Source organism: Bubalus bubalis, chromosome 19 (assembly GCF_019923935.1).
Source record: "Bubalus bubalis isolate 160015118507 breed Murrah chromosome 19, NDDB_SH_1, whole genome shotgun sequence".
Taxonomy (NCBI): domain Eukaryota; kingdom Metazoa; phylum Chordata; class Mammalia; order Artiodactyla; family Bovidae; genus Bubalus; species Bubalus bubalis.
Genome location: NC_059175.1, coordinates 36,304,161 through 36,834,367, shown reverse-complemented (window position 1 = coordinate 36,834,367; position 530,207 = coordinate 36,304,161). Strand labels below are relative to the sequence as shown.

At 40.5% G+C, this 530,207-nt stretch overlaps 3 protein-coding genes, 1 long non-coding RNA gene and 2 other non-coding genes across 12 annotated transcripts; 3 read left to right on the top strand and 3 right to left on the bottom strand.

Annotated features, from left to right (window-relative positions):
- Positions 1 to 12,137: 12,137 nt before the first annotated feature.
- NUP155 (nucleoporin 155) lies at positions 12,138 to 62,972 on the bottom strand. The gene is made up of 35 exons (XM_006059564.4): positions 62,633 to 62,972; positions 59,211 to 59,348; positions 57,564 to 57,660; positions 55,812 to 55,882; positions 53,746 to 53,838; positions 52,747 to 52,913; positions 50,922 to 51,027; positions 50,035 to 50,108; positions 49,652 to 49,743; positions 47,601 to 47,698; positions 46,973 to 47,125; positions 44,793 to 44,893; positions 42,102 to 42,272; positions 40,454 to 40,564; positions 39,182 to 39,276; positions 38,340 to 38,428; positions 37,604 to 37,666; positions 36,943 to 37,090; positions 35,844 to 35,910; positions 34,689 to 34,804; positions 33,113 to 33,210; positions 31,118 to 31,248; positions 27,563 to 27,754; positions 26,725 to 26,863; positions 25,934 to 26,069; positions 24,892 to 25,045; positions 24,580 to 24,684; positions 23,792 to 23,946; positions 20,762 to 20,891; positions 19,478 to 19,591; positions 18,685 to 18,805; positions 17,935 to 18,045; positions 14,532 to 14,668; positions 13,055 to 13,161; positions 12,138 to 12,423 (listed from the first exon to the last, which is right to left on the bottom strand). The coding sequence occupies exons 1-35, from the start codon at positions 62,961 to 62,963 to the stop codon at positions 12,285 to 12,287; spliced, it is 4,350 nt and encodes a 1,449-aa protein (XP_006059626.3). The 5' UTR covers positions 62,964 to 62,972; the 3' UTR covers positions 12,138 to 12,284.
- A 6,097-nt stretch (positions 62,973 to 69,069) lies between these two features.
- Positions 69,070 to 346,518, top strand: WDR70 (WD repeat domain 70). Its single transcript, XM_025270591.3, has 18 exons — positions 69,070 to 69,217; positions 69,324 to 69,383; positions 74,072 to 74,155; positions 81,739 to 81,859; positions 85,627 to 85,822; positions 119,828 to 119,887; positions 124,195 to 124,328; positions 150,783 to 150,936; positions 173,134 to 173,210; positions 246,324 to 246,498; positions 296,986 to 297,085; positions 300,434 to 300,518; positions 302,620 to 302,758; positions 322,846 to 322,946; positions 324,571 to 324,650; positions 326,416 to 326,532; positions 328,548 to 328,710; positions 346,342 to 346,518. Exons 1-18 carry the CDS (start codon positions 69,193 to 69,195, stop codon positions 346,427 to 346,429), a joined length of 1,959 nt encoding a protein of 652 aa, XP_025126376.1. The 5' UTR covers positions 69,070 to 69,192; the 3' UTR covers positions 346,430 to 346,518.
- Positions 153,589 to 153,660, bottom strand: TRNAG-UCC. Its single transcript has one exon. It is a non-coding gene; the product is annotated as a tRNA-Gly (tRNA).
- Positions 346,519 to 377,122: 30,604 nt separating the features above from the next.
- Positions 377,123 to 380,009, top strand: LOC123330525. The gene is made up of 3 exons (XR_006546484.1): positions 377,123 to 377,278; positions 377,627 to 377,884; positions 378,672 to 380,009. It is a non-coding gene; the product is annotated as an uncharacterized LOC123330525 (long non-coding RNA).
- Positions 380,010 to 397,205: 17,196 nt separating this feature from the next.
- GDNF (glial cell derived neurotrophic factor) lies at positions 397,206 to 426,210 on the bottom strand. Of its 7 annotated transcripts, none has more exons than XM_006062987.4 (4): positions 425,979 to 426,210; positions 425,163 to 425,618; positions 420,546 to 420,722; positions 397,206 to 400,355 (listed from the first exon to the last, which is right to left on the bottom strand). In XM_006062987.4, exons 3-4 carry the CDS (start codon positions 420,694 to 420,696, stop codon positions 399,871 to 399,873), a joined length of 636 nt encoding a protein of 211 aa, XP_006063049.2. In that variant the 5' UTR covers positions 420,697 to 420,722; positions 425,163 to 425,618; positions 425,979 to 426,210; the 3' UTR covers positions 397,206 to 399,870.
- Positions 426,211 to 440,394: 14,184 nt separating this feature from the next.
- LOC112580716 lies at positions 440,395 to 440,501 on the top strand. Its single transcript, XR_003105055.1, has one exon. It is a non-coding gene; the product is annotated as a U6 spliceosomal RNA (small nuclear RNA).
- Positions 440,502 to 530,207: the final 89,706 nt, after the last annotated feature.

Here is a 530,207-nt window from a genome sequence, read left to right as displayed (position 1 = left end):
TCTTCCGTTTTTCTTCTTATCACTCTGCTCTTTGCCTTCAGGCTGGCTTCTTTTGTGGTAAAGTGAGAAGATAGTACATTTACACCTATTTTACAAGGCAAATGTAGTTTAAATTTTTTTCTTTTATTAAGGATTCTTCTTGAGCTGTCAACCCAATATGTAGCAGGGAAAGTCTTTACCTTGACAAGTAATGGTACTTCCATTTCATTTTTGATAAATCTCCTTCAAATAAATGTTGTACCTTGCAGATTGTCTTTTTCTCATTCTACTCAATCTACAAGGTGGACTCATAATAAGAGTGGGAGGAGGGGTTATGTCCCCTAAAGGCACTGAGAGAGAGTGTTTGCATTCAGATTTTATTTTTTGTAATCTTAGCCATCCTTTCTTCAGGATGTCTGATGTTGGCTCCTAGGTCTGTCGCATTGGTATCTATAACTTCTTGTTGTCGTTTAGTCCCAAGTCATGTCCGACTCTTGTGCGACTCTTATGGACTTGTAGCCCACCAGGCTTCTCTGTCTGTGAGATTTCCCAGGCTCCTCTGTCCATGAGACTTCCCAGGCAAGAATACTGGAGTGGGTTGCTATTTCCTTCTCCAGGGGATCTTCTGGACTTGGGGATTGAACCTTCAATTCCTACGTTGGCAGGTGGATTCTTTACCACTGAACCATCTGGGAAGCCCAATGTCTATAGCTAGAGTCTCTAATTTCTCTCTTGATGATGCACTCACACCCCCTAAGGCTCAGCCATCCCCTTCATCTCTGTATTCTGTTGCCTTTACAGGGGGGTCTCCTTGCTCTCAAGTTCCCCAGAGCATGTGAGAATGTTCTGTGCCTTGAACTAGACATAAGAGCTGAGAGCAGGTCAAGAATAATGACTCAGCTCTTTCCTCTAATTATAACACATCACCATGTTTTATTCTGTTGGGGTCACCCCCATATTGGGAGAGAGAGAGCATTCTAAAAGACAATCTTTTCCAATAATTTAGAAAAGCTACTTTGCTTTCAACGTTCTCTTCAACCCTGTCTCCATGAGATTTTGAGACAGAGGCATATCTGACTTTGTTTCCACTAAGCCAGAGGGGTTTTCTTCTTCCTCTTGGATAGTATCCCTCTTATGTATATTCTGAGTCCTCTCTGGATTGTCCCTGCATTGTGGCAAAAGCCCATATTCATGCTTTAATGCTTTGAATTTGATATAACAGGAAATGTGGAGAGTCCCTCTCTCTGTGAATACAGGTGTCATCAAGAGTAGAAACCATTCTCTGATTTCTCTTCTGAGGCTCTGCTTCGGAAAAGTGGACCCACCACACCTGTAACCCGGCAGATGAGGGCTGTGCAAGTGTGTGCCCACAGCTTGCCCAGCCGTGGTTTGGACCTTATTTTTAGATAAGTGTAACAGTAATTGTTGTAACATGCATCCTTTTAATTTTCAAGTCCTGAATTCCCTATTGTTTAAATGGCAATTGAAGTTGTTCTACTTTCAGAAAACCCATCAGAAGGAAACAGATGACCATTACAGAAAGAAAAAGAAAGTCAAATACCAAGACCTGGGCTGTCAGGACAGAACACAGGAAAGAACATGTGCTTTTAGGTAAGGTTCTGTATTTTGCACGAGGTAGTAGCTAAACAGGTATGTTCACTTTAAGAAATCATTATTATATGACTTGTGTACTTTTCTGTATGTTATTTCAAGTAAAGGTTTGTGTAAAAACATATTGAAAGCTACCATTTAAACAAAGAGTCAGACAGAACTGAGTGACTAACACACACACACACACACCATTTAAACAAAGATAAAAGCAAAAGCGGTCATCTGTTGGGTCCCAAACAGATTCACCTTTAAAGGATGACTAGGGTTGTGATAGAGAAGTGGAGAAAGATTATGATTTTAGATACATCATATGGAATAACTGTAGGACGTATCCAGGGGATGTAAAGTGAGCTCCTGTTTCAGAGTCTACACACAAGGTATTGGGTGCTAGCTCATCAGACTCTCTTTGACAACTGCTGTTCCACACACTCAGAGGCGAATCTCAGCGGCCTCATAACCCTGTCCGTTAATAGTACGTAACGCTGTCCTCTCATGTTGTACTATCCCCAGCTAACTAATCAGCCAGATAGGACTTAAAGCAGTGGAGACAGGTAAATATTTGACAACCTGCTTTACAAGATAGAGGAGATACCACGATTTACAGTATTTGCCAGTTTTTGTGGTGCACATTTTCTCACCATGATGTTTTCCAATCATGATGTTTTCATCAATCAGCTCAAAAATTCCCTGAAAATTTAACAGCCAGCTCTCAAAACCCAGTCCCAGGGGCCCCAGCACACCAATGACTTAAGACAAAAGTGAAAGTCGCTCAGTCATGTCCCACTCTTTGAGATCCCATGGGCTGTCCATGGATTTCTCCAGGCCAGAATACTGGAGTGGGTAGCCTTTCCCTTCTCCAGGGGACTTTCCCAACCCAGGGATCAAACCCAGGTCTCCCGCATTGCAGGTGGATTCTTTACCAGCTGAGCCACAAGGGAAGCCCTGACTTAAGACAGGCAAGCCACAATCACCCTGAGAGGGAGAACAATTCTTTTGATGGATTTATCATAAGGATGAAGATGTGTCTTTTCCATAAGGCCGCCTCCCCTCATCTAGATTGAGGTCACACGAGCCCTGAATATAATGTAGAACACTTTTAAGAAATGCCTCATCACCGAAATTTTTATGGACATAAATTGATATTTTCAGGGTTTGTGAAAATTGGAATTTTAGCCTACTCACAAGCTAACAAACTCTACTGTTACTGTTTCATGGTGTCGAGAGAAAACATCAGACGCCTGCAGTTAGAGAAAAGGACTTTGTTTCTTAAGGCAAAAGCAGTAGGCAGAGTGTTAGTATGATGTTCGTGAGGTTCCCTGTGACTCAGTTCCCACACCAGCAGCACAGGTGCCTAGGTGGATGAAGGGTTTTTTGTTTTTTTTTTTTTGGATATAGGTGAGGAACTTTGAGCTGGGCGGTTTCTCACTTTTATTGTGAGTGGCAAGTGGACTGCTCATTGTACGGGATGTTACCTCTGCAAACTCCTCAGAAATGGCTGGTAAAAGCAGTCTGGGTTTTACATTCTTGGCATATCCTGCAAAGGTGTGGGACATAAAGGATCCTGGCGGATTGCGTATCCCATCAGTGAGTCCAAAAATAATTCATAAGAATTGATCTGATAATGAAAAAGAATCTAAAAATGAATATATACATATATGGATAACTGAATGACTTTGCAGTACACCTGAAAGTAACACATTATAAATCAACTATATTTCAATAATTTAAAAAAACCCTTCCCTGTCCAAAAAGTTGGTCTATCAGTGTAAAATCATGTGAGGAACACCTTAACCAGTTTATTTAGCTTCTGCTTTATTTTCATGAATGAGCAAAAATGATATAAAACTCTATCTTTAAAATCTAAATATATCTTTCAATAAATATAAAATAAAAATTCTAAGTGATGAGTCCGTTATGTCATTTTAATTGGCAACATTTTTTTTCTTGGTAGTACATTAAAAATGGTTAATTGATGGCACTTGAAACTAAATGAAATATTTAATATTTCTCATCATTAGGCATGTGATTCCTCTTATTACAAACTCTAATTTTTATTACTGGAGTGTGAAAATACACTATAGTCAATTTAGCCTGCTATATTACTAGCTCTCCTATTTTCTTGTAAAATTTTTTTTTGCAAATTGTTTTGTGATTCACTTGGTTTTTTAAGATAGGTAATCATGTTGCCTTCATATGGAAATATTTTGAGATTTTTACTTATATTTATCCTTTTACATTATAAAGTTTATAGCATTTTGGGGTGTATTTTATAATTGCTAGCATCCGAATTATTTTGTTCACTAAAAATGGTGTCAAGAGGGATGGACTCTAGTCCTTTTCTTTCAGGATATGAATTATACAGGAGAACAAATACACTGATGAAAACTTTAAGTGTGACAATATGTGAAAACAATGGATATTTGATTTTTTAAAAATTATTTATTTTGGCTGCACTGGATCTCCGTTGCTGCATGGGCTTCTAGTTGTGGAGAGCGTGGGCTCTTCCTTGCAGTGGCTTCTCTTGTTGCTGAGCACAAGCTTTAGGGTGACAGGCTGCAGCAGTTGTGACCTGAGGGCTCAGTTTTTGCAGCTCCCAGTGTTTGATCCCTGGGTCAGGAAAATCCCCTGGAAGAAAAAATGGCAATCCAGTATTCTTGCCTGGGAAATCCCATGGAGAAAGCAGCCTGGCGGGCTATAGTCAGTCTATGGAGTCACAAGAGTTGAACACGACTTAGCAACTAAACCACCACTACCAGATAGTCCATGGTTCTAAAACCATTTATTGAAAAGACTATTCTTTCTCCTACTGAATTACCTTGGCACCTTGTTGAAAATGCATTATCCATATACGTATGCATCTATTTCTGTACCCTTTTGTTCTATTGATATACCAATGCCACATTATCATAATTACAGTAGCTTTATACCAAAATCTTGAAATCAGTATTCTCAGATTTTATCTTTTCAAATCTGTTTTCACTATCCCAGGACCTCTGATTTCCATATAAATTTTAGAACCAGCTTGTAAATTTCTACAAGTGTGCTGTAAATCTGGTTGGCAATTCACTGACTCATGTATACATTTAATGAGAATTTATGGTTAATATTCCTGTTTATTCTTCCAATCCACGAGTGTTGCATATTTCTCATTTACTTTCTTCCAGGACTATCTCAGTTTCCAATGTACAGGTCTTATATATAGTTAAAATTAATCTTATTTTATGGTTTTTAATGTTATTTTAAATGAGTATTTAGAAGGTTTTGACTTGCTGCTAGTATATTGGAATGCAGTTTTTAAAAAATTTTATGTATTTATATATTCATTGACTGTGCTGAATCTTCATTGCTTCAGATTTTTCTCTAGCTGTGGAGAGTGGGGGCTTCTCTCCAGTTGGGGTGCACAGACTTCTCATTGCAGTGGCTTCTTTTTGCTCTAGGGTTGCAGACTTCAGTAGTTGCAGCTCCCAAGCTCTAGAGCACAGGCTCAATAGTGTCAGCTCACAGGCTTAGTTGCTCCGTGGCATGTGGGATCTTCCTGGACCAGGGAGAGAACCCACGTCTCCTGCATTGGCAGGCAGATCCTTTACCACTGAGCCACTAAGGAAGCACTGGAATTGGATTATATACATTGACCTTATATCCTGTGATCTTGCTAAACTTACTAGTTCTAGCAATTTGTTCTGTTTAATAGTTCTATTATTTTCTGTATATTCTTTAGGATCTTCTACGTAATTATGTTCTGAATAACTCTGTTTCTGCTTTTCCAATTTGAATGTCTTTTATTTTTCTTGCAAAATTGCACTGATCAGGACCTCCAATCCTCGTTGAAGAGAAACCGTCTTATTTTTAACTTTAAGGAGAGTGTTTAGTCTTCCACCATTAAGTACAATTTTAGCTGTACATTTTTCACAGATACCTTTTATCAGGCTGAGGAAGTTCTTTTAGTTCCTAGTTTGCTGAGAATTTGTTGATGTCATGCTTTGGTATGATTTTGTGTCTTTCCTGCTCTGGGTTCACTGAGTTTCTTGGATCTATGGGTTTAGAGTTTTCATCAAAGCACAAGGAGCTTAGTGGTAAGGTAGGTGGACAGAAACGGTGGACTGAGGTGTGCCCAACATGCAGTTTTTCGGGAAGCACTTCCTTCCTCTTCTGTATTGTTTGGAGAATGATTCTGCACCCCACAACTGAGTCTGTAACTGAAGCTGGGTTAATCAGTGCCCTTCCTGGGACTTGTCTGTTGAATTTACCTCTGGGTTAGAGCAAACAAAAATGAAGAAACTTGACGCTGCCTGCACTCTCCCAGGACTTATGGAGCAAACTGCAGGAGACAAAAAGTAAATTCAAAGGAGGACAGAACCAACCTAGAGAAAGCCCTGAAAATACTGAAGTTCTGGATCTAGCCATGTGGAGGCTTCTCTATTATTTGGACTTCTTAGTTTTGAAGGGCAATAAATTCTGCTTTTGCTTAAACTAACTTGAGATTCAACAGACTGGTTCCAAATAGGAAAAGGAGTACGTTAAGGCTGTATATCATCACCCTGCTTATTTAACTTATATGCAGAATACATCATGAGAAACCCTGGGCTGGAGGAAACACAAGCTGGAATCAAGATTGCTGGGAGAAATATCAATAACCTCAGATATGCAGATGACACCACCCTTATGGCAGAAAGTGAAGAACTAAAGAGCCTCTTGATGAAAGTGAAAGTGGAGAGTGAAAAAGTTGGCTTAAAGCTCAATATTCAGAAAACTAAGATCATGGTATCCAGTCCCATCACTTCATGGCAAATAGATGGGGAAACAGTGGAAACAGTGTCAGACTTTATTTTTCTGGGCTCCAAAATCACTGCAGATGGTGACTGCAGCCATGAAATTAAAAGATGCTTGCTCCTTGGAAGAAAAACTATGACAAACCTAGACAGCATATTAAAAAGCAGAGACATTACTTTGACAACAAAGGTCTGTCTAGTCAAGGCTATGGTTTTTCCAGTGGCCATGTATGGATATGAGAGTTGGACTATAAAGAAAGCTGAGTGGTGAAGAATTGATGCTTTTGAACTGTGGTGTTAGAGAAGACTCTTGAGAGTCCCTTGGACGCAAGGAGATCCAACCAGTCCATCCTAAAGGAGATCAGTCCTGGGTGTTCATTGGAAGGACTGATGCTGAAGCTGAAACTCCAATACTTTGGCCACCTCATGTGAAGAGCTGACTCTTTGGAAAAGACCCTGATGCTGGGAGGGATTGGGGGCAGGAGAAGGGGATGACAGAGGATGAGATTGTTGGATGGCATCACCGACTTAATGGATGTGGATTTGGGTGGACTCCGGCAGTTGGTGATGGACAGGGAGGCCTGGTGTGCCGCGGTTCATGGAGTCGCCGAGTTGGACATGACTGAGTGACTGAACTGAACTTGAGATTCTGATTTTTACTTTTGTAAACTTCAGTGGCATCCTCATGTCACACCAGGAATCTGAAATTTTTTCTGAATGAAAAGGAAGGAGTGTAATATATTTAGGTTTACATTCTTGAAAACTGACTTTAGTGTGGGGGGAAAAATGAAGGTGTCCAATCAGAGGGAGGAAAACTATTTACAGACTATTGTATGTGTATTAATGAAATAGGATACCTGATTAAACTCTAAAAACCTAAACTAGTGAGGTAATTGAAGAGATACTTCATTAAATAAATAGATTTGCCTAGAATTTGGTGACTGGGACTTCCTTGGAGGTCCAGTGGCTAAGAATCCTTGCTTCCACTGCAGGGGGAGTGGGTTTGATCCCTGGTCTGGGAACTAAGATCCCACATACCATATGGGGAAAAAAATTGGTGACTAATTAGATTTGGAGGGAAGGGAAAGAATTTAAAGATGAGATCCGAATGTCTGACTTGAATCATTAGATGATAAAGACTGAGGTAGAAAGAGGAACAGGAAGAGGCAGGGGCCAGGGAGAGAGGAATGAGTGCTTTACTCATGTTTTTAACGAGGAGCTTCAGCAGTCATTCAACTGGAAATGTTCATCACAAAGGCAGGCACTCAGGTGCGGGCTGGAGATATGATACAATAGTCCTGGCTTCCACATGGCAAACTGGTTAAGGTTTAAAATTTATTATCTATTTATTTTGTCTATTTACTATTTTTTATTAGTTATTATCTATTTATAAAAGACAGAAATGGTATGGACCTAACAGAAGCAGAATATATTAAGATGTGGTAAGAATACACAGAACTATACAAAAAGATCTTAATGACCTGGATTATGATGATGGTGTGATCACTCTACCTAGAGCCAGACATTCTGGAGTGTGAAGTCAAGTGGGCCTTTGGAAGCATCAATATGAATAAAGCTAATGGAGGTCATGGAATCCAGCTGAGCTATTTCAAATCCTAAGAGAGGATGCTGTTAAAACTGATGCACTCAATATGCCAACAAATTTGGAAAATTCAGCAGTGGTTACAGGATTGGAAAAGGTCAGTTTTCATTCCAATCCCAAGGAAGGGCAATGCCAAAGAATGTTTAAACTATTGCACAACTGCACTCATTTCACACACTAGCAGAGTGATGCTCAAGATCCTCCAAGTTAGGCTTCAATAGTACGTGAACTGAGAATTTCCAGCTATTCAAGCTGGATATAGCAAAGGCAGAGGAACCAGAGATCAAATTGCCAACATCCGTTGGATCACAGAAAAAGCAAAAGAATTCCAGAACATCTACTGCTGCTTCATTGACTATGCTAAAGTCTTTGACTGTGTGGATCACAACAAACTGTGGAAAATTCTTAAAAGAGATTGGAATACCAGACCACCTTACCTGCCTGCTGAGAAACCTGTAAGCAGGTCAAGAAACAAGTTAGAACAGGACATGGAACAATGGACTGGTTGTAAACTGGGAAAGGAGCACATCAAGGCTATATATTGTAACCCTGTTTATTTAACTTATATGCAGAGTACATCATGTGAAATGTTGGGATGGATGAAGCACAAGCTGGAATCAAGATTGCTGGGAGAAATATCAGTAACCTCAGATATGCAGATGACACCACCCTTATGGCAGAACATTGAAAATTATGATAGACTTTATTTTCTTGGGCTCCAAAGTCACTGAAGATGGTGATTGCAGCCATGAAATTAAGATGCTTGCTCCTTGGAAGAAAAACTGACAAACCTAGATAGTGTATTAAAAAAACAGAGACATTACTTTGCTAACAAAGGTCTGTATAGTCAAAGCTATGGTTTTTCTGGTAGTCATGTATGGATGTAAGAATTGGACCATAAAGAAGGCTAAATGCTCAAGAATTGATGCTTTTGAAATGTGGTGTTGGAGAAGACTCTGAGAGTCCTGAATATTCATTGAAAGGACTGATGCTGAAGCTCCAATACTTTGGCCACCTGATACAAAGAGCTGACTCACTGGAAAAGACCCCGATGCTGGTAAAGACTGAACGCGGGAGAAGGGGATGACAGAGGATGAGATGGTTGGATAGCATCACCAACTCAATGGACATGAGTTTGAGCAAGCTCCAGAAGATAGTGAAGGACAGGGAAGCCTGGTGTGCTATGGTCCATGGGGTGGCAGAGTCAGACATGACTGAGCAACTGAACAGCAACAATTTTTGGCTGCACTGGGTCTTCACTGCTGAGTGTGGGCTTTCTGTATTTGCAGCAAACAAGGGGCTACTCTTTCTTATTGTGCATAGGCTTCTCACTGCATGGGCTCTTGTTGCTGAGCACAGGCTCTTGGCTCATGTGCTTCAGTTACTCAGTGCAATGTGGGATCTTCCTGGAGCAGGGATTGAACTAGTATTCCCTGCATTGGCAGGTGGTTTCTTAACCACTGGACGATCAGGGAAGTCCCCTTGATTAATCTTAAAAAGAGTTATTCTTCCATAGCTAAGTTCTAAAATAAATGTTTAATTTCTAACATAATACAGTAGGTATGTTCATCCAAAAGGAAGAAGAGTAAAAACAATAGTATTTTAACTAATATGTGAAGCAGAACAACAAAATAATAAAAAGAGATTACATTAGCTCTTACAAATTTTTGGATTTAAAAAAGTCTTATCACTTGGCTTCAACCTCCTTATGAGGAAACTTTCCTGATAAGCAAAATAAAACTTCCAAGAGTTTAAATGATTTATCAGAAGACTCAAAAATATTCTGAAAAAAATTATTAAGGGAATTTAAATTAAAAAAAAAAACATAAAAAATGGAAGGAAAGCATATGCCTTTCAAGACATTTAGATTCAGTGTTCTATTTCTTTATTGCCTTGATACAACTGTATCCCTATCATATTTTCCCCCTCATGAATAAGAGGAAAAAAGATGGAGGAGGGAAGTATCCTGCGAAGAGAATGAGGAATCTGTGAGCCCTGAGATGAAGTCAAGTATAAAACATAAAAGATGAAAGCAGAGAGGTTTTCAACAAACAAGTCACTAGTAAGTCAGATGTATTATACTAAAGAAATGCTGAACATATATTTCATGCATTTCAGGACTAATATCCCATACCTTGTACAGTTAAAAAACATCTCTTAAAAAAATTTTTTTTGTATTTATTTAGCTGCACTGGGTCTTAGTTGTGGCACGTGGGACCTTCTTTGCCACATGCAGAATCTCTAGTTGCAGCCAGCATGTGGGATCTAGTTTCCTGACCAGGGATGGAACCTACCCCTGCATTGGGAGCTTGGCGTCTTAACCATTGGTCTACCAGGAAGTCCCCCAAACAGCCTTTTCTCTTTCTTAACCATTTTGCTACACTAAAATGATCTCTTTAGAAATTTGTGTCACAATCAGGACTTTCAATGACTCCTCACTGCCTACAATGAATGCACTGTTTCATATATTCCACTTATCACTCATCGTCTATAGAGGTTTAGTATTTAATAGTCACTATAAAGAAATAATGTGTTGAATGAAAACCAGATATAAAGTATTTAAGCCAAGTTGATAAATGTGATAGAACAATGCTACTTCAAGTTTGATCCACTTACCACCAGTATCATTATCACATTGAAGGTGGAATATCTGTTTTGAACAGGTTATTGAAGTGATTCTTACGAATGTTAAGGTTTTACACTCTCCCAGATGATTAAAAAGGAGAAGAGGATCTTAATTTCTCTTAGTACTCTTACCCTCCAAAGGATATTGAAAACATTCGCTATGTGGCTAGAGTTCTTAAAGGTGTTAGGTAAGGTGTTACATAAACAAAAAGAAATGGTTCAGATTTCTGGATTCTTAAAGACCATTTAGCCACATTAGCTTACATTCCTTATGAAAGATGTAGCTTCATTATTTTGAGTTCCATAAACTTAACATACATAGTAATGTTCTTGTGAGTAAATGTGCTTGTAGCAGAATTGGAATCACGGCTAAATATAGCATTTAAGCCAAGACTTTCATTTTAAGTAGACATGATAGAATTTTAAATTTACAGAATTAACAATGTGTAGCATACATTCATTTTACATATTAAAAAAAATCTAAACTTAAGGAACTGAAAAGCTGAAAAATATGAGAGGTGGTGGGGCCTAATAAGGTATTAACATCCTATTAAATATTATAAATAAGGAGACTATAGGAGAAAGGGAGCTAAATTCTAAGAGAACTATGGAGATGGGAAAACCGTTAGACATACATTAGTGACAACAGGTAGAAGGTCATTACTCTTGGTAACAAGACGTAAGAGGAAAGGAGTCCATGTTCTTGTTTTTCTGTGAGTCCTGGTCACTCGCCAGACTTTTCTCTTTTGTTGCCGTGACTTTGGGCACTTGGTTTTGCCATCCTAATTCTGTTGGAAGATTAGGAACTATATTATGAATAGTTTTGCTTCATATATGGTGTGTCTCGGGTGAACCTCAGGTGTTGTGGTTACTGATGAGTAAGGGAGAAGGCATCAGATGGGAAGCTCCGTCCTGAACTGGTTATATCTTCTAACACAGTGGTCCTCAACCTGACATGTACTGGAACATCATGAAGGGCATTAAAACAGAGTGCTGGGCTGGAGAATCGGAATTTCTAATAAATGCCCAGATGCTGCTGATGTGCTGGTCTGGTGCACACACTTTGAGAACCACCAGTTTAAAGGAATCAGTAGTCCCACAACAAAGAAGAGTTAGGTGGATGATGAGGGAAAACAGCATCTCCCTGGAGGGGAGATAGGACATAGACCATTAATTACAAGTTTATCACTTGCTCAGAAAAAACAACCAGGTGTGTACTACAGGGATTGAAACTGATAAAATCAGTCGTCAGAAGAAATTTTTTTCCAAAGATGAACCCAAAAATTTAAAAAACTTTTAAAAAGAGACAGTGTTTATTTGCCTATTTAAGAACTGTTGTAGAATCTACTATTACAGGACTGGACCTACTCAGCTAGCCTATTTAAGTTTCGATACTTGAACTAACTTGACAATGAGCATATAAATTCAAAACAAGAGTTTTTTACTTGTTTATCCTTGTGTTAAAATCATAAATAATCTTATTTGTTTTTAACTTGATTATTAAATAGCAAAATAGTATTATGTAGTAAAAAAGAATTCACCTGCAAATGTACACTCTGCTGATACCAGCCATTTATTAAAAACGCATTTCTACTAAAATTGTTCTTAAATTCTTAGATTTAGAGCATGTGATAGCTGGACCCAGCTGTTTTTATTTTACAGATTAAAAACGCAGGGATGAAAATACATTACAATAATTAATGTAGCCGTTCTAGTTTAGCCTGAAGAGATTTAAAGTTTCCAGTGATGGCTTGTACTGCTGCTGAGGAGCTCATAGACTGGAGCTCGACCAGATAACCACAAACAGCATCCAGGCAGAGATTTGTGAATCTTCTCCTGTAAAGAAAAAGACACCCATTCAGCCATCTACAGATTCAGAAACATTTCCTCCTATAGGACTTCCCTTCAACTTCTGCTAATCTTACTCAGTAAAGGCCCGCAGAAGAGGAAGGATCATGTGATTAAGTAAATGGCAAATAAATGAAAACAGAGAAAGACACTCAGGGGGGTAGGTGGATTACCACATACCACCATTTTCCTCTTGAAGATTGTTACAATGAGAAGGAAGGCAGTAAGGAATGACTCCTTAAATTAGTATTAAATATTTACATTCATTTGGTCTCCTCAAACAAATGTATCTTGAAACGGCCAATAATATCACAAAAGACACAATGGCACTTCCTAAGTTGCTCATTCAAAATGGAAGGAGTTTAGCAGTAATTCATTAATTTTATCCTTTCATTTACAGGGAGAAATCAGGACAAGGGCTGGAAAATGGAAAAACTCTCACCTTTTATATGTGCTAACTGATATCAAATAGTTTCTGCAAACATACACGAGTTTAAATCTCGCATACTTTTTTGAGTCTCTGTATTGTGCCCCACTATCTCCAAATTTGTTACCCAGATATTTATTCAATGCATTTAAAAACCTTTGGTATAAAACACAGTATCTAATTCATAGTTACCTCTCACAATTTAAAACTTGGCTAGGATTTTCAACATATCTTGTCAATAGTACATGTATACAATCCAAAAGGTGTAGTGGTTTCTTCATTCTGTTCCAGAATGGATCCTATAAAGAAAAACCACATCATCAGTTTTAAGGTGAATTGTGTCAACTCATTTTTCCCTCACTTATGTTAGTTAAAATACTCATCAGAGTTCAGTGCACTGAAAACTGCACTGTGATGTCATTTAGGAAGAATATTTGATGTATCATTGCACTTTGCAGAGCATATGAATTTGCTGTTTAGGAACCTGAGACAACAGGAAAAAAAAGAATCCATTTCTTCCTATTGACTGTGACACGATTCTTACCTGGAACCTATGCAGATTTAATCTGATAGTGTGAATAAGAGACTAAACCAAAAAAAAGACTAAACCAGTAGTCAGAGAATCTTAATTCTAGTTCTGACTCCACCATTACTAGCCATGTGACTTGAATAGGTTATTTAACATCTCTGCTCTTGTCAGATGTAAATGGGATATTATTGGTTCATTTTCGTCAAAGGCTCAGTGTGAGTTTTAATGAGATAAATAAGTGCCTTGGAAAGCACTGTATGAGTGTTCTGATGAAGCTACTATAATCATGACTAGTATTAAACACAAGCCAGTTCAACAGGTTTCGTTTAGTTCTTTCATCTTGGGATAAAAATTACACAACTTAAGTCCAATAAGGTTAAATATGGTGAGGAAGATCTTTTTTAAAAAAACTGAGGTATAACTGACATGTAACATTGTATTAGTTTCAGGTGTACAATAGAGTGATTTGCTGTTTGCGTTCAAAATGATGCAAAATGATCACCATAATAAGCCTAGTTATCCTCTGTCACCATATAGTTAAATTTTCCTTTTCTTGTGGAGAAAAAGATCTTTAAGCACTGATATTTTAGATGAGGTTACAAGGATTGAGAATAAATATTTTGTTTTTACAGTGAATAATATTTTGTTCCTTTATTAATTTACTTTTCTTTTTTGGCTGCGCTGCGTTTTCATTGTGCACTCAGGCTCTCTAGCTGTGGTGTGTGGGCTTATCTGCCCTGTGGCACGTGGGATCTCAGTTCCCCGGCCAGGGATCAAACCTACATGTCCTGTGTTGGGAGGTGGATTCTTATTCTCTGGACCACCAGGAAAGGCTCTCTTCATTTACAGTAAGTAATTCTTAATGTATTTAGCCTATTAGGCTAAAAGTAAAGCATATGTAATTATGCTTTATTGATACTGAAAAATATTTGATTTTTATCATGATATATAACAAAGCAACTCTCATTACCGGTATCAAAAGTCTGAAGCATGATAATTTCTGACATTCAACAAATGAAGCAAATTTCTGATGCAACTCTATTATATGATACTTGTAAGCACACAACCAAAAAAATCCACTCCTGTATCTAGAAAATTAAATTGATTTAACTAAATTATTTTATTTAATATTTTCCTTACCCGTGACTTGAACAAGTGATCATATACTTCCAGTAGTCTAGGTAATGGCACTCCAATTTCATTCATTGTCTGTATCACAAAACCCACATCCCAGTTCAAAGTACAAACTTGCTGCTCTAAGAATTGCACGATAAAATCTGGGGAGAGAAAAAGATCAGTTGGAATTGTTAACTCTACTTTTTCCCAGTGTTACCAAGATATAATTGACATATAGCACTGTGTAAGTTTAAGGTGTAAATGTGATGATCTAAAACATTGCAAAATGTTTTCCACGATAAAATTAGTTAACATGTCCTTCACCTCATATAATCACTAATTTTTGTTGTTCTAGACTTGTTAACACTTGATACTAAAAAGTAGGTCTTATTCATAACTGAGAAGCTTCTAGAGGGAATTTTTTTAAAAAACAATTTTCAGAACAAATAATTCTTTGAATATAAAATAGGGCATATACCAAAACAGGCAAACCTATAGAGACAGAAAGGAGATTAATGGTTGCTTAAGGCTGAGGGTGGATATTTCTTTTTGATGAAAATGGTGATGAACATGGTCTAAATTTAACTGTGATGGTTGTACAACTCTGCAAATATGCTAAAACCATTCGCTTACACACTTCAAAGCTATCAGGGAAAAAACTATTAGAGTGAATGTAGAAAAAAGCAAAAGGTACAAGTGGAGAACAGAGATCATTGACAATCACACTTTTAGAGAGGGCCTGCTTATATATATATTTTTTTAATTTACTGAATTATTCATTTATTTATTTCTTGGCTGTGTGGAGTCTCAGTTGCAGCACACAGGAACTTTGACCTTTATTGTGGCATGAAAGATGTGTAGTTGCGCCATGAGGAATCTTTAGTTGTGGCATGTGGGATCTAGTTCCCCCATCAGAATCAAACCCAGGCCCCCTGCTCAGGGAGCATGGAATCTTAAACGCTGGACCACCAGGGAAGTCTCATGATAAGAGTTCCTTAATATCTTGAAACACTGGATCTTAACAGCTTTTCAGAAAAAGAAGGGGTGCTGTATCTTGATTTTAGAAATATTAAATATAATATTCATAAGATTCTTCTTTATTTTGGTGACTCTAATTGTGGTCCCACTCTCACTTTTTACTACCTGTTATATCATAAATAAGCTCTTAGCAGAAGCAATCAAATTTATATTTATGGTACCTAAAATTTGAGACTGACCAATGTGAACAGCCATGGGCAAGAAGAATCACTAAAGATTGAACAGTTAACTACAGTTAACAGGTAACTACAAGTTACCACACAGAAATTCTGGAAAGGTAATAGAAATTCTAAAGTCTCTTAATTTGTTCCAGCTTGAAGTCTCTTGTCTGCCTTTGACAGAGTGATAGAAAAAGGAAGTTCTCTTCTATTCTAAATTTTATTGGGCTGAACAACTAACAATCTTAAGTCAAAGAAGAAATACCCTCAAAAGGTACTGTGCACAATGTGGTCATTTTGCTATTAAAATTGTCAAGCTTCACATACTCATATGGTTGCTCTTTATTTTACCGATCAATGGAAACAGTGACAGACTATTTTGGGGGGCTCCAAAATCACTGCAGATGGTGACTGCAGCCATGAAATTAAAAGATGATTGCTCCTTGGAAGAAAAGCTATGACCAACCTAGACAGCATATTAAAAAGAAAAGACAGGTGCACTGGGATGACCCAGAGGGATGGTACGGGGAGGGAGGTGGGAGGGGGGTTCAGGATGGGGAGCACGTGTACACCTGTGGCAGATTCATGTTGATGTATGGCAAAACCAATACAATATTGTAAAGTAATTAGCCTCCAATTAAAATGAATAAATTAAAAAAAAAAAAAGACATTACTTTGTCAATAAAGGTCCATCTAGTCAAAGCTATGGTTTTTCCAGAAGTCATGTATGGATGTGAGAGTTGGGACTATAAACAAAGCTGAGCACTGAAGAATTGATGCTTTTGAACTGTGGTGTTGGAGAAGACTCTTGAGAGTCCCTTGGACTGCAAGGAGATCCAACCAGTCCATCCTAAAGGAGATCAGTCCTGGGTGTTCAGGAAGGACTGATGTTGAAGCTGAAACTCCAATACTTTGGCCACCTGATGCGAAGAACTGACTCATCTGAAAAGACCCTGATGCTTAAAGATTGAAGGGAGGACGAGAAGGGGACGACAGAGGATGATGGTTGGATGGCATCACCGACTCGATGGACATGAGTTTGAGCAAGCTCTGGGAGTTGGTGATGGACAGGGAAGCGTGGCATGGTGCAGTCCATGGAGTCTACTCCTGCTGAATGCCCTTCACAATTGCACTCATTTCACACGCTAGTAAAGTAATGCTCAAAATTCTCCAAGCCAGGCTTCAGCAGTACGTGAACCGTGAACTTCCAGATGTTCAAGCTGGTTTTAGAACAGGCAGAGGAACCAGAGATCAAATTGCCAACATCCGCTGGATCATGGAAAAAGCAAGAGAGTTCCAGAAAAACATCGATTTCTGCTTTATTGACTATGCCAAAGCCTTTGACTGTGTGGCTCACAATAAACTATGGAAAATTCTGAAAGAGATGGGAATACCAGACCACCTGACCTGCCTCTTGAGAAACCTGTATGCAAAGAGTCGGACACGACTGAGCAATTGAACTGAACTGAAAGGGCATAGGCAGTTTTTAATACTGTACTTATAAGAAATAAGGATATGATTGTAACAGTTTTATTTCTTACCATGTCCAGGGAATAAATCCTAAATCAGAGAAGACCTGTAAACAAGTCTGTATCTTCATATTTTAAAAACAATATAAGGTTATAAGTATCTTCATGTTTCTCATCACTTTTCAAAAGCACAAAGTGCTTATTTAACATTCTACTGTATGAATGTATTTATGTTGAGTCTATTGTTTTACGACCAAAGAAGACATTACAAGTTGGCAAATGGCTCATAATAGAGTTTCCTACCTTACAAATTTGGTTAAGAAAGGGAGTCAAAGAAATTACATTTTAACACAACTACTTGCTATTTTAAAGAAAAATATGTCCTCAATATTCAGGGAGCAGTTAAACCAATCACAGATCATCAACGCATGAAAACATGAGCTATTTTTCCCTTCTCTTCAAACTTGTATAGGGTTGCCAATAATATAACACTATGGTCTGTTAGTACTATTTCAACATAGCTATATAAACCTGGAAGGTCAAGCAAAGAAAGTTTCACATCCAAAACTATTCATCAACAGATCCTACTAGTCTTTGGAAGTGTTTCTTTCTGGAGAGGTAGAATTAAACTGCAAAGCTGATAAATTGCAACAACAAAATGATTTTGCTCAAAAAACCATTATTTCTCCATGTCAATGAAGAACACCATCAAAACAAAGAGAAGACAAAAGCCCCATGACTGCAGCTGAAGTTATGGCTCACCGAGAGGAAAGAAGCGAGGCGTGCCGGCATATATCTTGCCCAGGAGCACAATCTTGAGACTAAGAGCATGCATCCTGTCTGGGGAGCTCAACGTCACACTTTCATTTAGTTCTGTAAGAAAGAGATATGTCATTAGAAACCCAAAGTAGTTTTTTTAAAATTTTTGGCCTTGTGGCATGGGATCTAGTTCCCTGAAAGTGAAATTGTTAGTCATTCAGTCAAATCCTACTCTTTGTAGACCCCATGGACTGTAGCCCACCAGGCTCCTCTGTCCATGGGATTTCCCAGGCAAGAATACTGGAGTGGGTTGCCATTTCCTTCTCCTCAAAGTGTTTTTAATGTGAAAAGTTTAAACTATTTTATTGTGTCTCAAGGGACAAAATACGTTAGAGCTTGTTTGTATTCACATTAATATAATGAGCAGATTCTATGTTTCCGTTAGTGTCTGACATACTTTCATCTTAGAAGGGGACTGGTTATGGGATTCTGAGCTAAGTTTCTCAGAATTCCTTACTAAGCAGTACAAACCACAAAAATCACAATCTTTTCTGAGGGTCCTCTCAAACATTCACTGGAATCCTTCTCTAAAGGATCACCCTCAACCGTATCCAGGTACCTGTCACTTACCCTCTGCTTAGATATATACAATTTTCATGAGCCCTTAATATATGATCACTAATAGTGTACATTCACTCTTCTACTAAGTCATTAAATAATGTATAGCTAACAGACCTAGCTGTGAACACTTACCTTTTTCTATGATATCTTGCCAAAGTGTCTGCACCAGTATAGGGTCTGAATAACCAGCACAGTGAATTATTGCAAGTTTACATTCTGCAAGTTTAAATGGGTCAGCAAACTCCCCATAAAGCTGTAGGAGAAAATGCCAACATCCATCAAGAGGTTAGTATTCAGAAATTAACAATAAAGAACCCCCTGAAAGTCAAAGGTAACCAAAGATGTTATCTGAAGTTCCTAAAATATGATATAAATATGTGATGGTGTGTAGGTTGTCATAATGCCAGATTAAGAATGGTTAACGCATTTAAACAGATTTCAATAGGTATGCCTTTTTTTTCCCCCTTGGCTAAGAGCAAGATGCCGCAGTGACACTTCTTTTAGAACTAGTATTGTCCAAACTAAGGTTTGAAAAGATCATGGATATACTGACAAATCTAAGGGTGCTTCTGGGTACTCAGAGAAATGTCCAGTAATAACTGAAAAAGAAACTGTTCCAGAGGGTACAGAGTGGGAGAGGCTTGGCAAGTTGGGCAAATATAAATTATTCTTTCAAGACAAGAAGCAGCCCATAAATTAGATGGCAGGAGTTTTAACAAAGCCCCATGTGAGGTTGATAGATTCTTGACAGAAAGTGGTCTGGAAAGAGAAACATGCTCTAAGGGTGAGGTAACACGGTGGTTTCAGCCCAGTGACGAGCTCCCAAAGATGGCTCAACTGCTTTCTTAAAGGAAAATGCAAAAGAAACAAGGAATTTGTAGATAATAGCTGATTATCATAGGGATTTCATTTGCCTTTTTGTTACCTTAGTTATGTCCATTAGTTCAGAATCCAGCTGAGAAATTGCATCCTGTACAGAAGAATGATGGGAATATTGCCTTTGTAGTGTCTCTTGTATCTGAAGTTGGATCCTGGCAACCTGGTTTGGGTAGAAAAAAGCAAATCTTAAGTTCTTCATGATAAATCATCAGGTATTTGGAGAAATGACTCCTAGTATCTGACTTTAAGTTTGTTTGCTAAATAACAAACTTTAAGTTTGTTAAAATAATAGCATAGTAACTATAGCTAATGATACTGTATTGCATATTTAGAAAGTTGCCTAGAGAGTAGATATTAAACAGTTCTCGTCACAAGAAAAAAAAAATTTTGTAATCATTTATGGTGACAAATGCTCACCAGACTTATTGTGATCCTTTTACAATATATAGAAAAATTTAATCATTATGTTGTACACCTGAGCAATTGTTATATGTCAATTCTACCTCGATAAAAAAATGTATAAAGGCTTTTATTAGAATAGACTAGCAACCCTTCATTACAACAAAGAGGATTACACAGGGACTGGGCTGTGCCTGAGAGCCTTTGCTGCCCACCAACACCAGTTTCTCCCATGATTACAGCCAGACAAAATGGCCAGAACTCTACTTCACAGCCTCCTTTGCATGGAGTCTGGCCCTAAGACTAAGTTCTCTTCAAGGCAATGTGAACATAAATATGCCACTTCAGGGCTGAGGTTGTTAAGAGTGAATGTGCTTCTGACATGCTCTCTTCACACTTCTTCCCTCTGATCAAAAAAAAAAAAAAAAAAGGTAAGACTATTGGAATGGTAGAACCAGAAAATAGAATTTGGGAAGTGACATCAACCAAGTGGAAGGAAGCCACATGCCAATCAGGAACACCAACTCTGGATTTTTGTGAATGAGGAATAAGCTTTTGTATATGGACCACTACATACACATTAGTGTGTCTCTTAGTAAAGGCTTTAGCCCACTCTACTTCACACATCTATTAATAATCTCTGGAATTAATGGTGAATGCAATATAATCTGCTTAGTGTTAGAAGAGTTAGAATTAACCTTTAGAAATGTCACAGAGAAAACTTTTAGATTATAGCAATGCCCTAGGACCCAAGTGCTGTATTGTTAAAATCTTTTATTTACATATAAATATGAAAAGAAAGAAAGAAGGCAGAAGAGATTAAAATTAATACTGACTGCTACAGACCTACTATTTATTAGGGGAAGAGAGAAGTGGACTAACACGTGGCTAATCATCAGTGTGGACAGGCTTAAGTATTGTTAGCACTTACTTCCATTTTTTCCTCTAATTCGTGAAGGAATTCACCGTCTGCAGCTATTGATGAAATGGCAGTGGAACTTTTGGCACTAAGAATGGCCCGAGCAATGTATTCGAGTCGCTGCTGAAGTGAAATTTCTGTGCTGGAGGGGGAAAATCCTTACTTTTATTTATGTGAATTCTTCAGGAGCCTATATATCAGTTATAATGTACTATTTTATACCAAATTAACAGAAAAGGCCATTTGAAACTTGAAAAAGTAGAGGATTTCTAACAAAAGAGATCCACAATTTCAGTGAACACATAAAGAAATACTTATATCCAAAAAATTATCTTACTATTTTAAAACTTCAGTATATTAAAACTTGGAACCTTCTAAAGTTAAAGAAAACTTTTTATTATTCCTCATATTCTTCATTTCTCTACCTTAATGTGGCCAAACCCAAATTCATACCCAAAATACAGAAACTTAATTGAGAAGAAATTATATGCTCAGTTTTAAGGAAGCAAAAATTCTGAAAAAGTACAAAGACCACAAAAATGTATTGTTGATTACTCATAAAACATGCAACAGAACAGTTAAAGACTGTGATAAAAGGAGACGCTTTCTATCAGCACTGAAGAGCAATCCTAGCACTCTTACAAGTAAATAGCCTGAAGAACCCAGAAAGAGTCTTAAGTTCTGCAAACCTAAACCATGGTATATCTCATCCAAAGGCAAGAAGAGCCCAACACTGATCTTCAGAACACCTACGTCTGGACAGTTAACATCCATCTGCTCCTCAAAGAACGTGAGCGAAACAAAGAAATACCTCTCAGCTAAGTGTTGCTTAGTCAGAGTGACTCTGGAAAGAATCCAAAGGTGAACTTTATAAATGTCTCCTGTGTAAAGGATGAACTATGAAAATAAAAAATGTTTAATGCAATTTCTGAAACTTAGAAAAACTGCTTTTACAAAAACCTGTATTTATTCTTAAAATACATGGAAACTGGGGTCCAAGAACAAACTCTTCCTGGCATTCTTCAGTGTTTAATGGAGAAAAATACCTTGTTAGAAGGAAAAACTGAAATCTGCCTCCCTAACAGGGTGATTATGAGGGTCAAAAATATATAAAAGGTCCTTGTAAGTAGTAAAGATATACATGGACAAAGAAAACAAAACACTCTGTACCTTTAGGAGCCTTGTTTCATAAAGGCTTTATTTCCCCCTCTCATCTCTTAAAAAAAATTAACAAAAAAACCCCACTTGAAACAAACATTTTGAAAGCGGGTAACATTTCCAAATTACTTAAAGTAGAATATTCTATAGCCGCCAACTTATTTGGTACAGCTTACATATATAGAAAAAGAGTATAGTGAGAAAGAGTAACATAATAGTTGGAAAAATATTTTCTTGTGGAAAGAGATGGATGGTAAGTTAAGAGCTAAAGACTAGATGTACAGGGTCCTCACATGAAGGGAAAATTAGGTTGTATGCGTGTGTGAAGTAGAAATGGACAATGGGCACTGTTCTTAAAAGAGGATTTCCGAATATTTTATAACAAGAATGTAGTAATTGTGATAACAAGGAAAAAGGTCCAAAAGTTCAAATGAAAAGGCAATTAAGGGCCACTCTAACAGTGCAAGCAATGACCGAAATGACTTACAAAGATCTGTACAGTAATGGTACTTGGATGTACAAAGAGGAATGACAAGAGTAATCCAGAAATGAGATTCTGAAAGCCTGGATAAGGTCACAGTCCATATGTGCCTCTGAGGGCAGAAAATAATACTGGATAAAGAAATGAATTACAGAACCTTAAGACAGAGCTATAGTGAATTAAATATTTAATAATGCCGTCATTTCGTCTTTTGTTTTTGTTTTTTTGTTTTTTTTGGTCAATTCTTAGTTATACAAAAACTATGACTTGACCAAGGCCTTTACTCTGAAATACATTTTAGGTCTTTACTAGCTCAAATTCCTTTTCTTTCCTTTTATTAAACCAAAGACAAATTGAAGTCACTACGATATATGTCATTTTCTGTATGTGAGGGGAATTTATGAAAATCAAGTGATTATTATGACCAAAGAGGGCAAGAAGATAAAAAAATGCCTTGGGTCACACACTCTCCCACCTGCTATCAGCCGCATCTGGATGCTTGAAGTAACTGTTCTGATTAACATGGTTTAACCACAGCTTTGCCTCAAACACCTCCTCTTCCTAACATAACCAATCTTTATGTTTTAAAAATAGCACCATATTCTTTTGGCAACATTTCAAATGAAGAGGGTCAAATTAATAATCTTTCCAAAATTGTATTGTCTTGTATTGTCTTTATATGACAATCTAATTGGACATATCAATGCCTTCTGTAACAGAATTCTTAACCCTCCTTAATATATATGCTGTAAGACCTTGTCAGGAGCTTAAACCAATGTAAGAGTTGAGGAAATTGGTCTGGAATTTGTTACACATTTAAAATTATAAAGCCTTTGAAAAGCATTTTTTGTCCTTTTAATGAATAATAGTAATGATTTGCCGTCAGTAGGAAAGAATCTAAAGACATAGTTTAAAGAAAAAGGGTTTAGAAAATAGTTTGAATAGAGTTTGTTTAGTAGGAGTTATTTGGTACCTTTACACATTATTAAAAATGAAACAAACAAAAAGAAAAACTATAAACTTCAGGTAAATCCAGGGCTTACCATGTAGTTCAAATGGTAAAGAATCTGTCTGCAATGTTGGAGACCTAGGTTCAATCTCTGGGTCAGGAAGGTCCCCTGGAGAAGGGCATGGCAACCCACTCCAGTATTCTTGCCTGGAGAATCCCCATGGACAGAGGAGCCTGGCGGGCTACAGTCCATGGAGTCACAAACAATCAGACATGACTGAGCGACCAACAGTTTCACTTTAGGTAAATCCAAGTAAACTCATAAAAATTCTATATATGTATAACCTGAAAAAGTTTTCTTAAAATCTTAAATTTAAAAATTAAAGTCTGGGTGCAGTAACTAGATATGGTACAGTTATCAATTACTCATCACAGTGAGAATATGAGGCCATACCTATGCATGTCAGCCAATTTGGACAGGACACGAGCCGCACTGCTAAAACTTCTGTTCTTCTCGTAATACCTCCAGAGTAGATCCATATAACGAACTTTGTTTTGATCAACTTTGGCCATTCGTACTAGATGTGGCTCCAGAAATGGAGAAGCAATCTGGAAATTGTACAGTTGTTCAGAAACATTTTCTGACCACCCACTTGCTCTTTACATAATAAATATATCATCATTTTATAGGTGTGCCTTGTTTTATGAATACATAAGCAATATTATAATCCAGTAACAGATAAGAAAGGGGCAATTTTTCTCATTATAAATTATCAAAGAACTGCTATGATAGTTGTATTATGTTGATAAAAATAATTTATTACAATCCAATTGCAAATCTTTTAATAAACTTTGAGAACACAGTTACTGATTTCTAGCCTCTGAGCTCAAAGACATCCTTGCCACAATCTGCTGCCATTTTACAGAGTGAGGAACACTGACACTTAGGGCAGTGAAGGACATTTGTGAAGCAGCTTAATGGCAGAGTTAAGACAAAGTTCAGGTCTCCGAATTCATGATCCATTGATTTTCATGCCACAATATAAACAATCCCAATCAGCTTCTAAATAACAAGAAAATTAGAGCAACAGGATATCTTGCTCACTAGAAAAAAGTATTACATTATTTGGCTTTTCACTAATACCTAACGGTTGGTATTTCCTAATAACCATATACACTAGCCCACTGAGTTAATGCTACTTAAAAATACAAATTAACACTATTGGTATAAAAAATATTTACCTGTAGCAGTTTATCTGCAAGGTCTGCTTGTATTAGCCAATTATAAAGGGCAATACTAAAGAGTTCATCTTTGGATCGCTGAGACAGTTTAAGCATTTGTTCAAACTAAAAAAACAAAACAGTAAAAATTAGCACAGTTAAACGCTTGACCTAACCTTCAGCCTTTTAAACCTCTTGCAAGAAATCAAGAATCCTTAAATGGTAAGTTCTGAGAGCTATCACCTTTCCCTAGATGATTATACCACCGCCACCACCGTGCAGAACTTCTAAATGCAGTGCATTTTCAGAATGAAAATACACTGTGTCCCTTACATGATGTCCTGCTTCTTCATTACTCAGCATGTTGGGATCAGATGACAACACTGGAGGCCCGGGCTTCTTGGGGACGCTGGGAGACTGAGGAGCGGCCTTACTTTGATTTACCAGTTCCTGAAGTGTATCCGTAATACACTTGTAACTGTTTAATCTGAAAAAGCATGAAAGAAGGTTACATGATTTAGTTAGCAACTGGTTAACAACTGAAATACAAACTAAAGGTAATTTTGAATACACACACAATTTGGTATTAAAAATAATACAAGTCATACACTTTTCCTGTAGGTTTGAGAAGCATTTGTTTAGAAGGGTGAACTCATAAAAATGAAACACATGTCTAAGATTGGTTATATATTTCCTTTATGAATATCCATTGTTTTTCAGCAGTCTCTAAACATTTAAAAATCATCCTTTAAAATACTAAAACAAAACAATTAATCTTCATTTAGAACAAGACACTGAGGGCTGGACAGGTGAGGCAGCACTTTTGTTTCCAAAAATGTCATCACATTTAAAACTGACATTAACATGTATACACTGCTATATTCAAAATGGATAACCAACAAGGACGTACTGTATAGTACATGGAACTCAGTGTTGTGTGCCAGCCTGGATAGAAGCGGGGTTTGGGGGGAAGGATACATGTATGTGTATAGCTCAGTCCCTTCGCTGTTCACCTGAAACTACCACAATATTGTTAATCAGCTATAACCCAATACAAAATAAAGTTTAAAGTTTGGGGGGAAAAAAACACAAACCAGAAACAAAAAACTGACAGTAATACAATTTCAGAAAAACCACAGAGGTAGTTCAAAATATTCTTTAAGAATTCCCAACAGACTATAATTTTATCCCTAGGCAAAGAATTATAATATTGATTCACACCTTCGATAAAATGGGCATTTTTAGGAAAAGCATAATTCAATTTCATAAGGGCTGTACTTGAAACATTATTTTCCTAATACTACCAGTCAAACTTTTCACAAAGAAAAGTCCTATATCCATAAAGTTGAGACTCTGCTAAGGTGATAAAACTCACCTTTCCTGGAAAGCCTGAAGTCCTACGATGTCCTCTTCTGGTTCTCCGTGTTTATAGAAATGAAGTCCAAGACCCTGAGGATCTTTTTTTTCTGCAGCAGTGAGAGAGAGCTCCACCACACCCTCATAAAAACGCACTAATGGGAAAGAGTTAAGGCATATTATTAAGTGGATACATTGTTCCTTAGCGGGCTTATAAAGATGCTGATCAAGGTTATTATGTTCACTATTGTAAGGGTTCTACTGTGTATTAGTTACCTAGGTGACGATATCATATAAAATATTTCTGATGAGTCTACCCAAGAACTAGGTTCTAAAAACATGCTGAAAAGGCAGCATTAATATATTTTCTTCACTGTTAAAAAAATTTCATATTTAAAATAACAAAGAGGAGGACTACAGTTCCTTGATGGAAAAAAAAAACATCTAAGGATTTATAGTACTACCTGTTCTAACAGAACATCATGTTAGATTTGATTTCAAGTAATTTTAAACTGAGCAGACAGGTAAAAAAAATTAGTCAAAAGAATTCAAAGTACCTGAAAAATAAATGTAACCCAGAAAGCAATCTAATACAGATAGTAGTTTAATCAGAACAGGACTGACACTACAATGTTAAAAAGTTATACATTTCAAGATAAGAGCACTATTGCTTTTCTAGAAGCAGGTACAGTCATCAAACACTAAGACAAAAGAAATTTATTTTGTATGTCTTATCACTTGGGCCACTGAAAATCGAAGGAAGATGTGCCTCTGAGTTGAGCAGAAGGTATGAAACATTTCGTTTCTCACCTTGCCTATACTGAGCACAAACACTGGATAGATCCACCTGATTGCTGATTTTCTGATACTCCTTTAAGGATTCCCTTAACATTCTTTCCTTTTCAATCTTATTTTGAACTTGTCGGGAATGCTGGAGAAGCTCATTTGCCTAGAAGTAGAGATGATAAGAACTTAGGAAGATATGAAATCAAGCACACAGATGATGCTGTGAATATAGGTTTTAGTTTATGTCTAAATTTACATCTGGTTTATGACCATCAAAGATAAAAACAACTCTGCAAACTTACTTCTTCTTAATTTTAGGCAGAAAAGTTTTTGACCAAATATCCTAGCTATTCTTAATTCCTCTCTCAAATATGTTAAGTAAGACAGTTTTTGACTGGTAAATCTCTTGCCTAGTAAATACATTATTGGTCAGCAGGCAGTCCAGGAAACACTGATTTTTTAAGGTTTTTTCACCTGTAGGAAAGGATCAATAAAAATTGCCCAATTAACTCTAATTTATTATACACAAATTTTAGTGATTAAAAAAAAATTTTTTAAAGAAAGGCATATTTAACCATTTTTTCCATATGGTCTAGAAATACTATCAAAGATTCTTTATGAAAAATTTATATATATATTTTAAGAAATAATATTAAAGTTTAAAAATAAAAATTAAAAAAAAAAAAAAAGAAATAATATATTCCAACTTCCTTCTTACACAGAGGAGAATTCTGAGGTCATGAAAGGCTAAGAGACCTACCCCCAGGTCATATGTCAAGAAAAAAAGAGAATTTCTGATTACAGTACCACTGTGCTCTTAGCACACTGCAAAAAACACCAAACAGGTAACAGAGCATCATACCTTAGAACAAATGGCATCGTCAGTGCTATAAAGAAGCGGGCAGATGTCCTGTAAGTGTAAACTAATGCCATCAACAGCAGCATTATCTCTGATGTAGCAGTTGATTAGAGAAGCAATTAATGCCCCAGTCAGTTCCTTATCCCTGATTACCAGGTCTTTAAAGGTGGTGATTTTCAACTGTTCTTGAAATTCCTAGGAGTATAAGAGAAAATTATTCCTTTGATCAAAAATATAGGAATATCATATTTCTGCACAGAATGAAATTTCTTCAATAATTTAAAATAATTAAAACATTAATAGCCTCTATAATTTAAAAAATAAAATATACTGAAGTATAAAAATAATAAAATTTTACAAATTTTCATAGATCATAGAGAACTGGAAAAGAGCCCACAGTATGCCTATTCCAAATCTCTCACTTTACAAACAGAAAGCAAAGCCCAAGTATGAGCCAAAATTGGAGGCAGGCCTCCTGACTTTAGTTATAACTAGGAAAAAACAATCAATTAAAAAATCTTTGGCTTACATTTATCTATCCAAAATAATGTGTCTCCTGCTTGCTCAGTTGTGTCCATCTCTTTGCAACTATAGCCTGCCAGGCTCCTTTGTCTGTGGGACTGTTCAGGCAAGGAGAATGGAGTGGGCTGCCATTTCCTACTCCCAGGGATCTTCCCAACCCTGGGATCAAACCTGTGTCTCCAGTATTGCAGGTGGATTCTTTACCACTGAACCATCAGGAAAGCCAAAATAATGTTCAACTTCTATTATTCAAGGACTTCTAACACTGGAGTTTGATCTCATTTTGAACAAATCAGGTTACTAAAATGGAGTTCTAAAGTATTGGGGTGATTTATATTACAGTAACATTCAGTTTAGTGATTTGACTACTATCTTTTCCTAAATTTCAGCAAATACACAATCAATGCTCAATTTTTTAATTTATATTTAATTTGCATTCCATGAGCATGTCGGGAAGGAAGCTTTGAAGATGATTCACAAAAAAAATAATACCTAGGCTAAAAGTTGACCTAGATTATGCTTACCAGTCAATAAAACTAGAAATGATTATTCTAGCTGTCATGGAAAAGAAAACAGCTTTCATAATTAAGCATATTCATTTGAATCTTTAAAAAGATAACAGAAAATACGTCTCTTAAAGGAACAAAACAACTCACTGGACAGTACTGGAAAGAACACAAAGACTGTCTTTTAACTTCGAAAACTGATACTTAAAAGTCAAGAATCAAAACATTTTTGGGTAACCAAACAGCCCTAGAGGATAAGGAATAGAACTACAGTTAATAAATATGGAAGAAACCACAGACATAGAAAATTACCATTCTGTAATCCTAAATGAAATAACTGATTCAGGTAATGATTACCAATTGATGTGATGAAAGCTTGATGAAAGTTCGATGAAGAATTTCACAACAGCAGGACTAGACTTAACTTTTGAATCCAATAATCAATGTCAATATGACTAAAAATGGGAAAAATAAATCTTTTGTCTCCTAATAAATTAACTTAATACATTAGTTAATAATAAACATAATAAATGATTATCTATGAAGTATTCTATTCTTTCTCAAATAAATGGACCTGAACTTATCAAGCTTCTATAGACTTGATTTCCATTTCACAGAAAATGCAAGCAACAGGCAAACAAGTTCACTACAAGTATACAAATTTGCTACAATGCAATAGCAGAGAGAGAGAGAGAGAGAAAATGAATTACTCTAGACTGAGAGACTAAAGAGAAATAACAACCAAAAGCAATGAGTGAATCAACTGTTCAGATTCTGATTAGAATAAACCAATCTTACAAAAAGATATTTTTAAGACAGTAATTTCACTATTTCAGATGCTACCAAAGAATTGATAATATTGCTAAATGTAATAATTAAATTGCTGTTCAAGAAAATGGCCACCTTTTTAAAGGAATACATACTAAAGTACATAGAAATGAAAAAACATATCAGAGATCTACTTTAAAATAATTCAGTAAAAAAAGAAAAGGGGATAGATTAAGCAAAAGGGGTAAAATGAAAACGCTGAATACAAATGAATTGTGTATTTAAAAATATCTTTATTTGGGAGAATGGCATTGAAACATGTAAAATATCATGTATGAAACAAGTTGCCAGTCCAGGTTTGATGCACGATACTGGATGCTTGGGGCTAGTGCACTGGGACGACCCAGAGGGATGGTATGGGGAGGGAGGAGGGAGGAGGGTTCAGGATGGGGAACACATGTATACCTGTGGCGGATTCATTATGATATTTGGCATAACTAATACAATTTTGTAAAGTTTAAAAATAAAATAAAATTAAAAAAATATATCTTTAGTAAAATAAGATTTCATCCACATATCACAAACTTGTGGTTTTGACAACGAATCCCTCATGTTATCAGGGTGGCTCAGACACTAAAGAATCTGCCTGCAATGTGGGAGACAGGGGGATTAGTTGTTGTACTTCCTCTACTTTGTGTATGTTTAGAAATGCTCACAATGAAATTGACAGGTAGGAATAAATTTCCCTTAAACCACCTAACATTCAGATAAATGCAAATTACCTTTATCCTTAATAAGGATTCCAATGAGGGCAGCAAGAGCAGCATGGACCATTCATTTCCCATAGTGGTGAACATCTTTCTTTAAAGTAGGAATGTTTAATCTACATTAGTGGATTCCTTGAATTTACATTCAAAAAGTCTGAGTATGTGTCTGTATGCATTGTTTGAAGGTGGGGAGAGAGAGTTTTCATCTGATTCCCATAGGGATCTGATCCCTATGGGGATCAGATAAATAAAGGTTACAATTTACTGTTGGAAAAATATCTTTGGTAAAGTAAGATTTCATCCATATATCATAAACTTCTGGTTTTGACAATGAATCCCTCAAGTTATCAGGGTGGCTCAGACAATAAGAATTTGCCTGCAATGTGGGAGACCCAGGTTTGATTCGGAGAAGGCAGTGGCACCCCACTCCAGTACTCCTGCCTGGAAAATCCCATGGATGGAGGAGCCTGGTAGGCTGCAGTCCATGAGGCTACTAAGAGTCAGACATGACTGAGCGACTTCACTTTTACTTTTCACCTTCATGCGTTGGAGAAGGAAATGGCAGCCCACTCCAGTGTTCTTGCCTGGAGAATCCCAGGGATGGGGGAGCCTGGTGGGCTGCCGTCTATGGGGTCGCACAGTCGGACACGACTGAAGTGACTTAGCAGCAGCAACAGGTTTGACTTCTGCACCAGGAAGATCCCCTGGAGAAGGGAATGGCAGTCTACTCCAGTATTCTTGCCTGGAGAATTCCATGGACAGAGAAGCCTGGCAGGCTACAGTCTGTGGGCTTGCCAAGAGTCAGACATGACTGAGTGAACCTCAGTCTTCAAGTTATCATGCTTTAGTGCAATTTTTTCATTACATACTAATTTATCATAACCTAAATGCTTCCCAAAAGAATCCCTCCTGAATCTAAGTGCAAGATTAAAGCTTACTCAAAACAAGTTAACCACAATATTAATAGTATGATTTTAAGGAAAAAAATTTCCTACCTTCTGAAGTTCTCCTACAATTACAGTGAACTGATGTTCACAAAGAAGTTTCCATAAAGCCAGAGCCTGGTATGATTTTCGAACCAACTGCTGGATTGCCTGAAGTGAAATCTTTTCACTCAGTTGAGCCTCTAATTACAAAACACAACTAATGAAGCTTGCAAAATGACAGGTTAGGTTTTATTTCAAGTAAGACAACACTTCATCTCAAATAAAGACAACCATAGTTAAGGGTGAGATCCTTATCGTTCTTCTGCCCATCACAGGGAATGACGATCATGAGTTGTTGAATTCATGGCTTTATCCTCTCACTATATGTAAGTGCTTCTGTGTGTGTGCATACATAAATAGTAAAAATGTTGCCATTTTGGACAACTTACACCATTGTTTTTTTCTGCTCAATTATATTTTCACAGGCTACTCATATTGATAAATATAAGTCCAGTGCATTTATTTTAATTGCTGAGTACTCCACCATGTAGATTTTACCACAATTAGGTCCATTTTCCACCTGAAGGACATTTCTATTGTTTCCAATGTTTTGCTACTAAAACAGTAATGCTATAAATATCCTTAAAAAAAGTCTCCTTGAAAACACAGTCAGGTTTTGATGGGACTGCTTTTCATATTAAGATGCACTATAGAATCATGAAATCAATTCAGTCAGTCATGATAGCTTTTTTCCCCCTCCCCCTTAAAAAAAGGAAATAGAATGAAAAAGGGGGAAAAAAATAGAGTACAAAATAGTTTTAGTTGTTGCTTAAAATTGTGTTCAGTTGTGTGTGTATGCTTTTAAACATCTGGGTCGTAATGTAAAAATTATTTCTTACTGTGAGGAAAAACGTCTGATAAAGACTACTCCTGCATATATACTAAGAAGTGAAACTGCTGGCTTTGAATACATACGCATTTTTAGCTTTTACTACATATGATCAAATTGCTCACCAAAGTGATATTTCAGTGTATACTGCCAGCAATTTGAATGCTCCCCTTTGTAAAAATCCTTACTATTGCTTGTATTTTATCAAGCTTACCTGAAAAGAAGTACTAAAAAAAAATTTGCAAATACTGAACAGAAAACTGGATCCGGCAGGAAGGAAAGAAAGTACGTTGAGACAAAAGTAAATGGCTGTGTCTTAATTGGCAAAATTCTATAAGCCAGAATAACTGGCTCAAACAACACAAGGCAAAGAACTTTAAAAAAATAATTAAATGGCAGACAAAACTTAAACAATATTTTATTACTATTCCAGGTCACATCTGGAATAATTAATGGTTACAAGAACTTTTCAGTTCCTTTGCTCCTTCCTTAGCTGTTACTTTTTATAACTGATTAAAAAAAACCACACAAAAACCTAACACTTGATTCATATTGTAAGCGATGTAAGAAATACCACTTCACACACATAAGGATAGAAATTTAAAAAAAGAAAAAGAAAAATTACTGGTGATAATGTGGAGAAAACTGGAATACTTTGTGTACTAGTGGTATAAATGTACAATGGTATAGTTGTTATGAAAAAGTTATGGTGGTTACTCAAAAAATTAAAAATAGAACTAGGCATAATCCAGCAACTACAATTCTGGATACATAAGAAAATAATTGAAAGTGGGAAGTCAAATTTCTATGTGTATACCATATTCATAGCAGAATCATAAAAATACCCCAAAGGGTGAAGGCAACCTAACCGGGATCCCACAAGCCGTGTGGTTTGTCAAAAAAAAAATAAATTAATTAAAAAGTAAAAAAAAAAAAGAAAAGGTACATATCATCATATTTTCTGGTGGAAGAAAGGAAAAAAAATTATGAGCTGAAAGTTATGGAAATACAAGATGTCCATATTATACTTATGCAAATAACACTAATATTTTAATAAAAATATTCATTAACACAAATGACCTTATCAAGAGATACCCACTGTTTTCTATTCAACTAATAAGACTCTTTACTCGGGTCATCAACATTTAACTGATCAATCAGAAGCAATAATTTACCATGCAACTTCCTCTGCAGCTCCTGTTGCATCTGCTGAGTATTTCCATTTTCAGGACGCATGAATCCTATCAGCCTCTGCTGTACTTTGGCAGCAGTACTGAAACAGAAATTCCAGAAAATATATTAAAAAGGTTGTGCAACTATTACCATCACCTAATTTTAAAGCATTTTTACCCATTTTCCATTTGCAGTCAATTCTTTTTTTTTAAAATATAAATTTATTTTAATTGGAGGCTAATTACTTTACAATATGTTGTTCAAAATTATAAATAGCATTATACTACTAATAGCTTGACTATAATGGAATACCATGTAGCCAATACATGTGGCACTAATGGTACAGAACCCGCCTCCCAATGCAGGAGATGTACGAGATGTGGATTTGATCCCTGGGATGGGAAGATCCCTTGGAGGAGTGCATATAATTAAAAGTTTATACTGTCACTTCAAATTAATTCACTGGGGGAGTGATGTGAATTTTTTACAAGTTTATATCACTTTTATAACAAAAAATGTGCATCCTAAACATGTGTCCACACAAAAACTTCTACAGGAAAGTTCATGTCAGCATTATTCATAATAGTCAAAAAGCTGAAACACACAACACTGTAAATCAACTAAACTTCAAAAAACAAAAAAATTAAAAAAAATAAAATAAAAGCTGAAACAAGTTAAATGTGTATCAAATGATAAACGGAAAAAAGAAACCAAGGACTAACACACACTACATGTGACAATATTACACTAAGAGAAAGAACCCAAAACAAAAGGTCACATATTGTCTATTTTCATTCACATAAAAGATCCAAAATATGGCAGGTCCACAGAGGCAGAGAAGACTAGTATTTGTAGGAATTGGGGGACGGGCAACTGTGGAGTGCCATGGACTCCATGTTTGTGCACCACCAGATTCATATAGTGAAAAAGGTAAAGTCGCTCAGTGGTGTCCAACTCTTTGTGACCCCACGGTCTGTCCAAGGAATTCTCCAGGCAATAGAGGAGGGGGTTGCCATTCCCTTCTCCAGGGGATCTTCCCAACCCAGGGATTGAACCCAGGTCTCCTGTATTGCAGGCAGATTCTTTTACTTGGTGGTGGCGCCTTTGGATGGTAATTAGGTCTGGATGAGATCATGAGGGTGTAGCCCCATGATGAGATTACCACCCTTAGAAGAAGAAAGCAGAGAACTCTGGGTCTGGTTCTCTCTCTGCCACATAAGACACAGAAAGAAAGCAGCTGTCTGCAAACCAGGAAGAAGGTCCTCACCGGAACTTAACCATGCTGACACTCTATCTCAGACTTCCAGCCTCCAGAACTATAAAAAATAAACGTTTGTCATCTAAGGCAGTTTATGGTATTTTTGTTACTTCAGTTTGTTATTAAGATAGGGAATGATTGCTAATGGGTATAAGGTTTCTTTTTGGGGTGATACAGCTGTTCTGGAAATCGATAATGGTGATGAAATTTTAACTTTATGAATATACTAAAAACCATGAAACTTTTTTAAAAGGACAAATTTTATAATACGTAAATTAAATCTCAGGGACAAAAGGGAAATAAATTTTACTTATTCTTACTTTGGATTTCCTAATGGTCCTCCAGTAAATTGGGAGTTTCTGTCTAGAAATTCTTGTAAGCCTTTCAGTTCTAGCAGCACTGACTCCAGCAGCTGGGAGGGAACACTACTTTCAATCTGAAAAAGGAGAAATATTTTCAAAAAGGTAAAAACAAGGAAAAAGAGTATCCATAAAAACATATACTCTATATTCCCATAATTGAACATTGAATTTTAATTTTGAGGTACCCTATCTTCACAAATAGAAAAGTTATTCCTTATATTAATTTATACTTGGTGACCAAAATAAAGGGCTAGACACCCACATTCCACCCTTGCTGCTTTGGTTAATCAGGTATAACTTACAGACAGTAAAATGTGCAAATCTTAAGTGAACACTTTGATAGCTTTTTACATCTTAAGAGTCACCACCGAGACTACAATACTGAACATTTCCAACACCCAAGAAAGTTCTCTATTGCCCTTTTCTAGTCATAAGTCATTCTATCTTCTAGGTAAGCAACCACTTTTCTTACCTCTACCAAAAAAAGTATAGATTGATTTTGCCTGTTCAAAATTCACATAAATGGAACAATATATTAAGTAAATACACTCTGATTTTTAGAAATGTGAATTTTAAAAGTATCACAGCTAAAAATATATTTGATATCTTTACATTGGAAAAAGAAAAAAGCTTAAAATAAGTTGCACACATACTTCATATTAAAAAATTTTTATTGTTTGAATTTATGATAATACAAATTTCTGTTTCTTAAAGCACTCTGGAAAGTATGCCAATGCATGGAATTTAGTGCTATGTTCATGGAGTTTGCAGGCATATAAGCAAAATATTAAACAGTAATTTTGAGCAATATTAAGTATTAGGACTGACTCTATTTAGCCCTCATAACAATGTTACAAGGAAGATACATTCTCATTTTACTTTAAGTTATCAGGCTCTATTTGTCAAATTTACTCATCAGTTAACAAGTGACAGAGCTTGAGATGTAATTCAGGGGGTGAACAGTTTACTGAACACATACACAAACACATACATGAAGGAATAATCACTGCATGCTGTTTATAACATTAAGAAATATGAGACGATCTACTTATCCACTGAAAATATAAACTGGTTACACAGAGATGATGGAATACCACTACACGGCACACTTACTGCAGTGATCTCTCTGCTGCCACTCTTAAATACTCTCTCCACAACTAAACTGGCATCCCATATGTTTCTGGGGAAAAAAATGTTTTAATGATTATGCTGTAGATGAATAAAAACATTACAATATGTAGTAAATCCTTTTGCTGTGTGTTTAGTTTTTAAAGTGTGGCAATGACTTCATTTAACATGTCACTAAGTTATCTGAAAGAATAACAACAACAACAAAGAAAAAACAGGAAAACTTCCAAACTTGATGTCATTTCACATAATGAAATACTGCTGAGGAAAAATCAAAGACTCTGGGTAATAAGTTGTAAACAAGGAAGTTCTGAGTTATGAGTTCTGCACTGTTTCACATTTTTAAGCAAAATGATTCATATGAAAGCATACGTCTCAAATTTAAGAAAAACATAACCAGACATAATTACTTGGCTACAGCAGAATGATTGCAAAATGGCTGTAATTCTATACCTACTCCCGACACCTAGCCTCTTTACAATACGACTCTGATGCCTGTTTTATAACGAGGAGTCTATTTCCCATCTTTTGAACCTGGGGTGGCTCGGAGATGTCTCCTTGACAAGTAAACGAAGTGGAAATGATAGGCCAGTGCTGAGCCTAGGCATCAGGAGGCTCTGCAAGTTTCTACTCTTTCTCATCAAATCTTGCTACCACCAAGTCAATGATCTTTGACTAACCTGCTAGAGAATAAGAGAACAATCCAGCTGTTTCAGCTGAGGCCACTCTGGACCAACACACAAACAAAACCCTGAACATGTGCCAGAGAGTTCTGAGTAGAACTCTCTTCTACCTCAAGGCCGATTTCATATTATGGAGTGCTTTGTTACACTCCATGTTAATATACATAGATATATTTTGAAGACACATATACATATGTGAAACATAGTAACAAATATAATTTGATGGTTAGATAATAGAAAAGCTGAATGACAGAAAACCATCTTATTAATGGATAAGGGAGCTTAAACTATAAGTAAAATTTAGCAGGAATAAACGATGTTCCAAATTTGAAGCTAAAAATGTTCAACTGTACAAAATGGAGCAAGGTAAGCAACAGTTAATTATTCTATGAAAAACTTACCCCATGATTCGAGAAAAGTAAATGCAGATACCATTGTGTTTTCCAGAGTACACGATCTCTGGTCCAGCCATACAACTCATACTTGTGGCCTGAGCTGCCGGGCTTCCCAAAGCACACACTGGAGTAGACACGGCAGGAGGGTGAACACCTTGTACACACATAGGAAAAGCAAATCTCAAAATTTAACTGTAAACGTTCAGAATTCTCAAAAAACCAAGTCAGTTGTACCTGAGCCCATAGGAAAAAACAGTTACAAAAATACTGAAATAAATAGTAATTTAATTTGATTTTCCTTGACAAGAAGTGAGACTTAGACTTGGTTAGGAACTCCCAGGTTGGCTTTCAAGTGTGGCAATGCGGGATGAAAAGGAAAGCAAGCTTGCAATCATTGCATCTTAATGGTGGGAGTGAAACAGGTCAGTTAGTTCAGTGCTGGTGATTAAATCCTGCTACTCACAAAGGGGGCTTTCTAGGTAGGCTAGGTAAAGGCATTCACAGCTGAATGCCAATGCTTGTTTGGATGCCACTTCTATTAAATTACATTATTTTCAGGGGAATAGGACAAGTTAATCTTCCCCACTCTAAGTGTTAAGAATAATAATTCATAATGATGGCTCCAGAAAGAATAGTAATAGCATCCTAAAACAGAGAAAAGAGGTACCTTGAGATGGTGTCCCTAAGAAGGATGGATTTGGATACAGAGTACCACTAGGAACAGGAGAACCTGAAAAGAAAACAATATAAAGACTGATAAAATTATCTCCCAGTTTTTTGAATCTGATCAAAATCAGACACAGAAACTGCTTCTAAGTTTAAGAGTAAGGAGGGGCACCACTCATAATATATTCAAGAATTAGGGGCCCATTTCCTAGCAATTTTCTAACAATTCCCACTTTGAAAAACACTGAGGAGGGAGTTTGTTATTAAATCACTCAACTTTTTCCTGTTGAATAATTAACAAATGAGTTCTGTAAATATTACTGCTTACATCTTATTTTGTTTCCCAGTATACACTAAGGATTCACTATATATAATTCTAATCAGACATCTGTAGAATTATTCCCTAACAATCCAGTAGCAGAAAAGAAAACATAACAAATTTTTTATCCATTAAAATATGTTACTGTGCTCAGTGTTCGACTCTTTGTGACCCCATGGACTGTAGCCCACCAGGCTTCTCTGTCCATGGTATTTTCCAGGCAAGAATACTGGGGCAGGCTGACTCACTCTTAGAGGATCTTCCAGACCCAGGGATCAAACTCACATCTCCTGTGTCTCCTGCCTTGGCATGCAGATTCTTTACCACTGAGCCACCTGGGAAGCCGTAAAATATGCTACAAAGCTTTTAAAATTCAAGCTCTGTTAGAAATAGTTTCATTTCAGTGTTTCATACTCACTAGAGTAGACAGGAGAGCCCAGGATGGGACCGACATTACTCGGAGTGGGGAGAGTGGTTGGAAATCTCATCTGTGCTTCACCACCGTACCTATTTTTATGACAACAGGGGCTGAGTTTACTCAGTGAAACTATCCATCTTAAAAGCTGGACTTGTTTCAAGTCCTGCTTAGCTTCAGGATAAATGCTTTAAACGTTAGTGACTTCAATGCATCATGCTGACAGTGAAATACACACATAGATACCTAATAAAATACTTATTTAGTAAATGTTAACTTGAAACTGCTACCAAGAAGAATTGTAAGGAACTCTGGCAATTTCTAAAAAAGGGTCTGTGAAGCATAGAATTTATTTAATGAGTGTATGGTACTATAATTCCCACACTAGAATTATAGTTAGACTACTCAAAAAATTCTTTTAAAAAATTACATTTTAAATTTATTCTTAGCTAAATATTTTCCAAACAATATCTCTTTGATACCCAAGTTTTCTTGAAGTGATGCAGAATCTCTCCATGCAAATGATACACATAGAGCAGAATTGGTATAGTCTTAGAGGAAGTAGAAAAGACAAATGAGAGTAACTGAGGTAGGAAGAAGATCAGACAAAAGAAGTTGGAGAAGAGAATCCAGAGAAAGGGTTAAAATGCATAAATTATGCTCATCAAGGTGCTTCCAGGTGTATTATCACCTTTCCAGATTTCATCTTTTTGCAAATAAATTTTACTAACTTGCCTATATGGTCACTTAAATGTTTACTTTAACGTTAATGTGTAACGACCACATTAGCCAATGCATCCATTAAAAAAAAGTGGCCAAAAACAAGAGAAAAGGGACATACATACCGGAAGAAAGCCCGAGTAGCCCAAGCAGATACTTCTCTGTCACAGGCAGCAGTGGAGCAAGCAAGAATAAGGCAAGTTGCACAAGCCTGGTCTTCCTGTAAAAAAAAAAAAATTGTCTTCCCTTAGAATAAACATAAACATTTTGAATGAAGTTTTGTTTACTGCTGTATCCAGTGTTTAAATCTGTGTACACAGCAGGTACTTGATAAATATTTACTGAATGAATCAAACCAGCGGGTATGAAAAAGGAGAAGTAAACACTATCGGTCTTAAAGTTTCTCATAGGCACCACTATTAAAGGATGTTCTCTTCTTTTTATCTAGATTCTATTTTAGTTTCTGGTGTAGTCACCTCCTTTTTTTCTCAAGGTGTTTTAATCTTTTAGAAAACAACAACAGCTAATATTTATTAAGTACTTGCTATCTGCCAGGCACTATTTTAAGAGTTTAGAGCATATTAATCTCCACATCACATATTATAATTTAATACATATTTTACACATGAGGAAATGGAAGTCAGAGAACTCAAGTAATCCACTCAGATGGTGGAGCTGGTTTGAATCTAGAGTGTGTATATTTAACTTTGATCTGATATTCCTGACTTTAAGCATTCCCAGTATTACCTCATCACTTTTAGTTAAGGTTTTAAAATACTAAAGTCCCCATCACTGTTACCCCAAACTTTTTCCTCATGTCATTAAGCAAAAAAAAAAAAAAAAAAAAAAAAGTTATTTATCTGTAAATATCTTATCCTTTATTTTACTTTTTAGAAAACTTTCTATTAATATTTTGTATTGTGGTATAGCCGATTAACAAAGTTGTGATAAATTCAGGTAAAGAGCAAAGGTACTCAGCCATACATATACATGTATCCACTCTCCTCCAAACTCCCCTCCCATCTAGGCTGCCACATAACACTGAGCAGAGTTCCATATGCTATAATGCAGGTCCTTGTTGGTTACCATTTTATCCATATTTATCTATAAATGTCTTGTCCTTTAATAAAAATACATTTGTCATATAATTTGACCATCACACTCTTACTAGTACATTTTAATAAGAATTTATCAACAGAATAGAAAATATGAGCATTTACCATAATAAACCTTATAGCATATTAATCCTATTCCCAAACACCAGTACATATATGATTAAACCAAAGAAGGAAGACTAGTATTAATCCCAGCATTTTGATCCTATCTTATATAAAAGGTAGCTATCATTCTCATTGTTTAAAATATCAGCACATTAAAAAAAAATTGCAAATAATTACCTGATGTAATTTAAAGAATCTTTCAATCTCTTCTCCATCTCCACCCACATTACTCACAAGTAGATGCCTCAGTTGATCCACAGGTCTAAGTTTATGAAACATAAGACTCCCCTAAGAAGTTAGATAAAAAGATGAATAACAGATTTACTAAGAATGGCTAGTAGCAACGGACCCTATGTTAAAAAAAAAAAAAAAAAACTTCAAGAACACAAAGTACACTGGTCAAAAAGATCATCTCATCTACATTTCAACTCCCAAGCCACCCTAGATCTATATATATCCATATGGAAAACTTAAAAAGTGAAGTTTTATAGACCTTTAGCTAATGCACAGTACTAATACATGAATAGTCAGGTAAGTGGAACAAAGTAGAAAGTTCTGATACAAGCTCAAGTAAATACTAGAATTTAATATATAATAAAAGCTGCCCCTCAAACTAAAGGATCAAAATTAGATTATCCATTAATCACAAAGGCACAAGTACGTCCACTTAAGAAAACACTGAAGCTGAATCCATATTCATACCTAAACCAGGATAAATTCCAAACAGAAAGGACAAAATAAAACTATAACAGAATAGTACTAAAAGAAACTATGGGTGAATGACTTCATGAACTTAGAGTGTGGAAGCTTTTTTTTAAAAAAAAAAAAAAAAGAAAAAAAACTGTAGCAGAAATCCCCCAAAATAACAGAATATTTCAACTACTTATAAACCTATTCACATGGGGGAAAAAAAAAATCTCAATAAAGAAAATCAAATGACAAACCAGGAAAAATGTTTGAGCCTAAATCACAAAAAGTTCCCTTAAATATATAAAGAGTTTCTATAAATCAAAAAGACAAACTTAATAGAGAAGTAGGTATAGAATCGGAACAGACAATTCACAGAAAAATAAACACTAGAAAAGACCGACAACCTCACTCTTAATAAGATGGAGTACTGTACTTGTATAAGGTATAAGGAAATAGGCACTCAACAGTCACTGATGGTGACTGTATGTATACAGGGAAACCAGAAACATCTTTCAAACTGATAAATACTTTTTAACCCAGAAGATGCAATTCTATAGCTCTACTCACACATGTGAAATTATATATGCACAAGTTTGTAGCATTATTTTTAACAGCAAAAGGTGATCCATTAACAGGGACCTAGTTAAATATGGTACATCCATAAAAAGGAATGCCTTTTAAATATAAAACAGAATGAGAAAGTCCTAATATCAATATGGAAAGATGTCTAAAATATTTATTTGAAACATAAAAAGCAGCACATATGCTATTATTTGTTTATAAATATATTTGTATCCTTGGTATATCTATAACGTATCTCTGGAAAGATACAAACTCTGATGACATGGGAGTCTGTAAGGAGGGGACCCAAACCAGAAGGGAGATTTTATTGTGTATACCCCTCGGTTTACCACTGGAATTCTGTCAATGCATTAGTACTCAAAAAATAAATACTAAAAAATGTATACTACTTTGCATTTTTGGTATTTATAACTATTCCTGAAGAATATTTTAAGAGTAAACATTCCTAAGTGCTTAAGTAAATGACTCTATTAAGCAACTATTGCAGAATAATTGGACAAAAACGTTAAATATGGCTTCTTTTTGTCTCTGCCTTAACAGGATATGCACGTACCTGTGCTGAGAGGAGAACAAACTTCTTGGGAGGCAACATGTGCTGCTGTACAACAACTGGTGAGTCAGTGATTGGAATATGATCCTTATTTAAGGGTGTGATAATCTTATCTACTTTCAACTCATCTATTGCAGAAAGAGCCCAGGAATGACCATCAACACGAGTAGTCATCTATGTAGAAGAAATAAATTTTTGTATACATATAATTCAAGTTACATAAAGCAAAATCTTCTAAAAAGGATACAATCTTTGAATAAATGTAGGATTTAATAAATTAATAATACATTAGGATGAATATTCTCAAAAGTCAGTATTTAATTTTTTAATACCTATTATTTTGATTGCGCATCTTCTATGATAGTAAATAATCTTTTCATACCAGAAGAAAAAGGCAAATTTTTCTTAAGATAAACTAGATATAGTATATACTATAACTACAATTTTTTCAATAACCAAAGACTATATACCTTCTACCTTCTTTCTAGGGTGAACTGATCTACATTGGTAGGGTTCAGTGCTCAAATTTCCTGACACATGGTTTTGCTCTCTTCTGAAGGTATATTTGCTTTCTAAACTAAGATATTCTTTTTAAAAAAGTATCTTGGTCTTCTAAAATACTTTATTATAAAAAATTTAAAGCATCAATAAAATGTTGAAAGTACACTGTATGTCCATATGCCTGACACCCAGATTCAATAATTGATAGCATTTTGCCATATTTGGTTTCTTCTTTCTATATTTTTTGAATAACTGAACTATTTGAAAGTTATGAATATCATGTCACCACTAAATATTAATATATTTGCATGCATCTCTTAAAAATAAGGATGTCCTCTTACATAACCATAAAACTATTCTTACATGTAAGAATATTAACATTTCTCTAATACAATCTAATGCCCAGTCAATACAGAATTTGTCCATGTCCTAATGTCTTTTATAGCTGTATTGGGGAGACCAGAATTTGATTATTAATGCTCATGAGCTATATTTACATTTGTTTCTTAAGTCCACATTTGTTTGAGAACTCAAGTATACAGATGAAGTGATATGATGTATTGACATTGAAGTCGCTCAGTCATGTCCGACTCTTTGCGACCCCATGAACTGTAGCCTACCAGGCTCCTCCGTCCATGGAATTTTCCAGGCAAGAGTACTGGAGTGGGGTGCCATTTCCTTCTCCAGATCTTCCTGACCCAGGGATCGAACCCAGGTCTCCAGCACTGTAGGCAGACGCTTTACCGTCTGAGCCACTATGATGTATAGTACCTACTTTAAAAACAAAAGCAAATAATAGCTAACATTTATCGAGTACTTCCTATGTGCCAGGTAGTATTTTGAGCACCCTGAACACATGAACTCATTTAATCCCACTTTCACCCCACAGAGGAAGGTACTATTAGTATTAAAACTACTATAGATGAGGAAATTGAGGGCCAGAGACATATTAAATCCTTTGAGTCACTGCCCTGAGAAAATGGAGCCAGATTTCAAACCTGCACCCTCTAACACTGTGCTCCCATCAAGACAGGGTTTATATCTTCCTGAGTTCTGAATCCTTACAGTCTATCACAGAATGAGGCATACACCATGTGCTAAATAAACCCTAAAGGATAAAGAAAAGAATTTGAGAAAGGTGCTCCTTGTCTCTATACCTACCTGCCTTTACCCCAGTTGCTTAGGCCACATCAGAAACTTGGAAGAGCCCATTCAAACCATGTTCCCCCTTCCCAGGATTGGGGTCTTCCTCCATCCACCTACACACACATTTTCCTACTTCCCCTGACAAGAAGATTCAGTTTGAGAATAACCAAAAGCAGCCAGTAACAACTAGAGCTGAAATGCCTTTAAAGAGATGGCTCCAAAGAGACTCTCAGACATTCAGACCCTAGTGGGGGTTGGTTGATCTGCTTTGATCAGCAGCGTCCAGGTGCAGGTAACAGGAGCTATGTGAGGGCATCTAGGAGGACAGATGGAAGTGGAACAGGGGACACTTAGAGGAGTGAACATCTCTGGCCTCTTCTCAGCACCTTCAGGGCTGGGATGAGTGGCCCAGGTGTGGGGCTGGGTCGGGACAGGCGGGGGCCACATCTTTCTCCCAGGACCTCTTCATTGACTTCATGGAGTATGTGCTAATATTTACTTTTAAAACACAATTATGTGTTTGGGTATATACATTTGTATATGCAGGAAAAAGAGATCAACAAGATGGAGTGAAGGGTAATTCCTTAATGTGGGATTCAGTTTACCATTCTATTTTCGCATATGTTTGAAATTTTCTATAATTAAAAGAAAAAAGTTAAATATTTAGACGGAACTACAAATTAAAGAGATCATAAGAATAAAATTCTAAGTCATAACTAAAATAGATGGCCTCATAATAACTAAAAATATATTCAAATGGGACAAAGATAATGTCAGAAAGATGTAGTTATTTTCAGGTACCTTATGAAAATATTCTAAACGGGTTCCAATGTTTTCTTTAAAGATTTTTTTACTGAGTACCATACTGACTTCTCATCTTAGGAAAAACAAAGAACTAACAGTATATACTTCTTTTCAGTAAGACTGCTAACCATATAAGATTATTAGAAGCAAACAGTAATAAATCAGAAGATAAAGCTTCTCATAGTTTTGTTTTTCATTTAAAATTATGTAAAAAATTCTTTAAAATCTCTCAAGATAACTCACCTGAGTTTCCATCATTGGCTTTTGGAAAGGAAATGTATCATGGTTGACACACCACAAAATATCATTATCTTCATTTTCTGAGGCTGCCATCAGCAGAATACCTAAAAGTTTAATACATAAAATCTCATTATAGGATGTCAAATACACCTCCACAATAATCGTAATAATGTTAGTAACATTAGTATGGATACATAAATATACATATTAATCTTTATAAGTAAATAAGTTGCAAAATAAACAAAAAATAAATCCTCTAAAAGGACATATAATCACTGCTAGGGTAGCATCACTAAATGTTCTAGACTGTAAACATTATTTCTTTCAGATAAATACAACTTATTTGTACATTTCTAAAGTTAATATATGTTTACAATAAGCTTATTAATTTAATTATTATATTTTTAAAAGTATTTAGTACATAAAAAATTGTTGACTTAACAATCAATGGTATGTAATATTCAGTGAAATAGTGTTCATGTACTGTTTAATTCAAATACACCATGAATAAAAATGATGAAGTTACTAGTGGAATGGCAGAGATAAATGTACTATGAAAGAATTACCTAAGCAATATTAGCTGACATTATAGTTTGGTTTTGAAATATGCTTTCCTAAGCTCAGTTCCAATTCTTCCCATTGATTTGCTCCCTTCATTCTGATTTTAGTGATATTAACCTTGAGTCCATTGGCTGACTATAGGTGATGGGATTCTAATTAATTATTAAGTTATGTAACTAGCTTGTAAGAAATTGAGAAAAGTTTATATCAAGTAGCAAGAAAATGTTTTCTTAAAATTAGTGTATAAAGTTTGAAAAACTGAAATTTGATTATATCATGCACATAACTGAAACCACCATATTTTCCCTCAATAGATTTCTAGCTTTAAAACTTACTTCTATTTATGATGGCATCAAAAATAATACTTAGAAATACAGTGAAGAAATGCAAAATTTGTAGAGTTTCTTACATATTACTATAAAAAATTAAAGGGGGTATAACAGAAAGATATCCCACATTTATGGATTTGAAGGCAATATTTATAGGATGGGAATACCCCCCAAATTCATCTATATTTTCAACAATCAAAATCCCATCTGCTTTTTTTTAGTTGCAGAATTGACAGACTGATTCTAAAATTTATATGACAATTAAAGAGTTCTAGAATAGTCAAAAGAATCTTGAAAAAAAAAATGTTGAAATGGGAATTTTAAAACTTATGACAAAGCAATAGTAATCACAGTGGGATACTGGCATAAGGATGGCAAAAGGACTTCTTATTAGGAACTCTTTACCCGTGAGCAGCAGAGTGACTGCTAATGATGAAACATTAGGAGTGATGAAAACATTCTCAAATTAGGTAACAGTGATGGTTATACAATTCTGTGAATAATCTAAACACTACGAGAATGTACACTTTAAAAGGCTAAATTTTATGGTATGTAAAAACTGTATCTCAATTATATGCTGTGAAGCTGCATGTTACAATGTATTTGAAAAAATTCCATTTGTAAAGGCAAGTTTCATTTGGGTGTCGAAAAATAAAATATTAGAAGACATAGTAGAATAAGTACAGAAAAGGCTTTCAAATTTTTATAAAATCAAAATAAGCTAACAAATGCTTTCTCACATTGGAGAAAAGCACACACAGGTTTTCTAGTTTTGATGTTTAACTAGAATCTCATTTTTTAAAGTTAATTATGAATCCAAGAGTTCATCATCAAACTTTCATACTCCTGGACGCAAAATTCTCCATATCAATGAAGACATGGACAAATGGTATCAGAAAAGTCATTCAAGTTTTCCTAACCATCCTGAAAAAACAAAGTTCAAAGTCTGTTACAATGGATATAACACTGATTTTGACCAGTGAGTTCATATACAAGTACTTTTTAAGTTCAAAACAACTTAAAAAGTATTTAGATATTAAAAACTACAGTTTATATATATAAATATATATTTTATATATATGAATGTCATATGTCAATGAAAAAATTGACATTTAAAAAATTTGAAATAAAAGCTAATTAAAAAAAACAGATTAAAAAAACTGGATAAAAAAATTCAAAATTTTCTGAATTTTATTGGAAGTTTCCTTGTTATTTCCAAATGCCTCACAAGGCAATCTAATTTTAAAAACTTTAAGCATCTAATATTCCATCTGACAGTATTTCAGAATTTACCTTTACTATAAAGAGCTTTATGTACTTTTGAAGGCTTTTCCACAGTTGAAGATGCAGAGAATCCAGGAGGCAGGCGGACGTGGACCAGTGTCAATGTATTAGGTCGTGCCAATGGCTGTCTGAATGGACAAGTGCTGAAATACAGCCTCACACCTGATCATGGAATAAAATTATCCATCATTAACAGGAAATAAAAGATACAAGGTACACATGGTATTGAAGCAACTCCACAGAAAAACAGAGAATTCTGTTAAAGTCACATCTCATTTTCCTGACTGATCTTAAATCACCACGCACTCTACTAGCTGGAGTGGTTTCTAAGACAACACCACTTGGAACTGGGAGATAAATTAACACATTTCACCAGAAAGAAGCTACAACTTTAAGACCAGACTCTGTCATTAAATACTAGCCACTTTACCTTTCAGGCCTGGTTTTACATCCATAAAATCAGAAGACAGAGCCTGAGGAATCTTTTGATTTTTCAAAAGCTTTCATTTTATGAATTATAAATATAGCTTGACAAAACAGATACAGAAATAGAAACACATTTCCAGTCATACATTTCCAAACCTGAAGATTATAAAGTTATCGCAGTAATAGCACACAAATAAATAAAACAACATACCTGCATGTGTGACAGCCAGTAATTGACAGTCCAGTGATTCGGAGTTTTCAATCACTGCTATTTGAACAATTGGTTTAAAAACAGAACGATCTATGGTCCTAGAAGAAAGAAAAGCTGAACTTTATGTTTTAAATGTATCTACTAAATTACCAGGAACACATTCCACCAGGATTCTTACATGTTTAAATATGCTAAAATAGTTTAAGACTAGTTTTTAGAAAGCAATGCAACAGCAGCAAGAACTAACAAAACCCCTCGATTCTGTGTTTTTCATACTAACAATGTTAAGAGTAATCCTTTTTTCAAAGACCATAAGAGAAGGCTACGTCCATTGGGTAAGTGGTTCAACAAGTTGTTCTAGAACATTAAAATATCATTGCAAAGATTAAGAAGGGGAACAAGTGAACCTTTATAATGGAGAGCTCTGGTGAATACCATCTTAATCAAGTGTTAATCAATTAATAGGAAAATTGGAAAAAAAAAAAAAAGAAAACTGGTATTATGTGCCCCAATATAAGGCTCTATGAAGTTCACATCATGTAATACTAGTTAAAATAGTATTACCCTGAATCTATAAATAAGGGGAAAATAAGACAGATTCAGAAACTGGGATATGCTACTAATAACTTTCCTGTCCCGCCCTCCTAAATGTTAACAGTTGAAAAGGGCAATAAGACGTCTGTTTTATATTAAAGAGACAAACTAATGACAAATGTAGCTCATGAGCTATGACTGAATGTGGAGAAAAATGTAAAGAAAAACAGCTATGAAAGATGTGGGAGACAATAATTTTAATATGGACTACACAATTAGAACATTATAAAATTATTCATTTTTTAGATGTGGTAATGATAATACAGTATATAAGAGCTTAGGATATGGAAAGTGAAGGACTTAAGGATGAAAGTCATATGGTCATGTGTATGTGTGTGTTTGTGTGTGTGTGCACATGCTCAGTCCTATCTGACTTTGCAACCCCATGGACCGTAGTCCACCAGGTTCCTCTGCCCATGGGATGCTCCAGGCAAGAATACTGGAGTAGGTTGCCATTTCCTCCTCCAGGGAATTTTCCCTACCCAAAGATCGAACTTGCTTCTCCTACGTCTCCTGCATTGGCAGGTGGGTTCTTTACTACTAGTGCTATCTGGGAAGCCCCCATATAGGTCAAAACAGTGAGCAAATGAAGCAAAATGTTAACAGCTGGTAAATTTAGATAAAGGGTATATCAGTGTTCATCATGCTATTTTTTTCATTTTTCTGTGGATGTGAAAAACTCTCCCAAAAAAAAACTGGGGGAAAAAAAGAAACCTCTTCCTTTTAAATTGTCTGCCTAAAGAATTTCTTGGTCATTGAGGAGCAAAGAAACCATGCTATCACTAGGATATCTGACCACAGCAGTGACCCAGACACACAGACAACAGAAGCTGAAAAGTGGGGTGTTATGTGAAGAAAATTTCTGCAGCTAAGTCAGTTGTGACATATGCAAACAGCAGTGCACAGTGTCTGAAGACTTGGCTTTTAGGCTGAGTCTCAGCACTTATTTAGGAGTTTAGACCTCAGGCAAATTGTAACAGCTCTTAGTTTCAATTTCTCCAAGAAGACAGTGAGAATAATACAATTCTGAAATTCTGTGTTCCCAAATGGTACTTGTGTCACTTATCAAAACAACGAAATTACTATGTAGATGTGTTAAAAGGGTGGAGTATTTACAAACAGGGACACACTTTGAGATTTCTGGTTTCCTAGTCATAATATCTGTAATGCCTGCACAGACCATTCAGAGCATAATTTAAAACTCCAAGGAAAAACACAGGTCAAGGTGTCCTTTTCACTGAAAAACCAGTCAGTCCGCCTTATGTTTCAAACCATCCAACTTAAGAACAAAAGGAAGCATCTCTAAGAACTGTTTCAAACATAAAATAGAATGTCATTTCCTCCAACATTCCTTACCTTCTAGAGATATTTTGAAGAGGGAGTAGTTTTAGTATACTGCATATAACTAATATAATTATGCCCGCAAATAAAATGTCTGACAATAAGTTATATATTACCTAGCAATATTACCAGCAGCAGAGACAATAGAATTCTGTGACACTGAGGCAACTCTGTTCATTCCTTGTCCATCATGGCCCAAATCATACACCTGTGAATAAAAAATTATACCCACTTAAACATGATTATAAACTGTATACATTTTACAAATGATCTTTTTAATAAACTTTTCCTTTTTACAAATCCTTTAATTCTGATACTTCATATAGGTAGGAAAACATTCAGAGATTTACAATTTCATAAAATTAGTGCTGTAAGAAGTGGTTTGGGATTTTGTTTTAAAGCACAGACTTCATAAGAAAAGCCAAGAGTGACCAGGTCTTCTTTCTTAAAAACAGGGATATTCTTCCGCTTTTATATGGTGGCAAAATATTAGTCTTACCTGTATTACTCCTTTCTCAGATCGTGTATATAAAATATTTCTTGAATTATCAACTGCAATTTGAACAATAGGATCTAAAAAAAAAAAAATCCAAGCAATTAACAAATCAAACACAGTAGCTGCTTATAGCAAATTAAAACTGCTATTTTGTAGTTAAATCTTAGGAAAGTTGCACCAGAACAAAGCTAAGAAGCATTTAGGTCAGACATCATGTGAAGAAAAAAAAAAGGCAAATATCAAATACTGTGACTGGGCTAATAGCATCATAAGTAAGTTCTTCTGTCTTCTAAATTAATTGTTTAAGCCAAACCAAAACCAGGTTTCAAATTATTCCTTCCTTTAACAAACATTTAATGAACATTTAGTTTACCATATGCTAAAAATATGTAAAATAGTTCTACCTGGTCTAGTCCTTCAAGAAACTTCTAATATATCATTGTTTAAAATAAATAATTTAAAAATTCAGTCATATTAACATTTTTAGGTGCTTTTATCTTACCTTACTGAAGCATTTTAAAATTACTTTACCTGACTATATCTCTCATTAAAAACTCAGATATATTCATTTTATGCTGGGAATTTCTTTTAGAGGAGGCAAAACGTATTAAATCTCTGAAAGTCTAACTCTCTCACATACAGACATGGTTGGTTTAAGTACACAGAGCTGTAGTAGACACACGTTCTAAGGTGCTACATTTATAGGAATTTGGGAATAAAAGTCACGCTGTCTCTATGTTTTATCATCCCTTCTCCCTTTAAAAGACCATATAAATATACAACAAATTCTATTTAATACGGACTGTTTCAATTAAGAATAATAATTTAAGAAAATGTTAGGTCAATAATCTGTTAAAATCTTTTGTTTACCAAATTTATTTTCTACTTACCATCTTCTGAGAATGTGAACTGTAGTAATGAAGGAACAAGGAAAGAAAGCGGGCTCTTTGAGTGGTTTATTTTCCTACATCTCTGGCTAAACCAACCTGCTTCTGCCTTAAAAGAAAAAAATGAAAGAAGACTTGTAAATGTAGGTAGGTACCCCCATCACAGCAACTACTATACACCCCTGTTTACAAGCATTCTCAAATCTTAGTGAAATGCCAATAACTGTAAATAAAGACATACTACTCAAAGTAAGTACTGAGCTTAGTCTTGTAATTAAAATTTTAAAAATGTGTTTAACTAAAATCACTGCTGTCAATTAAACCAGCTATATCTATTCCAGCAACCTCAACATTGCTATGTTAATAAATTCACTTTATATTAAAAATTTCTATTTGAAAGCAAGCAAGGAAATAATAGCCATAGTTTATAAGTGTCAAAAGTACATAGGCTAGAGGTATTTGTAACTCTTCCCACCACTGCTAACTGGAAATGTAAAAAATAGTAGCCACCACCATCATAATCTACAGTCAGCCCCTCAATCATTGAGTTTTGCCATACTTAAATCTGTAACAGAACCTTTTTATAAAGTGAACAAAATCAAGAGAAATTGGGTAAGGAAGAGATACAATGTAACATAAAAAACTAACCTCAGTTCTAATCCTATCTCTGCCATGAATTAGTTGTATGACTATGAGAACATTTGTCTTGTCCGTTTCTTACCCTTTAACTTATGAAAAAGGCAACAATATAGTTAAGAGGGGGGGGAGCAACTGGAGCAAAGACATTTCAGAGTAGAGAGAACAGGAATGACCAAAAACACATGAAAAGATGCTCAACCCAGCTAGTAATAAAAAAACAAAACAATTTTCTTCTGATAGGTCAAAGTTAGTAAGTTTGAAAACGCCAGTGTTACAGTGAGGAGAGAGAGGAAAGGGATACGATCACAGAGTCTACAACTTGTAATAGGGAACAAGGAAAACATAAAAGTTGAAATACATATACATGACAACACAACTATTAGAATTCTAAGTCTCCACACTAGAAAATATCTACACATATGTTCAAGGAAGCTTGCAGAAGAACACTTATATCATTATTTGTGAAACATGTAATAAAAACCTAGAAGTCCATCAAGAAAAGAGCTGTTAAATAAATCATGTACATTCATTTTATGGACAATCATGCACCAATCACAAAGCGTAATATCTATCTATCTACCAGATACTGACAAGGAAAGACTTTCAAGACAAAATTAAATTAAAAAAACCAATTATGGGGAATTCCCAGGGCAGTAGTTAGAACTTGGGCACTTTCACTGCTGGGGTTGGTTTCAATCCCTGACTGGGGCACTAAGATCCTGCAAGCCATGTGACTTGGCAAAAAAACAACAAAGAAAAAAAGAAAAATGTCAATTAGGAAACAAAACATAAGCAATAATCCAAGTAAAAACATACACAGAAGTACACTATATGTTTATATATGAGTATACACACACACAAATACATACGCATAGATATTTAAAAACATATTTATAGGTATTCAAACGGAGAAGGCAATGCCAACCCACTCCAGTACTCAAAGATGTTATATATCATGTTCTACAAAAACATATAAAGAATTAATAATGGCTGTTACCTCTGGGGAGAGGACTGGGTTTTATAGGTATAGTGTAGCCATGAAGGACTACAACTTAAACTGTATGTTTGACCACTTTCCATAAGAATATATTAATGTACTTATATAATTAGAAAATAAAGACAAAAGCTTACCAATCCATACCCCATCAAGAGGGAGGAAAAAAAAAATGTTTATAAATGCCAGACTTACTTGATATGCTACTTCATATAAACAGCCATCCTTTCCAGCCAAGAAAATTCTGCCATTATCGGTGGAAGTTATCGTTAAAAGGTAAGTATTATCAGTAGGAAGAGAATATAAGGGATCTGGAAGCAACTGCATTCCACCACACATACTGTCATTGAGAACTCCTGAACCTAAAAGGAAGAATATAGGAATCACTTTACGAACTCTTTAAAAGTTTAACACAATCAGTGTATTGTCTTCAGAATTGATGTTCTTACTGAATTCATGACATGCTAAAAAACTTCAAAAATGTATGTAAAATGTACATTTTAAAATTACTATGGTCTGATATAAACAATTTTATAATTCATGTTAAAATAGAATCTTCAGTATGTATGTATAACATATATAAAATATATAGCATATATATAGAAAACATAATAAAACATCAAATAAAAAAACTAAACCAAAATATTAAATTTTGCAAAAAAAAAAAAAAAGCCTAGGGATATGGCAGTAATAATCATTATTTTTTTTATCTCTTACCCTCCCAATATTCATTCATTGGAGTCGCCAAAATTCAACATTATCTTACCTAAATGTTACTAGAATGCAAAAGAAACCACTGAATGTTTTTGCAATAAATTAATTGATAGCGTCTTACTTTAAGGGAAAAAATAATGCATATTTCGGTGTTCCATATGTTAAAATGGCCACTTAAATAAAAAAAAAAAGAAATTGAAGGCATTATTGAAAAATTACTAGTGGCAACTATTTTTCTTCTATTACCGTTCTTTTACATTGGACATTTTAGAAAGGTACATTAACATGGTAAATAATCCAAAATAATTCTTTTGTGGAGTTACTAATCTGAAAGATATTATATCTATAGGAAAGTATTATTTTCCTAAGAGCAAATAGCTCAGAAAGTTAACTTACTGAAAAAAATTAATTTTTAATTATAATATTAAATTGGGAAACCTATTTTTATTTAAAAAAACCACAACATGTGAGTTGCTATACCTGTTTGCAAATTAGTATAGCTGAGTCCAAGAATCACTATATCCACAGGGGTTGCCAAAACCAGGAGGTGTCGTACGTGAGGTTGGAAGATGCCTAAGATAAAGTAAACATGAGTTAGGGTCTATTTTCTGGAAATTACCCAACATTTAAGTATTAATAGAATATGGTTACCTTTAATATGAGCAAAGACTTGGACACAACTCAGTGACAAAATAACACAGTTGATTAACTAGTATATGAAAAGTGTGAACCTAATTTAATGTTGATGCTAAAACATTACTGTGATCATTTAAATAAGCAAATAGTAGTTAAAAAAAACTTAGAAAAAAACACTATAGTATTTAATGATATTTAAATGAGGGTTACATTATAAAACAGTTTAGGTTTATTAAAATTAAAAATTTCCACTTCTATATTCATGTTCATAGCCCAATTCACAAAACCCAAATGGTAGAAACAACTCAAGTGACTGTCAATTGATAAATGGATAAACAAAATGTAGTATGTAATATATAGTGGAATATTACTAGGCCTTAAAAAGGAATTTCTGACATATGCTCCAATAGTCATGAACCTTGAGGACATCGTACTAAGTGAAACAAGCCAGTCACAAAAAGATAATACTACATAATTCCACCCATATGAAGTTCGTGGAATAGTCAAATTCATAGACATAGAAATGGCTTTATAGATGAAATAAGTTTCAGGATCACAGTCAGATAAATTCACAGATTCAGAGAAGGCATTAAACCAAGCACAAAATATTAAAATGTTAATTCATGCTAAACTACTGTTTAAATTTAAAAAGTCTGGAGTGGTATGAAATGGTACATGTAATTATCACTCTCCATACTATAATATCCAGAAATTAGTGTGTCACTGATAAGAATAAAAGCAAATGTATCTTATATTATGATAATGGACATCTCTTTATATGTATTCATTTGGGTGTTAAATGTCAGAAGATGTAACAGAGTTTCTACCATCACTTGGTTTTACTTTCACCGATGAATACCAAGGAGGACAAAGGTCAAAATTTTGTGTTTCAAGATTCACATCAATAAAGCTGAAGGACAGACTTTTTACTTAATGACTTTAAAATATACCCAATATTTCAGAATTTGACTTAAAGGAGCTTGAAATTTATGAAAATTTATCAAAGATAACACCTTTATTGTCATATCAAAGACCATCCCATTTCAATTTTGTACTGAAAATTACATTTGAGGAGAACAAAGTTTAAGTATTTAAGATGGACAATTAGTATTTATTATGATAGAGGGCAGGAACAGCTGTTGACTTTCATATGAACAAGCTTTTCAATGAAGAAACAAAATACAGAAACATACAGCACAGTAAAGGCTGCTATAAAATTCTATCTAAGGAAATACATGTCCAATGCAATCACAGAAAAACAGTGCATAAAACTGCACATTTATATTTATGTGAATTAGTATAATTTCAAAATGGCTATATTTCAAATGACTACACTTCAAAAATTCCTACTAGGGTCTTGTAAACAAGTGAATCTCATCTATTATTTCCTTCTGTAGGGAGATATATTTTAAAGAGATGAATATTAAATTTAAATCAACCAATTCTGCTTGTCAGTAGCCATGATAAAACACCTAGTGTACTGAAGATGAAATCTGTTTTAGGTTAAACAATGCTTGTGAATTCTCCTAGGATTTATTCTGTACTCTGTTCTCATGTCCATGGGCTACCGGGACTAAGAAAATACAGAGACTAAAAATGGTTTTTACATTATATTCAGGAATTATTGAAAAATGTATAATGCAAACAACTTCAGGTAAATCAAGAAAGACTACTAAAAAGCAAGATAAAATTCAAGAATTTAACAATTTTGAAGGCAGACTCACTTATACTATAAAGTGAGTAAACTGTTAAATATTCCAAATCACTTTTTATATTTCTAATTAGAAGTAATTCAGAACAAAACTTCAACAGGAAATTTAGTACCTAAAATATGATCTCCGACAGTCCTAAAACATTTGGAAGCCAAGGATATACAAACATAATTTCATCTTTCTATTTTTAATTCTTACCAGGTTTTGGTTTCACAAGCCCCACAGCAAGAATAGTCTCACTAAGCCCATCAAAATAGGCAAGGTCTCCTCTGTCAATATTAGAAGAAAAACATGTTACACATAAAGAAAAGCTTTTATCTTATAATATTCTTTAAAACTGTAGAATATATACATACACAAAAAAAACTACAGAACCAGCAAACAGAACTGTTTTAGTTTCAAGAGCGAGGCACAAGGTCTGCTTAAAGCTACACATAAACCATGAAAAGGGGGAATGCTGGTTTCCACTCCAAATATCCTCCCCAGGTTTGCAAGTCTCCAGTGACAGCAATCCACTGCTGTGGCAGGGCCAAGAAGACCCTCTCAGAAGGATACACAGTAAGGCTGAACCAGACTTTTCACGTGGGCAGGGACTACGCTTATCTTATTCAATACTGTTCAAGCACTCAATGGCATCTGATCCATGATAAGCTCAATGTAGTTGTTAAATGGGTATGTTAGATGTCAACAGAAATATAGAAATTTTCATTAACATGAAAACCCTCTTTAAATTATTCTCACATCTATATATTTCATAATTTTTTTTTTTTAGGTTTTCTTGAAGAGATCAATGCTAAATTAAGAGGTTCTATTCTTTAGTGCAAAAATGAATACGTATGTGTACATGAAGAATAATCACAATATTATATCACTGCTATTATGACATATACCATTTCAACAATAAAAATAGCTAGGAAGAGTTTAAAGAAGAAAAAAAAAAACCTAGCCAACAAAATTGGTTAACTTGCAAGTTCTCAGGTAGTATCAGTTTTGATTCAATGACACTGTATGTGTTTCTAAAAAGTACATTAATTGAGCAACAGTAACAACTATACATACAGAACATTCTCTGGTTATCTCGCCCCTCACCTAAAGATAATGTGATGGAGAAACGGAAGATAAAAATTTTTTCCAAATAGCCAAGAGTAAAACCATCAGATCAGGGCTTTCCTGGTGGCTCAGTGGTAAAGAATCCATCAGCCAATGCAGGAGACACAGGTTCGATCCCTGATCTGGGAAGATCGCACACGCCATGGAGCAACAAAGCCCACGCGCCACAATGATTGAGCCTGTGCTCTGAGCCTGGGAGTGGCAATTACTGCAGCCCGCATGCACCAGACCCTGTGCTCTGCAACAAGAGGAGCCACTGCAATGAGACGCCCGCATACCGTAACTAAAGAAAAGGCCCTTGAAGCAATAGACCCAGCACAGCCAAAAAAAAAAAATGCAGCAGATCAATAAACTTTAAGCAAGAATGCTTTGGGCCTTCACTCAGACCCTTTTATATACATTTAATTTACACAAGGTCAAGCCCACAGAATAACAACAGCTAAGATAAACTAACATCCTGCCACTCCACATAGATATGCAGGGAAAACAGGTCTTTCAAAATGTCAAATCAAAAAAAAAAAAAAAGAAAGTCATACTATCTCTCAAAGAATCACTGATAGACTATCTTTACTACAGGGTATCAGTTTGGGAAACAGACTCCTACTCAGAGTGGTACCCAGATCCCCAGCATCACCTGGGAGTTTGTTACATGCAGCTTCCTAGGTCTTACTCAGAATGACCATAACATAATCCACATTTTAACCCCATCCCCAGGTAGTATGTATACTGAGAAGCACTGACTTGGATGAAAGATAAGCCAGGCAGCTTCTAATGAGTAGACTACTAGTTGCAATAATTTAAATCTAATCATGCTAAAGCAAACCAGCCATAAATACATACCCATCTTCGTAGTTCCACATGAATATGTCACTGTCGATGGTGAGCCAAGCTCTACTGATGGGAGGGAACACGCCCATCATGCAGTTACACTGCATGTCTGAGGTGGTATGGATGTAAGGCAGAATGATTTCAACCCCTCTTCCTTAAACTTGCTTCAGAAGATTTTTTTAAAAATCATATAAAACCACATAATTAAAAAACCATGACCTATTCATTCTTCAGTAGAAAGAGCAAATGAAACATCTTTATCTCCAAAGAGTTTAATGAAAGCCATAGTGTATGACGAAACACTTACAATTTATTGTTTCTAAATAGGCTACCTGACCATTTAAAATACACACAAAATAACAAATGTAATGTTTTTGCCATTACTAACTTAAAAAAATCTTGATTCTGAGTAATATTGAGCTGACATTTAAAACTTTTACTGGACCAGTTTTTCCAACTGTATGAGAGAGTGATAAAAAACAAAAAAACACTAGGTAAGCTAAAGTCATAGCTAGGTGACAATCTATATATAATGCTCATAGAAACTGAAACATAGACCAAGATTTATGTAATTATATGACAATTAAACAACTGTGAACACAAAATCATTTTCTAATTAAAGGAAATATTTCTTGTATTAACAGAGGATTAAAGAATATTAAGAAACTATGCAAGAGAAGAGTGAAAGTAAGATGTATTATATATTTAGTAACACTATTTTACAGTCTCAAAGAGACAATGAAAATTAAAGGGAAAATATCAATTAGATTTTACTCTATTTACTTATTTATATAGATTTTTCTATTTATTTTTACATTTTCCATAATATTTCATTTCTTTTCTATGTCACATTATATTGAAGCATGAAACCCTTTCACCCTCAATAGATTAACATAGTTTTGAAAGTCTTACATTTTTCATACAGGATCTTGATGTCTTAATCATGAGAGTTACAGATTGATTTTTATAAAAGCTTCCTAGCAAATAACTCTATAGTCCTTTTATAGGGTATGCTACACTTTAAGAAAAGCAAATAAAATCTTACTTTTAGAAGATAAGAAATCTCCTCTAACTTCTCAGTCTATGAAGAGGGCATCAGTACTTCAGTTTCTTATACCCTTAAGTGTAGATTTTTATTGTAATCCTTGGAAATGCAATCACTAACAAACTAAGACACCCGTAAGTGTGAAAACACACCAAAAACTTTTTGGGGGGTATTTTCAGAAGGAAATACCTGGAATTTTTTGCTTAAATATTTTCAGAGCCACTTCCCAGTTTTAAATGTTAAAATAGGGGGGAAAAAAACCCATTGGCCTTTGAACTGAAAAAGCATGGTAGGAAAAACTTCCTTTCCCCACCCTACTTAATAGGAAAGTATCACCTTACCATACGTCATTCAAAAATGCAGAATTAATTGTAAACAACTCACTCTCCTCAATGTCCCTGAACAATTAAAATATGACTCAATTTTCAACATTCAATTTTATTATGAAATTTTCTAGGCACATGACAAACTACCCATGTACTTAAAAGTATTTTAAATAAAATCCTTACATGAACTTGTACACAAATCACTAATTAGACACAAAACAAATACTGTAATAATGAGAACACTAATTTTTAAATATTTTAAATAGTTAACACAAAGGAATAGGATACGTCCAAACTGTTCAACAAGTTCAGGTGGGAGAGGAACTCTTCGGATGGAACTGATGTCTGGAAGGTTGGGTACTGACAGCAAGCCAGGTCCTTGCAGGGGATAATCCATATCTGACATGCCAGAAACAGTGGGATTATCTACAAAAAATAAAACGAGAAACAAAGCATTTATTTAAAATAACCATATACTGGGCATCAAATGGGCAAGCAGAAGTACTGCAGGCTACAAAAATAAAATTGTGTGCCTGGTGGTTCTAAAGGTATATAGAGAAAAAAGAAGTTCTGATCTGACACAAAGGAGGCCTAAGGAATTCTAGTGTTGAGATGGGGTGCAATTCCTGGTTTCAACACTGAAAAGTCTTTAACAAAGACTTGTCTCCGCAAGAAAAGAAATGGTTAGTTCAATAATTTATAGTGTTTTTCTATTATTTTACTAATCTGAAATGGGAAAAAAATCATAAAACTGCTTTAGAGATAAAAACAACTGTGGACAAACAAAATACTGACTGAGGAAAAAACAGCATTTCCTTTCCCACTTAAAAACAACCCATGCCTTTTCCCATCACGCATTCCCCCATCCCCCATGCGTGCGTGCTCAGCTGCATCCGACTCTGTAACCCCATAGACTATAACGTGCCAGGATCCTCTGTCCATGGGATTCTCCCTGCAAGAATACTGGAGTGGGTTGTCATGCCTTCCTCCAGGGGATCTTCCCAACCAAGAAATCGAACCCAAGTCTCCTGTCATTGCAGGTGGATTTTTTATCCACTGAGCCACCCGGGAAGCCCCACTCCCTTCACCAATACAGACACACTTCAGAAATGTTGTGGGTTTGGTTCCAGACCACTGCAATAAAATGAACATCCCCAGAAGGCGAGTCTCATAAATTTTTTTTGATTTTCCAGTGCATGTAAATTATGTTTACACTATACTGAAGCTGAAGCATGCAACAGTATTGTTTAAAAAAAAAGCAACAATGTATACACCTTAACTTAAAAAATACTCTATTACTAAAAATGCTAACCATCATCTGATTAAGGCAGAGTTGTCATAAACCAATTGTAAAAACACAAAAACAAAAATCTGGTATCTGCAAAGTGTAATAAAACAAAGAGCAATAAAATGAGGTATGTCTGTAATACCACAAAAGCAGTATTTTATTGGGGAGGGGGGAGAGGAATCAGACTACTCTATAAAGTGTTCTCAACTGGCAACTTTTCTCTTCGGCTAAAGCCTAGACACTAAGGGCAGGAGTGGGATGGTCTATTCCCTCCTAGTCCTGAACAAGGTGTTTTAGATCTGACTAATCATCTATTTTCTGCCTCTCTAAAGTACAAAGATGTTGGGGGAAAATGACATATAAAACAATTTTATGAAAAATTTAAAAATTTATACAACTAGAGAACAAATTCAGTCAATCCCTATGTATTGAGTGTCCAGCTTCAAAAATTACCAGTAATGTGCCGTCTCATGTTTTATATATATCAGTCCTATCCACTTCTTCCCTAACGTATTTTTTGAAGCAAATTGCAGACATTCTATTTAATATTAAAATATAGTTTTTGGAGACACTTCACTATTTTTTAATTTAAAAAGTTTTTTTTTTTTGAACACCAAAAACATTTTGTAATTGGGGTGTAGCCAATTAACAAGGTTGTGATAGCTTCAGGTGAACAGTGAAGGGACTCAGCCACACATTACCTGTAGAACACTGTGCATGTTAAATGGCAGTGGGAAAACAAGGGAATCGCGAAAGCCTATAGAAAGTGATATTTAATGGAGCCTGGAAGAACAGCTTATTAGGCAAAGAAGAACATTCTAGAAATGATGACGAATACATGAAAAATCAAAGAGGGGGGTCTCTTGTTATAGTAAACGTGTTAAATTCAGTTTAACTGGAACAAGGATGTAAAGAATAGGATGGAAGAAGGAAAGATTTGGTTAGAGAAGCAGCTGTATGTAAAGGTGGACAGGTTGAACTGGGGTGAGATATGAAGAGAAGACAGAAGATATGGACTGTTTTCACAGTTTGCTTTCAGAAATAAGGAGGTCAAAGGGAGTGGTGCTGTTCAAAATGAGAGCTGCTAACAGGTCACTCAGTTCTTACAAGACAAGCCCACAGGTGAGTAGCTGTCAGGAATAAATACTCCTTGCTTTGTTCCTGTCTTTTCTCTGATTTTAAGTCAATGAATTTTATTAAACTGCAGGAGCTGTCTTTTTGGCAACCCACTTCAGTGCTCTTGGCTGGAGAATCCCAGGGACGGAGGAGCCTGGTGGGCTGCCGTCTATGGGGTCACACAGAGTCGGACACGACTGAAGTTACTTAGCAGTAGCAGTAGCAGGAGCTGTCTTTTAGGTTTACATTGCAAATATTGTCGTCGTTTAGTTGCTAAGCCAGGTCTGTCTCCTTTGTTGATCCCATTGACTGTAGCCTGCCAGGCTCCTCTGTCTATGGGATTTCTCAAGCAAGAGCACTGTAGCCGGTGGCTATTTCCTTCTCCAGAGGATCTGCCCAACCCTCATCTCCTGCACTGGCAGGTGGATTCTTCACCACAGAGCCACCTGGGAATTATCCTGCTTAAAATATCTTGATTCATGCTTGCCAAAACCTTGTGCTTATCTTATTTACTCTCCTCAACTTTTCTCCAATTTCCACCTCACACAGGGGTCACTTCTTTTCTAGCAACTTGTGTGATTCTATGTGCTATGAGGAGTCTGACCTTAATTTAAAACCATTAAACAGAATATTGTACTGACACCTGTCTTTTGTTGGCACAAAATCTGCCCTACCCTCCCTGTTAACCCATCATCATTTGTTTCCCTGTTCCCTTCCTTCATTCCGCTTGTAGTTCTTTTTCATACCCTTCAGCATTTCATATTACAGTAACGCTACACCTAACAAGGCATATCTTTCAGCGAACATAGTAAAATTTCCAAATTAACTTCGTTTACTCTTCGGTTTTACTCCGATAGTGACAGGAGATATTAACACAGTTGAAACTTGGATCAGGTGATCATCCTCATCCAGTCTTAGCGATTAAACACCTGGAGGTAGTGAGAAGCTCATTAAGGTTAAAATATTTGCCTCTTTCTGCCTCAAATGGGGGCTTGCTCCTCATTCCCAGCCTCTCAATTGCCTGTGATGAAGGGTGAGAGAAGGAAAAAATTGAAAATGGGCTCTTTTCCCCTTTAGGGCTTCTCTTGTGGCTCAGACGGTACTGAGTCTGTCTAAAATGAGGGAGACCCAGGTTTGAGTCCTGGGTTGGGAAGATCCTCTGGAGAAGGGAATGGCAACCCACACGAGCGCCCTAAATTCTCAGGATGTCTTCGTCCATTCATCCTGGGGATGAGACCTATTTATGGAGTCAGATGAGAGTCCTTTGGGCTGAGAAACAGTCACCAACTGGGCAACGATCACTCACTTGGAGCAGACACCATGAGCAGCTCGGAAAGGTCCGGGTACATGCGGTCTTCTTGCAACTGACGGTCGATGAGCCGCCCCGCATTTTCCAAAGCTTCCTGCAGGGCTGCGGCCGACGTGGAGGCCGGCATCGCCGACCCCAGCAAAGAAGACGGCATATCCAAAACCGAAGACAACAGCGACCGGAGAAAGTCAAAAAGCGAGGAGAAATAAGACAAAACCCAAGACGCTAGCTCAACCCCAAAGCTTAGAGCGCGCGCGCCAAACGAGCGCCCCGGCGCCAGTGCATGACGCACTTCCGGTTCATCGGGTGGGGAATTTGAAGCTTGCATCTAATTTGGCAGCTGGGAAGGGAAACTTGATAGAGGGGATGGACGTTAGGGGTGGAGCTAAGTGAGAGGGAGGTGGCTGTTTGGGGAGGGTTGGGGAAGTCGGTGTTGTCTTGGAGGAAGGGAGAGAAGGAGGTGGAAGGGAAAAGGGGTGGGGCAAAGGGAAGGGGAGGGACGGGACGGGGGTCTGTAGGGGTGGAGAGGAAGGAGGGGTGGAGAGGCCGGGTGAGTGGGAGCCGGTTACTGCGGGTTACTGCGCAGGCTTGCTCGGGTTCTGGTGGGTTCAGCGCGCGCTTGGATCCGGGTGCCTCGAGCTTCGGGTAGCGGAAACCCGCAACAGCACCTATTTGATTCTCGTGTCAATTTGTTTGGTGCTCCAAATAACTTCGGACTTCCCTGGTGGCTCAGACGGTAAAAACGTCTGCCTATAATGCGGATTCGATCCCTGGTTTGGGAAGATTCCCCTGGAGAAGGAAATGGCAACCCACTCCAGTACTCTTGCCTGGAAAATCCCGTGGACGGAGGAGCCTGGTAGGCTACAGTCCATGGGGTCGCAAAGAGTCGGACACGACTGAGCAACTGCACTACCAAATAACTTCTGAGAGTGTATAGGAATTGGTAACAGTTAGAAAAAGTTGACACATAAACCAAAATTTCTCTACATTTCTAATGGGCTTCGGTGTAAATCAGGCTTTCTAGTTCCGTGTCGCTACCAGTTGATTTTGTGGTACGTTTAGGAGAAGGCAATGGCACCCAACTCCAGTACTCTTGCCTGGAAAATCCCGTGGACGGAGGAGCCTGGTAGGCTGCAGTCCATGGGGTCGCTAAGAGTCGGACCTGACTGAGCGACTTCACTTTCACTTTTCACTTTCATGCATTAGAGAAGGAAATGGCAACCCACTCCAGTGTTCTTGCTTGGAGAATCCCAGGGACTGGGGAGCCTGGTGGGCTGCCGTCTATGGGGTCCAACAGAGTCGGACACGACTGAAGCGACTTAGCAGCAGCAGCAGCACAGTGAAAATTTATGTTTACGAAATCTTCACTGGGTGCAGAGATGTGATGCCTTGTTTTACTTCTCATTGCAGAGGGGAAGCAGATGATTCTAATTCACTGTTTCCTCCCCAGCGCATAGTAGGACTGGTATAGAATAGGCCACCCAACATGCTTTCCTAGTAGCTCAGATGGTAAAGCATCCGGCTGCAATGCAGGAGACCTGGGTTCGATCCCCGGATTGCTGGGGAAGGAAATGGCAACCCACTCCATTATTCTTGCTTGGAGAATCCAACGCACAGAGGAGCCTGACTGGCTACAGTCAAAGGGGTCTCAAAGAGTCTGACACGATGGGTCAAGTAACATGTACACCCAACATGTCATCTACAGTTGTGGGATTCTTAATTTGCATCAGGCATACCTGTGCTGGGAATATCAAACTGAAACAACGTTCGTGTTCTGATGGAAACTCTCCTGTCCTCATGCAAGGACACAGAGGCAAAAAGCCTGAGTGTATCACTTTGTTTTCTATAGAATATGTAGTAACTGAAGTAGAAGGGTAGAAAAGGAAAAATAAACCCATCTGAATACAGAATGCCAAAGAATAGCAAGGAGAGATAAAAAAAGCCCTCATAACTGAACTATGCCAAGAAATAGAGGAAAACAATAGAATGGGAAAGACTAGAGATGTCTTCAAGAAAATTACAGATAGCAAGGGAACATTTCATACAAAGATGGGCACAATGAAGGACAGAACCTGTATGGACCTAACAGAAGCAGAAGATATTAAGAAGAGGTGGCAAGAATACACAAAAGAACTATATTAAAAAGGTCTTACTGATCCAAATAACCACAATGGTGTAATCACTCACCTAGAGTCAGACATCCTGGAATGTGAAGTCAAGTGGACCTTAGGAAGCATCACTATGAACAAAGCTTTTGGAGGTGATGGAATGCCAGCGGAGCTATTTCAGATCCTAAAAGATGATGCTGTTAAAGTGCTGCACTCAATATGCCAGCAAATTTGGAAAACTCAGCAGTGGCCACAGGACTGGAAAAATGTCAGTTTTCATTCCAATCTCAAAGAATGTTCAAAGTACTGCATAGTTGCACTCATTTCACACGCTAGCAAAGTAATGCTCAAAATCCTTCAAGCATTGGAGAAGGAAATGGCAACCCACTCCAATGGCTTCCGTCTATGGGGTCGCACAGAGTCAGACACGACTGAAGTGACTTAGCAGCAGCAGCAGCAGGCTTCAACAGTATGTGAACTGAGAACTTCTAGATGTAAAAGCTGGATTTAGAAAAGGCAGAGGAACCAGAGATCAAACTGCCAACATCCAATTGGATCATAGAAAAAACAAGGGAATTCCAGAAAAACACTTACTTCTGCTGGATTGACTACACTAAAGCCTTTGACTGTATGGATCACAAAGTGATGGGATTACCAGCCCACCTTACCTGCCTCCTGAGAAACCTGTTTGTTGGTCAAGAAGCAACAGTTAGAACTGAACATGGAACAATGGACTGGTTCCAAATTAGGAAAGGAGTGTGTCAAAGCTATATATTGTCACCCTGCTTATTTAACTTCTATGCAGAGTCAGTTCAGTTCAGTCGCTCAGTCATGTCTGACTCTTTGCGACCCCATGACTTGCAGCACGCCAGGCCTCCCTGTCCATCACCAACTCCCGGAGTTCACTCAAACTCACGTCCATCGAGTCAGTGATGCCATCCAGCCATCTCATCCTCTGTCGTCCCCTTCTCTTCCTGCCCCCAATCCCTCCCAGCATCAGAGTCTTTTCCAATGAGTCAACTCTTCGCATGAGGTGGCCAAAGTACTGGAGTTTCAGCTTCAGCATCATTCCTTCCAAAGAAATCCCAGGGCTGATCTCCTTCAGAATGGACTGGTTGGATCTCCTTGCAGTCCAAGGGACTCTCGAGAATCTTCTCCAACACCACAGTTCAAAAGCATCAATTCTTTGGCGCTCAGCTTTCTTCACAGTCCAACTCTCACATCCATATATGACCACTGGAAAAACCATAGCCTTGACTAGATGGACCTTTGTTGGCAAAGTAATGTCTCTGCTTTTCAATATGCTATCTAGGTTGGTCATAACTTTCCTTCCAAGGAGTAAGCGTCTTTTAATTTCATGGCTGCAATCACCATCTGCAGTGATTTTGGAGCCCCCCAAAATAAAGTCTGCCACTCTTTCCACTGTTTCCCCATCTATTTGCCATGAAGTGATGGGACCAGATGCCATGATCTTTATTTTCTGAATGTTGAGCTTTAAGCCAAGTTTTTCACTCTCCTCTTTCACTTTCATCAAGAGGCTTTTTAGTTCCTCTTCGCTTTCTGCCATAAGGGTGGTGTCATCTGCATATCTGAGGTTATTGATATTTCTCCCGGAAGTCTTGATTGCAGCTTGTGCTTCTTCTAGCCCAGCGTTTCTCATGATGTACTCTGCATAGAAGTTAAATAAGCAAGGTGACAGTATGCAGCCTTGACGTACTCCTTTTCCTATTTGGAACCAGTCTGTTGTTCCATGTCCAGTTCTAACTGTTGCTTCCTGACCTGCATATAGGTTTCTCAAGAGGCAGATCAGTACATCATGCTAAATATTGTGGGCTGAATGAAGCACAAGCTGGAATCAAGATTGCTGGGAGAAGTATCAATAACCTCAGATATGCAGATGACACTATTCTTATGGCAGAAAGCGAAGAGGAACTAAACAGCCTCTTGATCAAGGTGCAAGAGGAGAGAGAAAAAACGGACTTAAAACTCAACATTCAATAAAACTAAGATCATGGCATCTGGTCCCATCACTTCATGGCAAATAGATGGGTAAACAATGGAAACATTGTTTCTTTATTTTCTTTATTCTTTATTTTATTGGGCTCCAAAGTAGTTTTGGAAGGTGACTGCAGCCAGGAAATGAAAATGCTTGCTCCTTGGAAAAAAGCTATGACAAACCTAGACAGCATATTAAAAATAACTTTGCCAGCTAAGGTCCGTCTAGTCAAAGCTATGGTTTTTCCAGTAGTCATGTAAGCATGTGAGAGTTGGACCATAAAGAAAGCTGAGTCCTGAAACTGATGCTTTTGAACAGTGTTGCTGGGTCTTTCCCAGTAAGTCAGCTTTTTGCATCAGGTGGCCAAATTATTGGAGCTTCAACTTCAGCATCAGTTGTTCCAATGAATATTCAGGGTTGATTTCCTTTAGGATTGACTGGTTTGATCTCCTTGCAGTCCAAGTGACTTTCTAGAGTCTTTTCCAACACTGCAGTTTGAAAGCATCAATTCTTTGGCGCTCACCGTTCCTCCTGGTCCAACTCGCACATCCATACATGACTACTGGAAAAACCATAACTTTGACTAGACGGACCTTTGTCAGCAAAGTGATATCTCTGCTTTTCAATACGATGTCTAAGTTCGTCATAGCTTTTCTTCCAAGGAGCAAGTGTCTTTTAATTTCCTGGTTGCAGTTATGGGAAAGATTGAGAGCAGGAGGAAAAGGGGGCAACAGAGGATGAGATGGTTGGATAGCTAAATGGACACGAGTTTGAGCAAACTCCAGGAGATGGTAAAGGACAGGGAAGCCTGGCATCCTGCAGTTCATAGGCTTGCAAAGAGTCGGACAAGACTTAGCGACTGAACAACAAAGGAACTTATTTCTCATTGGCAAAAATGTGTAGATTGTAATTGTTCTTATTTTGATTATAAAGATGTGTTAGAGCCTAGTTATAATGATTTCAAATTCATGGTCCCAAATCAGTTATATTTGCACCAACTCAATAAGCGTTCATCCTGCATGCCACACTAAAGATTGCACATGCCACAACTAGAAGACCCAGGGCAGCCAAATAAATAAAAATTAGAAATTTAAAAAGTAACATTTAAAAGAATAATGTCTAATCCTTGTTATTGTAAAGAACACATTTTATGAAAAATTGTCAGTTTGTAAAACTAAGCCATTAATGAAAAGAATGGCGTTATTTTACATTTTTGCAGATCCCTTAAGTTCAGTTCAGTTCAGTCGCTCAGTAGTGTCCGACTCTTTTTGACCCCATGAATCGCAGCACGCCAGGCCTCCCTGTCCATCACCAACTCCCGGAGTTCACTCACACTCCCGTCCATCGAGTCAGTGATGCCATCCAGCCATCTCATCCTCTGTCGTCCCCTTCTCTTCCTGCCCCCAATCCCTCCCAGCATCAGAGTCTTTTCCAATGAGTCAACTCTTTGCATGAGGTGGCCAAAGTACTGGAGTTTCAGTGTTAGCATCATTCCTTCCAAAGAAATCCCAGGGCTGATCTCCTTCAGAATGGACTTGTTGGATCTCCTTGCAGTCCAAGGGACTCTCAAGAGTCTTCTCCAACACCACAGTGCAAAAGCATCAATTCGTTGATGCTCAGCTTTCTTCACAGTCCAACTCTCATATCCATATATGACCACTGGAAAAACCATAGCCTTGACTAGATGGACCTTTGTTGGCAAAGTAATGTCTCTGCTTTACAATATGCTATCTAGGTTGGCTAAATGTTTGGCTAAGAGATAGCTAGATTTTCATATGTACTGTTGTTATATGTTGTTTAGTGGAAGTATATGGAGAAAGGGGGGCCTCACACAGTTACACAGTTGAAGAACAGAGTATTTTAACATTTATAGACACTTGTGAATATTCTTCTCTGACAGCATACCAAAACTTTCTTAAAGGTTAGTTGTGATGTGAAATTTGAAGCCATTCTGGTGGCTCAGAGGTTAAAGCGTCTGCTTGGGATGCGGGAGACCCGGGTTAGATCCCTGGGTAATCCCCTGGAGAAGGAAATGGCAACCCCCTCCAATACTCTTGCCTGGAGAATCCCATGGATGGAGGAGCCTGGTCGGCTACAGTCCATGGGGTCGCAAAGAGTCGGACACGACTGAGCGACTTCACTTTCACTTTCACTTTCGAATTCTGAGGATTAAGTGTCACCTGGTCGTAAATGCATTTTAGGAAGTAAAAAGAGTTCAGAGAAACCCCAGATAATCCCTTTCCATGGGTTTAATTGGACACCCGGCTCTGTGGCGCCTATACCTCGCCAGCCCGCTAGGGCGGCGTAGCCCAGGGAGGCCTGTGTCCCTCCGCGCAAGGCGCCTCTCTTGGCCTTGGCGGCGACGCTGACGCTTGAAGGCTTTACTTCCTGCCCGGTTTGCCGGGTCTTCGGCAGCTGTTTCTGCTGCGGTTGTTGCTGGAGGGTGGCCGAACATGGAGCGCCCGGGGCCCAGCGATGGTGGGTTCAGTGAGGCGAGCACCTGTAGGATGGGCCGGGCAGGGCGGGCGGCGCTGGTTTCGCCCTCTGACAAGGCCTTTTCCCTTTTCTCTTTCTCAAATGACAGGCTCAGACGCCTCGGGACCAGACCCGCAGCTGGCGGTCACCATGGGCTTCACGGGGTTCGGTGAGTGACTGCCCTAGACATGGTCTCCTTTTGCAGAGGTTTTAAGAGTCGCAGGTTGGGAGAGGCGTCCGAGCTGTCCCTTGTGTTCCGACGTTCCGCTGTGCCTAGTCCTCCTTGTTAATACTTTTAGCTCTAGTGTGGGTATCTTGCAATTTCAAGTCACAGTCTTCCCCCATCTGTTTTCTAACTCCTCTCTGTCTCCTGGGACCAGCCCAGGTGACACTTTTTACGCGACGGTTAGTGAAGAAGAAAGATTGCTGCGTGACCCACGCGGTGGAAGGTGTTGGTTAATGGAGAGAGTTGTTTCTCTGCGTCCTGAGGATAAGAGCCAATCACTGATTTTGGTCTGTAATAAGATGGCCCTTTTGGCATCAAGTGGGCTATTAAGTGATGTTATAATAGTTAAATCTCTTATTTTGTTGAAGTATTGGTGGTTTGGTCGCAAAGTCCTGTCTGGCTCTTGTGACACCATGGGCTGTAGGCTACCAGGCTCCTCTGTTCATGGGATTCTCCAGACAAGAATACTGGAGTGGGTTGCCATTTCCTTCTCCAGGGGATCTTCCCAACCCAGGGTTGGAACCCAGGTCTCCTGCATTGCAGGCAGATTCTTTACCAATTGAGCTAAGGGGAAATATAGTTGATTTATAATATCATGTTAATTTCAGGTGTACAGCGCAGTGATTCATTTACACACACACACACACACACACATACATATTAATATATTCTTTTCCCTTGTAGGTTATTGAAAACTGTTGAATATAGTTCCCTGTGCTATACAGTGGGTCCTTGTAGGTTAGTCTTCTTTCCTACTCCAAAGTCTTCACTTTGGAGTCTCTTGTTTGTTCGTTCATACATTCATTTATATGGTTAATGTCTTGAATGACATATTTATTTTCTCCTAGGAGGTCATGTCTACAAAAGTGCTGTATGCTTCTGTAGTATTCAGTTCAGTGCAGTCAGTCGTGTCCAACTCTTTGCGACCCCATGGACTGCAGCGTGCCAGGCCTCCATGTCCATCACCAACTCCTGGAGTTTACTCAAACTCATGTCATGAGTCGGTGATGCCATCCAGCCATCTTATTTTGTCATCACCTTTTCCTCCTGCCTTCAATCTTTCCCAGCATCAGGGTCTTTTCAAATGAGTAAGTTTTCACATCAGGTGGCCAAAGTATTGGAGTTTTAGCTTCAGCATCAGAGCATCAGTCCTTCCAGTGAATATTCAGGACTGGTTTCCTTTAGAATGGACTGGTTGGATCTCCTTGCAGTCCAAGGGACTCTCAAGAGTCTTTTCCAACCCCACAGTTCAGAAGCATCAATTCTTCGGCGCTCAGCTTACATGACTATTGGAAAAACCATGGCTTTGACTAGATGGACCTTTGTTGGCAAAGTAATGTCTCTGCTTTTTGATATGATGTCTAGGTTTGTCATAACTTTTCTTCCAAGGTGTAAGTGTCTTTTAATTTCATGGCTGCAGCCATCATCTGCAGTGATTTTGGAGCCCCCCCCAAAATAGTCTGTCACTGTTTCTACTGTTTCACCATCTATTTGTCATGAAGTAATGGGACCAGATGCCATGATCTTAGTTTTCTGAATGTTGAATTTTAAGCCAACTTTTTCACTTTGATTAGGAGGCTCTTTAGTTCTTTGATTTCTGCCATCAGGGTTATGTCATCTGCGTATCTGAGGTTACTGATATTTCTCCCAGCAATCTTGATTCCAGCTTGTGCTTCATCCAGTCCAGCGTTTCTCATGATGTACTCTGCATATAAGTTAAATAAGCAGGGTAACAACATACAGTCTTGATGTACTCCTTTCCCTATTTGGAACCAGTCTGTTGTTCCATATCCAGTTCTAACTGTTGCTTCCTGACCTGCATACAGATTTCTCAAGAGACAGGTCAGGTGGTCTGGTATTCCCATCTCTTGAAGAATTTGCCATAGTTTGGTGTGGTCCACATAGTCAAAGGCTTTGGCATAGTCAATAAAGCAGAAATAGATGTTTTTCTGGAACTCTTGGTTTTTCAATGATCCAGCGGATGTTGGTAATTCGATTTCTGGTTCGTCTGCCTTTTCTAAAACCAGCTTGGACATCTTGAAGTTCTCGGTTCACATACTGTTGAAGCCTGGCTTGGAGAATTTTGAGCATAACTTTACTAGCTCAAAGATGAGTGCAATTGTGCGGTAGTTTGAACATTCTTTGGCATTGCCTTTCTTTGGGATTGGAATGAAAACTGACCTTTTCCAGTCCTGTGGCCACTGCTGAGTTTTCTAAATTTGCTGGCATATTGAGTGCAACACTTTCACAGCATCATCTTTTAGGATTTGAAATAGCTCAACTGGAATTCCATCACCTCCACTGTTGCTGCTGCTGCTGCTAAGTCACTTCAGTCACGTCCGACTCTGTGCAACCCCATAGACAGAAGCCCACGAGGCTCCCCTGTCCCTGGGATTCTCCAGGCAAGAACACTGGAGTGGGTTGCCATTTCCTTCTCCAATGCATGAAAGTGAAAAGTGAAAGGGAAGTCGCTTAGTCGTGTCCAACTGTTAGCGACCCCATGGACTACAGCCTACCAGGCTCCTCCATCTGTGGGATTTTCCAGGCAAGAGTACTGGAGGGGGGTGCCATTGCCTTCTCCATCACCTCCACTAGCTTTGTTCATAGTGCTGCTTCCTAAGGCCCACTTGAGTTCTCATTCCAGAATGTCTGGCTCTAAGTGAGTGATCTTAACCACTGTGATTATCTGGATTGTGAAGATCCTTTTTGTATAGTTTTTCTGTGTATTCTTGCCACCGCTTGTTAATATCTCTGCTTCTGTTAGGTCAATACCATTTCTGTCCTTTATTGTGCCCATCTTTGCATGAAATGTAGTATTATGTACTTATTTTTGTATACAGTATTATGTACTGTAGTATTATGTTATTTATTTTTGTTGCATTTCCTTTTAATAGCTTTCTCCCTAATATAAAGAATACAATAAATGAGAAGGAAGAAAGTAAAATCATTCATAATCTCTTGAGCTAAAAATCAAGGCATAAAAATTTGTTTGCTTTCCAGTTTTTTTCTGTTGCGTATTAATAACATTAAGATTGTATGTATGTATGTACTATTTTGTTCTTAATTATATGGAATTTGTTTAATTCTTAATATTTTGAGGATTTTTCCATTTTATAAAAATGCTCTTCCAAAGCATGTCTTCTGATGGGTTGAATAGTAGATAGAAGTGCTATAATGTGTAACATTTTAAGGTTTCTCTCACATAGTTCTTTTCTTTTATCAGCAATACTTAAATAAACATTTTTATAACATTCTTTTATCTCCTTTTGTAAAAGGAGTTTTATGTATACTTCCATAGGGTAGATTTCTACAGGAGGGACTACTTTGATAAAATATATAGGTATTAAAAAGTAACAAAAAATTGAGTGTATAGCTTTTAAAACTTCTTGGTATTTGTTGTCATAATGCTCTTCAGAAAGGTGGTTTCAGTTTATATCAATCAGTAGTGTGTAAGAAATGGAGAAGGCAATGGCACCCCCCTCCAGCATTCTTGCCTGGAAAATCCCATGGACGGAGGAGCCTGGTGGGCTGCACTCCATGGGGTTGCTAGAGTCGGACACGACTTAGCGACTTCCCTTTCACTTTTCACTTTCATGCATTGGAGAAGGAAATGGCAACCCACTCCAGTGTTCTTGCCTGGAGAATCCCAGGGACAGGGAAACCTGGTGGGCTGCCATCTATGGGGTCTCACAGAGTTGGACATGACTGAAGTGACTTAGCAGCAGCAGCAGCAGCAGTGTGTAAGAAAAGCATTTTTACCACATTCTAACTAACACAGAATAGGTATTAGTACTGAAAAAAAACACACACACACAAAAAAAACTAGTAAAATCAAATATAACATTGCTTCCAAGCAGATCCAGGTCATCAGAATGTCAGTTCCTGGTGGTTTTAGGATTGAGACCCCTGTTTGCTTACTGGCTTTCAAGTGGGAGTTTCTTACCTCTTTCTGATACCTGCATTGCTTGTCTTCTTGCCCCTTTCATCTTCAAATGCACTGCGATCCATCTCAAGTCTCTCTGACTTCTGCCATATCTATTCTGCATCTATTCTACATTTTCTTGTAAGACCTTCTATGATTAGACTGGGCTTGCCAGGATGTACAGAGTCCCTGTAAATGTAATGTATTCACAGGTTTCAGGAATTACGATATGAACATTCTCTATTTTGCCTAGTACCCCGTGTTGAAGTTTCAAAGAGTAGAGTCTAGATAAATTACAGGAGGATGGGAAAGTTGGCTGGTTAATGTTATTCAGTGATGAGATTGTAATTAAATTTCCCTGGGGAGTTGGGACTTCCCTGGTGATCCAGTGGCTAAGACTCTGAGCTCCCAATACAGGGGGCCTGGGTTGGCTCCCTGGTCAGGGAACTAGATCCTGCATGTTGCAACTAAAGATCCAGAGTGCCACAGCTAAGATCCAGTGCAGTCAAATAAATAATGAATACTTAAAAAAAATTCCCTGGGGAGTAAACGTTTTCTTCATTGATATTTTATGGTTATTTGGTAGCTGTGCTATAAATTAGATAGACTCTAAGTGGTTATTGATACATCAGTAAGTAAGTATTGAGTACCCGAACATTGGCCAACTTAGTTCAAGAAACTCACAGTCTGCTACTTATTCCTGTTTTAGGAAAAAAAGCTCGCACATTTGATTTGGAAGCAATGTTTGAACAAACTCGAAGAACAGCAGTGGAAAGAAGTCGGAAAACACTGGGTAAGAAGTTCAGTTAATTGCTTTCTTATTTATGTAGATACCATATCCAATTTACACAAGTGTGTTACCAGTTATAAAATTATAAACTGAAAAAAAAATTCAAAATTGTTAGAAGTTCACATGTGCTGGTTCCTTTGGAAGTAGTTTTTTTTTTTAGTCTCATTTTTTAAATATGATAAAAATTGTATCTAAATAGGGTAAGAAGGTCTGAGTTCTAAAACCTGTCAGAAGTGTGAGCTATGAATAAACAAGGATTCAAAATTAATTTATAAGAATCAGAATAGGGACTTCCTTGGTGGCCCAGTGGTGGGGAATCCACCTTGCAATGCAAGGGATGCAGGTTCAGTCCCTGGTCTGGGAAGATTGCACATGTTTCAGGGCAGTTAAACCCTTGAGTCACAACTAAGACCTAATGCAGCCAAATAAATAAATATTAAAAAAAAAAAGAATCAGAATAGTGGTTTCTTTTCTTCTTCACCCTCTATCTGATTCTCATTTCGTTTTTTTCTTTCCTGCTTACAGTGGAACCAGTATTTGGAAGGCTGAGCGAGAGGTGGCTCTCAGAGTTGTGTACGCCACTGATTGTTGACCCAGACAGTATAGAAAATTGAGCCATCTAGTGAATGGGGCTGGCGCTGTTGAATCCCTGCATTCATGAGTTGTATCAGACATTTAATGAAGGCCTTAACTTCCAGACTGTCTGGTTTGATACCAGGTGGTTGGCAGTTCTAGGTATCACCTCAGGATCTTTGGAGCTGACTGTCTCCTCTACTGCTTTCTTTAGATCTGATTCAGATCATTCTTCTACTAGAGAAGGGATAGATGTAAACTGATAGAGCAGAAGGCACTCGGAACCAGAGACAGGATTCCTGGAAGAATTTAAGTGAATGTTGCTCCAGTACTTATCATTGTTTTAAAATGATAAATTATATAGCAGTAATATCTCACATTTGAGAAGTGAGGATGATTTTTGGAATTTGGAAGAAGAATAGTTTTTGATTTGTGTGTGTGTGTGTTTGTGGTAAAAAGACAGCTATCTACATATAATGTGTATTGTTTAAAAAAGCTTCAACTATTACCTGAAGTTTCAATTACATACAGAAGTATAAGAATGAACTCCCGTATTCCTATCACACAGATTTAACTATTATAACAGTTCATGGCCAATGTTACTTCCATTTACTTCTCCTTTCAGATAGCTTTGACAAAAATCCTGGATACATTACTTCACCCATAAATATTTTTGTATTTTATAACAGTTCATGGCCAATGTTACTTCCATTTACTTCTCCTTTCAGATAGCTTTGACAAAAATCCTGGATACATTACTTCACCCATAAATATTTTTGTATGTCTTTAAGTGATAAGGATTTTGAAAAATCTTAACTGAAATACTATTACTACACCTAAAAATATTAAATAATTTAGTATCATCAAACAACATGTAGAGACATGCTCTCTGTAGCGTTTGTACAAATGTATTACGCACTTCATCTTTGAATGTTTCAGTGAACCTTTATACTGTTCCAGTTTAGCTCTCCAGCATGTGATACCAAATGCTTTGGGTAGTGATTGTCTTATTCCCCTACCTAAGTTTTATAGTCCCCATTACCATGCCTCATAAGATAGGTTCTCAGTATTTATTTATGCAGATTGAATTGAATTTAAAACTGCAATATTGTCTTTAAAAAAATAAATACTGCATCTTTGGAGAATGTGTGTGTGTTTCTTTTGGCCACACTGAGTGGCATGCAGGATGTTCGTTTCCTGACCAGGAATTGAATCGTTCATCACTGCATTGGGAGCTCGGAGTCTTAACCACTGGACCACCAGGGAAGCCCCTGGAGAATTTTTTTAAATGGCATGATGATTGTAAAGAGTTTGGAATTTGAAGTTGGAGGGCCCAGCTTTAAGGGTTAGACCCACATTCTACTAGATGAATAACATCGGATGGATCTTCAAATTTCAGATCCTTAATTTCACCATCTGTTTGTTGACAATGATAAGGTCTCCTTTATTTATTATAAGCTCCCTTGAGATTTCTTGAAGGGATTAAGATGTTGGGCATGGTACTTTTTAAACAGTAATATTGTAAATATCACTTTTAATTCCTATCATTTTTTTAGTAAAATATGCATTCATGTAGCACTTAGGTAGAATTCCAATAAGAATTATTAGAGTTCTAAAATTTTGAAAAATTATCTCAGGGCCTTGTTTTCCTATTGTTATTTGTGGATGAATTAAATGGGTTGAACTTTCTTGACTTCATGTTACATTCTTGGACTTAGACTCCTGTTTCTACCCTTGCATTTAAATATAAGAAGCCAAAGTTTGCCTTTTCTTAAAAGTTAACAAATTCTGATATGGGCCTTAATGATAGGTATTGGAGTCTTCTTGAACTTTGACATCAGACTTGAGGAAAATAAGAACTTTTGGTCCCTTTTAATGGCAGATTTAACTGTGTATGCAGATGTGAAGTTTTGGTTTTTAAGTGCTCTACGAGAAAGGGTGAATTATACTATAAAGCCTGAGTAAAATACGTGTTACCAAAAATGTTAAAAAATAGTGTTACATGTTGTTTTTGAAGTATTTTTTATGTTTATGAAAGCTGTTAGTAGGTTTTGGACATGTGAAAGACATACTCTTTTAGAACTAATATACTATGAGGACATAGATGGGGAAGAAAATGTCTTTTATTCAAATGGCATATTTTGAGTGTGGCCATGGTTTCAATGGATTATGAACCTTCTGTTACCTGACTGGAAAAAAATTCCTTGAGAAGATATTGAGATAGGATTTTTAGATGATTTCAATGGATGATTTTTCTTGGAAAGAATAATTGTCCCAGAGGTTTTAGAAGTTAGAAAAGCTTAAAAAAAATTTTTTTTTTAACTTGAAATTCTCTTCCTACCTAGCTAAATCCTACCTTATCCTTTAAAGCCTCACCTCATATTTTACCTTTTCTAAGTATTCAAAACTCTTTTGGACGTACTTGTTCCCTACATTTTTAAAATAATACTTTATTATAAATTTATTTTAGTATTGTTCATGTCTTGATAACCTTGTTTTTCATATTTATGCTTATAGTAGCTTAATGTAGAACTCGATGTATAGTAGTTACATCTCTAAATAGTTAATAAAGAATTGTAACTAATGTCAGATAATCCTGATCTTATTTTTTTATTTGTAGTCATTTTTGCACTAAACATTTAAAATTAAATATAATTTTTCATGAAATTGGTAGCCTACTGAATCGTTTTAGAATGGCAGAAACAATTAGCAAGTGGCTTCCCTGATGGCCCAGACAGTGAGGAATCTGCCTGCAATGGGGGAGACCCAGGTTCCATCCCTGGGTCGGGAAGTGGCAACCCATGGAGAATCCCCTTGGAAAGAGGACAGAGGAGCCTGGTGGGCTACAGTTCATGGGGTCACAAAGAGTTGGACACAATTGAGCAACTAGAAAAAAAGAATATGATTAAAACATCATTCAAGCTTGTTTATATTAGTTTTATTTCCTTTGCATGTTATTTTAACACTCATTTCTTCCTATAATGCTTAAGATATAATGAAAGTGAGATTTTTCAGCTGCTGAATTACATTCATGTGAATCTGCAATTTGTGAAAATCAGCCCAGTTGGGACATGGTAGTTTTGGGTAGTTTGCTGTTATCCTGGATGAATTGCATACAGCTGAGATGCTTTTGCTGGAGAAGGCAATGGCACCCCACTCCAGTACTTTTTCCTAGAAAATCTGATGGACGGAGGAGCCTGGTAGGCTGCAGTCCATGGGGTCGCTAGAGTCAGACACAACTGAGCGACTTCACTTTCACTTTTCACTTTCATGCATTGGAGAAGGAAATGGCAACCCACTCCAGTGTTCTTGCCTGGAGAATCCCAGGGACGGGAAGCCTGTTGGGCTGCCGTCTATGGGGTCGCACAGAGTCGGACACGACTGAAGCGACTTAGCAGCAACAGCAGCAGCAGGGATGCTTTTGCAGAATGGCTGTGCAAAACTATTAGCTACCTGAGAGTAGAGAGATACCAATAAATTGAGATACTTAAAAGAATAAGGTGTTGGGGAGTAAGTTAATTCACTTTTGCTAATAGAACATACTGAGCATCTTTACAGTATTTACAGAATACTTGGATTCCTGTATGTTTTACAGTGTGCAGTGAGCTTGGTCCATACTCTTGGTAAAATACACAAAAATGATCCCCTTGGTCAGGGAGCTGCAGTTTATTGAATTAGTCTCATTTTGGTTTGTCCTTGGTAGACAGTGAGGTAAAAAAAGATACTTTTTTTCCTCAAAAATGTCTTTCCTTTTTTTTTTTCTTCTCATTTTAATGAAGCAGCAGGTGATGACAGGAACCTCTCAGGGTAGAAAATCCTTACTACTGTAAAAAATAAAAAAGTTAAATTTTAAATTAAAAAGTTAGAGACTTCCTTTGTGGTCCAGTGGTTAAGACTCAGTGCTCCCAATGGAGGGGGTACAGGTTCGATCCCTAGCCAGGGAACTAAGATCATCATGCTGCCTATCATGGCTAAAAAATAAATATAATTAGAACATCTAAATTAAAAAGATAATTCACTTGGATAGGGCAAGTAGTTTGGAACATTCATCCACTGGGGAGGAACTCTAGATAGGTGGGTGGGTCATAGTTTGCAAATAGTCTGGCGACAGGTAAGCAAATAAAGGGCTGTACTTTATGGCCCTTTGGGGAGAGAGGCAGGGTCACTGCTTTATAAAAGTGGGTGATACTCATTGGATAATATTACAGGCTTCAGAAGGTCTGGTCACATCAAGGAAAGGTACATTGTGGAGCCTCAGTTGACTACGTTGCTCTAACTGTAGCTGTTACTTCTCTGCTTTGGATTCCTAAACTATTAAGTGAAGATAGTAGTATTTACTTCAGCTGTATTGGGTATAGTTGAAATTTGCTAAGATAGTAGAACTTAATTGTTCTTACCAAAAGAAAAAAAAAAGAAACACAGGATAAATATGTGGGGTGATAGCTGTGTTAATTGACTCCATGGGAAGAATTCTTTCTCAGTGTGTATTTGTACTAAATCATCACATTGTACACTTTACCTATCTTACAGTTTTGTCAATTATACCTCATTAAAGCTGAAGTAAAAAAGTTTCTGCTTCAGGGGTTGTTATAAAGATTGTTGTTGTTGTTGTTCAGTCGCTTAGTCGTGTCCAACTCTTTGCGACCCCATGGACTGCAGCACACCAGGCGGCTCTGTCCTTCACCATCTCCTGGAGTTTGCTCAAGCTCGTGTCCATCGAGTTGGTGATAGAGTCGTGATGCCATCCAGCCATCTTGTTCTCTGTTGTCCCCTTCTCCTCCTGCCTTCAATCTTTGCCAGCCTCAGGGTCTTTACCAGTGAGTCAGCTCTTCGTATGAGGTGGCCAAAGTGTTGGAGCTTCAACTTCAGCATCAGTCCTTCCAGTGAATATTCAGGGTTGATTTCCTTTAGGATTAACTGATTTGATCTCCTTGCAGTACAAGGGATTCTCAAGAGTCTTCTCCAACACCACAGTTCAAAAGTATGAATTCTTTGATGCTCAGCCTTCTTGATAGTCCAACTCTCACATCCATGCATGGCTTCTGGAAAAACCATAGCTTTAACTATTCAGACCTTTGTTGTCAAGGTGATGTCTCTGCTTTTTAATACGATGCATAGGTTTGTCATAGCTTTCCTTCAAGGAGCAAGCGTCTTTAATTTCATGACTGCAGTCACCGCCTGCAGTGATTTTGGAGCCAAGAAAATAAAGTCTGTCACTGTTTTCATTCCAAAGAAGTCATAGGAGACCTAATAAAAAATGGCTTAAATAAGAAAAGTTTAGTATCACACCATGACAAGAGCTCTGGAATGGAACTCTTACATCTTCTGAATCCTGATATAAAGGACTTAAAGATTTTTCCCCTTTTTTCTGCTTTGGCAGCTGTAAAGTGTTGTCTTATCCTAAGCTCACTGTCCTCATGACTCAAAATTTTGTTAACATACAGATGACCACATCCACAGGCCGATAAGACTTTTGTGTAACTCTTCAGGAGTAAGAAAACTTTTCTCAAATGTACCTCCAGCTGACTTCCTCTCATGTGTTATTAGCCAGTATTAGTGTGGTACGTCAGTTGCAAAAACAGCCCTTGCAGGTTCACTATGGTTCACTTGAAGTCAAACTTTACTCCTTCTAGATAGGAAGGGGCCCAGAATCAGGAGAATTGTGGTTTCCTTTGCAAGGAAAAAAGAAGTGGCTGCTAATAGGTGACTAATGATGTGTGCCTTAGGGTCAATTCCTAATTGGTGTCAGAACTGCCCCTAAGACCTGAGCCTGCAGTCCAAGAGTGGCCTCCCTGACTCACTTCCCAGCCTCTCTCAGCTTTCCCGCCCTCACTCACCCTGGAGGGTACAGAGGGAATTACTGGGGAGGCAGGATGAAGGTAGGAGCCCAGCAGGCTCACTCTTAAATTTGGGCATTAGCCTTCTCTTACTGTTTTCAACCTCCCCATCATCAGAGTGCAGAACTGTTAACTCCTAACCCACCTCAGCCCAGTGGAGAGCACAAAAAAATTAATGTGACTTTACCTTACATCTTCCTGGAGAGTTTTTTAATCTTCCATGTTTGAAATGAATGACTAGTTGTTGACGCTTGCTGCCTATTTCCTAGTAACTCACCCTCTCTATCCTAGCAACAAAAGACCCTGAATAGTGCAGCATTCCAGTGAGTGCCCTTTGATATTGCTTAACTTTGGGTGTATTATTCTTCACTATTAAATTTTTAAAAAAGTGTTAAAGATTATCTCAGGTTATTGAGGATGGTAGCAATCAAGAACAAGCCTTATTCATATAATTAATTTCCTTCTTATGTTCCCTCCACTTGCTGAATGAAATTATCAGAGGAGAAAGATTAGATTTCCTTGGATAAATTTGTTTTGTCTTTCCAAGGTAAAAACTCTGGAAACTTGATGTAATTCAGTTTTTCTCATAATTTTGGTGTCAAGTCTCTGGCCAAAAATCCAGTTTGGAAAAGTCAGAAAGGAAGGGAGTGCTGAATTTATAATTTAAAATATTTAAAAGTGAGGTTACCTAAAATCTTATGTTTGAACACTTTCTTGTCACTTGCCACATCTTTTTACATACTGCACTCGTGGTTCATATACTCTTCACAGGCTAATTTTGCTTAGCTTGTCTGTTAATATTTTCCCAGATTTGCATATTTTCTATATATATATATATATATTTTTTTTTTTTTTTTTGGCCACTCCACATGGCTTGCAGGATCTTAGTTCCCCAACAAGGGATTAAACTTCGGCCAACGCAGTGAAAACACCAAGTCCTAACCATTGGACAACAAGCAATTCCCTTCTATCATTATTCTTATTGGCTGTATTTTTTACTGTGTTGATATACAGTAAAATTCAATTGTTTTCTCATTGTTGGGCATTTAGAGTGATAGTTTTTTGCTATTACTGGTAACACTTCTGTGTTATATCTTTGTAATTTTCTTAGTTTTCAACATTTTAAATAATAAATTTTGAAGTCTAACTGTTGAAAAATTTTTATGATCTTTTCAGAAGCAAGAGAAAGAGAGGAAGAAATGAACAGAGAGAAAGAATTAAGAAGACAAAATGAAGATCTTGAACCAACATCTTCAGGCTCGAATGTGGCCAGGGCTTGCTCTAAATCATCTTCCAGGTGCTTGTCTTCACTGTCATTTTCTAGGTGTTAGTAACACAATTTAGGCAAAGTTCCTCATACTGAAAAGCTTGCATGATTTCTCCCATTTCAGGCAGTTGTAGATCTCTAGGACCACAACAAAGTCCTTTGTCACATTTTGAATCAATCAAATTTTTCTAAAGTATTCCAGATGTAGCATTAAAATCTATTCCTTTTGATTGCAGAGTATAATTGTGTAAAGTTGGAAAGATATTGATAAGTTGGCTATTTTTTTCATGTTTATTTTGTCATTCAAGTATTTTGTTCCTTTCCCCAAACTCTGTATTTGTGATTACTTTTTTTGATAGGATCCTTTATAACTGAGAAAGAATTTAAACAGTGGCACATTGTAAAGTTTACTGAGTGATAGGAGAAAGCAGCCATTAAAATTAAAATTACTTTAAAGGGAAATTTAATACTATATAACATAATTACTAAGAACTTCAAGCAGTATAAATAGGTATATAGACTCCAAATCTGGGTGGAATAATACAAGAATTCTGTTGTTGAGGTATGTTTTAAATTGTCAAATTGATTATATAAATTGTTTTTGAGAATTCACTCTTTGGTTGCTCTGGGCCTTCGTTGCTGTGTGCGGGCTTTCTCCAGGTGCTGTGGGCAGGGGCTGCTCTCTGGTTGCAGTGTGTGGACTTCTCATTACGGTGGCTTCCCTTGTTGCAGGGCACAGGCTCTAGGTGTGGGGGTCAGTAGTTGGGGCCCACAGGCTTAGTTGCCCCGAAGCATGTGGGATCTTCCCGGACCAGGGATCAAATTTGTCTCCTGCATTGGCGGGCAGATTCTTAACCACTGAACTCTCAGGGAAGCCCAGCGTCTTACGTTTCTCTTTATCATGTACTTTTTTCCAGCTTTCTCTGTGTCCAGCACAAAATCTTGCTTATGGCAGATGTTCCATATATTTCTGTAGTTCGCTAATTAAGGGGAGAAAAGAAAGGAGGATGCTGCTGTACTAGTTTGTAATGGCCTTCATCACAAACTAGCGCAGACTGGATGGCTGAAACAACAGAAATTTATTTTCCCACAGTTCAAGAGGCTAGAGGTCCAGGATCAACATGAAGGCGGGGTTCACTGGCCTCTCTTCTTGGCTTGTAGATGGCCATTTTCTCCCTATTTCTTCACATTGTCTTCTGCCTAAGTTCTGTTCCAAGTTTTCTCTTTTTATGAGGACACCAGTAATAATAGGGCCCATCCCTACAGACATCATTTGCTTAATCACTTCTCTGAAGCTCTGTCTTTAAATACAGTCATACTCTGAGGTACTGTGAGTTAGGGCTTCAATATATGAATATTTTGAGGACACAATTCATCCTGTAGTAAAAGCTGTCTGTAGAACTGGTGCCAGAAAAGGCCCCACAGCCCAGCCAAAAGCTGATCATATTCAGCCTGTGTTCCCAAGAGGGGCATGGGGGCACCGAGCTCATAGGAGAAAAACAATGAGGCAGAGAGAGAGGGGTAGAGAGAGATAGAATGAAAGCCAGTGAAGAAGACCTGTCATCTCATAGGAAAACTGCTTAGAAATCTCTTTTGCCCTATTTCCTGATTAGTGGGTAAGATCGGTGAGACAACTGGGGACTTGCGAAACAAAATAGTAAGGTAAATCTTTTTACATCTGTAACCAAGGAATCAGTACTGTGTTATATGGAAATCCTTGGTGACTCAGTGGTAAAAAACCCTCATGCAAAGTAGGAGACTGGGGTTTGGTCCCTGGGTCGGGAAGATCCCCTGGAGAAGGAAATGCCAACACACCCCGGTATTCTTGCCTGGGAAATCCCATGGACAGAGGAGCCTGGTGGGCTACAGTCCATGGGATCACAAGAGTCAGATACGACTTAGTGAATAAACCACCACTACAAGCATGTGGGATCTTAGTTCCCTGACGATCGATTGAGCCTGTGCCCTTTCTGCAGTGGAAGCATCGAGTCTTAACCACCAGACTGGCAGGGAAGTCCCTTTTCAGTTGTTATTGATATCAAGCATCATTTAGCTGAGAGAGCCACAGCAGGGAACACAACAAACTTTAAATTTCTGCCTTCATGGAACTTATATAGTGAAGATACTTCATTAGATGGCAAAGACACTTTGACTCCTGTAAAATTATTTGACAGATTAATTGTTAAAATTGCAATTCTCAATCTTCTGGGAAGGGGTAGGCAGTAGAGGGATGGTGGATGGTGGTTGCTACAGAATGAATAGAGGTGTTTGATAAAGACTTTAATGAGAGTATATAATAGTCCTTGTTGGATTCCTTGTGGCTCAGACTCTGAAGAATCTGACTGCAGTGCAGAAGACTCAGGTTCGATCCCTGGGTCAGGAATATCCCCTGGAGAAGGGAATGGCAACCCACTCTAGTATTCTTGCCTGGAGAATCCCATGGACAGAGAAGTGGTGGGCTACAGTCCATGGGGTTGCAAAGAATCTGACACGACTGAGCGACTGACATTTTCACCTCACTTATGACAGTCCTCTGATGTGTTGTTGGAGAAGGAAATGGCATCCCACTCCGGTATTCTTGCCTGGAGAATCCCAGAGACGGAGGAACCTGGTGGGCTGCCATCTATGGAGTCACACAGAGTCAGACACGACTGATGTGACTTAGCAGCAGTAGCTGATGTGTTGGGTAGAAAAATAGTTGAGATTCAATAGGATACTGCCTAGAATAAGGTATCTTTTACAGTCCAAGGAAGCTACATTTAACAGTTTTAGCAACTCAGCATACTTGGATTAGCACTAAGAAATAATTTGTATTTCAGACAATGTATTGAAACCTTTTGCGGTAATACTCATTTCTTACTTTATTTGCTCCTGTGACAGTGATTGTATTCACACACAGTGAATAGAGGCGTTGGTTCTTTCTGTGGTTTTCTTTCTTACAGTGTAGTATTCTGTAGTTTTTCTTCCACAGTTGTTCTGTTGGTTCATGAGGAGTATCTGATGGGCCTCTAACATGCAATTGCTCTGAGTTTTTGTCTTTGACTTTTAACTGTATTTAGATACGATAGATAAGAAAAATTTTTTACTTTCTTAAGATTAAATGGTATTTGAAAGCAATTCTTCAGGAACACATGGTAATCCTGAATGTGCATCTCCTAGCATTAGAGCTTTGAAACATCTGAAGCAGAAAGGGAAGGAGCTGAAAGGAGAAATAGGCACGTCTGCATTTAGTGTGAGATGTCGATGTTGGTGTCTGTGACTGATGGACAGTGAGCTATGAGTCAGCAAGGAGAGAAAGGACCTTAAGGATGCCTTCACCCAATACCTTTGATTGACGTCTACAGAACACTCAGCTCGACAATGGGAATTCTTATTTTTTTCAAGTTTACATAAAATATGCAAGACTGATCATATCGTGGACCATAATACACAACTCAAAAATTTCAAAGAAAAGACTCATACAAAACGTGTCCTCAAACAATAATAGATGGAAGAATATTACTCTGCCTGAAAAAAATGAATATGTTTGAAAAATATAATCAAAAATTTTTTGCTTATTTTTTATCATACAATTAACAATTAAAATATGTGTTTTTTGACATTAAGAAAGAAATATATATATAATTCAAAAGATAAATATTTGAGCCACACAATTAATGTTTGGATTACAAATTTAAAAATATTTAAAAAACTCAGTGTTAAAAGGAAAAACAGAGCTTCCTGAGAAATCAATACTATCTCCAGAGTATGTTCTTTTTTGCCGCAAAGGCGATGAGTTTCTGTTTCTGTATTTTCAGGGATACAAGTAGCAGTGAAAGTGACGAGAGTTCTGACTCTTCTGATGATGAATTAATTGGCCCCCCTTTACCCCTTAAAATGGTGGAAGAACCAGTTAATCCTATGGAGGAAGGTGTTCTTGATCCTTTACCTCCACCTCTTGCAGAAGATGTGGAAGAAGATGATGATGATGATGGTGATTCAGAAGAGGAGGAAGTAAGTATTTCAGTGTTAATTTAAGAAATCACTTATATGTGGAATCTTAAAAAATGGTACAAATGAACTTATTTGAAAAACAGAAATAGAGTCACAGATGTAGAAAACAAACTTACGGTTACCGAGGGGGAAGGGTTGGGGAGGGATAAATTGGGAGATTGGGATTGACATATGCAAACTACTATATATAAAATTGATAACTAATAAGAACCTACTGTATAGCACAGGGAACTCTGCTTAGTACTCTGTAATGATTTATATACTCATGTTCCCTCATATCTCAGTCGGTAAAGAATCTTCCTGCAATGCAGGAGACCTGGGTTCGATTCCTGAGTTGATAAGATTCCCCTGGAGACAGGAAAAAAATCTTCAATAGAAACCAAGTTTTCTGGTATGTTGGTTGTGGAGTTCTAGCCTTCAGAACTGTGAGAAAATAACTTTCTGATCTTTAAACCACCCAGTCTATGGTGTTTTGTTATGGTGGCCTCAGCTGACTAATGCAGGTTTGTGTGGCTGATAATGGGCTGAGGAAGAGAGAACAGAGAAGTAAGATGGGTGTTTTGAGGAGAAATGATGTTTGCCATAGTGAGGACCTAAATGTGTGCAAGTACATGATATCGTGGGCTTCCCTGGTGGTGCAGTTGGTAAAGAATTTGCCTGCTGTTTCAGGAGACGTAAAAGACATGGGTTCAACCCCTGGGTCAGGAAGATTCCCTGGAGTAGGCACTGGCAACCTACTCCAGTGTTCTTGCCTAGAAAATTCCATGGACAGTGGAGCCTGGCAGGCTACAGTCCACAGGGTCACAAAGACTTGGACATGATTGAGCATGCATATACAGTTGATATTGTGGTGAAATTGTCATGTGATTTATGTGTAGCTGAGTTTTCTTACTAGAGGGAAATGGAAAGATGAGGCTAATGAGATCAGATCCAGAGAAGAAATACAGCAGTCCCCCCTTATTCAGGGGGGATATGTTTCAAGACCCCAGTAGATTTCTGAAACTGTGGATGGTACCTAACCTTATATATGCTGTGTTTTTCCTATACATGCATACCTATGATAGAGTTTAATTTATAAATTAGGTACATTGAGAGACTAGCAACAGTAACTTAGAACATTTATATCAATATATTGTAATAAAAGTTACTGGTATACTTTGGAGATAAATGCTGGTTGGGTTCCAGACCACCATAATGAAGCAAATGTTGCAATACAGCAGGTTACAAGAACTTTTTGGTTTCCCAATGAATATAAAAGTTATGTTTGCACTATAGTCTGTTAAGTGTGCAGTGCAGCATTATATTAAAAAGAAAACAAGGTACATATGTTAATTTTAAAATATATTATTGCTAAAAACCCTTAACTACTGTTTGAGCCTTCAGTGAATTGTAATCTCTTTACTGGTGAAAGGTTTGAAATATTGTGAAATTTACCAAAACATGACACGGAGACATGAATTGAGAAAAAGTATTGGAAAAATTGTGCCAATAGACTTGTTCCAAGCAGAGCTGACACAAAATCTTCAGTTTTTAAAAACTCAATAAAGGACATTAATACAAGGTATGCCTGTATGTGAATGTGGTCTTTCCTTCTCTCCCAAAATATGTTATTGTGCAGATACAATGTTTTTTCCATCTTAACTAAGCATTTATCATGCACTACGGCTATAACTTGCCGTTTGAGGCGCGACAGCAAAACTAGCATGAGTTTCTTTTGGTTTCTTCACAGTTTCACAGATAGATCAGTTCTTACTGTAGATCCTAGCAACCTCCGCATACCATTTTTTTTCCTTTCCTTATCAAGTTGAGTACTTTTTAACTTTTCACCTGTTGTAGGAAGTGGGACCCCCTCTAGGGCCTCAGGAGTGGGTTCTTGTCTAACACTCAGACAAGAATTATCTGAGGAAGACATGTGCTGACAAAGCAAGAGACTTTATTGGAAAGGGCGCCCAGGCGGAGAACATCTGGGAGAACTGCTCTGCCTGGTGTCTCCCAGTCTCGGTTTTATGGTGATGGGATTAGTTTCTGGGTTGTCTTTGGCTAATCAGTCTGACTCATCCTTCCTGGTGGCATACTTATTGCTCAGCCAAGATGGATGCCAGCAAGAAGGGTTTGGGGACATGGTCAGAAACATGGCATCTCCCTTTGACCTTTCCCAGACTCTTCTGGTTGGTGGTGGCTTATTAGTTCAGTGTTCCTTACTAGGACCTTCTATCATAAAATAACTCACACAAATGGTTGCTATGGTACCTGGCCAGGGTGGGCAGTTTCAGTCAGTGTGCTTCTCCTAAGACTCCCCTGAGAGACTTCATACAGAAGATACTTCTTGGGAATTGGGGCAGAGGTCTCTTTCTTCTGTAACTTCTTTCTGCAGTGCATGGGCGTAGTCCTGCCTAGCAGAGCAGAAGTCTCACTCTAGTTGATCTAAGCTGAGGTATTACATATCTGAAAGCAGCTTCCACCCTTGTAGTAACATCAGTTTGGTTTGGAACTCTTGGAGCCTCCTGGAGATAAACTTTGTAAGGAGTTGGAGTATACAAGGGCCAAATAGGAGGCCTTTAATAAGATAAGTGATCACTGGACCCAGAAACGGCAGGAGCCAAGAAGGGAAAGAAGGAGAACTCCATACACCTGTTGAACTCAAATCCCAGATCTTTGTTGCCTGTTCCAAGCAAGCACTTTATAGCTTCTCTTTGGCATATGCAAATTGCCAGCATCCCTCTTGCACTTTGGGGCCATTATTAAGTAAAATGAGAATTCCTTGAACACAAACAGTGATACCTTGACAGACGACTAAAGTGACTGATGGTGGGATATGTCCTACAAAGGAATGGTGTACTTGCTGGGCAGGAAGGAACAGGATAGCTTGAGATTCTGTCTTGTTGCTCAGGAAGGCATACAATTTAAAACTCACAAATTGTTTGTTTCTGGAACTTTCCATCTAATAGTATTTTCATACCAAGGGGAACTGAAATTGAGGAAAACAAAAACCAAGGATAAAAGGGAATGCCTGTACTTTCTGAAGGATGTGGAATTTGAACGAGCCTTGTAGAGGGTAACATTTTAATGGGTGAGGTGGGAGGAGCCCACCTCCAATCTAGGAAGACTGAATGGTTGAAACAAGGGCACAGTGCACAAGATTAGATTCGGGAAGATGGGAAAGTCAACTTGTCTAGAATATAGCGTTAGTGAAGACGGAACCTTTAACTTGGAACTGATATGTGAGTAAACCCCAAGTGCAGCTAGGCAGAGAAGGGAAAACATGCTTGGGTCTGGGTCTCAGAAGCCTGATTGAAAGCTTTAGTTTCTCATGGCTGTAGCTGAAGGAGACTGAATAACAGCTTTCTGTTTTTTTTGTAAGATTATGTATTGGTTCTTTTTGGTAGTAAAACTTTTTATGGTGTGCCTTTCCTCTTGTAAACGTAGTAAACAGAAAATGCTGATTGAATAACGTGGGTCACAGCAAGGCTGTTGGTGATTTGTGCCAGTAACAGCTTCAGTTTTAAAGTTTGTACTGTCTGATAATGGTGGCTCAGACAGTAAAGCGTCTGCCTGCAATGTGGGAGACCCGGGTTCGATTCCTGGGTCGGGAAGATCCCTTGAAGAAGGAAATGGCAGTCCACTCCAGCACTCTTGCCTGGAAAATCCCATGGACGGAGGAGCTTGATAGGCTACAGTCCATGGGGTCGCAAAGAGTCGGACACGACTGAGCAACTTCACTTTCCCTCATAGCTAAGTCAGTAAAGAATCTGCCTGCAATGCAGGATACCCAGGTTCGATCCCTGTGTCAGAAAGATCCTCTAGAGAACGAAATGGCAACCCACTGCAGTATTCTTGCCTGGAGAATTCCATGGACAGAGGAGCCTGGTGGGCTACAATCCATGGGGTTGCAAAAGTCAGACTTGACTTAGTGACTAAACCACCAGCAGTTGATAATGGAGTACTTGTTAGCATTGTGAATGGATTAAGTCTGAAGCTTTAGATTGGAGATAAAATAAAAGTGAGAGGTTTCTTGTTTCCATTTCTCCTATTTTTCTTTGCAATATATATCACAACCAACATTTTAAAGACTAAGACAGAGATGGTAGGTGAAGCAGATAGCTTGGGTATTTGGAAACATTGTGAATGTGGCTTTGCAGTGGCCTTCCTAGATTCAGGTAAATTATATTGGTCTTGAATTGAGGCCTTCGGTTTTCAGACATAATGAGTGGCAACCTCAGTGTCTTTTTTAAGTTCTGAGTGACAACAAAGTTTTATACTGTATTATATTTGATAAGTGGGTTATTGGCAGCCTTCTAGATCAAGCAATAGTAATGGCACCCCACTCCAGTACTCTTGCCTGGAAAATCCCATGGACGGAGGAGCCTGGAAGGCTGCAGTCCATGGGGTCGCTGAGGGTCGGACACGACTGAGCGACTTCACTTTCACTTTTCACTTTTCATGCATTGGAGAAGGAAATGGCAACCCACTCCAGTGTTCTTGCCTGGAGAATCCCAGGGATGGGGGAGCCTGGTGGGCTGCCGTCTATGGGGTTGCACAGAGTCGGACACAATTGAAGTGACTCAGCACCAGCAGGCAAAGGAAATCTACTGAATACTGTCTCGACTATGAATGTTATTGTGGGATTTAGACAGACAAATTCGGAGAAGGCAATGGCACCCCACTCCAGTACTCTTGCCTGGAAAATCCCATGGACGGAGGAGCCTGGAAGGCTGCAGTCCATGGGGTCGCTGAGGGTTGGACACGACTGAGCGACTTCACTTTGACTTTTCACTTTCATGCACTGGGGAAGGAAATGGCAACGCACTCCAGTGTTCTTGCCTGGAGAATCCCAGGGACAGGGGAGCCTGGTGGGCTGCCGTCTATGGGGTCGCACAGAGTCGGACATGACTGAAGCGACTTAGCAGCAGCAGCAGCAGCAGACAGACAAATTAGCATGATTCATTGTAGGTAGTTTACATAGCAGTGTTGGGCTGACGTTTTAATGTTGAGTTCAAATGTTTCTGGCCTTTTAAAGAATTTTGTTTTTGTGGTTGGTTGGACTTAGAGTCTGGTAATTCTTTGCTTGTTGATTCAGAAACTGAATTTAGTTCCTTCAGGAAATCAGTTTGAGGTAATACTAAACAAAATTATAGGAGAATGTTTTATACAGCAGAATGCTAGCTATATTTTTTATAATTTGAAATATATCAGAATTGTCCTGTCTGCTTACTGAGGCTGTTAACCATTCTATAGGTGCCCTTGACTTCCTCTCCTTTTTTTTCATCACCATCACCCTTTTGTATCTTTCATTTCACGCTTTTGTCTCTCTACTTGCTCTTGGCTCTTAACCTGCAAGCATGCAGTTTCCCCTCCAACCTCTTTTCCAGTTTGCTCCTTTGCCACGTTTACTGTGTCACTCCCCAGTTTCTCCTTGTCTTTGTTCTCAGTTTCTACCCTTACTGTTTCACAGAGATGATAAAATCCAAATATCCAAAGACCCTTTCTCAGGTCTCATTCTGCATCTACCTCTGCATTATTGGACAATGTTGACTTCTTCCTTGAAACTCTTCCCTTGCTATTTCTCTGTTGGTTGCTGCCTATCTCTATTTTTTCAACAGATATTTGTTGGGCACACATCTTATGAGTCACATAGTTTCTAGATGTTAGGGATTCAGCAGAAAATAATGCAGACAAATCCCTGCTTTGATGGTGCTTACATTTCTGCTAGGGCCTCTTTTACTACTTAGTATTTCCTTATGTTTCTCCAGTCACAAGCATTCCCTGAGAGTATACGTCCTTATCTCCCTTAACATTTCATATGCGGCCTGGGGGGAGTTTCTTACATCTTCTTATACTCATGACGCCTATTCACTCAGAGCAACTGGATGCATTACTTCATTTCATTTGAACTTTGGATCCAGTTTTCTAATCACTCATGACACATGTCCGTATTTAATCTCCAGAGGTGAAGAGGTGAGGTGAAGTCGCTCAGTCGTGTCCGACTCTTTGCGACCCCGTGCACTGTAGCCCACCAGGCTCCTCTGTCCATGGGATTCTTCAGGCAAGAATACTGGAGTGGTTTGCCATTTCCTTCTCCAGGGGATCTTCCTGACCCAGGGATCGAACCCAGGTCTCCCGCATTGGAGGCAGACTCTTTAACATCTGAGCCACCAGGGAAGCCCTAAATTCAACATCTAAGATCACACTCAGGCTTTTGTTTTCTCCCACTTAAAGTTTTGCTGTAGTCACTTGTCTTTTGCCTCTGATTTTCAGCCCCTTCACTGCTGCAGGATTAAACTCCTGGTAATACAAGTCATATTGCAAGTAATAGTACTCGTTCCCTAGATGACGAAAAATAAACTACTACAGCAAGCAGGTGCGACTACTGGGAATTCCTGAGTGCAACTCGATTTTTTTGTTGTTCAGAAACTTGCAAAGCTCTGTGGCTTTTTAGAGAGACATTCTATTATATTTGTGGGAAAGTAACCACATTTACACACTTGAATGGTTAAATATTTCAGCAAGTGTTATTGAAATTAAGGATAAGTATTTTTTTTTTTGGATAAGTATTTTTAATAGCTCAATGATTCTTAATCTGGTAAGAATCATATTTGGTGCAATTAAAAAAATGTATATTTATAGGTTCTATAATTCAGAGGTCAGGTCAGTAGGACTAGGGTGTACTGGCCCCAGCTCCTGCAATCTGTGTTATAACAAAAGTCTTCATAGTACCCCAGTGTTCATCGCAGCACTGTTTACAATAGCTAGGACACGGAGGCAACCTAGATGTCTGTCGGCAGATGAATGGATAAGAAAGCTGTGGTATATATACACAATGGAATATTACTCAGCTGTTAAAAAGAATGCATTTGAATCAGTTCTAATGAGGTAGATGAAACTGGAGCCTATTATACAGAGTGAAATAAGTCAGAAAGAAAAACACCAATGCAATATATTAATGCATATATATGGAATTTAGAAAGATGGTAATGATGACCCTACATGTGAGACAGCATAAGAGACACAGATATAAAAACAGACTTTTGGACTCTGAGGGAGAAGGCAAGGGTGGGATGATTTGAGAGAATAGCACTGAAACATGTGTATTACCATATGTGAAATAGATTGCCAGTCCAGGTTCGATACATGAGACAGGGCACTCAGGGCCCGTGAACAGGGACTACCCTAAGGGATGGGATGGTGAGGGAGGTGGGAGGGGGATTCAGGATGGGGAACACATGTACATCCATAGCTGATTCATGTGAATGTATGGCAAAAATCACTACAATATTGTAAAGTGATTAGCCTCCAATTAAAATAAATTAAAAAAAAGTCTTTTTACAAAAAAAAAAGTCTTTTACCAAAAAAAAATTTTCCAAAAAAAAAAGTCTTCATAGGTTATTCTGATGTACCTCTTCCCAAACCATTTGTGACTTCTCACTTAAATAGTCCCAGTTGGGGTCATAGGATAACTAAATTAGGTTACCTTCATAGGTTATGATCAGTATCATGCCTCATGGATACTTATGGATATGGGTTATTGCTTATAAAATGATATTTTCTTAAAAGAAGGATATGGAATTGCTGCCCTGCTTCTCTGTGCTAATGAAGCCCCTTTGAAGTTTCCATATAAAACTTACTTAAGAACATTCTTTCTCCTAAATAGCTTAGAAGTAACATTTATTTTGTGAAAAATGTTTCTTTAATGACATGTGAAGGTTGATGTCTCTAAGTGTTTGTGTTTAATTGCTTCTGAAGATGACTTGGGAGAGATGGTAAACTCCTGTCCTTTTGAATCTTACTCATTTTTACATCCTTTTGTGCCTATCTTGAATTAAACTTATTATAACTGTCAAATTTTGTGAAATGCTGTGACCAGGTAGATACTCTAGAAATTGAGGCAGTAGCTCTGATAGTTACTAAGACTATTATTACTAAATATCGGGAGGCTTAAAGATGTTTATTTTTTTTTTTAACTTAGTACCATGACTTCTGGGATTCTAGCCTCAGGAAATTTGGAAAAAGCTTTATGCACATAGATGTTTATCACAGCACTGCATATTGTAGTGGTTTTTAGAATGTGTTCCGTGGAACACTATTGAAGGGTGGTTTTGGTGGGGTTGGGCCCTTCCCCTGTGTTCAACAAGGCTAGCTCTTTTTTATGTTAGGCTTGCTGAGAGCTTTCTTTTGGCAGAAAGTTTCCATATCTAAAAAACCTGAAAATAACTGAAATATTGGAATAATTAAAAATAATGTAAATAAATATCTGATAATGGGGGAAGGACCAGCAAATTGTTATGTAGTCATATGAAAGTATTATGTAGTCATTAGGCATGTTAAGAGTTTTCAGTAGCGCTAACAAGAGGACATAAAACTATATGGACATTATGATTTTAAAATTTTATTTTATTTATTTATTTATTTTTTAAATTTTATTTTATTTTTAAACTTTACATAATTGTATTAGTTTTGCCAAATATCAAAATGAATCCGCCACAGGTATACATGTGTTCCCCATCCTGAACCCTCCTCCCTCCTCCCTCCCCGATTTTAAAATTTTAAATATTACATGTATATGGTAAAAAGTCCTCCCATTGCTTCCTTCTATATTATAGGAGTGAGATAATGTTTATTTCTGCCCTCTATTTTTCTTTTCTTTTCCAGTTTCCACATTGATCATAAACTGTGCCTGTCATTAGAAACAAATGATGGGATTACAAAAATCAGTCCTTTATTATAAGGCAGTTGTGATCTTAATGAAAAAATTTAGGTCAGGGACTTCTGTGATGGTCAAGTGGCCAAGACTCCAACCTCCCAAAGCAGGTGGCCTGGGTTTGATCCCTGGTATGGGAACTGGATCCCGCAGGCCACAACTAAGAGTTCATATGTTGCAACTAAGACCCAGTGCAGCTCCCCGCTCCGCCCCCATCCCACCACCCCCGTAAAAAGAAAAATCTAGGACAGGTATAGAACAAACCCAGAGAGAACAGTACTGGATATAAAATGTCTTAAGTATTTGTGAATAAACTTGTTTTTGTATGTTTTACCTTGTTCCAAAAAAGATTTAGAGATGACATGCTATAAGAAAGCATACATTAGGAAGAATGAATGATAAAAGGGAAACCAAGATACACAAATAAGATTAATATAAAAAACAGGAAACAAGGTTCTCAATACTTACTAAGGATAAGCCACAACCTAGTCACCATTGTTTATTCCTTTCTTTCCTTATTACTCTACATCCAATCTCTTAATTCTTTAACTAGTCTTACTAGCTCTGTCTCCAAAGTATATACCAGATCTCTCCATTTCTGTCTCCCTTACTACCACCTTAGTCTAATCTTATATCACTTCAATGTGATTAGCTATGTTAAGTCATCTCTCAATTTCCGCTGTTGACTGGACTTCTATGATTGTAGTCCAGTCAATAAAATACAGGTACAGGAAGGCAATATAGAGTAGTGATTAGAGAAATGGACTTTGAAGCCAGATGGAGCTCTTTCACTTTCAAGCTGTGTGACTTTGGGAATTACTTAGAACTGTACAAAAAAGATCTTCACGACCCAGATAATCACGATGATGTGATCACTGACCTAGAGCCAGACATCCTGGAATGTGAAGTCAAGTGGGCCTTAGAAAGCATCACTACGAACAAAGCTAGTGGAGGCGATAGAATTCCAGTTGAGCTATTTCAAATCCTGAAAGATGATGCTGTAAAAGTGCTGCACTCAATATGCCAGCAAATTTGGAAAACTCAGCAGTGGCCACAGGACTGGAAAAGGTCAGTTTTCATTCCAATCCCAAAGAAAGGCAATGCCAAAGAATGCTCAAACTACCACACAATTGCACTCATCTCACACGCTAGTAAAGTAATACTCAAAATTCTCCAAGCCAGGCTTCAGCAATACGTGAACCGTGAACTACCTGATGTTCAAACTGGTTTTAGAAAAGGCAGAGGAACCAGAAATCAAATTGCCAACATCCGCTGGATCATGGAAAAAACAAGAGAGTTCCAGAAAAACATCTATTTCTGCTTTATTGACTATGCCAAAGCCTTTGACTGTGCGGATCACAATAAACTGTGGAAAATTCTGAAAGAGATGGGAATACCAGACCACCTGATCTGCCTCTTGAGAAATCTGTATGCAGGTCAGGAAGCAACAGTTAGAACTGGACATGGAACAACAGACTGGTTCCAAATAGGAAAAAGGAGTACATCAAGGCTGTATATTGTCACCCTGCTTATTTAACTTCTATGCAGAGTACATCATGAAAAACGCTGGACTGGAAGAAGCACAAGCTGGAATCAAGATTGCCAGGAGAAATATCAATAACCTCAGATATGCAGATGACACCACCCTTATGGCAGAAAGTGAAGAAGAACTAAAAAGCCTCTTGATGAAAATGAAAGAGGAGAGTGAAAAAGTTGGCTTAAAGCTCAACATTCAGAAAACGAAGATCATGGCATCCGATTCCATCACTTCATGGCAAATAGATGGGGAAACAGTGGAAACAGTGGCAGACTTTATTTTTTGGGGCTCCAAAATCACTGCAGATGGTGACTGCAGCCATGAAATTAAAAGACGCTTACTCCTTGGAAGGAAAGTTATGACCAACCTAGATAGCATATTCAAAAGCAGAGACACTCCTTTGCCAACAAAGGTCCGTCTAGTCAAGGCTATGGTTTTTCCTGTGGTCATGTATGGATGTGAGAGTTGGAATGTGAAGAAGGCTGAGCACTGAAGAATTGATGTTTTTGAACTGTGGTGTTGGAGAAGACTCTTGAGAGTCCCTTGGACTGCAAGGAGATCCAACCAGTCCATTCTGAAGGAGATCAGCCCTGGGATTTCTTTGGAAGGACTGATGCTAAAGCTGAAACTCGAGTACCTTGGCCACCTCATACTAAGAATTGACTCATTGGAAAAGACTCTGATGCTGGAAGGGATTGGGGGCAGTAGGAGAAGGGGATGACAGTGGATGAGATGGCTGGATGGCATCACCGACTCGATGGACGTAAGTCTGAGTGAACTCCGGGAGTTGGTGATGGACAGGGAGGCCTGGCGTGCTGTGATTCATGGGGTCGCAAAGAGTTGGACATGACTGAGCGACTGAACTGAACTGAACTGACTTCTCTAACCTCACTGTCTTTCTTTCCTCCTTTGTAAAACAGGGCTAATAAAACACCTAACTCAGTGGTCTGAATGGTTGAGTAAGTGAACAAATATATATATATATAAAGCCCTTAGAATGGTGCCTGGTATTTATCATTACAATCCTCTCTTTTAATATATAACAAAAATGGAATTTAAAATAGTTAGCATGATTCCTAAGAAAATATTTTAAAATGAAACTAAAAGGAAACTTTAATATTGTATTAAATGATTCATTCATGCTTCACACCACCAGTCAGTGTTATACATAATTAAGGAGCACTAGAGGTATTCCCTTTAAAATTAAGAATAAAAGGTGGTAACTGTCACATTATTATATTATTCCAGACATTTTTGCTAAACAAACTGAAATAATCGACTATATATTAGAAAAAAGTGAGAATATTATTGTATTTGATATGAAGCTACCTAAAACAAAAAGGGACTAATCAAAGCAGAATTGATAGTGTCTAAGTTTAAAGGGCTAAAATTGAAAAACCAGTTTTACAACAGGAATAGCAGCAACAAAACATAACAACATTCAGATGAGAGAATATAAATAACACAATAACGTTTTTCAGTACAAAAAAGAATTGAATAAGAACCACTGAACAATCAGTAAATACTAATTTTTTTCCCACAAAGGTTAATTTGCCCTATTTATTTAATTTTTGTAATTTACTTATGGCTGTGCTGGATCTTTGATGCTGCTCAGGGTTTTCTCTAGTTATGGCAAGTGCAGGCTATTCTGTAGTTGCAGTGCTCAGGCTTGTCACTGCAGTGGCTTCTCTTGTTGCGGAGCATGGGCTCTAGGGCCTTAGAGCTCAGTAGTTGTGGTGCGTGGACCTAGTTGCTATGTGGCATGTGGGATCTTCCTGGACCAGGGATCGAACTTGTGTCCCCTGCATTGACAGGCAGATTCTTAACCACTAGACCACCAGGGAAGCCCTCGATTTCTTTTTAACTTTACAAAAGCATTCCGAGTAAGAGATCTTAACAAAAAAAAGTATATTTTAAGTGATTTTGTTACTGAATTTCAAGCCCGTGTGCCCAACACACAGTGAGGCCCATCAATACTGAACAATAGAGTTTGGAACAGAGAAAATTTTATTACAGATTTGTACAAGGAGATTGGTGGCTCATGCCCTAAGAACCCCAAAGTAACTGAAAGCTTCCGGCAAGTCCCTTTAAAAGCAAAAGGTGATGGATGGGTGTGGTTAGTTGTTGCACATTTCTCGGTGTCAGATCCTTTGTTCTTGAGGTCCAGTCATGGTTAGGTCACGATGTTCCTGTAAATCTCTATCAGATGAATTTTATTCTCCATCCTGAGAAGAAAGGGCAAAGTCCCAAGGCACAGCTTTCACCATCCGAAGTCCCAGTTCTGGGTAAGAGGAGGCAGATCTAAGTTGGCAGCTCCTTCAGGGCCAGGTTCCTATAACCTGCCCAGCTGTCATCCCTGAGGGAGCTCGGCACCCAACCCACCTGGCTCTCAGTCTCCTCAGGCCACCCAAATGGGGAGACCAGGTCTTACAGACTGTGACCAGGCAGACGGCCATTGCTGTTAGGTTGCAGAGACAGGGAGAGGTTCACCTTGCTGCCTCAAGGCCTGGGCCATGGCCAGTGGAGAGCCTTAGTGAGGGTTCTGGAGTCCTGAGGACGTAGTCCCCAGTCTGTTCCCTGGGCCATCCAGCTCATCTGTTGGCCCAAGGCTGGGTGAGCTGGAGGGCCTCCAGTAGGAGGCCTGAATCTGCCTCTTACCTCACTCTCCACCTGATGACCACCACACTGCTAACCCTTGACGGCATCACTTCCGCAGTGATCACTCATTGACAATTACCAGTGGGCAGGGCCCACTGCGGTGCTGCCTAATAGCTGAGCAGGACAACTAAGGGTCGCTCATTGGCAGTTGGTTGCTTATAGGCGGGGCCTACTGAAACACCGACCAATCGCTGAGCAAGACCTGGTGCCTAGTAGCAGGATGCAGAATACTGAGGCCCAGCAATGGCTGCCTGCTAAGGGCTGTGCTCATCCTGCTCTGTTAAACTTTAACTTTAGAAGAATGTGCCTTAAAAAAAAAATTTTTTTTTTATTTTTTTATGTTATTTATGGCTGCACTGGGTCTTCGTTGTTGTACGTAGGCCTTCTCCAGTTGCAGTGAGCAGGGGCTGTTCTCTAGTTGCAGTACACAGGCTTGTAGTGGTTTTCCCTTATTGCCAAATACAGGGTCTAGGCACCGGGGCTCAGTAGTTGCGGCTCACGGGCTCTAGAGCCCAGGCTCAATAGTTGTGGCACACGGGCTTAGTTGTACTGCACTGTGTGGGATTTCCCTGGCCCAGGGATCGAACCTTTTTCTCCTGCATTGGCAGGAGGATTCTTTACCACTGAGCCACCAGTGAAGCCCAGAATGCTCTTATTTAGTGAAACAAGTTATAACTGTAAGCAAAGTAAGCAATTTTCCCTTAATTGAATTGATTATAATTTTTTTTAAAAAAGGAGTTTTACTTCCTCTCTGATCTCTTCTATTTTCACAAATGACATATATTTCATTCCTCATTTAGCACTGGCTGTATCAGTAATTCAGTAATTCAAGGTTTTGTTTTTTTTTTTAAAGGAAGGACTTGTCTAATGTCTCATTAGAACAGGCTGATGTAGAGAAGGTCTGATTTGTAAATGTGTTGCTGCTGCTGCTGCTGCTAAATCGCTTCAGTCGTATCCGACTCTGTGCGACCCCATAGACGGCAGCCCACCAGGCTCACCCATCCCTGGGCTTCTCCAGGCAAGAACACTGGAATGGGTTGCCATTTCCTTCTCCAATGCATGAAAGTGAAAAGTGAAAGTGAAGTTACTCGGTTGTGTCCGACTCTTCGCGACCCCATGGACTGCAGCCTACCAGGCTCCTCCATCCATGGGATTTTCCAGGCAAGAGTACTGGAGTGGGGTGCCATTGCCTTCTCCGTAAATGTGTTAGACCTCAGCAATTCCTATTTGCCCATTAATTCTCTCTTACAAAGGAGTCAGCTAGTTTTGAGGGGACACTGATCAAAACTTTAATACTTCCTTCCCATTCCTCCCATTTCTGCTTGTTAATATTCTCTCTAGCCTTTGGAGACCATTTCAAATGTGATTTCCTTCAAGCAGCCTCTCTAGATGCCAGCTCATGTGCTACTACTTCCCAGTCCTGTTTTCAGCCTTCTGTAGCAAACTATTTTTCTTGTAAAATCAGTACTTTATTCTTATGTTAACTACTGTGCCTTGCCTTTGCAATCCTATGTGATGACCTCAGGTGCAGGGATTTGTATATAAATAGTACAGTAGTTTTTAAAAACCTTTGAAACCTCTAGTATAGTGCCTTTAATATAGTACAGAGAGTAAATGTTTGTCAGTTGGAATTGAATGTATTTGGTTTTAATTGAAAATGTCATTTTATGACATTTGAGAGTATTTTCTATTTTTGACATATCAATCTCTAGTTTTTACGTGGAAAATGGAAGCAGGGAGAGAGGACTGAACAGAATAAATGTGAGCACGAAAATGCAAATAGACACCTGTTCTTGTAAGAGCCATTATATATACCTTGTCCTAAGCTTAAAATTTAGTTACATGATAGTTTATTAATTGTAAGAACTGCCTCACAGTTGAATGAGATTAATTAATTTAATTGTATAGACTAATAGCCTATACAATTATGAACCTACCTTTTAAATGAGGCAAAAAACAAGTTATAATTTTCTCTTCTTAAAGCAGTCCCACAAAACTTAAAATGTGATTGTTTTGATTGAGGTGTAATTATATATAATAATTTGCACAGATCTTACGGTTTCAGTTTGAACAGTTTTGAGAATTCTATATATATCAGTTGCTGTCGGTATCCTAAACAATATATAGGACATTCCTGGCACCCTAATAGTTCTTTGTGCTCTCCACTAGGCACAGACTTCTAAAAATTGAGTTATTAATAGCACTAGAATTGAAAGGAAAATTACCAGAGAACATGTTGATGGTTTTACTTTAAGCATACTGATTGTGATTAATTTTTTTAATATGCATCTTCCTTCAGTTGCTGGTTAGTAAGTACTTTAGTGTTACTGTTGAAATCAGTGGATTGGAAGTGTTAATGTTGTACATCATAATTTCTTTTGATGACAAGCTTCCTTTTCACTTATTTTTCCTTTGATCCATTTTACTTATCTACAGTGGTAATAAAATTGTCCTTTCAAATAGAATGTGAGTGAAAATGGTATCACACCATTATAGAACTTTGTCAAGCTACACCAACTTTTAAATAATTAGAAGTACATAGTGAGTATTTAAAGGCATGATATCTTCCTTTGAACTGAATAGTGAATAAAAATTCAAGGGAGTCAGGAAAGAGGTGAAAAATGATTTTTAAACCATATCTATTACATGTGCACAATTCTGATTTTTATTTTAAAGGTAAAGAAGGTTGTAACATAATCAAATGGAAACTTTGGGATTATTGAGGATTTTCATTATCCCTGCTATCCTGTTTCCCATTACTACAGAAAACTGAAAGTTACATTTTTATGACTGTAACTAAAGGCTAGATGTAACAGTGACTTTTTAGTTGTGAGCACCTGTTTTCCATGAACTTTCTCTGACTCCCTGGTTGGCACGTTCTGTGGTGAAGAGTCCAAGTTGGGGCCACCACCATGCTTCCCTGACTTCTGGTCTGAGGCTTCTCATCCTTTGGCCTTAGTCATTGCCAACCACCTGTATCAGTCAGTCTCTTTCCCTCATGCATAAGGAAAGGTTGAAGAATTGAAAGTGGAAAAAAAACTCTCTTTTAGTTGTCAGGAATTGATTACTACGAGAAATGAGATGATTGATGTGAACATTTAACATACAGATTGACACATACTAAGTAGTCAAAATTGCTGGATTTTATCATTATTTTCATCATCATTACCAGTGTTTGATTAATAACCAGTTTTAATGTAATTGCAGCTGACTGGAAAGAAAGTTTTTGAAAAACAATATGAGAAAACTTAATAATTTTAACTTCAGAGGGAAATTAGTGTTCTTTAAAACAGAAAGCAGTTTAATTTCACCTGCAAGATTCTGTCAGCAGAGGATGCTAGAAGCTCTATTCCAAAACTTGCATGTGTTCATTACTATTTCCAGACTAATGTGGGAAGGTCTTCATTCTTTAAGATGGGCACTAGAGGGCAATCAAAGCGTTTTGGCTTTTGGCGTGAGTCCCTTTTTTTCAACTCTCCTGTCTAGAGTGGCAGGAAAAAAAAGAATCTTATGAACAGTTCCTTCTAAAACTTGGAACAGGTGAGGTTTAGATTGAGATCAGTTACTTTTTTTTGAAGAATAATGCAGAAGAATTCTTTATTCTTTTGTGTTTTGTGACAGTAATATATTTAAAGCTTGTTTGTTTTTTATCTTTAAGCCTTTAAAATCAGCAACAGATTCCTATATAGAATAAGGCTTACTGGCAGGGATTTTAAGGTTAGCCTGTTTATAATTTAAGCCTGTAAGGTCAAATAAGAGGGATTATTTCTCTGTTCACCAGAGTAATCCAGGCTTTAAAAAGCACATTTCAGATCTTGTCACTTTCCTGCTTTCTTGGTTACTTTCCTGTCAGTAAGCTCTGCAGTTTCTTCCTATCACATGGTTAGGAAATCCTAGTTCTTGCCTTGCCTTCTAAGGCCCTGCATGACTTGGCCTCTGCAAGTCTCTCTGACTTGATCTCCTTCCATTTCTGTCTTACTCACTTTTCTCTACCCACATTGACTTTTCTGCTTTTCTTTGAACAGCTATGCTTATCCATAACCTCATGTTGTTTAGTCGCTAAATTGTGTCTAGCTCTTTTGCAACTCCATGGACTGCAACCTGCCAAGCTCCTGTGTTCATGGTATTTCCCAGGCAAGAATACTAGAGTGGGTTGCCATTTCCTTCTCCAGGGGATCTTCCCAACCCAGGTATAGAACCCAAGTTTCCTGCTTGGTAGGCAAATTCTTTATCACTGAGCCACCATGGAAGCCATATTCACTCAGATATTTTCTATTTTGTCTTTCCTTGAAATAACATTCAGAACTTCACGTGACTTCCTCATTTCCTTTGGATTTTTTTGTTCAAATGTTACCTCTCTGACTACCTTATATAAGTTCTCTACCTCCATTCCACTACTTTATGGTGCTCCATTATCTGACATTTTTGTTTATTGGTTCCTTGTCTTTCTCCTCACAATAATTGAAGTTCCCTGAGGGCAGTAACGTTGTCTCTTTTACTGTCGTATCCCCAGGGGTTTGAGCTGTATGTGGCACCTAATAGATACTCATGGAATATTTGTTGAGTGAATGGCCATCTTTGACTCTGGTTATAGTTACTCTCTTACTCCTAGACTTTTCATGGAATCAAAGCCAAATGATGATCTAGTCACAGTTAACCTTTAGAAACTCAGGAGCAATGTTCTACTCACACATTTCCAGGCTAGTCCTACCACAGTTCCCTTGTCAAAGCTCTGCAGACCTTTTTAAGCTCCCATTTCTAGGTTGGCTTTTGTATCCTCTCAGGTGGCTACCAGGAATGGTCCCTAATATGGGTCCTTTCTGCCTCTAATCAGGGGTTTTTATTTTGTGCACCTGCAATGTGAATGACTCTGCTGGTATGGACTGTTTATTTTCAGTAATTAGTGTATGATGGGGAAGATGCAGACAATACAAAGCATAATTGAGAGCACTGAGGAAGGCAGAGTACTTTTTAACTGACTGTAGTCTCTTCAATTACAAGTTGGTTTAACATATTAGTATGCATCATTAAATTCTGGTAAACTTTGATCAGTATAATGAGTATATAGTGAATTACAAATCTTGCAGATATAAAATTTCTTAAGTCCATGGAAGTGGTGTTAAGGATGTCCCTCATTGAAACCCATTGTAATGAATATCTAGTTAAGTTAGACCAGGTCTTAATTGAAAAAGAGAAAATTGACAAGGATAATAAATTATTTGAATATCATGGGATTAGGAGCCTTGGAGAAAATTCACGAAGGTTTTGAACTTTTTTTTGCAAAAGCAGCCCTCTTAATAATGTTGCCAGAGTTGATCCTATATAGTCTAACGTGCCATTTTATGCTAACTAAATTTTAGTTGGAAAAATTACTCCCTACTTCTCATAAAATAATGCCTGATTCATTTTTGTTGTTTATAAGATTCAGTGTATTCTAAGATTTGATGAAGTTATGACAACTTTTGTTAAAGATTAAATTAACTATCTAAAAATTTAAATTTCTTTTTAAGAAATTTTATATTAAGAAAGGTTTTAATCAAACCTTTTAATGCCCCTCTTTTATGAACATTTAGATATCCCTTTCAGTTGACTACTTTTCTTGTAATCATGAAAAAAAGTTATGTTCTTCCTTGTATCCTTTGTTATTTATTATAGCTATATACTTATCTTCTGAATTCACAGAACCCCTGTTCATTTCTCTAAATACTCTGTTGGACATCTCGTCCTTCCTCAAAATGATTTTTTCCCCTTTACCCAAGGATTTTTTCTACTATCAGTACTTTATGTGAAATAATGAAATCTTTTTTTATTCCTCCCCTGACTGTCTCTTGTAATGCTGTGACTTTTTCACACTTTATATTTTTGATTAATATAAAATATAGGTTCAGTGTGTTGCATGTTTATACTTTATAGTTCTATTAATACTACTGTAATTAATCCTCCCAAAGTCCTTCACTTGGTATTTATCTATGTGTAATCTTCCTCTTTTTTATCTTTCACTTTCGTTTTTCTTTTTTTCCAATTCCTCATGTGTTCCTGCATATGACTTACCTTTTGGCTCTGTTTCACATATGTTTCATTTTACTGTAAAATTAAGAAATTATTTTCAATAAAACAAATTATTTTCAATGTAATTCCCCCCCTCCCCATTTTAACCTCTCTGTGTTAAAGTAGTTGAGTTATAGTCTTTTTTTTTTAATCGATCTCACTTTGTTTTCTTCTGTCTTTCCTACTAGTAAGTATTCTTAAGGACAAGCGTTATGTAATTATATTTTGCACTTCTATAGATGTTAAAGAAGCTATAAAAACAGACATCAGTTTTTCAGATTAGTAGGTATAAACACAGTGTTTGCAAATAAAATACCTCTGTTGATCTTTCACTCCTTCTTTTTACGTGGGTAAAAGTGGAAGCTTTGCATATGTCAATTTTGAAAAAGATTTCTTAGTACTTTTAAAGAATTTTTACAAAATCATTAACATTTACTGAAATTGATTTGTCTTTTAGTAGAATCAGGTACTTGCCTGTTACCAAGATTATAAAGTTTGTACTTGAATACATTTTGTATTTTTAAGTGCCAAATTGATAGAATAGCCTGAAGGTACACATGAAAAAAGCACCAACAGAACTTACTTAAAAGATGTTCTCCTTTAGACTTTGATCCTTATTTGGAGGGACGTTTTGTTCATATTCTTGGTGCTGAGTGCTGGAAGTGCAGCTAATTGTGAATTTGAAATAACACCAAGACCACCAAGTTGATTTACATAGTCTAACCAGGCAGCTGTTGGGTGGTAATTTTGCCATTTTACCACTGTTCTCTGTTGGAATCAGGGAGTCTTTATTCACTTTTGCATTCCACAAAGCTTTGAAGACTACAGATGGGTTAAATTTTTTTTTTTTTTAATTAAATGAAGGGAGTTAATGGCATAGTCTTAATACTTTTCACTGTCATAAAATGTGTTGCTCAGAACTTCCCTGGTAGCCTGGTGGTTAAGACTCTGCACTTCCACTGCAGGAAGCATGAGTTCAATCCCCAGTCAGGGACATTCTACATGCCAAGCAGTGCAGCCCAAAAAGTGATGCCCCAACAAACCAGGAATTCACTGTTAACTCACAGTTCAGTGTCTGCAGTTCCTTTTGTTTGATTTATGATAACGAGATAAACATATGCTTAAATCTAGAACCCTAAACAGTAGTGCAGTAAGTGGTGGTACTTCCCTTGTGCTGGAAAGTTCTAAGTATTAAAGGTGAAATAACTTGTTTAATCCTCCTACTTCTATTATCCTCTTTTGACAGATGAGGAAACTGAAACTCAGAGGCACTAACTGACCCAAAGCGATAGTAAACAGTGGAGTCAGTTTTCATATCTAGGGGAATCTACCCCTGAACACCTGTACTTAACCATTATGCCTTCCTTTACCACTAGTCGTGGCCTGTTCTGCTTTTCAGGGTCATCCCTTGTCTCCCCTAGACTTGTCTCATGCCCACTTCGTACCAGCTAGGAACTGTCTTTTAATATGACTGCTCTTTCATGCATTCCCACATGCTTTTTCTTCTGTGTGGACCCCGGTCAGGACTTCGCAGCTCCATTCTCTTGGTAGTCTGTGTAAGTAGTGACCCTGTGGGTGACATTGTGACAGACCTGTCTCTATCAGTGAAGAACCATTTAATTTTTTGGTATCCATCTTTTCTCCTTGTGAAAGGAGAGTGTTTTGTCCTTTTAAAAACATTAACTGATGTTTGAATACCTCCTTTTTTGTGCTACTTGTGTGGCACCAGTATATTCCTTTGTTATTTAAAAAATTTTGTAATAGCTTTATTGAGATGTAATTGATACCCTAAAATTCATAATTTTCAGATACACAATTTAGTGATTTTTAGTATAACCGTAGAGTTGTGCAGCTGTCACCACTATCCAATTCTAAAACATTTTTATCCTTCTGAAAAGTCACCTTGTAGCCTTTGACTTTCACTCACTATTCTCCCTCCACTAGTCTGCTTCCAGCTCTTGGCAGGCACTAATCTGCTTTCTGTCTCAATGGACCTGCCTATTCTGGATATTTCCTATCAATGGAATAATACAATAGGCGGTCTTTGGGACTGATTTCTTTCACTTAACATAAGTTTTCAAGGTTCATCCATGTTACATAGCATATACTTCATTCCTTTTTGTTGCCAAATAATGCTCTTTTATATGGACTTATCACATTAAAAAAAATGCATTCATTAGTTGATGGACATCAGATGTTTATACTTTTTGACTATTATGAATAATATTACTATGAATATTTGTCTAGAAGTAGTTATATGGATGTATGTTTTGGGGTTTTGGGGGATGTGTATCTAGGAGTGGAATTGCTAGGTCATATGATAATTCTGTGTTTAACAGGAACTGCCAAACTGTTTTTCCAAGTGGTTATGCCATTTTACAATCCCATCAGTAGTCTCTGAGGATTCAGTTTCTCCGTATCCTCACCAACACGTAACTGTCTTTTTGGTTATGACCATCCTAGTGGATGTGATGTGGTATCTCACTGTGGTTTTGGTTTATGTTTCCCAGTAGAGTAATGTTGAACACTGTTTCACGTGCTTATCAGCCATTGGTATGTCCTGTTTGGAAAAAGATCTCTTCAGATCTTCTGCCTGTTTTATTTGGGTTATTTGTCTATTTTTTTATTAAGTTATAGGGGTTCTTTATGTATTCTGGACACAAATTCCTTCTCAGATATATGTTTTGCAAATATTTTCTTTTGTTCTGTGGGTTGTTCTTTTACGTTCTTTAATGGTATACTTTCAAGTATAATAATTTAAAATTTTGGTGAAGTCTGAGTTTATCTGTTTTTTCTGTTGTTGCTTGTGCTTTTGGTGTCATATCTAAGTGGCCTAACTCAAGGTTGTGAAGATTTACTCCTATGTTTGTTTGTTTGTTTTTTCTGTGAGTTTTATAGTTTTAGTTCTTACATTTAGGTCTTTGGTACATACTGAGTTAATTTTTGTATATGATTTGACATAGGACACTCTTCAATTATTGTACTTGTCACAACTGTGATAAAACGATCATTGTTGTGATAGTTATTTCTTTACAAGTGTGCACCTTCTTTAGTTTCTGAGCTCTCCTTATTAGGGGATTCCTGGCGTTTAGCAGAGTACCTGGCACTTGGGCTTTATTAGGTATTCCTTATAGTAAGTCTGTGGCTTTGAATGTTTTATCTTGAAGGTACAGAGAAAAAATTTTAAGAGTAGATACAGAATATAGATAGTTAATACATATGTCCTCATATTTTAGAAAGGATGGATAAACATACTATAATAAATACAAACCCTGATTGTCTATTGTTTCTCATGATTTCATGTTTATTTTCTTTAAATAGACTGTCATTGCTAAGTAATTTATATCTTTAGTTAGAATGAATATATTTGAGCAGGTACTATATGTCAGACACTGTGCTAAGTACTGAAGATGCAAATAAAATAAGGCTTATTTAGCACCTGTCATCAAAGATTTTACATACTAGAAAAGAGATGGAAAGTAAACAGTCTGCTTCTCTTCTTTAACTGGAAATGCCCAAGAGCAGTTTAAAATATTTTGTTGTAGTAGTGTTATGGAAAGTAGGAAGAAGTATTAATAATGTGTCTGTTCCATATTTGATGGGATGAATAGGGTGTATAATTGCTAGTGCAAGAATTATAGAATGAATATGAGAACCTATATAGATTGGCTTTTTGGATGTCTTTAATTTTCACTACCTTTTACGGTTGTATGCAGAGTTACATTAAATCAGATATGGTATCTGTTCTGTAGTGCTGGGTTTGGTGTGCTGCGATTCATGGGGTCGCAAAGAGTTGGACATGACTGAGCGACTGATCTGATCTGATCTGATCTGATGTAGAGAAGGATTAAGATATATTTTTTTCTCAGTACCAGGTAAATTTGATGAAAATTTATTATGTCTCAAGTTTCTCTTATTTTCCTAAGTAAATTAATTCTCACTAATTTGACTGATACCTTGATAATTTTTGTAGTTAAAATTAGTACCATCTGTGTATCTTTAACTAAATATAAAAAGATTGCCTAAGTCATAACTCAATTATTATAAAAGACAGTTATGAAATCTTAAATGTAACTCATACTATTACAGTATATAACCCATGCTGAACTAATTTTGCTCTTTCTGTCTCATGGCATTTTATACCTGGTCTCAAATGATTTCTCAAATATGTATTTTTAGAATAGAACCTTTATGGCCCCAGGCTTGTACTAATGTCTTTCTTATAATGGGCTTGCAGTTGTAGTGTTTTGGCATATTAACTCTTTTCGTCATTGTACTCTGTGACGCTCACAGGGCGAGTATTACTACAGAGGAGGCAGTATGTCATAATGATTATATGCACAGACTTGGGGACCAGACTTCTAAGTTCAAATTTCCACTTAATCACTTACCACTTATGTGACCTTGGACAAACTATTTAACCTCTCTTTGCCTCAGTTTCCTCATCTTTCAAATGAGGTGAAAATAGGACCAAAGTTGTTGCTGAGATTAAATGACTTTGTATATATGTGGTGCCTTGAGCAGTGCTTGGTCATAGTATGCATGTATGTGCTCACTGTTACTATTATTATTTATATCCAGTAGATGGTTAAGGAAATAGAGGCTCTATGAAGGAGGTATTTTTTTCTTACCACTAATTACCACTAATAAGTAGCAGAAACCAGATTCCTATCCTGTTTTTGCCTTGACTCTTTAAAGCAATAGGATTTTTATTATTAAGTAACTGTTGAATGAATGTTTGCATGAATTGCAGGGAAAAAATCCTATGTTACCTGCAGTTTGGAAGATTGAATTATAGAGTTGGAGTTTTGCTAAATTGAAAGTTAAATTTGACTTCTAAGATTTTCCAATCAAAGAGAAAGATAAATGCTATATGATATCACTTCTGTGTGGAACCTAAAAAATAAAACAAATGAGTGGATATGCAAAAGAGAAACAGACTCAGAGATATAGAAAATAAACTTGTGGTACCAAAGGACAGAGAGAAAAGGGGCATGGCAAACAAGAGGTATTAGATTAACAAATACAAACTCTATATATAAAATAAACAAGATTATACTGTATAGCAGAGAGAATTATACCTATTATCTTGTAATAACCTATAATGGAGTATAATCTATAGAAATATTAAATTGCTATGTGTGTGCTCAGTTGCTCAGTCATGTCCTATTTTTTGTGACCCCATGGATGGTAGCCATCCAGGCTTCTCTGTCCATGGAATTCTTCAGGCAAGAATCCTGGAGTGGGTAGCCATTCCCTTCTCCAGGGGACCTTCCCGACTCAGGGATCAAACTTGGGTCTCCTGCTTTGCAGGTGGATTCTTTACCATCTGAGCCACCAGGGAGGCCCCAGGTATTGGCATTATTGAGCCACAAATCATGGGATGCCTGGGAAATCCTATGAACAGAGGAGCCTGGGGTGCTACAGTCCATGGGGTTACAAAGGGTTTGTACGACTTTGCAACTGAGCACATACACATGGTGAGAACATTTAAGCTCTACTCTTTTAGCAAGTTTCAAGTATACAACACAGTGTTATTAACTGTAGTTACCATGCGGAAAATTTGATTCTCAGAAGTCATTTATCTTATAACTAAAAAGTTTATACCCTTTGACCAGAAACTTCTTTAAAAACGTTAGTTTTTCTAAATTTAACCTGCAGTAACGTTCTAGTAATAAAGAAAATTACTAAAACAAACTATGTGATGCTCTGACAAGTTACAGTTGTGACTAATGGTATTAGAGAGACATTGAAGGTTCTCTGTTTACCCTCAATATTTTCCAGCATCGAGGAGGGAGGAGGGTTCAGGGTGGGACACACATGTATACCTGTGGCGGATTCATTTTGATATTTGGCAAAACTAATACAATTATGTAAAGTTTAAAAATAAAATAAAAAAAAAGAATAAAAAAAAAAAATATTTCCCAGCATCAGGGTCCTTTCCAGTGAGTCGGCTCTTTGCATCAGGTGGCCAAATTACTGGAGCTTCAGCTTCAGCATCAGTCCTTCCAATGAATATTGAGGACTAATTTCCTTTAGGATTGACTGGTTTGATCTCCTTGCAGTCCAAGGGACTCTCAAGAGTCTTCTCCAGCACCACATTTCAAAAGCATCAGTTCCTTGGCACTCAGCCTTCTTTATGGTCCAACTCTCACATCCACACATGACTACTGGAAAAACCATAGCTTTGACTATACAGACCTTTGTTGGCAGAGTGATGTGTGTGCTTTTTAATACACTGTCTAGGTTTGTCATAACTTTTCTTCCAAGGAACAAGTGTCTTTTAATTTCATGGCTGCAGTCACCATCCACATAAGAGCTGAAATATTCATAAAATTTTAGAGTGTTAGGAAATGATAGAGTATATGTTCATGGTAGCTTTGAAAATAAATGTTATTTGATATAAATTCTGTTGGCTAATTACCTGCCATTTTTGTATGATAAATAAACATAGAGTATTTGTCATCTTTGTGTTTATTGCTAATATCATATTTTTTTTAATGTGACTTCTGATAAAAGATAAGAATGAACTATCCTTTTTAAGTTTCTCAGCCCTACAAGTACAAAGAGTTATTTAACAATGTACTTTTAAGTCATGTTACTAAGGAATGTTCTCTAAGATTGCAGCTTGCAATAGGGCATAGATGGTTTGAAGGTAATTTAGAAGTGGTTTGGGAATACTGCTAATTGAAGGATTGGAACCAGCTGTGAGATTTAGATAGGAAATTGTCTTTCCTTCCTGCAGTATTTTAAACATGTAACTTTACATTTTTGAAGGAAGATTGTAAATATTTGATAAATGATTCATTTTGAAGCTTACCTAGCATTTGTTAGCATATTGAGAAGTATTCTGGCTTAATAGTATGCATCATTTAATCTTTTTTGGTTTGTTTATGTGTGTTGTATCTAGTATATGGTTTTTTTTTTAAGTTTTGGTAAATTGCACATAATATAAAATTTGCAGTCTTAATCATTTTTAGATGTACAGCTCAGTAGTGTTACGTTGTTGTGCAGTCAATCTGCAGAACTTTTTCATTTTTGCAAAACAATCTCTAAGCCCATTAAATGACAACTGTCTGTTTCCATCTCTCCCCCAACCCTGGCAACCACTGTTCTTTCCGTTTTTATTAATTTGACTACTCTAGATACCTCAGATAAGTGCAGTTATACAGTGTTTCTCTTTTCCTGAGTTGCTTATTTCACTTAGCATAGTGTCCTCCAGGTTCATCCATGTTGTACCACATTTATACATATATATATATATATATATGTATTTTTGTTATTCGGAGAAGGCAATGGCACCCCACTCCAGTACTCTTGCCTGGAAAATCCCATGGATGGAGGAGCCTGGTGGGCTGCAGTCCATGGGGTTGCTGGAGTCAGACACAACTGAGCGACTTCACTTTCACTTTTCACTTTCATGCACTGGAGAAGGAAATGGCAACCCACTCCAGTGTTCTTGCCTGGAGAATCCCAGGGACGGAGGAGCCTGGTGAGCTGCCGTCTATGGGGTCGCACAGGGTCGGACACGACTGAAGCGACTTAGCAGCAGCAGCATAAAAATATGTCATGAAATACGAAAAATGTGAAAATAGAAAATATAAAAATACGAAATTCCTTCATAGCAAAAACACACATTGTATTTTTGTTATTCCTTCATTTACAGATGGAAATTTGAGCTGCTCCCACCCTTTGACTATTGTGAATAAAGCTGCTTGGAACATACATGTACAAATGCTGCTTTTCAATTATTTTGTGTATATATGCTGACGGAATAGCTGAATCGTATGGGAGTTCTTATTTAAATTGTTTGAGGAACTACTGTGCTGTTTTCCATAGCAACTGCACCATTTCCCTCCAGTAATGTATGTGTTCCAATTTCTGTCCATCCTTGCTAACACTTATGTAGTTTTTCTTTCTTTTTCCTCGTTAAATATTAGTATTGCATTGAGTGTGAAGTGGTGTCTCATTGTGGTTTTGATTTGGATTTCTCTAAGGATTAATCTGTTCTCATCACTTCATGGGAAATAGATGGGAAAACAGTGGAAACAGTGTCAGACTTTATTTTTGGGGGCTCCAAAATCACTGCAGATGGTGATTGCAGCCATGAAATTAAAAGATGCTTTCTCCTTGGAAGGAAAGTTATGACCAACCTAGATAGCATATTGAAAAGCAGAGACATTACTTTGCCAACAAAGGTCTGTCTAGTCAAGGCCATGGTTTTTCCTGTGGTCATGTATGGATGTGAGAGTTGGACTCTGAAGAAAGCTGAGTGCTGAAGAATTGATGCTTTTGAACGGTGGTGTTAGAGAAGACTCTTGCGAGTCCCTTGGACTGCGAGGAGATCCAACCAGTCCATCCTAAAGGAGACCAGTCCTGGGTGCTCACTGGATGCTGAGGCTGAAACTCCAATACTTTGGCCACCTCATGAGAAGAGTTGACTCATTGGAAAAGACCCTGATGCTGGGAGGGATTAGGGGCAGGAGGAGAAGGGGGTGACAGAGGATGAGATAGCTGGATGGCATCACTGACTCGATGCACATGAGTTTGGGTGAACTCTGGGAGTTGGTGATGGACAGAGAGGCCTGGCGTGCTGCGATTCATGGGGTCGCAGGGAGTTCAGACACGACTGAGCGACTGAACTGAACTGAACTGAAGGATTAATGATATTGAGTATCTTCTCATATGCTTGTTGGTCCTCTGTGTATCTTCTTTGGAAAAAATAACTATTCAACTCCTTTGCCGTATTTTAAAATGGGTTTTTTTGTTGTTGTTTTTGAGTTGTAGAAGTTTTTAATTTATTCTAAATATTAATACCATATCAGATATATGTATTGCAAATGTTTTCTCCCATTCTGTATGTTGCCTTCTCACTGTGTTAACTGTCTCTTTTGATGCCTTGGTGATTTTTTTTGAAATCTCAAATCTTGTTACATTACGTGTCTCAGAGCTTAAATTTCAGATTCTTGGCATTGTATACAGTTTGGCTCATAACTGACTCTCTGGGCTAACTAACTCTCTGGGTTAACAGTAACTAACACACATACACATCCTTTCCCTTTTTCTTGCCTGGAAATTTAAACTCCAGCCAGGCAAAACTATTTGCAGTTGAGAAAGTGTCAAGAGTCATCTTATTCTATCCTAGATGTCCTCCGCTTTTACCTAGGGAACTTCTGTTTTTCCAAAGGCGTCTCAAACGCCTTTCATCTCTTTCATGAAACCTTTTCTAATCACTCTCTACTTTCCTAGGCACATGGAATTCCTAGGCGTAATGCAATTGAGTGCTGAACCCTGTATCCTTCTGCCATAGCCTCTGAAAGATTTTAGTTTGCTTATTTGTTTACCTATTTGTTTTATTTTGCTAGACTGACAGTTCTTTGTGAGCAAAGTCTTTGTTATTGGTCTTTTTATCTTTAACTTAGTTCCTGGTATGTTGTATATGATTAAACACTCAATAAATGTTGTTAAGTGAATGTGTGATTAGTAAGTGAATGAGTAAATGAATTAATTCTAAGAGTTACAACAGAATGGACTCTAACTGGACTCTGGTTGCTTGTGATAATCCAAGCTAGGTTTCAACAGTACATGAAACTGGAACTTCCAGATGTATAAGCTGGATTTAGGAAAAGCAGAATAACCAGAGATCAAATTGCCAACATCCTTTGGATCATAGAAAAAGCAAGAGAATTCCAGAAAAATGTCTACTTCTGCTTCATTGACTACACTAAAGCCTTTGACTATGTGGATCACAACAAACTGGAAAATTCTTCAAGAGATGGGAATACCAGACCACCTTACCTGCCCCCTGTGAATCCTGTTTGCAGGTCAAGAAGCAACAGTTAGAACTGAACATGGAATAATGGACTGGCTGCAAATTGGGAAAGGAGTATGTCAAGGCTGTATATTGTCACCCTGCTTATTTAACTTATATGCAGAGTACCTCATGTGAAATGTTGGACTGGATAAAGCACAAGCTGGAATCAAGGTTACAGGGAGAAATAACAATAACCTCAGATATGCAGATGACACCACCCTTATAGGAGAAAGCGAAGAAGAACTAAAGAGCTTCTTGATCAAAGTGAAAGAAGAGAGTGAAAAAACTAGCTTAAAACTCTTAACATTCAAAAAACTAATATCATGGCATCTGGTCCCATCACTTCATGGCAAATAGATGGGGCAACAATGGAAATAGTGACAGACTTTATGTTCCTGGACTTCAAAATCACTATGGACAGTGGCTGCAGCCATGAAATTAAAAGATGCTTGTTCTTTGGAAGAAAAGCTATGACCAACCTAGACAATGTATTAAAAAGTAGAGACATCACTTTTCTGACAAAGGTCTCTACAATGAAAATTATAGTTTTTCATGTAAGGATGTAGTCGTGTTTGGATGTGAGAGTTGGACCATAAAGAAAGCTGAGCACTGAAGAATTGTAGCATTCAAATTGGGGTGTTGGAGAAGACTCTTGAAAGTCCCTTGCACTTCAAAGAGAGCCAACCAGTCAATCCTAAAGGAAATCAGTCCTGAATATTCGCTGGAACGATGGGTACTGAAGCTGAAGCTGCAATACTTTGGCCACCTGATAATAAGAACTGGGAAAGACCCTGATGCTGGGAAAAATTGCAGGCAGGAGGAGGAGGGGACAACAGATGATGAGATGGTTGGATGGCATTACTGACCCAATGGACATGAATTGGAGCAAGCTCCGGGAGTTGGTGAAGGACAGGAAATCCTGGCATGCTGCATTTCATGGGGTCACAAAGAGTCAGACACGACTGAATGACTAAACAGCGAACAACAACAATGGTACTACGCTGGTAACTATTTCCAGAGTGGTTTCTGGGAGAAAGTAGCACTCATTTTCAAGCTCCTTTATGAAAATCTCCATTTTCTACCACAACTACTAGCTACTTTGTGGTAGACATTTATTACTAAGTAGACTTTTACTCCTTGGAAGGAAAGTTATGACCTGCCTAGATAGCATATTCAGAAGCAGAGACATTACTTTGCCAACAAAGGTCCGTCTAGTCAAGGCTATGGTTTTTCCAGTGGTCATGTATGGATGTGAGAGTTGGACTGTGAAGAAAGTTGAGTGCTGAAGAATTGATGCTTTTGCACTGTGGTGTTGGAGAAGACTCTTGAGAGTCCCTTGCACTGCAAGGAGATCCCACCAGTCCATTCCGAAGGAGATCAGCCCTGGGATTTTTTTGGAAGGACTGATGCTAAAGCTGAAACTCCAATACTTTGACCATCTCATGCGAAGAGTTGACTCATTGGAAAAGACTCTGATGCTGGGAGGGATCGGGGGCAAGAGGAGAAGGGGACGACAGAGGATGAGATGGCTGGATGGCATCACCGACTTGATGGACATGAGTGTGGGTGAACTCCGGGAGGTGGTGATGGACAGGGAGGCCTGGCGTGCAATTCATGGGGTCCCAAAGAGTCGGACATGACTGAGCGGCTGAACTGAACTGAGACTTTTTTATTTTGGCTCAAAGTACTATATATATCTAACTTTTAAAATTTATGACAAATTTATTCCAGAAAGGTTATTAATGATTTTCAGTTCTTTTGAAAACACTGTAAGGATGTATGTACATCAGATGGAATTGCTCATGTTACTCCAGATATGTTTGCTATCATTGTTCTTATTGAGGTAAACAAAAGAGCCTGGGAAATAATCCTTTGGTTGGCATTTAAAATCAAACGAAAACAGAAACTGGTATCTTTTCCCATCTTCCATTAAGACTGTAGCTCTTGTTATGAATTTTGGCAGTAAATGACTTCATTGAGGTCTTGTAGTTTATGAGGTCCTCTGGCAGGCAAATCTTGAAAATGTTTTACTGTTATAGCAAATTTCACACTAAGCCATATTTCAAAAAGTCATTAGTAAAAGTTCTGGACAAAGAACAGTCACCATCAAATGATATGCTACCAAAAGATGGATTGCTACTATTTTAGATGATTTAGTTGTGCCAATTATATGGGCTTTTTGTGAGTTATGCCCTACATGATTTCCAGTAAAACTTTGATTTTAAATGTAAGCAATATTTATTTAAATATTTAATTTACTCCTAATGTAAATACTAAGTTGTTCTGTGTTCTTGCAAGTTTTTTCTTTAAATGTCAAAAATTGTCTATATATAGGCACATTCTGCATTGAACTCAGTGAAATAATTTTCATCCTTCCTTTTGGTGACAGTGTTTCTCTTTCCTGAGTGATAAAATAGTCATTGGTTATGAAATGATAGTAATAGATTCTTCTCTAAGTAAAACAATTAAACTGTTCTCCTGTTTCTTGTAAGAGTACTTAGCACCTTTACATGAGTTTTTATTACTTACAAATATTGTCAACTGAAAGGAAGCAGTGGTTTACATAATTAATATAGAGGTAGTCCAGAATTCATTTGTTCAACTTTTAAATTATTTTGAAAATTGTGTTGGAATATTGGTATACCTGAGATTGGTGTGTGTAAGACTTTCTAAGAGATCGTGAACCATTCTGTAATATCTTTGTCTTGAAATAAACTGCAAGCTCTCCTGCAGTTCCTTGGGTTACTGTGAGGTCAGTGTTTTTGTGCAGTGCCTCTGGGTTCCTGATGTTCTTTACTGATCTGTGGTGCTAATGAACTATAGCCACTTTCAGAGGCAAACAAGTCTAAAACAAAACCACCTTTATTTCTCTATACTTGCAACTTTATATGTGCTTTTTTAGCCTGGGACAGGATCATTTGGTCTTCAAAGGTTTTTACTTTTGGAAAATTGCCAGTTATCTTTGACTGTCACTCAGCAGACTCACCTGATGGATAGCACCTACCTGCTCTTCTTTATAGACATAAACACTAATGTTTGAGGTAAATTAAAGATTATCTAATGTGATTTACAAGGTAAACAGTGTTAACAGCCATTAATTCACTCTACAAACTTTTGTGTGCCTGCAATATACCAGGTGTTTTATAGATTAGGGACCTAGAGACAATATGTGTATGTGTGTGTACTCACAGTCTTTGAGAAGTATCTGTTTTGCAGTTTGGTTAGGGAATGGTGTGGAGACAGACAGGTCAAAAACTACGATGTTTTATGATAGGTTCTGTGGGGCTTCCCCGGTGGCTCAGTGGGTACAGAATCCACCTGCAATGCAGGAGATGCACCCAGACATGGGTTTGATCCCTGGATTGGGAAGATCCCTGGGAAGAGAGTATGGCAACCCACTCCTGTATTCTTGCCTGGAGAATCCCATAGACAGAGGAGCCTGGTGGGCTACAGTCCATGGGGTCACAAAGAGTCGGACATGACTGAAGCAATTGAGCATGCACACACGAGACAAGGTGAAGTTGTTATGGGAGTATGGTATTCTTGCCTGGAGAATCCCCATGGACAGAGGAGCCTGGCAGGCTACAGTCCATGAGGTAGCAAAGAGTTGGACATGATTGACTGACTAAGCATAGCACAGCACAGAAGGGAGTAGGTCACATCTGAATTGAGTCTTAAAGGGTGAGTAGAAATTAGACAAATAAAGAGGAGGCGAAGCCTAGAAATAAACTAATATGACCAGAGAGACAGACAGGAGCTATGCCTTAGGATAAATGGTGGCTGTCACTTATTTAGCACCTACTTTGTGCCAGACTCTGTATTATGACCTTTACAACACTTAATTCACAAAAACCTACGGGACAGATGTTGTTATCCTCTTTGCAAATAAGGAAACTGAAAGTCATTACTCTTCTGAGGTTATGACAGGGTTAATGAGTATCAGAGCTTGATTTTAAAACCCTAGATTTTCTGGCTTTTTGTCAAGGCTGATTCCTCCCAAGAAGGAGCATTTTTCAAGGTGGAGGAAATAGTTACAAAGTTATCATACTGATGAAAGGTCAGATGTGCCGGTTAAGGTCTGTGAAGTGTCCTGGAGCATTAATAATATTTATTCATTCAAGAAATACTTACTAAGAGTCCCTTAAGTGCTAAAAACTCTACTAGACATTAGGAATTAAATGACAAATGCTTAAATGGTAGAAGCAGAAGGTGAAAGAAAGTAGAGGCACTGAGTGTAAATGTAGTGTGAGGAAAGAAAAGATAATGATACAGCAGTAAACATAGGGGGAAGTTAGTGTGTGTGTGCTTTAGTATGGGAAGTACTTTCATTGTTCATATGCTGAGAAGAGAGAGCCATAGTAGGGGAAAGATTTAAGATAAACTAGAATGAACTGGTGATTGATTCGTTCATCAGTGATCCTGAAGAAGGAGGGAAGTCAGAAACCAAAGTCTGTAGATTGCACATGTTTAATTAAGTAGATTGCAAGATAATCCTAGCATGAAATTGTAATGACTGTATAATTTTAGTATAGTAACCCTACACTTGGATAATGGAGACTTGATTAAACTATGAAACGTCTTACGTAAATGATCGCTGTGACCTCTTATGTCTGGTTTATGCATAAATCCATTGTCTCTGTCCCTCCATTGTTCTGTCCATACCCTTTTTAACATAGCATGCAGAGTTATTGGTGTTTCCCTCTTGGGAGGGGAGATGAGTAGAGGCTGTGTCTAATGCTACTTAGCATCTAGTATAATCCCACTTTAATAAAGGCTTTTTGAATTGATCAATCACTGAATTCCGTATTTGTCCCATTTGAATATTAGCTTTTTGTTTTTTAATCTTTTATGGGTTAAAAGGTATATATCCTGTGCAAATTCTAAGACAAATGTGTTGTCTATTAGAAGTTAAGTGCATAAATACTTTAAGGTATGCCCAAGTACCAATGAAAAGAGGACTTTAAGAATTTTCCGTATGGAGAGGATCTTAAAGTTTCATACAACCTAAAGAATTTTTTAGGTTTAGCTTTTTAGAGATATAAGATAAATTTATTATCAGCTCAGAGTGACCAATTATAATCTATCTAGAAGTTCAGAAATGATATACTCACACTTTTTATTTCCAATTTTTTAAAGTTTTGTGTTAAAAAGCCAGTGATGCAATTTTTAAAAATTAAATTTCCTGTGAATGTATGTAGTTCCTCTCAAATATGGTATATTACTTTTTAATGTCATGGAATTTTCTTTTTTCAGAATCCTGTCCGAAAGATCCCTGACTCACATGAAATAACACTAAAGCATGGCACTAAGACAGTAAGTTTTAAAAATTTAATTATTTTCCCTCAATAACAGGGCTCTTATGGAAAAGTGAACTAATATGATATACTTATACAATCAACTGATATCACAAAGAAATTGTGATAGACATTTCCTTAATGATGGACATTAAGGAAAACAGATTACCTTTCTGTTCAGTCAAAATAGCCATTGCATTTCATTTAAAATAGGAACACTTATTCATTAAGGAAATTGTTATTGTTATTGTTAAGGAAATTGTCATGGTTATTGTTGGCTTTAAACCCTCTTTCTTCAATATAGGAACACTGTAAATGAAAGAAAGAAATGAAACTCAAATACTTTTTTTTATTATAGTGTGGGAAAATTTCTCATTACCATTAACTTCATTTCTGTATCAGTAAGAGGCCTGAGTTCATTTTTTAGGTGGAAGTTGAGATAAGAAATGAACATAAGCTTAGTATGACTCTAAAGATTACATTCCTTAGATTCATGGATTATATTTTATAATTGTCACATTTATTTATGTTATTTAAAAATTCAGTCCAGTTCAGTCGCTCAGTCGTGTCTGACTCTTTGCGACACCATGAACTGCAGCATGCCAAGCCTCCCTATCACCAACTCCCAGAGTCCACCCAAACCCATGTCCATTGAGTCAGTGATGCCATCCAACCATCTCATCCTCTGTCGTCCCCTTCTCCTCCTGCCCTCAATCTTTCCCAGCATCAGGGTCTTTTCAAACGAATCAGCTCTTCGCATCAGGTGGCCAAAGTATTGGAGTTTCAGCTTCAACATCAGTCCTTCCAATAAACACCCAGGACTGATTTCCTTTAGGATGAACTGGTTGGATCTCCTTGCAGTCCAAGGGACTCTCAAGAGTCTTCTCCAATACCACAGTTCAAAAGCATTTTACATTTTTAATTTAAAAATTAAAGCAGTGTAAAACTTTTGAGGTGTAAGATGAAATCATTTAGCCAAGTCACTTCAGTCATGTCCGACTCTTTGCGAACTCATGGACTGTGCGACCTCATGGGCTGGAGCCCGCCAGGCTCCTCTGTCCTTCAGATGTCCCAGCAAGAATACTGGAGTCGGTTGCCATTTCCTTCTCCAGGGAATCTTCCTGACCCAGGGATGAAATCCACGTTTCTTAAGTTTCCGGCATTGGCAGATGGGTTCTTTATCACTAGTGCCACCTATCTTATTGTAAAAAACAGATTTAATAGTATTTTATTAAAAATGATAGTTGAGTGAATGAAACTTGCTTGTGAATGAATAAAAGAATAAAATTATCTTGGTTTCCCTTTATAATGAAGCAACCTTTTTTTCTAATAGATATCTGACATGTAAAGAAGTAAAATCCCATAACAAGGCAGAAACATATCAATCAATAGAAATAGATCCAGAAATAATGCAAATGATAGAATTAATAGCCATGTATGCTAATATAATGATATTTTCCCCACTGAAATTTTTACTTTTGAAAATATTGTTTCCATAAAATGGTTATAAAGTACATTATTATAATGGTTATAGTATAATGGTTATAAAGTATTATTATTTTAAATGAAGTAAACAGTAAATATTATAAATGTCTTAATTTTGATTTTTGCTATGGTAAATATTGGCACATAACTTGCATAAACAGATATTTTTAGGGGTTCTCAAAAGATTTTGAGTGTAAAAGGTCTTGAAACCAAAATATCTGAGAATTGCTGCCTTTCATTGCTGCCATTTCCATCTAGTTCTTTATACTATACCTACTTTTTATTAAATCACATTTTTATATTTTTATTCTGAAATCATGAAAGAATTTTACCAATTTTCAATTTCAGTAAATAAAAAAAATTATAGACTACTAGTACTTAAAAAGGAAGCTTTCCTGTCATTTAGAGATTTTTGCAACAGATAGTTCTGTTAATAACAGATAAATAATACATTTTATTTAAATATTCATATATATTTTTTCCTGTTAACATTTTAAAAAAAATTTATTTATTTTAATTGGAGGCTAATTACTTTACAATATTGTATTGGTTTTGCCATACATCAACATGAATCCGCCATGGGTATACACATGTTCCCTATCCTGAAACCCCCTTCCCACCTCCCTTCCTGTACCATCCCTCTGGGTCATCCCAGTGCACCAGCCCCAAGCATCCAGTATCATGCATCGAACCTGGACTGGCAAATCGCTTCATATATGATATTATACATGTTTCAATGCCCTTCTCCCAAATCATCCCCCCCCCACCTCTCCCACAGAGTCCAAAAGACTGTTCTATACATCTGTGTCTCTTTTGCTGTCTCACATACTGGGTTATCGTTACCATCTTTCTAAATTCTATATATGAATAAATATTCATATTTTTTCAAAGCAAATTTTATCTTTAAAAATGTATATAATTAAAATTAAAAAATAAAATAAATGTATACAATTTAAGCAATACTTTGTTATTTTGCACATTAAAAATCAGAGCTTCTGGTTGTACTGTTAGGTTAACTATTTTTGGTGGGGGGGGGCAGTCCTGCCTTTGCATATGTATTTCAATTTCTTGGAAATAGGTCTTTTTTTACATGTCTGTTTTTTTATATGTCTGTTTCAAATATGTCTGTTTTTTTTTTAAACTAGTTTTTGTAAAAATGTTTACCCATTCACAGAATTATAGAGAATACTGAAAGGAATTCCCATATATGTATATCTGAGCCCTACCAGTTGTTGACATAAGGCCCATCTTGTTTCCTGTATACTTCACATTTCTAATAAACCTCCTTTCCCCCATGCCATCTGCCTACCTTGTGGGGTTATTTTAAGCAAATTCCAGATTTCATATGATTTCTTCTATAACTTAACTTTTCATGTCTATTTAGAGAATTGATTTATAGTAACTTTCTATATGGCCTTCCCTTTCTTTATTTCAAACTGTGATCCTTTTTCTGTCTCATATATGACAATCACGTTTAATGTGCAGTCCAAATGCAGTTCTTTCCTTCTGAGAGGCAGTAGATCCAGGGACTAACTACTTTGATGAGAATGTTAAATACAGCTCAGGAACAGTGAGCTACACATTGAATATTTGTATGTGAGTTGGACCTCAGAAAGTTAACAGGGAAAGCAAATAGTTTATGGAACCAGTATAAGTGATATTTTAATGTGGCTAGTTACTTATAAACTCATGTTTAAAAATAATTATTTAAGGTGACTGGACGTGAGTCTTAGTGAACTCCGGGAGTTGGTGATGGACAGGGAGGCGTGGCGTGCTGCAATTCATGGGGTCGCAAAGAGTCGGACATGACTGAGCGACTGATCTGATCTGATCTGATACTTAGAGTCATTTAGCCATATTCACAAGATAATAATTTCCACTTTGCTCTGTTTTGTTAAATTGATTTATGGTTTCTACTCACATGACTCATTTTGGTAATTTTAGATTCATGTGTTCTTCATTTAGTAACAGTCAATCTTAAAAGGCTTTCTCAAAATCTTTTACTGAAAAAGTGAATTGTTTTTAAGATACCTACTTATATTCCAAGGCAACTTAGTGTATCATATGAAATTGCAGTGATAGCTATTCAGAGTATATGGTAGAGAAGCTGGGATGAAGCTGGTGATTAGATTAAATTAAAATAGATAGCCAGTGGGAGTTTGATGTATGACCCAGGGAACCCAAAGCTGGTGCTCTGTGACAACCTGGAGGGATGGGGTGGGGAGGGAAGTGGAAGGAGGGTTCAGGAGGAAGGGGACAAATGTATGCCTATGGTTGATTCATGTTGATGTATGGCAAAACCATCACAATATTATAATTATCCTCCAATTAAAATAAATACAAAAATATTTTCTTGTATTTCAAGGAAATAATACTCATAATAACAAAGTCAAATGATTTAAAAGGTGCTATCCATTTTTACTTTTCATAAGTAATAGCAGTTAGTGATCTATATTTTCAGCACCTATAAGGTAGGAAGTAGGGTTAAAGAGGAGAAGGGAATGGCATCCCACTCCAGTGTTCTAGCCTAGAGAATTCCATGGACAGGGGAGCCTGGTGGGCTGCTGTCCATAGGGTCACACAGAGTTGGACATGACTGAAGCGACTTAGCATGCATGCATGCATTGGAGAAGGAAATGGCAACCCACTCCAGTATTCTTGCCTGGAGAATCCCAGGGACAGAGGAGCCTGGTGGGCTGGCATCTATGGGGTCACACACAGTCAGACACGACTGAAGCGACTTAGCAGTAGCAGCAGCAGGGTTAGAGAAAGGAAATGGGGGTTATAATAGGCTATAAATAGTTTCTCTCCATTTAATTTTTTTTTGTTTTTAAATAACAGGTTTCTGCTTTGGGTCTGGATCCCTCAGGTGCCCGTTTGGTGACTGGAGGATATGACTATGATGTTAAATTTTGGGATTTTGCTGGAATGGATGCTTCTTTTAAGGCATTTCGATCCCTTCAGCCCTGTGAATGGTATGTATTATGCAACTTAATATCTTCATTTTTGAAGACAGAGTCTCTGGTTATTTGAATTCCATTTATGATGATTTTTATCAGAATACAGTAAGTTTACATGACTGTATTCTACCTTCGTTATTCAGATGAAAGGAAAGTGTACCTTTTATTTTAGTAAGTTCCCTTTAGTTACATGAATCTGTTCTAAAAACATTTTCTGTCTTTTGTTGTGTTTTTTAAAAAGCGTTTTATTTAGAAATTGTTACTGTCTAGTTTAAAACACTTCAGTAGCTACTGTGTAATATTATGTATATGTGTATAGCATATGTTAAGCCAATAGCCAAGTGCTAGTGGGTGCTGCACTGTGCAGGTGTGGTCAGCTAGCACTGTATCCTAAAGGGCTTTATGTGTTGCTACTGTAAGCCACCCTCTTGTTTCTGTTTTTGACCACCTTTGAGCTTTTAGCTTATTGGATATCAGAAATGGATTTTATTGGTGAAACTTGTTAACTTGCTGATACAACATGATGTATATTGTAAATGAGCTTTCAAAGATAAGATTTTAAAATATTCAAGATATGTGGATTAGCTGGTTATTCAGACCCAGTTTCACTCTTACGTGAATGGGGTATAAATCTAGTTTTATCTTCAACCTGAACTTGTAGGCTTAATGTCTTTTTGCTTAATCTCCACTTGTAAGCTCTGGGTTCCATTAACTGTATAGAGAAAGTTCCTGTCTGGACTGTTGAGCGTTTGCTTCCATGAACCTTTTGTGATGAAAGTGATGGTTAAAGCATCTAAACGAGATGCCGGGATTTTTCTGCAGCCTGTCTGAAGTAAAAATTTGAAAATTCGCTAAATAGATCATGTCAAATAAATAATCAATTGGAAAGGAAAAAACAAAAACAAAAAAATACAAAAAGCCCTCCAGTATCTCCAATGATGGCTGTATTTAAAATAGCTCTGATGATTTAAAATAGTGACGTTCATCTTGAGTTAGTATGATGACCTTTTGAAAATGTACATAAAGTATGTTGTTTATATGCCTTTTTCCCACATGATAGTCTCTTGATACATAAAGGGATTATGCTTTCCTTCTGTCTTTATAGCTATAAGGTGACTTGTTCAGGACTATCCAGTGCTTTTTTTTTTTTTTAATTTGTATGTACCAGGTCTTAGTTGCAGCATGTGGCATGAGTTCCCTGGGTTCCCCAGGGATTGAACCCAGGTCGCCTACATTGAGACCGTGGAGTGTTAGCCCCTGGACCACCAGGGAAGTCCCTGTTCAGTGCTTTGTTAATAATCATCTCTGAAGAGAATAGATGTCTCATGAGTTTCAAGCCAGTGCTCTATTATTTATTAAAATGTGTCATTTGCTACACTATTATAATTGAAAATGCAGGAAAAAACCAAGAATAAGCTTATTTTCTCTTCTGTAATTAAATTGTTGCATCCTGTATGTAATTGTGAGCTATCAAAGGTTTAGATGGAAGAAATAGAATTCTTGACAACATATAAAATTAATATAAAACTCTAAAATTGCAAATGTTACGTGAATATTAATCCTTTAAATCATGACAACTATTTAACTTGGCCATCACTTGCTCCTGATCTCTAAGTAATGTGACTCTCCCTGCTTTTTATGATTTTTTTTTGACTCGTGTGTATATGGTAAGTTGCTTCAGTCATGTCCAACTCTGTGTGATCCTATGGACTGTAGCCTCCTAGGCTCCTCTGTTCATGGGATTCTCCAGGCAAGAATCCTCCATGAGATTCTCCAGGCAAGAATATTGGAGTGGCTTGCCATTTCCTCCTCCAGGAGATCTTCCCAACCCAGGGATCAAATCCTTGTTTCCTGTGGTTCCTGGCATTGGCAGGCAGATTCTCTACTGCTGAACCACTGGGGAAGCATTTTATTGACTCAGTGTATATTTTATATCTATTTACCTATTCATCTATAATTCACTTTTTACTGTAAACAATTTCAAATGGAGAGACAAATAGAGAGATTAGTATAATAGCCATCTACTCTTTACCTAAATTTAGCAGTTATGCTGCAGCAGCAGCAGCAGTTATAAATACGTTTTTATTTATTTCAGCTCATTTTTGTAATTTTTGAATTATTTAAAAGTGAAGACACTGTTTTTATATAACAAAACAGAAACAGACTCATGGATGGGGAGGCTCAACCAGTGGTTACCAGTGAGGAGTAGGGAGAGGGGTGACATAGGGGTATGGGATTAAGGGGATACAGACCACTGTGTATAAGATAAATAGACAACAAAGGTATATTGTATAACAAAAGGAAATATATGCATTAATTTGTAGTAATTTTAAATGGAGTATAATCCATAAATACTGAATTGCTCTATTATACACCTAAAACTAATATTATAAATCAACTATAATATTAAAAAAAACACAGACCTTTCACTTTGAAATACTTCAGTGTGTTCCCTTTAAAATGACAGATGCTTTCTATGTAAATGTAGTTCTATTATTACTTTTAACAAAATTCTTTAGAATTCCTCAATATTTCTAATTAACATTCCATATTTAAATTCCCTCATTTGCTCTCAAAATGTGTTTTAATGCTGGTTTGTCAGACATGGATCCAATCAAGTAATACACAACACGTCTATTTTGTACCTTTCTTACTTATCTTTTAATCTACAGTGACCCTTCCTTAACCATTTCTTTGCCATAACTTTGTTAAAAGACAGGTCTAGTTGTCCTCTATGAGATTTTTCCTTCCTGATTTTCTAATTGCTTCCTTTTGATATCATCTAAGTTTCTTCTTTATCTCCTGTATTTCCTATAGAAGATCCAAAGGCTTGATTATAATCCATATTGTCTAATATCAGGTGGCATGTATTATCTGGTTGTTGTCACTATTAGTGACTAGAAATTAAGACTGATCCCTGGGGTAAGTTGGAATATCTGATTTCTCCATTGTAAAGTTAATATTACATACTTGAGATAGGCAAGAACTTTGTGGGAAAATACCTTGGTACCACGTTAATATCCAGATTCTATTCATCATTTCAATTAATAAGTTTAGCATCCATTGATTATTCATACCTGAATCATTTATTTTGTTTCATTGAGTATTGTAAGATAGTGGTTTTCTAATTCTGCTATTTCATCTGCTTTTACTTGTTGGCACTCTTCTAAAAGAAGTACTTTTTCTTCAGTAACTGATATTAATTGATTCCTGTGAAATACAATTCCTACTGAAGAGTCAGGATAAATGCTTAGTTATTACCCTTTTATTACTCATTTTTAGCTTACAGATTAGTGTTGTTAAATGAGTTGTTGCTATTGGTGATGATGATTGTGTTTTTTTTCTTTTGTAGTTACCAGTATTTATAATTTAAAAATTTTCCTGTGTTTCAGTCAGTTGGAGTCATTATTATTATTATTATTTTTTTTGATGTTTAAGTTGTCCAAGATTTGGAGTCCCTGGTGGGGGGACTCCACCAGGTGGGGAGACCCCCAGTGGGAGTCCCTGATTTCTGTGTTTTGACATGACCTTATTAGTCTTTAAAAGCTTACTTATTATCTTAGTACATGCCTTTCCAAGTTCCAGAGTAAGGATTTTTCCACAGACAGCTGTTTTGTTATGGGAGTGGTATTCAAGACTAAATCTGGTTGCTGCACATGTTCACTGATATTGGGGTATCATTACTTCTTGACCTTTTCAGTTGAAAGAGGTGAAAAATATAGATATGTGTGCTCAAATGAAGAGGTCTTTTGATATTTCCAGTTCAAAATTCTAGTAAACTTTTAATTTCAGAATATTTTTTAATTTACAGAAAAGCTATAAGGTAGTCTAGAGTTCAAGTACACCCCTAACCCAGTTCCTCTTACTGTTAACATCTTACATTACCACATCACATTGCACTTGTGACAATTAAGCCAAGGTTGGTGCATTACCATTAGCTCAACTCTAAACTTTATTTGGATTTCACTTTTTAAAAACCAATATCCCTTCTAAGATACTACATTACATTTAGTCTTCAGGTCTGTCTAGTATCCTCTGGTTTATAATAGTATCTCAGTCTTTCCTTGTTTTTCATGACCTGGACAGTTTTGAGGTGTACAGGACAGGTATTTTGTAGAATATCGTTTGATTTATTATTATTTTTTAAATGATATTTTTCTCATGATTAGACTGAGGCTATGGGTTTTTGCGCTGAATATCACAGAGGTGAAGTGCCCTTCTTAACACATTTCAGAGGTACATGCTATCATGTTTGTAAGATTTCTCCACTGTAGAGTTACTTTTCCCTCTCTTTTCCATATGCCATTCTTTGGAAGCAAATCAATAAATGCTGCTCACATTTGGGAGAGTGGAAAAATTAAGCTCTACCTCCTGGAGGGGATGATAATTACATAAAACACTTGGAATTCTTCTGTAATGGTCAGATCTTTGAGTTTTGCTAATTGCAAATTTGATAAATGTGCAATAAGTTCTTATTCAATTATACTTGATAAATATTGCAAGCGGCAGACTTTGGTGTGCCATTAGAAACCCTTCTTTTTTTTGACATTGATTTGCTAAACAACTTTTTAGATTAAGTTGTTCACTCATATGAGAATCTATGCGTACCAGTTACTCAGCTGAGTTCTTTTGTCACTCATCTGCATTATTTCTATTTTATCTGCCAAGAAAACTTGAGGGAATCTGTTTTCAAGATATAAAAGCACAGTGTGCTGTTTTTAGACCATCTCCTCACCTGTAATAAAAGATGTCAGAATTTGGCTGATATCCAAGAGGCAGCATTATGATGAATAAGTGGGTGTCAAAGATGTATTCACACCCAGAGGAGCCCCAGAGCCATTCAGGAGGGGAGGCAGAAGTTCTCAGTTTAGGGGTGAGACTGAGGCAAGGTGTTCTGGATTTGGGGCACCTCTGATAAATTTTGCCAAAGGACTGATGCTGTAATATTCTTAGCCTCATTCTCACTCTCCTGGGACACTTTGAAAAGAGTAATGTTAAATGTTTTCTTGATCTGCCAATATAAAAATCAAGTTAAAAAAAACACTTTTGTTGTTCACCTTCTTTTTGAGGCATCCTTTGGTACCTTGAAGTCTTGTTTAACTTCGTTTTGGACTTTTGCCCCTTATCAATATTAGGTTAATGGATCTCTAGTTTCTAATGTCTTCTTTTGTCATTTAGTGAAAATCAGTATCACATTTTCTCTGATCCAATCTGCTAGTCACTTTTTACTTTGTTTCCTCACAGATTCTTAATAATTATGTATTTATATAGATTTAAAAATTATTGATTGAATCCTTGAGATCACAAACCCTGTTGTATGCTCTATGCAAACAATGTAGATGAAGTAAAAACTTTTCATAAAATATTGAGAATTTTTGAATCATTTAGATAGCTCAAAATAAGAATTTTTTTTAAAAATTTCTTATCTTCAGCCCACTTAAAGATGACTACTCTCTATTCTCTTCTTTTGAAAACATTTTAATTAATGAAATACTACATAAAGTTATGTTTTCATTCAGAAATTAAAACATTTCAGATAAAACTAAAGTTCTTTCTTTATCGTCTTCATTTTAATCTTTTCCCCAGGTTTTGTCATTGTTTTCATTGTGTTAAATTCTCTGAGGTTTTTTCATGCGGTTATCAACAGATATCAAATGTATATATCAAAAAACAAGTACGTTTTATATTTATTTTCATAAATAGTATAAGGTGGTTGTTATTCCATAATTTTTTTCCCCACTCACAATATTGCTTGGAGATTTTTTATATCACGACATGTATACTGCTATATTCTTTCTAAATGCTACATAGCATATTATGTATAATTTACCATAGTTAAATGGTTTTAAAGCTTTAATTGGTATCAGAACCATAGAAGGGCTTGTTAGAGTATTAAGTGCTACGCCTTACTTTTAGAGTTTCAAATTCTTTAGGTTTGGGGAGGCTAAGAATTTATATCTCTAACAAGTTTCCACATGCCACCTTGATCTGGGGACATACTTTGAACACCACTACACTGATTAGCTATTCTCCCCTTGATGGACTTTATGGTTGCGGCAACTTTTTTACTATTCCATATAAATGATGAAATGATTACCTCTATACCTCATTGGTCATATGTGTAAACTGAGTGTTTCTCAAGATCAGATAGCAAGAAATGAAATGCCTTTTGTCTACATTTTAAAATGTTGACATTGTCACATAACCCTCTTTTGATTATCCATTTTGTGAAATGTTACATGGGTTTATCCCTGGGAGACAAGGAGGCAATACAACTGTGTATTTTGTTGTCTGTGCATAAATTAAGTAACATACGTGCAGTGACCAATCAGTGACAGACTTTGAAACAAGTGCTATGATTGGCAATTGAAGAGGATGCACAGTTCTATTTGTATAGTGATTGTTGGACTGACATGCTAGTAGCAAAGTTTGAAGTTTATGCGGTTACTCACGGTTAGTATACCATAGTAACTGAAATTTGAGCTGTGTTGTTGGGATCTGGTATTATTTATCTAAACCATGCAACTGAAATTCATGTATATCAGAACCATGCAAAACAAGGGTTGCCTGTATTTGCTATGAAAAATAAAAAAACTCAATGGGATGTACAGAATGAGGTTTTTTTTTAATTGTTGAAAATAAATTATATCCCTCTACTATGATCTTCTAGTCTGCTAATGATTAACAAGTTAATGATTCATTTGGAAACTTGTAAGCCTGGTGTCTTGCTTTAAGTTCTGGGATAATAGTCAATAAAGTGTTTTTTAGTCAGATGTAACATAATTCAATTAATAGTATTTATTTAAGTGATTATGCATTTACATTCACTTTTGAGAAAATTTTTCGCAGTTTTGTTACTGTACCATAATGGTTTTCAAGAAGAGTTCATCATTTGTGTCAGATGTTCAACCTTTTCAAGTGGATAAATTCTACTATTTTTTCAGCAGGTGATTATTGTTTTAAAATTTCTATTTTAATAGATGTTAAAATAAATTTCCACTTAGAAAGTCCACCAAAGACTCATAACTGAAAACACAATTGTTTTTGGCCATGCATTATAGAAACTTTCTTCCCAAAGCATTTTGTGAATGGACGCTTACTGGAACCACTCAATTGTATGAACATTCAGTGTGAAGTGAGACAGCCCTGCATACTTCAATAATTTCTCAGACTTTGCATAATTACAGATTTCTCAAACTGGGGTTTATGGGTGTATTTTCAGAGGCTCATGAATTCTTTTCATTAATTTAAAAATTTTGTTTTTTTCCTGTTGATAATCATTTAGCACAACCCTAATGCCTGCATTTGTTTACCTTTGTGTTTAAAGTAATCTGGGCTCAAATGCTACTTTCACTTTCAGTTGCCATGGCCTCATGAGAAAGGAGCAGAGACATCCTTCATATATAAATGATAAAAGCGAAGTGAAAACTTGTTTGTCATAAAATGTTATATGAACAAAGTTTCAAAGTAGTTATAATAGAGACAATTGGTGGGAAGATTGAGTCATCTCCATAACTCAGTACAACAGTGATGTGCTGTGCAGGCAGCAAGCATTCATTAACTTGTTTATCTGATGGCAGATGAGAGGACTATGGCAGAGGAATATAATCAGTTTATCTCACAATAGAGAAGTTGTTTCATTCTTTATAACATTGTTTCAGCAAACAGCATCTTAAAATTAATTTGAATTTCTTTGGTTCTTTTGTTTTAGTATTTACTTTAAAAAATTCACTTTATTGAGGTTTAATTTATACCATAAAATTCACTCATTTTAAGCGTGCAGTTCAGTAGTTTCTAACAATGGGGTTGTGCAACCGTCACCACAATCTAATTATCATCACTCTAAAAACAAACCTCATTCCTGTTTGTGGTCATTGTCCATTTCAACCTCCAGCCTTAGGCAGCCACTCGTCTGCTTTATAGGTGTGCCTTTTCTGGATGTCTCAGATAAATGGAACCATATGTGATCTTTTATGTGATCTAATATGTGATCTTTTGCATCTGGCCTCTTTTCTTTAGCAGAATATTTTTGAGGTTCACCCATGTTGTAGCATACATCAGGACTTTTGTTCCTTCTTATGGCTGACTAGCATTCTTCATATATATATGTGTGTGTATGTATACATATATATATATATATAGAGAGAGAGAGAGAGAGAGAGAGAGAAAGCATATTTTGTTTGTCCATTCACTTTGGGTTGTTTCCAATTTTTGGCTATTATGAATAGTGCTGCTATTGAACATTTGTGTAATATGTCTTTTAATGGGTGTATGTTTTCATTTCTTTTAACATAAATTGGGAATTGCTAGGTCATAATGTAAATCTATATTTAACATATTAATAACTTGAAAATTGTTTTCCAGAGTGGCTATACCATTTTAAATTCCCACAAGCAAAATAGAAGGTTCCAGTCTTTCTACATTCTCACCATCCATCCCCCCCCACCCCCATGCTATGCAGCTTGTGGGATCTTAGTTCCCTGAAAGTGAAGTTGCTCAGTCGTGTCAGACTCTTTGTGATCCCATGGACTATAGCCTACCAGGCTTCTCCGTCCATGGGATTTCCCAGGCAACAGTACTGGAGTGGGTTGCCATTTCCTTCTCCAGGGGATCTTCCTGACCCAGGGATCAAACCCAGGTCTCCCGCGTTGTAGGCAGATGCTTTACCCTCTGAGCCACCAGGGAAGCCTCTGACTGGTGATGAAACCCGGGGCCCTGGGCAGTGAGTCCTTAACCATTGGACTAACCATTGGTCACCAGCATTTGTATTTGTCTTTGATGATAATCATTCCTGTGGGTGTGGAGTGATCTGTATTTACTTTTAAATTCATTGCAAATCTATACTTTGATAAGAGTTGTTAGAAAAAGGAGCCTCATTATATATTCACACTCCGTCTTGCATAACAAGCTTTTATTTATTTGCAACTAATCTTGGGTATCATCAATAGGAAAGAAAAAGTTACAAGATAATGTCATTTGTAGAGTCAGTGCATGTGTGTGTGCTCAGTCACTTAGTCGTGTCCAGCTCTTTGTGACCCCATGGACTATGCCTGCCACGCTCCTCGGTCCATGGGGGTTCTCCAGGCAAGAATACTGGAGTGGGTTGCTGTACCCTCCTCCAGGGGATCTTCCTGAACCAGGGACTGAACCTGCGTCACCTGCATTGCAGGCGGATTCTTTACTACTGAGTTGAGAGTTAGTAGGTTAATCAAATCACGAAAGTTATTCTTGGTATGTCAGGATAGTCCTGGGAATGACAGGACTTTCTTGTGGTTTACTAATTAGAAAGGAGGTTGTTGACATGATCTGTGTAGAGGTCAATATGGGATTGTGTGCATCACCAAAAGCTTTACTATGAGGTGAAAGATGTGTGAGAAAGCACAGTTAACATTCTTTGATATATATATACTATGTACCTGAATATATTGATATTTTCATTGTAATAATATATAAGCTTAAGGAATTTTTTTTTTCTTTTGCTTAATTTCCTGGGTTTCTGTTAACCCTCTCTGTCATCAAGTTACACAATTTGTGTATTTTATCTCATTGACTAAAAACTAGTGAGCTCTTGAGTTGTGTCTCAGATGTCAGCAGCTCTTCAAAAAGACCTTTCCTAATAATCCTGTTAAAAGTAGCTCATCTCCCCACCTCTCTACCACCACCCACTCTATGCACTCTTCTGGTTTGTTTTCTTTATAGCACTTACCGTTAGCAGAAATGATCTGTTTTTTTATATTTACTTGTATTCCAATACCTGGAATAGTGTCTGGCATATAGTAGGAACTAATTATTTATTAAATAAGTGGTAAATAATGGAATGCTTTCATATTTTTCTCCAAAAATTTCTTTTTGTGTAGAATAAGAAGGCATTTCCACCAAGATGTACCCTCCTTTTTTTTTTTCCAAAAAGAAAGGAAGTATAAAAATTTCTTTTCCGGCAAAATTGAAAAATTTTAACTTAAACCATATCAGTTCAGGGTAAATAAGGAATCGACAGTTTTTGAAATCTCTGGCTATGCACTGTTATGATGCATTGGGCTTCAGATCTCAGGTTGGTATGTTTCGCTCTTTATGAGCTAAATAATATGATATGTAATCTCAAGGTAACTGCTTAATGAATTTTATTGCATCTTACCATTTCCATTCATTTTATATTAAAAGTGACTGCCACTGAGCTGTGATTTCTACTTTTTAAAATGGCATTTGTAGTCCTTGGCATATATCTATTAGTTTCTTCTTTTGATTAAATAGTTCCAGAGTTCAAAGAAAAAAAAAATCCACCATTAACTCATATTTCGTCTTCCTGAGTAAATGCTTGATTCAGCAATGTAAAAATTTCTATTACGAGAAATCATAACGGATGAGTCATTGCTCTAGCCACTGGGCACAATGCTTTGCTTAAGTAGCTGACCTGTGTCCTGTCTGTCAGTGATTGTGGAGGTAGAAGGAAGTTTCATTACTCTCCCAGACTTCCGTCGAAATGTCCCCTCCCTCTTTCTTCTCTATAGCAAGCTGATTTATATTAAATTCACTTCTTCAACTAGTCTAGAGTCAATGTGCATGATGGATAAGAGCAAAGATTCAGTATCATAGAAATCTGCATTTGAATTCTGCTTTTACCAATTCATTTTCTGTGTGACTAGGCAGGTGTGATCACTTTGACCCTTGCTTTCTTTCCCTGCAAAATAGAATGAGTAATTCCATTTCTTTGGGTTGTGATAATAATTAATGAATAATGTATGCAAAATGTGTGGCTCAGTGCTTGGTGCTTAGTAATGCAGTGTAAATATTAGCTCCTATTATCTTGGTATTGTTTAGCATGAAGGAATTTGAGTACACAGATTCACACATTGTTATCTTTTATGTATTACTTCCCATTACTAAGATTTTGTTAGTATCCTAAGATTGAATTGTATCTCTAAACATTTAGGCTATTGTTTAAGCTATTGTCTGTCCTAATTTTCTTTCTGGATACTGGCTATCCAGATCTATTATTTCTTCTCCATTTCCCTTTTCTTCTTTCTGACCTAGTTCTCTTTATCTTCTTTTTTTTTTTTTTCCAACAATCTGTGAGAATCTTTTAAATCAGTCTACTAATTTCTTACTGTTTTGATTTAGTTTTTTTATGGCTTTCAATGAACTTTTAAAGTTCATTAGCTTTTTAAAAATCACATTTATTGGGATATAATTTATATACACCAAAATTCATCTTTTTTAAGTGTATAGTTTTATGAGTTTGGCGAAATGCATGGTCATGTTATCACCACACCACGTGGTAGTGGTGATAATGTGACTAAGCACAAGTTATAGAATGTTTTCATTATCCCAGAGAGTTCCTTCTAGCAACTTTGCAGTCTTTCCTGTCTCCTGACCCTTAGAAAACCACTGATCTGATTTTATTGTTGCCTCTATCAATAGGGTTTCCCCCATTTTATTGTTTTGTAGTATTCTGTTGTATGAATATACAACAGATTATCTCTTCACCAGCTGATAGACATTTGGATAGCGTCTAGTTTCTAGGTATTATGAATCAGTCTGCTATAAATATTTCCATATAGATCTTTTTGTAGACAGATGTTTTCATTTTCTTGGGTTAATACCTAAGAGAGAATTGCTGGACCATATGCATTTTGTGTGTTAACTCTATAAGAAATTGCTTAACTTTTCCAAAGTGCTGAATCATTTTTACTTTCTTAGGAGCAGCGTATAAGGATTCTAGTCATTTCATGCTTACCTACACTTGGTATTATCAATATTTTTAAATTTAGCCATTCTTTCCCACTTTTGTGTAGTGTTATATGCATGCATGCATGCTCAGTCGCTTCATCGGTGTCCGACTCTTTGCGACCCTATGGACTATAGCTCGCTAGGCTCCTCTGTCCATGGGATTCTCCAGGCAAAAATCCTGGAGTGGATTCCCATGCCCTCCTCCAGGGGATCTTCCCCACCCAGGGATCAAACCCATGTCTCCTGGATTGCAGGCAGATTTGTTACTGCTGAGTCACCTAGGAAACCTGTTGGTGTTGTATAGTTGGGTTTTAACTTAAACTTTCCTGATGACTGGTTGAGCATCCTTTTATGTTCTTATTTGTGTTATTTTCTTTGGTGAAGTGTCCAAATCTTTTGTCCATTTCTAAATTCAGTTGCTTTTCTTGGATTGGTTGATAAAGTTCTTTATAAGATATGTTTATCACAAATATTTCCTCTCAGTCTGCATCTTGCTTTTCATTTTCAGGATAGTGTCTTTTGAAGAACTGCTTTAATTTGCTTTTAAATATCTGTGCTTTAATTTGCTTTTAAATATCTGTCCTTGCCTATTTTCTGCCTTTGTTAGTATAAACCATATTTTCTTGTAACTTTTTTAGATAGGAAGATTTCCACAAATATTTATTAAGTGAAAAATAGTATTCAAACAAATCTGATTTTTGTAATATATAGCTTATATATTTCTGTCTTTCTGTTACAAAGGAAAGTTTAAGAGATTCCTTCTTCGAAATGGACATAAAATTACATAGGAGTAATGAAGAACTTCTGCTTTCTCTAATATGGCAAAACAGCATGAATTGCTTTTATAATTAAAAAGGTATGTTATACTTTAGAAAACAAAAGCTAACATAGGCAAAATTAAATGACAAATTATAAGCTCATAAAAAGTTGACATACATTTTGAAAGCAGTGGACTGCTAGCTATACATAATACATGAGTTTCTACAAATCAATATAGAGAAATATTTGAAAATTAAAATTTTCAAAGAAAACAACAGATAACCTCAGAAGAAATGCAACTGACCAATAAACATTATACTCAACTTCACTAACAATTGAAGAAAAAAAATGAAAAATTTTCATCTTTGCCCATCCCCTGTTTCATCTTTGCCCTGTAAGATGGGCAAAGATGAAACAGATCTCTATTATCCTATGTAGCAAGAAGACAAATTTGGGGAGAAAGAAAGGGTGGGATATCAGTTATTAAGCTGTTTTTCTAAAGAACAATTTGATAATATCTGTCAAGATGTAAAATGTAAACTGTGTTGATAAGATCTGGATAAATAAGCGCTTTCAGGCATTGTTGCCTGGAGTGTAAATTAGTTCCATTCTATTGAGGGCAATTTGGTGTTATCTTCCGAATTATAAACATGGATACATACTCTTTGACCCAGGACCCAATTTAAGGAGCTTCTCTGACAGATATATCCACACATGGAAATGACCAAGGAACCCTGTCCCTGCTTAGGCGCTCAGTCATGTCTGACTCTTTGTGACCCCATGGATGGTAGCCTGCTAGGGATTCTCCAGGCAAGAATACAGGAGTGGGTTGCCATTTCCTCCTCCAGAGGATCTTCCTGACCCAGGGATTGAACCCCCATCTCCTGTGTCTCCTGTATTGCAGGCAGATTTTTTACCCACTCAGCCATTAGGGGAGCACAGGGACAAGTTTATTTATTGCAGCATTGTATACAATAGCCACAGATATGCTTTCTTGAATTTTATTTTTACAATGAAGCAATGACAGTCTGAATATGTGCTCATTTTCCATAAAAATTTTTATTTGTAGGTATGTTCTTTGTCTTTCATTCTATACAACAGCTGTTAGCAAACTGTGGTCATGAGAAGTTGCTTCAGTCATGTCTGACTCTTTGTGACCCTGTGGACTGTAGCCTGCCAGATTCCTCTGTCCATGGGATTCTCCAGTCAAGAATCTTGGAGTGGGTGCCATGCCCTCCTCCAGGGGATCTTCCTGACCCAGGAATTGAACCCATATCTGTTAAGTCTCCGGTATTGGCAGGCAAATCTGCCTGCCAAATTTGATTGAAGGGCCAAATCTAGTTCCTGGCTGGTTTGTTTTCGTTTTTTTTTTTTTTTTTTTTTTGGTATAGACTGGTGTATAGGTGGTTTCCCAGGTGGCACTAGTAGTAAAGAACCCGCCTGCCAATGCACGAGACATAAGCAACACGGGTTTCATCCCTGGGTGGGGAAGATCCCTTGGAGAAGGAAATGGCAACCCACTCCAGTATTCTTGCCTGGGGAATCCCATGGACAGAGGAGCCTGGTGGGCTTCAGTCCATAAAGGTCTCAAAAGAGTCGGACACGACTGAAGCAACAGCACAGCACACACACAGGCTTCCCTGGTGGCTCAGACAGTAAAGAATTTGCCTGCAATGCAGGAGACCAGATTGGATCCCCAGGTCAGGAAGATCTCCTGGAGAAAGGAATGGCTACCCACTCTAGTATTGTTGCCTGGAGAATTCCATGGAGGACCCTGGTGGGCTATACTTCATGGAGTTGCAAAGAGTTAAACACGACTCAGAGACTAAACACAAGAGTTGGTTTTGGCCTTTTTTTTTTTGGGTGGGGGGGGGGGGACTTGAACTAAAAATTATACACTGTTAAAAGATTGGAAAACAGAATTCAGCGAGAAAGAATACGTGACAAAGATTGTATATGGCCTGCAGAGCTTAACATATTTTCAGTCTGACCCTTGACAGTGAAAGTTTGCGATCTCGTGTCTAGAATCTCTTCCTTGTTATTTTACTCCCCTTGCCTGGTGACAGAGAGGCTGCGAATAGATTCTTCTTGAGTCTCCTCACTTCCTTAAAGAATAGCTTGTAGCTAGTGGAACAAACCTATGGTCCGAGGGAGTTTCAAGGGGCTTGGGGAGTAATCCTCTCAAGGAAGTTTCCACTTCACGTGTTGCATATTCTGTTTTCCGGGAAGCTATTTTGTTAGAGTTCTGACTAGTTGGTCCATCTTTGTTTTGTCAAGCCCTGTGTCATCTCTTGAGCATCCTTTTTAGCTGCTAGCGGCCTAATATGATAACTGTTTTCATAAGGGCAGCCTTTGTACTTTGAGAATGTATTTCCCTATGAATTCTTGATTTGTGGGATATTTTCATATAAGGCTGTTGTACTCTTTGGGGGAGGTATTTTTCTAATCACTCTAGTCCTTTTCTGTAAAAATTTCTGGGTAGTTTGTATCTTTCAGGTCTTTCAGTTTCTAATTCTGGTATTTCTACCTATTGTTATGTTTTTTGAGGTTATTTCTTTTGATATTTGGACTAGGGGAATCTAATGTGTAACTTGGCAGCTATTATTTGTACAAATCTTCTGTAGTTCTAAGGAGGACCTTCCTTTTTTTTTTTTTTAGTATTTAGTGATGTATTTAGCTGTTCCGGGGCTTAGTTGCCCCATGAGGGATCTTCAATCTTCCTTGTGTGATGCAGCACATCTTTTTTTTTTTTTTTGACTTGTGGCATGTAGAATTTTTATTTGCAGCATGCAAGATCTTTTACTGTGGTTTGTTGGATCCAGTTTCTGGACCAGGGTCGGAACCCTGGCCCCCTGCATGGGGAGCATGGAGTCTTAGCCGCTGGACCACCAGGGAAGTCCCAAGGACCCTGTCTTTATATTCTTTTGCTCGGTCTTCAGGTTCTCCCCTACACTGACATTTTAACATTCTTGGGTGATCTTTCAAAAATCCTTAATTTCTAGTCTTATGTTTTTATTCTTCTCCTAAACTTCAAAGGGCTTTATAGTTGTCATTATCTTTCTGTCTGACTTCACAGCATGAAGTTTTATTGCAGTTAGTTCATTGTCCCCACTTTCTCCCTTCCTTCCCCTGTACTTGGTCCTTTCTTCATCCTTACCTATACTCCATGTGCTTCCTGCCTCTCCAGTTTCTTCCAGATTCCTCCTTCAGGGTTCAACTCAGACATCTTCCTTGCTTAAATCTCACTTAGAGCACTGCAGCAGTCTCTTTTCCCCACTATACCTGCCAAACTGCTTAATACAGTCCTGACGCATTTTTACTGAAACTTATGAATGCTTTGCCGTGATTTGTAAAATCCTATGTGATCTGGCCCCTGCCCACTTCTCTTTTTTCACTTTGCTTCAACAAAATGGCTGAGGGATTTTACACAAGACTTATTTCCTGCTTAGAATGCTCTCTCTATGGCTTGCTGCTGCTAAGTCACTTCAGTCGTGTCCGACTCTGTGTGACCCCATAGATAGCAGCCCACCAGGCTCCCCCGTCCCTGGGATTCTCCAGGCAAGAACACTGGAGTGGGTTGCCATTTCCTACTTGCTCCCTACTCACAAACATGGTTAGTTTCTTTGTATGCTTAGGTTCCACCAAAATGGTGCATTTCTAGAGAGGCTGCCTGAACTAGGGCTCTCCCATTGTTGCTCCCTCAACACCTTTTATTCTTTGTTAAATGCTGAGCTCCTGTTGTTCTGCTATTAGAATTAAGACTTGAATTTTTCTTAACATATCATAAAGAAAGCTGTTAGGAATAATTAGAGCAAGGACTTAGTTTTTGCTAATCATTCTCATTGGTTGGCTGTTCTTGATCGTATTTCTGTAATCCTCAGAAGATACGAAAATGTACTGTTTAAATATTTAGGTTCGTTGTCTTTTACCATGGAGCTTGCTTGTGAAATCATATAAAATCATGAAACTTATAATCTGCACTTGAGTGACAGAGTAATTTTATCACATGTATAAGTAAGAATATGCATTTTAATGGGAGAGTTATTGATTAGCTTTAGTGTTTATTCCTGGATAGAAGTTTTCTGTGGCCTTAGTTTTGTTTGACAGATATATTATTTTGTAAAGTTACTACTGGCTTCCTAACATTTAGTATATTAAGCCAATAGGTGATATATTCCTAATTAATTTTGCATTGGAAATCTCTTCTTAAGTATAAAAGCTAAAATGTTGAAGTAGCTGGAGATTTATTTCAGCATGGAATAAATCAGTGTTTTTTGATATTCTCATACAGAAACCTTTGATAGTCTGTCTCGTGTTTCTCACTTTCTTGTCCTGTTCCAAGCGCTAGATAATATATTTTACATACCTGGAAGGAACAGACAGTTTCATCAAATTCTGTAGGAAGATGGCATGCCAATCTGAAACTACATTTTCTCTATTATTGCCTTACATTTTCAGGAATATAGTAGTAGTTATATTTGGCATTGCGCTTGAGTTTTGTGAGTGGGTGCAAAAAATGAAAAAAGATGTAAGGATATTTCTCTTGAACACTTTGGTTAATAGTAATTAAAACACGTGCTAAACTTATACTAACTTGTTTTGTAATGAATTTGAAATATTCCATGTATTTGATTCAAATGTATTCATTACGGTTGGCTATCAAGATTTTATACCCCTGAAATAATCTTAAAGAGCCCTTGGAAGTAAAGAAGTAGTAAAAATAGCAACTACTTATTTCATATACTGTGCTTGCAGCACATAAATGTGTCTTATTTTTAATCTTCATCTCAATCCTGTAAGTGTTACTTCTCAAGGTTTTTCAGTGGAGGAAACCAGGACTCCGCAGCGGTATAAAGCCCGTACGTGAACGCTATCTCCGGAGCTTCTCTGCATAGCGCTGTCATCTAGTTCCATCTACTAATTTGGAAAGAAATGGGGAGACTGAGTCTTGCAAAGCCAAAGGGCTTGCTCATCGTCACACAGCTAGTTAGCAACAGAGTGAGGGCTTGGATCGCTGGCCTCCTGACTCACATTCCGGTGCGCTTTTCACTATATCAGGACACCTTGGCTCCTGAGCCCCAAGTGACAGCCCCAAACAGCTGTGTTTATCTGTCTTGCATGTCCCAGCTTGTTTTGCTAGCAGAGCAAAAACTACTTAAAAGGATCCTCAATCTTCACCTCCCCACTCCCCTCCACTTATACTCGTATATTCCCACTTGCCCCATGAATAACTTCACAGAAAGAATTGTGCAATGTCACTAAGCCTTCCTCTGGTGTCAGAGTTACTCCCTGAGAGAACATTCACTTCCTCATGACTCCAGTTTACTGTCAGATTGCCTTTCCCTGTCTTCTCTTTGATCGGAATCTTAGTTGTTTAGGCAGGAATTTGAGGAGCAGATGTTACGCCCCTTGAACAAGCCCTTTAATTCTCCTTAGTACTGTGTCTAATGACTCTTAATCCTGTCCTTTTAACTCTGTGGCTAGCAGAATTAAGAGCAAAGTGGGCCAGGAATGGTGAGCTTGATGCTGAACATTTCATTTCAGTGTTGGCAAAGAGAGCACATAAGATGAGACAGAGGGAAAATGTTAGGCTTTCCTGTGAAACTAAGATGAATATCAGTGTGGAATTGGTAGGATTTTGTATTTCCCTCCAAATGTGAATAGAGCAATTTGGTAGAGTTGATAGCCAGAGAAAATGGAGCCACTGAACTGTTTCCACTACCCTGTCTTCTTAAATTTTGCTGTATTCTTAAGATTTTCATTTCCCTTTGGAAACAAAAATCGTTCACCAGAAAAAAGCAAAGTTATTGCTTAAAGTACTTGATCTTTCATGGTTCTTGAAGAAAATTTACTTTCTCCAAATGAGAATCCTGTTAAGAAAGATAACACCCTGTGATCTAATTGGTTCATTCTATTCTCTTTATAGACTTTGGTTTAGCAGTCTCGGCTCACTAATCATCAAAATTCTGATCTGTTTGTTCATATATTTTAAAAAATTGGACTAAATGGCCTATAGCTTTCTCAGTTCCTGATTAATCACTTCAGATTTTGGTAAGTCAGAGGCTGATTAAGAGAGAGAAATCACAGTAATTTGAACAGGGAAAGCGTACTATAAAGAAATACTAACTGTATCATGGGATTGGTGTAATGAGGGATTGGCTACTAAAAAGTAAAGTGAACTCTGGAGAATATAGGAATAGCAAATAAGAGAAGCAGCCTTACTCATAGGATGTTTAAGGAAGAGGCTTCCAGGATTGAGATTTAGATCTTATTTGAGAGGGCAAGGTTGTGGCTTACTAAATGATAAAGAAGTTTCTGTGACAGGAGTACTTGCCAGAAACTCAGTTCACCTGATCACTCTGATATAAAACTGTCTGAGGGAAGTACTGGGGAATCTACTGGGTGCTACTGTCTACTGATTGCTGTGCACTTCACAAGCCTGGTCTTGGAGCAACTGCATCAGTGGCAGGGGTTGGAGACTGGAGAAGCCATGTGTGATTTAGGAACCCACCAAGAGGAATAGACAAGCTCCAGGGAGGAAAATCCCTTTCTCCTGCAATGCCTTTCCAGCACTCTCTAAGGACAAGACTTAGCATCATGCCAACTGGCATAGGGAAAATATTTAAAGGGCCCAAATCCATTTTTGCAGAGCAAGCAGTGAAGGGTGAATTTGGAGTTGAGGGAGTAAATGAACGACTGGCACATTTGGTCAAACAAGTGACCTTATATTTTATTACTATTGATGCCTACTTACGGACTTAATTTGAATTTGGGACTCTGGTCAGAATTTTGCTGAGAACCTCATTTTTTCCCAGTATTTCAGAAAGGAGGTCATGAGGCCAGCGAGACTTTTCTTTTATAGGAAGGAGGGACCCTGGGAGTAGCTTCACCTTCGCTTTTGTAGGTCCCTTTATCATGAGCATCTGGTTTGGGTACTTCAATTTCTCATCTGCTTTGATACACTGATCTTGGGGATTGTGGTGAAATTCCTGACATTGTCACATATATAACCTCAGAGCTCACTCACATCTTTGTTTGAATTATCTTTGCCATTGGAATCAGTACTCTGAATTTGTACATTAAGAATGACTTTTTGCAGAATAAATATTTCAGAAACTCTCAGCTAGCATTTCATGATTTTACGTGAAACAGCATAAATTTTGAGCAGCAGTTTCTAGTTAGTGGTGGCTGTGGCTAAAAGCAGTTTCATTGGTAAATATCTGATTTGGATTTGGTAACCAACCAGGAGGAATAACCTTACTCAGGCCTAACTAGACATACAGGAATTCTAACTTTTTGTGTATATTCTATTTTTAGAAGACATAGTTATCACAAGTTAATAGTTTTTTTAAATGAAATACCTATTTCACAGCCTTAAAATTATAGACTTAGAAAGTAAATTGGACTAAATGACCTAACGTTTTGTTAAAATTGTTTTACTGTTGAAGCTGATTTTATTTTGAGTTTGGCCTGTTAGGATAAATCAAGGAATTTAATTAATTTTCTGACAACAGAATTACATTCATAGAGGACACTATAGCTGAATACAGCTTTAAAGAAAAGGTGATCATTTTTATCTTTGATAGAGAAATTTTATATTTTGGACTTTGATTATTAATTTGATTCTCTACCTGTTTTTTAAAATTAAAATATAGTTGATTTATAATATTAGTTTCAGTTTTATTAGATAGTGATTCAATATTTTTATAGATTATATACCGTTTAAAGTTGTTATAAAGTATTGGTACTCTTCCCTGTGCTGTGCAATATATATGTAGTACATATATCCTCATATCTTATTTATTTTATAGACAGTAGTTTGTATCTCTTTATCCTCTGCCCCTATCTTGCCTGTCTCCTCATCCCTCTTCCCACTGGTAACCATGAGTATGTTCTTTATATCTCTTAGTCTGTTGCATTATATTTATTTGTTTTATTTTTAGATTCCAAATACAAGTGATAACATATAATATTTGTCTTTCTCTGTCTGACTTATGTCAGTAAGCATAGTACCCTCTTGGTCTCTTCATGTTGTTGCAAATGGCAAAATTTTATTCTTTTTTATGGTTGAGTACTGTGCATGTGTGTGTATACTCCAGAATTCTTTGAGAATTCTTTCTACTAGGCTTCCCTGATGGCTCAGTAGTAAAGAAACCACCTGCCAATGCAGAAGATGCAAGTTCGATCCCTGGGTTGGAAAAATCCCCAGGAGAAGGAAATGGCAACCCTCTCCAGTATTCTCATCTGGGAAATTGCATGGACAGGGGAACCTGGCAGGCTATAGTCCATGGGGTCACAAAAGACCTCATGGTTTATGTTGAGTCCATGGGGTTACATAACTTAGCAACTAAATAACACAACAATTATAAAATTTTACCTTGTCATTTAATTTATTAATAATCAGATCAGATCAGATCAGATCAGTTGCTCAGTTGTGTCCGACTCTACGACCCCATGAATCGCAGCACGCCAGGCCTCCCTGTCCATCACCAACTCCCGGAGTTCACTCAGAATCATGTCCATTGAGTCAGTGATGCCCTCCAGCCATCTCATCCTCTGTCATCCCCTTCTCCTCCAGCCCCCAATCCCTCCCAGCATCAGAGTCTTTTCCAATGAGTCAGCTCTTCGCATCAGGTGGCCAAAGTACTGGAGTTTCAGCTTTAGTATCATTCCTTCCAAAGAAATCCCAGGGCTGATCTCCTTCAGGATGGACTGGTTGAATCTCCTTGCAGTCCAAGGGACTCTCAAGAGTCTTCTCTAACACCACAGTTCAAAAACATCAATTCTTCGGCGCTCAACCTTCTTCACAATCCAACTCTCACATCCATACATGACCACAGGAAAAACCATAGCCTTGACTAGACGGACCTTTGTTGGCAAAGGAGTGTCTCTGCTTTTGAATATGCTATCTAGGTTGGTCATAACTTTCCTTCCAAGGAGTAAGCGTCTTTTAATTTCATGGCTGCAGTCACCATCTGTAGTGATTTTGGAGCCCAGAAAAATAAAGTCTGACACTGTTTCCACTGTTTCCCCATCTATTTCCCAGGAAGTGGTGGGACCAGATGCCATGATCTTTGTTTTCTGAATGTTGAGCTTTAAGCCAACTTTTTCACTCTCCACTTTCACTTTCATCAAGAGGCTTTTGAGTTCCTCTTCACTTTCTGCCATAAGGGTGGTGTCATCTGCATATCTGAGGTTATTGATATTTCTCCCGGCAATCTTGATTCCAGTTTGTGTTTCTTCCAGTCCAGCGTTTCTCATGATGTACTCTGCATATAAGTTAAAGAAAGCCTTCTTCAGCGATCAGTGCAAAGAAATAGAGGAAAACAACAGAATGGGAAAGACTAGGGATCTTTTCAAGAAAATCAGAGATACCAAAGGAACATTTCATGCAAAGATGAGCTCAGTAAAGGACAGAAATGGTATGGACCTAACAGAAGCAGAAGATATTAAGAGATGGCAAGAATACACAGAAGAACTGTACAAAAAAGATCTTCACGACCCAGATAATCACGATGGTGTGATCACTGACCTAGAGCCAGACATCCTGGAATGTGAAGTCAAGTGGGCCTTAGAAAGCATCACTACGAACAAAGCTAGTGGAGGTGATGGAATTCCAGTTGAGCTATTCCAAATCCTGAAAGATGATGCTGTGAAAGTGCTGCACTCAATATGCCAGCAAATTTGGAAAACTCAGCAGTGGCCACAGCACTGGAAAACGTCAGTTTTCATTCCAATCCCAAAGAAAGGCAATGCCAAAGAGTGCTCAAACTACTGCACAATTGCACTCATCTCACACGCTAGTAAAGTAATGCTCAAAATTCTCCAAGCCAGGCTTCAGCAATATGTGAACCGTGAACTTCCTGATGTTCAAGCTGGTTTTAGAAAAGGCAGAGGAACCAGAGATCAAATTGCCAACATCCGCTGGATCATGGAAAAAGCAAGAGAGTTCCAGAAAAACATGTATTTCTGCTTTATTGACTATGCCAAAGCCTTTGACTCTGTGGATCACAATAAACTGTGGAAAATTCTCAAAGAGATGGGAATACCAGAACACCTGATCTGCCTCTTGAGAAATTTGTATGCAGGTCAGGAAGCAACAGTTAGAACTGAACATGGAACAACAGACTAGTTCCAAATAGGAAAAGGAGTTCGTCAAGGCTGTATATTGTCACCCTGTTATTAATAATAGTTATTTAAAATTCTGTGGCTTGGCCTAGGCATTCAGTATCTGGTTCTCCCAATTTCTGTGAACCTAAATAATAATTTCTTTCCTCTCATTAACCTCTAGCTGAAATTTAGCACTTCCTTTAATTGTGAAAGTAGATAGCAAAGTCACAGGTATACCTGCAGATTTCAGATATTTTCATAACACATTACCATTGTTACAGATGCTTCCTTGGTTGCTCAGATGGTGAAGAATCTGCCTGCAGTGCAGGAGACTCGGTTTCGATCCCTGGGTGGGGAAGATCCCCTGGAGAAGGGAACAGCTACCCACTCCAGTATCCTTGCCTGGAGATTTCCATGGACAGGGGCTATAGTCCATGGGGTTGCAAAGAGTTGGACATGACTGAGCGACTAACATTTCACTTTCACTTTCATGCTCATCACTGCTTTGAAATTACAGTAGTTATTAGACCTGCCTCTAGGCATAGTTACTTGATACGTTAGTCTAGAAGCTCACATATTATGTCACAAATTAAAAAAAATATTTTTATAATTCTTTAAAAATGATTTCCATGGTGTGTGTGGTGTATTTATTTATTTATTTATTTATTTTTTGTATATTATCACCCTGCTTATTTAACTTCTTTTTTTTTAATTTAATTTTATTTTTAAACTTTACATAATTGTATTAGTTTTGCCAAATATCAAAATGAATCCGCCACAGGTATACATGTGTTCCCCATCCTGAACCCTCCTCCCTCCTCCCTCCCCATTCCATCCCTCTGGGTCATCCCAGTGCACCAGCCCCAAGCATCCAGTATCGTGCATCGAACCTGGACTGGCAACTCGTTTCATACATGATATTTTACATGTTTCAATGCCATTCTCCCAAATCTTCCCACCCTCTCCCTCTCTCACAGAGTCCATAAGACTGTTCTATACATCAGTGTCTCTTTTGCTGTCTCGTACACAGGGTTATTGTTACCATCTTTCTAAATTCCATATTAATGTGTTTAAAAAACGTGCCAAGAAGGGCCCCATAGACCTCAGACTATGAAATGGTCCAGGCACAAAAAAGTGGTTCTGTACAGTGTAGGTCAGATTGTGTCATTTCTCACCTCAAAATGCTCTGCTGGATTTCCTCTCATTTCTTCCAAAGAGAGTGAAACCAAGGTCCTTTTGGTGGCTTACATGGCTCTCTGCACCAGCCTACTTGCTGCCTTCTGACCTTGTCTCCAACTTCGGTTTTTTTGCTCTCTTTGTTACAGCCACATTGGCAATATTCCAAGTATTCTTTTGCTGCAGATCCTTTCTAGTAATTTCCTGATAATATCTACGTAACTTACTCCCTCAGTTACCTGATAGACACTTCAGTCATTTACTTCCTGACCACTCGATTTAAAACATTTATTCTTGCTCCCTTGGTACCTACTCTGCCTTCCCCACTGTTTTTCCCTGTACACTTATTGTAATTTTTCATATTTTCCATGTCAATTAGCCTAGTATTGATTTTGGGCAGGGACTTACCATAATCCTGTTGCTGGCAGGTTGGCCCTTCAGCAGTAGTTAGGTTAACTTCGAGAGCTGTTGTCCTTCCCGTGCATGACTTGCATCCCTTCCACCACCACCACCAGTTCACTTATGAGCCTACTGCATTCAGAGTAGAGTGGATGATGACAAAAGCTAGCTAATTGAACTGGCCAACTCACTTTGTCTGCATTGTTGTTCATTGCCTCTTTTAAGTTTGATGCGTTCTGGGATTAACATGTGATACAAAAAGCTTCATTTTTGATTTCTACTTTTGTTTGTCTGTCTACATGGATCATCCCCATATCTTCTTTTCACTGTCTCCTGATCTTTTCTACCTTTTACCTCTCATCTCCTGGAGAGCTTGTCTAACCAATGTAGTTGATACATTTTACTCATCCGATACAGTTAACATGCTATCATGGAGATCTGGGACCAGCATGAATTTCTTGGTATTGTCCAGGTCATCCAGGTCCCTTGGGACTATATTAAGACAGAGGACTAGAAAATTAACATAGCTCTGGTTCAAGCATGTAAATGTATGCTGCTGTTGATTTACATGTGAATGTCCAGTGCTTTTGGTCTTCCTTCCTAATAGAGGTAGAAACACCTGCTTTGCAGGATCATTGACTGCACAGCACTTACCTGAGAGAGCAATAACCCTGTCTTTATATGCTGCCAGATAGACCCTCCAGCTTCCCCACTATAGTCTTTAGTTGGTGATGACCATCCTCAGCCTTTCGTTTACTTTTTCCATTGTATTTACTGCTCCTAGCAATAGCTGCCTAGTTCCATAGTCCTTTCAATTAATTCTTTTCCTGTACTCTCATATGCCTGAAATATTGCACCAGCCAGTGCCTTCCCTCTCACCAACAGTTTTAGCAATGCAGTTGCACTGCTACAGCCCCTCAGGGACTAGGTACCACCAGAGAAGGGGTCCTCATTGCTAACCAGTCCATGATCGACATCACTCTAAAGTCTTCTTTTGGAATAGCTCCATAGGTCTACTTTTGATATCAACCCTCTCAGGTTTGATTCTCCCAAGACACACTTTGAAGCTTCAGGATTTGCATGTAGGAGGTTTGTTGAAGAGTGCTTCTGGAATCAGCCTCTGTGAGAGAAGTTGTGAGGAAAACAGCATTAGGAAGATGGAGGAACTGAATTGCCAGGTGGTTACAACAGCAACCTCAGCTGATTTCCACAGAGAGATCTGAAGCTGAAATAACCCTTCTGGGGTATTCCCAGTTGAACCAGAGGGCTGGGCCATTTTACCGTACATTGACCAGTCCTTAAATGTGGGCTGCTTTGGGATAGTAACATAACCTTGGATGAGGGAGTTCTCTGCAACTCAGAAAAATTCCTGAGACTTCAGTTGTAAGCCACCAGCAGGCCAAATCCTGGAAGCTGGGGAATGAGGACTTCAGTCCTGAAAGGATTGATGTGGGTGGTCACCACAGCATCCACTGTAGCCACAATGGCAGGATCACTTTCAGTGGGGTGGTGAGGGTGAAAAGGATACTCTGTGTGTGTGTATGTGTGTGTGTATGTGTATGCTCAGTTGTGTCCGACTCTTTGTGACTCATGGACTGTAGCCTGCCAGGCTTCTCTGGCCTTGGAATTTTCCAGGCAAGAATACTGGAGTGGGTTACCATTCCCTTCTCCAGGGGATCTTCCTGACCCAGGGATTGAACTCACGTCTCTTGTATCTCCTGGATTGGCAGGCCAGATTCTTTACCACTAGTGCCACCTGGGTGCTAGAGAAATAAGGGAGGAGATGAAAACTTGTTTAGATAGCTTAGCTGAGAAGGGGAGGAGAGAGAGGTTAGTCATAGGTTCCCGAGGAGACTGGAAGGGGTGGGATCCAGAATATAGGTAGTAGATATGCCTCGGGCAGGAAGAGGTTCATTTTCATCATTGTAATCAAAGAGAAGAAGCAAGAGAAGAGTTCAGAAGCAAATACATTTATAACAGTAACGAGAGCACACCAGGCAGTCCTTATATGTTTCTTCTGGACCAAATCAGGAAGAATCAAGAACTGGAGAGGGGAGTTGTTTGGGTTGAAGATTTAAAGTGAGTAGAGACGTTTTTAATAGATTGCTGTGGAGAGTGGGAGGAGAGCTTAATAGGATAGCCACTGGTGTTGAGGGCCCTTTTGAGGTTGATGCTCCTGATTTTATAAATTGTCAATTTGTATAGTTGAATGACTTTTTTTTTTCTGACAGTGCTTAATGAATGAACGTATAAACATACTCTGTGTCTTACCAGAATTTTTTTTTTTTTTTTGCATAGCCATCAGATCAAGTCATTACAGTACAGTAACACGGGAGACATGATACTTGTCGTATCTGGAAGCTCTCAGGCCAAAGTGATTGACAGAGATGGTTTTGAAGTAATGGAATGTATAAAAGGAGACCAGTATATTGTGGATATGGCCAATACCAAAGTAAGTATGACCCAGAATATTTTAGTGAATTTAATTAATTCCATGCACATTTACTCGCAGCTTATTGTTGCTGCCATAATTTCTGCTATAAATTAATATAGTGTATTTCAAACTGCCCTCTGCTGAAGTCTACTGAAATACCTCTCAGTGTTACTGAGGGTTGCAGTCTCATGCCTTTCCTTTTGTTTATTGGCTGTTCATTGAGTGTGTCCAGTGTGTGTTAGATGGTTCAAACAGCATTCAGATATAACTTAAACATAACACTATATGCAATTGTATTGAAATGATGGCTTGAATAGTGGTTTTTTTTCCCTTCATGTATTCCACTAGAGTTTCTCTCCACTCATCTTAAAATCACCTCCCTAAAGATTCTACCAAAGATGTTTTTTTTAGGGTGATGGTGATAAGGAAATAAAGCAGACGGTGCTCCAGATCAGCCTCTCTGTCTTACACGCAAATCGTTCTGTTTTTATCTGTTTGATTTGAAGCTTTTTTGGAATCCCAAACTTTATTTAAACAGTGAGTTTGTAGAAATGTAAGCTTTAAAAACTCTTATTTAACTTATTCTTTTTTAGTTTATGGTTACCACAGACAATTTTTCTTTAAAAATGTGAGGAAAAGATTTTTTTTTGCTAGTTTGTAAGCTCTTACTAATGATTTCAGCTGTTCAGGGCTTCTTACATTATAAAAACTAAGACTTTATCGATTTAGGTTTTAGCCAAGAAAGTTTCAAGAAGAAAGGGATCTGGTGGTTCTGTATCTGGCTATTTCTGCGGTTTCAGTTTCACACTCATGCACGCACACGCATGTGGGCTTATTTTGTGGCTCAGTGGAAAATAATCCACCTGCAGCTCAGGAGTCGCAGGAGACACAGATTCAATCCCTAGATTGGGAAGATCCCCTGGAGAAGGACATGGCAACCCCACTCTAGTATTCTTGCATGGAATATCCCAGGGACAGAGGAGCCTGGAGGGCTACAGTCCATAGTCTCACAGAGTCGGACACGACTGAGAGACTTAGCACACAGGCACACACGTAGGTGGCTCAGTGGTAAAGAATCTGCCTGCAAAGCAAGAAATGTGGGTTCTACTCCTGGGTCAAGAAGATCCCTTGAAGAAGGAAATGGCAACCAAGTCCAGTATTGTTGCCTAAAAAATCCCATGGACTGAAAGCTGGTGAGCTACATATAGTCCATGGGGTCAAAAGAGTCAGGCATGACTTAGTGACTGAACATATATATGTATATATACACACACACACACACACACACACACACACACACACACACATACACACACATGTATATATATATAAAAGTGTATATATATATAAAAGTGTATATATATATATATACACATAGTACATATAGTAAGATTATTCAGAAAGTAGAGTGAAGGTGGATAAATCTATGTAGATATATAGGAAATTAAACTATTAAGTTAATTACCAATATGTGAAAAACAACTATATATTATAACTTAATACTGTAACTCTCCCAATCTTGTCTAATGTTATCTCTATTTTGATTTCAAAATCATGGTTAATACTTACTCTCTCCATTTCTCAGAAGCAAATATAATTGACTATTTATTTAGGAAATACTATTTTTAGCTTAATTGTACTCCTTGACTTGAGTGATGGGTTTTAGAAATGCAAGTATTATTATTTGAAGGGAGCAGATTTCATGGGACACTTTTTCTTAACTTTTAAAACTTTTTTCTGATTCGAAGAGTAATTAATAACTTGTGGCTTTACTGGAAAGTTCAACCAATAGAGCATTAAAAGAAACTATTAAATATATCTGATCTGTTATGATAAAATATTATGTACTTCAAATATAAACAGGCCTTTCTAATTATGTTATTAAATTGTTATATTGTTAGATTTTTATCTCTTTATATCTTTATGTGAATGTATGCATTTTTTGGGGGGTATACTTCTAGTGGTGTATGTGTGTATATATATATATGTGTATATATATATATTTATGTTACATACTACATTACAGGGAGAATATTTATATTTATACCTTTAAAAACTAGTTTATTGAGTTTTTAACAGTAATTTTTATTGACTGTTACAAATTTGAAAAGGAAAAATTACTCATAATTTTATAACCCAAATATAATCGCAATTAAGATTTCAGTTTTTGTTTACCTTTTTTCCTTTATGCATCTGAGAAACATTTTTTTCTGATCACACGAGAACCTTTACATAAGGTATTGTTTGGATCTAGTTGAGTGGAATGTGAGGCCTCAGAGTGGGAGTGAGGGGCAGGGGGCCTCCTTCAGCCAGAGAGATTCCAGTTTTGTCTGTTTTCTGTATTGAAGCTCTTTATAAGATATTCTTTGAAAATCAGGTTCTGTTGTTTCTTTAAAATATGAAGATCACTGATCTCGAGTTCATGGGATTTATTGCTTATATTATCTGAGAAAATGGGACATTATTTCTTCAGGTTTAAATCACTAGGAAGGTAGGACAAGAATAAACAAGAATCAACCCTTAAACCATTCAAAAGCATACCTTAAAAACTGTAGATATATTGTCATCTAAACTCATTTATTCTAAACCAGAATTTTAGTATATTACTTTCAGTCGGAGAGTGTTTTTCTTTTCTTTTTTCTTGGCCCCCCACAGCATGTGGGATATTACTTCTCTGACTAGGGATTGAACCCAGGCCTCTGCAGAGGAAGTGCAGAGTCTTAACCACTGGACCACCAGGGAAGTCCCAGAGAATGTTTTTCTCTATTCTTTTAAACTCGTAGACCCATACTTTACCTTCAGCCATTTAAAACGGTTCTGTGCCATTTATTTCATAATTACTTGGCTAAAGTGGGAGAGGACAGGCTCAGGGGACCCTATAACACTTGGACATTTTACTGGGCCATTTCTCTACGATTGTACTTTAATTATGGAGATTAGAAGTTTTATAAGGAATTTTGGAGAAAAGGTACTTTCAAATGCTCTGTTTATGTTTGAATAGTACATGTAGTTATTCTGATATAAAACCTCTCCAAAAAATTGCCCTTATTATTTGGAAATGAAATATTGTAGTCATGTCTTTTTAATGGTAAATATTGTTTCTTAGGAGTAAAATATTATAAACTTGTGAATTTTAGGTATATTTTTATTTCCTCAAGCAGTTGTAACTGGTGGTTTTAACTGCAAGTATAACTCTAAAAAATGAATTCATTTAAAATACATTGTGTTTCTTTCCAAATTCTGAATATTTACAGAGCTTTTTCTCTAATAGAAACTCCATAACACTGGTTTCTATCCTTTTGACATATCCCCATCATTTCGGGGGTACTTTCTTACGTTCTGGCACAACAAAATGTTCCTGGCTCACCTTGTACTATTCTGTTACGATTTTTCTAGCATTCCATGGCTCTCTTGAACTGAAAATTCTATTTACAAATCAAGATCTAGGGCACTGCTTATGTTCATTGTTCAGTTCAGTTCAGTCACTCAGTTGTGTCCGACTCTTTGCAACCCCATGAATCGCAGCACGCCAGGCCTCCCTGTCCATCACCAACTCCCAGAGATTACCCAGACTCACGTCCATCGAGTCAGTGATGCCATCCAGCCATCTCATCCTCTGTCGTCCCCTTCTCCTCCTGCCCCCAATCCCTCCCAGCATCAGAGTCTTTTCCAATGAGTCAACTCTTTGCATGAGGTGGCCAAAGTACTGGAGTTTCAGCTTTAGCATCAGTCCTTCCAAAGAAATCCCAGGGCTGATCTCCTTCAGAATGGACTGGTTGGATCTCCTTGCAGTCCAAGGGACTCTCAAGAGTCTTCTCCAACACCACAGTTCAAAAACATCAATTCTTCGGCGCTCAGCCTTCTTCACAGTCCAACTCTCACATCCATTCACGACCACTGGAAAAACCATAGCCTTGGATAGACGAACCTTTGTTGGCAAAGTAATGTCTCTGCTTTTGAATATGCTGTTAAGGTTGGTCATAACTTTCCTTCCAAGGAGTACGCGTCTTTTAATTTCATGACTGCAGTCACCATCTGCAGTGATTTTGGAGCCCCCAAAAATAAAGTCTGACACTGTTTCCACTGTTTCCCCATCTATTTCCCATGAAGTGATGGGACCGGATGCCATGATCTTCGTTTTCTGAATGTTGAGCTTTAAGCCAACTTTTTCACTCTCCACTTTCACTATCATCAAGAGGGTTTTGAGTTCCTCTTCACTTTCTGCCATAAGGGTGGTGTCATCTGCATATCTGAGGTTATTGATATTTCTCCTGGCAATCTTGATTCCAGCTGTGTTTCTTCCAGTCCAGCGTTTCTCATGATGTACTCTGCATAGAAGTTAAATAAGTAGGGTGACAATATACAGCCTTGACGTACTCCTTTTCCTATTTGGAACCAGTCTGTTATTCCATGTTGCTGAGGTGTCAATCTTCTAGACTGTTTCAGAAGACAGAGTTGGGGCTGGAGGGATAAACCAACCAACCAAAAAGTATTAAAAAAATCATGAGTTCACTGTGATACACCCAATTTGAATCCAGCTTCCTAGCCTTTCCCCATTGAGTATTTGTATTTCACTTCTCCAGTGAAAAACTTGTCCTCTAGCATCACCAGCATTTACTCATTTGTTCAAAGTCCATATAGTCAAAGCTATGGTTTTTCCTAGGCATGTACAGATGTGAGAGTTAGACCATAATGAATGCTGAGTGCTGAAGAATTGATGCTTTTGAGTTATGGTGCTGGGGAAGACTTTTGAGAGTCCCTTGGACAAGAAGGAGGTCAAATCAGTCAGTCCTAAAGGAAATCAACTGTGAATAGTCATTGGAAGGACTGATGGTGAAGCTGAAGCTCTGATTCTTTGGCCACCTGATGTGAAGAGCTGACTCATTAGAAAAGATCCTGATGCTGGGAAAGATTGAGGGCAGGAGGAGGAGGAGGCGACAGAGGAGATGGTTGGATGGCGTCATCGATCGACACAGTGGACATGAGTTTGAGCAGACTCTGGGAGATAGTGAAGGACAGGGAAGCCTGGCGTGCTGCTAGTCCATGGGGTCTCAAAGAGTTGGACGTGACTTAGTGACTGAACAACAACCTCCTATAGGACATAGAAAGTAATTTCAAAATTGCTACATAATAGTCCCTATAGGGAGACTTCTGATGTGGCACCCAAGATTCCCTGCCCCTCTCCTTGATTGTGGATGTGACCCATGAGTATAATGAGATCCTTCTGCAATTAGATTATCTTGTCTTCACAGTTAACTTTAAGAAAGAAAGATTATCCTCAGTGGATCCTGCCTAATCAGATGAGCCCTTAAAAGGGATTGATCTCTTCCTGGCAAAAAAGATTTTAAAATTTGAGGGATTTAACTCGAGAGGGATTCTCTTTTCCGGCTTTGAATATGCAAGCAGAACCTGAATGATGAAGTTGGATAGATAGCTATAGCCAAGGAGATCTCCAGCCAAAATGTTGAAAGTACTGCCTTGTTTTTTCCTGCTACTTATAGTAAAAGATGAGAACAAAATGTAAATTGAGAAAAGTCTTATTAAACAGAAACGAGTACTAGATGATTGAGTGAATTTTGAGTCTATCCATATGGCAAAGAATGTTAAAGTGAAGAAATTGCTTCTGAAAGTGTGACACAGATAAAAAGCCCAGGGTGTGCTGTATAACCTTTTGCTAAAACTTCAGAAAGATCAAAAAGTCAGAATATTCAGTTACACTAAAGGCTCCTTCAAGAAATGAAGCATGTGCCTCACAGATTTTATTTTCACAATCAAACCAGTTGACTTCTAGGAAGCTTAAGGATTTTATTTCTTAGCTGTTTCAGCAAGAGATATATATCAAGAAGGGATTTCCCACCCCCCTATTGTTTTTTTAAAAAATTTTTATTGGAGTAGAGTTGATTTACAATGTTCTGTTTCAGGTATACAGCAAAGTGAATCAGTTATACATATACATGTATCCAACTCTCTTTTAGTTTCTTTCCCCATATAGTCCATTACAGAGTATTGAGTGGAGTTCCCTGTGCTGTATAAGTAGGTCCTTATTAGTAAATCTCTTGTATATATAGTAGGGTGTATATGTCAAGAAGGGACTGTTTTGCAAAGGTTTTTGGGAGTGGCTTTGTCTAATTCAGGTTCAAGAAGAGAAGTTTCACGTTTGTTGGCTTTGAAGGTGGAGGAATCCATGTAGCGAGGAAGGCACATGGCTTCTAGATGCTGTGAGCAGCTCCCAGATGACAGAGGCAATGAAATAGGCATCTTAGTCCTGCCACCACAGGAAGTTGGGTTCTGCCAGCAGCCTGAGTGAGCTTGGAAATGAATGTTTCCCTTGAGCTTCCACAAAGGAATGTGGCCCTCCGAACATCCTGATTTCAGTCTCTGAGACCCCAAGCAGAAAATTCAACCTTCTGGATTGTGACTGGCCTTCTGACCTCCCAAACTGTTAGCTAATAAACTAAGAGTTGTTTTAAGCCCCTAAATTTGTGGTAATTTGTTACACAGAAATAGGAAAGTAATACAGTCTTGCAAATACCAAACATACTAGGTAATAATGAAAGTCCCCAAGGAGGTGGTAGAGTGGGAGATCAAACATAAGAGCAAGACTTAGCTTTGAGTGGGAGGAGGAAATTTATTTACATTGGAAATAGAGGAATGCGATTGGGCTCATATGCAGGTACGATTACAAGTGGTTGGCCTTAGATAAGAAGTTGAAGGTGTCACCATGTAGCCACTGAATCGTTTCCTAGTTTTGTGTTGGGAAATGTTGGAGTGAGACCTTATGTAGAATAGTAGAGGCTTAGAATAGATATTGATAGTGTGAGAGAAAAATTGTTAAGACTTGTGGGAGCATTCAGGGTTACAAAATCTTAAGTTATAAGAGAGAGTCTTTGGCATATTCATATGATATTCTTGGGCTTCCCTTGTGGCTCAGCTGGTAAAGAATCTGCCTGCAATGCAGGAGACCTGGGTTCAATCCCTGGGTTGGGAAGATCCCCTGGAGAGGGAAAAGGCTACCTACTCCAGTATTCTTGCCTGGAGAATTCCATGGACTGTATAGTCCATGGGATCACAAAGAGTCGGACACAACCTTTTTTTAAGGCTTCTCTGGTGGCTCAGACAGTAAAGAATCTGCCTGCAATGCAGGAGACCCAGGTTCGATCCCTGGGTAGGGAAGATCCCCTGGAGAAGGAAATGGAAACCCACTCCAGTATTCTTGCCTGCAGAATTCCATGGGCAAAGGAGCCTGGTGGGTTGCAGTCCATGGGGTCACAAAGAGCTGGACATGACTGAGTGACTTAGTATGTGCGCATGCTATGATCCTCTTGAGTCTGTTCAGGAGCCTGAGGTGTTTGAAGGGAATACAATGCTGAGGAAGAGGGATTTATTCCAGAATAAAAGTTGTTCATTATAAGTACAGCAAAAGGACACTCAGGTTTATGTTGAGTGATTGGTGGAAATTCAGGATGTTGAAAAGAACATTCGTGATTCCAGAAAAGGAACCATCTGTGGACAGAGTTAGCTATAGTTGGAGCTACTGCAGTATGTTATAGACGAGGTCATTGGAGTTGAGCTGATCAAAGGAGAATGAATCTATCTCTTTGGTATCTTCAAATGTATTTTTAAATTGCTCAGTAGTTAGAAAGATTTGAATTTCAGAGTCCTTGATTCATAGAAGGGAATGACTAAGAGTGTGATGGATTACACAGGGTTCGGCAGACCGCAATCCGTGGTCCAAATCCAGCCTGCACTGTTTCTGTAAATAAAAGTTTTACTGGAACACAGCCATGCCTCTTCATTTATTGTTGTCTGTGATTGCTTTTGTGCTTACAGTGGTAGAGTTTGAGTAGTTCCCTCAAAGACCATGTGACCCAGAAAGCCTAAAATAGTTACTATCTATTCCATCCTAAAGGATTTCAATCTTGAATATTCATTGGAAAGACAGTGTTGAAGCTGAAGCTCCAATACTTCGGCCACCTGATGCGAAGAGCCGACTCATTAGAAAAGACCCTGATGCTGGGAAAGATTGAAGGCAGGAGGAAAAGGGGATGACAGAGGACGAGATGGTTGGATGGCATCACCAACTCAATGAACATGAGTTTGAGCAAGCTCTGGGAGAAGGTGAACAACAGGGAAGGCTGGTGTGTTGCAGGCCATGGGGTCGCAAAGAGTTGGGTATGACTGAGTGAATGAAAAACAAGTCCATTAGAGAAGAAGGTTGCCAACCCCCAAAATTAGGCTATGAACATTTTCTCCAGCAAAATATACCGACACAAAATTTTGTTGACAATTTTAGGAAGTTTGAAGATTCCTGAAGCCATGAATGGACTCCAGTTAAGAAGAACTTTTGGATTAAAGCTGATAGTATATTCCCTGAGGCATTTCCTCTTGTCGTAGGAGTTGCCTCTGCTAGTTAACTCACTATGCCAAAAACATGGGTACTTTTCATTTGATGGGTCACAGAGCCTCACCTCATTCAGTGACTGCAAATGGCACGGTGGTGGGGCAGCGGTCACAGCTTTCGTCACGAGGCTGCCACAGGGGTACGGATTGATAACTGTAGATCAGCACACCTCTGTGCACGGGAGTGCATGAGTGCATGTGAGTTAGAGGAAACCAGTAGTGGTCATGGCTTGATAACGTCCTCTCTGTATGCACAGTCTAGCAGATTATGAGAAGTAAATAGATGCTTCATTCTTTCTACCAGGCTCTTTCCAGACTGTTAAATAAAGGAAGGAAATTTTTTCCCCCTAGGAGTGCCTATGTTTAGATAAAGGAGAAAGAGAGAAAACCTAGTTTATTTGATGAAAAAGTGTTTTAGTCACTGACTGTTCTTTAATAGGTGTCACTTAAAATTTTTTTTCCACTAATGTGAGCCATGATACTGAATCTGTTTAGATTCATTTAAGAATCCTCAGTTGAACTTCATTTTCTATTATGACTAATTTTGGTCACTGTTTTAACACAAGGGTACTTAACATTCCCATTGCCTTTGTCATACTCTTGTCTTTACAAACAAGAAACAGCATTCATAGTCTTTTAGTATTTCTTCAGTTAGCTTACTATTTGTGTTCATATTCTGTGTACTCAACAACTAAGGTGATTGTGTTTTATGTGAATGTCCTCTGTAGTAGGGATCATCTTCTTTTGGTCCTGTTAGAAGTATACTTTATATTTCTAGATGCTATTTCAACTCTAATCAATAAGTATCAGTAAAAGACCTCTCTTCTGGAGCCTGCCTTCAAGACCTGCATAGGCTGGGTTTCTGTTAGGACAAAGCATAGGAAGTGAGATTCCAAACTGGAGGAGATATAGATAGAGAGATAGATAGCTGATTGGCATTGATGTATGGCAGAGAACACCACAGCAGAGAACACTACCACACCAAAGCAATTATCCTCCAATTAAAAAAAAAGCCACCCTCCAAAAGCTATACTGCAAAAAAAGAAAAAAGAACTGGACTGAGTTATGCCCATTGTGCTGAGAAGCAGTGACTCCTGAGTCTGGGAGTAGAAGAAGATGGTAAACTAGGAACTGACTGGGATGTAAGCCCACTACACATTAGATTAAGGGTCTAGGAAGAGATGTCAGTGGAAGTGGAGCTGAATTACACTGAGAGGGAGAATAAAAGTGTGAAGTAGTGTGCAAGATTGAGGAAGCCAAGGCAGTTTAGGATCGAAGTCCCTGAACGCAGGGCATGTCTCATGAATATTGAGGTGTTCCTTTTGTTGCAAATGACGAGCTATTTTCTGGGGCCAGAGGTTAACTAGATCAGACACTTATTTACTGCTTGGCACTAGAAGTTCTTTTTTTTTTCCCTTAAATAAGACAGACAAATTTCTGTTTTGGAAAGAGATGAATAGGATCTCTGACAATTCTACAGATTTTAATCTATTATCAGGCAGTTTAATTACTATCTTTTAGTACCTTAGATGCACAGGGTCAGATGGTAAAGAATCCACCTGCAATGTGGGAGACCTGTGTTCCACCCCTGGGTTGGGAAGATCCTCTGGAGAAGGGAATGCCAATGCACTCCAGTATTCTTGCTTGAAGAATTCCATGGACAGGGAGCCTGGCAGGCTACAGTCCATCGGTTCGCAAAGAGTCGGACAGTGAGTGACTAACACACACTTCAACACTAGCTCATTTATCTGTTCATGCCACCCCACCATCATGTGATTCATAACTGGTGGTCAGTTCTCAATTCTCCTAACACTGTAACTCTCAGCAGTGTTTGACACAGTTGATTATTCTCTCCTTCTTGAAACATTTTCTTTACTTCCTTCTTTCCCTCTCACTGAACATCTGTCCCATTGATAAAACATGTTTTGCCAACAAAGCTTTATGAATAAAGCTGCTACTAACATTAACATGTAATTAATTTTGAAAAATGGAAAAGTGTGAGTCTTCCAACTTTGTTCTTTCTTTTTATGATTATCCTTGAGTTAAAATTTCTTGAAATAGTAAACAATAAGAATTAAAATAAGAATAAAATAATAGTAAAAATATTCTTGAAATAATAAGATAATTCTTGAAATTTTTTATTCTTTTAAAAAGTTTCCAAATGAATTAAATGACCAGTTTTTCACTTTGTGGTAGCATTTTATTTTTTTAAGAATTAAAACAGTTTGGCCATGCTGTGAGGCTTGTGGGATCTCGTTTCCCCGACTAGGGATCACACCTGGCCTCTGGCAGTGAAAGTGCCAACTCCTAACTGCTGGGCTGCCAGGAAATGCCCCCTGTAGCATTTCTTTTTAAGCAGGTCTACTGGTGACAAGTTCTCTTGGTTTTCTTTCATCGTAGGATGTCTCTATTTCACCTTTGCTTCTAAAGTACATTTTCTGTACATTTAACTTGTCAATAACCCCAGATATGCAGATGACACCACCTTTATGGCAGAAAGTGAAGAAGAACTAAAGAGCCTCTTAATGAAAGTGAAAGAGGAGAGTGAAAAAGCTGGCTTAAAACTCAACATTCAGGAAACTAAGATCATGGCATCCGGTCCCATCATTTCATGGCAATGGGTGGGGAAACAATGGAAACAGTGACAGACTTTATTTTCTTGGGCTCCAAAATCGCTGCAGATGGTGACTGCAGCCATGAAATTCAGACACTTGCTCCTTGGAAGAAAACTTATGACCAACCTAGACAGCATATTAAAAAGCAGAGACATTACTTTGCCAACAAATGTCCGTCTAGTTAAAGCTATAGTTTTTCTAGTAGTCATGTATGGATATGAGAATTGGACCATAAAGAAGGCTCAATGCCAAAGAATTGATGCTTTTGGACTGTGATGTTAAAGAAGACTCTTGAGAGTCCCCTGGACTGCAAAGAGATCCAACCAGTCCATCCTAAAGGAAATCAATCCTGACTATTCATTGGAAGGACTGATGCTGAAGCTGAAACTGTAATACTTTGGCCACCTGATGTGAAGAGCTTCTTTGACTTATTAGAAAATACCCTAATGCTGGGAAAGATTGAAGGCAGGAGGAGAAGGGGACGACAGAAAGGTGTTTGGATGGCATCACCAACTCGATGAACATTAGTTGAGCAAGCTCCGGGAGATGGTGAAAGACGGAAGCCTGGCGTGCTTCAGTCCACCGGGTCGTGAAGAGTCGGACATGACTGGGCAACTGAACAATAACAACAGTTTTTCTCTTAGTACTTTAAAAATGTCTTTCATTAAAAATTTTTGTTGTTAGTTTGTTTTGTTTGGCTTTCACTTTGATTCTTAAATCTGTATGGTTACCTTTTTCACCACACTTTGGAAATTTTTAGCCATTATTTCTTCAAATATTTTGCTGCATCTATGAGTCTTATATAACAGGAATACTAAATCTTTTGATATAGTCTCAAACATCTTTATGATTCTGCTCATTTTCTCCCTATTTTTTTTTTCTTCTATTGTTTGGATTGAATTATCTGTCTTCAAGTTCACTGACTCTAATGTATCCTATAATGTATCCATTCTACTGTTGAGCCCTTCTAGTGAATTTTAAACTTCCATTATTGTATTTTTCAGTACAAATTTCATTCTTAAAAAGTAGTTAGTTTTTCTTTGTTGAGCATGTCTGTCTTTGTCTTTGTTTCAAAATTGTCTGCTTGCCCGTTTTGTATCATGATTATAAATACTGATTTAAAGTATTTTTCTGAGAATTCCGACTTTTGGGTCATCTTGTGGTTGGCACATTTCATCTTATTTCCTGGGGTTTCCCAGGTGACACTAGTGGTAAAGAACTAGCCAATTCAGGAGACATAAGTGACATGGGTTTGATCCCTGGGTCGGGAAAATACCCTGGAACGGGCATGGCAGCCCAGGCCAGTGTTCTTGCCTGGAGGATCCCCAGGGACAGAAGAGCCTGGAGGGCTACAGTCCAAAGGGTATCAAAGAGTCAGACGTGACTGAAGTGACTTAGCGTGTCTTACTCCTTGAGGGCTTGTTAGGTTTTCCTGATTTTTTGTATGTTTAATTTTGGATTGTATTCTTGACACTTTGAATATTGTGTTATGAGATGCAGGCTCCTGTCTAAAACTTCTGGAGAATGCTAGAAGTTTTCTTTTTTTTTGCTTATGTGAATATGTGGTTTCTTTTTAGCTGACAGTCAACCTGATTAGTTTTAGACTGTACGCCCTGACCTGCCTTATGTTAGCTGTTTTTACTTCCGATATAAGTTTAATTTCCAAAGTCTTTATGCCTGGTTTGTCTCGTGTGCATGTTACCCAGGAGATGATGTGGAACCTCGGTGGTTGTCTGCGGTGTTTTGAGATCTCAGTGCTTTTCTTAAGTTACTTCTTACAGGTTTCACATATTACACATATGAGCTCACCTCAGCAGTGAGCTCAGTACTGTTTATACAGATTTAAATGATATTTTTGTCCTAGCTTTCTTACTTCTTAAGCCCTTAATTTCCTCTTTGCCCTCTGTTGTCAGAGGTTTATTGTTCTGATGTTCTTGCTGGAAAACCAGAAGCTTACTCTTTTTATGTTGTGTAGTAGTTCCTGTAACTGGGTATGCCTCTAGGCAAAGCTGGAGTGGGAACACAGCAGTGGGACACAGCAGCTGCGTCTGTGAGTTGGTGGGAAAGGGAATGCTGCTACTCCATGCTGGCATTAATCCCAATGTAAAGCATAGACTATCAGAAATACTGTCCTACAAATGCTGCTGTGTGGCGAGAAGCCTTAGGTGATGGATCAGCTTAGTCGCTAACGTTAGCCTGGTAGAGGCATGGAACGTCAAGTGTTCCACCTCACTGGGGCTGCTGTCTCTGCTCCTCTGGGGTCCAGGGAGGAGGCGTGGTGCCTCTTTGTTACTGGCCTTTCCCTGGTGTAGGGCCAGGGAAGCCAATATTCCTCTTTTGTTTTTGCAACAGACTTTTCAGAGAGCAGCCAGAACATATATATATTTTCAAGTATTTATTTTGGTGTAATTTCAAATTTACAGAAAAGTTGTAAAATATAGTACACAGAGCTTCTTTATACTTTTTTTCAGAATCACCAATTGCTGACATTTTGTCCCACTGCTTTATCCCCCCATCTCTTCCTTCCTTTCTCCCATAAAATAACACAAACACTCTCCCTCCTTCTCCTCTCTCTCCCTTCTTCCCCGCTACTTATACATCCCCCAGGCACTCAGGCATATATGCATACGCACATACATAATTTTTATGTATGTGTGTTTAATTTCACCCAGCTTTTGAAAATAAGTTGCAAACATCATGCTCCTTTGTTCTTAATTCTTTAGTTTGGTTTTCCTAATAACGTTTCATCTTCTTACATAATCATGAATTTAATATTGATAAAATACTGTTATTTAATCCATAATCAACAGTTTCATCAGTTAGCTCCATGATCTCCTTCATAATTATTTTCTCACCAGTTTGATCATCATGCCTTTTGTCTCCTTTAATTGGGAGTAGTTCCTATACCTCCCCACCCCCCCAACTTCTTTTACTTTGATTTTTTTTGAAGACTACAACCCACGTTATTTTGTAAAATGTAAAATTCAGTTTTGTCTGTTTTTCCTCATAATTAGAGTCAGGGTATGAATTTCTAGAAGGACTTACCCCAAAATAATATTTTACTCGCCTTGCTTCTTCATATCAGAAAGTACTTTATACCTACCAAATTTCTTTAGTACAAAGTTGCTATTACCTTTTTGTAATTGCTCTGTAATTTGCAGGGAAATCTTGAGACCACGGCATTATCCTGTTCATTATCAGACTTTCCTCCATTGGTTTTAGAGTCCATTGATGGTTTTATTTGAATCAGTTACTGAATATTACTCTGATTGCAAAATTGTGCAAAAATTTTTCTATCATTTATCTTATATTTATTAATCAGCATTCTGTAAGGAAGAACTTTCTCTTATTTATTTCTTTATTAATATGCTTTCAAAGGTTCTTAGACAATGGTTTACAATCATTATTTTCATTATTTATTTTGATACCCTAATTGTCCCAGGTTTAACTTGTGAAAGGCCCCTCCAATTTGCATTTTATCTTTTTAGCATATCCTAATCATGTTTGCAACACTCTCTTATTTTTTTTAGATAACCAAATATTCTGTATTCATCTTGTACTTTTCCTACCTCAGCCCCAGAAAGAATCATTTCTCCAAGGACCCTGGTTCCTTTAGGGGAGAATGAATTTGGCAACCAGGATCTCTTCACTAGGTTTGCTGAGGTGTTATTTTTTCTAGACATTTGCAGCATGTAAAGCGAGAGAGTAATTTAGAAATATACATTTACCCCTGTATTTACATCTACCTGTTAAAAACCATGAGTTTGTATTGATATCCCCAGTTTCAGTCAAACACCACAGAGTTCATTCTAATCTTCCCCTTTTTACACTTTAGTAACTCCCTTCTCCAACAGCTAGAAACTCAACTCCTATTATCTCCAACATATTTCCTCATTTGCTTAAATCTTCATTTATATTGAAAGCAGTTTTAGAATTGTTAATGCATACCATTTGCAAAAAAGGAACAAATATATTAACTGGAATGCAATACTCATTTGCAGTTCTTTTGGTCTTGAGACTGGGTGTGTATTAGTAGTTTTCTAGGACTGCTGTGGGCTTCCCAGGTGGCTCAGTGAGTAAAGAATCCACCTGCAATGCAGGAGATGCAGGCAGACACGAATTCGATCCCTGGGTTGGGAAGATTCCCTGAAGGAGGGCATGGCAACCCACTCCAATATTCTTACCTGGAGAATCTCATGAACAGAGGAGCCTGGTAGGCTACAGCCCATCTGGTTGCGAAGAGTCAGACATGACTGAAGGCGACTTAGCATGCATGTACACCGCAATACTGTAGGCCTTCCCTGGTGGCTCAGTCAGTTCAGTCACTCAGTTGTTTCCGACTCTTTGCGACGCTAAGGACTGCAGCACGCCAGGCTTCTCTGTCCATCACCAACTCCCGGAGCTGACTCAAACTCATGTTCGTCAAGTTGGTGATGCTATCCAACCATCTAATCCTCTGTCGTCCGCTTCTCCTCCCGCATTCAATCTTTCCCAGCATTGGTCTTTTCCAATGACTCAGTTCTTTGCTTCAGGTGGCCAAAGTATTGGAGATTCAGCATCAGTCCTTCCAGTGAATATTCAGGACTGATTTCCTTTAGGATTTACTGGTTTGATCTCCTTGCACTCCAAGGGACTCTGAAGAGTCTTCTCCAGCACCACAGTTCAAAAGCAGTTCTTCAGCACTCAGCTTTCTTTATAGTCCAACTCTCTCATCCGTACATGACTACTGGAAAACCATAGCTTTGACTAGACGGACCTTTGTTGGCAAAGTAATGTCTCTGCTTTTTAATATGCTGTCTAGGTTGGTCATAATTTTTCTTCCAAGGAGCAAACATCTTTTAATTTCATGGCTGCAGTCACCATCTGTAGTGATTTTGGAGCCCCCCAAAATAAAGTTTCTCACTGTTTCCATTGTTTTCCCATCTATTTGCCATGAAGTGATGGGACCAGATACCATGATCTTAGTTTTCTGAATATTGAGTTTTAAGCCAGCTTTTTCACTCTCCTCTTTTACTTTCGTTAAGAGGCTCTTTAGTTCTTCTTCACTTTCACTTTAGTTCTTCACCACTTTTAAGGGTGGTGTCATCTGCTTATCTGAGGTTATTGATACTTCTCCCAGCAATCCTGATTCCAGCTTGTCTTCATCCAGCCTGGCATTTTGCATGATGTACTCTGCATATAAGTTAAATAAGCAGGGTGACAATATATGGCCTTGATGTACTCCTTTGGATTTGGAACCAGTCTGTTGTTTCATGTCCAGTTCTAACTGTTGCTTCTTGACCTGTATACAGATTTCTCAGGAGGCAGGTCAGGTGGTCTGGTATTCCCATCCCTTTCAGAATTTTCCACAGTTTGTTGTGACCCACACAGTCAAAGGCTTTGGCGTAGTCAGTGAAGCAGAAGTAGATGTTTTTCTGGAACTCGCTTGCTTTTTCAACAATTCAATGAATGTTGGCAATTTGATCTCTGGTTCCTCTGCCTTTTCTGTATCCAGCTTGAACATCTGGAAGTTCATGATTCACATACTGTTGAAGCCTTGCTTGAAGAATTTTGAGCATTTCTTTGCTAGTATGTGAGGTGAGTGCAATTGTGTGGTAGTTTGAACATTCTTTGGCATTGCCTTTCTTTGGGATTGGAATGAAAACTGACCTTTTCCAGCCCTGTGGCCACTGCTGAGTTTTCCAAATTTGCTGGCATGTTGAGTGTAGCACTTTCATAGCATCATCATTCAGGATTTGAAATAGCTCAACTGGAATTCCGTCATCTCCACTAGCTTTGTTAATAGTGATGCTTCCTAAGACCCACTTGACTTTGCATTCCAGGATGTCTGGCTCTAGATGAGTGATCACACCATTGTGATCACACCTGGTGGCTCAGTGGTAAAGAATCTGCCTGCCAGTGCAGGAGACCCTGGTTCCATTCCTGGGTTTGAAAGATCATCCAGAGAAGAAAATGACAATCCATTCCAGTATTCTTGCCTAGAAAATCCCATGGATAGAGGAGCCTGGTAAGTTACAGTCTATGGGATCACAAAGAGTCAGACATGACTTAACAACTAAAACAACAACAGCAAGGACTACTGTAACAGATTACCACACAGTTGCTCACTTAAAACAGTAGAAATTTGTTCTTTCAAAATTTTGAAGGCCAGAAGTCTGAAATCAAGGTATTGGATGGCCACGTTCCCTCCAGTGGCTTTGGGAGAATTGTTTCTTGCCTTTTCTAGCCTCTGGTGACTCTAGGCATTCCTTGGCATGTGGCTGTGAAACTACAGTCTCTGCTTCCATCTTCTCCTCTTTGTTTCTTCTCTTCTTTCTGTGTCTTATAAGGATGTTTGAGGATACTTGTTACCAGATTTAGGGCTGACCCAGACAATCCAGAGATTCTTATTTATATCTGAAAATGTTATTTTTCCAAATAAGGTCCATTCACAGATTCCAGCTATTAGGATGAAGACATGTATTTTTTTGGGGGGCACCATTCAACCCACTACAGGGTTTATAGTTTCTTGGGTTATTACCTTCTTTTGGTCTTTTCAGTGTATTTGTTATTCATTTGAAATGCAGTGGTGTTCAGTTGTTTCTATTTATTTTGTTTTAGATTTCATCCATCCTTATTTTTTTGAGTATGTAAAACATTAACACAGTGTCAAGAATCAAGAAGTTAATAGATATGGCATTACAAATTATGGTGAGTGTTATCAAGGAAATGGACAGGTACTCTGGTCGAGAAGAGTGGAGTGAGCCATATTCACTTAGCTAGAGGGCCAGACAGTACTTACTTGTATAAGTGGCGTGTAAACTGAGATTGAAAGAGTGAGGAGAAGCCAGTCACATAGAAGCAGAAAAAGAGCTTTCTAGCGGACAGAAAAGCAGGTTTAAAGGCTCTGATGTGGGGAAAGAGCTTCGTGTATCAGAGGAAATGAAAGACCAGTGAGGTGTAGTGAGTTCTGGCAAGAAGGAGCACAAAGTAAGTGAAGTTGTAAAGAAAGCTGGGGTGGAAAATGTCAGTTTTTGTACACTATGTAAAGAGGTTGAAAAGCCAGTGGAGGATAAAAAGCAGTGGCATTCCTCCAGTTCCATTCTTCTTTCTCAAGATAGCTTTGGCTATTCGAGGTTTTTTGTATTTCCATACAAATTGTGAAATTATTTTTTCTAGCTCTGTGAAGAATACTGTTGGTAGCTTGATAGGGATTGCATTGAATCTATAAATTGCTTTGGGTAGTATACTCATTTTCACTATATTGATTCTTCCAATCCATGAACATGGTATATTTCTCCATCTATTAGTGTCCTCTTTGATTTCTTTCACCAGTGTTTTATGGTTTTCTATATATAGGTCTTTAGTTTCTTTAGGTAGATATATTCCTAAGTATTTTATTCTTTCCGTTGCAATGGTGAATGGAATTGTTTCCTTAATTTTTCTTTCTGTTTTCTCATTATTAGTGTATAGGAATGCAAGGGATTTCTGTGTATTGATTTTATATCCTGCAACTTTACTATAATCATTGATTAGTTCTAGTAATTTTCTGGTGGAGTCTTCAGGGTTTTCTATGTAGAGGATCATGTCATCTGCAAATAGTGAGAGTTTTACTTCTTCTTTTCCAATTTGGATTCCTTTTATTTCTTTTTCTGCTCTGATTGCTGTGGCCAAAACTTCCAAAACTATGTTGAATAGTAATGGTGAAAGTGGGCACCCTTGTCTTGTTCCTGACTTTAGAGGAAATTCAGGCTCTACTACAAAGCCACAGTTATCAAGACAGTATGGTACTGGCACAAAGACAGAAATATAGATCAATGGAACAAAATAGAAAGCCCAGAGATAAATCCACACACGTATGGACACCTTGTCTTTGACAAAGTAGGCAAGAATATACAATGGATTAAAGACAATCTCTTTAACAAGTGGTGCTGGGAAATCTGGTCAACCACTTGTATAAGAATGAAACTAGAACACTTTACCATACACAAAAATAAACTCAAAATGGATTAAAGATCTAAACATAAGACCAGAAACTATAAAACTCCTAGAGGAAAACATAGGCAAAACACTCTCTGACATATATCACAGCAGGATCCTCTATGACCCACCTCCCAGAATACTGGAAATAAAAGCAAAAATAAACAAATGGGACCTAATTAAACTTAAAAGCTTCTGCACATCAAAGGAAACTATTAGCAAGGTGAAAAGGCAGCCTTCAGAATGGGAGAAAATAATAACAAATGAAGCAACTGACAAACAACTAATCTCAAAAATATACAAGCAACTCCTACAGCTCAACTCCAGAAAAATAAATGACCCAATCAAAAAATGGGCCAAAGAACTAAATAGACATTTCTCCAAAGAAGACATACAGATGGCTAACAAACACATGAAAAAATGCTCAACATCACTCATTATCAGAGAAATGCAAATCAAAACCACTATGAGGTACCATTTCACACCAGTCAGAATGGCTGCGATCCAAAAGTCTACAAGCAGTAAATGCTGGAGAGAGTGTGGAGAAAAGGGAACCCTCTTACACTGTTGGTGGGAATGCAAACTAGTACAGCCACTATGGAGAACAGTGTGGAGATTCCTTAAAAAACTGGAAATAGACCTGCCTTATGATCCAGCAATCCCACTGCTGGGCATACACACTGAGGAAACCAGAAGGGAAAGAGACACGTGTACCCCAATGTTCATCACAGCACTGTTTATAATAGCCAGGATGTGGAAGCAACCGAGATGTCCATCAGCAGATGAATGGATAAGAAAGCTGTGGTACATATACACAATGGAGTATTACTCAGCCATTAAAAAGAATACATTTGAATCAGTTCTAATGAGGTGGATGAAACTGCAGCCTATTATACAGAGTGAAGTAAGCCAGAAAGAAAAACACCAATACAGTATACTAACGCATATATATGGAATTTAGAAAGATGGTAACAATAACCCTGTGTACGAGACAGCAAGAGACACTGATGTATAGAACAGTCTTATGGACTCTGTTGGAGAGAGAGAGGGTGGGAAGATTTGGGAGAATGGCATTGAAACATGTATAATATCATGTATGAAACGAGTTGCCAGTCTAGGTTCGATGCACAATACTGGATGCTTGGGGCTGGTGCACTGGGACAACCCAGAGGGATGGTATGGGGAGTGAGGAGTGAGGAGAGTTCAGGATGGGGAACACATGTATACCTGTGGCAGATTCATTTCGATATTTGGCAAAACTAATACAATATTGTAAAGTTTAAAAAAAAAAAAAGGCAGTAGCATTAAAAAATCATATTTTTAAAGGACTATATTGATTGTTTTGTGGAGCACATTAGACAAGAGTAAAAGTAGAGAGACTAGTAACAGGTCTATCATACTGCATAATAACTGATGTAGAGACATATTGGTTCATTATAAGAGTTGTAGTAGTGGAAAAGGAAAAAAGTGGATAGATTTGAGATGTGTTTGGGGCTGAACTGACAGGACTAGCTAGTGGATTGGATCTGGGTGTATATAGAGAGGAGGGTTTAGGGGTTATGGTTATTGGACTATTTAAGGATTACTTCCCAGTTTGTGGCTTAGATGGTAAAGAATCTGTTTGCAATGTGGGAGACCTGCGTTTGATCCCTGGATTGGGAAGATCCTCTGGAGAAGGAAGTGGCAACCCTCTCCAGTATTCTTGCCTGGGGAATTCTGTAGACAGAGGAACCTGGTGGACTACAGTCCATGGGGTGGCATAGAGTCGGGCATGACTGAGTGACTAACATTTTCTTTCCAAGGTTGTAGCTTTAGCAACTAGGAAAGAAGTTTATTGCAAATGAAGTGGGCAATAAGAATCAAGACTCTGCTCAATGCTATGTAACAGCCTAGATGAAAGGGGATTTTAGGGGAGAATGGATATATGTATATGTATGGCTGGATCCCTTGCCTATTCACCTGAAACTATCACAGCATTGTTAACCAGCTCTACTCCAATATAAAAGAAAAAGGTTTTTTTATATTATAAAGTAAAAAAAAATAAATAAAATAAATTGCACTACAAAAAAAATTAAAATTAAAAAAAAAAAAAAGAATCAAGATTACTTTGTTGAATCTGTTATGTTTGAAATGCCTCTTACATGGAAATGTCAAAGCTGATAGTTGACTATATATATATTCAGCTCAGAAAGGGAAAGTGGAATCTCAAACTTTCTGTCTAGTCCCTCCAGGCACTTCTTCAGTCCTTTTTTTCCTAGTGCAGGACGAGATCCAGATCCCTGGTCGCTATTTGTACCTTGTTAACATGAGCAGAAAGTCAGGAGTTGGCCAGATACTATTGAGGCTTGAACTAGAGATGATCTCCAGGCCCATGTGTGGGTACTCCAGTTCCAGTTCAGTGTTTCCAGAGAGCTACAGTTATTTTCCTTCTAAGTCATTTAGATATGCACATTTTACTGATTTGAGTTTAGCTTTGTTTTGGACCCTTTCAGAATAAGAGACCTTGCAATTATTACACTAAAAAGTATTAGGCTCGTTTCTGCCCCATTTGAACCTGAATTATTGTATGAGACTGCTCTAACTTTGCTACCTAGGAGGGAAATGTGTGAGTGCACGTATGTGTGTTTTGTGTTTGAAATATATATTCTGTGATGGATTTTGTAAGCATGTCAGTTTTTATACCAACATCACATTGTTTTATTTACAGTGTTTTTATATCATGCTCCATGCTTAGTAGGGCTAATCTTCCTGAATCATTTTAAAGATGCTTTTCTTTTCTCACATACACATTTTAAAGAAGTGGGAATTTCCCACCCCATCCCCATCCTCTTGCTTTTGTCTTGTTTACCTTTAATACTTCCTATTCTCCTAAATTCTTTCCCACTGACTTTTTCCCATTGTCTTTCTTGTTGTGAATTTTCTTTTTACTTCTTTCCTAAAAAAAAGCTGTCATTTTCCCCTCTCTTTCCTTTCTTTCTAAGCATCTGTTATATATAAGCACTGTACTGAATCCTGGGCAGAAGGGGTTACATGGTGAATTAAAATTAAAATAAACAAAATGAAATAAACAAAGCATATTATGAAATAAAACTGAAAATAATATCAGTTTGTAATTAAAATAGTGTGCCTTGGAGAGGACTAAAAAGTGTTACTTTTAAGCACAATATGTCAACTTTTGGTCGGTTTGTTTATTTTTACATTTTTTAAGGATTTTCCCCCCTTTTTGTATTTTTTTTTTAAGGGTCACACAGCAATGCTTCATACTGGGTCATGGCATCCCAAAATAAAGGGAGAATTTATGACTTGCTCAAATGATGCGTGAGTATTGTTGATGATTCATCTGATACATTTTTGTATTTCAGTATTTTCTTTAACATTTGTATTGTAGTAGTTTTGCTAGTAAAGTAAGAGATAGGATATTAAGAATCCTTATGTTTATATATTCTTGTTCTCAACTTTGCCTTGAATTCAGCTGACATACAAGGTTTGCTTAAATAATTATGAAAGCTGTGAAAATGAGAGTTGATATGAATTCCAGTAGAGTTTATTAGGGAGCACAGTAGATCAGATTGATGCTATTAAGTGGACTCAAATGACTCTAATGTTTGTTACTTTTTATAGTAAAGGCTGATTTCCATCTGAATCTAATAGCTTTTATAAATTTGTTGCTTAAATGATGGTTTTTTGGTAGTAATAACTGAAAAAATTGATTAAATGGTTATTAAGATTCTTTTGAATTATATTTGTTGGCTTAGGATTCAAGAAAATTACAGGGAATATTTGAACAGCTTTTTCCTATATTGTTATATTGTATGGTTCATTTTTAGTATTGAGTAATTTATAAGAATGAGTTATTTGTAATACTACAGAGAAAATTGCAGTGAAAAAATCTTTAAAATAAAAACATTTATATGGTGTTATTTAGGTGAAACACTATTATATTTTAGATAAAAAAGAATGTCTTTGTTTTTAGGTTATTTTGTTTTTCATCCTTTTGTTTTCTGATATTTGTAATTTACCTCATTGCCTTTCACAACTGCTATTCATATTCTTTGATATTTTCTTTCCTAGAGTTAATCTTTAAAATAATAGACAAAAGATATAATTTCGCATTCATTGTGCAGTTTAGAAAATAAGTTGATCTAAAAGGAACTAAAATTGAGACTATACAGAATATGACTGAAACAGGATAGTATATTTGGTTAAAATTTATGATAAATAGAATTATATAGTTTTTTCTTTTATCTTTGTCTTACTATCTTTCCAAATACTTAAATTATATGTGTTTATAGTCATATTTTTTACTTTAGCTTTAGGAAAATCAATTTAGCAGCTAATCTGAATTAATAGTGTTCCATGGCCCAGTAAGGTTTATCCTAGGAATCCAAGGATATTTTACAATTAGGAAATTTTACCATTAAGATATTTTCCATATAATTCAATATTTAAAAAATTAAAGATGAAGAATCATATGATTTTGTTATATAATAAAATTGAGATTCGATAGGATTTAGTAATCTTTGCCAGTAAAAGTTCTAGGAATAGGAAGAAATTACTGAAGACTGATAAAATCTGTTTACCAAAATTTAAAGTAAATATTTTATTATACATTGGTGTACACTTTGCATTTAAATAGGAAGCAAGACAGAGATTCCTATAACTATTTAGAGACTTTATACAGTATAGTAAGAAAAGAAAATATGTAGATTTATGTTAATGTTGGAAGAAAATAAAAAAACACAGAAGATCTAAGCTACTCTGGTTAAAAACTTGAGCTGAATAAAAGCCATTGGAAACACAGAAAACATCTTGTTCTCAGAACTATTAAGGCTGAGGCTGAGTGGTGGCTCTAATAGTTGCTAACACAGTAACTTTTATGAGGGCTACAGAAGCTTTCCCCAAATGGATTTTGAGTATACATAAATTACTCGTCTGAAGAAAGACATCCATGATCAAAACAGTTTGAGAAACTTTGAATGATATATGTTCTCTGAGGCCAGCAATTCACAATAAACCTTTAAATGATTTTGAATAGGGTGTAAAGAAACCTGAAACCTATTTAACTTTGTTTTATCCTCTACATGGTTTGGGTAAAGTTCTAGGGCATGACATTATTATACTGGGTGTAAAATGTAGTTTGTCTCATTCGTTGGAAGAACAATTCTTTCGTCCCCTGCCCAAGTCAGTGATTTACCGGTATATTTTACATTTGAAAATGTGCTCCAGTTTCTTTTTACACTGTACAAATTGGGCTTTCTTTGTCAAAAAAGCTGTATACAAGGATAAGTGGGCTTTACCCTTAGGGACCTCCAATTATACAGATTCTTTACTACTTTTTAGAGAAACCTGTCACTAATACATTCAGATGGTTTTCAGTTAGAGCGCCTTCTCCTTGGCGTTTGAGGATAGTAAGCTGCAGGAGATGAGTCCAGATACCTAAATCAGTCAGCAAATGTAGCATGTGCACTGTGTGTCCGGGACCCTGTGTGACCCAGGTCTCTGCCTTCACAGGACTTCCATTCGGTGGAGGTGAGTGCTGGGAGGTAGACACGGTATAGATATGCTAGTAAGTTAATATTGTTTTACATAGTAATAACTGTGAAGAATAAAAATTAAAGCAAAAGGATAGAGAATAGAAGGGTGTAAAATACATGGAGAAAGCCTTGGAAGAGGTGATATTTTTTTAGTTGAGATAACGTGCACATAAGGCATCCTGAAGGAAAAGAGCTTTCCAGCCCAAAATAGCAGCGTATTTCAAGACCTTAAGAAGAGAATGTAATACAGCATATTTGGGGGACAGAAACTCCGGTTGGACTGACATTTTGTTGGTTGTTAGGAAAGGTGAGAATGATATGAATTGAGTTTGGAGAGGAAGGCAGATTCTACACCATATAAGGTGTTGAGGCTAAGGTGTAATGGGCTAATATTTTAATGTAGTCACAAGACAAGTCATTGAAGAGTATGAGATCTGTACCATAACATTATTGAAAGTCAAAATCAATAGGAATGTTTTAACGCCAGGCTGTTCTGTCAGTGGGATTTTCCTGGCAAGAATACTAGAGTGGGTTGCCATGCTTTCCTTCAGGGGATCTTCCCGACCCAGGGAGTGAACCTGTGACTCTTGCTTCTGCTACACTGCAAGCAGATTCTTTACCTCTGAGCTACTGGGGAAGCCCCATATTGTGAGCAGGACAAAGAGATAAAATATCAACTGCACATCTTTCAAGCTTCACTCTCTTTCATTAAGGATTATTTAGGATTTAAACTAGGACCATTTCATCAGACTTCACTGAGCTCGTATCAGTAATATCCTCTTCTCCTCCCTTTTCCCCATTCACCTTTTATTTCTCCTTCCTTCTCATTTTGGGCATCTGGGAGAATACCTTTATGGATAGTATAGCCATGGTGTAGAGAGCCTCTCGATACAGTTATCCACCTCAGCACCTGTGTGTTGTCACAGTTTTATGTATTTAGTGTGGGCACACAGTGAATGTTTGCCAGGCTGTGGCTGTCAGCAGTGTAGGAGGACGGGGAGCCCTGGCGAGCCAGTCCCAGCCATTCACACAAGGAGCACAAGTTATAAACATGTTTAGATCCAGTAGGAGTGAGGCATCAGCATTTTTGAGAAACTATTCCAAGGGGGCACTCAGTATTTTGTTCTGGCCTCATACACCAAATTAAATTATGGATGTTTCTTCTGAATGTGAGTTGGAAATGCTAGTGCTTTTACTTCTGAGTTTTATGAGTTTCAGTGTGAAACATGATCCCAGGATCGTGTTCTGGGATCATATTATTACTTCAATTTAGAAATGAAATAGAGAGAGAGAGTAGTATGCCAGTCTTTTCGGTTTTCCCAAGTTTACCGGAATGAAACACAGACAATAAAGCAGAGCTTACTACATTATGCTTGGAAGTAAATGTTAACAAAAACCAGATGGTAATGAAGATGAAAATGCTTTACTTATCCAGAGGAAGTCATTTCTCTTTGTGAATTTATATAATCTGATAGGGGAGCATTTTATCATTGGAGTTGTAGTAGTGTACAGAGTGAGAATACAAGCGATGCAAGTGTACAGAATTCTTATTAAGCAAGTTGCAGCTCAGCAATGAATCAGATGCTTCCACCTTGCAAGTTTTCCATTGCTTACTCAGGAGTTTGTATCACAGAGGAATTTGTTCAAATCTGTTGTGACTTGTTATCTCCATATCTGAGCATAGGCTTCTTAAGAGTACTTTACACTTGCACTCGCCTGAAACCATGGCATTGCTGTCTGATCAACCTCTTACCCTACTGGAGGATGAAGGATCTGGTGGAGGCAAGTTGAGGTGTCCCAGCTGAGGCTATCCTAGATCAGCTTACAGTCAGCCAAGCCCCAGATTTGTGAGAGACCCCCAACCTAGATTAGCAGAACTGATCACAGACATATGAGGTAACTCAGGTTGGACAGAACCACCCCCCTAACTGGTAGACACATAAACAGTCATACATGTCTGCTGTTGCTTTTTCTTTAACTTTCAGAAACTCTGCTTATCTGTTTTTTTTGAAATACAGTTGATACACAATGTTGTGTTAGTTTCTGATGTACATCAAAGTGATTCAGTTATACATGTATGTGTGTGTGTGTGTGTATATATATATATATTTATGCTCTTTTTCAGATTCTTTTCTGGTACAGTTTATCACAAGATATTAAATATGATTTCCTATGCTATATAGTAGGAACTTGTTGTTTATCTCTCTTTTATGTAGTAGTTTGTATCTGCTAATCCGAAACTCTCAATTTTTCCCTCCTTATCCTCCCCTTTCCTCTTTGGTAACCATACCTTTGTTTTCCACATCTGTGAGTCTGTTTTTTTTTTTTAAATTTTATTTACTAAATTAGGCTGCACCTCAGTGGGATCTTTAGTCACAGAATGTGGGATCTAGTTCCCTGATCAGGAATGGAACCTGGGCCCCCTTCATTGGGAGCACTGAGTCTTAGCCACTGGACCACCATGGAAGTCCCTTTTTCTGTTTTGTAAATAAGTTCATTTGTATCATTTTTAGATTTCACATGTAAGGGACATCACATGATATTTGTCTTTCTCTGTTTGATTTACTTGACCTAGTATGATAATCTCTAAATCTGTCCATGTTATTAATACTGCAAATGGCATTATTTTGTTCTTTTTAAATGGCTGAGTCATATTCCATTGCAGAGAAGGCAATGGCAACCCACTCCAGTACTCTTGCCTGGAAAATCCCATGGATGGAGGAGCCTGGAAGGCTGCAGCCCATGGAGCTGCTAAGAGTCGGACATGACTGAGTGACTTCACTTTCACTTTTCACTTTCATGCATTGGAGAAGGAAATGGCAACCCACGCCAGTGTTCTTGTCTGGAGAATCCCAGGGACAGGGGAGCCTGGTGGGCTGCCGTCTATGGGGTCACAGAGAGTCGGACATGACTGAAGCAACTTAGCAGCAGCAGCAGCATATTCCATTGTGTATATATACCATATCTTCTTTATCCATTCATAGATCAATGGGTACTTATGTTGCTGCCATGTCTTGACTATTGTAAACAGTGCTGCTGTGACATTGGAGTACATGTAATTTTTCAAATTAGAGTCTTCTTTGGATTTATTCCAGAAATGGGTTTGTTGGGTCATTTGATGACTCTATTTTTAGTTTTTTTAAGGAACATCCATGTTGTTTTCCATAGTGACTGCACCAGTTTACATTCCTACCAACAGTGTAGGAGGGTTTCCTTTTCTCCACACCATCTCCAGCATTTATTATTTTTAGACTTATTGATGATGTCTATTCTGACCGACAGGAGGTAGTATCTCATAGTAGTTTTGATTTGCGTTTCTCTAACATTCAGAAAACTAAGATCATGGCATCCAGTCCCATCACTTCATGGCAAATAGATGGGGGAACAGTGGAAACAGTGGCTGAGTTTATTTTTGTGGGCTCCAAAATCACTGTAGATGGTGATTGCAGCCATGAAATTAAAAGATGCTTACTCCTTGAAAGGAAAGTTATGACCAACGTAGACAGCATATTAAAAAGCAGAGACATTACTTTGCCAGCAAAGGTTCATCTAGTCAAGGGTATGGTTTTTCCAGTAGTCATGTATGGATGTGAGAGTTGGACTATAAAGAAAGCTGAGCGTCGAAGAATTGATGCTTTTGAACTGTGGTGTTGGAGAAGACTCTTGAGAGTCCCTTGGACTGCAAGGAGATCCAACCAGTCCATGCTAAAGGAGATCAGTCCTGGGTGTTCATTGGAAGGACTGATACTGAAGCTGAAACTCCAATACTTTGGCCACCTCATGCGAAGAGTTGACTCATTGGAAAAGACTCTGATGCTGGGAGGGATTGGGGGCAAGAGGAGAAGGGGATGACAGAGGATGAGATGGTTGGATGGCATCACCGACTCGATAGACATGGGTTTGGGTGGGCTCCGGGAGTTGGTGATGGACAGGAAGGCCTGGCGTGCTGTGATTCATGGGGTCGCAAAGAGTCAGACATGACTGAGTGACTGAACTGAACTGAACTGAATAATTAACTATGGTGAATATCTTTTCATGTGCCTATTGGCCATCTCTATGTCTTCTTTCGGAGAAGGCGGTGGCACCCCACTCCAGTACTCTTGCCTGGAAAATCCCATGGATGGAGGAGCCTGGTAGGCTGCAGTCCATGGGGTCGCTAAGAGTCAAACATGACTGGGCGACTTCACTTTCACTTTTCACTTTCATGCATTGGAGAAGGAAATGGCAACCCACTCCAGTGTTCTTGCCTGGAGAATCCCAGGGACGGGGGAGCCTGGTGGGCTACTGTCTATGGAGTCACACAGAGTCGGACACAACTGAAGTGACCTAGCATAGCATAGCATAGCATGTCTTCTTTGGAGAAATGTCTACATTTAGGTTTACTACCACTTTTTGATTTGTTTTTTGTTTGTTTAATACTGAGCTGTATGAACTCTGTAAGTTTTAGAAATTAAGATCTTGTTGGTTCCATCATTTGCAAATATTTTCTTCCTGTCTATAGGTTGTCTTTTCATTTTGTTTATGGTTTTCTTTGCTGTGCAAAAGCATATAAGTTTAATTAAGTCCCACTTATTTATTACTGATTTTGCTTCTTTTGCCTTGGACTGACCTAAGAAAACAGTGGTACAATTTATGTCAGAGAATGTTTTGCCTATGTTCCTTTTTAGGAGTTTTATGGCGTCCTGTCTTATATTTAAGTCTTTAAGCCATTTTGAGTTTATTTTTGTGTATGGTGTGAGTGAGTATTATAACTTCATTGACTTATATGCAATTACCCAGCTTTTCCAATACCACTTACTGAAGAGATGGTCTTTTCTCCATTGTATATTCTTGCCTCCTTTGTTGACAATTAATTGACTGTAGGCATGAGTTTATTTCTGGGCTCTCTCTTCAGTTTCATCGATCTATATGTCTGTTTTCTGCCAGTACCACACTGCAGCTTTATAGTATTGTTTGAAGTCTGGAAGACTTATACCTCCAACCTTGTTCTTTTTTCTCAATATTGCTTGGTATGCCTGCTGTTTTAAGTCATTAAATTTTGAAAATGTTTTCTTATATATTGGTTGTTAACTGATACAGATGATATTATTGCTTCATGTTACATAAAATCATGATTATTTAGAAGAATATCTTTGTTCTTAGAAGATACCAGCTGATGAATTTAGATGCCTTGTGTCTTGAGATATGCAACTTACTTTTAAATGGTATAGCAGAAATAGTGTATTTGTATATATTTGTATGTGTGTGTATATATGAATGTATATATATATATATATGGAAAAGAGAGAGATTGAGAATATAGATGTGACAAAATGAATGTCATTGGAAAAGGTATATGGATGTTTATTGTACTACTTTTAATGTTTTTGTAGCTTTCAGGCTTTTCCAGATAAAAATACTGGTAAAGACCCTGAGAAATCACTAACAAAGAAACCAGCATTTTTTTAGACATAGTGGTACAACTCCCTCTCTCTCCTATAGCCAACAACACCTGTTACGCTCTGGGCATAGTGTTCTCAGGAATATACTTTGGGAAAGAAGATTGCTACTAGTAAATGATTTTGACAGTGGGATTCAGTAAATTATAATTATTTTTAAAATTTGGTTGCAGCTTGTAATGATGCACTTTACCAATTAAATTCTTTTAGTCAATTTTGGCAAGGCATAATAGAAAGAGCATGCACTTTCCAGACCAAGAGGAACTTTAGTACTCTACCACTCATCATAGCCTTGAGCTGGCAATATACCCCTGAATTTTACAGGCTTTTGCTGGAAGGCTTTTAGGCATATTTGACTTTATTTTTATCATCAATAACATAAATATAATAATAAAATTTTCCAAAGAATGATGATTTATATAAATGGATCTCGGAAAATTAAACTTTTCTGTAATTCAAAGAGTTTTTTTATATTTAAATTTTTTGGGGAAACTTAAAAAATATATTAGCTTTCTTTATGAATTATATTTAAAACACTTATGAATACATAAGTGTTACCATCTTCATAATCTATAAGATGCTACATCGTGGTATATAATATGCCTTAGAAAAGTCTTGGTACCTGCAGGCCTATTTTATAGATTTTTGAGTTCTTTGACTGCTATTTTTACTTTGTTTTTCCCCTTTCTATTACATTGTTATTCTCGCTAATGTTGGTATGGTGATCTAAGTACCTCAGTTTCTCGCTTCTGTTAAGCTGTGTGCTGGTGCTGGGGCTTTTTAGAATTTGCACAGAAGGAACAAGCAGTTGGTGTAACATATGAGTTTTCTCTTTTAAGCACATTAATTTTTGCCATCTGTGGCTACTAGGAGACTTTTTCTTGCTTACTTTCTGATTCTGGGCAGTTTTGTACTGTCCATGCTGCCAAATAAGTAAGGTGGTGTTTATATTCCTATTGGTTCTTTTTTGGTGATCTACTTATGAAACAGAAAATAATATTGTTTTCAGATGTTAACTGGAGTTATTGTGATCACTTTGCAATATATACAAATATTGAATCATTATGTTGTACACCTGAAGCTAACATTTTATGTTAGTTATTCCTCATAATGGTTCAAGATCTTAAACCATTTAGATCTTGTGTCTACACTATCTGACTTTGTTTTTACCTGATTAAATTCTTTGATCCTTTTATCTAATGCTTTTTAAACTTTTTTTGAACAGCTACCAGCATTTGTAAAATTAATACCTTTGATTTTATTTTCACTGTGTGTAATTTAAAATGTCTATATATTTTAAAGCATTTAATAGAAATTTTACATGAAACATAACTTCATTAAAAAATTAATTAGAGGAACTTTCTTGGTGGTCCAGTGGTTAAGACTCTGCTCCCAATGCAGGGGGCCTGGGTTCAAACTCTGGTCAGAAAACTAAGATCTCACAGGCTGCATCACACAGCCAAAATACAAAAAAAAAAAAAAACAACCCTGAATTAGTTAGGATTTTGGTGTAAGTAGACCCTTCAAGCTAGTTTTCGAAAAGGCAGATGAACCAGAGATCAAATTGCCAACATCCGCTAAGCAAGAGAGTTCCAGGAAAACATCTATTTCTGCTTTATTGACTATGCCAAAGCCTTTGACTGTGTGGATCACAATAAACTGCGGAAAATTCTGAAAGAGATGGGAATGCCAGACCACCTGACCTGCCTCTTGAGAAACCTATATGCAGGTCAGGAAGCAACAGTTAGAACTGGACATGGAACAACAGACTGGTTCCAAATAGGAAAAGGAGTACATCAAGGCTGTATATTGTCACCCTGCTTATTTAACTTATATGCAGGGTACATCATGAGAAACGCTGGACTCTGGAAGAAGCACAAGCTGGAATCAAGATTGCCGGGAGAAATATCAGTAACCTTAGATATGCAGATGACACCACCCTTATGGCAGAAAGTGAAGAGGAACTCAAAAGCCTCTTGTTGAAAGTGAAAGAAGAGAGTGAAAAAGTTGGCTTAAAGCTCAACATTCAGAAAACGAAGATCATGGCATCCGGTCCCATCACTTCATGGGAAATAGATGGGGAAACAGGGGAAACAGTGTCAGACTATTTTTCTGGGCTCCGAAATCACTGCAGGTGGTGATTGCAGCCATGAAATTAAAAGACACTTACTCCTTGGAAGGAAAGTTATGACCAACTTAGAGAGCATATTCAAAAGCAGAGACATTACTTTGCCAACAAAGGTTCGTCTAGTCAATGCTATGGTTTTTCCAGTAGTCATATATGGATGTGAGAGTTGGATTGTGAAGAAGGCTGAGCGCCGAAGAATTGATGCTTTTGAACTGTGATGCTGGAGAAGACCCCCTTGGGAGTCCCTTGGACTGCAAGGAGATCCAAACAGTCCATTCTAAAGGAGATAAGTCCTGGGTGTTCTTTGGAAGGACTGATGCTAAAGCTGAAACTCCAGTACTTTGGCCACCTCATGCGAAGAGTTGACTCATTGGAAAAGACTGATGCTGGGAGAGATCGTGGGCAGGAGGAGAAGGGGACTACAGAGGATGAGACGGCTGGATGGCATCACCAACTTGATGGACATGAGTTTGAGTGAACTCGGGGAGTTGGTGATGGACTGGGAGGCCTGGCGTGCTGCAATTCATGGGGTCGCAAAGAGCTGGACCCGACTGAGCGACTGAACTGAACTGAAGTGAGACTAAATTCTGAAAATATTTTTACTCAGACTTGCTGGTGATTATGGTGAAATATGCTTATAATAAAAGACATAATTTACTCATACACATTTTAAATCTCTTTTTCTTTATAAGTTCTGAGAGTGTTGAGAATTTATTTTCAAACTGCTGCTTAATTGAGATGTGCACATTTTGGTGTTAGTTTGATTTAGTTTCTATTGACAGTCTTTTTCTGTAGGCTTGAATGGAAAAAAAAATAGAGATCTTCTTTTAATTTTATCATACATTCATTTGGTTCATACAAATTCATTACTCTCAAAATAATTTCCTTTTACTCAACTCTATTTTATTTCTATTGAGAAACACACAGAAGGTATCTTCTGTAGATTTTAAAATAGTTATTATCATTTTAAATATTTATTATCAATAATATATTAATTAGTAATATAATCATTAATCAATATTTTAATTAATAACCACAATTATGAAAAGTTATTACTGTTAATTTAATATAATTGTTAATATTAAGAATTTCTAAGAATACAAATACTTTAAAAGATTAGGTTTGAACTTAAATTAGGGTTTATGATTGTGGTTGCCCTCTAAATATCACCATTCATCATTTTATGTGAGTTAATTTGTTACACAGACTGAGGTTGGATTTTTATTTTTTGTTTGTGATCTATTTCATTTTAAATGGAAAATATCAGTGTTCTCAGTTCCTGTCATGAAATGTGATACAGTGAAACTCAAAATCCTGGAATGTGTCTTATTTGGAAAACAAAATGAATAGTTATTGAGGACTATGCAGTATTTGGGGCTCTAGAACTAGTTTTCCCTTAGAAATTGTTAAGAGCCTAAAATAAAATAGGGCATTATTTAATCAGTTTTTTTTTAATGACTTGAAAGCAACACATCAAAAACAGTCCAGATAATTTTTGATTTCATGGTGACTGAAAGTAGTTGGGTGGTGATCTTAAGTAGTTACCACTAGACGCAGAGGAGAAATTTCATATTTTACCTATGACTTTATGGATGAATTATGTATTTATTACTCTGCTAACTAGTGATGATGTGGTTTGACTCACTAGTAAACCTTATTTAAAAAAAATAGATTTAAAAAAAAATTAAAAACTGTAGCACAGTTTTTTAGTGTTATTAATTAAACAGATGCAGAACTGGTCTTTTGTATTCTTTTTTTAAGTTGAGATATAATACCATTTATGTTTTGTAACTGAAAATATGCTAATAAAGTATTACCAAGAGAGTTGAACTTACTGAACAGGTGAGAGTTATATACAGTTTAGCATTTTAATTTTATATACATTTTAATTTTTAAGCTCCTACTTTGCTTGAATAGCCTTTGTTTGATTATAATTTTCCTAGTACTTTCAACTTAGGTATATTTTTGTCATGTGTTTACAGTATAATACTTAATCTTATGCCTCTAGGAATTATACAAAAATTTAATGTCACATTATCCTTGGTTTTTGTTGTTGTTCAGTTGCTAAGTTGTGTCCCACTCTTTGCGACCCCTGCAGCTTGCAAGGCTGTCCTTCACTGTCCCCCTGAGTTTGCTCAAATTCAGTGATGCCTTCTACCATCTCATCCTCTATCGTCCCCTTCTCCTCTCACTCTCAGTCTTTCTTAGCATCAGGGTCTTTTCCAGTGAGTTGGCTCTTTACATCAGGAGGCCAAAGTATTGGAGCTTCAGTCCTTCTGATGCATATTGAGAGTTGATTTCCTTTAGGATTGACTTGCTGTCTAAGGAACTCTCAAGAATCTTCTACAGCACCACAGTTGGAAAGCATCAGTTTTTGTTGCTTAGCCTTCTTGTGGTCCAACTCTTATATCCATACTTGACTTCTGGGAAAACCATAGCTTTGACTAGACAGACCTTTGTTGTGATGTCTCTGCTTTTTAATACACTGTTTAGGTTTGTCATAGCTTCTCTTCCAAGCAGCAAGCGTCTGTTAATTTTGTGGCTGCAGTCACCACCTGCAGTGATTTCGGAGCCCAAGAAAATAAAATCTGTCACTGTTTCTACTTTTTCCCCATCTATTTGTCATGAAGTGATGGGACCAGATGCCGTGATCTTCATTTTTTGAATGTTCAGTTTTAAGCCAGCTTTTTTAACTCTCTTCTTTCACCTTCATCAAGAGACTCTTTAGTTCCTCTTCACTTCTTGCCATTAGAGTGGTATTATTTGCATATCTGAGGTTGTTGATATTTCTCCTGGCAGTCTTGATTCCAGCTTGTGATTCATCCAGCCCAACATTTCTCATTATGCACTTTGCGTACAAGTTAAATAAGGGTGACAGCATACAGCCTTGAGTACTTCTTTCCCAGTTTTGAACTAGTCCATTGTTCCATGTCCAGTTCAAACTGTTGCTTCTTGACCTGCATACAGGTTTCTCAAGAGACAGGTAAGGTAATCTAGTATTCCCATCTCTTGAAGAATTTTCCAGTTTGTTGTGATCCATATAGTGAAATGCTTTAGCATAGTCAATGAAGCATTTAAATTTTAGGTATTTTTTATACAAAATGTTGTTCACTTGTACTGTATTGCCAGATGTAACAAGAATAAGGTTGAGAGAAACTGAGATGAAGTTCAGATTTATGTTTTACTTTATTTGCACACTTTTCATAGTTGTTAATCAGTAGCTTGTTTTGGCTGTGGGAATATCAGTGCTGAACAGTAATTTCTGTCTAGGGATTATAAATGGTGGAAGATGCTTTTTAGTATTTTATCTTAAAATCCATAAGAAAAACATCATTAATTTCATCAGTATGTCTCTTATATCAGTTCAATTTATAAAATACTTATTCATTCATTTCTGTGTTTAGTTTTAAAGGGAATGTGGTTGTCTCCAAATATTGATGAGTATACTTGTTTACTGGGATCCCTAGGTTAACCAAGGATTTGATAGAAGGTGGTTTGAATTTCCTGCAGGGATTTCTGGGCTGGGCAAAGTAGCTTCAGTACAGCTGGTCTACTCCATTTGTGACTGAATGGATATGTATGTATGACTAATACACCAATGCTGTTATGGTGTGTGGTGGCCCTCTTGGCCATTTATGAAGTAGTTGTTTATGAAGAAGAATATTGTTATGGTGAAAGCTGTTGAATTTAGTTGCAGGAATGGGAATAAAAGATGTTTCCGTATCTTGCATTTTTGCCATTCTGGAAACTCATAATTCAAATTCAAATGTTTCTTTGTTTTTAATGTCAGTTTTTGAATGTCTTAGCTATAATAAGTGATTTTTCCTCTTCATCTTACCCTTTCCATTTCTCTCCTAAGTTTCTGTGACTACATGGCAAATGTAGATGTATACTGTTTCTGAATTCCTTGTTTTCCATTGTGTTAGAACTGTTGAATCCATTACCAACTTTGAAAAAATTGTCATCTCATCTTTTCAGTTTCATATTTACAGAGTTGATAAAGTTAGGGCCACAGATTATCAGGCGCTTTGCTACACAGTGTGAATAATGAGTTGCCCTTTTCCCATTGCTTCTTTTTAACTTCTAAGTTTATATGACTTGTAAAACTATTTATGTCTTATAAACTATCCTTTCTTGTGATGGTACTTCTAAAACTTGTCTTGAGGAAAACGTTAAATTTTGTTACTGCTTTTAAGAAAGGCTCCAAGTGAAAACTGTTTATTCTTTTCCTGATAATATTTTTCCGTTTTTATAATAGTAATAAAATCAAGTAGACTATAAAGTAGAAATATCTCATAAATTGTTAATTACAAGCTTCCCTTTGATACATGTTTCCTTAATGGGCTGTGTTCTCTTAATCTGAATAAAACAAATGATATTTTTGGAAAGCTGTACTAAGTTATCTATAAATAGAACTAACAGACTTTTTTAACAACACTTCATATGGTCACTTACATCTTACAATAACAGTCTGTGTTTTCATGAAGGGAATAAGGCTCACTGATGACATTTTCTGCAACAAAAATGTGGTTACATAGCTTTATCTCTATATAGAATAACTGAAGAAGTAGAGCAGCTTCTGGTTTATATCACATAACTGTGTTGTAGTTAGCATTCTGTGTCTTTCTTAGGCAGTTTTACTTATAGGTCCCAAATAGGCCAAAGATTAGCATACTTGTTCATAACCCGTTACATAATTTATTTTTCTACAGAAAAATATACCCTTTGCAAACACACAGCTTTTAACATTCTTAATTCCATTCTGTTCTTGTAAAATCATTTTGTTTATCAGCCAGCAAATATTTATTGACAACCCTCTGGGTGCTCTGGCTTAGCTAACTTTGTGGATAAATAAAGCAGTTCTTCCTCTCATAGAATTTAAAAGACAGCAGGCAGATAGACAATTGAAAATGCTTGTGAATAGCAGTGTAAATGATGATGAATGTAAAATGCCATGAAGGAACAATACACGAAAGACGTAAAGTATACTAGAGAGTTAGTAAAAGATTTTTGAGGATGTGATGTTTAAGCTGAGATGTGAACGATGAGTGATTATTGGTCAGCAGAGAAGGGGGTGCCATCCCAGACAGAGGAAACATCGTATTAAAATGCCTGTTGCAGGAACGGAGACAAATCCAACGTCAGTAAAACCCAGTGAGCAAGATGGAGAGCAGCATGCAATGAATTTACTTAGGTAGATGGGGGCCAAGCATGCAGGCCTTACAGACCATGTGGAACACAATTGGATTTTATTCCAAGGACAACTGCAAGAGCTAAAAAGGTTTTTAAGCAGGGGAGTGACACAGATTTACATTAAAATGAATTAGTCTAGCATCTCTGTGAAATAAATTGAATGAGTGGAGGTTGAGATGGTTGTAACCACTATTCCAAGAACTTTATAGTGAGTGGCTTTCATTCTGTTAGGTCAGTGATTTCTTTTTTTCTGCTTGTAGGGTTTTCATATATGGAACACTCTCATCAGTAACACTACTCATCATTTGTAGTAAATCTAATCTCCATCCATATGCTACCCACACCTCAGGTGAGAATCACTGAGCTAGTCCAGCCTTTATCTAATTTTACTGATAGGAAAATTGATGTTGAAAGAAGTGATTTAGCCAAGGTCACACAGATAGTTAGCCACTGGTAGAGCAAGCACTTCAAATGACCATTGAGAAAATCTTCCAGAGCCCCTTTCACAAAATTTCTCTTAGATTTACAAAATTAGCATCATCAATTACAATGTATTTACTATGTACTGTGGATTGGCTATTGAGTTCAGTTCAGTTCAGTCGCTCAGTCATATCCGACTCTTTGCGACCCCATGAATCGCAGCACGCCAGGCCTCCCTGTCCATCACCAACTCCTATAGTTCACCCAGACTCACGTCCATCGAGTCAGTGATGCCATCCAGCCATCTCATCCTCTGTCGTCCCCTTCTCCTCTTGCCCCCAATCCCTCCCAGCATCAGAGTCTTTTCTAATGAGTCAGCTCTTCACATGAGGTGGCCAAAGTACTGGAGTTTCAGCTTTAGGATCATTCCTTCCAAAGAAATCCCAGGGCTGATCTCCTTCAGAATGGACTGGTTGGATCTCCTTGCAGTCCAAGGGACTCTCAAGAGTCTTCTCCAACACCACAGTTCAAAAGCATCAATTCTTCGGTGCTCAGCCTTCTTCACAGTCCAACTCTTAACATCCATACATGACCACAGGAAAAACCATAGCCTTGACTAGACGGACCTTTGTTGGCAAAGTAATGTCTCTGCTTTTGAATATGCTATCTAGGTTGGTCATAACTTTCCTTCCAAGGAGTAAGCGTCTTTTAATTTCATGGCTGCAATCACCATCTGCAGTGATTTTGGAGCCCCCCAAAATAAAGTCTGACACTGTTTCCACTGTTTCCCCATCTATTTCCCATGAAGTGATGGGACCAGATGCCATGATCTTTGTTTTCTGAATGTTGAGCTTTAAGCCAACTTTTTCACTCTCCTCTTTCACTTTCATCAAGAGGCTTTTGAGTTCCTCTTCACTTTCTGCCATAAGGGTGGTGTCATCTGCATATCTGAGGTTATTGATAGTTCTCCCAGCAGTCTTGATTCCAGCTTATGCTTCTTCTAGTCCAGGGTTTCATGGATGTACTCCGATCTTACTCATGATGTACTCTGCATATAAGTTAAATAAGCAGCGTGACAATATACAGCCTTGACGTACTCCTTTTCCTATTTGGAACTATTGGCTATGGCTATTAGAAAGTATTAAATGTATGTAGGAAATTCTCTAATGTAAAGGTCCAGTATAGGAGATGATAAATGAAACTGATTTGCAGCAGCAGGTCTGAAAGTATGATCCAGGGACCTGGGGAGGTCTCTGAGATCTTTTTTGCTGCTTTACAAGGTCAGAGCTATTTTCATCAAAATGGTAACTCATAAAAAATAGCTTTTTTTTTTTTTTTTTTTTTACTGTGTTGACATTTGCACTGATGACACCAAAGCAGTGGAGGTAAAGACCCTGGTATCTTGGCCTTAGTCAAGGCAATGGTATCAAACTGCAGGAGTGTAATTATTTTATCTACTGCCACATAGTTATAATTTTTTTTTAATGCCAGTTTTCCTTAAGGATGTCTTTGATGAAGCAGTAGAAATCATTAGTTTCGTGAGATCTTAACCCTTGAGTACATGTCTTTACTGTTCTGTATGACAGCATGGGAATGGCATATAAAGCAGTTGTGCTGCATACCAAAACATGATGGCTGTCTGAAGGAAAAGCGCTTGAATGGTTGAGTTCTGAGCCAAGTTTTTTTTTTTAAGGAACATTATTTTTACTTGTAAGAACTATCAGCAGACAAATTATGATTATTCAGACTAGATATTTGAAAGACATTTTACTTTAAAAAATGAACAAAGTCACTGTCATTTTAACAAAAACATTTGGCAGGTTCGTGTCCCATGGTGAAATTTGAGTTTTCGGGTAAAATATTTGTTGTTCAGTCGTTCAGTCAGTCCAACTCATTGCGACCCTAGGGACTGCAGCACACCAGGCTCCCTGTCCTTCACTATCTCTCGGAGTTTGCACAAAATCATGTCCATTGAGTTGATGATGCCATCCAGCCATCTCATCCTCTGTCGCCCCCTTCTCCTCCTGTCCTCAATCTTTCCCAGCATCAAGGTCTTTTACAGTGAGTCAGCTCTTCAAAGTATTGGAGTTTCAGCTTCAGCATCAGTCATTCCAGTGAATATTCAGGGTTGATTTCCTTTAGGATTTACTGGTTTGATGTCCTTGCTGTTCAAGAGACTCTAAGAGTCTTCTCCAGCACTATTGTTTAATGAAACATATCAACATTTTGAAGATTTGCATAGCTCAGTGACCAACATTTTTCAAGTGACCAGTGCATGATGTTACAGAAAGGATCTCTGCGAAGTTTAAGATAAACCTATAGATTTTAATATAAGAGTATATAAAGTGTATGATTCCAGCTTCCACATTGCAACTAACTTTAAGAAACTACCACTGGTTGAATTTTAGTGCAGTATTGAAGCACATCAACAACTATCTGAAAAGGCTATTAAAACACTCCTTTTTTCCCACTGCATACCTGTGTGAGGGATATCCCTTCATGTGGTTTAACAAGAATGACATATTGTAACAGATTGAATATAGAGGTACTAAGTACTGTCCTCTACTAAGCCATGCTTCAGAGTGATTTGCAAAATGTAGAACAGTGCTAAATTCTTACTATTTTTGTTTGTTTTGGAAAATAATTGTTATATTTTCATGAGACATTTTTGTTTATATTTTTATAAAGACATACTGACCTGCCTCTTGAGAAACCTATATGCAGGTCAGGAAGCAACAGTTAGAACTGGACATGGAACAACAGACTGGTTCCAAATAGGAAAAGGAGTACATCAAGGCGGTATATTGTCACCCTGCTTATTTAACTTATATGCAGAGTACATCATGAGAAACGCTGGGCTGGATGAAGCACAAGCTGGAATCAAGATTGCCGGGAGAAATATCAATAACCTCAGATATGCAGATGACACTACCCTTATGGCAGAAAGTGAAGAGGAACTAAAAAGCCTCTCGATGAAAGTGAAAGAGGAGAGTGAAAAAGTTGGCTTAAAGCTCAACATTCAGAAAACGAAGATCATGGCATCTGGTCCTATCACTTCATGGGAAATAGATGGGGAAACAGTGGAAACAGTGTCAGACTTTATTTTGGGGGGCTCCAAAATCATTGCAGATGGTGATTGCAGCCATGAAATTAAAAGACGCTTACTCCTTGAAAGGAAAGTTATGATCAACCTAGATAGCATATTCAAAAGCAGAGACATTTCTTTGCCAACAAAGGTCCGTCTAGTCAAGGCTATGGTTTTTCCTGTGGTCATGTATGGATGTGAGAGTTGGACTATAAAGAAAGCTGAGTGCCGAAGAATTGATGCTTTTGAACTGTGATGCTGGAGAAGACTCTTGAGAGTCCCTTGGACTGCAAGGAGAATCCAACCAGTCCATCCTAAAAGAAATCAGTCCTGGGTGTTCATTGGAAGGACTGATGCTGAGGCTGAAACTCCAATACTTTGGCCACCTGATGTGAAGAGTTGACTCATTGGAAAAGACCCTGATGATGGGAGGGATTGGGGGCAGGAGGAAAAGGGGACGACAGAGGATGAGATGGCTGGATGGCATCTCCGACTCAATGCACATGAGTTTGAGTGAACTCCGGGAGTTGGTGATGGACAGGGAGGCCTGGTGTGCTGTGATTCATGGGGTCGCGAAGAGTCAGACACAACTGAGCGACTGAACTGAACTGAACTAAAAGACATACTAATACATGAGTGTGTTAATATTCTTGGCCATGCAGCTTGTGGGATCTCAGTTTCCCAACCACAGACTGAACCCAGGCCATGGCAGTAAAAGCTTGAATTAGAAAGTCTCCAAGTTTGTTAATGTTCTTAACTGAGTCAATAAATATTTTAAAATTTTGTACTGTTGTGGTAAACATCTGTAGATACAGATATATATAGACAAAAGCTCCTTGAGTGTGTGTGAACATTTTAGTGTCTGTTACTGCATTTTGCTAAATTCCCATCTATGTCAGCTTTTAAAAGATTTATTTGTCATAACACTTAATTCTACTTAATTCACAAGTAGTTTAATTCTACTTGTGACGTGCATTTAAAAGTTCTGTGTTTACTATATTTCTTTAAAATATGTAACTCAGCATTTTTAGCAGCTCATATTAAGCTTCTCCAGTGAGTAGAGTCTAGCGAGGTTAGTATATAAGCATTGGCAGAGAAAGCTATATGTATCTTCAAAGCTCTGTGTTTTTCCATGTCACCCAGAGAATTTGCAAGATACATATTTGTACAATTTTGTAGTTCTGTTGCAAGTTTTAAATGTGGTAATATATGGAAAGCCTAGTTCTTGGCACATAGTTGGTGCTCAGTACAAGTTTACTTCTATTCTGGGCTTTTTATTTTCTTCAACCAAATGTGTTTAAAATATACAAGGCCAAGTTTGCTGTTACTGTAATGCAAAGCTTGGACCATAAATTAATTCAGCATCTGTCATCTACTACCTGTGAGAGCTTGAGCGACATACTTGCCCTTCTTGGAGCAGTGTCTTTATCTGTAACATTAAAGTTTAGACAACCTTGATTTAATTCTGTCCTTTCAAGAAAAACTGGTTATCCTTGTGAAGAACAATTCTAAAACTAAATTACAGAGAGGTGAGCCACTACTAAATAGGCTTTGATTAGGATAGAGGAGTGAAAGCAGTGGGTAGTTTTAAGAATAGTTACCAAGAGGACTGTCTCCTAAAAAAGAAAAAGACTCTCTCCTATGAGAGTGCACAGAGAAGAGGCAAAAAGGGAGTCATACAGAAATGAGACAGATGATACAGATTTGCATTCAGAGGACCTTTTCTCCACAGTCCAGAGCTAAGATGTTTTCTTCAATGAAGATCAGCAAAAATGTATTTTATATCTGTTGTTGTGGGTTAGGCCCTGCATTAAGCATCATGCTTTGAGCTATATGTACAGAGATGAATACAACATGGTCCTTACTCTCCAGGGCGCTTCCCAGTCTCCTGGCGTCACTGGGCACCTATCACACTGTAGTTGGCAGCAAGGATATGGGAGTGGCTCATTCTGGATTGTTTCTTTAGAGGAACATGAAGTCCTGTTTGCCAGGAGACATGGATCCCATAATGGAAGACCATAGTTTTCCTCTAGTTACTTTTCAGCCTGGGAGTGAGTTCAGACACCTAGGGAGGAGAAAGTTCTTTCCCAGGTAGGATGGTGCTTGTCTTCAGTAAGTCTTAGTATCAGTTACTGGATCATTTCCTATTTCAAAATAGCCTCTGCTGCTGCTGCTGCAAAGTCACTTCAGTCGTGTCTGACTCTGTGCAACCCCATAGACAGCAGCCCACCAGGCTACTCCGTCCCTGGGATTCTCCAGGCAAGAACACTGGAGTGGGTTGCCATTTCCTTCTCCGGTGCATGAAAGTGAAAAGTGAAAGTGAAGTCTCTCAGTCGTGTCCGACCCTTAGCATGGACTGCAGCCTACCAGGCTCCTCCGTCCATGGGATTTTCCAGGCAAGAGTACTGGAGTTGGGTGCCATTGCCTTCAGCCTCTGCTTTTATGGAAGCTGCTTCAAACAAACAGAGTAAACCTCAAGAGTTGGTGTTTCTTTGTATGTGTAATGGGCAAAGAGCTTTATATACTCTGTCTCACTTAATCCTCACAGCGTTGGCTTGAAGAAGGAAGTGACTTTCTAGATCACACATCTGTTTGGGGTGGAGTAGGGATTGGAACTCATGATTGGCTCCACTATATCACATCTCTTGCTGCTGCTGCAACTGCTGCTAAGTCACTTCAGTCGTGTCCCACTCTGTGCGACCCCATAGATGGCAGCCCACCAGGCTCCCCCGTCCCTGGGATTTTCCAGGCAAGAGTACTGGAGTGGGGTACCATTGCCTTCTCCTATACAAAAGAAAATCAAGTAGAAATTGTTATACTGTATACTGTTTCTTGAAATGTTTGTTTCAGTTGTGGGTGTTGGAGGGTGAGTGGGCATGTGCCGGGCCCTAGAGTGTAATGTGTTTCCTGCTATGAGAAAGTCACTCTCTGTCAGTATAGGACATGATCACAGCTTCACTGTTATGTCTTTTCTCCAGTCTTTGGAAATATTTCATATTCCTTCTAGTTACAAGGTAATGAAATGAAATGTAGTTCTCAACTTGGACCCTGGAGCCAGACTCTGCAGGTTTGAATCCAAACTCTGCCATGTACAGTGACGTTTAGCAAGTTATTTCTTGTCTCTGTGCCTCTGCTTTGTCTTCTGTGAAATGGGGTTGTGTGAACATTTGATGAATTTATATACCTGAAGTGCTTAGGGTAATATTCGTTTCAAAGTAGCACTCTGTAAGTTATTTGCTGTTATTGTTGTGGTTAATGTTGTTGAAATGTTTATATCTGTCTCAATGGGATTATGGAAATAATGATTTAGCAACAGCTTTCCATAGCAGATGGGCTTCCCTGTGGCTCAGCTGGTAAAGAATCTGCCAGCAATTCGGGAGACCTGGGTTTGATCCCCGAGCTGGGAAGATCCTTTGGAGAAGGGAAAGGCTACCCACTCCAGTATTCTGGCCTGGAGAATTCCATGGACTGTATAGTCCATGGGGTCGCAAAGAGTCAGACACGACTGAGCGACTTTCACTTTCACTTTTCACAGCAGACCGTTGATTCAGTTGATTCTATTTAGTCAATTAGGTTATTTCACATTTTTCATGTGTTGCAAGAATGATAACTCTGCTATTGTTTTAGTGTAGTACTCCTTTTGTTTATACGCTTAGATTGTTATTTAGCCAACACCGCCAAAGATAGCTACTAGGTCATGTACCTGTTTCAGAGTTCTTGTGGAAAATAGTGAGCATGACTTTACCAGGTCTTGGCCTGTGAAAAGCTGGCTGTCTTTACAGGCTGATTTAATACTGGTCATAGTCCAGCATTGCTGACTCATAAAATGCATGTGTATGCCTTGGCCCACTGTATTCAGTTCTTCAGTTCAGTCCCTCAGTCGTGTCCAACTGTTTGTGACCCCATGAACTGCAGCACGCCAGGCCTCCTTGTCCAACACCAGCTCCTGGAGTTCACTCAAACCCATGTCCCATCGAGTTGTTGATGCCATCCAACCATCTCATCCTCTGTCATCCCCTTCTCCTCCTGCCCTCAATCTTTCCCAGCATCAGGGTCTTTTCAAATGAGTCAGCTCTTTGCATCAGGTGGCCAAAGTATTGGAATTTCAGCTTCAACATCAGTCCTTCCAGTGAACACCCAGGACTGATCTCCTTTAGGATGGACTGGTTGGATCTCCTTGCAGTCCAAGGGACTCTCAAGAGTCTTCTCCAACACCACAGTTCAAAAGCATCAATTCTTCGGCACTCAGCTTTCTTTATAGTCCAACTCTCACATCCATATGTGACTGCTGGAAAAACCAAAGCCTTGACTAGACGGACCTTTGATGGCAAAATAATGTCTCTGCTTTTTAATTTGCTGTCTAGGTTGGTCATAATTTTCCTAAAAGGCATGTTTATGCCCTGGCCTACTGTATTATGGAGAGCTAAATAAGTACTATACCTGGGTCCACCCGCCTCAGGCTCTGTGGCAGTTTGGAGTATGATGTTACCATGATCAGGGGAAGGTTCACAAAGGAAATAATGTTTGATTTGAGGGTTGACTATTTGAGTTGAAGTCTTCTAAGAAATTTAGTTAAAGGAAAATAATTCCAGCCACCAGTAAGATTTAATACCAAACTCCAAGGCCCACAAGTCTTCAAATGGTCACAGACAGGGAGAATAAGCAGAAGCAATGAACAGAAGAAGCTCTAGGTTGTTGTCTTCTAGGTTATCAGTTACAGATTTTTATAAAAACTTACTGGAAAAAAATAACCAAAGGTTAAATACATGTTATAGAATTATTTGTATTATTTAAAATTATATTTTTATATAACCAACCTTATAGTGCATAGTTAGCAGCATTTTATCATGGTGACCATTGACAGAATGTTCTTTTATTTATAGAATTGTGTGCTTTGCCTCTTTGCTTCTTAGCTTCCATTAGCAGGCACCACCTAATGGCAGCTGGTAGAATTGCAGGCAATAAATGCACTGGAGAAATTCATGACTTATTTCAAATCCTGAAAGATGATGCTGTGAAAGGGCTGCACTCAATGTGCCAGCAAATGTGGAAAACTCAGCAGTGGCCACAGCACTGGAAAACGTCAGTTTTCATTCCAGTGCCAAAGAAAGGCAATGCCAAAGAATGCTCAAACTACCACACAATTGCACTCATCTCACACGCTAGTAAAGTAATGCTCAAAATTCTCCAAGCCAGGCTTCAGCAATATGTGAACCATGAACTTCCAGATGTTCAAGCTGGTTTTAGAAAAGGCAGAGGAAACAGAAATAAAATTGCCAACATCCGCTGGATCATGGAAAAAGCAAGAGAGTTCCAGAAAAACATGTATTTCTGCTTTATTGACTATGCCAAAGCCTTTGACTGTGTGGATCACAATAAACTGTGGAAAATTCTGAAAGAGATGGGAATACCAGACCACCTGGCCTGCCTGTTGAGAAACCTGTATGTAGGTCAGGAAGCAACAGTTAGAACTGGACATGGACCAACAGACTGGTTCCAAATAGGAAAAGGAGTATGTCAAGGCTGTATATTGTCACCCTGCCTATTTGACATATATGCAGAGTACATCATGAGAAACGATGGGCTGGATGAAGCACAATCTGGAATCAAGATTGCCGGGAGAAATATCAATAACCTCAGATATGCAGATGAAACCACCCTTATGGTAGAAACTGAAGAAGAACTAAAGAGCCTCTTGATGAAAGTGAAAGAGGAGAGTGAAAAAGTTGGCTTAAAGCTCAACATTCAGAAAAGGAAGATCATGGCATCTGGTCCCATCACTTCATGGGAAACAGATGGGGAAACAGTAGAAACAATGGCTGACTTTATTTTTCTGGGCTCCAAAATCACTGCAGGTGGTGATTGCAGCCATGAAATTAAAAGATGCTTATTCCTTGGAAGGAAAGTTATGATCAATGTAGACAGCATATTCAAAAGCAGAGACATTACTTTGCCAACAGAGGTCCATCTAGTCAAGGGTATGGTTTTTCCTGTGGTCATGTATGGATGTGAGAGTTGGACTATAAAGAAAGCTGAGTGCCGAAGAATTGATGCTTTTGAACTTTGATGCTGGAGAAGACTCTTGAGAGTCCCTTGGACTGCAAGGAGATCCAACCAGTCCATCCTAAAGGAGATCAGTCCTGGGTGTTCATTGGAAGGACTGATACTGAAGCTGAAACTCCAATACTTTGGCCACCTGATGTGAAGAGTTGACTCATTGGAAAAGACCCTGGTGCTGGAGGGATTGGGGGCAGGAGGAGAAGGGGACGACAGAGGATGAGATGGTTGGATGGCATCACCGACTCGATGGACATGGGTTTGGGTAGACTCCAGGAGTTGGTGTTGAACAGGGAGGCCTGGCGTGCTGTGGTTCATGGGGGTCGCAAAGAGTCGGACACACTGAGCAACTGAACTGAACTAAACTGAACTACCAGGAAAACCTCAGTCCAGTTCACAGAGTAACTTAGTGGTATGAGTTAATCTTTTTTCGTAGATGTGTGGAGTGAACATGTTGTAGAGGATGGGAGTCAACAGCCAGTTGTTTTATATCCAAATTAGTGTTATATTAGGAAGTGTGTATTGTTGGGATGTTACACAAGATTTAATATTTTTACTTTCTTCTTGAAATGGATTTATATATGAGAAATGAAATTATTGAGGTTTGGTTTTTAGATACAACCTGAATAAGCTTCCAAAAGAAAAGATTGCTGCTGCTAAGTCGCTTCAGTCGTGTCTGACTCTGTGCGACACCATGGACTGCACCCTACCAGGCTTCTCCGTCCATGGGATTCTCCAGGCAAGAACACTGGAGTGGGTTGCCATTTCCTTCTCCAATGCATGAAAGGGGAAAGTGAAAGTGAAGTCGCTCAGTCGTGTCTGACTCTTAGTGACCCCATGGACTGCAGCCTACCGGCGTCCTCCATCCATGGGATTTTCCGGGCAACAGTACTGGAGTGGGGTGCCATTGCCTTCTCCAAAAGAAAAGATTAGTTAACTTAAATTGACTCTATCTCCTGCTGTAAGTTGCTTCAGTCGTGTCTGACTCTGTTTGACCCCATAGATGGCAGCCCACCAGGCTCCCCCGTCCCTGGGATTCTCCAGGCAAGAACACTGGAGTGGGTTGCCATTTCCTTCTCCAATGCATAAAAGTGAAAAATGAAAGTGAAGTCTCTCAGTCATGTCCGACTCCTAACGACCTCATGGACTGAACCCCCCAGGCTCCTCCGTCCATGAGATCTTCCAGGCAAGAGTACTGGAGTGGGTTGCCGTTGCCTTCTCCTGACTCTATCTGGTAGTGCATAATACTTTTAATTGTGGAATGAAATGTATGATTAGCCAGCATGATAAGAAGTTAGTTTTTGTTTCAAAATAGCAGAACTGATGCTTGACATTTTATAAAGTTCATTTAGAAACTTAACAGAATCACTCATGTTAATGACCACCCAAGTAGCTGTTATAATTAATGCTGATGGGCCTTGAAGAGCCTTGGCAAGGCACTGACCCTGAAGATCAATGATGAGTTTACCAAATAAGGGCTATTTATTCTTCTTAGATAGTTTACAGAGACTAGGACTTCTGTAAAACACTGTTTTTGTATGAGAGTAACAGCCAGTGTTACTGAACGCTTGCTGTGTGCCAGAAGCACTCTTCTAAACACTCTTTATGTATTAACTCATTTAATTCTCTTTCAACAAGACAGGTTGGGCAGTTACAAGATCCTTCTTCCTTTTTTCCTTCTCTTCCTCATCTATTCTTTCTTAGGAATATGAAATCATTGCTTTGTTCTGGAGATGCACTTTGACACAGACTGAGAGATACTATAGTCTTAGTGGTAAGAGGAGTGGTTTAAAGCTGTAAGAGTATGAGGAGTATATGTCTTATAATGCTGTTACATGTTATGATTGTCTTTGGTGGTTATATGGTTTCTAATGTTAGGCATCTTCTAATAAGAATTTTATTTTGGTTTATGCTAATTCTAAGTATTACATTAAATAAATATATTCCCTTGAGTAATCCATACATCAGATAATCTACCCCACAAAAGTTGACTATATAATAAAAAATGAATTATTTATATTTTTCTTGTGTGAGCGTTTAGAGTCTTCTTGGAATTTGTTATGAAATATGTATGTTAACTTGTATTTATAATTTATTTCTTAATAATAATAATATTCTTAATACAATTTCTACAAGAACTCACATGACCACTGTGTTTCACTCTAAAAATGTCAAATGCATTGGCTATTCAAGTTTCATTAATACTAACGTTCTGTAAGAGTTTCAGTCATTCTTCAGTGGAAAGATAGCCCTTTTGAATGTTAAATTTCAAAAAGATATGAGACATTTAGGAGTATTTACTATGATGTAATCTATCTAAATTTTCTGACAGCTTGCAATTTACTTTTTAAAGGTACATGTTGCCATGTTAATATCTGCTGGCTTTAAATTTTTTTGTTTTGAACTCAGCATATTTAATGTTTTCCTTTGATTCTTTAATATACCCTTCTTGGTGAAAGTTTATTTCTCTGTTCTTCCTTATGTTATTTGTCGAGATAAGTTTAAATTGCTCTGTTGAGAAAAGCAAGTCACTCTGCAACAATCTCATTCTTAAGCTACTAGGCCTAATTTTGTTGCCCCTTTTCCCCTTATACCTACTGCCACCCTATCTTTAGCTAGAATATTAATAATTTGTCTTCCTTTGATACGTGTAATTATGTGTATTGTCACCCTGTCTTCAAGCAAGACATATTGAGCTTGGATGTGACATCTCTTATTCCTCCCCCTTCTCTCTTCCTCTCTCCTCCTCTTCCTACCCCTCCTTCCCTTTCTTCCCTTGCTCTTCTTCCTTCACATATCCTCCTCCTCTTTCATCTCTCCACAAGTATTAATTCAAAGCATAATCTTGTAAAGTTGTATAGAAATACTGACTTACTTGGGTGTTACTTCATTGCTGCTGCTGCTGCTGCTGCTAAGTCGCTTCAGTCGTCTCTGACTCTGTGCGACCCCATAGACGGCTGCCCACCAGGCTCCCCCATCCCTGGGATTCTCCAGGGAAGAACACTGGAGTGGGTTGCCATTTCCTTCTCCACTGCATGAAAGTGAAAAGTGAAAGTGAAGTCGATCAGTCGTGTTCAACTCCTAGCGACCCCATGGACTGCAGCCTACCAGGCTCCTCCGTCCGTGGGATTTTCCAGGCAAGAGTACTGGAGTGGGGTGCCATTGCCTTCTCCATACTTCATTGCTAGAAGCATGCTAATCAGTAGCAGCAGAGAAGACCTTTAGAAAGCCTTGGGAGATTATGGTTTGACTCTCATTACCCTCCAATAACACTAAGCTCCTTTTATTTTTCTTATATTATAATAAACTTTCACTTCTTTCAGTTATGTGTTTTGTTTTGCTTTGGCTGATGTACCTCTCTTTCACTGTATTTATTGCTTATGTTCATAACTTTTAAGAAGATAACTCTTTCAATTTTTTTAGTACCTCCCTTTTGATAGCAGAACAAAATTTTGTTATTTTAATTAGCCAATTTAAGCAAAGCTCATTATGGGGAGAATTTAGAACCCAGAAAAGCCATTCATAGTTGAGTGTTGCCAAAGTAGCTTAAATTAGGAGTCTATATAATTCAAGATGGAGAGGTACAGACCCTGCATTTATTTTTGGTATGATTATTGTAAAATCCTAACATTGTAGTGGTTTGTGGGATCAGATCAGAGTCAGATATTCTTCAGAATCATTATGGCTTCAGCTCTGCCCTTTGATGAATTATTTTCTTTCTGCTGTATTCAAAGGCATCTCTCTGACCTGTTGTGCTATTATGTATTTTCTCGGTTAAAGTTATACAGTTTTAATGACAGCTAGATCATCTGGTTCAACTCCTTTGGTTAAGATGTGCAGTGTTTAAGTACAGCTATATCTCCTTCCCTAGAATTCTCAATTTAAAGTCAAATATGAGAGAGTGTCTGGTAAGCTAAATATGTGCTGTTGTCTGTCTATCTATATTAGATTGACACCTTTCTTTTTTTACCTCTTCTCTTCTTTCAAATCTTCAAAATACATGCCCTTTGACAGAACATGCAGTTGTATTTCTTAGTTATTTTTTGATTGCTATAGTATTTATTCAAACCAGACTGCAGCATATCTCAAATTAAAAAAATGAACCTGTCTGAGGTGCTTTAATAGTTTGTCATAAAAAAAATAGAAACTAGTCCTATATGTTTGTGACAGCTGGAGTCATTGAGTCTTCCAAGACACCCCCCTCACCCCCACCTCCCCACGCCCAGCTATTCATCATTTAGTTTATTACATGACTAAGGCTTACAGAAGTCAGTCTTAAGGAAAAAAAAAATACAGGTCAAAGCAATTTATCTAGTCAGGCAGTGACTTTAGCTGAGTCACCCATGTGGTATATTGGTATCCTTGATTGGCAGGCTCATGCTGTGTTCACTGTTACTGTATCCACCTCATACTTCCTTTAATTTCATGAGGCAAGTAGTCTATTGTACATACCTTTGGGGAGATCTGCTAAGCAGGATGGCTGTGATTGACGGCTACAGACTTAACCATGTCTCACCTCATGGGTATTGCAGAAAGACCATTAGGAGGTAGTCTGTCGTACCATCCACTTAAGTGTTTTCTTATTATTTTCAACTCTGTTTTAGTATCTCTTTAATATTGCTTTAAGTGCCATGAAAGCAGGAATATCTTGTACTTCTTTTATCCTCTGTAAGCTCTCCCGAAGTTTTAGAAAAACAGAAATAACCAATATAGAAAACAGAGAGATAAAATTATTTTGTTGTGGTGGTTGTTTAGTCACTAAGTCATGTCTGACTCTTTGCGACCCCATGGATTGTAGTCTGCCAGGGTCCTCTGTCCATGGGATTTCCCAGGCAAGAATACTGGAGTGGGTTGCCATTTCTTTTTCCAGGGGATCCTCCTGACCCAGAGATCGAATCCACATCTCCTGCACTGACAGGTGGATTCTATACCACTGAGCCACCAGGGAAGCCCAAGATTATTTTGGTCATAAAGATGATCATATTTTTGGATTCTTTTAGAAATAAAGTCTTTTTCACTAATTGACATAATAGAAATGGCATACACAGGGCTAACAAAACAACTATTTAAAGTTGTATAAAATGTTTGTATAAGTTATATAGTCAAAATACATGGCCACAAAAGATAAGGAAGGTTAGCTACCTTGGTTGGACAATGGAGTGACAGTTCTCCAGAATCAGGAAGAATTCATTGTTGGCAGCTGTTATGTTGGCATGGTGCTAAGGCTTGTTTTGTCCCCAACAAGGACAGGATCTACTGTAGGAGGGTCTCGGCAACAGGCCATATCATTATGAGGGTTATTTTTATAAAGTAAGTCTCATTGTATTGGCAGAGCTTAATCCTCTGGTGGGTAGAATTCTTTTTACTATAGTTTATATTATGACATATTGGTTTTTTTAGTAAAAGCTAGAAAAGTTGTCTGTCGATTTAACATAAAGATAGCATCTGAAGCTGTAAGTGCATTTGCTGTTTACATCTTTACATCTTTAAAAATTGTTTAATGGATTAGTGTGAAAACAGAAAAGAGTACATGAATTTAGAGAGTTAAGACTGAAAGGAACATTGTCAAGGAAGAAAGAGATATTTGAAGGAAATGGATTAGGGCAAGCCCTCTGGATACTCTTTGTACTGTTGGTACCCAAGATACACTTATAGTCCTGGAGTCTGCATATGAAAGATGATACCAAATGCATAATTGAATTTTGTGTGCAAAAGTGGGAGATTTTCTTTGTTTTTTTATAATGACATTCTAGAAAAATTAGAAGACAGGTTTGAAACCTGCAAGCTGCTCAGTATAGCTTTGAGGCTCAGTTTCCTCATCAACCGTTATGGGGGCATGTTAGAGCGTTTTGGAGGAAGCTTAAATGAAGATAGGAAAAAAGTTCCTTTTCCTCTCTTTTAGTGAAATTGTGAGGCTACAATTGGTATGACAACTGTATGAGATCTAATGCTAAAATTTATGATATGATAAAGATAGAGTTATCTGTTTTTTTCTGAGGTATATATATATATATATTTACTTATAAACCTTTACCTTTTTTCATTGGAGTGTTTCTGAATTAATGGTTTCAGAAGAGATTTTTTTTCTAATGACATTGATATCTTTCTAATTGTGTCTGTTTTATTTCAAAGGCAATGTAAGTGCAGCTCATTTTTTTATGCATAAACACTTGCGGTAACTCATGTAGTTAACATTTAAATACAAAATAAGCTATTTTAGCCTTTTAGAAATAACGTCACTACAAAATGAACTGCTGTATGTGACATTAGTGTGATACAGTAGCAGAGAAGATAATCTTACAGATTTTGCTCTTTCTTGATATACCAGTTATGGCAAATTAGCTCTGATATTATGTTATAAGGTAGCAATGAGAAGGAACTGTTAATATAGGTCAAGTTTGGTGGATTTGAAATATCTGCAGAGAGCTTACAAATTAAGGAAAAATTTATTGTATTCCCAGCACAATTCTGATACTTTCATCTGGATACATAAAAGTCTTAATGTCTAAATAAAAGTTGCAAAGCAGTTTACAGCCTCAACAAATCAGATCTTTTGAGAATCCCTTCTTTCTTCTTTTTGCTGCTACATGCAAGACTGCTTTTGTGTCATTAGTAACTGAGCTGGTGAAATAGCTTAGCTGTTAGGCATATTTTGCTGCAAAAGTCATTCCCTTTTGATCTTAACAAGATGAGCTGTAGTCATTTACCATTAGAGTCTGTTATCTTGTTGAAAGAAGAACCTTGAGTAGATTTATTTTATTACACATCAGCTTGATGTGTGAAATTACTTATGTTGTCTGTATTTACAACTGTTAATTCCCAGGAAAACAGGTGTCCTTATATTATGTAGCCCACTGGAATTTAAACCCTTAAAAAAAAAAGGTATTTGTCAGGATGTTAAAATCTTCAATGTTTAGTGTCACTTCTATGATTTGAAGAGTTGTTTAGAAGCCGATGGATATTTAGAGCATCAGAGTAACCCCTTCAGGGAGATAATTTCCTAGGAAATAATAGGCAAAGAAGTTTACAGATAGGAGATTTGAATATACTCAGTATATTACCCTGGAATAAATAATTATTTTATTTTTAGGAATTCACATAGGTAATAAAAATGTTTAGCATTATTTGTTTTTTATGAAAAATGTGTTTTTAGTATATATTTGAAGAGTTGGGCAACCATTTTTCTAGTTTTTGAGTGTTTTTCGTTGCTCTAAAGTGAAACCCCATAACCATTGGCAGTTACTGTCCCAGTTTTCCCGTCCCTCAACGTGTGACAACCACTAATCTACTTTTCGTTACTTCTTGACTGAAATGTTGCATTGACATTCTCATAAATAATAGTTTAATACCACTGATCTTTTATATTAGTGATATTGTGTGATTAAGTTCCACATTATTAAATATTTGTAGAAATGTGTTACTAAGGTTTTACTTCCTTTATGTTATAAACAATAGTTTATCACCGTATGTTTTCATTAAGCATAATAGTACATCATTACCTACTATTATTTAGTAAAATTTTGCTGAGTCTAGCTCTTTTTTTGTTTTTATTTTTGCAAATTTGAGATAAGTGTTTCTTTCCTTCAACCCACAAATTGAGATAAGTAAAATGACCTCGATTGTATTTATCTTTGCTTAGAATACCTTCCTCTCACAGTAAAAAAAAGTATTTACATAGCAGTTATAATAGAATTTCTATTTAAAATACTTTAAGATAAACTTTGCATTCTTTTTAGTCTTAGCAACATTCCTTTTTTGCACACAAACAGTTGACATTCTTTACAGATCATACTCATTTCTTCACTCATGCCAAACTCTTGAGGTCCTTACTAACTATGTGACTTTAGGCACCTGATGGTATGAACAACTAGTGGATTAATAATCATAAATATGTGCCTATCCCACAACATTAATCTAGTTTTACTTGGCTGAAATCGTGGCTTGATATGGTAAAGGGAATAGTTTTTGAAGTTGGCAGGTATGATGAGGATTTTGTTCATGTAGAGATCTGCTTTATAGTTCATCTAGGATTTAGTTCAGCTGAGAACTGTCAGATTCATCCAAAGACTTTTATTGTATAAAACTTCAACATATGTGTGCAGTGAAAAGATGTTCTGAAGTTGATTACATAATAATTCTGAGAAAAAGACCTGTTTTAGGAATATCACTATAAGACTTCTCTGACTCTTCTTAGGAAGCAATGACAGAACCTGGGTCTGCAAGAGCAAATGATGGTAGTTTACTGTGACTTTTCCTTTGGTAGCTGTTTTGCACTGTTTTGCACCGTCTGTAGGAATAAGCAATGGCAAATACCTTCAACAAATGGCTGAGAACTAGAAGAACCCACAGGCCAACCAAGTACTCCCTTCTTGAATTCATGCCTTAGGTTTCTCCTCTGAGGAGAAAATCAAAACATCATTTTTTCATTTTTAAATAAATAAGAGGACTAAAACATTGCCACTGTTGAATATTGACAGGAGATGCTTGGAACCTAGTAGATCAACTGGGCAGGTGGAAAATGAGGACATCGTAAAAGTGGACATCACACTACAAATTTTATTGTGGTGCACAAAAATATAACCTAAGTCCATGGTCTCAGGAGCATGTTTATATATAGATACACATGTTGGATTTTATAATAGCTCTCAGAGGAAGAATGGGTTTCACTTTACAAAATTTTGTTCTGCCTACAGATTTTTAAGAATAAATTTCTTGTATAACTTGATTCTCTTATGTAAAATTTAAATTATGAAAATCTATGCTATTTAAATACTATAAAATATACCCTCATAAGAAATGCTAATATAATTAGGTTCTAAGTTTTTCATTTTATATTAAAAAATTTTTTTTCATGCTAAGTTAGGTACACCATGTGTAGCCCCCCAAAGATGCATTTTATCATTGTGTCTCATGCATTTTTTTTACTGAGCTTGAACAAGCGGTTTTGTCCATGTCTGTAGAAGACTTCTTTCACTGTTCCCGGTTATCATGCCTGGCTTGTGTAATTGGGTAGTCATCAGAAAAGGGGGGGGGATTTTTTTAACCTTTGAAAGTGATATCCTTTTCAGCTTTGGCAGGTCTCAGTGTTCTATCTTTGTCTCTAAAATCCACATCGGAAATGCTAAGAGTTCCCATGCTGGAGTTAGGAGAGGTCGTTGTCAGGAGGATCCTGTAGCACTTTTCAGAAATTGGAGGGTCATCCAGCAAAACTAGGCCACATATTCTAAGGATCAAGTGCACCCAGTAATATCTTTGGATTTGAAGATCTGCATGCTTTCAAGCTTATCTGTAATTTGGTCTGGTTTCTATTTACCTATTCATGGCCAGCATAGTTTTTGCGGTTGCTGAAAAATACCTTACTGCCATCAGTTTACACATATGAAAGTACTTTTTCATTTTAATCTAATTTTCTTTATGATAGCTTTCAACGTTTATGTGACTTTGTCATAGGAACTCCTCATTTATCCCTACCCACCTGATCGCCTGACTCCTTATGGTACTAGAGTCTAGTAAATTATTTCATCAGTATGTTTAGAGAATTTTATCTCTGTGCAGGTGTTTAGGAATTCCTCTTCCTGACTTATGTAGGTATACAGTTTTCTCTCTATTAAATCTGGCTTGGGCTTTAGCCCTTGTTTACTGTAATTGAATCTTTTCACCGGTAGTACAATGGACTGTTTTATTTGTCAAGTCTGTGGATCACACTCACAGTGAACAAACTGCACTGCAGTAAAAACACTGTTCTCTGGAAGCAATGGGGAATGACACCACAGTGAGTGAGTTATCTAGTATAAATCTTTTAACCTTCATTCTGATCAGGAAAACCCTTTTACAATAAACTTCTCTAATATATTAAGGGTTATTAACTCCTTGCTGAATCAAAGTCATCATTATGAATATAATATACGGAACTGTACCAAGCATAGGTAGATACGTATATAGGGCCAAATAGTGTGTGGGAGATGGATTGCAGGAAATGACCTTGATTTTTCTCTCTGTCTATCCCCTTGCAGTGTAACTCTGTACAGGTAGTTGTTTTTTTTGTTTTTTTTTTTTTTACTCACTTCTTGAATCTGAACTGGTCTTGTAGCTTGCTTTGGCTAATGCATGTAGCAGAGGTGATGGTATATCAGTTATGAAGCTTAGCCTCAAGAGACCTTGTGCATTTCTGCCCATGGAATCCTGTCTAGGTGTTACAAGAATTAACTTGGCCTACCCTGCAGGATGTGTCCCCATCAGCCTGCACTCCCTCCAGGGTCCAGCCAACCACACAATGTGTGAGGGAGGCCATTCTATATAAGCCAGTCTAAGCTAATTTATCAGACTTATCAAAATCATGAGAGAGCACAGCCAAGATGGAATTGCCTTCTGACCTGTGGATTTAAGAGCAAGAAATACTGTTTTAAGCCCCTGGATTTGGGGTAGTTTATTATGCAGCAGTGTCTAACTTCTGTGCAATGATTAGTCTTAGAACATGTTTCTTTGGGGGGAAAAAAAGCTTCAGACATAATCTCGCTTTTTGGTCAGTTGTTGCTTTCTTGGAAAATCATCCTGAATGATATTTCTGCAAAATCAGTGAATCAAAGACAAAAGCAGCTCATTTCTGTTGTACCTCCAAGTGTTTGTTGAATTGAATTACCATCTTTCGAGTAATCTTTTTCAGTGTCTTTGGTGTCCTTTTACAATAGTATCTCATATATTATTTGTTCTGTTGACCTTATTAGAAGGGGAACCACAGGAAGTCCCCTGTCATCCTGTACCCATTCTTTAATCTTATGTGTTTTGATGAAATGTGTTAAGGATTTCCTCATCATTTGTTTAGCCATAGCACAAATAGTTTTTGAGCTCTTATGGTATGCACAGGCACTGTGCCAAGGACTCTTGTGAGCTTACAGTCTGGGAAGATACTGACAAGCAAACATCAAATTAAATTATGGTGGGATAGGAACACCTATGATAGGAACACATAAAAGGAAGCAGTTGGACAGGTACAGTAAAATTTGCACAACCTCACTAATCACCAGGGAAATGCAAATCAAACTACAGTACAACATCACCTCACACCTGTTAGGATGTCTGTTAGACAAGAGATGACAAATGCTGGCAAGGATGTGGAGCAGAGGGAACCCTTGTGCTCCATTGGTGGGAAAGTAAATTGTAGCCTCTATCGAAAACTATGTGGAGGTTCCTCAAGAAATTAAAAAAACAAGACCACCATAGTATCTGACCACTTCTGGTTATAGATCCAAAGGCAGTGAAATCCTTACTCTGAAGGATATCTGTACTCCCATGTTCATTGCAGCATTATTCACGAGAGCCAAGGTCTGTCAACAGATGAATGTATGAAGAAAATGTGAGATAAAAAAATATATCTCATATTTATATATATATTTATCACATGTATATCTCATATATATATTTATCACATGTATATCTCATATATATATTTATCACATGTATATCTCATATATATATATTTATCACATGTATATCTCATATATATATATTTATCACATGTATATCTCATATATATATATCACATTCATATATACACACAAACACAGTAGACCATTATTCAGCCTTAAAAAGGTAGAAAATCTTGGTATTTGTGACAACATAGATGAACCTGGGAAGACATTGCTGAGTGAAATGAGCCAGACAGAAAAAGACAAATACTACATGGTATCACTTACATGTGGACTCTAAAAAAAAAGAAAGAAAAACAGAAAGTAGAATCGTGGTTGCCCAGGGATGGGGTAGGAAAAATAGGGAGAGGTTGGTAAAAGGGCATAAACTTACAGTTCCAAGATGAATAAAGTCTGAGGATCTAATGTATAACATGGTGACTATAGTTGATAATATTATATTGTAGAGAACTTGTGTCCTCTCTTTGATAAAAACACACACACACTTAATGTGTGGGATGATAATTCCATGGTGGGAATCTTTTTACAGTATGTATTTGCATCAAAGCATCACATTGTACACTTTATATTACAGTTATATTTGTCAGTTATACCTCAATGAAAAAAAGAAACATAAAACCTGTTCAAAAAAGAAAGAAAAAAAGAGAGAAGCAGTTGAGAGATCAGTGGCTCTCTTGAAGAAATAAGTTTAGATCTAAAGGGTGAGTGGAAATTAGGGAGAAAATGAGAATAGAAATAGCATTTTATGCATGGGCGATGTATATAGTAAGATATAAAGGCAAGAGAAATGTTTGAATGTGGCTGGAAATATGGACTGTGTGGGGGCTTGTGGCAAGAGTTAAGTCCAGAATGTAATTAGAAACTGTATCACACAAGGTGATCAAGGAAGACCAGAGGCAAGGGGGTCTAGTTAGAAGGATTTACAATAATACATATAAGAGATGATGGGACCATAAATCAGAACAGTATCTCTGGGATGAAGAGAAGTAAATGAATTCAAGTAAAAGGCAAAAGTCACAGGGCATAGCGACTGAATAAATGCTGAGTGTGATGGAGAGAGAGGAGTCAAGGATAATGTCCAAGTTTTTGGCTTGGACAATGGACCAGCCAGTTCACTGAAGTAAAAGGGCATAACAGGAAGAGCAGGGGGTTTGGGAGAAAGATAGTTTCATTTTGAAAGTTTGAAGTCTGAGGTACTTGTGAAACTTTAAAGAAGTATCCAGAAGACAGCAGTCATTTGGCTCTCAGACTCAGGAATGAGCTGTTCTGGAGATGCAGCTTTGAGGGTCATGGGTATACAGTAATTGAAAGCCTGGGAGAGATGAGGCAGCCAGACAGGTAGCTTTTCATTTGTGAAGAAAAAGAGCCTAGCACTAAACTCTGAGGAAATGACACTGTTTAAGAGACAGAGAGAAGTCTTCAAAGACTACTGAGTGAGATTAACCAAGGTATGTGGGAAACAGAGTGCAGTGTCACAAAACTAAGAGAGTGTGTCAAGGATACAAGAACAGTCATCAGGATCAAAAGTTTTTTTGAGATCAACTCAGTTGGTAAAGAGTCTGCCTGCAATGCAGGAGACCCGGTTTGATTCCTGGGTCAGGAAGCTTCCCCCGGAGAAGGGATAGGCTACCCACTCCAGTATTCTTCCCTTGTGGCTCAGCTGGTAACGAGTCTGCCTGCAATGCGGGAGACCTGGGTTTGATCCCTGGGTTGGGAAGATCCCTTGGAGAAGGGAAAGGTTACCCACTCCAGTATTCTGGCTTGGAGATTCCATGGACTGTATAGTCCATGGGGTTCCAAAGAGTCAGACATGACTGAGTGACTTTCACAAGGTGAGGTCTGAAGAATTGTCCTTTAGGACAGTTGGGAGCATGGCCTTTGTTTCTAAGCACAAGTTGTTCCTTCCGTTTAAAATCTTTTTTTTTTTTTTTTTTGTATTAGAGTTTTATTGAGCTCAGTCTTCTTTCAAGATGTTTCTCAAATGTGCCCTCTTCTGTGAAGTCTCCTCCCAGCTAAATTATTCCCTTGCTATAATTTCACAGCTGGTGTAGTGTATTTGAGCATCCTCAAATTGTGAGTTCATCAGTGTACTTTGCCAGATAGTCAATTCCTGAACTCACCAAATTTGTATTGTTTCTGTTAGGACTGCGGTCTTGTATTACTCATCTTTTTCTTCTTAGCCCTCCTCACAGTGCCTAGCAGAAACATATTGCTTGATAAATGTTTGTGGATTTGAATGCTTGATTTTGAATGTAATCCTAGGCAAAAGCAACATTTAAACAGTCACTTTAAAGCCAACATTTCTAAGTAGTGCTGCCTGTTGGATCAATTTTGTCATACAGTCTTTTCTCTGATAATATGATACAATCGTTCTCTCGGAAAAGCCCCTGGATCCAAAATGGTCTTTCAGGACAATACCAAAATATGTAAGAGTTAGTGTAATAGTCTGTTCTTTTTTCTTTCTTTTTTTCTTTTGGCCACACCATGTAGCTAGCAGAATCTCAGTTCTCCAAGCCAGGGATTGAGCTCAGGCTACTGGCAGTGACATCCAGGAATCCTAACCACTAGGCCATCAAGGAACTCCTTGGAGTAGTCTGTTCTTTCCTAGAGGAGGTAATGAATTTGGTAACTTCTAGTGGGCCTATTTTAAGCCCACGTGTCCACTTGGTATAAGTACATTGAATCATTTCCTGCTGAATAATTAAACTACCCTATGGGTTTACTTCAGAAGAGTATATTGGGGTAATAGTTGCTTTTGACTCAGCATGCAACACTTATAATATTTCATATATTTTTATATGCATGAAACATTTTTGGTTATCACTTTGAAAACTGGTTCCATTCCTTCTTCCTTCCTTTTGGTAATTTAGGTATATTTAATTTACTGAGATGATTCTTTTCTGTACTTTTTCTTATTTTTTACAGGGATAATAGAGGCTTGACACAATGTCACAAATGTGTCCTGTGTCTTTGTAAAGGATATTCAGAGCTACAGGAGCAAAAAGGAATGACTTCTGCAATTAAAAAGAAAAAGGGCTCAGGAGTGTTAAGATCTAGTTTACAGAGTTTAGTGGTTGTTTTATATAAAAAAGAGAAAGGACCAGCTCATGTTAAGCATGGATTTCTAATTCCCAGGAAAAGCCAAATGGAGAAGCCAGTGATAACAGCTTCAAAAATGACTCATAAATAAGTTGCTGGTCTGAGGGATTATGGCCTGTTCCTGAAGTATGTGTAAAATTACATGTAAAGGTCAAGAGAGCATTGTTAATATGTATGATTGGATTCCAGCTCTAGTAGACAATCCATTCCCTCAGGCCTAAAATGAGGTAGTTGCGCACTGAAGGAGACACATGCTGTGTACACCTGTGTCGTGTAATGGGAATGTGTTACACAGTTGTATTTTTGGTGTTATGATTATTTGGGTGGGATGAGAAAGACTTGGTGTACCACCAAAAAGGGGCTACTAGATACATCTGATCTGGGGGCCCCTGAGAAGTGGGGCTACTGGATACATCTGGTCTGGGGGACCCCTGAGAAGTTGGTGTACCTCTGCTGGGCATCATAGCCAGTTCTGCTCAGTTGGTTGAGCCAGAGTCCTAGGAATTATTTTTGATAACTCCCCTTCTTTGAACCCCATTTTCACCAGTTTTGTAGATTCTACCTCTGAAAATCCATATTGAATCCATTTGCCTCTCTCATTTATCAGATATTATTTGAATGAATGAATGCACTCAGATGCCCAAGTTCAAATCACTGTTAGCTCTCTCAGGTATAGCGAATTGACTTTACTGTACAGCAGAAACTAGTACAACTTTATAAAGCAACTATACCTAATAAAATTAATTTAAAAACAGAAAATAAAAGTCAAAAATAAAAAAAACAAATCACCATCAGCTCTCAACAGGTTGTTCACTTCTGTTTTTTTCCCTGTTGCAAACATAGTGATATGTTTTTAAAATCACAAATAAAGTCCCAGCTTAAAATGTCTAGGCTTTAGGCTAAGATCTGAAATATTTATCACTTCCTACATGACCCTGCTTAACCTGGTCCTGGCTGTCTTTATATCATCCACAGCAACTGGTTTTCTGGTCGTCTAGTAACTCAAACTCTCTCCCACTCCTTGGCTTTAGCACCTGCTCTTCCCTCTTCCGGGAATGTTCTTCTTTCTAGTATTGTGGTAAACTGTACTTCCTCAGATACACCTTCCCCCGTCTAAATTAGATTCCCCTGTTACAGTTTTTAAAATCCTAGTACTATTCTTGCAGAGCACTTGTTATATAGCTGGGAATTATATAAACGAAACTTCAGAGAGAAAGAGTCCAGTTATCTGTCGTCTTTGCTCTGTCCTCGAGGAGCTGTCATTTACCCCACAGCCTGTTCCAGTTCAGTTTTGATTCCTGCTGCTCCCCTGAAAATGCCCTCTTCAGGATGCTCAATGACACAGGTAGTTCTCTCTCCTTTCCTCATTTGATTTCTCAGCAAACCTCATCACAGTGGACCATTTCCTTCTCTGGACATTCTTCCGTCTTGGTTTTTGTCACTGTTTAATGTGGTCGTCTGGGATGCAGGTGCTGAGATGGAGAGAGGTGTGCCAGAGGCTTGTTGGTCGGAGGGGCTTGCCAGTGGAAGAGTTAAGACGAAGGGAGCAAGATGGATAGGTCAGGGCTTCAGAAAGAAAGGAAGGAAGTGGGGAAGAGACAGAATTGGGCAGGGAAGACTTCAGACTGTGATATAGATTGAATAGAGTCCATGGCAATCCTACCAGGAGCTCTGCAGCAAAGGTTCTCATTAGAAGAGAACTGAATTAGGCAGAGTTGGCCCGGCCATGCTACCTGTAGTGTGCTCAGTGATTAGCTGGGGTGACCTGGGAGGAATGTGGCTTTGGCTTAAAGACTGAGCGGATTCTGAGCCTGTTAACAGCTGGAGGTTGTCAGATAACTGCACTCCTTACAACTGAATGATAAGCGGTTTGTCCCTGGGAGATCCTGGCAGCATACATCCACTGCCACAGAGACACTGTACATTTCTTCACTATCTCTTCCCTAATCACTTCTTCTCAATAGTCTTTGCTTTTTTGCTTCCTTTGCTCAACCCCTCAAAGGTTGATCCTAGATGTTCTCCTTGTTTGAACTCTTTCCCTAAATTATATGTCTTTGAATACCACCTCTATGCTACACTCTGTAGCTTGAGTTCTACCCTCTCCACCAAACTTTAGGCTCCTAAACTCAACAGACTTCTGGATAGCTCCTCTTTGGATGTCTGATAGGCTCTTCCTTTTTTCTCATCAAGCTAGATTTCTTGATTTTGCTCCCTAGATGTGTGCCTCTTCTATTTTCCTCTATTCTAGTAATTACATTTAGTAATTTTAACATTACAACCGTCACTGCAAGATGTGAGAGTCATTCCCAGTTTCCCTTTCCTTTACCTTTCTAATCCTATCTGTTGTACCTCTGACATATAATTTGTATTTGTCCATTTCTTCTCCCTGTCTTGTCCAAGTCATCATAATCCCTCATGTGGACACTGCAGTGGTCTCTTAACTGGATTCTTTGCTCCCTTTTTGCCTTCACAGAATATTCTAGAATAAAAGCCCTATGAAGGCAAAGGCTTTACTTCTCTTGTTCACTGCTATATCCATGTTGCCCAGAACAGTGTCTGGTAAACAGATGACACTAAATATTTGTTGAATGAAGGAATGAATGAGTGAATGAATGGATTAGTTCTCCACTTGGAATTTTTAAGATAAATCAGATGATGCCCTTTTCCTTCTTAAAATCATCCAGTGGTTTAGCAGTTCAGAATGGAATCCAGACTAGAAGACTGTGCAGGCTGGCCCTTGCCTACTTCACTGGCTTTATCTCATGGCACACTCTGCTGCAGCCACAGCATCCTTCTGTCCATCCCCCATGCCAAGCTCTTACTCACATGAAGGCCTTTCACCTGTGGTTCTTCTTCATGGTAAGACATAGCTCTTATCACTCAGATCTCAAGTCCAGAAAGACATAGTCTTCGAGATGCCTTTCTTGGCCCTTGTGTGTGACTTAGTAACCACCCCTGGTCCCCAGTCTCCATCCCACTTCTGTCACACAGCTATATTTTAGTTCTTTATACCACTTAATTCTTCTGTTTAGTTTTTAAACTTTATTTTGACATCGGGTATTAGAAAAATTAGGTTCTTTTTAATTTTTAAGGAGTTGCTAGCTAGCCCTTCCTGCTGACCCTGTCTACCAAACAATCCTTTCTCACCCTCCAGTGTATCTAATGTAAAGCAGCCAAAATAACTGGCCCAGAGCCTAGAAAGTGGAGTTTAGATTGTGAGCACTTTAAGAAGGCTCTTGGGTGCTATCTGGAACTTTTTTCTGTAACCTTCTGATCTTTTAGGTTTTCCTCAGAACAGATTTACCCACCTTCCTGAAAAAAAGCTTCATTTTTATGCCAAGGTAGAGAGAGCTGAGCTAAAGACAGAGAGCTTGGTCCCAAGGTTAGTTCTAGAGTGTGGACAATAGGTTATAATGGTCCAGTCCAGGGCACTGGTGACAGTTTGGTGGAAACAAGGGAACAAATGTGAGGCATGCTCAGAATGAGATTCTTCAGAATGTATCATCTGATACAGCTCTCTGTCTTTAGTTCAGCTCTCTCTACCCTGACATAAAAATGACTCTCAAGAGTCTTCTCCAAGATAGAACATTCTAATTTTGACACACTAAGTTCCAGATGCTGACAGGAAAACCACATGTCTGGTTGGTAGTTGGATATATAGAATTGGAACCGAGGCAATAGGTGGATATGTGGATAGTAAGCTTAGGTCCGAATCTGTCTTACACATGGTAGTGTATGTATGTTGATGTTACTTTCTCCATTTGTCTCACTCTCTCCTTCCCTGACTGTGGCCACGAGTCTGTTCTCTATGTCTGTGTCTCCATTCCATCCCTGCAGATAGGTTCATCAATACCATTTTTCTAGATTCCATAGATATGTGTTAATATACTATATTTGTTTTTCTCTTTCTGACTTACTTCACTCTGTATAACAGGTTCTAGGTTCATCTACCTCACTAGAACTGACTCAAATTCATTTTTTGGGGGCTGAGTAATATTCCATTGCATATATGTACCCATTTTTTTTAATCCATTTAACTGTTAATAGACATCCAGTTTGCTTCCATATCCTGGCTATTGTAAATAGTGGTGCTACGAGCATTGGGGTACATGTGTCTTTTTTTCAGTTATGGTTTTCTCAGGATATAAGCAATAGGGTTTTGTATAGTTCCCTCAGAACCCTGACAAACGCTATTCTTAAAAATTTTTTTTTATGTTATATATAATGGTAAAGGTTACTTTCCATTTATAGTTATTATAAAACATTGGCTGTATTCCCTGTGGTGTACAGTATGTCTTTGAACATATCTTTCACCCATAGTTTATACCTCCCACTCCCCACCCCTGGATTGTCCACTCCCCAACCCCCCCCTCCCCGCAAACCATGGTAACCACTGGTTTGTTTCTGTAGCTGTGAGTCTGCTTCTTTTTTGTTATATTCATTAGTTTGTTGTATTTTTTAGATTCCACATGTGAGCGCTATCACAGTTTCGGTCTTCATCTGACTTACAATGCCCTCCAAGTAGTCCATCTGTGTTGCTTCAAATGGCGAAATTGTCAAACCCTGACTCTTTAAAGGCAGAGGTCAAATGTGGTTCAGCAGAAGAGATAGGAAAACTTAAGGGCAGAGAAGAAAAAACTTCAAAGAAAAGATAGATGTGTTAAATATTGTATGTGACAGCCAGGAAGTTACTGCTGGTCTCACAGAATTTCGTTTCAGAATCGTGGCAGAACCGCGCACCACAGTGAAGTGTAGACCCCGCTTGCTGCAACTAGAGAAAAGTCTGCACAAAAGCAACAAAGACCCAGCACAGCCAAAAATAAAAAAAAAATAAAAAAAAAAAGAATAGTGACAGAGACAAGAAAGTGAAGTTGCATGAAAAACGTGAAAGAGGTGTTGGTGGAGAAGCGAAGAGGCTCAGAGAGGTGGAATTAGGGGAAGTATCAGTAAGGGTGGTGCATTGATCTATACAGGCAGTGTGGAGAGGAATAATGATGCTAATGATTTGAATAATTATAAAAATATTAATATTTTTGTTTTGCCCATTTTTCAGGCTCTGTACCAGACCATTGTCATTTTATTTTCTGGCTTTAACTGACAAACCCACTGTTAGTGGAGACCATATGAATGTCAGAAAGTTGCAGGGTAACAATGTAATCAACATGTGGAAGTAGTCTTCCAGTATTTAACCATTCAGCTCAAATTATACCCTATTTATGAAATTTTAATAACTTACTGATTTCTTGGCTGTGTATCTCATGGTTCTTAGTTTTCAGTTCAGTTCAGTTCAGTCGCTCAGTCATGTCCAACTCTTTGCGACCTCATGAATCACAGCACGCCAGGTTTCCCTGTCCATCACCAACTCCCGGAGTTCACTCAAACTCATGTCCATCAAGTTGGTGATGCCATCCAACCATCTCATCCTCTGTCGTCCCCTTCTCCTCCTGCCCCCAATCCCTCCCAGCATCGGAGTCTTTTCCAGTGAGTCAACTCTTCACATGATGTGGCCAAAATACTGGAGTTTCAGCTTTAGCATCATTCCTTCCAGGGCTGATCTCCTTCAGAATGGACTGGTTGGATCTCTTTGCAGTCCGAGGGACTCTCAAGAGTCTTCTCCAACACCACAGTTCAAAAGCATCCATTTTTCGGCACTCAGCTTTCTTCACAGTCCAACTCTCACATCCATACATGACCACTGGAAAAACCATAGCCTTGACTAGACAGACCTTTGTTGGCAAAGTAATGTCTCTGCTTTTAAATATGCTATCTAGGTTGGTGATAACTTTCCTTCCAAGGAGTAAGCGTCTTTTAATTTCATGACCACAGTCACCATCTGCAGTGATTTTGGAGCCCCAAAAAATAAAGTCTGACACTGTTTCCACTGTTTCCCCATCTATTTCCCATGAAGTGATGGGACCAGATGCCATGATCTTCATTTTCTGAATGTTGAGCTTTAAGCCAACTTTTTCACTCTCCTGTTTCACCTTCATCAAGAGGCTTTTTCCTCTTTGCTTTCTGCCATAAGGGTGGTGTCATCTGCATATCTGAGGTTATTGATATTTCTTAGTTTTATTGAAGATCAAAGTTTGACTGTTTTTGTAATGAGGATACAACATTTTAGGTATTACCTTTCTGTAATTATGTGCCGTAAATTCAGTAAATTTATTTGAACTCATTTGCAAGGCACAGGTCTGGGTGCTGGGGACACAAAGATGTACAAAATTGGACTCTGTCTTCAGGGAGATCTAATGTGGGGGAAAAGAATGCTTGGTATAAAATATAATGTGATATGACAAGTTTTATACAAGATGTGTAACATACTCAACTCATAGAGGCATATAAAAAGTGATAAATTTAGCCTGGAGAAGTGAGGGAATGCCTCCACAGGTAGGCCCTGATCTGAATCTGAAGCAAGTCTCTTCCACACATTGTATTCTCATTTAAGTAGTATATTTGAGGTTTTAATTTTCCTTGTGTAGTCTTAACCTTGATGCTGCTATTTGCTTTTGTTTCTCTAATTCCTGGTGTGTTTCTTCAAACCTATGTTCCTTGAAGGCACACGATAAAGAGATATTGAAATGAGAAAATAAAAAAATGAATCAATGTATATAACTAGACTGATAGCTTCACAAAGACAATGATGTTTGTCTGTTTTGTTCAGTGCTGTATTTCTTGCACTGAGAAGTGCTTAGTCTATCAGTTTCCCGACTGTGGCTGACTGTGGCTCAAATCATGAACCCTTATTGCAAAATTCAGACTTAAATTGAAGAAAGTAGGGAAAACCACTAGACCATTCAGGTGTGACCTAAATCAAATCCCTTACGATTACACAGTGGAAGTGACAAAAATTCAAGGGATTAGCTCTAATAGATCTAATAGACACTAGACCATTCAGGTATGACCGAAATCTAGATCTAATTAGATCTAATAGACAGAGTGCCTGAACGGCTATGGATGGAGGTTCGTGGCACTGTATAGGAGGCAGTGATCAAACTATCCCCAAGAAAAAGAAATGCAAAAAGGCAAAATGATTGTCTGAGGAGGCCTTACAAATAAATAGCTGAGGAAAGAAGAGAAGCAAAAGGCAAAGGAGAAAAGGAACGATATATCCATCTGAATGCAGAGTTCCAAAGAATAGCAAGAAGACATAAGAAAGCCTTCCTAAGTGATCAGTTTGAAGAAATAGAGGAAAACAATAAAATGGAGAAGACTAGAGATCTCTTCAAGAAAATTAGAGATACCAAGGGAACATTTCATGCAAAGATGGGCACAATGAAAAACAGAAATGGTATGGACTTCCCTGGTGGCTCAGATGGTAAAACGTCTGTCTACAATGTGGGAGACCTGGGTTCGATCCCTGGGTTGGGAAGTTCCCTGGAGAAGGAAATGGCAACCCACTCCAGTACTCTTGCCTAGAAAATCCCATGGACGGAGGAGCCTGGTGTCCATGGGGTCGCAAAGAGTCAGACACGACTGAGCGACTTCCCTTCACTATGGACATAACAGAAGCAGAAGATATTAAGAAGAGGTGGCAAGAATGCACAGAACTATACAAAAAGGATCTTCACGACCCAGATAACCACAATGGTATGATCACTCACCTAGAGCCAGATGTCCTGTGGGCCTTAGGAAGCAACACTAAGAACAAAGCTAGTGGAGGTGATGGAATTCCAGTTGAGCTATTTCAAATCCTAAAAGATGATGCTGTGAAAGTCCTGCACTCAATATGCCAACAAATTTGGAAAACTCAGCAGTGGCCACAGGACTGGAAAAGGTCAGTTTTCATTCCAATCCCAAAGAAAGGCAATGCCAAAGAATGTTCAAACTACTGCACAATTGCACTCATCTCACACACTAGCAATATAATGTTCAAAATTCTCCAAGCAAAGTTTCAACAATACATGAACCAAGAACTTTCAGATGTTCAAGCTGGATTTAGAAAAGACAGAGGAATCAGAGATAAATTTGCCAACATCCGTTGGATCATTGAAAAAGCAAGAGAATTCCAGAAAATGTTTACTTCTGCTTTACTGACTACGCTAAAGCCTTTGACTGTGTGGATCACAGCAAACTGTGGAAAATTCGTAAAGAGATGAGAATACAAGACCACCTGACCTGCCTCCTGAGAAATCTATATGCAAGTCAAGAAGCAACTGTTAGAACCAGACCTAGAACAACAGACTGTTTCCAAATTGAGAAAGTACGTCAAAGCTGTATATTGTCACTCTGCTTCTTTAACTTCTATGCAGAGTACATCATATGAAATGCTGGGCTGGAAGAAGCACAAGCTGGAATCAAGATTGCCAGGAGAAATACCAGTAACCTCAGATATGCAGATGACATCACCCTTATGGCAGAAAGCAAAGAGGAACTAAAGAGCCTCTTGATGAAAGTGAAAAAGGAGAATGAAAAAGCTAGCTTAAAACTCAACATTCAAAAACTAAGATCATGGCATGTAGTCCCATCACTTCATGGCAAATAGATCAGGAAACCATGGAAACAGTGACAAATTTTATTTTGGGGGGCTCCAAAATCACTGCAGATGATGACTGCAGCCATGAAATTAAAAGATGCTTGCTCCTTGGAAGAAAAGCTATGAGCAGCCTAGAAAGCATATTAAAAAGCATAGACATTACTTTGCCGACAAAAAACCATAAGGCAAAGCTATGATTTTTCCAGTAGTCATGTACGATGTGAGAGTTGGACTATAAAGAAATATGAGTGCCAAAGAATCGGTGCTTTTGTACTATGGTGTTGGAGAAGACTCTTGAGAGTCTCTTGGACTGCAAGGAGATCCAACCAGTCAGTCCTAAAGGAAATCAACCCTAAATATTCATTGGAAGGACTGAGGCTAAAGTTGAAGCTCCAATACTTTGGCCACCTGATGCGAAGAACTGACTCATTAGAAAAGACCTTGATCCTGGGAAAGATTGAAGGCAGTAGAAGGGGACGAGAGAGGATGAGATGGTAGGATGGCATCACCGACGTGATGGTTGTGAGTTTGAGCAAGCTTGGGGAGTTGGTGATGGACAGGGAAGCCTGGTGTGCTGCAGTCCATGGGGTTGCAAAGAGTCAGACATGACTAAACAACTGAACTGACTGACTGTTCTGTCAGTAGGTCCATAAATCCTCTTTGACTGAATAGAAGGGAGAGGGAGGGACGGAGAGAAGAAAGGAAGGAAAATTTAAAATATATTCACTTCTACTGATGAACTTACATGCAGGGTAGGAAGACACAGACTTAGAGAATGGACTTGTGGATACAACAGGGAAAGGAGAGGGCAGGACGAATCAAGAAAATAACCTTGACATAGATACTATCGTGTAAAACCAACAGCTAGTGGGAAGCTGCTGGATAGCATAGGAAGCTCAGCTTAGTGCTCTGTGATGACTTAGAGGGGTGTGATGGGAGTGGGCGAGGGAGACTGAACAGGGAGGCGATGCATATAATTATGGATGATCTGCCTTGTTTTATGATGCTGAAGCTGAAGCTCCCATACTTTGGCCACCTGATACGAAGAGCTGACTCATTGGAAAAGACCCTAATGTTGGGGAAAATTGAGGGCAAGAGGAGAAGGGGGCGATAGAGGATTAGACGGTTGGATGTCATCACTGACTCAGTGGACATGAGTTTGAGCAAACTCAGGGAGGTAGTGATGGACAGAGAAGCCTGGCGTGTTGCAGTTCATGGGATTGCAAAGAATCAGATATGACTTAGCGGCTGAACAACAACAGTAGAAACCAATACAATATTGTAAAGCAATTATCCACCAGTTAAAAAATAAAATATATTCACCTCTAGAAGAGCAAAGAAAAAAGACAAAATATCCAACTCTAACAACAATTTTGGAAAAATTAAATGTTAGTACTCTCAGAGATTTGATTATAGTCTGAAAGAAATTTGAATTTTACTGAATTAACTTATTTGTTTCATTGTTGTGACTAATTCAACAGTTTCATTTTCTTTCTTATAGCTTTCAATAGATTGGGCACAAAAAAGGAGATTTTGTAATAGACAACAGCTCCTACAAACAAGAAGTCGCCTAAAGATTCTATAATACATTTTTTTTTAAGTTCATCTCTACTTTGTCTTCATAGTTTTTCTCTTTTGTATAGCCCTGTGGTGGTCTAGTGGTGGTGGTTTAGCCACTAAGCCATGGCTGACTCTTGTGGCCTGATGGGCTGTGGCCCGCCAGGCTCCTCTGTCCATGGGATTTCCCAGGCAAGAATACTGGAGGGGGTTGCCATTCCCTTTTTCAGGGGATCTTCCCGACCCAGGGATCAAACCCATGTCTCCTGTACTACAGGTAGATTCTTTACCAACTGAGCCACCAGGGAAGCCCAGATAATGTGCTACTTTAAAATGATGGGCTTTTATTCTGTCTTATTGATTCTTTAAGAGGTCATACTTTTCTTCTTGGGAAAACGTTTGCTTCTCAAAAATTAGTATCTTATGTTTTGTATGCTTGAAACAATATGACTTCTTTTTTTTTTTTCCCCATTTTATTTATTTATTTATTTTTTTGTATTCTTTTTTTTTTTAATTTTATTTTATTTTTAAACTTTACATAATTGTATTAGTTTTGCCAAATATCAAAATGAATCCGCCACAGGTATATATGGTAAATATAGTTTCTGATATCAACATATGTAGTAGTGGAACTGCTTTATAATTTTATCTATTTAATGAATTCATTTAATTTTTTTCACTGTCCTGTTGTTAATTTTCCACTCATCACATGTGAATTAAATTAAGATAGTTTATTTAGAAGCTGTATTGCCAAGGGGCTATGGAAAACTTCTTTGGCTTAAATTTTGAATTTTTCTCCCATTTGTCTTTGGCCAACAGCTCAGCCCCTTTGGTGTCCCATCTGCTTAACACACGACATCTATGGCACATTTCCATTCATCTGAGTAAGAAAATAAAGAGACCTTTAAGTCATCCTGGATATTACCTGCCATTGCCATGGGTCTAATACAGTTAAAGATGGGAAACTTTTGTTTTCATTTTCCTCAGAAATTGATACCACCAAGCCCATTACTGTGAATTTGTGGCTTCTTTTTGAAATGTCCCTCATTGAATTCTAGAACATAATTAACTTTGAGAGAAACGTTCACCAACACCTCAGCATGTTGCCATACTCCTTCAGTACTTACTCTTCATATGAAGTTCTCATCACCATCCCAGTGGTTGGTTTTGCTTTTTGACTGATGACTCTTGATTCAGCTCTCCTTAGGAGAGTCTAAAAACCGGTCTAAGGCAGATTCTACTTTGAAAAGTCCGAAGAACTAAATTTTTCTCCTGACTCTAGTCGGTATACCCATGAATTAGGAAAGTAGCTTTTAAATTTAACCCAAATTATCATCAACGCCAAAATAGAACTATTTATTTTTTCTATTGGCTTGTTAATTAATTTATTTTTAGGCATCTCTTACTTCATTCCAAGAAAGACTTCGGACAAGCTCAAAATAACAGTAGTAACACAACGTTATAAAAAAGAAACTATTCAGGGCCATGGGAAAGTAAGGGTGAAGGTTTAAAGTTAGTTCACAAAAACTGCTAGTAGGGTTTGGCTGCACAGAAGGCAAAGTTAAGTTGTAGATTCAGCTGTAAACTTGCTGGCGGCCAGAGCAAAGATGGGGACGTGCTCAGTCAAGAGTCCCAGGATCCTCAAGGTGAAAACATCGAGTTTTTCCTTTCAAAGGAGTATACAAGACAGGTGTTTCCTGCGGACCCTCCTATAGAGAGCGCTGACTGATGTAGACCATCTCCACAACGGTGTATTTATAATAGTTGAGCATTTACTATGGATGAGGAATAAGTCCTTTATGTCTATTTTCTCGTTCAGTTCTTTACAATAACTCTGTGAAGTAATTATTTGCAGATTAGGAAACTTAGGCCCCAAGAGGTTAAGTGACTTGTCCAAAATCACATAGTAAGTGGGAGAAGGGATTTAAAAATGGGCAAATCTATCTGGCTTCATTGTCCTCGCCCTTAATCATTTTTCTTTACTAGATTCCTGTTACTATTTTTTGTTGCACCTCTCAATATAAGTTAAGGGCAGAACCAAAAAATGAAATTCAAGAGAAACCATTCTAAGAGGGGGTCAAAGCAATGCAGTCTAAATATACAGCCATCTCTCTGAAGATTTTATTTGGGCCAGGGGTAAAATTTAGTTAACCTAGAGCGGTGTTCTTAACCTTGGTTGGGTCTCTTTGATGATCTAGGGTAAGGTACAGACATTTTCTTCAAAAAGTATGCATATGTACTATTTTAGGCAAACCATGGACTTCCTCTCCCTCTCACCCCCACTCCCCAAAAAATTCATCCTCCAAAACTATACATAGATGGAGAGTTGGGCAGCGGAGAGTCTAAGGCAATAAACTAATAAATAGTAGCTGTGTCAAATGGGGACAGATCCTTTTGCATTAACTGGCTGTTGGATATTAGTTGGCTTCTCCCTTCTTAAGTCACAGCAAGGAGATATTTCACTAGATTCCAAATCCCTGATCTCACAGGACTTTAGAGAGCTCCCAGGGGTGGGGGAAGTGTATGCAAACTTTTATTATTTAAATTTATTAAAGCAGTTATCTTGCCTTATTAGGACCTGTGATAGTCTCGCTACTTAGTTTTAGGATGGCTCATTTTAGCTATTGTATTCTGGTCCTTATTTCTCCTGGAGTAAATTTAAGTGTGCTGACCATTGTATTCAGACTAATTAACTGAGGGGACAGGAGAACATCAAACTATAAAATCAAACCTTTTAATATTTTAGGAAGTCATGAGTACTGATTGTCCCTGGGAACTAGACTAATAATACTGTAAATAGTACTTTTCAAAGTCCCTATATCAGGCACCTAGCAATATAACCTAAGAATTCTCCACTGGCTTTAGTAGTATCTAGCACAATTTTACACAGTGATTATGCAATCAAAGATCTACACACAGTTATCCTTTAGGTATCAAGTTTCTTTTACAAGCCAGGTGACCTAGATTAAACTCTTAACTCTGCCATTAACAGTAAGATAATGGACAGCAGACACAACTTCACATACCTCATATCTAAACTAAGAGTGATAAAGGTACCTGTTTCAGTATTTGAATTTAAAATGCAATAACAAGTGAAAAACCCTTAGCCTAGTGGTAGTATAATGCAGACCTGAGAAGTGTTTAGCTTTTATTAATTATACTTAGTGGTAGTGCTACAGACGGTGAGCATCTTTATTTTTTTGAGAGGGTGGGGGTTGAACCACAGTATCTTGCAGGATCCCTGATTTTCTGACCTGGGATCAAACCCTGGCCCATGTCAGTGAAAGTGCCAAGTCCTAACCACTGGACTGCCAGGGAGTTCCCGTGAACATCTCTTTATGTCACTGTAAAGTCCTTAGGTCTGGAGAGTGTTTGGAGAGTTTGCTGAGTTTCAGCCCGTTCTTGTCATGGGCTGTCCTTGTGTATAGTACTTCTTTAGCAGGGCTCCACCAGTGTCTTTTCTCCAAGGACTGATTTCTGATGGTAAAATGCTACTTGGGTGGCTCCTCTGCTCTGTTGATTTTAGTAGTTCGTAGCCTCTGTGCAGGGCTTTAAGCTCTGTGTGCTGAGTTTTAAAACTTCTCCTGGCTTCACCTTGTTTTTTTCCCCATTTGAACTGAGTGCATCAGTGGCTGCTGATTCTTCTCCAGGCTGTTCCTCCTCCCTTACACACAGAAAATTTATTTCCCTAAAGATATTTTTAAAACATGTCTAACAGAACTTATTCAGGAGGGAAATGCCTGGCTTATGAACAAATGTACTATGAGTCTGGGAGGATGGGAAAGTGTGAGGGGTGGGGACAGAGAGAGGCAGTGAGAATAACTGGAATCTCTTACCCTTGTATCCTTTTCAAAAGTTTTGTCATTGATTTCTTTCTTCATTGAAAGAGAAAAGTTGGTGTTTATTTTGTTAATAGGGACTACGTTTCTGTAACACAATATACTTGATACACTTTCAGAGTCACTGCTTATTCTTAAAAGATGCAAAATACAAATATTCAACTTTATTTGGCACTGGTTTTATAGGTATGGAAATTTTTCAGTATTCTTTCTCAAGAAAAATGATTACTTGAACCATCAAGATTTATGGCATATTAATCCAAAGTTAATATGAGACCTTACCTGTCTTCAGTGGATCCATATAGACAACACTATAAGACATGAATGAGCAGTACATATAGTAGTTGATTTTTTCAGTTATCTGAATATTGACATTATTACTTAATCCTTTTGTGCCTTAGTTGTCCTCTGTAAAACAGGTAATAATAGTACCTTCTTCATATCATAGGGTTGTGAGGATTAAGTGATAAAGTATTTAGCACAGTGCTTGCTTTGTAATGAGCACATAAATGTTGTCTATTATGATTATTAGTCCAATTCTTAGGTTTTATGCAGGTTATTAATTCAGTATTCTGAGTTCATTATCAAACACATTTTGGCATTCCTGATTTCTGGAAGTAATTCTCCAAGTGGTGGAGATCTGTTATGGATTAATTTATTAGAGATATTGAAAAGGTTACTCTTTTTACTGTAAACTTCTAAAGTAACATTGACTTCACTACTTAACTCTGCAACTTGAGTAAGCATTGTTTCAGTCGGGAAAAACCATCCATTCCGTTTCAAAAGAAGAATATCTCATTTTCAAATTCGCACTGAATCACTCTGGCGCATAAATTGTTATCTTTAGAATCTGTTTTGCAGATGTGGAGGCTGCTGCTTTAAAATGTGGTTGGTTGAGTGAAAATTTCATATATGTATTATATTTCAGAAGCATTAAAAAAATAAAGTATAATGGCTATAATCATGAAGAATAATAGTTCCTTACTGCAGTGGCTGATTGGAAAGCCTGCCTGCACCTGCTCATATTCAGGGAGAAGTTGGTCTAGAAACTGTTGAGCCCTGGCAGCATCAGAGTAGGTGGGTGGAGGCAGATTTTTGTAAGATTTGTCATACCCACTTTATCCTGTGCTGGCTGCAATATTCTCTTTACTCTTCTCCCATATCTCCTCATTCTCCACCCCCACCCACTGTGCTGTGTATTGTTTTTATTGAGAGGTAGTAATTCTTGACATAAACAATCATTTGTAATTATAGGCACCTACATATTTCTCTACATTTTAAGGCCAAATCCACATATGAGTTCTTATTTTGATGCATGAGAGTAATTATTAGTGACTAACACTGAGTGACTTGTATTATGCTCCAAGTGGATTTATTGTGAATTTCCCCTGATCAAGTACATAGAAATACATAGGTGGGAGGATGGGAGAATTTGTCTGTCTGCTCCCTCTCCAAGAGTTGGTTTTCTTCAGTGAGCTCCTTGTGTTCATTTCCAATTGATCAGAAACACATATTGTTAGAAGCACTGGATCCTTATTTAATATTTTAATTTCATTTTCTTTTCTTCTCAAATTCTCCATTTATGTTGATAACAGCCATCATTTTCCTTTGTCCAGGACCTTTGTCAGGGACACTGTCTTCATTCCTTGGCTCCACACTCTGCAGCCATGGTTCAGCCCTGTGGTCGGAGGACCAGTCCATGCAGACTTTGGGGTATGCTGCTTGTCTAGGAGAGGAGGTCAGGCCTGCGCTTCATGATCCCTAAACCCTACTGAATCTCTGTTTCCCAAAGTTTACAGAATGCTCTTTGTTGTTGTTCAGTTGCCAGGTCATACCCAACTCTTTGAGATCCCATGGACTACATACAGCATGCCCGGCTCCTCTGTATTCCGCTGTCTCTCAGAGTTTGCTCAGATTTGTGTTCGTTGAGTCAGTGATGCTGTCTAACTGCCTAATCCTCTGCTGCCCCCTTCTCCTTTTCAGGCTTTTCCAGCATCAGGGACTTTCCCAGTGAGTCAACTCTGCATCAAGTGGGCAAACGATTGAAACTTCAGCATCAATCCTTCCAGTGAATATTCAGGGTTGATTTCCTTTAGGATTGACTGATTTGATCTCCTTGCAGTCCACAGGACTGTCAAGAATCTCTAGCACCACAGTTCAAAAGCATTAGTATTTTAGTACTTTGCCTTCTTTGTGGTCCAACTCTCATATCCATACATGACTAGTTTAACAGAGTTTGCAGGATCTTTCCCAAGCCAGTCCTAGCCTGTTTCCGTCCTCATCTAGACATGTGTACAACCTGCACCACCCCCCTGACAATACACACAATACACACATACTGTAACTATATCAGACTGTATTAACTGTTCCTCTCAAGGTCTTTTCCCATGGTATTCCTTCTGCCATTAATTCCCTCATATGAAATTTGCCCCACAACACCTTCTTCCCATTTAGGAGTCAGATCAAATGTTATATCCTCTCCTCTGCCTGTCTTCCTCAGTTCTGTTCCTTTTCATCCAATGCAAGTTCAGTTGCTCAGTCATGTCTGATTCTTTGTGACCCCATGGACTACAGCACGCCAGGCTTCCCTGTCCATCACCAGCTCCCGGAGCTTGCTCAAACTCACGTCCATCGAGTCGGTAATGCCCTCCAGCCATCTCATCCTCTGTCAGTCCCCTTCTCCTCCTGCCTTCAGTCTTTCCCAGCATCAGGGTCTTTTCCAATGAGTCAGTTCTTCACATCAGGTGGCCAAAGTATTGGAGTTTCAGCTTTAGCATCAGTCCTCCCAAAGAATATTCAGGACTGATTTCTTTTAGGATGGACTGGTTGGATCTCCTTGCAGTCCAAGGGACTCTCAAGAGTCTTCTCCAACACCACAGTTCAGAAGCATCAATTGATGCTTTTGATGCTTTTTCATCCTAGTCAAGTTTTATCAATTCCTGTCTATATTTTTTATTTCTAATTTGTAAATTTTATTATATTTTAATTGAAGCATAGTGTACTTATTTTATTAGTTTCAGGTGTTCAGTAAAGTGATTTGGTTATATTTATGTGTGTATATATTTTTCCAGATTATTTTCCACTATAGGTTATTACAAGATGTTGAATATAGTTCCATGTGCTACACAGTAAATCCTTATCACTTACTTATTTTATGTATAGGAGTTGTATCTGTTAACCCCATGCTTGTAATTTATCCTTCCCTACCCGTAGATTCCTATCCAAATTTAAATAGCATTTTTGGGGGGAGTGTTCTCTGCCTATTATCTCTGCCTTATCACTTCCCGCTCCTAATTCCAGAGCATTCTGACCTCTGCCCCATCAGTCCACTAAAATTTCTCTTGCAGGCCTCATGTATGACTTCTGTTACATCCAGTGAAGGCCTTCTAGTCCTTATTTTACTTAGGATCTTTTTTTTTTTTTTTTTCCTATTTTTTTAATTTTTTTTATTTTATTTTATTTTTAAACTTTACATAACTGTATTAGTTTTGCCAAATATCAAAATGAATCCACCACAGGTATACATGTGTTGCCCATCCTGAACCCTCCTCCCTCCTCCCTCCCCATTCCATCCCTCTGGGTCATCCCAGTGCACCAGCCCCAAGCATCCAGTATCGTGCATCGAACCTGGACTGGCAACTCGTTTCATACATGATATTTTACATGTTTCAATGCCATTCTCCCAAATCTTCCCACCCTCTCCCTCTCCCACAGAGTCCATAAGACTATTCTATACATAAGTGTCTCTTTTGCTGTCTCGTACACAGGGTTATTGTTACCATCTTTCTAAATTCCATATATATGCGTTAGTATACTGTATTGGTGTTTTTCTTTCTGGCTTACTTCACTCTGTATAATTGGCTCCAGTTTCATCCACCTCATTAGAACTGATTCAAATGTATTCTTTTTAGTGGCTGAATAATACTCCATTGTGTATATGTACCATAGCTTTCTTATCCATTCATCTGCTGATGGACATCTAGGTTGCTTCCATGTCCTGGCTATTATAAACAGTGCTGTGATGAACATTGGGGTACACGTGTCTCTTTCCCTTCTGGTTTCCTCAGTGTGTATGCCCAGCAGTGGGATTGCTGGATCATAAGGCAGGTCTATTTCCAGTTTTTTAAGGAATCTCCACACTGTTCTCCATAGTGGCTGTACTAGTTTGCATTCCCACCAACAGTGTAAGAGGGTTCCCTTTTCTCCACACCCTCTCCAGCATGTATTACTTGTAGACTTTTGGATCGCAGCCATTCTGACTGGTGTGAAATGGTACCTCATAGTGGTTTTGATTTGCATTTCTCTGATAATGAGTGATGTGGAGCATCTTTTCATGTGTTTGTTAGCCATCTGTATGTCTTCTTTGGAGAAATGTCTGTTTAGTTCTTTGGCCCATTTTTTGATTGGGTCATTTATTTTTCTGGAGTTGAGCTTAGGAGTTGCTTGTATATTCTCGAGATTAGTTGTTTGTCAGTTGCTTCATTTGCTATTATCTTCTCCCATTCTGAAGGCTGTCTTTTCACCTTGCTAATAGTTTCCTTTGATGTGCAGAAGCTTTTAAGGTTAATTAGGATCTTAATATCTCTGTGGAGTTGACATTCATGATCATACTTCCTTTTAAACTTTCTCCTTTGTCTTTACCAACACTGTCCTCTCCTGCCTCTCATACTTTTTTCTTGTCTCCTGTCACACTCCTTTCCCATCTTGCTGCCTATTTTTAAGTGTCTGTTGTGCGGGGGTTCTGCCTTCTACAGTTCCCACAGCTGTGTCTCTGCCTTCTAATGAGTCTTAATTGTATTCCTTTCACCTGTGTGGTTCCCCACCTGATTGCCGCACAGTTGTCTCACCTGAACTCATCTCCTTCACTGTTACTACCTTTTGTCTTATATTGCCACTCCACAACTCTGTCTCACTGAATGAACGGCACCACCTCCTTTCCCCTCCTTGAAGTTATTTTTCTTTTACACCCTCCTGCTTCATTGCTGTAGCCCAGGCCTTGATCATCTCTCACCTGGCCTATGCAACCTACAGACTTGGCCTCTCCAAGCAGTCCTTCCCACTACCACCCAAGTGGGTTTCTAAAACAGGGTACTGATTATATAACTTAAGTCATTCCTCTATTTAGTGGCTCCATGGTCTCCATAAGTGTAAAGCCTATAATCCCAGTACAGCTTATAGGATCCCCTTTATAGTCTAATAATTGCCAATGATAATTGACAATCTCATCTTCTACATATGGCCAGAGCAGACTATCAATACTTGTTCCTAGAATAAGCTATGCTTTTGCAAGTCACTTTATCTTTGCATATTCTATATCAATTTGTAGGATTCACCCCTCTCCCCACAACTGTGAATTTCACTTATAGTATTTCAACTCTTCTTCAAAAAGCACACCTCTGAGGAATCCTTTCTAGATCTTTTCCAATGAGCTGCCTGTTTCCCTTCTTTGGATGTTGCCTTATAATGTGATGATGTCTTTCTGCCAGTTTTTCTCGAACTCCAGTAGATTATATGTGCTTGGAGAACAGGCACCTTAGTATTCCCAGGTATCTAGCCTATGTTGAACTCTTGACCTATGGTTTATTGCTTTTACATTATATCCACTTGCCCAGCTGTGATTTCCATGAAGGCAAAGGCCTCATCCAATTCTTGCTTCTTCAATGAGAAGCAGTGCTCACATCTCAACAAAAGTTAATTGAAGCAAGTTATGTTGAAGAAGATTTAAGGGAATTCAAGTTAAACAATGAAAGTTAACAATGAATGTACTATTTCTAAATTAAAAAAAAAGAAAACTCAAACATAGAGTAGTAGTGAAATATAATGACAATATCTATTGTAAATATGTGCATATTTTATTATATAAATATATATTACTTAGATATATCTGCCATAGGATTTTAATTTTATTGAAAGCCTATGATATGTACAATATGATGCTAGATATTAAGAGAATAAAAGGAGTTGAAATGAGTATCTATTTAGAAGATTTTAATTTGGCATATTAGAAGGTGTAGGAAAATCTCCATGTATTCTTTTGAAATAACCTGTGAAACATTTTTGTCATAACTCTGAGCAGAACAGTTCTCAGCATCTACCTATGGGTGTTCTCTTAAAACATTACACTACTTTTCTCATGAGTTTCTTGATATTAAAATAAAAGGACTTGAGAGAAAAAAAGGAACCTACTGCCTTAACATGTTTGGGTATACATCTGAATATACAGTTTTCTTTTCCTTTTTCCCTTCCCTTTTTCTCCTTCCCTATTATTATATTTAGTATTACATATTGAGAAAAAGATGGACTTCCCTGGTGGCTCAGACAGTAAAGCGTCTGCCTATAATGTGGAAGACCTGGGTTCGATCCCTGGGTCGGGAAGTTCTCCTGGACAAGGAAATGGCAAGCCACTCCAGTATTCTTGCCTGGAAAATCCCATGGATGAAGGAGCCTGGTAGGCTACAGTCCATGGGGTCGCAAAGAGTTGGACATGACTGAGCTACTTCTCTTCACTTCACATTGAGAAATAGATATGAACTTCTCAATATATATTATATATAAAATATTGATATATATTGTATATCTGTATTTTCTTTTATTTATTTAACTGAAGGATAATTGCTTTACAGAATTTTGTTGTTTTCTGTCAAACCTCAACATGAATCAGCCATATGTAATACATATATCCCCTCCCTCCCATCTCCCTCTCTATTCCACCCTTCTTGGTTGATACAGAGCCCCTGTTTGAGTTTTTGGAGACATATTGTATATCTGTAGTTTCTGTTGGTACACAAACTTCTGAGCAGCTGAACATTTGATATTTGATATTTATACGGTTTTAATTTAACATCAGTGGGAAGCTCTTGAGTACTACTTCACCTACAGTGATCCGGCAGTGCACTTGAACTAGAACTCCGTGTAATTCAGGATCCTTTGCTTCTTAACCTACATATTAGACCCGGATCTCTCTTGTTGTTTGATTTAATGAAAGATTTTAAAAGTGCTTTGTAAAGAGCTTCTGAGTTCTTATTTGATGTATAATAGCATGGCCTAATTTTTGCCTAATAAGTATTTTGGTACATATATATATTAATTTATTTTTTATTGAAGGATAATTGCTTTACAGTTTGGCATATATTTTAAATTGAGAATCTCTTCCAATTTCATTTGATTGACTTCCTCATCTGAGATTTATGAAAGTGGTTCTCAGAAATGTTTGATTGTTGGTGGTGGTTCTAGGAATTTAATGAGACGTTAAGCACCTGAAACTCAAAGATGATGGGGCCATTAAGTGATTTTTAGTGTATTTATAGAGTTGGGTAACCACCATGACATTCTAATTTATAATATTTCCATCACCCTTACGAGAATCTACGTTTAGTCATTCACCATTCGTACCTCTAGCTCTGTGTTTGCTCGTGCTCAGTCATGTTGGCTGTCTGCGACGCCATGGACTGTACAGCCCACCAAGCTCCTCTGTCCATGGGATTCTCCAGGCAAGAAAACTGGTGAGGGTTGTTACTTCCTCTTCTAGGGGATCTTCCCAATCCAGGCATCAAACCTGCATCTCTTGCGTCTCCTGCATGGGCAGACAGATTCTATACCACTAGTGCCGCTTGGGAAGCCAAGTTATTGTTAATGGAAACCTCGAGAAAATCATGTACTATAGTATGTATCACTCCTTTTTATTTTTTTTATTGCCAAACAAGTAATTTTCCATTGTTTGACAGTTTTACATTTTGTTTATCCATTCATTAGTTGATGGACATTAGGGTTGTTTCCATTTTTGGGCTGTTAAAAATAATGCTTCTGTGAAGATTCATGTGAAAGTTTTTGGATAGGATATGTTTTCAGTTCCCAGGAGTGGAATTGCCAAGTTAGGTGGTAAATCTGTTTACTATTTTACAATATGGCAAACTGTTTTTCAAACTGACTCTACCCATTTTACATTCCTACCAGTAAATATGAAGGTTCCAGTTTCTTTGCTTCATCACCAACACTTATTATTATATGTCTTTTAATTATGGAATATAAAGTGGTATCTTGTGATTTTGATTTGCATTTTCCTAATAAATGATGTCAGGCTTCTTTTTATGTGCTTATTGGACATTTGTATATATTCTTTAGTGAAATATGTATTCACATCTTTTACCCATTTAAAAAAAAGATCACTCATCATTCTTTTTTTTTTTGGTAGGCTATACATTTTATCAGTTACACTGAATTGTCGCCGAAACATTGTACATGAGGGTCATTAATTTTTTTTTATTGTATTGTAAAAATTCATTAAGTATTCTTAACACCAGTCTCTTATCAGATATATGATCTACAGATAATTTCTCCAAGTTTATGTCTTGTCTTACACTTTGTTCATAGTATCTTTTGAAACTTGTAAATTTTTAATTTTGATGATGTTAATTTATCTTTTTATTTCCTTTTATCATTCATGCTTTTGGTGTATCTGAGAAACCATACCCTAATCTAATGTCGTGTTTGTTATAGTTTTACATTTATGTCTATGATCCATTTTAAGTTAGTTTTTGTATGATGTGACATGAAGGTCCTCGGTTATCTTTTTTGCATGTGGGTATTTAGCTGTTTCAGCATCAATTTTTGAAAAGACCATTCTTTTTCCCTGAAATTGTTTAGGCATATTTGTTGAAAATCAATTGGTCATAAATGTAAGGGTGTAAGTGGTTATTTATTACTGTATTTACTCCTTATTCTAAGTCTAGATTTCATAAGACCTAATTTTAATAATTATAAGTATAGAACATTAACACAAATACATTTCTTCTAAATGCAGCTGTATTTTTATTGCAATTACTTTGTGTGCATAATGTGACTTATGTGTAGTTTATAAAGATTATCATGGGTTTATATAGAAGTTAAAACATTTTCCCCATTTCTGTGGGATAATACCTTAAAAAAAAGAAGGTTTTTCTTGTTGGATTTGTTCTGCCAAGAGAGCCCACAAGTTTCAGACTCTTACATCACTCAAGTAGTTGCTTGTGTAGTCTTTTGAGAAAAATTAAACCAAGATATCTTAAGTGATTTCCATGCAAAATTAATGCTTCCCTTGATTTCTGCCAAATGCTGTGATGCATTTATGCAGCAGATGCCAGAAAGTTTAGAACTTGTATTTGGAAAGGATTCAAAATTTTAAGATAGAAAGCATTTGTGCCTGGGGCAGTGTAATGACCCCACCTGTGTCTTTTTCTTGTCTTCTGGGTGTTTTCATTTTGTGTCCAGAAAGGCCCATGCAGATCCTTCTTCTATTTTTAAATCTATTTTTATGAAACACAGTTTTAATTTTACAAGACCAGATCTCACTCCAAGTTTCAAAATATGTGTTCTTCAGCATAAAATGTTTTGACAGATACCTAATGGCCTAGCACTTTAACATCCATTTTTTCAGGCATAGATTCAGAGAATCAGAGCCATAAAACCATACTGTAATTAGTCACCATCAGATGCTATGTAAATTTATTTTTCATATATCTATATGCTAGGTTAGCTGCTTTTTTGTTCTGTTATTTTGATGACTAGCTCAAACTGTTAATAAACCACTGAAATAAATGGAACATACTTAGTTGTTGGGTTTATTAGCTTAAGGCTTTATTTATGGTCTAAGAGGAAGAGCAGAAACAAACCAGTATTTATTGAGTGCCTACTGTATTCCAAATACTGTCCCAGATAATGTTTACATCCCTAATCTCATTTAATCCTCACAACCCCTCATTGTTGGTATTATTATCCCAGTTTTAGAGATGAACTTTAAACAAGCCAGATAATGATACTTTATAGTATTTGTGTGGGGTCGTTCATATCATAGTTCTAAATGATCATCTGACTTTTGGAGATGTTCAGTTATTAAAAAAAGAGAAACTGTCATAATTTATCCCTAGTGTTGAAGAGTTTAGGGTAGAAAGAAAAGGCACACCAGATATTTCTCAACTTTTTGTACATATTAACTGTGGTAAACATACTGAGCAGAGATAGGTAAACAATATAGAATACATTCATGTGGAGGTGAAGGTATTATAATGCTCAGATAAAAATGGTATTGGAATAATTAGATATCCATGTGTTAAAAAAAGAGCCTTGACTTCATCCCACATGTAATAATAATTCAAATAGATCATAGACTAATTGTAAAACTTAAAACTGTAAAATTTCTAGGAGAAAACAGAACTTCTATGACCTTGGGTTAGGCAAAGATTTTTTAGATGTAATATTTAAAAATTGCTAAATAGGAGTTCATCAGAATTTAAAACACCTATATTTGAAAGACTTTTAAAATGAAAAAGCAAGCTTCAGACTTGAAAAATATTTGCCAAACATATGTCTGATAAAGAACTTATATCCGGAATATCTAAACACACACACACACACAGAAGTCGCTCAGTCGTGTCCGACTCTTTGCGACCCCATGGATTGTAGCTCACCAGGCTCCTTGTTCCATGGGATTTTCCAGGCATGAATACTGGAGTGGGTTGCCGTTTCCTTCTCCAGGGGATCTTCCCGGAATATCTAAAGAACTCTCAAAAAAGAAAGTAGTAGAAAATAAACAACTAAATAAGAGACACTTCACTGAAGAAGAGACATGGAAGGCAAATAGTACAAGGAAAGATCTTCAATATCATTAGTCATTTAGGGAATGTAAATTAAAGTCACAGTTCCAATGCATACCTGTTAGAATGGCTTAAAAAAAAAGCTGATACTACAATTGCTGTCAAGAATATGAAGTGATTGGAACTCTTATACTTGCTGATAGGAGTGCAGAATGGAACAACCACTTTGTAATCAGTTTTGGAGTTTCTTATAAAGTTAAGCATACATTTCCCATATGACCGTCAATTTCATTTTTAAGTATTTAGCCAAGAGAAATAATGACTTATTTTTACCAACACAAAAAAAGCCAGAAATCCACAAAGCAATATTTGTAGTGCTTTATTTATAATCATCTCAAGCTGGAAACAACCCACTATCCTGAATTTGGCAAGTGGATAAACAAAATGTGGTATATCCATATAGTGGAATGTTATTCAGCAACAAAAAGGAATGGACTACTGACATATACAGGCTTCCCTGGTGGCTCAATGGTAAAGTATCCACCTACCAACGCAGGAGACACGGGTTCGACACCTGGGTCAGGAAGATCCCCTGAAGAAGGAAATGGCAACCCACTCCACTATTCTTGCCCAGAGAATCCCTCAGACAGAGGAGTCTGGCCGGGTACAATCCATGGGGTCACAAAAGAGTTGGATACAACTTAGTGACTAAACAACAACAGCTGATACATACAACAACGACTTAGATACAACAACTTAGATTCTAAGTTAAAGAAGCAAGGCTCAAAAGGCTTCGTACGGTATGCATGTGTGCTAAGTGCATTCAGTCGTGTCCAGCTCTTTGAGACCCCGTGCACTGTAGCCCGCCAGGCTCCTCTGTCCATGGGATTCTCTGGTCAAGAATACTGGAGTGGGTTGCCATTTGCCCTCTTCCAGGGGATCTTCCTGACCGAAGGATCGAACCCGTGTCTCTTAAGTCTCCTGCATTGACAGGCAGGTTCTTTACCACTGTAGTACTGGAAAAGCTTAACTATCGGGAAACAAAAGCAGTTAATAGTTGCCAGTTGTTGAAGCTGGGGTTGTGAAGCATTTTCTATAAAGAGGCAACACAAGATAAGCTTTTGGAGTGGTAGAACTATTCATTTGTCAAAAGTCACAGTACTGCACATTTAAAAAGAAGAATTTCATTGTAAGTATGTTAGGCCCCAATAAACTTTACCTATCTTACTGCCTGTCTATCTACCCATCAGAAGTCTAGACATAGGCACTCCAGTGTTGATGTGGTGTCTCTAATGTCATCAAGGACCAGGGCCTTCTGTTTGTTGCTTTAAGATGCTGCTTGAGTCCAGAATCATATCCTCTATGGCAGAGGAAGTAGTAAGCAAGAAGAGGTGAAGAAGGGTCTGCAACCTTCCTTTAGAGACTTTTCCAGAATTCTTTAATACCCTTCCATTTATACCATGTTGGTCAAAGTATAATTGCCATATTTCATCACATGTATCTACAAGAGGCTGGAAATTGCAGACTTGGAGAAGAAAAGAGAATGGATGTTGGGTTATGTATCTAACAGTATCTGTCACACTGCTGATAGCTTCTAGCTGTTGCAGTGTTTTGTAACACTAAAGTTAAGTATCCTGGATCTTCCTCTGGGTTGCTTTATATCCTGAAGTTGCAGAGTGCCTTTCTATTGTTCCCTGTGTACTGTTCCCAAACTCTTATTTGAGCTTACATTTTGCTGATTGGTAGTTCCTAAAATTTAGTGGATGCAGTCTTATTTTAGGCACTGGGTTCAACAGCTCTGAAAACTAGGGTTTGGTAATGCTAAATAGTTAATTAAGTTCCCAAGAAACTCTTAGGGAGAAGACATGCATAGGTTATTTAAAAAAAAACAAAAACCTTTATTTGGAATAAATCCTAAATATTTGACAGCAAATGCTGGCTACTTGAAACCTATACAAATGTCAGTTACATTTCATTGTATATTGGTTATACCTCGATTAAAATTGATGCCTGAAATGCTTAGATAGGGAGTGAATTTCTTACATTAATTATTGAGGACCTGGTATGTATTATGTTCCTGTTGTGTTCAAGATATTTGATAGAACCTAGACATTTGTTTGGAGAAGGAAATGGCAACCCATTCCAGTATTCTTTCCTGGGAAATCCCATGGACAGAGGAGCCTGGTGGGCTGTAGTCCATGGGGTCACAAAGAATTGGCCAGGACTGGGCTTCCCTGGTGGCGCAGAGGTTAAAGCGTCTGCCTGCAATGAGGGAGACCTGGGTTCGATCCCTGGGTCGGGAAGATCCCCTGGAGAAGGAAATGGCAACCCACTCCAGTATTCTTGCCTGGAGGATCCCATGGACAGAGGAGCTTTGTGGGCTACAGTCCACGGGTCGCAAAGAGTCGGATACGACTGAGCGACTTCACTTCCACTTTAACAAGTAAGCAACAAAGAAAGACATAAAAAGATTTAAAACAAACAAAGAAAAAACAGAGCCTTTACTCTAAAGGAGCTCTTCTTGGATAAAAAATAGATGTCAATATGTGTAGTTGCAACTTATGTGATTGGTGTTATAATGTGGGAATTAGAATTAGAAGGCAGTGTGTGAATCTGGGTAGAATTAGTTTACATCTTTTTCAAAATTGTTGGGGATGTTCCAAGTTGTTTACATTTCCGTGTAAGTTTTAGAGTCAGCTTACTCAGTTTTAATTCCAAGGAGACTCTGCTGGAATTTTAATTGAGATTGTATTGAATTTAAAAATTAATTTGGGCACAAATGAAATCTGAACAGTGTTGACTCCATTAATACAGTGTATCTTCTTGTTTGTATTGATCTTCTTGTTTCTCTCAGAAATGTTTTATGGTTTTTAGTGTACAGATACTACACATTCTTGACAGATTCCATGTTTATTCTTGCTGTTATAAATATTATGTCATAATTTCAGTATCCAGTTGTTTGTTGCTAGTCAATAGAAATAAAATTGATTTATGATTATTTATCTTGTATCCTGTGACACTGTTAAACTCACTTATTAGTTCTAGTAGCAATTTTGTGGAGAAGGCAATGGCAACCCACTCCAGTACTCTTGCCTGAGAAATCCCATGGACAGAGAAGCCTGGTGGGCTGCAGTCCATGGGGTCGTGAAGAGTCAGACATGACTGAGCGACTTCACTTTCACTTTTCACTTTCCTACATTGGAGAAGGAAATGGCAACCCACTCTAGTGTTCTTGCCTGGAGAATCCCAGGGACAGGGGAGCCTGGTGGGCTGCCGTCTATGGGGTCACACAGAGTCAGACACGACTGATGTGACTTAGCAACAGCATTTTTGTAGATTCTTTGGATTATCTATATAGATGATCATGTGGTATCCTAATAAAGACATTTTTATTTCTTGTTTCCAGTCTGTAAGCCTTTAATTTCTTTTATCTACCTTATTGCACTGGCAGGCAACTCTAGGATAAAGAAATGGTGAGGGTTTGAGATCACTGCTTTATTCTCCAGCCTTTCCCCATTAAGTATATTAACCTGTGAAAGTGAAAGTAAAAGTGTTAGTTGTGCCATCCTGTCTGTCTCTTTGCAACTCCATGGACTGTAGCCCACCAGGCTCCTCTGTCCATGGAATTCTCCAGGCAAGCATACTGGAGTGGGTAGCTATTCCCTTCTCTAGGGGATCTTCCTAACCCAGGGATCAAACCCGGGTCTCCTGCATTGCAGGCAGATTATTTACCACCTGAACTACCAGGGAAGCATATTATCTGTAAGTTTTTCATAAATGTCCTCTCTCAGGTTGAGCAAGTTCCATTCTATTTTGAGATTACTGAGAGGTTCTTTTTTCTTTTGTTTTATCACAAGTGGATGTTGAATTTTTATGGCAAAACCACTATAATGTTGTAATTAGCCTCCAATTAAAATAAATAAATTTTAAAAAACAATAAAAAAAAAATAAAAAGGAAAAAAAGCTTATTTTACATCAGTTGGGATGATCTGATATCTTTTTCTTAGTCTTTTGATATGTGTATTATATGGTTTAATTTTCAGTCCTTTCCATCTTCCTTTTCATTCCTGGGTTAAATAACACTTAATCATGACATGGTATTAGTTTTGTACACTGCTATTTTGTTAAGGATTTTTGTGTCTGTGTTCACTAGGAATCTATAGTTTTCTTGTAGTGACTTTGGTTTTGGCATCAGGGCCATATAGAGTGAGTTGAGAAGTATTCCCTTTTCTGTTTTCTGGAAGAGTTTATATAGACTTGGCTTCCTTCTTCCCTCCTTCTCTCCCTCCCTCCCTCCCTCCCTTCCTCTTTGGCTCAATATCAGATTATTTTTTTTTTTTCAGTTTTGAGATATAATTGGTATGAAACATTGTGTAAGTCTGAGGAGTACAGCATGTTGATTTGACTTACATGCATCATGAAATGATTACTACAGTAATCAATTAGTGAATATTCATCATCTCATGTAGATGCAAAATTAAAGAAATAGAAAATACGTTTTTTCCTTGTGACGAGAACACTTAGAATTTACTCTCTTAACAACCACAGTTTTAATTGTATATATCGTCTTGTACACTGCCTCCCTAGAGCTTAGTTTATCTTACAGCTGAAAGTTTGTACCTTTTGACTGTCTTCATCCAGTTTCTCCACCCACTCCTCCCCACCCTTTGCCCCCTCTGGTAACCGTAAATCTGTTCTAGCTCTATTAGTTTGTTTATTTTTTAAGTATAATTTGCTACAACATTATATTAGTTCCTGCTACACAATGTAGTGATTTAATATTTCTATATATTTCAAAATGATCATCAGGATAAGTCTAGTTAACATCTGTCACCATACAATGATATTGTCTAATTATTGACTGTATTACCTAGACTGCACATTTCATACTCGTGATTCATTTATTTTGCAACTGGAAGTGTGTATCTTTGAAAATTCTTTTAGATTTATTTTATTGACGTATAGTTGATTTACAGTGTTAATTTCTGCTGTACAGCAACATGATTCAGTTTTACACATATATACATACTTACTCTTTTCCATTATAGTTTATCATAGGATATTGAATATAGTTCCCCGTCCTATACAGTAGACCTTGTTGTTTATCTATTCTCTGTATAGTAGTTTGCATCTGCTCATCCATCAACCACAAGTCTGTTGGCTGTGCCTGTGAGTCTGTTTCTGATTTGTAGGTAAGTTCATTTGTGTCATATTTTAGATTCTACATAAAATGATAGCATATGGTATATTTCTTTCTCTTTCTGACTTAGGAAGTTTGTATCTCTTAATCTCCCCCACCTGTTTGTCTCCTACCCCCACTTCCTCCCCTCCGGCAAACACCGGTTTCTTCTCTGTATTATGACTCTGTTTCTGTTTTGTTGCGTTTGTTTATTTGTTTTGTTTTTTAAGTTCCACATGTAAGTGAAATCATACAGTGTTTGTCTTTCTCTGTCTAACTTATTTCACTTAGTATAGTGTCCTCTAGGTCCATTCACGCTGTTGCAAATGGCAAGATTTCTTTTTTTTTTCACGGCTGAGTAATGTTCCCGTTGTATGTATGTATATGTGTGTGTGTGTGTGTGTATGTGTAATGTTCCACTGTATGTATGTTTGTGTATATATGTGTGAGTATGTGTGTAATGTTCCATTGTATGTATGTATGTATATGTGTGTTTACACATATTTTCTTCATCCATTCATCTGTTGATGGGCACTTGGGTTGTTTCCATATCTTGTCAATTGTAGATAATGCTGCAGTGAACATTGTTGTTGTTCAGTCACCCAGTTGTGTCCAATTCTTTGTGACCCATGGATTGCAGCACACGAGGCCTCCCTGTCCCTAACCATCTCCCGAAGTTTGCCCAAGTTCATGTCCATTGTATCGGTGATGCCATCCAGCCATCTCATCCTCTGACACCCTCTTCTCTTTCTGCCCTCAATCTTTCCCAGCACCAGGGACTTCGCAGTGAGTTGGCTGTTTGCATCAGATGAACAAAATACTGTAGCTTCAGCTTTAGCATCAGTCCTTCCAAGTAATATTCAGGGTTGATATGCCTTGAGAGTGACTGGTTTGATCTCTTTGCTGTCCAAGGAACTTTCAGGAGTCTTCTTCAGCACCAAAGTTGGAAGGCATCAGTTCTTTGGTGTTCTGCCTGCTTTACAGTTCAGCTCTCACAACCATACGTGACCAATGGGAACGTAAGAGTGCATATCTCTTTTCAAGTTAGCGTTTTCTTTTTCTTCAGATAAATACCCAGGAGTGGAATTGATGGATTCTATGGTAGTTCTGTTTTTAATGTTTTGAGGAATCTCCATACTGTTTTCCACAGTGGCTGCACCAGTTTACATTCCCGCCAACACCGCAAAAGGATTCCTTTTCCTCTACATCCTTGCCAACACTTGCTGTTATTATTTTTTTAATGTTCACTTATCTTTGGCTGTGCTGGGTCTTCATCTCACTGTTGTGTGGGCTTTCTCTAGTTGCAGCGAGCGGGGGCTATTCTCTAGTTGTGGTGTGCAGCTTCCTGTTGCAGTGGCTTTTTTTTTGTGGAACACAGGCCCTAGGGCTTGTGGGCTCCATAGTTGCTACTCCCAGACTGTAGCACACAGGCTCAGTAGTTGTGGCACACAGGCTTAGTAGTCCTGTGTCATGTGGGATCTTCCTGGATCAGGGATTGAACCTGCGTCTCCTGCACTGGCAGACAGCTTCTTTACCACTGAGCCACCAGGGAAGCCCTTGTTGTCTTTTTGATGATAGCCATTCTGATAGGTGTGAGGTAATATCTTATTGTGGTTTTGATTTGCATTTCCCTGATGATGAGCATCTCTTCATTTCTCTGTTGGACATCTATATTTCTTTGGAAAAATGTCTATTCATATCTTCTTCCCATTTTTTAATCAGGTTATTTGTTTTTTCAGAATTGAGTTGCATGAGTTCTTTGTGTATTTTGAATATTAATCCCTTATCAGATACATCTTTGCAAAAACTTTTTCCTATTCAGTAGATGGCCTTTTCTTTCTTAAGGTGTTAATTTCTTTCTTAAATGTTTGATAGAATTCAACAGTGAAGTCATTCTTAGTGCAAAGATTTTCAGCTTATGTACTTAGTTTTTTTAATCATATAGGAATATTCTAGATATTATTTCTTATTGAGTGAACCTTTGTGGTTTGTCTTTTAAGGAAATTTGTCCATTTGATCTAAATTATTGAATTTATTTATGTAAATTCATTCATAAAATTTCCCTATTATTCTTTGAATGTTGATAAGTTCTACAGTTATATCTTTTCTTTCATTCAAAATACTGGTGTTTGAGGTTGTCTCCAATTTCTGCTTTTTAATCATTCCACCTAGAAATTCTTTAATTTTATTGATCTTCTCAAATAACCAGCTTTTGGTTTCTCTACTGATTTGTGGTTTTCTGTTTTATTCATTTGTATTCTCATTTCCTCCCTTCTGCTAGTTTTAGTTTTAATATTCTCTCCTTTTATCTAGTTTGAATTTTAGGTCATTGATTTGAGGCACGTCTTTTTTTCTTTTCCTCTGTGCTCAGTCTTAGTCAAATACCATGAATTTCGATATATTGTATTTTCATGTTTTTTGAAGTCAGAGTATTATCTAATATTCCTTATGAAATTTTGACTCATGGATTATTTAGAATTGTATTTATTAATTTCTGAATGTTTTGGAAGAGATACATTTCCAGATACAGTTCTGTATTGATCATTTATTTAGTTTCATTTTTTGGACAATGTATATACTTTTATGATTTCTTTCATTTTAGTGTATTTAGATTTGTTTTAATGGCTCAGAATGTGGTCTGTCTTAGTGAATGTTCAGTGTGTAAAAGAATACACGTCCAGTTGTTGGGTGAAGTGTTATATAAATATTAATTAGCTCAACTTGTCTGGTAGAATTTCTGAGGTCTTCTGTGCTGCTGCTGCTAAGTTGCTTCAGTCGTGTCCGACTCTGTGCGACCCCGTGGACTGCAGCCCACCAGGCTTCTCCGTCCATGGGATTCTCCAGGCAAGAACACTGGAGTGGGTTGCCATTTCCTTCTCCAATACATGAAAGTGGAAAGTGAAAGTGAAGTCGCTCAGTCGTGTCTGACTCTTAGCGACCCCATGGACTGTAGCCTACCAGGCTCCTCCATCCATGGGATTTTCCGGGCAACAGTACTGGAGTGGGGTGCCATTGCCTTCTCCAGGTCTTCTGTAGTCTTACTGGTTTTTTCTTTTTGAGGTGGGGGGAGGTCTACTTGTTCTATTAGTCACTGAGAGGAGTGTTGAAGTGTACAGCTGTTAAGTATGGATTTGGTATTTCTTTTATTTCTATTAAGCTTGCTTTCACATTTTAAAGCTCTGTTATTAAGGAGATATGCATTTAGGATTCTTATATCTTCTTAATATTTCATATTCTTATATTTTCTTAATATTTTATATTTTATATCTTCTTGATCTTTTGACTCTTTCTCATAATGAAAATTTCCTCTTTGTCTCTAGTTTTATTCATTGTTTTCAAGTTCACTTTGACATTAATATACTCATTCTAGCTTTCTTTTGATTATGTTATAGCACATCTTTTTTCCATCCTTTTACTGTTAAATGACTAATGCTGCTGCTGCTAAGTTGCTTCAGTCGAGTCCGACTGCGCGACCCCATAGACGGCAGCCCACCAGGCTCCCCTGTCCCTGGGATTCTCCAGGCAAGAACACTGGAGTGGGTTGCCATTTCCTTCTCCAGTGCATGAAAGTGAAAAGTGAAAGTGAAGTCGCTCAGTCGGGTCCGACTCTTAGCGACCCCATGGACTGCAGCCTACCAGGCTCCTCCATCCATGGGATTTTCCAGGCAAGAGTACTGGAATGGGGTGCCATTGCCTTCTCCAACATGGTTAATAAGGCTTTATATTTAAAGATTTTTGTGTGTTTTTTATATATAAACACACATTTTTATATCTTTCTATATATAAAAATACAGACTCTGCTGAATTTTGATTTTATCTAATCCAATCTGACAGTCTTTTCCTTTTAATTAGAGTTTTTATGCCATTTCCAATTAATGTGATGGAATTTCCAGTTATTGATGAGGTTGGATTTAAACCCACCATGTTGTATTTGTTTTTATATTTATATTTATCCCACTGTTCTTTTAAATTATCTTTTACTGTTTTGGCCAGGGAAGTCCCACATCATTCTTTTTTACTGACCAGTTTTTTTCAGTATATTTTCTGGTGTGTGTTATATAACAGTATATTACCACATGTAATTTAGAAATTACCTATATATGTAGTGGGTATATATAATGTTCAGCAGTTCTGCTGATCAGAGTGTATAGTCAGTTGTTTGGAAACTACTGCTTTAGAGGGTCAGAACTAAGAACTCTGACATTTGAAGTCGAATTTGCACTTGGGCTTTGATTTCATGACAGCACAATTTGGATGGTTGACTTTATTGCAGTGGGAAAACTCATTTACATACTGCACATTTTATTTAAAAAATGTAAAAAACATTAATTAGATTTATATGCTTAAAAGGTCAAGCAGTCTTTGTGAACTCTTTTGTATTTTAAAATCCTTTCTTTTTTATAAATGAAAATCTCCCTTTTTTTCTTTTTTTAAGGACTGTGAGGACCTGGGAAGTTGAAAATCCAAAGAAGCAAAAAAGTGTGTTTAAACCGCGGACGATGCAGGGTAAAAAAGTAATTCCTACCACGTGCACATATAGTAGAGACGGAAGCCTCATAGCAGCTGCTTGTCAGAATGGAAGCATACAGATCTGGGACCGAAATTTGACAGTAAGTCAAGGATATTTAAGTCCTCTTTTCTGAGAAGAAAGCCACCTTAAAAAGACAAACATCATGTTAAAATATTATGAAGGTCAATTTCCTGAGTTTAGCCCTAATTTAAACTTCAGTGTTAGTTGATAAAACATTGGGCGTCTGCAGTAAACAGCATTTTAGCAAACATTCCAACTCAGTGTTTTCCAATGTGTATTAGATTTTGTTTTTAACATAAACTCAATCTTTTGGTATAAAATATAAAAAATATAGTATAGTTTATTTCATGACATTTCAATATACTTGGATTTGAAAGTGAAGAATTTGACAGTGATATAAAACCAAGACTAAGCAGAGAACTAGAAATACCCTTTAAAAGAGGTGAGAAAACCATGAAATAACCAGGGTGATCCATAAGTTGTTGAGCAGTTACTTCTGTAGTAATTTAAATAATAGTTTGACATTCCATGACATTCCATTTGAATAAGTTTCAGATTTTTTTTTCCGTTTTAAGTCATTATTAGAATAAAATAAATTTTGGAATTGAAAGGGATCATAGAATTCTATAGCCACAGAAAGAATGAATAAAATAATGAATAGTCTTTGGCTAATTCTGTGTATTACCAATAAGCTTTGAAAAGAGGTTTGTTGCATGTATAGATGGTAAAACAAGAATTTTTAACTGGAGTTATTCTAGATTACCAATGTTAAAATGAAAATCTACACTAATGTTACAGTAAAAGTTGATTATCTTATTTTAATAAAAGGTGCTGGTAAAATTATTAATTCAATAAATATTTATTGTCTGTGCTATATTCAGGCACTATTCTGAAGACTGGAACTACTGTAGATGATCCAAAATTCCTGCCTTCATAGAGTTTACATTCTTTTTATTTTTAACAATTATAAAAATAATATTCTTTCAAATAAAATTGCCCATCAAGCACTTTCATTTTGAAAGGGACCCCAAGAAACAGTTGTCTTTTCAGGCAGATGGAGTTAAAGTCAGTTTTTTGGGAATAGGTAAAAAGTAATGATAGAGAAAAAAGAATCCATGTTGATAATGCTGGAAATATCTTTGGCATTTTCTGTTTGTCAGATCTTTTTATTTCTGTTTTCATCTCCACTATAAACCCCATAAAGCTTCATAACAGCTCAGAGATTTTAAAAATCCTTTGAATTGTAAACTGAGTTTTAACTAAGCAATAAATTTTTTAGTAACTGGCTTTCATCGTCTCTGAGTGCTGTTGATTTAACATAGAAAATGTAAAAGTTTGCTTGACTAGTTTTAATAGTGATGTGTTTAGTGTGTGTGTATGTATATATGCATACATACACATATATGTGTGTATATACACATACACATGCTTTTCATGGGCTTCTCTGGTGGCTCAGACATTAAAGAATCTGCCTGCAATGTGGGAGACCTGGGTTCGATCCTGGGGTTGGGAAGATCCCCTGGAAGAGGGCATGGCAACCCGCTCCAGTATTCTTGCCTGGAGAATCTCCATGGACAGAGGAGCCTGGAGAGCAATAGTCCATAGGGTTGCAAAGAGTCAGACACAACTGAGCGACTAAGCACAGTACATGCCTTTTTTTTAGAAACCATAGTTTCTAAGTTGAATATAGTTTTTAAAGGTTAGCCTTGCATCTCTCTTAAAATAATTAGTATATCTCATGTTTCCTATTTTGTAGAAAAGAAAATCTTTTAAGCCATTGTTCTAATCAGAATCTTTTATTCTGTTTAGTTAAAATTTAATAATACATTGAATATAGAGCTTATTTTACCACATCATATTCATTACATTTCTTCATATTCGTAAATTTGCATGTGTATGTGTCACCTGAAGAAATATCAAATAAAGAGGGAAAAAAACTTGTTAGGAAACCCAGTTCGATTAAAAATAGATTTTAAAAATTCTTAATTATTACTTCAGCAATAATAAATCATGTAGAGGGAAACACTAAAGCTGAGATAAGAAAAGCTAATAACAGTAATTTTTCCCACACAGTAGCCAAAGAATTACGTGGCAAATAATGCTTCATACATATGTTTTGTGACAAGTAAAGCTATCATAATTGCTATATTTTATCATGGAATTCTCATTAGACCAACTTGAACTTCAGCAAATTAAATGAAATGTATCTCTTTTCTTAGAAGTAAAGTGTCTGTCAGTGATAAATTTCTGTATTCCCAAGGCCTACCTTTATTCTAGAAATTTGCTGGCTGCTAGTATAGCCACTAGCTACATTTGACTATTTCAATTTAAAAATAATTAAAAAAAGACAAAATTAAAATTTCAGTTCCTCAGCCATACTAGCCACTTATTGGACAGCACAGATGGAGAACATTCTCATCATTGCAGAAAGTTCTGTTGGACATTGTTGCTCAAGAGGAGTGTGTGTTTGCCCAGCATCGCTGTCAAGTCATTTGATGCTGGGTTGTTTTTAAATTGAGAGGAAGGCCACTTCAGAGGAGCTTCTCCTGGTCTGTGCTGCCTCCCCAGTTCCTCACTCTCCATTCACCAGCTTGCATGTGAGCAGCAGCAAGGAGGCCAGTGTTCAGTTGGCAGGAAGTGAGGGAGGTGCAGAGTATAGGGAGATGCTGTTGGAGAGGTAACAGCGTGCCGCCAGACTCAGGACCCCTGCAGATGCTGAACCTCCAGGCTCCACATTCTTCTCTTAGGTGTTCACATGACTTTCACCCTTCACCTTTTTCAGCACTTTGCTCAAATGCTGTCTTTTCAGCAAGGCCTTCCTTGACTCCACACTGTATACAATTGCAGCCTTCACCCCACCAGTGGCACTCTCTCTCCCTCTTATTTTCTTCCATAGTGCTGATCCTCACCTGACATACTTATACAGTATATAAATATATAAAACATACAGTACTTATACAGTATATAAATATACATACTTATAAAGTATATAAATATATATATTTTACTTGTTTATTAACATTGTCAGTTTATTTCTAAGAAGTCATTAAAAATAGTAGCATAAAGAACTATCTATGTTATATGAAAACATAGTAAGTTAGAGATATGAGAGGGAGAATGGGAGCTATTGAGGTCCACAAATACATAATTTTTGATGTATTTTTAATGATGTAGAAACACATAATCTGTATTAATATAGATGGATTTTAAAACGATGTTTCATGTCTCTCTCAAGTATAATTTCTGGCGTTTAAAATATTCCAGCTTGGATAGTCTTATGAGTACCCAGTGATGACTTCCATTCACATAAAAAAACCTGCTGAACTCTTGGAACATATTTTGCTGGAAGCAGTGTTAGTGTTCTTTAGTATCTATCAAGAATTGACAATATGCCAAATTCTTTACCAAAAGAACATGGTGTGCTTCCTTGTATTGCAACCATTATTTGTAGACTAAGATTGTAGCAGGAAAATGAGGACCCATTATATTCATGGAGTTTTGCCTTCCCTAGAACAGGTGATGGGAGGGAATAATATTTGAAGTTTGATTTGGCAATAGGGTACTACCAGAAACTTGACCCACTCTCCATCTGACTACCTCCTACTGCTCCTTTGGCCTGCAACCCCAGTCCGGATTCTGGGGCTGTCCCTTTTAGAAACATGACCACACACTACAACCCCTTACCAGGAAAGCCTCAAGCCTGTGAGACGCTGCAGAGACATTTCTCCAGCTTGGTGGTTGGTCAGTGCCCACATTCTCTCAGCCATGCTAGAGAAAGTTGGTTTGGTTCAGAGAAAGGTGGGGCAAGGACTAGTGATCACACCAAGAGATAAGCTTCTGAGCAAATAAGCCCCTGGTGAATAAGAGAACAGGTGTGAAGGAGAAAGAATATGAAAAATAAAGTCACCAGTAGTGGCTTGAGTCCAGTGTTCCACAAATCTTTAAATGTCTCCAGTCACCTCCAGGGCTTCCCAGGTGGCTCAGTGGGCAAAGACTATGCTGGCAGTGCAGGAGACGTGGGTTTGACACTCCAGTATTCTTGCTGGGAAAATCCCTTGGACAGAGGAGCGGGCAAGCTGCGGTCTGTGGGGTCACAGAGAGTTGGACACGACTGAAGTGATTGAGCATGCAAACATGCAGTCACCTTCAGGTGACCCAAGTCAAGATTAGGTTGACTTTTGGCCTTCTACACCTTCCCCTTTATTAATATATTATATATACATACACACACAGAGTAAAACATTTTGTTTTTATAATAGAGAATTTACAGTTTCCTTTTTTTTTTTTCATTTGGTAAAGAATCCGCCTGCAGTGCAGGAGACCTGGGTTCGATCCCTGGGTTGGGAAGATCCCCTGGAGAAGTGGATGGCTACTTACTCCAGTATTCTGGCCTGGAGAATTCCATGGACTGCAGTCCATGGGGTCGCAAAGAATTGGACACGATTGCGTGACTTTCACTTTCACTTTTAAAATTTGAGAGTATAACATGGACAACCTTGTAATAATAGATATGGTTCTAATTGGATTTTTCAAAATTTCTTTAGTAAAGGGAAGCATAATTTAAAAAAAATGAAATATATACTTTTCAAAAAATTGTTATTACTGTTATGATTAGTTGTATCTCTACTCTCATTAGCCTGTTCCTACCCATTATGCTTGTAAATTGGGCTTCCCTGGCTTATAAATTACCTGCAGTGTATCCTTCTGTAGTTTTCTCCATAGCTCTATTTCTGTTGGTTTGTCTAGCTAGATGTGGCTCTGTAAAAAATATAAAGAAAGTCTTGTTAAAAATTCAAATATAGATTTTTGTCTTTTCATTAGGCCTAATAGTTGGAGTTTAGAAAATATATATGGATAACTAGAAGTCTACTGTGTAGTTCTATAGCATATTTTGTAAATGACACCCGAGATATACAATTACTCTGCACATTACCTGGGACGTTCTGTCTATTAGTCCTGAGTTTCCTAAGCTCTCTATACCCTCCTTTTCCTTATTCATGAAATGAGGGCGTGATCCCCACCTTGTCCAGTTATTTTGAGGATTGTGTTAGGTATATATTTAAATCATCCAGAACAGGGCTTGCACATAGCAGGTTTTAATAACTGTTTGTCTTATTCTTTCTTTTTTAGCTCCTAGGGGATTTGCAGTTTTTGTAGAATGGTGTACTTAGATCTCAGGGTGCAGTTTAACAATGTCTGGGAAGTGTCATGAATTTGAGCATAGCAGATGCTTTGGTGGTTAAAAGTATGGTTTAGGAAGATAAGAATATAGATCCCTGCTAGAACCAGTCATTCAATGTATGGAAATAAAATCACCATCAATAAACAAAAACTTTATGTATCCACTGATTAGTGTGCTTTGGTAGTTATGAATTATAATTATTTTTAAAATAAACATTCAAGAGAAAGCATATGACTTACAACTTATTCCATAGTGTTTTTAACATGCATATTTTTTCAAAGCTCACTTTTCAAAAAATGTGTCATTGATTCAAAACACAAACCATCAATACTGGGAAATTACCTGCAAGCCCTAAAGTTAAGCTGTAATTTGTCAATTATTTTAATGGAAGCTTTAAAGTTTTACTTATAATGCTCTTGTAAAATGTCACATATTTGGGGGAGCAGTATTAATAAAAATGAGAATATGCTAGTTTTGAAAAAGTTAGGTTAAAATTATCCTTATTTTTTGAAGGCAGGAGAATGATTGAATTTAAGACTTCTAGTTAAATATGGTAAGTAAAACAGATTCATTCAGTTCTGTTTCTTCCTAAAACCCCATTAAAATGACAGAAAAGGCATTTTTAAAGCATAAACCCATACAATCAACGAGAATTAGAGATGACAGCCAAAAAGAGAAGTCAAGACACTTTTGGAAACTAGAAACCAAATGTGTGAGTGGTCACTGACTTGGCCAACTGGAGAAAGCTGAAACCTTAGCTGGGCTGGGGAAAGCCTATAAAAGATGAACTGACTTATCCTGCAGTTCTCTTCCTACCCTAGACTGAAGAGTTACTTTTAGGGTGGTCTGTCAGAGAGACTTCATACTCCAAGCAAAGCTGAGATAAGGTGAAAATCTTCATAGAAGGCTGTGTTTCATCTCCTCCTCTGTTGTTATTGCCATTGTTATTATTATAGCATTTACTGAATACTTACTTTGAGTTAGGTAATATTTTAAGTACTTTACATGTTTTACTTCATTTAATCCTTACAAAAATCCTTACAAAAGTACTATTACTATCATTATTTTACTATGAGGAAACCAATACAAAAAGAAAGTTGTGCTGCCTAGCCAAAATTGCAGCTTGTAAGTGGCAGAACTAGGATCCAGTGCTAGGCAGTCTGGAGCAAGTGCTTATACCAAAGGTCAGCAAACTGTGGCCCATGTGCCACATCTATTTTTGTATGACCTGCAAGCTAAGAAAGATTTTTTTTTTTAATGGTTGTGTTGTTTTTCTGTGGTTATTGTAACAAATTTACCAAAAACTTAGTGGCTTAAAATAGCACAGACTTCTTATACTTATGTCAGTTAGAAGTCTCATTGATGAGTTAGTTCTAATGATGTAGATGAACCTAGAGCCTATTATACAGAATGAAGTAAGTCAGAAAGAGAAAGACATATACTGTATATTGACATATATATATGGAATCGAGAAAGATGGTCCCGATGATCCTATTTGCAGGGCAGCAAAGGAGATGCAGACATAAAGGACAGACTTTTGGACACAGTGGAGGAAGGAGAGGGTGGGATGATTTGAGAGAGTAGCATTGAAACATTATACATTACCATATGTAAAATAGATAGCCAGTGAGTATTTGGTGTGTGACTCAGGAAACCAAAAGCTGATGCTCTGTGACAACCTAGAGGGGTGGAAGGTGATAGGAAGGTTTAAGAAGGAGGGGATATATGTATACCTGTGGCTGATTCATGTTGATATATGGCAGAAGCCATCACAATATTGTAAAGAAATTATCCTCCAATTAAACATAAAATGAAATTTTTAAAAAAGTTATATTAAAAAAAAGTTTCATTGAACTCAAAATCAGGGTGTTGGCAGGACTGTGTTCTCTTATGGCTGCTTTAGGGGAGAATCCATTTCCTTGCCCTTTCCAGCTTCTAGAAGCTACCCATGTTCCTTGGTTCATGGCTGCCTTCCTCCATCTTCAAGGTCAACAATAGTGAGTTTGAGTCTTTTTCACATCACAAAACCATGACCTTCTCTTTCGCTTCCCTCTTCCACTTTTAAAAACTCTTGTGCTTACATTATATCTACTTGAATAATTGCCATGTTTTAAGATCAGTTGATTATCAACATTAATTCAGTTTGAAATCTTGATTCCCCTTTGCCTGGTATGATAACATATTCACAGGTTCCAGGGATTAGGGGGTGGAAATCTTTGTGGGGGACATTGCTCTGCCTGCCACATGGTTTATAAGAAAAACAAAATAAAAATATTTCATGACGCATGAAAATTATGTGAAATTTAAATTTCAGTGTCCATGAATAAAGCTTAATTAGAACATCCTTGCTCATTCATTTTTATATTATCTGTGGCTGCTTTTACACTATAATAGCAGAGTTGAGTAGTTATAGCAGACTACATGCTCCTCAAAGCCTAAAATATTTACTGTCTGGTCCTTTATTGAAGAAGATTTTGACCCCTACAGTGTTTCTAGTCAGGTTTTTAGTATCTTACTCATATTTTAATGAATAGACAAGGATCACCAGATATTTTAAGAAATCAACTAACAAGAAATGCAGACACTAAAGCAATCTCAGAGGGGCGAGAGACAAGGTAGGAAACAGAAGATTAATTCGATAAAAAGTTCCTATATTTAATATTCTCATAGAGAAGAGAGAATATTACAGCCTTGAAACTTAAAGGATAATATTGCAAAAAGCCTTTGTACACTTGGAATTCAAGGAAAAACTCGTAGAAAACAGGGTAAAGCCATGGTAGTACTGAAGTGAAGTGAAGTGGCTCAGTCGTGTCTGACTCTTTGTGACCCCACGGACTTTAACCTACCAGGCTCCTCCATCCATGGGATTTTCCAGGCAAGAATACTGGAGTGGGTTGCCATTTCCTTCTCCAGATAGTATTGAAAGATATAGTCAAAGAAATCTAGAAATGAGTGTAAAATAGAGATAAAGAAAAGATAGACTTAAGGGTCAGTTCAAGGCTCAATATTTGACCAGAAAGTTTTAGAAAGAGAAAATATAGAGGAGAGAGGATGGATGCAATTAGGTAAGAAATAATAATTACTGGCCTTCTCCTACCCTGCCCCCTGTGCCCTCCGCCAAAGTTTCAGAACTGAAAGTAATTTTTTTTTTCTGGGTAAGAATTGTTCATCAAGTGCTCACCACAGTGAATGAAGACTCTCATCAAACCAGGCATCATGAAATTTCAGGACACGAGGTTAATAGAGAAGATCCTAAAAATTCACAGAGTTAGAAATAGGAAACATGTAAGAGAAGAATATTGGGGCCGGATTATTTAGGATGTTGATAAGACAGTTGATCAACATGTGTGAGATCCTGGCCTCTTAGCTCAGTAGGGAAGGAAATGAAGAGCTCAAGGGGCTGATACGTGGAGGGAAGATTGAGAGGTCACATCATTCATTCCACAAAAGTTATCCACTCCTCCTCTGGCCCAACTACTAGTCTAGGTTCTAGGGGTACCACAGTGAACAAAACAGACATTCCATCCAGTTTGTTTTCAAAGGCTCCAAAGAAGCTGGAAAATTGGTATTTTGAAGATATATCAGAAAACATTGTACACTCTCTTTTTAAAGATTTTTTTTTTTAAACGACTATCTAAGCACCAAATTCAGCTGTCTTTTTCACAGTCTTTGTTGTCCTTATTGACAGTATCACTCTTTGAAACAAACTTTTCTCCTGCTGACTTCCCTCTTGCTCAGGTGACAAGGCAACCTTGACACATGTGACAGTCACCACCTTCTGGTTCTTATTATCCTCAGCGTCCTTCATGGGCTGTGTTTCCCAAAAAGGACATCATCTTTCCTAGTCTCCTGTCAGGCAGATGAACCGTTTTAAGTTCGGTTGTCATTACTTGCTGTGACTCCAGTTCCATCCTGTACATTCTTCTGTACTCTGAAGGCACGCACCTTCCCTCGTCTGTGAGACAATCCCACAAAGAATTAAGCTCAAAATACCCTGAACACTACTCCTCTTCTCCTTTAGAAGTCACCCTTCCTTTTGACTTTGCTATTTTTCTTAATTTGTATTTCCATTTAGAACTTCAAAATATTCTGTCTCCTATATATTCTATGTTTTAGTGTACCTCACATCTGCCCTCCTCCCCCATTTCTTCTCCTTTGCCTTCACTCTACTTCAGACTTTCATCACCTCTCACCTGCATTGCTGGATATCCTTTCCCTTCTCTGTCCATCCTCTCTGGTTTGCTTAGCCCCAGTTTAAATCACGTTCAATATAATAATCACTCCTTTGCTGCTTGCTGCATAGTGAATATAGTTCATGTATCTGCAGACTGACACCTTCAGTCTTTCCATTTGTCTTTATCCTGCCTTAGAGTAACTCCTGCACCTCTCTCCATAAATAGTAAAACTTCTTTTTAAAATCAGATTAGATTCCCTCCTGATCATCCTTTACCTTCCTGCTTTGGTGCCTTACTATAAACTGACCGCTCTGCCCTGTCTGTCGCTCCTGGCGGCTCCCCACGACTGGAGGAGATCTCACCCAGTGAAGAAGGTAGATCAGTTGCCATTCTCTCTGTGGTGCTGTTGCATAGTCATGCTGTTGTATTTGTGGACTAGAAGATTATTTATCCTAGGAATGTAAATCCTAAAGACATTCAAATAACAGAATTAGGTAAAAGGTTTTTTTTTTTTTTTTAATTAAGCTTCCACTTAAAAAAAAATCTCATCTTTTTAATAAGCAAAGAGTGCTTTGGCATAGTTTAACCCATGGTGATGGTGAGTTTCCCTATGCTGCAGAAATGTCCAGTTATTAACCTAATATCACCTCAAGCTATTGAATAGGAAAGGGGTGATTCAAGTAGTGAAATAAAGCAGGAGTCTGGTGTTTACCTACCTCTTCAATGGCATCTTCTACCATTGTCCTTCATGCTCAGTAAACTCCAAGCTAGCTGGCCTCTTTCGGCTCTTCAAGTATTGTTAGGCCTTGTTCACCTTGTAGCCTTTGTGCTTGTTGTCTTTGCTGCCTCTGCCATGGTTATAGCTCTGGGTGGGGTTGCTAACCTCTCATTCTGGTCTCTGGTGAAATGTCGTCTCAAAGAACCATAAAACCCTGCAGTAGTTGAGAATATAGATTAAGAAGGCTGGTTCTAAAGCCAGTCTAGACCACTGACTAAAGTAGTAACCCTGGCTTTCTTCTGTACCTGTTTCTCTGCCCAATTGCCTTGTTTTATTGTCTTTATAGCACTTAACACTGTGTAATTACCTTGTTTTATTTTTCATGTGCCTGCTCATTCACTTTTTTTCCTCTTAAGCTTCATAAGGTCAGGGACTTTTTGTCTTATTTGCTGTTTCCCAGTTAATACTGTGCTCCCAGTTAATATTTGGGTGAATGTATGTGCTCCGAGTTAATATTTGTTGAATAAATAGGTGAATAGATGCTATCAGAATATCATAGGTTTTATTTATTTATTTTTAATTTTCATTGAAATATAGTTGCTTTACAATGTTGTTAGTTTCTACTGTACAGCTAAGTGAATCAGCTATATGTATACATATACCCCCCATTTTTGGAGTTCCTTCCCATTTAGGTTACTGGCACTGAGTAGAGTTCCTTGTGCTACACAGTAGGTTCTCATTAGCATCATGGATTTTATCTTGGATTAATTTTGTTTTCATTTGCTATTATTCTTGTTTCTAAAATTTAAGTTACTGTCAGTTGGGCTTCATTGTTATCAAATGAATGTCTTGTTATAGGTCATTTAATTTAGTCTTCAGTATGGAATGTGCTTATTTATCAAATGAATGTCTTGTTATAGGTCATTTGATTTAGTCTTCAGTATGGAATGTGCTTATTTGCCTATTGTTTTCTAATAAGTAGACTTTAAAGTGTATGATATTAATAATAGCTAATATTTACTGATGGGACTTCCCTGGTGGCTCAGATGGTAAAGCGTCTGCCTACAATGCAGGAGACCCAGGTCCAATCCCTGGGTTGGGAAGACCTCCTGGAGAAGGAAATGGCAATCCACTCCAGTATTCTTGCCTAGGAAATCCCATGAACAGAGAGGAGCTTGGTAAGCTATAGTCCATGGGGTTGCAAAGAGTTGAACACATTTATATCTAAAAGATCCTTGCTTTCATACTCTAATTTGGAAATACAGACCTTGTGCAATATCCTTGGAAAGGCAAAACTTACACACTACCTCAATGCATAGACATTAACATATAGAAGGAAAAAAATGTAACTGATGAGAATGTGTGAAAAAATTCTTAAGGATAGCTATTGATCAAAGTTGCTCAGGGAAGCTTGACTGAAAATTTAAATTGAGTTAACACAAAATTTACTTATAAAGACTTGTATGTGCTTATAAAGACTTGTATGTATTTTTAAAACATTTCAACTTGTAAGTAAAAATAGAAGAGTCTTCTCCTGAATGTGATAGAAGAAAACATACATGAATATTTATGGTTGTGTGTTGATATTTAGAAAAAGAAATCAGTCATGAACCAAAAACCTCCAGTTTAAAATAAAAGAGCTGCTATTACTGAGTCAAATGTCTACACGTTATAAGTAAGTAGTTAATATAATCTTTCTTTAAAAATTGTATTTATTTACTATGGCTGTGCTGGATCTTTGTTGCTGCCAGAGCTTTTCTCTAGTTGCAGCAAACAGGGTCTACTCTCTGGTTCTGGCCCACGGGCTTCTCACTGCGGTGGCTTCTCCTGTTGCAGAGCCTAGGCTCTAGGGCACTTGGGCTTTAGTAGGTGCATCACACGCGCTCATTAGTTGCAGCTCCCATCCTCTAGAGCGTAGGCTCAATAATTGTGGCGCACAGGCTTAGTTGCTCCATGGCACGTGGCATCTTCCTTGACTAGGGATTGAACTCATGTCTCCTGCTTTGGCAGGTGGATTCTTTAACACTGAGCCACCAGAGAAGACCCTGATATAATCCTGTATTGAATAAATAGACCAGAGGGGCTATGTAGATTCAAGTGAAAGCGAAAGTCACTTAGTCATGTCTGACTCTTTGCGACCCCATGGACTGTACAGTCTATGGAATTCTCCAGTCCAGAATACTGGAGTGGGAAGCCTTTTCTTTCTCCAGGGGATCTTCCTAACCCAGGGATTGAACCCAGGTCTCCCCCGTTGCAGGCAGATTCTTTACCAGCTGAGCCGCAAGGGAAGATTCAAGAGAATGACGTAATTTAGATTCAAGAGAATGACATAAATTTTGTCACTACTTGGTAACTTGAATTTAGCCAAAATAGTAAAGTGAAAGTAATTATAAAATGTCTGTAAAAAAGGTAAGACATTTTTATTTTCTAATTATGTAATCATGATTAGAGACAGTCATTTTGTAACTGTTTTCAGTTTTATTAGACATGTGTTCAACATAGTTCATAGTTTCCTCTGAAAACTTGATACCAGGAACCTCCTTAATTGCCCCCAAAGAAAGTATATTTTGGTTAATTTTTTTTCTGATTTAAGAAAGTAATCCATAGTTATTATAAAAATATTCACCTAAAATAGAAAAGCATATAAAGAAAGAAAGATGCCTATAACTATACTACCCAGAGATGAATATTTCTAGATTCTTTTCTGTATTCCTATATAAGGTATGCCTTGTATATGTGTTTGTTTCTGTTGGTATGTTGGAGATTTTGGTAGCCCTAGTAATTAGTATTCCTTCTCCTTACATGGGTTCTAAAGAAATTAAGAAATAAGACTAATCGCTAAAATATGACAGATGAAGGCCAGAATCCACCTTTGCTTCATATGGTAGAAGAGGATGAAAACCAAAAGCTCCTGCTGACTAACTCCTGGAATTGGACATATTTGCCCAGCTAGGCTTACCCCAGGAAGGCTCAGGATGTGGAGATGCAAAGAATGCTCTAAGGATAGCTTATACCTAGGAAGGAAGAGGAGAGTACTAAGTCAAATGCTCTCAACTAGTTCTTCCCACATTCATGAGTCAGTAAACTATCTCCCTTTTTAGGGAAGAGTGAATGAGAAGTGGACATAGATTGGGGTGAGAGACTATCAGACCAAGTAGGGGCTTGGAGGCTGTGTCAAGGAGCTTGAACACTCTTTGGAGGGTAATGGGAAGCCATTAGACAGATTGGAGGAGAAAAATGACATCATCTAAGTTACATTTTCTGAAACATCACCTCTCCGTGCAGTTACCCTCTGCATGGAGAATAACTATAGTGTGGAAGGTAGAGACAAGGAGACTGGTGGGGCTGGCGGTTGAGGATGTCCAGGTCATTTCTTGGACCAGGGTGATAGTGGTGAAGTGATGTTTGGATTCTGAAGGTTTTTTGAAACTAGAATTGACAAATGGGTAAAATTTAATGTAAAAGTAATTTTTCGCAGTATTTTTCAAAGATACCTTTTTAAGTAGTTGTACTCTGATATAATAGAACTAATTTGGAAAATGATTCCATAAAACACATTTGATCATTTCGTTTCGTGGTGCCCGATTTTCTAGTGATAAGTAGGTTATTTGAAAGTTGAGAGTTTGGATTGCAGGAAAACCTGTCCTGGTTTTGCGTTATTTTAGCAAATTTTGAACAGCTGATTTTACTTTTATTATTATCTTGTATCAATTGGCAATATGGTAAAATGCTCCCTAGTTCTTAAAAGAAAAAGAAAAAAAAGATTTTTAGTGTTTTCTGTTGTACAAGCTTCCCAGGTGGCACTAATGGTAAAAAACCCACCTGCCAATGCAGGAGATGTAACAGATACAGGTTTGATCCCTGGGTCAGAAAGATCCACTGGAGGAGGGCATGGCAAACCACTCCAGTATTCTTGCCTGAAGAATCCCGTGGACAGGAGCCTGGCGGGCTACAGAACATGGAGTCACAGAGAGTTGGACACAACTGAAGTGACTTAGCATGCATTGTATAAGCAAAGCCCTTTGCAGTTGTCTGGGTAGGGCAGCTATGTCGTCTAAAATGGTCAGACTCTCTGCAGGGTGACCATACTCTCTAGAAAGCCTATATAAGGGATGCCTCTCTCTAGGAGAGATATTTCCTGAGCCATGTTTCCCAGCTACAGGACAGCTCTGATTTATTTTGTAAGCTGACAAGGCCAAACATTACTGTTTTACCCATTATAAACAAGATAGTAAATGTTAAATGTTCACTCAATAGAGCCACTAGTAGTGCTTTTATATACAGAAAGTAGTGTCTGAGCCAAAAAATGTAAAACAGTGCTCTGGTCTGCATGTGTCCTCTTTTAACTTACTCTTTGATTCATTGCAACTGGAGAAATGATGTAACTAGTGATGATTTGAGCTCCAAAACCCTTGGTGATACAGCAATTCTTCCTGTTTTATTTTTTTTCCCGTCTTCTTTCTTCTATTACTTACCCAAGCCTTACCACATTTCTTACAACTCCTGAGAAACTTTTGTTTTTGTAGTGTGAGACCCAAATTAAAGAGCACTGCAAGATTCTTTTAAATCTCAGCAATTAAGAATTGCTTTAAATATTTACCAGTTTTGTCCCATATCCGGGTTTTTGTGGCTTTCAGCTCTATCCTGCAAAGTAATGCAAGGATCCAATCTTAATTCAGAAGTATTTTTAAAGTTATTGCTCAAATTTATTTATAGTTAATTTCTAAAGAGTTATTCTCAATCTAAACTGTTTGGTGAAGAATTTGACTTTTTGCTGTAGACATCTTACCTTGGGTAGAAAACACAGATACTCATGGGACAGGTGGTCAGGGAGCCAGTTGCTGTGTACATCATGTGGTAACCCTGTTTTATTATGAGAAACCCTGTTTATACTCTCTCAGTCAGAGAACAGAGAAGGGACGTACTTGTCTTGTAAAGCTGTGTAGTCTTTATGTACAGTAAGTTACATTTTACATTGTGACTGACTACACACATATCTTGGCATAGACTGACACACGCACGCACACACACACACACACACACACACGGAACACATGAAGTACTACACGTAACAGTTCCTAATCTTGCGGTGTACAGTGCACTCTGATTTTTTTCATTCCACTTGGTTTCATTTATTTTTATTTATTTATTTTTTTAATTTTATTTTTAAACTTTACAACATTGTGTTAGTTTCGCCAGTACCTGTGGCGGATTCATTTCGATTTCATTTTTAAAAAGTACCGATCATAATCTCTTGAATTGACTTTATGACCCACTAATGAGTTAGAATCCAGAGTTTGCAAAACACTTCTAAATCATGTCCCCGGTATCATTTGGTCTTCACAGGTGAGGTAGGCGAGGCTAATATCCTTTAAAAACATAGTTAAAGCCTACACTTAAAAAACAGAAGGTTTGACTGAAGAAGAAGAAGAAATGGTTTGAGGCATTGAATGACCAGAGTTCATAATAAACAGTAGGCACTTGAATGATGGGGAGAAAGGGGAGCTGTAGAATCTAGATCAGGAGGCAGACAGATGCAAAAGATTCTTTCCCTGCCTTCCATGACTCCCTAAGCCCCTGAAGACATCTGATATGTCCACCAGAATCACCTATTGTTAGAGTGTACTTAGGTGCTGGTAGCTTGAAAAGCTACCACAATTAGTTTGCAAGGCTCTCCCTCTCAGATTTCTGTAGTTCAGCCCCTAGAATGTCATCTGTACTGATCCAGTCTAGTTCCTCAAGTTTAGTCTGTTTCCCTGATTTCGTTTGCATACTCTCATAATTCTTTTCTTATCTACTCCGTACCTTATTGTTTACTTAGTTAAAATTGATTTATTTTAAAATTACACTTTTAAAATTGAGGTAAAAATCCACATAACATACAGTTAACTATTTTAAAATATTCAGTTAATTCAGTGGATTTAGTAGTCACAATGTTGTGCAACCACCAGCTCTCTCTAGTTTCAAAACTTTTTCATCACCCCATAAAAACACTGTGTCCATTAAGTAATCATTTGTCATTCACTGAAGGAAATAATTCATTGTCTGCTATCTTAATGCTTTATGTATTGGATTGGCTGCAAATTTCATTTAAGTTTTTTCATAACATTGTATAGAAAAACCCAAATGAACTTTTGGGCCAACCCAATATTGTATTACTGTTATTGTGAATCAAGATTATAGAAATGGCCTACAATTAAAACATTTTGCTAAGTTTAAATGACCATAGCTTAAATAGAATTTTTCGTCATTGACTAGATCCAGTAGCCAGATGACATTTTGCTGTTTTATTTTTAAAGCGAGGAAGATTTGCCTATAAACCATTTAGTAGCAGAGCAGATTTTCCAAATGCTGAGTTAAAACATATGGAGATACTAAAGATATTTGCATGAGGCTTGAATGTTTTCCCACACATAAAATGTTTATCTCAAAGAGGAAGAGATATTTTAGACATTGCATCAAAGTACTAGTTTAAGATTATAGCAAAATACATGGTAGTTTTATTTTTATATTGATAAATTAAGTATGCTTTTGTTTAATAAGATATGATAAGCCAAAAACAAAAAATTCTCTGCTGTATTCCTAAATCCGCATTCTTAGAGAAAGTGACCCTCCTGTATAAATCTGAGACTATTACAAGTGTGTGTGTGTGAGCTTGATAGCAATTGTGTGTATATGGGGTTTCCCTGGGCTTTCCTGATAGTTCAGTTGGTAAAGAATCCGCCTGCAATGCAGGAGACCTGGTTTCAATCCCTGGGTTGGGAAGATCCCCTGGAGAAGGGAAAGGTTACCCACTGCAGTATTCTGGCCTGGAGAATTCCATGGACTGTATGGTCCTTGGAGTCACAAAGAATTGGACACAGCTGAGCTACTTTTACACATACACACACAGGGTTTTCCATTTACAAAGGTAGAATTTGACCAAATGCTTCTGTTTTATATTACAGGAAAGCATTTTTTAATATTTTGAAAACCAGTACATATTCAGTGTTTTTCAGTTAGCTGAGAACATTTGCTAAGCTTTACTTCCAGTTCTCTATGTATTACAGAAACAGTTCATTTCAGTTCAGTTCAGTTGCTCAGTTGTGTCTGACTCTTTGCAACCCCATGAACCACAACACGCCAGGTCTCCCTGTCCATCACCAACTGCCGGAGTCTACCCAAACCCATGTCCATACAGAAACAGTGGATAGAGTGAGTATGCTGTTTAAAGAAAATCTATACCTTACCCTGCACAGTGGCTTGCCATGCCCCTCTTGGTGGCATTGAAGTGGGGCAATCTTGAGAGGGAGGCTTGTTATTTCTCTTTGAGTAAATGGCCGTAGGGCTTCCCAGGTGGCTTAGTGGTAAAGAACCCACCTGCCAATGCAGGAGACTCAGGTTCGATTCCTGGGTTGGGAAGATCCCCTGGAGGAGGAAATGGCAACCCACTCCAGTATTCTTGCCTGGAGGATCCCATGGACAGAGGAGCCTGGCAGGCTATACAGTCCATGAGGTCACAAGAGTTGGACATGACTTAGCAACTGAACACACAAATGGCTATAAGCAAGAAAAATGTATGACCAGACTTAAGTTTTTGAAAAGTCACTTTGTTGTCTATACAGAAGACAAATCAGAGGAAATCAAGGCAAGAAACAGTTAACTTAAGGTAAGGGGGTCAGTTAAAAGGTCTCAAGTAAGTCCAGTCCCAAATGAGCAATGATAAGGAACTCAACCCAGTCTCTGGAGGAGAATGGAGACCAAGCCTGAGAAGTGAATCACAGAGGGATTTAGGATGTGTGGGGCACACATGACTTTAAATGTTTGTGCATGAGGCATGAGGGCTAAGTGACTGGCTAGAGTAACTAAAGACCCATGCCACCCGTCAAAGCAGGGAGGTTTGCCTGAGGAAGTGGAGGGAGAAGGAAAGGCTGTAAGGTGTTCAGTTTGGGGTGTGTTAAGTCACAAAATCCTAAGGTCCACATCCAACTCAGTTGAATAAATGAATGAATTTGCCAATTCTTGGGGGTAGTTTACTGATATCCATGTCCATTACTCTCTTTCCCTATATTTTAAATAATGCCTTAGTTTTTGGCCTGGGGCTGGATTTCTATTTCCAAAACCTCACTGAGATCTGATCCTTTCCTCTATGATCTAGCCTAATTTCCTTGTTTCTGCTGATTGAATTTCTGTGACTTGACCTAAGCCTTCTGTACCTGTATGACCACTTTGTTTAGCACCTCTGACCCAAGTTTAACTATTATGATCCTTACCAGTTCCCTTCCTGCCTTACTCACCTTTGGCTCAGAATCCCTTCTGGATGCACATCCATGAGAGAGATGGCACAATAATCCTTATTACTGATGTATTTTCTCAATTAAAAAAACCTGAGATGTATTTTCTCAGAGTCCCTATGCACTGATTTTGAGAATCCCAGGGACGGAGGAGCCTGGTGGGCTGCCGTCTCTGGGGTCGCACAGAGTCGGACACGACTGAAGCGACTTAGCAGCAGCAGCAGCAGGAGAGGACACAGCGCTGTGGCACACAGCAGGAGTCCTGTGTTAGGCTCTGTGCCACTGCTGTTTCAGAATCAGCTGCTTACAGTCTGTCATTCAACCCCTCCATGCCTCAGCCTCTTTTTCTGGAAACTCAGTAAATTGGGCTAAAGGACCTTTAAAATTCTACCTTCAAATGTAAAAATTTGTTACAAAATTTACATCTGTAATATTTGACTCCATAGAATTGGATTTGACACAATGGTGCATCAAGTCCAGTGTATTTTAAAGAATAAATTAAATATTTTGGTTCTAAAAGTTGAATGGGAAAATAAATCTCAGTGAAAATTATTTCAGTAAAAATAAATTGAAAAGGGGAAAAATCCTGAAAATGTTTTATTTGTGCTGAAAAGATAATTGATAAAGGAATTAAAAATGATGGAGACATTTCAGAAGAACAAAGGAGCCAAATTGAAGTTGCTCCTAATGTCCAAATCTGAGACAAGTCTGGGATAAGTCTGTAAACTTCAATCCATAGAATAAATTAAGCATCCAGGAATATATGTGTGTGTACATCTGTATGTGTACATATATATACACACAAGTGCACACACACACAAACACATGCATACATAATTTCTCACATTCTAGTTAATGTAAGAGGAATGGCAGAAATAGGAAATCATCTTGAGGCAAACACCACAATAATAATTATTGCAAGCAAGAATCATCAATGAATGATGCTAAAATTAGTGGGCAACAGTATGATTGAGAAACAGGATATTTACATAATTTCAAGGTATTTCCTCACAAGGTACCAACTACAAAGGGAGTGTCAGTGATTTTACATTGAAGAAACTTGGTAGATACCACCTTAACCAAGTGATTAAAGACCATATTACCTGTAATAAGACACTGATATTGTATAAACCCTGATATGATGCACAAGAAGGTATAATGTTTTATTCTTATTAAAAATATACATGTAACTTGTCTAATAACAAAGAAACATCAGATAAATCCAAATGGAGGGATAGTCTGTAAAGTAACTGGCCAGTGCTTTCCCCAAGTATCAACATAAACTGTCCCAGGTTGGAGGAGACCAAGAAAACAGGACAGTGGTGTGCAGTGTGGGAGCCTGATTTTAGTCTGAACCAGAAAGCAAAACAGTAGTGGGAAAACTGGTAGAATTGGAATAAGTCTATAGATTAATTAATAGTGTTCTGTCAGTGTTAATATCTTGCTTTTTAAATAACTGTACCATGGTTATGATAGATGATAACATTAGGGAAAGCTGGGTAAAGGTTATATAGATATAGGTAATATTTCTGTAATTTTTCATTAAGTTTAGAATTATTTTTTAAAAAAAGAGCTTACAACATGTATTTTAAGCTTAAAGTGATATTTAAACAGCCTTGGTGTCAACATGACAAGGCTCTGGGGTTACTCTTCCATACAACAGGAAAAGAGCCCTTGGCTATGTTTTGAAGGGCTCTTGGGTTCTCTGAATGATGAACCAAGAGAGGCTTCAGCTTCATATCACCAGAAACATTGCCATCAAACAACAGAGTTAGCCTATCTTTTGCTGCCTGGCATCAACTTTTTCCTGCTTACTGATGTAACTTGGGTCTGGCATCCTCTTCCAGGACAGTCCTGTCTCATCCACATTAAAACCCTGCTCAGGTAAATACGTGCCTTCATCTATAATTTCTTGAAGTGTTTCAGGAAATTCCCAGGCAGCTACTGTATCTGCACTTGCAGCCTCACCACTTTCTTTTATGTTGTGAAGGTTGGCTCTAGCAAACCTTGGACATGTGAACCAATAAACCAGCCATGACTGGCATTAAAAGATGCACTCTCTGATTCTTCGCCATGTTTCTTCTTCAAGTCTTCATAAAAGCTTTTCATTTTCTCTTGCATCAGCATTCAGCTGAGTGGGACTTGACGCTGATTCCACATCCACATGCTGACAAATTTCTCCATCTTCTCCAACACTTTTCCACGCTTCTTCGATGTTACTGTTGCCATCTTTGGTGCAGCAGACTTCACGTGTTCCTTGTTCTTTAGAATCACGCTGATGGTTGAACAATGCATGTCATAAGACCCAGCAGTGTCTACCATCTTTTCACCGTGCTCCATTCTTTCAATTATTTTCATTTTTGTTTCTCTTGTTATCTCTTGACACTTCCTAGCAGTACCGTACGGGTACATTACCACTGCCTTTTACACTTACTTCTGAACATCCTGGGCTTGAAATAAAGATACTGCACTACTGTACTCTGTGGAGTACTGTACAGTAAAGTATGCAAAAGCACGACCACTGGCAGAGGAGGCACACATGTGACAGTGTGCTCCAGACACGTGAATTAACTTCTGTGATTGCACATGTGAACACATGTTTGCATCTTTGAGAGTTCCCAACTTGAATGTTTGTATTGAGAAGACTTAACTGTACTCAAACTAGGCTTGCCCAATCCACGTCACCCACTGCGGCCTTTGATTCAGGAGCTAGTGACTGGGTAGGATTCCTTCTCATGAGGGAGGGGAGCAGTGGCAGCCGTCTTCGGGGCGGCAGTGACGCTGGTGGAGTCGGCACAACATTCTGAAGCGGTAATGGCGTCGTCTAGGCTTCTTCTGGGTCCGGAGTCTGGGTGGGACCTTGCCTGTGCAAGGCCTATCAGTTCCCACACATTTTCTGAGCTAGTTCTGTAGCCTCACCAGGATTCTTAGGATACACTTTTCTGTTCTTTCAGTAAATTAATTTTCTGCTCTTAATTGAGAGCTCTCATGATGTACAGATCTACTATGTTTTTCAAGATACCAAGGGTAAGAAGGAGCCCTTTAGTGTATGATTTTAATGGATTTAATAACTTTGATTAGTTATTTTATACCTTTGATTAGTAGAGAGCTATCTGGAACTTTGGGCTTCCCTGGTGTCTCAGTGGTAAAGAATTCACCTGCCGATGCAGGAGACACAGGTTCAATTCCTGGGTCAAGAAGATCCCCTGGAGAAGGAAATGGCAACCCACTCCAGTATTCTTGAGCCCGGGTAGTCCCATGGACAGACGAGCCTGGCGGGCTACAGTCCATGAAGTTGCAAAGGAGTCAGACACAACTTAACGACTAAACAGTCTGTAAGTTTAAACTGTCTCCATCTTATTCTTTTTAGGACACTAAAAGAATGTTTATGTTGCAAGAGTTGTTTTCAAGGCATGTGTATCTTTCAACATGCTTTTATATGTATTATTTTGAGCTAGTCAGTTGAGCTTGAGAGTCACTATAATGTACTGGTTAACTGTGTAGACTGGAAGTATGCTTGGATTCAAATCCAGGGTCGTCACTTAGTAATAACAGTTTCTCCAGTATAAGATGAGACAGCACCTGCTGCTTGACTTGTTAGGGGGACTAAATGACTGTGTGTGTGTGTGTGTGTGTGTGTGTGAGAATATATGTGTATATATGTGTAGTGTGTGTGTGTGTGTGTGTGTAAATATATGTATATATGTGTAATGTGTGTGTGTGTATATGCTTAGAGCAGTACCTGGGGGGCAGAAAGCTCTCTGTTTAGCTATTGTTACTTTTGATTCTCATATCAGCTCAGAAATTTATTTATATTTGTATGTCAAGTTCTCAAACTCTTTTGTGTTTGTAGTCCCTTTTCCTCTTGGTGAGCCTCTCTAGTATGTGTCTTACAGGAGGAGCTTCACACTGATGCTGAGATCTGAGACCAGATTTTGTGAATTGCTATTTTACAGAATCAACTCAGTTCTTGACAGTTGTTAGAATCTGTTTCCCTGATTTGCTTCCAAGGGAAAATGATAACTAACATCCCAACTTTAGAAGGAAGAACTGACATCCCAACTTTAGAAGGAAGTGAATTTGTTGTTTCCAAGAACATGACTAAAATATTAACTTCAATTAACTGTCTTTAAGTCTTTCTTGTATAGTTTGATATACATAACACTTAAAAGAAAAAAAATGTGTCTAACTTAAATTAATGGATTTTTATAAGCCAAATGAACAAAATTAAGCTATTCACTGACTGCCCGAGGGATGAGTAAGTTAGAACATTGGGAAGAAATGGAGAACATAAAAGCAACCCCAGAGAGAGTATTCATTTGAATAACGAACAACAGCATCATTGTGTCAAGCCTTTGAAATTCTTTCCCTCATTGCCTTTTGGACTAATTTTCCCTTAAAGGATTATCATACCAAGATAATGGGGGTCCGGGAGGAAATCTGAAAAACTTCCCTACAATTTCATGCTTTCTGATCATGATTAAGACTTATCAACACAATTTTAATCCTTATAATATGACTACGATTCTTTCCTAGTGGATACGGACAGCATTATCCACCTCTGAAGACTTATCAAAATTTCCTCAAAGTTTTCTTGTGGTCACTTAGCAGTCTATTAAAGGAAAGCGGGGTGCTCATGGGGGCTGCTGGTGAGACAGGAGGAAGTTAAAAAATTACTCTCAAAATACCTTTCCTGCCTCTCATGCGGATCTAGGAACTCGGATCTTATGCATGAATGTTGTAAGGCTTAATTCCTTCACTTTCTTGGCTCTTAAGCCCTTTCTGGTCTGAGTGTGTTGTGCAGTTCTCTGTCAGTGGCTCTGGCCTTTCACATGTTCGTTGGTGCCAGTGTCATCTGTTCTGGATTATAAGCTTCTTGAGGGCAGTTATTGTCTTTTGGCTTGGGTTCTGCAGCATTCTTTGATGGTGACCATGATGATGAAGTGGCTTTTTCCTTTGATTTGAAATATACTCTTGAATTCTGTTAGCATATTCTGAAAACTAATACTATTGCAACCATTTCTCAATATTTATCTGCTTTCCAATTGCCTGTGTCATATCAAATCAAAATTATAGCTAATTTTGGTTTATCACTTTCTGGGTACCAGAAATGTGTTTGGGCACTTTATATTTATTATTTCATCTAATTTCTCACCACAACTTGCTGAAGTTGCTATTATTTCTCCATTTTACACACGAGAAAACCAAGACTTAAAGAAGTTAAATAATTTGCATGTTTTATAAAACTAGAAATGTTAAAGCCTAGAAACCCAGGTCTGTCTTGGCTCCAAAGGCACCGCTTTTAACCACTGTATCATGGTTCTCTAGAGACATTTGTATGTGATATTGATCCTTCCATGTCTCTGAAATGTATATTTAAAATTTTTCTTTTAGAATACTGGGCTTCTCTGGTGGCTCAGCTGGTAAAGAATCTGCCTGCAATGCAGGAGACCTGGGTTTGATCCCTGGTTTGGGAAGATCCCCTGGAGAAGGGAACGGCTACCCACTCCAGTATTCTGACCTGGAGAATTCCATGGACTGTATAGTCCATGGGATCGCAAAGACTTGGACACAATTGAGTGACTTTTTATTATTACTATATTATTATAGAGAGTTGGGATTATAGTGGCATATCCTTGAAAAACAAGAATTTTTTCTTTCTTTTTTTTTTTTTACTGATTTGTCTTTATTAGGGGAAGAAAATTCTAAAAATGTCTTAAACATCGATTCCATTTATCTTACATTCAAAAGCCTGTTATTTCAATCTTTAATGCTATTTAGAGTATGGGAGCGAACATTCCTCATGGTAGCTGTCAGTGTGGATACATTTTATGTTTTCATGATAATTCTCCTATAGCTATGTGTTAGCCTCTCTGATGTGGTATTCGCTAGTCTTTGATAAATAGACTGTATTGTGTGGTTTTTTTCTTTGAGAGAATGATGGAGTTAAAAATAATCACAATAATAATTTTAAAAGAGCTTGCTGACATTTAGATCTAAAGACTTTTTCCTCTGGGCTATGAAGTCTTAAAAGTAGGTCACACTTTGGATTTAAACTCTTGACAGATACTTGCTCTCTGTATTAGCTTACCTTTTGATCCTAAAGCAGCACTTATTCTTGACTTCAGTAAATTTTAAATTGTCCTAAATTTGGAAATATTTGTGAAATGAAGAATCACCATTTAAAGGAGACAATCAAATAAACAAGTTTGTACTTTTCTGCTCTGTCCCCTTGAAGAATTAGAACTTTTTTTCAGTGATTCAATATGAGAAATATTAGGCATTGTAAAAGTCTGGAAGTTCATGCTTCACATGAATAAATGAAGTATAGGGTATATTCTTTTGAATATATGAAATCCTTAAAATTCCCGGTAATGTTCCCTTCCATTAAACAGAGGACAGTAGACTGAGGAGTGTTTGTAGGCTATACCCTAAGCTTAGCCTGTTTCACTGAGCTAGCATAATTGGCGATTCACTTGTTTCCCAATAAGCTATTCATTACAGCAGACTTGCTGTGGGTCTTTTGAACTATTTGTCTGCAGTTCTACCACCACCACAAACCACCGAAGAACGTGGCCTCCAGCCTTTTCTCGTTTCTCTGATTTGTTCTGTACTTTCTAAGAATTTCTCTTCTAGATTCTCTTCCGTATACTGCCTAGCCCAGTAAGTATAACCTCACACTCACTTCTCTGCTACAGGTACTGATCATTGAAACACTTGTTTCTGAAAACTGACTTCTCTTGTTCTATAGTAGCATTTAGATGTCAGTTATGTTAAAAAGGCATATTTAATGGTAAGAGCAGATTAATATGGCTGGAGGTATAACTAAATTTTGAATGTTCTAGATCTAGTAACTCAATGTGATACTTGATTTAAATATACTTCGAAAGCATGATTGCTAAAAGTGTGCTACCTGTCTACTTGGAGTAGGTATGCTGTGCTGTGCTTAGTTGCTCAGTCGTGTCTGACTCTTTGCGACCCCATGGGCTGTAGTCCACCAGGCTCCTCTGTCCATGGGGATTCTCCAGGCAAGAATAATGGAGTGGTTTGCCATGCCCTCCTCCAGGGGACCTTCCAAACCCAGGAATAAAACTCAGGTCTCCCATGTTGCAGGTGGATTCTTTACCTTCTGAGCCACCAGGGAAGCCCAAGAATACTTGGGCAGCCTATCCTTTCTCTAGGGGATCTTCCCAACCCAAGAATCAAACTGGGGACTCCTGCATTGCAGGTGGATTCTTTACCAGCTGAGCTACCATGGAAGCCCTTGGAGTAAGTATCCCTTATTATAAACTCCCTATAGTTATATAAAGGTAACAAATTTTTCTTTCATGTTCACCTACCTGGTAATGACTTATTTCACAGTTCATTTCTGCTGGTACTGTTACTGTCTCTTCATAGTGTTACTCGATCTATTCTTCTGTTCCCCTTTATATTAACTCTAGTTTACCTTCCCAAATGAGTTCTTTCTTTCCTTTCCTTTTCCATCTCTTCATTGTCTTATTATGAAAAATAATATTAATAGTTAACTAAGTGAATTTCAGAAAATCAGAATTGTATTCTTCATCTTGGATTATTTATACTTGACATTATAATCTTGATTTACTTTGCAAGATTTAAAATAGGAGCACTGAGACAGTTGAAAATGAGCATGTAGGTTACAATCCTATATCTAGATATTTAAGGGGTACCATTTAAGATGATCTAAAAGAGAATATTTTTAGCATGAAACTGTCCAAAGAAGACACATACCAGGTGTTTAATACAACCAGGAAATGGAGGAAATATAATTAGAAAAGAGAATCCTATTGGAGGCACAGTGCCTGGGTGTATACAGTGAGCATGTATGTTATACGGATTCACAGGTTACTGAAAGTAAAAAGGCTTTATCCTCCTTATCTTAGAATGCAAAGGAAGTAAAATGAAGAGTAGCATAAGGAAATGAAGAGCATAAAAAGAAAGAAAAATAAAAGGTCAACCTGTAGATGTCTTTATGTCTCCAGTTTTTGTTTTTGTTTTTTGTTTTTTTTTTTACTGTCAGCTTCTGGTTAATTTCATCAGATTTTCATGAATAGTGAAAATAACCCAATGTTCTCAACTCGACTAATATTTATTGCATAAATATATTGCTGGGTCCATTATTCCATAACATTATGATCTAGCACAAAGTATGAAAACAATTCAACCGTAAAAAGAGAAAACAACCCAGCATCCTCAGTTCAACTAATGATTATTACATAAGTACTCTTATTTCATAAGATTACAGTCCACATAAAAGAATGAAAATAATTCAAAGCTGACCAGAATTATGTATATGCATTTTTTAGGTTTGTTTGTTTGTTTTCTTGGTGAGCAATAAGTAAGTGATGTATTTTCCTAAAGAGAATGAAACTTCATTTGCCAGCGAATTAGTAAACCCTGAAGTATTTTGAACTTCTCATGACAGTTCTTACTTCTATTAAACATAGATTAGATAAGTGGTAAAGCATTATTGTTCCTCAGGAAATGAACATTTTACTTTCAAAAAAATTATCGTTTCAATTTTCATAGCTTCCTTGAGCATTTAGGGAAGTAATTTTTAGATTTTCTAAAATATTTTAACCTTTACTCAAAAAGATAAAATAAGAAATAATTCCTTTCTCACTCTTTAAACTTATGACCCTAAGGACTGTAGCCTGCCAGGCTCCTGTGTCCGTGGGGTTCTCCAGGCAAGAATATTGGAGCGAGTTGTCATGCCCTGCTCCAGGGGATCTTTTGGATCCAGAGATCAAACGTGCATCTCTCATGTCTCCTGCATTGGCAAGCAGGTTCTCTACCACTACCACCACCTGGGAAGCCCAATAGAAAAACTAGAGCTTTGTTGTTATGTTTGTTGCTACTAAACAGTTGCAGAAAATATACTGAAATAGGTGGCATCTTTCCTAACAGCATTTTATAGAATGTGATTATCATGATGCTATACATACTATAACCAGGTATGTCCAGCAGAAGGCCACCTGAGTCTTGTGAAATTTCTCTGAAATCTGAGCTGATTCTTGTTCATCTAGGTAGCTCATGATTTATAAGAGTAAAACAACAGTTCTGATTTTTGATAACCTCTAATATTTCTGGCTTTACTAAACTATGGCCGAGGTTTACATGAATTTAGGCACAACTGAAATTTATTTTAAAAACCTTGTTGATCAGTAGAATAAATATATTGTCTTTTCTTCTGCATTGTGTGTGTGCTACTCTTGAACTCATTTGGCCATTTTTCCTAGTTCACTTTTCTATAGCAACAGTATCCAAAAGTCTGTATGTTAACTGTGTGACATGAAATTGTATCAGTGCTTGTCTCATGAAAAGAGATTATATTTTAGTTCTGAGTGCCTCAGACACAAGAGACACTTAATAAATATTATTGACAGACTGAAATATGTGCAAAAGAGAGGAGGTTTCAAAAATATAAAACAGTTGTATCATGGGAACACACTAGTTTTCCAGTCAACCTGGAATTATTTTTCTTCCCTCAACCTGTCAACTCCCAATACAAAACGGAACAAAATCTTACCGGTAAATATATAGAAAGATCAAGTGAAAAATGTTTATTGTGAGGGGCTTCCCTGGTTTCTCACTGTAATGAATCTGCCTGCAATGCAGGTGATCCAGGTTCAATCTCTGGGTTGGAAAGATCTGCTGGAGAAGGAAAATAGTAACCCATTCCAGTATTTTTGCCTGGGAAATCCAATGGACAGAGGAGTGTGGCAGGCTACAGTCCATGGGGTAGCAAGAGTCAGACATGAATTAGTGACTAAACAACCACCACCACCTAATAAAAAGTGTTCTTCAGTACCTGTGTTTCTTTTACTTGCTTGACTTCAATGTATGAAGAACCCTTGGGTTCTACTCCAAAAAGACCATGTCTTTCAGGCATGTTGGATTTCCTTCTGTTTTCATTTAAATTTATGAAGCCACTCCACTATAAACTGGGATGCCATAATTTTGAAACTCACTGTGATTAATCCTGATATTGATTGGAACTAGTTAATAGCATTTTAAAAAAAGAATAATATTTTTTAGAGAGAGAAAAATATTTTATTCCTACTAATCTGTCAGTAGCTAAATTGTCACAAGTCATTATAAAACAGGATATCAACAAACCAAACATGCTTGGTACTCTTCAATTTTTTTTTTAATTGAAATGTAGTTGATTTACAGTGTTCTCTTCAATTCTTTGTCATCTGAAATTTATGGACAAAAATAGTGGTTTGTGATATTTCTTTGGCTTTGAGCAAAGTGACACAGTGAAATTGAGGACTTCTTACCTTGTAGTTTGCTATTCATGGGATTTTCAGTTAGAGCTCAAATAAATGTGTTTTTTTAATGAAGAGAAAATAACTGAATTTTTCAAATACTAAGATTTTTCATATATTTTATTTTTTAATAAAGAAATTGTGGTGTATATATGCAATGGAATATTATTCACCCATAGATAAGAAGGAAATCTTGACATTTGCAACAACTGCGTGGACCTCAGTTCATTTCATTCGCTCAGTTCTGTCTGACTTTTTGCAATCCCATGAATTGCAGCACGCCAGGCTTCCCTGTCCGTCACCAACTCCCCGAGGTTGCTCAAACTCATGTCCATTGAGTCGGTGATGGAGTCGTGATGCCGTCCAGCCATCTCATCCTCTGTTGTCCCCTTCTCTTCCTGCCTTCAATCTTTCCCAGCATCAGGGTCTTTTCAAATGAGTCAGTTCTTTGCATCAGATGGCCAAAGTATTGGAGCTTCAGCTTCAGCATCATTCCTTCCAGTGAATATTCAAAACTGATTTCCTTTAGGATGGACTGGTTGGATCTCCTTGCTGTCCAAGGGACTCTCAAGAGTCTTCTCCAACACCACAGTTCAAAAGCATCAATTCTTCAGCTCTCAGCTTTCTTTATGGTCCAACTCTCACATCCATACATGACTACTGGAAAAACCATAGCTTTGACTAGATGGACCTTTGTCAGCAAAGTAATGTCTCTGCTTTCTAATATGCTGTCTAGGTTGGTCATAGCTTTTCTTCCAAGGAGCAAGCATTTTTTTAATTTCATAGCTGTAGTCACCACATGCAGTGATTTTGGAGCCCAGGAAAATAAAGTCTGTTGCTATTTCCATTGTGTCCCCAATATTTGCCATGAAGTGATGGCACCAGATGCCATGATCTTAGTTTTTTGAATGTTGAGTTTCAAGCCAGCTTTTTCACTCTCAATTTCATTAAGAGGCTCCTCAGTTCCTCTTTGCTTTCTGCCATAAGTGTGGTGTCATCTGCATATCTGAGGCTATTGATATTTCTCCTGACAGTCTTGATTCCAGCTTGTGCTTCATCCAGCTCAGCATTTCCCATGATATACTCTGTATGTCAGTTACGTAAGCAAGATAACAATATAAAGCCTTGACGTATTCCTTTCCCAGTTTGGAACCAGTCCAGTGTTCCATGTCCGGTTCTAACGGTTGCTTCTTGACCTGCATACAGATTTCTCAGGAGGCAGGTAAGGTAGTCTGGTATTCCCGTCTCTTGAAGAATTTTCCACAGTTTATTGTGATCCACACAGTCAAAGGCTTTAGCATAGTCAATGAAGCATAAGTAAATGTTCTTCTGGAATTCTCTTGCTTTTTCTGTGATCCAGTGGATATTGGCAATTTGATCTCTAGTTCCTCTGCCTTTTCTAAATCCAGCTTGAACATCTGGAAGTTCTCAGTTCACATACTGTTAAAGCCTCACTCGGAGGATTTTGAGCATTATTTGCTAGCATATGAGATGAGTACAATTGTGTGGTAGTTTGAACATTCTTTGGCGTTGCCTTTCTTTGGGATTGGAATGAAAACTGACCTTTTCCAGTCCTGTGGCCACTAATGAGTTTTCCAGATTTGCTCGTATATTGAGTGCAGCACTCTCACAGCATCATCTTTTAGGATTTGAAATAGCTCAACTGGAATTCCATCACCTCCACTAGCTTTGTTCATGGTGATGCTTCCTAAGGCCCACTTGACTTTGGACTCCAGGATGTCTGGCTCTAGGTGAGTGATCACACCATCGTGGTTATCTGGGTCATGAAGAATTTTTTTGTATAGTTCTTCCATGTATTCTTGCCACCTCTTCTTAATATCTTCTGCTTCTGTTAGGTCCATACTGTTTCTGTCCTTTATTGTGCCCATCTTTGCATGAAATGTTCCCTTGGTATGTCTGATTTTCTTGAAGAGATCTCTGCTGCTGCTGCTGCTGCTAAGTCGCTTCAATTGTGTCCGACTCTGTGCGACCCCATAGACGGCAGCCCACCAGGCTCCCCCGTCCCTGGGATTCTCCAGGCAAGAACACTGGAGTGGGTTGCCATTTCCTTCTCCAATGCATGAAAGTGAAAAGTGAAAGTGAAGTCACTCAATCGTGTCTGACTCCTAGCGACCCCATGGACTACAACCCACCAGGCCCCTCCGTCCATGAGATTTTCCAGGCAAGAGTACTGGAGTGGGTTGCCATAGATTAGGTTAGTACTTCTAATTTCCAAGGAGTTATGAAATGGTCAAAGAGACTGAAAAGTTTGACCGAGAAAGGAGAGTTCGGTCCACACGCTTTGCCCATTTCTGGTCGGTTCCCGAAGGAGACATTGGGTGCCTCTTGGCATTGGCAGGTCGGTATAACCCCTGACAGGTTTCTGCCATAAGCTGTATAAGATCACCATGGAACTGCAGAGCAGGGCTCCTTGCTTGCTTCACGCAGGGCATGTCATTCATTCACACAAGCACACTGTAGAGTTAGTAAAGCACAGCAGAAAACGTGTTTGCTAAGAGAACAAAGAACTAGAGCTCCAAGCATCCTTCCCTTGTCCTGAAGGATCCCAGACGAGCCCCCAAGATGAAAAGTTGTTGTTGAATCACGCGAAGACACCGGGATTCTTGGCCCCTGGAGGAGAAGAATTCAATCCGGGCCCAGAGACTAGGCTTGATCGCTCAGAGCTTTTGTGTAATAAAGTTTTATTAAAGTATAAAGGAGATAGAGAAAACTTCTGACATAGGCATCAGAAGGGGGCAGAAAGAGTACCCTAGTTGTTTACTCGAAGAGATCTCTAGTAAACATATTTCTTGATCTCAGCAGCCGCATGTGGCAAGTGACTTCCGTGTTAGACAGTTTGGGTCTAGAACACAGGCAAGTTTCCTTCCTTTGACTTCATAACAAACCAGACACTACTTTGTATCTTAAGGGGTCTTGGGTCTGGCAGGTGATCTGTCCTTCACGTTTCTCTGTGATGTATGACCTTTGCGTAGAAGGGCTGGGGCCAGGAGGTAGGAGGATTCCCTGCTCTGTCTGCAGTTGATTATTTTTGCCTAGGACCAAAGCGCATCATCTGTGCCTGCCACCTGCAGATGGTGGGAAGCATCTTAGAAGTAGATGCACTTATAGATAGCCCTTCAGAATTTGACATACTGATAAACAGCAGATCCTCAATATTTTTCCATTAAAACTCAGGTGAAAAGGATCATTTAAGAAAATATTTTGAGCTTATGGAGATAGCACAGTTTAGATAAGTAAATGTTTTCCAAGGTAAAGGTAAATGCTAATAAATACTTCGAATATTTTTCTTGGATCTCAGTATTGGATCCCAAAAAAGATTGGTTTGTGTCCATTCCCAAAACATATCTGTCTGCTCGAAGGAGGAAACAATCTGCCTTGATTAAAATATTCAGTGCACCAAATAACAAAAATGCTGGAAAAAATTCTAAGCACTTAATAAATTATAGCTATTGGCTTAAAAAAAAAAAGTTCAGTGCATCCCTATGCTTATGTTTAATAATATCTTACTGTTAAATGTTACATCTTCTTTACTTCAAATTAAGACAACTTCTTTTGTCATGTTACCTTAATGCAGTCTTTTTTCCCCCTCTATGATATTGTGATTTATAAGAAATACATACATTTGGTCTTCATCTCCAATCCGTGACACAGGGTTTCTAAAACGCTTGTAAATTCCTATGTGATGAGAATACTGGGAGCAGCTTTTGTTCCAGTCTGGTGACTCGGATGGCTCTTAGATGGGGGCTGGTCACCACAAGGACCACATGATTAGAAGCCTGGAATTATCAGCCCTGTTCCCCACTTCTCTAGAGAAGGAAGCCTCCATAAAAATCCATGAAGCATGGAGTTGGGAGAGCTTCCAGGTTAGTGAACACATCCATGTACTGAGAGGGTGATGTACTCCAACTCCATGGCTCAGAAGCCAGACCTCACCCTGTGTATCTGTATTCTTTATCACATCCTATAATAAATTAATCAATGCACATAAGTGTTTGTTAGGGTTCAGTGAGTTGCTCTAGCAAATTAGTTGAACCCAAGGAGGCTGGGGATCTCCCGCTTGTGATTGGCACCTGAAGTGGGAGTGGGGTAGGTGCAGACTTGTAGGGCTGAACTTTGCCCTCCGTAGGGTCAGAATTGAGCTCCACTGGAGGCCTCTGAGCTGATGTCTTGGAGAACTGCTTGGTGTGGGGGAAAACCCCCCACACATTTGGTAACCAGAAGTGTCAGAAGTGAAGTATTCTGTGTGAATAGTGATGGAAAACTACAGATGAAAACTGAGTGGTTTTTTCCACATACATATCCTCCATCAGCCTGTTGTTGTAATGTGGAAATAAGGGCTGTAATGTCTTTTAGTTTATTCGGAAAAGCTGGAAATCCCTAATTTCTTGAGTGCATGTAGATTTTTATAAATTTCTATTCATTTCTTCTCTCTTCTTTGAATTAAAAAATAAATGAAGATACTTTTCTAAAATTTATTTTATTGAAATATAGTTGATTTACAATGTTGTGTTAATTTCTGCTGTACAGCAAAGTGGTTCAGTTTTATATGAGTGTGTGTGTATTTTTTCATATTCTTTTCCATTATGGTTTATCACAGGATTGTGAATATAGTTCCCTGTCCATGTAGTAGGACCTGTTGTTTATCATTCTCTATACAATGGTTTGCATCTGCTAACCCCTTCTTCCTCAGTCCCCTTGACAACCACAAGTCTGTTCTCTATATCTGAGAGTCTGTTTTGTAGATAAGTTCACTTAAGTCATATTTTAGATTCCACATATACGTGCTATCATATGGTTGAAAATACTTTCTAAGAAACCCTTTTTCTCTGATAGTTACTACTTGATCAGTGTTCATTTTTGTGGTTTTAGTGAGAGTCACGTCGCCAGGATCATGAACAAATTTAATGAGTGAGGAAATTTTTGACAGACAAAAGAAAGTTATTTAAGTACTTAGAAGGTGAGTTAAAGCATCATCATCTTGAAGGTAGCATTGTGTTTTTGTGTCTGTTCCTACAAGCACAGCAAAATGCCAGGGTCCTTGAAGGCAACCAATAAGTATTTCCTTCAAATTGATTTCTTAAGTGAGTGTAATTGGAACTCCTGATTTTTAAAAAATAAGTTAATGCTGTGCTCAGAATGGGCTTCCCTGGTGGATCAGACAGTAAAGAATCTGCCTGCAATGGGGGAGACCTGAGTTCAGTCCCTGGATAGGGAAGATCCCCGGAGAAGGGAATGGCAACCTAGTCCAGTATTCTTGCCTGGAGAATCCCAGAATAAGTAAAACTACCATTTTTAGTTGTTGTGAAGGCATTTTCTTTAATAAAGTGTACATTTTTAAAAAGTTTTATTTTTATAATTGAGCTACCAAGTTAAAGTTGCATTACATTGACCTTAACTTTGATCTGGGGGTGCAAAACACAAATTTAATCCACTTAACCCTGGGCTGTAGTCCTTGGAGAAAAGGTCATTTGACTTCTGCAGTATACATTTTACTGAGATTGTTAGCTGTTCTTTATTTTTTGTTTACTGCCTAGCAGCCCCAGAAGTGTGGTTCCTTTGCTTCCTCAGTCTAGCTCCAGTCCAGCCTGATAAAAGTTAGTTTTTCAGGTTGCTACCATTCCAGGTTTATGATATATGTTTTCTCCTTGGCCCCCATTACCTTTTATTCAGTTATCTCTGTCATTTCATCTCATCGGATATTTTCAAACATTCCCAGCTCTTCTCTGGTCCATTTTATAGTCCCTTGCTCCCTACTCAGTCAACTCTCCTTCACATGGGAAAGTAAGGATACTAGGTTGGACTTTTGTCAGATTTTTCACCCTCTTATGTATAAATGTGTCTCTGTGATCAGACTTTCTTGGTCTCTCAGCCTTCTTCCTTGAAGTCTCCAAGGAAGAGGTCTTTCTCTTCTAGTTCCTCACTAATCCTTCCACCTGTGCACTTGATCACATTCTTCCTGCTTCCTCTGAGACTTAATTCTATCAGTTACTCCCTTTCCTGTATTTTTATCCTTTTTATCCCTACTGGCTCCTAGAAAATATGCTGAAGCTTCTGCTTCTTATTTAGCTGATTTAACAAAAGCCTTATTCAACTCTTCCTTCTTTCATTGTCAGTTTCCTACCCAAGATACACAGTATTTGCCGTGTCCACTTCACTTACTCGTGGAAAACTGCCCGTATCAAAGTTAATGATACAACTTAAGCTGATGGACGTACTCCTCCATCACTCAACTACAAGCCCCACCTGCTCCTACTTGGACCGCTGCAGGTGTTTCTTAACTTTTCTGCCTGCCCTCAGTCTTCCCTTTTCCAGTTTATCTTTCCTACAACTGCAGAGTAATCTTTTGAAATACAGATATGATCATATTACCCTTCTCTCCTCAAAACCCTTCAGAGGCTCAGCGTTGCCCATGGGTACAGATAAACTCTCCATAACGCATATGAAGCCACTAATGATTTGACTGCCTGCTCTCCAGTCTTACAGGCTACAAGATTTGTTTGTAGTACCTCCTGTGGTTCCAAAAGCTAAGTGCTGTGTCACACTTCTGAGTCTTTTGTATTCTGAGCCCTCTAGGGGAGTAAAAAACTTTTTTGTATTCTTAGTAATCTCCTCTTTAACCTTGAGCACGGTCAAGCCTCCTACCAGACTTTGCCCGATTTCTCTTTCCTCCACCTCCAACCTATCACCAGTATACTGCCATGGGAGAGTTAACCACTATTTTGTGGGTTTACTATATAACTAGGGGATACTACCATTTTTTATTGCACAACGCAGTCTAAATATTTGTCTTTATGTTTGCCTCCCTTTCTGGCCAGATCTCCTGGAGAGAAAGGAGCCATTTCATTAATACTAATGTGTTACCTGCAGCACCTGGCATAGTGACCTGCACGTGGCAAGGATTCCATACATATTTGTAGAATAAGTGAAAAAAGTTGGACTGATTTCAGCAAATATTAATTGGTGCTCCTTCTGTAGGCTTAGTGTTATTACTTTTAAAGTCAGATAATACGTTTTGGATTGTTTCTTTTTTGTGATTTTTATTTATTATTTCTGGCTGTTCTGGATCTTCGTTGCGGTGCAGGCTTTTCTCTAGTTGTGCAAGCAGGGGCTGCTCTCTAGTTGCGGCGCTTGGGTTTTCTCACTGTGCTGGCTTCTCTTCTTGCAGAGCACTGGCTCCAAGATATTTAGGCTTCAGCAGTTGCAGGTCCTGGACTCTCGAGCACAGGCTCGATAGTTGTGGCCCACGGGCTTAGTTGCTGCACGGCATGTGGGGTCTTCCCGGACCAGGGATCAAACCTGTGTCTCTTGCATTGGCAGGCAGATTCTTATCCAGTGTACCACCAGGGAAGTCCTGGATTGTGTTTCTTTGATATCATTGCACTTAATGCTGGGCTGCTGTGTCATACAGTTTTAAAGACATCTAAAGAGCAAGGAGGAGGATGTGTTTGTAGCTAGTGACTTAATACAGTAGTCTATGTGAATACTTAGGTCTTTCCCTCATGTTGTCATGGTGCTCAGTACAAGCGTGTCCTTGCATTTCTTTCCTAACCAAATTGTACAAAGCTAGAGGAAAGGCTTCATGAAATTGATCATCATTTTTACTCTGGCTTCCAGTCTTCCTCTCTTCCTCTCCAGGTGGCTTCCAGAGGGCTCCATCTGAAATGCAGATCTGATAATTGACTCCTCCGTTCATGATGCTTCGGTTCTTTGGTTTCCATTTTTCTGTATGTCTGTCACTTTCGTAGCCTCCCACTTTACCAAACATAAGATCTGGTTCTTAGATAGACTTCTTCTGAAAGTTCGTTGTCACCAGTAGGACTGTTCTGTATCCCTTTTGCACCTGCAGCTGACAACACACACTGTCCTCTGTTTCAAGCATATGGTTCCAGAGGATAAACGTACCAACACACTGGTGATGTTTATGTTCTACGTGTCAGTCTTCTCCAAGCATCTGCCACACAGGCCCAGAAACAGAGAAGTGGTTTCATCTACTGGCTGCCAGGGGAACAGAAGGGTTGCCACAACAAACTGGGCAAACAACCCCGAAAGTCCCCAAGAAGCATAAACTCACAATGCTGGAAAATCAAAATTAGTTAAGGATGGTGCATTTTTGATTCTCGACCTGAACTTTGTCCCCTGCGCCCCTATGTCGAGCGTGGACTGCTTTCTGCAGCAACTGGGGCATCTGTAGGAGAGTGCATTTGAGATTCACTCAGCTTTTGAAGGATGAAGTATTTGAAATTTCTGTGCTCACCCAATAGTTGCTTTGTAGTGGCGCTGGACTGGGCTCCCCTTGGAAGCTTGGTCTTTTGACTGACATTGATAAAGTTGGCTCCAAGGGGACCCAGCATCCTCTTTGCCCTGGCGCCACTGGGCCCGCCCACCTCCCCCCCCCCCCCCCCCCCCCTCTCACTCTTCCTCCCACTCCCTCCCACACCACCTCTCTATCCCTCACTTGAACTGGCTGCCAGAGTTCACAGACAGCTGGGCAGAGAGTGGCTAAATCTGCTCAGCTGCCCGGGAAGCTTGGCGGCCAGGCTGAGGGAAGGAAGCATCGGCTCTCTTTGAAGGTCGGCTGCCAGTGAATCTCAGGCAGCTGGACTTCAAAGGGGGGAACGCCGGGCTTTCCCTCCTGTCTAGGCAGGTCATTCCACGGCACCGTGCTTCCGGTGTTGGCATAGTGGCTTTCAAGTTCCTCTTCAATTAAAGAGCTGAATTGAAAGCTGCGCTTGTGTCCACATTTGTGTTTTTTATGTGCTGTTGCCAGTCTAAGATCCTAACTCCTGTTACTCCAAGCTTAGGAGTAAAGATGGATGCAAAAAGGTAGCAGCATCGCACAAGGGCAGCTCAGGAGATCCACAGCAGTCAGTAGGATCTCCTCAGTGCTAGCTGTGTCCTGTGTTATTTACCAAGCTTTAAGTTACTTCAGGGACTCTCAGTGTGATCTTCTTGAGTAAAGGCTTGTCAGCATATGCTTATGGGCTGAGTTGAGCTAGTGACCTGGAATTGGGTCTGGTCATGGACAGTGACTTTATCTGTTTCTGAAAACTGTTGTGTTTGCTCACCCACTAGCCCGCCTTCACTGTCTTGCTGCACTTTCCCACCTTTCACCTTCAAATTCCCTCAGTGATTGAGGAGAGGACTGGCTTAATACGGAAAGAGCAAGGGTGCTATACAGAGTCCAGGTCCACCTTAGTTGCAAATGGGGGTCCGAGCTGAGGGAGACTCAAGTCAGAAGAGCCATGAGGATGTATGAGTACAGTGGTGGTTAAAGGTGCAGGTCCCAGAGCCAGGCTGCTTGGATTCAAATCCTGGCTCTGCCACTGACTGACCACATGACCTTACCTTTCTGCACCACCATGCTCTCCCTGGAAAACAAAGATATAATAGTGCTTATTTCATAAGGCTCTTGGAGGATTTTAAGAGGTTAATACCATGCACCTAGGACAGTGTCTGCTGCTGCTGCTGCGTCACTTCAGTCGTGTCCGACTCTGTGCGATCCCATGGACTGCAGCCCACCAGGCTTCTCTGTCCCTGGGATTCTCCAGGCAAGAACACTGGAGTGGGTTGACATTTCCTTCTCCAATGCATGAAAGTGGAAAGTGAAAGTGAAGTCACTCAGTCGTGTCCAACTCTTAGCAACCCCATGGACTGCAGCCTACCAGGCTCCTCCATCCATGGGATTTTCCAGGCAACAGTACTGGAGTGGGATGCCATTGCCTTCTCCCAGGACAGTGTCTAGCTCAGAGTAAATGCTATAAATTTAGCATTTACTGTATTAGCTGTATTATCATGTGCCACATCCCATTGACCGGGGCTAGAGGAGCTGAAAAATGACTGGTTTGTGATTTTCACTGCCCCTGTATGGATGAAAGGCTGGTAGCTTCTGCCTTAGATGGAATTTGTAATAGCATTTTTTTCCCAGAAATCCCTAATAGTGTAAAAAAAAAAAAAAAAAAGTGAGGTTTGAAGAAGAAGAAAGTTACTTTATGTTATCCATCTCTCTCCTTGCATTGCCTTTCCTGGGAGTACAAGGAGATGCAGTTCATTTAGAGCTATTATAGTAATAATCTATGCAAACCCAAAACCAACCTAGTTTAAAACACGGCTGCAAATGTAAATATAGATATATAAATAAGTTAAAAAAATGGTGTTTTAGTAAGGAGTACGGTTTCTAGAGTTAGATTCAGGGTTCCAATTTTTGCTCTATTTATTAGTCATATTCTTTGGGTAAGTTACCTCTCTAAGCCTCAGTTTTCTTGGTTGTTAAATGAGATGATAACTACAGGAGGCTTGTTTTAAGAATGAAATTAGGAAATTTTATGTTGCATCAAGTAGCAGTATGTTCAGTAAATGTACCTGTGATGATTATTACTATTGCCATCACCATTAGTGTTACAACTTAAAATTATTGTTGAATCACAAGGAAGCCTTTTTAGTTTATATAACAATGATTTTTACAAATAGAGTGCCTCTCCCAAAGATTTTTATTCTCTGTAGATCCAAGGTCAGCAAACTACAGGCTGAATCCAGCCTGCCACCTCTTTTTATAAATAAGGTTTTGTTGGACCACAGCCTCATCCACTTGTTTACTGTCTGTGGCTGCTTTCATACTGTCACAGCAGAAGTGAAGAGTTGCAGCAGAGACTTCACAGTCCCCAAAGCCTAAAATATTTACTGTCTGGCCTTTTCCAGAAAAAGTTTACTAACCCTTGCTCTAAATATATAGTTCCCCAATTAAGATCCAGAGAATGTTAATTCTGTTCATGTTAGTAAGTACTTTCTGAAAAGAAGGAGGGAAAAAAAAAAATGGTTCCATAGTGAAATAAGCTTTGGAAATGTTAGAGAAGTTGATTTATTCTAGGACTACTACTTAAAAGACCCTGGCTTTTAATCTACTAATGTGCATTGTGAATCTTCAAGACAAGGCCACGGTACGCAAATAAACTCTGGTTTCCCAGGCTTACTTGGCTATAGAATGACCCCCCCATCCCATCCCCCACCCCTAGATCTGATGATGTTACACACAACATCTTTTGGGAAACCCTGCTTTGAGACTTCTCTTTAGGAGGACTTTCTTCTTAAATCTTTCCTTTTGGTGACATAGGTGTATCCTCATTTAGAGAGCCACAAAATATCATATGAGATTCTGTATTACCTCATTTTTTCCCCCAGTAAACTTATACTTTGCTTAAAATTATAATAGTAAAATATAGCAGATATTTAAAAGCTCTAATAAGATAATGGCCCCATCTTTAAATGAGTCTATATGATGTCTCAGAGGTTAGAAATGGAGTCTCCAAGTCCAAAGTTTGATTTCATGCTTTCTTGCAATCCTAAAAGCAGGAGTTTTTTGTAGGGCTCTAACGTTTATTTGCATCCAGATTTCTGAAGCATAAATCTCGAGTGCCTAACTGGGATACCAGCTGATCTCAGCTCAGGTTTATAAGAAGGGAGATTAATGTGAAGGTAACTTGTGCCCGAGCCATAAGGGGTTTGTTTTATAGACTAAAGTAAACACCTTGAATTTCAAGTTGCAAGCACATGGGGAGCCAGAAGATTCCAGAGCAGTGGCATCATGTTCTGCCTGTGACTCACAGAGCTCGTGGCTGAGCCTTCTGCAGCTGCAGCTTCCAGCTGGTCATCAGACAGAGCCCTAGGTAGTGGCACACTGCGTTCACCTGGTCCGAGATGACCAAACACATGAAATTGCAACATTGTCCAGTGACGAATGAAGGCTGGGCTATCTCTTTGCCAAATACAGTTGAAGAATAAATCCTACGGTCATAACTGTTTTCTGAAATCACAGTGGTTGCAGCAGTGAACCTGGACTGAGAGTGGAGAATCCTGCTGAAAAGTTCAGCTCTGGTCATACATGCTCCCTCTCACTTCCTCCCTCCCTCCCTTCTCTTGGTGTCTCCCCTCCCCTCACCCCTCCCGTGAGTGTCCTTTTTATGGCAGAAGTCAGTTCTTAGTCATTTTGATGCCCTTTAAACCTGGCTTATGTTTGATGCAGGAAATGTTTTATGAAAGAATAAGAGGTCTTAAGTGTTTCTTCTCCTTTCCCAACTTGTGAATCATTGTAAGAAAATTCTACACTGTCTCTTCATTTGTTATCTCTATGTTGTGTGTATAATGGGTCCTCAGTAAATGTGATTGACGTTGTAAATATGGATCCTAAAAATTTTATTATTACACTATTTTATGAGAGATGATAAATGGACTTTCCAGAAACCTTTGTCAGATATCATTGTCTTTGTCTTTATTTTTAAAAAATAAAGAAAGAGAGGTAGAGAGTGGAAAGGAATGAGGAAAGGGGACAACATCTTGGCTGGAATATAATTATCTGTTTTAAAAAAAGTTAGGAACTTGGAAACTGTCAACTTGGTATGAAATATGTTGTTTCCTTGAAACATGCTCAAAAGTTCAGAGTTTCATTTGCTATATTTTTTATGTTCATCTTGTAAGCACCATGACATGTGATACATTACATATTATTCTGTGCTCTAAGACTCATTGGGGTTCTTAGAGTTCAGATGATGAGCCTGGGAAAGAAATAATCTGAAGCTGACCTACTTGAAAGAAAGGATCAGAAATGTTATTCATCTGGTAACATAAAGAAAAGCAATTTAAGCACACAACCCTCCCTTCTGTGTTTTCCATGAATGAGCTATTTCCAAGTATTCACCTCTCTTACTCAAATATTGTCTTCTGGAATCATTGTCTTAGTGTCAAAGAATATATAGAAGAAATGGCTGCAACTGGATGAAAACAGTCTACAACTATCTAGAGACAATAATTATCTCAAGCAATGCCAGCAAAGATTAAGAAACATTACTAGAGAGAACTTTTATTCTCACAGGCAGATGCAAAAAGGCGAAAGCGGAGTGTAATGATTATATAAAGTACAGACATGATACAGTTGAATTAATTTTAATTGTTGGTTTGTACAGTACTCTTGCCTGGAAAATCCCATGGATGGAGGAGCCTGGTGGGCTACAGTCCATGGGGTCGCTAAGAGTCGGACATGACTGAAGCGACTTTGCAGCAGTAGCAGCAGCAGGACTAGTTTATGATGAACATTATTTGGTAGAGTGCTAAGGTAGGGGAGCAAGAATTAACCTTCTTAAAACTTTATTAATGCTCCTGTAGTATCACCTGACCCATAATAATGATAGACACATACAATGCTTACGATCTGCTCCACCTGTTCACATCCTTCATGTGTTGTATTAGTTAGCTTTTGCTGCATAAGAAACTCCCCTAGAACTTAGTAGCTTTAAACAACAAGCAGTAATTATTTCTCACAATTCTCTGGGTCGGGGGCAGATCTTCTGGTCTGAACTGGCTTGGCTTCTCTACTGCATCTGCACTTAACTAACTGCTCCGTCAAGGCTGGGTACTCTAGACTGGCCTCACCAGCATGTCTGGCTATTGGCTAGCTGTCCACTGGTGCTGTGGGATGACTGGACACATGTCCCTGGTCATCCAGAAAGCATCTTGTAATTTTTCACAAGAGTTCCAAAAGCAGCAAGAAAGCAAGTCCCTACATATATGCCTTTAAAGTTCTCTGCTTGTGTCTTGTTTGCTAATGTCCTCTGTTAGTTAGGGTTCTCAGAGAAGCAAATGTTAAGGCAGCATTAGATGCATAAAAGATTTGTTGCCAAATCTCCTGTAAGGGAAAAGTGTGTGGAGAACTGGAGAGTATCAGGTGGTGATGCAGATCTGACTCCTGTGAAGGAAAGAGGGAGGCAACGAAGGAGGGCTGGCTAAGAAGAATCTCAGACTGCAGTACAGTTCTTTGAAAACTTTGGCCAGGCCAATGGGAACTCCTTGAGCCCAAGTCAACCCAAGGCTTTGTTAGTCTGCTCTAGCTATACTGATATCCCAGTTAGCATGGTGGCTACAGTTGAGACTACTACTTTATTCAGTCTATAGTCAACAATCCGTTTTTGGAAGGACGAGAATTACTGCCCCACTGAGGAGCACTGTCCGTCCTCTTAGGAATCTGGCTACCTCTATAGTCAATTGGTTTCTGATCTGAAAATAGGGTCAGATATAGGAACAGAGCAAGAGATCATGATTTTTTTTTTATTGAAATTACCATCTTTAGCCTCCTTTGTCTCTGTTTCTCTCTCTTTTTGATTGTAGATATTGAGCAGTATCTTTGTTGTCTGCCCATCTCTTCTATCTCTAGGAATGCCGTGTTCATACAGTATATTAATTTGACTATTGCAGAATCTTTTGGAGAGGTTTTATTGTCTAATTTTCTGTAATTGAAATGACTTTGTGGGAATAGCGAATTGAAAAGTACTTTTATATGACAGTTCCTATACTTTTGTATACATTATTCTCATAATCCTTACTATATATCTCCAAAGTCAGAGAAACAGGATGAAATTATATTCAGTCTAGGCCTGTATTTTGGGGGTTCCCTGGTGGCTCAGAGGGTAAAGAATCTGCATGCAATGCAGGAGACCGAGTTTGATCCCTGGGTGGGGAAGATCCCCTGGAGAAGGGAATGGCTGCCCACTCTAGTATTCTTGCCTAGAGAATCCCATGGACAGAGGAGCCCGGTGGGCTACAGTCCATGGGGTTGAGAGAGTCGGACATGCCTGAACAACTAAGCATGCATGCGTGCACGCACCCATCTATACTTATTCTGTTGTTTACTCTTGGCGTTCAAAGAATCCTGGAACATTTTTAATACTGGTGGTATAGCAAGTAACCCTAACATGTGATTGAAAATATAGAATTGATTGGAATTGCTTGATTATCAGTTCAGTCACTCATTTGTGTCCGACTCTTTGCGACCCCATGGACTGCAGCACGCCAGGCTTCCCTCTCCATCACCAACTCCTAGAGCTTGCCCAAACTCATGTCCACTTAGTCCATGATACAGTCGGTGATGCCATCAAACCATCTTATCCTCTGTCATCCCCTTCACCTCCGCCCTCAATCTTTCCCAGTCTTTTCCTCGGGGTTTCTTTTTTTTTTTTTTTAACCATCTTAATTATTTTTAATGTACAGTTCAGTGGTATTAAATACATTATTGCTTTTAAACTCTGTTTTAAAGATGATACAACATATTTTCACAGTTTTTCTTTATCAAGCAATTTCAAGGTAAAGAAATACGATTTTGAGAGTCAACCAAGGTGGTGTAAGTCCTGCTACTGACCTTAAGCCTAGAATGATTATTCATCCTCTCTGAATCTATTCCCTTATCTATGAAATGAAAAATGTACCTACTTTGCAAGGATTTACATGAGGAATAAAAATAGTCTATGTAATGCACCTAGCACAGTGCTTGGAACACAGCAGGTTCACAATACCATTATTATCGGCCAACACTTATTGATTGTTAGTCTCCTTTCTAAGGACTTGACCTGAACTTTCTCATTTTATCTTTACAATAACCCTATGAGGTAGGTAGTGTTATTGATCCTCCTTTTTTCTGACTGTTAGATAGCTAATAAGTGGTAGAGCTAGAATTCATACTTGAGTAGTCTCACACCAGACTGTGGGACTAACCACTTTGCTTCCCTGCCTCTACTGCAAATGGTTTTTATCCTTGATCAAGGAATTAATGGACTAGGCTTTGGTGCTCAGAAATTAAGAAGTAGGAGCACATGTTAAATTGACTGACCGTCATATGCAGGCACTAGGCTAGCCATTTCAAAAAGACTTTCCCATTTCAGTTACTATTTAATCACTGTCTTTATCACTTCTAAGAATTCATGAAATTTTCTAGAACCCTACAGATAGAAGCTGCTTTATTTTGTTAATAGTGCAGCTCTAGTTTCCCAGCATTTTTTAATTGCAGCTCTCCTTCTGGAAGGTAGGTAATCACATTGTTATTTTTGGAAGAAACACTAATGAGATGCTAGGTTGACAGATGATACAAGATACGTGGTACCTTTGCTTCAGTTCAGTTCAGTTCAGTTCAGTTGCTCAGTTGTGTCTGACTCTTTGCGACCCCATGGACTGCAGCACACCAGGCTTCCCTGTCCATCACCAGCTCCCAGTTCAGTTCAGTCGCGCAGTCAGGTCCATCTCTTTGTGACCCCATGAACCGCAGCATGCCAGGCCTCCCTGTCCATCACCAACTCCCAGAGTCTACCCAAACCCACGTCCATCGAGTCAATGATGCCATCCAGCCATCTCATCCTATGTTGTCCCCTTCTCCTCCTGCCTTCAATCTTTCCCAGCATCAGGGTCTTTTCCAATGAGTCAGCTCTTTGCATCAGGTGGCCAGAGTATTGGAGTTTCAGCCTCAGCATCAGTCCTTCCAATGAACACCCAGGACTGATCTCCTTCAGGATGGACTGGTTGGATCTCTTTGCAGTCCAAGGGACTCTCAGGAGTCTTCTCCAACACTACAGTTCACAAGCATCAATTCTTCAGTGCTCAGCTTTCTTTATAGTCCAACTCTCACACCCATAGATGACCACTGGAAAAACCATAGCCTTCACTAGACGGACCTTGTTGGCAAAGTAATGTCTCTGCTTTTTAATATGCTCTCTAAGTTGGTCATAACTTTCCTTCCAAGGAGTAAGCGTCTTTTAATTTCATGGCTGCAGTCACCATCTGCAGTGATTTTGGAGCCCCAAAAAATAAAGTCTGACACTGTTTCCACTGTTTCCCCATCTGTTTCCATGAAGTGATGGGACCAGATGCCATGGTCTTCGTTTTCTGAATGTTGAGCTTTAAGCCAACTTTTTCACTCTCCTCTTTCACTTTCATCAAGAGGTTTTTTAGTTCCTCTTCCCTTTCTGCCATAAGGGTGGTGTCATCTGCATATCTGAGGTTATTGATATTTCTCCTGGCAATCTTGATTCCAGCTTGTGCTTCTTCCAGCCCAGCGTTTCTCATGATGTACTCTGCACAGAAGTTAAATAAGCAGGGTGACAATATACAGCCTTGACGTACCCCCTTTCCTATTTGCAACCAGTCTGTTGTTCCATGTCCAGTTCTAACTATTGCTTCCTGACCTGCGTACAGGTTTCTCAAGAGGCAGGTCTGGTATTCCCATCTCTTTCAGAATTTCCCACTGTTTCTTGTGATCCACACAGTCAAAGGCTTTGGCATAGTCAATACAGCAGAAATAGATGTTTTTCTGGAACTCTTTTGCTTTTTCGATGATCCATCAGATGTTGGCAATTTGATGTCTGGTTCCTCTGCCTTTTCTAAAACAAGGTTGAACATCTGGAAGTTCACGGTTCACATATTGCTCCCAGAGCCTACTCAAACTCATGTCCATCTCACCCGTGATGCCATCCAACCATCTCATCCTCCTTTGTCCCCATCTCCTCCCATCTTCAGTCTTCCCCAGCATCAGGGTCTTTTCAAATGAGTCAGTTCTTTGCATCAGGTGGCCAAAGTTTTGGAGCTCCAGCTTCAGCATTAATCCTTCCAGTGAATATTCAGGACTGATATCCTTTAGGATTGACTGGTTGGATCTCCTTGCAGTCCAGGGGATTCTCAAGAGCCTTTTCAACACCACAGTTCAAAAGCATCAATTCTTCAGCACTCAACTTTCTTTATGGTCCAACTCTCACATCCATACATGACTACTGGAAAAACCAGAGCTTTGACTAGATGGACCTTTGTTGGCAAAGTAATGTCTCTGCTTTTTGTATGCTGTCAAGGTTGGTCATAGCTTTTCTTCCAAGGAGCAAGTGTTTTTTAAATTTTATGGCTACAGTCACTATCTGCAATGATTTTGGAGCCCAAGAAAATAAATTCTCTCACTATTTCCCCATTTATTTGCCATGAAGTGATGGGACCAGATTCCGTGATCTTAGTTTTTTGAATGCTGAGTCTTAAGCCAGCTTTTTCACTCTTCTCTTTCACTTTCATCAAGAGGCTCTTTAGTTCCTCTTTGCGTTCTGCCATAAGGGTGGTATCATCTGCATATCTGAGGCTATCGATATTTCTTCTGGCAGTCTTGATTCTAGCTTGTGCTTCATCCAGCCCAGCATTTTGCATGATGTACTCTGCATATAAGTTAAATAAGCAAAGTAACAATATACAGCCTTGACGTACTCCTTCCCCAATTTTGAACCAGTCCGTTGTTCCATGTCCAGTTCTAACTGTTGTTTCTTGACCTGCATACAGATTTCTCAGGAGGCAGGTAGTGTGGTCTGGCATTCTCATCTCTTGAAGAATTTTCCAGTATGTTGTGATCCACATAGTCGAAGGCTTTAGCGTAGTCAGTGAAGCAGAAATAGATGTTCTTCCAGAATTCTCTTGCTTTTTCTATGTTCCAATGGATGTTGACAATTTAATCTCTGGTTCCTCTGCCTTTTCTAAATCCAGTTTGAATATCTGGAAGTCCTCGGTTCATGTACTGTTGAAGCCTAGCTTGGAGGATTTTGAGCATTACTTTGCTAATGTGTGAGATGAGTGCAATTGTGTGGTAGTTCGAGCATTATTTGGCATTGCCTTTCTTTGGGATTGGAATGAAAAATGACCTTTTCCAGTCCTGTGGCCACTACTGAGTTTTCCAAATTTGCTGGCATATTGAGTGCAGCACTTTAACAGCATCCTCTTTTAGAATTTGAAATAGCTCAACTGGAATTCTATCACCTCCACTCGTTTTGTTCGTGGTGATGCTTCCTAATGCCCACTTGACTTTGTAGTCCAGCTATTTTTAAGCTTGATTATAACTAAGCTTAAAAATAGATTCTCAGTGAATCTGTTGAATCCCCTATCTATTTAGGGGGGCCTAGGGGTAGATTTGTGGAGAAGGAAATGGCAACCCACTCCAGTGTTCTTGCCTGGAGAACCCCAGAGACAGAGGAGCCTGGTGGGCTGCCGTCTATGGGGTCGCACAGAGTCGGACACAACTGAAGCGACGCAGCAGCAGCAGCAGCAGGGGTAGATTTGAGAGGACAGTTATATGTTAGTACACCTAGTTTGTTAGATAGCCTAGCATTTGTCTCATCTTGCTCTTAGAGTTTGATTTTTGGTAGCATAGTTGCATTTCAGCAACTTTCTAAGAGGAGGTGCCCATTACAGACTGAATAAATGTGTGCTGTGGACACAAGGCAGGGAGATAGTAGGTTAAATGCAACTCAGTCACTTTGGGAATTAGAGGGAAAGAATAAGAGTGAAAGGAAGATGTATAGGGCATGTTATTTGCAAGATTAATAAACTATTTAATATGGAACAGAAAAATTAAGCCTGTTGACCATGGTCAAACTAAAATATAGTAAGCACAAATTTTAGGTCAGGTTGACTTGGCTCTAGGACCAGTTTTCTTTCTACTGAATTTCCCCCAGTTTTCAGCCTAGCAATTTATTTAAATTCTGTCATTTAAGATAGTTTATTCCACTGTTTTTATTAATTACAAAGCGTGTTTTGATGCTTTTCAGGGTTGTCTTTCCTCTTGCATTGATAGATACATATTAGTGTGATAGAAAGTTATTGGAATCTGCTGGATGTAAACTCATGGTTTACATGGTTTACTCTATGGTTACCACCATAGAGTATTTGGATTATTTAGAAATTACAGAAAATGGTATATTTTTAAGACTTTGAGGAAGACGTCGTATTTTTCTTTGAGACTTTGACAGTCTCTGTTAGAGAGGAAAAACTAGGATTAGCATAGCCAAAGAAGGCAGGACCAGGACTCACAAGGAGATGTTAGAAGGAAGGGAGTCTTGGATCCAGTTTAAGAAAGGTGTTACAGTTAGAGCCACCCAGACAAATGCACTGATGTTGCTTGTGTCGTAATGAGTTCCTCACTGCTGGAGGCTCTGTGACCATCTGCTCGGAAAGGGTGACTTTACCAGTTGGAAGTTTGTACTGTGTGATCTCAGAAAGGGCCTTTAAAACTAGGTTTTTGTGCTTGCATTTCCCATCTCTTTGAGTATTTGAAACTTGATGTTCTCCAAGTCTAAGATAAGGCACTTCTAAGAATAGGAAGCCTATATAAAGGAGCTAACAATCTCAACTTCCTTAAAGAATGATGTACTTTGCCTGTGATGATTATAAAAGGTGTTAGAGGAGAAGTTGTAGCTTTAGATTTCCCATATTATGCCAGAAGTGTTTTTCAATCACATTGACTTTGTTTTCAAAATGTGGGTGTATTTTTCATTGCAGATTGTCCATATGATGTTTTATGCAAATTTAAGATCGCTTCTGGTTATCCAGTTTATTTCATGGAATAAAACTTTTGTTATTGGTTAAAGTGAAGTAAATGGGTATTTTAAAAGCCTTTTGAAATTTTTTCCAGAATAAAAAAAACTATATTCAGGTGAATTAAGATTTTACATATAGCTATTATATATCATTTCTGTATGATGAAATAAAATATTCCTGCTACAACTGTTCTTGTCTGGATTCAGATGAGATGTTAACACTTTGCTTGTCTTTACAAACAGGTTCGTCCTAAATTCTTCTATAAACAGGGTGGCAGAGGTTGAGATGTTTAGGTAGTATCACTGAATCAATGGACATGAACTTGAGCAAACTCTGGGAGATAGTGGAGGACAGAGAAGCCTGGCATGCTGTAGTCCATGGGGTCACCAAGTTGGACATACTTAGTGACTGAAAAAAGTGAAGTTAATAATTGAAGAGCAGATTTGATATAAAAATCTCAATCAAAATGAAACTGCCTGCTTGCTCTTGGGTTCATGCTGAAGTTTATATGATATGACTACTATGGGTTCTGTACCTTTTAATGTTCTGTATCCCATCTGATTGGTATATTATATGTGCATATTCAGTCGCTTCAGTTGTGTCCAACTCTTTGCAACCCTATGGACTGTAACTTGCCAGGCTCTTGTGTCTGTAGGATTTCCCAGGCAAGAATACTGGAGCGGGTTGTCATTTCCTACTCCAGGAGATCTTCCTGACCTAGTGATCGAACCCATCACTTGCATGCAAGATCAAACCCGTCTCTTGCATCTCCTGCATTGGCAGGCAGATTCCTTAGCACAGCGCCACCTGCTAAGCTGTTAACAGTAGCCAAGTCTCTGGGTCACCTACCTGTCTTACTAGTCTTTTATAGTCCAGGAAAAATATTTCTTCTTGTTTCTTCTTCCTATATCTAGAGTTACATTATTACAATCATTGATCTCATATAGAACTACATATCTGACTAAATGCTTCAAGTTGCTTAATCATCATTATTTTTGCCAGAGGCCCAGTCACATATTTGGTGATACATGAAATAACAGTTTTGTAAAAGAGGTGATATATAAACAATATAGTTAGCAGTATTAGTAAGGTCATAAGTAAGAATTTAAGTCAAGAACTTCCATTAGGTACAGGTACTTAAGGTACTAAATTCTCTGTGCTTAGTTTTCTAATCTGTACAATGAAGGGAATCTTGCAGAGTAATTGAGAACACCATAGGCAAAAGGTGGCGAAGGATATAGTGCCTGGGATACAGTAGCATTGAGTAAGGTTAGCTGTCATCATTATCAACAGCCTTATCCTACATGTGCACCAAAGATGGTTCAGTATTTACAGCCGTGTGCACAGTGTCTGACATATACTAGGAACACGATGATATTTTTGCATTAATAATATATTCATTAGTAATTTTTATTTATATTTATTCATTCAGATAACTACAGAAAATGGTCCCTAAAACTTTACAAGTATAAGAAGAAGAACTAAGTGTGGGGCTAATCTTGTGTTGCTCAGAGCTTGCTGAGGCAGTCTGAAAAATACCTCCTAACACTAGAACTTTAACCTTATCTCTTCCTTTCTCTTACTAAAGCAAATGGATGTTTTAAAAGCCCTTTGAATTTTTCCAGAATTAAAAAAAAAACTATATTCAGGTGAAATTATAGCTGTTATGTACCATTTTCTGGATGATAAAATATTCTTGCCACAAAACTGTTTTGATTGGGATTCAGATGAGAAGTTAGCACTTTGCTTGTCTTTGCAAACAGGTTCATCCGAAATTCCACTATAAACAAGCTCATGACCCAGGCACAGATACTTCTTGCGTGACTTTTTCCTATGATGGTACTGTCCTTGCTTCTCGTGGAGGTAGGTTAAAAGCTTTCTTCTTGATGTGTTTCTATATGTAAAATGATCATATTTAGCGCTAACAGATATCACACCAATATCTTAGCACTTAGTAAAGCTGGCTGTGCTTTTGTTAATGGCCTTTGCCAGTCTAGTTTTTTTCATTACAGTGCATTTTCAGCATGGCAGTATTCTTTTATTGGAAATTACCAAGTAAAATTTAGAAAATATGTATTTTTTTCCCAAGTTTCAATTTTACCTCCAAATTTCATCAGTGTTTGGAACCTCTGAGGATGACCTCTGCTTCTACATTATGGAATTTTGTAGATGATATTCTATATTCTTTCTATATTATTTTATAGTTCTTGGTCTGGTATTTCAAACTCTGCTATTTGCTGACCATTTTTTTTTTTTTTCAGTTTAAACACTAACTCAATTTAGTTAATAAAAAGTTGTATATCTAGATGTTACTTTTTAAATAGTTACATAATCCTCTGTGATTGTATTGTATTGACAAGTTGACTTATCCACGCTTATATGGTTGAATGTAGGTTGTTTCTAACTTTTTGCTAAATCTTTCTCAAATGAATAAGTGGTATACAAGGAAATAAGAGAATAGTAAGGGTAGTTTATAAACAAAGCGTTACGGGGAAGTGTGGGGTGGGCCTGAGAATCTTCTAGTAGGCCTATTTTTGGGGAGAGGAAAGAATCAGGCTTCAGCAGGTTGGAGCCATGTTATAGATGGCCTTAAATATCATAAAGGATTCAGTCTTTATTCTATAGACCAAATGAATCTAGCAGTGTTACATTTATTCTCTCACATAGTTTATTCACATCATTCACTTTCACTTAACTACTGTATGTTGAGTAAGCACTCTGAGCTAAGTATTATACTAGGTGCTTGGTATAAACTGTGGACATCACAACAGAGTTCCTTTCCTGAAAGAAGAAAAGACCCTGGTGCTGGGAAAGATTGAGGGCAGGAGGAGAAGGGGACGACAGAGGATGAGATGGTCGGATGGCATCACAGACTCAATGGACATGAGTCTGAGTAAACTCTGGGAGTTGGTGATGGACAGGGAGGCCTGGCGTGCTGCTGTCCATGGGGTCACAAAGGTTTGGACATGACTGAGACACTGAACTGAACTGATAGGGTTTAGTGAAAGCAAGGAAGACAGATGTAGCATGGCTTTCCCCTTAGTTTAACTGGTCCGTGTTCCTTTACCCTTGGGGAATCCATTCCAATTCTTTCTTCCCAGGAAGTCTTATATATTTTACCCTCACGTAATTTTAAAAATCAAAGCACATGTACATGTATTTTCTATTTATGGTATATGTGGCAAAATGGATATGCATAAAAATATATATTTTGGTTCAGCAATTCTAACCTATTTTTTGTTTTGTTTTAAAAAACTTTTTATTTCGTATTGGAATATAACCAATTAGCAATGTTGTGATAGTTTCAGGTGGATAACAAAGGGACTCAATCATACATGTACATGTACCCATTCTCCCCCAAACTCCCCTCCCATCCAGGCTGCCACATAACATTCAGCAGAGCTCCCTGTGCTATACAGTAGGATCTTGTTGTCTAACCTGCTATCTGAGTCCTCAGATGACTTACTTAATACCATATACTGTATTCTTTGTGGGTTTCCCAGGTGGCATTAGTGGTAAAGAACCCACCTGCCAGTGCAGGACTCATAAGTGATGTGGGTTCAGTCCCTGGGTCAGGAAGATCCCCTGGAGGAGGGCATGGCAACCCATTCCAGTATTCTTGCCTAGAGAATCCCATGGATAGGAAGCCTGGGGGACTATGGTCCATAGGGTCACAAAGAGTCAGACATGACTGAAGTAGCTTAGCACATATGCACATGCTATACTCTTTACTTACAAGCAGTGATTTTTAGCCCAAGAGTATATCTGAATCTCCAGGAGGGTTTTTAAAATGGTAAGTGCACTACTTGAAAATTCTCACAGTCACTCATTCTTACATCTCTAGAGTGGTACATCCAAATCTCCTGGGTAGAGTGGGGAGAGACAAGGGGAATAAGAGAGGAGCATACTTTAAAAATTCTTCCTGTAGGGTTTGAAATAGGTCAGCCCTACCCAGTTGGCTATTACTGCCTTAGAAGTATGAGATTAATTCCATTTCAGTCAAAGACATTTTAGTGATAATTTTTCCTTTCCCCTTCCATCCTATACTAGCTATTGGGTAACATGTCATCAGCAGCACATGTCTGCTGTGGTCCATCATTTTCTTTCCTGGATGTATAGAATATGCCAGATGGACATTTCTCTGTTCAGCAAAGTCCCCAGGGTGTTGTGAGGTGCTCCTGCTAGCTCCAGAACCTGCCAGGCTAGCTAAACTGCTTAATACAGATTAATGTTTTCTTTTTGTTTGAGGATTGTGAGGATGGGTAACCTTTTTTTAAAAAGACTGAAAGCAAAAACGTTCTTCCAGTATAAGCAGGTCTCTAATCCAGCCAGTTGTGGATTAGTGCACCTGCCAAAAGTTGGATTTCAGAGGCAGGGTCACAGGAGAGAGAATGGGGATTTTTATTGAACTCTCCACTCACCTCACTTGCATCTGATACTAATTCCTTATTGGACTCCAGGGATTGAGGCAGGTCTCAGCTGTGGACACTGGGGAGCAAGAACAGCAAAGGTATTACTTATAAGAGTTCTGGCTTTCATTATGGACAGGAATTAGTTAGTAGCCTTATAGAAATATTTCAAAAGTGATTCTTTAAAGAATATTCATTATATTTTAAATGGCTTGGAAAAGCTGTACTCCCCAGCAAGGTGAAGAATGAGAGGCACAGATAGAGTTACCCTGCAGGGAACAGAATCACGTGGCTCACCCTCATTAATGTTAATGGATATTTTCACCCACACACAAGTGGGAGAAAGAATCTGTTGTGAACTGCACTATTTTCAGTCCTGATGGTTGTTAAATTAATATCTTCTTAAGAAGTCAAGTTTTGCACAAATACACCACAGGGAAACTACCATCTGCTCTGCAGACAGTCACTCTTTAGAGATTCTTCAGGGTTCCTCCTAGCCTACAGATGCTACATCAATCTGGAAAGTAACTTCTAGGAGGCTAGTTCATTATCCTGTACCTTTCTACTGTTCTCAGGCTCCCCAGTTAAACAGTAAAACATGTTATGTGCATCTGCTTCCTTCTTCCTTCCCTCCTGCCTCTTTCCTTTCTCTCTCCCTCCCTCCCTCCCTCCCCCACCTCCTCTCACCTGTCCTATTCTTAAAGTTATATACTAAGTTTAGCAAATTCTAAACATGGAACTGTTTCTTTTTTTTTTTGCAAAATTTATTTTCTGTCTTTTTTTTTTCTCATTCCTCTATCAGGTGATGATACATTAAAATTATGGGACATCCGACAGTTTAATAAGCCACTCTTTTCTGCCTCAGGTCTTCCCACAATGTTCCCAATGTAAGTAGCATATTTTTAATATTTGATAAGCACAGGAGAATTGTAAAGTAACTTCTTCATCTTCATGTTAATTTACAGTATATGTATATGTCTTAGATCATCTAGAAAAGGGACTAGAGAGTGATTGAAATAGGTTTTTTGAAAGATGCATTTTATTTTTCCTTTAATTTTGTACGTTCTTCAGAACATAAGATTTTATTTTTGAAGTTGAAATGATGTACGTTCATGTGTTTGTGTGTGTGAATATATACATTGTGTGCACACATAGGGTCTTGAGATAGTAAAAACATTTTCAAGGATTGTTCTTTTGATAGTGTATAAATGACAGAGTAGGCCTGTCTTTATTTTAAAATTTGAATCCTCATACCATTAAACGTTCAAAAAACTAAAATCATGGCATCTGGTCCCATCACTTCATGGCAAATAGATGGGGAAAAAGTGGAAACAGTGACAGATTTTATTTTCTTGGGCTCCAAAATCACTCCAGACAATGACTGCAGCCATGAAATTAAAAGTTGCTTGCTCCTTGGAAGAAAAACTGACAGACCTAGACAGCATATTAAAAAGCAGAGACATCACTTTGCTGACAAAGGTCCATCTAGTCAAAGCTGTGGTTTTTCCAGTAGTCATATATGGATGTAAGAGTTGGACCATAAAGAAGGCTGAGCACCAAAGAATTGATGCTTTTGAACTGTGGTGCTGGAGAAGACTCTTGAGAGTCCTTTGGACTGCAAGGAGATCAAGCCAGTCAATCCTAAAGGAAATCAACCCTGAATATTCATTAGAAAGACTGATGCTGAAGATGAAGCTCCAGTATTTTGGCCACCTGATGTGAAGAGCTGATTCATTGGAAAAGACCCTGATGCTGGGAAAGATTGAGGTCAAGAGGAGAAATGGGTGACAGAGGACAAGATGGTTGGATAGCATCACCGACTCGATGGACATGAGTCTGAGCAAACTCTGGGAAATGGTGAAGGACAGGGAAGCCTAGTGTGCTGCAGGCCATGGGATCTCAAACAACCAGACATGACTTAATGATTGAACAACAACAACCATAAAAGCAACTTTTCATAGTTACTGAACCTTTATATATTATTTCCTCAATATTTCTTATCATCATTCCAATCAGTAATTTGGTAACCTTCCCTTATTCAGACTGTCTTGCTCTGGGTGGGTGAACACTGTAATCTCCATTCTGCTAAGTTGATAACTGAAGCTTTAAAGATTTTTCTGCAAGCAGCTGAGGTTGGGATTTGATCTCTAAGTCCCACAGTTGGTACCTAAGCAAAATTTTCTATTTTGGTTGAAATAAATTTCACTTCTGTATTAAATGATGACCAGCAAGGAGAGCACAATGGTAATAGAAGCAGCAAATGGAGGAAGCTGTATAATATCAGAGCACTAACTCCAACATGGCCTGTGGCCCATGGTGTTTATCTGTTAAAACAAACAGATGGACAAACAAACGTGAATTTATAGCCAAGATGAATGTTTTGAGCCTAGTGCCTGCTACAAGTAATGCTAACTGCATAACGTCTTTGGCCCACGTCTTAGGGTATTCACAGTCAGATGGCTGGACCTGTCATCCTCAAGAGCCGTTGAATCACAGCCATCAGTTAGGTTCCAGCGGTGCAGGCTGCTCCTCATTGCTTGGTGCTTGACTTGACAAAACTCAAATTATCTGAGAGGTAGTGCTAATGAAAATAGTTCTCAAACTGGTCAAAATCATTACCACTTAGACATTAGTTGTGTATAGACAGGATCAATGTCAATATTGAGTTTTTTCCCACACTCTATTTACAGTAAAAGATATTATAATATTTAGAAATTAGAGCACAGATTCTGGAGTCAGACTAAATTCAAACCCCAGCTGCACCACCTTCTTTTGTGATCTCAGACAAGATTCATTTAACTTCTTTCCGCCTCAGTTTCCTCATCAGTAAAATGGGGATATTAATGTAAGTGCCTGACGTATTATCAACCCTGTATAAGAGTTGTCTCTTATTACAGTGATGTTGTTTATGTTTTATTTAACTCACTCATTGCTGCTGCTTTGTTGTGGGGTCATAAGCCTAACCTTATAAACTCCTGTTGTCTGTAGGACTGACTGCTGTTTCAGTCCAGATGATAAACTCATAGTCACTGGGACATCTGTTCAAAGAGGATGTGGCAGCGGCAAACTTGTTTTCTTCGAGCGCAGGACTTTCCAAAGGGTGTATGAAATAGACATCACAGATGCGGTATGTACTTTCTTTCCTCCCAGCCTTGGGAAGAAAGTGAAGCTTGCCTCTTAGCCATCTTTGGTTTTGGTTTTGAAACAGAACATAAGCTCTTGCCCTTCCAGTGCAGAGGTAGCTGCTTTTTTTTCTCCAATACAGGAATTATTAGTGAGCACATTGCAGAGTGGCTTACCTACACTTTCCCCCGTCCTGACCCAGTATTTCCTGTGGGCGCACACCATAGTCAGAATTTCAGCTGCGCCTGGGATGTTTACCCTCTCTACCAACCAATTTCAGGAGAGGAGAGGCAGATCGTCATGTAGCATACAGAAAGAAGCTTCCCACAGTGTGCGTGTTTATAAGGATTCAGGGATTATGGACAGAGTGAAAAGTTATACTCAGAATGTGATGAAGCGTATCATTATTTGAAATCTTTGTCAGAATTTTCCTTGTCAGAGTTGTCATTGAGGTAAGGTGCGGCTTCCACTAAGTTTAATTTCTGTTTAGTTATTGGAAGTTTAAAACATTTCAGATTTAACTACCAAATCCCCACCCCCTTAAGTTTTCTTTACATATGTATGTAAGTAGTAAAACACCACCATGTGGGCATGCAGGCATTCTTTCATTCATTGATATGTAGAGACTGGAGACGTATGTAATACAGTAATAGTGAAGATTCCCAGAAGAAAATCTGAGTTCCTTTAAAGTCTTTTAAAGTATGTATTATTATTTAGATGGGAAGGCAAATCATTGTTATTTTTTGAGTACGAAACAGGCTAATTAATGTCTGTGCAGATTTTCTTTGGCTCACTATCAGATCCTTTTCATAATATCCTATGTCTTAAGCATTGCTCTTCTATAGGTTTCTCCAGTTGTTTCAGCTCGTTGTAAACAGTTGAGACATACCATGTACTTACATGATTCAGGCCATCAGACCACTGTTTTTAAATCACCAGCTAAAAATTCCTGTCTCTAATAGTGTAGTATTAATATGGAGGCTTAAATTGTAGGCCCTAAATTTGAGTGAGTTAGAGACAGTGAACTGACAATGAGACTAATTCTAGATGAGTGCCTAAGTTTATTCTAATCTCATGACATAATTTGAAATATGCCAGCACAAATAATACTTTGTTGGGGTGCATCCTGAAGCCAACTGAAACACTGGACTCAAAGAAAAACACTCTTTTTAAAAAAATTTTTATTTATTTATTTTAATTGGAGGCTAATTACTTTACAGCATTGTAGTGGTTTTTGCCATGCATTGACATGAATCAGCCATGGGTGTACATGTGTCCCCCATCCTGAACCCCCTTCCCACTTCCCTCCCCATCTCATCCCTCAGGGTCGTCCCAGTGCACCGGCCCTGGGCACCTTGTCTCATGCATCGAACCTGGACTTAAATTAAGTCTTATTTTAATTAAGTCTTCAACTTTAACCTCAAAATATGAAATTATTATGATTATTAAGATGTTTATTTTTTAATGGCTCTCGATGACTATACCTCTCAATATTATTCATGGGGTTATATTTTTAAAATAAAATTTAAATTTAAATGTAAATAAAGTAAGGGATATAGAAGTATGATTGTACTTTTAAAGACATGTGGATTGGATGTCTTAAGTTTACAGATCATGCTGTTGGTTGTGTTGCTCTGAATTGCTTTTCTAGCTAGATCTTTTTCTCCATAGCACTTACCACCACTTTACCTATTACATATTTGTTTTTTGTCTGTCTGCTTCCACCAGGATGTAAGCCCATGAGGGCAGAAACTTTGTCTGTTTTGTTCACTGCAAACCCCAGTGCTTAGAACAGGCCTAGCTCATAGATGGCGCTTGTTTATCGAATGAATGAATGGTATACCTGGGAAGTGTGAGGAATGCATGTTGTAGACGCAGGTGTGTCTTTGAGGAGTAAGGCAGGAGAGAAATATCTGGAGATGGAGAGGTAAACTGACCTTGTATACCATGATAAGAAAGTGACTTTATCTTATGGCCTTTTTTTTTTGGCAAAGGAATAACAGAACCAGGTTTTAGAAGTTAATTTTTATTGAAGTGTGAAGGTGAGATTTCCAAGATATAGTATTTATTTATAGTAATATAGTAATTTAGGAGACTGGGTCAGTGTTCCCTATGATTTAAAAAAAAGGTTTTAGAAGAAAGACACTGAGTCTGTCAGTGGTATGTTGAATTTAAAGCACCTTTAGGATGTCTGGGTGGAGATGTTCAGTAGACACATGAGTAGATAACTTTGGTGCTTTCGAAGAAAAAAAGCACAGTTTGGGGGAGAAGTATTTATGGTTCACACTTGAAATGTTGGTTGCTGATTAGTTTGATCACAGAAAAGGGCATAAAGGTTAGAGGAGATGAGCCCTGGGAAACCAGAGCATTTCAGGGATGAGCAAGTGAAAAGAAACAAACTGAAGAGTGAGTTCATTAAGGAAATAGAATTTACCATATATTGAATTATCTTCAGAAAGTCAGATAACAGATTTTGAGATCCATTTTAATAGACGGATTGAAGAGAGAGCTTCAAATAGGGACAAAACCATACACATTAAAGTGGCCTTTTAAATTATTGATTTAGGATTTGTCTGGTTTTTTTTTTTTTTTTTTCTGGTTGTTAACATCAGACAGCATTGTTTTCTGTTTATATTGTTAAATGGTCTGCTAAAGGGACTTTAAACTGCCCCTTTGATCTTTTTTCTCAAGTTTTAAATCTTCTTGGAATGTAAGAAGGTAAACAAATTCATTCTTTGGGATGGATAAAGAGGCTGGACACTTTGCTAGAGGGGCCAAACCCCACCTCTTGTATTTAATTGTATTTTTGTCATTAAAAGCCAGGTATGGATACCATGATGTTGAGGGGGTGGAATGAATTGGGAAATTGAGATTGACATGTAACACTACCATGTATAAAATAGATAACTAATGACAACCTGCTATATAGCTCTGACTCTATTCAGTGCTCTGTGGTGACTGAAATTGGAAGGAAATCCAAAAAAGAGAGTATATGTATTCAGATAGCTGATATAGCTGATTCACTTTGCAGTACAGCAGAAACTAACATAACGTTGTAAAGCAACTATACTCCAATAAAAATTAATTTAATAAAATAAATAAAAACCTGGTTCTCAAATCCCTGTTGTAAGAAATGTCAATGTAACTATTAAGGAACAAAAACACCAGAACTGTCATTTCTTTGGAAATGCCACACACTGGTAAAATAAGGTACTTATTACTCTATTGAATTTTAATTTAGATAGAAGACAGCATCTCATATTCTTAACATCAGCATTTAGTTGTTTGCTTTTTTGACCTGGCACAGGCAGTGGTTGTGTTAGGTCTGTCCTGAAGCCATTTACTTCAATGAAGTATGATTTTCTCACAGTCTTTTTAAAAACTAAATAAATCCCTAGAGAGTTATATACTGGAATGCCAAGCTCACAATGTATATAGGGAACCAAACACTGTTTTCAGTTAGAGAATGTTAATCTGTATAATTAATTTGCTAATAACTAAAAACTGTCCTGTAATCTTCACAGTAAATATCTTTAAAAAATATAACAATTATATTTTCCATATTTATTTTTGAAACAAATTTTTAAAAAATGTTTTAGTTACACACTGCATTGTCATATTTTTTGAAAAATTTTCTTTCTCTGTTCAGTGTAGAGAATCTCAACACTCTTCAACTAGCAGAGGACAAATGTCTAATATTTACTAATTTTACTCTGTGCTGTTTGTAGACATTTTACAGTTCTGAAATTATTTTTAGATGTTTCCTTTGTAGTCTAATTTTGTTTCTTCAAGTTGAAAAAAATGCATATCCTCATTTATCATCTAATTCTTTGTAATTTGAATAATGTGCATAGCCTCTTTTCTAAGATAAATTCCAAAATATAATTTGATCTTAAGTTTATAAGCTTGCTTTTGTGTTTGTGTGAGAGGGAACCCTAGAGTTTTTATATATTGTGTAAACAGCATTCATTACTCCATTTTATGTGGGGGAAAAGCATTGGAGAAAAGGGATGGACAAAATGTAATTTGAGATGACCTATCATTTTTTTTTTTTTAAGTAATTATGTTTAGAAGAAACAGGAAATTTTAAATCTTTTCAAAGTTCCAAGTATTTCAGGAAATGCTTTGAAATACATTTTAAACTATTGTTAGCTTAGTGATTTTTCATCAAACTATACTTTGTTGCAGAGTAACTAATAGAATTTCCTTATAAACAAATCAAGGGACATGGTGTATGCAATTGTGCTAGCATATTCCCACTGACACTCTTTCACCCGAGCATAGTGAAATAAAGCTGGTTTGACCTGGCATTATTGAAATGGGGCCTCTTTTCCTCAGTTACTTTGGACAGTAATTTAAGAGATACTTACTTCCCTTAAGTAAGGAGGAAAAAAGAAATTTCCCACTTGATCCTGACTTTTCTTCTAGTTTGTTTGTTTGCTTAAGTCTTTTTTTGAGGAACCTCAATGTCTGTGAATGCTGACCGAGGAAAAGAAAGAGAAAAACTAAACCTTTGTTTTTAAAACATAGCTATAGCATCTAGCACAGCTGAGCTAGCCTTTGGCTGCTGAACAGAAGGGAAGGTTAGAGAAATTTGATTTGGCATTTTCAACTAGACTGCCTTAGGCATTTCAAAGTTGATTGAGAATCCTAGTACCTGTATAAGAAAGATTATAGTAAAGGTCTTTTAAGGAAGACAAAAATTCACTTGTGATTATTTAAAGAGTTGACTCATTGGAAAAGACCCTCATGCTGGGAGGGATTGGGGGCAGGAGGAGAAGGGGACGACAGAGGATGAGATGCCTGGATGGCATCACCGACTCGACGGACATGCGTTTAAATAAACTCCAGGAGTTGGTGATGGATAGAGAGGCCTGGCGTGCTGCGATTCATGGGGTGGCAAAGAGTCGGACATGACTGAGCGACTGAACTGAGCTGAACTGAACTGAAAGAATATTTGATTATCTTTAGGAACATTTTTTAATCATTGAAGAGACCAGATGGCAAAGAACAAGGATTATCATAGAGTTTTGTTTCTTTCTACCCTTGTTTGTTCTCTGGAATCTTTTCCTCGGAGGGATGAAATTTGGATTCTGCACACTTACTTACTTAATGCCTACCTATCTACAGGCTATTGTCTCCACCCCTTAATTATCATGGTTGCAAAATACATGATTATTGTTAAAAGTATGTTAATTATTAAGTAATAGTTTATATATTTACCAAAAGGTGGGAAAGTTTCTTATTTCAGACCTATTTATCTGACTTATAAAGATAGCCTACTGCATAAGAAGGTAAGGTCCATATTGTGTAAAAAAAAAGATTGCTTTAAGAAAACAAAAGTTTCCATAAAAATACCAACTGTGTTTCCTTCTTTAATTTAGGTGAAGTTCTGAAGAGAACTTGAGTTTACATTATTTTTCTTCACCTTGTAAGATCTGATTCTTGATGTATACATACATTCTTCCTATATACATTGCAATGAGGACTATATCAGATTAGCCTTTTCTATATATAATATTATTTATTTATTTTTGGCCGTGCTGGATCTTTGTTGCTGGCAAGTGGGGAGCGGCAGCTCCTCTCTAGTTGCGGTGGGTGCGTGGACTTCTCATTGCAGTGGCTTCCCCTGTTGCAGAGCACAGGCTCTAGGGCACCAGCTTCAGTACCTGCAGCTCCCTGACGTTAGAGCACAGGCTCAGTAGATACGGCACGTGGGCTTAGTTGCTCCGTGACATGTGGGATCTTTCCATATCAGGGATCGAACCCTTATCTCATGCATTGACAGGCAGATTCTTCACCATTGAGCCACCAGGGAAACCTCAGATTAGCTTTATTTTGAGTTTTTCTGGTTATAAAAGTAGTATAATAATATAGAAGGGATCACTGAGAAGGTATCATATCTTATCATATTACCCATAGACTATACCAAATATGACATTTACATTAATACATTTTGATGTCCAAAAAATTGCTATATGTGCTAATATATGACATGTAACATATAAAATGAAAGGATTACCACTTCCATTTCATATAAAAGTTTTTGTGTTCTTATTAGAAGAGAATATTGTTTTCTTAAATCCAAAGAGATTGAAGAGAGAGAAATGGATGTAATGGGGCCATGAAGTAATAGGCCCTTCATGAATCTAGTTGTTTATCTTATTAAGTGTAAGGGACACGCTGACTCTTCACACTGCAGTTACCCCATGTTTTTTGTACACGTGAAAGAGAGCAGAAAGGCCATTCAAATGAATGAATATTCCAGGGAGTCCTCAGAATTGGCTTTGGAATGTGTCTTTGTTCTCATATTTGAATACAGATATAGCTAGTCTGGGAATTTACTCCAAATTTAATGAATTAATGAAGCTGTACCTGTGAACGCTTGTCTCTGAGAGCTGAAGAACTCCTCTGTTCTTCCGATTTGTACTGGGAATAGACTAATGATCTGTCTTATTAGTCCCAGCTCGGGCCAAATCGCACCTCTTTAAATGTTTTCTAGAAATAGACAAGTCAAGCGGTCTCTTTGCCCAATCAGGAACTTAAGGAAAATAGTACACAGAGGGAACTTGAGCTATAGGCAGTGCAAATGCCAACTGAAAATGAAAGACTATATTTGGCATTTATCTGCTTTCTAAAATACAGTAAAACCTTTTTTAATGTGAAGCACAAGGGAATGGAAAAAAATGGGCTCTGAGTTAAACTAGCTTTCCATTATCTGATTTTTATTAAAGAGCAATCAGGCAGCTTGGTTGGCTAGGAAATAGCAGTTGCTTTGAATTATGTATTATTTTGAATAAAACAATTTCAGCTTAATGAAATTCACTTTCTTGGGAAGATTAAACAATGTAAATTCTAGATGAATCCTGATCAGTATGTTTGTATTTAGTAAAATGTGTCTCTTCTGCCATTGCCAAATGATACGACAGTATACTCAACCTAGGTTTACTGAGCATTTGCTCACTGGGAACAAAAAAGGGTGTGTGTGCACTGTGTATTCCCCGGCCTTCTGAGGTGTATTAATATTTGTAGGGAGCCCGGGAGTAAACAGAGGATGATGGAGTCTCAGTGTCAGCTTGCCAGCACAGCAATTGCATGGCTCTTTTTCCAGTACTGCCATTTTCCTGGGTCCTAAGCTAACTTCCAGCCTGGTAACTAGGATAATGCTTTACTGTAAAGCACAGTGATCAGTCAGTGCCACTTTCTGTAAAAATATTTTCTTTAATTAGCGATGAAAAGAGATGCCATTGGGTTAGAAGGGAAAAACAATATTGCGATTTTACTTCTTTTGTGATTTGACTTACTAAACCCTTTCTTGAAATTTCCTGAAGGAGGCAGCATACAAACCAGAGTTCAATTTAAACAGTGACTGAAACTCAGCTGGAATCTCCTGCTAAGTTAACTCACAGTGTACAGGACACCGTGCTGTCTGTAAGGTGTGATTAAATTACCTCTCATTGCACCTAACAGTATTATGCTATGGATGTTCCAGCACAGCAGTTCTCAGGATTTAAAGAGTGCAGTTGAGTGTTCATCTGTAGGCATATGAGAGTAGAAAGGAAAGAAATCACCAATTTCATGGTGGTTTAACTGTTAATGTCTACCTTAGCGGAGGTGGTGGTTTAGTCGCTCAGTCATGTCTGCTTATTTGCGACGGACTGTAGCCCACCAGGCTCTCTGTCCTTGAAATTTTCCAGGCAAGAATACTGGAGTGGGTTGCCATTTTCTACTCCAGGGGAACTTCCCGACCCAGGGACTGAACCTGAGTCTCCTGCATTGCAGGTGGATTCTTTACTTGCTGAGCCACTAGGGAAGCCCAATATCTACCTTATCAAATCTTAAAATGTTTTACATAAGGAAAATGAAAGGAACAAGTTTAGTAGTACTGATTATTATTTTTAAAGTGATTTTTGGCCCCTATAGGGTCCTGTAGTCACAGCAGTACAATCAGGATACAGAACAGTTCCGTCTCCCCAAACACTCCTTTGTGCCATCCCTCTGCAGGCACACTCTCACCCTCTCCCACTCTCAGCTCCTTATCCCTGGTATTCATTGGTCTGTTCTTTATCCCTTTAGTGTTGACTTTTCAAGAATGTCATGTACATGGACTCATAGTGTGTGTAACCTTTTTAGATCAACTTCTTTCAGCTGCATCCTTTGAGATTCACCTAGGTCAGTTGTGCGTATCACTGATGTGTTAACATTTTATTGCTGAGTGGTATTCCACTGTATGAATATAGCACAGTTTGTTTATCTATTAAAGGACATTTGGTTATTTTTAATTTGGGGAGATTTTGGATAGAGCTCTTGTAAGCATTCATTTGTGGGCTTCCCTGGTGGCTCAGCCCTAAAACATCTGCCTGTAATGCAGCAGACACCGGTTAGATCCCTAAGTCAGGAAGATCCCCTGGAGAAGGAAATGACAACCCACTCCAGTATTCTTGCCTGGGAAATCCCATGGACAGAGAAACCTGGAAGGCTACAGCCCGTGGGGTTGCAGAAGAGTTGGACATGACTTAGCAACTAAACCACGACAATAACAGTCATTCATGTGTGAACATGATTTTTCATTTCTCCAGGGCAAATACCTAATAGGCTTGCTGGGTCATATGATGAATGTATATTTATTTTTATAAGAAACTTCCAAGCCGTCTTCAGATAAGCAATATTATTTTGGATTCCCACCAATAGTATATGTGTTTTTTACTTGCTCTGCATCCTCACCAACATTGTATTGTAACATTTTTATCTTATACATTCAAACAGGTATTTGAAATGCTTTCTCATCATAGTTATAATTTGTGTTTTCCTAATGACCAGTGAGGGCTTCCCTGGTAGCTCAGCTGGTAAAGAATCTGCCTGCAATGCAGGAGACCCTGGTTCAATTCCTGGGTCAGGAAGATCCCCTGGAGAAAGGATAGGCTACCCACTCCAGCATTCATGGACTGGTGGCTCAGTCAGTAAAGAAACGTGGGAGACTTGAATATCTTCATGTGTTCGTTTTCTATGATTATGTCATCCTGGGTGAAGTGCCTGTTCAAGTCTTTTGCCCAGTTTTAAATCAGGTTTGTTTCTTATTTTTAATTTTGAGAGTCTTTTATATATTCTAGATACCAAGTTCTTGGGATATTTTCTCCTGGTCTATTGCTTGTTTTGTCTTAATAGTGTCCCTCAAAGGAAACTAATTTTGATAAAGTCTAAGTTATAAGTTTTTCTTCTTTTGTAGAATGTAGTTTTGCTGTCATAGCTAGGAACTCCTTGACTGACCCCAGCTCATGCAGATTTTCCTCTGTGTTTTCTTGTAAAAGTTTTATGGTTTACTGTGGTTCTTTTTGGGTGTGTGGTTTATTTTGAGTTAATTTTCGTGTTACAGAATGTGCTATAGGTTGAGGCAGGGCCAGGACTAGAGTCAGACCAAGCACAAAATAGAAGAAGATATCAAAAAACTCAGTAATCAAAACAAATTAGCATTTTAATGTAACATTATAAAAAATAAAATTAATGCAAAAAAATCATAATGAGTAAAATTCCAATATTCTAAGTAAAAATGGGAACAGTAACAGTGCTGTGTCAAGCCATATTGAGTGAAACAAAAGGAAAAGTCAGTTGAACTGAGGCTGTCTTAATTTAAAATTTTGATATTTTGTTCATCACAGTTTTTAGGGGGCCAGGAGGTGGGGTGAAGTACCAGAGTTGGGGGAGACAGTAAACTTGATGCTGCTTCAGGGGTAGTTTGAGTTCTGGACTAATTTCCCAGTCCACCTACTCCTACTTACTTTTCAAAATCCTCAGATCTGGGTTTCATAACTGCATTCAGAGAGAGAGACTGAGTGGAATGTGATCCCTCTATTTCACCCAGCACCCAGACATTTTTTTTTTATTAAACAATCATGGAAAGCACTGTATGAAATACAGTGTTTAAATAGTGTTTAAATAATTAAATAGTACAAATTACAGCAGATGTGCCTAGGAGGAATTGTCTAAGATCACTGCACATTTGCACGGACATTCATATTATAGGAAGTAAATTAATCTCTTTGGTCCTAGTGCAAGTCCCCTCTCCTATGCTGGTGATAAGTTCCCTTCATGTAACTGCCACAGGCAAAGCTGCTGGCTTTTGCTTCATTAGCTGGGGCATCAGGCATGTTGTGACTTTGCTTTGTGCTTAGTTATTCAGTTGTGTCCAACTCTTTGTGACCCCCTGTACTGTAGCCTGCCAGGCTCTTCTGTCCATGGGGATTCTCCAGGCAAGAATACTGGAGTGGGTTGCCATGCCTTCCTCCAGGAGAGCTTCCCAATCCAGGGATCAAACCAGGTCTCCCACATTGCAGGTAGATTCTTTACCATCTGAGCCACCAGGGAAGCCCATGAATACTGGAGTGGGTGGCCTATCCCCTCTCCAGGGGATCTTCCTGACCCAGGAATCAAACCAGGGTCTCCTGCATTGCAGGCAGATTCTTTTCGCTTAGTGTCTCAATATTGTTGTCCAGAGCCCATCTTCTTGCCTACCTGAGGACTACGACTCAGCTCTCTTATATGAAAATTAGACTTTTAACAGAAGATTTTACAACCTCCCTAAAGAGTTCATTTCTGTTTATAAAAACTCTTATTACCATCAGCTCTTTTTTTCCCCTTTACTTTTAGCCTACATTCTCATGCTTAGAGCCCACATCCTTTACTCTGGTCCTCAAGGAATTGGAGAACAGCTGGTCAACATCTTGTGTTTCCTTGAAGATTATAAAGTTACTGTTTTGTCTTTTCTTGTCTAAGTGAACCAAACTCAGTTGATATTGTTATTTTAACATTTTCTTGTGGGTTGTATTTTCTCAGCACTTCTGTTTTACCTTTGATAAGCTTTTCTCAACCATTTCTAGATTCTCCAGTGAGCAAATTGGAGTACGGGGGCTCCTCGGTGCCATGTGAGTGGGCAGAACATTATATTCCAAAGGGTTAGAACAGTGGCACATAGTAGGTGTTTGGTGAACATGTATTTGTTAATTTTGCTTTACCTTTTATTATATTTTATTTTAGTATATTCTTAGTGGGACTTACTATCATAGCCTATTCCATGCCAGCTTCTCTTCCTTTTGTTTTTTGTTAATAGTTTTTTCTAATTAATCTGAAATTTTAGAACATAAATATGTTTTCTTTTAGATTCAATGAAAGAAGTACAGATTTTGTCTGCTTCTTTAAAACTTGAGATGATCCTTTTTCAGACTTACTAAAAATAGCTATGTTTTGAGTTCAGTAGAGGAAGCAGATTTACTGTGGATGCTTAAAATACTGGTAATCTAAAACTCTAATGAATATAATTTGCTTTAGTTGTTATACTGTTAATGAGTATGATCTGTTTCCTGGGTCTATTTTGTAGAACACACTCTGCTTTGAAGTAAAAAATTATTTGTTGGAATTTGTCACTGTATTTTATCAAAAGTCCAGTCATTATTCTTCCTTAGAAGAGAAGACAAATTCTGATATGCTTATCACCTCATTTCTGTTCTTATTTCCAGTCTCTTTTCAAAGAACAGTTTATAAATTTAACCAATAGACTCTTAGTTCAGGAGCAGTTATTTAGATTTTCTATTCAACATTCTCTTCTTTGAAATAATGTTTACTGTAGGAATCCTGTTTCAAAGCCTATAGTGAGTTGTCTTTTCCTATAGTTATCTATTTGACAATGATCTCATTTCAGTTCAGTTCAGTCGCTCAGTCATGTCCGACTCTTTGTGACCCCGTAGACTACAGCATGCCAGGCTTCCCTGTCCATCACCAACTCCTGGAGCTTGCTCAAACTCTAGTCTAGAGTCGGTGATGCCATCCAACCATCTCATCCTCTGTCATCCCCTTCTCCTCCTGCCTTTCATCTTTCCCAGCATCAGGGTCTTTTCTAAGGAGTCAGTTCTTCGCATCAGGTGGCCAAAGTATTGGAGCTTCAACTTCAGCATCAGTCCTTCCAATGAATATTCAGGACTGATTTCCTTTAAGATTTTTGGGTCTGATCTCATGAAGAGCTTATCAGATCCTCCTTCAGGCTTCATAAATCACTGAAGAATGAGGAGTCAAAGAAGGTCTTGTTCAGTTTAATAGTTTCTTCATTTTCTAGTGTCATTTAACTCTGCAACATGCTGTATTAAAAGGCATCTTCTACTTACTTGGTGTCAGTAGTCTCAAGGAAATGTTTGTGTACTGTTTTACTTCTATTTATAGTCCTTCAAAACAAGAGAAGTATTTGGTGTTTCCCTTTTGATTAATTAGAAACTTTTTCTTTTTCTTCTCTACACAAGAGTTTGGTGTTTTATATAATTGGAATTTAAGCAGATCTATATACGTCCTTGTATAGATGGGATTGCCATAAATGACAAACCCGGATGAAGACTCACCTAACAGATAACACAACTCTGAAGGAGAAACATACTGAACTCCATAAAATGTCAAAAAAAGAGAGAGGTTGATTTTGTAGATAGGTCAATTTTGTCAATGTTCAAAATGACACACTATTCTTTATAAAATGTATAAACATATAATCCAGTAACGACAGTGCTCTGTTGTCCAACTCCAGCACCACACCACACCCCACTGAGAGAAGACCAAGGAAGGCACTTTGTGTCTTGTAGGATTTTCTATGGCAGACTTCCCTCTCCCAACCAGAATTTGATGAGTGCTCTTTGGTAACAAGTTTTCCAGCTGTTCTATCAGAATTCTGGCCAGACTTTCACAATTTATATTAGTGTGGGAAACAAAGAGTTCTATAATTAACTCAGAGTCCCAGGATAGTGTTTTCCCCTTTTCTGGAGTGCTAGATCATCTTGTATGAGGAGGGGTTTTGAGATACGCCCCCCCATCCCCCACCAAAGGGCTCAATAAAAGAGTATAATGTGTAACACTTATTTACCTATACTATATTAAAACAAATAGTGCTTTACATATCCTGTATAGTTAGTTCATCTCTGAAGACTCAGGTTCTCCTACAGTTTTTTGGTTTTACATGCTTGATGATTTCTAAGATCTGATCATATATATCTTCTGTCTAGTAGTTAGGGACTTAAAGCTTTATCCATTTGTGTTTTGTTTATTTACATAAAGAAAAAATGTATCCTTATTATCTTTATGCCCATCTCAAACTATTGACACATGAAGAAGGGTAGAGTGGTCTGGGTCTGTGTAGATTAGATCTAGAGAGATGGCCTTAGGCAGTGCTTCCCAAGCTTTTTCACAGCCTGGTGCTCGTAACAGAGGATACTGTGTGATATTACAGACAGACCCACTCTTTGCTGGCACTGACTTGCCTGAAGCTGTAGTGCCCTAGGCCCCTCACAACCCCCCAGGACTCCATATCTTGGCACACTTGATCCATCCTGTGCCCACCAGTAGGGAGTTCTTTGAGAATTTTGGGAACGCGCCTGCAGTAAGTGCTGCTTCTAGGTGGGCATTTGCCCTGACCCACCGCTGGTGTCACTCACCCTGGGGACTCTAACTTCCCTCCACCTATTTGTTTCCTGCTCCCAGACTGTCATTAATCAAAATAATTATCAGCTTTCTTCAGTCATTATTTGTGCTTTTTTTTTTCCTGCCTTTGTAAGTTCTTCTCAAATAGCAGCCTGGAGCAAACTGACATTTAGTATTTTGGATTAGATGAAGAAGATTGTATTTAATTTTCTTACCCAAGAGACCTTCCATTTTCTCCGAGAACTTTTTCTCGTGATGAAATTCTTTAGGCGAATTTATTATCAGCTACAGATGTGATTCATTTTGTGCCAAGGACAATTACCAGGTTCCAGATTTTTACTGCTTTAACAGTTACCTTAATTTTAGAGCAGAGTCTGTAAATACACTGACATTAATAAATGCATTTTCCATGAGTTTGATAGGACTTAATTTGATAATTAGATGCCAGTTTTCAAAAAGTTTTCACCAGGGCTTCCCTGGTGGCTCAGATGGTAAAGAATCTCCCTGCAATGCAGGCAACCCAGGTTTGATCCCTGGGAAGATCCCCTGAAGAAGGAAATGGAAACCTACTCCAGTATTCTTGCCTAGAGAAGTCCATGGACAGAGGACGCTGGCTGCAGTCCATGGGGTCACAAAGAGTCAGACACAACTGAGCTACTGACATTTTCACTTTCTTTTCAAAAAGCGTAATCTGTGCATCTGTTCCAGATATTTATGGGAGGTATAGAGCAACGCTTTTCCTTGTTTGCTTGTTTTCAACAACCCCTACATTTATAAAAGTGCCACAACATTTTCTCTTTTCACCATTGGGCTTCTGTCTGGTTTATCAGAGAGAGAATTGTTTGGGGCAGGGAAGAAGGGAGATTAAGAAGATTTCAGCAAAGAGTGACAATTTCTACCTGTCTGGCCCTCTGATGGAACTTCCTTAGGGTTGGAGGAATGTGGAGGGGAAAAAATGGATAGGTACATGCTCACTTAGAAGAGCAGAGAAAACGTCTTTAATCATTTTTGTTCGAGGGGTGTCTCCGTGAAGATCAGGTGGGTGTTGAGGAGTCTTTATTGTAGACAAAGGTTTACTCAGCAGGTTTGCTTCCTGAACTTGAAAGGAGTGAAACTAAGCCCGATGGCCCAAGCATACTGCAAACTAATCCAAGTTTGGGAAAAGCAAGGCTTTTGGAGGACAAGACAAATAACCTGGAAAAGTTTAAAGCATTCCTGCATGACTCTTCTACCTACCTGGTTCAGTATTTTAATGTGGAAAGCAATTTTTCTTTCTCTGTGAAATAAAGCTTGGGTTTGTGCAAATCCAAAGAAAATGTTTTCACCAGGACCTTTCCATTTTCATCTGCCTTCCTTTTCTTCATTGTGGACTCACATCTCCATCTGTGTTCTTAAACTTGGGCCTCAGCATATACATGGCCTTTCAGATGTATTGGGCAGTCCTGAGGGTGTGCACGGCCATGAGACTGTCTCTACACACATGTGCAAAACTGTGTGACAGTCTCCTTCACAGAAATGTGTGAGGCTCTTACCTTTGAAAATTTTGGAAAATACTTCTCCCAAGGAATCTCTGAGTTAGCTTATCCATTCTTGTACTACATGACAAAAACCAAACATGAAAAAAACAGATGGAGTTTCTTTTACAGTGTGGGTCAGCAGCTGGGAAGGATCAGGAAAGGGTGTTTCATCATAATCATGTTTAAGATATAAAATTAGGAAGGGTGCTGGGCTTCTTTTAGCGTGTGAAGTCAAATGAGGGCGGTGTTTGGATATGTGCATTACTGACGCCTAAGATGTTCTACAGGCATCGATTTCTTTTATGGTAACATTTGTGAACTGGGCAGTAGCAGGCTTTTTCTTTTATGATTTTAGTGTTATCATCTGCTTTTTAGTATAAACTTGCTAGGACTTCTTCTGGGTTAGGTAGGTTTGGAGATGATTTAAAATCTGCAGTGACTGTTCCTTCCCAGCTTCTAAAACAGAGCTTTGCATAATTAGGAGGTATAAAGGAATGACCATGGGAGTCGGGAAAACCTCCCTGAGCATCCCAGCTCCTCTGTGTACAAGTTTTCTGTGACCTTGAGAATGTTACCCCGCCTCTTGCAAGCCTCAATTTCTTCTTCTTGTGAAATCGAGGTGAGATCATTAGTTTTGTAGTGTTGTGAGGAGTCAGCTACTTTTATAACATAAAGTTACAGATAACCCGATAGTTCCTTTCCTCCCATGTCCTAAAATACAAATTCATTTCTCTCATTGATTTCTTCCTCTTCTCCTTATTTGCTTCCATCGCATCAAGTAAACCAAAAAACCACAGCAATAAATTATTTGGGGTTTTTATGGCTTTCTTACTTTTGCAGAGGGGTAATTCCAAAGTTCCTGTTTTGGAATCTTGACACTGCTTTTTGTACACAGAGTGTTTTCTTCTTCTCTGCCCCACCCCCCTCTCTTTTTTTGGGTCTCTGCAGAAAAGAAAGCTCTCTGTGTTGAGCACTTTAAAGTCTGGTTACTGCCTTGTCATCTTGCTTATGGTCTCTAGCACCAGTTAACTGTCTCTCTCTGGCTGCTGCTAGAGCTGAGTACTTTGGGGGCAGACTGTGGTTCCTCTGCACCGCCAAATTATCTAAAATGACAGTAGCTTTTGGTTCAAAAAGCTAAACTTAATTTTATGGTGACATGGAGTTCAGTTTAAGCAGCTCGGGGAAGCCAGTGGTGGTTCCACAATGCTTTAGTAAGATGAAGTGGATCAGTGTAAGAATAAAATCCTTTATCAATTTAATAAAGCAAATCATTATATTTGAAATATGCAGACTAACTTCAGAATCTAGTTCTTGGCAGTGCAGTGCTTTCTCTTTGCTCCATGTAGATCTCCTGTCATGATTGTTCCCTCTGGTCCTTTAATTCAGATGTGTTCTCTGCCCTCCCTTCGCTGTCTCACTCAGTAAATCTGTCCGTCTGAATGTGGCAAGCCCCCAGCCGCAGAAGTACCTCTTCAAGAACAGAGGATGGAGGCTGACTTTGTGGATGGTGGATGAAGTGAATGCACTCTTTTTAAGTAGCTGTAGCTCATTTGTCTTGTGATAGCTCCTTGGGCTTCTAGCAGGCACGTGTCCCATTGTTGTTACGTAAAACCCAGTATGTGTGTGTTTGACAAGTTAGCAGCGGGGAGCTCTGCTTGCTCCCCAGCCTCGCTGCTGCTGCCGCCGTCTCAGCGATTGTTTGGTTTGGCAGATGGCCAGCTCTCTGCTATAAGATGCATTTCCTTGACAGGACAAAGTGTGGAGCCGCATTAGCTGCAAAGTTTATGAAGGTTAGCTAAACACACACAATAAATATTAATAAACAAAAAAAAAAGCCCACCCACCTTTGACTTTGAATTCTGTTTCTTCATTCCATGTTTTGGAATCCGGGTAGTATTTGATTAATAACCAGTCTTAGGGTAATTGGGCCTTAAGTATCTTTTGCCTAACTCAGACTGCTCCCAGCGCCCTCATTGGATGCTTGGTGACTCACCACCGCAGTGGATGGTGCTCCGGAATGACTGTTTAGTTCAAGGGGGCTCACTTGCCTTCTCCTTCCTTCCGTGTAAAAAGGAGGGTAAACGAGCTTCTCCATGAGAGCTTGTGCTGCCCAGTCACGTGTGTGTGAGGGCGTAGGAGGGAAAGACTGTGAGCGGGAATAGAGATGCAGTGCCCTGAGCTTGGACTCCCTGGAAAGCAGTCCGACGTTGGTCTGTTGGCCCGGCCGTTGCCTCTCTCTAACATTTACACCCTCAGCCTAGACGGAGAGGGTAACAGTAACCTGCTGCCCCTGGAAACTGCCTGTTTGGCTGGTGTCTTGGAATTTATCAGGCCTACGTTGTGGATCTTTTCCAATTCTGTACCCTGCTCGCTTGACAACATATTTGAGAACCAGTATTCTTAGACTGCTTAGCCAGACCTCTAGAGAACCAAGGAAGGGAAATAACTTTAGTACTATGTCCTTAAAATTGTCCTAGGGACAATTGTGGGCAGCTGAGATCTCTGAAGACCCTTGAGAGCTCCTCTCAGTGTCTTCCCTTGCCCCTCTGGCTCTTGTTCATCCCTCTTTTCTGGCCCACATTGGGAGGGAACTAACCCTCTGTGTTTGTATGATACTTGAGTGTAATAAAAATCTGGAGGAATCAAATTATTTCTCATAGGCAGTAATGATTTTAACTTGAAAATTGTCTGTCTCCAACCCCACCTAGCAAAACAATCTATTTAGGTTGGATGAGTTGTAACTTTTAATTCATTCCTGCAGCAAATATTTATTAAGCATCAGACACTCATCTAGGCACTTGAGATCCTTGGCCACACAAAACAGACCAAGAGCAGCCTGGGGAGGCAGACAGTAAGCGTGTGTGTGTGCGTACTTAGTCTCTTCAGTGTGTCAGACCCTGTGCAACCCCAGGGACCATAGCCTGCCAGGCTCCTCTTATCTGTGGGATTCTCCAGGCCAGAATGCTGGAGTGGGTCGCTGTGCCCTCCTTCAGGGGATCTTCCCGACCAAGGGATCGAACCCACATCTCTTGGGTCTCCTGCATTGACAGGTTCTTTACACTAGTGCCACCTGGGAAGCCCAGACAATAAGCATAATTAACAGTAAGTTATATATTATGTTAGAAGCATGATTAACAGTAAGTTGTATATTATGTTAAAAGGTGACACATGCTATGAAAACAAGGAAAAGAAGGGGAGTTGTGTGGTGCAGTTTCCAATAGGGTGGTCTGAATAGTGATGACAGTTAAGCCAAGACTTGAAGGAGATGAGTATTGGCTTGGATGAGCTTATTCTGGCTTTGATGTGAAGTTGTTTGTGACTCTTTTTAAGTTTCCACATACCTGACCTTGATCGTCTAGAGATTTCCAGTGGTCTAGGCATGGTTCTCACATTAGTCTCAGTGACGGAGCACCTTGTAGTCAGGCTGTGCTTTGCAGACCATGAACTATTGATAAGCTTAATTCCATCTTACCAACAAGGCAGTTTTGTTAGGAGAAAAGTGTGACTTTTTCTACATATGCATGTAAAGTAAGTCTCATGAGCACACGCACAAAGGTGACAGTAACCTCACCCCCTAGTTGGTAAACTTTGATTTACTGCTTTCACATTTTACTGAAAAAATATGATTTACTATTTTAAAGTTTTTCTATTAATATTCACTCACCGTTGTATATGTTTTATCATCTTTTAGCACTTGCTAGTAGGCATTGAGTAGCAGATACTACAGGTTTAAAAAAAAATCATAGGACGAAAAAATTGTACAAACCTGCCTGTTTAACTTAATTTTCCCCCTGATGATAGGATAAACACAGCCACTTTGGTTTGATTTTCTCAACCCTGCTCAGCAGTGCTAGAACCACTATTCTGGAATATTGTCAGACATGAATTAGAAGTTCTGCAGACACTTTTACATTTCTTACATTTCTTCCTTAGTTTCTCAGGAATCTCAGAGTGGGCTTTGTAGCCATTTAACTACATGCATTTTTTTTTTTTTTAACCAGTCAAGTGGAACCCAGAATTTCTATCAAAAGGGATTGCAGAAATTACCAGATATTCTATCTTAACAAAAGAACTAGATGGTTGGGGAGAAGTAGCCCCAAAAAAAAAAAATTCAGCCCAAGGTAGATTTAGAAGACAGAAATTCCATGATTTACATTTTAATATTAGAACGTAAGATGGCAATATCTAATTGTACCCTTTCCTGTTAGTCCTTGTACGTTGCTTGGCACATGAGAGATTCCTAATAATCACTGAATTAATGTTTCCACTCATTTCTTGTTCTATCAGAGTGAGAGTGAGATCTGCAGAACCTAACATATGGTATTTCTGCCTACCAACCTTAGCCTCCTTCCCCCACCTTAATTCTATCCCTGCCATCTCTTCCACCTCTGCCCTCTTATTTCAGCAAAAATTAAAAACAGGTTGTAGTTCTCACTGGGAACTTGCAGTTCTTTCTGACCCCAGAACAGCACTTATTTTCCTCACCAGTAATGATTCACAGGATCATAGCTTCTTCCAGTAAACCTTCTCCTAACCTGCTTTTCGTTCAGGTTAACATCACATCTTTATATTCCATATCTCTGTTTTACTTCTGCTATTGTCCTGCTGGTTAATCTCATAGATAGGGAGATATTATTCATAGTTCACAAATGTGGGTTGTTCCTGAGAAAGCTTTATGAGATTTGGATCTTTGTAAACTAAAAATAATAACCACCTGGCCTCAATATGCTGTCCAGAGGGGCATACTGTGTGCATAAAAGCATGAATCGCTGAGATCTAAATCTGCTTCATTGGTAAAATGAACCAAGTTATGTGGGTTCAGCATTCCAAGATGCCAGCCTCACGTGACAGCAGAGCTCGGAAGGCCCAGCTTCGTGGTTTTGATGCTATCAGAACAGGAGAGGAGACAAGGCAGGAAGGGGGCATCTTTTATATTTTTATAGAGTGTCACAGAGATAATATGTGATAGAACAGAACTCAGTGGTTTGGAAGAAAATGCCCCAAAAGCTACAAGTCATCATCAGGGTGACATTCAGTTTAGTAAACTAGCCATCCAAGTACCAGCAGAGTTTTCTTTCCCTTTTATTTGTGCCCCATTTAGATGATTCCCATGTCTTTTCCTTTTTAGAGTGTTGTCCGCTGCCTGTGGCACCCAAAGCTGAACCAGATCATGGTGGGGACTGGAAACGGGTTGGCTAAAGTCTACTATGACCCCAACAAGAGTCAGAGGTATTTCATAAGTGTTGCCTGTTTGAGATGGATGACAACAACTGGGGGGAGGGCTTTTTTTTCACCCCTGCTTTTATTTATTTCCTTCTTTGATGGGGATCCACCCTTTTAGAAAATGCAGCTGGCTCAGACCAAAGCCTCAAACTCCTCATATTGTGCTTTAAAGAGGATTTAGATAGCTCCTTGATCCATACAGAATTCAAAGTGAAAGTTTCCTGGGGATTTGCAGTTCTTTAGCTGAAATGTTGAGTGCGAGGAGCGGGGGGAAGGCCTGCCCACTCTGCATACCACCCTGGACAGTGGCATTAGTAGTGATGCATGTAAGGGATTAACAGAACAAGGAACGAACCATTCACAGGAAATGGAACCGGCTTGTCTGTTTTGTTCCCTTTCTGTTTGGGCTTTTCTCAGGTACCATTTGGATGTTTGGTGGAGTTGTTCTCTGCCAGCAGAGGAGGACAGCACAGACAGTTTCCCCTTCTACCCCACATCTGCCCAATTGTCAAATTTAAGCATACCAGTGTGTTTCAAGGACCTAAAAAACTCACTGGAGGCTCAGTCAGTCCCTCAGTTATTTCTCTTTTCCTTGGGCACAAATGTAAACGTGTCACCATCCAAAAGAGATGGTCTGTTTCTCTCTATTAAGATACAGTAAGTGATTAGCTGTTTCTTTAGAATATCTATTATAAAATTCCACATGCTAAATTTACTGGGGTCCCTCATAAACCTGTTGTGAGGTCCCACATTCTTCTGGGGGGAAAGGAAGCCTGTCCTCTATTAGTGAATATTTATTGACTATAGTTTGGCTCTGAATAGAAGCAGACTATTTGCTTCAGAATTTTCTGGCATTGGAATCTTTGCCCTATAAAATAAAATTATATATTGTGGTCTTTAAGAACAAATAGAATTTTTTTGTTATTTAATCAAGAAATTAAAAATACTAATGTAAGTAGGATGAAAGGAAGAGGGCCATTTTACTTGAGAAAATGATGAGCCCCATTTGATAGCACCCTTTAGAAGGCACTATCTTTGGACTCTTTTAAAAAATTTACTTATTTGTATTTGTCTCTCCTGAAAGGGATACTCATTATTGCTAAGGAGAGTGAAACATTCTAAGCACACTTTTGGTTAATCCCACACATTCTTGAGCTGTAGCCCCTTGGCAATCCTGCCAAGCTGACTTGGATCCAGACACTTGTACTCTTGTATTAGAGATGTGGACAAATGCCACTTGGGCTATAGACCACCCAGGTTGCTTTCATCTGAGCCATAAACTAAAATTTGAACCCTGTGACCTTTAGGGTGAAAAGGTTGATTAATGTTAATATCTCTTTAAGATCTTAATTTTAGGTTATTTCTATAGATTTTTTAAACTAGCCTTTTGTTTTCCAGTTACCTTTCTAACCTTCTCACACAGTAGTAACCACTGATGCACAGACTTGCCTTCCCATATGTTTAATCTCTTATCACCAAGGGCTCCATCTGTTGCCAGTCCTTAGAAAGCCAAGGACTTGGTGAGTTGGTGTGTACAGAGTGTGTTCCTGAAAAGTGTCTAATGCTTTTGACATCTACTTTCTGTTTCTAAGACCAAATAAAGGAAATAATTTGCTTTAACTCCTCTCAGGGGAGCGAAATTATGTGTAGTTAAAACCCAGCGGAAGGCGAAGCAAGCAGAGACTCTAACCCAGGACTACATCATCACCCGTAAGTTGTTAGCATGGTCTCTCTGTCATGCATCTGTCTTATGTTCTAGTGTGCTGTTGATCTCATGGCTTTAGAGACAGAAAAAGCCCTCCAAGTTCAGGCATATATTAAAAAATACCCTATTCATGTGTTTAGGATGGGAGTCATGTAATCGCAAACTCCTTCAGCTTCTGTGACTCATCCCAGAGACAGGGTTACTTCATGTAACTTTCAACCCCAAAAGGAAGAGCCTAAATTCTGTGACCCTGTGACAGATTGATCCAGAGACCTTCAGATATAAAATGAACTACCTGAGGTACAATCAGAAATCTTATCAGGACAGAGCAGCGTCTCAGCTTTGTCACACAACTTTGTTAATCTGATAGATTTTCGTTTCCCAGAGTCACAGTCTCAGACCTGCCAAGGGTAGCGGCTAGAAGGATCTCAGATGCAGTAGCAATTGCCATTAGCAGGTGCCCTGTGGACTTGCTCAGTGGCTCAGTCTCAAGCCCAGGGCCGCTGCACTACTGGGTTTTCTCCCTGGGGGTGGGTCTTGTATAAAACCAAGTCCCTAGGAGCTGGTGATGAGTAAAAAGATCCCATGGCATTTTTTTTGCAAGAGTAGAAGTGTTAAAGTCAGTGTCAGAAGCAGGCTAGCTCATATAATTACACGTGGCCTACTTAAATTCCTGCAGTCGTTTGAGGTGAAAAGCTATTTTTCCCTCTCCTAAAAATACTATTGTGTCATGTTGCCCAGCAGAGTCATGGGTGGCTGTGTTTCTCAGCTCCCCTAACTCAAGGCAGGCATATTACTGGTGAGTGACATGGTCCTGGCCCAGGCTGGCAGTGTGCATTGAGGATGGCAGGCAGTGGAAGTGGTTTTCAGGTGTTACAGCCATTTCTGTCATTCACATCATAAATTTCCTTTAAACCCTTATTATCCTTTTAATTCTCCCCCAGTTTTCTCTTTTAAAGAAGTTTTAATTTGCATGTAAACATTCAAAGACATTATTCTGGTACTTTTTGTGGTCATAGATATTTAATTCTTTCCCCAGTAGTCTTCCCCCTCTCCACCAGAATGACACTGTTTTCCTTATAAATTTGTATTTTCTTTTATATTCTGAAACTTAATTCTGACATTGAGTGAACAACCAAGAACAATTGGACAGATGTTACACTCTAATTTTTATTCTTTCATTGACCGCATTGAAAAAAGAATAAGTCCCTGTTAAGTCACCACGTCAGGAGATTCAGTCACCTCTGTGCCTCTATCCCAGTTTCTGTGGGATAACTGTTCGTCCCTTCTGGTTGCTCAGTGTTGTCAACCATTCCTGAGAGGTGGTCACATTTCAGAAATGTGTGAAGTGATTCCAGTGTTTATGAGGCCTCTGAGGAGACCGAGGCTGACAGCTAGCTGTTGGCATTATTCACATTTGGGTCCTGTAAGAAAAAAAGTAAGAGGCAGTCCCATTAAGTGTTTCTTGTCAAAACCACAGAAGTTAGGTTTAACTGCTGCCCACGGTCTGGTACATGGGGAGCCTCATCAGTGTTTCCGTGACGGTATTTGACAGTATTTCCTGAGCGCCATTAGTTGCCAGGAGAGGTGAACAATGTGTCTGGTCTCAAACAAAATTGGCTAATTGGTTTCAGTAAGACTGTCTTTTATTATTAGATGAAGGCCGTCATTATGACTTCCATTTCATCTACATTTAGTCATGCTCTAGCTATGTTTTTGGATGGAAGGGTTATTATCATAATGAAATTTTTCAACTGTGACTTCTCCTAGCTCATGCCTTGCCTATGTTCCGTGAACCTCGCCAACGGAGTACAAGGAAACAGCTGGAGAAGGACAGACTGGATCCCCTGAAGTCTCACAAACCCGAGCCTCCTGTCGCAGGCCCAGGTGACTGATCTAGCTAGTGACCCGCAGAGGGGGTCATTGAGGGCCAGGGTGGGGTAATCGAGACAGAACTTAGAAGATCTTTTGGGCCTGGATACCCGTCTTCAGAGATTTTTACTAAATAGGATTTTTCAAACACCTTCTTTTAGCCTCAGAACTTTTTGCTTAAAGAACTGATGCAGAAGCCCAGTGCATAAAACTGATGGAAATGGAGCTGCTGTGCTGAAGCAGAGAGGAAGCCCAGAGCCATTTCTTCTTGGTCTCCAAGTCCTTTAGGGGACCTCACTGGAGCTCTGGGGCTCCTTGGAACTCAGTGTTTAAATCACTGCTCACCATACTGGCTTAAAATTCAACATTGAATACTTTGGCCGAAATTTAGGCTGGATTAGAGTTCACAAAAGGCAGAAAGGGGCCATCATTTAGTTCTGCGTTATTAAAATAGAGCTACCCATTTCCCTAGAAGATGAATAAAAATCCTTAGAGTTTCTAAGAAAGTAAGGCCAGAAGAAAGCAAGGCAGTATTGGCCATCATACAGCCGCGCCTTTACTAGAATCCCTTTCTCTGTTATCAGCTACACAGTCTCCATTTGTTCTATGTTCATAAGCTTATATCATTTATGACTTGTTAATTCATCTGAACCTGACTTCTGGACCTCTGTCTCTTTGGCCTGCCCCTTTAGCATTGAAAAAAATCTCATATACCAGTCTCAGTTTTTTCCCCATTTTCTCTGCCATTGTCCTCTAATCAGAATTCCTGTATAATATTCTTGCCTGGATTATTAAAAAGCTCTTGTAACTAGGTACTCTCTCAATGCTCTGTCCTCACTACTCCCTTCATTCATCTTACAGCTTTTATTCCCAATTCCTGTAGTTTTCATATTGCTGTTGCCCCCACATCTTTGGAAGCTGTGCACTGTCTAGTTGCATGCCCAGAGATTCAGAGTTCTCTGCAGTCTGACTCTCAGCTGTGTTTGAGCTTTACACCTCACCTCTCTCCTACTCTAATCTGATATGACTGTTGGTTCATCCCTGCCCCCAAATGCCCATTGAACTTCCCTCTTTCTATACTTCTGTATTTAAACTATTCAGTTCATTGAAAATAACCTTCTCTGTCTTCTGACTTCTCCCAAACTGGATGTATTTCTTCCTATAGATTCCCTTCCCACATCAGCCTGAAGAGCTCTTTTCTTCTTCTAAGTGCTACTGATATAATAGTTACTAGCCATACAAATTCTCTGGCAATCATTTCCTGCCTAATAAAATTAATCTTTTAGTGCTACTTGACTTTTCATGTGGTGTTTTGTCTTTTTTTTCTCTCTTTAACCTGCTTGAAAAGTCATATGTCTTTTGAGTACTGGGAACCAGGCTAGCAGTTGAGGGTTCAGTGGGGAACAAAGTCCTGCCCAGGTGAAGCTTCCTGTCGAGAGCCATTACATATAGTAAAATAATGTCAATCAGTCTATTCATCTTACTTGTTTTCTTTCCTACAAGGTCCTTGGAAGATGGCAAGCCCTAAGATATTCTTGTTTAAAACTAAAATAGCATCTAATGATGATTGGTTATTTTTATTAATTGAATTTCATGTATTCATGCCTGAAGCATTTTTTAAGGCATATACATGGCAAACTATTTGTATTTCTTCCTACATTGCTGTCATTGTGTAAACTGGCAACTAAAGCGTAATAAAAACATGTCTGTATTTTAAAATACTATGGGGAAGTTGAGCTTTGGTGATGTTCCACTTTGGTTGTGATTACCTTAAATGAAAGCAGAAAGGACGATACTCAAGTACTCTTAAGTGTGCTTCAAACCAAAGGCTATAGAAGCCCCAGGATGCTTAAAACCTTGATTCTTTGCTGAATGACAAAAGTCAGGTCAATCTGAACCCCTGACCCTACCCTGTCATTCACTGAACCTGTAGCCTGGGCAGCCAGCAGTGAAGGATTTTCAGCCTTGTCAGATAAGCCCAGACTGTATGCTCACTCTGTTCCTGATTTTTTTTTTTCCCTTTGGAACAGGTCGTGGTGGCCGGGTTGGAACCCATGGAGGCACTCTGTCTTCATACATTGTGAAGAACATCGCTTTGGACAAAACTGACGACAGCAACCCCCGGGAAGCCATTTTGCGGCATGCCAAGGCGGCCGAGGACAACCCGTACTGGGTTTCTCCAGCATACTCCAAGTAAGGAACCAGACTTTTAAAATAGAACATTCTTATGTTAACAAATTGGGTAGAACATAGCTTTGGGGTTCTAACTTCTCCCTTTCTTTTTTATTCTTAAGCATGAGAAATAGGCCAGGTACTAAAGGTCCAGAAACATATGCATTTGTTTATATCTGAGGACTCTAAACTTCTAAATTTTTAAACTAGGCCACTTCCATCAGAGTTATACCAGTATTCTTGCCTGGAAAATTCCTTGGACAGAGGAGCCTAGCAGGCTCCAGTCTATGAGGTCACAAGAGTCAGACATGACTGAGCACTTACACCAACCCATTGTGGGGGTTCCCTGGTGGCTCAATGGTATAGAATCCACCTGCCACTGTAGGAGACGTGGGTTTGATCCCTGGTGGGGATGATCTCCTGGAGGAGGAAATGGCACCCCACTCCACTATTCTTGCCTGGGAAGTCCCATGGACAGAGGAGCCTGGTGGGCTACAGCCCATGGGGTTGCAAGAGAGTCAGACACGACTTAGCAACTAAAACAACAACAACACAACAACAAACCAGTTATGTGAAACTCATTCTACCTGTGATTAAAGAAAGAAAGGAAGAAAGAGAAAGAAAATCACTGCCTGTATGCGATATCTTACTTGTGAAAGTTGCTCTGTCGTGTCTGACTCTTTGCTACCCCATGTATATACAGTCCATGAAGTTCTCCAGTTCAGAATACTGGAGTGGGTAGCCGTTCCCTTCTCCAAGAAATCTTCCCAACCCAGGGATTGAATCCAGGTGTCCTGCATTGTGGGTGGATTCTTTACCAGCTGAGCCACCAGGGAAGCCCAAGAATACTGGAGTGGGTAGCTTATCCCTTCTCCAGGGGATCTTCCCGACCTAGGAATCAAACCAGGGTCTCTTGCATGGCAGGCAGATTCTTTATCAGCTGAGCTATAGTTAGGGTTAAAAACAGGAGAAGGAAATAGCAACCCACTCCAGTATTCTTGCCGGGGAAATCCCACGGACAGAGGGGCCTGGCATGCTGCAGTCCCTGAGATTGTAAAGAGTCGGACACAACTTAGTGACTGAACAACAAAAAGCAAATGAAGGGGAACAGTTTGTAGGATCCATTATTGAGGATTAACTTTTATTTGTAGAGCTGGTTTGTAAGTAATACTTAACACAGGCAGAGTAGAGCCTGCCAGTTCAGATTCCCTCAGTTAGCTTAACATGGGTGAAGTTGTAGTGGTTAGAAACTGTACAGAGAGTTGATCTGTACTTTTCACTCAACTTGCCCTGATGTCAACACTTTACATGACCATAGTACATATGGTAGATTTAGTCCTAATTTTTTAAGGAATCTCCATAAATAGTCTTTTGAGCTTTGCTTTTTTTTTTCACTTAGCAGTATGACCTGGAAATCATTGCCCATCAGTTCATAGAGTTCATTCTCATTCTTTTTCACAGCTGCGTAGTGATCCACTGTGTGGCTATACAGTGATTTATTCCGCTGCTCTCCTGTGTGTGTATTTAGATTGTTCCCAGTATTTTGCAATTACTAACATAGTGAACTCCAGGAGTTAGTCAGGGAGACCTGGCGTGCTGCGATTCATGGGGTCGCAAAGAGTTGGACATGACTGAGTGACTGAACTGAATTGGACTGAGGATAGTGAATAAATTTGTGTATGTGTATTTTTGTATTGTTAGAAGTAAATCAGCTTTTTTTGTTGATGTTTTTATGTATTTCTAAAGTTTTCTCTTCAATTATGAGAAAGCTGATATTTATATGCTGGAAAAAATCCTTTATAAACCAAGTCAACTTACGTGTTATACTGATATTGAGCCCCTATATGCGGATCATTATGAGCTATGGATACTTTGCCTAAAAGTAAAACACACTGTCTTAGCTTGGGTTCCTTAGAAGCAGACCTTGAGAAAAAGACCCCTGTGAAGATGACTGAAGCCAAGAAAGAGTACAACATTAAACAGAGCTCCAAGAAGGGTCATTTTCCTTAGTATCCCACAGGGTGACCCTGCAGACCCTGGTCAGGGGCACAGTAACTGGAGTGCTTCACTCCAGCATCCATTAGTCATTGGTGATGGCTGGAGGTGGAACTGAGGGAGACACTTAAGGTACTTCCAACTCTCTGGGGCTCCAGCAACCTGGGGACAGTCCTCTGACAAAGAGAGAGATGGATGCTACTGCTGTGAGTGAAAGCACCCTGCAGAAAAATGATAAAGTGATTTGAGGGCCCCTGGTGGGGAGCATCATATCCTCTACTATATGTGTTGTAGCAGAGCAGACTTTACTGTATGACATCAGTGGTGGATGTTCGCAACATGTATGAATAACCAGACAACACAGATGGAACATCTCTGAACAGTTAGTTGGATAATATCACAACAGTTAAGAGGGTCATATCAAGGCTGGCCAGCTAAATAGTTTGCATTTAGCCTTCATTTGTATCAAATCTGTGTGCTATAAACTAATATGTGTCAACACATCCTTGGCACTCAGATATGCTTGTGGGTTTATGGATTATGCCTCTGTTGACACTTCTGTTTCTAATGGAATAGTTATTGTCTATTACCATTAGGGATTTTTTATGCTTCAAAAATTTGTTTAGAAGCATACCAAAAATTATCTGAGGAAAGGAAGAGTAACTAAACAGAGCCATAGTTTAAAATTTGCCAAACATAGTTAAGTAACATTTAGATAGTGAACTGCTCCAAACAGATGTACATACGTTTGTACACAGAGTAGATTGTTGCAGTGTCTCCACAAATATTGAAAAAATGTCATTTGCTGATTAATGATTGATACTAGCAACATGAGCTTCCCAGGTGGTGCTAGTGGTAAAGAACCCACCTGGCCAGTCCAGAAGATGTAAAAGTTGTGGGCTTGATCCCTGGGTTGGGAAGATCCCCTGGGCATGGCAACCCACTCCAGTTTCTTGCCTGGAGAATCCCATGGACCGAGCCTGGTGGTCTACAGCCTGTAGGTTGGACAAAGAGTTGGACATAGCTGAAGTGATTTAGCACACATGCATATGTTAAAATCTTCTTTTTTTTTTCCTGTGAACTTTCTGTTTATGTCTTTTGCCCTTTTGTCTATTTGTCTTTATATTAAGGAGCTTAACCCTTTATGTGTCATGTATTGCAAGTATTTCTACTAGTCAGTTGTCTTTATTTTTATTTGGTTTATGATATTTTCCCCCCAAGTAAAAAAAATTATTAAATGTGGTCAGATTTAGAGGGGTTTGTTGTTGTAGTTGTTTAGTCGCTAAGTCATGCCTGACTTGTTGGCGACCCCCATGGATTGTAGCCCACCAGGCTCCTCTGTCCATGGGATTTCCCAGGCAAGAATATTGGATTGGGTTGCCGTTTCCTTCTCCAGGGGATCTTCCCAACCCAGGGATCAAACCTAGGTCTCCTGCATTGGCAGGCGGATTCTTTACTATTGAGTCACCTGGGAAGCCCCTGAAAAATTATATCACACACAAATAATTTCCAACATTTGTACCTGCTATTTCTTTATCTTATCTAATTGTACTGACTAGTACTGCCAGAACAGTATTAAATAGTAAAACCAATAGTGCACATCCTTTTCTTAAAACTTGTGTAATTGCCCTTTTTGTAGATGAAAAAAAGTCAAATATTGGCAATTTCATATTGTTCAATTTAATGGTATCTCTCCATAAAATATGACAACTTTTGAAAACACCCACATGCAAGATGTTAGAGAAGATTCAACAAAGATTTCTGGAACACCTACAATGTGTCAGATACTGTTCTAAGTTGTGGTTTATGGAGCTTATATTCTGGTAGACAGAGACAGACAATAAATAAATCCATAAATGTTAGATGGTAGCAAGTGCAATGAAGAAAGATAAAATAGGGATAAAGGGGCATAGAGTAATTGGGGAGAGAAAAGGGCACTATTTTCAGATAAAACAATCAGGATAGAACCTCTGCTAAAGTGGTTGTGGACTTGAGTGGAATGAGGGAATGAGCCATGCAGGGATCCAAGGGAAGAGCATCCTAGGTGAAGAAAACACAGTGTGGAGATGAGAGGCATGTTGCTCTGAAATAGATGCTGAGTTTTATTGAATTCCTTTGTCATATCTCTATGAATTTCTACTTGTTGTGTTTTTGTTTTGGTGGGAGGTTTTTCTGGCCACACTGTGTGGTTTATGGGATCTTAGTTCCCCAACCAGGGGACCAGAGATGGAACCCTTGACTTCTGCAGTGGAAGTTCAGAGTCCTAACCACAGGACTACCAGGCAGTTCCCTGTGTACTTCTACTTTGATCAATGAATATGATTCATCATATTACAAAAGTCCTAATAGTGGATCATCCTAGCATCTGTGATATGACCCTCACATGCTTGTGGTTTGTTCTTTGTCAGGTGTTAGGCTGCCTTCCTAAAAACTTCATGTGCTTTCCTTTTCTGTATATACTCTTGAACTGCCTTGTGTACCATGAAATCTATTTGTAAAAATTGGAGAGATGGTGAAACTGTTGAAGTCAGGTGCTTTTGTAGAGGAGAGAGTGAGTAGTAATTCCTTAATCTTTCTTCTGCTTGTCTATCCCCTCATGGGAAGTAGACTCTTTGGATTTTCTGACTTTTCTGAGTCTGCTTGGTAATTAATATCTTCTTGGAAAAAAACACCCTCTTCCAACAACACAAGAGAAGACTCTACACATGGATATCACCAGATGGTCAACACCGAAATCAGATTGATTATATTCTTTGCAGCCAAAGATGGAGAAGCTCTATACAGTCAGCAAAAACAAGACCTGGAGCTGACTGTGGCTCAGATCATGACCTCATTATTGCCAGATTCAGACTTAAATTGAAGAAAGTGGGGAAAACCACTAGACCATTCAGGTATGACCTCAATCAAATCCCTTATGATTATACAGTGGAAGTGAGAAATAGATTTAAGGGACTAGATCTGATAGAGTGCCTGATAAACTATGGACTGAGGTTCGTGACATTGTACAGGAGACAGGGATCAAGACTATCCCCATGGAAAAGAAATGCAAAAAAGCCAAATGGCTGTCTGGGGAGGCCTTACAAATAGCTGTGAAAGGAAGAGAAGCGAAAAGCAGAGGAGAAAAGGACAGATATAGCCGTTTGAATGCAGAGTTCCAAAGAATAGCAAGGAGAGATAAGAAAGCCTTCCTCAGCGATCAATGCAAAGAAATAGAGGAAAACAACAGAATGGGAAAGACTAGAGATCTCTTCAAGAAAATTAGGGAACATTTCATGCAAAGATGGGCTCGATAAAGGACAGAAATGATATGGACCTAACAGAAGCAGAAGATATTAAGAAGAGGTGGCAAGAATACACAGAAGAACTGTACAAAAAAGATCTTCATGACCCAGATAATCACGATGGTATGATCACTGACCTAGAGCCAGACATCCTGGAATGTGAAGTCAAGTGGGCCTTAGAAAGCATCACTACAAACAAAGCTAGTGGAGGTGATGGAATTCCAGTTGAGCTATTCCAAATCTGAAAGATGATGCTGTGAAAGTGCTGCACTCAATATGCCAGCAAATTTGGAAAACTCAGCAGTGGCCACAGGACTGAAAAAGGTCAGTTTTCATTCCAATGCTAAAGAAAGGCAATGCCAAAGAATGTTCAAACTACCGCATAATTGCACTCATCTCACACGCTAGTAAAGTAATGCTCAAAATTCTCCAAGCCAGGCTTCAGCAATACATGAACCATGAACTTCCTGATGTTCAAGCTGGTTTTAGAAAAGGCAGGAGAACCAGAAATCAAATTGCCAACATCCGCTGGATCATGGAAAAAGCAAGAGAGTTCCAGAAAAACATCTATTTGTGCTTTATTGACTATGCCAAAGCCTTTGACTGTGTGGATCACAATAAACTGTGGGAAATTCTGAAAGAGATGGGAATACCAGACCACCTGACCTGCCTCTTGAGAAACCTATATGCAGGTCAGGAAGCAACAGTTAGAACTGGACAAGGAACAACAGACTGGTTCCAAATAGGAAAAGGAGTACATCAAGACTGTACATTGTCACCCTGCTTATTTAACTTCTATGCAGAGTACATCATGAGAAACGCTGGGCTAGAGGAAGCACAAGCTGGAATCAAGATTGCCGGGAGAAATATCAATAACCTCAGATATGCAGATGACAACCACCCTTATGGCAGAAAGTGAAGAGGAACTCAAAAGCCTCTTGATGAAAGTGAAAGAAGAGAGTGAAAAAGTTGGCCTAAAGCTCAACATTCAGAAAAGGAAGATCATGGCATCCGGTCCCATCACTTCATGGGAAATAGATGGGGAAACAGTGGAAACAGTGTCAGACTTTATTTTTCTGGGCTCCAAAATCACTGCAGATGGTGACTGCAGCCATGAAATTAAAAGACGCTTATTCCTTGGAAGGAAAGTTATGTCCAACCTAGATAGCATATTCAAAAGCAGAGACATTACTTTGCCAACAAAGGTCCGTCTAGTCAAGGCTATGGTTTTTCCAGTGGTCATGTATGGATATGAGAGTTGGACTGTAAAGAAGGCTGAGTGCCGAAGAATTGATGCTTTTGAACTGTGGTGTTGGAGAAGACTCCTGAGAGTCCCTTGGACTGAGTGCAAGGAGATCCAACCAGTCCATTCTAAAGGAATCAGCGCTGAGTGTTCTTTGGAAGGAATGATGCTAAAGCTGAAACTCCAGTACTTTGGCCACCTCATGCAAAGAGTTGACTCATTGGAAAAGACTCTGATGCTGGGAGGGATTGGGGGCAGGAGGAAAAGGGGACGACAGAGGATGAGATGGCTGGATGGCATCACCGACTTGATGGATGTGAGTTTGAGTAAACTCTGGGAGTTAGTAATGGACAGGGAGGCCTGGCGTGCTGCGATTCATGGGGTCACAAAGAGTCGGACATGACTGAGCGACTGAGCTGAACTGAACTGGAAAAAAAATTCGTCCACGTTTTCAACTTTCTTATATAGAGTTAATTGAAGCAGAAATTGATTTTGTTCGTTGGTTACTCTTACCCAGTGTCATTTTCCTGCGTCTTAGGTGGTTTAGTATTATTTACAATTGAATAATATGCTAGTCTCCTAGCAGTTCTGCAAAATGGGTTGAATAGATACTGTCATATCCTTATCTTACATGTGAGGAGACTAACAATTTACAATTGAAACTAGAATTAGACTTCATTTCTCTTAATCCCTTGTAGGGCTTCCTTTGTAGCTCAGTTGGTAGAGAATCTGCCTGCAATGCAGGAGACCTAGGTTTGATCCCTGGGTTGGGAAGATCCCCTGGAAAAGGGTAAGGCTTCCCATTCCAGTATTCTGGCCTGGAGAATTCCATGGACATGTGTAGTCCACAGGGTCACAAAGAGTTGGACCCAACTGAGTGACTTTCATTTTCCCTTTCTCTTGATCCCTAATTTAATGAGCTCTTCAGAGGTCTGTGGTCTCTCTCAATATACACTTTCCTAATGCTACGTTTTGCTCCCATCTCTTTCCTTCCATTCAGTTTTGTCACTTTACGTTTATTGCTTACGAAGTTCATGGTGCTGTCTGTGGCATGTGATTTGTTAGCCTGAATTGCAGTGCAATTTCTCCTGTGCTCACTTGCTAGAGTGTACTATTTTACTGCCAAAGAGCAGAGTGTTTGAAGGGAAGCTAATATTTAAAAGGATCTTTTCATAAAGGTGAGAATGTGTGTCTGATTGTTCTTCTTCACTGCAATTGATTTGTGTCAGTGATGAAGTGAAGTGGAAATTTACTGTGTCTTGCATTATCCCAGAAAAACACAATTATTGACAGATATTGCACAAATCTGCCTGCTTGCAGATGACATATACTCACCTTTTCTCTCCAGTGATAAGAACAAAGAGCCTTTGAACCCTTTACCTTTATTTTTGAGTACTGAAGTTTCATTCCTGGCACTCGCAATCTAATGGCCCTGAAAGTTTTAAAACACAGCAGGATCACAGAGGACTCTGGTTTAGCTACACATGGGCAGATTCAATTACAGTTTCTTGTCAAAAGATGTTGCTGTAGGGAGGGGAGGGGAGCTGGCTGGGGAGGGGACAGGATAAAGATCCAGAATGCTATTAGCTTGCACATCCCCATGGATAGTTGTGTGTGGGAGTCTGAACCCTGGCCAGTAGCCTGACAGCCTGATAGCTCTGTCAGCCATGGTCACTTTTCTTGCCAGTTCAGTTGCCATTATTGCTGGTTCCGTCAATTTAATTTTCAATGTGCATGTCTCAATTGATACAGGATACATGGATATGTGTGTGAGCATTAATTTTTATATTGTAATATTAATTTTATATTAATATCATTTTATATCAATTAATTAATAAATATATTAATATATCATTGCCATCTATAAAGGATCCACTGAAGTCATGTTGAGTTACTAGGCGATATTTCAAGAGGTCAGTCTTTGAGTGAGTAAAGATTTGTGTCAGGAAGAGACATAAACCCATAGAGAGAAGTGTAACTTTTTTCCCCTGAGTTATGGTTGCCTGACTGATATCACTGAGCACTATATTCCTATGTAAAGGCCAGTGTTTCTCAAAGTGATTTTGTGGACTGTCTGTGTCAGAGTCGAGGGTGGGAGTGGGAAGGTTAATAATGCAGATTTCTAGACTTCACCCCAACTCAGACTGAGAGATTGGGGCTGGGAATCTGCATCTTAAGAAGTTCTCCAGGTGATTATTTTCCCCACTAAAGTCTGGTAATAATTTTTAAAAGTAATTATGTAAAATAAACCACAAGTCATTCACCTTCTAAAACTTCAAATGTATGAAATAGATTATTTTGATTCTAGAAATTCATACTGAAGACAAGTTAGTTACATAGAACATTTCCCCCAGGGTTTTGTTTTTTTTTTTAATAGTAATCTGCTGTGTTGTATTTAATAGTAAATTATTTTATCAGATACATTCTACATATAGCTTTTGAAAATATAAATTGGGGAATAAAGGATGTGGTAATAATGACACTGCTGTTATACCATGCCAGTCATGTTTAAAATTCGTATATTAGTCTTTTAATCCTCACAACAATCCTATGAGGAAGGGGTATTATTTTTCCAATTTGGCATATGAGGAAACATATAACTTGACCAAAGCCATAGAGGTAGCAAGAGGCCGAATTGGGATTTGAACACAGGTGGTCTGGCTCCAAAGCCAAGCTTCCACTTTTGAGTACTACAGCATACTGCTTCTCATCACAAAGCAACTGGTAGTAGTTATTGGAAAAGTTGAATAATAGTGAAGCCGAAAAGATTACCGCGTGTGCCAGCATGGCTAGTGGAAGAATGCTAGCTAGGAATCAAAAGTCCTGGGGTTTAGTTCCTGCTCCAGGCTCACTTAACCTTCATGAGACTCTTTCCCCGTATATGAAGTAAGAGATTAGGCTACACTAATGCCCAGCTTTCATGCATGTTTTCAAATAGAAGTTGTGGCACACCGTTACATACGTTTTATAAACGTGAGCTTAGGGAGGGCGCTGAAGTTACCTGGGCTGCCTCAGGCCTGTGTGCTCTGCAAAGATTTAATCATTCTAACTTGTTTACCCACTTATTGATAGTGGTTTTAGAAGATTCTTTTTGTTTTGTCCTCTATTTTTTCCCCCAGTTTCCACAGGTTTCACATATGTCCCTTTTCCCACTCACCCAGTCTTGGAACTCTCACACAAGCCTTATGAGTTAGTGTATCCTGTTTAATGAGTCTGAGATATGTTTAGGTATTTTCCAAAATATTCTGTCTTCATTTTCTGAAAAAGATAGAACATTCTTTTTCTTGTTTCCTCTCATCTTATGCATCCCTAATGTTTTTTATGTGTAACTGAATTACCTCGCTATATACATGAAACAACATTGTTAATCAACTATGCTCCAATATAAAATAAATATTTTTAATAAATAAATAATAAAAATTATCTTTGCTTAGCTCTTCACCCAAAAGAAGGGACCATTTCAAGTGGAATCTTTTGGTCAAGCCTTTATTTAATCTTCATAATTCTGCAATTGTGATGACTGGGTCAGGGTTCATCTGTACCGTATTTATTCTAACAGGGTTAACAAGTGTGTCAGATTGTCAAGTCATGGCTATAATTGACTTTGGCTTTGAGGTTTTTGCTTCATAATAAACAATGGGCCTTGAGCCAAAAAAGCTTGTGGTTTACAGTCACATACTGATGACTAAATATTACAAATGATTTCCCCTCATACTCATTCTATTACTCTGGAGCTTGCTTTATGCTTTTTGAATGAATCATATCAGGAGAATATCCATAACTAAAAAGAATTTGACCTGTCAACTTCCCATTGCAGCCAGAGACACTTTGAGACTTCTCTGTGGCCTGAGCACTTGAGGAGGAGTGTAGAAAGCCTAGGTTAGAGCTTAGTCAGAAGAGACAGCCTTTGAATCTTTGAAAGGGCACTTTGAATCTCTTACATAAACACTATATCCAAAAAAATGCCCTTTTGGAAGATTACAGGGAGAATTTTTATTCATTACTGACTGTTCTACGCAAAATTCCTCTGGATGGAAAAACTGAAGATGCTTTGAGAAGCACTGCTTCAGATGTGGCCCCAAGTTGGAGGCTAAGGTTTTTCTAAGGTGCCTCCTTTTTATCCCAGGAAGGGGGTTTGTTCTTCCTCGTTCCCAAAGTGGAAATGAGGTGGGACTCAGCTTCTGCTGGGCTTCTGTCATTGTTCTATGCACGCTATTGCTGGAAGAAGACTCACTCTGTACAAATAACTTTGAGAATTCAGTTTAAAAAATGTTCCAAGAGGAACATTAATCAGCAAGAAGTTTCAGCTATTCAGAATTTATAGATTTAAGAAAGGCATTTGCTTAAGCTTTTATATTTACTTCATGAAATATTAACTATTAGCAAGTGCAGAATGTTACTGAAGCTAAATCAAAGCAAAAAACCCATCACCCCTCCTCTGATTAGTTTATTTAACTGTTAGCGGTAATAACTATATTGCTGTCTAATCTGCTCTCCTTTTCTTGGTAACTCTGATAAACAAGATGACACATATAGTCAAGTGAAAAATGTTTACTATTTGCCAAATGAGTTAATCACACTGGAAAATAAAATTTTCACATCAGCCTTCTGTAAGTTTATTTTCAGTTAACATTTAGAAAAATGGGTAAGTGTGGACAGTAAACCAGTGAAACAGAGAGTCTGGATAAAGTTGGACACTTCACTACTTCCTAGTGAGGCTTATTAGCTCATCCCCCCTCACCTATTGAGTATATGTGATGCTTGGGCTTAATGGAATGTTCCCCTTACTTCCTTTTTCTTCAGATCAGTCCTTTTATAGCATTTTGTTTGGGGCGCCTGAGGTAAATCTGCTATGAGACTGTAAATTTGAGTTGACCTGTCTCTTGAGAATTCTAGAGGAGCTGATTAAATAGAAGACGGGAAATGGGTGGTTATAAAATGCCTTCTTGAAGCAGTAGAGTATTTTTCTTGCGCATTGTTTATTTATATTTCCCTAGTTGCTGCCATGTCTTCAGTGCCTCTTTGGTATAGTTTTTCTACTTTTTCCTCACGGAAACACCCAAAAGAGTCTGTGTTAAGACCAGTGTATGAATTCCATTTCTTCAAGCTATCCAAAAAAGAATCCACTTTATGTGGCCGGTGACAAGGTTAGAAGGGGCTTAGAGGGTTTTTTGTTGTTTATGTGTTGGTTTCCTATTGGTTTTAAAAGTAGGAATTTCTGGACCAGCTTTTAAGTGTTTTCAAAACATTTTATCTTTTTGCTTGTGTCATTTTGCTCTTGCTTGACACTCTTGATTTATTTTTATAGATGTTTTCTGTGCCAAGGGCAAATTAGGCCATCCCCAGGGAAGAAATCTCCTGGTTATGTTCCTGACTCTGCTGGAAGTTGCCTAATCACCTCTGTTCTTCATTGTCTTGAAAAGTGACTAAAGAAGTCTGTTTTAAATGCCCTAAATTATCCTGAATTGATGTTTTTTTTTTTTTTTTTTTTTTGGTCTTCCCTTTGTATGTATTTCCAAAAAATCTCAAAAGAAAAGCTGCTAGAAATAAATTTAAAGATAAAAATTGCTGGCAAGAAAGAATAGCTGCAAGATTTAAAGCTCTAATTCTCTCATTTTGCTTCTATAAAACAGTGGCATTCCCTAGACTGGACAGATACACTCATTGTGCCAAGTCTAGTAATATGTTTTGAAGAACCTGGTCTTTCTTCAGCAAACAACATACAGCTCTCATGGAAGGTGCTGGCCTGTGTGTAAGAATGTTGGTTTTGCGGCGGCAGGATGGATTGCCACGAGGGAAACTTGCTTCTGTGGGCCAGATCTCCCTTCACCTCCCCATCCCATTCTCCTGAGAATTAGAGACTGCTCCTTAAAGGGTGGCCCTGTGAGAATGCAACCTCAGACTTCCTTCACCGAGCCTTCTGTAGCATCACACAGGGCCAGTTTCTCTAGATGTGAGAATACTTTCCTGCAGTTGGAGTAAACTTGTCATGTGTAGCAGTCTGTGTTAAGAACACAGATTCTCTGCTTTCAGAGCCTTTCTTTCCCAAGCACAGGGAGGGAGGGAGCGGCCAGCGGACGCTCCTCCCAGTGTGCTCCACCTGCCAGTGCTGACAAGATAAGCTTAGGAAATTTTATAGCGATTGGAGATTTTTACTGAATCTAATAAAACATTTGGATCTGTGTTTGGTAATCTTTTAGTTTTTTTCTAGAAATATTTACCTGCAAGCAGTCAGAAATTAGAAAACAAAGTCTGGCCTTGCGCCACAGATGGTTTGAGAAGCCCTGCTGCAGGCATGGCCTTGGGTTGGAGGCTCAGGCTTTTCCTAAGGTGCCTCCTTTTTTCCCAGGAAGGGGATTTGTTCTTCCTCATTGCCAAGTTCAGGAGCCTAATCTTTTCCTTTTTTAATTTTGGTAAAATACACATAACATGAAATTGACCATCTGAACTACTTGATGGTATTAAATACATTCACACTGTTGTGCAGCCAGTCCCCAGAACTCGTTTCATCTCGCAGTACTAAGTTCTGTGCCCACTACACAGCAGCTCTTCGTTTTAATCTGTTGATACTGTCCTTTGATGTACAGTTTTTAATTTTGGTGCAGTCCAGTTTACCTATTTTTGCTCTTGCCTGTGTTTTTGGTGTCATATCAAAAAATCATGACAAAATCCAATGTCATAAAACTTTCCCCTGTGTTTTCTTCTTAAGGCTTTATCATTTTCGCTCTTAGGTTTAGGTCTTTGGTTGATGCTGAGTTAATTTTTGTACATGGTATAAGGTAAGGGTCCAGTTTCATTGCATATGGATATACAGTTTTCCCAATGTGTTTTTTTGAAAAGAGCCCAGTTTTATACTCAGCTACTATCTACCTGGGCAGCAAAATGAAAAAATGGTAAGCAAGCATTGCTGGGAAAATTTGAACACTGGTTTATGCCTTGATTTTGGCAATTTGGGGAAGGGGAACATGGCTATTGAATGCTCAGTGGAACATGAGAGCTCAGTGTCATGATTTGATGTGTACACATAATATGGCTATTTTGCTGACAACATTTTTATTAGTTCAAAAGTGGCATTTAAAATAAATTCATGGAGTTTCACAAATAAGACCTTCCAACCTTCCAAACAAGTTGATACCCCTTGGGTTAAAATACCTGGAGAGGAAAAGAAAACTGTTGCGGTCTGGTCATTGAAAGTGACAGTCTTAGTGACCCTCATATGAAAATTCACTCAGTGAATTTTGCTGAGTTCAATTATAGGGAATGGGAAGGTTATCTCCTTTGAAAAACGAAACTCTTTTTCTTTTGTCTTGGCTTCCAGGAAATTTAGTGCTAAGTTTTATGCTTGGTTGTATATCTTTTCGTCTTTTTGTTCTTGACCTTCTACTTATTTGTTTTGTTTGGATTTTCTTTTTAATTCAGTTTTATTGAGGTATAGTTTATTTACAATAAAATACAGAATGCACCCTTTTCAAATTTTGACAAATGTATACACCTGTAATCACCACTTCAGTCGAGATTATACAATGTCTCCATTCACGCAAAGCGTTCTCCCACGCCTCTTGGCCATCGTTACTGCTTTTCTGCCCCTTGTTAAATAGATCCGTTGATTCTATGCCCTTCAGTGTTTGCCACTAACCTACTAAAAATACTTCTGGAAGTAGGTGGATTATAAGGGGAAAAAAGTGACTACATAAATGAAATAGCCTTTTCAAGCTCTAGGTTTTCTTCCTGTGACCTGTCATTCAGTTTCTTTTTTTGTATCCCAAAAAAGCGACACTACAACTTCATAAGGCTTTTCTCATTGCAGCTAACTCTGATGAGCTATGAAGCATTCCCAGCTATCTTTAGAAGACCCTGTTCTGTTTAATCTCGTAGAAATTAAATAGCTAGTTCTAAGGATTTATTTTTAAACTTCCAGCACATTTTATTACAAAGTAGATAGAAGAGCATTATCTCAACATAAAGGATATTTCACTTAAACACATTTTAACTCACGGTAAAATTCACAGTATTGCCTTCATTTTGTGTGTGTGTGCACATTTTTTGGAATATATTGTTGCAAACATCCTCAGTATACATTGCACCATGAAAGAAAGTAAAAGTGAAAGTTGCTCATTCGTGTCCGACTCTTTGTGAACCCATGGACTGTAGCCTACCAGGCTCCTCTGTCCATGAAATTCTCCAGGCCAGAATACTGGAGTGGGTTGCCATTCCCTCCTCCAAGGGATCTTCCCAACCCAGGGATCAAACCCAGGTCTCCTGCATTGCAGGTGGATTCTTTACTGTCTGACCACCGTGAAAGTGAAGTCGTGTCCAACTCTTTGCGACCCCATGGACTATAGCCTGGGGCTTCTCTGTTCTTGGGATATTCCAAACAGGAGTAATGGAGTAGGTTGCCATTTCCTTCTCCAGGGGATCTTCCTAACCCAGGGATAGAATCCAGGTCTCCCGCTTTGCAGGTGGACGCTTTACCTTCTGAGCCACCAGGGAAGCTCCTGAGCACCATGGATGGTGCTATATAGAGGAAACCAGGCACAAAATAATGCACACTCTAGGCATCCTACAGAGACAGGATGGACACAGGTGAGGCTGCTCTGTGAGACCAGGAGTCAGGATACGGTGACCCTGGGTGGGGGTTAGTGACTCCAAGGGAATATGAGGGGCTTGGGAGCTAGTCATGCTGTTTCTTCTTCAGGGTGTTGGTTTCATGGCACACAGAGTTTGTAAAAATCCAGAGAACTGTACATGTATGAAATAATGCACTTCTCTGTCTGTATTATACTTGAGTTAATGTTAAAAACACACACTTCATCATCGTCCACCCTGGGCCTTTAGCCCTTTGGGACCCACTAATCAAGTTCAACCTCCACATTTAGTGGAGTAGGAAACCAAGCCCCTGAGAGGGGAAACACCTGTTCCAGGTGACAAAGCAAGTCAGGGGCCAAACTGGGAATGAATCCCCAGCCCGAGGCTTAGCTCGAGGGCTCCTCACCACTCCAGGCTTCCAGAGGATTTTTTTCAGCCAGACAAATTTGTTCCTGTACGGGTTTGTCTATACCCAGAGGATCAACATCTTTGCCAGAAAGATGAAATATGTCATGAGCACCAGTTGCCTTGTTGTAGCCTGTTAGAAAGTCAGTGGCCCTGCTTTCTAGTAACTCAGCAACTCACGACCTGTGAAAGTCTGCAGCTGGTTTTGGAAATGTCAGAGTTACGACTTGTTTATAGATGTCACAACAGTGTCTTGAAGTGACAACAAGAAATGTAACCAACTGGATTGTGTATGGGGACAGTGTGGGCTCTAGGCAGGTGACTGGAAAGATAGGAACTGTGCCTAACTTGTGCATGAGGAATTCTGGTGTATGCCTTGCATCAAAACAGTGTCTGCAGGGAAAGTGGATGGTTTATGCTTCTTCCCCAGGATAATAAAACAGCAGCGAACAGTAATAATAAGGGTTGTTTTTTTCCTTCCAGTTTTATTGATATAATTGACATATAGCACTGTATAAGTTTAAAGTATCATAGTGATATGATTTACATACATCATGAAATGATTACCACAATGTTTAATGAGCATCCATCATCGCATACAGACACACAATTTTTTTTTTTCAGACACAATTAAATAGAAAAAAAAATTTTTTTCCTTGTGATGAAAACCCTTAGGATTTATCCCCTTAACAACTTTCATATATAGCCTAAGGCAGTTTTAATTCTATTTATATGGGATAAATTGCATCCCTAGTATTTATTTGTCTTCTAACTTGAAGTTTATTTGACCTGAAGTTAATTTGAAGTTTTGAACTTTTAACTTGAAGTTTTCGACTGCCTTCTTCCAATTTCTCCTCCTCCATCCCCACGTCTGATAACCACAAATCTCATCTCTTTTTCTGTGAATTTGTTTGTTTTGAAATATAATTGACCTAAAACACTGTTGGTTTCTGGTACCCTGCACAGTGATTTGATATTTCTATACATATCACAGTGATCATCACGATAAGTCTAGTTACCATCTGTCATCATATAAAGGTATTACATAATTATTGACCCTATTCCCCACTCATTTCATACCAGTGCCTCTTATTTTATAACTGTAAGTTTGTACCTCTTCATCTCCCTCACCTGTTTCTCTCCTCTCTATACCCCCTCCCCTCTGGCAACCACTTGGTTAGTAATACAAGGTTTTAACCCTGTTTCACTTGCCAGATAAAGGGGATTTTGACATTAGTTTACCATTCTGCAATGACCTTCCTATTATGAACTGAACTGTAAATGAAGATGTAAGTTGAAGTACGTCATCTGCAGATAGCATGCTTTAATGTTCCCTCATAATGCCGTAGAGCTGCTTTTAAAAGGAAACCAGCATTACTGAGAGGGGCATAAATTATGACCGTCTGATATTTTCCTGCAATTATTTTCTGTGTGAACGATGTAAAAAGGAATGACATTGAACCCAGTATGTTTACGAAGCACAACAGGCCCTGATGCAAAGATTGCTTGATGTGCTGCGTGTCAGTATGACACCAGTGATGCTCAGTGGTAGGTCCTACGATGCTGGCTCTTTGCATGCATTGATCTGGGTGTTTGGTGGAAGGAATGTTCATTTGTTTTGTTTTTTACTTTTGCTGACATGTGCAAGTTACCATATATGTTATCTGTTGTTTTAAACTCATGAGATAAGAGAACTCTTGCCTCAGATTCTACTGTTTGAGTGCACTCTAATCAAGTGCATTTGGACTACTTAAGTCTAGGAACAGCCCATAGAGTTATAAATAAAGACTGTGTAGATTCTTGCTTGGTGACTATAGTTTGGCCTCCCAAACAGTCCTGGTTATTTAGCCCAAGTTTGAGGTGGAGGGTGGTTATGGATGTGTGAGTTTCCACTGAATTTGATACATTTTCATTTTATTTAAGGAAAGGACAACATACATAGTCTGCCACAGAAGGAAAACCTTTAAAAGAATCTGAACATAATTAAATTTCCATTTTCCTTTTCTTTGCCAGAAGGTTAATGATTCTCTAATAATTGAGATGTAATTGATCCCCCAAATGTGCTTCCACTTGATGAAAGTAGCAAAGTCCAATACACACTTGCTGACTAAATTTTTCCTCTCCTTTTTAACTCTCTTTTAGGACTCAGCCCAAAACCATGTTTGCCCAAGTTGAGTCTGATGATGAGGAAACAAAGAACGAGCCAGAATGGAAAAAACGTAAAATTTGAAGAATCTCCTATGAGAGCTGTTTGCGTGAGGGGGAGGGATATTGAACAGGTTTGTTTTTTTTAAGGAAATAAAAACACATTTTTATGAACAGGTTTTGTCCTTTGCATTATTGAGTCATTCAAAAGGTTGGTAGCTACCCTTCACTAAACTTGTGTTTACATTTTCTTACCTATGACTATTAAACTGTATTATAAGTAAATAAGAAGTAGATTCTTAGCCTATTACCAAGTACTTTCAGTATTTGAAGACTTTATTCAACAGTTATTGGTCTTATACGGATTGTTATAACCTTGGGGGAGGGGAACGTACACTGAGACGTACATCTGTTGTGAGCAATTCTAAGAGCACGGTATGGAAATGCACATCAAAATGGTTAATATCTCTGTATAATTTCACAACAGTTGTTTACATGACTGTAAATAATTAGGCTGAGTTCAAACTGAAAGTTTGAACCATTGCCATACTAGGAAACAATGTGTATCTGATTATCCTAGAACAGCAGAAAGCAGTGAGCAGGAGTTAGGAAGTGGGCTTTAAAATAAGACCAGTGTGGGTTCAAATCCTGGCTCTGCTCTTTACTGTCTGGGTCACTTTAGGAGAGTTATTAAGCTTCTCTCTTCTGGACCAGGGGTCCCCAACCGCCAGGCCATGGACTGGTACGCCTGTCAGATCAGTGGCAGCATTCGATTGGAATAAAGTGCATAGTACATGCAGTATACCTGAATCATCCTGAAACCATCTGCCCCAGTCCCCACCCAGGCCTGTGGAAAAACCGTCTTCCATGAAACTGGTCTCTGGTGCTAAGATGGTTGGGGACCGCTGTTCTAGACTCAGAGGATAATAGTATAACCTTCGAAGGTTTGTCAGAGCATTAGAGAAGACATACGTGTAAAGCATTTAGTATCATGCCTGATATGCAGTAAGTATAACACCAAATACTTGCTCTTTTAAAATAGAGCTAGTGATAAGGACTTAGTCTGGTTTTTATCTGTATTTAGAAATGTTATAGAAGTGCTTTGTAAATTAAAAGCTGTGTAAGTGGAAGACTTTAAAAATCATTCTGAGAGATATTTGTACTTTTGTGATTAGAAAGCTAAATTAAAAAATTGGCAGTTTGTCCAAAGTAATAATGAGTCAATAGAATAAAATCTGGATTCATTCTCAAGCATGAAAAGGTCCACTTGTATTGTGAGTAACAATAAGGAAATCATCTCTGTGCTAAATTTGCCTTCTCTCCCCTAATTTCCCATCAACCCAGAGTAGTTTTTGCCTGTCAGATCATCTCCACTAGACAATTCAGATTCTTTAGTGCTTTTGCCTTCTGCTCTCCTCCTCTCTTCTGTCCCAGTGAACGAAATAGTTATGAAAGTGAATGATGACCCAGAATGTGTATCAGAATTCTCCAGGTTCTGTGAGCTTCGCATACCACCTTTCCCCACACCTTTTCCTTGAACAACCCTTCAAACTCATACAGATTTTTTTTTCCCCTATAGTTCTGAGGTGGCAATGGGCATTTTTAAATTCTAAAAACCTTCAATCTTGTAAGCTATTTTCTGTCCTTTTCTTCTCCCATCCCCATCTTCATCCCATTCCCTTTCCCTGTCACTTAGCTTAATAGGTAATAAGAGTAAGAACTAACATTTGCTGAGTGCCTACTCTCCAATGACTACTATTTTTTAAATTAATTTTTATTGGAGTATAGTTGCTTTGCAATGCTGTTAGTTTCTTCTTGTTCAATCACTCAGTCGTGTCCAACTCTACGACCCCTGGACTGTAGCATGCCAAGCTTCCCTGCCCTTCACTATCTCCTGGAATTTTCTCAAACTCATGTCTGTTGTGTCAGTGGTGCCATCCAACCATCTCATCTTCTGTCACCCTCTTCTCCTGCCCTCAGTCTTTCTAAGGATCAGGGTCTTTTTAATTGAGTTGGCTCTTCGCATGAGGTGGCCAAAGCATTGGAGCTTTAGTTTCAGCATCAGTCCTTCCAATGAATAATCAGGTTAATTTCCTTTAGGATTGACTTGTTTGATCTCCTTACTGTCCAAGGGACTCTTTAAGAGCCTTCTTCAGCACCACAACTCAAAAGCATCCAATTCTTTGGCACTCAGCCCTTTTTATGGTTCAACTCTCACATCTGTACATGACTACTGGAAAAACCACAACTTTGTCATAGCTTTTCTTCCAGGGACAAGCATCTTTTAATTTCGTGACTGCAGTCACTGGAGTGATTTTGGAGCCCAAGAAAAGGAAATCTGTCACTGTTTCCACTTTTTTCCCATCTATTTGCTGTGAAGTGATAGGACTGGATGCCATGATCTTAGTTTTTTGATTATTGAGCTTAAAGTCAGATTTTTCACTCTTCTCTTTCACCTTCATCAAGAGGCTTTTTAGTTCCTCTTCACTTTCTGCCATTAGGGTGGCATCATCTGCCTATGTGAGGTTGTTGATATTTCTCCCAGCAATCTTAAATCCAGCTTGTGATTCATCCAGCCTGGCATTTTTGCATGATGTACTCTGCATATAAGTTAAATAAGCAGGGTGACAGTATACAGCCTTGATGTACTTCTTTCCCAATTTTGAATCAATCGTTATTCCATGTTTGGTTCTAACTGTTGCTTCTTGACCTGCATACAGGTTTGGCAGGAGACAGGTCAGGTGATCTGGTATTCCCATCACTTTAGGAATTTTCCACAGTTTGTTGTGGTTCTTCTGCACAGCAAAGTGAATCAGCTATCTGATGACTCCTATCCTAAACTCTACCTACATTAGCTCATTTAATCCTCATAAAAACCCCACGAGTAGGTAAAATAACTAAACCCATTTTACAGATGAGACAAAAGAAATCCAGAACATCAAATAATCTGGCTAAGATTACATTTAGGGAGGACTGTATGGAGACACCCAAGATCCCTAAACGTCAGTAATTAACAAATTACTGCTCTAAATTTTCTATTCTTATTGAAATGCACTTCATCTAAAATCAATTACAGAGCACTGTTTTGTTCCAGCTGCTTAGGATTTGTAAATTTATTGCTTCTTGGATAAAATTTACTGAAATCATGTCAGATTTTTTCCCGTCTTCACATAAACATTGCACCATATGGAAGTATTCGTCTTGCCGGGAGGGCTGGAGTGAGAAAAAAAACTTGATCATAGTGGTCTTGGCGGAGTCTGCTATGATGTAAGGGAAGGGGAAACTGTGCAAATTTAGCACTAAGTTGGTTTTTCTCATTATTACCCAGAGCACAAGTGGCCCTTCTCGTGCTTGAGATGCTCCATCTCACTCGGGGGACTTTTGTAAAAAAAATTATTTTTTCCACACAAGATTATTGAAATACGCATAAGAATTTTCAGTCTCAGTTTTGGCGAGGAAGGACCTGGGAGCCAGGACTGGACACAGAGGGGGTGCTCATTTCATCCATTGTTTCAGTGCCCGGATGGTGACCCCACGGGCCTCAGCCCCTCAGGCCCCTCAGTTCTCTGCCCCGTATAACCTTGTGTTCCCGATCCCGGTCAACTCCATTTCTGTTCACTCAAGTGAGGAACCTGAAAGTTCAAATAATGACTCCTCCTTCACCTCCGCTCCCACCTCATCTAGCTGCTTGCTGGTTTCTATTTGTGCTGTGTTCTGAATCGCTCATATTTGACCTCCATGGCTTTCCCTACCACCCTGACTGGAATGGAGACCTCCTTTGACCCCTCACCAGAACCTCTCAGGAGCCTCCCTCCCAACTTGTCTGTTTTTCATTTGGTCCTCATCTAATCCATCTTTTTTTCCTTCTACTATCAGAATTAACTTTCTAAAACCAAATCCTATCCATCTCTGTGGCCCTGGGGGCATCAACATCCAAGATTTGGCCTCTCCTGGTCTTTTTTTTTTCCCCACTGATTTTAATAATTTATCATAGTTTCTTTTTTAAAAATTTTTAATTGAAGGATAATTGCTTTACAATGTTGCATTGGTTTCTGCCATACAACAACACAAGTCATAACAATGGACTGATTCTCTTGGTCTTTCTTCTTTAACCCTTGCTGATCTCACACAGCAAGTGGTGCTGGAAAAGATTCTTGAAGGTCCCTTGGACTGCAAGAAGATCAAACCAGTCAATCCTAAAGAAATCAGTCCTGAGTATTTATTTGAAGGACTGATGCTGAAGCTGAAGCTCCAATACTCTGGCCACCTGATGGGAAGAACTGACTCATTGGAAAAGGCCCTGATACTAGGAAAGATTGAAAGCAGGAAGAGAAGGGGACAACAGAGGATGGGATGGTTGGATGGCACCACCGACTCGATGGACATGAGTTTGAGTAAGCTCCGGGAGGTGGTGATGGACAGGGAAGCCTGGCATGCTTCAGTCCATGGAGTTGCAAAGAGTCAGACACAACTGAGTGACTGAACTGAACTAGTCTCACACCTGTTTCTGAGATCCACCCAAACTGAACCCAGAGGTACCATGTTCTTTGCACTTGAATGCCTTTGCACATGTCCACATGTTGTCTGCCTGTTTGCTTTTGAAACTGGGGAGCATTCCACCTTCCTTGAGCAGCCTTCCCTGACTCACCCGGGCGGACAATTATTTCCTCCGTCCTGGGCCCCCATGGCTGCTTACATACCTCTCCACTGCAGCCTTCTGTCATGTTGCACTTTAAATCTGTATATGTGCATGGCTTGCGGGCAGAGGGTGTCTGTTTCCCCCACTGGGAATATAATGTAAAAACTAAAATACATTGGGTTCCGTGAATATTTAGTGATTTTGTTTTGAAAAATGAGAAGAGCTGTATTTTTTTTTTAGTTTTATTAGAATATAATTGATGTGCCAGTGTTATGTTTCTACTGTACAGCAAAATGAAGCTGTTATACATATATCTGCTCTTTCAGACTCTTTCCCATACAGGCCATTACAGAGTATTGAGTAGAGTTCCCTGTGCTTTACAGTAGGTTCTTCAGTTCAGTTGCTCGGTTGTGTCCAACTCTTTGTGACCCCATGGACTGCAGCACGCCAGGCCTCCCTGTCCATCACCAGCTTCTGGAGTTGACTCAAACTCATGTCCACTGAGTCGGTGATGCCATCCAACCATCTCATCCTCTGTTGTCCCCTTCTCCTCCCGCCTTCAGTCTTTCCCAGCATAGAGTCTTTTCAAATGAGTCAGTTCTTCTCATCAGATGGCCAAAGTATTGGAGTTTCAGCTTCAGAATCAGTCCTTCCAATGAATATTCAGGACTGATTTCCTTTAGGATGGACTGGTTGGATCTCCTTGCAGTCCAAGGGACTCTCAAGAGTCTTCTCCAATACCACAGTTCAAAAGCATCAATTCTTTGGCCCTCAGCTTTCTTTATAGTCCAACTCTTACATCCATACATGACTAAAAAAACCATAGCTTTGACTAGACGGATCTTTGCTGGCAAGGTCTCTGCTTTTTAGTATGCTGTCTAGGTTGGTCATAACTTTTCTTCCAAGGAGTAAGTGTCTTTTAATTTCATGGCTGCAGTCACCATCTGCAGTGATTTTAGACCCCCCCCCAAATAAAATCTCTCACTGTTTGCACTGTTTCCCCATCTATTTGCCATGAAGTAATGGGATCAGATGCCATGATCTCAGATTTCTGAAGGTTGAGTTTTAAGCCAACTTTTTCACACTCTCCTCTTTTACTTTCATCAAGAGACTCTAGTTCTTCGTCACTTTCTGCCATAAGGGTGGTGTCATCTGCATATCTGAGGTGGTTGATATTTCTCCCGGCTATCTTAATTCCAGCTTGTGCTTCCTCCAGCCCAGCGTTTCTCATGATGTACTCTGCATATAAGTTAAATAAGGAGGATGACAGTATACAGCCTTGACGTACTCCTTTCCCTATTTGGAGCCAGTCTGTTGTTCCATGTCCAGTTCTAACTGTTGCTTCCTGACCTGCATAGATTTCTCAAGAGGCAGATCAGGTGGTCTGGTATTCCCATCTCTTTCAGAATTTTTCACAGTTTGTTGTGATCTACATAGTCAAAGACTTTGACATAGTCAATAAAGCAGAAATAGATGTTTTTCTACAACTCTCTTGCTTTTTCAATGATCCAGCAGATGTTGGCAATTTGATCTCTGGTTCCTCTGCCTTTTCTAAATCCACCTTGAACATCTGGAATTTCACGGTTCACATACTGTTGAAGCCTGGCTTGGAGAATTTTGAGCATAACTTTGCTAGCGTGTGAAATGAGTGCAATTGTGTGGGAGCTTGAGCATTCTTTGGCATTGCCTTTCTTTGGGACTGGAATGAAAACTGACCTTTTCCAGTCCTGTGGCCGCGGATGAGTTTTCCAAATTTGCTGGCATATTGAGTGCAGCACTTTCACAGCATCATCTTTTAGGATTTGAAATAGCTCAACTGGAATTCTACCACCTCCACTAGCTTTGTTCATAGTGATGCTCCCTAAGCCCCACTTGACTTTGCATTCCAGGATGTCTGGCACTAGGTGAGTGATCACACCATTGTGATTATCTGGGTCGTGAAGATCCTTTTTGTGTAGTTCTTCTGTGTATTCTTGCCACCTCTTCTTGATATCTTCTGCTTCTGTTAGGTCCATACCATTCCTGTCCTTTATTGTGCCCATCTTTGCATGAAGTGTTCCCTTGGTATCTCTAATTTTTTTGAAGAGATCTTTAGTCTTTCCCATTCTATTGTTTCCCTCTATTTCTTTGCACTGATCACTGAGGAAGCTTTCTTATTTCTCCTTGCTATTCTTTGGAACTCTGCATTCAAATGGGTATATATTTCCTTTTTTCCTTTGCTTTTCACTTCTTTTCTTTTCACAGCTATTTGTAAGGCCTCCTCAGACAGCCATTTTGCTTTTTTGCTTTTCTTTTCCTTGGGATTGGTCTTGACTCCTGTCTCCTGTACAATGTCACAAATCTTCGTCCATAGTTCTTGAGGCACACTATCAGATCTAATCCCTTGAATCTATTTGTCACTTCCACTCTATAATCATAAGGGATTTGATTTAGGTCATACCTGAATGATCTAGTGGTTTTCCCTACTTCCTTCAATTTAAGTCTTAATTTGGCAATAAGGAATTCATGATCTGAGCCACAGTCAGCTCCCAGTCTTGTTTTTGCTGACTGTATAGAGCTTCTCCATCTTTGGCTGCAAAGAATATAATCAATCTGATTTTGGTATTGAGCATCTGGTAACGTCCATGTGTAGAGTCTTCTCTTTGTTGTTGGAAGAGGGTGTTTGCTAAGACCAGTGCGTTCTCTTGACAAAACTCTATTAGCCTTTGTCTTGCTTCTTTCTGTACTCCAAGGCCAGATTTGCCTGTTACTCCAGGTGTTTCTTGACTTCCTACTCTTGCATTCCAGTCCCTTATAATGAAAAAGACATCTTTTTTGGGTGTTAGTTCTAGAAGGTCTTGTAGGTCTTCATAGAACTGTTCAACTTCAGCTTCTTCAGAATTACTGGTCAGTGCATAGACTTGGATTACTGTGATACTGAATGGTTTGCCTTGGAAATGAACAGAGATCATTCTGTTGTTTTTGAGATTGCATCCAAGTACTGCATTTCAGGGGCTTCCCTGGTGGCTCAGAGGTTAAAGCGTCTGCCTGGAATGCGGGAGACCTGGGTTCGATCCCTGGATTGGGAAGATCCCCTGGAGAAGGAAATGGCAACCCACTCCAGTACTCTTGCCTGGAGAATCCCATGGAGGGAGGAACCTGGTAGGCTACAGTCCACGGAGTCGCAAAGAGTCGGACACGACTGAGCGACCTCACTTCACTTCACTGCATTTCAGACTCTTTCATTGACTATGAGGACTACTCCTTTTCTTCTGAGGGATTCCTGCCCACAGTAGTAGATACAATGGTCATCTGAGTTAAATTCACCCATTCCAGTCCATTTTTGTTCGCCGATTCCTAAAATGTCGACGTTCACTCTTGCCATCTCCTGTATAACCACTTCCAATTTGCCTTGATTCATGGACCTAACATTCTGGGTTCCTATGCAATATTGCTCTTTGCAGCATTGGACTTTGCTTCTATCACCAGTCACATCCACAAATGGGTGTTGTTTTTGCTTTGGCTTCGTCTATTCTTTCTTTCTGGAGTTACAGTAGGTTCTTATTAGTATCTATTTTATATATAGTAGTGTGTATATGTCAATCCACATTTCCCAATTTATCTCTCCCCTCCTTTATTCCCTGGTAACCATGTTTGTTTAGCTATACCTCTACGTTCTGTTTTGTAAATAAGTTCATTTGTACCCTTTTTGGGGGCTTCCCAGGTGTCACTAGTGGTAAAGAATTTGCCTGCCAATGCAGAAGACATAAGAGATGTGGGTTTGATCCCTGGGTGGGGAAGATCTCCTGGAAGAGGCAACCCACTCCAATATTCTTGTGTGGAGAATCCCCATGGACAGAGGAGCCTGGTGGGCTTACAGTCCATAGGGTTGCAAAGAGTTGGACATGACTGAAGCAACTTAGCTTGTACCCTTTTTTTTGATTCTACATATAAGCAATATCATATGATATTTGTCTTTCTGTGTCCAAGTTACTTCGCTCTGTATGTCAGTCTCTAGGTCCATCAGTGTTGTTGCAAATAGCATTATTTTGTCCTTTTTGTGGCTGACTAATATTCCACTGTAGATATGTACCACATCTTCTCTAGCCATTCCTCTGTTGATGGACATCTAGGTTGCTGTCACGTCCTGGCTGTTGTAAATAGTGCTGTAATGAACATTGGGGTGCATTATCTTTTCAAATTGTGGTTTCCTCTGGGAGAGCTGTATTTTATTCACATTGGTATTTCTAGATCATAGCTCTGGGAAAGAGGTTAAAAAAGTGCTCATTAAATATTTGGCAGAGGGAAGGAAGAACAGGGATGGGGAATGAAGTATGAGAAGCATTTCTGCCTTACAGATTAGAAGTAGGAGTATGAATACCAAAGCTTGGTCCGTATCTCGGCTGCTTTGCCTTCCCGTGTTGGGATTCACATAGGTAGCTGGGATGTTCACAGGTACCTGTTGTTGGCTTGAGGAAGAAGCAAGAGTGTAAACAGGTGTCAGTGCTGTTACTGGGGTGGCCCCAGCAGATCTAAGCCACCGTGACATTCCCAGGCACTGACTTGTCCTGAGTCACCAAAGATCTGAGATGCTGACAGCATGGAGTCTTCACCCATGGTGTCTGTGAGCCTCCTCAAAGAGCATAGCATATATTGCATTTGCTCATGCACATTTTTCTGTAGAGAGGATCTCTAACATTAATTAAAATTCAGGGATATTAGGTGTTGCTAGTAGCTCTTTCATCTCCCAAAAGGACCATGTAGAACTGGGCCATTCAGACTTGAAAACCAGAACACAACCCTCAATTACGTTCAAACATGCACAAACACCAGACTGTTAAATGAAAAACTCTAACACACTGTTCTTAATCTTAGGCAGTTAATATTACTGCTTTAGGGACTTCCCTGGTGGCCTAGCGGCTAAGACTCTGCTCCCAACGCAGGGGCCTGGGTTTAATCCCTGGTCAGGGGACTAGATCCCACATGCCACAACCTAAAATCCTGCATGTGGCAACTAAGACCTCTGCAGCCAAATAAATACATAAATATTTTAAAATACCGTACTGCTTTGGAGTCAGAGCCTATATTTATGCTTTGAAAGATTGTTAGCCTCTGTCCCACTGAAAGCCTAAAGAGTTCAGCTTCATGATTAGCATGCAGGTAGCATTCAAAGGTGAGCATTTCTTTATGTTATTGAAGAACACATGAGACTTGGGCCAATTTGGGGAAGATTTTAAGAGTCAACATGACTATATCAGGCAATTGTGAGCCCTTCTCTGTTTGATAACCCAAGTCAGATGTGGTGGGAGGAAGGGAGGGCAACCAGGTGCCTGCTTCAGTCAGTCATTTCAGTCGCTCAGTCGTGTCCAACTCTTTGCGACCCCATGAATCACAGCACACCAGGCCTCCCTGTCCATCACCAACTCCCAGAGTTCACTCAAACTCACGTCCATTGAGTCGGTGATGCCATCCAGCCATCTCATCCTCTGTCGTCCCCTTTTCCTCCTGCCCCCAATCCCTCCCAGCATCAGAGTCTTTTCCAATGAGTCAACTCTTCGCGTGAGGTGGCCAAAGTACTGGAGTTTCAGCGTTAGCATCATTCCTTCCAAAGAACACCCAGGGCTGATCTCCTTTGCCTGCTCAGGAGGCCTTTAGAGGTGATAATGCCTCATCTATTTGTCAGTCTTCTTGTGTGGGAGATCAGGAAAGAGAGGGTTGTTAACAGACACCTTTGAAAAGTATCTGTCTGGAATGGGACACCCCACAAGGCACTAGAACAAGTAGACAAATTTTTACTTAATATCCTCACAGAAGAACTGAGAGAAGACCAGGTCAGGAGCAAAGTGCCTAAAGATGAGACTGTGTGTGTGTGTGTCTAGAGGTTTGTAGGTAGAGAAGATACTCTGAGGGCAAGGAGAAGAGAAGTTTGCTGTTCTAAGTAGTTTTCTGAATTTTCAGAGAGTTTATATTAGGGGTCAAAATTGACTTGTAATGGTGATAAAAGATGGCCACAGGTTCTTCAACATTCCTCCCATCAAGAAGAATCCCCTCCCCTAAATCTGAGCGGGCTCCATGGTGGCATCACCAGGAGAATGTGGCAGAAGTGGTGCTGTGCCAGTTGCCAGGGCAGGCATTCAGAAACTTACCATTTCTCCTTCCTTTTTCTTGGAACACCTGTTCTTGAAAGCTGGCTGCCATGCTGTTAGGGTGCCCAAGTAGTCCCGCGGAGAGGCCCACGTGGAGAACCGAGGCCTCTGGCAGAGAATCCCAAATGAGCACCCAGCTGACAGCCAGGACCATCATGTTACATGCTGTCTTAAAAAGCAGATCCCTCAGTCCCAGTCAGATCACATCTGCTGCTGTTGCAGAGATGAGCCGACCTCTTCTGTGAAAGTAGCTCAGTCATGTCTGACTTTTTGCGACCCCGTGGACTATACAGTCCATGGAATCCTCCAGGCCAGAATACTGGAATGGGTAGCCTTTCCCTTCTCCAGGCAATCTCCCCAACCCAGGGATTGAACCCAGGTCTCCCTCATTGCAGGCATAGTCTTTCCTAGCTGAGCCACAAGGGAAGCCCAAGAATACTGGAGTGGGTAGCTTATCCCTTCTCCAGCAGATCTTCCCGGATACAGGATACTGTACAGGATACTGGGGTCTCCTGTATTGCAGGTGGATTTTTTACCAACTAAACTATCAGGGAAGCCCAACCTCTACTGAGCCCTGCCTAAAATGTAGACAAATGAGGAAAATGAATGATTTTTTTTTATCATTTTAAGTTGTGGGCTTGCTTCACTAAAATATATAATTTGAACAACCTAAAAGAGAAAAAGAAATTATTCAACCATTCAAATACAAATACTGCTAATATTTTGATGAATTACTTTCCAGTTTTTTCTTGTATCTAAAATTTTGAGATTTATTTTCTCTTTTACTGAAAACATAATTTTAATAATATTAATTAAAATATGGTATATTTTCACTTTCAGAATAAATGTAAATTTTCCACACTATTTCAAACCTTATGTATGATTTTAGAGGCAACTTTGTTTTTGTTTAGTCACTAAGTTATGTCTGATGCTTTGCGACCCCAAGGACTGTAGCCTGCCAGGCTCCTCTGTCCATGGGATTTCCCAGGCAAGAATACTGAGTGGGTTGTCATGTCCTTCTTCGGGGATCTTTCTGACCCAGGGGTTGAACCTGCATCTTCTACTTGGCACTTTACCACTGACTCACCAGGGAAGCCCTAGGGGCTACTTAGTCATCCATTATATAGATGTGTCTTCTATTGTTTTCAAAATTGGTATATGAGCAATGGTTCTTTGTCTTCAGATCTATGCCTAGAGTTTCTTTATATACATAGGATTCTTTTCTTACAATTGGTTACTAAAATGGAATTTTAGGGTGTCAAAAGAATGACTCATTTTTTTCCTATGAGTAAATTATCTTATCAGTGGATACCCAGTTGGAGGAGCCAAAGATGATTCTGAGAAATAATCTAATTACTGAGTTGAATTGTGTCGCCCACCCCTGCTGCCAATTCATGCACACCCAGAACCTCAGAATGTTACCTGATTTGGAAACAGGGTCTTTGTAGATGCAGTTAGTTAGGATGAAGTCACAGTGAATTAGGGTGGGCCCTAAATCCAATGGCTGGTGTTCTTCTAAGAAGGTCATGGGAAGACCCAGAGAGACACACACACAGAGGGAAAAGACCACATGAAGATAGAGGCAGGAAAGACTATGTGAAGACGGAGTGAGGCGGCCAAGTCAAGGAACTTCAAGGATCATGGCAACCATGAGACTAAGAAGAGGCAAGGAAGGATCCCGCCCCAGAGCCTTCAGAGGGATCATGACCCTGAGGGCACCTGGATTTCAGACTTCTGGCCTCCAGAACTGTGAGAGACTAAATCTCTGTTTTAAGCCATCTAGTTTGTGTTAATTCGCTAAGGCAGCCCCAGGAAATGAATATACCTAATAAAGAGACATGAAGGTACACTTGGTGTAAGGTGGGACTTTTCAAGCCTGCATTTCCCAATTCGTTAAGGGCCCAGAAAGAGAAAAAACTCACAGACTTGCAAGGTCCAACATCAAAGTTTAGAATTCTGTTTTCCTACCTTCCCACCACACCCCTGGCCCCTGCAAGGCTCCAACAATCAGCATGGACACGACTTACTATGGTTGTTGTTTTAAGCCACTAACTTTGGGGGTAATTTGTTACAGAACAATAGACAACTGATACAATTTCTAATGCAGCTAATTCAGCTTACATTTTGAATATCTAGGGTGAGCTCATGAAGAATTTGTCTTAAAGCAATGAGGTCTTGGCTCTTCTTGGTGGGGACGGACAGATTTTATTCCCTAGGATGGAAAGACTGTAGGGACTACTTGGGACAAGCCCAGAGATTTTAGCTAAAGGCAGTAATTTTAATATTCTTCAGTTCTCTTGAGTTAGCAGAGTGGCTGCTCCTTCATTTTCCCCGTAATCAGCCTTGCTGGCAGGGTTTCCCTGAGCTGCTGTGGCTTCCGCACTTGGCTCCTTGGCACAGACAGGTGTCCAGCATTGTAGCTTCCTAATCTAAGGTATCTATGAGGCTCTAGGCCTGTGAGTAAGTCTGCCTCACAGCCTTTTGTATTCTGAGACGCCAATGGCTGAATAACAGATGATGGTTTTGCTGTTTACAAGGTACTTAGAAGCGTGGGTGGCTGATGACTGGACTCTCCCCAGATCTGCCCGACGGAGCTGATGTGACCAGATGTCTGGTGCTGCTCCTCTGATCTCTGGGGCTGATCAGTCATGGCAGAAGATAAACATGTGATGGCAGAAAATTTGCTCCATTAATCAAACAGTCTTAATGAGTGGTATGGCTGGTATCTTAGAAGTTGCATGAAATATGAAGTCAGAAGTTTGGGGTTCATGTTTCTCCTTTGCTATGTAGTAATGTTGTGAGTTTAGGAAAATCAAATAAACTGTGAGCCTCCATTCTTCATCAGTGGAATGGGGTTGATGTTAATCACCCAGTCTGTATCCAGATGGTGTTTTATGGTTCAAATGGGGGAAAGGGGCTTTGTGAACCATAAAATGCTAATGTAGTTGTTGGCTCTTGTGTTTATGTGTTAGTAATATCTCACTGAGTATACACGCAAGTGTTAGTCACTCCGTCATGTCCAACTCACTGTGACCCCATGGACTGTAGCCCACCAGGCTCCTCAGTCCATGGGATTCCCCAGGCAAGAGTACTGGAGTGGGTTGCCATTTCCTTCTCCAGGGAATCTTCCCAACCCAGGGATTGAACCCAGGTCTTTGGCATTGCAGGCAAATTCTTTACTTTTTCAACCACGAGGTAAGCCTAGTCAGTCGTGTCTGACTCTTTGCAACCCCAGGGACTGCACAGTCCATGGAGTTCTCCAGGCCAGAACACTGAAGTGGGTAGCCTTCCCCTTCTCCTGGAGATCTTCCCAACCCAGGGATCGAACCTAGGTCTCCCTCATTACAGGTGGATTCTTTACCAGCTGAGCCACAAGGGAAGCCAAAGAATATTGGAGTGGGTAGCCTATCCTTTCTCCAGCAGATCTTCTCGACCCAGGAACTGAACCAGGGTCTCCTGCATTGCAGGTGGATTCTTTACCAACTGAGCTATCAGGGAAACCTGTGTATTCACAAAGGGCACATTTTTAGGAAACAAGCCCAAAGCTATTCTAATCTATTATTATAATTCCCCCATAATCAAGGAGAATTTGATTCTGTAGGTTTGAGAAGTTGTCATCTAATGTGAAAGTTGACAAAGTTTCCCAAAATTTGGCTAAGGTTGTCTTAGGAGGCTCTGGTCCTGTTTGATTCTGCTTCTCACGGAGTCAGCAGGGACCCTGATATACTTCCTGGTGGCCTCACTGTTGACCATCTTCAACTCAATCGATGACCTTCATGGTGTTGGTGATAACAGCATCCAAATACCATCCAAATTTAGAAAAATGGGAAAGTTATCTTTTGCATTTCTCATAGGCTATTTTGATAGTGCTTTATTTCTTATTTGTCCTTCATTCTCCAAATCTTTAAAAAATATCGTGTTCATTTGGTTGGGTGTCATGTGGCCTTTTCCTTGGGCCCAACTGCCTCTTGTTTATGAAAAATAGCAAGTTAACCGTGACAAATGGCCGGCAGCAATTTTGCCTCCAATGTACATAGACTTTTTTCTTCTCCTTATTTTGTTTTTAAAAATAATAAAGTATTTTTCCATTGGGAAAAATGTCATTCAGAGATACATAGCATAGAGAAAAGCTCTGGAGTCAGGGGAACTGGGTTCAGATCCCAGACTGAGCCAGTTTCATAAGCTCTTTGGAGCCTCAGTGACTCTCAGGGCTGTTATGAGAGCCAAAGTGTGCCAGCACTTTGCAAACAATGAGATGCTACACAAGTGTTCTTACTACTTTCTCTCTTTGAAGCAGCATTCTAGCAGGAGCAGGCAGACTCTTCAGAAATTCCGGTTCAGGATATTTCTTGGAAATGCTGTATCGTGGCCTATGTGTATTTGATCTGCAACATGCAAGTCCTGAAGAACAGGTGGCAAATCTGTCTCTTCACCTCAAAAATGTGGAGCCCTAGTTTTGAAGTCCAATCCCCACCTGCTCAGTGCCCGCCAACAATTATGGCCCTCCCTGAAGTTGGAAACTAGACCATAACCCAAAGCTTTCTTCTGTTGATCTGCCTCCATGACCATGTTCTTTATTTCATCCGGCTCCAAGGTTGACTGAACCCTCAAAGTGTCATGCATGGTGACTCTTTCACCAGACAATGCGCAGCCTGGAGATGATATTCATGAATTTACTTGGGGCCAGATGTGTGGTCCTAACCTATCCGTGCCTTGGGTTTGCTTGCATCTTCTAGGGTCTTTGTCATTACCAACAGTCAACAAAAATCAACATTATTCTTATAATTTATGTGTAGTCAGCTTTCAGGTTTTCCCCTTTACTGAAGATCAAAGGATTGTAAATAATGAGAAGACAGAATAGCACAACAAGCAAATGTTATTGCTTTTATCTCTGGAGATTCTGACAAGCAGTCCCTCATTCCATATGCCTTGGGAAGTGCATCATAGCATGGGCTGTGGCAAAGCAGACAGATAGTGTTTTGCCCATAAGAACAATGCTGTCATTGGGAGGCAGAGATCAAGGACTGAGCATTCAGTAAGTTATAGTTATGACCTACCGTGTATCCTAAAATTCAGACAGAGTGGTAGAAGGCTGCTAATGTGATACAGCAAAGCTACAATTAGAAGCTGGCAGACTTAGAAAGGATATTAAAGGTGATCTACCGTGAGCCATGTATCTTACAGATGAGGAGGGGGGAACTCTGAGAATCAGCTAGTTGTGTCAAGACACACTGTCAGTTAATGCTGGAGCTGGGACCATAACAAAAATCTTTGATAGCAGCTCAGTGTTCCTTCAACTCCTCTCTTCCCAGAGATCACTGATTAGAATGGGATGGACCAAGCCTAGAGTCCCAGCTTGGCCATGTCTTGTGACCTTGGGCAAATTATTTCACTTCTTTGAGCCTCAATGCCCCTAACCATAAATCTGAGAAATTAATACTTAGCTCATGGAATTGTTTTCAGGATTCAACTAGACAATCAATGGAAGAACAAGACTTAACCAATGGCCCAGACGATGCTCAGTACGTAACTGTTCTATGGTTGTGCCAGTATGGCCAGAAATACCAGTTCAGTTCAGTTCAGTTCAGTTCAGTCGCTCAGTCGTGTCCAACTCTTTGCGACCCCATGAATCGCAGCACGCCAGGCCTCCCTGTCCATCACCAACTCCCAGAGTTCACTCAGACTCATGTCCATTGAGTCAGTGATGCCATCCAGCCATCTCATCCTCTGTCGTCCCCTTCTCCTCCTGCCCCCAATCCCTCCCAGCATCAGAGTCTTTTCCAATGAGTCAACTCTTCACATGAGGTGGCCAAAGTACTAGAGTTTCAGCTTTAGCATCAGTCCTTCCAAAGAAATCCCAGGGCTGATCTCCTTCAGAATGGACTGGTTGGATCTCCTTGCAGTCCAAGGGACTCTCAAGAGTCTTCTCCAACACCACAGTTCAAAAGCATCAATTCTTCGGTGCTCGGCCTTCTTTACAGTCCAACTCTCACATCCATACTGCATACATCACTCTGCATGCATGCATGCTGAGTCATTTCAGTCGTGTCCTACTCTTTGCAAACCCATGGACCATAGCCTGACAAGGTCTTCTGTCCAGGGGATTCTCCAGGCAAGAATACTGCAGTGGGTTGCCACTTCCTTCTCCAGGGGATCTTTCTGACACAGGGATCGAACCGTGTCTCTTACATTTCCTGCATTGGCAGGCAGATTCCTTACCACTAGTTCCACCTGGGAAGCCCATAAATCACTCCATCATAACATCTTCTTCTTCCCTTCGCTCAGTTGTGTCTGACTCTGCAACCCCATGGACAGTAGCCTACCAGGCTCTGCCGTCCATGGAATTTTCCAGGCAAGAATACTGGAGTGGGCTGCCATTTCCTTCTCCAGGGGATCTTCCCAACCCAGGGATCGAATCCGGGTCTCCTGCATTGCAGACAGACGCTTAACCTAACCGAAATTAATTCTGCATCAATTCTAGACCAATCTTCTCACCTTGGTTTGCCTTGGTTTGCAATCCAGAGAAATTGGAATCAGTCTCCCCATTTTACCTTGCTAACCTTCTCAGCCATAATTAGTCATATTGGAGTGTTTTCATTAATCTGAGATTGCTACTCAGATTTTAGATTGTCCTTTAAGGAATAGACATCAGAGACTCCAAATACTTAGAGGCTTCACTAAAGAGTTTAGATTCCGAGGACTTTGAGTTTAGGTCTCTTTTGAATCTTCCCGATCTCTTTTTTTATCTCCCCTTCATTTAAGACACCAAGAATTTCAAGGCTGCTTTGAAGGGAGTAAAGAAGAAATGAAGAAACAACCCAGGACCACCTGAGCGGGAAATAGCAAAGGTGGGAAGAAGGGGCAGGCTGGCTGGTTGCCTGGGGACAGCGTGCGGAGTGCCAGTGATTCCAGCGGTGCTACAGGGATCCCCTGTGGGCCAGAGGGGCCACGTGGGGAGCAGGGCTGCAGAGTCACGTCTGCTGCAGGAGGGGAGCAGGACGGCCTTGTGCAGGACTAGAAAGGGCATCTGGCTTCCCTCTGGTCTTTTCTCTGGATGTGCTGCTTGGAGTCCGAGCCACAGCAGGTGAATCCATTTGCTATTCAGACAAGTTAAATGCGTGTGCTCAGTGGCTTCAGTCATATCCAACTCTGTGTGACCCCATGGACTGCACCCCACCAGGCTCCTCTGTCCATGGGATTCTTCAGGCAAGAATACTGGAGTGGGTTGCCATGCCCTCCCCCAGGGGATCTTCCTGACCCAGAGATCGAACCCATATCTCCTTCGTCTCCTGCATGCAGACAAGGGAGGCACCTAAATCCCAGAGCCTGTTCACATGTGGGCATCTGAGGGTGGGCTCAGATTTCTTCTGTGCTCCATTCAGCTTTCTGCAAACCCTGCCTCTTTCTCCTGGCTGTGTCCCTTAGAGGAAGCCCTCGAGAGAGTTTCTGTTTCACTCCTAAAGAAACCAAGGGACAGGGACTTAAACTAGACTTAAACCAGCAGGTGTGGCTAAGCTGACCCGGGATCAAGAGTTTCTATCCCCCTAGGGCGGCATTTTATGGGCTTTGTTTATAAGTATCCTGTTACCCCTCAGATACAGGGAAAGTGATCTGGTCTTAGAAAATGCCAGATCAGAGATCCCGCAAAAGTCAAACCCATGACTGGGGTGTATGTCATATGCTTGGGCAGCATCTCTCTGGCTGGAACATAATTGTGGCCGTTGCTGCATTGCTAACTTCTCGCTCAGCCCTTTGTTGAAGCAACCATTCTTTGGGAAATGGGGTTTGGACTCTTCCCTGCTCTAAAATCCAAATGCCATCAGGGCTATCCTTCTCCATGCTGTCCACTTGGACAGCTTGTAGTGTCTTACAAGCTGCTGAAAGAATGTTGCCCGGAGGGAGGTTCTCTGGGTTGCGACACACTATGGATTCAGCCTTCTGGTGTGTGGTCTCGCCGTGAAAGGGTGATCCAGTATCTACAGAAACTGATTCTAAAGCAGTAGACTGCGTAAGAGTCAGGTGGGGACATTTGTTTTAAATACCAAATCCTGGGCCCAACCCCCAGTCACTCAGATTCAATATGTTCTCCGGGCTGGGCCCAGGAGTCTGCATTTGTAACCAGTGTCCTGAGTGACTCTGTTCCATGAAACACTTCACATTCCTTCTGATTCTGAGCTTGAGTAAATCTGGGAGACTTGGTGCCTCAGGAGCAGTGAAGCCCTTGACACAGCAACATGGCTGAGATGAGAGAATGTGCCTGATCTGAGAAGCCCCCAAGAGTGTTTTGGTCTTGGCCCCATTGCAACCTCTTGATCTTCTATTTTTCTGCCTACAACATGAAGCAGCTCATGCTTTTTTCATTATTTAAAATTGAGATATAGTTGATGTTCAATATTATGTAAGTTACAGGTGTAAGTTGTAAGTTACAACATAGTGATTCACAATTTTTAAAGCTGAGCACCAAAGAATTGAGGCTTTTGAACTGTGGTGTTGGAGAAGACTCTTGAGAGTCCCTTGGACTGCAAGGAGATCCAACCAGTCCATCCTAAAGGAAATCAGTCCTGAATGTTTATTGAAAGGGCTAATGTTGAAGCTGAAACTCCAATAATTTGGCCACCTGATGTGAAGAGCTGACTCACTTGAAAACACCCTGATGCCGGGAAAGATTGAAGGCGAGAGGAGAAGGAGACAACAGAGGATGAGATGGTTGGATGGCATCACCGACTCCATAGACATAAGTTTGAGTAAACTCCGGGAGATGGTTATGGACAGGGAGGTCTGGCGTGCTGCAATCCATGGGGTCACAAAGAGTCGGACATGAGTGAGCGACTGAACTGACACTGATATTCCATTTATAGTCGCTACAAAACACTGAGTATATTTCCTGTGTTGTATAATATATCCTGGTAGCTTGTTTACTTTATACATAAAGGTTTGTGTCTCTTAATCCCCTACCCCATCTTGCCCCCCCTTCTCTCTCCCCACTGGTTATCACTAGTTTGTTCTCTTTATTTGTGAATCTGTTTCTTTTTTGTTGTATTCACTAGACTGTTTTGTTTTTTAGATTCCATGTATCAATCAGTTCAGTTCAGTTGCTCAGTCTGTCCGACTCTTTGCGACCCCATGAATCGCAGCACGCCAGGCCTCCCTGTCCATCACCAACTCCCAGAGTTCACTCAGACTCACGTCCATCAGTCAGTGATGCCATCCAGCCATCTCATCCTCTGTCGTCCCCTTCTCCTCATGCCCCCAATCCCTCCCAAATCAGAGTCTTTTCCAATGAGTCAACTCTTCGCATGAGGTGGCCAAAGTACTGGAGTTTCAGCTTTAGCATCATTCCTTCCAAAGAAATCCCAGGGCTGATCTCCTTCAGAATGGACTGGTTGGATCTCCTTGCAGTCCAAGGGACTCTCAAGAGTCTTCTCCAACACCACAGTTCAAAAGCATCAATTCTTCAGCACTCAGCCTTCTTTACAGTCCAACTCTCACATCCATACATGACCACTGGAAAAACCATAGCCTTGACTAGACGGACCTTTGTTGGCAAAGTAATGTCTCTGCTTTTCAATATTCTTTCTAGGTTGGTCATAACTTTCCTTCCAAGGAGTAAGCGTCTTTTAATTCCATGGCTGCAGTTACCATCTGCAGTGATTTTGGAGCCCCCAAAAATAAAATCTGACAGTGTTTCCACTGTTTTCCCATCTATTTCCCATGAAGTGATGGGACCGGATGCCATGATCTTCGTTTTCTGAATGTTGCGCTTTAAGCCAACTTTTTCACTCTCCACTTTCACTTTCATCAAGAGGCTTTTGAGTTCCTCTTCACTTTCTGCCATAAGGGTGGTGTCATCTGCATATCTGAGGTTATTGATATTTCTCCTGGCAATCTTGATTCCAGCTTGTGTTTCTTCCAGTCCAGCGTTTCTCATGATGTACTCTGCATAGAAGTTAAATAAGCAGGGTGACAATATACAGCCTTGATGTACTCCTTTTCCTATTTGGAACCAGTCTGTTGTTCCATGTCCAGTTCTAACTGTTGCTTCCTGACCTGCATAGATTTTTCAAGAGGCAGATTAGATGGTCTGGTATTCCCATCTCTTTCAGAATTTTCCACAGTTTATTGTGATCCACACAGTCAAAGGTTTTGGCATAGTCAGTAAAGCAGAATTAGATGTTTTTCTGGAACTCTCTTGCTTTTTCCATGATCCAGCGGATGTTGGCAATTTGATCTCTGGTTCCTCTGCCTTTTCTAAAACCAACTTGAACATCAGGAAGTCCACAGTTCATGTAGTGCTGAAGCCTGGCTTGGAGAATTTTGAGCATTACTTTACTAGCATGTGAGATGAGTGCAATTGTGCGGTAGTTTGAGCATTCTTTGGCATTGCCTTTCTTTGGGACTGGAATGAAAACTGACCTTTTCCAGTCCTGTGGCCACTGCTGAGTTTTCCAAATTTGCTGGCATATTGAGTGCAGCACTTTCACAGCATCATCTTTTAGGATTTGAAATAGCTCAACTGGAATTCCATCACTCCCACTAGCTTTGTTCATAGTGATGCTTTCTAGGGCCCACTTGACTTCACATTCCAGGATGTCTGGCTCTAGGTCAGTGATCACACCATCGTGATTATCTGGGTCATGAAGATCTTTTTTGTACAGTTCTTCTGTGTATTCTTGCCACCTCTTCTTAATATCTTCTGCTTCTGTTAGGTCCATATCATTTCTGTCCTTTATTGAGCCCATCTTTGCATGAAATGTTCCCTAATTTTCTTGAAGAGATCTCTAGTCTTTCCCATTCTGTCATTTTCCTCTATTTCTTTGCATTGATCGCTGAGGAAGGCTTTCTTATCTCTTCTTGATATTCTTTGGAACTCTGCATTCAGATGCTTGTATCTTTCCTTTTCTCCTTTGCTTTTCACTTCTCTTCTTTTCACAGCTATTTGTAAGGCCTCCCCAGACAGCCATTTTGCTTTTTTGCATTTCTTTTCCATGGGGATGGTCTTGATCCCTGTCTCCTGTACAATGTCACGAACCTCATTCCATAGTTCATCAGGCATTCTGTCTATCAGATCTAGGCCCTTAAATCTATTTCTCACTTCCACTGTATAATCATAAGGATTTGATTGAGGTCATACCTGAATGGTCTAGTGGTTTTCCCTACTTTCTTCAATTTAAGTCTGAATTTGGTAATAAGGAGTTCATGATCTGAGCCACAGTCAGCTCCTAGTCTTGTTTTTGCTGACTGTATAGAGCTTCTCCATCTTTGGCTGCAAAGAATATAATCAATCTGATTTCAGTGTTGACCATCTGGTGTGATATCATACAGAAGCACCCCTTATTTGGAGTTCTTAAGAGGAAAGCTACTGTATGACAGTAATGTTGATAAAAAGCATACTGTATAACAATAATGTTGATAAAAATCTTTTACATTAAATCTAGATCAGTTCAGTTCAGTTCAGTTCAGTCGCTCAATCGTGTCCGACTCTTTGCGACCCCATGTATCACAGCACGCCAGGCCTCCCTGTCCATCACCAATTCCCGGAGTTCACTAAAACTCACGTCCAGTGAGCCCATGATGCCATCCAGCCATCTCATCCTCTGTCGTCCCCTTCTCCTCCTGCCGCTAATCCCTCCCAGCATCAGAGTCTTTTCCAATGATAGAATGTAATAATAGCTTTCACTTTTCTTTTGTTTTTCACAATAAACTCACTAAAACTTCACAGTGACCTAGTCCACTCATGAAGATGTTGAGTCACAGAGATGTCTTCTGGATGCCACAGCGGTATCCAGTGTTCCATTACCTTAAGAGCAGAACTTAAGGTTGGGGTCCTGCTTTTTCAACTGAGTGCTGGAGAGTCTGCATGGTTGATTGACCTCACCAAGGAGACGGGGTGTGTGGTGTGTGGTCATGGGATCTCTTGAATTTCTTCAGTCTCTCGTCTGCCCAAGTTCTCATAGAACTAGACCTGGAACTGGAAGTTGATCCAATCACTAGGCTGGTGGTCTTCCTGGAAGGCCCTCCTGCCTTTCCATATTCAATCCATGGAGTGTTAAGTGGCTGTCAGCAATGACTATTGGGTATAGGTGTTGCCACTATTACTTTAACCCGGAGAGTTACTGAAAAGAAGTTTAAAATGACGAGGAAAAACATGGAGTGGCCTGAATCAGGACAGGGCTTTGGAGATGGTGAGAGATACTGGCTTTTGGAACAATTTGGTAGGTTCATGCTGAGTGGATACCATGGATCCAGGTGGCCCTGACCCTCATGATTGCTGTCCACCAGGAGTTATAAAATCATTGCTTACCAACCTCTTTGGTTTGGTTTACACGGCACTATTATTTGTGGTGTGTGTGAGGGACACTGAGCTACACTCTCAATATGCAGGATTTTATTACTCACAAGAACATGGTATTATTTTTTTATGTGCGTTACTTGCCAAAACAAAATACAGATAATTTTTCATTTTTAATTTGCATTTCCTTTTTTTTAAGATTTTTTTATTGAAGGATAATTGCTGTACAGAATTTTGTTGTTTTTGGTCAAACCTCAACATGAATCAGCCATAACTATACAAATATCCCCTCCTGTTTGAACCTCCCTCCCATCTCCCTCCCCATCCCACCCCTCTAGGTTGATACAGAACCCCTGTTTGAGTTTCCTGAGCCATAGAGCAAATTCCTGTTAGCTATCTATTTTATGTATGGTAATGTAAGTTTCCATGTTATTCTTTCCATACATCTCACCCTCTCCTCCCTTCTCCCCATGTCCATAAGTCTCTCTATGTCTGTTTCTTCATTGCTGTCCAGTAAATAAATTCTTCAGTACCATTTTTCTAGATTCCGTATATATGCATTAGAATACAATATTTATTTTTCTCTTTCTGACTTACTTCACTCTGTATAATAGGTTCTATGTTCATCCACTTCATTAGAACTCACTCAAATACTTTCCTTTTTATGGCTGAATAATAGTTCATTGAGAAAACTAAGATATATGGCAAATAGATGGGGAAACAATGGAAACAGTTAAGAGACTTTATTTTTGGTGGCTCCAAAATCACTGCAGATGGTGACTTCAGCAATGAAATGAAAAGACGCTTGCTCCTTGGAAGAAAAGTTATGGTCAACCTAGATAGCATATTAAAAAGCAGAGACATTACTTTACCAACAAAGGTCCATCTAGTCAAAGCTCTGGTTTTTCCAGTAGTCATGTATGGATGTGAGAGTTGGACTATAAAGAAAGCTGAGCGCCAAAGAATTGATGGTTTTGAACTGTGGTGTTGGAGAACTCTCAAGAGACCCTCGGTCTGCAAGACAATCGAACCAGTCAATCCTGAAGGAAATAAATCCTGAATATTCATTGGAAGGACTGATACTAAAGCTGAAACTCCAATACTTTGGCCACCTCATGCAAAGAACTGACTCATTGGAAAAGACCCCTTTGCTGGGAAAGACTGAAGGCGGGAGGAGAGGGGACAACAGAGGATGAGATGGTTGGAAGGCATCACTGACTCAATGGACATGAATTTGAGTAAGCTGCAGGAGTTGGTGATGAACAGGGAAGCCTGGTGTGCTGCAGTCCATGGGGTTGCAAAGAGTTGGACATCACTGAGTGACTGAACTGAACTGAATATTCCATTGTGTATATGTACCACAACTTCTTTATCCATTCATTTGTCGATAGACATACAGGTTGCTTCCCTATTCTGCTGCTGCTGCTGCTGCTAAGTCGCTTCAGTCATGTCCGACTCTGTGTGACCCCATAGACGGCATCCCACCAGGCTCCCCCGTCCCTGGGATTCTCCAGGCAAGAACACTGGAGTGGGTTGCCATTTCCTTCTCCAATGCATGAAAGTGAAAAATGAAAGTGAAGTCGCTCAGTCATGTCTGACTCTTAGCGACCCCACAGACTGCAGCCTACCAGGCTCCTCCGCCCATGGGATTTTCCAGGCAAGAGTACTGGAGTGGGGTGCCATTGCCTTCTCCAGCTTCCCTATTCTAGCTATCGTAAATAGTGCTGCAATGAATGTGCAATAGGATACATGTGCTTTTTCAATTTTGATTTCCTCAAGGTATATGCCTAGGAGTTTTTTTAAGGAATCTTCATACTGTCTTCCATAGTGGCTGTATCAATTTACATTCCCACCAACAGTGCAAGAGCGTTCTCTTCTCCACACCCTCTCCAGACTTTATTGTTTGTAGATTTTTTTGATGATGGCCATTCTGACAGGTATGAGGTGATATCTCATTGTAGTTTTGATTTGCATTTCTGTAATAATGAGTGATGATGAGCATCTTTTCATGTGTTGGCTATCTGTATGTATTCTTTGAAGAAATGTCTGTTTAGGTTTTTTCCCCACTTTTTGATTGGGTTGCTTGTTTTTCTGGTATTGAGTTGTATGAGCTGCTTGTATATTTTGGAAATTAATCCTTTGTCAGTTGTTTCATTTGCTATTATTTTCTCCCATTCTGAGGGTTGTCTTTTCACCTCTAAGAGGTGGGTCAAAGAGGATCTTGCTTTGATTTATGTCATCAAGTGTTCTGCCTATGTTTTCCTCTAAGAGTTTTATAGTTTCTGATCTTACATTTAGGTCTTTAATCCATTTTGAGTTTATCTTTCAGTATGATGTTAGGAAGTGTTCTAATTTCATTCTTTTACACGTAGCTGTCCAGTTTTCCCAGCACTGTTTATTGAAGAGGCTGTCTTTGCCCCATTGTATATTCTCACCTCCTTTATCAAAAATAAGGTACCCATAGGTGCCTGGGTTTATATCTGGGCTTTCTATCTCATTCCATTATTCTGTATTTCTGTTTTTGTGCCAGTACCATACTGTCTTGATGACTGTAGCTTTGTAGTATAATCTGAAGTCGGGAAGATTGATTCCTCCACCTGCATTCTTCTTTCTCAAGACTGCTTTCACTATTCAGGGTTTGTGTTTCCATATGAACTGTGAAATTTTTTGTTTAGTTCTGTGAAAAATTCCACTGGTAATTTGATAGGGATCACATTGAATCTGTAGATTGCATTTGGTAGTATCATCATTTTCACAATATTGATTCTTCCTACCCAGGAACATGGAGTATCTCTCCATCTGATTATGTTGTCTTTGATTTCTTTCATTAGTGTCTTATAATTTTCTGTGTACAGTTCTTTTGTCTCCTTAGGTAAGTTTATTCCTAAATATTCAAAAAGAATATTCCTCATTCTTTTTGTTGCATGATGAATGGGATTGATTCCTTAATTTCTCTTTCTGATCTTTAATTGTTAATATATAGAAATGCAAGTGATTTCTGTGTATTGATTTTGTATCCTGCAACTTTGCTAAATTCACGGATTAACTCTAGTAATTTTCTGATACTATCTTTAGGGTTTTCTATGTACAGTCTCATATCATCTGCAAACAGTGATAGCTTTACTTCTTATTTTCCAATCTGGATTCCTTTTATTTATTTTTCTTCTCTGATTGCTGTAGCTAGGACTTCCAGAACTATGTTGAATAACAGTGGTGAAAGTGGACATCCTTGTCTTGTTCCTAATCTTAGGGGGAATTCTTTCAGTTTTTCACCATTGAGAATAATGTTTACTGTAGGCTTATCATATTTGGCCTTTACTATGTTGAGGTAGGTTTCTTCTATGCCCATTTTTTGAAGACTTTAAATCATAAATGTGTGCTGAATTTTGTCAAAGGTTTTTCCTGCATCTATTGAGATTATCATATGGTTTTTATCATGCAATTTGTTAATATGGTATATCACATTGATTGATTTGCATATATTGAAGAATACTTGCATCCCTGGAATGAACCCAACTTGATCATGGTATCTGAGCTTTTTGATGTGTTGCTAAATTCTGTTTGCTAAAATTTTGTTGAGGATTTTTGTATCTATGTTCATCAGTGATATTGGCCTGTAGTTGTCTTTTTTTGTGTTGTCTTTGTCTGGTTTTGGTATCAGGGTGATGGTGGCCTTGTAGAATGAGTTTGGAAGTGTTCCTTCCTCTGCAATTTTTTGAAAGAGTTTTAGAAGGATAGGCATTAGCTCTTCTCTAAATGTTTGATAGAATTCTCTTGTGAAGCCATCTGATCCTGGGCTTTTGTTTTTTGGGAGATTTTTGATCACAGCTTCAATTTCAGTGCTTGTAATTAGGTTGTTCATAATTTCTATTTCTTCCTGGTTCAGTCTTGGAAGATTGAACTTTTCTAAGAATCTGTCCTTTTCTTCCAGGTTATCCATTTTATTGCCATATAGTTGTTCATAAGTCTCTTACAATCCTTTGTATTTCTGCATTGTCTGTTGTAACCTCTTCTTTTTCATTTCTAATTTTGTTGATTTGATTCTTCTCTCTTTTCTTCATGATGAGTCTGCCTAAAGGCTTGCCAATTTTGTTTATCTTCTCAAAGAAAAAGTTTTTAGTTTTATTAATCTTTACTATTGTTTCTTTCATTTCTTTTTCATTTGTTTCTGCTCAGATCTTTATGGTTTCTTTCCTTCTACTAATTTTGGGGGTTTTTTTGTTCTTTTTCCAGTTGTTTTAAGTTTAAAGTTATGTTGTCTATTCAATGTTTTTATTGTTTCTTGAGGTAGGATTGTATTGCTATAAGCTTTGCTCTAAGAACTGCTTTTGCTACATCCCATAGGTTTTGAGTTGTCGTGTTTTCATTGTCATTTGTTTCTAGAAGTTTTTTGATTTCCCTTTTGATTTCTTGTGTAACCTGTTGGTTATTTAGAAACATGTTGTCTAATCTCCATGTGTTTATGTTTCTTACAGTTTTTTTCTTGTAATTGATATCTAGTCTCATAGTGTTGTCATTGGAGAAGATGCTTGATAAGATTTCAATTTCCTCAAATTTACTGAGGTTTGATTTGTGACCCAAGATGTGGTCTATCCTGGAGAATGTCCCATGTGCACCTGAAAAGAAGGTGTATTCTTCTGCATTTGGATGGAATGTCCTGAAGATATCAATGAGATCCATCTCATCTAATGTATCATTTAAGACTTGTGTTTCATTATTAATTTTCTGTTTTGATGATCTAACCACTGGTGTATGTGGGGTGTTAAAGTCTCCTACTATTATTGTGTTACTGTCAATTTCTCCTTTTATGTCTGTTAGTGTTTGTCTTATGTATTGAGATGCTACTATGTTGGAAATATAGATATTTACAATTGTTATGTCTTCCTCTTGGGTTGATCCCTTGATCATTATGCAGTGTCCTTCCTATCTCTTGTAATCTTATTTATTTTAAGGTCTATTTTGTCTGATATTAGGATTGCTACTCCAGCTTTCTTTTGCTTCCCATTTGCAGGGAATATATTTTTCCATCCTCTCGCTTTCAGTCTATATGTATGTTTAGGTCTGAAGTGGGTTTCTTATAGACAGCATATATTTGGGTCTTTTTTTTTAATCCATTCAGCCAGTCTGTGTCTTTTGGTTGGAGCATTTAATCCATTTACATTTGAAGTAATTATTGTTATATATGTTCCTATTGCCATTTTCTTAATTATTTGGCGTTGATTTTGTAGATCTTTTTTCTTCTCTAGTATTTTTTGACTATATAAGTCCGTTTAACATTTGTTGTAAAGCTGGTTTGGTGGTACTGAATTCTCTTACCTTTTGCTTATCTGAAAATCTTTTTATTTCTCCATCAATTTTGAATGAGATGCTTACCAGGTACTATAATCTTGGATGTAGATTTTTCCCTTTCAGTACTTTAAATATATCCTGCCATTCCCTTCTGGCCTGCAGAGTTTCTGCTGAAAGATCAGCTGTTAAACATATGGGGTTTCCCTTGTATGTTACTTGTTGCTTCTCCCTTCCTGCTTTTAATATTCTTTCTTTGTGTTTAGTCTTTGTTAGTTTGATTAGTAGGTATCTTGGTGTGTTTCTTCTTGGTTTTATCTTGTATAGGATTCTTTGTACCTCCTGGACTTGATTGACTATTTCCTTTTCCATGTTGGGGAAATTTTCAACTATAATCACTTCAAAAATTTTCTCATACACTTTCTTTTACTCTTCTTCTTCTGGGACCCCTATAATTCAAATGTTGGTGCGTTTGATATTGTCCCAGAGGTGTCTGAGACTATCCTCGGTTCTTTTCCTTCTTTTTACTTTATTCTGTTCTTCAAAAGTTATTTCTACCATTTTATCTTCCAGCTCACAGATTCATTCTTCTGCTTCAGATATTCTGCTATTGATTCCTTCTAGAGTATTTTTAATTTCAGTAATTGTGTTGTTTGTCTTTGTATGTTTATTCTTTAATTCTTCAAGGTCTTTGTTAATTGATTCTTGCATTTTCTCCATTTTGTTTTCAAGGTTTTTAATTATCTTTACTATCATTACTCTGAATTCTTTTTCAGGTAGTTTGCCTATTTCCTCTTCATTTATTTGGACTTCTGTGTTTCTAATTTGTTCCTTCATTTGTGTAGCATTTCTCTGCCTTTTCATTATTTTTTTGTTTAACTTATTGTGTTTGAGGTCTTCTTTTCCCAAGCTTCAAGGTCGAATTCTTTCTTCCTTTTGGTTTCTGCCCTCCTATGGCAACCCACTCCAGTATTCTTGCCTGGAGAATCCCATGGATGGAGAAGCCTGGCGGGCTATAGTCCACGGGGTCGCAAAGAGTCAGACATGACTGAGCGACTTCACTTTCACTTTATGATTGGTCCAGTGGTTTGTGTAAGCTTTGTATAGGGTGAGATTTGTGTTGAGTTTTTGTTTGTTTTTTCTCTGATGGGCAAGGCTAAGTGAGGTGGTAATCCTGTCTGCCAGTGATTTGGTTTGTGTTTTTGTTTTGTCTGTTGTTTAGATGAGGTGTTCTGCACAGGATGTTACTGGTGGTTGGGTGAGGCCGGGTCTTGTATTCAAGTGGTTTCCTTTGTGTGAGTTCTCACTATCTGATATTCCCTAGGGTTAATTCTCTGGTAGTCTAGGGTCTTGGAGTCAGTGCTCCCACTCCAAAGGCTCAGGGCTTGATCCCATGTCTGAAGATGACCCAAAGCTGGTGGGGATATCAATTTTGTTGAAGAAAAAACTGAGATTCAAAATGAGCTCAGAGGGGCTCAGAGACTGTTCCAGCCTCTTCATGGCCCGAGTGGAGGGGAGCCATTGCCAAGGGTTCTGCCCTTCAGCACTGGGGATGAGAGGAGGAGAAGGAACTGGGAAAGGAATGAGGACAAGAGGGGATGGGAGTCACAGCAACTGTGCCGGAGGCCATAGAAGGAGGAGGAGGTGGATGAGCAGGAGGAGGTGGCAGCTTCTGTGGCAGCTGCCCAAAATAAGGATGTTTAGTATTTAGTGGGTACGTACTGGTCCACCTGAACCAATTGCTAAATTGGTGAAAGCTTCCTGTTCTCTGGGTAAATATTTTCCTGAGCACCCTCAGGGTCCCCTTTCCTCCAGCGGAGACATCCCCCCAGAGCACATTCAAGCCCACTTCCCTACATTCTGGCTATAAAGAGGTTCCATCTGGCATTAGGGACCTGCATCTCCCTGACTCCATCACAAGGGCTCACATCCATTTGCTGACAAGTCCTTGCCCAGAGCCCTGACTGTTAACTACTTTGATTATCAGCCCTGCCTTTAGGTAATACCTCCGGCTGGACCATGCAACCCTGCCTATTGAGCAGGGATGTGTTCTATCACACATGGCTTTTTTGGTGTTTGGGTCGATTTTAACTTTTAATTGGAAAAGCTCTTTTATTTTCAGAAGTGTGTACATTTCCATAGCACAGTGCTAACCCTGATCAATCTGGAGAGGATTAGGTAAATTTTTATAACTGAAGGGAAACAGGAAATTTATTTTTAAGTTTTGTGGCTCCAACACATTAATGTGATTTTTTGTTTAAGTATTGAATGCCATTCCAGAGACACGTTTAAGTTCTTTATAGTCAGCATCAGATGGCAGTAGAGCTTGAAAAGAAAACAATAAAATATCTATTTGTTCCTTTCAAGCCTGCCTGTTTTCCTTTCCTTCACAAACAGCCATCTAAGTGAGACTGGAAGGCCAACCTTAGAGGAACCTGTTGTTTCTCCTCCAAGAGATTGTTCTGTGTCTAGAGAAGCACGTGTTCTGATTTAATTAGAAACCGGTGGGGCACTGGGCTGGCTGGCTAGCTGTTCTGGCCGCCCTGGAAGCCGGAGGGCTGAGTGGAAGCCAGGGAGTCTGAGCATATCTTTGGGGTAAGAGATTTGGTTACACAAGGGAGGGGAGCTGATGGCTGGTCCGCTCATTTGGGGAAAACTTTCTGGGTGGTAGGAACTAAGGATAGGGTGTAAGAAACTGATACACTGGGGAGGGGTGAGGTGAGCAGAAGAAGCCAGGCCCTGGCTGCCTGTGTCAGCCTGCGGAGGGCAGCTTCGCCTCTCCCCTGCGTCTCCCCGTCTCTCCCAAGCGGAGTTCACGGGACTAAATCATGGTGGGGTTCGCCTGGTGCCCATTTCCACAGCTCTTCCTCCTCACGACCACCCAGATAAACCCACTTCTCAGGACGCTGGCTAACGGGCTAACTTCTTGGTCGTCCTTTCCAGGTTTTCCTGAGGTGGTGGAATGGAGAGGAAGGCAGACACTTCTTGAATTCCCTTCCTCTGAAGCAGAGGCAGTAGCTTCTGTGTCTTCTCCCTCTACAGCTGGATTCTCCTGCATTTATACCTCCTGCTCCATCGTGTCCTAACCAGAGCTTACAGACCTCTCTCCCCCATGGGATGTGGATCCTGCGATGCCAATGACCAGACCTTCCCTTGTTTGTAGAGCCGGCATCTGGCACTGTATCTGCACAGATTAATTCAGTAAGTGGAATATATATTCATCAGTTAAAGGCAGGCAAAATCCAGGCTAGATGGGAAAGAGTATTGACATTATTGTGTACATTTGACACAGTGATACTGCTTTCACAGAATCAAAGAGCAGTGAAGGCCTTGAGTGCCTGGGGAATCAGGAGTGTGAGTCACACCAGGAGAAGGAGAGTGGTGCAGGTGGGATCAGTAAGCTTTTAGTCATAGCATGGTTTATGAGCTGGGAAATTGGTTGTCACGTGATGTTGAATAGTCACTCAGATTTATCCACAACCCTCCAATGTTCATCTCAGACATTCTGGCCAAATCAGTGTCCTATTTGTATAATCTACATTCACTTTGCTTCCAGTTTGGATTTCTTGTGTACTCCATTCCCACCCTATTGGAATTAGCTGAACTCATTTGTTGAAGCCTCACAGTGAGCCTAGGGGGTACACCTTGCTGGTATGAACCCTCACAGGGGCTCTGGAAGGTGGGGACCATCCTCACTGTGCATGTGAGGCTCCAGGGCTCAGACTGGTCCTAAGGCAGGATGGCCCTGTGCTTGGAGAGACTCTTTCCAGACTCTGCCGCTTATAGTTATGGGACTTAGGGGGAAGTTACCTAACCACAGTCATTAAAACCAGAACATTTGGAAAGAAATCAATGTTTGTCTTGGCCAACCCATGCTGGGCCAGTGCGTTAGAGCGGCTGTGGTAGTGAGTGACTTGCTCCGTGTCAGATGCACATGTATTTATGAGAACTGTGTGACCTCTATTGTTTCCTTTCTCTGGGACGCGAGGAGAGACGGCTCTAAGTGGCATTCCTTCAGTTGTGCGAGTTCCGGAGTTGGGAAGAACCTGTTCAACTCACAAGCTGGACAGGCCTTTCTCTTGGACCTGAAAGATTTATGACCCAATCATCCAGAAGCCCCACCACAAAAACCTCATTGAGCTGGTTACACGTTATCTTCCGAATATCAGCTCAGATAAAAAGGACCGTCTGGCCCACTGACAACCATCCATTGGCTTCTGCACAGTGTATTATTGTCCAACGCTTCCTCGGGAGCTATAATTAGGTGATGGTGTAAGGAGGCCACGGTGCGCGTTTGAATAGCAACTCTATTTGGGTCATGATGTCACTCACTCACTTGGGTCCCTTCTCATCATATGGCCTTCACCAGAGTGTGGTTGGAATTCAGCACACATGAAATCAGACCTTCACTGAGTTTTTCATGAAGTAATGATAGCCCTTGGGATGAAGAGCCTTTACATACCTGAAATAATTATGACTTAAGAGTTGAAGTTCTGGGACCCCACTTTTTAGCTCTTTAATCTGGACAAGCCTCTTAGAGACTTCCTTTGTTCATCTGCTAATTAGGGTTCATGGTACTAGTAACTTCTATGGGTTATAACATATGGTGTATATATTACTTGCCTTTCCCCCATCATACCCAATCAATGACTACATCCTGAATGTTCCCCCTCTGAAGTATTAATATCTCTCAACTCTTTCCATGGTTCTCTGTCACCAAGCCAGGCCCAGCCACTGTCCACTCTTGGCTTAAATCATTGCACTAGCCTCTTCACTGCACCCACTCTTATGTTCCTCTAATAGACAGGCTGCTTCCACAATCATCTTGTGGGTCAGTCTCCTGGAACACAGCCTCCAGCTTCAAACCTTCCAGTGGTTTGAACTAAGCCATTCTCTGAGGCTAAAGCCCCAATTCCTCATCTTGACTTGTAAGGTAATGCATGGTCTGTCCTTGTCTGTATCGCAAAGCTCAGGTCCTGCCACGCATCTCCCCCACTCCCACCACTGCATCAGCATTCCAGCCAAATCAGCTTATTTTCAGCCACTCAAATACCTCAAGAACTCTCCTCTTTAAAAGCCCTCTGCACTGGTTGTTCCTTCTGCTTAGCACATTCTCTACCCATTCTCCACCACTTCCCTGCCTTGCCAATTCCAGATGTTCCTTTGAGAACCAGTTTGAAATGTTGCTTCCTTGGGAAATCCTCCTGAGATGTCCCCCGCCACCTCCACCATTATTATAATCTCCTGATAAACAGGCATGCTCTACTTCCCAGCATATGTCACAACTCCAATTAAATAATTACCTGGAAAGCATTTGTTTAAAGCTTATCTTCCTCTCTGGACTGTTTCTAAAACGTGGTTTCATTTCTAGTACACTATGCGGCACATAACGTTCACTCATAAAACATTGTGGAGGGATGAAACTTGTTATTCCTCTCAGCACTCAATCCTGCCATTTTTTGCAGTTGAATATCCTTGGGTCACCTTTGATAGTTAATCTCCAGCCTCCTCTTGGTTGAGGATAGAAGACTCTGTGTGAAGGAACCCCATCTCTAGGTTTTCCTGGCCACTGAGGGCTGGGTGAAAAGCATGGTAGGAGTCAGAAAAGAGTCACTAGGCTGCTGAATGTTACAGCTAGAAAGACACTTAGGGTTCAGTGAACCCCTTGGCCACATTTTAAAGATGCGGAAACTAGGGTTCAGTGAACCCCTTGGCCACATTTTAAAGATGCGGAAACTGAGGCCAAGAGAAATTGAAAGTTATGCTCAAGAGCAGAGCTAAGGAATGGATTCAGTGACCCTAAAATATTCTTTTCTCAGGCATTAACACACACATAGAAAACATATTTATACACAGTTTGTAGAACATTTTCTATTTCATTTCTGTTGCTCTATTGATCTTTATAGCAGCCTTGAGAAGAGAGTAGGGCAATCGTTCATCCTCATACAGACGAGGAAATAAGAACAGGGTGTCTGGTGACTTATGCCCACATCCAAGGTCAACCCAACTTACAAGTGCAAAAGCCTGAGTCCCCGAGCTTCAGGTTCTAGGGTGCATGTTTTTTCCACTACATTGCTCTGTTTCTCTTACAAATAAATACTTGTGTGTGTGCTTAGGCGCTCAGTTCTGTCTGACTCTGCAACCCCATGGACTGTAGCCCACCAGGCTCCTCTGTCAACAGAATTTTCCAGGCAAGAATACTGAAATAGGTTTCCATGCCCTCCTCCAGGGAATCTTCCTGACCCAGGGATTGAACCTGCATCTCTTGCATCTGCTGCATTGGCAGGCAGATTCTTTACCACTAGCCCCCAAACAAATACTTGGACAACTCCATTTCTGGTAAGAAATGCATCAGCCAGAGAGTCTCAAATGGGAGCAGAGAAAAGTTCTGTTTCATTCTCTTCCTTGCTCACTTAGTGGCTGTGCCGTCTGTGACCCAGGCTTCCCTCTGTCAGGTGACACAGGATAAAGTCAGAGGAGGTGATAGGGTGGGGTGTAGGTGTTAAGAAGTCAAGGCTAAGCCCTCACTCTGCTACTCACAGCTGGGGACCCTAACCAGCTCATCAGGAGCCTCTCTGAGCCTTAGGTGTCCAGCTGTAAAACATAGGTACTTGTTGCTTCTCTCTAGCATTGTTCAGGATTAAATGAGATAGTGCTTAAAAGACACAGAGAAAACAGAAGGCACTGCTTAAGCACTATTTATCCTAACACCCTGGCAGCCTGCAGCAACAGAGTTGAGAAAAAAATGTCAGAAAAGGTCAGCCTTTGTGTCAAAGAGGTGTAAGGAGTTCTCAGGAGGGCACCATGAACCCTGAGATGTGGTTGAAAGGGGAGGTTTGCAGCTGGTGCAGACTGTATTTTAGCAGCAGTCTCTTCGGCTGCCTCCTGGTTTCATCAGTCTCCATGTGTCCTGACCGCTGCTTCAGTGCCTTGCTTGTGGTGAGTGGGGGTGGAGTTGGGGGACTCACTTGTTGGGGGTAGACAGTGTCCGAGCTGCCCCCTTCACCCCAGAAGAATGAACACATTTCTGCACAAATTATGTTTCCTATCTCTGCATTTGGAGTGGGGAAGTTAAAAAAAGGAATGGGAGAAAACGTTTATAAATTCATCTGACTGCCAATCTGAAAATGGTTCCATTCTTAAAGCCATTTGTGAGCTTTTGTTTTCCTAAGCTGCAACTTCACAAAATGCATCCAGAAACCACGCTTTAAGGAAATCTACTTGATAGAGCTGTGAACACTGCTGATTTACGAGTACCTTTCTTGGCAGTCTAGAAGTTAAAACAGCATCCCTAATGGTGAAACTACAAAATCTAAATTGAGAATTTCATTATCAACATTTAAATTAAAATTTCATGGCAGACTCAGGAGCGAGGAGGCGGGGTTGTGGAAAGAGGTGGCAGATGATCAAAGTAGAGATCCAGTTTTTTAAAAAAAAAAAAAAGAGAGAGGTCATTCCTGGGGAAGGGTGGTCCGCTTCTGGAGAAATGACGGCCCTGGGAATTTACAATGTCCCTGGGCTGTGCTTCAGCCCACAGGCTGTCACTTGTCCACAGATCAAGGACAAGTTCAAGGGCAGACCCATCCTCCCCAAGGCCCCAAGACTGAGATGAAAGCAGAAGCTGGAATAATTTCCAGCGCGAAATCTCTGTGGCAAAGGTCTGGAATCCTACCCTGGCACAGCGAGCTCGTTCTCTCCGGGTGGGACTCCTTGTCTACTGAGGGGGCAGAGAACATCTGGGTCTGCCCCCACCAGGGCCCCAGGGCACCGAGTCCCCGCACCAGGTCTCCTGTGCCACCATTGCCGCCAAACCCCAAATTGAAGGGCACGGCTTCTTTTTTTAAAGAGAAGACAAAGCTTTCTCTCCTTCACAGAGTCATACAGGCATATATTTTTCAAAGATCGAAAATGATGAATCCAAGTTCATAAGTGAGATATTCAGGATGGCAAGGAAATTGAGGCATGTACATACACATGCCTGGAAATATCTTCTATGGTTAAGGAAAAGAAAGCAAGTGAGGTTGTTACTATGTGTGTGGGTGGGAAAGGAAGGTGGTCTTGGACTACACTGTCTAGCTTAGCTTAGTTAAATTGTCGAGCATAAGGAACCTAGTGTCCAAGTGGATTGGGGAGACGCAGTTGTGATGGTGGGCAGCATGATCCCCAGCGTCGTCACTGTGTCTGGCTCCAGGTCCCTGTTCTTCTGCTTTTGCCCACAACCCTGGGCTCTCATCCCCGCCTCCAGGCCATCAGTGATCACGTGGGTGCTGGTGACCCTTAGCTCTTCATCCTCAGGCTCTACTGTCCATCTTCACCTTCAAGTCCCACAGGCAGCCTAAGGGCACCACATCCAATGTGGAGAACTGGTCACCAAGCAAGGGCACCTGCTGTGCCCACCGGTGGCTCCATCAATCCCATCATCCAAACATAAGCCTGGGAATAGTCACAACCCCAGCTTCTCCCTCTGCCCTCACGTCTAACCTGCTGCCACATTATTTCTTCTTTCTGTTCATCACACTGGTCTCCTCCTCTCCTTCCCACCCCAGCTATGACTGTCTTGGTTCAGACCTTCAGCTACGTCTTGCTCCTGGGTTGTTGCAGTTGCCTCCAAACTGGTCTCCCTGGCTTCTCTAAGTATCTCCTCCAAGCCACACTCCACACTGTTGCTGCAGGAATCTTTCTGCAGCGCAAATGTAATTTTGATGTGACCCTCAAGGCTTTGGGTCACCTGCAAGATGAAGTCCAAACTCCTCACCAAGGCAGGTGAAGTTCCCCTGGCCCTGCACCCTGTCCATCTCTCCAGCTTTCTCTTTTATTCACTTCTCTAACCTCTTCACTCAGCACATGTTTATTACACCTGCTTGGTGCCAGGTACTGTGCAGGTGAAGGGACATGGTGGTAAAAGTAACCATCACTCTGCATCATATAATCTGTCTACACAAAGCATGTGCTGTTCAAGCTTAGTGCGTTTGCTCACTCAGTTCTCTCTGCTGCTCCCCTGAGCCTGCACATCCTTCCCCCACATCTGCAGGCAGGAACACTCATCTTTCAGTCCTTAGCTTAGGGCCCCTTCCTTAACAGAGCCACATCAGAACTCTCCTTTCTCTGCGCCCCAGCTGCCGTGTGCATACAGGCCTTTCATGAGCTCACAGTATTCCAAAGCCGGCCGTACTTCATCTGACCTCTGTGGCCTCGGGCAAGTCCTGGGCCTCAGCTTCCTCATCTGTGAAATGAAGGCACTGATGATACTGCAGGGAAGGAAGAACTATACCTCGACCCACCTTAAATGTTCCCTTGGGACTCTTCAATAAAAAAACGAACAGGAGAAAAACGGCTTACTAATATGTGCAGCACACATCATATGGGAGAATCCTGTATAAAAATATAATGACTCAAAGTGGTGGCTTAGAATTTCAGCTGATCTAGCATCTTAAACAAAGAACAGAAAATTTGGAGAGATGTGATGGGACGAAGGAAAACAGTTGTAGGCTTCCAAGGGCAGCAAACTGTGGGAAGGTAAAACAAGGGAGGAAACTGATGGAGTGAGGTTTGTTTGCAGATCCCTGCCAGACGATCTCTGGTCTGATAAGAATCTGTCTTCAGAAAAAGAATTTATTTCCTGAAAGGGGCACTTTTTCTGACTTTGTTGCCTTTTTTTTAGGCTGCTCCATGTGGGCATGCAGGGATCTTATTCCTTGACCAGGGATTGAACCTGTGACTCCTGCAGCAGGAGCACCGAGTCTTAACAACTAGACGGCCAGGGAAGTCCTGAGTTTGTTGCCTCTTAATTGCCTTTAGCTCAAGATGCCAAAGAGGCATATTTTGGGGTGACATATCCTGGTTTCTTTCAATTTCAACATGATGTTTTAAACATAGCCTGGCCCATTGTGTACCCACTGAATATTAGCTGCTATGATAACAATAATGATGTTGGCAACAAGGAAAAGAAAAATGAGGCAGCTGCCATGGAAAACAGTTTGGTGGTTTCCCACAGAGTTTAACAGAGTCATCACATGACCACGCAGTTTCATGCCTGGGTACGTACCCAAGAGAAGTGAAAACACATATGCACACAGAAACTTGTATACAAATATTTATAACAGAATTATTTGTAATATTCAAACCCTAGAAACAACCCAAATGTCCATTGACAGATGAATGGATAAACAAATTGTGTATATAATACAAAGGAATATTACTCAGTCGTGAAAAAGGAAGGTCTGATACAGGCTACAACTTGACTGAATCTTAAAAACATGATCTGTCAGATTACTAAGGGATGAGTTGGGCCTTGTGGAAAACAGAATTCTAACAGTTTGTTCCAAAGTGATGTCTGTGAACACAGACCCAAAATACTAGGATTTGGATGGAAAAGGGGGGAAGCCCCAAACAACAGGGAGCATGAGAGCAGGATCAAGCAAATACCAGGGGACATGGTGGGTGGGTGAAAAAAAGGGATTCTTGTCAACACTGGTCAGAGGGTAGCAAGCAGGGAGGCTGGTGGGCAAGGTGCTATGGACGCCATCAAGAGGTGTGTGCTCCATTCTCTGGGAAGGGCCTGCAAAAACCAGGGCAGGGCATGAATAGGGAGACTAGGAGCAAAGGGATGTGGGAGGATTTTGTGGCTGTGGGGAGAAGCCTGGGGAGAAGTAAAGCAGCTGTAGAGAAGACTCCATCTGCTGGGAATGTACAGGGCAGTGTGGCAGGTGAGGCTGAAATCAGACTGGGGTTCAGTAGCGAATGTCTGCCGCTCATAGCAGGGCGAGCACTGCCAGTGCAGGGGGAAGTGGCAGGCGCTGTGGTGTCTTGCCCGGCAGAAGGTGGGGCTCTGAGTGGGGCTGCAGGTGCCCTGGCTCAGGGTGTGTCTCCCAGGTCTCCAGTGCCTCGAGTCCACTGGACATCACCTCCCTTGTGATCCTGCAGCCTTTGGCACTTGCCTCAGTTTCAACTTGTTCTTCTTTCTCAGTAGATGGGGACCGTCTTGAGGGCAGATGTCTTGACTGCCACAACGGTTCAGACAGGAGGCACTCAGTCTCTGCTCTGATTGAATAGCATCTCATCATCTAGGGAAGAGGACTTCCCTGGTGGTTCAGACAGTAAAGAATCCTCCTGTAATGCAGGAGACCTGGGTTCAATCCCTGGGTCAGGAAGATTCCCTGGGGAAGGGAAAGGCTACTCACTCCAGTATTCTTGCCTGGACAGGATTCTTGCTCCTCTGGACAGAGGAGCCTGGCAGGCTATGGTCTATGAGTTCACAAAGAATCAGACACGACTGAGTGACTAACACTTTCACTGCCTTCCAAATACCCTTAGAAAATGAAAACGCCTTCCTAGTTAATGGTTACAGGTGACATTCCTAACTTGTTGCCTGGTGCAGACAGGAGGAAGGACTTGAGAAGAGGAGTGAATAAGTCCTCAGTCCAGTTCAGTTGCTCAGTCGTATACAACTCTTTGCGACAGAGGATGAGATGGTTGGATGGCATCACCGACTCAATGGGCACGAGTTTGAGTAAACTCCAGGAGTTGGTGATGGACAGGGAGGCCTGGCGTGCTGCAGTCCGTGGGGTCGCATAGAGTCAGAATAAGTCTCTAGGAGAGGTCAAAAGTCATCCCTTTTTCTTTCCTTTTAGCTTCTGCATTTCTGCATGGTGGTTGCATTTCGGTGGGAAGCTTGGAAGGCCTCAAGAAGGATAATGGTAGGTTTGATCTGAGAAGAGATAAAAGAGTATGAAGGAGATTTGGTATGTGATGAAGGAGAAAAGAATCAAGAAAATGCTTGGTTTACCAGACTTTACCATGCAAACAGGCCAGGCCACAGGCCCTGGTGCAGGGAGGCTGTCATTGGGCACCTTTACTTGGCTGGGCCTCTGCTGCTCCTGGGAGGCTGTGGGCCATCTGACTGCATTTCAGCACTGTGCTTAGTGGACTGGCTATAACAGTCAGCATTACAGATGCACTGTAGCTTCAGTTCTGGGGTTTCTAATTCCGCCTCGCAGGATAACTATCTGCTCTTTAAGCCAGTGTTACTTGCCTGATAGTGCTTTTCATACAAAAATTTCAGCTTTCAGCATTAACTCTCCTTGTGACTATTCACCCTTCCACCAAGGCCAGGAAAGTAGTCAGAACTGGCCCAGGCTGTTGAGAGTATTCCCGGATCAATATTCTTAAACTTCTGTCTTCACTGTGTCTCTCCACTGTAAACATCTGCCATGGTTTACGTTGTTGCTACTCAAGGCACGGTTTGAGGACCAGCATCAGCGGCATCACCTGGGAACTTGCTAAACTATCCCAGACCTGCTGAATTAGAATCTGCATTTTAACAAAGTCCCTGGGTGCTTTGTTTGTACACTGAAGTTGGAGGAGGTCTGGTTGACATAGACTGAGAGACGCACAGCTTCTTAGTTGACACCATATCACTGATTGCTCCTCCAAATAATATTCACTCTAGGATATCCTGATCTAAATCAGCTGGGGCCCTTAAAAAGCTCTCTCGTAATGTGTGTGCTTATGGCCTTTACTTTCAGACATCATTCTTATTTTTGCCCACAGAAATTTGTCCAGTACTTATTCTTCCATAAGTGATTTCTCCCGAGATGCTGCCTTTATTTCCCCAATTGTCCATGTCCCACAATCTATCCCATGTCCACCCCACTTCCATATCAAGCCTGACATTCCAGATGCCTCACCATGTGAGAACCCACTGTCCCTTTCTTTGCCTGGACATGAGTTGGGCAGCCTTCAGAACATACCAGATTTGTTCATTCACACTTTAGTATCTTAGCTGTTTAGGGGGTCACCTATGGAAGTCCTTTTACCCCTTGGGTCATGCTTTCAAGACCTAATTGTAGCTACATGATTTGTTTGAAGCCCTTCCTAGAGGCATCAAAAGTATCAAGGCCACACTGCTCCTTCCCTTATCCAAACTCAGATCATTTGTCTATACCTATGATGTGGGCACAAAATCCTAGGGACCTTTGCATTGAAGTGTCAATAGTTTTATTTGCTTACAAAGAAACAGCTGGATGATTCTCTTTTTTACTTTAAATTTTGAAATAATTTTAGATAGAAAAGTTGTCAAAATAATAAGAGGAGAGCTCCCATACACCTTTCACTCATCTTCTGCTAACACTAACATCTTCCATAACCACATACAGTGAGCAAAACCAGGAAATTAACCTTGGTACAATGCTATTAATGAAACTACAGATCTTACTAAGGGAGATTTCTGAAGTTTTCCTACTAATGTTCTTTTCCTATTCCAGGATCCAATCTATGGTCTCACCCTGTTTTAGTAGTCATGTCTCCTTAGTCTCTTCCAACCTGGGAATAAATCTTCTCTTTCCTTGTTCCTCCCTCCCATGCTTGACGCTTTTGAATAGTTCTGGTCAGCTACGTTGTAGAATATCCTTCAGTTTGAGTTTGATACTTTCTCAAGGCTAGACTGAGGTTTTGCATTTTTGGCAAAAATTACACACGAGTGATTTTGTGCCCTTCTCAGCACATCATTCATGGACTTGATATTAATATATCTTATTGCTGATGATCTTAGCCTTCCTCACCTGGTTAAGGTGGCTTCTGCTGAGTTTCTCTACTATAAAGTTGCCATTTTCCCCTTTACAAGTAATAACTATCTTGGGAGAGATATTTTGAAATTATGCAAATACCACTTTCTCCTCAAATATATGCCCACTGATTTTAACATCCATTGGTGGATCTGCCTTCAAAATGTATCACTGTGGCACCCACTGTGTGTATATTCATAAACACTCAGTTGTGTGAGATAAATCCCTGTTTAAATCATTCCAGTAGGGTTTTCTATTAAATAGACTTTCTTTGAATTGTCTTTTTAAAGAGGTCCATTATAACGGGGTGGCACAATCAAATAAATAAAACAGTCTTTCAGGCATGCATCCATCCATCTAATATTTCTTTCAATTTTTTCATAAAATAAATCAATTGCCAATCTTCATATTTCTCCCAGTTATGCCCTAACTGGTGTCCCCTACTCCCTGCTGTTCTGTTTGAATTATTACGTGAACTGGCTGTTTTGCCCAAATGAGTAAGCCAAGATAGGACCATTGATTTTTTTTGAGCAGATGGTTGTCTAAATCAATGTGAAAAATGAGATGCCAAACTGTTTTCCTGGAATGTGCCACGGCAGAAAATGCTGCTGTCATGGACATCTGCTGCTTGTGCCTGCTCAGTGGCTCGCATCCCTCTCTTTAGGTCACAGCATCCAACTTTTTTTTGCAGAATCTCCCCTCCTGTGTTCTTAGTCCATGTGGTTTCATGGAGTTGGCCCACCTGCTGGCGTCAGAGGTGTGCACATGCCCCAGGCCTGGACAGAGTTAGCCATCCCTTTCGCCATAGTAGGGTTTCAGTGGTAAAGAACCTGCCTGCCATTGCAGGAGACTTAAGAGACTTGGGTTCGATCCCTGGGTCAGGAAGATTCCCCTGGAGGGGGGCATGGCAACCTATTCCAATGTTCTTGCCTGGAGAATCCCATGGACAGAGAAGCCTGGCAGGCTACAGTCCACAGGGTTGCAAAGAGTTGGACACGACTGAAGGAACTTAGCACACACACACACTGGCCGTAGTAAACGACTGAGAAATTGGCATCTGGTTCTAGTTGGCTAATCAGAATCTCTTCCAAAATCTTGGTGGCATTATTACTGGGTATTTAAGAGAGTGGGGTGCCAGCCTGAAGCTTCACTGGACATCTTTGCCACCGTGTGTGGGGAAAACAGACTTGCGAATACGGCCGACACAGTGAGAGACAGTGAAGTGGGACGAGTGAAAGGGACCTGTTCCTTGTGATGTCAGTTGATCACCTGGATCTAGTTTCCTGAAGCGAGGTCCATCCCAGGACTTTTCAGTTTCATGAGCCAATCCGTTCCCTTTCATTGTATAAGACAGCTTGAGTTGAGTTTCTTCTACTTGTAACTCAAAGTCCTGACAAATAGATACTTTTTAAGTATCTACTACCCATGAGGACAGATGCTTGGGACTCTGCAGGATTCAAAGACGAGCCAGATGTGTGCCTTGCACTCCAGGAGCCCTCAACCTAGCACAAAATACAAGATCAGTGCACTAATATCCACAAGAAAAGGGCCCATGTGATCAGCCTGATCCACCCAGGAAGAGCTTGGCTGTTGGACTTCGGTGAAGCGAGTGATGAATACCAGCTGGGGGGAAATTGGAGCATTGAGGAGATGAGGGACTTTATTATTCCTGGCAGAGGGAAAGGCTTGGGTGAAGTCCAACTGTGGAAAGTGTAAACATCTCAGTGTGTATTTTGAGATTTTGAGGTTCTATGGGTCATCCATAGTGACTGAAGGGTAAAGGTTAGGCTTAAAAGGAAGATTCAGGGGACCGAAAAAAAAAAAACAACCTAGAGAAAAGATTAGTTTAAAACAAATTGAAAAGCTTTTGATTGACAGTCTGAGGATTTGACTGGCAGCATGAAGGCAGAGCAGGATTCTGAGTAGAGGAGCTAGGTGATTAAGATGTATTTGGCAGCAGTGAGCAGAGTTGGAGAGGGCAGGGCTGGGCAGCAGGTGAGGAGGCCAATGAGACTGGCTGGCTGAACTTCAGGGCAGGGTTGGGGAGGATCAGACGGAAAAAAGAAGGCTGGAGGCGGGTGGAATCCCAGCCTCTGAGAACATGCTGCCCAGAGCCTTTGGCCATATTTGCTCAAGAATCTTCCTTGTCGTATCATTTGAAAGCCATACTTTTTATTTCATGCCAAACATTGTCAGAGGGAGCAGTGGCAGATTCATCCTGAACGTGAGCCAGCCGGCTTGGCACGCACACGTTTAATGGCATTCCAGACCTCGGGGCCTGGCAGGCGCCCTCGGAGCCCTGCCCCAGCTCTGGCTTCTGCCTCCCTGGAGTGAGGACCAGCATCCTTCTTCTTACTGGGTGACCTTCCGAGCAGAAAAAGTCCAGCCCGAGACTCCGACCTGACCCACACAAGCCGTGGACAGCTCGGCCCTCTTAGTGATGCCTCTGCTTTGGACTCAGACTGGGAGCCATCCTGTTCCCACCCTCTCTCCTCCTGCGCTCGCATTCTCCCCAGTTGCCCAGGCTTGAGCAAGTCCCATCAGTACCGCAATCACTAACCCTTGCCCAAGTCACCATCGTTTCTTGCCTCGATTCCTGCATCAGCCTTGCTGGTCTCCTGGCTTCCACAGTCTCAGTTCAGTTCAGTCCAGGCGCTCAGTCATGTCCGACTCTTTGTGACCCCATGGACTGCAGCACGCCAGGCCTCCCTGTCCATCACCAATTCCCAGAGTTTACTCAAACTCATGTCCATTGAGTTGGTGATGCCATCCAGCCATCTCATCCTCTGTCCTGCCCTTCTCCTCCTGCCTTCCATCTTTCCCAGCATCAGGGTCTTTTCCAATGAGTCAGTTCTTTGCATCAGGTGGCCAAAGTATTGGAGCTTATTCCTTACAGTGAATATCCAGAACTGATTTCCTTTAGGATGGACTGGTTTGATCTCCTTGCAGTCCAAGGGACTCTCAAGAGTCTTCTCCAACACCACAGTTCAAAAGCATCAATTCTTTGGCTCTCAGCTTTTTTTATGGTCCAACTCTCACATCCATACATGACTACTGGAAAAACCATAGCTTTGACTAGATGGGCCTTTGTCAGCAAAATAACATCTCTGCTTTTTATTATGCTGTCGAGTTTTGTCATAGCTTTTCTTCCAAACAGCAAGTGTCTTTTAATTTCATGGCTGCAGTCACCATCTGCAGTGACTTTGGAGCCCAAGAGTTCTACAGTCTGCAACTCAGCAAAGCAGCTAGAACAATCGTTCTTTAACATCACAAACCAGATCTTGTCACCCCTCTTTTTAAACCCCTCTTGTGGCTTTCTGCCTCAGTAAGAATAAAATCTCACATCCCTGTGGTGGCCCCAGGGACTCTGTGCTCTGACTCAGAGCATAACTGAATTTCCTCCTCAACTGGTTACCCCCTCAACTGAATTTCCTACCCTTCCATTTGAGCCTTTCTGCTGCTTCTCTGCCGTCCTCTGCTGATGGCTCCCTTTCTATTCATGACCCATAACGTGCCTCATCATAACAGAGGCATGTATCTGTCAGAATAGGTGCAGGCATGCTTCAGTAACAGATAATCTCCACATTTCGGTGGCTCCCATAACACAAGGTTAGTTCTCAACCATCAGGCCATGTCTGTTGTGGGTTGGCAGAGCGGCCTTGTTCATCAGAGTCACTCCAAGTTGACAGAACAGGCACTTTATTAACTGTTCCTGATTGCTGTCCTCTAGAAAATGAAAGAGACTATCAAGAATCTCACAAGGGCCATTAAATGTTGGTTCAGAAGAAGCCCATGTCACCTTTGGTCACACTCTCTGGCCAGTCACTGGCCTCAGTCACACACAAGAGAAGCCAGCTGTGTGATCTAATCACATAGCCAGGAATGGAAGGGGTCTATCTGTATTTGGTCAACAGCATGAATGAACAGCACGAGAACTCATTTATCTGTGTGTGTAGCGTGGATTAGAACCCTTGGTGTGTCTTCCAGTCCAGATGTTGTAAATGATGGCAGGGTTGGGGTAGAGACAGTGGAGAATGATGACAGAGAGGAGGGTTAATCACCTCTGCTCAAGCGCAGAGGAATGAGAACATAGCTGAGTTTGGTTGTTCACTGGACCAGTAATGCATGTTAAAAAAAAAGGGGGTGGTTATTTCTCAGGTCTTTCAGGCCAAGCATGGTGGCATACTAGTGGTGGGGTGGAACGATCCCCTTGCTCAGAAATAACTTACTTCCGGTGTCTGTAGTTCTTCCATTAGAGATTCATTCCTTTGATTCTATGATACCATTTCCCAAGTTGTGTCTGACAACACACTTATATTAGATGTCAGCATGTGCTCCTTGGTCAAATAAGATGGTGAGGTGCTGAGTTAAACAACAGTGAACAGGCCTTGATTGATACGTAACATGTACTGTCTCTTCCTGAGATGGAATCAAAATTTTCAGCATTTCGCCAGTTTTTAAAATCAAGGAACCCTTTCCTCCCTGAATGCTTCCCTAATGTTAACTAGATGGTTGGAGAAAGGCTGATCTGGGAGCCTTTTCAGTCCTCTGGTGTATGAGAGGCTTTTCGTGGGAGAAGGAGAGCACTGCAGACCAGGCTTTGAGAGGATGGGACAGCAGAGGGACTGGGGGTGGGGGACAGAGGGTCTGAGAGGGAGAGGTCGGGTGCGAAGATCAAAAGTGACCCTTTCCTCAGGGATGGATACAGAGCTGGAGTCGCAGAGTGTGAGCTCCTGACCCCACACCACCCTCCTCACACACCCACCCTCTCTGCTCCCTGCTGCCCAAGCCACTCAGACTCCAAAGCTCCACCTTTTCAAGCCAACAGCACACCAGGCCATCTTAGTCCTGGCTTAGCTCTCAAGTTCCTGCTGCCTAAAACACCCTCCTTTCTTCAACTCCAGTCTGGGAAATTCCTTCTCTCTTTTAACCATCTGTCAGGCATCCACCTCAAGAACGCCATCCTTGATACCTTTATCCACCCCACAGCCTCAGCTGGGTTTATTATTCCTCTAAGCTCCCATAACACACTGTGTCTCTTCATCGCTGCCCTAATCACTTGGTATTTTTAAAAAGATATTTGTTTACTTATTTATTTGGCTGTGCTGGGTCTTAGTTGTAGCCTGTGGGATCTAGTTCCCTGACCAGGGGTCAAACCCAGGTCCCCTGCCTTGGGAGCTCAGAGTCTTAGTCACTGAACCATCAGGGAAGTCCCACCACTTTGTACTTTAATATTTTTATTTGAGATGGCTGGATGGCATCACTGACTCGATGGATGTGAGTCTGAGTGAACTCCGGGAGCTGGTGATGGACAGGGAGGCCTGGCGTACTGCGATTCATGGGGTCGCAAAGAGTTGGACACGACTGAGCGACTGGACTGAACTGATTCTTATTTCTGTCCCTCTAATCTGGGATGCTCTTGAGGGCTTTATCTTTATATCCTTATATCCTCCTCTGCTAGGAGATAGATACTCATGAATTAATTGAATGAATGAGGCCCACATACAAGAAGTGTGTTAAAATCCCCTACATGTTCCATTGAAAGACTTCCCCAAGTTAAAAGGATCTATTCTGCATATTTGAAAACCTCATCTTGTTTGTCATGCCCACCTCAGCTGGTTCTCCTATCTCCTGGGGCCTAAAGTCTTCTCTCTGCCTTCCTCACCATCCGCTCTTCTGTCTGACCCGTTCTACCTCTCTTATCCCCTCATGTCCTGATTCATGTCTTCTCAAGAAGAGTGAGTGAGTCTTAGAAGGTTAATGGCCATGCTTAGGTTTGTTTCCTTGAACAGGAAGTAAATGCAAATATCCTGAGAAGACAATCTAACTTTAAGGGTGAGAAGAAAGTTTTCTGTTTGTTTATTTTATAGTTCAAGATTGGCTTTAATGATTGAATAAGATGGGGAAAACTAGAAAAAACCTGTGGGTAGAGGACCTGGACAGGTTGTTGCTGGCAATGCACTCAGAGCTGAATCACAGCTTTTGTGGGTCAGAGGCCTTCAATGAGTAATCATTTTAATAGTCATGTCCCAAATAGCACATGCCCCAAAGGCTGCATGAGACATAGTTATACTAAGAAATTAGGCATGTTTATCTGAAATTAAAGTTATCTGGGAGCCCTATTGTGTAGTTGTCCCTGACTCTTTTTTTTTTTCCAGGTTTTCTTCCCACCTGCTGCTCTTGGAGGCTGGCACTTTTCAGGCACCTGTCACCGCATATCCTCCACCCCGACTGCACTCCCATCATCGTTATCCTCACCTGCCACGGGGCCGGGACGTGGCAGCATATTAATGATCTCATATGAGTAAGTGGATGCTTTCCTCTTGTTTTCCCAACTCTCTATTTATTTTCAGGGATGACATGGCAACATCTGGATTTGATTTCATTCAGGAGGTTGTGTGGGGAGATGAAAGTCAAGTCAACTATTGCATGGGATTACAGTAACACCTTTTTTAAACAAAGATGCGTCTCAAGGAGATACTTGGGGCTCAGACACTTCCTTACCTTGTGGAAAAACGCTTGGGGCATGTGGCTGACACTTTCATCCCCTCCCCGCCGCTGTGCTCTGAGAAGCAAAGGTGGATGGTGTGAGGAGTGGACTCCCTCCTCCCTGTGATGCTGAGGTCAGGCAGCAAGTTAGCCGTGGCCCAAGAGGGTCCCTGTGTGTGAAGGGGAGGGGGCTTTCTGTTTTTGAGACTTAGGTTAATGGAATTCTGATTTCCCATCTTTACTTTGGGAGTGGACTGGTTCTTTTAAAAGTTCTTTTAAAGTGCTACTTGGGCATCAGATGCATAGGAGAAAACCAGCCTGAGATGATGGTGGGCACAAGCTCCATGATACCATCTGAACCTGGTGTCCAGGGTTCTGACCCTGTACTCTCACACCATCCTCAGCAGTAGGGACTCTGATGCCCAACAAGAGCCATACTCCTCTGAGGACCACTGTGAGGGGACATCCACCCCTCCTCCTCCACTCCAGACTATGGGCCAGCCAAAGCATTGGTGGTTCTAACAACTTGAGTTGGGTGAGCATGTGTGGTAAGCATCGTGAAAGTTGCTTTTCTCATTGCTGCTAAGAATTTCCCAGCTTTCAACATACTCTCTTTCTTGGTTGAATGGAACTTCCAAAGCTGACCACTGGTTAATCATGCTGAACAAGAAACCCACAATGCCCAAATGTCCAGAATGCGTGTGTGTGTGTGTGTGTGTGTGTGTATACACGTGCACATGGGGAGCTCCCTAGCTGTTTCCCCATGTGTTTCTGCCTTTTTACAAATCTCCAGTCCCCCTCTCTGCTCATCCCCATGTTTACAGGAGCAGGCAACATGGCCCAAGGTAGTTTCAAGGGATGGTCAACAGATATTAAGAGAAAGCAAACAAAGCCATAGGCATTTTCATGGTCCATCTGGGGAAATCTGCACACTCCATGCTACTCCTGGGTGGTCACAATGTTCCTTAGTTTAATAAAGGCTCTAGTAGGTTCTACATTTCTCTTTTTAAATTTATTTTTGGCCCTGCTGGGTCTTCATCGCTGCACAGGTTTTCTCTAGTTGAGGCGAGCAGGGGCTACTCTGTAGCTGTGTGTGTGGGCTTCTCACTGCAGTGGCTTCTCTTGTTGTGGAGCTCAGGCTCTAGGGCAGGAGGGCTTCAGTAGTTGTATCTCGTGGGCTCAGGAGCTGTGGCTTCTGGGTTTTAAAGCACAGGCTCAGTAGCTGGGGTGCACGGCTTAGCTGTCCAGTGGCATGTGGGATCTTCTGGGGCTAGGGATCAACTCTGTCTGCTGCATTGTCAGGTGGATTTTCTACCACTGAGTCCACTAGGGAAGCCCTACATTTCTCTTTTTAACTTCAAAAAGATGTTATATAACTCAATGTTTTCCCAACTTATTTGATCAGAGAACCACTCCATTTTTAAGGAATATTTCACCTGGTCTGTCATCCTGGGAACACACTTTGGAGAAATGGTAAAGGGAGAGGAGATGAGCAAGTGTTTGCATTCCTCTCCGAACTGTGGACCAGAATTTAGCATGGAGAAAGCGCCCAGGCCTAAGCGTTGCCCTGGCGGCAGGACTCCAAGTGCCCAGGGTGGGTACCAGGCACTATCCCGGCGGGGAGAGGGAGGGCGTTTCCCTCCCTCTGTACTGACACGCTCCGCTGGAAAGTCTAGGCTGGTGGTCACTTAGAAGAGTCTTAAGAGCATCAGTTTTGTTTTGGGCTTGAAACGCTGTACAAGGCCGCCTTTTAATAGTCACAAGGCCTCGGGTGACACAGCTCGGGGTGTCATCCGAGGAGGAAGCGTGCTCTCCTCCCCCAGCCCCGGGCCATGGCATTTCCTCTCTTCGGTGTGTTTTTCTTGCCACCAGAACAACTAAGCCCGGGGCCACCATTTGCACAATTCCCCGGATCCTGCTACTTTGCGGGCGGAGAACCCACGTGAACCTCGGGCGTCACCCGGGATTGTGCAAAGCTGTGGCGCCGTCCAAGCGCCTGCCTGCCGCAGGGTTTTGCCAGGACACTCCCATCTATTTCTTAAGTTCTGCCTCAATGTGACCTCTCGTTAGAGCAGGCCCGTTATTTTCTATTATGATACCCTATTTGTATCCTTTATAAATGATGATTCATTTATTGACACTCAACCCCCTACATACTTTTTGGAATATTGCCTTTCTCTCCTTAAATGAAATATCAACTCCACAAGGAGAGAGCAGAGCTCAGTCTCTGTTGAGCAGAGATTGTTGTGGCCACTGTTGGATCCTTGGTGCCTTGGACAGTGCCTGGCACAATGTCGCAGTCTGTGGAATGAATAAAGAAGAACTTTGTAAGTTCTTCCCCACTTGAGTACTGATTGGTTGTGGAGAGTTGATGGACAAGGTCACTGACCAACCAGTGGCTGAGTGGTGAAAGGGACGGACTTCTAGCCTGAGTCAGCTGTGGTCCCTGGGTCGGTGAGATAGCACAGACGTAGAGAGAGCAATAGAAATGAGTTTTTATTTGTAAAAAGTTACAAAATAATATTGTACAAAAATAAAGTCTGTAGAGAACTTTGGTTGTATAACACAAACGACTGAGACAGATCAGAGTAGTGAGAACTTCCAAAGAAGTGCACTCCTTACTGGATCAGATGGTAATCGCAACAATAAAGAAAAAATCACAAACTTTACCCTTTTGTGGCTTTGGCGGAGTGGTTTGCCTCAGTGAAAACCTGCTTATGGTGTGTAGGTGATGCTGGGAAGGAGCTGTCAGCATCCGCTGAATCCTACCGCCCCTGTGGGCAGAGAGTCTCCACAGGGAGCTGGGGCTAAGGCTGACCCCTGGGGACGCCGGCCACCAGACCTGCCAGGACTCTCTGAATTGGACAGATGATCTGGGGCTGCATCAAATTGCACTTCATGAACAACCGGTCAGCTCGACCTGTCCCTATTTTGAGCAGGCCATTCCTCAGCAAGTTCCCCTCCTTAGGCCCCAAGAGAAGGTGAGAGGCAGGCCCTTTTCCTCTATTTCCGAGTCGTGCAAGGGGAGCAGAAAGAACAGAGCGGGCAGAGTGATGGGCAGCTTGGGTCCTTGGGGGTGGGGGTGGGGAAGGGATGTCTGGTGCTTCTTGATTACTTGGTAAAATTTACATGATTATTTGAGGGAGGCCAGTAGGCTATTTATTTGCCAAATCTGTACCACTTGAGCTAATAGCCACTAAGGTAGTGATGTAGTGATAGATAACCTCTTTGATAAAAATCCCTCTTATGAGATATGTCACAAGCTCTTAAAATAGGGCCCAGTGCATTGAGCATGGCAGCAGCGACCAGACAAATCCATGACCTGGTGGCTGAGATAGCTTTTCTCACCCTGTGTCCCTGCCCTGTCAAAGGCTTTCAGTATCCATGTGGTGGGGCAGGCATGCCGAGGCTGGGCCAGGGCCCGTCTTCCACATCCACCCTTCCCGACCACCTTCTTCTGAGGAGGAGTCAGGTGTATGGGGGCAGCCCCTGGTGGCTTGTATGGCAACCAGGCTGACCCCACTTCCAGAAGGTCTGCAGCACTCCTTGGCTATGCTGGGCCTAGACGTGTTTCTCAAGAAGGTAGTGGATGGATGGAAGGATAGGGGAAGAGTCTCCACTATCAGGGCAGAACCCCGGCTACTTGAGAGAACTGTTACTTTGAGGTCAACATTGAGTCCAGCACCACCTACTAAAGAGACTTTAACCTTTGACATATGTGGTTATGCATATCACAGATAGATACATGTGGATGGGAGGGTGAGAGCTTCAACACAGCAGGAAATGGAGCACATGGCCTGTCTGCTGGGACAGGGAACCATGTAGAAATGAGGGCAAATGCCACGGTCTCCACACACTGCTCCTGAAAAGGAAGGCCCATCAGAAATGTTCCTTCTGACATGTTCCTCTCTAACATATAAAACCAGGTAAGATGCTGAGACCTGGGGGGTAGAGGGGGGTGGAATCACACAAGGGCTTTTCTTAAAAAGGTAAAGTAAGTGATTTTTGCCTAGCGAAAGTCTTTTTAATACTTTGAAAAGCATGGACCCTTGACCCCAATTAAAATTTCCTTTGCCACCTTCCTTTGCATTTTGTGAGCACATATACTTTGGCACCTTTGAAAAGAAACTTTAATAAATAAGGGAAAAAAGAGAGAAACTCATTAGTGAACGGTAATAAATAACAATAACTTAAATCTCAATAAATATCTTCTCTATATTTCTGTATCTGAAACAGATGCATTGCATCGAGTAGCTTCTCTGGTCACTGGTGACCACGCATAACGGAGCTGGGGTGTATGTAACATCTGTCTCTCTGTAAACCGACAGCCCAGCGGCCTCCCTGCCCCGGTGCAGCTGGGGGCCTTCCCGCACGCTCTCCTGCAAGAATGCTGCCGAAAAACCACACTGGTTTCCTGTTTCCAAGGGCAGAAAGGAAATACCTTCAGGTTTGGTTTTAGTCATGAGGACAGCCTTTTTGGTTCCTAGCCAACTTCTTCCCACCCCACACACCATGTTCAAAATCAATCACCCACCGTTCCCCAAAATGCTGGTTGGAGTAAACCTCAGGCCTGAACCTTCCAGAGCAAAGGTTACTATCTCTCCTGGATCTTTGATTTTTTTTTTCTCCCCCTCCTTTCCGGGGTATGTCTCCACTGAGTGACAGAAAAATAAACCTTTCTTGCTTTCAGCAGTAAAACAATGACAAGGAATGACACCAGGAGGACCGTTTCCCTGGTGTCTCTAGACATGTGAAAGCAAACCACAGGAGATACACTGGTTTGGTTTCAAGTGCATCCGCGACTGCGCCCGGGACCCATGGCGGTGGACTGTATCAGATGAAACGATGGCAACACCCAACCAGGGACACCGGCCCTGAGCTTCCGGTGACGTCAGCTGCCATCCGGGAGAAGGCGGACGGCTGTCTTTTCTCTCTCTCCTGTCCAGTTTTCTGTAGCTGGATCTCCCTCCACCAGGCTCCCACAATGGCTGCCTTCCTCCTCCTCTGCCTCCACTTCCTCCTCCTCTGCCTCCTTGGTCCTCATCTTCCACTCTGGGCAAACATTTTCTGGGAACCTTGGTCCCTTTCTTTGCACTGTAGCAGGAATGCAATACACAGCGGTCTCTGGAGCCGGAGTCAGATACATCCACACCTTTTAGCGGAATGCTTTCTTAGAATATGGTAAACCAAGTTATCATCTAAAAAGGACAGGTCGTCATCAAAGGCGATGGGTCTGCAACACGCCTGCCCGACTTTGTCACTCACCAGCCTTCTACTTTTGGATAAGTTTTTTAATATTTTGTCGTACATTGTTTCGGCTGCATCGCAGGAGCCGCTGCAGTACCTGAAAATGAGTTCCTCCTTGGTTTCGTAGCCCAAACCCAAGTCAGTGACGTTTAGATGCACGGCGGTGAGGACGCAGCCCCGATTTCGGCCCCTCTGGCCGCGCCGGCCTTTCCCTCTGGCACTCTCCGGGCTGGTGGCCGCCCCCTGCCGGTGCCGCTCTCTCCGAGGAAGCACGGCCATTTGTTTCTCTGGTGACCTTTTCAGTCTTCGAATGGTAGCTTGAATAAAATCCATGACATCATCAAACTGATCAGGGTAGTCCTCTGGCATATTTGCTGTGCAACAAGAAAACAGAGATGGACACATGAGGCGAGAGCAACGACCATTTCAAGGAGTCTCTAAGATCGGTCTCTCTGAAAGGCGACCCAGTATGGTCCCCCACCCCGCCCATGGTGAAACGACCCCTTCAGGGACCACTGTACACCCCCAAGGACAAAGGCCAAAAGGCACCCTCCAAGATTCCCAGGAAGGAAATTCAAGACTAACACGGGAGGGGGATGACACACTTCCTTGTGGAGAACAAATCCTTAGAAATGGAATTTCCACGTGGATGACGTCTGCCATTTTTAACAAGTCTATGTTGAGATGCTGATGGAGAGTCATTTCTTCTAATAAGGGTAACCTGCAGTCGGGGTTCTCAAATGTGTGGGCAGGACTGTGCTGAGGTACTCGGGGGAAAATACAGAGACCTGGCCGACCCTTAGGGGGAAGTGTGGGGAAGGGGCCAGGGACACCAGTTTAAGGAGCCCTGGGGGAGTTCTGAGGTAGGTGGTCCCTGGGCCATAGTTTGAGAAACCCTGTCTTAGAGGGTGAAAGAAGGATTACTCTTGGAAGACACTGCTGCTTTCACCTGGAATGTCAAGTGCTCCTCCCTGAACTCCACCCTGACAACACTTCTGCCCTGCTGAGTGGAAGAACCATTTGGATAGATCACATGAAAAAGTCCTGAATTCAACTATATTTTAAAACTTCCTTAAAAGACATTAAGAGACTGAAAAACAGCCCACTGTTCACTAATAAAGAGACTAATTTACCACTTCCTTGGATTAGCAGGACTTTAAAAATACAAGGTCAGATCATATGATGTTTACATGCATCACAGCAATACATGGAATGCGATGCTGCCTGTGGACAGGCACGGTGGGGTCCTGCCTCTGCTGCAGGCTGTCACTACGATTCCCAATGGCTGTGGCTGCAAACAGGACAACACACATGCTTAGGAAGATCACATGGAGCAGTGACTGAGGTGATGCTTCTAGGGTGTTGGAGACCTTTGGGCAAATGCATGACTTCAAGGTTTTTTGGCATTTTTGCTGTATTTCAAGCATTTGCTTCAGCTGATCAGGTAAGAGAAGAGAAACTATTTGAACAACTGAATATATTTCTAAAAGAGGAAAGTAATTCAGACGTCCATGTATTAGGCACTAGATCTTTTATGCTCCCCTCATCGCTTTTCCAGGGCTTCCTTGGTGGCTCAGATGGTAAAGAATCTGCCTGCAATGTGGGAGATGTGGGTTTGATCCCTGGGTTGGGAAGATCCCCGAAGAAGGAAATGGCAACCTACTCCAGTATTCTTGCCTGGGACATTCCATGGACAGAGGAACCTGGTGGGCTATAGTCTATGGGGTCACAAAGAGTTGGACATGATCCCATTTTCAGGTAATTAGGATGTTTAGGGTTATACATTGTTTAGAAAAATATACCCTGAAAGAGTTGTTAGCAAGAGTGAACTTTTTTTTTTTTTTTTTTTGCCAAGACCATGGTAAAGCAGAGGATTACATTGTACCTAACCCATGTCAAACTGTTTTGTTATGAATGAATTGCTAAAACAGGTATCAGGTATCCTAGTGTGTAAGACATAATTCAACTAAGGCAACTTAACCATATCTATTCCTCTTTCTTACCTGTCTATACAGATAGATAGCTAATATATAATATTATCTATATTAGGGCAAAATATAGGACATATAGTAATGAAAAGAGCAGGGATGGTATGGCATTTCGTAATTCTAACTCTAAATCTAAAACCTGGCACTGGGTGGTTCCATGCACAGAGGTCTCGAAGCTGCTCCCACTGGTGTTTGGCCAGTCGCCTCTTGCCTGGATAATCTCACCAGACCCGAGCCCCTGCATTCCCTTACCCTCCTTCAGTTTGTCTTGCACCTGGCAGCCAGAGCAATGCTCTTGAAACTGTGAATGCAGCTCATGTCTCTCCTCTGCTCCAAGCCCTCCAAAGTCCACACTGGCCTAAGGTCCTCCCTGACGCCCCCCACGCTCCACCCCAGTCCCAGCCTTTGTCACCGCTGACCTCGTGTTCGACCTCCCTCCTCCTTACTGCCTCCCCTCCAGCTCCTCTGGCCTCCTCCCTGTTCCTCAAACACAGGGTTTCTCAACCTCAGCGCTACTGACACTGGGGCTGGCACATCCTTTGTTGTGGGAGCGTTTAAGGATGTTTAATTACACCCCTGGCCTCTACCCAGGAGACACCCGTACTAGCCTCCACCCCCATCCCAACGGTGACAAATGGAAGTGTCTCCAGATATGACCAGATGTCCCCTGGGGGCAAAATTGTCATGGCTGAGAACCACACACATCAGACACCAACAGGCACTCGGCCTTTTGCTGGCTGTTCCCTCTACAGAAACGCTGTTCCTACAGAGAACCCAGTGACTCACACTCACATCCCCTGCAAGTCTGCTCAAAAGTCACTGCTACCCAGCCCCACCTTGACCTCCCTGTTTCAAATTCGGTTCCTCCCAACCCCGAATCCAGATCCTCCTGCCCTCTTCCCCCCAGAGCATAATACTCAACCCCCTCCAACACACTGTCAAACTTTTCTCATGGTGACTATTTGTTGTCTGTCTTCTCTGAGCGAATGTCACCCCCAGGAGGCAGGGACCTCTGCTTGGCTTGTTCACCAATGGATCCTGGGAGCTTACAATAGGATCTGGTCCTTGGAGGCCGGCAATGGTTTTGTTTTTTTTTTTTTTTGAACGACTAAGGTCACTTTACGAGGGTAGAGAGTCCTTTTTATTTCTCAAGGGGACACTTGGGCTTCAGTTCAGCCACACTGTGATGAATTGAAAGTCTCCAAAATACACAGTCTCCATCACGTGGGCAGCCCCAGTGCCCAGAAATACAGTCATCTCCCACCTGAGAGCAGATAACTGTCTCAGAGCTGCCTCCCTTGCCAGCTTCCCCCGCACCTTTACAGTGTCAGCTCTCAAAGCCCACCTCATTCCGAGGATTCTGAAAGGCTCTGGCTCCATGGGAGCAATGTTTTCTCCAGGAATACTGGGAGAGTGGGAGGGTATTTGGATTCAAAATTTCCTCTGAACCGTTTCCTACCTGAGTCCCTTAGGAATCTTCTTTCCTTCTTTCCTTCCTTCCTTCCCACCTTTCTTTGTTCCTTCCTTCTGCCCTCCCTCTCTCCCTTCCTTTCCTTCTCTTTTCTTAAAATTAAAAAAAAAAATTATTTCTTGGCTGTGTTGTGGGGCTTACTGGATCTTAGTTCCCAGAGCAGGGATTGAACCAAGGCCATGGCAGTAAAAGCACCAGGTCCTAATCACTTGATCACCAGGGAATTCCCTAAAAAATTTAAAAAATCACTCGATGTTAAAGACATGAACTACTTATTTTGACAAATGAGTTGCTTGTGCTATTTGTGACTCTTTCAACAATAAGCTATATAAGAGGAAACTAGGTGTGCTTGGTTTCAAAAACATGAACAGAAGTCTGAACTTCTAACTAATAAATTAGTGATTAGTCAAAATACAAAAAAAAAAAAAGAAAAAGCCTTTAGATTTCTGAAAGACTCTTCATTTTACAAAAGGATCACATGATGGGGTTCCTGGTTCTTTTTAAGAACTCTTGAATAGATCATTAAGTTAAGAACCTAGGAATATGGAAGCTAAAACTGATTAAGAATCAACTAAACTGATTAACAATCAACTAAAGATTAATCAGAAATGAGTTAATGTTAGTTGCTCAGTCGTGTCCAGCTCTTTGCGACCCCGTGGACTGTAGCCTGCCAGGCTCCTCTGCCCATGGGATTCTCGGCCAGGCTCCTCCAGGCAAGAATACTGGAGTGGATTACCATTTCCTCCTCCATGGAATCTTCCTGACCCAAGGATCGAACTCAGGTCTCCTGCATTGCAGGCAGACTCTTTACCATTTGAGCCATGAGGGAAGAAGCCCCAATAAATTAGTGATTAGTCAAAATACAAAAAAAAAAAGCCTTCAAATTTCTAAAAGACTCTGTTTTACAAAAGGATTCACATGATGAAGTCTCTGGTTCTCTTTAAGAACACTTGAATAGATCATTAAATTAAGAACCTAGGAACATGGAAGTTAAAACTGATTCAGTTGATTAAAACTGAATCAACTAAAGATCAATCAGAAATGAGGATGAAATATTACTGAAAGTTTAACATAAACGGGAAAACATTCAAGTTCAAAAGTTCAGCTTACACTAGTTTAGACTCATTAATTTATCATGATAAATTACATTCTTTTTACTAGAATTATAATGATGATTTGAATCAGCATTTATAATGTTTTATTAATTGCCCGACAATTTCAAAGTTCCAGAAAAACACTGTCCCTCCTTTTTATGACATTTTGACTGTATGCCTTTGTCCACTGGCTTTGCTTGCCAGGTAAAATATAGAATACCAAGTTAAATTTGAATTTCAGATAATTAGCAAGTGAATTTTTAGTATAAGCCATCCTCAGTAATGATTGGGACATACTTATCTTTTACTGTGAGAATGTTTAGTTCCTTTTTCTTTATTTTAATTTCTACTTGGCTTTCTTGGGGTGATGTGTGTAGCAGTGTGGATGCACTGATCATTTATGCTTTGGGGTGAGGTGGTGAATGGATCATTAAGCTTGAATTAAAAGTCTTTCAGACACTGGGGAAGCAGTTAATCCGTGTTCCCTGTGTTAAACTGAAGAGAGCAGCTATGAGAACTTCTCCCTTCATGGGACATCTCCCTCATAACTTGTTGTTAAGGTGGAAATATTTATTTAAGCCTCAAGTTCAGGACATAGGCAATTCTAATTAAACTGAAGGGATTCTGCCCTCCCCATCCTCTTCTCCTTCTTGAAGAATAGAGTAAAACAATAAATATTTATGCTGAAAGTTGTACATGGATATGAATTTTGGAAACTAGAAAAGGGCAACATGATATTTTCCAAACCACAGAGCAAAGAGGCCTGTCTCTTCCAATGGAAAATTCCTAATCCCAGGCCTTTTGCTGCTGACTGAGTTAATTTCTAGAGAGACCTCCATTTATCAACACGAGGTATTTGTGGGGTGTGTTGGGAGCCATGCATCTCACTGAGCCAATCTTTAGCATCCTGCAGAGGCCCAGTTTACTTGCACAGCCCAGGCAAGTAAACTCCCCAGCAGGAACCAAGAAATCCATGGCTGCCTCCATGTTCCTGGAATTCACTGAGCAAAGTGGAAAGAAAGGGGCTTGTGTTTGGATTAGTTCCCCAAATGAAGACTTGATGCCATATCACTTTCTTCGTTCTATAAAGGGCTTGGCAGCATGTCAGCTACACAAATGGCCATTGTTAGTAAGAACTTTGACAGTAAAATACTGCAAACCACAAAAGAGGAGCATCATTTTGAAAAAACAGGTCAAACACTTGCTCATTTCCCATACCCACTTGGAGGCTCGATCTCGGAAAACATGGACATCTAAAAGCTAAAGTTTTTGAAAAATCAAAATGCTAAAATGCATTTAAGTCATCCTTTTAGTGTGCAACTAAATATTTTGGCATTATTCTATTTAAAATATTTAAACTTTGATGTGTCCTTCATATAAACAATGTTATTTAAACAAGTGAAACCTTGTACTGGGCCAGACTCCGGGAACAAACCAAACTATTCACTCCCCAGACTTAGCCTTCCTCAATTATGGGAAAAAAACAATAATGCTACCCCAGGAACAAAGGCCTGGGACACTGACTATCTTGTAAAGTTAATTGAGTTTTTATAGGAACAATGGTGAGACCTGGGAGTACTCCTTGTAATAGCCAAACTAAAAAGCACATAATTCAAAACATTATCTTGGCTAGGCTGGCATTTAGTGGACAAAGTTTTCTTTTAAATGTTAGATTTCTCTTAAAAAAAAGCATACAGGTTAATGATACTTTAATCAAAAAGGTCATTTTATATTCCTATTGGATGGTCACCCTCCTCTCCCCGGCCGGGTTTCTGAGCCACTTTTCAGCCAGTCTTCCGCCCAGGGGCCCCGGAGGGAGCCCACAAGCTCAAGGTTGTGCACAGAGCAGTGAGGATGTGACCCCTTACCTAGAGTGGGAGGGGTCTCTGTGGGGCCCAGAGAAGAGGGGCCGGGACTCTGGTACCCACAGAGGGCCTCTTGTATAGGAGCCATCTTCCAGGCCAGAGCCAGCCTCAAGGATGCAGGGGTGCTGGAGAGAAGACCCAGATGTTCCTTGTTCTGGGGCTCCTGCCTCTATGTTTCACTGGAAATCACCCAGCTGCTGGGTACTGGATGGGCAAGAGTTAATATGCTGAGGTCCACAGACGTGACCTACGGCCTGAGCCAGGGCCACACAGGTGAAACGCACATCTTCAACCAGCACCCGGGTGCCCTCGCTCCAGACAGTACCCAGTTATGGGGTGGGCTCAACCCTGGATATGAGGCCTAAGATGCTGCGTCTGGGGGCGTTGGGGGCTGGGCAGCCCACCCTCACGTATGGAGCCTCCCCTGAAAGACGGTCTACAAAAGGAGGCGAGTGGAAACCCCCTTGGCAGGGGAGGATATTTACTCTGATATTCACTGTCCACCTGAAGCCCAGGTAAAGTACAAACTGCTCTGTAGACCAAGTGTATGGAAAAGAGAAGTTCTCTCTCTGTGTATGTGTGTATACTCATGCACACATATACACGCATGTATGTGCATATATACATATACACTTCTATGTGATTCTGCATGCTGTGCTCGGTTCTGTCTGACTCTTTGCAACCCCATGGACTGTAGCCCGCCAGGCTTCTCTGTCCATGGGATTCTCCAGGCAAGAATACTGGAGTGGGTTACCATGCCCTCTTCCAGGGGATCTTCCCAACCCAGAGACTGAACCTGCATCTCCTGTATCTCCTGAAATGGCAGGCGGATTTTTTTACCCCTGAGTCATCCAGGAAAGACCAACACATACACAAATGCACGTCTGTATGAAAAGAAAAGATCACCCTAAGATTTATATAACCTCTCAAGAGAATTCCCAACTAATGTCATTCTTTAGAATGTTATTTTTACTTTTCAATAATGTACAAACATTTTCTTTCACTAATATTGAAATAAGAACTACATGGTAGAGCCTCACCTTTAAAATTCCTCATATTAGAAATGGTATCATCCTGTATTATAAGCGATGGCTTCCTTGGTGTACTTAATAGTCACAAGAGAAAGGTCCCAACCTGAACTTGAACTCCAATGACATCCCTGCAAGGTTAAAACAGGGGTTGCATAGTATTTGTACTTTATAGAGCAGGAAACAGGCTCAGAGAAGATAAATATCTATCTTCCCAAGGTCACGTGGCTCATAAAAGTGGACTCAGTCGGTTTGGTTTCAAAGCTCAGACTGGTTCCAGTGCTCCCAGCTGCCTATCTGTGTTTAAGTAAAAATTCCACGTGGTGCAGCTTGTCTGCTCTCAGCCTGTGGCAACTTACTCTGGAAGGAGGGCAAGGCAGGCTGATTTCACTGCATGCATTTACCACATTCAGAACACGAAGGGAGAAACACTTTCCATTGGAAAGTTCAGCAGGCATGGAGGTGCATTAAGTAAATTCTGAAGTTAGGCTGCCACGGGCCACAGAATACAGTATATTGTCTCCAAAAAGGGAAAAGCATGCGGGTCAGGGGCACCTCTCCCAGCTCCTGGGTCTTGCATGTCACTCCAAGGCAGAACTGGCAGTTTCCCAGTAAAAACCGGAAAACCGGCAGCCAAGGGCGGCGGCAGATTCAGACAGAGAGGCCCTGTCTCCGGAAGCTCCTCAAACTCACACTGGCGCCAAGTGACAAAGTCTCACTGCAGAGCTGGAGAGGACAGAGCCCGGGATTCCATCCGGGGTCAGTCCCTGCTCAGCCTTGCAACCTTGGACTAGGCAATCCTTCTGAGGTCGTCTATCCCTCTGGGGTGGGAGGGGGGCTCCCCAGTGCTGACACCCTAAGATGTGGACAGTCTCGAGTCTCAGTGGGAAACCCCTGCCTCACACTCATCTCTAGTCACCCCCATCAGGGAGAGGACCACCTCTGCTGATGTCCCAGCGCTATTCTGCTCAGCCACCACCACTGTGGCCCCAGGAGACCCCACAAGAGGTTTTAGCAGTCCTAAACGTTTTTTTGTTTGCCTCTTGTCTCAACATCTCGGTTACTTTTGAAATAACCAAGTGTCACCTTCCTATGTCGTCTTTAGGAGAGGTGAAGGGATATGTACAGAGGGCCGTGTATCTGAGTCTCAAAATATCCAGGTTCTTGCGGGAGGCAGCCTTACATTTCAGTCTCCACCTGGAAAGGCAGAGATGGAGCCCATCATCTCTAAGAGCACAGACACCAACAGGCTATGCTCCTCCAGCCCTTCTCACCCAAATGGCCAACAAAATCGGTTTTATTTTTCAAAATAAAACATGTTCTCAAAATCTCTGTTTTATTTATTTATGATTTTGCTGCTTCTATCATATGTAGGTCACACTTTGACCAATGTCATACATACTTATGAGCCATACCATGTCTGGACTGTTTATTCTACAATTTAAGAAAACATGCTTAGGTCTTAGAACTCAGAGGCTAGACTCATCCATGGCAACCGCTGCCAAATGGATTGTGAGAGTCCCACAGCTTGTCTTGGAAACTGCACCTTGTTTTTAATCTGACCTTCTGTGACCTCTGAAATGTACAGTGTTGGTCTGGGAGGATGTACCAGTTCTCCGAAAAATTCAAAGTTCTGTCATCTGCTATTTAAAAGTTTTGATTTTGCCACCCAATTGAAATCATTTTAAAAAAGCGCCCATGGGTCCCTAAGCAGTAGAGTGCTGAGGTTATCTTGCACTATGTAATGACTACCCTGGCCTTCCTATTTTGGACAGAGTATTCACCTAGCATTAGATAGGCCATCCTGGTCACTTCGAGAAGGGTCCACGGCATCTATTCTATGAACAGCCACCAGCTGAGGCCATTTACTAAGTCCTCGTGACCACTGCTGGAGTTACTGGAGTTACTCTTCATGACCAGTGGCTGGCTGGTAATAAAACATGACATGGGTTTATTTGTAAAGTATTTGTGTTATAAAAACACCAGTGTTTTGTCATTTGAAAAAGTATTTCTGGATCCTCTCAAGGCAGAAGAAAAGACCAACCAGTTCAAAATTCAGAAAAAGGAGTTCTGGATATACTGTTAAAGGCCACTTTGCCCAACCAAAATGCCATTTTATTTACCATCTCTGCCTACTTTGACCAACATCACACATACGTCTTAGAAATACCATTTCTTGGCTATTTATCCTACAATTTAACTAAGAAAACTTATCATCATTGTAATTGAAATTACTCCATGAATACAAATAGCTCAAAAACTTTCACTCAGGAAAGATGGACTATATTCATTTTGTTATTCAGATTCCAATTGCTCTGATTTCCACCTATGTGGTCCATGCTCTTATTCTAGTGATGTTAATAATTTTATGGTAATACAGAAATGGCTCCCCTGAGGGGAAAATGTTCATTCTTCTGCTTCTAAGTCAGGAAAACACCCAGTAGGGTGTCCATTTGTCGGCTAATCCATGAATACCCGGTGTGAGCTGAAAGCACTGCACAGCCGGCTGTAAACACCCACACTCAAGAGTGCACGCCAGGGGCCCTGCTACTGTCCTTACAAAACACTTTATGGGGAGGGTGAGAAAGTTACCCAGTGAAACTAAGCGCACACAAAGGGAAAATATCCCTTGTGGTATTAACAAAGGTGGGTGGTTTTTCAGGGGAAACCCCAGAGGAACCTGGAAAGCAAAGGAACCTCACTCCCTCCTTCCCAAAAGGCCCTGTCTGCAGTCCGAGGGGCCTGGCAATCGCGCGGGGCCTGCATCCGACTTTCCTGGGCCTTCCCCAGGGCCGGCTGAGCACTGCTCTTGTCGTTTGGCTGCTCAGGCATGTCCAGCTCTTTGCGACCCTATGGACTGTAGCCCGCCCGGCTCCTCTGTCTATGGGATTTTCCAGGCAACAATACTGGAGTGGGGTGCCATCTCCTTCTCCAGGGGATCTTCCTGACCCAAGGATCGAACCTGGGTCTCCTATGGGCAGGAGGATGCTTTACCACTGAGCCACCTGGGAAGCTATTAACTGAGCATTGGGTAGAAGGAACTCGAAGGGCCGGAGAGACCTGGCAAGAAGAGGAAGGACTGAAAAGCTGAAAGGAGAATAAAGAGGGTAAAAGGGAGCCATTCCAGCCTGCCTGATGGATTTCTGCCATCAGAGTGAAGAGGGGCTCTCTACCCCTCAGTGAATGACTTCACTGGACTCTCAAATACTCTTCAGGGAATTAGCTAGAAGTATCATTCAAGCCAGTCAATCCTAAAGGAAATCAGTTCTGACTATTCATTGGAAGGATTGACGCTGAAGCTGAAGCTCCAAGACTTTGGCCACCTGATAAGAAGAGCTGACTCATTGGAAAAGACTCTGATGCTGGGAAAGATTGAAGGCAGGAAGAGAAGGGGACGACAGAGGATGAGATGGCTGGACGGCATCACTGACACAATGGACGTGAGTTTGAGCAAACTCCAGGAGATAGTGAAGGACAGGGAAGTCTAGCGTGCTGCAGTCCATGGGCTTGCAAAGAGTCAGACACGATTTAGCAACTGAACAACAATCATTCAAAACCAGCTGCATTCAAAACCTCCACTTGACTTTTCTCCTCCCTGACCTTCTGACATAGGAGAGTTATGCAGCAGCACGGTGCACTGGCAGGAAGTGGTCATGTGGTCCCAAGGTAAGTGTTGGGTTAGGCTTTCCCAAGTCCAGTCTGGCTGGGTTGCCTATAACTTTGTGCAGCCCCAACCTCCCCCTAAAATGGGGATCATTACTTGGAATGGGAGAAAAGTTTTTAGCTTAGGGCCTGGAGGTATTTAACAAATGGCCCACAAAGTCAGGTCTATGGTTTTCACAGCTGATGATGATCCTTCATCAACATTACACTCGAGGAAGCAGCGTGAAGATCAACTCGGCTGGCTCATGGACAGAGCACCCTGAAGGGGACGCAGACACTGGCCCCTTGCTCATCCAGCATGTCCCACAGAGCAGAAGGCCTGGGGGCCCTGGCATGGTGGTCTGTGGGCAGAAGGAGCAGACCCGTCTTGGGAGTCTGGGCTGCTTCTTCCCTCTTCCTAGGAATGCCCTCAAATTAACTACACAAACATCAACTGACTCCATAAACAATATTTTGTGTTCACCATGGCATTGGTCAGTGTCTTCAGACTGTGGCATGTATCCCTCAGGGGGGCAGTATGTGAGGGCTTTCTAGAGTCTACGGGGAGTTTTAGAAGAATCCATGTCCAGATCCTCAACTTCCACGTGTGCTGCATTCTGAGCCCAGTCCACAGACAAATACTCCTGCAGCCAGTTTTACGATCACCCTTGGACTTCCTCAGACAGATGCACTTCTTGCCCACCTCATTCATTTTACTGCAAGGCACTGTCTGGTGGATAGATACCTGTAAGGACAGTCCGGGTGTGCAAGGCTCCTTGGGCTAAACTGGTGCTGGTGACTCACGATGTGAAGACACGTCATCATGAACACAGTGTTCCAAAGATGTGAACCTGAATCTAATCAAGTGCCAACAATCCCACAAATGCAACCCGAGCAGCAGTCTGCAGAACCGCAGGCAAGACAGCCTAGACTTCTCAAAATGTTGTAGGGGGAAAAAAGGGTTGGGAGCTAATTCCAGATTAAAGGAGAATGAACAGACACAACAGTCAAATGCAATTTGTGACCCCTGATTAAGGAGAAAAACTATGAAGGACATTCTTGCCAATTGAGGAGATGTGATTATGGACTATCTATTGGATAACAGTATTGTACAAATGTTAAGTTTCCTGAGACTGATAACTGAACTGTGGTTACATAAGGTAATGTCCTTGCTCCTAGAAGGTTCACACTAAACTATTGTTAGATTTGAAAGTAATACTCAAATGGTTTAGAAAAAAAAAATGAAGCAAAATGCTAACAAGAAGTCCATCTTGGTGAAAAAGACCCGTGGGTGTTCAGTTTACTATGAATATTTTACTGAGGAAAAGTCCCATATGAATAAATCAAGAAATATCAAACTGGGTGGTTCCATATTTCATTCTGGCCAGGCAGTCATAGCAAGGCATGCTCTGCTTGTCAGTCCATCCACCCATCCATCTATTCATCTTACAGTTAGGATCCAAAAGGTAGTGGTTGCCAAAGAGGCAGACTAACATGTGTATTTGAAATGAAAATGAAGTTGGACCTTTTCTGACGAAAAAAATCAATGTATTTGAGCTGATACATTTGGATAATTTCCCACAAATTGAATAAGCTAAATTTGCAGCTCCCAAGTTTTGCCAAAAATATTGAAGCACATGTCTAGCTGCCAAATGGGCTGGAAATTACTTCTGCTACAACTATTTAAACTTGTTGGAAAATTACAGATGTTACCTTAGGAGTGTGTGCTAGTTTTTCAACATAATTTTGTAGGTTTACACGAAAAAAAGTTTTAAGACTTTCAAGACTTTCCAACTTAGTTATCCTATAAAATCATTAAAAAGCGGGTTTTATCTCTACTGAGTTAACCAGTTGATTCTCAGTAGAGACCTAAGATCTGCTTAGACAAACCCACTCCCGTTCCCATAGAGGTGGCTGTGCGGGCCGGGCTGTTGCCCTTGGCTTCCCACGTGGACGCTCCCTTCCCTGGGCGGAACAGAAGCCATCTGAGAACAAGCACCCCCCGAAGGCCTCAAGTATTCGAGGAGACCTCACTTTGCCCCAAAGAGTTAGGGAGCCTTCCCTCATTGCAAAAAGCATCGATAGTTTAGGAGTGTGTGAAGAAATGCATGTTTCTCTTCCTAAAATGTCCTGATTTGGATTCTGAAGTATCATGAATAAAATAACCCTAGGTCCACTCTGGCCCAAACAGAGATCAAAGAAAGGACCTGGAGGAAATATAATACTCCTTGCTTCGGCTAATTGATTTTCCTAGAAATACATCTTTCAGATAGTGAATGTATTTTTAGCAAGTCAAGATTTGTGTTTTCTTAATCTACTAATGTGAGAGTGCAGTCTGTATTAAGCCAAAATTACCAGTTTGGGGACTGGAAGTTTGGGGTTTGAATTCTGGCTTCATCACTTACTAAATTTGTGACCCTGAGTAAATCTCTAGGTCTCATTGCTTCATCTGTACAATAGGGATACATAACATTTCTTACCCAGTAGAGCTCAAACTTACTCGATTTTAGGACAATACATGAAATCTATTTAAAGATACCAAATGCTGGAGAGGGTGTGGAGAAAAGAGAACCCTCCTACACAGTTGGTAAAGGAATGTAAATTGGTACAGCCACTGTGGAAAACAATATGGAGTTTCCTCAAAAAACTAACAATTGAGTTGCTGTATGATCCAGAGACAAAACTGTAATTCAAAAAGATACACGCATCCCTATTTTCATAGCAGCACTATTCACAATAGCCAAGAAATGGAAACAGCCTAAATGTCCATTGACAGATGAATGGATAAAGAAGACATGGTGTGCACACGCGTGCGTGCACGCACACACACACACACACACACACAGAGGAATACTACTCAGCCATAAAAAGAATGGAATAATGCCGTTTGCAGCAACATGGCTAGACCTAGGGTTAATCATATTAAGTGAAGTAAGTCAGAAAGAGAAAGACTAACAACTATGATATCACTTATGTGGAATCTAAAATATGACACAAATGAACGTATCCATGAAACAGAAACAGATTCGCAGATGTAGAGAACAGACTTGTAGTTACCAAGGGGGCGGGGTGTTGGGGGAAGATGGGCTAGGAATGTGGAGTTAGCAGATGCAAACTATTATACATAGAATGGATAAACAACAAAGTCCTACTCCATAGTTCAGTTCAGTTCAGTCGCTCAGTCATGTCTGACTCTTTACGACCCCATGAACTGCAGCACGCCAGGTCTCCCTGTCCATCACCAACTCCCGGAGTTCACTCTACAGTACAGGGAATTATATTAAATATCCTGTGATAAACCATAAGGGAAAAGAATATAAAAAAAGAATACATATATGTGTGTATAATTGAATCACTTTGTTGTACAGCAGAAATTAATACAACATGATAAATCAACTATACTCAATAAATTAAAAAACCCTATTTGTTAAAAATTGGGTTACTCTGTGAAAAGCAGAGATGTAGTGATACTAACTTTATTTTTTGTTTTTATTTTATTTTTAATTGAAGTATAGTTGATATTTATATTCTTTATGTATCTACTCTTCTTCAGGTTTTCATTATATAAGTTATTACAAGATATTGAATATAGTTCTTTGTGCTATACAGTAGGTCCTTGTTGGTTATCTGTTTTATATATAGTAGTGTGTATCTGTCAGTACCAAACTCCTAGTTTACCCCCTCCCACCTTTCCCTTTTGGTAACCATAAGTTTGTTTTCTAAGTCTGTGAGTCTATTTCTGTTTTGTAAATAAGTTTATTTGTATGATACTAACTTTAAATTTTTATTTGTATCTTTTCACTTGTTAACAGGTTGATTCAATTATGCCCACACCTAGACACTTTTTAAAAATAAGGGCACAGCCTATGCTATAGACTCATGAAGCCTGGGGCTTGAATAATTTTTGCAGCAAGAAGGCTTAGCAGTGAGATCCCACTTGCTGCCACCTGCCTGCTTGAGATACCCCAGTGGCACCCTGCTGCCATCAGAAACAGAGCAAGCACCTTCTTTTCCTGGATTTTACAGCATCTCATAATCTGGGTATCACCTACAGAGATAGCCTAAATTTCACACCACTTCCCGCCACCTGTTCTCAGTACTTGGCGACTGGTCTGGCCTCCTCCTTGTATCCACCACCTGCCCCTTCCTCATATCGTGATCACAAACTGGACTGTGCTTCTCCTTGGTCTGGAATGTGCCCTTTTTCCTTTTCCTTCCTTTCCTAATGCACATCTTTCAAGTGCTAGCTCAAATCCTCCCTCTCCCCCAAATTGTTTCCTGCTATGATCTCCAAATCCTAGTGACTTCATCCCTAGGAATTCTTACCATGACCACAGCTAATGCACACGCCTCAGTAGACTGATAGTCCGCCCACCCACCCACCCACCCATCTGCCTATCCATAGTTTACAACTAGATCATAAGCTATTTAAGTTCACAATTTTGCCTTTTAGATGCCTACACAGCACCTAGAGCATGAAAGATATTTAATACTTGCTTCCTGATTGAGCTCAAGTGATTAAAGAATATGTTTTAATTGAATAAAGAGGCTATGGACCATTAAGTGCTAAGTAAACCAAGAAGAAAGGGACATTTGGAAGGGAAAATGCTAGAGAGCTTTTATTTTTCTATCAGTGAAAGGAGAATCTTCTGAGAATAATTCTTTGGCTGTTGGATCAGCCTGAGGTCCTAAGATTGGCCAATTCATATTAAGCCTGAAATAGATTTCTCTAAACAGCAACAGTTTGAAATAGGTCTTCAGACTGAGGCCAGAATGAGATGTTGGTCTCAGATCTTGAGTGAGGAATCAGTGTTTCCTAAAAGCCTGACATGGGATTTCTTGATTCCAAGCACCTCATCCCAAATGGTAGAGCCCCCTTCCAACTTAGGGACCTTATTACAGTATTGTCTGTTCATATAGTCCCTAAAATAATAATAAAAAAATAGATGGACAGTGCTTATTTATTCTGAACTCTATATCCCACAACATTAGATTTGAAAGCCTAACATTTAACTACCTTGTTGCATTAGAAGGTTTCTTAGCTGGATAACAACAAGCTGAAAGTTTACTAAATTCACTAACAGTCTTCTGCTGGGTTTGTGAAGCAGCTTGAATTAAATATCCAGGTGGGATCACTTAAAACAGAAATGCTCTATCTCAAGACAGGGAGCCTCCAGCTCACAGCTTCCTTGATCTCTTACATGTAAGGATCTTATGGTGTCCTGGCTCCCTTCTCCCCATAGGGGACGAGGGTCTCCCTAACATGACCATGGGAATCTGGTGGGAAAAATTCCGTAGGAACTATGTGGCCTCAGCAAATGGGGAAGGGAAGGAGCTGTGAAACCTGGGAAGAGCCAGGGGGAGCTGACCCAGGGGCAGAATCCCACGCAAGGCTGGCCCGACTGACTGACCCGACTGACTGACCGTGGGGCCCAAAATAGCCTCCCCGCAAGGCCTGCATTTCTTCCCCTCTCTGTACTTTGTTGAGCTGCTTGAAATTCCACCATTTAGAGCAATGTCTTGGCAGAGGCCGAACTGAAAGCCTGGGACGGGAGAAAAGGCACTCACCGGGTGCGGGTTGGGAGCAGCAGCGTGGCAAGTACAATGGTTGCTTATGGGGCATGGGCTTAACAAAGCATTGCCTCATGTAACTCTGTTCCCAGCAGCCCCGGGAGGCAGGATGAATAGTGTTCCTATGTCACAGATGAGGAAACTGAGGTTTGGGAGCTGTTAAGTAACAGTTGAGTGGCCAGGCTGACTGAACTGATGTGAACTTGAGCTCTTGCTTGTTGAAACTAGGATTTCTCGCTGTGTCCCCCTTCTGCAGATTATGGGAAATGACAACCTGGGAAGAGTCTCCAGCTTTACAATATTGTGAATCATATCTCAAATTGATCAAGGTTACATAGAGTTTTGTGGGCTAGTCTGAGAACTTGATGGCTTGATTTGCAAGATTGTTTCTCTAGGAAATTTTGTGACTTGCTGCAAAACCGGTAGAATGGAACCCCACGATATTACAATGCATTGTGGATTACTTGCAATTATAATTTAGCAGTGCTCAGTGTTTCTAGTTGTTTTCTGGTCACACAAAAAGGCCACCTTTTCTGACCAAGGTTTTAGTTTACAATGCCACCAAATTGCCCCACACCCTGTACCTTTATTACATAGTACATTTTGTGAGGACAGGGGCTTTTGTCTGTGTACTGAGGATTCCCTAGCCCCTACGACAGTGTCTGGCACACACAGGCACACATTAATTACTTGTTGAATGAATAAGTGCTTTTAGATCACAACGTTTTAAAAAGCATGTGCATTTTATGCTTTGTGAAACACATTTAGAGTTATCATGCACAGCTGAGATCTGGTATATGACTATGATTAACAAACCTTTAAAAACTTCAAGCAACCCTGTGCAACACAGTTTTATTCATTAGTTGAAAACTATCCTCCCATATAAAGTGTTTTCTCCTCGGTAGCAAGACTGAACGCTCTGCAATTCAGGGGTTTAGAGAAACTCGGGTTCTGGCTTCAGCAATCTTCCTCCTGCCATCATGGAACCCTGGCACTTTGGATAAACTGCTTTACGTCTTTAGGCCTGGGAATTTTAGGGGCTACCTTTCAGCTCTAAAATGCTATGACATCTGTGCACAAGACCTATTTTCACCTTTTACATGCCTCAGGCCTGCTCTAATCACACGTTAGTGAAGACACAGATAAAAAGCACAATGATAAAATACAAACAAATACGGTGAAACGGAAAAGTCTTGGATGACCCGAAAGGAAAACCACAAGTCTTTAAGTTTAGACAAGTTTGAAGCTGCTACAAGAAGCAGCCACAGCCCATGAACTTTATCGTCAACCTCTGTGCAGACAAGTGGGCCAGTTACGAATTCTACTCGGTTAGTTCAACACGTGATAATGGTAGGAACAAGATTCTGGCTGCTTCATTTACATCAGAACCAGCAGAATACATGCGATCTCAAGGGTGAATGAGTAGACAGGGTGCAGTCCAGCCCCCTTTGAACAGCACAGAATGACTGACTCAGGTAGCACGAAAGAGCCTTTGCTCAATCACTAAGTTCCAAGCATTCCAAGAAGAGGGATCAGTATTTATGGCACTTTCTATTTTCAAATGATGAGTGACTTAATGTTTTCTGCATAAGCCTTAACTGCACGGTGCACAGTGCAGGATATAAATGTCAGCACTGTGACAGGGGCATGTTGACACTGGTGGAGTGTTCCAAGTCTGCACATTGTCTTTATCCTGCCTTCCCCGCACTGACAACTTGCTACCGAATTGAACATACCTGGAAAGAAGTCAATTTGGCTTAGAATGCAGCTCACTTTCTCTTTGGGAACATTTCTCTTTCAAGGATCTATTGGGTCTTCCCATAGATAAAACAGAATCGGGTGTGCTCTGCTGGTTCAAATGTAAATACAGTAGTCAGAATCGTGTCCATTGATACTACTGATACTACTGATGACTTAGTATCAGTTTTGGAAAAAACCTCCCTTCCCCCACAACTCCCCCCACCCCAATCAATAAGATTAACGTTACCTTGCTTGCTTTGTGACTGGCTGGACCTTACATGAGGCACAGATTTTCTTAGGGTATTATCAAGGCACAGGGATTCACCTGACTGCACGTTAGGCTCACCTGGGGAACACCTAAATCTCGAGTTGCCCATGCCACACCCCAAGCCAATTAGATCAGAATCTCTCTGGGAGAGGCCCAGCACCAGTAGTCACTAGAGCTCACTAGGTGAGTCTAGTAAGCAGGGGTCTTATGAGTCTTTTCCCAAAGGAAGGTTAGGGTGGAGCGTGAAGGTTGGGGTTGACCAAATCTCAGTCATTGGCATTTTGGAGTGGCAAGGCCTTCCTTTACTGTACAGTTGTAAACTGTTCATTGAGTTTGGCAGTAAGTAATTTGTCTGAGGTGACAAAATTAGCCAAAAGCAGAGCCAGAAGCAGGAGCCAGCATTAAATAAGCCTAGGTAGACAGGATACTAATATGCTTATTAAATTTCCATGAACTAATCAGCTTCATAATCAGGCACAGTCATTTTTCCTCCAGAGTGCCTTGGTGAGAAAACTATTACCTTTCACTGGGTTCCTGTTCCTCTGACCTAGGCTGTTTGAATGAATGAAAAGCCATTTAGCCTTCATGGGTACTGTTCTGAAGATTATGGCACTAAAGCGCATTTTAAGTCTCTACTGGAGAAACATTATATACACTAGGATAGAAATTTGTGGCTGAAACCAAAACCTTTAAAAATAGGTTTATACAACTAACTGACATACACTCTTGGAACAGTTACTTCAATTTCAAGGGATCAAACTGTGTTCTCTAACCCTAAGTCACTCTTGAAGACTTCATTTGTCTTAGAAAAATGCACTTTTTCTTGGGACTTCAGGAAGAAGATGCTTTTATTGTAATCAGGCGTAAGATAAGCACATTACATTTCCTGGGCTACTTTTAGCCCAAGGCCACAGGTTTGGGGGACTCCAGCATACAGCTGACTTTGGAACCCTTTCAGTGGTGCCTATGATCACAATAATTTTCAAATGCAGAATAGGGTAACAGAAATGGGGAGTAGCCAGCATGGTTATGGCTATGGTTTACTGTTGCTTTAGTTTGGGGTTGTGCAAATTTTCTATTCCTCACCAGTAATCTCTAACTTGTGATGAAGCATATTCTGCTTTATGCAATAGATAAACTTCTCAAGAGCAGAGGGTAAATTATATCAAATCATAGTTGACATGCCCTGATAAACCGCTAAGACATTTTTGAGAGGCAAATCACAGATTTATTTTCTAATATGAATAATCTAATCTTAAGAGTTAACATTGTCATATGTGTAGTGAACTACAATTTTTTGTTTTTTCCCCCTAGCCCCAGCCCAGCACTATTTATCACTTTCTTTCTAGAACCGGAACTTTCCTGAACAGACTTGACACTGCCCAGATGCTTGTTCTGGAAATCAAGGCTTTTCTGTGTTTTCTCTGACTCTGGCATGGTTTTGTGAAACCTCAACCTCTTCCCTTGCAAGGGCAGTTTAGGATGGAAAGGCAATTGTTCTCAGAATTCAGCAGAGCCAGGCACACCCAAACAGAGATAGAGGGCTTTGGAACAAAACACGGGTGTGAGTGTGTGTGTGTGTGATGGGGAGGCAAAGAAAAGAAAACAACTGTGTGTTTTCCTGTGGTGGTGGTAGTGGTGGGGAAAACAGCTGTTGATCGGAATCTAAATGAGCAGCAGAAAAGTGTGTTACTCTCTGTGTTGGGCAAAGCCAGCGCGTGCCATATACAGACTAGGTGTTGCAGCCTTGGGGCACCAGTTGGTTGCGGCGCACCGGGAGGGGGCTTCGGCGCCTGCGCGGCTCTTCCCTGGGAGGCCACTCTGCGGTCGTGGCTGACTTGGGGGTGCGTGCGGGCGGCGGGTGGGGTGACCCCTGCGGGGAGGGAACGGTTCTTACAGTCACTGCTCAGCGCGAAGGGCGCGCGGCGGCGGCCGAGGGAGCGGTCTTCGGCGGGCGCCTCGGGAGGCCTCTTACCGGCGGGCAGCGGGAAGGCGGACGCGGTGTGGAGCAGCACCAGGCAGACAGCCACGACATCCCATAACTTCATCTTAGAGTCCCGTCCGGCGGCGGCACCTGTGCAGGCGGGCGGGCGGGGGCGCAGAACCGGGGAGAGCACATTAGGCCTGGATGCTGGGGCCCGCGCGGGTCCCCGGGGCTCCCCTCCAGACTTGGCACCGCCCTCCTTCCGGACCGCTGCGGCCGGGCGCTTCCCCGGGCACCCCCACCCTTCTTTCCTTCCCAGCTCCCTGCCTATCCCCGCTCCGGGGTGCGCCTCTCCGGCTTCCAACTGACAACTGCCTTTTTCTTCCGCCATCGGATCCCAGGATTTCGGGGCAGGGCTGCTTCCCAATACGACGACAGCAGTACTGGCGCGCAACCCCATCCCCATTCTGGGGGGCGACCGGGCAACCCTCACCCTGTGCTCCCGCCCCGTCCAGCAGCTCCCACAGGACCCCGCCACCCCCGACCCCGCCCCGGAGAACGAGCCCTGAACCCAAGCAAGAGACCAGCCCTCCCGGGGTCCTGATCCTGTCCTCAGCTAGGCAGGGGCAGGCTCAGTGGCACCACGAACCCCGCCCAAGCTTCATTCCTGCCATTTCAATTAGTGTTTTGTCGTCGGAACAAGAAGCCAGTGGGGACTTAAAGACTTTGAGGCTGTCCAGGAATATCTGTGTTAAGCTCCTGAACTTTCCAAAGTTTCAACTCGGTTTAAAATACTACTTCCACTTCTTAAGGTTATGAATATTAACATATGAAAAGGCCTAACTACGTTCAATAAATGCTTTAGCGTTACAGTTAGGGAGGGATTGCCTCAGTCTTGAAAATGTTCGTGGTGTACTCGAATACCCTCTTAATTTTTGCATTTTTGCAAGATTTTGGCCTTAAATCCTTTCCCCTCGCAGAGGGGTTCGAGCTCCCCAAGCTGGGTCACAGTCACTCCTGGACGATCGTACCCTGTCGGGGATGCTACGCAGGAGCGCGGGCACCAGAAGGTCTAGACCGGGAAAGGGCGCACGGTGGGGGCTCAGCTCCTCTTAGGGGGCTCCGTTTGGCTTCTCAATCCTCGCACCCCTAGAAAGGAGGGTCACGCAGTTGAGGGCGGGTGAGAAAAAGGGTACCCTCAACTCAGGGCCCAACTTCACGCAATAAGGAGGGGGGGAGGGGAGACCCGGGCACCTTGAGGTGAGTCCCCAGTGCCAGCGTTCTAATTTCCAAGGGCATTCTAAAGTGGAAATCACGAGATTCATGCAGTTGATTCTCCCCGTTCCTCCAAGTAAAGGAGATTCTTAGGAAAAGCTCCTTGAACTTTTTCAGTGGAAGAGAGTAAGGCAGTTCCCAGATAAAAGTAAAAACCTCGACCCCATTCCTCTCCATCAGTCGCCAGGAGCTCCCGCCTCCCTTCCAGCAAACGCCCCCACCCCCATCTCTACCCAGAACGCCCGTCGGGTTCCGGTGCAGGCCACCCCGGGAAGCGTTTAATTCGACCGCCACCTCCCACCGCTGTGGAGACCAATGCAGTTTCCATCCCTTGGGCGTCTGTTTGTTCGCTACGCAGCTGTTGGGCTCGGGGAGTCTGTAGGGACCACGAACTCCTAAACCCTGTGGCTCCCGGCGCTCCATGCCTCCCTGGTTGGTTTACAAACCCGGGGAAAAGGAAAGGCTCTGGGTTGAGGCGCTGGGGCCCCCAGGCAACACCTCACCCAGGCCGTGCAAAACAAGCCCTGCGAGGCGCTCGAGCAGAGACGACGCGGGAACGCGAGGCCTCCCGTCCCCTCGGCCCGGGTGCCCGATCCCGGGCGCTTGCGAACTGTCTGGCTGCCCGGAGGGGCAGGGAGGCGCGCGGTTAATGCGCCGTCCCAAATCGCGGTGCCCGCCGGCAGGAAGCGACAGAGGCACCAGGTTTCCCTTCCGCATTAAGAGGGTTTTTCCTTTTTTTTTTTTTTCTTTTTTCTGCTTGGCAGGAGGAGGGCTTTTTAAATTGGACGTGGAGATCCTCAATTAGAAGTGTGACGAAGCTGGCAAAAGAGGACATAGAAGAAAACTCCCCGCCTCATCCAAAGGAGGCTCCCGCCCCCGCCCTCCGCCGGGTGAAAAGAGCTCGCCCATCTCAGGCGGACGAGAAGGGCGCCTTCTTCCCTCTGAGCACCGCCCGCGCAGGCTGCAGTCAGAGCCGCTTTGTAGTTCCCGGTATTTGCCGGGCGGAGGGAGTCTGGAGGCTGAGCGTTCACAGCGGTCTACCGGAAGGTTTTTCCCAAATCCCTGTGGGGTCCCCACATCCCCACCCCCAACACACCCAGCGGCTTCCCTGTCGGTCTCTTTATCTCTTTCTCAAAGCATATCTGTCTGACGTGTTTCTGCCGCAACCAGCAGCCTCTGTTACGCGCGCCAACTGCCCAACGCGCTGCCACATGCGGTAATAAACAAGCTCTCCTTCTCCGCTAGGTGCCCCCGCACACGTTCCGGTACCCCACAGGCTGGTCCCTCTCTGCGTCCGGCAGAGCAAAAGGGGAGGTCGCGGGCACCGGCACCTGGTGATCCTCAGGCCTGGGGCGGAAAAGACGGATGCCCCAGGGAGCCGGACTGCGGGACTCGCCGCCGGGCGCTTCTGAGTTCCCAGCACCAGGGGGCACCAGAAACCGCCGGAGTCCCGAAGCGCCCACGCGGCCGGGCGGCTGCCTTGCCACTTTAAGTATAGAACCGCTGCACGAACGCTCTCCACCACCCCTCAATCCTCTCCGAATCCAAATTACCCCTCGGAACTTTTGGATGTCCTGACCAGCATCCCTGCTGTTCATCCTCTCCTACCGCTCTTCATCCTCTCTCCCGGATTTTTCTCTACCTGCTTCACTTAAGCTGGTTTCTCGGCAACCCGGTTTTTTAACTCCCCCTCCCTCCCCCGCGTCTCGGTGACAGCCTCACCGCGGGTAAGCGCTCCCGCCGCCAGTGCCCCCGCACTTTCCCGTGTCTGGCAGGCTGGGAGGTTTGCCCTCAAGATCCAGGTCTCAGGAGGAGAAAAAGGGAGGCGGGAGTGGGTGGGTGGGGGCGCGCTGTAACTCGGAGGCTTTCTTTTGGAATACGGACAGAAGTTGCTGAAAGATGTATTGCTTTTTTCAGCTTTTCCTTGTGTGCTGAACTGACGGTGGTACTCAGTTGGGCCCAAGACCGCGGTAGGGAAAAGAATGAGCGACGCTTCCTGAAGACAGTCTGGGAATGGATCAAGGGCCCGAGGCCGTGTTTCAGATCCAGAGTGCACCCGAACCCTTTGCGAGAATGGGCTGGGGACGCTGCGGGCTCCTCGGACACCTGACACTTGTTGAAAAGGCGCTACTGTCCCTGAACCTTGCCAAAGCGAAAATATGGCAAAACTCAGTGCAAACCCGGTCGCGGCGGGGCGGAAGCCCAGAAGCTCGCATTGGAGCTTTGCGGGTAGAGGTGCGTGCGCGAGGTTAGCAGCAGCATCTCTTCCTTGGAATACTTAAGTGAACATCGAAAATACTGTGCAAGAGTCGAGTGCGCTCTAACATATCCGCGGCAGCGCGCAGGGAGTTGTGTTTGCCCCCACCAATGAGCAAAAATCTTGCGAGCACGGGGTTGGGCAGCTCCCCCGGAGCGCGCGCGTCTGCTCTGCAGACCGGTTTGCCACCGCCGAAACCAGGGAGGCGCCAGAAGGCTGGGGAGGTCCGCGGAAAGTTATTTCCCGCCCCGAGAGGGGCTGGAAACCAAAAAGCGGCGAAATCATCCCTGAGGTTGTGCAAGGTAGTGGTGGAGAGTGTTAACCGAGGAGGTGGCACAGAGTGCAGGAGAAAAGCGGTCATTCAAATCATCACTTAGATGGCGTAGGGGAGACCTTGAGGCTCGAGAGTCTGTTGGAGACGGAGACCCAGCTCCTGGGCTATTCCGGAAGCCCCTCTCTTAACCTCGACGCGGATGGTTAGTTGGAATTGCGGGCTCATGCAAGTAACCGGGTTCAGAAAAGGGCGAGGAATGTAGATTTGCAAGACGGCTCCAGAGGAGGTGAGCGCTCTGTTTTTAGGTCCTCAGCACCTTTAGCAGCAGCCCCTCCCGGGGCCTACACTTTCCCTCGGAACAGACCAAAACAAGTTACACCCCAGTAATGATATCTATGCAGCAGCGCCTCCACAGAGGACCCAACTTTGGTAGTGGTGGGTTCAAAGACGATCCCAGCCCGGTACCTTCCCGGGACTTGACGGAAGAGCGCCCCGCCGAGTCGGGGAGGGAAACTGTCCCTGTCGAATACTCCGGGGTCTAGAAGGCATGAGGGACCCCAGAGATCTTTGCCCACGTGGAAAGGCAAACTGCCCCTCTGCAAGGCCAGCCTGTCTCCAGTTCAACTTCTCTCTCTCCTCTGTCTTCCCAGTGTCTCGGTTCCCTCTTAGTCTCTTCTCTTTCTAGTCCCACTGCCCGTTCTGAGGTCCAGCCGCGCCCCCCTCTGTCTCCAGCGCCCCGCAGCCCGCCGCGCCCGCCTCCCCTCAGGCCCTCTCCCCTACTCACCTCGGATCCGGTCTCCGCAGACCCCCAGCTGGACATTAACTCCAGGAGCCCCGAGTCCCAGCCAGGAGACCCATCCGGGCCGAGGGCAGGAGCGCGGAGCCCCGCCCAGCAGGTTAGAGGCGCGAGTTCGCAATCCTGGGGCCGTTCCCGGCAGGGAGGGCACGCAGGAGGCGGCGGCCAAGGCTCCAGCCGCCGCCGCCGTGAGAAGGGCGAGGGATGCCGACAGCTCCCCCGCCGGCTCCCTGCACCCCCAGAAGGCGAGGTCCGAGCAGCCGCCGCTGCCTTGGTTGGGGGGTGACAGGGCTGCGCGCGCCGCGCTCTCAGCCGGGGCCGCGCGGGCGCGGGGCGCGGCGGGCGCTTCAGCGGCGGCGGCCGCGCTCTGCGCCTTCTTGGGGCGCCGCGCCGGGGAGCACGAGACGGGCCGGGCTGATGCTGCCGCCGGAGCTGAGGTCTGGCCTGGAAATCCGAACGAGACACCACGTCAACCGGCGCCGAGAGTCCCGCGAAGACATGAGGGCGCCAGGAGCGCAGGCTGGTCCTGGAGAGCCCGGGCCGGGGGCCGGGGTGGGGGAGGGGAGGCGCGGGGCCCCGGGAGGGGAGGGGTCGAGCGGCGGCGGTGGCGGGGAGGGAAAGGAGAACAGCGAGGAGGCGCCCGAGCTCCCGAAGCGGGGCGCTCCGGGTGCGAGTGGGTGACGCGAGGCGCCCCTCCCCGGGGTGCAGGGAGAGAGCGCTCAGCGCGTGGAGACGCGGCCGGGCTCGCTCTTCCTCCTCGCCGGGAAGATCCGGAGGAATGTGCGGAGATCTGCGCGGACCAACCGAAGGGGGCAATCCGAACTTGACCGCGGCGCCCGCGCCCGGCTTCGCCCTCGCTCCTAGCTCTCTGAGCCGGGGCTCTGTCGAGTGGAGGGCTGCACTGGGCTTTCCTTCCACCTCGATGTCTAGCTCTCTGGCTTTTCTGCAGGGCAGAAGGCAGTGGCGAGGAGAGCTGCTGCTGGCCGGAGTTCTCCAGCACTACGAAGGAGAGATGTGCAGCGGCCCAGGGAGGGAAGCCGAGTGTTTGCCAGGGGACGCTGAGACTGGGGCAGAATTTATAGGGCTCTCACTCCGTGACGTGCCCTCCAGTGGCTTTTCTGATTCGCTTTCTGACCTAAACACACATTAGTTTAGCCCCCATGCTAGGGCCAACACGGTCTCCACATATCTGCTGGCTGAAGTCAGAGGCTTTGCATATCATGTATTACACGGCAGGCAATGAAGAAGGCTTCTGAGGCTGGCCGCTCCTCGGTCCTAGGCTCCATTTTCAAGCTGTTGTAATATAATACCAAACGTGGGGTAGACACATACATTCAGAATCTCAATTCCAGAGGCGTAAGATCACTTGATTGGGAACAGGTCGGGGAAGGTTGGACTAAACCTGCTTTTATTTTCGAAAATGCAGATAGGAGACCTAAGCAAGCACTGCTTTGGGTACTGAGTTTCCAGTGAGCAGGGACCCAGCGCCCATTCCTGATCTCTGTGAGACCTTTTAGGCATTCCTTTTGTTGGTTTGCTCACCACCAGACGCGCCAGAGCCTTCTTTTGTAGAGGACGTGAGGAGGGCAAGTCCTTACACACCCTGCACATGACTCTCCCCATAAATCCGTTGCATTCACCCAGGGCATGAAATTAGCTCTACCTTTAAAATAATGTACTGAGTAAGGTATGTCTTTGCTAAGCAGAAACCTGTTTTCCGGAAGCCATTGGACCTGAATTCAGTGGGACCTCTTTTATTTTATTAGCTGGGGCCAGGGAGAGCATAAACAGGCTCAGTTTACATCCATGTACCTCTTATTTTATGACTCATCCGGCTGTTGAGGAGTATGTGTTCGTGGAGTAACTGATACAGACAATAGACAGGGGAAATGTGTGTGGCAGTGTGGGGGGAAGAGCCCATATTACTAAACTTCTTGGAAGACAAATATCAGCTACTTTGGAGGTTTGACAGTGACGTTAGTGTGGGAGGAAAATTGTTATTAATGTTACCATGATTTAAGGTTAAGCGGAGTGAAAAGTCATCCAGACATACCTTAGCTGAAATTAGGATGCCTACTGGAGTTCTGCAGAATGTGACATATCCTTCTTTGATAGATTACGGTAGAAATGTAGATGGGTTTGAAAATGGGCTAAGCTTAATATACTTATCCTACTTTAACACTATTTTTGTAATTCGAAGGCGACCCTCGCCAGTGTTCTTCACCGTGAATGATTTCTTCATTTTCTGAAGGCTTTTCCACTGGAGATGGTCCTGCCTTCCAAACACTTGCAATGATTTAGTGCTCGCTGTTGTGCCAGGCAAAGTGCTAGACCCTGGGGATTGTGCTAACTGGGATTTTGGGGGGGTTGCAGAGCACAGATACCACTGAGTTTACCCTAAGTAATGGGAGTTGACTGTGGAAGGAAGGCTGACCGGAATCTTCACGCTCAGCCACGTGTCTCCGAAAAGCCTTCCGGAAAGGCCACCCAGCCAGGCCTCACGAAAACTGGATTGAAGTTCAGGAACTGGAAGGTCATTCAGGATCTGGCTCTGTGACTGGGTTATCTTGCTGCCCCCCTGAGCCACAGGCATCTGCCGTCCCTTCTAACAGGCTTAGCCGCCAACGTGATTCAGCTCCTCTCTCTGTGTTTTTCTCCGGGTGTCTCTTGGCTTCTGCTCCTGCTACCAACTGCTCAGCTCTCTGTTGATCTCACATTTAAACTCCTTCAGCGAGAGGATCTTATTGGCCCCACTGGGCACTAGCTAGGTGCTTGAGATGGACTGAGAGCTTTTGAGTCAGGACATACAGGTTACTGGACACCCTGGAGTGCAACAGACCTTAGTCAGGTTCTTATTCCCAGACTAATCACCCACGTCTACGTTGTTAGGTCTCATGGTTCTGAGACTGGCCATCTTCACTTAAGACACTTCCTAGAGTTCCTCTTTGCCTTCCCTGCGCAGGATTTGGGCACCCAAAAGGAGCTGTGTTAATGGCAGTCACTTGGGAGTTTAACAAACCTCTGTCCACTACAAGACTCAAGGATAGATAAGATATGACTCCTCTTTCTCTGGAAGCTTACCATCTCTAAGGAGAGGGAGGCATGTACATAAGTAATCATAGTATAAAGTGATAAATGCCGTAATAGAGGTATATGTGAGGTGCTCAGATGTGATTTTTACCTGGCAAGTGGAACCCTGGGGAGATTGCAAACACATACCCATGCCTCGGCCTTGTTCCTGGACAGTTAAATGTGAATTTCTTGGGTGGTGGGGCCCAGGAGTTGGTATTTTGTTTTAAGCTGTTCTAAGTGCAGCCAGGGTTGAGGTACTAGTTAGTTTTCTTTCCCCTAATGATTATAATAATCATTAATATGATGATTCTTTTTGTGAGCCAAACTAAGAGGCTTACCTATTTTGATAGGTTCTAGGACTCAGACTTTTCCAAAACATTAAATCCTTTTGAAATACTACTAATTATCTTAAATAGTAATATAAAAGAAACTATAAAATTAACTTAGAGTTAAAGCAAATACTTATAGTTTTGAAACAACACTTTTTAGATGATTACAACATTCCAATGACTACAGAAGAGGTGAAAAAGTCTGAAATTTTTCAAGATCCCCCACTATAAAGCCCAATATTTAAAAGTACTGGAGTTGATATTGACAAAAATCGCAGGCCTTCACAGACAATGAGAAACAAAGCTGCTTCCGGAGTGACTGCCAGGAAGCAAGCATTCAGTGTCTTGGACACAAGGGGATGGCCTGCTGTCACCATCTCAAAGTCTCCAGATACTGGAAGTAGGGCCCCCCAGTAGCTCTGTGTCCACCTCTTCTCCTTCTCCAGGAGACAAAGAAAATGTTTGATTTGATGTTCCTCAACATCATCCAGAAGAGAACAATTTGCCGTCCAGAAGAGAACCACTTTTGTGCTGAATAAATGGATGGTCCCCTGATAAAGTAATAACAACACACTGCTAAGAAATCTCACAGTGTCCTTAGATCTCAGCCTCTCATCTGGAAAACCCTGCCAGAAACTCAGAAGGAGAGAAGCAAGTATGGTTCAAGCAGCTCATCTCCTCTTTGAGAAAAAAAAAGTTCACCACCTTGCTAATTTCCCATTTCACCATTACCATCATCTTCATCAGAACTCATTGTGGATCTTTAACTGAAAGATGTCAAAATCATGGGTGCTCCCGGTGCCCAAAGTCCAGGGGAAGGAAAAAAGTGAAAGTGAAAGTGGTTCTGTCATGTCCGACTCTTTGTGACCCCATGGACTATACAGTCCTTGGAATTCTCCAGGCCAGAATACTGGAGTGGGTAGCCTTTCCCTTCTCCAGGTGATCTTCCCAACCCAGGAATCAAACCCAGGTCACCTGCATTGCAGGCAGATTCTTGGGAGGAAGAGAAAACACAAACAAAAAATGATAAAGAATACAGGATATCCTGAGGCTATGGGCCTTGAGTATGACCATATTTGGAACTCAAACTGGGGCTTGATAGGGGTAGTAGGCAGAGAAGAGGGGGAGCCAAGGGGGGACATTCCAGGCTAGGTGAAGGGGTCCCCGCACACTCAGTGCTGCGAGCTGCAGCCTGGAGGGGCAGTGGGGTGGCAGAGCAGCCTTTGGCCCTTCACAGAGAGTCCTGGTGAGCTCCCAGGGGAGCCTTGCAGCTGCTTTGCCTGTAAGGGCCAGGACACGGGTCCCTGGACTTCCTCATAACGGGGGTCATGACGGCTGAGCCCGAATCCATCACTGGGGCAGGGCAATTTCCTTTTCAAAGTCACCACTTTATTGGGCAGGGATTTCTTTCATGCTCATTCACTCTTTAACAGTCATTTTCACCAATGATACGATTACTTATAATAGAAAGAAAAATGTTCTATTCTTCAAACCACTTAGAGACAAAAGAGGAAAAAAAAAAGAACAAGAGAAAGAATGGACTGTATTGGCCTCCTTGTAAGGACTAAATTGTAAAGTAGATAACTTCTTTGGAGTAAATTGTTTCTCTTAAGAAATTGATTCTGACACTGCCGTTTCTTTTATAGGTATCAAATTGCCTAATTACCCATAATTTTGTTTTTGGTTCTTAGGATTACTTTATGGGAGTCTTCTTTCCTGGTAATACAACCTTAATCAGGTAAGAGGGTTCCAGCAGACTCTTACTCTGCAAAGGGTCTAGTGGCTTCAAGTTAGGTTTGGCAAACTTTTTCTGTCAAGGGCAGGCTCTTTTGGGTAGATATAGGAAATATTTTAGGCTTTCAGGCCATACAGTTTCTCTTGCAGCCACTCAACTCTACCCTTGTATGGCAAAAGCAGCCATAGATAATATATAAATGAACAAGCACAGCTGTGTTCCCATATAGCTTTATTTATGGACATTGAGATTTGAATTTTATGTAATTTTCACATGTCATGAAATACTACTCTTTATTTTTTCTCTTCAACCATTTAAAACATGAAAACTATCCTTAGTCCTCAGACCACATAAAAGGAGGTGGTAGGTAGGATTTGGCCTGAGGGCTGTACTTTGCTGATTCCAGTTAGGTTCAAGTTGTAACTCTGAGGAACTGTATCACCTATAGAATTAGGGAATTCCGGACACGTCTGAGGCGACTTAGCAACAGCAGCAGTAGAGCTGAAAAGCACCTGAAGCTTATAGTCTAATCTCAATTTTCCAGGAGAGAAAACTGAGGCAGAGAGGGTTAAGTGACTTATCCAAGGTCATTCTTTGAGTGAGTGACACACTCTTACTGTTGAGAAAACGTGGGATCAAATGACTTCACTGGTATCTGTGAGTGCACCGACATTTGCACGTCTGCTTTAAGGACAGCAGTGGGGAGTACATGGGGGATGTATTGTATCATTTTTCTTTGAAACTGGGACTTAGTATTTTTTGTTGAGGCAAGAACTGAGTCCAAATACAGAGAAATCAGTTCGACTCTTTATTGGTGGTAGAGGTTGATATCTGGCCAAATGGGGAACAAAGCTTTGAAAAGAAGTCAGTTATCACCTTTCAGAGTAGCAGAGGGCTTCCAGGTGGCTCAGAGGTAAGGAATCCACCTGTCGATGCAGGAACCACAGGGACAAGGGTTCGATCTCTGGATGGGGAAGATTTCCTGCAGGAGGGCATGGCAACCCACTCCAGTATTCTTGCCTGGAGAATCCCATGGACAGAGGAGCCTGGTGGGCTACAGTCCACAGGGTTGCCAAGAGTCAGACAACTGAAGTGACTTAGCAGACATGCAGAGTAGCAGAGGGCCTCGAAGGTGGCTCAGTGGTAAAGAATCCACCTGCCAATGAAGGAAACTCCAGTTTGATATCTGGGCCAGGAAGATCCCCTGGAGAAGGGATTGGCTGCCCACTCCAGTATTCTTCCCTGGAGAATTCTATGGACAGAGAAGCCCAGAGGGCTACAGTCCGTGGCATCACAAAGAGTCAGACACGACTAAGTGAGTGAATACACGTGCATACAGAGTAGCAGAACTTCCAGGCCGAGTACAACACTAGGTACATTTCCCCTGCCCTCCTTAGTAGTCCATTATATTTGGCTTTTAGACAGCGGGTACACAGCATTTCATCACAAAGGCACAAAGATGTGTTGAGAGAGATTTGAGTGGGGAATCAAGACCCCTGCATCCTAATCCTTTTTCAACCACATCATGCTTGCTGCAGAGCTTCTGGAATCTTCCTAAAGATGTAAAACACAGGCAATAGCTGGAGATACTGCCGAAGACGATGGTTGACGCTGGGGCAAGGACTCAGCATTTGGACCTTCAAGCCAAAACATGCCAGGGGACCGCTTTGCCACATGTTAATTGCATCACACAGACTTCAACCTGGCTTCTTCTCCTTTGGCCTAAAATAGACCAACCATTTGACCATTTCCAATTTTGGCAACAAAGCAAGAAGACAGCCTTCTCTGCCATCATATCCCCTCCTGCATTGCCTTTTCCACTTTTCCTCATTGTGGGAAAACAACTAATGAATCCTCATCAGTATTTATGGACTTAGGGATTTCCCTGGTGGTCCGGTGGCTAAGAGTGCAAGCTTGCAATGCAGGGGGGCCCAGGTGCGATCCCTGGTCAGGGAAGTAGATCCCTCATACCACAACTAAGACCTAGCACAGCCAAATAAATAATTTAGAAAATATTTACAGATTTAATAGAAGCTAGCCGTAAACATACGTGTGAATTTTGTGGCTTCTTCTAAGCAATTATCCAAGGCTCCCTCGTTGAATCAGCAGCAGGGTCAAGACTATGGGAGGAACTAAGGCTTCTCCTTTAGCATCCTAGGCATCTCATTTGCCTCGCCTCCTCCCAGTTAGCAGAAACTTCAAAATGAGAGCCCCAAATCCTGAGACCTGGTTAGGAGGAAGTCAGGCCAAGGATCAGGCACATCAGATTGGAGCTTTGACCCTGACAAGCTGCAGGAGCTTAGGAAGCTTCTAGCCTCACCAGCCTCACCTATTTTTCTCTTGCTTGTTCTCTCTCTCACAGGGATACTGTGTGAAGTATCTGTGTGAGTAGGTGAGATAATAAACCAGATTTTCTGAGTTCATAAAGGACTCCCTGGGAATAATTTATGCTGCACGTAATACCTTCTGGCTGCTGAGGTGCTATTTGATAAATGACTGCCCTCCTGCAGTGCTCTAAGTGGAACCCTAGTGACCCAAAAAGAGTTAATACCTCCACCAAGAAATTCACTGACTCCTGGGGCATAATTTACCCTCCAGCAGGATCTGGCCAACCATATGTGAAGTGCTGTGCATTCTGTGAGAGAAAGTCAGCTTGAGAAATGTAAAGAATTAATACTACAAAAAGCACATTTGCAGACCATTCTTCGAGGAATCCATCATGTAACTTTTTGCAGAACAACCCCTAAGGTAGGTTATTGTTATCCTCTTGAGAGTCATTCTCCAACCAGTGCAAGATCAGTGCCTAATATACCCCACATAAGTTTAGGGAAGAGCATATTTGTAGAATGACTTCATTATTCAAAAAATAATGGATGAAAGGTTTGAAAGTGCATTTTAGACATCTGAGTGAAAAACAAAAGGTAAAAGTAAGGTAAGTGGAATAAAGCATGGGCTTTACAATGTTGATAGTAGGAATATGACCTATATGTGCTGTGCTTAGTCACTCAGTTGTGTTCGACTCTTTGCAACCCCATGGACTGTAGCCCACCAGGCTCCTCTGTCCATGGGGATTCTCCAGGCAAGAGTGGTTGGCCATGCCCTGCTCCAGGGTATCTTCCCAACCCAGGGATCGAACCGGGGTCTCCTGCATTGCTCGTGGATTCTTAACCATCTGAACCACCAGGGAAATGTGACCTAAATGTAATGGATCACTTTTTTGTACAAACATAGGAACACTGACATGTTAAAATGTGACATCCGTTTCAAAATGGTCACCTGAGGAGACTAAATGTCCTAGTATGCAGCTATTGCTCAAAGCACTTTTAAGATGTGTGGATGTATTCACCCAATATAAATCGTTCAGGCATTTCCCTTCCCAAGGCCTTGTGTTGGCAGTTGTCAAGGGACATAAAAAGGCATGAGCTAGCATTCCCCTATTCAGCGCTGGCAATTAACTGGATTTTGAAGGTGGATTTAATTGGGGGCAAAGACCAAGTCATCTGAAATAAATTCTAGTGATAGAGACTATCGAGACAGATTTAGAGACTACTCCTCTGGTATAAACCGGTGGTTAATTGCAGTGATGGGCTCAATTCTTCACCCTTCTCTGTAGCCATGCTTTGTCATGTCACTATAAAAGTAGAGTCCATTTCCCCATCCCTTGAATCTGAACCAGCATTGTGACTTGTTATGGCCACTGAAATGCAGTGGTACTGAGGGTTGCCACTTTTGAGCGTGGGACCCAAGAGGCCAATATGTTTCCACTGATTCTATCAAACCTCTGCCATTAACCATGAGAACACACTTGGGCAAGCCTAATGAAAAAATGGGAGACAAGTGACAGCCAAAGTCAGCTGATAGCCAGCTGACTCCTACCCTCCCTGTCCCCCCATGTAAATGAGCCTAGCTAAGATCATCAGAGCTGCCTTTCTGATCACTCCAGAGATGAGCAATAAATACTTCCTGTTGTATGTTGCTGGGGTTTTGTGGTTATTACACACCATTGTTCTGGCAACAGACAACTGATAGAGCTTGCAAACTGATTCCAAAAGAGGACCTCACAATGTTGAACAGGAACAACACTGTTCCTGGGTTAAATAGTGTCTCAAGGTGACTGTAGGAGGCTGAAATACACATTTGAGAATACATGTCCCAGTGTTTATTGAGCATCCTTCCGCTGTCCTGCTGGACTTTGTACCCATTATATACAATTGCTTGCATGCATTTGACCAATTATTCTGCAAGGGTAGCAACCATATTTTTTATTTTTGCATCCTTAGTATCTAGCATAAAAATTGTTGTTGTTCAGTCTCTAAGTTGTGTCTGACTCTTTGTGACCGTGGTAGCTTCCCTGGTTGCTCAGCTGGTAAAGACTCCACCTGCAATGCAGGAGACCTTGGTTCGATTCCTGGGTCGAGAAGATCTGCTGGAGAAGGGATAGGCTACCCACTCCAGTATTCTTGGGCCTCCCTGGTGGGCTCAACTGGTAAAGAATCTGCCTACCATATGGGAGACCTGAGTTTGATCCCTGGGTTGGGAAGATCCCCTGGAGCAAGGGAAAGGCTACCCACTCCAGTAGTCTGGCCTGGAGAATTCCATGGACTGTATAGTCCATGGGGTTGCAAAGAGTCGGACACGACCGAGTGACTTTCACTTTCACTTTGTGACCCTGGACTGCAGCATGCCAGGCTTCTCTGTTCTCCACTGTCTCCCAGAGTTTGCTCAAATTCGAGGCTGTTGAGGTGGTGATGCTATCTTACCATCTCATCCTCTGCCGCACATAAATGGTATTTGTTAAATGATGGGAAGAATTTCATTAAAAGTCAAAACTTGCATTGTGTGCTTTTAGTAACTTTGATCTATTTGTGGCCTGGGTGGTGTGTAGTATGTAATTTTTAAAATGTAATTAAATTATGCAATTACTTGGCTAGATTATACCTGCACATGTTACACCTCTCAAAAGGCACAAAGACGTTTTCATTGATAAGTGATTCTTTCTCCCCTGCCACCTTTAAGCCATCCATTCCCAGGGAACACAATTACTGGATTCTTATCAGTTCTTCCCAGTGTCTCAGTGGTAAAGAATCTGTCTCCAATGCAGGAGCCACAGGAGATGCAGATTCGATCTTGGGTCAGGAATATCCCCTGAAGGAGGAAATGGCAACCCACTCCAGTATTCTTGCCTGGAGAATCCCTTGGACAGAGAAGCCTGGCAGGCTACAGTCCATGGGGTCACAAAGGGTCAGACATGACTGAAACGACTTAACTTTTATCAATTCTTCCAGAGAATTTGCAGTCATTACAAAAAAGCTTTTGTCTAGGAAAGAAAGAAAATGTTCAGCTATTATCTTTGAAAAGTCTGCATATTTTACAGCCCCTTTACTTTTGGATGGTTGGTGCTATCGGATGTAACCTTTAGGTCCTTTGTTAGAATTTTGAAAGAGTTATTATCCCTCAGTTTGTTCCTTTATGATTCAGCACTTTCCCTCAGCTTAAGGTTTGAACATTGCTGGAGTGAACACAGCTGTTTGTGTTTACTTCTTTGCTAGTATACTTACTTCTATCACATGAGATGTCAGCCCAGCTCCAAGAGCCTGCTAATTACCACGAAACCAGGCAGCAGAGGGAGCAGATAAACTCAAAACATTGAGTTCTCTGGGTGACAGGGAGCCTAGAGCTCTAATGTCCTAAAAATAACCTTTTATCATGGAGAACTCCAAGCCTTTACTTGATGATGATAGTGGGGTGAGTGTAATTTTAATTTAAAACTCTTAAAAGCATCTTTATAGACTAGCATGCTGTCTCTGTGTTATAACAATGCAAAGGTTTATAAACATAGCAAAACCATGTTGGCTGGAATAGAGCTGGCATTGTATCTTTTAAGGCATGTTTAGGGGTTCTATGAAGTGGTTTAAACCAAAGCCACAAGAGTGAGAAAAAACTTTTTTCAGATGGATTTTAGTAGACTACCTGTTCCTCAAATTTATGTGCTAAAGATGCATACTTTAAAAAAAAAATCTATTTTAACAATTAAGTGGTTTAAAAATTTTCCTTCTCATGATTCATGGAATTTCAGGTTCAACTAGTTTTTGAGCACAAAATATGTACTAGGTATTGTATGACATTTGTATATATTTTCTCAGTGAACTATATTGATGATTACATGTTATGTTATTAAGATCCAAGCAAGAAAAGACTTATGAAATAAAATGATGTATTTGCTTTATATCTGCTTTTTGTGATTTGCATAACCTTGATTTACATAATATGGTTGCCCATAATTTTGCCATAGAGGAAGTCTGTATGTTTAGCACCAAATTTAGCATGATTCATTGACACTCATGTAATGGCCATTCTCAGAGAAGAAACACTCCTGCAGCCTGGCATGACTGGGATGTTAGTTTTTTTCTTTATGATTGAGGGACTGTTTCATCAAAATATTTTTTTAAACAGATGTGCTCTGGTGTTTACGGAGGGGAGAATTTAAGCCAGACTGATTAATTAGCAGTTAGTCAAGACATTTCCCTGCTCCTATCTGGGTAGTCTGGGGATTATGAAGCTGTCAGTAGGTTATATTCAGATGATGAAAAAAAAAAGACAAACAGCAAACCAAAGTAAACCAAACCTCAGATCACTGTGTTGGGATGTAAAATATGGTGTCCTACATGCTCAACACAGTTTTTATTGGAACGTGAGTTTTTTTGAGTGGGCATAATAGTACTAACCCAGGGCTGAGCATACTTTTCCTGTAAAGGGCCAAATAGTAAATATTTTAGTCTCTGTGGGCCATAGAGTCTGTTTCAGTGACTCTGTAACTGAGGCACTAAAGCAGGCATAAACAATATGTAAATGAATGAGCATGACTGTTTTCCAATAAAACTTTACTTATGGGTATTAACATTTGAAATTTCATGTAATTTTCTTGTGTCACAAAATAGTACTGTTCTTTCATTTTTTTCCCCCCAGCCATTTAAAAATGCAAAAGCATTCTTAGTTTGCCAGTTGACCGTTTGCCCTGGGGACCATAGTTTGCCATGGACTAAAGTGAAGAGTCTTGAATCTGTTTTAATCTTGTTTCTTTTTGTTTTTTCACACAAGACTAATTCTCTCAAAATCCTAGTTTCTATATTTGTAAAATGAGAGATAATAGTAATTGTGCTATTTCCTTTCAGGATTGTTGGCAAGATTGAACGAGGTCATGGATACGAAAGAATTTTGAAGAAAGTGATGTGCCACACTGATATAAAATATTGACTATGTTGTGATTTGTATCAGGAGTGCATTTGGTTACCAGTAGCTGAGAGCTGGATTAACAGTGGCTGCAACCATGAAGACATTTAGCATTCATTTTCTTGGATATGCGAGGCCCCAGGGTTGGTGCTCTGACTCCACAACGTCACTTGAGACCTGATGTTTGTGCTCTGGATTCTGGTATTCATGTGTCAGTAGTACCTCCTTTTGTAGTGCAGGACGGATATCATAACTCCAAAAGTCATGTTCTCACAGGACAGTGTCCCAAAACAGGACAGTGTCCAAACAAGAAGGATGAAGGGAATGGAGAGAAAGGGCGTCTCTTTCCAGCCCTTTCTGCTTTTATCAAGGAGGAGCACCTTGGCTGAGACTCCCCTAGCAGCCTTCCCTTCACGCCCCAGAGTTGGCTCACAGGTCCACCCTAGCCCAGCCTCTAGCGAAGGAAAGGAGGACTGCTGTGCTCAGCTTGTAGACCAACCATGAAGCCGGTCTCTGGGATCGGGCACAGTGCTGCCTGCACTCACAGGGTCGATCACATTAGTCTCTTCCTTGCTACAAGTCGTGTGGCTGGCATCAGGTTCAGGGAATAGCTGATGAGCTCATTTCCTAAGAACCCTCAGATGAATCCTCCACATGCCATGCAAGCTGCCCTCGTAGGCATCTGTAGATGGACACCTACATTGTAGTTGGGCAGCAGGGTCAGGTCTGAGTGGAGGATGGACTCTCCACCTCACTAACCTGAGACAGAGTAGGAGGGAGGAACTCAGGGTTGTCTTCTGGGACATACTAGGGAGAACCAGTTTAATCTTCGTCTATTAAATATTATGATAAAGTGCTCCCAGTCATCCTTTTGAGGAATCTCTTCATTGTAAAATCCAGTGCTGGAGGTGTGTCTCATTTTCAGAAAGCTCAGATTAAAAATCTAGACTCAACTACACACATCAGGAGTCAGATAACCTAAAGTTTAAAATAATCTAGAATTTACCTTAAAATTCCTTTAAAGAGTGAAACACTTTGGTGCACTTTAAATGATTTCATTGGTAAAAATTTGATTTCTGCATAATTAATATATGGGTGTACACATACACACACATCGCTAATGCCTTGCACTGGGATAGATAGAATTATTAATTGATTGAAAAAGCACGAGAAGAAAATCGTCACTTATGTGAACTAAATTAAATGTCTTAGGGTTTCAGGGTAACCAGAGCAAATGATGTCTCCCAAGGAAGTAAATGCCTACTCCGAAAAGAATTATACACTTTGTTCATACAGGTCAAATCTCATTACAATGCAGAGATTCCTACATTGTGTGGGAGGTTGAACCACAGGTTCCCTCAGAACTCTGGTTCTTTCATTCTCTGAGTACCGTTTGACCTTGAAGGTTTCTTCTTTTCTAAAATATGGCAGTTCTGTGATTACAGCAGAAACCTCTTTATGATGAAGTTCAAAGCTCATAGCCTGCTTTGGTTGTTCACTTTTTTCCCTTTCATTTCTCACATGCTCCCTGTTTTCACGGAGTTTGCAGCCTGGATGAGGATATCGACATTAAACATCTACTCGATTGTACTGACATTGCCTGACTCCATATAGATTAGTGCTCTGAAGAAAGGAACAGTGCACTGTGAAAGGAGAGCGAAGGGATCTGACCTTGACTGGGGAATCAGGGAAGGCTTCTTGGAGGGAGCAATGTTTGGGAGGAGAACTGACATGTACATAGGGGTTAATTAGGTGAAAGAGAGTGGGATGGAAAAGGCATTCCTGACGTTGGTACAGCGTGTGTATTTACCAGTCTATCTGTCCAGTATGACCATCCACCCAGCCATCTACTTACCTGTTCAACTACCTATCCACCCACTTACCCATCCACCCATCTGCTTACCCATTTACCCATCCATTTATCCTGTTTCCCAAACAGTATGGTAATGCAAACAGGTAGAAATTAGCTGCTTTCTAAGTCTGTAAGTCTGTTTTGGGAGATCAGAGGAGTGTTTTTAAAAAATCCTCAGAGAACACTAGGAGGTTATTTTAAGTAACAATAGGCCATGATACAATTTCAGCCCTTCCTCTTGCTCTTGCTGGAATGGGATTTGCACGCATGTGTGAACACCCTGAGGGAGCTCTCCTGGTCTATCAACTGTGCTCTAACCACCCCCCACCCACAGAATGAAGAGGGTAAAACCCATGTGCCAGAAGCCTGCTTCTGCTTCCCTGGGAACTGTAATTTGCAGTGAAAGATTGAAGTGAAATCCTGCATTAACAGGGAGAATTGATCTAACTTTTACAAGGAATTACTTTTTCCTACCAGAAAGGATCTGCCAAAAAGCAATATTCAGTATTTAAAAATGAGAATTAAATTGGTATCTATATTACATAAAGAAACTTTAAGAATAGTTGCTTGAAATCAGGGGTAGTTTGTGGGCTTGCTTTTAGTGATTAGCAAATTATCCATTTACACCTGTTGTCAGTTAACAATAAGTTTTCTACTGAGTTTACAGAACTTTGGCATTAAATTTATACCTGAAGTGAGATTAGAGATTCAATGTAACGTTCATTTTTTACAAGAAATTGAAAGCCAGATAGGTTAAGTGACTTTTTCAAGCCATTAAAAAATTTATGCCTCAATTCATTTCATTCCCCAGGCTTGTGTGCCAGGAGAGGGCAGGCAGGACCTTGGGTCTTCTAAATCCTGGTTCAGCGTGAGGAACTCTGGAACTGACTTGGCACTCAGATCTTTGAATTGCTTAACTTCTTAACTTTAAAAATTGCTTAACTTCCCTAAGTCTCAGTTTCTTCATCTATATAAGGGGATAATTATTGTATCTACCTCATTGTGCTCACTTCAGCAGAACATATACTAAAATTGGAACAATACAGAGAAGATTAGCATGGCCCCTGCCCAAGGATGATGTGCAAATTCATGAAGTGTACCATAGTTTTGGGCTTCCCAGGTGGCTCGGTGATAAGGAATCTGCATGCAATGCAGGAGACCCAGGTTCAATCCTTGGGTCGGGAAGATCCCCTGGTGAAGGGAATGGCAACCCACTCCAGTATTCTTGACTGGAGAATTCCATGGACAGAAGAGCCTGGAGGGCTGCAGTCCATGGGGTCTCAAAGAGTCAGACACGACTGAGTGATTAATACTTTCACTTCACTTTCAAAGGTTAAAATGCCTGAGAAGAGTCAAGTCTGTAATAAATGCTCAGTGAACGCTTTGCCAACAGAAAAAGGACTGAAGTGACCATGGGTTGGTTCTCAGTGGGGCTTCAAGATGCGAGGCAAGCCTTCTCTGCTTTCTGGTGCCCCTGGACTCTACCGTGAGAAAACCCTGTCCTGGGCAGTCCATCATCCCAGAGAAAGGAAACAGATGGAGTGAATTTGAACTATTATGACTCGTCACCATGCTCAATCTTCTACAAGACTCTTTTAGGCATCTGCATTTAAGTATGTACCTAGGAGTGGACTTACATGAAAAGCAGCCTAACAGCTTTCCAAAGTGGTTGCACCATTTTATACTCTTACTAGCAATGAAGGAGACTTCCAGTTGACCTGCATCCTCACCAACTCTTGATATTGGGAGTCTTTAATTGTAGCCTTTCTAGGGGGAGGGGGGAATGTGATGGTACCTCATTGTTGCTAGCCCTCTGAGCTGAGAAGAGTTTCTGGTTTGTTTAAGAACTTCTACTACTAACTCTTGAGTCCTCTGTTTCATCCTCAAGGATGGAGCTCAGAAAGTCTGGTGAAGCCCAGACCTTTGTCACTCAGCCTTGCTCATGGATACTAACTGGTTATTGGCCAGACCAAGCAGCACACACCCCTAGAAACGCTCAGCTAGTTCACAGGATGGTTGTGAACCTTCCGGGTAGCCACACTACTTAGATGCCAAAGCTCCTTCTAAGTGGCACACGTATATGTGAGTGTAGGTCTTTTCTATACCTTCTGTGTATTTAATGAACTGAAAAAATTCGCACTTTTTGGTGGATGAAATCACACCGCATGTGTGTAGCTCACAGACGAGGAGCCTGCTCAGTGTTCTGCAGGGGTGGGGTGGGGTGGGCAGCACAGGTTGCCCCCGTGGCCACTGCAGGGAGCTTTCTAAACCATCTTCCTCTGCCTCTGCTCCCCTTTCTACCTGAACCGTCCATTTTCACCATCCCCCTTCCTTCTCTCTCCTCCCTTCCTCTCGCTATTCTCCTCTTTTCCTTTCACCAACTGAACCAGAGTTGAACAAAACATCTGATCACAAATTTTCAATCAGCAGAAAAACCCAAACACCTGGAATGTCATGTGTATGCCCTAATCCCTTCTGAATTTGATGCAGACCATAGATAATTTTAATGGGTATTATTGAGTTCTATTTTGTCCTGTTATTACTTCATGTTGTTTTTTCCATACTTCTAGATAAGCCTCGTAATTGTGATTCCAAATGTCAGTAGTCAATCATATGCATTCAGCAGCTTGCTGAGCTACTTCATCTAGTAGCTACACAATATTCCAGCATATGGATATTGCAAAATTTATTGGATCAATCCTCTTTTATTGGACATTTGTGTTACTTTCAGTTTGGAGCATTAATGATAATGCTACAGAAAATATATTTTAACCTGATCTTTATCTGCCTTTCTGCTTATTTCCTAAGGAGTAATTTCTAGACATAGAAATGCAGTCAAAGGGCAATTGAACCACTTAAAATGTTCTTTCCACATATAATAAATAATATTGAAGAAAGACCCAACCAACTTTGTTACTAAAATTAATATATGAGAATGCCTATTTCATAGCAAATGAACACTTTAAAAAAATCTTATAATTAAAACAAAAATCTTCTTTTTAAATTACAAAGCAACACCCACCTGCTACCAAAACCTCAGTCTTACAGAAGTGCATGATTATTTCTTTAAATATTAGTCTGAATGTTGAAATATGTTTGGGGAAATACTCTCTGCTTTGCAGGATATTATAGGCAGTGGTAGATGCTGTTAAATTGGAACTAGGGTTAGGTCAGTGATGGTGGGTAAGATCTCCTAGTGTGTCTTTCTCAAAGGTAGTCAGTTACTGGCTTCTTCCATTTTTCCTCCTGTCTTGGTGGTCAAGAGTGCTGTTCCCCGAATCTTTCTGGCTCTGTGACTTCCTGGCACATGGTGGGGTTTCACATGCTGGCGCCCTTGTGGTTGAGTGGCTGTGCTTGGGCCACATGACTAGCTCTGGGCTGTAGATGCACACGGAGGTGATGTGTGTCACCACCAGCCCGAGTGTGTCATTGCTGGTGTGAGGCCAAGCAGACCTTTCCCCTGCCACATCCCTGGCTACAGATGATGGGGCTGTAGTGGAGTGAGAAAGATGCCTTTGAGATTTTGGTAGTATTGCTGTTGCTGCTGCTGCTGCTAAGTCACTTCAGTCGTGTCCGACCCTGTGTGACCCCATAGATGGTAGCCCACCAGGCTCCTCTGTCCCTGGGATTCTCCAGGCAAGAACACTGGAGTGGGTTGCCATTTCCTTCTCCAATGCATGAAAGTGAAAAGTGAAAGTGAAGTTACTCAGTCGTGTCCGACTCTTAGCGATCCCATGGACTGTAGTCTACCAGGCTTCTCCGTCCATGGGATTCTCTAGGCAAGAATACTGGAGTGGGGTGCCATTGCCTTACTACAGCATAAACTGGAGTGTTCATAAACTTAAAGAACATAAAGCCTGTTCTCAATGCAATACCTTCTGCTCCCTCTCTTCCTCCTGACTTTTATGAGTAATTCATCCATATCCATCATGCAGTCATAAGGCCTTTGCCATGAGCCTAAGGCTTGGGAGTCCATAGAAATGGATTTGAATCTCATATGTTGCAGAATTGTCATAAAATGTTTGTATATAATTACTACTTAATTAAAAAGAAACCCTATCTGATAGCAAGTAAACCAAAAAGAGGGCTTCCCTGGTGGCTGAGGGTTAAAGAATCCACCTGCCAATGCAAGAGATATGGGAGACATGGGTTTGATTCCTGGGTCAGAAAGATCCACTGGAGGAGGAAATGGCAACCCACTCCAGTATTCTTGCCTGGGACATTCCAAGGACAGAGGAGCCTGGCGGGCTACAGTCCATGAGGTCACAAAGAGTCAGACACGACTGAGGGACTAAATAACAACAAAACCAAAAATAAGCACCTTTGTTTACTGAGGTTCAAGAACAAATGGACTGAATGTTGCAGGATTCGAAGGCAGTAGGAAGGGAAGCGATATTGATGACCAGCTGAGAGAGAGATGGAAGCCTGACCAGTAGGTATCATAGAAGCATCAGTGTCATCTGTAGCTTTAAGCTCCCCAAGGTAATACAAAAAGGCTAAGCCCTTTATTACTTAAGAGCCTGCCCAAAGAGTTTTATGCCTTGTGCACAGATAGGCTGTGTGCGTGTGTGAGTGAAACTGTGAAGAAACCACATGCGCAGTGGAAAATAATGCCCCTTTTAAACAAGCTGAGCAGGGCTTGATACAAGGCAGTGTGGTCTTGCTCCTCTGTTTACACAGGAAGCCTTTCATGCAGGCATGATATATGGAGGATTTAAGCCATTGAGATCCTTTATGCTAACAGACCATTCATCTTGGATTTTCCAGGTTTCTAGGTTGTCTTCGAGGAGTACACCATTGGCTCTGAAACTGGCTGATGTGTGGACAGATACATTACAAGTCCCTAAATTATCAAGTTGCAGGAACTTGTCATTATAAGGCTCTAATGGCACCCAGCTCTGCTCCAGCCTCCCTCCAACCCGAGACATTGTCACATGGACAGTGTCAGAGCTCTTTTGCTTTCGGATGTCATAGCCTCAGTTCCTTCTTAGCATCAACGTTTTCTTCTTCTTTTTAGAATGTTTGTTTGTTTCTTTGGTTGTGTTCGGTCTTAGGTGCAGCCCATGGGATTTTTGTTCCGGGTGTGTGCTTGCATGCTAAGCTGCTTTAGTTGTGTCCAACTCTTTGCAACCCATAGACTATAGCCCGCCAGGCTCCTCTGTCCAGGGATTCTCCAGGAAAGAATACTGGAGTGAGTTGTCATTTCCTTCTCCAGGGGATCATCCCGACCCAGGGATCCAACCAGGGTCTCCTGCATTGCAGGCAGATTCTTTACTGACTGAGCCACCAGGGCATCCCATTAGTCCTCACATATTTTTTTAGTGCTAATTGTCACAGACCATTCTAGGTGCATTCTACCTAACTTTGCATTCCTCAGCTTTTTGTCAGACATGAAAAAGAAGCTAAAGTTTAACTCCCAAATTATCCCCAAATAGGCAGGACCAGCAAACTAATTAGAAGCATTAAGACAGCTCTCTCCTTTTCTCTGAATATGCGTGTGGCTCTGTGTCACACACGCATATACATGGGTTAGGGACTTTAGCTTGTGTTTTCCAAACACATGTATATAATTCATTTATTTCTTTACTTCATTCATGCATTTGCTTATTCATTCAGTGCCCATCCATCCGTTCCTTCAGTTAACTAGTATTTTTGGTAGGCCTACTGTGTGCCAGTGCAGGTAGTAGAGATACAGTGAGAAACGAGACTGGGTTCTCATTCTCATGTAGCTTTTCATTCGCAATAGACAGTGCTTTGATATGCTTATTAAACGAATGGTTATGATTTTACAATGTGCATTTCTAGTAGAGATTGGCAATTCAATGGCATGCAAGTTAAGAGTGCAGGAGCTCAGCCCCTTTCTTCCCTCTTCCTGGCTTCACAAATATTCTTTTCAGCAAAGATGCCTTCCCAGACATTTCATTACATGTTTGAAATATTTATACACATAAGTGGGGAAAATGAATTAAAACTGTGAACTCTATGTGGCACTCAAGTCAAAATAGGAAGTTAAGTTGTTCAGCTGTGCATTTTGACTGCTTCCCATTAGGAAGCCCCTTTCAAGAAAAAAACCTTCCCAGAGCAACACACTTCAAAGGGGTTCCCCCGTAATGCTGTGTTTAAAATGTGTTAATTGAATCTAATTGCAAACAGCTGCCCAGTTTAGCCACTGTTTGCTTTGGCTTTCACCCACTCTAGATCTAGGTCATCTTTTTGGTTACTTATATTCATATTGGGATCTTAATATATTTGTTGTAATCTCAGAATGTGTCGCCATTCAAAGGATTATGAGATAATAAATAAAAACATGGAGACAACATATTTGTCAAGCCCCGAGGTCACTGCCAAGTACAGAAGTATTTGAGAGCAGATGCCCTCTTTGATACACTGTGTAGGGTCATGATACCTCCCTTGAACACATGGGAAATCTTCCAGCCACAGTGACAACAAAAACTCCATGGTGTTTGCTGGCTTTTGTATGTGGGTAGAAATGCTGAGTGATCTTTTACAGTCTGTTCTCCACCACTTAATTATTGAATTTTAATGCCTTTGTAGGAAGCAGGGAAAAATAATAAATATTTATTATTTTATAGGTGAAGTTGCTGTTGTCATTTTTCAAGAAGTGCTTGTGGTAGCAACTTGCTGGTTAAATGTGAAGAGGTGGTTTTCAAAATGTTTAACAAATAGTAAGGCAGTCCTGGGGGCTTCCCAGCTGGCTCAGCAGTAAAGAATCTGCCTGCAATGCTGGAGATACTGGAGATGTGGGTTCAATCCCTGGATCGGGAAGATCCCCTGGAGAAGGGCATGGCAACCACTCTAGTATTCTTGCCTGGAGAATCCCATGGACAGAGGAGCCTGGTGAGCTACAGCCCAGGGGGTCACAAAGAGAAGGACACGACTGAGGGATTAACACACACATAAGGCATGAACACTGAGCAATTAAACACTTGCTGGTCATAGTAACTGGTGTGGCTATACTCATACATACTTGTGTAGCAACCAAAGGGTTCCTTTTCCACAAGTTAGTACTGAGGGTAACTGGAACTGATTCTATTGGGATTCAGTATAGAATGTGCTGGAGAAGGAAATGGCAACCCACTCCAGTATTGCCTAGAGAATTCCGTGAACAGAGGAGCCTGGTGGGCTGCCGTCTATGGGGTCGCAAGAGTTGGACACGACTGAAGCGACTTAGCAGCAGCAGCAGCAGCATAGAATGTGCACCTCAGAGTTATCTTGCTCTGGGAGTGAGAGAGATGGGGTATTGCTACCCACTCGAATTTGACATTGGCTGAAGGCTGCTTCTGGGCATTACTGTCCCACACTTCTGTCCTGCCATTCAAGTGGCAAAGTGGCCTCTAGTCGACTTTGCTCTTATGCAAAAAAATGCTAGAGCCAGGCATTGGAAATCAAGCTGCTGAGTATTGAAATGGCATGTGCCCAGGGGTATGGGTGGCCCACCAGCTGCACCTACAATGGGTGGTTGGTGGGCATTTGAGAATATCAGTGGGGTGGAAATGGAGATCATAAAATCTTTCATTCTCTATTTTGGGCACATCAGTAGCAGTAGCCTTCCTGAGATTGTCTGAAACAAGTTGGTCTTCAGAATATAAATTAAATGGGATTGAGGGATGGAGAATATAATGAAAATGATGATGACAGAGGGGTTGATGTAATTAGCTATTACTTACCTTTGCTTCACTATATGATAGACAAAGCCTCCCCATTTTCCAGATGAGGGACCTGAGGCTCAGAGATGTCCAGTAAATTGTATGAGGACACTCAGGGGGAAGCATAGAAACAGAATTTGAATTCTGACTTTCCTGACTCTGTGCTACAGCTCCTGAAGGTATGGAAGGTTTAACACAAAGCCTTCCTGTTCTCTTTCCTTCCCTCCTTCCCTCTCTTCCTTCTTTTGACAGACATTTTGGGTACTTACTATGTGCTAGATGCTGTTCTATGCACCACATGGCACAGAAACAATTTTGGTTCTTTTTGATCCAGAAAGTCCCTCCATTTCCCCTTCCCTACCCCCACTTAACTTTTGTGGGGCCCCAGCAAGTGTAAGAATGAAGGCTCATGTACCACGTCTAAATATTTACAAGCTATAAATCAGGCTGACCGGATGTTAAATAACGTATGTTCCATCCTCCTGCCTTGACAAATATACCTGCACAGAAGGCAGGTTGGAATGAAAATTTATGGGCTCCTGGGGTGCCATGCAGGAATGACGTGGCTCAGGAAGTGAGGTTTCCCCGCCCTCGGCCTGCTGCCTGTCCCCCATCTCTTTCTTCCCCGGCAGCCCCAGTTCGTACATACAAGCTCCATGTCTGCAAACAGCCACCCTGTGGCTACTTCTTGGGCATAGGTGTGTGATTACTGGAGGTTCTCCCTTAAGAGAACCGGCCTGGGGAGGGCTCTGGAAGGGGGCTTGGGACGCTCAGGCAGAGAGTGGTCTCTGGGACCCAAGGTGTGATCTGGAAAAGGAGATGCAGGTTCCGAGTGGGCAGGTCTCCATGGAGGGGGGCGTGGCCAGGGGAGGACCCAGACTGTCAGGACCAGGTCTGGGGGGGAAGGGGGTGGGGAGGGGGGTGGACTCTGTTTTCTGGACCTATGAACAGCTCTGCTCTCTCTTCCAGTTTTTCTTCTAAAACTCACTTTCATGTTCTTCTTCTTCTTTTTTTTTTTTTAAGATTTGGCCGCCTGAGGATTTTCTTTTAAAATGTAGAATTCAAATACTCTACTTCTTGAACGGGGGTGGGGTGGGGAGAGGGGGCAGTCCGTTGAGGTGGACAGAGGGTAGATGTTCCGGAAGGAGGAAGGGGGATTGTGGAAGGAGACCTGCTCCTTGGGCCTTGACGGGTGCCACACTCAGCTGCTCCAGTCTGTAGAGGTGCCAAACAGCCACCCTGGTCCTCTGTCCTGAGATCTGATGGGTTCATCCCAGACTTTCGGGGAAGGATGCGATTTCAGCAGTATCAGCTCTTCAGCTTATTTACCTCTCTAGCCATAATGACCTGAAGCTCTGGATAAACTCCTAAAACCAGCGCATAAGCAATCCTTGCCTTTCCTGGGTCAGATTATCCTGGGGGAGTCAGATAGAATGACCTGAATGGCACATGTTCATGCTGGCATATGTTCCTCTCTCCCCAATGGGGGAAGATAGATAATATTTACCAGAACTAGGGCAAGAACACACACTGATGTATTCAGTAAGTGATAATAATCTTTTGCAATTAATTTTTATTGAAGTACAGTTGATTTACAGTGTTGTTAGTTTATGCTGTACAGCAAAGTGGATCAGTTATATCCACCCTTTTTTAGATTCTGTTTCCATATCGGCCATTACAGAGTATTGAGTAGAGTTCCTTGTGCTATATAGTAGGTTCTTATTAGTTATCTATTGTATATATAGTAGTGTGTATATGTCAATCCCAGTCTCCCAATTTATTTCTCCCTTGCTTTCCCCCTTGGTAACTGTAAATTTGTTTTCTACATCTGTTGACTCTATTTCTGTTTTGTAAATAGGTTCATTTATGCTATTTTTTAGATTGCATGTATAGGCAATCGATAATAATCTTTATTAATTTAGCTAATTCTATATAATGTCTGTGTTTCCCCTTCAGGTGGTTATGGTCTTCTGGGCATAGTTAACTAACTACCAGTAGGTAAGCCTCTTAGAAATCGACTAAGAGACCAGGATGTGTGTGTGCTCAGCTGTCTGACTCTTTGTGACCCCATGCACTGTAGCCCACCAGGCTCCTCTGTCCACAGAATTTTCCAGGCAAGAATACTGGAGTAGGTTGCCATTTCCTTCTCCAAAGAGACTGGGATGGCAAGAGCTTATTTAGTATGGCTATTTCAGTGTGGCAGCCAGCAGGGCGCTGCAGTGGGCAGGATGCTGCAGTCATACCAGGGCTCACTGGGCAAGAGTTCTGAGTGCCATGAGTAAGCCCTGCTGATGAACCCATGGGGACTGCCCAGGATGGAAAGCATAGGCAGACCTCAAGGATCCTTGATTCCTAAGAGGGCTCCAAGGGGAGCTCAGTTCACTGGGCCCCAGCCAAGCCAAGAGAGTGCATAGCAGACCTTGACTGGCCACAGACTTCAGCATCAAAGGCCTCCGAGGAGGACCCAGAGGACCTGGAGAGAGGTACAGGACCTGTGTGTATGAATCACAGAGACCAAGGATCTCCTTCCCTCTTTGTGCCATCAACAGGTAAGAATAAACTCTTCCCTTAGAGGTCATCTCGGAGAAGGGAAAGCTGGGGAGGAAAACTGCAAGATTGAAATACCCAGGAGCTTGTTTAATTTATTCTGTGGGTTGATGTTTAATTATCTGTCTCTCCATTGTAAAGCGAAGGGCTCAGGAGAAGGATTAGATCAATTACAGCAAAATAAACTGTATTTTGTTTGTGTAGGGAAATTTTGAAATTGCTAAAACTGTCTTTGTCCTGCACTTGATCACTCATGCCTGCATGGATGAGTGAGTGTACGTGTGTGCACACACACGGCACTTCTATAAATTTTTCCCTGTACCACCTCCCCTCAAAAATCTATACTCACAGAAGCATCAGTGAGGCATACAGGATTTAACTGAGGGTTTCCAAGGGGAGATGTGGTTTCATTGCACAGCCCACAGGCTCATCATCTCCATTCAGGGCTGTATTTCATTATTTTTAAGATGTGCCTTTTTCATGTTTGGATACTTGCTATCTCTGAAACCACTTACTGCCTTACTGTGATGGTGAGCCAGAGTATAACGACAGCATTTTCATAGCAGTCCATAACATTATGGTGTGTCTTACACTGATATCTTTTAATATTTGATAAAATTCTTCTGTTTTACTGTCCTTCCTCAGCTATTCCCAGAGGTTTACCCTCTTAGGGAGTTGAGTGGTTCAAAGTACGAATTCTATGGTTCAAAATACAGATGATTGCCCACTAGCACCATTGTTCACAAGCCAGTAACCTTGGGCAAGTTGTTGAGCCACTCTGGGCCTTTGTTTCCCCATCTGTGAAATGGGGATAGTAGTAGGGACCACTTCATTGGGTTATGTAAGTATTAAATAAGTGGATACAGGTAAAGAGATTGGAACTAGTGCTCGACAGCGGTAAATACGAGGTAAGAAGCTACTCTTACAGTTATTACCTCTTTAGGCCCCTCCCACACAGGCTCAAAGACTAATAGAGTTTTGCCAAGAAAATGCACTGGTCATAGCAAACACCCTCTTCCAACAGCACAAGAGAAGACTCTACACATGGACGTCACCAGATGGTCAACACCGAAATCAGATTGATTATGTTCTTTGCAGCCAAAGATGGAGAAGCTCTATACAGTCAGCAAAAACAAGACCAGGAGCTGACTGTGGCTCAGACCGTGAACTCCTTATTGCCAAATTCAGACTTAAATTGAAGAAAGGGAAAACCACTAGACCATTCAGGTATGACCTAAATCGAATCCCTTATGATTATACAGTGGAAGTGAGAAATAGATTTAAGGGCCTAGATCTGATAGATAGAGTGCCTGATGAACTATGGAATGAGGTTCGTGACATTGTACAAGAGACAGGGATCAAGACCATCCCCATGGAAAAGAAATGCAAAAAAGCAAAATGGCTGTCCGGGGAGGCCTTACAAATAGCTGTGAAAAGAAGAGAAGCAAAAAGCAAAGGAGAAAAGGAAAGATATAAGCATCTGAATGCAGAGTTCCAAAGAATAGCAAGAAGAGATAAGAAAGCCTTCCTCAGCGATCAATGCAAAGAAATAGAGGAAAACAACAGAATGGGAAAGAATAGAGATCTCTTCAAGAAAATTAGAGATACCAAGGGAACATTTCATGCAAAGATGGGCTTGATAAAGGACAGAAATGGTATGGACCTAACAGAAGCAGAAGATATCAAGAAGAGGTGGCAAGAATACACAGAATAACTGTACAAAAAAGATCTTCAACCCAGATAATCACGATGGTGTGATCACTGACCTAGAGCCAGACATCCTGGAATTTGAAGTCAAGTGGGCCCTTCGCATCACTATGAACAAAGCTAGTGGAGGTGATGGAATTCCAGTTGATCTATTCCAATTCCTGAAAGATGATGCTGTGAAAGTGCTGCACTCAATATGCCAGCAAATTTGGAAAACTCAGCAGTGGCCACAGGACTGGAAAAGGTCAGTTTTCATTCCAATCCCAAAGAAAGGCAATGCCAAAGAATGCTCAAACTACCGCACAATTGCACTCATCTCACATACTAGTAAAGTAATGCTCAAAATTCTCCAAGCCAGGCTTCAGCAATATGTGAACTGTGAACTTCCTGATGTTCAAGCTGGTTTTAGAAAAGGCAGAGGAACCAGAGATCAAATTGCCAACATCCACTGGATCATGGAAAAAGCAAGAGAGTTCCAGAAAAACATCTACTTCCACTTTATTGACTATGCCAAAGCCTTTGACTGTATGGATCACAATAAACTATGGGAAATTCTGAAAGAGATGGGAATACCAGACCACCTGACCTGCCTCTTGAGAAATCTATGCAGGTCAGGAAGCAACAGTTAGAACTGGACATGGAACAACAGACTGGTTCCAAATAGGAAAAGGAGTATGTCAAGGTTATATATTGTCACCCTGCTTATTTAACTTATATGCAGAGTACATCATGAGAAACGCTGGGCTGGAAGAAGCACAAGCTGGAACCAAGATTGCCAGGAGAAATATCAATAACCTCAGATATGCAGATGACACCACCCTTATGGCAGAAAGTGAAGAGGAACTCAAAAGCCTCTTGATGAAAGTGAAAGAGAAGAGTGAAAAAGTTGGCTTAAAGCTCAACATTCAGAAAATGAAGATCATGGCATCCAGTCCTATCACTTCATGGAAATAGATGGGGAAACAGTGGAAACAGTGTCAGACTTTATTTTTCTGGGCTCCAAAATCACTACAGATGGTGACTGCAGCCATGGGATTAAAAGACGCTTACTCCTTGGAAGGAAAGTTATGTCCAACCTAGATAGCATATTCAAAAGCAGAGACATTACTTTGCCAACAAAGGTCCATCTAGTCGAGGCTATGGTTTTTCCTTTGGTCATGTATGGATGTGAGAGTTGGACTGTGAAGAAGGCTGAGTGCTGAAGAATTGATGCTTTTGAACTGTGGTGTTGGAGAAGACTCTTGAGAGTCCCTTGGACTGCAAGGAGATCCAACCAGTCCATTCTGAAGGAGATCAGCCCTGGGATTTCTTTGGAAGGAATGATCCTAAAGCTGAAACTCCAATACTTTGGCCACCTGATGCGAAGAGTTGACTCATTGGAAAAGACTCTGGTGCTGGGAGGGAGTGGGGGCATGAGGAGAAGGGGACAACAGAGGATGAGATGGCTGGATGGCATCACTAACTTGATGGACGTTAGTCTGAGTGAATTCCGGGAGTTGGTGATGGACAGGGAGGCCTGGTGTGCTGCTATTTATGGGGTCGCAAAGAGTCGGACACGACTGAGTGACTGAACTGAACTGAACTGACACAGGCTCAGCCTCCTGTGGCCTGATACATTTTCTTTCCTTTCTTATTTTATGAATAGTAGTTCAGTGACTACTGTTTGCTATTTGATCATCTCTTGAATTCTTGTCTGTCCTCCCCAAGTGGCTTCATTGAATAGTTCCTCTGAACAAATCTGTTCTCTCTTTTGAGCAACAGTGAGAGATAAAGATTGCTTGATGTGGTAATTAATTTTTGTCATTGTTTTGGAGGCATCTGTGCTGGATGCAGGCTTCCCTCATAGCTCAGTTGGTAAAGAATCTGCCTGCCATGGAGGAGACCCCAGTTCGATTCCTGGGTTGGGAAGATCCACTGGAGAAGGGATAGGCTACCCACTCCAGTATTCTTGGGCTTCCTTTGTGGCTCAGTTGGTAAAGAATCCACCTGCAATGCGGGAGACCTGGGTTTGATCCCTAGGTTGGGAAGATCACCTGGAGAAGGGAAAGGCTACCCACTCCAGTATTCTGGCCTGGAGGATTCAATGGGCTATAGCCCATGGGTTCCAAAGAGTCGGACACGACTGAGCGATTTTCACTTGTCACTTGTGCTAGATGCAAGGGATAGTGAGGTAGGAGTTTGACAAAAGCAGAGGAGATTTGTTGGAAAGCTTGATGGGAGTAGAGGAGGATCGGATGGGAAAAATCAGGTTGGAACCATGGAGCCAAATGGCCAATGGAAGGATCAATAGGCTATTTCTCCAGGACATCTCCTATAGCCTCTGTGTCTCACAACAGCTGTCCATGCTGCAGACCCCTAGTCACACTGGCCAGCCCATGTAGGGTGCAGAGGCTTTCCTACCCTTCAGATCCCTCTGTTGGGGTGATAGCTGCTTCTTCCCACATATAAGCCTGGTTCTAGAAGACAGGGCAGTGGACGTGAACTGCGAGGTTAATTTGGGCTTAGATGTAATGTGGAGATTTAGGAATACAATTTCAGATATAAGGGCCTCAGAGGAAGACAGACAAAAAAGCCAGAGAGACACCCAGCACATCTGGGCCCGAGGTGTGTCACAGGCCCCAATGCCTTCATCGTATTTTCCATACACTTGGTGCTGGAGTTTGCATGGTTGTGGCCCTGGTTTTCTCTTCAATTGAAAAATAATCACTGGACAAAATAATCAGTTCTAGCAAGTGGAAATTTTCTACTCTTGGGTTCGCACTCCCAGCTCCAGAAATCAAGCACACTAGAAGCAGAGTGTGTCTTGGCACGGGGTGACCAGGACCCCAGCTGGTCACTGCCCCACCCTGCTGGTTCGTTTTGCTGGTGACCTTGTCTATGAGAACAAACAGCTTTCTAGTGGGTCACTTCTGGAACACAGTAAGAGTTTTTGAATGGGGATTTTAAAAAGTATTTTTTTGGTTTTGTTTTTGGTTTAATGAGTCAATGCTCTCTCTTACGATGAGTGTTTATAACCAAACCTAAATGTGCGTAGGGTCTTGAACTGCACCCCCCCACAACTATTTCCTATTTGTTCTCAGAAAAATTCCAAGGCCAGATTTTGTTATAGCAACCAGAGGCAAATATCAAGACAGTAATGAAGAGCAAACTCAGGGAAAAGATTTCCCTCCAATGGAGCTGGAGTTTCTGTAGTGTGTCTGTTGTCTGCGTGAAACCCTGGAAGGCAGGAGTGGATCTCTTTGGGCATCTAGTGAGTCCAGCTTTGCTGACATCCAGGACTTGTGCTTTTCCAGGAAGTGTATCTCTCAGGTGGTGGCGCTAGTGGTAAAGAACCTGCCTGCCAGTGAAGGAGACATAAGAGACATGGGTTCGATTCCTGGGTCGGGAAGATCCTCTGGAGGAGGACATAGCAACCCACTCTAAAATTTTAGCCTGGATAATCCCATGAACAGAGGAGCCTGGAGGGCTACAGTCCATGGGGTCACAAAGAGTCTGACAGGACTGAAATGACTGAGCATGCGCACAGGTGGCCAGGCCAGGTGCTAAAAGGCTGCCTTTGCCCCTCAGGCTTTGCAACCTGTTGCATGTTGATCTTTATTTTTGTATGTCCAGTTTTCAAAATTAAATATATTGGATTATTATCATTCTGTCATGCTTTTCCTCTGAGGAGTTTAATAAATAAACCTATTGTTATTTCTTAAATTGTCCCCTCAAATACTGTTTGGAAGGATGAGTAAGCAAACAAACAGAACAGTAAGACAGGAGAGTCTTCAAGGATGTGCCCATAATGTACTTCATGCTGCTCCTTTCGTCTTTGTCCTTGTCACGATAAGGTCAGACTCCTCATACACAGGTAAAATCATCTCTAGTTTCCCTACAATCTAGCCTTCTTACTAAAAGCACTTTTGAGTTTTGAATCAGTTATTTTAGGACTTGGCTGTAAGTAGCAATGTGTTGATAAATGTTTAGCAGCTAGCTCTCAGAAATAAAATTGCCTTGATCTGTTCAGTTCAGTTCAGTTCAGTTGCTCAGTCGTGTCTGACTCTTTGCGATCCCATGAATCGCAGCACACCAGGCCTCCCTGTCCATCACCAATTCCCGGAGTTCACTCAGACTCACATCCATCGAGTCAATGATGCCATCCAGCCATCTCATCCTCTGTTGTCCCCTTCTCCTCCTGCCCCCAATCCCTCCCAGCATCAGAGTCTTTTCCAATGAGTCAACTCTTCACATGAGGTGGCCGAAGTACTGGAGTTTCAGCTTTAGCATCATTCCTTCCAAAGAAATCCTAGGGCTGATCTCCTTCAGAATGGACTGGTTGCATCTCCTTGCAGTCCAAGGGACTCTCAAGAGTCTTATCCAACACCACAGTTGAAAAGCATCAATTCTTTGGTGCTCAGCTTTCTTCACAGTCCAACTCTCACATCCATACATGACCACAGGAAAAACCATAGCCTTGACTAGACGGACCTTTGTTGGCAAAGTAATGTCTCTGCTTTTTAATATGCTATCTAGGTTGGTCATAACTTTTCTTCAAAGGAGTAGGGTATACCAATTTCTGTGGTGTAAATATTCCCACAATGGCCACTTTGTAGCTATCAGAGTGACCTTATAGATGAGGAATTGGAAAGAGATACATACAATCCATTCTAGGGAGCTGGGGGAGCTGGGTGCTCCACTCATTCTGGCATTGGGCAAGGCCTCTCAGCCTTGGTACTCTCCCCATTTTGGGCTGGATAATGGTTGTTGATAGCTGTCCTGAACATTTTAGTATTAGTAGAGGCATCTCTGGCTTCTACCCACTAGATGTCAAGAGCATTATACATTCCCCTTCCAGGTTGTGACAAAAATATCTCTAGACATTGCCAGATGTACCCCGAGGGGAAAATCAACCTCCAGCTCTGGGTCATTCTGCAAGGGTGGTGTTCAGAAGGTCCATCAACAGGCAATAGGAAAACAGAAGTAGAGACACAGGCATAGAGAACAAATGAATGGACACTAAGGGGAGAAAGAGGTGGTGGTGGATGAATTGGGAGATTGGGATTGACATATATACACTCTTGATATTATAAATAAAATAAATAACTAATGAGAACCTACTGTAGAGCACAGGAGACCATACTCAGTGCTCTGTGGTGACCTAAATGGGAAGGAAATCCAAAAAAGAGGGGATATATGTATACATACAGTTGATTCACTTTGCTGTACAGCAGAAACTAATGCAATATTGTAAAGCAACTATACTCCAATAAAAATTAATTTAAAGAAACAGACAATAGGCTTTAACCAACTGTTCTCCAGGAAACACTCTTAACATGCACCTGAAGAGATTCTCTTGGCGTTTTAGACACAGTGTTTAAAAAAATCAGAGGAGTCTTGGGAAGAGTGATGTCATGAGGAATGAAGGCACCAAGACAAAGCATGGCCACTAGGGGAGTTAAATTCCATGGCCTGAATACTAGACAGAATAGATCATGATGGACTGCAGAGGTCCCCTCGTCCAGCCTCATCTGTGTATTAATATGAATGAGATGAGACTCAGAGGCAAGGAAGGCCTTGTCCTAGGGCACAGAGCAAGCTGTGGACATGCCTGGGTGGTGATGCTGTAGACGTGAAATGTCTCTGTGACATACTAGGGATGGGACGGACTCCAGCTTGTCGCTCTGAGTGTTGTAGGCTTGACAGCGTTAGGTTTTGATAGCCATATTTTGACATCTCCCTGTCCCTGGCTTTCCTCCTCTTTCCCCAGAAATATCTGCTCATGAAAACCACATTATAATGAGGGACTTCTGTTCCTGACAGAACTACTTCCGTCAGTTTCAGGATTGAGTAGTTAATTCAGATATTCTACACAGAAGGGTCAAGATGCTTATCATTAAGGAACAAATGTTGAAGATTTTCACTGATTTCTCTCTCCTTCCTCCTCCTTCTTCTCTGGGCCTTCTCATGGATGAGCTGTCTCAGGCTATCCCCAGATGACTTGAGAAAAGGACTTACCCTGTTGAAAAGGTAAAGCCACAAAATTCACATGATAAGGACCAGGAGAGCCCTTCCTAATTTGCACTGGTAGATGTTTTCAGTGCACAGAGGTGCTCAGTCAGAAAGGAAATACTGGCAAGGGATTATTTTCATCAGCAGAGCTCCAGGGCTTTGGAAGTTCCAGCGTAATTAGGGCAATCACAGAGTAGTAAGTCAATACACTTTGAATATCAATAAATTTGGCTTAATGAAGGGAGCAAGTCTGCTTTTATTAGGGGGTTGAGTAAGGTGAAAGGAGTGCTTTGAATCATGGGTCTTTTAAAATACAATCAACATTTGAAAAGAATTAAGATTTGGTGATTTGTATAGAATCATTCATTACTCCACTCCAGATTCATTTTTTTTTTTTTTTTTTTTTAATAATAAGCAGGACCAGCTCTTGAAAAACTGTCCCATAGCCAGAGTTTGGTTGCTCATTGCTTCATGCATCTCACATGGTCCTTTGTCACACCCCCACCAGCTCCACAGCAATCACATGGTCCAACCCTGTGGGTTTACCTTACACCAGTTCTTCAAGGCTCTCTGGGTCATGGTGGGGGTGTCAGTTGGATTTTTACTTTCTTGTCCCAGAGGACAGTCCAGTGCCGGGGACCAGCCCCAGCTGATCCAGGGTATTCGAAGGAGAGACGGCTAGGCGAGGGTCAGGGAACAACTGCTTAATTAAACGTTAATTAAGGAATAGAATAAGGATAGCTCAGTAGGAAAATTCAGTGGAGAAAAGAGGCTGAGTAGCTTGGTTTACGCGGGGGACCAATAAAACTTCAAGACAAGAAGCTTGCACCACTTACGTAGGCCGCAGGCGTCCTTCCGTTCTCCCGAAGGAGAGGAGACACTGAGGCCTCCCCGGTCGGATCTTAGAAGCCCAGGCATAATTAGTAAGCATGGTGGGTTCCGCGCTCCAGATGGAGACTCAACCAGAGTGAGAGAGAGAGAGACATGGGGAGACCAGTCTTTCGAGGAACTGATCCCAATTCTTTATTTTCCATGGTCTACTTTTATACACTGAGGTGTTATGCAAAAGTCACGCGGGGTCAGCAGTCCTGACTTTTATCAAAGTCAGGTGCTTCATACAAATGTATACAGAGGTCTTAGGGGTGTTACATCATCTTCTGGCCGGGGGGCCTGCTGACAATTTACGACCCTCTCCTTGTGACAGCGGTCAGTCAACCAGGACACTTATTTCTCCAGGGGTGATTATTCTTAAAACAGACGCCACCCAAATAAAGTTACATTCCTATAGGGTGAGGGTGTAGTGGGTTTTAGTTAAGGAAAGAATTTACTTAGCCTAAGGTCTAACGTGATTAATATCAAAGGTTAATACTTATTTCTTCTATATATTCATTAATGTGTATAAGGGCAGGGGATGTGGAGACTTAGCAGTAAACATTGGCTCAACAAATGAAAAACCCTTCACCAATATGATTTCTAATCAGCCCATTATACTTATACTAATAATTTTCTAACTTTTCTAAGGAACCTGTTTTTAGAAGGTTTAAAGCATCTTGTGCCTCTCATGGTTGGGAGGCTGTGAGCAATCACATGTGGCCGGACAAGCCTGTCAGGCTGGCTAGAGGATTTCCAAAGGAGTTTGTAGGTTAAACACTGTCACACCCAGGAATTATTAACTGGAGCTGTAAGCTAACTCTTTTTTCAGAAAGAGGTAGTGGGAGACAGCCCCCCATAAAGTCAGAGGTGTAGGTGAAAGCACAAAGCAGAAAGTAGGCAGACTCTGGTTTTGGGGGTAGATGCTCGAGAATTTCCAGGGGGACTCCTGAGGCTCGATCCCGCCTTTGCGTATGCCGAGCCTCCTTCCTCATGACCTTTGTCATGGGTGGAGTGCCTCACGCTGGCTCCAGGTAGTGATAGAATTCCAGTTGAGCTATTACAGATCCTCACTCAATATGCAATATGCCGGCTCCCGGCAGTCCAGTCTCAGCAATTTTATGTAAAGGGGTCAGTTATACAGGGGTGTCAAATGTGGGTAAGGATAAGAGAGGGAGGTGTTTGGGATTGTGAGGAGCATTTGATGTAACTCTGTGTGAGACTCCTGACTCAGTGATGTTCAGACCACACAATGAAAGGCCTCATGGGGGATTGGAAAAACGTTTTTTCTTTTTCTGACGTGGATTTTCAATTGATCTGATCTCATTGCTCTTTTATGTTGAAGCTATCTACACAGCAACTAATGACTTTCTTAAAAGGAGCTAACACTTTATTGTATAATCATTTAGAACTGTTTAGGCATACATATTGTGAACTCTTCAAAAGGCTCATTGTACATCTTACCGAATTACTGTCTAGAGGAACAGGTCAATATATATACGCCTATGTATTGTATGCTGCTGCTGCTGCTAAGTTACTTCAGTTCAGTTCAGTTCAGCCACTCAGTTATGTCTGACTCTTTGCGATCCTGTGATTCGCAGCACACCAGGCCTCCCTGTCCATCACCAACTCAAACTCATGTTGATCGAGTCAGTGATGCCATCCATCCATGTCATCCTCTGTCGTGCCCTTCTCCTCCTGCCCCCCAGTCCCTCCCAGCATCAGAGTTTTTCCAATGAGTCAACTCTTCGCATGAGGTGGCCAAAGTATTGAGTTTCAGCTTTAGCATCAGTCCTTCCAATGAACACCCAGGACTGATCTCCTTTAGAATGGACTGGTTGGATCTCCTTGCAGTCCAAGGGACTCTCAAGAGTCTTCTCCAACACCACAGTTCAAAAGCATCAATTCTTCGGCGCTCAGCTTTCTTCACAGTCCAACTCTCACATCCATACATGACCACTGGAAAAACCATAGCCTTGATTAGATGGACCTTTGTTGGCAAAGTAATATCTCTGCTTTTGAATATGCTATCTAGATTGATCATAACTTTCCTTCCAAGAAGTAAGCGTCTTTTAATTTCATGGCTGCAGTAACCATCTGTAGTGATTTTGGAGCCCACAAAAATAAAGTCTGACACTGTTTCCACTGTTTCCCCATCTATTTGCCATGAAGTGATGGGACCAGATGCCATGATCTTCATTTTCTGAATGTTGAGCTTTAAGCCAACTTTTTCACTCTCCTGTTTCACCTTCATCAAGAGGCTTTTTAGTTCCTCTTCACTTTCTGCCATAAGGGTGGGTGTTGTCATCTGCATATCTGAGGTTATTGATATTTCTCCCAGCAATCTTGATTCTAGCTGGTGCTTTTTCCAGTCCAGCGTTTCTCATGATGTACTCTGCATATAAGTTAAATAAGCAGGGTGACAATATATAGCCTTGATGTACTCCTTTTCCTATTTGGATGCAGTCTGTTGTTCCATGGCCAGTTCTTTTTTTTTTTTTTCTTAATCACATCTGCAAAGTTTTTATTTTTTTTCCGTATAACATATTCACAAGTTCCTAGGAATAGGATGTGAGCTTTTATTTGGAGGGGAACATTAGTCAACCTGCCACAAACTACCACCTGTTGCTTCCTGACCTGCATATAGGTTTCTTAAGAGGCAGATCAGGTGGTCTGGTATTCCCATCTCTTTCAGAATTTTCCACAGTTTATTGTGATCCACACAGTCAAAGGCTTTGGCATAGTCAATAAAGCAGAAATAGATGTTTTTCTGGAACTCTCTTGCTTTTTTGATGACCCAGCAGAAGTTGCTTCAGTCGTGTCCGACTCTGTGCAACCCCATAGACAGCAGCTCACCAGGCTCCTCTGTCCCTGGGATTCTCCAGGCAAGAATACTGGAGTGGGCTGTCATTTCCTTCTTCGTACCTACTGTATATTAGCACTTTATTACTGTAATTTAAAAGGCCAGTATGTTGGGAATAATATCTCATTATTTTTATTAGAATGTATATAACTCTAGTGAGGTTGATAATCATTTTGCATGTCAGTCTTTTAAATTAAGACTTTTTGGAGAAGTTCTAGGTTCATAACAAAATTGAGGGGAAGGTACAGAATCTTCCCAGGCGCAGGTGAAAGATTATCCTCAGGTACAGAGATTATTTATCTCCCACCAGAGTGGTATGTTTCTTACAGTTGGTGAACCTACATCGACACATCAATATCACTACAGTTTACATTAGGGCTCACTTTTGGTGTTGTACATTCTGTAGATTTAGATAAACGTTTGATGACACGTGTCAATCATTATAGTATTGTATAGAATGTTTTCACTGCCCTGAAAATCCTTTAATTCTGTTTATTCATCTCTCCCTATTCCTCCCAGTTCCCGACAACCATTATGCTTTTATGATTTTTTTGTTCTCAAAGTGGAAAAGGTAGAAGTCACAGCTTTCCATTCTAAGAAAACGTTCTGTTAACCTTCATAAGCCCTGGGAAGCAAGGGGGCAAAATTGAGAATCAAATAGAGTATTTGACCAGTCGTATTTGCCTTTGAGCTGACATCTGAGGTTTCCAGAACTTAGCACGCTGCACCATTGCAACATCACCCACAGGACAAGAGCAGTGCCCAGAGATGCCAAGACATGAGTGGGATTGGTCATTGGAAGTAGCAGATTCCAAATAGCTGTCTTGCTAGACTATTCCTTCTGCAGATCTGTTCGTGCCAACTTCTTGACTTTGTCATGTGATCCTCTCTGGCTCTGCAACACAGATGTGAAAAGTGAAGGGAGCATGCCATTGAATTTCATTTCTGAAAGGGAAAATACACACTTAACTTTGGGACTTTTAAAGTATTAATATAATTCCCCATATGTATCCATAGCCATATGTAGAAATAGACCTACAGCATGATGTGTACTTGTATTTTGCTCTTCACTGCAAAATTGTTAAGCCTGATGGGCTGTTTCAGGCTGGGTTTGGGGGGTTGGCTGGACACAACAGCCAGAATCTGACCCTCACTTTGTGCACTGAGTGCCTTGATTTAGTCTATTTATTGAAGGTGCTCAGTATTGGGGGATCCACTCACTCCCTCTAAACTGATAAGCCTATTTTATTCATCAGACCAGGACTCATAGCTTATTTTGTATGCTTTGCACCTAGCATCTGCCAGGCATGTAATAGGTTCTTTTTTTTTTTTTTAAAGTATTTTATAGTGTTGAAGTATAAATGATGTAGGATCAATTACATTTTTAGTTTTTCATTTAATGAGTTTTGATACATATATTCACCCCGGAAACTATCACCATGATCAAGATAAGGAATAGATCCATCATCTCCAAAGTTCCCTTGTGTTCCGTCCTCTCCTTTTTCTGTTGTTCCCAACCATTGTTCTGCTCTCTGGCACTGTATATTTGTTTGCATTTTTGAGAATTTTATTTAAATGTAATTATACAACACATACTCCTTTTTGTGTGTGGGGGGTGTTCTGGCTATCTTCACTTGGTGTAATTATCTTGAGATTTATCAATGTAGTTCCACAGATTAATAATTTTTTCCTTTTTATTGCTGAATAGGAATCATAAAAGGTACTTAACAAATAACAGGTATTTGAAAATGCATTTTTAAACATATAATTAGGGGAAGAGTGGATAACAGGGATACCACTCTATTTCCATTGAGTAGGTTCACCTAGGAAGTCAAAATAGAAATCAGGAGATGGCATGGTGGAGGCTTTTGTTATCATTCAATATCTGTTCTCCCTTCTTCCACAGTATGGGAATAGAACTGTCTGGAATAAAGATTACTTTTCCCAGCCAGTCTTTTGCACAGCTAAGTGTGGCCACGTGACCAAGTTGTGACCAATATGATGTAAACAGAAGGGGTGTGTGAAACTTTTAAGAAGTTTCTTTAAAAGAAGGGGGGTTTTCCTTTCCTCCTCTCCCTCCTTTATGCTGTCTGAAATGCAGCCATAATGTCTGGAACTTTAGCACCCATTTTGGATCAGAAGGGATCTTGAGAATGGAAGCCATTCATGGCAGAGCAATAAGGTAGAAGAAGCCTGGGTCCTTGGGGACTACCTACGTCAAGACTCCATGTATGAGAGAGAAATAAACTTTGATCTTGGTTAAGCTATTTTAAAGACTCTTCTGTGTCTTTCTGCTTCTTGAAGCCGAAACAATCCTTATTAATACAGTGGTAAGGATAGAGTTAGAATAAGAGAGAGTTTGATGTTGCTGAAACATCATTTCAATCATGCTAATGTGTCCATCTTCACTTGTGGGATGTTTCTGAACAGGAACTCAACATCAGCTATTGGAATCTCTTTAGGTGAATTCTGGAAAAACCCTGACAAATGATTGTTAACAATTCTCCTTTTCTCAACCATGCAATTCACTCCCGTCTATTTGTAGCCATCATCAACATTAGACTTGTTAGAATTATAACTTATTTTACATTTATTTACAGTTAACTTGGTGGCTCATTGGTGGGATATGGGGTTAGCCTAATCTCATTAAATTTTTTTTTTTTTTTTAGAAATCATAGTTATGGTGACTTATATGGAAATATTTCCTATAGACGTCTGGTCTCATTTATCATGTGTGAATTCTTATGTTTAATTCCTAGTTATGTGTAGCTTATGATTCTGTTTTTAATTTTTGAAATATTTCAAACATACAGAGTAGAACGTGTGTTCAGATGTCAGATATCTGGCAAACGTGACTCTAGAACAGTAGCTGTCAGCCTTAGTTATTTATTTCGCAGCGAAGTCCTTTTTCACAAACTGTCGTTGTATGCTCAGACTTCCCTGGTGGCTCAGACGGTAAAGCATCTGTCTACAATGCGGGAGACCTGGGTTCGATCCCTGGGTTGGGAAGATCCCCTGGAGAAGGAAATGGCAATCCACTCCAGTACTATTGCCTGGAAAATCCCATGGACAGAGGAGCTTGGTAGCCTACAGTCCATGGGGTTGCGAAGAGTCAGACACGACTGAGCGACTTCACTTCACTTCACCGCTGTATGCAGAGCCCCATTATATAAAATATCAGAACTCTTCTGGTTGAAGTGCAGGTGGAGGGCTTGTTGGCTCACTGGGTGAACCTTCCTCATCCCATCCCCACTGTGAGGGCTCTGGAGATGTGCTCACAGTGCGTGAAGGCCATGTGAATGTAGCTGCAAACCTCATTTAGAGTATGCTCAAGATTGAGAAAGCAAGCTGAATATTGTTCTGTTCAGGTCCCAGATGTTTAAGCCCATACATTTAGTTCATAACGGAGCCTGTAAGACTCTCATTCAGATGGCTGTGCTCTGCTTCTGCTCACAGTTCCAGCAAGCTTTGTAGTCTGGTTTCCCAGTCCTAGAAGTCTAGAACAACTCAGAGGGAGAAGACAGTCAGACACAGCAGTTAGACCAAAGAGAGGCAGCTAGGATGTTTGAAAAAGACAAACATGAGGCATTGAAAACCACCTTCTGAGGTCATATAGGGTAAATGTAGTCTTGCTAATATATTCCAGTGAGTCATGAAAGCATGATTTTATATATTTTATTATGCGTATGTGTGTGTGTATGTATTTAGTGAGAATGGGTGTGTTGTACGGCATATAATATTGGGTTGGCCAGAAAGTTCATTTGGGGTTTTCCAAAACATCATATGGAAAGCCTGAATGAACTTTTTGGCCAACCCATTATATAGTATGTATTATACACATGCGTATGGTATTTTGCTTGGTGTTTATGATGATGACTCTGAGAAGAAAAGCCTCTCAACTCTTATGTTTCATAATTTGTTTTAGAATAAACATATACTTATGAAATAATTATTATATGCTAGGTACAGTTCTAGTGTTTTATGTCATAACCCTCTGTGCTACTTTATGAAGTAGGGGCTATCCCCAGAGACAGAGAAGTTAAGTTCCTTGCCCGTGTCACTCAGTAAGCATGTGTTGGAGCCGGGATTCAAACCCAGGCATCCTGGCTCCAGGGCCCATCTCTTAATAGATATCATATCTTAGGAGAATTTCCCATATTTAAACAATAAAGTGCAAACATCTTGTAGCTAGAAATTTTTTCAGTTGTCTGGAAAACTTACTTATCCAAGAAGTGGGAAAAATCACTTATCCTTCAATAATCCTAGGTGAATGAAAGAACAAACTGAATCGAATCTGGAACCCTGGTTCCCTAATGTCATATCTAACATACTTTCCCCTCTGCCTTGTGGCTTTCCAGGAGGGCTCCAGAGAGGCAGACTCAACTTGAGCAGGTCTGAGTAACCAGAAAATACGCCACAGACAGACTTGGCGATGGAAGTGGAACATGTGGACCCAAACTGCCGGCAAGATGATTGCATTTTCGTTTATAGTATTGTCATCTTCCTAGTGGTTCAAGAGGTGTTTTAGAGTTGCCATAAAGGCTACTGTAATTTTTAGAGGCATTTTCTTTCTGGCCTGTGTTTATATATTGTGGTGGAGGAGTCAGAAGGCTTCAAGCTTCAAAAGCGAATCCTGTTTCAAGTTATGAAAGTGCCAGGATGTGGGCTGCAGTTTAGCATGTGTTGCCTCAGGCACTGGGATTGGCCTGGCTTTCTGTCCAGCTTTGGTTGCTGTTCTTTGTGCTCCGGGATGCAGCAATTGCCTTGGCTTTTCCTGTTGTTATGCCTGTAGGTATGGACTCATTCCCACCTTTCTGGAATGAAAATTATTTCAAGGGCAACTTTCAATTGTAAAAGGTCCATACATTCTGAGGGACACACAGAAGCATGTTTTCTTACAGGGCTGATGTCTTAATCAGTTAGTTCAAGTCGCTTTAGTCATGTCCAACTCTTTGCAACCCCCTGAACTGTAGCCCTCCAGGCTCCTCTGTCCATTGGATTCTCCAAGAAAGAATACTGGGGTGGGTTGCCATGCCCTCCTCCAGGGGATCTTTCTGACCCAGGGATCAAACTTGAGCCTCATGTCTCCTGCTTTGGCAGGCAGTTTCTTTACCACTAGCACCACCTGGGAAGTCCATTTCTTTTTCATAAGGGGCACTAATCGCCCCATAAAAGTTCTACCCTCATGACCTAATTACTTCTCAGAGGCTCCACTTCCAAATACAGTTGAATGGAGTGGGTGGTTAGGGCTTCAGTATATGATTTTTTAGGGTAAACAGACATTCAGTCCACAGCTGGAGTGCTAATTTATTATACATTTTTTCCTTCAGTGTTATTCTCATGATTGCTGTAAGCAGATGGGTCACATGCAACATATTACATACACATACACATGGTCCATTAACCAGGCTTTAAGGCAATTAATCTTCCTACTCTTTTGGAGAAGACAAGTCAAAATAAAGATGCTCAGCACATTTGCTAAACTCTTCAGTTCAGTTCAGTCGCTCAGTCGTGTCCAACTCTTTGCAACCCCATGAATCGCAGCACGCCAGGCCTTCCTGTCCATCACCAACTCCCAGAGTTCACTCAAACTCATGTCCATTGAGTCGGTGATGCCATCCAGCCATCCCATCCTCTGTCATCCCCTTTTCCTCCTGCTGCCAAGGCCTCCCAGCATGAGTCTTTTCCAATGAGTCAACTCTTCGCATCAGGTGGCCAAAGTACTGGAGTTTCAGCTTTAGCATCATTCCTTCCAAAGAAATCCCAGGGCTGATCTCCTTCAGAATGGGCTGGTTGGATCTCCTTGCAGTCCAAGGGACTCTCAAGAGTCTTTTCTAACACCACAGTTCAAAAGCATCAATTCTTCAGCACTCAGTCTTCTTCACAGTCCAACTCTCACATCCATACATGACCACTGGAAAAACCATAGCCTTGACTAGATGAACCTTTGTTGGCAAAGTAATGTCTCTAGATAGCTTTTGAATATGCTATCTAGGTTGGTCATAACTTTCCTTCCAAGGAGTAAGCGTCTTTTAATTCCATGGCTGCAATCACCATCTGCAGTGATTTTGGAGCCCAGAAAAATAAAGTCTGACACTGTGTTTCCACTGTTTCCCCATCTATTTGCCATGAAGTGATGGGACCAGATGCCATGATCTTCATTTTCTGAATGTTGAGCTTTAAGCCAACTTTTTCACTCTCCTATTTCACCTTCATCAAGAGGCTTTTTAGTTCCTCTTCACTTTCTGCCATAAGGGTGGTGTCATCTGCATATCTGAGGTTATTGATATTTCTCCTGGCAATCTTGATTCCAGCTTGTGCTTCTTCCAGCCCAGCGTTTCTCATGCTAAACTCTTAGGAAAATCAAATTCCTGATAATTTCTTAATCACACTATAGTGTTTCAGGCAATCTTATTTCATCCCCTCTTTCCCATACATGCTTGTCTGCCGAACTTCTGTTCACCTTACCCATCTTGATTTCTATGTGACCACTTTTGTGCTGTTTCCGAACATTGAACATATCTCTATTACAGAATGTATCTCAGGAAGTACTCATTATTTGTTATGTATACACTGCTTTTATTTGGATGTGAGTTTTGTGAAGGTAGGATTAATAACTTATGTATCACCATACCCTTGCACATAGTAGGTATAGTGTGCAGAATTCTAAGGTGGCCTCCAAAATCCAGCCCCCTCCCCAGCATACATGCTTCTCCTTACGTGTGGATGGAACCTTTGAATATGAGAGATGTCATACCCCTTCTAGGTTATATTATACAGCTAAGGTAAGAAGTTTGGAAAATGTAATTAAAGTTCCAAATCAGTTGATTCTGAGTTAATCAAGAGGAGGGGATAGATATGGGGTGGGCCTGTCCTAATCAGGTGAAGGCCCTTGAAGATGGACTGGGCCATTCGTGAAGGATGAGACTCTCCTGCTGGCTTTGAAGAAGTAAGTAGTTATGTTTTAAGAATGTGGCCCTGCTTGACAAGGACCCAAGGGTGGCTTCAAAGACTTGAGAGCAGTTTATGGCCAAAAGCTATCAAGAAAATGGAGATACCTACAGTTATAAGGAAGTGAATGCTGCCAACAACCTTAATGAACTTGAAAGTGGATTCTTCCCCAGTTCAGCTTCCAGATGAGGACATAGACTGACTGACGCCTTCACTCAGTCGTGTCCAACTCTTTGCAACCCCATGGACTGTAGCATGCCAGGTTTCCCTGTCTATCTCCAACTCCTGGAGCCTACTCAAACTCATGTCCATTGAGTTGATGATGCCATCCAACCCTCTCATCCTCTGTCGTCCCCTTCTCCTCCTGCCTTCAATCTTTCCAAGCATCAGGGTCTTTTCCAATTCCAACTGTCTGAGAGCCTGAGCAGAGACCCAGTTTAGCCATACCTGGATCCCTGATCCATGGAGACTGTGAGACAGCAAATTTATGTTGTAAGTCACTTATGCTGTAGTGACTTATCATGCAGTACTAGAAGATGAATGCAATTAACACTGTATTGATCATATTTAAATGTTGGTCATATTTAAATGTTGATCATATTCAATTTAATCAGGGGCTTGGAATATTTAAAATGAATCTTCACTAAACTTTTGGTCAACATTGAGAATGTGGACATCTTAGAGAAGAGAGTTGTTATTTCCCTTAGAGCCTTCCACCCATTCAGTCACCTTCACACACTGCCAGGGTTTCCATAAATACCAGCTTCTGATTGTCTGGAAATAGGAAGTGCAATTCTCTTCAGCCATCATTCAGTATTCTTGGGAGATAGAAAGGATTAAAATTGATGTTGAAATGAGACCACCATCATTTTCTCAGTCTGCTCACTATGTACAGAGCTCAGGATGATTAGAAAATGTAAAACACATGTGACTGTCTTGAACCTCTTTAGTTAAACCATATTTACATAGATCAGTTTTCCCAAAGGACAGAAGTTAGCTGAACTTAAGCAATTAAAAAAAAAAAGAAACCAACAACCAAACACAAAACTAGAACCTTTTTGCAAAGGCCAAAAAACATGCATGGGTTAAATCATATCAGATGTAATGGTTTGTTTTAAGAAGTGTTTGATTTGTTGTCTATATGCATGCTTTTTTTTTTTTTTAGGTAGATGTAAAAGCAGAATTTGCAAGATCTTTAGCTGCTGAGATAGAAATCCAGTATATAGGATTTACCATCAGATCACTGATGACCCAGGTTAGGGATGTGCTCCTGGCTCTCCAGTCCATTCCAAAGCCACCTCAGGGACTGTAGCCACAGAGGGACTGTGGACGACTGAAGACAAAATTGGACAGCCCCTGATCTTGTTGTTTCACCAAGAGCAAGTACCCAAAACCTTGAAATACCACCTCAGGGGGACCTTCCTTACTGTTTTACCATGGGGAACAAAGAACAAAGTTTTCAGTCCTGGAACTTCTTCCCTTCCATTGCCAACATTTTCAATTTCATTTGCCCTTGACTAAATGTAGCTTCCTGTTTCTAAGAAAAGAAGCCGAAAGAGCTTTTTGAAGGCCTCACAGACAGTCTCAGAAGGCTTCATGGGCAGCAAACAACTCTGAGCAAACAACAATTTGATGAGTTAAGTGTAAACGGATCAGAGACATATGGATTACATTTTTGGGGAAATACACATGGGTTTGCAATGTAAAGCAGGGCCATGGCGGGGGGAGTGGAGAAGGGAATGCTTGAAAAAATGTGGTTTGGGTCTTGCCAATTGCAAAATGTTTGAAACAAATAATCTGAGATGTTTTGCCCAGCCTAGAGTATGACTTGATTCACTGTTTCTTCTATTTATGTGTCATTTTTAGACTCGGCACTTAAGCCAGTGCTGGTTTGGGTCTTGAATAGATTTTTTAAAATACAGTTATTTAGAAATATCCTTGCATGTGATTTCTGTGTATCCTCTGAGTGTGAAGGGTGGGGTGGTGTTGGGGAAGAATTAGGCATTTAGTAACATTTCTCTGAGGCTAAACTGCTCCTAAACCTGTCTGGTGTATTTCTACTTATGAAGGATCCCAATCCAAGCTGTGCTAGTGAGGTGACGGGGCAGCTTGAGAAAGTCACTTAACTTTCCACCTGTCTTTCCACCTGTAAAATGGGGATAATATTACTCATCTCAGGGCCCATGAGGGATGAGATGTTGGATGATGTCGTGTTAGGAGTGTGGACTCAGGAGACATATTCCTGGGTTACTGTCCTAGCTCTGACCCTTCATGAATTTGGGCAAATCCTTTAGCCTTTCTGTGCTTCAGTTTCTTCATCTGTTCATGAGGGGAAAATGCTAGCCTCTACTACATAAAGTTACCTTGAGAATTAAGAGTCACTATACATAAAGAACTTAGCACAGTGCCTGGCACATAATAAGTGTTTGACAAATGCTAACCATCACTATTGTTGATTATAATTGCTCTTGTTCCATAGAGCCTTTGAATAATGTAGAAAGTGAGGAACTTTACCTTGAGCTGTGGGGAGGGCAGTACCTCGCTGCATCTACTGGATGCACCTCCAACCTACTTTCCTTTCCTTACTGCTTCAGCCCGTAGATTAACTCAATTTCTCTCATCCCCAAATAAAAAGGGGGTAGATTCCTCCATCTAAAATTAGGCTTATCTGTTTCTTCTTCCTGGGATAGAATGTTTTTTTCTCATCTTCTTTACTACTATCTCTTATCCAGAGTCACTTTGTTCAAGAACCCAACTAAATCATACGAGAGTGGAGAGACTTCTGGGGGCTCAAATGGAGGAGAATTATGAGCTCAGTTGAGTTGTGTTGGTTTAATGCATTGTTTCTCAGCCCTTCTTGCATGTTAGAATGAACTGGGGAATATTTAAAAGGTAAGAGAAATTTTCAGGGTGAAGAGTTTGAGAACTCTTCTAAGGCACAGCCAGGGCTGAGAACCGCTTTGGCCAAGGCCTTCAGTGGGCATCACTGGTGCTTCTCGTAATTTGTGACCCCTGCCTCTTTGAACTCACTGACTCTTTCTTTGGAGGCCAGAAAGGACCTGATGTCTGTCTTCCAGGCAGCGGGCAGGCTTTCCTCTGAGGCTGTCCCTTTTGAGTTTGGCAAAAGCAAGGCCACTTCCTCTTGGAATCCCAGGCAGGCTTTAGATCAGAGCTGCTGCTACCCGGTGGCTGGTCTCCCCCACCCCCGCCCCCAGCTCTGGTCTGAGGGACTTGTCTGAATCCATCCCTTCTTGCCTATCTACTGCTTTCTAACTGCTATTTCTCTGTGTGCTTCTCTCTTGATCAGCACAGTTCCATTTCTTCCTGTCCTTTTTGCTTCTTTGGCCAGTGCCCTCTTCTGTTAAACATAGTCCTAGAGGTTGTGCAGTGGAGTGAAGGAAGAGGGGACTTGGGTTGGACCTGGGTTTAAATCTCTCCTTGGCTGTTTAGATCTCTCCATGTTACTTAATCTCTCTGGGCCTCAGCTCCACATTTGTAAAATAGGAATAATTTAGATGCATCTGTTGGTGTGAAAAAATTCAGGGAGATAAGGCCAGAGTGAGGGTTGTGGTGGAGGCAGCAGGTGAGTGCAGCGGTAACGGTGGTTTTGGTGATGATGGTGGCAACGGCAGTGATGCTGGTAGTCACGGTTTTGGTCATGGTGACGGTGGTTTGGTGGTGGTCATGATGGTGACCACAACAGTGGTGTTGGTGTTGGCGGTGGTGGTGATAGTGATCAAAGTTCAATCAAGAAAGCAGAAGCTGGTAGAAAAAGCTGTTCAGAGGAACCACATGGAAGCAAAAACAGAAGATCTTTGCATTTGCTGAGACCATGGGAATGGTCGGTTGTATTAGTTAGCATTGGATCAGGAACAGCACAGCTATTCTGAGTGACACAGAATAAAGGACTCAGTATGGAGATTAGATTTATGCAGTATGAAAAACAGTGGCAAAGTCTGTGCAAGGCTGTTGCCTCTGTGTCTGCTGTGGGGCCTAAATCTTCTGCAGACCAGCAGGGCCTGCACTTGGGACAAAAGTTGATGTGAAGTGGGAGAGGACAGGAACCAACTGGAATGTGCCCCTGACTCTCACTGCCTGCAGGCTTGATCCCACAGGTGACGCACAGGAAAGCGGGTGCCCGTTGTCACAGAGCTGAATGTGTACCCGGCTCAGGGCTTGGAGAGGCTGGGGGAGATCTGGTCGGACCTGGATCTGCTGTGGACCCAGCTGATGTCAGCAGCGCCGAGGTGGGCCAGCAGGGCTGTGACTGTGTGAGCCGCTGCCCACACCTCATCTCCGGAACCCGATGGCCATTGCTTCATTCCACCTTCCAAATCTCCTGCAGATTTCTTTTATTGCCGGCCTTGATCTGGAGCCATACAGGAACTGTGGGAAATGTAGTTCCCAGATGTAGTTTCTGCTCTGTTCACATGACACAGCACAAGGTCAGTACAGTGTCTTTTGCATAGAAAGATTGCAAGCTTCAGTCCCTGGGGTGGCCTGATAACGTGGGTAAATAGAGCTGTGCTGAGAGGATGCCAAACACTGGACAAGGGTTTGCACTTGCAGCTCAAGAAACAGCCTGGCTGTTTCACCTCATCGCCTCTTCCCCACCAACCGCTGAGGGGGACCATGTCTTATACCCATCCTTGATTTCACAATCATGGCCTGGATAAGGCTGCAAACACCTGGCCCTCTGTGGGATCCTGGTGTGCCTCTGGCTTCTCGGATGCCTCGTTAAATGGCTGTTTTTCTTGGCGTTGACCCTACTCTCTGTTTCTGGTATCTAGTCCTGAGAAGTCCTCCAGCTGGACCTGTAGGTCTCTTTGGTGGGCAGCATCCTCAGGCCATGGGTGCTTTCTCTAGGGCCTCTGGTGCTCAGGGGTTACAGCCTTGGGGAAGTTTCTCCACTCTTCCTAATGCTTTGGCTTCTGAAGCCTTACGATAGCATTATGGCCTTGTTTCTATTTTGTAATTTGAAAATTTTCTGTATCGAAGATGCATGTAGAATTTGGCTTAATGATACGCTCTCCCACTTGGTTTATCTGCTCTAACCTACAGCAAACATGCATGGGTGGTGGGAATGGAAGTAGATGCTGCTGTGAAGTGAATAGCTGGAGATTCGGTAGCCAGAGTCGTATCTCCACCCCCTCTTTTTCTTTATTTACTATGCTACCTGATTTGTGAATATTTTCTCCAGCTGCAAGCAATTTACGCAAATTGTAAACTATGTAACTGCGGTAATCTCTCTAACTGTGACTAGAGACTGAAAAATGACCACTTGTCATCAGATTTGAAAACTTGTAGAGAGGGTGTTCTCGGTGGTGGCCTCACACCAGATACTTCTCAGATGGTGGATAAGTTGTTGTAATTATCTGCACCTCAACTTTCTCATCTGTAAAATGAGCAGGTTGCCTGACATTTCATGCCGTGTTCCTTGAAGCCCTGGTGTTACCAGAGGACTCACTGGGAATTTGGCAAGGGGAAGAGCCCGGGGTCCAGGCTTCCCTCAGCTCAACTCAGCTAGCAAAGAGCCACTTTGTAAAATATGTAAATATGTCTGTTTTACATATTTGGATAGCTGGTCAGCAAATAAATCTCTCCCCCTTGGAGCAGACCACAAGCCCCTGGTTTGGGGCTTGGCCATGTGATTTACTTGGACTCACTTTTGAATTACTTATGGAATGTGAGAGGATGTGATGCCAGCACAGGCTTGAAACGTGTGTTGCTTGGTTTGGCTTGCCTCTGTGCTCTTCCATTTGCTATGAGAAAGTGCCTGCAGGTAGCTGCTGGTCTAAGAAGACGAGAGATGTGTGGAGCAGACTAGACCAAGCCCATAGCCTGAAGCAGGACTTCTCCAGTCAAGTCCCTTCAAGACCATCTTACGGTCAACCTGCAGATCTGTAAGCAGAGAACAAACGTTAAAAGCATTGTATTTGGGGGGTGGTTGTTACACAGCATCATTGCAGCCATAGCTAATACAGTTTACAAATATGTTTTAGTCAGTAATCAGATTCTTTGGTTTAAAACAAGTTTAAAAAGCACTGGCTTTGCTGATCCTCCAGCTCCTCCACTCAGTTCTAACATCCCATGTTTCTTCCCCTCTGTGTATATAGGAGAGAGAAGGAGAATGAAAAGGTTTTGGAAACAAGAAAAAGAAAAGAGAAATTGTAAGTTTTTCTTTTTGAAGGAAGAGAGGGTTTGTAAGGGAGTAGAGGTAGGTACATCCTCAGTTGTACTGTGCTTAGATGCTCAGTCGTGTCTTACTTTTTGTGTCCATGGGATTGTCCAGGTGAGAATACTGGAGTGGGTTGCTATGCCCTCCTCCAGGGGATCTTCCTAACCCAGAGATCAAACCCAGGTCTCCTGCATCGCAGGTGGATTCTTTACCGTCTGAGCCACCAGGGAAGCCCCACATCCACAGTTAAAGTATGTTTTATTTCTTCTCTGAATCCTCAGATAAATGGATTTCTCTCCTGGCATTACTTCATACTGTCACATTATTTTGTCCCTTTTAGTGTTCCATTTGCACAACCTCTGAAATCCCAGGAAGAAGGTGAAAGAATAACATTGCACATAGCTCCGGGTTGTGCTATGTTTATTTCGGGACGGGCCATTCACTTGGGCTTAACCTCATACTGACCTCTCTGATTCCAGACAAGACAGCAAAGCTTTGCTAATAGATTCAAAATCATAGTCTAACTAACAAAAACAGCTTACTTCCCGAGCCAAAGATGTTTTCCATTCTCATTATTTGTGTTTGTGGTCACATGAACGAGGTCCAGGGAGATAATTTTGAAGAATTCATAGACAACTTTACTTCTGAAGTGCATGTGTGGATACCCTGGGGTCTTAAACAATTGGTACCCCACCCCAAACTCTGGGTAGATTAGCTGAAAGATTGAGGGAGAAGGAAGGTTTTAGACTATTTTCAAGCTCAGTTTTCCTTTAATCCTTTGCAATGTGGTTTCATTATATTCTTCAAGTTTTGAGAACATCTCAAATGTAAATGTAAAACCATTGTCCAAAGCCAAGAATAAAGGGATATTTGGAAGGCCTCTCTAACAAATAATTGAAGGATTACTATATTTTGTTTGAAGGTAGGTAGCCTCTGAAATGGCAACCCACTCCAGTGTTCTTGCCTGGAGAATCCCAGGGACGGGGGAACCTGGTGGGCTGCCGTCTATGGGGTCGCAGAGTCGGACACAACTGAAGTGACTTAGCAGCAGCAGCAGCCTCTCCAAGGATACAGAATTTTGGGTCAAATGGTGGAAGGATGGTTCTATTCCCCAGAAAGAGTCTGTGTGGGGTTCAGAGCCCCAGCACAAGGCAGGCTAGGCTGGGTTTGAGGCCATCTCTGCCATCAGCCCATGCTCAAGTTGTGTCTTACACTGATGGCCATCTGAATGTGGGTATCAAGTGATTCGCCGGCTTGTTTGTACTTTGAGGACAATAGAAACTGCTTAATATTTAATGCTAGAAATTGGCACTGCCTATGCATGGGGAATTCTGCTGTTGTGCTATGGAGGACCTGAATCTATGATCACAGTGCCATGTAGGACTTGAGGAGACAATTTATTTTAGGTTAACTAAAGAGTATCTTGGAGAAGGAAATGGCAACCCATTCCAGTATTCTTGCCTAGAGAATCCTGTCGACAGAGGAGCCTGGTGGGCTGCTGTCCATAGGGTTGCACAGAGTCAGACACGACTGAAGTGACTTAACACACAACACACAATGAGTATCCAGCAAAAACCAAAGTATAAATAATTGTATTTACTTATTGCCAGGAGATTTTAAAATAAAAGCCCTTTTTTTGATACTCTACAAGAGTAAAAGAATATATACCTATTTAACTAATAGAAAGGGAAGATGGAATTAAAAAAGAGAAAACCAATTTAGATAAAGGCAAACAAATAGGGCTTCCCTGGTGGCTCAGTTGGTAAAGAATCTGTCTGCAATGCAGGAGATGTGGGTTAGATCCATGGGTTGGGGAGATCCCCCTGGAGAAGGAAATGGCAACCCACTCCGGTATTCTTGCCTGGGAAATCCGATGGACAGAAGAGCCTGGTGGGCTACTGTCCATGGGTTTGCAAAGAGTCAGACATGACTTAGCAACTAAACAACAACAACAAATATATAGATAAACTGTGGGGCAATAAGTTGATGTAGTGTTCTACAGCTATTAGAATAATAGCAATGAAGACATGAAAAGTTGCTTGTAGTATCAGGAAAATCAAAAAGCAGAAGAGAAAACATGGATGCCTTAAAATATGTATGGGTGGATGAAGACTAAAATGGAGCATTTGAAAATGAAAATGGTTGAACGAGTAATAGGATCATGTGTTCTGTTTTTCAGTAATATATGAAATGTTTCTACAATATTATGAAAAAATATATATAAGTAATTGAGAAAAGTGAATTGGCACAAGAAAAGCCTCTTATGGTTTAAGAATCAAAGTGAGGCCTGTAGGCAGAAGAGGAAATTGCCTAGATATCAGGGAAGGAAAATTTGCTATTTCAAAACAGAAATGACTGTTGTAGCTTCTCTGTGTGCTGGGATCAGTGGGTTTCATGCCAGGAGAAGGTGGTTTTTTGTTAAGGAAACTTTATTAAACAGATGAGAAAAAGAGGGCCTGAAGCCACCGGGAAAGGAGTGTTCAGATTTAAACATGTCTATATTATAAAGTAACAGAACTTTTCCATTTTCCCTTGGTGGTTTGTGAGTAGAGGGAGACAGGGAGATTGGAGCCTGGAAAACTGGGAAAAGATAAACAAGAAAAGATCCAGTTAGAGAGGGTGAGAGTGGTGGGGATAGAATAGCAACTTTAAGGATACTGGTGACCAATTTCAGTTTTAAGCTATTTTCTCTTATGTTTTTTCCCAAAATTCAGGCAAAATATTTGGAGAATGAGTGGGGGAGGGGGTAGTATCTGAGGGAGGGGAACACACACAGGTGCACAGAGAAAACCATAAATGCAGGAGGCTGGTTGGTGAGCGTGGACCAAGAAGTCCCTTTAAGGGAGAATTTAAGTGTGGGGTGACCCAGCTATGAGTCCCCTTGCCCTGCCCCCACTTAGGTGTCTGGAGGATGGTACTCTACTCCCATGGGATGGAGTTCAGGCCATTTGTTTGGATGTTAAAAGTGTTACGGAGTCCAGGCTCACTCTGCTTACTGCACAAGAGGTCAATGAATCTGAGAGAAGAGGTGTTGAGGCAAGGAATACGACTTTATTTGGAGAGCTGGTTGACCGAGAAGATAGCAGACTAAGGTCTCAAAATAACCATTCTGTCAGAGTCCGGATGCCAGGCTCTTTCATGGGTCAGAGATGGGGGAGAGGTGAGAAACCAAAATAAAAAAGGCCATTAATCTTGCAAATATCTCCAAGAATGGGAAGCTTCAGGCAGGGGGATGTGTTAGTTTCCTCCTTCCTGCCAAGTACAGGTGGACAGGGTTCTGAACAAAGGCAGTTTAACAATCAGGCAGAGGGGCAGATTCTTTGAGGCAGGCCATTATGTATGGTTATAATAACAAAGCAACGAACAGCAAGTCAAAGAAACAGTTTCAAATGGAGTCAGAACTGACTTCTCCCTGCAACAAAAGAAAGCTGATACCTTAAGATGGACATTCAGAGTTCACATACACAGCGTGGTCTGAGGGGTCCTGACCAGAGGTTACCTTTTCCATGTTGACCCTTGGAGCTTTGAGTTGCTTCATCACCATCGTTAACAGTACAGTTGGTTTTTTTTTTGTAAATGGACACCACACAACCTAGGAATCCTGCTGTTTTAGGTACGCCAAGGTCTGGGGAAAGTCCTGCCTTTCCACAAAGGCCTTAGGGAGAATGGTTTTGGCAGATCATTTAGCCACTTAGGCAGGAGGTTGGGCAGGTTTTGATGGGTGGTGGGTGGGGAGGGAAGGCATAACAAATGGATAAAAGTAAGAGTGATTCCAGGGCCCAGAGCTGGGCAGTGTAGTGGGGTGGGTGGAGGTGGTGGTTGTGGAAGAAACAGGATAATGGGAATTGTATCTAGACCCTGACTCCTGCTCTCAGGGGACCTTGTGACAATGGCCCTTTTAGAAATGGTGCTCAACTTAAAGACTTGTAGAATAACAACCCTGTATAGCCTCAGTGGGCCACGGTGGCTGAGGGTAGAAGCTGTCTGCCCCAGGAGCCGGCCATGGGGGAGGAGGAGTGGGAGGGGAGTGCATTGTCTGGGTGGGGTCTGACAATCTGCATCACTGACTAGTGCCCTAGTGATGCTGATACTGCTGATGGGGGGCCCACAACCCATACATTTAAAAACAGTAACGAAATAAACCTCATTTATTATCACCATGTGCCAACCGTTCCAAACACTGTGGTGATAAAATACCCCTCCCTGCTGGGACAGCTGGCACATCCCTGTCCCTGGTCTGCCTGGAGCAGCCAAGGAAGGGAATCCAGAAGGGCCTCATGCAGGAAAGAAACCCGAATTCCTCCACCTGGGAAATGAGAGACTTCTCAGGACTGAACTGGAAAAACATGAGCCTGGCCAAGGGCGGGACAAGAAAATCCTCAGAAGACAGCAGCTGAGCAGAGGTTAAGCAAACTTCGGTGCCAAGTCAGTGGCAGCTTGGTAAACAGGCAGCTCACAGTGAGCACTTAAGATTAGTGTCTTTTCAGAGAAAACAAAAGACGACATAATCTCAGCTGTGATGGGGGAAAGCAGGCTAGCGCCTCTTTGGTGAAAGATCAGAGTTCTAGCTAGGTTTTGAAAGACCGTTCTAAGAAAAGCTGGGTAAGAAGCACTTGGTCAGCCTATAGACCCTGGGGCACGCCTCAGGGCTGGAGGAAGCCAACATCCCTTCTAAATCCAACCATGTAAAAGGATGAGGTTCAGATCAGCAATTCCCACCCATCCCAGCAGCAGCAGAAGCATCACTTGGGCACTTGTTAGTGACACAGATTCTCAGACCCCACCCAGACCTACCGAGTCAGAAATTCTAGAGCTAGGGTGAATGATCTCTATTTTAGTAAGCCCTCCTAGGGATTATGATGCCTGCTAGAGTTTGAGAACCACAGATTCAGGGTGGACGCTGGGGTTTATTTTCCTCTGACGGGTGATGACAGGTAACCTCCCCCTTATCTCCCTCAATCCAGGCACCTGAGGTGTGTGGGGCTCCGAGAATGAGTGATAGAACAGACTTAGGGAAGAAGACATAGGTGTTTTTGTTTTTTTAATTTGTGAACGGCTTTAGTCAACTACTGAATCTGTGGACTATATTGTGCAAAATTCCAAAGGGAGACACCTCGATAATTCCATTCCCGTGTCTGCTTGTTCTTTTGTTTGGAAAATTTAATCCAATGGTCTTACCCAATCCTTAATGTTTGGGCAAGTTCTTCTAATTGTCTAACGAAATCCTTTCTCGTATACATGGAAATCTTGAGGGAAGGCAGCCCTAGAAGTGACAACATCACAAGGTTTTTGATCCTAATGTTCACAGAATGGGAAATGAGAGGGAAAGGGCTGCCCTGTAACTGGGCCCAGGAAGTCCTGTGTGTAGTGGACACTCCTGGTCACCAGAGGAGGCCCTGAAGCATGAATTGTGGCTAAGTGTTATCACACCGTATTGGGAGGTTGGGTTAATGAGGCTGAGAGCACATTGGTTTTGAATCAGACAGAGTTTACACAGGGCTCTCCTATTTATAAGCTAGATGACTTTGGGTAAGTTCTTAATCTATCCCGAGTCTGTTTGCTCATTTCATCCCTTCTGGGGTTAATTCAGCAGAGCATTGTGCTAAATCTGGGGAGTGAGGTGTGATGTCCTTGTTCATTATGACTGGAAGGTGCCAGAAGGGGCGCTAGAGAGGTGTGAAGGTGGCATTGCATCCCTCCCTCTACAAAACCATTTGCCAGGGTTATTTTGTACTTGAACAATTTGGACTTCACCCTGAGGGCCTTACATGTAGAGCTGCTCCAGTGCTCACAGGGTGGAGAGATGGTTCATGAATTGATTTAACTGACTGATTAATGGCTGTGCTGGATCTTCCCTAGTTGTGATGTCGGCTTCTCATTGCAGTGACTTCTCTTTGTTGTGAAACATGGGCTCTGGGGCATGAGAGCTCAGTAGTTGTGGTGCACAGGCCTGGTTGCCCCGTGGCATGTGGGATCTTCCTGGACCAGGATCAACCGTGTCCCCTGCATTGGCAGGTGGATTCTCAACCACTGAACGAACACCAGGGAAGTGTGACGTGTCAATTTAAACACCTTAGATCCTGGGGTGAGACAGCATCATGTTGACAAGGGTGTTCTCAGAGTCTTCCATGGCAATATCTCAGGTTTTGCAAACTCGTCACCATGAGTGGCATTGCCTCTACTGTGGGCAGATGGACTCTGGTGGACGAATGAAGCCCCTGGTCTGTGCTGATGGGCACTCATGGTCAGGAGGGCTGTATCTAAGAGTGAGCAGTCAGAAGGCAGATGTGAGTCATCGAAGGTCCTTGGATTTAAAGGCTACTGGGAGAGGTCAAGGTGGGCACTTATTCAAGCAACAGACCCTACAGAGTGCCTTCCATGTGTCAGGCGCTGGTTAATAAGATAGGAGAGGCCCCATCCTCAACTTGCTCATAGTCCAAGGTGGTCCTGGGCCACAGTTATCAAAATGTCTGCACTCCGTGTGTGAAAATGACCTGAGGGGAGATTCTGGCCTCATGGGGTGCGCCTCCTCCCCAAAGATGTCTGTGTCCTAATCTCTGACTCCTGTTACGTTACTTTTCATGGCAAAAGGGACCCTGCAGATGTGATTACATTGAGGACCTTGAGATGGGGAGATTATTCTGAGTTTTCTGCATCGACCAGACTGAATCACAAAGGTCCTTCAAAGTGGGTGAGGGAGACAGAAGAGAGTCAGAAAGCGGTGTTTCTGTGGAAGAGAAGCGATGCCGTGTGAGAAGGATTCTGCCGGCTGTGGCTGCCTCTGAGGATGAGCTGAGGAATGGGGCCAACGGCCAAGGAATGCAGGCAGCTTCCAGAAGCTGCAAAAGGCCAGGTAACAGATTCTCTGCTAGAACCCCTAGGGAGGAGTGCGGCCTTGCTGACACCTTGATTTTATCCCAGTGGGACCTGTGTCTGACTTCTAACCTACCAACTTGTGAGAGAATGGATTTGTGTGGTTCTGAGCCACTAGATCTGTGGTAATTTGTTACAGAAGCCACAGAAAATATAAATGAGGCTCTGGGCCTGTAGTTAGGCCAAGGCTACCCATTTGTCCCTGAGTCTAAGAAGGGTTCCGCAGCCTCTGTGCCTGAGGTCTTGTGTTGGAACGTGAGGCTGACTTTGAGAGACTGGCTGCACGGAATCTCTGTGGTCCCAGCTTGGGTGTGGTGGGAAGTGCAGGTCTGGAGGGCAGCCATGCTCAAGCCATTTGTGGAGATGCTCTCGGGGTACCAGAGAAACCAGTACATGGCAGGTGGCATGGAGAGATGCAGCCCCCGTGGAATCTTCCAGGTCTATCTTGGAGCAAGTCAGGCAGGAGAGGCCCAGACTTACCCTCAATACTGCATCTCTCATCCCTTCCTGTCATGGTGGGAACACAGGACTTAGGCTTGGTGCTGTCCCAGCCACATCACTTACCTGTTGGTGCAACCTTGGACAAATTAATTACCTTCTCCCAACCCCGGTTTTCTCACTTATACACATGCACATCGACGTGTTGTTAGAAGGAAGGCTCAGACAGTAAAGAATCTGCCTACAATGCGGGAGACCTGGGTTTGATCCCTGGGTCAGGAAGATACCCCAGAGAAGGGAATGGTTACGCACTCCAGTATTTTGCCTGGAGAATTCCATGGACAGAGGAGACTGGTGGGCTACAGCCCATGGGGTTGCAAAAAGTCAGACACAACTGAGCGACTAACACTTTTTCACTTCAAGATAATAGATAAAGCATCTGGCACATTACAGGAGGGTGAACTTTTCTGGAGAAGGACAACTGTGGGATTCTGTCCAGCTTGGTGAATGGTATAGAACCAAGCATGAATACCTTCCTGCTGGCTCACGTGGGAGCCATGGTTTGTCAGATGTTTGGAGCTGCTGGGAGTGCAGCCAAGCAGGCAGTTCACTCCCTTTGTTGTGGTTCAGTCGCTCAGTCACATCCGACTCTTCATGACCCCATAGACTGCAGCAACACAAGGCTCCTCTGTCCTTCACTGTCTCTCAGAGTTTGCTCAAACTCATGTCCATTGAGTCGGTGATGCCATCCAACCATCTTATCCTGTCACCTCCTTCTCCTCCTGCCCTCCATCTTTCCCAGCATCAGGGTCTTTTCCAATGAGTTGGCTCTTCACATCAGATGGCCAAAGTACTGGAGTTTCAGCTCCTGCATCAGTTCTTTCCAATGAATATTCAGTGTTGATTTCCTTAAGGATTGTCTGGTTTGATCTCCTTGCTGTACGAGGGACTCTCAGGAGTCTTCTCCAGCACCACAGTTCAGAATCCTCAATTCTTTGGTGCTCAGCCTTCTTTATGGTCCAACTCTCATATCCATACATGACTACTGGAAAAGCTGTATATTTGATTAGATGAACCTTTGTCAGCAAAGTGATATCTCTGCCTTTTAATACACTATCTGGGTTTGTCATAGTTTTTCTTCCAAGGAGCAAGCGTCTTTTAATTTCATGGCTGCAGTCACCATCTGCAGTGATTTTGGAGCCCAAGAAAAGAAAATCTGTCACTGCTTCTACTTTTTCCCCTTCTATTTGCCACAGAGTGATGGGACCAGATGCCATGATCTTAGTGTTCTGAATGTTGAGTTTTAAGCCAGCTTTTCCACTCTCCTCTTTCACCCTCATCAAGAGGTTCTTTAGTTCTTCTTCACTTTCTGTCAATAGGGTGGTGTCATCTGTATATCTGAGGTTGTTGGTATTTCTCCCAGCAATCTTTGTGCATGCATGCTAAGTCATTTCAGTCATGTCCAACTCTTTGTGACCCTGTTGACTCCTACCAGGGATAACTCGCCAGGCTCCTCTACCTATGGGATTCTCCAGGAAAGAATACTGGAGTGGTTTGCCATGCCCTTCTCCAGGGGATCTTCCTGACCCAAGGATCAAACCCAGCAATCCTTAGCCTCTTTGAAATAGGATAGGGAAGTGATCTCTTCCTCCAGGTTTTAGGGAAGGACATGTGATAGGAAATGACACAGTGCAGGGCATAGCTGGAACTGGCTTCTTTGGGCCTCAGTGGCGGCACCAGTGGAGAAGGTGATCAGAGCAGCTTGATGAACCCCGGACAGCACACCCAGCACCCGGGCCAGTGAGTCTTCGGGAGAACAGTCATCTTTCAGCCTCCGTATAAGCCCCTGGAGTGACACTGCCAGACCTCTCCACAGCTGACCTATTTTCCTTTCACAGTTGATGTGCTTCTTTGGGGTCTGCAAGCCAGGACATCTGAGGTCCAACCCTGACTCTAGGCAGCCCTTTGATACCAGACACCCTAGAGTTGGGTGAGATCTGCCTGGGGAGGTGGCCCTGGAAAGGCAGAGGTGCCAAGCAAGCCTCTTTCTGGGGCTTTCCGCTTGCACTCTCTCCCACCCCCCAACCCAGCCTGCGGTGGCAGAGTCCCTAAGTCTGGACCCTCCTTCGTGAGCCCCTGTAAAGTGAGGCTTTACAATAGACAACCCAGAGGACTGTGCTCCAAAACTTTCTGACTCCCTCAATTTGAGAATAAGGTGAGAGTAAGAGAATGTTACAACTTCTTGATTTTGTCTTGACTTGCGTTTCCACGGAGAATCCAGTGTTTCTGTGCTTACACTCACATTGCTCATTGCTGCTCCTGTTGTTGCTGCCAAGTTGCTTCAGTCGTGTCCGACTCTGTGCAACCCCATAGACGGCAGCCCACCAGGCTCCTCTGTCTCTGGGCTTCTCCAGGCAAGAACACTGGAGTGAGTTGCCATTTCCTTCTCCAGTGCATGAAAGTGAAAAGTGAAAGTGAAGTCGCTCAGTCGTGTCCGACTCTAGTGACCCCATGGACTGCAGCCCACCAGGCTCCTCTGTCCATGGGGTTTTCCAGGCAAGAGTACCGGAGTGGGTTGCCATTGCCTTCTCTGCACGTTGCTCATTAGCTACAGTTAACTACCTCTCCAACTTTCCTGAGGTTTTATCCCTCACTTGATAGCAACTTTTTGCAAACGAGTTTTTAAAAATCACCCACCAGTGTCATTTTGTGTCTTCTGTGAGTCACGGAGCTGAGTCCAGCTGAGTCCAGCTGCGGGGCTCCTCTCACAGTTCCTCAGACACAATAGCCTCCAGTGGGTACTGCAGCAAAGTCACAGATCACTATCTTCCCCTAGGACGTAGGAGTTGCTTCATGCTGGGAGTTTGAAATGACATGAAATTGGTACTAACTCTGCACTGTCCAGGGCCCATCCTTCCTCTCTGCCTCCTTTAACCACTTCCATCCTCAGCAGCTCAGGGCTGGTGGCCAGAAAGCAGTCTGACAGCCCTAATGCGAGGGAAGTTGCCGCAGGATGTTTACTCACATTTTAATTTAGTAAAGGATCAAATGTGAATGAGGCTTTTTAAAAATTGTTATTTAGGGGAGGGATTGTTTTTACACTACTTGTGTGTACTTTGTATACCCTTTGGGCTATGTTTTTTTTTTTTTCAAAGAAGAATTACAATGGCCATTGGGAAAAGTATACCCACTGTCCATTAGAAGTAAGAAAAAGGAAAGAAAATTATCTGAATGTAAACATGAAGCATTTAGAAGATTTTTATTAATAATTTAACACTTATTATTATTAATAGTAAATAACAATTGGAACTTCGTTGCCAGTTCTGTGGTTAAGACTCCACACTCCCAATGCAGCAGATCTGGGTTTGATCCCTGGTCAGGGACCCAAGATCCCACATGTTGCACAATATGGCCAAAATAATAAATAAGAATAAAACATCATCAATTTCTAAAAAGCCCAATAAATTAAAATAAAATAGTTAAAGTATTACATATTAATTTATAAAAAGATGGAATATAAGTTTTTTGTACGAAGCATGGTTCTAGGCACTGGATAATTCTGTGATGATATCAAGTCTTTCTCTTTAACTCTCCAGATCTTTCTACCTTCCTCATCAATAATACAAATACATCATTCAGCTTTATGATGCTTATGTGGAGCCTTGAACAGGTGTCAGATTAAGTTTGCTTTAAATCAGTGGTTCTAAACTGGGGCAGTTTTGCTCCCCAGGGGACATTTGGCAATGCCTGGAGAACCAAACTTGATGCTACTGGTATCTAGTGGTAGAAGCTAGGGAGACTGCAAGATGTTTTATAAAGCACAGGACAGCCCCTTATCCCCACCCAAAGAAGAATTACCCACGCTGAACCGTCAGAAGTGCTGAGGTTGCGAATCCTTGCCCTAAATCATGAATTCTTCACTGTTGGGAGCTAATGTTGGGAGCTCACTGGTATGAGTGCACTGAGTTTGGGCCCCAGAGACAAAAACATTTGAAAGTTTGTACTGCGGCTTGTACCTACAAGATCAAACCCTATGATACTGCCCTGTCTTTGTAGATGGTACTCATGTTATTTGCTGAAAAAAATTCATCCTGATTCCTCTTTTGACTTGCTGTGTGACCTTGGGTAGATCACCTAACCTCTCTGGGCTTTAATTTCCTCATATAAAATGCAAAGTTTGCCATATATGATCTTGATGGTGCTTTTCCGTTTTCATAACCGTGAAGGAAGCATGTAAAAGTTACCCTTCCTGTCTGCTGGGTGCTTATCGTCTAAGCTCCCTGCTCTGCCACTCCTTCAAATCAGGGTGACCTTCCCTCTTCCTCCTCCCATTACCTGATCAATTTCTGGGCCTCTGTTTATGAAAATGATACAATCCTAAGGCCCTGGGGTTTCAAATAGCTCTTGGTAAGTTAGAACTCAAATAAATATTTCATAGTTAAACCCAGAATAGCAACCTGGCTCCTCCCTCATATTAAACAGATTGAAAATTTCTCCACAGTGGGAAGTGGTGGGAAAAGAATATCTCAGCAATTGAAGACATATGTGGATGTGGCGGTTTTACCCTCCGGCTATATCAAAGGGACAGGCTCCCAAAGTGGATTCAAAGATGACCTGCCAAAATCAACGCTTTGGTCCAGATAAATAGACTCAGAGGCAAAGCACGTGTATGTCTTTGCATTTTGGGAAGGAGTGGCTTTAGCTTCCCAATTCTTGTTATGATTGCATCTAAAGAAGCATGTTAATAAATCAGAACTCAGTTAATAAGCACAGTGTCTACATCAGTTTAATAATCTTGGCTTCTGACTTGAAGCCAAGTATGAGGATTGGAAAAGAGTTGGTTTAAGCTGGTCCCTTCTGTGAAAGATAAAATTGGTGAAATAGAAATATCTTTCTGAGAAGATAAAAAGCCTTCTCATTCACAACTAGCCTCTGGAGACATTAATAAAGACAGAACTCCGAAAGTCAAACAACTACTAACCTTGTCCATAGAAATTTGTTCTATTAATACAATGGATTTGCTAATAGCTGTTTAGTCTTGGCCTCTAATAGTGATCACAGGTGGACAGAGAAGTACTGAGCCATGAACTCGGAGAAGAAGCTTTGGAAAGCACTGACCTGGGGCTGCTCCCATTGGCCACTGACCATTCAGGAGCCCATTGTCCTGCCCATCAGATTATTCTGGGCAGCTTTTCCCAAATCTGCCCCATTGTGCAGAACCTGAAGGCAAAGCTGGCACTTGGAAACCCCAGTTTTATGAATGTCTCAGTTACAGATTTCTGGTCTTAATTATGGGGTTGGAGAAGTGATGTGTGTTTTATAAGATTAGCTTTTATACCAGCTACTGTAACTGGCAAGGCTCTAGCTCTTTCAGAAGCAGCCTGGCAGCTGGGAAGAAATGACTTTATGTGATGGGCAAGGAGTCATCGACGTGCTTGGGAAAAGGCTTTTACAGAAACCTCTTTTTACTGTGTGGTTTATATGTGCTAGCTGAGGATTTTGACTTAGAAAGGAAAAAAGGTAAGTAAATGATAGAAGTGGGTCAGCTGTATTTTTAAAAGTTTGGAAGTTAATGATTTTATGACCATTCTGAGAACTGTTCCAGCATCGGGTCTGTTACAACCGGATGTTTGCCTCATCCAGCATGTGTTATTGAGTCTCTGTAACTGTCCCTGTGCCATGCAAAGGGGATGCAGTGGTGAATCCCCCAACGTAGTCCCTGCACCCCTGGGTCTTGCTGCCTCATCTTTGCCCGGTTGCTTTCACTTAAATTATTGCTATACAGTCTTTAGCGTAGCAATTGTACCATTTATTGATTGCCACAATTATATGTGAAACAAAGCATCCTGAAACCCAGTGACTGAAAATCATTGTGTTTTTGTTTTTTTTTATTAAGTCAGTTGGTTTGTAAGATGGCAGTTTAGGCTGGACTTGTTTGGGCAGTTCTTTTGGTCTTGGTTGGGCTCACTGGTATAATGGTTTCTAGTGGTGTTTAGTGGTTTTGTTGCTAAGTCATGTCTGACTCTTTGCGACCCCATGCACTGCAGCCCACCAGGCTCCTCTGTCCATGGGATTTCCCAGGCAAGAATACTGGAGGGGGTTTCCATTTCCTTCTCCAGGGGGTCTTCCCCACCCAGGGTTTATACCTGAGTCTCCTGCATTGCAGGCAGATTCCTTACCAAATGAGCCACCAGGGAAGCCCCTATGTTTTTAAGGTTTGGCTGATTTAGGATGGACTCAGCTGGGAGGTTCTTCTGGTCTCAGCTGAGTTCACTCACATACCATCTGGCAGTTGATTGGCTGTTGGCTGGGGCAGTTGCAGTCACTGGGTCATATGTTTGGTATCCTCCAATGGGTTAGTTCTGGCATTTTTTCCAAGCAATAGTTTTCCAAGCAATCACAGATGAGGAGAAGCAAAAGTAGAAATACTTGAGCACTTCTGTTGAAGCTTTGGCTTATGTCAGGTCTGTCCAATGTTCAAAGCAAGTCTCAAACTGATAATAAGGAGTGGGAAAATACGTGCCACTTTTTGGTTGGTAGAGCAGCCAAGTCACATTACAAAGGCCAAGGATCCAGAGAGGGGTGAAGTGCTGGAGCCACTAGACTGATGAGTCTATCCTTGTGCTTGTCAGTGGTATGGTCAACATTGTCTTTTTATTAGTAGTGAAGACAAATAGATGTATCTATGGTTATTGGCACCCCACTCCAGTACTCTTGCCTGGAAAATCCCATGGATGGAGGAGCCTGGTGGGCTGCAGTCCATAGGGTCGCTAAGAGTCGGGCACGACTGAGCGACTTCACTTTTACTTTTCACTTTCATGCACTGGAGAAGGAAATGGCAACCCACTCCAGTGTTCTTGCCTGGAGAATCCCAGGGATGGGGAGCCTAGTGGGCTGCCGTCTATGGGGTCGCACAGTCAGACACGACTGAAGCAACTTAGCAGCAGCAGCATGGTTATTTAAATACGTTCTTGCTTCAGTTTAAGATGAAACACTATTATCTTCAGTAGGGAAAAAATTAGTCAAAAATACATTTTAATGAAGGTAAAAGTAAATGGAAGAAAAAAAGGTGACTTTAGAAAGTTTGGGATAGTGAGAGGACTTACTAGCTATGAAAAGAAGGAGATAAAGGTCGAAAGTTAGGTTGGAAATAGATTGCAAAGGACCTTGACTTTCAAGCAGAGGAATCTGGACCTTTTCTTATAATGTAATGCACACATGCTAAGTCGCTTCAGTTGTGTCTGACTCTTTGCAACCCTATGGACTGGAGCCCACCAGGCTCCTCTGTCCATGGGATTTTACCAGGCAAGAATACTGGAGTGGGTTGCTGTGCCCTCCTCCAGGGGATCTTCCTGACCCAGGGATTGAACCCATGTCTTTTATGTCTCTTGCATTGGCAGGCAGGTTCTTCCCACTAGTACTACCTGGGAATCCCCAGTGTGAGTAATGGGAAATGTTAATATTAAAACAAAAGGGGTGGAAATTGAAAATGACTTTGGAGTTAAATACTGTCAAAGTGTAGACTCATCTAACTACCTGTTTTCAGCTTTTATTAAAATGCTGACATCAGTGGGTGGATGGAAATGCTGTAGTGTGGGGGTTTGGTTCCACAGAGTTTACATGAAACAAAGTACCCCAGTTCACTCACCTGGTTGGGCTAATGGCTTTGCATTGTTTGTAAACCTTCATGTGAATGTGTGTGTTTTTTTTGCAAGGGGTGCAAGGTAAGTTTGACAAAAAGAAAAAGAAAAATGCTTTGTCTCAGTCACAAATGTCAACTTTGGAAAAGCTTGGCTGAGCATGAACTTCAACCCTGTAAAGTAACCTGTAAAAATTATCAACATACTAATGAACATCTTCAGTATAAATAAGTTCAACTGATGATTGTCTTCTCAAAATGCAGGAAAAACACTTTTAAATAAACAAATTCTACCACTAGCACAGCAAGATAGATCAATCTCTCTCTCTAAACTTAAATCTAGTAAATGATGGGAAGCTGAAATGTTCATTAGTATGTTGATAATTTTTACAAGTTACTTTATAGGGTTGAAGTTCATGCTCAGCCAAGCTTTTCCAAAGTTGACATTTGTGACGGAGACAAAGCATTTTTCTTTTTCTTTTTGTCAAACTGAAGCAGCAAGATCATTGCAGCCGAGCTATGATTCTCAATGTGGGCTGCACATTAGAATCATCCAGCGAACTTAAAAAAAAAAAAATCCAGTGTCTAGAGTCTCTGAGTTTAGGGCCCAGGTGATTCTAGTATACAAGCAGGAGTAAGAAACAGAACGACGGGCAAATAAACAGAATCTCGGTTTGTGAACATCCCTGGGTTGGGCTTTTTTCTGCTGGGGCTTTTAACTCTCACAATATGTTTTCTGCCAGTGCCTTTGCACTGGAAGAACCACCCCATCCCTGACTCTAATCCTCCCTGTAGCTGTGGTTTTCCCAGGAAGCCACTACAAAGCAAAACAAATTCCCTACAACTGTGCTTTGCATTATCCTCTATCGGTTTCTGCTGCCTACCTATCGGCTTGCCTGTTGGCGTCTGCTCCCTGGTTACCTACATGTGAGGTGATGGTGCAGATCAATGCCAGGGGCTCCCGGAAGGCTGGCACACTGGGTACTGTGACTGGTACCCATAAGCCTACTCTTAGTCCCTTTCAGTCAGGCTTGCTCCTAGGGTGTCATGAGGACTCAACAAGATAATGCATATGTAATGGCTGATTGAATGGGCTGGACTCAGTGGGGAGAAGCCGAGTCACGTTATTCTTACTCATCACTGGTTTTCACATGAGTTCTTTTGGCTTTTCCTTCCCTGTCCCTGGGAGATTCCACAGATGTTTGGTCACTCTCAAATATTTTAGTCTTGCTTTCCAGTATTGAAATATTTCGATTCAACTAAAAATTTCAAGTTTTTTTTTTTTCCTCCAGTTCAGAACCCTAGGTCTGACCAAGCCTTGGGGACTTGCAGTGGGGAAGGGTAGGGTGTATTTTGTTCTATGCTTTCTCTTATTGTTTCTTTCCTTTTCTGCCACTTATGGTACTGCTGCTCGTTCTTTGGGGTTTTAGTCCAGTATTGATATAGTTGAATTCTGGGGCTGAGGCCCTCTGGGTGTCAATTCTCAAATATTAGCACTCTCTCTTGGAGTACTTTCATAGGTATTAAGAGATCTCCTTTCCCTAAAGTGGTATCAGGCACTGCCGACTGACTGTCTTATTCTTTAACTTGGGGGCTTACTCTCCTGTTGAACAGGTATGGTTCTCCTCTTTTACTACCAATCTCCTCTTCCCTCTGAGCTTGATTGTGGAATCACCTTACCTCTGGGGCTGGATCCTTTCAAGGTGGCTCAAGAATAGCTCTCCTCCATGGTGTCAACTGCTCCTGGGAGATATTTTTGTATTCTTTGCCCACCCAATTCTGGAAGGGTGGGCTGCACTCAAATTTTTTCATGTCCTGCTCTGGTTGTGGTGCTCTATGGCTCTATTTGTACAGCTTCTTGATTATCACGCAGTTGGGGCAAGAGTTAATCTCTCTTTCATCCACCTCTAAGGTGTGGTCGCAGTGGAGAATGTCTATCCCTGTTTCTCAACTGAAATGAACAGGATTCTCTAAATATAAGGTCACAACTCTCTTCCAAGAAATCCATGCTCCCTAATCTTCCTTTGATTACATTTTATTTCCTCTTGTGTACTGGCTAAAGGTAAATGATGGTCACAGAATCAGCCTTTCCTCCTCTTTTTATATTTTGAAACAACCCCAGACTTTCAAAAATGATTGAGAGTAGACAAAGAATGGTTTTTTTTCCTCAGAACTTTTTAAGAGTAAATTTCCAGCTTGTATCCTATCATCCTGGAATATTTGGGAAGATGTTTCCTAAGAAAAAAACCATTTTCCTGTGTGAGCATCAAAATCAGGAAATGAATACTGATACCTTGCTATCATCTAGTCCTCAGACCCCATTTAAATTTTGCCAATTGTCCTAATAATGTCCTCGCAGCAAAGGGGTGGAGTTCAGAATCACAGGCTGCATTTGGTTGTCATGTCTCAGGCCTCCTTCAGTCTGGAACACACCTTGACACTTTGAAGTTCAAAGGTTAGCATTCTGTAGCACACCCCTCAGTTTCAATGTCTGATGCTTCCTTGTGGTTATATCCAGATTAGGCATTTTGGCAGGAATACTGGAGCAGTTAGGGTATGTGCTTTTCACTGCATCTTACCAAGTGGGACAGATGCCTCTTTATGCTATGACTGGTGTTGCTACCTTTGATTACTAGATTAAGTTGGTGTCTTCTAGGTTTTCCCGCTGTAAAGTTACTCTTTTCCCCTGTGTAACTGATATGGATTTTGTGGGAAGGTGTCTTGAGACTGTATAAACGTCTCATTTCTCATCAAACATTCAACTGTTTCATCTATTTATTTATATCTGTATAGACTCAAGATTTTTCATCGTATTAAACACATTCTAATTCTTAATTATTCATGTGTAAATGGTCCCTGTTTTGGCCCCTGGGATCAGATTCAAGCTGACTTCGGCATTCCTTTCACGTTAACCTTCCTTTCACAAAGAATGGGAACTCGCTCTTTTAGCTCTCCAGGCTCATCCCTACTTTCTGCCCCCAATCATGCAATCAACCATTTCTCCAAGGAACCTCGTTCTCTTTTAGAAGAAAATAGTATTTAGAAGACAAGATCTGAGTGCTAGGTGTGCTTATTGTTATTGGGGGGTATTGCTGCTCCCCAGACTTCTCTACGGCCAGAGCTGGAGCATATGTATACATACATGCATTCACACAGATGTCTTCAGCTGGAATCTAACACCAGGGGTGTTTCTAGCTTTCTCCTTCTCTGTATTTCTGTCTTTTCTAACAATGAGAAACCTTGCTTCCGTTAGTAATATATTTATTGATTTGATCAATGCCCTGTGATATCTCCTATGTCTGCTACTATCCCCTCCCTGACAGGGGCCACCCTCTTCAGTCTGTTCAAATTCTGATACCCTCCTCTGAACCCCTGTGGCTCCCTGCATCTCTGCTATAGAACCACCTTGCTCTGCCCTAACTCATGGCTTTAGGACTGAATTGATCAGAGTGCATGCTAAGTCACTTCAGTCATGTTCGACTCCTTGTGACCCCATGGACTATAGTCCATGAGGCTCCTTTGTCCTTGGGATTCTCCAGGCAAGAATACTGGAATGGATTGCTATGCCCTCCTCCAGGGGATCTTCCTGACCCAGGGAATGGAAATTCAAAGGGCCATTTAATCAGTTTTGAGTCACCAGTTAGCAACTCACATAGATATTCCTGCACAGTGTTCCTAACTTATCTGGTATTCATAGACACCCAGAGGATCCATGTAGAGATTTCAGAGGGTCTATGAACTTGGATGGAAAAATTTTAACTTGATGGGAACTAATTATACCTTTATTCGTTAACTTCTAACTGGATGTTATCATTTCCTCCAATTATGAATGTAGGCAACAGTACGATATCAGCAGCGCCTGTGACTTTGTCAACAACAGAAATCACACATGTTTTCACGTCACATTACAGCTGGTGCAGTGAATATTATGTTCATCACTACTCTCAAATCATGTTCATTATGAGATTCTCCTTTGATCTTATTTGTTGTGATAAAATAAAGACATCTGCATGTTATGATATTCCAAAGTTATTTTAAAATTATTTTGAAAATTGTTTTTTAGCATATTTAGTGTCCTTTACAGAGAAGGCAATGGCAACCCACTTCAGTACTCTTGCCTGGAAAATCCCATGGATGGAGGAGCCTGGTAGGCTGCAGTCCATGGGGTCGCAAAGAGTCGGGCACGACTAAGCGACTTCACTTTCATTTTTCACTTTCCACTTTGATGCATTGGAGAAGGAAATGGCAACCCACTCCTGTGTTCTTGCCTGGAGAATCCCAGGGACGAGGGAGCCTGGTGGGCTGACGTCTATGGGGTCGCACAGATTCGGACACGACTGAAGCGACTTAGCAGCAGCAGCAGTAGCAGTGTCCTTTATAATCCTATATATTTTGTGCATCAAAAATAATTGTCCCGAAGAGAGGTCCATAGTCTCCACCATATTGCCAAAGGGATTCAAAGGAACAAAAATGTTTAGAACTTTCAGCTTAGTACTTCTTGCTTGAATATGAAAGTATTTTCCCTGAATGAACTGGATGAGAAAATGTCCCTCCAGGAAACTGTGTGACATGCCTTGAAATTATTCCCCTGGTAGGTGGAAGGTTGGCCTTCTCTTGTGGCTCAGCAGTAATGAATCTGCCTGCCAGTGCGGAAGACACAGGTTCAACTCCTAGGTCAGGAAAATCCCCTGGAGAAGGAAATGGCAACCCACTCCAGTATTCTTGCCTGGAAAAATCCCATGGACAGAGGAGCCTGGCAGGCTAGAGTCTCAGGGGTCACAAAAGAGTCATGCATGACTTAGTGACTAAACAACGACAACGGGTGGAGTGTCCCTTCTAAGCAATAACAGTAGCAACTTCCTGGACCATCTGGCCTGTTCCGCCTGCTGGCTGAGTGTGTTCCTGAGGCCAGAGGCTGCCCTCAGGCAGGGAGATGTAGGAAGCCACTGCTGGGAAGGAGGCTGTCCGCAGGTGACCTTGGGGATAGGCTGAAGAATATAGATGGGCCACTAGCTATGTTGGCCACCCCCACATCCTTCTCTCTGAGCCTCAGTTTCTTCCTCTGTAAAATGAGAAGGGACAGTCTGCAAGGTCCCTCCTTGAGTCTCGAATACAGTTTGAAGCATATGCTTGGTCCTGGGGAAGGACAGAGGGCACAGCTGGAGTGGAAGAGCCAGGCACTTTGCATCTTCACAGGTAGTAGGGTTGAGTGCGCCTCTCTGGGCTCCTCTATCTCCTCACCCGCTTCTCCCTGCAGTACCAGAGTTGAGAGGAGGAGGAAGGTCTCAGAGCTGTAACAGGGTGGCTGGCAATCAGCCACATGGGGGTGAGACTGCCCCTCCTCCCCTTCCTTGGGGACCCAGAAAGATTATTCTGCAAACGAGCTATCCCATCTCTGATCACTCTTCCCAGATTGGGTTTCTAGACCTTCCCAACACTCAGGTTACTGCCTGGTCTGGTTCAGGGTATCATTTTCTGTGACATCCTCTCCGTAAAGCCTCTTGGGCCCTCTCTCCCTAGAGGTTCTTGACCCACATACTCAGGGAGCAGTTGAACCTCCTGGACAGAAAAGCAACATAAAGTGATGTGTGAAGCAGGAGCTATGGCAGAGGACCTCTAGGGCCTCCATGTCTACTGTTTCTTCTGTTGGGACTCTGTGGGACTAGCAAATATGAATATGTTAGAACTAAAAAGCCAAATGGGTGTTGTCCTCCCAAGTGGCCATATTGGGAGTACCATTGCTGAAAACATGAGTTGCTTTTTGTTTTTTTCCTTTCCCAGAATTGTTCTACAGAGCCAGTTTATTAACCACAAAAGAGAACTGCTCATATTGCAGTATCTTCCCATCTTGCTTGAGCAGAGACACTGTTACTTTATTTACCAGGCTTCAGTCCAGGTAGCTTTTTGATTATTTCCAAAAGTCTATTTCACCCACTTGGGCTGAAGATAATAAATACCATCCACAGAGTTCTTTCAGTATTTCAGACACCATGCTAAACATACTTCATGAGTTTTCTCATTGACAATCCTGTGAAATATTGGGCAGACCAAAAAGTCCATTCGGGTTTTTCCATAACATGTTAAGGAACTTCGGGGTTAACCCAATAGTTGAAATGCCTTTTTAATTTTTGTACATCAATAAGCTGAGGTATAAAATAGTTAAGAAACTTGCTTGAAGTCACACAGCTATTAAAAGTAGAAAATCTGAGACTCAAACCTGGCAGGAAGACCAGATTTGGGACTCTAAAATACTGATGAACTTCTTTCTAATGAGTTATTAATCCATTCTGTAATATTACATGCCAGGCAATATTCAGGGCACTGAGGATTCATCACTGAATAAGACAGATGAAAATTCCTGCCCTTTGGGAGCTTAAATTCTAGTGCAAGAGACAAAATTAAAGACTTATATACCAGGGCTTCCCTGGTGGCTCAGATGGTAAAGAATCTGCCTGCAATGTGGGAGAACTGGGTTCGATCCCTGAGTTGGGAAGATCCCCGGAGGAAAGCCTGGCAACCCACTCCAATATTCTTGCCTGGAGAATCCCCATGGACAGAGGAGGCTGGTGGGCCAGTCCATTGGGTCGCAAAGAGTCGGATGCGACTGAGTGACTACGCACACACACACACAAGTGAATTACATGGTATAATAGAATATAATTTAGAAAAAGAAAAGAAAGGTAAGGGGGATGGGATGACTAGGTAGGAGGTGATATTGTGAACGAGGTGGCCTGCATATGTCATTTGAGAAAAGATTTGAAGTAGTAGAAGGAATGGGTGAGCTGTGCTTTCCAGATTAAACAGTTTCAGGCAGAGGAACAGGGGCACGCCTGGGATCTTTTTGGAACAATTGGTTACATCTCCAATTTGAAGGGGCTTCTAGACCACTGTGAAGATGTTGACTTTTACCCTGAAATGGGAGGGAAACTGTAGGATTTTGAGCACAAGTGTGACATGATTGGAGTTCTACTTAAACAGGACACAGTTCAGAGAATAAGCATAGAAGGACAAGGACAGTACCTGTTATTACAGATAGACATAACCAGGCCCTGAAGCAGATAAGGCCAACAGATGGTGGTGGTTCAGATGGGACCTGGAAAGCATGTCTTTGCAGTCAGAAGTTTGCTACCAGGTGTGTTAATTTTTCTTCAAATTGGGTGAAGCCTGAATAATGAGAATTTGGAGGCCTGGCCATGTCTCATTATAATAAAAGATTTAGAAGCAGAGGACTTCCCTGGTGGCTCAGACGGTAAAGCATCTGCCTGAAATGTGGGAGACCTGGTTCAAGAAGATCCCCTGGAGAAGGAAATGGCAACCCACTCCAGCACTCTTGCCTGGAAAATCCCATGGACAGAGGAGCCTGGTAGGCTACAATCCACGGGGTCCCAAAGAGTCGGACACAACTGAGTGACTTCACTTTAGAAGCAGAAGGATAAACAAGAGAATGTGGCAGAGAAAACAATCTTCAGTGTGGCTGCTCACAGGGCTCCCAGTGGAACCTTGAAACAGGAGTTCCATAGGAAGGGGCTCTAGCCTAGGAAGAGATGCAGGCAAGAGAGAACCTGAAACAGGTTATAAGCTACAAATTAGGAAGATGGAGAAAAAAGAAAAGTAGGACAACTGGTAGATCTGTGAAGATCTGGCTCCTTTGATTCTCAAGGACACTGGGGTGAGTGTTAGCACAGAGCAGACAAGGGCCCATGTAAGCACAGGGCATAGGTGGAGTGTGGCCAGAGACTGGTGCCTAAAGGCCCATTTAGAGTAGGAAGGTGGGGCAGAAGAGGAGTCCTTGTGGTTGGACACGGGCAGGACTTAGGATCCACGGTTTGGAAAATCAGGCAGAGAGGAGCCTCCAGCGGTGCATCTGGGCTGTGATAATTGAGCTCAGGACTCTGGTCTCTGCCCTGGTGTTCTGGCACTTACCTCTGGGCCTGGGCTAGCTGTTGGCATGAGACATGATTGTTCAGACCTGCAGCGCATAGTGTTGCAACTCGACACCAACCTAGACTGAATGCAGAGGTTTTGAAATATTCCTAGGGTGAGTTCTGGTTCTTGTTAGTGGCTCAGGAAGTTTTAACTAATGACTAACATGGGGTTTTGCGTTATCTGTCAGTTTCTTTTATCCACACACTCTCCTTCCTGTTGGCAAGGAGAGAGAGAGAGAGGGTCAGAGGGAAGCTGTTGGGTTTGGGAATGCCAAACGTGGAATCAGGAGACCCAGGGGTCATCACAGTGCTGTTGGCAGAATAACAACCTTCATGGGGCTCATTCCAAAGTTCCCTCTTGGACATGAGGCTGGAAAAAGGAAGGAGGAAATGAGAAAATAAAACCGTGCCTTGTATTATCAGAGGACAGCAGACTTAGTCACGTTTAGTACAAAGATGATCTGGCTTATTGCATGTAAACCACATACCAAACTTTGAATAATGGGAACAGTCATGAAGGAAGAGAAACGAAGGTGCTGCTGATGGCTGACAGAGTGGTAGGACCCCAATCAGCAGCCTTGGAGAAATGGGGACCTGGAATACCTGCTCAGTGCTGGTAATGGGGTGACGTGTCACCTGCCTCCTTGAGGACCAGGGAAATGAGTCCAGCCTGCTCTCCCTGATGCGTTGCTTCTCTGTGATGTTGATATATCTCCATGTATTTCTGTGAGGGCCTGACCACTGGGGACAACCTCCCTTCTCAGCTCTAGGTCAGCAATATTTTCTCATTTCAGAGGACTTTGGACACTGTCTTCTGGGTTTGCTTATTCCAGCTCACCTGTGAGCATCAAAGAACATAATTATGGTTCCTGAATATTTGAGCTGGAAGGGACCTTGGCAGGCACCTCATGCAAACTGTTGTGGTAACGATGAGAGTCAAGAACCAGAGAGGCCCAATGGCTTGACCAAGGCTCTGCAGCTCGCTGGCCCCAGAATATGTACTAGAACTCAAGTTAGCTTTAAAAAAACTTAACTTGGTTTTCTTTCCAGCAAATATTTATTGGGCACATATTAGATGCTAGGCATATTGGTGAGCAAGACAAAGTCCCTTACAATCTGGCAGGGGAGATGATCATTTGCCTAGTAAACCCATATATAAAACAAGTATAAATAGTGATAAGAGCCAAGGAAGATAAACAGCAGGGAGACCCCTGAGGGTTTCAGAGTAACTGAAACTAGCTGAGGGTTTCAGAGTAACTCATTTTCAGACAAAGGTCAATGAAGTCCTTGCAAGGCTACTGACCTCCCCTGGCCTCCCCAGGCAGACCAGGACATCACCATCTACCCAGCTGGTGGCTCAGCTTCTAAATCTGAGTCATTTTTTATGCATCTCATTTAAAAAAAAATTTATGGGGTACGGTTGATTTACAATATTGTGTTTCAGGTGTACAGCAAAGTACTTCAGTCATAAATATACATATATTCATTCTTTTTTAGATTCTTTCCTCATATATGTTATTCCAAAATATTGAGAAGACTTTCCTTAGGTATACAGTAGGTCCTGGTTGGTTATCTATTTTATATATTAGTGTGTGTATGTTCATCCCAAGCTCCTGATTTATCCCTCCCTCCTGATTGTATCAGCAACTCAATGTAGACCAGTTCTCCTAAAACTGTCCCCTTATTTCCACTTCCTCAGCACACACTGCCCCCTAGCACTAGCCACCATCCTCTTGCACTTGGACAACCACAGTGGCATAGCTGCTGCTGCTGCTAAGTTGCTTCAGTCGTGTCCAACTCTGTGTAACCCCATAGATGGCAGCTCACCAGGCTCCCCCGTCCCTGGGATTCTCCAGGCAAGAACACTGGAGTGGCTTGCCATTTCCTTCTCCAATGCAGGAAAGTGAAAAGTGAGAGTGAAGTCGCTCAGTGGTGTCTGACTCCTAGCGACCCCATGGACTGCAGCCTACCAGGCTCCTCTGTCCATGGGATTTTCCAGGCAAGAGTACTGGAGTGGGGTGCCATTGCCTTTTCCGTGGCATATGCTACTCTTCCCCTACAGTTCATTCTCCATACTACAGCCAGACAGGTATTTTCTTTTGTTTACAACATTAAAAAATATATTTTTAAATTTATTTTTATTGGAGTATAGTTTCTTTACAATGTGTTAGTTTCTACTATACAGCAAAGTGAATCCACTCTATGCATACATATATTCCCTTTTTTTTTTTAATTTCTTTCCCATTTGAAAGAAAGAAAGTGAAAGTGTTAGTCTCTCAGTTGTGTCTGACTCTCTGTGACCCCATGGACTGTAGCCTGCCAGGCTCCTCTGTCCATGAAATTCTCCAGGCAAGAATACTGGAGTGGGTTGTCATTCCCTTTTCCAGGGCAACTTCCCGACCCAGGGATTGACCAAGACTCTGCAGCTCACTGGTCCCAGAATATGTACTAGAACTCAAGTTTAGCTTGCATTATAAGCGGAAGTCTCTTGCATTACAGGCAGATCCTTTACTGTTTGAAACACCTGGGAAGCTCCCTCCTTCCCATTTAGGTCATCCCAGAGTAGTGAGTAGAGCTTTCTGTGCTATACAGCAGACAGATCTTTGGTTTTTAATTTTTTATTTATTAAAAATTTCTACTAATTTTGGTAAAAGTAACATAATATAAAACATACCATTTTTAACTGTACAGTTCAGTGGCATTAAGTACATTCACATTGTTGTGCAACTCTCAGTTCAGTTCAGTAGCTCAGTCATGTCTGACTCTTTGTGACCCCGCAAATCACAGCACGCCAGGCCTCCCTGTCCATCACCAACTCCCGGAGTTCACTCAGACTCACGTCCATCAAGTCAGTGATGCCATCCAGCCATCTCATCCTCTGTCGTCCCCTTCTCCTCCTGCCCCCAATCCCTCCCAGCATCAGGGTCTTTTCCAATGAGTCAACTCTTCGCATCAGGTGGCCGAAGTATTGGAGTTTCAGCTTTAGCATCAGTCCTTCCAAAGAACACCCAGGACTGATTTCCTTTAGAATGGACTGGTTGGATCTCCTTGCAGTCCAAGGGACTCTCAAGAGTCTTCTCCAACACCACAGTTCGAAAGCATCAATTCTTCGGTGCTCAGCTTTCTTCACAGTCCAACTTTCACATCCATACATGACCACTGGAAAAACCATAGCCTTGACTAGACAGACCTTTGTTGGCAAAGTAATGTCTCTGCTTTTGAATATGCTATCTAGGTTGGTCATAACTTTCCTTCCAAGGAGTAAGTGTCTTTTAATTTCATGGCTGCAATCACTGCAGTGATTTTGGAGCCCCCCAAAATAAAGTCTGACACTGTTTCCACTGTTTCCCCATCTATTTGCCATGAAGTGATGGGACCAGATGCCATGATCTTAGTTTTCTGAATGTTGAGATTTAACCATCAGCCATCTCTTGAATTTTTCACTTTACTAAACTGAAACTGTTTCCATTAAACACTAACTCCCCACCCCCCCATTCCCTGACCTATAGCATCTACCAATGTACTTTCTGACTCTATTCTAAGCAGACAGATCTTTTAAAACACAAATCACAACTTGTCACTCACCCAGCAAACTCCCCAGCCCCCTACCACCAGGGCACCTCCTCATACCTGGAATGAAGTCCAAGTCCTGCCTCATTTTCCCACCTCCCCTCCCTCTCTCTGCTCCAGCCACATTGACCTTCTTGCTATTTCTTCTGCACTGCAAGCCTGTCTAACCTAGTGTTTGGAAAATAACAACAGAGGCAGTTCCTCGCTAATGCTTCATCTTCCATATGTAACTGACCACTAAGTAGGGTGACCATATGGCTTGGGCCAGTGTTAGCAGCCACTTTTACTCTCAAGAATGTCCCAGTTTGAGCAATGAGTTATGTGGTCATCCTGTCATCAAAGATTTGGGGGGTAATCTGTACATGGCTTCATCCTTCTCCCCTGCCTCTCTCCCTTCCTCAAATGTGTATAGAGTAGCTGTGAGGTACCAGGCATGTACTGAGTATTAGAAGGTGAAGATAACTGAAAATAAATAAGCCTTGGTTATGCCCTCCAGGAACTTTCAAACATCTGCACTAACTGAAAAATAAAACAAAGTTACAATGATGTGACCTAGACATTCAGATTCAGTGTTTGCTATTCTATAGACAAAATGGTTCGAAATTGGCTTAACATTTTACAGTTTACCCAGATGTTTGGCACCACCCAGACATGGCCTGACTTCCCTCTCCCCACCAGGCACTCTCAGCAACCCCCCTCTTCCTCTCTTGTTTGTTCCCATTACTCAAGGCTTGGCAAGTTTCAGGCATGCGTCATGCCAGAACTTCTTCATATGGAACGTGATTAAGACCAAGGCCTTGGGTCTTTCCTGCCTTCTGACAATTCACCACATACTTTTCTTGTTCTTTCTCTGTTCCTTCCAGATTCAAGTCAGCCCAGCGGGATCTAAATTAGCTTCCTCATGGCCCCTGTATCCCTGCCAAAAGTCTTTCTGATGGCTTGGCCTTTGAGTTCCTGTATTCCAGCTCTCTGCAGTGCCCTTGGGGAAGCACTCTGAGGCTTCTCTGCCCCTGGAGTGCTGTTTGTCTGCCGGACTCCACTACCGCAGGGGAAGGAAGCCCACCCTCTATGTGGGAGCCCAGAGAGACTCCATGTGTGGTTCTGAGAGAGGTCAGGGTGGGGGCGAGGATCAGGAACACCTAACATAGTCTTTTTGGAGAAGTGCTTTCCCGTGGTCTTCTGTCCCTCCTCTTGGCTTTGCTCTGTGTGTTGAGTTGGTGACTATTTACGTAGGATGGCTGGAAAGAGGCGAAATCTCACTCCCCCTCCAGTGATGCCTCGTTAGCCTACACAGAATTCATAGAATCCCACCTCTGGTTTTACTGTCTGTTGATCTTCTTGATAAGAGGTAACCGTTAGCTAGTAAATACATCAGGTGATATTAAATTAACAGGGTGACATATTACCTCCTATCACCTTTAGGAGTAAAGGACACAGAAGACTGGTATATTTTTGATGAGAATAGAGAGTTCAAAGGGAATTCAGGATTATGGGGCTCCCTATGGGGCATGGGGAGCACCTCTGGGTCAAGATCGGGCATTTGAACATATGAGGGAGGGTCCTAGAGGAGATGCGGGCATGCAGACAGAATGATGGAGATGTTTTAAGGATAGACTGACCAGGGTGAAGCCTGGTACCCTCCTGGCTCTACTCATATTATGGCCAGGAATGGGGTGATGATGCTGTGTGCAGGAAAGTGCATCCTTTTCTTTGTCTCTCAAGAGACTGGAGCAGTGAGGTAGTGATGAAGACCCTTCACTCTGTGTTCAGGAGAGACCCCCCCCCACCCTGCTGCCCCCCGCCAGGTTAAAGGGAAAGGGATAACTGGGGCAGGACAGACAGTGCATCTGGCCTCAGGAGAGTGGGCTCATATAGTGATCCAGGCCCTTCAACAGACAATTTCCCACATGCTCTCAAGGGCAGCAGGGTCATATTTATATAAAAGTCAGAGCTTACATCCCCACCCTCTTAAGAGACTCTGACACAGGGAGACATGACTCTCATCATGAACACAGGGGATGAGACATGAATCTGGCTACAGGAGGTACTTTATTACAAGGCATTATTGGATCCAGATGTCCCATGTTCCATGGAGGCTGTCTGGATGAGCCTTCCCACCAAAATCTGTGCTCTACTAGGGCGGATAAAGGCCCTTGGGATGAAGGAGTTGGGATTGATAGAGATAGTTACCTAGGATGGGCTGCCCTTGGCTGTCCACAGGGTATGATGGTGTGTCATGGTCCTGCAAAAGTGGGAAGGATTTGGCTTTTCCCAGTGGGGGCAGGTGCTCTGGTAGAGAGGATGGGGAGAAGATGTAGGTTCAGCATTACTTTGCTGGAGGAAGGGAACAACCAGGGAATAATAAACCATATAAATGGAAAACATGTTTCCTAAAACAAGGCCGTATGTCAGTTATAGACAGAGCTCATGAGACACATTCTTTTGTGAGGATGAAACTTCACAAGAACACACACATATACTGTTTACACACATGAATTTTTCAATGCCTGCATATGTATATATGCTCACATATATACACACCCTTATACATAGAAATATATACATATCAATCCCATGTTTCTATATATACATGAATGTATATGTATTATATATACATACATGTACCATATATAATATTGGTGTTAATCTGCAGTATATATATGTATATACATGCTAACATATATAATATGTAAGCTTGGGATTTAGAAAAGGCAGAGAAACCAGAGATCAAATTACCAACATCCATTGGATCTTCAGAAAAGCAAGAGAGTTCCAGAAAAACACCTACTTCTGCTTTATTGACTATGCCAAAGCCTTGTGTGGATTGCAACAAACTGTGGAAAATTCTTTAAGAGATGGGGATACTAGACCACCTGACCTGCCCCCCTGAGAAATCTATGCAGATTAAGAAGCAACAGTTAGAACTGGACATGGAACAACAGACTGGTTCCAAATCAGGAAAGGAGTACATTAAGGCTGCATACTGTCACCCTGCTTATTTAACTTATATGCAGGGTACATCATGAGAAATGCTAACTGGATGAAGCACAGGCTGGAATCAAGATTGCTGGGAGAAATATCAATAACCTCAGATATGCAGATGACACCACCCTATGGCAGAAAGCGAAGAAGAACTAAAGAGCCTCTTGATGAAAGTGAAAGAGGAGAGTGAAAAAGTTGGCATAAAACTCAACATTCAGAAAACTAAGATCACGGCATCTGGTCCAATCATTCATGGCAAATAGATGGGAAACAACAGAAACAATGATAGACTTTATTTTGGGTGGCTCCAAAATCACTGCAGGTGGTGACTGCAGCCAGGAAATTAAGAGATGCTTGCTCCTTGAAAGGAAAGCTATGATCAACCTAGACGGCATATTAAAAAGTAGAGACATGACTTTGCCAACAAAGGTCCATCTTGTCAAAGCTATGGCTTTTCCAGTAGTCATGTATGAATGTGGGAGTTGGACTATAAAGAAAACTGAGCACTGAAGAATTAATGCTTTTGAACTGTTGTGTTGGAGAAGACTCTTGAGAGTCCCTTGGACTTCAAGGAGATCCAATCAGTCCATTCTAAAGGAAATCAGTCCTGAGTATTCATTGGAGGGACTGATGCTGAAGATGAAACTCCAATACTTTGGCCACCTGATGCAAAGAACTGGCTCACTAGAAAAGACCCTGATGCTGGGAAAGATTGAAGGTGGGAGGAGAAGGGGATGACAGAGGATGAGATGGTTGGATGGCATCAATGATTCAATGGACATGAGTTTGAATAAACTCTGGGAGTTGGTGATGGACAGGGAAGCCTGGTGTGCTGCCATTCATGAGGTCGCAAAGAGTTGGATGTGACTGAGTGACTGAACTGAACAGATACATAGTATGGAGATGTGTGATAAGCCAACTCCTAGTTATCTACCATTATCCACTCTTTTATCCAGGTTTTTCATCCAATAATGGCTTCTTCCTCTTACCAAGTGTAATTCTGCTATCATTACTTGGACTGTGTTCATGGAAAGTCATTATATTGTAATTGCCAATCTCCTCAACTCAACTAATAAGGGTTAATTGCAAAAGAAAAGAATGAAAATTTCTAATCCAAATGCCAATTTATTTACTCTGAAGTCAGATGAAAAGTTCATAGAAATGTGCCATTTGAATTTATTTGCATCTTCTTGATTATTGGTACTTGCCAGAGACTGAATGTTTATGTCCCCCCAAAATTTGTATGTTGAAATGTTAACCCCCAGTGTGATGTTACCAGAAGGTGAGGCTTTGGGGAGGTGATTAGGTCGTGAGAGTGGAGTCCCTGAGAATGGAATTAGTGCCCTTATGAAAGAGACCCCAGAGTGCTCCTATGAGGACACAGGCTGTCTGTGAACTAAGAAATGGTTCTCACCAGATGCTGAATGTACCAGGCCCTTTATCTTGGACTTTCCAGCCTCCAGAAGTGAAATATACTTTGGTTGTTTATGAGCCACCTAATCTATGATATTCTGTTAGAGCAGTGCAAGTGGACTCTGCACTCATACTTGAAAGCTGGCTGAGTTTCATGGGTGTTCTAAGGTCTTCCTTTCCTTTTTCTTGTCCTTTCTGGTGTAGGTGAACTGATGTGTGTAAGTTGAGAGTGTCGTTGACATGACAGGAAGAGTCAGGTGTGAGGCATGTCTCACAATCCTCAAACCTGCTTTCATTGTGTGCACATGTGTACTCTCATACACATGCACACAAAACCATACAGTTGTATTTAAATGGTCGGTCTTTAGCCCTTGAAAACCTATAATGCAATTGAGGACAATTTTGTCCTATTGAGTCGTTCCAGCCTCTGATGATAAAGTGCTGTTTTCAGCAACTGCATCTATTATTACAATGTCCACAAACTTGGGATTGGGTTAGGGTTTTACTTTCAGTGCCAAAGATGGGTCTCCTCTTGGGGTATATATTCAATTCCTCCAAGCTGTTGGGGAAATAATAACTGGAAACTCTTCTGACGTGACTTCTAGAAGGAAATCTGTATTTAGGTAGCCTCTCAGGCCCCTGGAACCAATGAACAAATCAAATTTAGAAGAACTAGGCTACTAGGGTGTGGAGTTTTCCTGGGAATTGAATGTTTAGAAAAGAAACCCCTTTGTCTCAACTATTTAATAGAAAGCTTGATCAAAGGTGTTAATATCCTTCCTGGGTAATTCTGTGACTATAATTGGATCTTTCTATTATTCTTGGGGATTCTACACAGACTAGTGCATCTGATAAACAGGTAAGTGATAGAAGAAAGTTCAGAACTTTTTCCTTTCTTCCTAAAGTCCTGACATCCGTTTCTTTTCTTGTTATTGTGATGATGGTCATAATGATTCTGAGAACCTCTCTTGCTAATACTGCTACTTACCACTTCCTGAGCACTTTCTTGGTCTGCACCTGCGTGGAGACCTTTTATGTACAGCACCTCAGGAAGACTTAAAACAGCCCATTTTATAACTAAAGAAACTGAGGCTCTGGGGGCTTGAGTAACTTGCTTTAAGGTCTTGCAGCTGGAAGGTCACAAGATTCAGTTCAGGTCTGACGTCTAAATGTGTGCTCTTAGTTACTGTACTTTTGCTGCTTTCCCTAAAAGGGATTAAAACAACATTTTAGCAAATTAGGTTAAAGTTAGGTTAATGGTTGCTATACTAGTTACATGTATGTATATATTTGTTTTTAGGTCCATTAATTATAAGCCTTTTTCTGTTCAATTACACAGTTAAAATACTTGGCTAGGATGGTGATTTTATTTTACCATCCCTTAAGTTTTTTGTTCTCTTAGAGACTCTTTCAGTTTTATTCTTTTTTATTTATTTATTTTTGCTGCTCCCTTTCCAGTAACCTGAAAAAAAATTTTTTTTTTTTGAGTCAAGAACTTTTGCAATGCCTATGGTCATTTTGCCTAAGGGTAAATTTTGGTGCCTTAAGGACTACCTAGCAGATATTTAAAGTTTCTGTTAATTTCTTTGGAAATAGCCGAAGAGTTAAAAAACTGGAATTTCCCTCTCTCAGCGGCTGCTTTTTAAAGGAAACCTAACCTCTGGGGATCCTTGCCAAGAATAAATGCACCAAAGGTATTGCTTGCTGATCATTGTCCTTGAGTTCAGGCAGCCTCCTCCTGTCTCCTGACCCCAGGGTATAAATAGAGGGAGACACAGAGGAGACTGGCAGAGATCTTGCTGACAGTCCTTCCAGACTTCCAGCAACGATGACTCGGTGCCAATAGAAAAGTCTGCCTTGTGGTTGTGCAACTCTTCTGTCTCCTGTGGATGAAGATTCCCTTTTACAGCAGTGGCCTCTCTGAATTCCTCCGGTATCTTTGTGTCCATCTATCTGTTCCCTTGCTGCTGCTGCTGCTGCTCAGTCACTTCAGTCGTATCCAACTCTGTGCAACCCCATAGACGGCAGCCCACCAGGCTCCCCGTCCCTGGGATTCTCCAGGCAAAAACACTGGCGTGGGTTGCCATTTCCTTCTCCAGTGCATGAAAGTGAAAAGTGAAAGTAAAGTCGCTCAGTCTGTTCCCTTAGTAAGTGTTTATTAGGCACTGGGGATAAGAAAACGAACAAGGTCTAGCTCTTACCCCTGGGAGCTTCCAGTTCACTCGGGGAGACAGAACATAGCTAGATGACAATCTATGCCCTTGGAGAGTATGGAGGAAGGTCTTGGAAACATAGGAGAAAGAGTCATAGGTTCTACCTGGGGGAGTCCAGGAAGGCTTCACAGAAGAGGTGACATTTGAGCTGGGATAAGATGCAAAGAGCTGACTCATTGGAAAAGACCCTGATGCTGGGAAAGATTGAGGGCAGGAGGAGAAGGGAGAGACAGAGGATGAGATGGTGGAATGGCATAACTGACTCTACTACGAACATGAGTTTGAGCAAACTGCCAGAGATAGTGGCCAGGGAAGCCTGGCGTGCTGTAGTCCATGGGGTCACAAAGAGTCAGACACAACTGAGCAACTGAACAACAACAATCAAGAAGGAATTTATCAGACAGAGGTACCAGCACAGGCAGGAGACCTGATTTGCTAAACCGGTGATTGTAGTTGGAGAAGGGTGACCTGGTGAATGTAACTGATTCATCCCACCATCTATTTCTGTGAAATTCATAACGTGTGTTCTTGGGTGAGGAGAGAGGTAAGCAAACCAGAGAATCCCCTCCCCTGCCTCGCTTGGCAGCATCACCCTGTTCTCTTGTTGAAAGCGTTGAATTTATTTGCTTCCCGCATCTGGCCTTTGCAGGCTGAAGTCCTGAGCATTCTGCTCCCCTTCTTGTTCTATCTACATTTTTTTTTTTTTTTTTTTTTTGGAAACTGTTTTGAGGGATTTAAAACACAAAGCTTCCATTCCAGAGGCTTTAATCAAAAGCCTCTGTAGCCACTGGCAGCAGAGGGCGTCTTCCTCTCCAGCCTCCCCTGGAGACACACTAGGAGGTGGAAGATGGGCCGGAAGTGTCTGTAGTGTGATAAGTGGAGGTCTATGTTGCCTGCCCTGAGCCAGTTCCAACTCCTCTGGTGGTTGTGTCCCTCAGGCCATGCCAGGCCCTACACCCTGTGGGGCTCGCCCTTGGCTGGGCTCTGCTCTCCAGGGCAGACTTTCCTCATCCTCCTTGGAAACAGTCATTTTCTGTACCTTTGTCCTTCAGTTGGACAGCTCTTACTATCCATTCTCCATCCCCTCTGCTCTGTTTGCTGTTGTCTTCTCTCTGAAGCTTTGGGTCCTGAGTTGGTGCCTATGTGTGAGTGGGGGAGAGTGTGCATAGGGGCAGGGCGGGGCATGGGATTGTTTTGGATTGGGAGGGAGGGCAGGAAGGAGGATATGTAGACTTACACTGTAAGGAGACTCTGGTGCAAATGGTCATTAACTGCCAGTGTTCATGGAAGGGACCCCTACTCTTTTTTTTTTAATCACTTTACTTATTTTTGGCTGTGCTGGGTCTTCGTTGATTAGTGTGGGCTCTTCTCTTATTGTGGAGCACGGGCTCTAGGGTACTTGGGCTTCAGTAGCTGCAGCTCCTGGGCTCTAGAGCAAAGGCTCAACAGTTGTGATGCATGGGCTTAGTTGCTTTGAGGCACGTGGGAATCTTCCTAGATCAGGGATTAAACCCGTGTCTCCTGCACTGGCATGCAGATTCTTTACTACTGAGCCACCAGAGAGGGCCCAAGGGATCCTTACTCTTAATAACTCCAAAGATCAGGCAGTTAAGCATTGCTTAATTTTAGAATGAATTTCTTAATTGAACTTTGCTTTATTGTTTGGTCAGGAAGCATGTGAAATTTCAGTGATTTGGAGAATGCTGGGTTCCTGTGAGTCCTACTGCAACCTGAGGTGATCAAACCAGGAAACTAAACTCAGGTGGGAGAGTTAGGAAAGGTTAGGATTGCATTAGCCTGACTCTCTATCCAAGACAGGATGCTTTATTTTGGGCAAATCCATGATCCAGCCATGTTTTGCTCAGGTATCCCTTATCAAGACATTTTTACCAGCTCTTTGAGTAGTCGAAAGCAGCATCAGCCCTTGGCTGCCATTCTTTTGAAATGTGCCCTCACACCATGCAGGGGGCTCCCTGGATAGCTGTCGAGGGAACTGCCTATGATACAGCTCCCCTGTTGGAGCCAACATGAATGTCAGGTGGACGAGTGAGCCAGGACCATCTGTCCTGACCTCTGAGTCCACCTTGGTCAACAGCCATTCCAAGGACATATGCTAAATGGCGGAAATAGGGTTTCCCTGGTGGCTCAACAGTAACGAATCCACCTGCAGTGCAGGAGACCTGGGTTTGATCCCTGGTTTGGGAAGATCCCCTAGAGGAGGGCATGGCAATCCTCTCCAGTATTCTTGCCTGAAGAATCCTCATGGACAGAGGAGCCTGGTGGGCTATATTCCATAGCTTCGCAAAGAGTCAGACATGACTGAGTGACTAAGCAGAGCAGAGAGCAGAACCACTGGTTACTTGAACTTGCAGTGGTTCTCAGCCCTGTCTACTCATTAGAATCAGGTAGGGAGTATGAAAAAAAAAAGATAAAAAGCTCCACCCCAGTTCTTACCAACCAATTGGATCTGAATCTCTGCATGTGGGCAATCCAACTACCCCTGCACAGCATGAAGTGAAGTGAAGTGAAGTCGCTCAGTCGTGTCCGACTCTTTGCAACCCCTTGAACTGTAGCCTACCAGGCTTCTCCATCCATGGGGTTCTCCAGGCAAGAATACTGGAGTTGGTTACCATTTCCTTCTCCAGGGGATCTTCCCGACCCAGGGATCGAATCCAGGTCTCCCGCATTGGAGGCAGATGCTTCAACCTCTGAGCCACCAGGGAGTATGCTGAAATGATTTTCCAGCCCCTGTTCTAGAGACTTCCCTGACGGTCCAGTGGTTAAGACTTCGCCTTCAAAGGCAGGAGGTGTTGGTTTGATCCCTGGTTGGGGATCTAAGATCTCACATGCCTCAAGACCAAAAAACCAGGAAGTAAAAGAGAAGCAGATTGTAACAAATTCAATAAAGGCTTTTTTTTTTTTTTTTTTGTCTTTTATACATGTGTTCCCCATCCTGAACCCTCCTCCCTCCTCCCTCCCCGTACCATCCCTCTGGGTCATCCCAGTGCACTAGCCCCAAGAATCCAGTATCATGCATTGAACCCGGACTGGCAACTTGTTTCATACATGATATTTTACATGTTTCAATGCCAATCTCCCAAATCTTCCCACCCTCTCCCTCTCCCACAGAGTCCATAAGACTGTTCTATACATCAGTGTCTCTTTTGCTGTCTCGTACACAGGGTTATTGTTACCATCTTTCTAAATTCCATATATATGCGTTAGTATACTGTATTGGTGTTTTTCTTTCTGGCTTACTTCACTCTGTATAATAGGCTCCAGTTTCATCCACCTCATTAGAACTGATTCAACTGTATTCTTTTTAATGGCTGAGTAATACTCCATTATGTATATGTACCACAGCTTTCTTATCCATTCATCTGCTGATGGACATCTAGGTTGCTTCCATGTCCTGGCTATTATAAACAGTGCTGCAATGAACATTGGGGTACATGTGTCTCTTTCCCTTCTGGTTTCCTCAGTGTGTATGCCCAGCAGTGGGATTGCTGGATCATAAGGCAGTTCTATTTCCAGTTTTTTAAGGAATCTCCACACTGTTCTCCATAGTGGCTGTACTAGTTTGCATTCCCACCAACAGTGTCTCATGCCTCAAGACCAAAACACCAGGAAGTAAAAGAGAAGCAGATTGTAACAAATTCAATAAAGACTTTTAAAATGGTCCACATTCAAAAAACAAAACAAAAAGAACCCCTGTTCTAGAGTGGAGATGGAAATAAAGAATCTTTAGTTTGTTGACTGAACAACCGTCGAATAAAGCAAATTTAATGTCATTCATGGCCCTGAGAAAATAGTTCTCTCCAGGAGCTGGTTAAAACCTAGAGCAAATTATTTTTTCACCCCAAAGTTGAAAATGATCCAAGTATTATCTATTTCAGAAAGGGATTCTGAGCTCAGAAACCAGAAACAAATGGAGAGGATGGCGTTTTCCTTTCTTTCAGAGTGACTTGGGGACCATCCCTGGGACCTGGCACTACCCCCATTGAGAGCAGGCCCGTCCTGCTCTCCCCCCATTGAAACTTGAGAGTAGATTTGTTTTGCGTTAGAGATAATTAATGTCAGATCTTGGATGAGTCTGTTACAACAGTAAGGCAGCTGTTTATAATACAAATGCCTCAGGCTTTCTCACAACCTGTTTTTTCAAAACCCTTGCAAAGGTGTTTAAAGGATAACTGCCCAAAGCCATTCCCTCCCTGCTGAAAATTGTCCCTACTTTGCCTTCTGAGGAGTGTGGGGGCCTGGGGAAGGTCACTGCAGTGCCCGCTGGAGCCTGCTGTTCCTACTGGTAGGAGAGCCCTTGTGCTCATCCTTCCCCTCTCTGCATGCGCTGACCTCACACTGCTAGCTTGAAATTGGCCAGGGTGGAGTATTTACACCATGGAAACCAACAGATTATTACAAATGAAGAATCTTTTTCCCCTGGAGAACAGGTTGTTAAACATTTACCAGTAAACCCTTGGTCACCTGTATTCTCTGGACAGTTCCTAAGCAGAGTGTTGTTACTGGGGATTATATTTTATTTAATTAGTTTATTTTTAAATTTTATTTTTATTTATTTAATTAATTAATTTTGTTTTTAAAATTTATTTTTAATTGGAGGATAATTTGTTTGTTGTTTCTGCTGTAGACAACGTGAATCAGCTAAGTATACATATATTGCCTCCCTCTGGATCTCCATCCCACCTTCCCCTCTAGGTCGGTCATCACAGAGCACCGAGCTGAGCTCGCTGTGCTAAAGAGCAACTTCCCACTAGCTATCTGTTTTACATGTGTTAGTGTATATGTGTTGATGCTACTCTCTCAATTAGTCCCACCCTCTCCTCCCCCTGTTGTGTCTGCTGCTGCTGCTGCTAAGTCACTTCAGTCGTGTCCGACTCTGTGCAACCCCAGAGACGGCAGCCCACTAGGCTCCTCTGTCCCCGGGATTCTCCAGGCAAGAACACTGGAGTGGGTTGCCATTTCCTTCTCCAATGCATGAAAGCGAAAAGGGAAAGTGAAGTCGCTCAGTCGTGCCCGACTCTTAGCGACCCCATGGACTGCAGCCCACCAGGCTCCTCCGTCCATGGGATTTTCCAGGCAAGAGCACTGGAGTGTTGTACCATTGCCTTCTCCCCTGTTGTGTTTACAAGTCCATTCTCTGTGTACATCTCTGTGCCTGCCCTGTGTATGTTCATCAGGACCATTTTTCTAGATTCCATACATAGGCATTAATACATGATATTTGTTTTTCTCTTTCTGAGTTCACTCTGTGGGGATTATATTTTAGATTCTCCAAAGAAGATTCTAGAAGCCTATGGTATTACTATCACAGTTACATAAGATATCTAAAAAGCATCTCAGATTTCTCATGCCTGAAATGGAACATGCAGATTTCTATCTCCCACCACCTTACATATGTTCCTTCCCTAGTCTCTCCCAGGCCAGTAAAGGGAAACACCATCACTCCACTTATTCAGGTATAAAATCTGGACATCCTCTCTGAGTGCTGTCTTTCGCCCTCCGCATACTGTGTGTTAGCAAATCCTATTGACTTAACCGTCCCCATATATCCAGTTCTCATCAGCTCCACTGTCATCTCCTGGTCCAAGCCACCCTCATCACTCATATGTATCATTGCAGTGGCCTCCTGACTGGTCCTCTGCTTAGAGGGAGATCCTTGTCCCTATGAGTCTATTTGTTACATTATATTAGTGAGAGTAATCTTTTAAGCACATGTATCAGATCGCACCATTCTAAAGCTCCAAAGTCCCAGTGGATTCCCATCTCACTCAGAGTGAAAATTTGCCAGACCTTGATCATCTTTCTGGTTTACCTCCTTCCACTCTCCCCGTTGGTCACTCTCTTTCCCAGCCATATTAACTTCTTTGCTGTTCTTTGACTGTTGAATAGGTCAAGATGTTTCTCTCTCAGGGCCTTTGCACATGCTATAGCTTCCACCTGGAACCTCCTTTCCGTGAATGTCCAACGGCTTACTCCTTTACCATATATACCCAAATGGCATCTTTTTAAAAATATATGTTTCAAATGTCAAACATAGTGATTCACAAATTTTAAAGGTTTTTTTCCATTTAGAGCTATTATAAAATATTGACTATATTCCCTGTGTTGTACAATGTATCCTTGTAGCTTTTTTATACTTAATACTTCATACGTCTTGGGCTTCCTTGGTGACTTAGATGGTAAAGAATCTGCGTGCAATGTGGGAGACCTGGGTTCAATCCTTGGGTTGGGAAGATCCCCTGGAGGAGGGCATGGCCGCCCACTCCAGTATTCTTGCCTGGAGAATCCCCATGGACAGAGGAACCTGTGGGCTAGTCTATGGGGTTGCAAAGAGCCCTCCCGTCCCCTTCTAGTGCCCCTCTCCCCTTCCCTCTCCTCACTGGTAACCACTAGTTTGTTCTCTTTATCTGTGAGTCTGTTCTTTTTTGTTATATTCAGTTTTGTTTTATTTTTTAAATTCCACACCAAATTTCAACTTATTCAGAGGCCTTTACCAATATTTCAAATAGAACATCCTACCCAACTCTGACAGTCTCCACCCATTTTTATTTTTATCCATGGCAGTTATCACTGCCTGATATGTATTGCTTGATTATTTTGCTTCTGGCCAGTCCTGGAAAGTAAGCTCCAGGTAAGCAGGGCTCGTGTTGTTTGCTGCTGTATTTTAAAAGTTGTCTGGAAGAGTGCTTGGCATCTGGCTAGCAATGTGTTTTTACCAAATGAATGAGGAAAAGTTTGTAAAGTTTGATGTGCGGTGAGTGTGTGTGTGTGCATGCCATGTGAAATTGTAAGTATTTGACCACTTCTGACATTTGTCATTACTAGACCGTATGGGACTGCAGGGATCATCTATAATTAAACTCTTCATTTTATGATGAGATCCTTGTGAAAGGGCAGATGACTTGCTCTGGGGACAGTTAGTGATGGGAACGTGTTTTTCTTTTACGAGCAAAAGGTTTTCAAAAGCAGAACACCCAGATAATATCAGTCAGCAGTTTGTGGGATATTGGTCCTTCCCATGTGTTATGGTTTTTGTCTTCATCTCTGAGCAGGCTAGGCAAATGCTTTCAAAGAGACTTTCATCCCCTTTGGGGAGGATAATGCTTTCCAGAGCGCTCTTAGAGAAGGCTCAGAGCTGCTCCTACTCTACTGTCAACATGGGGTCCTTCCATACAGGCTGAGTCAGAGCCAGGAAGCACCTTGAACTTACTGCTTTGGGCTTTTGGCAAGGAAGCTTGCAGCTGGGTGCCTTCAGCAGTCGTCCGTGAAGTCTGGACTTAACTACAGGTCTTAAGCTAAGAATACTTGGAGTGTGGCTGGAGCCACATGGCTTTTTAATGCAGCAGTCTCAGCTCTGAAAGGCTTTTACTCCCTCTCTGTGCCAAGACCCCTTCCTGGGAGTCATGCCCCACAAGGAAGGGTTGGGGGACAAATCTCAGTGGCATTCCCTATGAAAAAATGTGAAGGAGCAATGCTGATTGCCTCAGAGTGTCCACTGTATAGTGAATTTGACTAGTTTCATCTGAAGTTTCTCAATGAATAGTGTTTGATGTGAATCTATTGCTTAATAAAATTTACTAGATGGGAATGGGACTGGTGGGGAGACATTTGGATTGATTTTCAAACAGATCAGAATTTGAGAACAAATTCTCTCATACTGATGCTGAACAAGCAGTGAGAGTTCTTTTCAACAAAGCTTGCAGTTCTTTTTCCATGAACTATTTCTCTGAATTATCCAAGGATGCATCTGGCTTCACCTGGAAAGTTCTTTGCCCCTGGAGTAAAATTTAGCTACAGATTTGCAAGCTCAGAATTGGGACCTCGTGTTAAGAATTTTATTTAAAAAGAGCTACAAAGGCCCCTAAATGACAGGTTCAGTTTGTTAGAATATGTTTCACATTTTTTTGCCATGAATTTTGTACCACTGGGCTTTTACATCAGGATATGTGACTTTTCAGGGCTTCCCAGGTGGTTCAGTGGTAAAGAATCCATCTGCCAATACTGGAGACACAGGAGATGCAGGTTTGATCCTTGGGTTGGGAAGATCCCCTGGAGTAGGAAATGACAACCTGATCCAGTATTCTTGCCTGGAGAATCCCATGGACAGAGGAACCTAGTGGCTGCAGTCCATGGGGTCACAAATAGTCGAATACAACTGAGCATTTGAGCACACACACACACACCCCCCTAACTTTTCAGGATGTCAGTACTGGGAACCCAGGGCCCTGTCTGCCAAGGTACAGAAAGGTTTGCTAAGCTCATTCTGTGCTCAGAGTTGGCGATAAGAGTTAGCTTTCCTTAAGATGTATTCAGTAGCTGTTCATGCTTGGATGCCTGGCTACAGGGTTTCCTGTCAGGATTTCAGTCTCCCTAGGTGATGGGAACCCATGTATTTGTTCACATCCTTGGTCAGCTCCCATATCCTCTGTTCTGAGCTCTATACTATAATACTTACAAAGGCGGGACTGCTTCTCAGCCTGGATATATGTACAGAGTATGTGCTTTGTGTAACTCAGACTATAGTTAAGCTTAGGAGAGCATTTTTAGACTGTGCAACCTGGATTCAAACCCCACCTCTGTCAGCTGTGGGCCTTAGGGCAGTTAGATCCTTGCCTCAGCTTCCTCGTCTGTGAAATGGGAATAATAAAAATCATAATACTGACCTGGCAGTGTTTTTGTGGGGATTAAGTGAGCTAATAAGGGCAAAGTGTTTACAGCCCAACATGTAGCAAGCGCTGAATAAATACCATTATGATTATAATATCCCAACTTGCCCACATTTAACCAGCTTGATCATCAGTGACTGTTCCCCTTCCATGTGCTTCTTGAAGACTTTCTCATGTCCAAATTGTCTCTCAGGTTGAATCATCTACATGTGCCTTTGGTATGTCCTTCGTTTCATAGGTGCTGTGTGATGGAGCTTCTCTTGAGTGTCCTTACTTTCTATACTTTAAGAACATTCTGGCTCTTTCAGTTGTCAGCCTGGAAGTACTGTTATGGCCTCTCTCACCACCCTTCTTCCTACTCTAAAGAGTTAATGTTTTTTAAAAAAGAATTAATGCTTTTAATATCCAATTAGAGAATTGTTGTTGTTTAGTCACTAAGTCACATCTGACGCTTTGCAATCCCATGGACTGCAGCATGCCAGGCTCCCCTGTCCTTCACCATCTCCCCGAGTTTGCTCAGTGTCCATCCAACCATCTCATCCTTTTTTGCCCTGTTCTCCTCCTGCCCTCTATCTTTCCCAGCTTCAGGGTCTTTTCCAATGAGTTGGCTCTTCGCATCTGGTGGCCAGAATATTGGAACTTCAGCTTCAGCATCAGTCCTTCCAATGAATATTCAGGGTTGATTTCATTTAGGATTGACTAGCTCAAACTCTTGCTGTCCAAGGGACGCTCAAGAGTCTTCTCCAGCACCACAATTTGAAAACATCAGTTCTTCGGTGCTCAGCCTTCTTTATGATCCAGCTCTCACTAATTAGAGAATTAGTACTAATTATATGAATTAGAGAATTATACTGTGCTGTGCTTAGTCTCTCAGTCATGCCCAACTCTTTCTGAGCCCCTAGACTGTAGCCTGCCAGGCTCCTCTGTCCATAGAGATTCTCCAGGCAAGAATACTGGAGTGGGTTGCCATGCCCTCCTCCAGGGGATCTTCCCAACCCAAGGATTGAACCCAGGTCTCCCGCATTGCAAGCAGATTCTTTAGTGTCTGAGCCACCAGGGAAGCCCAAGAATACTGGAGTGGGTAGACTATCCCTTCTCCAGTGGAACTTCCAGACCCAGGAAATGAACCAGGGTCTCCTGCATTGCAGGCAGATTCTTTACCAGCTGAACAACCCAGGAAGCCCTAATTAGAGAACTAGTGAGATTCATGGGGTCGCAAAGAGTTGGACACAACTGAGCGACTGAACTGAACTGAACTGATATCTATAAACAACCTATGGCCACATTATCCAGCTGTAAAGGAGTAGGAAGAAGAAGAAAATGGTAACCCACTCCAGTGCTCTTGCCTGGAGAATTCCATGGACAGAGGAGCATGGTGGGCTACAGTCCATGGTGTTGCAAAGAGTTGGACACGACTGAAGTGACTACACTAACTGACTGACTAAAGGAGTTTACCTCAAGGATAGCCAATGAAAAGCCCTCCAAGAGTTGGACAGCTATTATGTCAGGAAAAGCAAAGTTACCTCTGCTCCATGAACTATTTCTGTCATGTGTGGCGGGGGGTGGGAGAAAACCCCAGGAGCAGATGGGGACACCCAGATAGCACCTAGTGAATGCCAGATCCAGTCCAAGAGGCAAAGGACAAGAGTCTCAAGATGAAGTAAGGGTCAAGATATCTGAGTGGAAGCCATAGAGAGTCCCTGAATCCTACCTTTGAAATAGGAATCCAAGGTCCTTTCCTACAAGGAAGTTGGGGCAGGCAGATGGGGAGGCAGGGAGCTTAGGGAGGGTGCAGGGCAGACAAGCAGTTTCTGAGAGACTTTGTTAGCTTCAGCTGCTTTCCCAGGGCCAGGTATGCATTTAGCTGCTCTGGTAATAGTGCAACAAGAGCTACTGCTCAACACCTTATATTCCAGAACTGCTTTTAGGTTCTGGCCCATCTATGTAGAGGGCTTCCTTGGTAGCTCAGCTGGTAAAGAATCCGCCTGCAATGCAGGAGACCCAGTTCGACTCATGGGTTGGGACCATCCACTGGACAATGGATAGGCTATGACTCTAGTGTTCTTGGGCTTCCCTGGTGGCTCAGATGGTAAAGAATCCACCGGCAGTGCAGGAGACCTGGGTTTGATCCTGGGTTGGGAAGATCCCCTGGAGAAGGGAATGGCTACCCACTCCAGTATTCTGGCCTGGAGAATTCCATGGACAGAAGATGCTGGTGGGCTACAGTCCATGGGGTCTCAAACAATGGGACATGATTGAGCAACTTTCACTTTCACTTTACATCTATGTAGTTTAATTATAAATGGATATAAGTGGGATGTGTGTGTGTGTGTGTGTGTGTGTTAGTTGCTCAGCCGTATCTGACCTTTTGCAACCAAGTGATCTCTGAAATTAACAAATTTCTCCCAATATAGGTGAGGATGTGGCTACATTGTACGTCCCTGCACTTTCCTCTCTGATCCCTCTAAGATAGTTATATTTTTTATTAAACTATCAGCATTTACAATGTTACCATATTAATACTATTCATTTTTAACCCAGGATGAGGGTTTTTAAATAATATTTACTTTCTAGTATCATTTTTATTTCTTCTAGAGTCAATAATTGCCCCTAATACTCACCTGCAGATTCTTTCATACCGATATTCGTTATTTTTTTTTTTTATTTTCCCCTGAGTGTGGCATTATATCTGTCACAAACCTAACAGATTTCCCCAAATTTTCAATTCTATCTGGTCGCATTTCAACTCTCCCCTTTGCTTTTCCTCAATACTTTGCACCATAGCTCTCCTTCCTCCTACTTTGGTCAGAACCATTTTTCTCTAGATCCACTGGGTATTCCTGTTTGGTGAAGCAATTTCCTGAATGCTTCTAAAGAGTGCATGGACATCAAATTTTTTTTTTAGTCCTTGCTCAACTAAATGTTTTTCATTTATCCTTGCACTTGATTGGAAATTTGGATGAGTCTGGAATTTTAGATTCAAAGCCATTTTCTCTTAGAAATTTGAAGGCATTTCTTCATGATCTTCTAGATTCCTGCATTGCATTTGATAAGTCTAATGCCATTCTTTTTCTCAATTCTTTTCTTTTAAAAAATAGGCATAAACTTATAAACTATAAGATTTCCATTTCTTATCAAAATGGAAAATTTTTGAATGTGTAGCTGTACTTACAGATGTTTTTGCCCGTGTAACCCCATCAGGTCTTGAGAGAAAGAGAAGATACACACTTGTCATCAATTTAGATTCTCACGATTGTTTCTGCTCTCTGCCGTTTATCTCCCAATATATATGTTTTCAGTGTATAGCCAGCTCTTGAGTCCCAGTTACATCAAAACTCCTGTCAGAAAAAACACGTCAAAGTCAATAAACTTCCAACAAAACTCATCATGTCTTCATAATCTGTTCTTCCTTCTGAGTTCTCAGTCTTGCTGAAGGGCTCTGACATTGATCTAATTGTTCAAGCAGGAAAACAGAGGGTCATGCTGAACTTCTCCCACTTCTGAACTCTTCCATCGTATCCCCAAGTCCTGCTGATTCGCTCGTCTGTCTCTCATCTGTTCCCACCTCTTCACTCTCACTAGTGGACTTTAGGCCCACGTTATTACTCATCTCTAGTATTGCAATAACCTCCTCCCTGCTTTCTCTGCTTCCCATCTCAACCGGCCCCTTCTAATCCAGGGCCCTAACTGCTGCTACAGTGCTTTTTCTGCCATTGGCATTTGAGTTCCATGAAGGCAGAACGTTGTTCACCAATATATCCCCAATTCCTTGAACAGAGCTTTGCTCTTACTAGACACTTAGTAAATATGTGTTGACCAAAAAGATGAGCAAATAAATCTGATCCTAGCACTCTCCTTTGTCAGAACCTTCCAAGGCTCCTGCCTCTCCCCCATCACCTGTATGATAAAGTCTCAAGTCCTTATTGTGACATGATCTAGCACTGGTCCAAGCTCAGTTCCCACTTCTTCACAGATCACCATTTTTTCTTCCTGTGAACATGAAATGACTTGTTCCCAGAGAGCATCATGCTCTTGCAGGCCTCCAAGGCTTTGCACACGATAGTCCCTCTGTCTAGGGCACCTCCTGTTCCTTTGCTCATCTGTCAAGTTGTAATTCATTTCTTTTCTAAAACTTAATTAATTTTATTTTTGGCTAGCCTGGGTCTTTGTTGCGTGAACTTTCTCTAGTTGCAGAGAGTGGGGGCTACTCTCTAGCTGCGGTGCTCAGGCTTCTCCCTGAGGTGGCTTCTCTTGTTGAGAACGGGCTCTAGGGCTCACAGACTTCAGTACTTGCAGCTCCTAAGCTCTAGAGCCCAGGCTCAGTAGTTGTGGTGCACAGGGTTAGTTGCTCAGCAGCATGTGGGATCTTCCCAGGTCAGGGATGGAATCTGTGTCTCCAATTGGCAGGTAGATTCTTTACCACTGAGCCACCAGGGAAACCCTGTTATTCATTTCTAAAGTTTCATCACAAGCATTCTCTCCCTGACAAAGGCTCTCTGGAAATGTAAGGCAACCTTATACTTTCCTTTCTTTATGATCTCACCATACACCATATACCTTCTGTGGAAGAAATGAGTACTTTTATCAGTCTCTGGTTCCACTCTACTTCTGAGTCTTCAGGAAGCCTATACTTCCCTGTCCTTCTGGAGTTATGTATAGCCAGGGACTCTGTCTAATAATATATGATTAATGTTTTGCTAAAGTATATTTAAGGGCTAGAGTAGGATTCTTCATCTCTCCTTCCCTCTGCCAAGACAACCAACTACTTTGCATATGGTGGAATCCCTGTTAGCCTGTATGTCTGAATGAGGATGAAGTGAGATTCAGATTCTCCCCACTCCCCAGTCTGCTCATGATGGACGTGTAACATGAACAAAAAACAAACCTTTATTGTTTTAAGCCGCTGAGATGTTGGGGTTGTTTGTTACTGCAGCATAACCTAATCCATCCCAGCTAGTACACTTTCATACAGTCATTACACTAGCTCTTAACAACAGTAGTTTACCCTATCTTTGAGCTCAAGGACTTTATCATTATAGCTTGCTTTTCAGGCCCTTAAGAGCATTTGTTAGCTAGCACTAGACTAGAAAACTATTTTTTGCATTGTACATGACTCTGTACTAAGGGCTTTACCTGTGTTATTTCATTTACTCTTCACAACAACCCTGTGAGGTAGATATGACTATTACCATTATTTTCTGAAAGGAGAAGAGGGTCAGAAGGGTTTAGTGACTTGCTCAATGTCACACAGCTGGTGAGAGGCCATCAAACCCAAGCCACAGTCTGATTCTGTAGCCCACTCACATTCCATCACCTGCAGCTTTAGGAGTAACAGAGGGAGAACGCACTGCCTGCTGGGAAGTTCCTGTCAAAGCAGATATTTCTGTCATGAGCCTTGTAAAGGATAAAGAAGCATTGAACAAATGCAAGAGCCATGTAAGTAAGTAAACACAATTGGAAACATATTTTTAGCATCTAATGGGAAATGGAGAATTCTTCAGATAACGTTCCAGTTCTTGAGGAAAAGCCAATCACATACAGTGACATTCACCAAAAACCCTGTCAGTGGTCCAGAATGAAAGCTAACCCAGAGCACTGCTTGCTTGGCCCACGTCTGGTTGGCAAGGCTGACTTTTGGACCGAGTTTTCTCAGTGGCTTCTTTTAACTTGAACTAATGACCAATGACGGGCAAGCCTGGTGGGCTGCCATCTATGGGGTCGCACAGAGTCGGACACGACTGAAGTGACTTAGCAGCAGCAGCAGCAATGACCAATGATAAGGCATAGTCCCATGGCCTAGCCTCTAACCTTAGAACTGTATTCTCAGAAACACATTCCCTCAAGGATGCATCAGCCGAATACTCAGGCAGCTATCAGTTGATGTGCTGAGGTGGATCAATGGTGGAATGAAGACACACTCAAAGCCACACAGAAGCATGGGTGGCACCAAGGCCCATGGAAGGAACAGTCACAGCCAAGGGGCTCGTGCCTCCCGCCAGAGAGCATTCCAAGAAGGCGGCGCTAGCAGCCTGTGAGGCAAAGGGGCTGGCTGAATGCCAGTGACTGTGAAGTGAGGGGTTTCCTGCGTGTGTAGGAGAACCATGTCAGCAAACCAACCACAGACTCGGACTTGGACCAGAACATTCTCATTTCCCTTAAACTGTTATGCTTGACTCTCCATTGACTTCTATTGGTATTATTGGTGCCTTCTTGCTATTCTAAACTTGGATAGTATATAATATTCATTGGATAGTTTTCATGTTTTACTACATATGGTGTTTCCAAGGTGGCACAGTGGTATAGAATCTATCTGCTGGTGCAGCAGATACAAGAGATGTGGGTTCATTCCCTGGGTTGGGAAGATCTCCTAGAGGAGGAAATGGCAACCCACTCTAGTATTCTTGCCTGGAAAAGTCCAAGGACAGAGGAGCCTGGTGGGCTATAGTCCATGGGGTCGCAAAAAGACAGACATGACTGAGCAACTGAGGATATACACAGACACAGACACAGACACAGACACACACACACACACACACACACACACACACAGACATTATTGTACATACTGGAAGGTACAGAGCAGTACTTTATACAGCTTTGTAACTTTTTAGTAGGGAGCTTCACACATTTGTCGCTCTTGGCTTATCTAGTTTGTGTCCCCTATTTGGGGAACAGCTGTTGGTCACAAACAGCACCTATTTTTTAAAAAAGATTACTTATAAATTTATGGCTGCCCTGGGTCTTCATTGGTGTGCAAGGACTTTCTCTGGTTGTGGCGAGTGGGGCTACTCTGTAGTTGTGGCACAGACTTCTCGCTGTAATGGTTCTCTTGTTGCAGAGCATGGGCCCTAGGCACTCGGGGTTTAGTAGCTGTGGTTCCTGAGCTCAAGAGTGCTGCTCAGTGGCTGCGGCGCACGGGCTTAGCTGCTCTGCAGCATGTGAGATCGTCCCAGTCCAGGGATGGAACCTGTGTCCCCTGCATTAACAGACATATTCTTTACCACTGGATCACTAGGAAAGCCCCCCAACAACACTTTTGATCTTGAGAGTATTAAGGATTCAGACTACACAATACAAGTATCCTCTGTTAATCAAATTTACTTGGATCCTAGTTTGGAACACTAAATTTCCTGAAGTTATTTGGTTCCTGGGTTTTGATTGTGAGTCATAAGAGTTTGGATTGCAAGGGTGTTTTGACTGTACCCAGGATTTTTCTTGTAGAGGTAACTAAGTGATGACACAGAGAGGTCAATGCTATTGAAAGAAGTTTATTACAGTTTTTTAAGAGGAAGGGACACACCATGCCATTCAGGGCCATATGGGAAGCACCAGGGCTGGTCAGAGGCAGAGGAGCCAGGAGAAAGCAAGGGCAGGAGACTTTACTGTTATCCCTGCAGGAAAGGCATGGTAGGGAGGGATACATATTTTAGGATTGGCTAGTTTGAATAATTTTGGCAGGCTCTGGACTATGGGGTGATATCTAGTTGTCCAGCTTCTGACCCTGGGGTGATTTAGGGCAGAGGAAAGATTGGCTTGGGGCATGTGAATTAGGTAAGGGAGGTGGTTGAAGACTTGGGCTCTGGACAGGTTGGTTTGCATAGGCATACTCACAGGTAAATTGTTTGCTCTCCCTAGGAACTAGCTAATCCTAGAGGGGCACTCTCTCCCCAGCCAACCAGGTCCTCAAGATATCAAAGCATTATTTCCTTCTCCAGGTGATCTTCCTGACCCAGGAATTGAACCCAGGTCTCCTGCATTGCAGGTGGGTTCTTTACCAACTGAGCTACAAGGGAAGCCCATTATAAACTATAGAGAATTTAAAAACATGATTAATACAAAGCGTCCTGACTTTCACTTCTTTAGGGACTAGACTACAAGAAATTCTGAGAGTCCTTTCTTCTATACCATATCTTCAGTTGTTCATGGGTGTGATAATCCCATTGTATGGATGAAGAGACTGGAACAACTGGCCCTGGGCCATGCAGCTGGCAGATGATGGATTAGAGATTTAATCTCAGATTCTGCCACTGTGCCCTGGGGGTTTATCACACCTCCTCTCAAAGGAGATGCATTTGTTCCATCTGTACTGTGCTTGGGTTTGCATTGCAATTGTTCAGGAGATCCTGATGTGAATGGTGGTAATTAGACCTCTGAGTTTAGCCCAGCCTAAGCAGGAAAGGAAGTTCTTGTCTGGGCTAGTGCTTATGGCCCCCGTCCCTCCTTTTTTTGGCTTTGGTGTTGGCTGGAAAAAAATAAATCCCCCCCCACCCAAACTTCCACTTTGGGCATACATCAAAATCCAAGGTGAAACCTAAAACCCAGGGATTCTGAAGATGTATTGTGTCTGCAGCTACTTAGGGCTGCCTGTTGTTATTCCTCAGTCATGTCAGACTTTGTGATCCCATGGGCTGCAGCACACAAGGCTTCCCTGTCCTTCACTATCTCCTGGAGTTTGCTCACACTTATGTCTATTGAGTCAATGATTCCATCTAACCATCTCATCCTCTGTCACCCCCTTCTCCTCTTGCCCTCAATCTTTTCTAGCATCTTGGCCTTTTCCAGTGAGTCAGCCCTTCACATCAGGTGGCTGAAGTATTGGATTTTCAGCTTCAACATCAGTCCTTTTAATGCATATTCAGGGTTGATTTCCATTAGAATTGACTGGTTTGAGCTCTTTGCAGTCCGAAGGGCCTCTCAAGAGTCTTCTCCAGCACCACAATTTAAAAGCATCAATTCAATCTAGTGTGTTTATAGCTGCTTGGGGCTGCCTGAAGGGCATCGGATATTTTTCAGGCAGTGGTCAGGCTGTGCCCACTGAAGCGTGCCCGTAGCTGGACACTTGAACCTAATCCAGGCGAGAGGGGCCCAGGATGGGGAGGCAGCTCTGCTGTGAGCTATTTGGCTTGCGAAGGAGGGAACCTGGATGGAGTCTCTGTTTTTCTTTCCTTCCCCACAAGGACACTGCCCAGCTCTGGCTGTGTTGTGACATCCCGGTAACCTAAAACTTTGTCATCTATTTGTTTTATTTTTTTATTATTGTTAATAACATTAACATTATTATTAACATAATAATATTATTAACATAATAATAACATTATTATTGTTGCTGTATGAGAGCAGGTTTGTGGAGAATACACCGTTTGCTTCAATAACTGCCTAGAGGATACTGTTAAATTTCAAATAGGATGTCTTTGAGGGTCTGAAGGCTTTCCTTAGATGGGTTCTGTGTAGTCCAGTGAGGAGTTGGGGAGTTGAGACAATTATCCTGGCTAATTTTCCAGGACTGTTCAGTCATTTAAGCAGACACCTTACCTCTCTTAACCCCATCCTCACCTTTTTTCCCCCTTGGTTACCCAGAGAGAATGAAACAGATTTTGATCACTGTAAAAGCGAGTTTAGTGAGATGTAAGCGAAGATTCTTGTCTATAACACAGATTAAAAGGTAATTAAGCTAAGCTAAGCTAAGTTGCTTCAGTCGTGTCCGACTCTGTGTGACCCCGTAAACGGATTAGAGGATGACAAATATCCATCCAGAAGGACTTGAAAAACCTTTAACATTTTTTCCTAGTTAAAAGAATATACAGGTTCGATGCACGATACTGGATGCTTGGGGCTGGTGCTCTGGGACGACCCAGAGGGATGGTATGGGGAGGGAGGAGGGAGGAGGGTTCAGGATGGGGAACACATGTATACCTGTGGCGGATTCATTTTGATATTTGGCAAAACTAATACAATTATGTAAAGTTTAAAAAAAAAAAAAAAAAAAAGAATATACAGGGACTTCCCTGTTGGTCTAATGGTTAAGACTTCACCTTCCAATGCAGGGAGTGAGGGTTCAATTCCTATCTGGGGAGCTAAGATCTTACGTGACTTGTGGCCAAAAAACCAAAACATAAAACAGAAGCAGTGTTGTAACAAACTCAATAAAGACTTTAAAAATGGTCCACATTAAAAAAAAATCTTAAAAAAGAATATACACACATTCCTACTTTGAAAACATATTATCAGTCAATTCTTTTTTCATGTTCCAGAAATGATCTTCTATCCCTTTGAAGTAGTTTTATGTCCATGAACATTTTGTTTCATAAAATTGAGATTTTCTGATTTAGAACATAGTCTTATTTACACATTCTATCATAAGAATTCTCTTGCACCATTAATTGTATTTTTTTTAGAAGCATGTGCTTGCGTGCTAAGTTGCTTCAGTTCTGAATGACTCTGAGATCTCATGTAGCCCGCCAGGCTCCTCTGTCCATGGGATTCTCCAGGCAAGAGTACTGGAGTGGTTTGCCATGTCCTCCTCCAGGGGATCTTCCCGAGGGAACCCTTGTCTGTGGCAGGCAGGTTCTTTACCACTAGCACCACCTGGGAGCCCTTTTAGAAGCACAAATATTGGGGCAGGTAGCAACTGGTCTTAAGTGGTTTGCAATGAGGAGTCGGGGCTTTGGATCAGGAAACCCAAAGGATATAATCTTTCTCTGTAGCCAACTCTGTCTATCAATGCTGTTTGTGTAAAGCATGTTTCCATGATAGAATTCTAGTATCAAGTTTAGAAGGTTTTTTCTGAGTGTGGGAGTTGTAGGAAAGGCAGAGAAGCAGAGAGAAGTGAATGTAGAGGGAAGGTTTGGCTGCATCCAATGGAGACCCATGCGGAGTGAGGGGAGTAGGGGCTGGGGGCTGGTGATCTGATCCAGACAAGGTTGGGCAACTCACTGGGCTTGAGGCTCAGCGCTGTGGGTGAGCAGCGGGTCTGGTGGTAACAGTCAATGCAGATTACCACACAGTTTCATATCTCCTTCCAGGCACATGGTGGGATAGCATTTTCCTGGAAGGAAAGTATATCTCTTTTAGGGGGAAGCTTTAAGAGCTAGTTCACAGTTTCCCATGTTCCTTCTGCCCCAGTGACTGGCAAGGGTCCAAAGAGTGGCGGAACCATCCTGGGCCCAGAGCAAGGATGACACAGACCAGAGCCCATGACTGACCTGTAATGGACACTCTTCCTTTGAAGGAGGAAGCAGAGTAGACTCATGGTCCTTGCAGGGGCTGACATGATGCAGACAGATGTTCTGGGTAATGGTATTTGCCCCTGTGGACCCAGATATTAATTTAGAACCAAAGATGAAAGAGGCTGAGCCTCAAAAGAGGCTAGAGTGATCTTTCCCAACAGAATATATCAGAGAGAAGCAGACCAGAGGGTTATAGGCGCTTCTAGGAACCACAAAGAACAGACCTGATGTGGGCCGCAGTGGTAACTACCACACTAATGTTACTGTGGATGCTAGGGGTGGGACCCCAGAGTGCTTGAGTAGCATTGGAGAAGAAATTCCAGCCTGGGTCCAGAGAGGGTGAGCTAGGGTCTCACGTGTCATGGTTAACTTCTTGTGTCAATGTGACTATGCTGCTGCTGCTAAGTCACTTCAGTCGTGTCCGACTCTGTGCAACCCTATAGACGGCAGCCCACCAGGCTCCCCTGTCCCTGGGATTCTCCAGGCAAGAACACTGGAGTGGGTTGCCATTTCCTTCTCCAATGCACGAAAGTGAAAAGTCAAAGTGAAGTCTCTCAGTCGTGTCCGACTCTCAGCGACCCCATGGACTGCAGCCTTCCAGGCTCCTCTGTCCATGGGATTTTCCAGGCAAGAGTACTGGAGTGGGGTGCCATTGCCTTCTCCCAATGTGATTATGGTACCCTGTTATTTGATCAAACACTAATCTAGATATTGCTCTTAAGATATTTTATAGATGTGATTGACAGCTGCAATCAGTAATCCTTAATCCTGATTTCCTTACTTTAAGTAAAGATTAGTCTTGAAAATGAGTGGGACTCAGTTGAAGGCCTTTAGAGTAGGAACAGGTTTTCCAGGGAAGAAGAAATTCTGTCTCAAGATTACAAAGTTAACTCCTGCTGAATTTCCAGCTTGCTGGCTGGCCTGACAAGTTTAAGATTTGCCAACCCTCACCATCATGTGAGCCAATATATAGTCTTTCAGATAAAACTCTTATAGAACATTTACTTACGTATTTATTTATATTTATTTAATAACTATATATCTCTATTGCATTCTTCCTGCATCTATCTACCTATCTAGATATCCATTCATTCCATTGAATCAAAAATCTTTCTTTAAAAGTTTTATATTAAAACCAAATCAATAACTTTAATGGGCCCAAGGAGACCCATTCTCTGGCTACCGAATGATAAGGCCCTGATCCAAAACCAGAGCAACTCAGCATTTCAAAAGCTTCATTTTGCCACAGTTCTCATTCCTCTCAAGTCATGCATCACTCCCATTAACAAAGAGCCAAAGTTGTTCTTTAGGGATTTTTTTCAGTCTTTAAAAAAAATGTTTTCCCATCCCAAAGCTGTTCCATATGTGTAGAAAGGAGCCATCAGCCCAAGTTCTCATTCTTGCAATCAGGTTCCTGGGGGGACAGGCCCCCAGGACAGAAAACCATCTCTTCATGGCTCTTTTCCTTGGAAACCAAGTGGAACTTTTCAGAGAACTCAGCTCTGCAAACACACATCAGTTGAAGGTAAAGTTGTGAAATGGGCCTGTTTTGTACCTGGCTTCTCTTTTCGGAAACCCCTCTGTGTCATCTTCCTTTCACCTCTACCCCCAGGTCCCTGCCCCTGCCCCTAACCCCACTTCATTCCCATCTGTGCCCTCAGCTTACTTGTAATCAAACCTTCTCTGCTTACTGATGTCTGCACCGTGCTTGCCTGAGCTCAGACATTTCCTCCTTTAACCATCAACCTTTCCTGGACTCTGGTCCCAGTGTAGTTGGGTCCCATTTTCAGATTAATAATAATAAGGAATAAATGTACCCTTTCTAAAGTGCTGGCTTGTTCCCACCTAACTCAAGGAGTTGGCCCCATTTATTTTAATTTTTTATATTAAAACAAATCAGTAGCTTTAAAAAGCCTTGTTCCATATCAACTGATGGGGACCTAGGATTGGAACAGTCACTTCTCAGATTCCACTCATCCAGTGGTGTGCAGGAGCTAGTTCACACGGAGTCATGAAAACAGGTAGTAAAATAATCAGGGATTTTCTGAGCCAGTTGCTAAACTGGTGGTACTTTGAAATTGGCCATAGTGGGAGTATTTGTCCCTTTGGAAATTGGCAATGCCACATGTCAGAACACTTTTCCTTCTTCAGAGAGCTGGCTCACAACCTGTCACAGCACTAACTGTCCTTTCTCACTTACTTCTAAAGCAGCCAAGTGAAGTGCCAGAAAAAAAATCTCACTAGTCACAGGGTATGGGGTGTGAATGAGAAGCTTGAGTGAAGGAACCTCTTACCTTCTCTCTAGACAAGAAGCCCTTTTATCATTTTTCTCTTTTGTCTTCATTAAATATTACAATCCTTTTGATTACCTTAATTTATGATTATGATCCACCATGTATGTCTTGCCTGAATCACCCCTTAATTGTTTTCCTCTGTATCTTAATTGGAATCTCCTTCAGGAAAGGTGATGTGTTTTACAATAAGAGAAATAACTCAGGAGCAACAGTACCATGAAAGTGAACATGTGCTGGGGGACTGGTAGGATACCAAGAATGTCATGTTTCAGTTTGTCGTATGAGAACTGGGCCTGAAGGATGCCAGCAAAAGGTCAAAGTGAGCCTGGGGCATGTGTTTCCTGGGCACCCATAGAGAGTGTAGCCGAGGCTGAGAGAGGACCAGGCCGCTTCTGGTTATTTTTAGACTCCTGGGGGAAAAAAAAAGTACAAATGCTTTAATATAGACAGAATCCTTCAAAAGGATGGGAGGTTAAGTTCTGCAGAACTAGATGTTCTTTTTTGGAACTTACCATGATGGGAAAATGGAAACAATGGCTTTTTAGTTTTTAAAAATATATTTATTCATTTAATTTATTTTTGGCTGCATCGGGTCTCAGTTGCAGCACTTGGGATCTTTCCTTTCAGTATGTGAGCGTTCTCTAGTTGTGGCTTCCCTTTGCTGTGTGTGGGCTTCTCTTGTTGTGGAGCATGGGCCCAAGAACACACAGCCCCAGTAGTTGCTGTGTGCAGGCTTAGCTGCCCTGTGGCATATGGAATCTTAGTTCCCTGACCAAGGATGGAGCCTGTGTTACCTGCATTGGAAAGTAAATTCTTAACCATTGGACCACTAGGGAAGTCCTAACAATGGCTTTTTAAAATAGGATAACTGTTTGTCTGCCTGCCTTTTCCCCAGATCATGCTTCCCAGGGACTGTCCGTATTCCATGCCTGTAATCCTAACCCCTGGTACAGTGTCAGACACCCATTGCGTGCCTCCATAAATGATGGTTTTTTAAAAGGATG

Bases quoted from the DNA above. Each gene is read 5' to 3' on its own strand.
- NUP155 (XM_006059564.4), bottom strand. From the start codon at position 62,963: ATGCAAGCTTCAAATTCCCCACCCGATGAACCGGAAGTGCGTCATGCA. The intron at 57,661-59,210 runs GTATCCTATTCC...ATACCACCTCAG, and splicing joins ACTTGTTGAACAGTTTGGAC to ACATGCAGTGTAACTGCATG. The intron at 14,669-17,934 runs GTGAGCCATAAC...TTCTCTCCCCAG, and splicing joins GCCTCGCTTCTTTCCTCTCG to ATTTTATCGTGCAATTCTTA.
- WDR70 (XM_025270591.3), top strand. From the start codon at position 69,193: ATGGAGCGCCCGGGGCCCAGCGATG. The intron at 297,086-300,433 runs GTAGGTTAAAAG...TTCCTCTATCAG, and splicing joins TGTCCTTGCTTCTCGTGGAG to GTGATGATACATTAAAATTA. The intron at 302,759-322,845 runs GTATGTACTTTC...TTTCCTTTTTAG, and splicing joins AAATAGACATCACAGATGCG to AGTGTTGTCCGCTGCCTGTG.
- GDNF (XM_006062987.4), bottom strand. From the start codon at position 420,696: ATGAAGTTATGGGATGTCGTGGCTGTCTGCCTGGTGCTGCTCCACACC. The intron at 400,356-420,545 runs GTAAGAACCGTT...CTTGTTGCACAG, and splicing joins CTTCGCGCTGAGCAGTGACT to CAAATATGCCAGAGGACTAC.